Source organism: Sorex araneus, chromosome 1, assembly GCF_027595985.1.
Source record: "Sorex araneus isolate mSorAra2 chromosome 1, mSorAra2.pri, whole genome shotgun sequence".
Taxonomy (NCBI): Eukaryota; Metazoa; Chordata; class Mammalia; order Eulipotyphla; family Soricidae; genus Sorex; species Sorex araneus.
This window is the reverse complement of record NC_073302.1, coordinates 439,493,575-440,070,290: the sequence shown is the minus strand read 5'-3', so window position 1 is coordinate 440,070,290 and position 576,716 is coordinate 439,493,575. Positions and strand designations below refer to the sequence as shown.

General features: G+C 40.9%; 8 protein-coding genes, 1 non-coding gene, 2 pseudogenes and 7 gene segments (V, D, J or C); 7 read left to right on the top strand and 11 right to left on the bottom strand.

Annotated features, from left to right (window-relative positions):
• Positions 1–5,031: 5,031 nt before the first annotated feature.
• On the bottom strand, positions 5,032–5,654 carry LOC129402597 (T cell receptor beta variable 9-like). The segment is given in 2 exon segments: positions 5,032–5,471; positions 5,603–5,654. Coding segments are annotated over 2 exon segments (489 nt in total).
• A 21,876-nt stretch (positions 5,655–27,530) lies between these two features.
• On the bottom strand, positions 27,531–28,134 carry LOC129402595 (T cell receptor beta variable 9-like). The segment is given in 2 exon segments: positions 27,531–27,955; positions 28,086–28,134. Coding segments are annotated over 2 exon segments (474 nt in total).
• Positions 28,135–29,757: 1,623 nt separating this feature from the next.
• Positions 29,758–34,583, bottom strand: LOC129402593 (uncharacterized). The gene is made up of 5 exons (XM_055129711.1): positions 34,532–34,583; positions 34,046–34,401; positions 31,126–31,129; positions 30,754–31,030; positions 29,758–29,761 (listed from the first exon to the last, which is right to left on the bottom strand). The coding sequence occupies exons 1-5, from the start codon at positions 34,578–34,580 to the stop codon at positions 29,758–29,760; spliced, it is 690 nt and encodes a 229-aa protein (XP_054985686.1). The 5' UTR covers positions 34,581–34,583.
• A 4,229-nt stretch (positions 34,584–38,812) lies between these two features.
• On the bottom strand, positions 38,813–39,357 carry LOC129402592 (probable non-functional T cell receptor beta variable 6-7). The segment is given in 2 exon segments: positions 38,813–39,225; positions 39,309–39,357. Coding segments are annotated over 2 exon segments (462 nt in total).
• Positions 39,358–41,177: 1,820 nt separating this feature from the next.
• Positions 41,178–41,769, bottom strand: LOC129402591 (T cell receptor beta variable 5-5-like). The segment is given in 2 exon segments: positions 41,178–41,587; positions 41,718–41,769. Coding segments are annotated over 2 exon segments (459 nt in total).
• Positions 41,770–46,364: 4,595 nt separating this feature from the next.
• LOC129402590 (T cell receptor beta variable 5-1-like) lies at positions 46,365–46,878 on the bottom strand. The segment is given in 2 exon segments: positions 46,365–46,699; positions 46,830–46,878. Coding segments are annotated over 2 exon segments (384 nt in total).
• A 13,658-nt stretch (positions 46,879–60,536) lies between these two features.
• On the bottom strand, positions 60,537–61,096 carry LOC129402586 (T cell receptor beta variable 4-2-like). The segment is given in 2 exon segments: positions 60,537–60,910; positions 61,021–61,096. Coding segments are annotated over 2 exon segments (450 nt in total).
• Positions 61,097–88,275: 27,179 nt separating this feature from the next.
• LOC101549099 (trypsin) lies at positions 88,276–92,975 on the top strand. The gene is made up of 5 exons (XM_004608213.2): positions 88,276–88,340; positions 90,485–90,644; positions 91,311–91,564; positions 92,086–92,222; positions 92,754–92,975. Exons 1-5 carry the CDS (start codon positions 88,301–88,303, stop codon positions 92,901–92,903), a joined length of 741 nt encoding a protein of 246 aa, XP_004608270.1. The 5' UTR covers positions 88,276–88,300; the 3' UTR covers positions 92,904–92,975.
• Positions 92,976–104,462: 11,487 nt separating this feature from the next.
• Positions 104,463–109,725, top strand: LOC101543298 (trypsin). The gene is made up of 5 exons (XM_004608346.2): positions 104,463–104,527; positions 107,240–107,399; positions 108,069–108,322; positions 108,848–108,984; positions 109,515–109,725. The coding sequence occupies exons 1-5, from the start codon at positions 104,488–104,490 to the stop codon at positions 109,662–109,664; spliced, it is 741 nt and encodes a 246-aa protein (XP_004608403.2). The 5' UTR covers positions 104,463–104,487; the 3' UTR covers positions 109,665–109,725.
• Positions 109,726–115,299: 5,574 nt separating this feature from the next.
• Positions 115,300–126,698, top strand: LOC101543567 (trypsin-like; annotated as a pseudogene).
• Positions 126,699–126,836: 138 nt separating this feature from the next.
• On the top strand, positions 126,837–139,067 carry LOC129402580 (probable inactive serine protease 58). Its single transcript, XM_055129647.1, has 6 exons — positions 126,837–126,896; positions 127,494–127,557; positions 133,400–133,556; positions 134,902–135,152; positions 138,222–138,361; positions 138,918–139,067. The coding sequence occupies exons 1-6, from the start codon at positions 126,837–126,839 to the stop codon at positions 139,065–139,067; spliced, it is 822 nt and encodes a 273-aa protein (XP_054985622.1).
• A 1,129-nt stretch (positions 139,068–140,196) lies between these two features.
• Positions 140,197–154,047, top strand: PRSS58 (serine protease 58). Its single transcript, XM_055129639.1, has 6 exons — positions 140,197–140,211; positions 146,038–146,122; positions 146,915–147,053; positions 148,577–148,833; positions 153,668–153,807; positions 153,898–154,047. Exons 1-6 carry the CDS (start codon positions 140,197–140,199, stop codon positions 154,045–154,047), a joined length of 786 nt encoding a protein of 261 aa, XP_054985614.1.
• LOC129401362 (U6 spliceosomal RNA) lies at positions 152,869–152,975 on the bottom strand. Its single transcript, XR_008628290.1, has one exon. It is a non-coding gene; the product is annotated as a U6 spliceosomal RNA (small nuclear RNA).
• Positions 154,048–160,831: 6,784 nt separating the features above from the next.
• On the bottom strand, positions 160,832–161,682 carry LOC101544081 (T-cell receptor beta chain V region E1-like). The segment is given in 2 exon segments: positions 160,832–161,142; positions 161,628–161,682. Coding segments are annotated over 2 exon segments (366 nt in total).
• A 1,412-nt stretch (positions 161,683–163,094) lies between these two features.
• LOC101544345 (putative DBH-like monooxygenase protein 2) lies at positions 163,095–175,204 on the top strand. Its single transcript, XM_055129628.1, has 14 exons — positions 163,095–163,233; positions 166,173–166,399; positions 167,424–167,570; positions 168,430–168,591; positions 168,844–168,927; positions 169,745–169,912; positions 170,093–170,189; positions 170,333–170,514; positions 170,824–170,915; positions 171,185–171,281; positions 171,433–171,492; positions 173,565–173,695; positions 174,586–174,700; positions 174,965–175,204. The coding sequence occupies exons 1-14, from the start codon at positions 163,095–163,097 to the stop codon at positions 175,202–175,204; spliced, it is 1,941 nt and encodes a 646-aa protein (XP_054985603.1).
• Positions 175,205–195,717: 20,513 nt separating this feature from the next.
• LOC101544608 (maltase-glucoamylase) lies at positions 195,718–439,965 on the bottom strand. Its single transcript, XM_055129619.1, has 73 exons — positions 439,896–439,965; positions 438,192–438,319; positions 402,325–402,457; positions 399,129–399,205; positions 390,581–390,701; positions 387,856–387,965; positions 387,265–387,416; positions 386,053–386,224; positions 384,471–384,570; positions 381,107–381,219; positions 380,707–380,832; positions 379,380–379,511; positions 378,968–379,081; positions 378,310–378,423; positions 377,236–377,320; positions 375,762–375,879; positions 372,136–372,307; positions 369,971–370,087; positions 369,282–369,436; positions 365,361–365,445; positions 364,373–364,429; positions 363,455–363,579; positions 359,474–359,562; positions 358,791–358,840; positions 356,834–357,001; positions 355,341–355,490; positions 354,730–354,930; positions 352,876–353,030; positions 342,759–342,927; positions 342,409–342,505; positions 340,929–341,041; positions 339,855–339,980; positions 338,525–338,653; positions 338,061–338,171; positions 337,696–337,758; positions 334,972–335,106; positions 334,507–334,591; positions 333,158–333,296; positions 332,218–332,351; positions 331,865–331,899; positions 331,653–331,769; positions 323,876–324,024; positions 323,197–323,281; positions 322,114–322,170; positions 320,088–320,212; positions 242,438–242,526; positions 241,272–241,321; positions 237,702–237,875; positions 236,559–236,577; positions 235,535–235,659; positions 233,883–234,152; positions 221,695–221,849; positions 220,535–220,703; positions 219,027–219,123; positions 218,073–218,185; positions 217,520–217,645; positions 217,072–217,200; positions 215,894–216,001; positions 213,602–213,664; positions 212,657–212,791; positions 210,631–210,715; positions 209,448–209,586; positions 204,980–205,113; positions 204,688–204,722; positions 204,471–204,587; positions 203,299–203,447; positions 203,106–203,190; positions 202,649–202,705; positions 202,142–202,266; positions 200,806–200,894; positions 197,401–197,450; positions 196,028–196,201; positions 195,718–195,738 (listed from the first exon to the last, which is right to left on the bottom strand). Exons 1-73 carry the CDS (start codon positions 439,963–439,965, stop codon positions 195,718–195,720), a joined length of 8,340 nt encoding a protein of 2,779 aa, XP_054985594.1.
• On the top strand, positions 258,946–259,041 carry LOC129401057 (small nucleolar RNA U13; annotated as a pseudogene).
• A 30,104-nt stretch (positions 439,966–470,069) lies between the features above and the next one.
• On the bottom strand, positions 470,070–562,247 carry LOC129402573 (maltase-glucoamylase-like). Its single transcript, XM_055129608.1, is given in 48 exon segments — positions 470,070–470,147; positions 471,552–471,722; positions 472,431–472,480; positions 474,224–474,312; positions 476,217–476,341; positions 479,727–479,783; positions 480,819–480,903; positions 481,492–481,640; positions 487,429–487,545; positions 487,641–487,675; positions 487,972–488,105; positions 488,914–489,052; positions 490,072–490,156; positions 490,537–490,671; positions 492,009–492,071; positions 492,383–492,493; positions 492,854–492,982; positions 494,149–494,274; positions 495,229–495,341; positions 496,115–496,211; positions 496,455–496,623; positions 499,760–499,914; positions 501,616–501,816; positions 502,230–502,379; positions 503,339–503,506; positions 505,292–505,341; positions 505,974–506,062; positions 517,337–517,461; positions 518,213–518,269; positions 519,096–519,180; positions 521,584–521,738; positions 522,272–522,388; positions 524,034–524,205; positions 526,894–527,011; positions 529,391–529,475; positions 530,462–530,575; positions 531,137–531,250; positions 531,553–531,684; positions 532,879–533,004; positions 533,281–533,393; positions 537,058–537,157; positions 539,894–540,065; positions 541,113–541,264; positions 541,704–541,813; positions 544,169–544,289; positions 552,293–552,369; positions 555,568–555,700; positions 562,200–562,247. Coding segments are annotated over 48 exon segments (5,496 nt in total).
• Positions 562,248–576,716: the final 14,469 nt, after the last annotated feature.

Here is a 576,716-nt window from a genome sequence, read left to right as displayed (position 1 = left end):
AAATTTGGAGTCACGTTTCCTAGAATACACTTTTCTTTCAGGGATTGGTTCATTTGTTTGTCTAGGAGACATTGCTATGCAATTTGAAACAAGAAAGGAGCAAGAGAATCCCAGATTATTCCTGAAGGTTGAGGTCAGACTGGGAGAACCAGTGACAGGTCCAAAAGTGTCCAAAGGAGCAATACTGGAAAAGGGAAAAAGGTTGATATCCATCTCCATGCCAAGCTCTCCTCTTAGTCTGGTCTGGCTAAGATTCCCCACAGAACCAAAGCACATGTGAGTGTGAGTTCATAGTGCATGACTGAAAACGCAGGGCTGCAGGATTCTGATACTGAGAATCTGCTGAGGCCCGTGGGGGCAGGGCGCCCTGTGTTTGTGTGCAGAGAGGAGGCAGCCCTGCAGCGCTGTGGACACACTGCTGGCGCACCAGTACACAGATGTCTGGGAGGGCACAGCCGACTCCAGCGTGAGGGGGAAGCTCTCGGTCTTCTCTCTAGAGACACTGTACCCAGCTGCCACTTCTCCTTTCTCTGCATTCTTAGCTTCGTATGAATAATAGATCAGCTTCAGCCCTTGTCCCTCATCTTGTCGATACCAGTACATGTAGTCATGATTCATATCCTGGGTACACATCAGTGTCACACTCTGTCCTGTCTTCAGGAGCTGGAATGTGGGGGTCTGAGTGACAGTGCCCTGCCCCAGACCTGTGGAAGAAGAAGTCGATGCTGCAGACACAGTAGAAGGCTGAGCAGGGGATGGGAACATTTTCACCATGAAGGGACCTTACCCAGGTCTCACCTGCCTGCAGTAGCCAGAGGATCACACAGGACAGAAGGGATTCACTCATGACAGGGGCAGAGAGAGGAGTGTCTGCTGTGTGTGTGGTAATGAGCGAGGATGCTCTCCTCACACACACATCATGAGGTGTCACCTTCCTGTCTGGGCCCACCCTCCCCAGCCCCTGTGCCAAGGCCCCGCCTTTTCTCTGGGAAGTTGAAAATTCATGCACAAATGTGCTGCTTTCAATGAAGAGTGCGTTTGTCTGAAATAAGATGCCTTGTCATCTTCTTTGCCAACTTGTGACTTAGAGATCTCAATCACATGGTGTCATTTCCATAATGCTCCAGATTTATCCATGCAAATATGTCTCGCACGTTCAGTTTAATAAGAAGCATATGAGCTCCCAGTGCCCTGATTCCTGTGTCCCAGGTCCCTGATTTGGTTACTGACCGTGGGGTTGAAACTGTCCCTGCACCTGCTATGGATTTCCTCCTGGGTATCCATCCACCTTCTGAGACTCAGACAGAGGCCATCACCACGTGAGAACTCATAGTTCCTCAAGTCTGCTGTAGTCGAGGAAGAGGGATGCTGTGCATTGCAGCAGGAGCAGAGGATGTTAACACCGCTGCAAAGAGGTGGGAAGATGAGGGGAAGGGAGAGTGGTAGGTCAGTGAAAAATGCTGGTTTTTTTGGCTACATTATATTTCTACATCTTGTAAAATCAATGGTACAAATGATATAGCAAATACAAAGGAATCCAGAAGTACTGAATGTGGTTGCAAACATACACAGTGTGTGGTTCACTATTCTGCTGTTACGTTCCTCGGATTCACTATGATCTTGGAAACAATGTCCACTCATCACGTACCTGAAGGAGAGACAGGCATATTTCAAACCATCAGTCCCTCTCCCATGCACTGGTACCTCTGGGTAAACTTTTTACCCCAGACTGGCTAAGGGAGCAGCCCTGGAGATCGAGAGAGGTAGGGGAGAGTAAGGGAGGGGGAAAGAGAAAGAGAGAGAGATAGAAAGAGAGAGAGACAGAGACAGAGACAGACAGAGAGACAAAGAGAGAGAGAACAGAGACAGGAATGTGAGAAACAGTGGAGGACCTAGAGTTTTCCTACAAGCACAGTTTCTGCCATGGAACCTGATCTGTCCGTGTGTGTGTGTGTGTGTGTGTGTGTGTGTGTGTGTGTGTGTGTGTTTGCAATAATAGCTGTGTGTGGGACTTGCCACGTGTGTTTGATGGCCATGAACCACTTCCCCATCCTGTTCTGCCACTGCCACCAACAGACACATAAAGGAGGGAACAGAGCCTCCATGCTGGTTGGTGATCAGTTGCCGTTCATTGCAATCTCGTCCCACCTTTTGTTCCATTCTCCCCCTGCACCTATTCAAGTCTCCCTGAGCACCAACTCCAGTCTCACATTGCTCCTCATTCCCATCTTCTACCTCCCCCCCGCCACATGCTAGTCTTTCTGTGCCTCCAGTCTCACAGCCTTAGTCATGGACCCAAACCCTGGGAGTTTGAGGCAGCAAATAGGTCAGATAGCATAATCAACATTTGCAAAGTCTCTCCTTCCAGGGAAGCTCTTTTAAGAGAAAGATCTCATCTGTTGGATCACATTGGGTTGTACTTGCTCCTCCCGCAGGAAGCTTAAGGTTTCTGGAACTACTCCCACAATAGTGCCCCCAGGCACACCAAATTCCATCAAGCACTAATAATCCTATATTGCTTTTCTCTTTACTTTATGCCATTTGCATGGTTTATTTAGCAATGCCCATTTTGTAAAGACACAGGAAGGCAGTTCATGCTATGCTATATAACAAGGGAGTTCATTGACTCCAAAATAATATTTACTTCTTTTCATCCATACTTACTTGACTTAAGCCTCAGTGGCCCTTAGTTCCTAGCACTCCAAAAGCAGGGTCTCAACGAAGTGACTGGATGGACTTATGGCAAGGTGTAAGCTACTCTGGCATTGAAAGGAGACAAGCTTAGTGTCATACATATAATAAATTAAGAGCATGGTTATGGACAAACTCTGTCATGACCCAAAGGGAAGTAACTGAATAAGGACCCTAAGCATTAGTTAGGAAAGACTAAGCTGGCTTGAGGACTCTGGTCCGGAATATATAGCAAGATGTCCCCAGGAAGAGCCAAACTTTAAGCTTAATATATTTCTTACTGTGTTCATACAAAATGACTAGAAATATTATAAGAAGTAAATTCACTATGATTGTTTGAATGGATTACTAGCTGGATTACTTGAGGAAAGGAGAAAGCAATATACCCTGGATGGAGTCCCACCCTTGAGCTGATCTCCTAGTAATCTGGAATGCCAAACCATCCAATGAGATTTTGTCCCTGAGTAAATCTCTAAAGGAGTGGCTTTACCTCTGTTTGCTGATATGACAATGTTCAACCCCACCTTTGTGTATCCCCACCCTTCAAGATTTCTATGTAACTATGCTGTAAGGAGTAAGAGGGGACTAGACATTGAAGACTAGAGGATGAGAACTGAGGCTTTGGAGACTTTGGGACTTTGAGGACTAAAAGGAGGTCTGGAGGATGATAATGACTGGAAGTAGAAGAACATGAGACTATGATGAGACGAGGAAGAAAATGTAATGAGTTAGAAGACTTTGAGGTCTACAAGGAGACTCAAATGGAACTATGATGACTGAGACTTCGACCAAACCTAGAACTACAATTGTATTGTAAGGTTGGACAAAACTGGGGAGGAGAGAGAAATAAACTGACTACTGACCAGCCTGAGGCCCAGTCCCACAGTTTCTCCATTTCCCCGGTTCTTCGACCATCCGTCGCCCATCATCTGACCAGAGGAGGTGGCTCTCAGCCACCGAACACTCACATCCCTCATGCGCCCACAGCTGTTTCTCTTGAAACTTACTCATCCTGCTAGAAGATCCACTCAAGGGTGGAATTTCATGTAAAGATATACTTCTCCTTCCCTTAGTTCATAAACAATCACAGGTTTATTTAATAATCTTTCTAGTCACTTTGTATGGACACAGTAAGAGATATATTAAGCTTATAAGATGGCTTGTCTGGGGACATCTTGCTATAGATCCAAGACTGAAGTCCTCAGGCCAGATTAGTTCTTCCTAACCCCAGCAGGACCTTTGGGTCATGATGGTATTTGTCCATAACCATGCTCTTAATTTATAAGTTTTATGGCACTTGGCCAGTCCCATTTTGATGCCAGGGTAGCTTACAGCTTGCTATGGGTCCATCCAAGTCCTTTGTAAGGACCCTGCTTTAGGGGTACTAGAAATTAAGGGCAACTGAGGCTTAAGTTGAATAAATATGACACATGCCCAGGAGTAAATATTCAGAGTTAATTAACTCCCAAGTTACTGAAGCATAGCAATAACTGTCTTCTTGTGTCTATACAAAAAGGACAAAAAGAACATTGCTCTAAAGTAAACTGGGCAAAGGACAAAAGTGAAAGAGAAAAGCAATATTTCACTTACAAATACAAAATCCAGATCTCTGAAGATCCTGATTTTACAAATCAGTTTCTGATTAGGGGAAATGAGTGATTAACAGATAGGAGAAGGAGAGCACAAAGGAGGAGATAAAGATGAATACTGAGGAAATTGGAGTGCTTTGGGAGCATTTGTATGGGTGTTACTCAGTACACCTAAGCTCCTTGCCATGGAGGGGAGAGGGGGGAGGAGAAAGGATAATCCACTGTTATCCCACACTTGAGTGACTCCCACATGTGTGCCCAGAGCTGCTCAGGACCAAGGGCAGACAGGGCAGGGAGAGAGGCCAAGAGGGGGTGGATCAGGGAGAGACTCTCCCTCTGCCCCATCTCTTCAGTGAGCCTGAACCTATGAACCAGAGCTTCCAGTTCCCAGCACACAAGATCTGACTTGCAGGTGGTTTCTCTGTTTGTGTAAAGATGTGACAGCAGGGTCTTCACCAGGGGACAGGGAGGCAAGTGCACAGCTCTAAACTCCACTTCCGCATCCCAGTAGCTCCTTGATGTGCTTCATTGACTGAACCAGAAGCCCATTCTGTCGTCACTCAGAGAAAAGAGTTTAAGACAACAGGGCATGCACTGCACTAGCTTTTCTCAATGCATTGCTATAATAATCATGTATCTTAATTAAAAATAAATATTTTTCACTATTAATTTGAAATGTGACGTGGAAAAGCCCTTCCCTTCTGCTATATACATAGATGAGAGAACACTTTTCTGTTTTGGCTCTGGAGCACTAAATCCCCTCCCAAACCTGAGGGCACAGAGACTGTCCTTTGCACAAGCTCAGCCCGGCCTCCTGGCCGCCTCCCCTTGCTGCCACTTCCTGGGCTGGCCAGGGCTGTTTTTGTGCAGGAGGCAGCCGAGCAGGCAGGGCTGTGAGGCTGCTGGCACAGAGGTACAGGGCAGAGTCGCCCCCTTCCACGGAGCTCACGCTCAGCTCCGAGCAGGAGTCCTGACTGAACTGTTGGACTGAGAAGTGCACAGGGATGTCTCCTTTTAACTCCTCTTCTCCATTTACATAACGAGCAAGGAACAGGGGGCCCTTGCCCAGAGCCTGTTGGTACCAGGACACATACTGGTGCCCAGATTCATAGTTGCATCTCAGGGTCACTGCCTGACCCCTTGCTGTGACCAGGTGTCTGGGGCTTTGAGTGACCTCAGCATCCGCAGGGCCTGTTGGGGAGCAGAGAGAAAGGGCTGAGGGCAGACTCAGGGGCGCCTCCTGCTGCAGCCCTCAGGGTGGGCAGGGGGGTTCCCAGGCCTGGCAAAGCACAGCCCAGGCCCACCCTGTGCCCAGGACTCACCTGCTCCCAGGAGACCAAGGGCCACCCAGCAGAGGAGCCTGAAGCCCATGACAGCCTCAGGGCCCAGACAGCCCTAGGCCAGGGCAGGCTCCAAGCTCTGTCCTCCTGGTGCTGATAGGAGCCTCTGCTGTGACACCACTTGTGATGAGCCTCCCTGGATAGGTTTTCGGGGCCTAAAGTATTCTACGATCTGTTAGATTAACCTAGTTTGGTTTCACATCAAGAAATGTGTGGGTAGGAGTGGAGCATGGTCCCCACGTGACCTTAGGCAGTTGTTTCCCCTGCTTGTAGCCCTCATCCTAAGTTCCTCAGCGTTGAGTGAGCCAGTTTCTTTCTCTTCTCCTTCCTGGCAGTTTATCAACATGGTCTCCTTGAGTCAGAACGAATCTCCATAAGCATCCACTGTACCCTTAGTAGAGAGTGTGTGTTAAGTCCTATACACACCAGAAACTATTCAGTGAAGTCAAACCATCTGCCCCCAAAAGGAACTCAAGGCTCTTCCTCTCTGGAGTTATTCTCTCTCTGGCTCCCCTCTGTTCCTTGCTGTATGCGGGTCCACAGTGCCTCCATGTGGCTGTTAATTCACTGTCATTACCTTTGTCATTCAAGGACAGGATTTCCCTCCAACACACCCCTCTGAAGCCCCTTAACATACCTCCCAAGCACCGACTCCTGAATTTCCAGCTTGGATCACAGAGGGTTGTTAATTCGAATCCTCTCTTAGGGGGTGAAGGCATGTGATTGAGTCTGAGCCAGCATCCATCAGGACGGCAATAATGCTGGCACCGTGGCAGTTCCTACGCTGCAATGGATGAGACAAGCCAGAACTAATCAGCCTCAGGCTGTACAAAACACCCTCTGATCAACTCTTCTCGCTCAGCCTCATCCAAGTTGGTTTGGAATTTACATTGGTTAGTATCAAAGTTCAGAGCAGCGTTTTGTACAAGTATTGCATATGTGTTTAGTATGTTCATGAATTAATATATAAAAATATCGATATAACCTACCCTGTTATCTATCACTAGGTCTAGCTAGAGGTCCTGAACTTCCCTCATTACATATACGTTTGGTATTTTTTACATTTTTACCAAAAAGAAAACCAAAACACCTATTAGGATAGTATATAGTCTTTGTTTCATTTGTTTAATGGGGATGTTATCAATTATACTCTCCAATATCACCTTACAACTGGGTGTGATAACGTATGATCCTGTGCTTGATCTAAGGACAAATGTTCTTTTCTCAAGATTACGTCAAGATTTTCGAGCATAGGAAACTATCCCTGTCTTGTGTTCTGAACAATGTGATGGTCATTGGGCCAAAGCATGAAAAATAGTTGATGTGAACTAATTGTCAACAAAAATTTTCCTAATCAGTTAATTTTAGACCATTCAGAAGCAGAAACATGCATTTTACTTTATTTATTAAAATATAAAGAATTTACTTTAAAGCCCCCTTTTAGAGCAAAAGTGTGCATTTAAGGAAAAGACAAAGAAGCAGAACCTCCCCACCCAAGTGTTGGTATTGAAACCCCAAGTACGGATACCCTTAGTTTACCCTTCAGTTCTGACTTTTTCAGAGTAAATAATAAACTTAGTTTTGAAATCAGTGTGTGGCAATTTACCACAATAAAGCTAGCAGGGTTGGCTGCAGAGAAGGAGACAGACATCCAAGAGGTGTCAAACTTCAGGGTCTCTTGAGCAGGCGTGAGTGAGCTCACACACCAGTCACTTATGAAACACTAAATCTTTCCCCCTATCCTGGTTTCCTGTTTCCATGCAATGAGCCAATATTTTTTAAAATTTTTAAAATTTTATTGAATCACCGTGAGATAGTTACAAGTTTCATGTTTTGGTTACAATCTCACAATGATCAAACACCCATTCCTCCACCAATGCACATTCCCCACCACCAATATCCTGGGTATACCCCCCCTTTTCCACCTTCCCCCTGTCTCTATGGAAGACAATATGCTCCACATCGCAAGTGATCAGGGAGATGCAAACCAAAACAACAATGAGATATCATCTCACACCACAGGGACTGGCACACATTCAAAAGAACAAAAGCAACCAGTGCTGGCATGGATGTGGGGGAAAAGGGACGTTCCTTCACTGTTGGTGGGAATGCTGACTGGTGCAGCCTTTCTGGAAAATAATATGGAAAGTCCTTCAAAAACTAGAAATTGAGCTTCCATATGACCCCACAATACCACTTCTGGGAATATATCCCGAAGGTGCAAAAAAGCACAGTAGAAATGACATCTGTACCTATATATTCATTACAGCACTGTTCAAAATAGCCAAAATATGAAAACAACCAAGTGGCCTAAAATGAGCCAATATTCTTATTAAAGGGCAGATTAAGAATAGTTAGCAGATACGTTCACAGTAAGAGCTGGGATATTTCACATAGCCAAATCAGCAGGCTTCTGAAAATATAAAGGCAGGATAATGTTTTATTCCATTCTTTCCTTTTTCTATATTTCCAGGGCATAAGTTTTCTGCCATGTTATCCAAAAGACCTAACTGGTTTTACCCAGGAGACAATGCCTACTTTGGGTTATTTGTCAGGGGGATGATATCCCACACATGTATTATTGTCTGTGATTATGAATTTTATGACAATGACAAAGGTATGCTTGTCACCAATTAAAAGTGCCAGCCTAGACCTCTCCAAGGATCACAGAGCCTGGTGCTGCTGAAAATAAGTCCTCAGAGAACAATGGATGCAGAAAGGAGGCTGACATCTGTATATTTTTCTCTGTGTTAAGTGCCCTGCTATTTGAAAGACCCTGGCATAATGGCTCTAACAGAATCTACTGTTAGGGATGGAAAACTGATTGCAATTAGTCATGGGAATGATGGTCCTTGAAAACTGTCAGTGACTGCCTGCAGTTTGCAATCTTAAGCCTTCTTTGCCTTTCCTAACTCAGGACCAACATTTCTCAGATGGAACAGACCATCTGTAGCACACTCTTGACAATATTCCTGAAATTATGCGTGGCTTTTCCAGCTCTGAGGGCTCAACTGGTTTTAAGATTGTCAAGCTACAGGTCTATGAGAATTGTTCTCATACTGGGGATACCTAAGTGATAGGCATTTGCCTTTGCATGTATACAGGATGCATGTATCAGAGATGAGATTATATCTCCATGGATTCCACACTCTTCCAAAGCAGCCTGGTGGAATTGAGGTCCTAAGGCCTGAGTTCCTAAGGATCCCCGTCATTGATAAACTGATTTAGGTAATGCCTATCTTGCACTCCGATTGGCAGGATCAGCTATCTGGATGCGGTATCTAGGTGACAACTGCCTTGTAGGAGAGAATGACAAGCAGAAACTTCCACATGCAGGGTTGTAGTTATAGGACAGCAGGTAGGGAGTTTGCCTAGCCTAAAGCATGTAGCATCACTTAGTTTGATCCCTAGCACCTCATATGCTCCCCGAGGCCTGTCAGAAGAGATCTCTGAGCACAGAGCCAGGAGTCAGTTCTGAGCATCCTGGTGTGGCACCCAAACAAACAAAAACAGACAGTCACACATGCCTCTGTTCTTGCTGCCTTTGATCTATAAAACCCCCAGCCAAGTCTAAGACATGTATAGGTAATGTTTGGGGCAGGAAGCACAAAAAATAATCACCATTCAGACAAGGACTCAGGTGTCCTATCCTGTCTTTCTTGAGACCCTTCTCTAGCTTTTCCTCAAGAGTCCTGTCTGGTTCTCTCTCTAAACCTCTTCCGAGTTTTTAAGAAATATGTTTCCAGGGGACTGGAGCGATAGCACAGCGGGTAGGGCGTTTGCCTTGCACGTGGCCCATCCAGGTTCCATTCCCAGCATCTCATATGTTCCCCTGAGCACCGCCAGGGGTAATTCCTGAGTTCAGAGCCAGGAGTAACCCCTGTGCATCTCCGGTGTAACCCGAAAAGCAAAAAAAAATATGTTTCTAGATCCTCTTTCAGAAATATGTTTTAATATTTCTGGGGGGTACAGGGAAGAGAAATAAGCATTGATGCTCTCTTGAATTCAATTGATTAAAATAAAAGCATTTGGCCTTAAAAAGTTGATATTACAGTTTTTGACATCCTGGTTATTGGCCATGATGTATGAGTCAGTGCAACTATATCCTCAACTATATCATGTCAGGGGCCACATATGATATGAAGTTGTGAAACTGAGGAGTCCCATGTAATCAGAAAAAAACTGTTTCAGTTGCAAGAACAAGTTCAGATTCAGGTCAGAGAAAATCTAGACCAGAAACTTTCTGGGAAAATGCGTTGACAAGCATAGGCTCCCAGGACAAAAGTGTGGACACCAAACACTGAACAGGTGTGAGCTGCTATGTTGGGTTGGGTCAATCCATCTGGTACCAGGCATGTCAGCCAGTTCTGATAAAATATAAGACTGTACTTATTTAATTTTTTAGTTTTTAATTTTTGCTTTTAGAATCATATCTGGTGATGCATAGGGGTTATTCCTGCTCATGCACTCAAGAATCATTCCTGGTGGTGCTCAGGGGACCATTTGGGATGCAGGGAATTGAACCTGGGTTAGCTGCATGCAAGGCAAATGCCCTACCTGCTGTACTATAGCTCCAGCCCCAGAAGACTGCATTTAAAACATACTCTCTTTCCTTTATGTGTCTGGGTTACAGAGGTTCAAGGGGGTATTTGTATGGAATTTGGAATACAGAAAGAAGAGTCACCCTTATTCCTAGATGTTAGCTGTCAGACACTGTGAAGCACAGAGACAGAATTAGACTTGTTAGTAGATCAGGGGGTACACTTGATCTTTCGCTCTGGAAAAGCTCAACTTTCTGAATGTTGGCGAGCATCAGATTTAGCCAGTTTTGGACTATGTACTCACATAGGGTTCCCTCACAGCATTTTGCGCGACCCCATCAGCAGATGTCATGAACTTTTGTTATATTTTTTCAAGGTCCCCTGGGAGGCTAGGCACTCTCTGTTCACTTATGACCCATCTTGGCACCCTGTCCTGTCCCAGAGGTGAGAACTATGTCTCTGGGAGGACTTCACTATAGCTCCTCAGTCTCTCTCTTGGCTGTTGATGGTTTTCATCTTGGAAATTCATCTTCCCAGAAATCTATAAATGGGTCAGGTATTTTTGGAAGAAGATATTGATAGAAATTAGACAAATGGTATTTTATACGACAACTCACTTCAAGAAAACAGAATATTGAGGGGAAAATTCTGGAAGTGTCACTCTATTCTAAGTAGGTTGACAGTGCAGAAGAAGTCATATGAATAAACAGACACCTGGATGAACATATCCCCTCTCCACAAAGGACTCCATGGGAAGCACCTGGAACCTGTCTTAGAGATTTTCTGTTCATTGTCTAGAGCAACATAAGTCCAGTTATTATGGCAGGCACTGATTTCTTTCAACTGGTACCTGGCTCTTGTCAAGAAGAATCTGAAATCAGGTAATTTCTTGAACTGGCTTGCTCATCCATTCATTATGGATCATTCTTTCACCACATCATTTATGAATGGGCACTCATAAAGATTGATTGCCAGGAATATTGTCTATTGAATAGATGAACTACTTTTTTCCTCCCTTGAACTTAAAACCTATTTATTCACACAAATATCCAAACTAGAAACTTCCAACTTACAAAAATTCTGGGACCCCCAGCAGTCGACTGCAGGCGATCTTATCAGACATGAGCAGAAGGCAAGTTGCTAAGTAGGGCTTAATCAGCTTGGACTTGGTTTACTCTTCAACCCAGGTTTTGGCTGGGTCTGGTTATGGCTAAGACTTCCCGGCAGGATCGCAGCACACATTAGTTCACAGTGCATGGCTGAAAATGCAGGGCTCCAGGCTGATGACGCTGAGAATCTGCAAAGGCTCTGGGGCCCGTGGGGGCAGGGCGCCCTGTGTTTGTGTGCAGAGAGGAGGCAGCCCTGCAGCGCTGTGGACACACTGCTGGCGCACCAGTACACAGATGTCTGGGAGGCCACAGCCGACTCCAGCGTGAGGGGGAAGCTCGCAGTTTCCTCTCTAGAGATGCTGTATCCATCTGCCACTTCTCCTTTCTGCACGACATTAGCTCCGACTGAGTAATAGACCAGCTTCAGCCCTTGTCCCTCGTCTTGTCGGTACCAGTACATGTTGTCATGATTCATATCCTGGGCACACATCAGTGTCACACTCTGTCCTGTCTTCAGGAGCTGGAATGTGGGGGTCTGAGTGACACCAGCCTGGCCCAGACCTGTGGACAGAGGAGGTGGATGCTGCGGACACAGCTGAAGGCTGAGCATGGGATGGGGACAATGTGACCATGAAGGGACTCACCTGCCTGCAGCAGCCAGAGGGTCACACAGGACAGGAAGGGGGCGCTCATGGCAGGGGCAGGGAGGGAGGGTTTGCTGTGTGTGTGACACAGCAGGACAGGCTCTCATAGACTCATTCTGAAGTCTCACCTTTTGCCTAACCCCGAAACACCCAGTCTGAGGCCATGCCCCTTCCCACATAGCAAATGCACAAGTGTGCTGCTTAGAATGAAAGCAGCACACGTGCCTAAATCACATGTCTTATTAGTTGTTTCCTCTGCAGACCATTTTGTAACTTACATTTTATTCATAAGGTAAACTTTCAACAACTCAATGGCCTTACTCACATGAATATGTCTGTGATTCCGAGCAGTACTAAGAAGTTTTATGGATTCCCAGTGCCCGCCATGACTTCTGTGACCATGTGACTCTGTATGAGATCTCTATGGAACTTGCTTCATTTGTTATATCGTCTTCCCATCCATCTATTTGCTATGCAGTTTTATTCAGAATGCAAGATCTGCCCAGCAGCACTTGAGGGCAGAGTTTTCTTTTTCAAATCAAGCCTCTGAGGAGAGGACCGAGGAGCAGGTGAATTACAGACCCAGGATGAGCACTGGCAAAGAGGGAGCTCCAGGTTTATTGGAAAACACTTTCTTCACATGTAGTGGGAGACGTGCATGCCTTGTAAAATAACAGACTGCACTAATCATATAATGAGATTCAAAGAAGCTCAAAAATAATACATTTCTTAAATTTTGCATATAAGTGGATCGGCATGGAAAGTATCATGCTAAGTGAAATGAGTCAGAAAGAGAAAGACAGACATAGAAAGATTGCACTCATCTGTGGAATATAGAATAACAGAGTAGGAGACTAATACCCAAGAATAGAAGAATAGTAGAAATAAGTACCAGGAGGTTGACTCCATGGCTTGGAAGCTGACCTCACATTCTGGGGAGAGGGCAACTCAGAGAAGGGATCATCAAGTACAATGCGGTCGGAGGCCATGCGGGGGAAGGATGATGCGGGCTGAATGTAGACTAGAGACTGAACACAGTGGCCACTCAACACCTCTATTGTGAACCACAATACCTAATTAGAGAGAGAGAACAAAAGGAAATGCCCTGCCACAGTGGCAGGGTGGGGTGGGGGGAGATGGGATTGGGGAGGGTACGAGGGATGCTGGGTTTACCGGTGGTGGAGAATGGGCACTGGTGAAGGGATGGGTCCTCAATCTTTGTATGGGGGAAACAAGAGCACAAAAATGTCTAAATCTGTAACTGTACCCTCACGGTGATTCACTAATTAAAAATAAATAAATTAAAAAAAGAAAGAATGAAAGTGCCTGAAATAGAGACAGGCTGGGGGCAGGTAGGGTGTTTGGTGGGGGGAGGGAAACTAGGAACACTGGTGGTGGGAAATATATAACACAGGTGGAGAGGAGACTGTTTGAACATTGTATGACTGAATCCCAATAGTGAACAGCCTTGTAAGTGTGTATCTCATGGTGATTCAATAAAATTATAATAATAAAAAATAATATATTTCTTTGCATAAAGTATCGGAGGTGAAAATGTACCATACTTCATTCAATAGTCTGCTGTTGGTTCCTCAGATTCGTTCTGGTGTTGACACACTGCGATCCCAAGAAAGTTACTTTCCTTCATGCACGTAAAGCCTTGCTTGCATGGTTGTCCTTCATCTAGTGCTTTGCCTATTCTATTCAGGATGACTCTAGTGAACAACTTGTAGACGATGGATAACAGGCAGATTGGGAGATAGTTGCCGATGTCGTGGATGTCTCCCTTCTTGTACAATAGAACGGTCCTGCTGGTTTTCCATTGAAACAGTAGCTTACATTCAGATAGGTAGCGTGTGAAGATCTGAGCCAGTGTATTGAGGAGTACTGGTGGCAGATTCTTCAGGTGTTTGGGTCTGACCTTGTCCGGACCAGGTGCTGTACATGTCTTTGCCGACGAAATGGTGTGTCGGATTTCAAAGGCAGGACATTTGGAATGACATATCCATCCTGTGGAATTTGATATGTGGGCAGGTGGACGAGGTTGTCTAAGAAATACAAGTAGAAGTCTTGAATAATCTTCTCCATTGCCCTTCTGGAAGATGTGGTAGATCCATCAGGATGTCGGAGGGCTGTCATCTTGGTCTTGTAGTTGGCAAAGGACAGGCAAGCATTGCGAATACTTTTTCTGGCTTCTGCAGCATTGCCAACACTGCTGCTCTTCTCTCTTTGAGGTCTTCCTTTATCGCTTCTCTGCACAGCTTTGTGAGCTCGGACATTATCTCGGGGTTGCCTGAGGCTTAAGCCATGCCACATTGGTGAATGAGCTCCAGAGTTTCCGAAGACAGGTGTCTGTTGTGGCTTTCCCACTCTCGGCATTTTTCGCACAATCGTGAAGGTGCTGAACCAGTCGATGATACTCATCATTGATGTTATCAACAATAGCATCTTCCCACGTTGCTGCAATAGTGCCAAAGAGCTCCCAGTTGGTGGTCATTCTGGGAGTTCTCTTCTTAAACTTAAACTTTGCAGACCTTTCTCCCCACTCAGTGAAGTAGAATTTTGCACGAAGGAGTCGGTGGTTTGATACCATCTGGAATTTTGGGACAAGAGCGACATCAGTCAGGTAAAACCTTTGATTGAATATGATGTGGTCAATTTCATTGTGGAACTGTCCATTGGGAGACTCCCATGTGCAATGTTTAGATTCAGCCTTCTGGAACTATGAGTTACCATGGATGGTCTTGGTCGACATGATGAACTCAGACAGTCTCTCACTTCGTCCTTCCATTCTAGTCCATGGGATCCAATGTGGAGTTCTTCGGGCGACCTTCTCAGTCCTATCTTCGCATTAAAATCACCAACAATGATGTTGTAAAAGGTGTGGTCTTCTTTATAGAACTTCTCCAGTTCCATGTAGAACTTCTCAATTTCTTCATCGTAGTTGGATGTTGGTGTGTAGACAACGAAGATAGAAACTGCTGGCAGTGAGCCACATTTATTCAAGCATAATCATCCTATTCAGGTTGTTAGGCATTCGAATGAATCAATGTTCATGCCAAAGTTTGTGTTGATAAGGACAACGATGCCACCGACGCCTCTGTTGTCGCATGTTCTGAGGAGCAGTTCTTCTTCAGTGTTGAAAATGGCTTGATATGATTGATGCCTTCTCATTTCGGTCAGACCAATGATGTCGTACTTGATCTTCTGCGCTGGCACCATCAGGTCCTCGATGGATGCTTCTGATACCAGTGTATGTGCATTGAAAGTACAGACAGTCATTTTAGTCTTTCTTCGTTTTGGCAGTCTAGTTTGTCCCTGAGATTTTATCAGCCGCTCCTTGCTCATCCTTCTTAATGCTGCCATATTGGGGCTCTTTCGGTGTCAGGCAAATGAGGCCCCTTGTTGTTACTGTTGTTGGCATATCGAATACATCACAGGTAGCTTGTCAGGCTCTGCAAGGATTCAGTATGATCGACCAAACTCATCGAAGTTTCTCGAGAGTTCAAGATGCTGCTCTGTCTAACATTCATCAATTAAAAGAAGGCCTTCGATTCTGTTGAGACTGAAGCGGTCATCAAAGCCCTAGCTAAACAGGGCATTCAAACTCAGTACATCAAGATCCTCCACGAGCTGTAGTACGAATTTACCACCAGGATCTCACTATTCTGCGAAGAAGTGATCATTGACGTAAGGAGAGGGGTTCAGCGGGGTGATAGCATTTCACCGAAACTCTTCAGTGCCACCCTCGAGAACGTCATGCGATGACTGGAATGGGGAGGAATGGGAGTGAAGATAGACAGTCAGGAACTACACCACCTCCAGTTCGCTGATGACATCGTTCTCATAACACCAAACATTAGCCAAGCATCACAAATGCTGGCTGGCTACCACCTCGAGTGTGGAAAGGTTGGACTCCAGCTGAATCTCACAAAGACAATGTTTATGAAAAACGAACTAGTCCCTGACGTTCCATTAGCTCTCAATGGAAAAAACATCTAGGAATGCAGCAGCTATGTGTACCTGGATTGAGAACTCAACATGAGAAACGACTTGGAGCCAGAACTGCACAGCGTGGAACTCCTTCAAGAGCGTCGAAGAAGTGGTTAAGAGGACAAAGAACATCCTGCTCTGGGCACATCTTTTTGACTCCACTATTCTTCCTGCAGTAACGGACAACTCAGAAACCTGGACCCTACGCAAACAGGATGAGAATGCTATTCGGGTATCCCAAAGAGGAATGGAAAGACCTATGCTAGGAGTATCATGTTTCACTCGAGTAAGAGAAGGAATCTGGAGTTCTGACCTCCGTCGATGGTCAAGAATCAGGGACACTGTCTTGTTTGCCAAGGTGTCAAAAATCAGATGGGTCGGACACGTAATGCCATTCAGAGATGACTGCTGGACCAGGGCTGTTAGGGACTGGATTCCACAGGACGCCAAAAGACCGCGTGGGCGCTCACTAATGAGATTGTCAGATTTCTTCGTCAAAACCCTGAATAAATGATTTGAGGCTCTTCCTGTTCCTGGAGCGAGCAGATATCATTGGGCTACACTAACAGGCGACAGGGACAAATGAAGATGTTACTGGCGCTCGCTGGAGCAAAGCGAGGATCAACAGGATGACTAGTGATACAAGTGATACAAGTGATGTAAGTAAAACAGCACTTTTTCTCAATGATCCTGAGAATCATTGTAACACTATATGCTGTTATAGTGAGAGAGACTGCCCTTCGCACTGTTGAGCCCGGCTGCCTGGCAGCCTCCCTCGCTGCCACTTCCTGGGCTGGCCAGGGTGTTTTTGTGCAGGAAGCAGCTGAGCAGGCAGGGCTGTGATAAGCTGCTGGCACAGAGGTACAGGGCAGAGTCGGCCCCGTCCACAGAGCTTATGTTCAGCTCAGAGCGAGAGTCCTTACTGAACTGTTGGACTGAGAAGCGCGCAGGGATGCTGCCTTTTTGATACTCTTGTTCACCGAAATAAGAAACGAGGAAGTCGGGACCCTTTCCCAGGGCCTGTTGGTACCAGTACACATACTGGTGCCCAGATTCATAGTTGCATCTCAGGGTCACTGGCTGACCCTTTGCTGTGACCAGGTGTCTGGGGCTTTGAGTGACCTCAGCATCCGCAGGGCCTGTTGGGGAGCAGAGAGAAAGGGCTGAGGGCAGACCCAGGGGGCCTTCTGCTGCAGCCCTCAGGGTGGGCAGGGGGTTCCCAGGCCTGGCAAAGCACAGCCCAGGCCCACCCTGTGCCCAGGACTCACCTGCTCCCAGGAGACCAAGGGCCACCCAGCAGAGGAGCCTGGAGCCCATGGCAGCCTCAGGGCCCAGACAGCCCTAGGGCAGGGCAGGCTCCAAGCTCTGTCCTCCTGGTGCTGATAGGAGCCTCTGCTGTGATGTCACTGTGTGATGTCACTGTGTGATGCTCCTCTACCTGCAGGCTGTGCTTTGGCCCAGGGTCCCCTGGCCTCAGTATGGATACTCTTATGGCATTCCCTGCCTATGAGGTGCCTCAGTAAAGCTCTGGAGAACTGTCCTCAAATGCCCTCATGCACCTTGCTCTTCTCTGTCTGTGCAGCCTGTTACCCAGTACTCCCCCTCCTGCCCAGCCTCTGCCTCTACTTCCTGTGTGGTTGGAATGTGGCCTCCCAGTGCAGACTGAGGCTCCAGGTGCCTCTGTGCTTCCCTGGGCTGTGGTGTCACCAGTGCCACCTTTTCGGACACAATCACTGAGGTGACATCCAAGCTGTCTCTTATTTCCTGAGCCACTGTTTCCCTTCAGGTAACTGGAAACACTGGGCCAACAGCGCCTCCATATGGACAAATGTCTGGCCAAAACCAGAATTTCCTTCACCCTTAACACATCTGGTCAAAAACAGAATTTCCCTCAGCCTTAACACATCCACCAGACAGCCATTTTCTGATAGCATGGCCTGTTGAATTGCGATTCATTTTCTTTTTTAGTTTCTTCTTTTTTAGTTGAATCACCTTGAGATATAGTTATAAATTTCATGTTTGTGTTACAATCACACAATGATCAAACACCCATCCCTCCACCAATGCACATTCCCCACCACCAATATCTCCAGTATATCCCCCCATTCCTTACCTTCCCCCTCCCTCCATGTCAGACAATATTCCCCATACTCTCTCTCCACCTTTGGGCATTGAAGTTTATAATACATATACTGAGAGGTTATCAAATTTGGTCTTTTACCTACTTTCAGCACACATTTCCCATCTCCACTGATTTTCCCAACCATCATTTTGTTAGTGATCCCTTCTCTATTCTCCATTCCAGCTGCCTTCTCCCCCCAGCTGATGGGGCAGGCTTCAAGCTATGGAGTAATCTTCCTGGCCTTTATGTTATTTTATACTTCACAAATGAGTGCAGTCTTATATATATATATGTCCCTTTCTTTCTGACTCATTTCACTTCGCATGATACTCTCCATGTCTAATCACTTATGGGCAAATTTCATGACTTCATCTGTCTTCACAGCTTCATAGTTTTCTATTGTGTAGATGTATCAAAGTTCCTTTAACCAGTTGTCTGTTCTCAGGTACTTGGGTTGTTTCCAGGTTTTGGCCGTTGTGAACAATGTTGCAATGAACATATAGATACAGATGTCATTACTACTGTGCTTTTTTGCACCTTGGCATATATTCCCAGAAGTGGTATTGTGAGGTCATATGGAAGCTCAATTTCTAGCTTTTGAAGGACTGTTCATATTGTTTTCCTGAAAGGATGGACTAGTTGGCATTTCTACCAAGAGTGAAAGAGCATCCCTTTTCCCCCACATCCACGCCAACACTGGTTGCTTTTGTTCTCTTGAATGTTTGCCAGTCTCTGTGGTGTGAGATGATATCTCATTGTTGTTTTGGTTTGCGTATCCCTGATGACTAGCGATGCGGGGCATTTTTTCATGTGCCTTTTGGCCATTTGCATTTCATTTTTTGAGGAAACTTCTGTTGATTTCTCCTCCCCAGTTTTTGATGCGGTTGGAGATTTTTTTCTTGTACAATTCTACTAGTGTCTTGTATATCCTGAATATTGATCTCTTATTAGATGGGTATTGGGTAACTATTCTTTCCCATTCTGTGGGCTCTCTCTGTATTTTGGTCACTTGGTCACTGTTTATTTCAAAGTGCAGAAGCTTCTTAGTTTGATGTAGTCCCATCTGTTTATGTTTGTTTCCATTGTCTTGGTAAGTGGTGTTTCATCTTTTGTTTATTATCATTATTATTATTATTATAATTAGCTTTTTGGGTCACACCCGATGATGCACAGGGGTCACTCCTGGCTCTACACTCAGGAATTACCCCTGGTGGTGCTCAGGGGACCATATGGGATGCTGGGAATCAAACCCCGGTTGGCCGCGTGCAAGGCCCTGCCCGCTGTGCTATTGCTACAGCCCCGGTGTTTCATCCTTAAAGATGCTTTTAGCTTCAATGTCATAGAGGGTTCTGCCTACATTTTCCTCCATGTGCCTTGTGGATTCATGTCTAATATTGAGTTCTTTAATCCACTTTAATCTAACTTTTGTGCCTGGCATTAGACAGAGGTCAAAGTTTATTTGTTTGCAGGTAGCTATCCAGTTTTCCCAGAACCATTTGTTGAAGAGGCTTTTCTTGTTCCATTTCACATTTCTTGCTCCGTTGTTAAAGATTAAGTGGTCATACATTTGGGAGTCTGTGGCCGAATATTGAACTCTGTTCCATTGGTCTGTGGGTCTGTTTCTTGTACAATAACATGTTGTTTGAATTACTACTGCTTTGTAGTACAGTTTGAAGTTGGGGAAGGTGTTGCAACCCATCTTCTTTTTCCCAAGGATTGCTATAACTATTCGTGGGGGTTTATCGTTCCATATGAATTTCAGGAGTGTTTTATATAGTTCTTTGAAAAATGTGATGGGTATCCTGATAGGGACCACATTAAATTTGTATAGGACTTTGGGCAGTGTTGCCATTTTGATGTTAATTCTCCCTATCCATGAACAGGGGATGTGTCTCCATTTCCTAGTGTCCTCCTTTATTTCTTGAAGTATTGTCTTGTAATTTTCTTTGTATAGGTCCTTCATCTTTTTGGTAAAGGTGATTCCAATGTATTTGATTTTCTGAGGTACTATTATGAATGAAATTGTTTATTTTTAATGTCTCTTTCTTCTCTTTCGTTATTTGTATATAAGAAAGCTATGGAATTTTGGGTGTTGATTTTGTAGCCTGACACTTTACTATATTGACCTATTGTTTCTAGGAGCTTTTCTGTAGAGTCTTTAGGGTTTTCTAAGTATAGTATCATATCATCTGCAAGTAGTGATAGCTTGACCTCTTCCTTTCCTATCTGTACGCCCTTGATATCTTTTTTTTGTCTAAGTGCTATGGCCAGTATTTCCAGTACTAAATTGAATAGAAGTGGCTAAAGTGGGCAACCTTGTCTTGTGCCCTATCTTAGAGAGAAGGCTTTTAGATTTTCCCCACTGAGAATGATACTTGCCTTGTCATAGATGGCTTTGACTATATTGAGGAAAGTTCCTTTGATGCCCATTTTGCTGAGAGTTTTCATCATAAACGGGTGCTGGATCTTGTCAAATGCTTTCTCTGCATATATTGATATAAACATATGGTTTTTATTATCTCTTTTATTGACATGATAACTTATGTTGATTGACTTATGAATGTTAAACCATTCTTGCATCCCTGGGATGAATCTTACTTGGTCATGGTGTATAAACTTTTTGATGAGTCGTTGGATTCTATTTGCTAATATTTTGTTGAGGATCAGGGATGTTGACGTGTAATTCTCTTTCCTTTTTTAAAAAATTTTTATTAGTAAATCACCATGAGGTACAGTTACAAATTTATGAACTTTCATGTTTGTATTTGGTTTACATACCTGCACCAGTGCCCATTGTCCTCCACCAATGTTCCCAGTATCCCTCCCACCACATCCACCCCAACCCCCACCACCCCACATTGCCTCTGTGGTAGGGCATTCCCTTTTGTTCTATCTCCTGTTGGGTGTTGTAGTTTGCAATAGAGGTATTGAGTGGCCATCATGTTTGGTATATAGTCCACTTTTGGTACGTGGCTTTCAACCCGAGTGGGTCCTCCCAACATTCTCTACTAGGTGTTCCCTTCTCTGTCTCTGCTGCCTTTTCCCCCAGCATGTGAGGCCAGTTTCCAAGCTGTGTGGCAGACCTCCTGGTTCTAAACTCTACTAATCTTGGGTGTTAGTGTCTCATTCTGCTACTTTGTATTCCACATATGAGTGCGATCTTTCTATGTCTGTCTCTTTCTTTTTGACTCATTTCACTCAACATGACACTCTCCATGTTGATCCACTTTTAGGCAAATTTCATTAGTTCATCTTTTCTAACAGCTGCATGGTATTCCATTGTGTAGATGTACCAAAGCTTCTTTAACCAGTCATCTGTTTTGTAATTGTCTTTCTTTGTGGTATCTCTGTCTGCTTTTGGTATCAGGGTGTTATTTGCTTCATAGAAACTGGAAGTGTTTCTGATACTTCAATTTCCTGGAAAAGCTTAAAGGGGATTTGAAGTAAGTCCTCTTTAAAGGTTTGGAAGAATTCACTAGTGAATCCATCTGGGACAGGAGTTTGTGCTTGGGGAGATTTTTTTTTTTATTACCGTTTCAATTTCCTTGATGGTGATAGGTCTGTTCAGGTATTCCAGGTATTCTTGGTTCAGCCTTGGGAGGCTATAGGAGTCTAGGAATTTACCCATTTCCTCAAGGTTTTCTTGCTTCATGGCATAAAGCTTCTCAAAGTAATCCCTGAGGATCCTTTGAATTTCTGAGTTTCTGTTGTGATGTCCCCATTTTCATTTCTGATTCGTTTTTTTAGGGTTTTCTCTCTCTTTTTCTTTGTGAGTCTGGCTAGAGGTTTATTGGTCTTGTTTATTTTCTCAAAGAACCAGCTCTTGGTTTCATTGATCTTCTAGATTGTATTTTGGGTTTCCATCTCATTAATTTCTGTTCTGAGTTTAATTATTTCCTTCCTCCTGTTCAGATTGGGCTCCTTTTGTTGGTCATTCTCCAAGCTCTTAAGCTGTGAGGTTAGGTTACTTATGTGAGTTCGCTCTTTCTTCCTGAGGAATGTTTGTAGAGCTATAAACTTTCCTCTTAACATGGCTTTTGCCATGTCCCATTAGTTTTGGTAACTCGTGTCCTCGTTTTCGTTCATTTCCAGGAATTTTTTAATTTCCTCTTTGATTTCCTTTCTAAGCCACTTGTTTTTCAATAGTGAGCTCTTTAATTTCCAGGTGTTTGATTTGACTTTCTGTTTGTATTGTGTTATTTACTTCTATTTTCAGCACACCATGGTCTGAGAAAATCGTTGATACAATCTCTATGTTCTTAATTTTACGGAGGTATGTTTTGTGGTTTTGCATGTGATCTATCTTGGAGAAAGTCCCATGCACACTTGAGAAGAACATGTATTCAGTTTTTTGAGGATGAAGTGTCCTCTCTATATCTACTAAGTCCCTTTCTTCCATTTCTTCCCTCAAATAAAGTATATCCTTGCTAAGCTTGAGTTTGGTTGATCTATTGAGAGGTCATAAATCAGTGTTGAAATCTCGCATTAGTATTGTGTTGCTATCGATGTCTTTCTTCAAGTCTATGAGTGGTTGTTTTAAGTAGTTTGCTGGTCCCTCCTTAGATGCATATACGTTTAGTAGGGTAAGTTCTTACTGCTGTACAGATCCCTTGATCAATAAGAAATGACCTTCACTTTCTCTTGTGAACTTCTTCAGTCTGAAATCAATGTGGCTTGACACCAGAATGACCACCCCAGCTTTTTTATGGGAGCTGTTTGCCTGTAGGATTGTTTTACAGCCTTAGACTTTGAGTCTGTGTTTCCTCTGACTGTTGACATGTGTTTCTTGCAGGCATCAGAATGTTGGATTCAATTTTCTGATCCTTTCTACCACTCTGTGTCTTTTAATTGGTGTGTTTAGCCCATTGACATTGAGAGTTTATTGTTATGGGGTTTTGTTCCATATTTCTGCTGAAATTTGGTGTATTTGAGGGGTTTTTCTTGTCTTAAAGTAGTCCATTTAGTTGTTTTTTTTAATCATGGTTTTGAATCTATCTATGAAGTTCTCGAGCTGTTGTTTGTCTGCGAAACTGTGTGTTTTTCCTTCTGCCATGATTGAGAGTCTAGGTGGCTAAAGTATTTTTGGTGAGGCATTTACTTCGTTGAGTTTTTCTCACTATATCCCACCACTGTTTTCAGTGTGTGAGGGTTTCATCAAATAAGTTGGCTGTGAATCTTACGGATGCTCTTTTATAGGCAATTTCTTTCTTTGATCTTGTTGCTTTCAGAATTTGTCTCTCACTAAGGTTTTCATCATTTTGATCAGGATGTCTTGGGGTATGTTTATTTGGATTTCTTCTACCTGATACCCTTTGGACCTCCTGAATGTGGTCATGTATGTCCTTCAGCTCTGGGAATGTCGTAAAAATGATGTGTGATTGATTTTCAAATCTAGCTTTAGACAGTGGAGGGAAAGAATTGTCCAAACCAGTATTCCACTGATGAGTTATTACTAAACTAAGATGGGTGAGACACTCTAGAAACCTTCGGGCCACCTATAAATATCAAGGGGATGGACATTTGGCATGTTCATCCAGAGCCAAGCCTGAAAAATCAGATTTACACACTCCCATCACTTGAACTCAATTATCAACCAAATTCAGTCAGTTCCCTTTGTATAAGTGTTTGTATATTTTACCCATTTACTCTCATATTTATAAACTCCAGAAATTAGTAATGATATGAACTATCCACAAGGTAGCCATACATAGACTGACACTCATCCCCAGAAACGTCAGTGTATACATTCCTAAAACTGTAGCCAACCCCTTTCCTATCACTGTGCCTGTGGCAAAATTCTGAAGAAATGCTTTAGCTGTGAAAATTATATTCCTCTACCTAACACTGATTCGCATTTAAGAACATGCTTGATTATCAAGAAGATTCTCTGGTTCTGCCGAACACAGGCTTACAGAGATGTTCCCTTGACTACCTGACAAGGAATCTCTTCTTTTAAGCTCACTGGACATGGAGTATCAACTGTCATCTAGTCTGAATCCTGAACGAGGCACCTGAGACCTGAAACGATGGAAACTTCTGCCTCTCAACGTCCTTGAATCAAAGATTGTTCTTCCATCAGTTTATTTAGAAGAACTAGGTAGCAAAATTAATTAGGCTAATGAATGAATCAAGTGATAGTGGATTAGGAAGAGAACCTTCTTGGCTTATGTTAGATGCTATGCATGGCCCTCCACATCTGTCTGCTGTGGACCTGGTGGCAGTTGAGCAATTTGACTGATTTACTGACCCCACATCTCCCAGAACCCTGTGGCCCCTACAAAACCAAACCACAAGGACTATAAAAACAAAATGACCCAGGTGACACCTCAATCCTGAAATCTGAGAATCAAGTGCGCTTTATTTAAAGTTGTATCTTCCTGTTTTAGTAAATTAGCAAATACATCATCCTGTTTACACCTCCTGAACAGCTGAATATTTGTTTTGTGTTTACATGTGGGGGAACTTGGAAGATGCTGGATGCTCAGCTCATTTGGGAAGCAGAGTAGCTGGAAGTTTCTTACTAGGAAAACACATAATGCATAAAGGAATATCCTGGGAAACCATCTTTCAATGATCTCATACTTTAGGCCACTGCACAGTCGACACTTTCCAGCTAGAGGGTCAAGCCCATGCATAGGTGAACCTCTTTACCACATTGTCCCCACAATGCCACAAGACAGATATGTGACAGCTCATCTCTGATGAATGGATTTTGGTTTATCATCGGGTCACTGTGTGGATCATCTATAAATCTATCACGAAAAAATTTATTTGGGAAATCTGGCATGTTCACTTGGGTGTAACAGAACTAACACAGTGATGTATCTAAGATGTCATCACATCCTCAGATCCCATGCTCAGGGCAGGGCAGGGAAGAAGGAGGATGTGTGTTCAGTCCTGATATGACCATACTCTTCAGAGGTTTTTCTGAGGTGTTTGTTTTCTTTTGCTTTCTGCCCCAAACCATGCCCCTTCTCACACAGGGTAAATAAAAATAATGTCCAAGAGTAGTTCTTAAAATGAAGAGTGCTATTTTATTTTATTTGTGGGGTTTGATTTGGGTTTATTTTTTATTCTGTGATCACCATCCCTATGAGGTAGAACTTGGGTATCATAAGTGGTTTTGGAGATTGATAGTATGTGGCGTCATTGCATGAAAGGAAAGAACCTTCCACCCAGTACTCTCTCTCGGGCCCAAGAGTAAAACTGACATATTTCCTAGTTGTTTCTCTTTTGAGACAGTTTTCTACTTTTTTATTTTTTTATTGAATCACCATGTGGAAAGTTACAAAGCTTTCAGGCTTAAGTTGAGACAGTTTTTGAATTGCTTATAATACTGCCATGTGGTTTAACTTTCAAAATTCACTGGATTAAATTATGATTGCATGTCTTACACACTGAGAAAAAGTGAGCTGCCTTATGGGTCTCCAATCCTTTCGCCAAACCCCTGCCCACACTCTGCAATATTTTCTGATTTGCTTTGTGGACCCCATTGTAACGCTCCCTCCACCTGCTGTGGATGTCTGACAGCCATACTTCACGGTTGATGACCAACACTTTTGGACTCATTTTGATTTGTTTCATGTCAAATCAGTGAAAGGGTCACCTGCAAACTGTAGTACAAGTAGATGATCTAGTGAGACAGGAGAACAGATAGGTGAGGGACAAACCAGACATAAAAAAACTATTTTGATCTTCTGCAACTATTTTCCTGGAGCTATTTGACAGCTCATTAGTTGACCTGTATATATGTGGGAAGTAGTGTCCAGAGAACCATGGGGTTCAAGAGGGGAATAATTATACACTGCTATAGTAGACCATAAAACTCTCCAGGTCAGGAAATATGTGGATTTTCACTGTCTATTTCATATAATGCAATACTTGGAACCAAAAAAAAGGTTCCTCAAAAATTTGTACTGAACAGACGGTAGGGACTAAAATGCAGTCTCTGATGTCGTATCTTCTCGTGATCATTGTCTGATGTGCAGAAGGGAGTTCTTTCCATTCGGATGGAAATTCCATTCACATTGCTGTGTACCTGGCAAAGCACATCTGGAATCCACCTGCCCCTGATCCCGTGGATGGAGCTCACAGGGTCTCTGTCCATGAGACCTGGGGACTGATCTTGGATTTTATTGTTGCTTCTTTTGCTGTTAAACATCAGTGAATCTTCTTTACCTTGTGTTGTATTCTCCTTGTGGTTGTCAGGGAAGAGATTGTAGTTAATTGTAAAAAACTAAAGCACACGCTGGGGCGTATGCACTCACGGGCTCTCCGGGCGGCTCTGTCTCACCGCCCGAGTTTGGTGCTCTGGAACCTCTGTGTATGGGCTGGATCGGGACAGCCGTTGGCCACGGACAGGCAAAGGAAGAATGAGGACCAAGCTGGTTGCTGATTAGTTACCGTTTATTCAATCTTCCATCTTTTCCATCTCCCGCACTTCTCCTCGTTCTGTCCTCTCTCTGGATCTACTGCAGCTCTCTCTGGATTCTCTAGTCTCTCCCCCTAATTGTCTCTCCCACCTTGGTCTCTAGGCTACACACAGCCAGGTAGCAAAATCAACATAAGAAAGCCCTTCCTGAGGGCAGGCACTCCAAAGCCCTTGCTGACTCTTAAGGTGTTTTTCTCCTTTCCTTAGTCCAAACACTTATTAACATCTTAATACTAGTTATTTTTGGATAGACATAGCAAGAGATACATTGAGGCTTGCAAGGCAGCTCTCCTGGCAACATCTTGCCACAGACTCAGACCACAGCACTCAGGCCAGATTAATCATTCCTCACCCTAGCAGGGTCCGGATCTAATTATCACTGGTTGGATCATGACAACATTTGTCCATGACCAAGCTCTTAACTTATAGTTAAGCATTAGGCACTTTGACTAGGTCCATCTCGATGCCAGGGTAGCACACAACTCACCACTTGCCCTGGGTCCCTCTCATCCCTCGTCGGGACCCTGCTTTTGGAGGTGCTAGGAAGTAAGGGCAGCTGAGGCTTAGGTCGAGAGAACAGATCCCCAGGAGGAAAATATCATGTAGAGTCAAATGACTCCCAGGTTACAAAAGCAAAGCATTTGCTAAGTCTTCCTGTGTCCATACAAAAAGAACAAGGCTCTGAATAAACTATGCAAAGGACTCAAGGAGAAGAGAAAAACAATATTTACAAATCAACAGAACACTAAGAAAGAAGCTACAAATAAACACAGAGGAATGGGAGCACCGTAATGGGAGTAACCCAATAAACCTAAACTATCTGAGGCTATGTTATCCTACAGTTAATCACTTAAGATTCAGATGCTCCCAGTTGTGCTAATGTAGAACTGTAAAAAGGAAGCCAAGTTAGGGAACTGTCAAAAGGAGGAGGTGAGGCGAACATAACTAATGAGGAATGGCAAAAGGGTTTGATTCCATGTTCTTCCAGTTCTGAAACAAGAACCTGGGAAAGTTACTTCCCCTCATGAATATAAACTGGTAAAACACTTTTCCTGCTAGACTCTGGGGCATTAAACCCATCCCCAGATACCGTCTAAAGGGAATGTCCTTATGGTCTGCGCCCTGCTGGCTGGCAGCCTCCCTCGCTGCCACTTCCTGGGCTGTTTTTGTGCAGGAGGCAGCCGAGCAGGCAGGGCTGTGAGGCTGCTGGCACAGAGGTACAGGGCAGAGTCGGCCCCTTCCACGGAGCTTATGTTCAGCTCAGAGCGGGAGTCCTTACTGAACTGTTGCACTGAGAAGCGCTCAGGGATGCTGCCTTTTCTATACTCTTTCCCACTGTAATACTGAACGAGGAACTGGGGGCCCTGGCCCAGGGCCTGTTGGTACCAGTACACATTATCATGCCCGGATTCATAGCTGCATCTCAGGGTCACTGGCTGACCCCTTGCTGTGACCAGGTGTCTGGGGCTCTGAGTGACCTCAGCATCTGCAGGGCCTGTTGGGGAGCAGAGAGAAAGGGCTGAGGGCAGACCCAGGGCCGCCTCCTGCTGCAGCCCTCATAGTGGGCAGGGGGTTCCCAGGCCTGGCAAAGCACAGCCCAGGCCCACCCTGTGCCCAGGACTCACCTGCTCCCAGGAGACCAAGGGCCACCCAGCAGAGGAGCCTGGAGCCCATGGCAGCCTCGGGGCCCAGACAGCCCTAGGGCAGGGCAGGCTCCAAGCTCTGTCCTCCTGGTGCTGATAGGAGCCTCTGCTGTGATCTCACTGTGTGACGTCACTATGTGATGTGCCTTTGCTGCTGGCTGGGCACTGGTTCAGGGCACCACTGGCCTGTCAGGAGATTCTAGGTGTCATTTCTTACTGTGACATCCTTCAAAGTAACATGGGTGCCTTTCAGTCCATGCACCTTATTCTCAGACCTGCTTTGTCTGACCCCAGTTTCTCATTCCAGCCGCTGCGGCTATTTTCCCTTCCATTTCTGGTCCAGCTTCTCTGCTATTGACTGAGGTTCCAAGTGCATTTACACTCCCAGGGCTTCGGAGGCTGGGTTAGTTCATGTACATTCCAGAATCTTCTGGGGAATCCAAAGCACCTGCCTAGTCTGCCATCTGAATCTGTTTTTCTCCTAAGCCCAAGACAGTCTCCTCCCTTGGAGGTAGGAAATCCCATTGCAGTTTGTGGGTGTATACTGCCTCCAAGTGGCCTGAAATTCAGCTTGTTGGATTCACACGTGTTGTCCAATTCAAACATGTGTTCAATTCAAGCACCGACATTTCATCAAAGCCTCTCTCCACCAACTCCCAAGTTATTCCCTTTCAAGGGTCATTTTTCTGCTTTTCCAGTTGGACCATCTCACAATCTATTATTGTCTTTGGAGGCAAAGATTTCTAAAGGAATGTTTTGTTAATGGGGTTTATTGTTGCATCATTATGAGTCCTATGCTAGATAGAAAGACACTAAATAGTGGCATTCAGACCATGAAAATAACGTTTCTCAACTGTGAGCATTCAGGATTCCTGTCTTGCAAAGCTTCTCCCAGCCTCTTAATTACAAATGCCACTTGTATATATCTAAAGCATTTCTACATTTTAGGTAGTTCACTCTGAGAAGAATGATCATGTATTTTGCATTTATTTTTCTGAATTCATAGCTTGTTTAATCCCTATCAGCCGACTCAGTTGGATTTTGTTATAGTTTAGGGGAATTCTTCTGGGACTGACCTTTTATTCTCATTGCCCCTGGATAGATAATATTAAACACCTCCTCTTCTGACTCTCTCCCCTTTATGCATAACTTAAAATGTCCTACTTATCAGAAATTTATGTTGACTTTATACTTATCCGAGTTGGAGAATATACTATACTTGTGTTAGTCCCATAGCAGTTGACTATGACATCACACATGTTTGATCAACAAGTGAACATTCACTTAGACACTAAGGCTGACATCTCAGTTGTGGAGGGACAAATTCATCCTCACGTATTCTGAATTCCTGCTATAGAACTCAATATGCCATCACTGGACACTGAATAGCTACTTCCATCACCAGCCAACTAAAGACTAGCGGAGAGTAGTTCCCTCCAATACTTCTTTCTGACTTTTACAAAGCAGCAATATTATTTTCAAATCAAATGTTCTGGATTTTACTCTTTACGATGCTCCATGAGTCATACATTGAGTCTTAGAAAATGTGCAGAGAGGCCATTTTTCTAGTTGTGATCACAGAACGGACAGGACCAGGGATCTTCATGTTTGCTATGTTGTAACTTCATCCTAGGAGACTTGAAATCCTGGGTTCTTAGCTGAAAAAAAAAAGATGGAGAATTCCACCTTTGAAGGGAATAATTGTTTTCACTAGAGGGGAAGGATATGAAGGATAATGTTTTTGGAATTGTTTGACATGATTTTGGCTCTTTTGGCTCTCTGCTCAAATCTTGTTAGGAACCAAGTATATTCTTTTAAAAAAAAACTTTGTTTTGTTAGGGACTACATCTGGCAGTGCTTAGGGCTCACTCCTGGCTCTGCTTTCAGGGAACACTTTTGTACCAGGTTCAGTGCCTGGGACCATACAAGATGCTGGAGATCAAACTCAAGTCGGCTGCATGCAAAGCAAGTGCCACACCCACTGTAAATCTCTCTGGCCTTTCAGGTGTACTCTTGTGGCAACCATCCCTATAAGACTCTCACCTGATATTACCCCAAATAGTATAGCTAATCCCTCAACTCCAAGGATGAAACTCTCATGTGCCATCCAGATCAGAGTTGCTGAGCTCCAATTCTGTGACTCCATGCTGTTCTAGATCGGAAACTTACCTTGCTGAGAAATTGGAGCTACATTTCCTAGAATACCTCTTCCTTTCAGGACCTGGTTCATTTGTTTGTCTAGGGGACATTGCTATGCAATTTGAAGTATAAAAGGAGCCAAAGAATGCCAGCTTATTCCCGAAGGTTGAGATCAGACTGTGAGAACCAGTGATAGGTTCAAAGGTGTCCATAAGAAACAATAATGGAAAAGAAAAAGAAATAGCCTGATAGCTGTGGAGACTAAAAAAAATCTGTGGAGAGCAAAGACAGAGCCATGTCCACTACAAGCTCCAGTCTAAGTCGATCTGGCCAACACCCCCCGCAGAACCTCAGCACACGTGAGTTCACAGTGCATGAGTGAAAATGCAGGGCTCCAGGCTGCTGACTCAGAATCTGCAAAGGCTCTCTGGGCCCATGGGGGCAGGGTGCCCTGTGTTTGTGTGCAGAGAGGAGGCAGCCCTGCAGCGCTGTGGACAGACTGCTGGCGCACCAGTACACAGATGTCTGGGAGGGCACAGCCGACTCCAGCGTGAGGGGGAAGCTCTTCTTCTCCTCTCTAGAGACACTGTACCCATCAGCCACTTCTCCTTTCTCCACGCTCTTAGTTGTGATTGAGTAATAGACCAGCTTCAGCCCTTGCCCCTCATCTTGTCGATACCAGTACATGTAGTTATGATCCATATCCTGAGCACACATCAGTGTCACACTCTGTCCTGTCTTCAGGAGCTGGAATGTGGGGGTCTGAGTGACACCAGCCTGGCCCAGACCTGTGGACAGAGGAGGTGGGTGCTGCAGACACAGCTGAAGGCTGAGCATGGGATGGGGACAATGTCACCATGAAGGGACCTTACCCAGGTCTCACCTGCCTGCAGGAGCCAGAGGATCACACAGGACAGAAGGGATTCACTCATGGCAGGAGACAGGAGGACAGGAGTGTCTGCTGTGTGTGTGGTAATGAGTGGGGATGCTCTCCTCACACACACATCATGAGGTGTCACCTTCCTGTCTGGGCCCACCCTCCCCAGCCCCTGTGCCAAGGCCCCTCCTTTTCTCTGGGAAGTTGAAAATTCATGCACAAATGCGCTGCTTTCAATGAAGAGTACATTTGTCTGAAATAAGATGCCTTGTCATTTTCTTTGCCAACTTGTGGTTTAGATATGCCAATCACATGGTGTCATTTCCATAATGCTCCAGATTTATTCACGCAAACATGTCTCGTATGTTCAGTTTAGTAAGAAGCATATGTGCTCCCGGTGCCCTGATTCCTGTGTCCCAGGTCCCTGATTTGGTTACTGACCGTGGGGTTGAAACTGTCCCTGCACCTGCTATGGATTTCCTCCTGGGTATCCATCCACCTTCTGAGACTCAGACACTGGTGTTCACCATGTGAGAACTCATAGTTCTTCAAGTCTGATGTATTTGAGGAAGAGAGACACAGTGCAAATTAGCAGGAGCGAGGATGTGCTGGAACTGGTGCAAAGAGGTGGGAAGATGAGGGAAAGGAAGAATGGTAGCATCAGTGAAAAATGCTGCTTTCATTGGCTACATCATGTTTTCACATCTTGTAAAGCTGATGGTACAAGTGATATAGCAAATATACGGGAATCCAGAATTTGTGAATGTGGTTGCAAAGATATATGGTGCTTGGTTCAATATTCTGCCACTGAGTCCCTCAGATTTATGATGAACTCGGAAACAATGTCCACTTATCACGTAGCTCTAGGAAAGACGGGCCTGTGTTTCAAACCATCAGTCCCTCTCTCATTCACTGTTATCTCTGGGCAGAACTTTGTATCCCACACTGGCTAAGGGAGCGGCCTTGGATATAGGGAGACAGAGGCAGCAAGAGAGGGGTGGATGGAGGGAGAGAAAGAGAGAGAGAGAGGGAGAGAGAGAGAGGAATGTGAGAAACGAGGAGGATCTGTACTGTCCCTGTAGGCACGGTTTCTGCCGTGGAACCTGGTCCATCTTGAGTGTGTATGTTCTATAATAGTTGTGGGGGGGCTCACCACGCATGTTAGGTGGCCATGAGCCACTTCCCCGCCCCGGCCTGCCGCTGCTGCCAACAGACGCATGAAGGAGGGACAGGGCCTCTAGACTGGTTGGTGATCAGTTGCCATTTATTGCAATCTCCAAAAGGCCATTTATTCCATTCCATTCTCCCTGAGCAGCTATTCAAGTCTCCCTGAGGGCCCCATTAAACACACCCTCATTCCCGTCTTCTGCTTCCCTCCATGCTAGTCTCTCTCTGCCTCCACTCTCACAGCCTTAGTCCTGGACACAATCCCCTGGAGTTTGAGATAGCAGATAGAAATATGTCAGCTATCACAATCAACATTTGTAATGCCCTTCCTTCCAGGGAAGGTCTTCTAATACAAATATCTCATCCTGCTAGGGGATCCACTCAAGGGTAGAATTTCAATGTAAGGGCATACTTCTCCTCTTAGCCCATAAACAATAATCTTAGATATGCTTAATAATCTTTCTAGTCTTTTTGTATGGGCACAGAGATATATTAAGCTTATACGGTGGCTTTCCTCTCGCTATAGATCCTGACTACAGTGCTCAGGCCAGATTAGTCCTTCCTACTACCTGCAGGGTCCTTGTCCAGTCACTTCTCTTTGGGTCATGACCATAGTTGCCCATGACCATGCTCTTAACTTATTATTAACACTTGACCTGTCCCATTTTGATGCCAGGGTAGGTTACAGCTTGCTCTAGGTCCTTCGGAGTCCCTTAATCAAAACGCTGTTTGGGGGTGCTAGGGATTAAGGGCAACTGAGGCTTAAATTCAATGATTATGACACATGCCCAGGAGTGAATAGTTAGTCAATTAACTCCCAAGTTACAAAAGCATAGCATTAACTGTCTTCTGTATCTGTACAAAAAGGACATTGCTATAAAGTAAACTAAGCAAAGGACATAAGGGAATGAAAAAGCAATATTTCACTTACAAATACAAAGTCCAGATCTCTGAAGAATCTAACTTTACAAGCCACAGTTTCTGATTAGGGGAAATGAGTGGTTAACAGATAAGGAAGCAGAACAAAGAAGAAGTTAGAGATGAACACCAAAGGGTTGGTAGTGCTTCTCAGTGTTGTGATGTGTGTACTCAGTAAACCTAACCTCTTTGACTTGGAGCAGAAAGGATAGAGGATAAAGGACAAGCCACTATTATCCTACACTTGAGACTCACATGTGTGCCCAGAGCTGCTCAGGACCAAGGGCAGACACAGCAGGGAGACAGGGACCAGAGAGGGTGGGTCAGGGAGAGACTCTCCCTCTGCCCCATCTCTTCAGTGAGCCTGAACCTATGAACTAGAGCTTCCAGTTCCAAGCACACAAGATCTGACTTGCAGGTGATTTCTCTGTTTGTGTAAAGATGTGACAGCAGGGTCATCACCAGGGGACACTGAGGCAAGTGCACAGCTCTAAACTCCACTTCCGCATCCCAGTAGCTCTTTGATGTGCTTCATTGACTGAACCAGAAGCCCATTCTGTCGTCACTCAGAGAAAAGAGGTTAAGAGAAAAGGGCATGCACTGCACTAGCTTTTCTCAATGCATTGCTATAATAATCATGTATCTTAATTGAAAAATAAATATCTTTCACTGTTGATTTGAAATGTGACGTGGAAAAGCCCTTCCCTTCTGCTATATACAAAGGTGAGAGAACACTTTTCTGTTTTGGTTCTGGAGCACTAAATCCCCTCCCAAACCTGAGGGCACAGAGACTGTCCTTTGCACAAGCTCAGCCTGGCCTCCTGGCTGCCTCCCTCGCTACCACTTCCTGGGCTGGCCAGGGCTGTTTTTGTGCAGGAGGCAGCCGAGCAGGCAGGGCTGTGAGGCTGCTGGCACAGAGGTACAGGGCAGAGTCGGCCCCTTTCACGGAGCTCACGCTCAGCTCAGAGCTGGAGTTCTTCTTGAACTGTTGGACTGAGAAGTGCGCAGGGATGTCTCCTTTCTCTCTCTCTTCCTCATTGTAATACTCAGTGAGGAACTTGGGGCCCTTGCCCACAGCCTGCTGGTACCAGTACACAGAGTTGTGTCCAGATTCATAGTTGCATGTCAGGGTCACTGGCTGACCCCTTGCTGTGACCAGGTGTCTGGGGCTCTGAGTGACCTCAGCATCCGCAGGGCCTGTTGGGGAGCAGAGAGAAAGGGCTGAGGGCAGACCCAGGGGTGCCTCCTGCTGCAGCCCTCAGGGTGGGCAGGGGCTTCCCAGGCCTGGCAAAGCACAGCCCAGGCCCACCCTGTGCCCAGGACTCACCTGCTCCCAGGAGACCAAGGGCCACCCAGCAGAGGAGCCTGGAGCCCATGGCAGCCTCAGGGCCCAGACAGCCCTAGGGCAGGGCAGGCTCCAAGCTCTGTCCTCCTGGTGCTGATAGGAGCCTCTGCTGTGATGTCACTTTGTGATGAGTCTCTCTGGATACTTTGCCCTGGCCTAAAGCACCCTACAATCTACAACTTAGTTAGGCTTCGCCGCAAGTCGGCTACTCTGTGCTATCTCTCACTAATACACTCGATGTGCAAATCAATCAACAAAGAGTGGGTGGGAGTGGATCATGGTCCCCATGTGACCTTCAGTAGTTTGTTTCCCCTGCTTGTAGCCCTCATTCCAAATTCCTCAGCGTTGAGTGAGCCAGTTTCTTTCTCTTCTCCTTCCCGGCAAGTTTATCAACCTGGTCTCTTTGATGCAGAACGAATCTTCATATGCATCCACTGTACCCTTAGTAGAGAGTGTGTGTTAAGTCCTACATACACCAGAAACTATTCAGTGAAGTCAAACCATCTGCCCACAAAAGGAACTCAAGACTCTTCCTCTCTGGCTTCATTCTCTCTCTGACTCCCCAGTGTTCCTTGCTGTATGCGGGTCCACAGTGCCTCCATGTGGCTGTTAATTCACTCTCATTATCTGTCATTCAAGGACAGGATTTCCCTCCAACACACCCCTCTGAAGCCCCTTAACATACCTCCCAAGCACCGACTCCTGAATTTCCAGCTTGGATCACATAGGGTTGTTAATTCGAATCCTCTCTTAGGGGGCGAAGGCATGTGATTGAGTCTGAGCCAGCATCCATCAGGACGACAATGATGCTGGCACCATGGCAGTCCCTAAGCTGCAAAGGATGAGACAAGCCAGAACTAATCAGCCTCAGGCTGTACAAAACACCCTCTGATCAACTCCTCCTGCTCAGCCTCATCCAAGTATTCCCTGATTTGGCGTTTACATGGTTACTATCAAAGTTCAGAGAGTGTTTTGTACAAATATCATGCATGTGTTTTGCATGTTCATTCATTAATATATACACATATATTGAAATACCCAACCCTGTTACCTATCACTCGGTCTATCTATGGGTCCAGAACTTCCCTCATCACATAGAAATACCTACATAAATATAAAAAATCTAAACAAGCCTTTTTTTTACATTTCTACCAAAAAATAAACAAAATAACCTATCAGAATATTATCTAGTCTTCATTTCACTTGTTTAATGGGGATGTTGTAATAAATTATACTCTCCAATACCAACCACCTTGTCACTGGGTGTGCTAACAAATGCTCCTGTGCTTGTTCTAAGGACAAATGTTCTTTTCTCAAGATTAAGGTCAAGATTCTGGAGCATAGGAAGTCATCCCTATCATGTGTTCTGAACACTGCGATGGTCCTTGGACCACAGTATGAAAAATACTTGATATGAACTATTTATGTACAAAAATTTTCCTTATCAGTTAACTTTAGACCATTGAAACGCATAAACAATTTACTTCATTTATTAAAATATGAAGCATATATTTATAAAGATAGTAGAGCTAAGCCCCCTGCTAGAATTGAAGTGTGTATTTAAGGTCAAGAGAAAGAAGCAGAACTGCCCACCACAAGTGTTGGTATTGAAACCCCAAGTAAGGATACCCTTAGTTTACCCCTCAGTTCTGACTTTTTTCATAGTAAATAATAAACTTAGTTTTGAAATCAGTGTGTGGCAATTTGCCACAATAAAGCTAGCAGGGTTGGCTGCAGAGAAGGAGACAGACATCCAAGAAGTGTCAAACTTTAGGGTCCCTTGAGCTGACGTGAGTGAGTTCACACACTGGTCATTTATGAAACATGAAATCTTTTCCCCCACCCTGGCTTCCTGTCTCCATGCAATGAGCCAATATTTTTGCTAAGGGGAACACTAAGAATAGTTAGCAGGTTAGTTAAGAGAAAGAGCTGGGATATTTCACATAGCCAAATTAGCAGGCTTCTGAAATATAAAGGCAGGATAAGGTTTTATTCCATTCTTACCTTTTCCTATCTTTCCAGGGCACACCTCTTCTGCCATGTTATCCAAAAGACCTAACCAGTTTTACCCAGGGGACGATGCCAACTTGGTATTTTTTTGTTAGGGGGATGATACACCACACATGTATCATTGTCTGTGATTATTAATTTTATGATGACAAAGGTATGCTTGTCACCAATTAAAATTGCCAGCCTAGATCTCTCCAAGGATCACAGAGCCTTGTGCTTCTGAGAATAAGACCTCAGAGGTCAATGGATGCAGAAAGGAGGCTGGCATCTGCATATTTTTCTCTGTGTTAAGTGCCCTGGTAATTGAGAGACCCTGGCATAATGGCTCTACCAGAATCTACAAAGTTAGGGATGGAAAACTGATTGCAATTAGTCATGGGAATGATGGTCCTTGAAAACTGTCAGTGACTGCCTGCAGTTTGCAATCTTAAGCCTTCTTTGCCTTTCCTAACTCAGGACCAACATTTTTCGATGGAACAGACCATCTGTAGCACACTCTTGACAACATTCCTGAACTTATGCGTGGCTTTTCCAGCTCTGAGGGTTCAACTGATTTTAAGATTGCCAGCCACCAGTCTAGGAGAATTGTTCTCATACTGGGGAGACCGAGGTGATAGGCATTTGCCTTTGCATGTAGCTCATCAGGACGCATGTATCAGAGATGAGATTACCTCTCCATGGATTCCACACTCTTCCAAAGCAGGCTGGTGGAACTGAGGCCCTAAGGCCCGAGTTCCTAAGGATCCCTGTCATTGATAAACTGATTTAGGTAATGCCTATCTTGCACTCCGATTGGCAGGATCAGCTATCTGGAAGCAGTATCTAGGTGACAATTGCCTTGTAGGGGAGAACGACAAGCAAAACTCACACATGCAGGGTTGGAGTGGTGGGACAGCAGGTGGGGAGTTTGCCTAGCCTGTAGCATGTAGGATCAATTATTTTGATCCCCAGCACCCCATATGGCCCCGAAGCCCTGCCAGAAGAGATCTCTGAGCAGAGAGTCAGGAGTCATCCTGAGCATGCTGGTGTGGCACCGAAACAAACAAAAACAAAAACAAAGTCACACATGCCTCTGTTCTTGCTGCCTTTGATCTATAAAAACCCAGCCAGATCTAAGACATGTCGTAATCACTATTCAGACAAGGACTCAGGTGCCCTATCCTATCTTTCTTGAGATCCATCTCCAGCTTTTCCTCAAGAATCCTGTCTGGTTCTCTCTATAAACCTCTTCTGAGTTTTCAAGAAATAGAAGTTTCCAGAACCTCTTTCAGAAATATGTTTTAAAGAATCCTATATGGTAAGAGAAATAAGCATCGAGGCTCTCTTGAAGTCACTCTTGATTAAAATAAAAGCATTTGTCTTTAAAAACTTGTTATTACAGTTTTTGGCTTCCTAGTTATTGGCCATGATTTGTGAGTCAGTGCAACTCTATCCTCAACTATATCATGTAGGGCACCACAAATGAGAGGCCCGAACTATGTCTCTGAGAGGGCCTTGCTATATCTCCTCAGTCTCTCCCTCAGCTGTTGATGGTTTTCTTCCCGGAAATTCCTCTTCCCAGAAATCTATAAATGGGTCAGATATCTTTGGAAGAAGATATAGACAGGAATTAGACAAAAAATATTTTATACTGCAGCTCACTTCAAGAAAACAATATTGAGGAGAAAATTCAGGAAATGTCACTCTATTCTTAGTAGGTTGACTGTGCAGAAGTCTTATGAATAAAGAGACACCTGGTTGAACATATCTCCCAGCCACAAAGGACACCGTGGGAAGCACCTGGAGCCTGTCTCAGAGATTTCCTGTTCGTTGGCAAGAGCGTCGTGAGTCCAGTTACTACGGTAGAGGACTGATTTCTCTCAGCTGGCACTGCCTCTTGTCAAGGAGAATCTGAGATCAGGGAATTTCTCGACCTGGCTTGCTCATCCATTCACTACGGATCAGTCATTCACCTCATCATTCTTTATGAACAGTCACTCATAAAGAATGGCTGCCAGGAACACTTTTTTATCGAATAGATGAACTATTTTTCCTCCCCCTTTGAATTTAAAACCTGTTTATTCAGACAAATAACCAAACTAGAAACTTACACCTGGGCCTGCAGGCAATCTTATCGGACGTGAATAGGAGGTGAGTTGCTAAGCAGGGCTTAGCCAGTGTGGACTTTGTTCCTTCTTCAACCAGGCTATGCTTGGGTCCAGGTCTGGCTAAGACGCCCCAACAAAACCTCAGCACACGTGAGTTCCCAGTGCATCAGTGAAAATGCAGGGCTCCAGGCTGCTGACTCAGAATCTGCAAAGGCTCTCTGGGCCCCTGGGGGCAGGGCGCCCTGTGTTTGTGTGCAGAGAGGAGGCAGCCTTGCAGCGCTGTGGACTCACTGCTGGCGCACCAGTACACAGATGTCTGGGAGGGCACAGCCGACTCCAGCGTGAGGGGGAAGCTCTCGGTCTTCTCTCTAGAGACAATGTACCCATCCGCCACTTCTCCTTTATCTATGACGTTGGCTCCGATTGAGTAATAGACCAGCTTCAGCCCTTGTCCCTCATCTTGTCTGTACCAGTACATGTTTTCATGCTTCATATCCTGGGCACACATCAGTGTCACACTCTGTCCTGTCTTCAGGAGTTGGAATGTGGGGGTCTGAGTGACACCAGCCTGGCCCAGACCTGTGGACAGAGGAGGTGGATGCTGCGCACACAGCTGAAGGCTGAGTATGGGACGGGGACAATGTCACCATGAAGGGACTCACCTGCCTGCAGCAGCCAGAGGGTCACACAGGACAGGAGGGGTGCACTCATGGCAGAGGCAGGAGAGAGGAGGGTCTGCTGTGTGTGTGTGTGTGTGTGTGTGTGACAAAGACGGACAGGCCCTCAGGGACTCATCCGGAGGTGTCACCTTTTGTCTAACCCGAAACACCCAGCCTGAGGTCACGCCCCTTCCCACAGAGCAAATGCACAAGTGTGCTGCTTAGAATGAAAGGGTCCCCTGGCCTAACTCACACGTCTTATTGGTTCCTTCCTTTGCAGACCTTTTTGTAACTTCTATTGCATAGCTTATATTTCATCCATAAGGTGAATTTTTCACAACTCAATGGCCTTACTGAATATGTCTGTGATTCCGAGCAGTACTAAGAAGTTGTATGGATTCCCAGCACCCGGTCATGACTCCTGTGTCCATGTGACTCTGCCTGAGATCCCTATGGGACTTGCTTCATTTGTTATATTGTCGTCCCATCCCTCTGTTTGCTATGCAGCTTTGTTCAGAATGCAAGGTCTGGCCCGCAACACTTGAGGATAGTTTTCTTTTTTCTTTCTTTCTTTTTTTTTAAATTTTTTTAATTAGTGAAGTAGAGTGACAGACTTACAAACGTTCGTGCTTGCGTTTCAGTCATACAATGGTCGACTACCCATCCCCCCACCGGTGCCCATTTTCCACCACCAATGGTCCCAGCATCCCTCCCACCACCCCACCCTGTCCCTTCCACACCACTCCACCTCTGTGGCAGGGCATTACCTTTTGCTCTCTCTCTCTCCTTTTGGGTGTTTCGGTTTTCAGTAGAGGTATTGAGCGGCCGTGATGTTCAGTCTATAGTCTACTTTCAGCCCACATCTCCCATCCCGAGTAGGCCCTCCTAGCACCCTTTACTTGGTGGTCCCTTCTCTATCTGAGCTACCTTTTCCCCCAACATGTGATGCCAGCTTCTAAGCTGTGGAGTAATCCTCCTGGTACTTATCTCTACTGTTCTTGGGTGTTAGTCTCCCATTCTGTTACTTTATATTCCACAAATGAGTGTAATCTTTCTATGTCTGTCCCTCTCTTTCTGACTCATTTCACTTAACATGATACTTTCCATGTTGATCCACCTATATGCAAATTTAATGACTTCATCTTTATTAACAGCTGCATAGTATTTCATTGTGCAGATGTTCCAAAGTTTTTTAAACAGTCATCTGTTCTCGGGCACAGTTTTCTCCAGATTCTGGCTATTGTAAACAGTGCTGCCATGAACATGTAAGTACAGATGTCATTTTGACAATACTTTTTTGCCTCTCTCTGATATATTTCTAGAAGTGGTATATATCAGAGAGAGGCAAAATGGGAGCTCAATTTCTAAATTTTTGTGAAGCATCCATATTGTTTCCCAAAAGGGCTGAACCAGTTGGCATTGCCACCAGCAGTGAAGGAGAGTCCCTTTCTCCCCACATCCACGCCAATACCGGTTGGATGTGGGCCAGTCTTTGTGGTGTGAGATGGTATGTCATTGTTGTTTTGATCGAGGGCAGAGTTTTCTTTGTCAGATCAAATCTCCAATGAGAGGCTGAGGAGCAGGTTTATTGGAAAACCCTTTCTTCACACAGAGTGGGAGGAGTGCATGCCCTTGTGACATAACTGACTGCACTAATCACATAATGAGATCCAAAGTAGCTAAAAAATAATATATTTCTTTGCACAAAGTATCACAGGTGGAAATGCACCATGCTTTATTCAATACTCTGCTGTTGGTTTATCAGATTCATTATGGTGTTGAGACCATGTAAACCCAAGAAAGTTACTTTCCTCCATGCATGTAAGTAAAACAGTACTTAATCTCAATGATTCTGTAGCACTAAAGGCTCTCCTATAGAGAGAGACTGCCCTTTGCACAGCTGAGCCTGGCTGCCTCCCTCGCTGCCACTTCCTGGGCTGGCCAGGGCTGTTTTTGTGCAGGAGGCAGCCGAGCACGCAGGGCTGTGAGGCTGCTGGCACAGAGGTACAGGGCAGAGTCCGCCCCTTTCACTGAGCTTATGTTCAGCTCAGAGCTGGAGTTCTTCTTGAACTGTTGGACTGAGAAGTGCGCAGGGATGTCTCCTTTTACGCTCTCTTCCTCATTGTAATACTCAGTGAGGAACTTGGGGCCCTGGCCCAGGGCCTGTTGGTACCAGTACACTGAGCTGTGTCCAGATTCATAGTTGCATCTCAGGGTCACTGGCTGACCCCTTGCTGTGACCAGGTGTCTGGGGCTCTGAGTGACCTCAGCATCCACAGGGCCTGTTGGGGAGCAGAGAGAAAGGGCTGAGGGCAGACCCAGGGCCGCCTCCTGCTGCAGCCCTCAGGGTGGGCAGGGGGTTCCCAGGCCTGGCAAAGCACAGCCCAGGCCCACCCTGTGCCCAGGACTCACCTGCTCCCAGGAGACCAAGGGCCACCCAGCAGAGGAGCCTGGAGCCCATGGCAGCCTCGGGGCCCAGACAGCCCTAGGGCAGGGCAGGCTCCAAGCTCTGTCCTCCTGGTGCTGATAGGAGCCTCTGCTGTGATGTCACTGTGTGATGTCACTGTGCGATGCTCCCCTGCCTGCAGGCTGTGCTTTGGCCCAGGGTCCCCTGGCCTCAGTATGGATACTCTTGTGGCATTCCCTGCCCATGAGGTACCTCAGTAAAGCTCTGGAGAACTGTCCTCGGATACCCTCATGCACCTTGCTCTGCTGTGCTGCCTGTTACCCCAGGACTCCCCCTCCTGCCCAGCCTTTGCCTCTACTTCTGTGTGGCCTCCCAGTGCAGACTGAGGTCCAGGTGCCTCTGTGCTTCCCTGGGCTGTGGTGTCACCAGTGCCACCTTTTAGGACACAATCACTGAAGTGACATCCATGCTGTCTCTTATCTCCTGGGTCACTGTCTCCCTCCAGGTAGCTGCAAACACTGGCCCCACAGCGCCTCCATATGGACAAATGTCTGGTCAAAAACAGAATTTTCTTCAGCCTTAACACATGCACCAGAGGGCCATTTCCTGATGGCATGGCCTGTTGAATTGAGATTGATTTTCAAACCCCGCTTTAGACAGTGGAGGGAAAGGATTGTGCAAAGCACCATTCCACTGATGAGTAATTACTATGCTAAGATGGGTGAGACAATCTAGAAGCCTTCAGGCCACCAATGAATGTCAAGAGGACAGACACTTGGAATCTCATCCAGAGCCCAGCCTGAAAAATCAGATTTACACACTCCCATCTATTGAATATAACTATCACCAAATTCTGTCAGTTTTCTTTGTATAAATGTTTGTATACTTTGCCTATTTATTCTCATATTTATAAACTTCGGAAATTCTCATATATAAACTCCAGAAATAAATAGTGATATTGATGTAGGCAAGATAGGGAAAGCCCCTCCCAAGGCAATGGCAAAATCCAAATTTGCAGAATACAGGAAAAAACAGGAACTAAGGCCTGATAAGACCCTCACCAGGTGCCAGCAACAGACTCAGAGAAGCTCCTACAGAAACAAAAGTCCAGGAAAGGAGTTTCAAAAAAGACCATCACCATTCCCAACCCTCCTGGCAACCACCTTAGCAGTGGACTTTGACCTAGGTAGAAGCTCCACATGGGGGCAGGTTGGAGAAACCCTATAAATGCCACCTTGGATAAAGGAAGGGAGCACATATGCTGCCTGAACCCATGTGCTGCTCGCATTCACGTGGTAGAGCACATGTGTTGCCTGAACACATATTCTGCCCGCATCTCCTCTCTTGAGATGTATCCTTTAATGCTTTCTTGTCTGATGCTAGGATGAGTGTAGAGGCTCTCTCCACCCTTGGTGAAGGCCAGGTTCTCTCTTGAGCATGTTACTCTCCACTCTGTCACTTTCTCTTCTTCCTTCCCTTCAAACCCTCCAGATAAAATCTGTTTTACTTCACTGCTTGTCTACTGAAATTCCTTTCTGCAAGGCAAGACAAGAACCCAGTAAATCTGGATCCTTGGTGTCAGAGGTGAATGCAAAGAAAATGACTTTGTCCTCCCCACTTCACATGAGCCAAACAATGGGTCCACTGATATCAATATGAATTATCCATATGGTCGCTATACTTAGATTGACACTCATTACCCAGAAATGTCAGTGTAAACATCCCTAAAATTGTAAACAACCCCTTTTCAATCACTGTGCCTCTGGCAAAAATGTGAAGAAATGTCTTAGCTGTGAAAATCATATTCCTCCACCTAACACTGATTTGCATTAAAGAACATGCTTTATTACAAATAAGAAACTCTGGTTCTGCTGACCACGGGCTTATAGAGACGTTTCTTTGATTACCAGGCAAAGAGTCGTTTGTTTTAAACTCATTGGTCATGAAGCCTCAACTCTCATCTAGTCTGAATCCTGAACGAGGCACCTGGGAACTGAAACAATGGAAACTGCTGCCTCTCAAAGTCCTTGATTCAAAGATTGTTCTTCCATCAGTTTATCTAGAAGAACTAGGAGGTACCAAAACTAATTAGGTTTGTGGGTCAAGTGATAGTGGATTAGGAAGAGCACTTTCTTGGTGTATGTGATATACTGTGCATGGCCCTCCACCTCTGTCTGCTGTGGACCTAGTAGCAGTTGAGCATTTTGGGGTTGACTCACTGACCCCACATATGCCAGAACCCAAATATGGCCCCTACGAAATCAACCACAAAGACAGTAACAGCAAAATGACTCAGGTGACACCTCAATTAAATGTGCTTTACTTGAAGTTATATCTCCTTTTTTTAGTAAATTAGCAAATACATTATCCTGATTACACCTCCTGAACAGCTGAATATTTGTTCTGTGGTTACATTTTGGGGAACTTGGAAGATGCTGGATGTTCAGTTAATTTGGGAAGCAGAGTAGCTGGAAGTTTCTTACTAGGAAAATGCATGATGCATGGAAGAAAGGACTATTCTGGGAAACCATCTTTCAATGATCTCATACTTCAGGTCATTACACAGCTGACACTTTCCAGTTGAAAGGTCAAGTCTATGCATGGGGTTGAACTTCTTTACCACATTGTCCCCACAATGCCATAAGACAGATATGTGACCAGCTCATCTCTGAAGAATAGATTTTGGTTTATCATCAGGTCACTGTGTGGATCATCTATAAATCAATCACAAAAATTTTTATTCAGACAGCCTGGCATGTTTACTTGGGTGTAACAGAACGGACTCAGGAATGTATCTAAGATGCCATCACATCCTCGGGCCCCTTGCTCAAGGCAGGGCAGGGGAAAAGGAGGATGTATGTCTGGTGCTGATATGGCCGTACTCTTCAGAGGTTGTTCTGAGGTGTCTGTTTTCTTTTTGTCTCTGCCCCAAACCACTCCCCTTCTCACAGAGGGTCAAATAAAAATACTGTCCAAGTAAGGTTTTTAAAACGAAGAGTACTATTTTATTATTTAAGAGTACTATTTTTGGGGAGTTTGGTTATTTTTTATTTATTTTTTTTTGCTTTTTGGGTCACACCCGGCTATGCACAGGGGTCACTCCTGGCTCTGCACTCAGGAATTTCCCCTGGCTGTGCTCAGGGGACCATATAGGATGCTGGGATTTGAACCCGGGTCGGCCGTGTGCAAGGCAAACGCCCTACCCGCTGTGCTATCTCTTCAGCCCCATGTTTGGGTTTATTTTTGATTCTGTGATCACTATCCCTATGAGTTAGAACTTGGGGGATCATATGTGGTTTTGGAGATTGATCATATGTGGCGTCATTGCACGAACGATAAGCACCTTCCTCCCTGTACGATGTCTCTGGCCCAAGAGCAAAACTGACATGTTTCCTAGTTATTTCTCTTTTGAGACACTTTGTGAGTTGCTTATAATTCAGCCATGTGTTTTAACTTTCATAATTCACTGCATTAATTTGTGCATTTACGTCTAATATGCTGAGGAAAACTGAGTTGTCTTATGGGTCTCCAATCCTTTCACCAAGCCCATGTCCCGCATACACTGCAATATTTTCTGATTTGCTTTGTGGGCCTCCACAAAGCAAATCCACCTGCTGTGGATGTCTGGCAGCCATACTTCACTGTTGATAACCAACGACTTTTAGACTCATTTTGATTTGTGTCATGTCAAATCAGTGAGGGTCACCTGCCAAGTGTAGTACAAGCAGATGATCTACTGAGACAGGTGAACAGATATGTGAGAAACAAGACCAGATAAAAAAAAACACTATTTGTATCCTCTGCAACTATTTTCCTGGAGCTGTTCGGCAGCTCAGTAATTGGCCTGTATATGTGGGAAGTAGTGTCCAGAGAACCATGGAGATCAAGAGGGGAATAATTATACACTTGCTATCGTAGACCATAAAACTCTCCAGGTCAGAAAATGTGTGTATTGTCACTGTTTATTTCATATAATGGAATACTTGGTACAAAAATAATGGTCCCTCGAATGTGTGCTGAACAGACAGTAGGGACTCAAATGCAATCACTGATGTCGTATCTTCAGGTGGCCATTGTCTCATGTGTGGAAGGGAGTGCTTTCCATGCAGATGGAAATTCCACTGACATTGCTGTGTACCTGACAAAGCACATCTGGGATCCACCTGCCCCTTATCCCGTGGATGGAGCTCACAGGGTCTCTGTCCACGAGACACCTAGGGACAGGTCTTGGATTATATTGTTGCTTCTTTTGCTGTTAAATATAAGTGAATCTTCTTTACCTTGTGTTGTATTCTCCTTGAGGTTGTCAGGGAGGGGATTGTAGAATATCATTTAGGATTCAGATGTTCCCCATCCCACTAGTCTGGAACTGAAAAAAGGAAACCAAAGGAGGGAACTGTCAATTGGAGGAGGTGAGGGGAACTAATGAGGAATAGCAAAAGTGTTTGATTCCTTGTTCCTCCAGTTCTGAAACATGAACCCAGGAATGTTACTTCCCCTCATGCATACAAACTGGTAAAACACTTTTCCTGCTTGACTCTGAAGCTTTAAACCCATCCCCAGATACTGTCATAAAGGGAATGTCCTTATAGTCTGAGCCCTGCTGGCTGGCAGCCTCCCTCCCTTGCTGCCACTTCCTGGGCTGGCCAGGGCTATTTTTGTGCAGGAGGCAGCCGAGCAGACAGGGCTGTGAGGCTGCTGGCACAGAGGTACAGGGCAGAGTCGGCCCCTTCCACGGAGCTTATGTTCAGCTCAGAGCGGGAGTCCTTACTGAACTGCTGGACTGAGAAGTGCGCAGGGATGTCTCCTTTCTCTCTCTCTTCCCCACTGTAATACTGAATGAGGAACTTGGGGCCCTGGCCCAGGGCCTGTTGGTACCAGGACACATACTGGTGCCCAGATTCATAGTTGCATCTCAGGGTCACTGGCTGACCCCTTGCTGTGACCAGGTGTCTGGGGCTCTGAGTGACCTCAGCATCCGCAGGGCCTGTTGGGGAGCAGAGAGAAAGGGCTGAGGGCAGACCCAGGGCCGCCTCCTGCTGCAGCCCTCAGGGTGGGCAGGGGGTTGCCAGGCCTGGCAAAGCACAGCCCAGGCCCACCCTGTGCCCAGGACTCACCTGCTCCCAGGAGACCAAGGGCCACCCAGCAGAGGAGCCTGGAGCCCATGGCAGCCTCAGGGCCCAGACAGCCCTAGGGCAGGGCAGGCTCCACAGCTGTTTGCTATTTCCTCCTTGCTGGTAGAAGCACTCGCATGTGACATCACATATGACAATGTGTGTTGTTCTCTGCCACAGGCTGGGCCCTGACCCACACTGTTCTAGCATGTGCCAAGTTGGCAACCGTTTGTGTCATACCTGGCCTTCATGCTCCCTCATCAATCAGTAAAAGTCAAGCATGGCCCTGTTATGCTCTTGTCCACTTTATTCTCCTCCTGGACTCTTGCATCCAATTATCCAGTATTTACATCCCATCCTTCTCCTTTTTCCCTTTGAGCCTTACTCTTTTTCTTGGAGTATAATGAAGTTCCAGGTGAGGTTTGTGTATAAGCTCCGTTACTTCAGTTTTCTCCTGGTGAAATCAAACCAATTTCTTGAAGGAGGCCATAGCAAATATTTCCCTTAATTCACTCTGTCTTGGGTTACTCTCATCCTTCCCTGGTTACCTGTGGTTCTCTGAGTCCACTGCATCTCCAAGTGGTCTGCTTTGCACTATCTCATTTATTTGCTGGAGCAATAGCACAGCAGTAGGGCATTCGCCTTTCATGTGTCCGACCCATGTTCGATTCTTCCATCCCTCTCGGAGAGCCCGGCAAGCTACCTGAGAGTATTGCACCGGCACAGCAGAGCCTGGCAAGCTGCCCGTGGTGTATTGGATATGCCAAAAACTGTAACAGTAAGTCTCACGTTACTGGTGCCCGCTCGAACAAATTGATGTGCAACGGGATGACAGTGACATTTATTTGTACTTATCACATGTGAAGAACAGAAATTTCCACCAACACTTCAACCCCCTACACTGCTTCTCAGCTTTTCTGAACTGACTGATTCAGATTGATCTTCAAACCATATCCGTTGGAGGCAAAATCATGTACCAAGAATAGTTCTAATAGAGGACAAAGCAGTGCAATGGCTATGGTAATACAGAAGAGACAAGTCAGAATGCTTCAGTCCACAACATAAACTGTCTGATGGTCTCCCGTAGACACTCTCTGGAAATATTAGTTTTTTTGTTGCTCCTCAGTAATATGATCAAGTATTCCATAATTTTTAAAGTTCATTATTACTAGATTTTAAATACTCCAATTTACAGAGAGTACTTATATATTTATACATTCATTTCTTAGTGTAAGAAACCATGAAATAAACCTCCCTTTCAGCTATAATTAAGGGATATCCAGCTGGGATTAATATTTGTGATCATTATGTACTGAAAGAACCTGTGGACTGTCATTAGCAAACAACAGCTTTTAGTAGCTGCCACCCAGAGGGAAATTATTCCTGTTTGGTGTGTCTACACACACACACACACACACATCCATGTCAGACAATATAATATATTTCTTTAGTTGACTAGCATGTTGATTACCAAGCACAATTTTTCTTCATCATTTTTCCACCTTCATTTCTGAGAAAAATTCTTGTTGCTTTTAATGTAGTGGAAAGGAAGGAAATTACTACAAGTATTTTTTTCTAAATATTTTTAAGTATGTCTTCTAAATATTTTTACAAGATTTTTTTAAATTTCATAGGAACATTTGTATATTTCAGATTTATTTACTTATAGTAGTGTCCCTCAATTGCTGTGAAAATAACATTGTTCAGGATTTTGTAGAAATCATATGAAAAGCTAAGATTCCCAATGACTGACCACTCAGAACATTTCAGATAAAAGTATATCATTATAGGGGGCTGGAGCGATAGCACATCGGGTAGGGCGTTTGCCTTGTATGCGGCCGACCCGGGTTTGATTCCCAGCATCCCATATGGTCCCCTGAGCACCACCAGGAGTAATTCCTGAGTGCAGAGCCAGGAGTAACCCCTGTGCACCGCCAGGTGTGACCCAAAAAGCAAAAAATAATAATAATACTAATAAATAAAGTATCATTATGGAGAAAAATAGTTATTTATATTAGGCCATGGCTCTAAATAAATGGACATTAGTTTTTTAATTTTACATGTATCAAAATGTATTTATTATGGATTTTGTTTTTTTTAGAAAATTAAAAGGATAGAGCATAATTGGAATCGGGGTGTTTTAGGGAATTAGATAATGTTAAGCAAGGCCTTGAGGGTAGAATCTTAACCCCAAAAGATTGGCGCCCTTCTCAGAGGAAGGGACACCAGGAAACTCTCTCTCCACATGAGCACCGAGAAGAGAGCGTGCGAGGCAGTAGGAGTCAGCCATTTGCAAACCACGAATGGACTTTCCCTCCCAAACCACCCTTCATCTAAGGCTCTCAGTCTCCAGGACTGTGAGAAGATAAATGTGTTGTTGCTTCTGTCTCTCTTTCTTTAATCAGGAATCTTGGAATCTGTGGTTTGTGTGACTCCAGAATTCAATGAGCTGGTGAGGAAAGGATTCCGGGTCTGGAGGGGAAAAATAATAGGTAGGGAGCCTGGGGGTGCCTTGGAATCAAGAACTGTCAGGATTAGAATAGCCATGGCCCAGTGAGGCCACTCCTGCTCCCAGGGACAAAGGTCTGCACAGGAGCCTGGGACACATGGCAGAGAGCGGCAGAACCGGGCAGGTATCTTCCTCCTAAGGTTCTGATCCTCTGGGAGCTGATGTGAGCGTCCCTTCTCAGACTGGAGATGACAAAGGTGATTCGGTGCTGATGACATGTTCTCAATGGACACAGGAGCCTTGCTTTGCAATCAGATCCTGAGCTTTCAGGTGGAAATATTTACCCCTAAGAGTTTTGTTTGTTTGTTTGTTTTTTGGTAAAACATGTGAGACTGGTTTGGGCAGTGGGGATGGGTACATAGCTTTTTTTTTTGTCCCCACAGCTCTTTTGTTCTTATCCTCACCTCATGCTTGTTTTGCCCTTGTGTCTTTGTATTTCTGTTCCTTTCCTTGTCCCTGCTCCTGGGTATACAGATCCTCTGTTCTCTGCTCCCTTCTCTCTCCCTTGCAAGCTCAGAGACATTCTCTAACCACTGCAGGAATTACTGGCTTCCTGTTGACACAGCACACCTGCAAATTAATGTCAATGCTATTAAGGCTTTTTGTGGATTAAAACACCAAATAAGACGGTTGCTTAACCCTTTCTGTGACAGGTAGCTGGCTCTGTGAGCTGCTCTGCAGAAATGTGCGGAGGATAGAAATTGAACAGTGCCCCCCTGTGGCTGTGCCTTGGACAGTACCAAGATTTCCCCTTTGCCCTCATGCTAAAATGGTGGATGTGTTTAGATTATGGCTCTTTCCCCACTTGCCTATTGCACTGTTATTGTTTCTAGGGGGACAAAAAAAAAGAAAGAAAGAAAATGTTCATATAAAATCTAGCTTGTATGTGTTCACAAATGTGTGTGTGTGAACTCTCGCCACGTGCGTTTAGTGGCCATGAACCACTTTCCCACCCTGACTGGCCACCTCCACCAATGGATCCATGAAGGGGGGAACAGGGTCGCCCAGGTGGTTAGTGATCAGTCACCGTTTATTCCCATCTCTGTCCCGCTGTTTATTCCATTCTTCCCATGTGCCTATTCCAGTCTCACTGAGTGCCCCATTCCAGTCTCACACTGCCCGTCATTCCTGTCTCCAATTTCCCCTATGTTAGTCTCAGCATCCCAGTCTCATAGTCTTAGTCGCTGACCCAATTCCCCCGAGTTCTGGGTAGCAAATACCCACAGGTCAGGGAGCACAATCAACATATGTAAAGCCCTTCCCTTTCTTCCAGAGAAGCTTCTTCCAAGACCAAGATCTCATCCTGCTAGGAGATTTGCTCAAGGGCAGAATTTCATCCAAGGATGTTATTTTTCCTTTTCTTACTCCATAACCATTTAAGTGATCATCTTAAATTTACTTCTTAACAATCTTTCTAGTCATTCTATATGAACACAGTAAGAAACATATTAAACTTAAATTGTGTCTCTCCTGGGGACATCTCGCTATAGATCCTAGACTACTCCTCAGACCAGGTTGGTTCTTTCAAAACCCAGAAGGGTCCTTGTCCAGCCACTTTTCTTTGGGTCATGATGGAATTTGTCCATTACTGTGCTCTTAGCTTATCGTAAGTTTTATGGTTCTTGGCCTGTCCTGTTTCAATGTCAGGGTGCTTAGAGCTTGCCCTGGGTACATCCCAGTCCCTTCACTGGGATCCTACCTTGGGGGTGTTAGGAACTAAGGGCAACAGAGGGTTAAGAAGATGCCCCGGAGTATTATTTGGAGTCAATTAACCCCAAAGTTACCAAAGCATAGCATTGTCTTCCTATATCTATATAAAAAGGACATTGCTCTAAAGTAAATTATGTAAAGGACAAAAAGAAAAAGAAAAGAAATATTTCACATAAAAATACAAAATCCAGAGTTCTTAGAAGTATCTGACCTTACATGTCATAGGGTCTGAATTTGGGGATATGTGATTGACAGATAGGGGAAGCAGAGCACAAAGGAGAGGTTAAAGATAACTGTATCACTGTCATCCCGTTGCTCATCCATTTGCAGGAGCAGGCACCAGTAATGTCTTTATCGTGAGACTTGTTACTGTTTTTGGGATATCAAATACACCTGGCAACCTAGCTTGCTAGGTTCTGCCATGTGGGCAAGATACTCTCGGTAGCTTGCTGGGCTCTCCGAGACGGGCGGAAGAATCAAACCTGGGTCGGCTGCATGCAAGGCAAATGCTCTACCCACTGTGCTATCGCTCCAACACAGAAAAATGGAGTGCCTCAGGAGCATTGTGATGAGTGTAACCCAATAAACTAAGCTCCCCACAGCAAGGGAGAAAGGACGAACCAGTGTTATCCTGCACTAGTTGATATAGGAACTTGCACTGTAAAAGAGAGTATAGGAGGTAAGGTCTTGCATGCATCAGATTTGGTTTGTATCTCTGGAATCACAAGAGTGTGAGTTCAAAATGTGGGTGCACGATGCATTCGGTGACAGAGAACCACTCCCCAGGCCATGCTAGCTGAGGGACAAAGAGACGCGGGACTTATGGATAGACAACAAAGATGGCCTGTTTAATGCAGAGCTGTTAGCATACTTAAAGAACCTCCAACGGGGCTCTAGGTATAGAACTGCACTGCACGTAGGTGTGATTGATCATTTACAGAGCTACAGCATTTTGATGGAGGCAATTCTCTTGGGGAAATTAACTCAAGGAGACACTCTGTCTCCCACGGGGTATACAGAGAGACTTGCCCAGGGGTGACAAGTATTATATTACTTTTCTTTTTCCCTAGCTTCTAGTAAATATTAAACAATTCAGCTTACTTCTTATTAATACTTGCAGTTATTTGGATAAACACAGTATGAAATATAGATTCCGACACTTAGTTTTCTGGGCTCTGAGGGCAAACCCACTGGGCTCTACCGTAAATCCCAGATTGGGTCCTAAGGCCAATTCAGCTTGTCCTTCCTCATAGGGCTCTTGTCTCTTAAATCATTATTGCTTGCATCAAGACTGTGATATTAGGCTTATAGTCTGTCCCATTTTGATGTTGGGGTAGCTTGCTGCTTGCCCCAGGTCCATCCAAGGCCCATGGTGGGACCCCACTTCGTGGGGCTGTTAGGAACTACAGCAACTGAAGCCTGAGTCAAGTAATTATGACAGATACCCAGGAGTAGATATATTTCAAAGTCAACCAACTCCAAACATCAGGAGCATAGAGATAATAGTCTTTCTGTGTTTAAGCAAAGAACATTGCTCTATAGTAAAATGTGAAAAGTCACTAGAGGAAATAGAAAAGCAAGTAATCCTCTTCAAATACAAAGTCCAAGTCACCAGAAGGTTTTGATAAACTCAGAGATTAGGGGTGAGGGGCTGGAGTGATAGCACAGAGGGCAGGGCATTTGCCTTGCACGTGGCTGACTCGGGTTTGAATCCCAGCATCCCATATATCCCCTGAGCACTGCCAGGGGTAATTCCCAAGTGCAGAGCCAGAAGTGAGCCCTGTACATTGCCAGGTGTGACCCAAAAAGAAAAAAAAAAGAGAGAGAGATTAGGGGTGCTTCAAGAGCACTTGTAAGTTTCTCTGGGGATGAGTGGGGGGGTAAGTGAAGCTTAAAACACATAGGGTTAATATCCAACATCTGAGCACTGCCAGGGGCCACTCCCGAGAACAGAGCCAGGAATAGGTCCTGAAAATGGCCAGGTATGACCCAAACCTTCCTGTGTATACCCTCCAACACCCTCCACCCCCCACTACCTGTGTTCACAGCAAAAATGAAAAACTATTTCACCTTCGAAAAATTTTTGTATAGTAGCTGATGCAAATCTAGCCTTGGGGGTAACTGCTAGAGAAGAACTTGGAGAGCAGAGCATGCCCAGTCATCTTCCTTCCTATAGATGGATTCCCAGACAGCTTTAGGTGATTCACAATTAAATACAGTATTGCTGTATTTTTTTTCAATGATCCCTAGCAGTTTGACCAAGCAGTCATATACAAACAGGCCTCTTGTCAAGGTATTTTATCATCAGTTTACCTGAAAATAAGTGGTACTATTCCCATACTTCTGGAAAATTAATTTCTTTATTTTAAATCTTTTTCAGAAAGCCTCTGACTGTCTCTGTTATTGACAATAGCATTAGAACCAATTTCTCTATATATGAGTAAACAAGTAGGTCAATAAATGATTGAAATTCTTTAACATCTTCTTTGGTACACAGTAGAAAGTGGAATCTTATGCACTTCTATACTTAGTTTGTGTGGAAAGAGATGCAGCTGGATTAACACAGGATAATAATTAGAAAGACTTGGAAACAGAATCTGAGAAAGATTCAGTTTCCTATAGGTGGGTGTGGAAGGAGTAGTTCAAGGGGCAAGGGGTCTTGACTGGAAGGGACTATGACACCCACAGGGTCCGGAAGTGTTGTAATGTTGACTGAGGTAGTATTTCTTGAGAGTGTCCATTTGACCAAAGGCATATATTAGCATTAATATTAGGCATTTTATTGAATTTGATAAAATGTACAGTGCTATTGACTGTTAATAACTATTAATATTTCTGCATCATCCTATTAGTGTTCTTTCTAAAATGGCTTATGAAATATACATATCATCAATCAGTCACAGAGATCACTTTTCTGTACTTACAAAAGAAGGTCATATATTCATGGTTATTCAAAATGTTTTCAATCAGAGCCCTAACATATCAATATTAACAAGAATCACTATTCCTCAATATTACCAGATTGCCCCCATTGGTTCCTCAATATTACCACTGTTACTTGTTCCCAGTTTTGCTTCCCAGGATACCTCCCCTGAGCATAATAGTTTATAACTCACCTTACCAGTTTGACTAAACCTAAGCAGTTGACGGGTATGTTATCCTGTGCTGGGAGGTCTTCTGGAACATTCCATTCATTCCTGCTGCCTGGAAAACTGTCTTGTCTGTTTTTTCTAGGGGTCAGTGCTGGGATAGGGAAGAAGCCCCTGCCATATCATATCTACCATCCCGACAAAGCTGTGTCCTGATCTTTGCTTTAACCTTTAATGAGCCTCAAGGAAGAGGGAGTGGTGGTAAATCCATGGCCCCCTCTGTAGGATAACATAGCCTCAGTAGTTTAGGTTTATTGGGTTACTCCCGTTACAGTGCTCCTATTCCTCTTTATTTGTAGCTTCTTTCTTGGTGTTCTGTTGACTGTGGGGATCTAGCCCAGGACAGACCACAGGAATCTATTTAGCTTTCTTAAGACTCTTTTTACAGGAGCCCGCATTCTAGAATAACTTGATTTTCTGCCCCTGAGCAAGGAATTCAGATACAGGCACCCCGGTTCGCAAGAAGGGTGGTGGTCAGACCAGATAACCAGACCCATATCACATGACCCGTATCACAAGACCCAGGACTGCCCCCAGAACCGGGACATTCCTGAATATTGGCGCGAATACTGATCTCTAAAACCATAGGCTAAGGAGTGATGTCCTTTTAAATGGATTGGTTAAGAAAGTTTGCAATATTACAAATCTATTGGCTATGAAATGCGCGGGCTCTGCTGTAATGGCCAGGGAAGGCCTATATAAGATCTCCTTTGGAGAAGCTCGGGGTCTTTTGCCCAACCTGCTGGACCTGCGTGTCCGTGTAGGCGGCTGGACCCTGGCTAGCCAGTCTTACAATAAACCCTGCTTGCTGTTTGCAGTCTCTGGAGTCTCTTTGTCCTTATAGGGAGATCTCGATCCTCGCCCTAACATTGACTTGTAAATAATGTTTTTCTCTTCTCCTTGAGTCCTTTGTATAGTTTATTCAGAGCAAGTCCTTTTTGTATGGACACAGGAAGACTTAACAAATGTTATGCTTTTGTAACCTGGGAGTCATTTGACTCTACATGATATTTTCCTCCAGGGCATCTGTTCTCTTGACCTAAGCCTCAGCTGCCCTTACTTTCTAGCACCCCCAAAGCACGGTCCCAACGTGGGACAAGAAGGACCCAGGGCAAGCGGTGAGTTGTGTGCTACCCTGGCATCGAGATGGGCCTGGCCAAAGTGCCTAATGCTTAACTATAAGTTAAGAGCTTGATCATGGACAAATGCTGTCATGATCCAAACAGTGATACTAGATTTGGACCCTGCTAGGGTGAGGAATGATTAATCTGGTCTGAGCCTGTGGCAAGATGTTGCCAGGAGAGCTGCCTTGCAAACCTCAGTGTATCCCTTGCTATGTCCATACAAAAATAACTAGTATTGAGATGTTAATAAGTTCCTGGACTAAGGAAAAGAAAAAAACCTTAAGAGTGAGGAAGGGCTTTGGAGTGCCCTGCCCTCAGGAAGGGCTTTCTTATGTTGATTTGGCTACCTGGCTGGTTGTAGCTAGAGGGCAAGGTGGGAGAGACAAGTAAGAGGAGGAAAGAGAGAAGCCAGAGGGAAGCAGCAATTGAGCAGTAGATCTTGAGAGAGGCTGGAGCTGGGAGTGCGCTGGAGATGAGAAAGATTGAAGATTGAATAAACGGTAACTAATCAGCAACCAGCTTGGTCCTCGTTCTTCCTTTGCCTGTCCTTGACCACCGGCCATCCCGATCCAGTCCACACACTGCGGTTCCAGAGCACCGAACTCGGGTGGTGAGACAGAGCCGCCCGGAGAGCCTGCGAGTGCACTCGCCCCTCGGCGTTTTTTAGTTTTTTACACCCCTCGTTTCAGTAATTCTTGTTTGAGAACTAGCAAGAGTATGAATATCAGGAACATAGTATCTGGCAACAATTGTGGGCATCAGTAACAAATTATGTAGAGCCAATAATTTAAGCTTGCTAACACTAATTGACTCTTTTCTAGATCCTTCCACAAAACACTCTAGTTTATTATTCCAACACACCTCAGCAGTGTTTCTTTCATTCCCATGGTTTTCCCCCAGACTGAAGATTCTTCCCTCTCAGGACTTGGGTGAACTCCCAGGCATGGGGCACAGGAGGGATATACATAGATCCCACTTCCTATCTATTGTCCAGCCCCTCTTTCCTTCCCCTCAGTCGCCCATTTGGGTGATAAACTGTATGATTGTCCTGAGAATAGGAGCATCTGTATCTTCCCCTGAATTTGCATACTCCCTCTAATGTGTTTCTGTGTAATTCTAGTACACTCTCTTTCTAGAGGACTTAGTGACTTCCTAGGGACTTCCTAAAGGACAGTGCTCAGACTAGGAGAGACTGTCCTCTGCACCTCGGATGAAGGACACCATGTTTGATTTTTTTCTGCTGAGATCCATGGAGTTACTGCCATGTACTACCTAAGCTTCTCAGGGGAGAGTAATTCAGGGACAAGGTTGTCATTATACAATGAAAATGCTGTTGTTCTGGACCAAAGACTAGGCCAAATGGCACCCTTGTTACAGGAATCCTTGTTTTAGAACCCAGCAAGAGCGTGGATATCATGAACATAGTGACTGGTAACGATTGTGGGAATCAGTAACAGATTATGTAGGTCAATGACTTAAGCTTGATAGCATTCATTGACTCTTTTTTTAACCCTTTACCTCTTCTTCCACCTTTTTTCTCACAAAACCCCACAATGCTTGTTCTGTCTTGGAGCACACTTTAGGTTTCTACCTAAAACAGTATATCTCCAAATAAACCCGAACAAGCATGCTTTCCTTTCATTTCAGCTCTCTAATTAATGCTCTCATCTGTCCAAAGAGTGCATGAAATAGTCAATAAGCAAGTGAAGAAAGTTGTGATGGGTGTGTCATAGACCCACCTGCCTAGAGCACCAACACTCATTTGGTTTTTCAAGTTGTATGTTTGAGTTTGCCTGCCTTTGGGTGGGGGAATCTAGCACCTCTCTTGTAAAACGTTCTCTACACTCTCTCATTGTTGAAGAATTTCCAGATTGTTTTCTCTGAGATGTCAGTCCTTCGTGCACACCCCATGCTGAGGGGGACAAGTTTACTCCTAGGTACCAGTGATGCTTTATGGCATCTTCCCCTGCTCTTCTGTCCTGCTGCTGTGACCTTCCTGTGGCCCTGGATCCCTGCCGGTCCTCCCAAAACCATAAACTCAGACTCACATGACAACTATTGTTTCTACAAAACCTTCCTTGTCCCAGGGAGGAGAATCCTATGGTGCATATGTCTCTGATGTCTATCCTTCTGGAATATTCCTCTCCCACAAGTACTGAAGTTCCTGTGTTCAGATCCCCTACCTGATGGACTATTTCTGATTAAATTCCAGGGGGTCTTTTCTAAGTCCCTTTTCTCTCTGCAGCACGCCTGGGTAGTAAAAGAGGAAATCAAAAGGAAGAGAGGTTCAGTTAGCCACATTTGTCCCATCCTTGAGGTTCGCAACCTCACTTCGTCATGTCCAGACCTTTTCCCAAATCGCCCAGCACAGATATCCTGAGCAACCATCCTGCAAACCAAAGTTCACGTTGGGGCTCTGCTCCCTCGAAGCAGCTGCAAACCGCGGAACACATTCGCACGCCCCAGCTAGGCAGGGGGACGGCCCCCTGGGGCATGAGGAAGCTGTCAGGCTCTGCAAGGCTGTGACTAAGCTGCTGGCAGGGAGATCTGAGGCTGAGTCCCCCAGCTGTGTGCAGCGGCTTCCCGCAGGTCGCTCAGCCAAGAATCAATACTGGAAATAGTCAGCTTTCTCTGAAGAAAAGCCATTACAGAAGGAAGCCAGAAAGTCTAGACCCGTTGCAGAGAGTCTGTCAGTACCAAGAGAGATACCTCTGATGCTTCTCTGATATAGTGGCTGGAGGTTGGCTGACCCCTCAGGGCTCACCTTGCCCCCTGAGCCCAAAGATCAGGCAGCTCAGGAAAGTTGAGGAAGGAGAGACTGTGACATGGGGGGGGTGTCTTATACTGCACCCATAGACTCAAGAGCACCTCTTCTGGGTCAAGGAGACTTTATGGTGGCCCCAAGTCTCAGCTGCTCATGTGACTAGGAGGCTGCAGGCAGACCCTGGGTCTTGAGCTAAGAAGAAGCAGAAAGTCCCTGGAAAGAATGTGGTCTGGATGTCTAGGGCAGGCAGGGGTGTGAACTGAACAGACCCAGGAGACTCTGCTGCCTCTCAGCCATTCAGCACCCCAATGCAAAGGCATCAACCCTACAACCCATAGTCAGAGCCTGGTGACTTATGTCGTTGGAGGGAAAAGAAAATAATTCCACAAGTGTCAGTGTGGAAAGGAAATCCTGGGAAGAGGTGACACCTGAAACCCCAAAGAGCATGTTACTGTCAGGAAGGAGAGGGCATGAGGGAGTGAGAACGTAGCCCCTGGGAACGTAGATCCCAGGGAAATTGAGACCCATGGCTGGTTGGAGTGCTGGGGGCAGGGGGTGACAGAAATTGTCTGTGTGGATTTCAATCCATGATCATGAGTCCAGGCCTGAACAGAAACAAGAAGCAGAACAGACAAGCAAGGGCCCAGAATAAGAAAATTGGTGGAGGCAAAGATACACATTTCTCAAGTTTAGTTCCCCAATGCCAGTCTCTCACTGTCCTGGGCATCCTCTAGACGGGACCTGGCCTACAAGTCCCTACTCTAGCTGGACGCGTCAAGGCAGCAGCAGTGACTGCAGGGACTCCCGGTTCCCAAGAGCAGGGGTTCAGAGAGGGTGCAGAGAGAGGACCAGGGTGGGGCCAGAGAGATAGTACAGAGGGTAGGGTGTTTGCCTTGCTGGCCGTTGACCCAGGTCGTATCCCCAGCATCCTAGATGGTCCCCCAAGCATGGCCAGTAGTGAATTATGAGTGCAGAGACAGAAGTAAGCCTTGACCATCGCCAGGTGTGGCCCCCAAACAAAACAAAACAAACAAATAGGGCCAGAGAGTCCCAATAACCTCCTTCCTCTGTGACCTTCTTCCACTGTGACCTTCTTTTGATTATGAGGTTCCCTATAGAGAGACAGTGTGGGCAGAGGTGTTTGTTTAGAGGATTCCTCTGAAGCCTTGAGCCAAATGATGACTTCAGGGAACACATGTAGTTCTTGAAACAAGAGGCATTAAGGGACAAGGAGATAGCTCCGGGGTCAGAGGAGCATGCCTGCGCATGATTCCTCATACCAGAGGAACCCAAAACTCCCAGGCCCCAGTACCTCTGGGTCCAAGCTCAGAGCCATTAATCTGAGTGGCCCAAATGTCCTCAAGAGTGACCCTGGGGACACCTTGAACATTGCTTGAAAGGTGACTTCTCTCTCTCTCTTTCTTTCTCTCTCTTTCTTTCTCTCTCTTTCTCTCTCTCACACATACACAAAATAAAAGGGGCATTAAAAAATACTAATCCAGAGGCTGGAAGCTTCTGCCCAGTACTAGAGGTGCCTCATATGTACGAAAATCTGGGTTTGATCACTGCTAAATGCGTAGATTCCAGATTTCAGCTTGGCCTCTTATAGCTGGTGGAAATAATAAAGTCACTTTGTTAACAGAAAAATTATATTCTATGACTCTATGGTCAACTATGGAATTGTGTCTCAAACTTGGTTTCTGGAATATCTAGCACAGGGGACAGTTAAAGTCTGTGGGTCCCTGTAATAACTGCTACCCTCGACCACGGCTCTGCTAGGCCTCAGGGTCTGATGGTGTGTGTAGGACAGAGGATGAGCACATAAGGAGCCATGCTGGGAAGTACTGACGTTCAGCACAGATAGGCCCCAGAACTCAGCCTTTCTCTACAGTGTCCAAAGGCTTCTCATCTGTCACACGGAGTCTACAATACAAGTTGCAAGGGCCTCAAGCACGGGGATAAAAGAGACCGAGGAAGAAGAATCAAACCAGCAAGAAGCTGAGACCTCACCTTGCAAGACCCAACCCAGATGAGGGACTCTCCTCCTCATAGTGGTGAGAAGGGACAGAGCAGTGGGGAGCAGACAGGGAATGTGATTTGTAAAGTTCTGAGCACATCAGAAGCCAGAACCAGGGTTGAGACCTAGAGTGTAAAGAACATGGAAAGAGAAGGGGGTTGCTGGGAGGAAGGACTGGCAAAGCCACGACGGACAGAGTACCGATGCATGCTGCAAGATTCCCCACGGGCACAAGCTGATGGTAAGATGCCCGGAAGCAAGCACGTAAACAAGAACATATCTGCCCTGCATCCATCCTAGACACAGTATCATTCACCACTAAGCCGGTGGTGTCCCTGCTCAGGGCCTCACACATCCCTTCCACGTCTTGGCAGGCAGCATTCTGGTTTGAGATTTCTGTGTGGGATCCCACAGGAAATGTTCATCAGAGTCATGGTCTACCCCTCCAACGCCCCAGCTTCCTGGCAGAGCCCAGGGGCTTTGTGCACGGGGAGAAACGGACTCTGCAGGGCTGTGTCTTTGCTGCTGGCGCAGAGGTACAAGGCCGAGTCTTCTGGGTTCAGGGCACCCACGTGAAGGTAGAGCTGGGAGCTATCTGGGCATTCAGGTGAGAAGCGACTTGAAACGGTCTTGTTTTCAAGAAGGTTCTTAAAATTGTAGATAAACATGAGGTCCAGCGGGACCTGAGGACTCTGCTTATACCAATACATAGCGTTGTGTCCCATGTCTTGCTTGCACTTCAATGTCTTCTTGCTTGTCATTCCCATGATGAGGTACTTGGGCGTCTGCGTGATTTCGGTGTTCACTGGGACTGTCAGAGAAAAGAGACAAATTCAGACAAGGCATAGAAGGAAGTTGTTGCTGTAGTCCTAGGAAAATGATGTGGACTCGGAGGACAGTCCACTGGAACCCAATACTTACCTTCCACCAGGAGACAGAGGACCACACAGCAGAACAGCCTGCAGCCCATGGGGAGTCTGAAGGGAAATGGGGACATCCTGTAAGTTGTCATGGGCAGGGTACTGGGCCACGGCTGCCTTGAACTTGGTGGTTTGACTACTTGTGTCCCCGTCCTTGAGTTTCCCATCCCCCTTTCTCACCTCTTCTAGACTTTATTTTTTCTTTTTGGGTCACACCCGGCGATGCACAGGGGTTACTCTTGGCTTTGCACTCAGGAATTACTCCTGGTGGTGCTCAGGGGACCATATGGGATGCCGGGAATGGAACCTGGATTGGCTGCGTGCAAGGCAAACGCCCTACCCGCTGTGCTACCTCTCCAGCTCCCAAAGGTAGAAGTGAATGTATGAGGGGAATTTCTGACAGTTGCTCTTTTGTACCTACCTGCCTCACTAATAGTCTTACTCTACGCCCCCCCCCCACCCAGTTACTTTCCCTTCTCCTCTTCCCTTGCTCAGTCATCTTGTGGAGACAAAATGCATTGAGACATGGAGCATGTCCTCACCTTGAAAGGCAAAGACACACAAAAAAGTGTTTTGTGGTCTATCTTGGTGTCTAAGCTCAGTGGAGCTCCTCAGTTCTGCCCCAGTCCATGGAGGGAGATGGTGGTTAGGGCATGGCTCCATTCTGCAGCAATGCCCATCATTAACAGGGCACGGCCATGATGTCAGCAGTCAGACACTGAGAAGCGTTGGGGTGACCGTGTAAGGGGGTACCCTTCCCCGGTCTCTGTGGGTGTAATGGAACTTAGAGAAAAAGGCTGCTGGAAGAAATGCATGGGATGTGGGACAAAGGGAACTGGATTAGAAAGTGATTTTAGTGTTTCCAACAGATGGTCCCAACTGAAATAAGTATGAGCCCTTGCTCCCACCCTTTTTATTCACCCTTAACCCTCAATGCCCCTCCCCCCTCCACTCTCCCTGCCACAGCAGATGGTCAGTAGAGCCACAGCGCCTCCTTGTGGCCACAGTAGCACATTTCCCGAATGGAAGGCTTCTGGAGTCTGATTTACCTCACAAACACTCATTGAACAACAGCAAGGAGGAAGCACAAAGCATACAACACCTACGTGCTGACCCACCATCACAAGCAACCGACACAGGTAGAATTATGTACAGACAGGTTTCAGTAATGAGTTCACCCTTTCAGTCCATGTTTATTTAATGTTTAGGGCCTCAACCCAGCACTGCTCAGGGCTGGCACCTGGTGGTCTTTGGTGAACCCTATGTGCTGCCTTGAATTGAATCAGGACTGACGGCATGCAAGGCAAATGCCTTCATCCCCATCCTCTCTGTCCTAGTCTTCCAGTGTTCAAAGGTTTCTCAAATGTGATGCTGTGTTCTACTCTGTGACACTTGGAAAACTAAACTGAATCATCTCCACAGTGATGTTTCTAATGACCGGCGAGAGTTCAGCACCTATCCTGTAGACATATTTCCAGTTTGAGACTCAGGACCTCCTGTGAGTCCAATCTGCTTCACTGCATAAACTCTCAAGTATGCATTTTTGTCCATGTAGTTCTTACAATGCATCTACTTCTTAGAGGAGTGAAGTCAGAGAGTTTTAAGAAACTTTGATGGTTTGAATCAACAGGAAACTTTTGCTATAATAACTATTTTTAAACAGTTGTGTGCCATTATAAATATTTTCCAAGTTGGAATGAAGAGTCTGTATAAACCTATGATAGGTTATGGAGGATCATTGAATGTGTTATAAGACAAAAGCTGATCATTTTTCTTCGATTGGAACAATAGTGGTATAAGTATCATTGTATAGGTTTCAGAAGTATATCTTTATACCTCTACAAATGCATGTACCACACCAAGTTCATTTCCAAAGATCTAGGTCCCAACCCAATTCCCAAGGGGGAGAAGAAGGGTGCATTCGTATGGTTTTGAGGTCACTCTTTTAATCAGCTGTCAGAACAAAGCCTCCATCTTTGCTTCTGTTTTTATGTGACTTTAACAAAAACTGAGCTTTCCACCAGTTTCCTTAGAAATATAATGGAAAATTGGACTATGAGCTCTGGCAAAAAAGGAACAGAAAGGAAATCATTTTTGCCCAATTCTGTCAAAAGTAGTCAGTTGAGGCCAGATTTCCATAAAGATTTCAATTTTACCATGTTATCTAATTCTTGTTGCTGGTGCTTAAAGTTGGTGTTCCCATTGAAGGATGGGTCAAGGTCTTCCACACATACTGATGGCTGAGGTCTTCCACACATACTGTTTAGCTGGATGATAGTTATTGACTGTTCTGAAACAATTTGCTTACTTCCTTAAAAAATGCGAAAGTCAAAATATGCAGTCACTTTCACAATCACATGCCCACAAGTTGAGCACTGCAGCTGAATTTCCTTTGCGGGGGTGGGGGGTGTGTGTGTGGTGGGAGGGAAGGCCAGAGGTGGTTTAGTACTGACCCTGTGCTCAGGGGCCACTCCTGGTGGGCTCTAGGGACCACATAGGATGCAGGGGATTGAAGCCGAGTTGGCTGTGTTCAAGGCAAAGGCCCTGGCTTCTGTGCTGTCGCTCTGTCCCCTGCCACTGAATTTCCAAATGGAAATCCAGACCATAACTAGATGGAGCGTCCAGGACAGATCACTCACCCTTCATCTTGAAAATTCATTTATTTTGCAATTGAAATTTATCTACTACTTAAAATACTTACACTGACTATGTCTATCATTAACTGTATTATAAATGTTTGGTTTCTAAGGCATTTGAAAGTAACATGAGCAACAATCAGCCAAAACAATGCAATGCGATGCATATGGCACATAGGCACTATTTATAGATATTCACAAAGGATTTTTTTTTTTTTTTTGCTTTTTGGGTCACACCTGGCGAGGCACAGGGGTTACTCCTGGATCTGCACTCAGGAATTACCCCTGGCCGTGCTCAGGGGACCATATGGGATGCTGGGATATGAACCCGGGTCGGCCGCGTGCAAGGCAAACGCCCTACCCGCTGTGCTATCTCTCCAGCCCCTCACAAAGGATCTTAAGTCACTTTACTGTTGAGAAAAATCCGTTGAGTCATTTAGTTGGAAAAAGAGAAAGATGTAGGGGGAGCCCCAAATTCTCAAACTCCAAGTTAAAATTAGTTATATAGAATATTTAATATTAAATGTAAGAGTGTTTTCCTACGTATCTTAAAATTTATCACTTTGAACACACCTTTTTAAGTGACTCACAATACAGTTAAGAAACTCAGAATCAAACTTAATGAGTTACCTGTCTCCAGTTAATGTCTCTGTTCCATTCTAAGACGAATTGTGAAAATAACTTTTTCAGAAGTGCTAATATTTTTCTGGTGAACTGCTTGATTAGCTAAATGCTCACTATGGCCAAGGTAGTGCAAAGTATGTGATGAGATATGTACAATTTTCTGAAGCTTTCTCCTGCTACAAACAACCTGAGTTACATAAAATGTGGAGTCTTATGCGTGGATTTGTAAGAAACCAGGGAATTTACAAATGGGAAAGAGAGAAAAAATGAAAGAGAAGGAAGGAAGGAAGGAAGGAAGGAAGGAAGGAAGGAAGGAAGGAAGGAAGGAAGGAAGGAAGGAAGGGAGGGAGGAAGAAGGGAGGGAGGGACGGAGGGAGGGAGGGAGGGAGGGAGGAAGAGGGAAAGAAAGAAAGAAAGAAAGAAAGAAAGAAAGAAAGAAAGAAAGAAAGAAAGAAAGAAAGAAAGAAAGAAAGAAAGAAAGAAAGAAAGAAAGAAAGAAAGAAACCGGGAGGGAGGGAAGGAAGGAAGGAAGGAAGGAAGGAAGGAAGGAAGGAAGGAAGGAAGGAAGGAAGGAAGGAAGGAAGGAAGGAAGGAAGGAAGGAAGGAAGGAAGGAAGGAAGGAAGAAGGGAGGGAGGGGGAGGGAGGGAGGGAGGGAGGAAGAGGGAAAGAAAGAAAGAAAGAAAGAAAGAAAGAAACAGAAAGAAAGAAAGAAACAGAAAGAAAGAAAGAAAGAAAGAAAGAAAGAAAGAAAGAAAGAAAGAAAGAAAGAAAGAAAGAAAGAAAGAAAGAAAGAAAGAAAGAAAGAAAGAAAGAAAGAAACCGGGAGGGAGGGAAGGAAGGAAGGAAGGAAGGAAGGAAGGAAGGAAGGAAGGAAGGAAGGAAGGAAGGAAGGAAGGAAGGAAGGAAGGAAGGAAGGAAGTTGTGTTCCTGCCACAACTTTCTAGCATGGCCTAAAACAAATTATTTTTTAACAAAAGTAATATGAATTTAAAGTTATTTATGTAATTGTCATGTGCAATACCTGGCATTTAAGCACAAAATTACCTGTGAGGAGCTTACACACCACCACATGATCAATAACCAAGAGAAAACATGTCAGTAACTGGTTGCTGCAATTGTACAATAATTGTGTCACCCAAAATTAAAACCCAAGAGATGCTGAGTTACATCCTTGTGTTCCAGATAAACCTCTTCCAGGTCTCATTGTGCAGGAGCAAATCTAATACCCCAGGATAACCAAGATCAATACCTCCATTCTTATTCCATATTCTCTCTAAGAGAAGCCCCGCTAAGAGAAGCCCCGTATGATCAGGCACAGATATAGTTAATCTCTATGGGAATCCTTACTATACCCTGTGGTGGAGCTATCCATACCCTCCACACCCCACTCCTCCTCAGGAAACAAAAGTTCTTATCTAAAGGACCCTTAGTGAGGGAAGTTCAAAGTGCAGCTGGATCCCTAGGAGTGAGGATGAGAGGGCTCCTATCCAAATTCTAACCGTTGGCTTCCACATTCTCTCTCTCTCTCTCTTTCTCTCTCTCTCTCTCTCTCTCTCTCTCTCTCTCTCTCTCTCCCTCCCTTTCCTTCTCTTTCTCTGTGTGTGTCTCTCCCTCTCTTGTTTTTTGGTTATATCTAATGGGGATCACAAAGCAAGTGCCCTACCTGCTGTACTATCTCTCTGGTCTCTGGCTCTGGATTCTCATATTGGTTTGCAAACGCCATATTTCATCCATTGGTACAATACACATCACATTTTGAGAATAGCACCCACCCAGCTCCAGGGTAATAGATCTGCTTAATTACTACTGGAAAGCGGGTACCTTGTCCAAACCTTTAAGGTGATTTCTTTCTTCCATAAACCAGACGCTATTGAGAAAAAAAAAAGTAAGTGAAAAGATAATTGGATTCCTTTGCCATGAACCCATTACTTCTACCATAGGTCATTCCTACCTAAGATACCCCATCATGGTGTTGTAATTCCAGAGATTTATCTATTTGGAGACAGATTCAAAGTCCAGTCCAGTGTTCTCTTGAGCCTGAAAGGGATGTTGATAGATAGAAAGTTGGCAGAAATGGGAACATTTGTGCACAGTTTGGAAGTGGTTTACCAACACAGCACAGAATTATACCATTGGGTCTCCCAGCTCTGTGAGCTGGATCTTCAGGGTAGAGAAATATCCAGTAGACATTTAAGCTGAGAATCATTGGAGTTTTCTGATTTCTTTAAATATTATCCTTGTATAAAGAAATAAGAAACTCCACTTTATGCCCCAGGATCTATTTCAATATTGGTCCAAGTTAGCAGAAATGGATGCCCATTTCAGGATCACATCCTGTCCCATCTCTGACTTTGCAAGTTGAGAGTCTGAGTTTCTGTATTCTGTGGAAGGACAAAGAAGCCAGAGATTGACTAGGGCATGGTGAAGAACTACCTTGGGCAATTCCTGAATTATCTGTGAGTCCCAAGGATTCACAAGAGGAAAATAACACAAACGACACACGTGTGTGGGACTTAGCACTGGCCTGTGCCTTACAGGCAGCATTCTGGTTTGAGGTTTCTGTGCAAGTGTTACAGGAAATAGTTGCCTCACAGCTTCCTGGAGGACTCAGGGGAGTTTGTGCACAGGGAGAAACTCTCTCTGTAGGGCTGTGTCTTTGCTGCTGGCGCAGAGGTACAAAGCTGAGTCTCCTGGCTGCAGGGCGCCCACGTGAAGGTAGAGCTGGGACTTGTCTGGGCACTCAGGCGAGAAGCGATTGGAAACAGTCTTGTTGTCAAGGAGTTCCTTATTGTTGTAGTAAAACATGAGTTCTGGGGGCTCCTGAGGATTCTGCTTGTACCAATACATAGCATTATGCCCCAGATGTTGTTTACACTTCAGAGTCCCTCGACCTCCCATCACTGTCACCAGATGTTTTGGTGTCTGGGTAATTCCAGGTTCCATAAAACCTATGGGAGCAAGAAACCAAGTTTAGAGATTCTTAGGAGGATTTTCCATTTTTTAAAAAATGTTCCAAATCTGAGGACAGAGATGCCCTTCCCCCATTCCCACAACTTACCTGATCCCGGAAGACAAAGAAGCATCCCGCAGAGGAGCCAAGAATCCATGTTAGTGCCCCACAGGACGGGACCTAATGTTTCCCAACTCAGGTGCCTGGTCTCCTGGTATGTTTTTCTGACTCCCAGAAAGGGTTTCCTGGAGGAGCCACTAACTCAGCGGTTTTGACAGCTCACATGTTCTCTTGGCAACCGACCCTGCACAGCATTTCACCAGTGGGTGTTGGCAAGCGTGGTTGGACAGAGTCTACCCAGGAGCTTCAAAGGAAAAGACTCATCGTCCCTCAGCTGCTCAGACAGTGTTCACAGACACTTGCTTTGTGTTTTCCCCTGGTATCATCTCCTCCCAATTCTATCCCCTTAGCAAATGAGACAACTGTCTATCTTCTTTCTGCTTGCTCTACCTACATTTCCTCCTTCACACACACTCTTGCTCCTTCCCTTGGGGTAAATTAGCACTGTTGTCTCTCATGGACCAAGGACAATTCTGCTCAAGCCGCCTCCTGAATTAACCCAGAGAGGCTTCCTGGCCAGGTTCACGGGATGGGACCAAACAAGTACATCACCTGAGAGCACAGCACTCGAGGCTAGCCAGTAGAGAGCAAATATGCCACCAAACACAGCCCCAGAGAGCATCTCTCACCTACTTGGGGTGCTGAGAATGAATATGGCACAGACCTCACCTAGAAAGTTGTAGGGAGAGGAATAAAGGAACCCAGGGAACCTGAGCCAAGAACGCTTCAGACAGGATGCCACAGAGGTTGGGGAAGTTCAAGGCGGAGCACACTTGGGCGTCTTTAACTTGTCTGCACACCAGCTCTCAGGCAGAACTCTGAGCCAACAGAACGTTTCCTTCCTCACAAAGCTCCTCCCCTTGTATTCTCTCCCTCCAGCCCTCCCAGCCTCAGGAGCTTGGGTGAAGTCAGAGCTCCTCCTAGGGTCTCAGTCTTCTGACCTGAGGTCTCCTGCAGCACAAGAAAGCAGAGGTGTGCAGGGGACTTCAAGGGCAAGAGGACATTTGAAGCAAAAAAAGACAGCTGAAGCACTGTCAGCATCAACTAAGAGCTCAGCATCCCCAATCAACATACATACTTGCTTATGGTGTTTTGTTTTGTTTTGTTTTAATTCAATAAGCGCTACTGAATGCATGCTCTACATAGCTGGGGTTGTTCAAGGACCATGAATATAGAGTTAAGTAAAAGCAAAATAACCCATATAATCTGAAGAAAGACAAGTAGTATTTCACAAAATCCCACTCAGCTATAAAAGAGAAAAAAACCCTGCCTATTTTCATAACATACATGAACCTCTAGGGCATTGAACTTAGTGGGACAAGTCAGACAGAGAAAAATAAATGGCAGTTGATTTTACTTAGAGGAGTCCTATGAGAAAGATGATAAGATAATTAAATAACATGAAAATCCAAACATTTAGAAGATAAAGTCTAACACCAGTTAGTGGTTACCAGAAGGGCAGTGGGCAAAGGGTCGGCAAATGGGATAAAAGATGTCAGTTGTGGGTGAATAATAGAACTGAACTTTAATGCTATGTATGTGGATATTGATTTACGATGAAGCAAACCTAAAACTAATAGAGGGATACAATGTTGCTTCTATAAAATACTGAATGGTATCTTATTCACTCTAAAACTAATTCCATGGGATGTCTTAAAGTAAATGCCATCAGATCAGTAAGACAGACCCTTATGGAGTATGAAGTTTACCATCTATTCTTCAACAAACATCATGAATAATGTTCTCATCCTCAAATTGCTCCCAGAATTATAGGAGCAATAAAATATATTTTGGGGTAATGTCTATCTTGGAGAGCTTAAAGTGCACATTTTAAGGTTAAACTATTTTTTGTCTTAGGTAGCTGAATCATTTTATCTACTCGTTTATCATTTCTTCATCCATGAAAGCTAAATGAAGAGAAGTCAGAAATAATTCTGTGTAGGATAAAGCCTCTACCTAGATAGATTATTGTGCCAGTGTGCTAAAACCTGAACCCAAATCACAACCAAAGGAATGAACTAAATTTAGTAGGAACTAAATATGTGCTTGTTGAAATAATGCATTAAAATAATACACAATGCGTGGGGCCAGAGCGGTAGTACAGCAGAGAGGGCATATGCTTTGTACATGGCTGAGCCAGGTTCGATCCCTGGCATCCCATTTGGTTGCCGAGAACTGCCAGGAGTAATTCTTGAATACAGAGCCAGGAGTAAGCCCTGAGCATTGCTGGCTGTGACCCAACAAGCCACCCTCCCACCCCCCTCCAAAAAAATACACAATGCAATGGAAAATAGGAATCTTAAATAACATGTGAGTATAGCCATTAACAAAGATGGTATTCAAATGTGATATTATTGGTATTGGTATATATGCATAGTGACTTGAAGAAATTAGCGACATGCTCTCAGGACACAAGGCTGATATTGTCATAATAAAAATTAATTTTCCTGGCCTGAGATTTGTTTTTAACAATAAGGCATAAGCATAGAACAATAGTTCTTCAATGCATATCAGGTATTCAGAGGAGATAAGATAATAAAGAAATTACTTATTTTCTTAAATATCCTTCCTGAAAGGTTTACCATTACTCTTTTCTTACTCTGTGATCCAAGGCAATATTCTGGGTTCATCTTGTTTCTGTCATTACAATCAGGGTATAAAGCCCTGACTTCTTGTTGCCTAAAATTATATTTAGAAAAAAAATAGGAGCACTAGAACTGCAGTAGTGAGTGAACCTGTTCTTAGCTGATCATAGAAGACAGAATTGGTGGATAGTCACATCACATGCATAGGTATACACACTATGCATGTAGATGTGACTGTCTACTCCTGACTCTATGTCTGTTTGACATATTGAGAAACTGAGTTTACACCAATACTTCCTATTCCAATTCAGTACTATAAGGCTTATTCTAGTCCTCTCCCTTCCCATATTTCCCGTAGCCTGGGACTCTGTTACCTGCAAGAGATTTACACATTCCATCAATCTCCAGGAAGCTCCCAATTGCCCATGGTGACTGCCATCCCTTCTAAGAACACACTCTTAGAAGTGTGTTCCTCTCCTCCTTGGCATCTGACACCCAGATCCAGGAAACCCACCCATATTGGAGTCCATTTGGTTTCCTACACCCCACCTGGGACATTTCCCACCCTGCATGGGCATCAGTCTGCAGGGCCCTCAGCAGCCTGCGCCAGGCTGCCTCCTCTTTTGACCCAGCCCCGTGGTATGTCCTCAGGAACAGCCTCCTCATTCGGCACAGTCTCTGTCACCTTGCGTCAGGCCTCCCTCCTTCTTAGTACCAAAAACTGTACCAGACTGGGGCCTCTAACAATAAAGTCATTTGATATCACCTCTCAGCACACTCACTGCAAACTGTAAAGCACCCAAGATTGGTGGGAGGCTGGAGGCTTTGTCAGTCTCCTATGTGCTCCAGACTGATCTGAACAGGGTTGTGGCTTTAGCTAACAAGGATGATCTTAATTTGCCCGGGCTTCTCTGAATACTTGTGTTTCTCTTTGCTTCTTCACCCTGTTGAGTGTCCTTCCCCCCCACCCCCACCCATATCTTTCCTTCCAAATATCCTCAATTTTCCTTTTTTCCCCAGCACTGCTAAGACATTCTGTCTATGGAATGTCCCCACTGAATTTGCATTTTTAAAGTCATAAGCTAGAGATCAATATGATATACATGCGTACATAGTTTTGAAAATTTTGATTTATTTAATAGATTTATTGAGGTATAGTTGATTCACAAAGAACGGCACACAGTTAATATGCTCAGTCTGATGAGTTAGGACATATAGAGCCACAATACCATCACCATAGTCAAGGGAACTGACATACCTGAGTTGCATTTTCTTTCCTCCTCACTAGCACAAACCCAATTTCTCACTTATTAGCATTTTTTTTCTAGCACCACAGAGATAGACATCTGAAACAACAGCTGCTGCTGACTGCCCACCACATGTTCTCCTTATTTCCTGTCTTGAAAGTGGGAGCAGGGGGCACATTGCAACCTCTCCAGGTGAGCAAACATTCTAATCACCACCCATTTATCTTGTGGGGACCCCAGGCTTCAAAACCACAGCCATCTGCTCTCTTCTCAGCATTTGAGAGTTGGCCCTGAAGACTCAGCTTTCTGAAGGACCGGTCCCAGGTTATGTCCCCGTCATCAAATATGCACAGAGTGTCAATCTGTAAAAGAAACCTCAGGTGCAGTGCTTTCTGTGCAGGAAAGAGAAAGAAAGCAATGGAAAACAAAAAGTTATGGTCTAGACATTTCTGTGTGTGTGTGTGTGTGTGTGAGCTCACCAAACTTCTAGATGGAGAGATACAGGGCCGAAAGAGATATAAAATAATTTTTAAAATGACCTTTCACTAATTATGAGCTAATGGAGGTTTAAGCTGTACTCACCAGCAGTGGGAGAAAATGCTGTAAAATAATCCTCGTGTGAGAGTTGTCATAGACAATGGTTTTTTGTTTGATTGATTGATTTTGAAATAAAATAGTTTCATTTAGGAAATGGGAGAGAGAAAAGAGAAGAGGAGATCCCACAAAAAGAAATTATTCATTCCAAGCTGGGAAATGGGAAATTCCAGAGTAGAATGTCAGAAGACAACTTTTGGAAGGAGTTTAAGTGAAAACTTGAATAATCTAATGAGTTTTGTGACTACTGAAACTAGTTTGAAAACTAAGTTTTCTAGAAAGTGGCTAGAGTATAGCTTCAGCTAGACCTCTTTCTTTCATTTTCTTTCTCTTCATCTTTCTTTCTTGTCTCTTTCCTTCCTTCTTTCTTTCTTTCTTTCTTTCTTTCTTTCTTTCTTTCTTTCTTTCTTTCTTTCTTTCTTTCTTTCTTTCTTTCTTTCTTTCTTTCTTTCTTTCTTTCTTCCTTCCTTCCTTCCTTCCTTCCTTCCTTCCTTCCTTCCTTCCTTCCTTCCTTCCTTCCTTCCTGCCTTTTTTTCTGTCTTTCCTTCTGTCTTTTTCTATCTTTCTTTCTGTCTTTCTATCTTTCTGTCTTTCTTCTTTTCTTCACAAACAATATTCAGGAGGCCAGAGTTTTCTCCTAGCAATTCTTGGACACCTGAACTTGCTGGTTAATGTGAAGAACCAAGGATGCAATGTTGTTTGCTTGGACCCTTATATTGAACAGCAGGACTCTGTAGTGCAGGAGATTACCCAGGATACCCCAGTAGTGCCCTTATCGTCAGGGGCCTCACACCTGGAGTTGCTCCAGGGCTTCACAGACTGTATCCAGTGATGCTCATAGGACCATGTGATTCTGGGGATCAAACCAGGGTTGACAACAAGCAAAGCAATCACCTTAACCTCTGTAATATTTCTCTAACCCTTAACATACTATTGTCTAGTAACATGCATGAACATTATAGATTGCCTTTATTAATCATTCATGCTACACAAAGAAGAAAAGAGACTATGCTGGTTTGGAACTAAAAGGGATGAGTTGATTCCCCTCTCTTGACTATTCACTGTTTTAGAATACGGTCTTTGCCTACCCTGAATCTCTACCTTCTTATAATAATTATCATGTCCCTATCTCCCCCAGGAAGAAAAGATAAAACAAATGATTAAATTCTTGAGAAGACAGTTTTATGGTTCAACACAAGCAATAACATTCCAAGTGGGTGGTTGAGAAGGTTCTTTGCCTCTGTAATAGAGGCTGGATGACTTTTGATGGGGTTGTTGTAAATGGGGCCTCAGTGTATTATGTGGTAAAAAGGAATTTGTGAGTATATTTAGGAGTTTATGCCAGAATCAGAGTTATAAACTGAGACTAAAACTTAATTTTATGTTCAGTTTAGACATAGTTTAAATATCCTGGTTGCTATCATGTTATTGTTTATGGTTTTGCTGTTATAAAATGTTTACTTCAGAAATTTATAATATATCTGAAGAAATTAAAAAGGAAATAAAAGCTTGTGATGAAATTCAAAAGTTATAATAGCAGTATACAAAAGCTTCCAAAGGGTACAAACGGTATCAGAGAGATGAATTGGGGCCAGGGTAGAATGAGGATGGGATTAATTAAATGTCAGAACTTGTTATAAGAAGAAATTATGCCTAAGATAAACTTTAATGGATGAATAAGAGTTCATCAGCAGAGTAGTGAGAAAAGTAACCTTGTTAATTCATCCAGCAATGATTAACTGAACAAAGTCAGGCACAAACTGGTTCTTGAGGTATAATAAAGGAAAATTATTAATTAGGTTTTCAGAAATGTTAAACTACCTGGAACAGACATTAAACGGATACTTTCTCAACAGAAATAAATGTAATTAAAGAAAGGTAAACACTGGCAAGGAAATGTAGGACTTTATTTGGATAGGAAATACAGGTTAGGTTCTCTCTGGTTAGAGAGCAAAAGAATGGGCAGAGTTCATCAGGCACAGTAAGTTGAGAAGGCACAGGGGAGTACCAAATCCAGGAGTCCAGCACCCAAGTAAATAGAATTCGGTGCCATGCCCATTATGCTAAACAAATCCAATGTAGAATTACTGAAGACATTGATATGAAAATGATGTGACAGTGCATGCCTATGGGAAAGATGATTATGACAGCAGTAATGGAGGATGAGTTGGATAAAATCAAATCAGAAATAAAAGAGAGTTGTTTTAGTTTTATAAAACTAATTCGGAAGAATTGAACTGAGCCACAGGTGGTTGGCTTGAAAAATAAGTAGAGTATCTTCAAAACTGGTGAAATTTTCAAGACATGATATTTAAGTACAGGTAGTCAAGATGGATGGGAAAGTTTAGGTGATGATTTTCTTGTTTGAAATTTTATTATCTGTATCGTTGAAGCCACATTGTATGGAAGAAATTACAGAGAGGATTTTATAATAAATTCAAGCTCCAAGTTGAATTTGAAGTGCAATGGAACATTTGAGAAGATCTGTTATAGTGGAAGGCATGCTAGTAAGAGAAGATGGTACTATGAATCATAAGAAAGCATTTTGTTAAATTATTTTATAAAACAATCAAAAAAAGCGTACATAGTGAATATATACTGGACTAATTTAACTCTTCAAATGATGCAGTTCCATTTAACAGAATCTCCTGCCTTTATTAGGGTAAAACCTGCTAACATTGAGCCTTTGAAATGTTGTTAACCATTTGGGGTCGACTTAAGTAAATCCCATCTCCTCTTCTTGCTCATGTTCATGATTAACTCTAACAACAATATTTGCTCACTTTAGAAGTGGAATTCCTTCCAGATGAATGCCTGGGTGTCCCCTCTCTTTCTCCACCTGCCTCCCAGAATTCTTAGAGTAGAGATAAGATTGGTAAGTTTGGGGACTATAAAGGAGTTTATTGCTCTATTCTTCTGAATAACTCCAAGTGCATTCAGAAATCCAAGATGAAGACCATCAATTTTTTTTTTGTTTCTAGAAGTTTCTGGTAAGTCTCAATCCCACTCCAATACTCAATAAAAGGTGATAGAGATTAAATTTCTAGTGTTTGGTAACTTATGTGGGTTAGAAGTCCAGTAGAAAATATGTGGGTTTCTATCCTCTACCTGAGAAGAACCCCAAGGAATGGAAAATGAATATGATTATTCAAGTCTAATAAGATAAGTGTAGACAAGTCATAAAATGGGCATCAGTAAACAGGTTCTCGGCTCTCCCCTACAATTCTGATAATCACTTGAAACTTTGAAATCCAACGACATGACTGTGTTTTTTTAGTGAACAAATTGTAATGTTTGGGAGAATTAGAAAAAACACAGTGAATAATGGTAAAACATTCATAAACTAATAGTTTTGCAACAAATCAAAATCTTGAATCATTCTATTCTTAATAATGGTGCTCAAGGTCAAAATTCCTCAGTGTTGCTGGTCCTGATTCTTCTCTGAATCCTCTCCTCTGGCTTTCAGAGCTCAGGATCAAATAGGGGCCATATATTTGTCATCTTTGGGCCCTCTTGTATAATATATATTATATTAATATATGTATTGTATCATATATCATAATTATATTATGTATACACCTTGTGTAAATCTTATATATGTATATACATCTTGTGCATTTATATCCATTTTGTGTAATATATATCTCTATATATTCACTTTTAAGAGACCACCTGCGTGGGACTTTCTTAGAGTTTACAAATTTATTTCCTTTGGTTAGAAGCAAGCCAATTCCCAAATGGACTAGTTGTGTATTCTACCTGAGTTAGACCCTGGGCTCAAGATAGACACAGTGATTATCAAAATAAGCACTTCCTTATTTACCAAATAAACTAGGAATATTTCTGTTATGTCTAAAATAATTTTTGTCCAAAGCACTTCCAATTTTTAGCATACATCTCATATTTAGAATATTATGCCTTATTTACCTGTGGCGTATTTGATATGCCAAAAACAGTAACAGCAAGTTTCACAATGGAGACGTTACTGGTGCCCGCTCAAACAAATCGATGAGCAACGGGATGACAGTGACGGTGACAGATTTACTCTCTCTGCTTTCCTTTCTCCCTTCTTTCCTTAAAACATCTCCTAAAACAACTCTATCCATGAATCCTTTTTAATCTGATGGCACTCAAGAGAATAATTGTGGTGTCTCTGTTTGTGTGTTTGTTTGTTTGTTTGTTTGTTTGTTTTTTGGGTGGCACACCCAGCTTGTTTGGGGCTTACTCCTGGGTTGCTCTGGGATCACTTCTGTCAGCCTCAGGGGACAATATGGGATGCTGTGAATCAAACCCTTGTCAGTTATATGCAAGGCAAGTGCCTTACCTGCTGTATTATCTCTCTGGCCCCACATGGTGTCTCTCTTATCACAGAACATTTTATGTTTCTCTTTTACACTCAACAGAGAATGGTGGATATGATCAAGTGTTCTAGTACATTATTTGAGATCATTCTTGACATAGAGATGGTTATATTTTCATGAAAAAAAGAAATTAACTATTTGAATAAAAGGCTCTAGGGTATCGAGGCAAAGCTCTCCACTTTGGCTCCGTTGTTTATCACCTCTCTGATATACTGCACTCTCCAATTTTTCCAGATAAAACTAACAGTTTTGAACTTTATTATTGTCAAAGTGTAATTCTCATTATTTTACTAATGAGAATTATAGTAAATTCTCATTCGATATATTGAATGTTAATATCATCATCCATTTTAATTTCAAGTTATCTGGGAGTTCTTTCAGTCTAATTTAAATCAGTCAATAGTTCCATATTGATTTCTTGTTCACACTTGTCATGTTTGTGCTTTACTCCTGGGAAATTAATTGAAAGGATTTATGATGTTTGCTGAACCAACTGAATGTTTTGTTTTGTTTTTTAATTGAATCACCATGCGGAAAGTTACAAAGCATTCAGGCTTATGTCTCAGTTATACAGTGATCGAACACCCATCTCTTCACCAGTGCACATATTCCACCACCAAGAACCCCAGCATATCTCCCCTCCCACCTCCCCCCCTCCACTGCCTGTGTTGCTGATAATTTTCACTTTGCTTTCTCTTTACTTTGATCACATTCATTATTTCCTCAAACAACTCACTATTATTGTTTGAAGTTTCCCCTACAAAATCAGACCTGCTGAAAAGGAAGCATTTGATAATTTGTTTTCCATTGCTGAGAATGAAGAGATATGAGGTCGAGTGGTCGCAACAGTAGCTTCACGGTTTTGGATTTCTGGGTTTTAGTATTTTAGTAACTAAGTCCAGGGAAAATTCTGTCGGAAATTGCATCATTGCAAGCTTTTACCTCTCTTTAGTGATCCTTATAAGATGGCGGTCGCCACGCCTTTCCCCTGAAAAGAAAAAGCCAAGAGAGAAAAACCTTTCCCCTCCTGGGTTGGCATGGGCTGTGGTTTAGCTCACAGTCTAGAGACATTTCGGCAAGAAGCTGCTGGTACCAAAAGTAGTTTAGCTGGCCTATGGGATCATGGTCGTCCAACAACGGAGAGGCCGCACATGTGTGGCCACTCGAGTTACATCTCGTCGGAGAGCGGGGCCGGTTGTTTTTGAATAGAGACATTTTTGTTTCAAAAGTTTTGGGGAACATCATTTGAAGCAGAGCCTAATATTTGAAAAGAGAATGCTGTAGCATGTGTGTGTGTGTGTGTGTGTGTGTGTGTGTGGGGGGGGGGGGGGGGTAGGTAGGTAGGTAAGTAGGTAGGTAGGTTGGTAGGTAGGTAGGTAGGTAGGTAGGTAGAAAGTGTATAAAAAGAAAGACTTGTAATCTTTCTCCTTGTAGATGCACAATGGATCTTCTTCATGAGAAGAATTCAAGATACATTCAATCTTCTACACTGTTGAAAAGATTCTGTACTTTGGCTTAAATTACCTACATAAATATAAATCACCATTTTAAGGTAATGGGCTTAAAAGTTACATTTCTTCAGTAGATTGACGCCATTACAGGAGAACATAGGTGGAACACCTGAAGCAGATAAATGGTGTTCAGAGAGGTAAACAGTATGGCTTATGCCATAAATGTCAAATAATAAAATAAGGGAAGGAGGGGGGTGGGAAGGAAAGTGGGGCCAGAAGTGACACAGGGATGGGGGAGAGGGAAGGAGGATCATGGGCACTTCAATATGAAATGACGTTGCTCATCAAGACCACAAACTTGAGAACTCTTGCAACTCCATTACCTAAACTATTTTATCAAGATTCTAAAGTACGTTACACATTTTTTTAAAAGCTGCATTGCTGGGGCATAAGCTGCCCAAGCCCAAGTGCTGCTTGTGCACATATGGCTGAGCACATGTGTAGCCGGCATCTCCCCTCTTGAGATGTGGACTTTCATGCTTTCCTGTCTAATGCTGGGATGTGTGTAGGGACTCTCTCCACCCTGGGTTCTCTCTTGAGCGCGTTACTCTCCACTCTCCCACTTTCTCTTCCTCCTCTTCTTCAAAACCTCCAAATAAAACCTTTCACTTAAAAAAAAAAGCTGCATTGCTGTGGGAAAAGAAAAAAAATGTCTCAGCTGATAAAATATCTGTAGCGTACCCACTGAGACACCATCGTCTGCATCGGGGGGTGGTGTGTATGGGGGTTGGACCACAGTCTGATGTGCCAAGGAGCTACTCCTAGCTCTGTACGCAGTTATCCTTGACAATGCTTGGGTACCATATGTAGTGTTGGGGGATCCAAACCAGGGTAAAAGCCTTCATCCCTGTACCGCCTCTCAGATCCAGTGCACGCCTCTCCAGGCCCACCTCCTTAGTTTTGGAACAAAGTCTCATCTTCAAATGTTTTCTCTTCATCCTTCTAAGCTCCTAAGGGTTTTACCCACAAATGGTGACAGTGATCATAAGAGGATTGCTGGGAGCTGTGCTGTGACCAGAACACCCTTTCTTACCAGGTCTCTCTGTGTGTTGGTACCATCACTGCTGGGCACCCATGGGTGCATCAGCCAGAGGATGCTTTCATCCATTACTGCCACAGACCATATGTGTGAGCACCTGGCTCTCCTGCATGTACGCATACCTGCAGACTCCTGCTGCTGGGAGGGGTTGCCAGGCAGAGAGGTGCGGGACTAGCAGGGCTTGTCTGTGCATGAGGCTTTCCTTCAGCATCCTTTGCCCTTGTATTCTCAGCCTAAACCTTTCTCTGTCATCTGAAATCCAGTATCTTTGTCTCCCCTAATCTTCAACCTTAACAATGAACTTGTGTTATTTTCTTTTTTCTTCATACTTAAAAAAGTTATTTTTATTGTCATATTAGTGTATTTTTTTGCTTGCACGTGGCCAATCAAATCCCAGCATCCCATATGAGCATCACCAGGAATAATTCCTGAGTGCAGAGCCAGGAATAACCCCTGAGCATTGCTGGGCATGGTATAAAATAAAAAAAAAAATAAACAAAAACCCAAAAGTCCAGTTTCTTTTGGCTAAGACACTGTAAAACAAGATTTAGCCCAGGCTCAGGGGTCAAACCCCAGGCAGCCTTTTCCCGAACACCACGATGCAGTACTGATAGCAAGGACACAACAAAGTGTTGTTGTGACTCTTGGTCTTGCCTGGTGCCTTTAGCTCCCTGATTAGAAACTCCCCATTGTCAGCACCTCTCGTGCTCCCTCTCCTGCACCCTCTGCCTTGACACACACTTTGCTTCCTTTCTTCTTATACATTTTTTGGTGTTTTTTTTTGGGGGGGGGTCACACCCGGCGATGCACAGGGGTTACTCCTGGCTCTGCACTCGGGAATTACTCCTGGCGGTGCTCATACGGGATGCTGGGATATGATAGGCCGTGTGCAAGCAAACGCCCTACCTGCTATGCTATCACTCCAGACCCTTTTCTGATACATTTTTGATAGCTCCTCAAGTGACATCTTGCAGTCATTTGGTTTGGTTATAAGGATGTGTGAAAACCATGCAGAATGGAATGGTGTTTGTGAAAGCAAGACCTCACTGTTTAGCTTGGTTTCCACCCCCTCCTTTCCAGACCTTCCAAGTGAGACTGGGTGAACATCACCTGTGATATCTAATTAAGCAGGTCATCAAACATCAAACACCTAAATTACAAGAGCATGGCCAATGAACATGACGTCATGCTGGTGAAGTTGATTGAGTTTGTCGTCCCCAACAAAAGCATGAACTCTATCCCCCAGCCCAGATACTGGCCCCAGAATGGAATTTAGTGTCCAATCTCTCTCCAGCTGGGGTAGTACAAAGAAACGCCACATGAGTGTTTTAAGTTGTATCTGGACATATAGCTCAACTCTTTTCATCTGTGCCATAAATGAGGCAGAAGATTTGGGGACAGACTTTCTGAATTTGGATGGCCTTGTGTTCAGGGAAGAAATGTATCTGAACTCCCTTTATTTGGTTTCCTGCTCTTTAAAATGGGGATGATGATAACAATAAGGCCTAGTTCGGGTTTAAGAATTTGATTAATCTATGGTAGAGATTGGCCTGGAGTGATAACACAGTGGGTAGAGTGTTTGCCTTGCATGCCGCCGACCCGGGTTCAACTCCTCCACTCCTCTTGGAGAGCCTGGCAAGCTACTGAGAGTATCCTGCCCACATGCAAAGTCTGGTAAGTTCCCCATGGTGTATTCAATATGCCAAAAACAGTAACAACAAGTGTCACAATTGAGACATTACTGGTACCTGATTGAGCAATTCGATGAGCAGTGGGACGACATGATAGAGTGATGGTAGAGATTTAGGTCAGTAAAAGGCACAAAGTAAGTGCTCAAGAAGTATTATTGTTATTATATCATTACTATTATTAAAAGTTTCTTGTTTCTCTTGGGATGACTTTAAATGGAGAGTTGAAAGAACTTGATTTGGAGGATAGTACATCTGTGCATGGGTGGGTACCACAGAGCTTCTATAGATCAATATTTTCATTATTCCCTTTGCTCAGCAATGAATTCTCCATAGGAAAAAATTCAGAAAAAAAGGAGGAATGAATCCATGCTCCCTGGATCTTTGTGGTGCCCAAAGGCTCCTGCACTCTTTACAGCACCTGCCTGCTCAATGCCTAACCTGGTCTGATCCATAGCAGCAAGATTTGTCTGAACTTTCTGGAGGAGGGGAAAGATGCCTGTCTGGTGAATTTTCTCTCACCCATTCTCTGAGCAATGTTAATGTAAAGGAGGTAGGTATACTTCTGACATTTTTATCTCACTGTGACCTACCAGGAGACTCCCACAGGGCATTTTTCCTCCAGGGTGCAAAAGCAAACGTGCTATCTACTCTGAAGTTTGCAACTATAGAAGTGGATCCAGGACACTAGGGCAGCCAACTTTGACAGCCAACCAAGGAAGGCTGTCTCCACCCTTCCTGGGCTCCATTAGATCCCACCAAAACTTGGTCTTGCCTCTGGAAGAACTCCTAGCTCTTATCTAAAGGTGACAATCAAATGCCTCCACCATTGCCATTCTCCAATGAGAAGAGTTTCTCCCCCAAAAGATCACCAAATATATATTTTTAAAAACTTCCATCACCGTCATCCCATTGCACATCAATTTCCTCTAGTGGGGAACCAGTAACATCTCCATTGTGAGACTTGTTGTTACTGTTTTTGGCATATTGAATACGCTATGGGTAGCTTACCAGGCTCTGCTGTTCGGGTGGGATACTCTCGGGAGTTTGCTGGGTTTTCCTAGAGAGATGGAGGAATCGAACCCGGGTCGGCTGCACGCAAGGCAAACACCCTACCCACTGTGCTATCGCTCCAGTCCCTTTAATAACTTATAAAGATTTATTTATTCATTTATTTGGCTTTATGGATCACACCCAGAGATGCTCAGGGATTGCTCCTCCTGGTTCTTCACTCAGGAATTACTTCTGGCGGTGCTTGGGGGACCATATGGAGTACTGGACAACGAACCGTGGTCTTCTGCACGCAAGAAAAATTCCCTACCTGCTGTACCATAGCTCCGGCCCAAGATCACTAAATATTATGCTGAAAACCATATAAGGATTAAATAAACTGGTTGGCTCTCTGTTCTCTTGAATTGGAGAAGCCTGGGATTTCTTGGAACAGTTTATATTAGCTTGGAATCTTTGGTACCACATGAGGAGCAACTTCCTTACTGAAATATTACAGCAAAAACAGTGGAAGCATATTGCTGAATACAAGATATTCTAGGTTCCATTTCTTTTCTGAAAATTTCTTCATCTAATATGTTCACTTCAAAGAAAAAGGGGTTTCGCTTGAAATAGCTGGTTATGCATGAACCTGTGATCTCTGCTTCTTTGCTAAGTACTTCCTTCTACTCTAACACCAAAGGAATGGAATAGGAGAGTGAATAATTCTGGAGTTTTGAGAGTTACAAAACTTTTAAAGAGCATTAGCACTTATGCCCAGCAACTGATATCCCACAGGATCTATGACTTCTTCCTAGAGCAGAATTCAAAATTACTATTTTGAATTTTTGAATAGTATTTTTTTCTAATTTCCAAACTGAAGCTCCCAGAATTATAATGGATTTTTTCTGAATTATGTTATATTTTCTTTAGATATCAATCTATTTTTCTTTATGAAATATATTCTATAGAAGCAAAGTGTTGGAAACTATAGAAAGTTGTTGGAAGAGTAGAGCTTGGAGAAAAATCACCAAAACAGACATTTTTTGGTGTACTACTTGAGTTTGCACTATGTGCTCCACATTGTGTTGGGGATATAAATATATTTGACTTTAGACTGTTTTCTTAGACAATTAATATGGGGTGTATTTTAATTTTCTTCTTATTAATTGTCATGTTCCATTTGTGAGCTCCATTTGGACTTTTGTCTGCTCTTCAACCGCCATCCTTGTTTATCTTTCTAATACAGTTTTATTTCCATCCAATAGGATATTTTGTCTCCATAATTTGCATTTACATATTGTTCTAGAAGCTAGGTTTCTGGGCAGCCATACCTGCATCTTTGATAAGAACTTTTTTTTTTTGTTAAATATGATTTACCATTTAACCTTGTGGGGGTAGATTCTGACTACCCAGACAAGACGGAACACTTGGGGAATTTAACATTTCTAATAGAAATATATTAGCAATATTGACACTTGAACAAAACTGATAATGTGCATCAAAAATTATGTCAACTTCTGTTCCCATTTTTTTCTGCTGGTGTTCATTCTATTTAGCAGGATATTAAAATCCAGAGATAAAAGTAAAAAATAAAACCAATAAGTTGAAGATTGAATTAAGGCCAAATTCTGGTGACAAGTTCATAGTCCTTTGAGTTCTTACCTTATATTGTATTACTGCTAATGCCACGATACAGTTCTCTCCTGCCAGTCTCATTTTCCTTCACTGCTCTCACCAACTCCAACAGCCCATCCCTAAAGCCTCAATTTCCCTCTTTTTTCTTGTTGCTTAAAACATTATTCAGAGTAACAAAAATAATGAGACGTTTTTCATTTTAAGACGTCTATTGCCAATATTAGAAGCAATATGTGCTAACAAGGAAGCAGCAGAGGGGTGGGGAGGAGATTATGTACATTAATGGTGGGAATGAAAAATGGTCCAGTCTCTCTGGAAATCAGTAGGGAGGATTTTTAAGACAGTGGAAATAAACTTAATAAACTTGCAGCCGACCCAGGTTTGATTCCTCCACCCCTCTCCGAGAGCCCGGCAAGCTACCGAGAGTATCTTGCCCTCATGGCAGAGCCTGGCAAGCTACTCCTGGCGTATTCGATATGCCAAAAACAGTAACAACAAGTCTCACAATGGAGACATTACTGGTGTCCACTCCAGCAAATTGACAAACAACGGGATGACAGTGACAGTGACAGATCTATCTGTAGAATATAAAAACTCAGATAAGAAGCTAAAGAATATGCTTTCATATACATGCAATGGATTACTGCTCAGCTATAAATTTAAATCATCCCTTTCATCGTGGAATAAATGGAATGACTGGGTTGCACCAAGAAAAGTTCAAAGGAGGAATAAAAATATTGGGTGGTATAACAAAGGTGATATATACAGATGTCAACAAACAACAACAAAAAACATTCAACGCCAGATGGAAATGAACCCTTGAACCGTGAGCCTAGGTGTGTCTGTGGGGGGGAGGGAGACAAGGAGCACAGAGTGTGGAGAGGGCTCAGTAGGTGGGAAAAAAAGTGAAAGCTACTCCTGAAATGCATATGGTGATTTAATTCAGAGGTGCCTGAAATGAGAAACAACTCATTTTACTCCAAGACATACTCCATTGTTAAAATTAATTCACTGTTCAATTTCATGTGTTCATGGGGGCACTCAAGGGGTCTTTCCTCCATAGCCTAGAGCAGGGTTTACAAATTATCGCCAGTAGTAAATGTGACAAGAGTCTGTTTTAATAACTGGTGTTTTGCTGGAATACAATTATATGTATCCATTAACATATTTCTTGTGGCAGCTTTCATACTAGTATGGCAAAATAGTTGTGGGATTCTATGCAAAGCCTAAACTATTTACCATGTGTCCCTTTATAAGAAGTTTAATAACTCTTAAAAACTATTTTATGGAAACAAATCCCATGTAGCTAGAAAAGAAATGCCTCCAAACTATTGCCATTCTTGAGTGTGGTTTTTAGAAATCTTAAGCGCTGGTCCCTGGGTCTAGTTTACTAAGAAAGAGGACATTATATTCATTAAAACTGATTTGTAACTGTCACTGTCATCCCATTGCTCATCAATTTGCTCGAGCAGGCACCAGTAACATCTCCATTGTGAGACTTCTTGTTACTGTTTTTGGCATATTGAATATGCCATGGGTAGCTTGCCAGGCTCTGCCATGCAGGCGAGATAGTCTCAGTAGCTTGCCGGGCTCTCCGAGAGGGGAGGAAGAATCGAACCTGGGTCGCCCACATGCAAAGCAAATGCCCTACCCACTCACTGTACTATGACAAAGATTATAAATTTACATTAGCATAGACATACAGGTTAGATTCAAGGTAATACACACTACACACTTTATACCTTGCTCCTTTTCATACTTTTACTGACATTATTATTGAAGTTGTTTTTATAAGTTTAGAAAAAATGTTCAAGGAATGAAATTCCTGTTTTTAAATTCCTCTATATATTGAAATGGTAAACAACCAGCAAAACCTCAGAGACTTGTGATGAATGAGCAAGGAGAGTGGTAGGGGAATTTAGGGAAAATAAAAACAAGAGAGAAAGAACATAAGGCTGCATTTCAAGGCTGGTGACCTTTGCTCCTGCCAGTGCAAATATTAATATATTTTCCAGAGTCCAAACAACCCCTGCTTCAGGTACATGATTAAATAATCCTTCAAGGTCTCTATGTCTTGCATATGCAAACAAAAGATGACAAGCACAGATGATCAAATATAGACACATGCATCTTGGACACCATATTTGAAGTTAGGTAAAACAGGTTAGGTTCAAGTCACCATGCTCAGTGTACTGACAATTCTCCCCAGTGAACCTTTTCCTGAGAAGCATCTAAAGGCGATGCAAACACACACACACACACACACACACGTGGGCACACACGTCTCTCTGTGGCTCTTTTGGTGTTGCTTAGAATGAGGATGAAACGATGATATTAAAAACAGAGCTATAGACTCAAAGCACAAGCAAGAGCATCTATTGGTCCTGGGGACTTTCAACTCAAATTTCCAGTCAAGCATCACAGAAGAAGCTGCGTAATCTCAAGAGGAAGAGGTGTCTTGTCATACAAGCTCCCAACCATTATGCAAGAATATCTTTGGATTTGCTCACTTCTAACAAACAACAGGCACACTTCACAATAGAGCATATCATAGTGTCATCTCCTCAATAGTGAGCATTCTCTAGTCACTGTCACTTAAAATAGCATTTTCTGCCACTTAGTAACCAGGTCTGCTCTGCTCTGCATTCACTTACAGGCAAACATCATAGACAGCAGCAGGAGTGATCCATGCTTTTCTCACCTTCATTTTGTCCAAACAGCTGCCTGCTCCATGTTACTATGTACATACCACTAATCATTTTCAATAGGATTTTATGAAAAATACCGAACCACTTTCAATTTACTATCCTATTAAGGAGCATCACTCATTTTAATGTGATTAGATGAAAATTCATCAACTCATAAAATACTGGTTTTGCTTTGTCAAAATTTCAAGAAAGTCATATATTTAAGACCATGGTATAACTATATCCCATGCACAATGCCCAGTGGTTGACATGAGACATATGTGAGACTTGTATGAGATTAAGTGAAGTTCTGAGTCATCATTTGATATTTCTTCCACATGTTTTAGAAGAAGGGTGTATCATCACACTGCAGTTATCAGATCCATGTTCCTTTGAGTCAAGATATTCATTTGTAAGTTTGCCATTGACTCTAGATAACTCATTCAATCTCACAACCTACTCTCTCTCCCTTCCCTATAAAAGATGATCAAATGATAAAGCCTTGGACATACCATAAAGAACTAAGGTATAACACATGAGCCAATTATTGTGAAAGTCAAACTATAAAATTTTGCTTTATATTATTAACAAAGATATTTAAATGAGGTTCATAGAAAGTCCTTAGGGAAGTGACGTATAATTATACAGCTTCTAACACCTCTTCATAAAGGTGTGAGCAGTGGATTTAACTGAACAGGTAGGAAGCATCCCCATGCCTCATTGTGAGCCCTGTATCTTCCCTTACACTCTTCAATATCTTGATGTTTGTAAATCATGAAGAATTAATCCCTGTCTTGTTGTACCACTTGCTCACTAGTTAATAAGACCCTCTTTGACCCAAAGATCAAGTCTTCTTTTCCCCATCTTTTCTCTAAAGGTCAGTTGTTGGGGCTGGAGCAATAGCACAGCGGGTAGGGCATTTGCCTTGCACGTGGCCAACCCGGGTTTGATCCCCAGGATCCCATATTGTCCCCCGAGCACCGCCAGGGGTAATTCCTGAGTGCAGAGCTAGGAGTAACCCCTGTGCATTGCCGGGTGTGAGCCAAAAAGCAAAAAAAAAAAGTCAGTTGTTCACAACTGGGTCTGATTTTTTAATACCAGTGAACATTTGACAAAGTCTACCATAAGACTTTTGATTTGCATCACTGAGAGGAGAGACTCTTTCTCTATTTGTAATGGGAGGTCAGAGGTTCTGATAAATATTCTTCATTGTACCGGGAACTTCTCCCAACTGAATAATTATCTCGACCCATATATCAATCTGCTGAAGTTGATTGAGAAATGCTGCCTTCCAGAAAATCCACTTCATATCAGCAAAGTTGCAAGTGTAAAGGAAACAAACTGACAGAGGGGTGATTTGCAAAGCAGAAGTATCACCCTAGGAGATTATTCAGATGTATTGTGTAGGAGTAGAATCTGGCTCTATTTAGCTAAAGGTTAGTCCTCACTGAGATTCACATTCTGGATTTTCAGATATATCCCATTAATTAGGATTATTCCTGCTGCAGAGGCAATATCTTGGACATTTTGGAATTCTATATGCTCTTGAAATCATACCTTAACTCTGTAAAGTTTAGATTGTTTGGCCTGATTATGTTCATGGTATCACATGGATCCCAAGTAAGGCTGCTTGAGTTTGAAGTCCTGAGCTCCTTATAGCTATGAAACTTTAAGTGAAATAATTCAACTTTTCTAAGCCTCATCCTCTTCATCTATGAAACAGTAAACATTTGTAATACTTATAAAGTTTCTTAGGAATATTATGTGATTTCATGCAAGTCAATCTCAATTATAGTACCTGACATAAAGTAAATACCCAATACATTTCAATTGTCTTGCCATTAGCTAATAATTATTTATTATACTGGTCTCTGGACTTCAATGAACTGACCAAGAAAGTGTTTCCTAGTGGTTAAGAGTATATATTAAATCAAAATCATGGGTTGGATTACTGAGCTTACAGTGTAGTTAGTATTTGCTATGAGACTTTGGTTAAGTTCCCTATACTTTTGTATGTCTAGTTTTTTCATCTGTAAAGTGCGATAGCAGTAGTTGTTCTGGTTGGTTTTAATAATAATCACGAAATAAATATAAGCAAAGTATTAGAACATGTATGGGATGTATGCTATTTACTAAATCCTAGATAAATGTGAATTATATTTCTTTATTTTTATTTATTGCATTTTTAAATGAGAATATCTTTTGAGGAGCAAGTTTTTTATGTTAATAATTTGAAGCTAGCATGGATATTTAAGACCAGAGTGAACAATGACAAGGTATCCTAGTCAAAGCTTACCATTGAGAAAACCAAATTAGTTGTATTTGTGTCTGGGAATCTAAGCATTTGTTGGTAACCCTGTTTGGTGATGTTTCTCTGTTCACCATTTTGGTGAACACTTTGCAACAGCTGGCTTCATTTACTCATTCCGATAACCTCTGGAAAATTAGACAAAGGTGAATGTTTAATTTGGTGCTGAATTATCTACATTTAGATTTGTAAGTTTCCAGTGAAGTCACCTTTTTGGCATCAGGGCCATAGTTTCAAAGGCAAACCTAGAGGTATAAATACCTGTGGATGCAAACTGTTCAGTGTATCACGTCTAGTGAGCAACCATGAAGTCTCTCATCTTCCTCGCTCTCCTGGGAGCCGCTGGTGAGTCTCAATATGTTAAGAGCTGAATCGGAAAATTACCAAGAGTAGACATGTATAGTTAGGATTGCAAGAAAAATCTTCTATGGAACAATGAAGATATTAATTGTACTTATGGTAGTGATGATTTCTTAAGGAACACAAATGTTAAATGATACCAGCTAAACTGAAAATAAGTAGATCACTGTTTATCATTTATTTCAAAGGTTCATTTTTATGCTTTGGAAGAGAGCAACTAATTTTGAATATAATCTCTGTACTCAAGACTCTTAAACTGTCTGATATTCTGTAGATAGCTAAGTGTTCTTTTATTGGGAAAATATTTCGGTAGGAAGCAGTGATTTGCGTAGAAAGTTGTCAGAGAAAACACGAGCTTAGACTATCTCCCCAACCTAGGCAAAGATGTTTTATTCTCAGGAATGAGAACTTTGAGCTGATTTTTATAAAACAATCCTAAGGATCTTTCTTATGTACAATACACCACTCAATTAGAAAAATAAATAAGACAATGATTTTATTCTATCTATTTACCTATCTATTTACTTTGATTGAGAAGTTCTCAGGAGTTCACTGATCCATATGCATTTCTTAGCCAGCCAGGCCAATAGTTAAGTGCAAGGGTCCAGAGATATAGTGTTACGTGGGCCCTGCAGTAATGGAGATACACAGACCGTCCCCCCAAACGTGTTGGGGACCTCCAGGCCTGCACTGGCTGGTACTAAGGGGACTATGTGGTACCAGGAATCCAACTGAGTTGGCTCAACTAGGTATTCTTCTTAACTTTTGTACTATTTTCTGGCTCTAACTTTTAAAATGTTTCGTGCTACTAGATTTAAACTACTCAAAATTACTTCTAAATTTGCCCAAATTGAGCAAGTATACATTGAACCCACCTGTCTTTATTCTTAGAAACATCTTTTACGAACTGACTTTAGAATGCTTGAAAAACAAAGCATATAAATTATTAACACAAACTTTCAGAGATTTAAGAAATCTGAATAAATCTGCAGACCAGAACACAATGGTGAATATTGATAAGTACTAGAAAGATAATAGACGAAGGAGTTTTATAATGTTCTATGAAAAATTCTTTTGAAATGAGCTTAGGTGAAAACCAATAAAAAGAAATTGAAGAGCAGTAATATAAAGTCTACATTTCCTTTTAGACAATTAGATGCTCAGATATCTCAGTCTCATTTATGTCATCACATGGGTATATCTGCCTTATACTCACCATAGCAAATAGACATGGTTACTGTAAATTGGTTGGAAACCTTTTGTATGGCTTTTGAGCAATGCTTCGTGGGTAAAACTTCTTCCTTTGTAGTCTCAAATAATAGCATTCAGTGCATTCATTGCATAAATAGTACTGATGAAGGTAGGTGTGTGATTATACATCCACATAGGAATGGTGATATGAAAGAAGTATATTTATCTCATCTAAAGAAAAATATTAGAGGTCAAAACAGATATTGCAGCAGACAAGGCAATTACCTTGCAGGAACTCGACCTGGGTTCTGTCGCTGGCACCCCAGACGGTCCCTTGAGCTTGCCAGGAGTGACTCCGAGCACAGAGTCAAGAGTAACAGTTTTGGAACACAGTTGGGTGTGTCCCCAAAACAAACACAAAAATTGGATATATTAGTGGTCTACGTAGCTTATGTATTGCAGAGAGAGAAATGGATCTTGAAAATACCAGGGATATTGGTGGTGAGGAATGTGCACTGGCGGAGGAATGGGTTTTGATCATTGTGTGATTGTAACCCAAACATGAAAGCTTGTAACATCTCACAATGATTCAAAAAAATTTAAAAAAAAAGAAAAATTACTTTGAATCCACCACTTCTTGATTATATGAGGGAAGGAAACAATGTCTGCTCTCTTCTGGTTAATTGAAGAAATGTAGTGTTAAAAAGATCTTCTGCGGGGCTGGAGCAATAGCACAGTGGGTAGGGAGTTTGCCTTGCACACGGCCACCCGGGTTCGACTCCCAGCATCCCATATGGTCTCCTGAGCACCACCAGGGGTAATTCCTGAGTGCAGAGCCAGGAGTAACCCATGTGCATCGCAGGGTGTGATCCAAAAAGAAAAATAAAAAGATCTTCTGAGATAGGTCTGCCTAAGAGTTTTCAACTTTTCTCCACCAGTTGCTTTCCCCGCTGACGATGATGACAAGATCGTCGGGGGATACGCCTGTGGCAGGAACTCCGTCCCCTACCAGGTGTCCCTGAACTCCGGCTACCACTTCTGCGGTGGCTCCCTCATCAACAGCCAGTGGGTGGTGTCTGCTGCTCACTGCTACAAGTCGTAAGTGACCAATGTTTATATCCCTGCTCACTGTGATCAACTCCATAGCACCATCAGAGTTCCTTAGTGATTTGGACTGTGGGTGTGAGCACTGAGGTTCAAAAATCCCTCAGGTGTACCCTATTCCCCCAGCACCAGATTGGATTGGTAACATGAAAAGAGCTATAGGTATCCTGAAAAGTGGCTTAAAAACATTAATCAGCAAAGACAGACAATCAGGGAAAAGATGGTATAGGTGGTTACAAGGCACAAGGCATTTGCTCTACAACATGTGAAAAAGAACTTGTGCTCCAAAAAGAGTCTCTCATTTCTTTGCTGTCACATCTCCCTACAGTATCGGTAACCTAAGATGTGCCAATTAATTTCCACCAATATCATCTCCCTCTTTGTCTGTCACTATCTTATTGGGGTGGGTTGGTTCACATTCCCATGCTGCAGTAGTCTAGTGAGATGGTTGTTGTGAGTCTGTGCTTTAGTGACAACTCCCTAGATGCACAATTGCTGAGAGGACTGCCTAATGAAGGACTAACCCAGAACCCGTGTTAATGGACACCCGGGGGTGGTGTCTGCGCTAGTGCTCTTGATTGGGTTATTCTGGTAAGGAGAAGAAGCTGGAGTTATGCATCTACAGAACATTAATCTTGTGTGTGTGTATGTTTAATATAGCCGCATCCAGGTGCGTCTGGGAGAACACAACATCGAGGTCACTGAGGGTGGCGAGCAGTTCATCAACTCCGCCAAGGTCATCCGCCACCCCAGGTACAATGGAAACACCATTGACAACGACATCATGCTGATTAAGCTGAGCAACCCCGCCACCATCAACGCCAGAGTGGCCACCGTCTCTCTGCCCACATCCTGCGCATCTGCTGGCACCCAGTGTCTCATCTCTGGCTGGGGAAACACCCTGAGCAGTGGCAGTAAGTGTTGCCTGGAATAGAAGCAACTAGCATAAGAATATCAGCACTGAAAGGCAAGCTGAGGATCACTCATCCAAATTGTCACTGAAAGCAAGATTTGCAGAGGGTAGTGCATACATGGGTTCTTAGAATATAATCATTGAAGTTAGAATAATTCCTTTGCTAAAACGCAACAGAAGCCTGCTCTGACAAAGATGTCTGTACATCTTCAAATGAGGTGTGATGAGTGATTTTCAGAGAACTAGAAACTGAGCAAGTGAACAGAACAGAAGATAATACATTTACTGCTAGAGGTATAAGCCTGTATTTGTTATGTGGTACTCAGTCTATTTTAAGAACAGTCTCTGGTTTGAGATCTATCACTGTTTCTACTGTCAGAGAGAAAACAGAATGGTTTGGAAAACTTCCATTTATTGGCTTCCCAAAGTAAGAACAGGGATGTTCGTATAGAGAGGAGAGATAACGAGAAAGCAATGTCCAGGAAAACTCTGGGTAATCTATCTGTACTCTTGTATCAACAGCCAACTACCCTGAGGTCCTGCAGTGCCTGACTGCCCCCATCCTGTCTGACAGCACTTGCCGCAATGCCTACCCTGGCCAGATCACCAGCAACATGATGTGCCTGGGCTTCCTCGAGGGCGGAAAGGACTCTTGCCAGGTTCCTTTCTTTACTCTCCTTTTACCCGGTTCAGTCTCCTGCATCTCTGCTCTATTTCCCCTGTCCAGACAAGGAAACTTGATAGTTTGTACCTGGGATAGATTATGGGGAAAAATAGCTCTGGGTGAATCATGGGCTTTATTTTTGTGCTGTCAATATTTTGGGTTCAGTGCAAAAAAGATACACAGAAAATGATCTACACACAGTACGTCCAATTGCCTCTTCTGAGGAGGTGTATTATAAAAAGAGTCTTTGAATGGGGAAAGGCTAGGTGGGAAACACTCAATTCCCTGGTTCTCACCTCTTTTGGTATCAAGAAGCTGCAACTAAGAAATGAGGATATGGGAGTAGGGAGGAGAAAGAATGCAGACTAAGAAATGAAAAAGGAGGGCTAGGTTTCAAGGGATGTGAAGTGTGTCTTGGAAGTTCATCAGCTTGGGAGGATGACCCCAGAGAAACCCAGGAACCCTTTGAGCCTTCTACCATCTGGGGAAGTTGGGGAATCCTAACTGTCCTTTTGTTCTTTCTCAGGGTGACTCTGGTGGCCCCGTGGTCTGCAATGGACAGCTCCAGGGCATTGTCTCCTGGGGCTACGGCTGTGCTCTGAAGGGCAAGCCCGGTGTCTACACCAAGGTCTGCAACTACGTGAGCTGGATCCAGCAGACTATTGCCTCCAACTAAATCCTTTATGTCTCCATGACCCATCCACCCCGACCCAAACAAATTCATTCATGTCTGAAATTGGTCTCTAAATAAAACCATTTCTCTGAAATATATCAAGACCTGTTGTCATATTTTGGTTTGTGAACTTATGCATGCAACAGACAGAAAAGTATAAAAATAGATATGTGATTGACATAGACCAGAAAATTAAGATAGAATGTTAAAGCTTGCTTACTCATAACCTAATTTTAAAAATATAGAAATTGCCCCTTAAATGCCATCTGTAAGCTATGGGCTGTGTCTGAGTAAAGCAAGCTTAGGGAAACATCCTAAGTAGGAAACATACTGCTACGATGAGATCAGATAGACATACCTGATCTCAGCTATCCTCGGCCGACTGGGTAACAATACAGACAACTTGTCAGGGAGTTTCACCCTAGTAAAGAATTCCCATGTTCCCATACACAGTCCCCATTCACACACATGTCTTAGTTATTTATCCTTTGTTCTATGAACTAACTCATTATGAATGGTGTATGTGTTAAGGGAGAAGAGTGAAATGTAAGTTGTACCTAATAAATCGGTCAAGGAGACTACTATTGGGGAATGTCTAGGCTAATTTGTGTTCTAGACAAACCACAGCATCTGTCTTTTTCTTTTCCATAGGCCCTGCTGGAAGACTGAAAGTGTCAATCTGATTGACTTGATTGTGGTGATCCATCACACGATTATTTTTTTCTAATCACTTACTGTGTTCTAGACTCTGTGGCATCTTAATGACAGGAAGATAGTCATCACTATTCTGATCTGATTTTTAGGCAAATCACGATCACGATCATGAAATCCCGTTAATCATTGATTTCTCAAGCGGGCTCAGTAACCTCTCCATTCGTCCTTTTCCTGAGATCTTAGAAGTCTCTCTCGACTTGGCCCTCCCAAGGATGTCACACTGGAGGCTCATTCAGGGTCAGGGGAATGAGATCCAGCTTGTTACTGGATTGAGCATATGAATACATCATGGGAAGCTTGCAAGGCTGTCCCATGTGGGCAGGAAACTCTCAGAAGCTTGCCAGTTTCTCCCAGAGGGAGAAGGTGGCTACAAGATATCTGGGAGCTTCTGGGAGCTCGCCTTTAAGTCTCTGGATGTTGGCCATTGATGGGATTACACACACCTGGGTTCCTCTGCCGATACCTTCATGCGTTTGGCCTGTCTGATATGTGGAGAGGGGCCTCAGGCATGGCTCTAGCTAGGTTCTGGTCTTCAGCCGCCTGGAGCTCTGCTTGGGGTGGGGAAGGAAGCTGGAGCCCATCCCCTTCGAGGGGCCCCGGGGAAGACAGCCAGGCATGCGGGCAAGACTCTCTGCTTACTTTGGCAGATACTGACAGTAAATTTGAAAGTCACATTCAATTGCCCAATGTCATTCAACTCATTTATGGTAAAGCTGAGATAAAGCCCAATCTTGTCTGATTTCCGTGCATAACAATTGCTGCCAAAAGACTCTCTTTTATGTCTCTTAAGATATCTGAAGTTTTGTAAAGCTATGTAAGGGAAGCTTTATAAACCATAAATGCAACTTTTAAAATTGCTGGAATCTCATTCTTTTCTATCTTAAAACTTTTTTAATTGAACCACCGTGAGATAGCCCATTACAAAGCTGCTCATGATTGGGATTTAGTCATATAATGTTCCAGCACCCACCCCTCCACCAGTGTACACATCTCAGCACCAATGTCCCCAGTTTGCCTTCCACCATCCCTTAACTCTCGCCTCCCCCTAGCCTTCTGCTGTGCCAGGCCTTTTTCTTCTCTGTCTCACTGTCTCTCTCTGGCTCTATCTCTCTCTCTCTCTGAAAGATTATCCTGCATATCCTTTACCTACTTTCAATACTCAATTCTTATCCAGCATGATCATTTCCAATTATTATTTTCATACATGTCCCTTTTATGCCTTACCTACCCTCCACTCTCCACACACTTGTGGTTGATTCCAAACATTGACTAGTCCTCCTGGCCCCTGTTTTCCTCGGCCTTGTATATTAATCTCATACATTTAAAAATATATATACCACAAAAGAATGTTGTTATTCTATATCTGTCCCTCTTCTTCTGATTCATTTCACTCAGCATGATTCTCTCCATATCGGACCATTTTTAGGCACATTTCATGACTTCATTTTTCCTAACAGCTGCATAATATTCCATTGTGTAATTGTACCGTATTTTCTGTATAGTCAACTGTTCTAGGGTACACAGTTTTTTTTAAGGTACTGCGTATTGTAAAAAGTGCTGCAATGAACATAAAAGTGTCAGTGGTGTTTCTGCTGTGTTTTTGGACCTCCAGGCTATATTTCCAGTAGTGGTATTGCTGGGTCAAATGGAAGCTCAATTTATACTTTTACATGGAATGTCCTTATAGTTTTCCAGAAAGGCTGAACCAGATGGCATTCTCACCAGCAATGAATGAGAGTCCAGTTTCCCCTTCATCAGCACAGGCACTGGTTGATCTTGATCTTTTGGACGTGTGCCAGTCTCTGTGGTGTGAGGTGATATTTTGATTTGTATCTCCCTGATGACTAATGAAGAAGCACTTTCTTGACACATTTTTAACAAGCAGGAAACTGGCTGGTCAGGCTTGGAAACAGGAGCCAAGGTTTCCAGTTGGCCGACAGAGCAAATTTTGCTCTGGAGACTGCCCCTTCCTTTCTCAGTCTATCAGTTTTCTCCCTGCCATTTTTGAAGAATCAGATCAATCGATCAACTGCACCTATGTGCACATGTACCTGTGGTGTTTTTAATCAGTTCATTGTCTGTTTGTCTGTCTGCCTCACTGCTTAGAACACTCGACTGTTAGAGCCAGGTTGAAAAAGATATCCCAGCAGAATATTGAGCCTACAGAGAAATTTAAATTCTCAGTCTAAATTTCTTATTGGAAGAACATTAGTGGTTATTAACAGTTGAAATTCTTTTGAATTTAAGAATCTGTGCTATCTAGGAAGAGCTGCAGAACTAGAGCCTGGAACTAAAGTGAAATAAAGTTCAGAAAACACAAGGCTTTATCTTACAAGTTTCAGCCAATTTTAATGAAAAAATTAGGCCGGTTTACAAACAACAGAGGTACAGAAGCCATTAACAGAAAGTTTCCTCATGTTTTCATAAACATGGGCAGTTAAAGTAGTTTTTTTCTATGCTAATATCAAAGTTTGGTAAAAAACCAAAGGTTTTTTTCTGTGTCTGAAAGCACATTTGTATTCTTGTGGAATTGTTAAAAGTATCTGGTATAGAAAGCTCGTGATTTTAAATATCTACAGTACAAGAACGATTGGGCTGGAGCGATAGCACAGCAGGTAGGGCATTTGCCTTGCATGCTTCTGACCCAGGTTCGATTCCTCCACCCCTATCGGAGATCCCAGCAAGATACTGAGAGTATCTTGCCTGCCCAGCAGAGTCTGGCAAGCTTCCTGTAACATATTCAATATGTCAAAACCAGTAACGTCTTACAATGGAGACGTAACTGGTACTCGCTTGAGCAAATTGATGAGCAACAGGATGACAGTGACAGTGATACAGTGATTCTTTTGTAATGGGGTTGGATTTTCTTTCATGTAAAGTTCTACTAGTGTCTTTTATACTTTTGATACTAACCTCTAATTAAATGAGGGTTGGGGGAATAATTTTCCCAGTACCTGGGCTGTCTTTGTATTTGGGTCACTGTTTCTTCTGCAGTGCAGAAGCTTCTTAGTTTAATGTAGTCCCATTTGTTTATCTTTGCTTCCACTTTCTTGGTCAGTGGTACTCATCTTTGAAGATGCCTTTAGCTTCAATACTATGGAGAGTTTTTCTTCCACAGGTCTGATGTTGATGTTTTTAACTCATTTTTATCTGACTTTGTTCATGGCATTAGAGGCCTAAGGTCATTTTTTTACATGTAGTTGTCCAGTTTCCCCAGCACCACTTGTTAAAAAGGCTGCTTCACTTCTTATTTCTTGCTCCCCTATAAAAGATTAAATTATCATATATTTGACAGTGTGTGCCAAGATATCCACTCCATTCCATTGGTCTGCAGGTGTGTCTTTATTCTAATACCATGCTGTTAATCACTATCACTTTGTGATAAGTTTGAAGTTTGGGAAGGGGATGCCTCTCATATTCTTTTCTCCAAGGATTTCTTTAGCTTTTCTTTTATTTATTTTTATTTTTTATTTTATTTTATTTTAGTTTTTTAGCTTTTATTGTTACATATGAGTTTCAGGGGTGTTTGATCTTGTTCTTTTCAAGATCTCACTTAGTTATGTCTTCCAGTTTTCTAAGATCTTGTGCGTTTGCCCTCTGGAATTGCATTGTTATCGCAGACACAAAGTCCACCATCTTTCCCTCCGGCCATAAATAATCCCAAATTTCAGCTAAATTATGTATCATTTTGAAGTATTAGCAAAAAATTGATAAAAATGCAGAAGTACTCAGAAAATATATGAAACACTATGAAGATAAGAAAGTATTGACTACAGAGATTTTACTGGAGCCTATATCCATAGGCATTCAATAATTCTAAACCTGTGATGTCAGAAGAAACAGTTCTGGAAATATGCTGGTACCAAAACTCTGTGAGCTAGGATTTCCCCAAAGGTTTTTTTACTTCTTAGCACTCACTATGTCTCTGTTTGGGGTAAAGAAAATGTAACCATCACTAGTATTCATCATTTCCTAGGTGCTATATGATGTTTTGATGCTATAAAATGGTAGTCAGTATAGACAATTATCCTGTGAGATAATACTAATGTTGGTCCCATTTGTATCTGAAAATACTGAATTTAATTAAGTGGACTTATTAAGATGAGACAGCTAGTAAATCGTAAAACCAGAAATTGAACCCTAGTAGCTAGTCCAATATGATCCTCTTCTCTCCACAAACCCCAATTTCTGTTGCTCCCAATGCTGTCTTGGCTCAGAACACTGAAACTTGAGATCAAAAGAACTGCAGTTGGTCTTGCTTGTCTGCTACTGGTAGAATAGTAGCCTGAAGATGAAGTTCATCCTCATCTTCATTTTTGTGGGCACAGTTGATGAATCTAGAACCTCACTGGTCAATAAGAAAAGGGTCATGACATGGAAGGGGTGGAAAAGGGCACGGAAAACCATACTTAAATGGCAGCAAGTGAGGGGCAAGCCCAAAGGCAATTGACTCCTGAAGGAACCTAGAAGATATTCTTCCACGCAGCTTTCAGTGTGTTCGCTGCATGCCCCTGGAGCCCAGGAGCCCGTTAGCATGTCAGTAGAGGAGCTTGAGGCTCTCCTGGGGACTCTGGGGGAACTTCCTGCATGGTTGCTTTCCCCGGGCTGACAGGCACAGGGACAGTGGACGAGGGCAGACATACAAGCTGGGAGAGGAGCCTTAGAAGCCCCGGTCCCTGCCTTGTGTTCATTCCTTTCCCCACCAACATCAGGGCATATTTAATGTTTTATTTACACTTTTCCCAAAAGTACATCAGAATTTTTTCATGTTTGTGATAGACAACCAGCAAAGCAAGCTTTTGATCAGCTTAAAATAACTCCATATGCTAATTTCACAGAACACGAATTTACTTCTCTACCACTCAATGAGATGTGTTTGTCTTTTTAAGGTGGGGACATGGAGGATCCCCTCTTAATTTTCAAAATATTTAAGGGATCAGAAAGAGAGTTGCGAGGGCAATGTGTTTGCCTTGCATGCAACTGACCTGGGTTTGATCCCAGGCATCAGATATGGTCCGCTGAGCCCTACCAGAAATGATCTCTATGCACTGATCCAGGAGTAATCCGTGAGCATTTCTGGGTGTGGCCCCAAAACAATATAAAATATATAAAATATTGAGAAGTTGGATATTGTCTGTTAAAATCTTAGGGTAAAGCTTCCCTAGCCAGGTCTCATCTCTCAACTTTTCTTTTTCTTTCTTTCTGCTCAACCTTTTTGTCTTTCATTCTGCTTAAGACTCCACTGAATCTTTGGGAGTCATTAAGGCATCAGATACTATAAATAAAAAGCTTGAGTTCCCAGCAGATTATGACATTCCTTACAGGGTCTATCTTTTGTCCACCCCAAAGTCCTGTATTGGGTCTTTCATTCATCCTCAGTGGGTCCTGACAGCTTAGCACCGCCCCATATCATAAGTAACCGTTTGTGCTTGGGAATGATGCAGGGGGCAGGTGTCTTTAAACAGTCAGGTCAGATGAGATGCACCAGATGCCCCAGTGGCATCCTAAAAGGATTACAAAAACCCAAAAGGAAAGAGGATTTAATTGGCTTTGAATATTATTCATTCCCGGGAATCTGCTTTATTGACTTAAGCCTCAGTTGCCTTCAGTTCCTAGCACCCCAGAAGCAGGGTCGGGACGGGGGACGGGACGAATCCAGGGCAAACGGTGAGTTGTGTGCTACCCTGGCATCGAGATGGGCCTGGCCAAAGTGCCTAATTCTTAACCATAAGTTAAGAGCTTGATCTGTGAAGGACAGGCAAGGAATGTGGAGGACGGGCCTGGAATGCAAAGGACAGGCTTGGACAGTTGAAAGAGTTTCGGGTGCAGATGTACAGAAGACTGGGTACAAAGACTGGTTTTTCTCAGAACATGCTTTACAGGAATCAAGACTCACCAGCCTCGACGCTGGTGCCCCGCAGTACCTGGAGAAGGGGGCAGGTGGCAAGAGAAGTGGGTTGCAAGATGACAGAGATAACTAGGTGTGTCTGCAAGATGTGCTAACTGTGTCACCGATTGTAACCGCACACTCCCTGCAGGGTGTGCCCACTTGCTTATCAAATGTAACCGCATCTTCAAATATTAACCCTTAAGTTTGTAGGCTAAGAAATATAGTACTTTTAGGTAAGTGAAATAGGATTGGTTAAGAAAGTATGCATTACTTCTACATAAGTGAAATAGGATTGGTTAAGAGTATGTATTGTCACAATTTTATTGGCTATGATAATTATGTGGGCTTCGCTGTAATGGCCTATGAGGGCCTATATAAGTAACCCCCTTAGCCTAAGTCGAGGCCTTGCCTCGCACCTGGGACCTTCGTGTCGCTGGGTGCGTGTGCACAACCCTGGCTAGCCAGCTTAATAAACTACCCACTTGCTGATTGCATTCCTGCATGGTCCTTGTCGGCGGTCGGAGATCCAGAACCGTGCCCTAACAGATCATGGACAAATGCTGTCATGATCCAAAAGTAACGACGAGACTAGGACCCTGCTAGGGATAGGAAAGACTAATCTGGCCTGAGCACTGTAGTCTGAGATTGAGATGGCCCCAGGAGAGCAATTCTATAAGCTTGATGCATTTCTTATTGTGTCCATACAAAATGATTAATATTGTGAATGCCTAAATGTTTGCTGGACGAGGAGAGGAGAAACACACTCATGGGACTCTGCCCTTGGGTGGGTGTCCTGCTGAAGGAGAATCTGTCTTAAAAGCAGCATCCCCAGAAGGGAAAGAACTTTACCCCTATTGATGGTGACCACACCTATGGGTAAGCCCCAACCCCCTCATGCTGGGGGGATTTAATGAGGCTGAAGAGTGGGTTAGGGGGCAGGATTCCAGAGTGGGGGAGAGAAGAGAGGAGAATGGAATAAACGACAACTGATCGAGCAACCGGCTTGGCCCTTGTTTCCTCCTCTGTCTGCCTCATGTCCCAGGCGTTCCGGCTGGGTGAGCGGCCTGGGACCGAACCCCCCTTGAACCCAGGGGCAGCCGTTGGGAAGAGCTGCTGGGGCTCTCTCCTGGTCGCCCCCCTGACAGATGTTTTTTAAAATTTTCTTAGTGATCCCTTCTCTATTCCATCTGCCTTCCCCCCTCCTCTCATGAAGCAGGCTTCCAGCTATGCGGCAATCCTCCTGGCCCTTGTATCTACTGTCCTTGAGTGTCAGCCTCATGTGATGTTCTATATTCCACAAACGAGTGCAGGTCTTCTATATCTGTCCCTCTCTTTCTGACTCATTTCACTTAGCATGATACTTTCCATGTCTTTCCATTTATAAGCAAATTTATGAATATTTTTAAAAGAAAATAATTGATGTAGCATGAGATTCAAGTTTGCAAGTTGACTAGTGCCAGGACCTCATTTGGACAAGTTCAGAGGTCAAAGGATAAATTTAGAGAGTGATACAGAGTAGCCAATTCAATAGTAAATCATGGAACAGGCAGCCAAATGTATCTCTAGAAATTTTAAAATAAGGGTCCAAACGTCTCACTGCAATTACTCTAGGGGAATTTCTAGGGGTTCTTGCTATAACACAGTGTTAAGGCCTTCTATGGGAGGGTGACCTAGTTTTTCAGATACAACTTCAAGAAACCATGAAGTTGTTGATGTGAACATCAGTGGGAAAAACAAATGTGATAAGTGCTATGGGGAAGGAATGGAGGACAGAACCCAACCTAAGGCTATTGTGATTCATTCCAGTTGACTTTGAAACATCTGAAGGTGGTTATAAAAGGACACTTCTGTCACAGGAGTGTTCTCTATGGAAAGATTCCTCAGACCTCTGTTTCACCCAAGAGTTTCCACTTGCCCAGGAATACCAGGGTAGTTGATTATTACTATAACATGCTGTTGGTGTTACACTGACCTTTCATGCCTCTCAGACGCCATTTTGAAGGCCTACACGCCCCCCCACCTCATCCTCTGAGCATTCATAGGGTATGAACACATAGCTACTGTCCTTCGGGTCGTGTCTTAACGTGAATGCTCTATGAAAAAAGCTTTTCTGATGCATTTGTTGATAATAGTGCATTCTGACCTCCTTACATATTTCCAATGGCTATAGAGAAATCGCTCGCTATCTGAAATAAGAGTTAATGAAAAGAATTACTTATTAGAATAAAGAAGAACCATGTTGAGCGGACAGTCTCTATTACTCAGAACAAAATCTTGGATTTATAAGGGGGTTGTAGGAAGCCTTTTTGGCTTCCAACTAATAGATGGATATCACTGTTGTTCATTTACCATTTTCTTACAATCCTATAAAATGGGGGTTGGGAGTGTTACATCTGTTTGAGCAAACAAATCACTGCAAATTTGCAACACAAAGTTCCTGCACCATCACTCTATCCTAATGATTCTCTCTACCCACTCAACCCTGCCCCAATCCCCTTTATCTCTAGTCAACACCATATTTTCCATGGGGCCAGAACACTGACTTGTGCTGCATTTTGACCGTTTGCTTGGATTATTTCTATTACACATATGAGGGGTTAGGTCATTGTCTTTCATTTCCTGAATGATTTTACTCAGCACAGTCACCTCAAACACCATCCATCTCAGGAGTTAGAGGAATTTCAGAGCTTGAAGGGCGGAAGTCATATATGCATGGTCAGAACTGTTTAATATTGGCTCTTGAATCCAAACATAGAACTTATCAGAGTGGGGGAGGTTCAGATGGGCCAACTTTTAAAATGGCAGTTACTGATTATTTGAATTGCTGACAGTGTTCACTGAGGTAAATACCAATAGATACTACTCAGGTTTAAGCGTGTAAGCGCAAAGCTGATGCCATGACAGGCAGCAGAAGTCAGCTAGGCCTCAAGTTCAGTTACGGGAACGAAAACAGTCTTGGTTTCCCAGCAATTAAACAATGTGTAACTAGCCAACCTGAACCCACGTGGGAAAGTTCTTGGGCTCAACAAGTGGGCTCAATCAATCAATTCTCACAATGCTCCAGAAACTGGTTTTTGTTGTTGTTGTTGTTATTGTTGTTGTTAACCCCAAAAGAATGAGTAGCATATGTAACCATAAACTGCAAGTGGAAACTGTTGTTTAACTATTGCTTGACCAGTTACCCTAGCCACTTGCCAAAATACCTCTGTCTGGTAATTAAGTAAGATTTCTTTCTGAAACAATAAGGCATGTACTGCTTATGTAATCAAACTCTCTGTGAACTTCTTGCTGCCTGACACTATCAAGAGACCACTCTGTGGGTGAGATAGTTGACCCCAATATACTGGAATAAAATTCCTACTGCTTTTGCATTATCGAGTTAGTGTTTCTGTCCATCTGGACACTTGGGAACCCATAGTCCAGCATTTAACAAGCCCTGTCCTAGTAGCTTCAGAACGATCCATATGCTTAATTAAAAATAAATCAAAAGGCACAACTTGTAAAATCAGACTGCTTTGTAAAAACTTTTTTTTTAAATGTAAGCTTCTGTATTTTCATTTTCAATATCAAAGCAACATGCTTGGGAATCTAAGTCAATGTATTTTTTGAGTAAATGAAAGTTTTATAGTGTTTCTCTTGGCTTTATAAGTCTAAGTAATTGCATCATATTTTATAAAAGTATTGAATCATGCATCATTTGATAACAAACCCACGTAAATATTTTTATCACATAATTACCAAATCATAGTGAATAATTCTATAATCATGACGGCATTTTAATTAGGAGTATATTATTTGAGGTAGTGGATTATTCTCATATAGATTATTCTATGCATTTTAATTCAATTGCCCCCCCATTAAAAACTTTAAATTGAACTAACTCTTTTCTTTTTTTTGTTTTTTGTTTTCCTTTCTTTTTTTAAAAAATTTCTATTAGTGAATCACTGTAAGGTTACAGTTATAGACTTATAAACTTTCTTGCTTGCATTTCAGTCGTACAATGGTCGAATACCCATCCCTCCACCAGTGCCCATTTTCCACCACCATGGTACCAGCATCCCTCCCCCCAACCCCACCCCTTCTCCTCCACCCCACCCTACCTCTGTGGGAGCACAGTCCCTTTTGCTCTCTTTATCCTTTTCGGGTGTTGTGGTTGCAACAGAGGTATTAATTTGCCATCATGTTCAGTCTATATTCTACCTTCAGCCAGCATCTCCCATCCTGAGAGGGCCCTCCTAACACCATTTACTTGGTGGTAACAGATGGGAAGTTCTATGGTTATGGATGATATCTCTATGTTAGTAAAATTCAGTCCCCCCAAAGGCACTGTCTTTCTTTCACATTGTCATATGATGGAGAGATACACAATATCTCAGACACACTAACTGAGATACCTGAAAATAAGATTTGGAAACATTCCAAGTGGCTCCAAAGTATGGTATTTACTAAGCTGTAGGTAAGTGCAAAGAAATCATATTTCTTTGCTTTCATTTATTGTAGTTTTAATAAGAATCTTTTGTTTTTCGAGGAGCAAGTGTTTTCCATTAATGTTTTGAAATTAACATGGATCTTTAGAACCAGAGTAACCAACTGGCCATGTTTCATCATTGTGAACAAGTCCATATTAATTAAACATCAAGGTTTCCTGGCCCAAGTTTACATTTGAGACAACGAAGTTTGTTGTATTTGTGTCTGGGAATCAAAGCACTTGTTGGTATCCTTGTTTGGTGACCTTTCTCTAACTTACCTTTCCATTTGGGAGAACAGTTTGCACCAGGTGGCTTCATTTTCTCATTCCCATAACCTCTGGAAAATTAGACAAAGATGAATGTTTAATTTGGTGCTAAATTATCTACATTTAGATTTGTGAGTTTCCAGTGAAGTCACCTTTCTGGCATCAGGGCCATAGTTCCAAAGGCAAACGTAGAGGTATAAATACCTGTGGATGCAAACTGTTCAGTGTATCACATCTAGTGAGCAACCATGAAGTCTCTCATCTTCCTCGCTCTCCTGGGAGCCGCTGGTGAGTCTCCATATGCTAAGAACTGAATCAGAAAGCTACCAAGGATAGATATGTATAGTTAGGGTCACAAAAAAAATTTTATAGAACAATGCGAATACAAATTGTACTTAAGGTGGTGATCATTTCTCAATAACACTATAAGGATAGAATTATATCAGCTCACTGAAAAGCAAGTAAATCACCTTATTATTATTTAAAAGTTCATTTTTGTACTTTGGAAGAGAGCAACAAATTTTGAATATAATGTCTAAACTTGGGGCTGGAGCGATAGCACAGTGGGTAGGGAATTTGCCTTGCATGCGGCTGACCTGGGTTTGATTCCTGCGCCTCTCTCAGAGAGCCTGGCAAGCTACTGAGCCAGGTTTGGCTCCTTCCTCCACCCCTTTGAAAGAATTCAGCAAGCTACTGAGAGTATCTCGCCCACATGGTGGAGCCTGGCAAGCTATTCGTGGCATATGACTATCCATATGACACGGATCCATGGCATATGGCTATCCGTGGCATATGGCTATCCATATGTCATACGCCATATGGATAGCCATATGCTATATGCCATATGCCATTTGGCATATCCATATGCCCAAAACAGTAACAACAAGTCTTACAATGGAGAGGTCACTGTTGCCCGCTCGAGCAAATCGATGAGCAACGGGATGACAGCGACTGTGACAGTGAATGTCTATACTCAAGACACTTACGCAATCAGATATTTCATAGATAACTAAATGTCTTTTATTGGGGAAATATTTCAATAGGAAGGAATGATTCATGTAGGAAGTAGAGAGAAAATCCAATTTTAACTTCCAATAAAAATCCATGAAGAAAAACAGACTAGATAATAGTTAACATTAAGGGAACATTTATTTTTATTTTATAAGGATTTGTGGTTCATAATTAGACTAATGTCTAATTTGGGGTGCCTTAAAAAGGCTACAGGGATAAGAGCCTGAGTCTCCTGGGTATTTAAGGGCCAAGGGGTCTCAAGGAAAAGACTCGAAGGGAGAAGGACCTCTAAAGCAGGGCTGAGGAGGCCCACCAGGCCCACTCCTGGTGATACTTGACCAACTGGTATCTGTGTGAAGGCCCAAGGCCAAGGATGCAATACTGCTATGGGTCCGCTGCCACAGACCATCAGAATCTTCCAACAGTGCTTTAAGGCCTCTGACGTCACTGGGGGTGCTGGGGCTATCTAGAGTTGCACCTTGAGATGGTCTGGAGGCCATTTGGTGCAGTGACAGAGCCCAGGTCTTGCATGTGTCCCAGGCATGTGCTTAGACTCTCTCCCCAGGCAGGCAAAGATGTTTCATTTCTCATGAATGAGGACTTTGAGCTGAGTTTTACAATAAAATGCTAAGAATTTTCCTGTATATAATACACCATTAGTACAAGAAATAGGACAATGATTTTATTTTATTTATGTATCTATTTACTCTGAACTCTCAAGGAGTCACTGGTTCCATCTGCAATTCTCAGCCTGTAAGGCCAGTGGATCGGTGAAAGGGCCCAGAGATATGATTTTTTGTGGGCCCTGCAGTAATGGAGATACACAGACCATCCCCCCCAAGGTCTTGAGGACCTCCAGGCCTGCATCTGGTGGAGCTCAGGGGACTTGGTGGTACCAGGAATCCAACTGGGTTGGGCTCAGCTAGATATTCTCCCTAACCTCCATATGATTTTCTGGCTCGAACTTTTAAAGTGCTTTATGTGTTAGATTTATACTACTCAAAATTATTCCCAAATTTGCCCAAATTGAGCAAGTATACATTAAACCTATGTGTCTTTATTCTTAGAAGCATCTTTTCCTAAATGATATTAAATTGCTTGAAAACTAAAGCATATAGAATATTAATATAGAATTTCAGAAATTCGAGAAATCTGAACAAATCTACATACCAGATCACAGTGATGAATAAATTGAAAAGTGCTAGAAAGATAATTGCAGTTAGGAGAAGGATTTGTATAATACTTTATGAAATTCTTTTGTAATAAATATAGCGAAAAAGACATGAAGGAATTGAAGAGCAGTAATATAAAGTCTACATTTACATTTAGAAAATTAGATGATCAGATCATCTCTCAAAGTCTCATTTATGTCAAATCATGTGTATATTGACCTTATACTTACCGTAGCAAATGGACACGGTTTCAGTAAATAGATTGACTATTATGAGGCTTTTGATCAAGGCTTTGTGGGTAAAAGCTTTATATAACTTTGTGGTGTCCAGAGCATTTATTTTATAAAACAATTCCTGATGCATGGGAAGGTAGGTGTGTGATTATGCATTCATATATGATGGTGATATGTAAGAAGTATATTCATTTCATTTAAATAAAAGTATTAGAGGACCAAATACATGCTACAGAAGATAAGGCAGTTGCTTTGCAGGATAACTACCTGAGTTCTGTCCCTGGCATAATGTCCCCTGAGCTTGCCAGGAAAGATTCCTGAGCACAGAGTCAAGAGTAAGTGCTGGCATTTGGAGCACAGTTTATGTTTCCCCAAAACAACAATTAGATGCATTAGTGGTCTATGTAGCTTATTTGTTGCAGGGAGAGAAACAGGTCTTGAAAGTTTACTTTAAATCTACAATTTCCTGAATAGATGAGATAAGGGAACAATGTCTGCTCTCTTCTGATTAACTGAAAAAATGTGCTGCTAAAAAGATCTTCTGAGGTAGGTCTGCCTAAGAGTTTTCAACTTTTCTCCACCAGTTGCTTTCCCCGCTGACGATGATGACAAGATCGTCGGGGGATACGCCTGTGGCAGGAACTCCGTCCCCTACCAGGTGTCCCTGAACTCCGGCTACCACTTCTGCGGTGGCTCCCTCATCAACAGCCAGTGGGTGGTGTCTGCTGCTCACTGCTACAAGTCGTAAGTGACCAATGTTTATATCCCTGCTCACTGTGATCAACTCCATAGCACCATCAGAGTTCCTTACTGATTTGGACTGTGGGGATGAGCACTGAGATTCCAAAACACTCAGGTGTACCCTATTCCCCCAGCACCAGATTGGATTGGTAACATGAAAAGAGCTATAGGTATCCTGAGAAGTGGCTTAAAAACATTAATCAGCAAAGACTCACAATCAGGGAAAAGATGGTATAGGTGGTTACAAGGCACAAGGCATTTGCTCTACAACATGTGAAAAAGAACTTGTGCTCCAAAAAGAGTCTCTCATTTCTTTGCTGTCACATCTCCCTACAGTATCGGTAACCTAAGATGTGCCAATTAATTTCCACCAATATCATCTCCCTCTTTGTCTGTCACTATCTTATTGGGTGGGTTGGTCCACATTCCCATGCTGCAGTAGTCTAGTGAGATGGTTGTTGTGAGTCTGTGCTTTAGTGACAACTCCCTAGATGCACAATTGCTGAGAGGACTGCCTAATGAAGGACTAACCCAGAACCCATGTTAATAGACACCCGGGGGTGGTGTCTGCGCTAGTGCTCTTGATTGGGTTATTCCGGTAAGGAGAAGAAGCTGGAGTTATGCATCTAGAGAACATTAATCTTGTGTGTGTGTGTGTGTGTGTTAATATAGCCGCATCCAGGTGCGTCTGGGAGAACACAACATCGAGGTCACTGAGGGTGGCGAGCAGTTCATCAACTCCGCCAAGGTCATCCGCCACCCCAGGTACAATGGAAACACCATTGACAACGACATCATGCTGATTAAGCTGAGCAACCCCGCCACCATCAACGCCAGAGTGGCCACCGTCTCTCTGCCCTCATCCTGCGCATCTGCTGGCACCCAGTGTCTCATCTCTGGCTGGGGAAACACCCTGAGCAGTGGCAGTAAGTGTTGCCTGGAATAGAAGCAACTAGCATAAGAATATCAGCACTGAAAGGCAAGCTGAGGATCACTCATCCAAATTGTCACTGAAAGCAAGATTTGCAGAGGGTAGTGCATACATGGGTTCTTAGAATATAATCATTGAAGTTAGAATAATTCCTTTGCTAAAACGCAACAGAAGCCTGTTCTGACAAAGATGTCTGTACATCTTCAAATGAGGTGTGATGAGTGATTTTCAGAGAACTAGAAACTGAGCAAGTGAACAGAACAGAAGATAATACATTTACTGCCAGAGGTATAAGCCTGTACCTATATGTTATGTGGTACTCAGTCTATTTTAAGAACAGTCTCTGGTTTGAGATCTATCACTGTTTCTACTGTCAGAGAGAAAACAGAATGGTTTGGAAAACTTCCATTTATTGGTTACCCAAAGTAAGAACAGGGATGTTCGTATAGAGAGGAGAGATAACGAGAAAGCAATGTCCAGGAAACCTCTGGGTAATCTATCTGTACTCTTGTATCAACAGCCAACTACCCTGAGGTCCTGCAGTGCCTGACTGCCCCCATCCTGTCTGACAGCACTTGCCGCAATGCCTACCCTGGCCAGATCACCAGCAACATGATGTGCCTGGGCTTCCTCGAGGGCGGAAAGGACTCTTGCCAGGTTCCTTTCTTTACTCTCCTTTTACCCGGCTCAGTCTCCTGCATCTCTGCTCTATTTCCCCTGTCCAGACAAGGAAACTTGATAGTTTGTACCTGGGATAGATTATGGAGAAAAATAGCTTTGGGTGAATCATGGGCTTTATTTTTGTGCTGTCAACATTTTGGTTCAGTGCAAAAAAGATACACAGAAAATGATTTACAAACAATGCATCCAATTGCCTCTTCTGAGGAGGTGTATTATAAAAAGAGTCTTTGAATGGGGAAAGGGTAGGTGGGAAACACTCAACTCCCTCGTTCTCACCTCCTTTGGGGTCAAAAAGTTGCAAGTAAGAAATCAGGACATGGGAGTAGGGAGGAGAAAGAATGCAGACTAAGAAATGAAAAAGGAGGGCTAGGTTTCAAGGGATGTGAAGTGTGTCATGGAAGTTCATCAGCTTGGGAAGATGACCCCAGAGAAACCCAGGAACCCTTTGAGCCTTCTACCATCCGGGGAAGTTGGGGAATCCTAACTGTCCTTTTGTTCTTTCTCAGGGTGACTCTGGTGGCCCCGTGGTCTGCAATGGACAGCTCCAGGGCATTGTCTCCTGGGGCTACGGCTGTGCTCTGAAGGGCAAGCCCGGCGTCTACACCAAGGTCTGCAACTACGTGAGCTGGATCCAGCAGACTATTGCCTCCAACTAAATCCTTTATGTCTCCATGACCCATCCACCCCGACCCAAACAAATTCATTCATGTCTGAAATTGGTCTCTAAATAAAACTATTTCTCTGAAATATATCAAGACCTGTTGTCATATTTTGGTTTGTGAACTTATGCATGCAACAGACAGATCAGTATAAAGATAGGTATAGGATTGACATAGACCTGAACATTAAGATATAATTTAAAGCTTACTTACTCACCAACCTAATTTTAAAACGTGGGATATTGTCCCCTTAAATTCCAATTGTAAACTATGGGCTGTGTCTGAGTAAAGCAAGTTTAGGGAAAGTTTGGGCCTATGTAGGAAATATCCTGCTATGATGAGATCATATTTCGGCCAACTGGGGTAGAAATACAGACAACTTGTCAGGGAGAGTTTCACCCATGAGCAAAGCATTCCCATACGTAGTCCCCGTGCACGCACATGCTTTAATGATTTATCCTTTGTTCTTATGAACTGATTCATTATGAATGGTGTATGTGTTGAGGGGAAATTTGAAATGTAAGTTGTTCCTGAGAAAACGATCAAGGATTCTTCTAGTGGGGACTGTCTAGGCTAATTTGTTTTCTAGACAAACCACAGCATCTGTTTCCTTCTTTGCCCCAGTCCCGGCTGGAAGATTGAAGATGTCAATCTGATTGGCTTGATTGTGGTGATCCATCACGCAATTTTGTTTTTCTAATCACTTACAATGTTTTAGACTCCATGGCATCTTAATGACAAAAAAGATAGTCATCACTCTTACCATCTTATTTTTAGGCAGATGCTGGCAGTAAAATTGAAAGTCACATTCAATTGCCCAATGTCATTCCACTAATTCGTAGTAAAGCTGAGATAAAGCCAAACTTGTCTGATTTCCAGTGCATAACAACTGCTTCCAGGGTGGGGCGTCTGGGTTTGACCCCCTCCCTAAGGTGCCAGAGATTGGAGGAGGCAGAGAGGATCTTGTTTCTGGGTCTTGTTGAGCCTAGAGTCCAAGGTGGCAAAGTTCTGCTTACCTGGTTTTGTGGGGCTTCACCCTTGTGTGAGGTTTGGCCCAAGTGTCCGGAGAGCGTCCTGGAGTGTGGTGGTGGCTGGGTAGTGGAGGTAGTGGGGGTCGGCAGGTGAGGTATTTATCTGGCTTGGGTAGGTTGGGGAGTCAAGAATGATGGCGCAATGAATGCCTAGAGTGAGAAAGCCACAGACAGATGCCTGTCTTTGGAAACTCTCGAGCTCATTCATCAATGTGGTTTGGCATGAGCCTCAGGCAACCACAAGCTAATGTCCAAGCTCCCAAAGCTGTGCAGAGAAGTGATAACAGAAGACCTAAAAGTGAGAAGAGCAGCAGAAGCCAGGAAAAGTCCTTAGCCAACTACAAGACCAAGATGACTGCCCTCTGACGTCCCGATGGATCTATCACATCTTCCAGAAAGGCAATGGAGAGGATTATTCATGATTTCTACTCGGATCTCTTCGACAGCCATGTCCACCTGCCCACATACCAAGTTCAGCAGGATGGATATGTCGTTCCCAACGTTATCCCTTCTGAAATCCGACATGCCATTTCGTTGGTAAAAATGCATACAGCACCTGGTCCAGACAAGGTCAGACCACAACACCTGAAGAATCTGCCACCAGTACTCATCAATATGCTGGCTCTGCTCTTCACACGCTACCTGTCTGAATGCAAGGTTATGTCCCAGTGGAAAACCAGCAGGACCGTTCTGTTGTACAAGAAGGGAGACATCCACGACATCAGCAACCATTGCCCAATCTGCAATCTGCCTGCTGTCTGTCATATACAAGTTGTTCACTCATGTCATCCTGAATAGAATAGGCAGACACTAGATGAAAGATAACCATGTGAGCAAACCGGATTCCAAAAAGGATTCAGCATGATTGACCATATCCACACAGTGACCAAAATCAATGAAGTTTCGCAAGAGTTCAAGATGCTGCTCTATCTAAGGTTCATCGACTTAAAGAAGGCCTTTGATTCTGTTGAGAACTGAAGCGGTCATCAAAGCCCTAGCCAAACAGCGCATTTAAACTCAGTACATCAAGATCCTGTTCGAGCTGTATTACGGATTCACCACCAGGATTTCACCATTCTACAAGGAAGTGATAATTGACATAAAGAGAGGGATTCAGCAGGGCAATACCATTTTACCAAAACTCTTCAGTGCCACCCTCTAGAACGTCATGCAACAACTGGAATGGGAAGGAATAGGAGTGAAGATGACTGGAATGGGAAGGAATGGGAGTGAAGATAGACGGTCGGGAACTACACCACCTCTGCTTCGCTGATAACATTGTTCTTACAATACCAAACATTAGCCAAGCGGCTCAAATGCTGGCCAACTTCGACCACGAGTGTGGAAAGGTCGGACTGCAGCTGAACTTCAACAAGATGATGCTCATGAAAAATGAACTAGTCCCTGATGCTCCATTTGCTCTCAATGGAACGAACATCTCCGAATGCAGCAGCTATGTATACCTGGATCTAGAACTCAACATGAGGAACAACTTGGCACCAGAACTGCACAGGAGGAAGAGAGCAGCGTGGAATGCCTTCAAGAGCATCGAAGAAGTGGTTAAGAGGATGAAGGACCTCCAACTCCAGGCATATCTTTTTTATTCCACCATTCTTCCTGCACTAACGTATGCCTCAGAGACCTGGGCCCTACGAAAACAGGATGAGAACGCTATTCGGGTATCCCAAAGAGGAATCGAAAGAGCTATGCTAGGAGTATCACGTCTCACTCAAGTGAGAGAAGGAATCCGGAGTTCTGACCTCTGTTGATGGTCAAGAATCAGGGACACTGTCTAGTTTTCCAAGACATCAAAAATCAGATGGGCCGGACATGTAATGCGATTCAGAGACGACTGCTGGACTAGAGCTTTTACCGTTTGGATTACACATGACGTCAAAAGACCTCGTGGCTGCCTACCAATGAGATGGTCAGGCTTCTTCATCAAAACCTCAAATGAGCGGTTTGAGGCTCTTCCTGTTCCTGGAGCAAGCAGATATCATTGAGCTACACTGGCACAGGACAAGGACTAGTAAAGACGTTATCGGAGCCTGCTCGAGCAAATCGAAGATCAACGAGGAGTGATACAAGTGAACAACTGCTGCCAAAAGACTCTCTTTTATGTCTCTTAAGATATGTGAAATTTTATTAAGCTATTTAAGGGAAGCTTTATAAACTATAAATGCAACTTCTAAAATTGCTGGCAATCTTGTTCTTTCCTATCTTAAAATTTTTATTAATTGAATCACCATGAGATAGTCCATTACAAAGCTGCTCATGATTGGGTTTTACTTATATAATGTTCCAGCACCCACCCCTCCACCAGTGTACACATCTCAGCACCAATGTCCCCAGTTTCCCTTCCACCAACTCTTAACTCTTGCCTCCCCTGAGCCTTCTGTTGTGCCAGGCCTTTCTCTTCTCTCTCTGTCTCTGTCTCTCTGTCTCTGTCTCTTTCTGAAAGGTTATCCTGCATATCCTTTACCTACTTTCAATACTCAATTCTATTTTTTCCCTCTCTGACAACTTTATTTTTAATTTTTTTATTTCATTGAATCACCATGTGGAAAATTACAATGCTTTCAGGTTTAAGTTTCAGTTATACAATGCTGAAACAACCACCCCTTCACCAGTGCCCAAATTCACCACCAAAAAAAAAAAAACAAACATCAAAAACCCAGTATACCTCCCATTCCCCGCGCCCCACCCCCCCCGGGTCCCTCTGAACTGATAAATTTCACTTTACTTTCTCTTTACTTTGGTTACATTCAATATTTCAACAAAAACCTCATTATTATTCTTAGGAGTTCCCCACTAGAGTCAGACCTGTTGTGAAGAGATATGAGGTTGCGACCGCGCAGCTTTGGATTTCTGTATTTTAGCAACTAAGTTCAGGGAAATTTCTTCAAGATATTGGATCATTGCAAGCTTGTAACTCTCATCTGTGGTCCTCATAACATGGCAGTCACCACACCCTTCACCCCCAGCAAGGAAAAAGGCGAGAGAGAGAAATACCTTTCCCCTCCTGGGCAGGCATGGGGCCACGGCTTAGTTCTCAGTCTGGAGACATTCTGCAAGGAGCTGCCCATACCAAAAGTAGTTTAGCTGCTAGGGACCATCAGAATCTTCCAACAGTGCTTTAGGGTCTCTGGGGTCACACCTGGGGATGCTGGGACTATTCTAGAGTTGCACCCGGAGATGGTCTGGAGGCCAACTGGTGCAGAGACCGAGCCCAGGTCTTGCATGTGTCCCAGGCATGTGCTTAGACTCTCTCCCCAGGCAGGCAAATTTATTTCTCATGAATGAGGACTTTGAGATGAGTTTTACAATAAAATGCAAAGAATTTTCCTGTGTATAATATACCACTTTGTTAGAAAAAGAAATAAGACAATGATTTTATTTTATTTATATATCTATTTACTTTGATGTCTCAAGGAGTCACTGATTCCATAAGCAATTTTCAGCCCGTAAGGTCAGTTGTTCAGTCAAGAGCCCAGAGATCTGATATTATATGGGTCCTGCATTAATAGAGATACACAGACCATCCCCCAAGGTCTTGGGGATCTCCTGCCTATATCTGGTGGTGCTCAGAGGACTAAGTAATACCAGGAATCCAACTTGGTTGGGCTCAGCTAGATATTCTCCCTAACCTCTGATTTATTTTGGGGTCTACATTTTAAAATGTTTCATATGCTAGATTTATACTGCACTGTAGCACTGTCATCCTGCTGTTCATCGATTTGCTTGAGTGGGCACCAGTAATGTCTCCATTGGAGACTTGTTATTCTTTTTGGCATATTGAATATGCCATGGGTAGCTTGACAGGCTTTGCTATGCGAGTGGGATACTCTCTGAGACGGGTGGAAGAATCAAACCCAGGTTGGCTGCATGCAAGAAAAACACCCTACTCACTGTGCTATTGCTCCAGCCCCCAGATTTATACTACTCAAAATTATTTCCAACTTTGCCCAAATTGAGCAAGTATACATTAAATTCACATATAATTATTCTTAGGAACATCTTTTCCTTAATGACTTTAAATTTCTTGGAAAATATTGCCACTATCACTGTCACTGTCATCCTATTGCTCATCGATTTGCTCAAGCAGGCACTAGTAACATCTCCATTGTGAAACTTGTTACTGTTTTTGGCATATCGAATATGCCACGGGGAGCTTGCCAGGCTCTGCCGTGCAGGCAAGATACTCTTGGTAGCTTGCCAGGCTCTCTGAGAGGGGAGGGGGAATTGAACCCAGGTCAGCTACGTACAAGGCAAACACCCTACCCGCTAGGCTATCGCTTGGAAAATAAAGCATATATAATATTAACATAGAATTTCAGAAGTTTGAGAAATCTGAATAAATCTACAAAACAGATCACAGTGATAAATAAATTGAAAAGTGCTAGAAAGATAATTGGATTTAGAACTTTTATAATGCTGTATGAAATTCTTCTGTAATAAGTTTAGCAAAAAGCACAAAAAGGAATTGGAGAGTAGTAATATAAAGGCTACGTTTCCTTTTAGACAATTAGACGTTGAATAGTTTCTCCTAGTCTCATTTATGTCAAATCATGTGTATATTGACCTTATAATTTCCATAGCAAATGAACACGGTCTCCATAAATAGGTATAACACCTATTATAAGACTTTTGATCAAGACTTTGTGGGTAAAGACTTTAACTTTGTGGTCTCAAATAATGGTGTTCAGGGCATTTATTGTATGAAACAGTCCCTGATGCATCCAAAGGCGTGTGTGTGATTGCACATTCATATATGAATGGTGATATGAAAGAAGTATATTTATTTCATCTCACTGTCATCTCATTGTTCATCGATTTGCTCGAGCGAGTGCCAGTAGAGTCTCCATTCATCAAAGTCCTGAATTTTAGCAGCTTTTCCTTACTTGTTCTTCCAAATGGTGCAGTGTTGGAGGTTTTTCAGGGTTAGGGGAATGAGACCCATTATTGTTACCATATTTGGCATATCGAATATACCACAAGGAGCTTGCCAGGCTCTGCTGTGTGGGCGGGATACACTCGGTAGCTTTCCAGGCTCTCTGAGAGGGACAGAGAATGTATATAAGAGAATGCAAACAAGTATGTTAAAACCAAACACACGTGTACTGCTTTAGGTACATCAGAAGTCTAGACTATAAGAACTTTAAATTTCATTTAAAGAAAAAAATTAGAGGATCAGAGAGATATAGCAGGTTGAACCCACTAGCTTTGCAGGAAGCCAGGATAGTTTCTGTCCCTAGCACCCCATATGGTCCTCTGAGCTTGCCAGGAATGATTCCTGAGCAGAGTCAAGAATAAGTGCTGGCTTTTGGAGCACTGTTGAGTGTGTCCCCAAAAGAGAAACAAAAATTATGTACATTAGTGGTCTATGTAGCTTATTTGTTGCAGGCAGAGAACTCGGTCTTGAAAAGTTACTTTATTATTATTTTTTAAATTTTTATTAGTGAATCACCATCACCGTGAGGTACAGTTACAAACTTATGAACTTTCATGTTTGCATTTCATTTACATCCCTTCACCAGTGCCCATTCTCCTCCATCAATGTTCCCAGTATCCCTCCCACCACCCCCACCCCAACACCCACCACCCCACCCCGCCTCTATGGCAGGGCATTCCCTTTTGTTCTCTCTCCTATTGGGTGTTGTAGTTTGCAACAGAGGTATTGAGTGGCCATCATGTTTGGTCTATAGTCTACTTTGGTATGCAGCTTTCAACCCAAGTGGGTCCTCCCAACATTCTCTACTAGATATTCCCTTCTCTATCTCTGCTGCCTTTTCCCCCAGCATGTGAGGCCAGTTTCCAAGCTGTGGGGCAGACCTCCTGGTCCTTTTTAAAAAAAATTTATTTTATTGAATCACCATGTGGAAAGTTACAAAGTTCTCAGGCTTATGTCTCAGTTATACAATGCTCAAACACCCGTCCCTTCACCAGTGCCCATACTCCACCACCAATAAAAACAAAAACAAAACAAAACAAAAAGTATACATCCAACCCCTCGCCCCCCGAGCCCCCCCCCACTGCGTGACTGATAATTTCACTTCCTTTTCTCTTTACCTTGATTACATTCCAGATTTCAACCCAAAACTCACTATTGTTGTTGGAGTTTCAACACAGACTCACTATTTTTGTTGGAATTTATCCCCCAAGAATACAGCTCTATTGAACAGGAAATATTTGATAATAAGTTTTCCACGCGGTTTACAATTTCTGTATTATAATAATTAAGTCCAGGGAGATTTAAGTTGGAAAATGAATCATTTCCCTTCCTGGAACAGCATGGAGCAAAAGCTTAGTTCACAGTCTGCATACATGGTTGCAAGCACGTGCTGGAACCCTAAGTCATAAAGCTGTCTCTGGTTCCTGCACATTCCACATCCACGCGGCTGTGCAAAGGCATGGCCACCCGGGTCGAATCTCGGCCGGAGCCTGAGCTCCGGCCCCGGCCTGAGACTGCCCAGGTGTCTTGCGGCTATTTCAAGTTCAAAGCACATTTTTTTTTCAGCGCCACAAAGTTCATACCTGCTCAAAGGACCCACAAAATGTCGGACACCACGCCTTCTCCAGGAAGACCTCCTGGTTCTTATCTCTACTACTCTTGGGTGTTAGTGTCCCATTCTGTTACTTTATATTCCATATATGAGTACAATCTTTCTATGTCTGTCTCTTTCTTTCTGACTCATTTCACTCAACATGATACTTTCCATGTTGATCCACTTATATGCAAAGTTCATGACTTCATCTTTTCTGACAGCTTCATAGTATTCCATTGTGTAGAGGTACCAAAGTTTCTTTAACCAGTCATCTGTTTTGGGGCACTCCATCTTTTTCCCAGGTTTTGGCTATTGTAAACAGTGCTGCAAATGAACATACAAATGCAGATGTCATTTCTACTATACCTTTTTGCCTTTCTGGGATATATTCCCAGGAGTGGTATTGCTGGGTCAAATGGGAGCTCAATTTCTAATATTTTGAGAATCGTTCATATTGTTTTCCAAAAGGGCTGAACCAGTTGGCATTTTCACCAGCAGTGAAGGAGAGTCCCTTTCTTCCCACATCCACGCCAACACCGGTTGCTTTTTTTTTTTTTTTTTTTGGAAGATTACACGAGGAAATGGAAAGATATCCCCTGCTCATGGATTGGAATTAGTATTGTCAAAATGGCAATAATCCCAAAAGCATTGTACAAATTCAATGCGATCCTGCTAAGGATACCCCTGACATTCTTCAAAGAAATGGAGCAAGCACTCCTGAAATTCATATGGAACAATAAGCCCCCACGAATAGCTAAAGCAATTCTTGGGAAAAAGAAAATGGGAGGAATCAACCTCCCCAAGTTCAAACCCTACTACAAAGTGGTAGTAATTAAAACACCATGGTACTGCAACAAAGGCAGTGCCACAGACCAATGGAATAGGGTTGACTATTCTGAGATCCCCACAAATACATGAAAAGTTACTTTAAATCCACCATTTCCTGACTAATGAAGTAAGGGAACAACGTGTGCTCTCTTCTGGTTAATTGCAAAACTGTGGGTGCACAGCCTGCTCCGCGGCCCTGAGCACCCCGTGCTTCCCTCCCCTCCGGACTGCCTGCCGAGTGGCCAGCACGCCAACCCCAGCCCGTTGACTGCTGCCGGGTTGTGGGAAAGGGGCGTGGCATAACCGTCAGGGGCGTGGCCTAAGAAAAGTGGGCGTGGCCTCATCACCAGCAGCAGATAGTTTCCTCAACATCCTATCCAAGACAAACATCCTAGCTATTCGCAAGCAGTAGGACAATAAAACACAAGACTTCACATAAGAACTGAAGGAAACATCTCAGTAGGAGACCAGGTTCTACAACAGGCAAGTAAAACGCCAACCACTATTAACTGAGCCTATCCACAATCCTTTTTCCCAACAAAAGGAAACAGGGATACTCATCTTCAAGGGCCCTCTTTCATACCACAACAACAACATGAAGAAAGAGCGAAAATCCCCAGTGCAAGCAGAGGATGATCAAAGGAGTCCGGAAACCTCAATGGGCGTTTCCTACAAACTTGACCTCTCTGATAAAGAATTCAGAGTTGAAATCCTCAACATGTTCAATGAACTCAATGCAAAGATGGACAACTTCAAGGAAGACCTGGCAGAAACAATACAACAGACAGCCGACAAAATACGGGAAGAAATGAGAGCAGAAATAAAAAACCTTCAAAAAGAAATGAAGGATTCAATACATGAAATCAAAAACTCTCTGGATGCCCTCAACAATAGGATGACTGCAGCCAAAGACAGAATCAGTATGCTTGAAGATGAGCTGCAAGAGGCCTACAGGCAACAATAAACCATGGCAAGAGACCTCAAAATAGCTCTAGCCAGAATCAGAGTCCTAGGGGATGATTTCAAGAGGAACAACATTAGAATCATTGGACTACCAGAACCACAGGGAACCAACCCCAACGAAAAAGACACAGTCAAACAAATCATTGCATCAAACTTCCCACAGCTGGACAATGCGGGCAACCAGATTCAAGGCACCCGAAGAGTGCCAGCTAAAAGAGATCCTAACAGAAAAACCCCAAGACATATCATAGTTACAATGATGGACATCGTTCAGAGAGACACAATACTGCAAGCAGCAAGGTCCAAGAAGGAAATTGCATACAAAGGAGCACCCCTTAGACTCACAGCAGATCTATCAGAGGAAACCCTCCAAGCTTGAAGGCAATGGTGGGATATAGTGAAAAAACTCAATGAAATTAACGCTTCACCAAGAATACTTTATCCGGCTAAACTCTCATTCAAACTAGAAGGAATCATACACTACTTTGGGGATAAACAACAGCTCAGGAACTTCATAGACTCAAAACCAAACCTAAAAGAAGCACTAAAGGGGCTATTGTAAGACAAGAACAACCCCTACAAGCACAACAAACCCTTGCACAAAGATGGCACAGAATACCATAACAATAATCTCCCTTAATGTCAATGGTCTGAATTCACCAATTAAGAGACACAGACTGGCAAAATGGATTTAAAGACTGAACCCAACATTCTGCTGCCTGCAAGAAACACATCTGAATAGCCAGAACAAACACAGACTCAAAGTCAAAGGATGGAAAACAATCCTACAAGCAAACAACTCCCTCAAGAAAGCTGAGGTGGCATTACTAGTATCGGACAACATAGACTTCAGGTTGAAAAATATTAGAAGGGATAGTGAAGGCCACTTTTTATTAATCATGGGATGTGTACATCAGGAAGAAATCACACTCTAAATGTCTACGCACCCAATGAGGGACCAGCTAAATACCTACAACAGCTGCTAAGAGACCTTAAGAAGGACATGTTGAGCAACACAGTAGTAGTTGGAGAGACTTCAACACTGCACTGTCTCCTCTGGACAGATCAAGAAGATTAAAACTCACCAAGGAAATACTGGCTTTGAAGGAAGAAATAGAAGAGAGAGGGCTAATAGATCTATACAGGGCTTTATATCCCCCCCAAAAGGAATACACATTATTTTCCAGTGCACATGGAACATTTTCCAGAATAGACTATGTGCTGGGCCACACAACATACCTCAACAGAATCAAAAAGATAGACATTGCACCAACTATCTTTTCAGACCATGATGCACTGAAGATAAATCTTAATCGTGGACAGATGCAGAAAACCAAATCAAACACCTGGAAATGAAATAGCTTGATATTGAACAATGAGTGGGTCAGGAAGGAAATCAAGGAAGAAATCAAAAGGTACCTAGAGACAAATGAGAATGAAGTCACGAGCTACCAGAACCTGTGGGACGCAGCTAAAGCTGTTTTAAGGGGAAAATTTATAGATCTGCAAGCATATCTCAGGAAGGAAGAAAGGGCCCACATAAATAACTTGACTTCACAGCTCAAGACCTTAGAAAAGGACCAACAAAAGGAGCCCAAACCAGGCAGAAGGAAAGAGATAATAAAACTTAGAGCAGAAATTAATGACATGGAAACCCAAAAGACAATCCGAAAGATCAATGAAACCAAGAGTTAGTTCTTCGAGAAAATAAACAAGATTGATAAACCACTAGCAAGACTCACAAAGAAAGAGAGAGAGAACCCTTATAAGCAGAATCAGAAATGAAAAGGGGGACATCACAACAGAAACCAATGAAATTCAAAAGATCATCAGAGACTTCTTTGAAAATCTCTATGCCACGAAACAAGAGAACCTAGAAGAAATGGATAAATTCCTCGACTCCTATAATATCCCAAGGCTGAACCAAGAAAACCTGGAGTACCTGAATAGTCCAATTAACATCAAGGAAATTGAAATGGTAATCAAGAGTCTTCCCAAAAACAAAAGCCCTGGTCCAGATGGATTCACTAGCGAGTTCTTCCAAACATTTAAAGAGGACATTTTGCCAGTCCTTCTCAAGCTTTTCCAGGAAATTGAAGAAATAGAAACCCTCCCAAACAGTTTCTATGAGGCTCATATCTCCCTAATACCAAAAGCAAACAAAGACACCACAAAAAAAGAAAACTACAGGCCAATATCCCTGATGAACAAAGATGCGAAGATCCTCAACAAAATATTAGCAAATAGAATTCAACAACTCATCAAAAAGATCATACACCATGACCAAGTGGGATTCATCCCGGGGATGCAAGGATGGTTTAACATCCCGAAATCAATCAACATAATCCATCATATCAACAAAAGAAAAGATAAAAATCATATAATCATATCAATAGATGTAGAGAAAGCATTTGACAAGATCCAGCATCCGTTTATGATGAAAACACTCGCCAAAATGGGTATAGAAGGGACCTTCCTCAATATAGTCAAAGCCATTTATCACAAGCCTATGGCAAGCGTTGTCCTCAATGGGGAAAAACTAAGAGCCTTCCCTCTGAGAACAGGGACGAGACAAGGATGCCCACTCTCTCCACTTCTGTTCAATATAGTACTGGAAGTACTTGCAATAGCGATTAGGCAAGAAAAATATATCAAGGGCATTCAGGTAGGAAAGGAAGAAATCAAGCTCTCACTATTCGCAGATGATATGATACTATACCTAGAGAACCCTAAAACCTCTACCAAGAAACTCCTAGAAACAATAGAGTCGTATAGTAAAGTTGCAGGCTATAGAATCAATACCCAAAAGTCCATGGCTTTCCTATATGCAAATAATGAGAGAGAAGAAAGTGACCTGAGAAAAGCAATCCCATTCACAATTGCGCCTCAAAAAATCAAGTACCTCAGAATCAGATTAACAAAGGAGGTAAAGGACTTGTATAATGAAAAATATAAAACACTACTTCAGGAAATAAAAGAGGACACAAGGAAATGGAAAGACATCCCCTGCTCATGGATTGGAAGAATTAATATTGTCAAAATGGCAATTCTCCCCAAAGCATTGTACAAATTCAATGCGATCCCTATAGGGATACCCTTGACATTCTTCAAAGAAATGGAGCAAGCGCTCCTGAAATTCATATGGAACAATAAGCCCCCACGAATAGCTAAAGCAACCCTTGGGAAAAAGAAAATGGGAGGAATCAACCTCCCCAACTTCCAACACTACTACAAAGCGGTAGTCATTAAAACAGCATGGTATTGGAACAAAGGCAGAGCTGCAGACCAATGGAATAGGGTTGAATACTCTGACATACACTCCCAAATATATGATCATCTAGTCTTTGATAAGGGAGCAAGAAATGTGAAGTGGAGCAAGGAAAGCATGTTTAACAAATTGTGCTGGCAAAACTGGATGGCTACATGCAAAAAAATGGGCTTAGACCTCCATCTATCACCATGTACAAAAATCAGATCAAAATGGATTAAAGACCTCAACATCAGACCAGAATCCCTAAGGTACATTGAAGATAAGGTCGGCAAAACCCTCCACGACATTGAAGCCAAAGGTATCTTCAAAGCTGACACGCCACTGGCCAAGCAAGTGAAAACAAAGATAAATAAATGGGACTATCTCAAACTAAGAAGCTTCTGCAACTCAAAAGAAACAGTGACCAAAATACAAAGACAATCTACAGAATGGGAAAGGATATTTATGCAGTACCTATCTGATAAAGGGTTGATAACAAGGATATACAATGCACTGGTTGAACTCCACAAGAAGAAAACTGCCAACCCAATCAAAAAATGGGGTGATGAAATGAACAGAAACTTTTCCAAAGAAGAAATCCGAATGGCAGAGAGGCACATGAGAAAATGTTCAACATCACTAATCATCAGGGAGATGCAGATCAAAACAACAATGAGATATCATCTCACACCACAGAGACTGGCCCACAGCCCAAAAAACAAAAGCAACCGATATTGGCGTGGATGTGGGGAGAAAGGGACTCTCCTTCACTGCTGGTGGGAATGCCGACTGGTTCAGCCCTTTTGGAAAACAATATGGACGATTCTCAAAAAGTTAGAAATTGAGCTCCCATTTGACCCAGCAATACCACTCCTGGGAATATATCCCAGAGAGGCAAAAAGGTATAGTAGAGATGACATCTGCATTTCCATGTTCACTGCCACTCTGTTTATAATAGCTACAATATAGAAAAAACCAGAGTGCCCGAAAACAGATGATTGGCTAAAGAAACTCTGGTATATTTACACAATGGAATACCACGTAGCTGTCAGAAAACATGAAGTCATGAAATTTGCATATAAGTGGATCAACATGGAAGTATCATGCTGAGTGAAATGAGTCAGAAAGAAGGAGACAGACATAGAAAGATTGCACTCATATGTGGAATATAAAGTAGCTGAGAGGAACAAGCTTACAATGTTGCGATTCCTGGCAGACATTTCTCTGGACTTAGTTACTAAAATACTAAAATGCAGAAATCCAAAACTATGCTGCTGCTAGTGCGGCCTCCTGACCTCATATCTCTTCATTCTCAGCAATGGAAAACAAATTACCAAATGCTTTCTTTTCAGCAGATCGACTTTAGGGAGAGAAACTCCAAATCAATAATAGTGAATTTTTTTTGTTTAAATATTGAATGTAATCAAAGTAAAGTGAAAGTAAAGTGAAATTTACCAATTACACATGCGGGGTGGGGCGCTGGGGAGGTGGGGGGAAGGGGGGAGGTATATCGTGATTCTTGGTGATGGAATATGTGCACTGGTGAAGGGATGGGTGTTTGAGCATTGTATAACTGAGACTTTAACCTGAAAGCTTTGTAACTTTCCACATGGAAAAATAAAAGAATTTAAAAAAAAAAAACTGTGGGTGCAAAAAAAGTTTTCCGAGATAGGTCTGCCTAAGCGTTTTCAACTTTCCCCCATCAGTTGCTTTCCCTGCTGATAATGATGACAAGATCGTTGGGGGATACAACTGTGGCAGGAACTCCGCCCGATACCAGGTATCCTGAATGCCGGCTACCACTTCTGCGGTGGTCCCCTCATCAATAGCCAGTGGGTGGTGTCCGCTGCTCACTGCTACAAGCCGTAAGTGACTAATGTTTATATCCCTGTTCTCTGTGATCAACTCCTGCCATAGCACCCTCAGAGTTCCTTACTGATTAGGACTGTGGGGATGAGCACTGATATTCCGAAAGCCTCAGGTGTACCCTATGCCCCCAGCACTGGATTGGTATTATTTCAGGACTCTCACATGGTAACATGGAGAGAATTGTAGGTATACCGATAAGTGGCTTAAAAACATTAATCAGTAAAAACTCACAATCAGGGAAAAGATGGTATAGGTGGTTACAAGACACAAGGCATTTGCTCTACAACATGTGAAATAGAAGTTGTGCTTCAAATCTTTTTGATCTCTCATTTCTTTGCTGTCACATCTCCCTACATTATTGGTAGCCTAAGAGGTGCCGATCAATTGCCACCAATATTATTATTCTTTATATCTGTTACTACCTTATTGGGGTCAGTTGGCTCACAGTCCCATGCTTTTGTAGTCTAATGAGATGGTGTGTTATGAGTCCATGCTTTTGTGGTAACTACCCAGGACCACAATTGCTGGATCACTGGTTGTACTGCCTTATACAGAACTAAACCAATCACCCATGTTACTGAACACTTAGGGGGTGGTGTCTGCACTACTGCTTTTCATTGGTTATTCTTGTAAGGAGAAAAAGCTGGAGTTGGACACCTACAGAACATTAATCTTTTGTTTGTTTGTGTGTTTATAATTTAGCTGCATCTAAGTGCGTCTGGGGGAATACAACATCAATGTCCTTGAGAACAGCGAGCAGTTCATCCAGGCTGCCAAGACCGTTCTCCACCCCAGGTACAATGCAAAAACCTATGACAACAACATCATGCTGATTAAGCTGAGAAGCCCCGCCAAGATCAACGCCAGAGTGGCCACCGTCTCTCTGCCTACATCCTGTGCAACTGCTGGCACCCAGTGTCTCATCTCTGGCTGGGGAGACACCATGAACGGTGACAGTAAGTGTTGCCTGGAATAGAAGCAACTAGCATAAGGATATCAGCACTGAAAGGCAAGCTGAGGATCACTAGTCCAAATTGTCACTGAAAGCAAGATTTGCAGAGTGTAGTGCATATGTGGGTTCTTAGAATATAATCATTAAAATTAGAACAATCCCTTTGCTAAAACGCAACAGAAGCCTGCTATGACAAAGAAGTCTGCACATCTTCAAATGAAGTGTGATGAGTGATTTTCAGAGAACTAGAAACTGATAAGGTGAGCAGAACAGAGGATAGCACATTTACTGCCTGAGGTGTAAACATGTACCTAATTCTTATATTATGCACTGTAGCACTGTCGTCCCATTGTTCATGGATTTGCTCGAATACGTACCAGTAAAGTTTCCATTGTGAGACTTGTTACTGTTTTTGGCATATGTAGTATGCTACGGGGAACTTTCCAGTGTCTGCCATGCGGGCGGGATACTCTCAGTAGCTTGCCAGGCTCTTTGAGAGGGATGGAGGAATTGAACCTATGTTGGCCGCATGCAAGGCAAATGCCCTACCTGCTGTGCTATAGCTCCAGTCCATCTTATATTATACTCAGTATGTTTTAGGAACAATCTCTAGTTTGATATTAATGCTCCTAGTGTCAGAGTGAAAACAGAATAGTTTGGAAAACCTTCCATTTATTCACTACCCCAAAGAAAATACAGGGATGTTGGGTAGAGAGGAGAGATAATGAGAAAGCAATATCTGGGAAATCTCTGGGTAATCTATCTGTACTCTTGTACCCACAGCCGACTACTCTGAGATCCTGCAGTGCCTGACTGCCCCCATCCTGTCTGACAGCACTTGCCGCAAAGCCTACCCTGGCCAGATCACCAGCAACATGATGTGCCTGGGCTTCCTCGAGGGCGGAAAGGACTCTTGCCAGGTTCCTTTCCTTACTCTCCTTTTACCCAGCTCAGTCGCATGTATCTCTACTATATTTCTCCTTTACAGACAAGGAGATTTGAAAGGTTGTACCTGGGATAGATTGTGGGGAAAAATAGCTTTGGGTGAATAATGGGTTTTATTTTTGTGCTATCAATATTTAGGGTTCAGAGCAAAAAGATAAACAATATGACTTGCAACAGTACCTCCCAATGACCCTTTGAGGTGGCATACTATAAAAAGTCTTTGAACGGGGAAAGGCTAGTTGGAAAACACTCAACTCCCTAGTTCTCATCTCTTTGGGAGCCTACAGGTTGCAAGTAAGAAAGGAGGATATGGGAGTAGGGAGGAGAAAGAATGGGGACTAAGAAATGGAAATGAAGGGGTAGATTTCAAGGGATGAGAAGTGCTCTTGAAAGTTCACCAGTTTGGGAAGATGACCCCAAGGCAATGGAGGAACCCTTTGAGCCTTCTACCATCTGGGGAAGTTGGGGAATTCTAACTGTCCCTTTGCTCTTACTCAGGGTGACTCTGGTGGCCCCGTGGTCTGCAATGGACAGCTCCAGGGCATTGTCTCCTGGGGCTACGGCTGTGCTCTGAAGGGCAAGCCCGGTGTCTACACCAAGGTCTGCAAATACGTGAGCTGGATTAAGCAGACTATGGCCTCCAACTAAATACCTTTATGTCTTTATGACCCATCCACCCTCACACAATCAAATTCATTCTGCTATGTCTGAAATTGGTCTATAAATAAAACCATTTCTCCTAAATAGATCAAGAACAGTTGTCATTTTTGGTTTGTGAACTTATGCATGCAGCGGACAGATCAGTATAATGATAGATATAGGATTGACATCGACCAGAACATTAAGGTATGAATTAAAGTTTATTGACTCACCAATCTAATTTTAAAATGTGGAACATTGTCCCTTAAATGCCAATGGTAAGATAAGGGGTGTGTCTGAGTCAAGCAAACATAGGGAAAGTTCAGACATAAGTAGGAAACAAAACATCCTGCTATGATGAGATCAAACTTTGGCCCACTGAGGTAGTAATACAGACATCTTGTCAGGGAGATTTTCACCCAAGAGCAAAGCATTACTGTTGTCACCATACATGTTTCCCATTCCCACACATGCATTAACGATTTATCCTCTGTTCTCTGAACTAACTCTTCATGAATGGGGTATATATTGAGGGGGAAGAGTGAAGTGGAAGTTGTTCCTGATAAAATGGACAAAGAGCCTTCTACTAGGGACTGTTTAGGCTAATTTATTTTCTAGACAAACCACAACATCTGTCTCCTTCCTTGCCACAGGCCCTGCTGGAAGATTGAAGATGTCAATCTGATGGACTTAATAGTGGTGATCCATCACGCAAATTTGTTTTTCTAATCATTTACTATGATCTAGTTTTGTGGGATCTTAATGACAGGAAGATTGTCATCACTGTTGCCATCTTATTTGTAGGCAGATACTGACACTAAAACTGGAAGTTGCACGCAGTTGCCCAATGTCATTCAACTAGTTCATGGTAAAGCTGAGATAAAGCCCAGGGTGGCCTGATGTCCAGTGCATAACAACTGCTGCCTAAAGACTCTCCTTACTGTCCCTTAAGACATGTGAAACTTTCTAAAGCTGTGTAAGTGAAGCTTTATAAACTATGAAATTTTTTTAAGATTGCCAGTAATCGTTCTTTTCATGATTTCACTTAGTTATGTGTTCCAATTGCTTTTTTTGCACTGGAATTGCATTGCTCTTGCCAGAACAGTCTATTGTCTGTTCCCTCCTACCATAAATAGCTCCCAAATTCAAGCTAAATTATGTATTATTCTGAAATATAAGCAAAAAAATGGTAAAGGGGCAGATAATTTTTCAGAAAATAGATGCAATACTGTGAAGACATGGAAGTCCTTTTCTTGTCTAGCCTGTATTTTACTCTAGCCTGTATCCACAGGCTCTTAATAGTTTTGAATCTTTGATGTCAGAAGAAAATTTGTTTCAGAAATGTGCTATTGCCAAAATTCTGTGAGCTAGGGTCACACTGAAACAAACAAAAACAAGGTTTTGTTTCCTTCTTAGTACTCACTATTTCTCTCTTTTGCTTAAGAAAAATGTAGCCATCAGTACTAGTCACCATTTCTTAAATGATGTTATATAATATTTTCAGGCTCTTACATGGTAGTCAGTATTGACAATTATCCTGTGAGATAATACTAACAATTACTCCATTTGAAATCTGAAAATACTCGAATTTAAAGATGTTAAGTGGTCTTATTAAGATGAGACAGCTAGTAAATCTTAAAACGAGAAACTGAATACTAGTAGCTATATTCCTGAGTCTGTTGTCTCCATTGTTGTGTAGTAACCATGAACATATTAAAAAGTTGAAGAGTTTCACAATATTCACAAAAAAGCGACATCAAAATATAACTGTCCCGGGGCCGAAGCGACAGCACAGCGGGGAGGGCATTTGCCTTGCACGCGGCCGACCCGGGTTCGATCCTCGGCATCCCATATGGTCCCCCAAGCACCGCCAGGAGTAATTCCTGAGTGCAAAGCCAGTAGTAACCCCTGAGCATCGCTGGGTGTGACCCAAAAAGCAAAATATATATATATATATATAACTGTCCCCAGTAATTTGGAAAATATGGATACCTAAAGGTTACAATAATTTTATTTCACATTTATATTACATTTGTCATTTGACATTAAAATTAAATGTTTCAAGTACTTTGAAATCTGACAAGGGCAATATTTTTTAAAAATTTTTTTATTAGAGAATCACTGTGATGTACACTTACAAACTTATGAACTTTTGTGTTTGCATTTCACTCATACAGTGATAGTTTATCCACCCCTCCACCAGTGGGACCAGGGCAATAATTAAACAAAGAAATTTAATCAAAAATATCGCACTCAGAAATCTCCATGATTAGATGGCTTCACTGGAAAACTCAACCAAACATTTAAAAAATAATAAAGGTCAATTCTTCTAAAACATTTTAAAAAATTGAAGGATAGAGAGTGATTCCAAACTCATTCTCCTAGGCTAGCACTAGCTGGATATATAGGCCAAAAGGAATTGTACAAGGAAACTGTACAAGGATAGACCAATATCCTTGAATGAGCCTACTATTTCAGAAACATTTTTTAGGGTAGTCTAAAAATTTTCATTTTCATTTTCTTTTCTTTCTATTAATCTTTGTTGGAAAAAATGTATATGACCTTTATTCTTCTAGAAGTATTTCTTCTAGACATAAAATATTGCTGGATTTTAGTCAACAGCAATGATACAAAACTTGAAATAACAATTATACCTTCTGTGAGCCAAGGTTTATAATGATTTATTGTAAAATATTAATTTGTCTCAAATTAAAACTAACAAGACTACCTGACTGTAAATTTTTATGGCAAGGAAGGGATTTGGGGCCACACCAAACTTTTCTCAGGGTTTATCCCTGTTCTATGCTCAAGGATCACCTGTTTTATTTTTTTTGAGGGGGAGAGAGGGGGCACACCTTAAAATACTCAGGGGTACTCCTGGATCTGCATTCAGAAATTACTCCTGGAGGTGTTCAGGGGATGTTGGGACCAAACATTTGCAAGGCAAATGTTCTTCCTGTTGAACTATTGCTCCATCCCCAGGAATCACTTCTGGGGAGGGTAGCTACATGCAAGTTAAATGACTTAACCCTGTACTACCTCTTCAGTCCTGTCATTTTAATTTATTCATTTAAAATAGTATATTTAATAGTGCTATTATTTTCTCTTTTGATTTTTGAGGTCATTCCCCTTGGTGCTCAGAACTTACTCCTAGGTAAGTTCTCCTTGGCTCTAGGTTCAAGGATCATTCCTGGTAGTGTTCAAAAACCCATATGCAGTGCTTGGGTCAGCCCAGGTGGGCTTTGTGTCCGGTAAATTCTGAAAGGTACTATCACTTGTCCCTCCTTTATTAGTTATTGCACCTCTGGTTTGTTTTTTGTTTTTTGTTTTTCCAGGCACTATGATTTACAACACTATTAATAATAGTTTCAGGTAGGTGTAGAGTTGGAACATTCTGTATCTAACACTAACTTTTTAAAAGGCAGCTGATATGTTATAAAGTATCAAAGTGAAAAGTATCAGTATTTTTTATAAAAAAACCTAAACATTAATAGTAACAAGATTTATCTTATTCAGATCGTTAGAGCACCCCACACCTGGATATCTGAGTGTTTTAGGACTTTAGACTAGCCTTAATATTTACAGGGACAAATGAACAAGTTACAGACAAGGTAGGGAGAGACTAAAAATTGGGAGTTTTTGCAATTTAAGAAATGTAAGTCATGGTCATCAAACAGGAAGTGGGTCCCTATGTTAAATTTTAGTTAGTTCTGAGTTAGTTTCTAAATTCAGCTAATTGTTCATGAGACAAAGAAGGGGAATTGCAGGTTTTGTCTGGTCACCATGGCTTTTTTTTTTTTCTGAAAAAAGGGAAGAACTGTGTTTGATTTTGCCACAGGTAAATTAGGGATCACCTGGGGAACCATGAAATTCCTGAGATAGAGCACAGAGCTTCTCTTAATTCCCTGGGAAGGTGTGATTTTTCTGACTAAATCATTCCCCAGAACACCAAATGTTTTACCCACCACTCTTCCGGGAGCACAGGACTCAGGTCAGTATGTCAGAAAAAAATTTCTGGAGACTTAGTTCCATGTCCTGAGCTAGGTTCAAACACGAGGGCCACAGCTTCACAGCTTTCTGGATATGAAGAGGGCAGAAAGAATGTACTGCATTTCTTTCACACTCCAGTGACTGGTGAGTCTCTCAGAATAACAGTCCTTGGAAGAAGGGAAGAGGGGGCAAGATGACTGGTTCGAGTCACAAAGGGAGGAGGAGACAACAGAGGAAGTCTATGTCACAGACAGGAAGGGCAAACTGTCACTGGGCTGCCTCAGAATGCCTGGGGAGATTTTTGGCTTGGTCTGTTTCTTTCTTTGACTTACACCAGAAACAGCTCCAACCTGAAATAACTGGGCCTTAAGAAGAACTGATTTGAAGTCTTCAGTAAGATCCTCTTCTCTCTCCGAGCCCCAATTTCTGTCTCTCCCCAGGTTATTTAGGCTGAGAACACTAGAACTGGAGATCGAGAGAACTGCAGTTTGTCTTGCATGTCTGCCACTGGTAAGACAGCAGCCTGAAAATGAAGGTCACTCTCATCTTCGTTTTGGTGGGCACAGCTGGTGAGTCTAGGATCTTGTGGTTCGATAATAAAAGGGGTCCAATCATGGAAGCTGTGAGTTCAAGTGGTGGGTGCGTTCTGTGTGCATTCAGTGGCCAACAATCGCCTCTTCTGGCCTCCCCAACAGAGGAACAAGGAGATGAAGGACCATAGGCTGATGGTCCAATGGCCTGTTTGGTGCAGAGCTGTTAGCATACTTATAGAACATGTGAGGAGGTTCAAGATATTGGACTGCACATAGATGTGACTGATCATTTTCAGAGGTAAAGCACTTCACTGGAAGCAATTCTCTAGGGAGGATTAACTCAGGGAGACACTCTGTCTCCCAGAGACATCTATATTACTTTTCTCTTTCCCTTTAGTTGGACATGTTAAACAAGTAAGTACTTCTTAACAATACTTGCAGTTATTTGCATAAACACAGTAAGAGATATAGATCCCAAAACTTAGTTCTCCGGACTCTGAGGGCAAGCAAGTCTTTTACTGTAAATCCCAGGCTAAGTCCTCAGGCTGTTCGTTTGTCCTTCCCATTAGGGGTCCTGTCTCTAAGTCATAATCTTGCATCAAGACCGTTTTTTATGCTTTCCAGAGACTGTCCCATTTTGATGCCAGGGTAGGTTCGCTGCTCTCCCTGAGAACATTCCAGTTCCACGGTAGGACTTTTGTGGGGTGTTAGGAGCCATGGCAACCGAAACCTGAGTCAAGTAATTGTGAGAGATACCCAGGAGTAGATATATATTTCAGAGTCAACCAACTCCCCAATATTAAAAACATAGCATTAATGATATTTTTTGGTTTAAGCAAAGAACATTGCTCTGTAGTAAAATATGAAAAGTTATAAGGGAGATGGAAAATCAGCTAATTCACTACAAATACAAAGTCCACAGTTACCAAAAAGTTTGACTTATAAGTACCAACCACTTGGGGAATTATGACAATGAGAGGTAAGGCACAAAGGAAATGTTACAGATAAACTGGTGGGATTAGGGGTGCTCAAAAGAGCACTGTAAGCTTTAAAGGAGGAAGAAAATGTGCAATTTACTGATGAAGCCTAAACCACTCCTAGTTAATATCCAACAGAAGGGTTGGAAAAGGACACGGAAAACCACACCTAAATAGCCAACAAGTGAAGGGCAAGTCCAAAGACAATTGACTTTTTTTTTTTTTGCCTTTTGGGTCACAGCCAGCAATGCACAGGGGTTACTCCTGGCTCATGCACTCAGGAATTACTCCTGGCGGTGCTGGGGGACCATATGGGATGCTGGGAATCGAAATCAGGTCCACCGAGTGCAAGGCAAACACCCTACCCGCTGTGCTATCACTCCAGCCCCAAAGACAATTGACTCTTGAAGGAACCTAGGAGATACTCTTCCCACACAGCTTTCAGTGTGTTCACTGCATGCCTCTGGAGCCCAGGAGCCTGTTAGCATGTCAGTAGAGGAGCCTGAGACTTTTCTAGGACTCTAAGGGGAACTTCCTGCATGGTTGCTTTTCCTGGGCTGACAGGCTTAGAGGCAGCGGGCAGAGGGCAGACATATGAGCGGGGTCAGGAGTGCTAGGAGCCTCGGTCCCTGCCTTATGCTCATTCCTTTCCCTAACAATAGCAGAGTATATTTAATGTTTTATTTCCACATCTGCTAAAAGTACATCATAAAAATAATTCATTTTTTTAATGTTGTGATACAGTCAGCAAGGTTTCTGATCAGCTTGAAATAACCCCCTGTACTAATTTCACAGACCATGAATTATTTCTCTACCACTCAGTGAGATGAGTTCATCTATTTAAGGGGGAGACATGGGGGCTCTCCTCTAAATTTTCAAACTATTTAAGGGGTCAGAAAGATAGTGAAGTGGGTATATGCTTGCTTTGCAGGTGGCTGACCTGGGTTTGATCCCCGGCACCAAGTATGGTCCACTATGCCCTGGCAGCAATGATCTCTGAGCACTGAGCCAGGAGTAACCCCTGAGAATTTCTTAGTGTGACCCCCAAAAGAACATAAAAAACATAAAATATTCAAAACTTGGATGTTGTCTGTCAAAATCTTATGGTAAAACTTCCTTAGCTAACTCTCATCTCTCAACATTTTTGGGTCTTTGTTTCTGCTCAATTGTATTGTCTTTCTTTCTGCCTATAACCCCACTGAATCTTTAGGAGTTATTATGGCATCAGATACTACAAATAAAAAGGTTGCATTACCAACAGATTACGGCATTCCTTACATGGTCTATCTTCAGTCCACCCCAAAGTCCTGCATTGGGTCTCTCATTCATCCTCAGTGGGTACTGACAGCTGCGCACTGCCCCTTACCGTAAGTAACCGTCTGCTCTTGGGAATGATGCATGAGGCAGGTGTCTTTAAACAAAGTCAGGTCAGGTGAGATGCTCCAGATTATTTTAGTGGCATCCTAGAAGGATTATAAATACCCAAGAGGAAAGAGGACCTTCATCGCAAGAGGAAAAGGCATACATCATAGGGTAGTTTAGTAAAACAGGATATTCACTCATACAATATATTAGAATATTTAAAGCAGTGAGAAAACTGGGAGAGATCAAAATGGAAGTAGATGGTTCCTGAGGAGCTTACATTCTTGCAGAGAATGTCAGTCAACGACTGTGTTTATTCCTTTAAAAATGGTCAAATTTAATGTAGGAGAGCAAAAATTAGAGTTGCATTTTCATGAGTGTGGTCAAGTCAGGAATCTTGGAAAGGATGAGATCAGAGGTGAATAAAATCTAGGGGGATTTCAACGGGATTCAGGACACTCCTGAATTGTAGCAAAGATGTTAAAGTATTTAGCCAACTAGATAGTATGGTTGACTAAATAAAATGTGTTGGAAGGTGGTTATAGGATGAAGTTGAGGAAATTGACAGAAGCTGTAGGATCAGGTCATAGGAGTAGAGCAAGCAAAACGTTCACAGAAGAATGGGCCCTTGAAAAACATAAGTGGCCCTATGATGTGTGAGAATGAGCTTTCTGATTCAGACCTCTTCCAAGTTTCAGAAGCATATAAGGATGATTTCCAATTTGGAAATGTTCAAACAGTGAACTGTTTAAGAGTTTATACTCTAATGCAGGCTGTACCCTTGCCTCCACAGATATTATGGGAAATATATAGGGGATGGTTCTCAAATAAATGAAATTGAAAACTTGGATGTTCTTCTACCAGTTAGATTATAATACCCAAACAGTTTTGAGTCAGGCATGACTCCACATATGTGCTGAATGACTGAAATTCTGGAGATGGCGGTGAGTTTGTCCAGGAAATAGAATTGAGCAGTGAGCATTGAAAGTCTTGAGAATCCATGGTTCAATTGTAATTCCTTCTCTATTACATTCTTATTTTATTATGCTAGTAATAATAGCAATTATTATTTTTATGACTAGACTTCCTGAGTGCATCCTGGTGCTAAATTTTATGCCAGATTTATACATAACTAGTACAATCAATGTGTAAACTATTGCTATTAAAATTTTTAGATCAAGTCAGGTCAGGGCTGAGAAAATTAAAATAGAATTAACTCATGATGCCATATAAAATTCAATAAAACAAAACTAAATGAAAGTTAGATAAATGGGGACATTTCTGACAGTTCTTTCAGTATGGCTTTATGTGACTCTTCCATTTTTTCTCTTTTTCTTCCTTCTTCTATAGCACTACAATCCGATTGGGGGTTTATCAACCCAGTGTCATAAACGATCAAGAACAGATACGAAATTACTCATTGGCATTGCGCTACCCTGAATTCAAATCACATTCCTTGCAACATGATGTGATGATGATAAAACTCTCTAAACCTGCTGCACTCAACTCCAATGTAGGAACCATAGCCATAGCTCTGGAACCCTTACTATTGAATAATTCTTGTTTTATCCCAACTTGGACCTGGAGTAAATATAAAAACTGTAAGTCATTGACTCTTATTTCTTCATCATGATGAAGTTTGGGCATGAAACAATTATGAAGGGATATTTGTAAAAGAAAATAACTGCTGTGGTATGAGATTCTGGCCTCTAAATTGATTAGTGCCAGGACCTCATTTGGACAAGACTAGAGGTCAAAGGATAAAATTCATAGAGAGATACAGGGTAGCCAATTCAACAGTAACTCATGGAACAGTCAGTCAAATGTTGTATCTATACAAACTTCAAAACTAGTGCCCAAAGACTTTAACTCAATTAAACTTGGGGGAACTACTAGGGGTTCTTGCTCTAAGAGAGTGTTAAGACGTCCTACAGGAAAGTGATATAGTTTTTCAGACACAACTTCAAGAAGCCACGAAGCTATTGATGAGAATAGCAGTGGGAATTTGTAACTTCCCAATCACATATTTGGAAAAGTAATAGAGGACAAAACTGTGATTTGGTAAAGTAATAGGGGACAAAACTCAACCTAAAGTTATGGTAATTCATTCCAGTGGACCCCAAGGATATGAAGTTGGTTTAGAAGGGCCACTACTCCTGTCACTTGGGACGGTCACTATGGAAAGATTCCTTTAGACCTCTGTTTCACCCAAGAGTTTTCACTTACCTGGAAATATCAGGGTCTTTGATTACTATAATATGCTGTTGCGGCTACTCTGACCTTTCATGTCTCTCAGAAGCCATTTTGCAGACCACCCCTCCCCCATCTGAGCTCTCATAGGGTATGAACACATGTCTACTCTCCTTCAGGTCATGTCTTAACAGGAACATTCTGTGAAAACAGGCCTTTCTGATATATTTGTTGATAATGGTACATTCTGACTTCCTTACATATTTCTAATGGCTATAGTGAAATCATTCGCTATCTGAAACAAAAGTTAATGAAAAGAATTACTTATTAGAATAAAAGAGTGCCATGCTGAGCAGACAGTCCTTATTAAGCAGAGCAAAATCTTGGATTTATAAGGGGATTGTGGGAAGCTTCTTCGGTTTCCAATGAATAGATTTACATAACCATTGTTTATTTTTCATTAGTTTACAATACCATAAAAATGGGGGTGGGAAGGTCACTTCTGTTTGTGTAGACAAATCACAGCGAACACCACAAAAGTTCCTGTAGAGTCACTCTAACCCAAGGATTCTCTCTACCCACTCTACCCAGCCCCAATCTCCTCTCTCTCTGATAAATATCAAAATTTCTATCCAACCTTATTAACACTGACTTTTGCTGCACTTTCAATGTTTAATTGGGTTATTTCTATTATACATGTGAGGGACCAGGTGATTGTCTTTCATTTCCTGGTTGATTTCACTCAGCACAATCACCTCAAACACCGTCCACTTCAGGAATTAGATAACTTGCAAAGCTTTAAGGGGTGATGTAATGCTTACAGGGATGGTTATTCGGTAAAAATTTATTGGTTTTCACTCTAGTCCAAATATAGAACTTATCAGAGTGGCGGAGGTTCTGATGGGCTGACTTTAAAAATGACATAGACTGATTGACTTTCTGCCACTCTTCACTGAGATAAATAGGAATAGATATTGGTCAGGTTTAAGCCCAGTCCTGGTGGCTTCAGACTGATCCATCTGTTCAGTAAAAAACAAACCAAAAGACACAACTTGTAAAATCAGACGGTTTGGAAAAGAAATTTTAAAAATGCAAGCACTTGTACTTTCATTTTCAACATCAAAGCAACATCCTTGGGAATCTAAGTCAATATATTTTTTGAGTAAATGAAAGTTTCATGATGTTACTCTTGGCTTTAGAAGTCTAAGTAATTGAATCACATTTTACAAAAATAATGCATTATGCATCATTTGAAAACAAGTCCAAATAAATACTTTTATCACATAATTGCCAAATCACGGTAAATAGTTCTATAATTGTGATGAAATTTTTATTAGGGGTTATTTCAAGTAGCAGGTTATTGTAATTTAGATTATTCTATGGATTGTAGTTCAATTCCCCTTCCTCCACCACATTAAAAACTTTAAATTGAACTTAACTCCTCTCTTCTCTGATCTCATTTTTGAACTAATCTTCTTTAGAAAATTAGATTTGTGTATACTCTATTAAAAATTCTTTTGTAGAAGCAACACTAAACAGTTTAAACAATCTCTGTCCAATCTCTGGGTCTATTGTTTTTTTTGCTGTTTTTCTCTGCCAAAGTTAAAATTATATGACACCTACTTTAGATGCCTGCATCCTGAAGTTGAGATTGTAGTAACAAACTCTGGGATTGAGATGAATAATGTGCTTTCTGGCAGGGGGATTCATATGATTATTTACATATGTACACAGGTACACAAGTACACTTAGAAGCCACACATCTGTGAACAATGAGTTTCGATTAAAAAATGAGTTTAGATGTGATGGCCTCTCAGTATCTATATTGCAAACCATAATGCCCAAAAATAGAGAGCATGGGGGAAATTGTCTGCCACAGAGGCAGGAGGAGGGTTGGGATAGAAGCGGGTATACTCGGGACATGGGTCATGGAAAATGTGCACTGGTGGAGGGATGGGTTTCAATCATTGTGTGACTGAAACTCAAACATGGAAACTTTGTAACTATCTCATGGTGATTCAATTTTAAAAAATAAGTGGAGAGACCTGTGGGCTAAGGTGTTTGATTTGTCTACAGCTAATGCTGGTTCAATCCCTGTCACTACAGTAGTCCCCAGAACACTCCTAGGGGAGAGCCTTGAACAGGGGCAAAAGCAAGGCTTGAGCACTACCAGTACACAGCCCTCATGCAAATTTCTTAATTAAAAAACAAGTTTATACACACTAAAATCACTTTCTTCCTCTAAGAATAAATATAAAGATGAAATATGTGTAAAAATAAGAGATTTTTAAGCACACTAGTTTTGTGTCTCACTTGTTTCTTGCCCATGTGTTTTCGAAGATCTCTGAGTTATGTACATTACCTATAATGAGTATTTTCATAGATTACTGCATGGATTAGTTATTACAATACAGGATGCTGATCACATGAATTATGTGATAAGGAAAGTGACAATTGACTTTATCTTCTCATTCCCACAGCTCCTGACCCTGATAACCTGACCTGGATTAACCAATATATTCTTCCGAGTCACGAGTGCCTTAATAAGATAAATAAACACATGAAGAAAGGAACCATCATGTGTATGGGAACACCCGATACCATCTTGTCTAAAAATAAGGTGTGCTTATTTTTATTTGACAAGAAAATAGCAAGCTCATGAGTAGGAGAGTAAATTATTCGTAATAAAATTTGCCGCTACTCTCCACCCTTTAATCACTCTGTTTATGAATGAAACCCCCAGGGAGAGAAAGATTACTGAGTGAACCATTTCTCATTTCTGTCTTGTGTGCCCTACAGAACAATCCGGAAGATAGTACAGGTGTGAAGGTACATGCCTGCATGCATCCAACCTGTTCAATCTCCAGCACCATACGGGCTCCTAAGCACCACTAGGTGTGGTCCTGGAGACCCCCGAGCACTGCCAAGGTGTCCTGCAGGGCCTGAGGAGCATGTGGAGTCCTTCGGGAGTAGTGTCCAACCATCCAGCATGGGTGGCTGAGAGTCACCAGGAGTGGCCTCTCGGGCCCCTGGGGGCCCCTTGAAAGCACTGCTGAGGAGGAAGGAAAGAAGAGAGAAAAGAGAAATGAGTTCAGTCCAGGAGATGCCTCTGCCACCTCCTGGTTTTATGAGGACAAATCAAGTGTGTGACCTCCTCTTCCATTCCTCTCTGGCAGGAAATCGCAGCCTCTCCAGCCATCTGTGGTGGGAGAGTGCACGGAATCCTGTCCTGGACCAAAGGAAGTGTCCCTTGGGGAAGACAGGGGTTCTTCACAGAAGTTCATCACTATGCAGGATGGATTCTGCAGAACATTAATACCCACTGAGGCGCCTCTCTACCCATCCCCTCGGGGTATCGGCTTCATGATTCCACAGGAGGTTCACAGTGGCCTTTGATCATTCTTGTTCCTGACTATAATCCAAACAGAAATCATCCAAGCTAAAAAAAAAAAGTACTGATGCTGTGACTCCTGCTCTTTTTTCACATATTGTATAAAAGCAATGTGAAATCTGTCCAAATCCCCAGCATTGGTTCATTCATTCAAAAAGTACGGGGGACATTGGAGGTGGGACATGTACACCAGTGGAGGGATGGGTGTTGGAACATTATATGACTGAAACCTGATAATGAAAGCTTGGTAACTGTATCTCACAGTGATTCAATTTAAAAAAACATCACTGAACCTTCAGGTATTTAAAAGACACTGGCATAACTAAGCATAGTTTAGTAAATATGGCTTTTTTTGGCCATCAATCTAGTACATTATCTTGTGACAACTGTTAGAAAGTAGATGAGTGACATGTTTGGTGAGAATATGTTAAAAGACATTTTGTGTGGCAAAGTTAGGGGATGTGTTAAAGAGGCAGTTGAGTTAGTAGAAAATATTTTTGTGTGAAATAAAAATAGTTTTATTTAGGAAATACATGGAGAGAGAAAGAGTGTGTGTGAGAGAGAGAGAGAAAGAGAAGGAGAGAGAGAGAGAAAGAGAGTTAGGCACTCTTTTGGTATGTAGGTGATTCCAGAATTGACTGCCTAGGAGAGAATATTGTAAAACCAAGGATAAAAGACTGAAAATAAGAAAGGATAATAAATACACAATTTTCTAGGAATACATAAAACAATTGATGGAAGAACATAGATAGCCTAAGAGGAAAGAAAAATATAATCAAAGATTCTTTATTGCTATGCAAGGGAAAAATGCTGAAAGTCCTGACTTGCTAGGTAAAGGAATTTAGATTTTTATCTTCCAGTCATCAGAAAGGGTATCTTTAAATCACCCCAGGAGAGAGATCATCTTCGAATTTCTGAGATGAGAGATAGTAAGCAAGCAGTAGCTTGTGATTAGAGAAAAAGACGGGAGGAGTCTGAGATAGCATAATTTTCATTCTGGGCGACTGTGTGATTCTCAAATATGGTAGGAAGAGAATCAATGTCTAATTTCAGATATCGGAAATATGGTCACGAAGGAGGTATGGAGTATGGAGAATGTATTTGAAATGCTTGAACTACGTGGAGGTTGTACTTGAAGAAAGGCCCATTAGACAGAAATTTGGATTTCAGATGATGCCTGGACAGAAACCACCATGTAGTCCTATGGTTATAGTTGGTCCTTCCATGCTTTAGTTGAATTCCGTCCTCTGACAGGAACTGTCTTTTTGTTACATCGTCATATGATGGGGAGATACACAATATCTCAGACCCACTAACCAAGACACCTGAGTATAAGAATTGAGAAGGTTCCAAGTGACCCCAAAGTATGATTATGAGCACTTTATGAGAGTCCTGGGTAGAGGCACTGTATCAGAAAGGTCATTTGTACAAAAGACAAAGAAGGGGCTCCTCCGGCTCCTGAACGGCCATGATCCCAGAGGCACAAAAAACCAATCTCGGAAGCCAGCGGCTTTTGGCAAGCATGCATCTGGACTGTGCCACCCTCAGTGGGGAAAGATGTTTGTCCCTTCTGCCTTTCCCTCCACCCCCATCCCTGGCAGCAGCATGGTGGCTGCCATCTTTCAGAGCCGGCTAGAGAGCCAAGTATGAGACTGCAGTGAAGAGACACGTGGGGCCTCACAGGACAGGGGGTGGAACTGGCCCTTCTTCCCACCCTGATGAGACCTCAAGTTGCCACCCATGGCAACCTGAATGGCTATCGTGGCCACGCAACGTCATATGCTCTTCATAATCAGCAATAGAAATTATCTAATGATGACTTTTTGGCAGGTCTGATTGTTGGGGAAAATTCCAAATAATGATGGTGGGTCTTTTGTCAAAATATTGAACATGATCAAAGTGGAGAGAGAGTAAAGTGGAACTCTTCTGCCACACAGGCAGGAGGAGGGTTGGGAGGGGGGGTATACTGGGGTTCTTGGTGGTGGAAAATATGCACTGGTGAAGGGATGGGTGTTTGATCATTGTATGACCGAGACAAACTGGAAATCTTTGTAACTGTTCTCACGGTGATTCAATAAAAGAAGGAAAAAAAAGACAAAGAAGACCCAAGAGAGTCAATGAGATGGGTAAGATGCATAATTCTATAAAGACTCTGCAGAGAGCATAGAAGTTTGTAGTTCATGCTACAGTTAGGGTAGTGACGCTGAAGCTGAGATTGAAGATGTTGGTTGATTCTTTAGTACTGATTTATGATGAATCTGGATGCTTTATTGTCCCCCCCATCAAAGCAAGTGCATTTACATATAAAGTTAATATATACTATAACATGTCCAATATACTGTACTATCGCTCCAGCCCTACAAAGTTGATTTTTAACAACTTCACCCGTAGATCAGATATCTTCCTGAGTGCCAAAATTCTCATTATGCATCACAGCGAATGCGACTTCACAAGTTTGTGAAGTCCCATAAGAGACCCCGTCTGTTATTCTAGCGTCTCTTACTAACTAAACCATTTTTACTAAACAAATCTAATTCTATCAAATATGACTTGAAGAGTTTAAAAGCTCAGTATAACCAAGATTCCATAATTGCCTTCTTTGGTCAGGCCTGCCATACATGACTGACATTGCACTCTTGTTTAAAACCCCAGTTACAGATATCAGCTGCTCTAGTGGTACAGATGGGTTTCTCGAATTCTTCCAAGTAACTGAAAGGACTGGAGCGATAGCACAGGGGGTAGGACTTTTGCCTTTCACGCAGCCGACCTGGGTTTGATTCCTCCATCCCTTTCAGAGAGCCCTGCAAGCTCTAGTGTAGCAATATGCCATCTTGAACGCCTTTTCTGAATACACTGATATGATCATGTTATTTTGTTTTTGTTTTGAGGTCACACCTAGTGATGCTCAGGTTACTTCTGGCTCTGCAGCCAGGAATTGCTCCTTGGGTGCTAAGAGAACCATGTGGGATGCTGGGGTTCAAACCCATGTCAGCTGCATGCAAGGAAAGCACCCTAACTGCTGTACTATCTATCGCTCTGGCCCCAATTATGTGATATGGTATAGTATCACATGAAATAATTTGCATGTATTGGAACACTTTTTCACCCTGTTATAATTCCTACTTGATCATAGTTTATGACAATTTTAGGGTATTGTTGATTCCATAAAAATTTGTTGAGGATCTTTGCATCTATGTTGATCAGGGATATTGTTCTAATAATATTATTATTGTTGTTGTTGTTGTTATTTTTATATTATTTGGCTTTGGGAACACACCTGGTAGTGTTCAGGCGTTACTCCTGGCTCTGAGCTCAGGCATTACTTATGGTGGTGCTAGAGGGACTGTATGGGATGCTAGGAGGTAGAACCCAGGTTGGCAGGGTACAAGGCAAGTGCCCTCCCTACCTGACTGTCTCTCCTGCCCAAGTCTGGTAACTTTTCAGTAGTCTCTGAAGTAGGTGAACCTCCCCAGGTGGCTTGTGTGAGGTGGAGAGGAGAAAGTTGATCACTAATCTACCTACATCAGTCTCTGTGTGAGGATACTAGTGCTATGTTTGGTATCAGGGCACTATTGACCTCATAGGACTTCAAGCTATTCTATAAATCCTAGTTTGATTCATTTTATTTTTTGGTGGTTTTATATATCTCATCCTCAAGATCATGACTGGTTTCTCAGCTGAGATTTACTGATTGTTTAGTTAACCTACATTCTTCAGTTATTTCTAAATAAAATTTGTTCATACTTTCTCTGCAATAGTACAGCAGGCAGGGCGTTTGCCTTTCATGTGGCCAACCTGGGTTTGATTCTTCCATTCATCTTGGAGAGCCTGGTAAGCTAGCAAGAGTATCCTGTTCACAGGTAGAGCCTGGCAAGCTCCCAGTGGCTTATTAGATATGCCAAAAACAGTAACAAGTCTCACGATGGAGACATTACTGGTGCTCTCTTGAGCAAATCAATGAACAATGGGACAACAGTGCTACAGTGCTACTTTCTCTGTTCTGTTGGAGCTCTCTTCTATTGTTTTCCTTATCTCAGTTAATATTTATACTTTTGTCATTCTAAAGTCTCCATCAGGGAGGTTGATAGCTCTTTTTCCTTTGGGTGACTTTCTGGGTTTTCCAAGGGAGATTTATGCAGGGGAATTTCTATGCTTCTTCATCGTGTCTTGTGTGTTCTGAGTGCTAGGGCTAAGAGTCTAGCTTTGTGCACACTGAGGTAACACTATAGGGATCGTACTTCCCATTTCCACTCAGTGTCTGTCTACTTAACTATTGCTATTCCAGAATGATGCTGGGAATTTTCAGCTGTGAGCTTGTGTGTCAGCTCTGTGCCTAGGGATGAAGAGTGCAGTGACACCTCCCTGCGTTTGCCATCGCTGGAGTCCCACCAGGGCTGAGTTATTGCAGTCACAACGTTTGGCACCAACGTTTTCTCTATTCTCTCTTCTCTGGACAAAAATCTTCTTTCTGACTCTGAGATAATATCTACATTACATCAGATGCCAGTGGGCAGTGGCAGCCTTTTGTTTGCATCTGGGGTGGGCCGCTGTCCACCGGCAGCTTTTCCATCCTGGTCTTGGAGTACCAGTGAGAGTCTACCCTGGCCAACTGTCAGAGGTAAAGGATGTAAGCCTCCCTCAGCCGCCAACTCTGTGTGGCTTAAGTCTTGCCCTTCAGTCACGTTTTGCGAGGGAGATATTAAGACCTGGGGACCCAAGTTTCATTCCACAGCTTTCTTCAGGCAGGCAACATTCTGCCCTCTGTCACCTCTGGTCTTCTTTCTGTTGCCTCTGGTCTTCATCTTGTATGAATCTCTGCTCTTTGCTCTGCAGTGGGGAGAAACTCCTGGAGATGGTCCCTGGGTATCCCACTCACCTCCACGGTGGGGCGGATTGTGGGATTCGGTAATAATTTCTCTTTGGGGGGTGCAGTTCTTGTTTTGGGAACCTGGTTGGTACCATCTCAAATGATTCTTTCCTCCCACTATTTAAACTCTTGAATCATGTCTTCAGCCCTTAATATCTTTCAAGAAATTGTTTAATTCTCACAATGATGCTTTCAAGCTTCCCTTCCTCTCTTCCTTTGAATCCTCCCATTCAGCACAGAATTTCTGGTCTGCGAGTCAATGGAGGTGAAAATTGTAAGAAGTTCACTCATTCAATCTCCCACTGCCAAACCTGCAAAATTATTTTTGTTTTGTTTTTTCTTACTAATTTTCCCCATCCTTCCTGAAAGTGATATTTTATTGTTTGCAAATTATATTTTCTTTCAACTGTGAGGTAAATCCAATATCCTATAAACCCCTCATCAGATACAAAAGATGGGCTACTAATTTAGTAGGATTAGAGCATTTATAAAAGAAGTCCTTACAGTACTGCCCTTTCCCTGGGCATTACTTATGGAAGTACTGCTTTTTCTCTATGCATTACTCACAGGAGAGATCACATAATTACTCTCTCTACAAGCCAGAGAGAGCTACTCATCAAGAAACTGCATTTCCTGCCACCTTTAAGTGTGAACTTATTTCTTTCACAACTGTGATAAAATAAATGTTTGTTGTTAAAAAGCATATTATACTTTTTAATGGACATCTGAGTTTTATATATTTGATAAGTTGTCTGCTAGCTATTTGAACTACTTTTCAGTTGGAATGTTTTCCTATAGCTTAATTTTGTTGTCCTCATTTATTTTGGATATGAATCTTTTATAAGATGTGTCATCAGATTTATATGTAACCATTTGCACCTAGTTTACATTATGTAGATTTTTAGCTCTAAAGAATGTACAATTTGCCAGTCTTTTTCATTGCTTTGTAAATCTTTTGAAGGCATAGACAATTTACGACCCTCCACAGTAGCTAGAGTCTAGGCTGACTAAGTTCGGAAATTCACTATGAAATTTTGACTGGGTGGTTGAGAAAGTAAATAAATGAGTAATGACATGAACCGAAAGGCTAATAGATACTGAGGACAGTTTTGTGTCAGAAAGAGGAGTCAAGTTCAGTACCAGCGAACTATGTTATAACCACTGTAGATAAATAACATTGTCATGGGTAGGATTTGCATCACATAGGTGGGTGGGGTCAGTTTCCTACAGGTACTAAGGGACCAGCCCTCAGAGTTTGACAAAGGTGGGTTGGGGAACAGAGAAGCAGCAGCTATAGAAACACTGGGAGCTCCAAGGTCCTACAGGTTGGGTACTTTCTTTCCTAAAGAAAGGGCAAAGCTCTAGATTTTTGCTTTGTGTTGTGTTGTTGTGTTTTGTTTCATACCATATCTGATGGTATGTTGGGGCTACTCCTAGGTCCTGGGTAGGTTCTCTTTGGGAACATCACTCCTGGTGGTGTTCAGGGCCGTGAAGTGCGGAGAGTCAAACCCAAGGCTTCCACATACAAAGCATGGACTCTAGTACATTGATCTTATATTGATCCATCACCAAAATGTATCTCCAAGGTACATTTTTTTATTGTGTCAGAAACCAAGTTACCTGGGGCTGGAGCGATAGCACAGCGGATAGGGCGTTTGCCTTGCACGCGGCCGACCCGGGTTCGAATCCCAGCATCCCATATGGTCCCCTGAGCACCGCCAGGGGTGATTCCTGAGTGCAGAGCCAGGAGTAACCCCTGTGCATCGCCAGGTGTGACCCAAAAAGCAAAAAAAAAAAAAAAAAAAAAAAAAAAAACAGAAACCAAGTTACCTGATGTAATTTCTTGACCCTCCAGTACCAGACACATCTGTCCCACCTCAAACTGATGACTGCTTCTTCTGGAAATGAATCCTGGCACTGGAAAAGATCAGGTGATTATTTTATTTTCGGCTCTAGAAACTTTTTTTGCTTTATTTTTTGTTTGCAACATACGTTTCTCATCAAGTCCATTTCCTCTTTCCTACTGTTCTCTCTATAGACCCGGAGTTGGGCCTTGTCCATCCAAATGGCTTTTATCGTAATCACGAAGCTGATCCTTCTCTGGGTTCTCTGGAACCCACCTGGTGAGTGTCTACAGAGTTTTCTCTTTAGCTGTCAAAGAAAAATCCTGGAGTCTGTAAAGGCTAAAATGTGAGACAACTGTTCAGATTCCAAATGGAGGGTTGATTCTCAGCACGACCACTGTCTCCACAAGAGTTTCTCCTGAGGCATTGCCTACGTGCTTCATGTTAGCTTGATTGCTTACACACATTGTTGGAAGAAATGAACACCGAAACCCCGACATGGAACTCTAAGATATGACTCTCTGTTACTGTAACACAGCACTTAGAGAATAGACGCAAATTCCCACTATTGGAATTCAGGTTTTGTGTGGATATGGTTCTGCATCTTAGAAAAAAAAATTCTCTTTCTCTCACACTCTGAATTCAATATATTTTTTGTTTGCTTGTTTGCTCGTAAATCTATTAGCAAAAATAAAATAAAATAATATAAACCCCAAATCTTTCAATACCAGGGATCAGTCTCTGTCAGCCCTGGATTTTTTGTTTTGGAACATAGATCATTCTACCTTGCATTGTTGTTGGGATAAGAGTGGCCAAAGCATCTTTAAAATGGTAAAATAAAGTGCTATTTTTTAGTAGATTTAAGATATTTACTGATTGTGTAAAGTATTTAAACTAGTATTTTAATTTTGAAAAATATTTTTGATGACTAAAAGAAAAACACCTTTTATTTCTTGAAGTATGTTAATATAATTAGGGAAAACCGGGAGCTTTTGAAGTGATTTGCCTTTACTTCTTTTCTTGTGATCCCTGAAATAACACCAGATTTTCCTACCTATTTTTTTCCTCCAGTTACTTTGGCTTTTGACCTAGAAGAAACCAATGGCGTCCTTACACCTTACTTGGTCTACTTGAAATCTAGCTATTCACCGTGCACTGGAGTCCTGATTCACCAACTTTGGGTGCTCACAGCTGCACATTGCAACTTGCCGTGAGTGATGGCCCTGAACACCTCTCTTTACTCTGGGCTTTTAGATTGGTTCATCATGTAAACACACAAAAAGAAGAGGGGCAGGGCACACTGCACAGGGCAGTGGCACTCTATCTCTCCCTCCGCCCTGCCCAAGTTCGGTAGTCTCCAGCCACTTGCCCCACCCCAGGGAAGTTGATGGCGATGACGAGGCAGGCGAAGGAAGGAACGAGGGCCAGGCTGGTTGGTCTCAGTTGCAGTTTATTCCATTCCCATCTCCATTCTCCTCTGAGTCTCCTCCTGCTTCTTCCTCCCCCATGCTACTTCATTCTCCTTCTCCTCTTGATCTGGATCTCGATCTAGCTTCTCTAGATCTGGCACTGGGACTGGCCCCCAGCCCACTCTTACAGCCTAGTTAAATCCCCCAGCATGAGCGGTTGGGGCTTACACATAGGTGTGGTCACAATCAGTAGGGGTAAAGTTCTTTCCTTCAGGGGATGCTTCTTCTAGGACAGATTCTCTTTCAGCAGGACACCCACCCAAGAGCGGAATCCCATGGGTGTGTTTCTTCTCTCCTTGTCCAACTAACATATAAGTATTCATAATATTAATCATTTTGTATAGACATAGCAAGAGATGCATTAAGCTCATAGAATTGCTTTCCTGGGGTCATCTCGATCTCAGACTACAGTGCTCAGGCCAGATTAGTCTTTCCTATCCCTAGCAGGGTCCTAGTCTCATCATTGCTTTTGGATCATGACAGCATTTATCCATGATAAAGCTCTTAATTTATAGTTAAGCATTAGGCACTTTGGCCAGGCCCATCTCGATGCCAGAGTAGCACATAACTACTTGCTTGCTCTGGGTTCGTCCCATCCCTCCTCAGGACCCTCCTTTGAGGTGCTAGGAACTAAGGGCAACTGAGGCTTAAGTCGAGAAAGCAGATGCCCGGGAGTGAATAATATTCGAAGCCAATTAAATCCCATGTTACCAAAGCATATTAGCAACTGTCTTTCTTTGTCCATACAAAAAGGACATTGCTTTAAAGTAAACTATTCAAAAGACACGAGGAGAGGAGAAAGGCAATATTAACTTACAAGTTTAGTGTCCTAGAAAGGTCTGACTTTACAAATTAACAGAGTCTGATTAGGGGAAAAGCTGATTAACTGGTTGGGGAAGAGCATAGAGAAGTGGTTACAGATAGACAAAGGAATGGGAGTGACTCGGGAGCACTTTGATGGGTGTAACCTGATATACCTAAGCTTCTTGTGGCAAGGAGAACAGGACATACTAATGTTGTCTTAAAATGTTTAGAGATTACCAGATAAGCCCAAACTCTGTTGCAAGGGAGAAAGGACAAACCAATGATATCCTACAGTTCATAATCTGAACCCCACCTAAGTACTCTGCTCAAGTAAATGAGATTAGGGAGGGCTTCTAGGAATATTTAGAAGTAGAGATTAGGGTCTGTGCTAATAAAATTCCATAAAGAAAGGATAAGCCATCTTTGCTAAGTCTTTGTATAAACATCCCTGTTATTCTAGGAATCTTATAGCACTGTTGGGAGTTACAAACCCATCAAACCCAATGGAAAAATATACAGAAGAGGTGTCCTATGTGAAGATGATTAAACATCCAAAGTACTCAGTCAACTCTATCGATTATGACCTCATGTTAGTCAAGCTGAACTCATATATCCAACTCAACGAGTATGTGAAGCTCGTCAAGCTGCCCCAGAAACCTGTGTCCCCAAATGACACATGTACTGCCTCCACCTGGGCCTACTACTCATGTTATATTGGTGAGTAACTATACAATAATTTGCAATAGCGTTCTTCTTCCATTTATCTACTTAAATTTTAAGTAGAAATCAAAGGATTTAAATCAAAGGAACAATATTGTCACTATTCAAACCTTTTATGACTACTCTGGAACATGCCTTCCAGATCTTGGAGTATATTTCCTTGAATATATGACAAAAAATTCTTATTTTCCAGCTTTCTAATATGTAATTGACAACTGAAACTTGAATAGAGCACTGTAGCACTGTCGTCCCATTGTTCATCGATTTGCTCAAGCGGGCACCAGTAACGTCTCCATTGTGAGACTTGTTGTTACTGTTTTTGGCATATTGAATATGTCACTGGTAGCTTGCCAAGCTCTGCCGTGTGGGTGGGATACTCTAGGTAGCTTGCCAGACTCCCAGAGAAGGATAGAGGAATCAAACCCGGGTCAGCCGCATGCAAGGCAAAAGCCAAACTCACTGTGCTATCACTCCAGAATATAGCTATGATATTTAACAGATACTTGACATGTGTATACATTGTGAAGTGGTGCCCAAATGAATCTAATTAAATTATTAATCACTATATATATTTACCTTTAGGGTGTGTGTGTATGTGAGTGTGTATGTGTGTGTGGGGGGGGAGTAGATTATGCTCTGGACTTACTCCTGGTTCTGTGCTCGGGTCATTCCTGGTCAGGCTCAGAGGATCCTATGAGGTGCCTAAGATTTAACCTGGGTTGGCCAGGTGCAAGGCAAGTACCAGGCTACCTGTTGTAACATCACTCCAACCACACTATTATTTTTTAAAAAAAAAACTTTTTCTTAACGCACCATGATTTACAAAGTGTTTTTTAAAATTTTTTTATTGAGTCACCATGTGGAAAGTTACAAAGTTTTTCATAGTTGAGTTTCAGGCATACAATGTTCCAGCAGCAATCCCACCACAGTTTCTACTTTTCTCCACCAAGGTTCCCAGGTGCTTTCTCATTCCCAGTCAGCCTCTGCAATAGGCAATTTTTAGGTTCGGTTGTTGTAGTTGGATCTTAACTATCAGCATTGTTGGTCCCGAGGTCTGTAGATGTGATATCATACCCCTCTATAGCATGAATATTGGCCCTTGTGGCTCCCATCCACCTCTTCTTACATATCCCCTTATTTCCCTCCTTCCTGTCCTTCTATTTTCTTAATCTAAGTATTCCCCTTTCTATTTACTTAATCTAAGTATTCCCTTTTAATATCTTGGATTCCCTCATTCAGTTATTCTATAAACCACAAATAAGTAAAATCATCCTGTACTTTTTCTTCTGACCTCACTTAGCATGATTTCTTCCAGTTACATCTAAATTGCAGCTAATTAATTTCACTGTTCATTGAAGCTGCATAGTATTCCATTGTGTACATATGTCACACCTTCATAATTCGTTCATCTGTCATTTATGTGCATATAGGGTGATTCCATATCCTAGTTACTGTGCTAAGTACTACAAAGAATAGTGGTGTGCATATGTACTTTTTTTTTTTTGGTTTTTGGGTCACACCAGGCGATGCACAGGGGTTATTCCTGACTCATGCACTCAGGAATTACTCCTGGAGTGCTCAAGGGATCAAATGAGACGCTGGGAATCAAACCCAGGTCAGCCGCGTGCAAGGCAAACGCCCTACCCATTATGATATTGCTCCAGCCCCTGCATATGTAATTTTGAATGAATGTCCTGGGAGTAGATACCAACAATAATTATTTCTGGGTCTATGGCAATTTGATTTTTATTTCTGAGATGTCTTTGTTTAAAATAGGTCTTGAAACCAAAAAACATCCACACCAGCAGGGGGTGAGAATTACTTTTTCACTACAATTCCACCAACAGATTATTACTTGTATTTTTGATACATGTCATTTTCACTGGTTCAAGATGATATATCATCTTGATTTGGATTCCCCTAATAATAATAAGTCTCTAATAATAAAATGACTTTCACTATTCATGTGCATATTGACATCCCTTCTGTCTTCAGCAAAGGATTCATTTTCTCTCCCTCTTTTTGATAGGGCTTTTGGATTTTTATTGTTGTTGATCTTTGTGAGTACTTGATATATCTTGAATACCAATCTTTTAGCTGATATGTTGAGTACAAATATTCTCTCACATTCAATTGTGTATCTTTTTGTTTTATCCTGTGTTTCTTTTCCCACGCCAATTTCTTATTTCTCAGAATAACTTTGGATAGTCAGTGTGTTATAGCCAAATGACTAGTGGAATTATAAAATAACTTAGGTGAAAGAAAATTTTTATATCTCACAATGGGGTCAGTAAGTCATTTTCTAAGGGTTTACGAAGCTCTTTGTTTCTAGTTAAGCATTCTCTGTTGTTTTTTATTTGTTTATTGAGCTTATTTGGTTTCTATGCTATTTTCCTATTTAAAATGAAATGTTGTATCACTTGTAATCCCATTGATCTTCGATTTGCTCAAGCGGGCGCCAGTAACATCTCCATTTGTCCCTGTTTTGTGTGCTAGTGCAGCCCAATGATATCTGCTTGCTCCAGGAACAGGAAGAGCCTCAAATCGTTCATTCAGGGATTTGACGAAGAAATCCAACCAAAATGAAATGTTAGAATTGTATAATTTGGAGGTGTGGCTCCAGGAACTTCAGGGCTGATAAGTTTACATGGCAGTGTCTGTGGGATGTGAGTGTGACCGCTGAGTCTCAACAGTACAGGGGATGGAAGGATGCTGCCTGCTCCCAATCTGAGAGGATCCCAGAGTTTTGAAACTGAAAACTATTGCACCTGAAATTTTCGTCAGCTTGTATCTCCACAGAGATTAGTTATGAGGCAGTGAAGTTGGGCCTTTGGCTTGGCAGTGATGGTGGAGTTTGAGTGTGGTGCCAGGATTTTCTCAGGCCAAGGTGTTGGCCCGCCCCTCTCCAAAGTTTGCAGCCAGAAGACCAGTGTACCTGTGATTTTTTAGTGTCTTGCCTACATCTCTTCTGAGGTAAGTCATGAAGCTGTGGAACTGTGCCATTGAATTAGTATGAGGGCAGTTGCAGGATGTGGGGATCTTGTCTCTTTCTTAAGAAACTCAAAGTTTTCATGCTTTAGTTCTCTCACCTCTTTTGTTAAGTTTATTCCAAGATACTTGATGTCTCAAACACTGTTTTGAGTAGATAGACTCTGACTGGACAGACCACTTTCTCCTCTGATACAGTATTTACATGCTTGAATGCAACTAATTTTTGTGTAGTGACTCTTTTAGCCTGCCACTTTGCTATATTTGTTTACTGTTTCTAAGACCATTTTAGTGAACTCTTTAGGGTCTTCTATGTATATTATCATATCATATGCAAATAGTGATTCTTAGACTTCTTTTCCAATTTGGAGTCCTTTAATATTCATTTTCCCCCCTTTGCCTGAATGCTGTATCTAGAACTTGTACTACTATATTGAATAAAAGTAGAGACAGTGACTCCCTTGCCTTGCACCTGATATCAGAGGGAATAATTTCAGTTTTTCCCTATTGAAAATGATACTAACTGTGGACTTATTACAGATGTCCATTACTATCTTGAGATGTTTCTTTTCAACCCTATCTTTGTTGATTTTTTTTATCATAAATGGAGATAGGATCTTGTCAAAAACTGCGTAGCTTGATATATTATGATTTTTATCTTTTTATCAATGGTGGTATATTATGTTCATTGATTTGCATATGTTGAACCACCTTTGCATTCTTGGAATGAATCCCACTTGATCATAGTGTATGAGTTTTTAATATACTATTGGATTTAGCTTGCTAAGATTTTGTTGAGGATTTTTGTGTCAATAATAATCAGGGAAGTTACTCTGAACTTATTTTCTAGAAGTGTCTCTATATACTTTGGGTATTGGTATAATATTAGCTTCATAGAAGCTATTAGCAATGATTACAAAAGACTATCTTTAAGATTTTTTTGATTTATTACTTTACATTGTAATAATTTTTACTCTCTATTTTAATTCTTTTTAAATTTTATTAGTTATTTTTAATTGAAGCACCATGAGATACGCAGATACAAAAAATACAGAATGCTTCATGAATTTGCATGTCATCCTTGTGCAGAAGCCATGGTAATATTCTCGGTAGCATTCCAATTTTAGTATATATGCTACAAAATTGAGCACACTGTAGAATTTAGAGGGTAAAACTTAATATCAATTTATGAGTAAAAAGTTTAAAGAACACACTTCAAATTTTTTGATTAGTTTTTCACTTTTATTTCAGATATAGCTCATACTTACATGGAATGTCCAAGGCACTTGTATCATAAGCTATTATTGATTTTTAATTTCCTACAGCACTAGGGAAGAAATATTCTGGCAAAAAGGGAAAGAACAAGGGAAGTTTCAATATCTAGTGTGAGGACAAACTGATGCCATGACAAGTTGCAGCTAACATTAAGTCTCAACTAGGCCTCAGTTTCTGTTTCCTAGAGGCAGGACTTGCAGTTTTTGGTAAACTCCTAATTGAGTAATTCACCTAGATAAGAAACTGGGCAGTTGGATCTGGCCAGTCATGAGGGGTTGCCGCACCCTTCTTGGAAAGAACCCCAAACTGTGACTGGTACTGCTGACCACTGACGTAATAAGGCCAATGCTAAAAATAGACCAGCATATAAACCACTCTTGTGATTTGGAGTCAGGGTCCTTGTCAAGACTCCACTGCGTTGGATGAGACTTGGACCCTAGCTCGAGCTAGCCAATAAAGACCCTTTGCTTATTGCATTGCTACTTGTCTTTGCGTGATTCCTCTGGAGAGATCTCAGCCTGGTTTAACACTAGTAACTTAAAAATTTTTTTTTTCTTTTCCCACCCAGGCAAGGACCCAAACTCACTCCAGCATGTAAGTATGTCTGTAATCTCCAAGAGTGAATGCCAAAGTGCCTATAAGAACATTAACATCAACGAAAACATGTTCTGTGTGGGCATTGTGCCAGGAAGAAGGGAACCCTGTAAGGTGAGGGACACTTAATGCCTCAGTATTGTCCCATTCCATTCCTTGTGTCTTTTGCCAGGAAGATCAACTAGTTTCTTTTCTTCCTGGCAGGAAGTCACAGCTGCCCCAGTCATCTGTGATGGTGTTCTTCAAGGAATTCTGTCTTTTGCTGATGGGTGTGTTTTGAGATCTGATGTTGGCATCTACACCAAAATCTTTAGCTACATGGAGTGGATTACTAACGTCATACAAACAAACTGAGCTCCCGTGGCAGGAATTCTAGGCCATGTGTTAAAACCTGTCTCCATGTCCTGCCTCAGAATTAAACTTACACAAGCCTTTGGATTGTGTCATTATCTATTTGTCTAATTCTGCCTGACAGAATAAACAGAAGTCCTGTGAGGTTTGACTTCAAGTGACACTTTTTTTCCCCTCCCTATTGGTAAAGGCAGCAAACAGAGCCATCTCTCAGGCTGATGAAGACTATCAAGTGAGGATTGCGATTTTATGTTTTGCTCTATTTTTGTTTGTGGATCACACCCGGTGAATGCTCAAGGGTTACTCCTGGCTCTGCACTTAGGATTACTCCTGGCATTGCTCAGGAAACCATATGAGATGCCAGGGATCGAACCCAGATTGGCTTCATGCAAGGCAAATGCCCTACCTGCTGTACTATCACTTTAGTCAGACAATTGTGTTTTCTCTAGCAAATTGATCACTAATTTACTGGGGATAGGGAGAAAGGCTATGGCCATATCCAAAGACACACAGAAGAATATCCAACTGAGCAACTCACTGCAAAGATTTCTCCAAACTCTGTCACTGTCATCACGTTGCTCAAGTGGGCACCAGTAACGTCTCTCATTGAGAGACTTATTGTTACTGTTTTTGGCATATCCAATATGCACAGGTAGCTTGCCAGGCTCTGCTGCGCGGGCTCAATACTCTCGGTAGCTTGCCGGGATCTCCGAGACGGGCGGAGGAATTGAACTCGGGTCGTTCGCGTGGAAGGCGAAAGCCCAACCGCTGTGCTATCGCTCCAAACTCTAATTATCTAAAATTTTAGAATTACAGAAGAGCATGGCTGAGACATCTTATGCTATTCATAACAAGCAGTACAAAAGAGAGTACGTGAGAGATTGTCTTCCATAGAGGCAGGGGGAGGGGTGGGGTGGGGGAATATTGGGGACCTTGGTGGTGGGAGATGTGCACTGGTGGAGGGTTGAGTGATGGATCATTGTATGACTAAAAGTCTAACAGAAAAGCTTTATAACTGTATCACATGAGGATGATACTACTACTACTACTACTACTAATATTATTATTATTATTAACATTCTGAACAAAAAAACCTAATGTGAAATTCATGCCCAATTCAATCAGCTTAATCAATGGTTGACTAAATAGCAGTACTCTTACATTATTTTTTTAAAAAAAAAACACGAAGACGTATGATCCCCCAGTAAGACAACACATTAAAAAATTAGGCAGGTATCATGTTTGTTTAGGAAGACGGACCTCGACTAGCACATATGTGAGTACTACAACAACCTTAACTGAGAACAACCATCATATCTGGGTCCCTCAACCTCGAATGAAACCCAGAGAGCGAGTGTGAGCACTGCAACTAAAGGAGTGGCAACCTCAGTGCCTACCACAGTCTTTTCAAAGACTCGGTGAAGAGTCTTTGGTGGTAGTGAGGTGCAGTAACTGTGTACATTATAGTAATAAAGATTAACACTATTGCTCCCATGTTACCTAAGAATCAAAATAAAAATCAGGTTAAAATATAATTTAACATTTTTAAAATGACAATTTAAAGCACTGAAGGCATGTGTCTGAAATTTTCTGTAAGGGAGAACAAATCTCATATCACAATGAAGATGAAAATCTCAATATGTCAAAAACAAAAATTCATCAATTATTTGCACACTCATGTTATTTCATTAAACATCTATTGCAGAATTTCTGTCACATGAAAACTAAATATATAACGGTATGGTATAATACATGGTCTCCCAACAACAGGACATAATTTAGTTACTACAGTTGATGTAAACTCTTCTATAATTCTTATACTGCTTCTTATTTGCTTTTCCAAATGTTAATCCTTAGTAAATATGAATATGTCAAGTGAAACAAGAAAGAAAATTAGGTTGAGGGGCTGGAGCAATGGCACAGCGGGTAGGGCGTTTGCCTTGCACACGGCCAACCCGGGTTCGATTCCCAGCATCCCATATGGTACCCTGAGCACCACCAGGGGTAATTTCTGAGCGCAGAGCCAGGAGTAACCCCTGTGCATCACCAGGTGTGATCCAAAAAGAAAAAAAAAGAAAATTAGGTTGAATATGCTTGAAAATCTTGTACGATGTGAAGACAGGAGACTCAAATGCCATACATAAATCAGTATTCCTACCTGAGTAATGAAGAGACAGCATCATCAATAAAGCCTTGTTAGAGGCCCCTACCATTAGTTTTATCATTATGGAACCCAAGATCTAGGCAATGGATTTATGTCATAATGGTTGGTCCCAGAAGTTGGAATTGCAGCTGGGAAGTCTTTTAGGGGGCATCCAGGCACTGGGCTAGAGGGGACCCCTCAGAGCAACTGTGTGCTCCATCTCTCCATCCTCCGACTCTAGCTGCTTTCAGAGCTGCCAGCAAAGGAACTTGGCTCTCCTTTACGAGCAGATGGTCCAGACCCTTCCCAGCCTGCCATCTCCTCCATAATTGTCTCTTGACAGTAGCTGATTCTGATCATCCTAGTGAGGGTGTATTCAGAAAGACCATCCTGGAGGCATGAGGACTGGGACCCCAAATATCTAAAGGCCTCTATCACAGGTCTGGAACTTCCCTCCACTGCTGCTCTTAACCTCAGGAACTTGTCAGGAATTTTCCAACAATACCTCACAGTGAGTGACTGAAACTGATACCTATTAGTGATGACCTATATTCTGTCATCTGAAATCTGAGGATAAGAGCAAAAGAGGTTAAAATAAATGCTGATTACTTTTGGCAGAGGCTGAACTGTGTGGTGACAGTAACTGGGACTTTAGCAATGGTGGTGACTGTCTCTGCAGGGCACCCCCAAAACCCAAAGTTCTGATCCCCTGAGTGTTGTACATCAGCTAAGGCTGCCACGTACTGCCTTAGACTGTGCAGCTTATGTCGTGGGGGTGGGGGGTCCACTATTAAAGTACTAACAGAATGGTTGGTCAACTAGAACTTCCCTCATGTAGGGAGCCATTTTACAAGCCCGGCTCTTATCCTGTAGCCAAGCGGAGGCTTACTTGGGATTCCTGTAACAAGGTCACCACTGCTGACCTTACTGATCTTATCAGTTCGCCATTCCTCTCTCACTAGCCAACGCCCATGCCTGATCTGCATTTTACTATTGTTCCTATGGGGGTCCAAGCATGCATACCGCCCCCTCCCACCAAGAGGTATAAGTATTGTAACTGCTGTGAATAAGCTCTCTTTTTCTCTCCTCCTCCTTCTGGCTCTGCGTTCGGTTGCGTCCCCTCCTTAGCCCCACAAAGGGTCCTCCCTGCGGGACAGGATGATGCCTGCAGGGGGGACCCCACACCCTCCTGCCTTGAAGGTGGTCTGTGTGTGTTCAAAAAATATCTGTGGACTCTCACTGCATGCAGTCAGTGACATGAGCTGCCCACCCCAGCCTGCAGGGGGAGGGAACAGGACCGCCAAGCTGGTTGGTGATAAGTCGCCATTGATTCCAATCTCGGTCCCGGCATTTATTTCATTCTCCCTGCGTGCCTATTCCAGTCTCACTGCACCCCCATTCCCGTTTCCTCCTGTCCCTCAAGCTCGCCTCCCACTCCACTCCCACCCAACCCACCCCCAGTCACAGCCTTAGTCATTAACCCATTTCCCCAGAGTTCGGGTCAGATAGCACAATCGACACATGGAATGCCCTTTCCTTCCTTCCAGGAAAGCTTCTTCCAAGACAAAGTTCTCATCCTGCTAGGAGATCTGCTCAAGGGCGGAATTTCATCTAAGGGTGTATTTCTCCTTTCCTTAGTCCATATGCATTTAAACAGTCATCTTAAATTTATTTCTTAATACTCTTTCTAGTCATTTTGTATGGACACAGTAAGAGATATATTAAGCTTAAAGGGTGGTTCTCCTGGGACATCCCACTATAGATCCCAGACTACCATCCTCAGACCACGTTAGTCTTTCCTAACTAGCAGGTCCTAAAGCAGGGTCCTTGTCCAGTCACTTCTCTTTGAGTCATGACAATTTGTCCATGACCACGCTCTTAACTTTTAAGCTTTATGGTTCTTGGCCTGTCCTGATTCAATGCCAGTGTAGCTTACAGCTTGTCCTGGGTCCATCCAGTCCCTTCATTTGGACCCTGCTTTTGGGGTGCTAGGAACTAAGCTGAGGCTTAGAACTCAACTGAGGCTTAAGTTGAATAAATATGAGAGATGCTCAGCAGTAAATATTATTTGGAGCTAATTAACTCCCAAGTTACAAAAACATAGCATTAGCTGTCTTCCTGTGTCTACACAAAAAGGACATTGCTCTAAAGTAAACTATGCAAAGGTCATAAAGGGAAGAGAAAAGCAATATTTCATATACAAATACAAAATTCAGAGTCCTTAGAAAGATCTGACCTTCCAAGTCACAGGGTCTGATTTGGGGATATAGATGATTAACAGATAGGGGAAGCAGAGCACAGAGAAGTTAAAGATAAACATAGAGGAATAGAAGTGCCTCAGGAGCACTGTGATGGGTGTAACCCAATAAACCTAAGCTCCCTGCGGCAAGGGAGAAAGGAAAAACCAATGTTATCCTACAGTTGTCTGTGTCTTTCCATGAGATGGAAGAGAAAGCAAGCTCTTAAATGTCATTTTATAAGGGAACTAAATCCATGATGGATTTCCCACACTCAAACCTTAAACATACTGATCTCCTAAATCCCTATTTCCAAATACCATAGCATTTGGGCTTAAGACTTCAAAATAAGAATGTGTGTGTGTGCAGTTGGAAGCCTGACTTATGAGCTGGGGGAGAAGGCAGCTGGGATAGAGAAGGGATCACTAAGTCAATGGTGGTTGGAGGAATCACTCAGGATGGGAGATGTATGCTGAAAGAAGATAAAGGACCAAACATGATGGTCTCTCAGTATCTGTATTGCAAACCATAACGTCCAAAAGTAGAAAGAGAGTATGGGGGAAATTGTCTGCCATGGAATCAGGGGGAAGGGAGGGAAATGGTGCGGGGAGGGATACTGGGGACATTGGTGGTGGAGAACGTGCACTGGTCGAGGGATGGGTGTTTGATCATTTTATGACTAAAACTCAAACATGAAAGCTTTGCAACTGTAGCTTAAAGTGATTCAGTAAAAAACAATGTGTGTGGGGAGGATGTATAATTCAGTTCATAACACTGAATATGAAGATATATGAGTAAAAGCCAAGGTTTCTGGCTCCTGCTCACCTTTGAGTAAAATAATTCAGGTGGTTACTCGGCCATGGGGAGCTACATGTTTTAAAATCTAGAATCAATTCTTGGGCAGGAAAAAAAATATATGAACTGGGGATGATCTCCCCAAAGATTCTCCACTGAGCTTTTCTCCAACACCAAGTCAGTGCCAGCTGAACCACTTGGATCACTTCTGCCCCCTAGCATCCAATGCTCTCACCTGAGTCCACATTCCTCCTTTTGTGGAAAGGTGAAAGGTGAAAGGTGAAAATACTTTCACCTTTCACTTTTCCCCCATCTCCCCGACCCCAGACACCTTCCACTTTGCCTACATGTCCCCCTCTCAAAAAGAATTAGACCTCTAATGTCTGCATATTCTAAAAGTTCTGATACCTGTAACTTTATCAAGCCCCAATGGATCTCTTTCCTCTAAATGTTTATTCTGTCCTCGACACAAAACATGTGAGGTATGGGCCTGAAGTCATGGCAATTCAAGAATCACTGTAGACACATGTTTCTAGTTACTCTGTTCTCCAGTCCAGCTAGTTCTAGGAAAGGAATATCTTTTCTTGGGAGCACAACAAGAAGACTTAAGTTCCTGTTGGAAGATCCTGTGTCTTTTTTTTGTTTTTCCTTTTTGGGTCACACCTGGCGATGCACAGGGGTTATTCCTGGCTCTGCACTCAGGAAACACTCCTGGCGGTGCTTGGAGACCATATGGGATGCTGGGAATCGAATCCAGGTTGGCCGCGTGCCAGGCAAACGCCCTACCCGCTGTGCTATCACTCCAGCCTCAGGAAGATCCTGTGTCCTGAGAGCACATAGCGATGATTATTGGAAATCATGGGGTATGTGAAACCCTGGGTGAGGATGGTGGAGGGGGCCCAGCACAGCCTGGCTATTCAGGGCCCAGCTCAACCAATGCTACTGTAAGACATCAGGCCCCATTCCGAGAGCTCCTTGTATACAAAGTGAGGTGACAGATGGAGGCTTAGGCCTGTTCTGTGCAGAGCTGCGGGCAGAGGGCGCCCCCTCGTGGAGCCAACTCCTCCCTCGCCACTAGCTCCTGCACCCACACTCCAGACAGGGCCTTTGAAACTCCCCCTCCCTAACTCCCAACCGGCACTCCAGTTCCCTTTTGATCTCCATTCCCTGATATAAGAAAGTGGGCCACTGGCTCACTACTGGGGCCGGAGATGGCAAAGTTAGGGGCCTCCTGGGACACACTCAGTCAACTTCTCGGACCCCCAGGGCTACTGTTCGCAATGGCCAAGGGGCTGGTGAAGCTGGGGATGAAACACAGGTCGGGCACATGCCAAGAGCCCCGTACTGTCTCCCCGGCCCAGGCGAGATAGACTCTTTCTCATGTCCCCAAGATCTGCACCCACGCCCACCTCCCCGGGGCCTTCTGCGCAAACTCTATGGAGTCCCCGCAGAGCGTTTGCTGAGAGGCAGGGGGCCAACAGTCTCCTCGCAGTGGAAAAAGGCCAGAAGGGGGCGCTGCCGGGAGAGAGGAAGCAGGGTAGGGCCTGTTACCAGGGCCGCGGAGGGGACCTGGGTCTGTGGCTAGGAAGCCGGGACGTTTTTATTCATCTATTCAGTGACGGCTTCTCGCTGTGCCTTTGCTGCAGGTGCAGAACAGGGTCCTGCTCTGGGTCGCGTCGGTGACTTGCAGGCTCAGTTCCGTGGCACTGCTCCGAGTGAGCTGGTAGTTGGCACCAGCCAGGGATATCTTCTCTGTGTCTCCAGTGTTCCGCAGAGTGCCCAGCAGCTGGAGCTGCCCCTGGAGATCCTGCTGATACCAGCCCATCCAGGGGTACTGGGTGTCCTTCAGGATGCACCGCAGGGTCACAGCCTGTCCCGAAGGGGCCAGGATCCATCTGGGGTTTTGCTCCACCAAGCTGGCATCTGAAACGCACAGACAAGCAGGCAAGGGTGCAGGTTCCCAAGATAACGGCCTCCCCAGAATAACCAACTGAGCCCGGTGTTAAAGAAGCATTTCCTTGGGGCCAGAGCTACTGTACAGTGGATAGGGTGGTAGGGTGGATGGGGGGGAGGGGTTTGCCTGATGCAGTCAACCTGGGTTTGATCCTTGCATCCCAGATGGTCCCCTAAGCCCACCAGAATTGTCCCCAGAGTCAGGAGTAATCCCTGAGCACCAGAATGTGATTCAGAAAAAAAGAAAATATATATATATAGGCATTTCTACGGCTAATGTAACAGGAGACTGACAGGAATGGGAGCATTTCCTCGGTGTGAGGGCCCAGGCCTGCCCAAGGCAAGGCTGGAAGCAGGGAGACCTTCTAGGCATACGGGTGCTCCAAGATCAGATGCCTCTTACCCTCCCTCAACCTTCTGGGCTACGGGATGGTCTTGTCTTTCTGGCATCTGACCTGTGCACAAGGTAGCCAGAAGCATCCCGCTCCAGACAACGGGAAAAGGACGCATTCCCTGCCTTCAGCACCTTCTCAGCAGGCCGGTGGGAAGCGGCTGGCCAAGCAGAAGAGCAGGACCCGGCTCGAAAGGAGATAAGCAGTGGCTGACACTATCTGGGTCTGGAACGCAGAAGGAAATGGCTCTCCGGAAACTGCCTCCTCTGCTCTCGCTGTGGCTCCGACCTCAGACCTCATCAGCATGCTTTTCCTGTTTCCTCTCCGCTGATATGCGCTCCCACATTTACTGAGTTTCTGCTTGCATGTGGCTGACTCTTCCCTCTCAACGGCATACCAGCCACTTCTAGAATGGCAGAGGCCTCAATTTTAGCAAAGGCTAAAACTAACTCCAGGCAAGCAACCCATGCTTGTCGAATGAACAAAGACATTGCCCCCACCCAAGCATAACGTGTGTAGAGGCTGCAGCATGACCCTCATGGGCAATGGGCACTTATAATGGACACTCATCCCTGATTACCCTGGTAATAGATAAAGGGAAAAATGCAAATTAAAAATAAAGAGGCATAATTTTCCCCATTGAAGGTAATGAAGAGATTCCCAACAACTTTCTTCTTTCTTCTTCTTCTTCTTCTTCTTCTTCTTCTTCTTCTTCTTCTTCTTCTTCTTCTTCTTCTTCTTCTTCTTCTTCTTCTTCTTCTTCTTCTTCTTCTTCTTCTTCTTCTTCTTCTTCTTCTTCTTCTTCTTCTTCTCCTCCTCCTTCTCCTCCTCCTTCTTCTACTCCTCCTCCCCCTCCTCCTCCTCTTTCACCTCCTCCTCCTCCTCCTCCTCCTCCTCCTCCTTCTTCTTCTTCTTCTTCTTCTTCTTCTTCTTCTTCTTCTTCTTCTTCTTCTTCTTCTTCTTCTTCTTCTTCTTCTTCTTCTCCTCCTCCTTCTCCTCCTCCTTCTCCTTTCACCTCCTCCTCCTCCTTCTCCTCTTTCCCCTTCTCCTCTTTTACCTCTTCCTCCTCCTCCTCCTTCTCTTTCTCCTCCTCCTCTTCCTCCTCCTCCTTCTCCTTCTCCTCCTTCTCCTCCTCCTCTTTCTCTTCCTCCTCCTTCTTCTCCTCCTCCTCCTCCTCCTCCTTCTTTTTCTTCTCCTTCTTCCTTTTCTTCATCCTCTTGTTTTTTTTTCATTTATTTCACTTTAGAAGCTCTGTGTCTCTTTGAAATGCATTAAATCTCATCATAATTAACTAATCTCTTGCCCGCATCAAACCCCAGGATGACTCTCAGGGGCCTGCAGCCATGTCTTTGGAATGTACTGAGGAATAGAGAATCCTAACTCCCAGATTTTGTGGCAGAAGAGGTACTTAGCTTCACTTAAAGCAGAGTAGACTCCTTGTGCCAAGTTGCAAAAGGTTTTCCTGTCATCAAGACGGAACAAGTGTTTCTTTTTCCCTTTGGAAAAACCCAGTAAGCAAGCACACGTAAGATGTTACAATTGCCAAGTGACTACTGCTATGCTCTGTTACAAAATGCCCTGTCATTTGAGCCAGTGTCAGTGACCAGAGAATATGCATTAGTGGCTGTCTGCAGGCTGATGGGAAAGGTGAAACATCTCTTACCTACAGGTCTGAAGGGACATCGCTTTCTGATGGAGAGGTCATTCAGCAATAACACTGCTTTCTTTCTCTTTGTCCTTTCTTGGGGAACAGAATACTAACCTGAAGTTAGAAAGAGACAGTACCTAATCCTCAGTAACTCATAGTGCTGCCTCTAGCAAGCTGTATGAATCTGAATTTCAGCTTCTTCATTTGAAAGATGCAGGTGCTAAAGAAATGTACTAGGGAAGATAGAATACTAACTCCTATGTCAGAGACAACTAAATAAATATTAAAGTTCTTTAACTTGGCTTCGGTACTGACTAAGCACTTAGAGTTGACCTCATTATTGCAATGATAATTGCCAGTTCAATTAAAATGGGAGAATTAATTACTATTAATACTATCCATACTTTTAGCTTTCTTTTATCACTTAGAAATCAATGCAAATCAAAATGGCAAGCTTCTCTTCAAGTTTTAGCAATAATAAGAGCCTTTCCTTTGCCCCCAGAAAGTTTAAAAGTTAGTGATCTAGGGATTTAGATTTCAAAGATCTGTATCTTACCATCTCTCATAACTCATCATTTCACAGACGGCACTGTGGAGACCGAGAGGCCTTAGCAGGAAACCTTGACTGTTGCAAACCCAAGGGAGGGACTATATTACAGTTGGTGTTCAAGGCATTGTGTCTACCTGGTCTAAGTTATCTGGCAAAGTTTTAATACATATACTTCAGCTACATGATTTTGACAGACTGTCTAAATGCCATTGGTGTCCGCATAATACAATCTATAATTAGCTTCACTTGCTGTGAATGTGTGATTATTGATCCTTTTCAAACCCATAGATTGTCCTTATGAATAGTTTTGCTTGTGTAGTCACATCATCAATCATTTCCTTGTCACCCTGTTTTGAATGTGCATGATTTCAAGAGGCACAAAATATTCATCAGGCACATGAAGTCCCCTGCCCTGATTAGCTTCTTTCTACTCCACCTCATCATTTTCTGGAGGGAGAGAGAATAAACTCTGGAAAGATTTGAAAAAAAATAAAAGAGGCTAGTGAAGAGGATGAAACTGGAACTGGAACCAAAGGAAAGAGGGAGAGACAGTCCATAAAAAACTCCTGGGACCAAAAGCCAATTCCTAGATGGCATTTCTGGGCCCCAGCTCACCTGCGTGACCTCTCGCTCGAGGACAGAGCTCAGGTTAGACCTTGCAGGATAAGGGATCCTGCGCCCCTCTCAGTTTACAGGGCTGGCTGTCCTATCTCCTGGCCATGCCCTCCCGTAGCTTTAATCCTTAAATGCGATTGGAATCAGAGTGTCTGGGACAGTCCTGTTATCTTCTCCCTGGATTGCTGTTCCTCAAGGTCAGCACCTCCCCTGGCCTCTCCTCTGTCTTGCCTCCGCCCCCATCCTGGGCTCAGGTAAGCCCATTCCTTCCAGCTGGCTGCCTGGCTTACACTCTTCTCTGCCATGCTCAGAGCCCCCTGGGGAAATGTTTTTATTTTTTCTCCCACCACAGATCAGTACCATGCAGGTGCTCACTTTCTTCAATGAACCCAATCAACAAGAAGAAGAAATTCCAGCTCTTATCTACCTGCAAGGGGCCGGACATCCTACATGCAGATGGGTGGTCCAAGACCTACCTTGTATGTTTAGGAACTGCCTATTGCCTGATGGAGAAAGAATATAGTGGGGTGTCTATGAAGTAACTCTCTTGTTGAATTAGCTGTGGCAGGTGCTGGGAGAAAAAACTCTGGGGTTAGAGGGAGACTTTGTTCCCCTCCCTGTAACACAATCAGTCTACATCAACTCTCTCCTCCAGGACAAACCATGGGCCACGACAACTGGGTGCCTTGTGCCAGGTGAAGACAGAGAAGAACTGGCCAGGGGCAAGACCCTAGGTGCTATTGTTAGCTCCCCACCAACAAGACATTTATTCAGGCACTACTCATGTCTCCTCCCCCTTGGTGTTTCACCGTTCTGAACCTAAAAATTGAGTGGGTTGGGATTTTGGCAAGGTGAAGTGAATGTGAAGTTCCTTCTAAGTGGAATGTGCTGACATTCCAACACTCCTGCACTTTTGCTTGTTTTGGCAACATCATTGAGTTTGCAGCTGAAGGTAGGGACTACGCCTCCAGGGGAGGGCCAGGGTTTATGACTCCTCTGAGAGACGCCCTGTGGGAGGAGGGGTGAGACACAAAGTGTCCCAGAGGAAGTGAACACCTAGCCACCCCCTCTTACCGCCTCCTGCAGAAGAAAGGTATACAAACCCAGAACTGTACCCACTTGACCATCTGGAAAGCTGATTAAGCCTCCTTTACCTCTACATCCTTCCAGGGATTAGTAGCAAAGATTCATCCAGGAGATGGAAATCTCAGCCTTTCCCCCAACTTCCCCACTGTCTCCTTCCTGGGCTGTACCCGGAGGCTGAAAGGCAAACACTTGCAGTGTCATCCCACATGACAACCGCACTGACGCTGCCTACTTCTGTACAGGAAAGACAGAGACAACCCCCATATGACCCTGGTGGGATGAAGACAGTGCCAGAGGTCAGAGTAAAGGCATCCAAAGACACAGAGGTGAGGGCTGCAATAGAAAGATAGTGGAGGAGAAGTAGGTAGCACTAGTCTCTTTGATTCTGCAGACACTGGCATGGGTTGCAATGGAAGAGTTTGGACTATTTACAAGGCAAGAGGCAATCTCTTCCATCCCCTCCTGGATGCCTCACCCCCACCCCATGGTTATGTAAGTGGCACCAGTGTGAACCCAGGGAGTTATCAGAACAGAGGAGTCTTTTGGTCCCTCCTACGTGGCTCTGTGCCTGGCACAGGCAGACGCACATATAACAACCCCCACCTGGAGTGTTCCTCTACAGCAGAGATGCCCTGCTCCCCAGGAGCCATGCCCTGTGTCCTTCTCCTCAGGGTCCTCCTCCTTGTGGCCCTGGCATTTCCCTCCCTAGGCAACCGCGTTGGCCCAACCTCTCGCCTGCGTTATTCCAGGTTTCTCGATTCTTCCAACGTAGTTTTCCTGCGCTGGGACTTTGACCTTGAGTCTGAGATCATCGCGTTTGAGCTCCAGGTCCGGACAACTGGCTGGGTGGGCTTGGGGGTCACCAATCGCTACACGAGAGCAGGAAGTGATCTGGTTGTTGGAGGTGTCTTGCCCGATGGCAACGTCTATTTCTCGGTAAGTCTGAGGGTGACTCCCAAGGAGGAAGGAGTTGCCCTTGGTTGAGGATGGTTCTGAATCCAGAAGGGAGCCACACTCGCCAAACATCTCCAGCGCATGCCCAGAGAACGCGTAACTGCTTACCTCTCCCTGCAGATGTGGTCTGTAGAGAGATTCATCTCTGTCTTCCAGACAACAGCTGGGAGATCTGAGCTGACAGTCCACAAATGCAGGTCCCTGGGGAAAATCCCAAACTTGCTGTCACCTTCTTATTTTCACTTTCCTCAGAGCCCAATCAAGTAGACTAATCCATGAAGTGGCCTAATAGCAGAAAAAAGCATTAATATTAGCTTAAGAGTGGGGTCCAAGTGATAGTACAGAGGTTAGGGTGCTTTTCTTGCATACAGCAAACCGGGGTTCAATCCTTGGCACTCCAATATGGTCCCAAGAGTGCCACCAGGAGCATTCCCTGAGCATGGAGCCAGGAGTAATCCCTGAGCACCACTGAGTGTAGCCCCCTCAAACAAAAGGATAATAGATTACAATTGTTAGATAGTTTTGATTAACCAGATATTGTTGCCATTTTCTTATATTTCTTACTCTAAGGTGGATGCTAAGTTTATGAATGAACCAGCAGTAGTTAATTCACCCATCTCCTAAGCGCAGCAATTATAAACTATACTTTTTATAGGGATGCATCGAAGGTAAGGACCATAAGAGAAGATAAATTGGTGCTATAGATGGTACAGAGAATGGGTGAGCTTCCAAGAATTAGGTAAGCAGGAATATTGGGGTATAAGGAGATGAGATTGAACATAGGAGAGTAAGTGCAAGATCAGGTAGTATAGCAAGCTCCATCCAAATACAGTCCCTCCCTCCCTCTCACTTTCCCATACCCATCCCTGATGCCAAGCTACCTCCCAGGATCTGAGTCCATAAATTTGGAGCCAGCTAACTTGGGGGAACCAAAGAAGGACCTGCTCCAAAGTCATGACTGCAAGGGGTACCCAGAGCTTACTCCTTGACCTTCCCTGAATCCCAGGATCAGCACCTGGTGGATGAGAACACCCTAGAGGCAGATGGAAGTCAGGATGCTACCCTGCAGTGGATTACAGAAGATGAAGTCTACACTACCATGCACTTCTCCAGGCCTTTCCGCTCCTGTGATCCTCATGACCAAGACATTGCGGTAAAACAGGGTGGAGGGAGAATCTTTTCTGCTGGGGAGATGTGACGGCTTACTTGCAACTGCAATATCCACACATCTCAGGAAGTCAGCTCACAGATACAGTTCTAGGGTGATATCTCTCTCTCTCTCTCTCCCTGTCTCCATTTCCCCCACTTTCTCTCTCTCTCTCTCACTGTCCTTTTGTTTTTTCTTTCTGTTCTCTCTTTGTATCTTTTTTACCTCTGTATTTATCTCTCCCTCTTTTTCTCCCTCTTTATCTCTCTATGACTTTGTCGCTCCTCTCCTTATCTTTCTGTCTTTGGCTCTGTCTCTTTCTCTCGCTGTCTCTGTCTCTGTGTCTCTCTCTTTCTCTTTTTCTCCCCTTTTCCTGTGCTGCTTTTCACATACAACCTCCCATCTCTTGATATCCAGAAGCTTCATAGAGCAGATATCCCTAAACATACTTGACCTACTGCCTCCTGGAAATATACTTTATTTAAGATAATCAATAATATGTATTCCCCAGGTTCACCCAAGTCTTCTACCACCCTGCTATGCCATTCCAGTGCCCCCCAGAAGTCAGTATCTCACCGTTGGAAACACTGAGTGACTCTGTGTTCAGCACCTACTCCAATTCAGCACCTACCCAAGGGTTCCAAGAATGTTGCTGTTTCATTTTGCCATTTATCATCTCTGGACATGCCTCTCAAGAGAGGACTGTTTCCATACCTCTAGCTGGTGGGGTTCTAAAGCCAAAGTAAAACCGACTCATTCTAAGCCTCTAAGGGAGTTACTGCCAGCCCATGTGTGTGGGTCCTGGGTATAGGCAGAAGCAAGAGCTGCTTGTGGGCATAGCATCTCCCTGTCCATGTCTCCGCAGGGTGACACAGTGAGGGTGCTGGCAGCCTATGGTCTAGATGATACTCCAAAGCTGGATCAGGAGCGGACTTTTGTGAAGTCCATCTTTCTGCTACAAATTATTCACCCAGATGACCTGGAAGTTCCTGAGGACACCATCATCCACGACCTGGAACTCACAGATGTAAGCTCTTACCTGCTACCCAGCTGCCTCCATTCCCCTTCCCACCTGCCCACCCAACACGAAACTTTGTATATGCCTTGGACGGAGGATTGAGGATTTCCCCCAGTGAGCTCAAGGGTCGCTACAGTAGTACTGAAGGAGACCCCTTCTAACTGCCCCTACCCCTGTTCTGTAGAACCCTCCACACACACACACACACACACACACACACACACACACACACACCAGCTCAGCCTGTGTCTCTTTCTCCAGTTCCTCATTCCAGAGGATGACACCACTTATGCCTGCACCTTCCTCCCTCTGCCCATTGTTAACAAGAAGCATCACATTTACAAGGTAGGTGAGCAGGATGGCGTGGCAGGATGTGGTCAAGCCCGAGCTGGGTCATGGGCATGGTTGGCTCGGAACATTGATAGAAATGTAAGGGGAGAGGAGAGGAGAGGAGAGGAGAGGAGAGGAGAGGAGAGGAGAGGAGAGGAGAGGAGAGGAGAGGAGAGGAGAGGAGAGGAGAGGAGAGGAGAGGAGAGGAGAGGAGAGGAGAGGAGAGGAGAGGAGAGGAGAGGAGAGGGGAGGAGAGGGGAGGGGAGGAGAGGGGAGGGGAGGGGAGGAGGGGGGGGGAGGGGAGGGGAGGGGAGGGGAGGGGAGGGGAGGGGAGGGGAGGGGAGGGGAGGGGAGAGAAGAGAAGAGAAGAGAAGAGGAAAGAGAAGAGAAGAGAAGAGAAGAGGAAAGAGAAGAGGAAAGAAGAGAAAAGAGAAGAGAAGAGAAGAGAAGAGAAGAGAAGAGAAGAGAAGAGAAGAGAAGAGAAGAGAAGAGAAGAGAAGAGAAGAGAAGAGAAGAGAAGAGAAAAGGAAAGGAAAGAAAAGAAAAGAAGAGAAAAGAAAAGAAGAGAAAAGAGAAAGAACAGAGGCGTTGGGAAGTTCCAAATTAGAAGTAGAATGCTATACTTTCAAATTAGGGTTAGACATGTGGGGGTTAACACAGACCAAAAAGAACAGAGAAGATTCTAGACCAGGAAAGGGAGGAACTGGGAGAGAATGAGAAATGCGGAAGTGTGGGTTTACTGGGGAAGAAAGGTTTCTCTGGGGAGAAAGAATGAGGAGAAGGGAATCAACATTGAAGATCTGAGTGTGCTTTGCCCTCCTCCCCCACCCAGTTTGAGCCCAAGCTGGTGCAGCACGATGAGAGCATGGTACACCACATCCTGGTTTACGCCTGCGGCAATGCCAGCGTACTCCCCACGGGCGTCAGTGACTGCTACGGGGCAGACCCCGCCTTCTCCCTCTGCTCCCAGGTCGTCGTGGGCTGGGCAGTTGGTGGCACTGTGAGTCCCAAGGAGGGAAAGAGGTGGCGGGGGTGGGGGGGAACAGTGATCAGGAACACGGTTACTGGACTGATGGGACGCTGGTGAGAGGGTAGGTATGGGAGGAAATAAGAAAACGCTCTGGATGGCTGCGTCCAGCTAGTCTTCAGCCCTTCTTGCTGCCAATTGCCCCTGCAACAGAGTTACCAGTTCCCAGATGATGTGGGTGTCTCTATCGGGACCCCCATGGACCCCCAGTGGATCCGCCTGGAGATTCATTACAGCAACTTTAACAATCGTGCTGGTGAGCATCTAAGGGCATTCATGGGGGAACCAGAGGGGAGGGTATCTCGGGAGCTGGGTGATTCCTTTTGTTCACAGCCCCTCCCTGACACCCCCAGTTCCCCTGGTCCCTGTCCACACTCCTGCTTGAATCATCAGTCCTTTCTGCACCAGGTATATACGACTCCTCGGGGATCCGAGTGTACTACACCGCACAGCTGCGCAAATACGACATGGGCGTGCTCCAGCTCGGCTTCTACACTTTCCCCATTCACTTCCTGCCCCCGGGCGCTGAGTCCTTCATGTCCTATGGGCTGTGTAAGACGGAGAAGTTTGTGGAGGTGACACTGGGAGGTCCACTCTCCCTGAGTTCCTTACTCCCCACCACATAACTGGTCTGATCTCCAGGGCTCAGTCTGATCCCCAAACACGGGGAAGGACCACAGCCTGGCCCTCGGGAAAGTTAAGTTGGAACATGCAAAGGAGAGAAGGGTTTGGGGGACAAGGAGAAAAAGGGTTGGAAAAGGCAAGTGAGGGACAAAGGGGCGGGTGACAGACCTAAGAGGAAGGTGCCAACTGTCAGGGAAAGAAAACTAAGAAGGAAGGCCAAATAAATGCTTGTCACAAACTAGAGGTCTCTCCTGTCACAGATGAATGGAGGTTCAATACCTGACATACAGGTGTATGGCTACCTGCTCCATACCCATTTGGCCGGGCGATCTCTGCAGGCTGTACAGTACAGGTAAGGGAAGGCATGCATTCAAAGAGTTCTTGTCTGCACCTAGGAGTAACTATCACAAATAGTTGTGTATTCTATGGCATACAGTTGTGCTTCGTTGCAGTTAGGAGGGAATAGAACTAACCAGAGTAGAGTTGAATGAAATGAGAGAGCAAAAAGAGCTTTTGTACTTTCTGGGTAATTTTTCTCCCTGTTCACTGCTGCTTTATCACTATATCCTCTACTCTTTTCATTCCCCTCTAATTCCTGTCCTCCTTCCTCGCTCCCACTAGGAATGGAACTCAATATCGAACAATCTGCAAAGATGACTCTTATGACTTCAATCTGCAGGAGACTCGAGATTTACGTCATCGAGTGGAAATCAAACCAGTAGGGACATGGGGCAGGAGTGGCTGACGTTGGGGGCAGGGTATGTGGGAGGGCAGTCAGGATCAGCGTTCCTCATTATTAGCCAAGAAAGTTCTAAGATGGGCCACATTCCTCTGTGACTTACTTCGGCCCTGGCGTCTCACTCAAATAGGGAGATGAATTGCTGGTGCAATGTCGCTACCAGACGCTGGACAGAGACACCTTGACGTTTGTAAGTACATTTCCCCCCACAGTAAAAACTGCCCCAGAATAGAGCCTGCCCCAGAATAGAGGCCTCTCCCAGCGTTTGCTATCCAAGGTTCAAAGTTTTCCCAGCTGAAGGCCCACTCTAGGTATTATCCACCCACATCAACTGCTGCGGTTCTGAGACCCCCAGGATTTTTTTTTGTTAAGTTTTTATTTTATTGAATCACCGTGAAAAAAAATTACAAAGCTTTCAGGTTTAAAACTCAGTAATATACTGATTAAACCCCCATCCCTTCACCAGTACACATTTTCCACCACCAAGAACCCCAATATGCCCCCTCCCACCCATCCCCCCTAAGTAGCTAATGATCTTCACTTTATTCTCTCTATACTTTGAATATATTCGATATTTCAATAGAGAACTCACTATTATTATTTGGAATTTTCCCCCAACAATCAGGCCTTCTGAAAAGGCATCATTTAATCATTTCTTTTCATTGCGGAGAATGAAGACTCTGAGTTCACGCGGACACCATTGCGTCCGCGCGGTTTTGGGTTTCTGATATTTTAGCTCAGTTCACAGTCTGGATGCATTTCTGCAAGAAGTCTCTCTGGGTGCCAAAGTGGGTTAGAAGACCTCTCAATCAAAGTCTTTAGGAGCAGAGGGTTCCCCCCACCCCCCAGGATTCTAAGGCAGGTTCAAGGGTTTCTTGCTTTCTCAGCAAATAACTTATGACAATCACAGAAAGGTAGCATGGAGCTGGAATCCCACAGCCCAGCTCTGAATATCTAAACCATCACTACAGTCTTAACTTTAAGAAGTTATTCAATGTCTTCATATGTTAGCATCCTGACTCATAAACCGTTGCTACTACTTCTATCTCCTAAGATTGGGGTGAGGAGAAACACCAACAGTTTTGCCTGACTTGTGAAAGGGACTCAGAGTTAATGTTGTTATTTTAATCAGAGCCCATTGTGTGCAGAAGGAAAGTAGGAATATAACAAATTGCCTACAGGCAACAAGAACCTGAGAACTGCTCTTGAGTAGAAAGCTTACCACAGAGGAGGGAAGGAGAGAGGAATAACTCTCAGGAGTGGAGGGAGATGACCCTGGGACAATGGTGAAGGGAAGTGGACACTCTGATGGAGGGTGGGGTGCTGGACTGTGTTACATACGAAGGCCTAGAAGGCCTATCATTAGCAGTATTATAACCCACAGTGCCTTAAATAAAATTTTTAATGACATAAAATGGACCAAAGAGGAAAAAATATGGAATGGTTTAGTGCTGGTAGAACTGGAAAGGAGCTGTATGCTATTAAGGAATAAAATGCCAGCTGATTGCAGTATGGTATAAGGGGCATACATGGTAAGAGAAACATGGAGATTATGCAAGAGGAGAATCCACTGGGCAAATCCATGAGGTCTTGCTACAGCAAACTACACATGTGGTCTATGTGAGTGAATCCTGCTCTACACAGGTGGATACGGGGAGTTATAAACTCAAAAATGAGAAATATTTCACTCTTTCTGCGCATAGCGGGGGGATAGATGGGTGTAGTTTTAGTGGGGGACTCCCAAGTGGTGCTCTCTACTTACTCCTGGGAATCCTCAGCCAACCAGGATAGAGTGCTCAATGCTCGGGTTCAAGGATGTAGTTCTGCTCAGGTCCTGCAGTGTTAGGAGCCACCAGGACAACCCCCACAATGCTCGGGGACCATCAGCACTATACTCTGATGATCAAGGGACCATTTGTTGCCAGGGGTCAAACTGGGGTCCCAGGCATGCAAGGCATATGCTCTACCTCCTGTGGTATCTTCCCGGCCCTGAAAAACAACATGTGCCTTATCTCTCCCATTGCCTTGTTTCATCTTCAAACCAAGTCCAAACGTGAGGACTGGGAGGGAATACTTCCTTGGAAATAACATCATAATTGTCTACAAGTTTGAAATAGAGGAGGAAGAAGGAAAAACTATGGTAAAGATTATGTAACTATCACCATAAGATCCACTTCCATTCCTTTCTGCAGGCCTCTGACCCTCCATCTGCAATCCTTGGCATCTTCGTCTCTCCATCCCTGTTTCTCTCTCCTTCTGCAGGGAGGTCCCAGCACCATTAATGAGATGTGCCTCATCTTCCTCTTCTATTATCCCCGAAACAACATTTCCAGCTGCATGGGTTACCCTGACATCATCTATGTGGCCCACGAACTAGGGGAGGAGGCAACAGAGTGAGTCATCTTGGAAGATAAGACCCTGAAGTATCTGTCAGAGGGGTCCTAGAGAGGACTTGGAAGGAGGTGGGGGGAGATGAAGTATCTTTTTCACAAACTCAGAGAGAGGATTCTTTTCAGGATGCCCTTCTGGTCCTGGCAGTATCTCACTTCTCAAAGATCTGACATATCATAGGATCTGGGACTTCTTCCATATCAGTCGGGTCATTTGGGAGAGTTGACCAGAGAAACTGACCACTAGAAGTTAGATCCCCTATGCACACATTCTTTGTCTGCATTTTTTTTTCTCGTGCACAACCCAGTTCAGTTCAAGACTGCTAACTTTCAAGGAAGAGTCATTACTTATTTGATGATGAGTCTTACCTAAGACTCTGATGAAAGACTCTTAAGAAAAACACACTGGTGCAGGTAACTTAATTCCCATTTCTCATACAATTTCATGGAATTTACAGTGATGGAACGTATTCCTTTAGGCTGGAGAGAAATTACAGTGGGTAAAGCGTTTGTCTTATATGCAGTCTACCCAGGTTAGATTCCTGGCATCCCATAGGGTTCCTTGAGCACAGCTAGGAGTGATTCTTGAGTGAAGAGACGGAAGTAAGCCCTGTGCATTGCTATTTGTGCCTCCACCCCTGCAAAAATGAAATTATTCTTTGACATCCTTTGATATCATGGCTTTCAGATGTTCCTCTTTTTCATTAACATTCTAACCCCTGAGTTCTAATGTTATTTCTTCTGCTGCTAAATTCATGATTGTCTCAAGTTGTATGACTGCCCTTACAGTTCACCCAGAGGTGGAACTGATGAAAGTGAGGGCACACTATTCAGGTTTTGTCAAAGCTTTAGTTAACACCTAGTGACTGTTGATTTCCCCTCCCCCATGGCAGTTCCATGGAAGGTGTGATGGCCTTAAACAATGTTGACTGGACACCAGAAAACATAAAGATGGCGGAGAAGGCCTGCAAGGAGGCCCAGCAGACAGTGGTGATAAAGACCATAGATGTGAGTCCCGATATGTACTATAAATGGCTGGTGTTGGGCAAAACCAGAAAAAAAGAGAATGAGGAAAGGAAATGACCATGGAATGGTGGGTGAGGAAAGAAGTTGAGGAAAGAGAAAGACAGACTGTTTCTGTTCTGGGTCAGGGTATAATTGGAGTCCCCCAGTGATTGTATGTGAGATTTGGGAATAACCAAGTGAGGTCCAAGGAAAGGAAACAGCGTGGGAATGCTTCTACATGGATCCATTTTCTTCCTTCTCCTGCAGGAGGTGGTGGAAAACACAACAGGCTGGATCCCAGATATCACCCCAACTCCTCGTGGGCCCTGCCTGGAGTCCTCTGGAGGCAAAGTGGAAGCCCAGGACAAAACCCCCACGGGGTTCAGGGCTGCACCAGTGTCTCTCACAGGCTCTGGCACATCTCTGTGGCACCTCTCACTTGCTGGCCTCCTGATTGTTCAGGGAGCAATTTCTTGGCTCCTTACCTCCCTCCAGGCTACCATCTGACACTGTCACCTCATGTCATAACATCCCAGGTCCCTTCTGATCAGTTTATCATTAAACACAGAAACTCCCCTCTGCTTCAGACAAAAATACTCCCCCCTCCCACTTTGTGCCCCTTCCCATGATTCAGGTTATGACACATCTGGGCTATTGTGTGTGTTCCATAAAGGCTCATTCAGAACTTGCTATGCAAGTGATTCCTTGCAGCTTTAAAAGCACACATAGGGCTATGTATTATAAGGCAAAACCTGGACACCAGACTGCGTGTGAGGTCAGGAATCACTGAGGATTCTGAAGCCCTAGCTCACTAGGGGATGAAGAGGATGTCACGTTGGAGGATGGGAACTTGAAGGAAGAGTGAGTGCTCCATAAACAATCCTTCCCTGGATTAACCCTGGAAGGAACTCCCTGCTTCTTTTTTTCTCTTAATGATTTTGTCCAGCCATCCCCATGAAGCAGAAACAACAAGCCACAGGAGTGATTTTTGATAAAGGGAAGGGCTCTTTTTACAAGGAACAGAATGCAAGACATCAAATTAAAATAGAAGTCAACCTACCTCCTCTGGCCATATCTTTGCTTTGAGGCTTTGGTCCAGGAGATGCCATTGGAGGGCATCTATACCCATCCAAAGAGCATTTGAGTACTTAGTTACACCTCCAGATACAGCATCAAACGCAGTCTTTGCTTTCATCTCCTATTCAATGATCCCTCTGTCTTCCACTGGGTGTCACATGCTCAACACAAGCCACCAAGAACGTAAATGACTTGTTGAACAGTTCAAGGGCAAAGTGAAGAGAGGAAACCCTTTGCTTCCTCTCAAGAAGTCCAAGGTATTCAAGGAAACACACATAGATAAAGTGGGGATCCTCCACTAATAGTTTTGTAGGCGAGTTTGAATTTTACAACCATAGTTGACAAGAGAAGACCATAGTAGTGGCTATTTGAGAGTTTCTGGGGGCATTTCTGCCTTCTAAACATGAGAGATAATGCCTAATTCTGTCCTGGAGGTCTAATGTTTTCACGTCAGGCTGTGAATTGACTATTTATTGCTCATATGCTCTGGGAAAGCCCCTACTCTGTGTCTCCCAGCATATTTAGAGGAAACTTTATGTCCTAGAAACCAGGGTCTGACATCAGCAAAGTCCTGATGGCTCTAAGGAGACAAGTTTGGTCTAAGCTCAGTTCTGTTGTTTTGTTTGTGTTATTTTATTTTTTTTATTTTAATGAATCATCACAGTTACATACACATTTTCGTGATTACATTTCAATCAAACAATATTCGAGTACCCATCCCTCCACCAGTGTCCATTCTCCACCACCAATATTCCCAGTGTCCCTCCTGCTACCTCCACCCCTTCCCAACCCCTGCTTCTGTTACAGACGCATTCCCTCTTGCTCTCTCTCTCCTTTTGGGTGTTGTGGTTTGCAACACAGGCACTAAGCAGCCATCATGTTTGGTCTATAGTTTACCTTCAGCATGCATCTACCGTCCCGAGGGATCCCTCCAACCATTATCTGCCTAGTGGTCTCTTCTCCATCCCACCTGCCTTTTCCCCCAGCACATGAGATCAGCTTCCAAGCTGTGGGAATAGAGATAAAGCTTAGAGATAAAGACCCTCCTGGCCTTTATCTCTACTATCCTTAGGTGTTATTCTCCTATTTTGTTTCTTTATATTCCACAAATGGGTGCAGTCATTCTGTGTCTGTCTTACTCTTTCTGAGAGTCCTGTGTTCAGGCAGAGCAAGGATTGGTGAGGTGTGTGAAAGAATGTAATGAACCCCTTATCGGAACTGCTATTCCATGCAGACCCTTTCAGATGCTCCACAAAACTCTCGATGTTTGCATTGAGCACGGTGCTGGGAATTTTTTGACACATGGTAACTCTCCTGGGCCCCTGCAACATGCAGACTGACATGTTGGAGCTATTGAGGCAGTACAGCAAATAAGGCACGTTCCTTGCATGTGGCTGACCAAGGTTTCATCCCTGACACCACATATGATTCCCCAAACATTTCTAGGACTGATCTCTGAGCACAGAGGCAAGAGTAAGTCCTGAGCACTGATATTAACATCCTTTACTCCCCCCCAAATATTAACCCTCAGTGTCTGGGTTCAGCTCCTTCCAGCTCTGGGTCTTGTGATGTGAGCAGAAGGATGTGATGTGCTTAAATCAAAGTACTTTTCCACATTCCTGGCTATGAAAAACCCTTGATTTGCCCTCCACCAGAGAACTGTCTATAGTCCGTGATGGGATTTTCTGTTGTCACCACTCAAGGAAAATCGGAGACCTTCCTCTTACATTACAATTTTTTTATTATTTTTGGGTCACACCCAGCGATGCACAGGGGTTACTCCTGGCTTTGCAATCAGGAATTATTTCTGGCAGTGTTTGGGGGACCATATGGGATGCTGGGAATCGAACCTGGGTCAGCTGTGTGCAAGGCAAACACCCTACCCACTGTACTATCATTCCAGACTCCTTACACTAAAATCTTAAAACATGCTATGTGCCAGTTGGCAGCTGTTTGATAGACACAAGTTAATTTTTACTATGTGAAGGAACCACACATACAAAAATCCAGATACAAATCCCAAAGAAACAAGAGCAAATTTTCCCAATTAATGAGAAGCTTGCTGTTCCTAGTCCAATCTGCATTATTCTTAGTTCACCCCAAGTGTATGATTTCAACCCCAGTATTTTAGGTTTAGAAACAAAACAAAACTTTGGGCCAGGGACATGTCTCAAGGGACTAGAGCATGTGTTAGGCACATGGGAGTCTGGGGGTTGATCCCTGGCACTTCCTGGGCTCCCCAATACCACTGGGAGAGGTCCTCAGCCTCACCCAGTGTATTGCCCCACCAACAAGTTCCTCTTTAGCTGGGCTGTAGATGCCACCCCTAGATTTGTGCTGTAGCCTTGTTCTCAGATCTACCCCCAGGAAGGACCTTCTGCACTGCCTTTGCCCAGACTTGCCCCCCTGGCAGTCAGTTCCCAAGCCTCACTGCTCTCCTTTCCCCTACCCCTCAATGACTTGTCCTTAATAATCTTCCTTCTTCGTTTTATGTTTCCCTTCGAGACTTCAGCATTTAGCCACTGAGCCCCATCTATGTGGTGGCATCAGGTCATGAACAGGTGCTCCCCTAATGAACAGTGATAGGACAAGCACCTTTCTGCCTTGACAGGCGTCTGGATGGTCATGCTCTCTTGGGGACCCCCGTGCACCTCAGAATCTTTCCCTGGGCCATGGATCATTTCCTTCCCCATCTTCCTGCCACGGAACAGCATTTAGTCAAACTATAGAACATGGGGCAGAGAGTCTCTTGCCCGCATGCCTGGCTGTCTTCCCCAGGGCCCCTCGGAGGGGATGGGCTCCAGCTTCCCTCCCCACCCCAAGCAGAGCTCCTGGTGGCCGAAGACCACCGGAACCTAGTTGCAGCCATGCTGGAGGCTCCTCTCTACACATTCAGACAGGCCTCATGCATGAAGATACCAGCAGAGGAACCCAGGAGAAACTGGCAATCTTCTGAGAATTTCCTGCCCCCATGGGACAGCCTTTCAAGCTCCCCATGGTGTATCCATATGCAAAATCCAGTAACAAGCTGGATCTCATTCCCCTGACTCTGAAGAGCCCCCAGTGCAACATCGTTAGGAGGGCCAAGTCGAAATAGACTTCTAAGATCTCAGGGAAAGGACGAAATGAGATGTTACTGAGCCCGCCCAAGAAATCGGTGATTAATGGGATATTGTGATTGTGATTGTGATAGAACATGGCTGGCGTGTTTCAGAAGTTTAAGGGGATGCTTTGTAACCTATACACTTTAGACAGAGGACATAGACCAGTACTGCCGGGTAAATGTGAAACAATCCTACAAGGTAGGAACCTTAGTCTGATGAGCACATCTGTTGTCTACTCTGTGACTGTTTCCTGTGTACCTATTTGTACACTGCAAAAGGCACCAGGGTTAAGGTAAAAAGAAAATGACTCAACCTTGGGTTCATGGAAACTATCAGTAGAGTCTCCCTGGAGTTCCTAAGTTCATCTCATCTCTGAAGGACCCTGTTGAACATCATTCCTCAGGAGTTTCAAAGGTCAGCTCAGTTCTAAGGAACCCTGTTGAACCTCATCCCTCAGTAGGTTGTAATGTCATCTCAATCTCAGCTCTGAGGAACCCTGTTGAACCTCATCCCTCAGGAGTCTCGAAGGTCATCTTAGCTCAGAGGGACCTTCTTGTTCTCCTCACCTGCTCTATACAAAACTCTATGGAAGGGTAAATTAAGTATTTATTCACTCATTACTTTTTTCTATGGTTCTATGAGGGCAAGAAGAATCACAGACAGAAAAAAATCTTTATTTGATAACACACATCTTTCTTAGGGAATGTGGATTTGACACAATATTAAATATAAAATGTTACAGAAATTGTCCCATGCCATTTACCTAATTTTATCCATTATTTATGTTTTATGACATTTTTCTTCTCCATCCCATCACTTCCTTTCTTGCTTCCTCTTTTTTATTCTCCTCACCCACTCCTTCCTCCTTTTCCCTTCCTCCATTCTCATTCTCTGTCTCTCTGATTTTATCTCTGACACTGTCTTTGTCTCTTTCATGAAGTTATAGTTTAGTTTTAATCCTTTTTGGTATAACTATTTTCAATACCTAAGTCCCTACTGTTTACTGAAACAGCAGGAAATTGGTGGTATAGTAGTATCACCTAGATAATAGAGAAAAGTCCAGATATTAGTCAATGATTAACCTTTGCACCTGTTCTCTATATACTTCCAAGACCGAGAAACACTAAACTAGACATTCAATTACTCTTGACTAGTATATTTACTGGGTAAGCAGGAATCACATTTTGTGCTTCATATGGCATGGGAAATTGTTGGATAACAGTGGTTAGTCCTTTCACCTCCAAAGCAAGGAGCTTAGGTTTCCTAAGCCCCATCACAATGCCCCTAAAGCACTCCTATTTCCTCCATTTACATCTTTAATAGGCTGGAGCGATAGCACGGCTGCCTTTCACACAGCCAACCTGTGTTCGATTCCTCCACCCCTCTCGGAGATCCTGGCAAGCTACCCATGGCGTATTATATATGCCAAAAACAGTAACAATAAGTCTCACAATGAGAGATGTTACTGGTGCCCACTCAAGCAGATCAATGAGCAACAGGATGACAGTGACAGTGACATCTTTAACTTCTCCTTTGTGCTCTGCTTCTCCTATCTGTTAATCATTCATTTTCCCTAATCAGAACCTTACTTGTAAAATCATATTCTTCAGAGATCTCTGGATTTTATATTTGCAAGTGAAAAAAATTGCTTTTTTCTTTTCTTTATGTCCTTTGCAGTTTACTTTAGGGCAATATCCTTTTGTATAGACACAAGAAGATAGTTAATACTATACTTTTGTAACTTGGGAATTAATTAACTCCCAAATAATATTTATTCCTAGGCATCTGTCATATTTACTCAATTTAAGCCTCAATTGTTGTTAGTATCTGGCCTGAGGACTGTAGTCTGGTATATATAGTGTAATGTCCCCAGAACAGCCATTCTATAAGCTTATTATATTTCATACTGTGTTTATGGGCTGGAGTGATAACACAGCAGGGAGTGCATTTGTCCTGCTAGTGGCCTAGCCGGGTTCGATTTCTCCATCCCTCTTGGAGAGCCCGGCAAGCTACCAAGAGTATCCCGCCCTCATGGCAGAGCCTGTGGTGTATTCGATATGACAAAAACAGTAACAACAGGTCTCACAATGGACACATTACTGGTGCCCCCTCGAGCAAATCTATGAACATGAGATGACAGTGCTACAGTGACAGTGCTACTGTTTTTATACAAAATGACTAGAAAGATTATTAAGAAGTAGATTTAAGCTGATTGTTTAAATGGATATGGGCTAAGGAAAGGAGAAATAGGCTCTTCGATGAAATTCCACCTTGAGCAGATCTCCTAGCAGAATAAGATCTTTGTCTTAAAATATTCCCTTACCTTAAGGAAGGCCTTTACATATGTTGGTTGTGTTATCTCACCTATGTTTAATTGCTACCCCCAATCTTTGATGTTTGGTTCTTAAGTAAAGCTCGGAAATGGGGAGGGGAACAGAGTGAAACTGGATGGAGACGGTGAAACTGGATGAAGAGAATGAAACTGAATGGGCAGTGGGAGACTGGAATGAGAGGCAGTGTGAGTCTGGAATGGGGATGGAGATTGGAATAAAATAAAGGGTGACTGATTACCTACCACCCTGGCTGGCCTGTTCCCTTCTTCATGCATCTGTTGGTGGCTGAAGCGGTCAGTTGGCTGGGGTGGGGAGGTGGCTCATGGCCACCGAACATATGTGGGGTATACCCAAACTTTGTGAACACACAAAGAAAAAAAATTTGAAAATTTGGTTGCAGGATTGAAAGGAATGTGGATCTCAGAGAAGAGATGCTTAGGGACTCAAGGTTCGCAACTGTTGACCTAGCATGATTCAAAGAGTAAGAGCAAAAGAAGAAATGCCTAACAATGAGATAGAATAAAACTCTAATTAGAAAAATCACCATTGGAGAAATTATCATTTGTAACTGAGTTAAGCAAAATCATGCATGACTAAACACACAGGAACCAGGAAGTTATCTCTTTACAAACTATTCATTAATTGTTACGAGCAAAAACCCAAAAAATTCTATTAAGAAAAATTTCAGGAAGTACTTCAACCAAAGTTAACGTCACTAGAATGGTCACACCAGACTTCATGAACTTCCTGATACATGCACCAAGAGGACACAGCATTCCAGTATCATCTCTGAAAAAAAAAAGTTTCACTAAAAAAGTAGTTTTACTAAATTTACAGGAAATACTAGGCAAGATGCAAATGGTTTCTATTCTACAAAAGATTTGTTTGGTGGGCTTTAGATCTTCCAAATGTCAAAATCAAATTGTAAAAGAAACAGAGGGACTAGAAAATATCCTTGGGATAGAGGAGATTAAAAACAAAAATAGCACAAAACTTCTCTTGAATCAAATGCAACATGTATGCAGAATGTGCTCCTGGGTCAAATTCTTTTTGTTGTTGTTGTCATAATCGTTGTTTTGTGTTTTCTATAAAGAATATTACTAGAAGATTGATGAAACTTAAATGAACATTGGTGTTTTGGATGATGATATTGTAAAAATGTTAGTTTACTAATTTAACTTGTGATCATATAAGAATGAATTCTTGTGTTTTAAAAAATTATAGTTTTGGTTATTTTTATAACTAGGCATCTTTTCTATGGACTCAAAATACATACATCTGAGAGAAAAAGAGGAAAAGGAGAAAGAGAGACAATAATAGTATATTTGTAAAATCTGGGTGACAGCATACAAGAGTTCTTTGTGCTACTCTTCAAATTTTTCCACAAGCTTAAATTAGAATCAATATGTTAATATCAAGGACCACAGATACAATACAGCAGGTAAGGCCTGGTATATGCCAAGCCAGCTTTGATCCCTGACATGCAATATGGTCCCCCGAACACTGCCACTTAGATGAACACAAAGAGCACAAAGTCAGGAATAGTTCCTGAGAAGTGCTAGATGTGGTCCTGTAATGGCCCCCTTCCCACCAGCAAAAGTTAATTTTGAAGCATAATCACCTGTACAAAGAAACCATTCAAGTAGAAGGTGCATTATTTTTTAAATTACTGAATCACCATGAGATACACAGTTGCAAAATTAAGGTTTTATTTTTATATAAGTTATTTATTTTATTTATATAAATAAAATATATTTGTGGAAAGTTACAAAGTTCTCAGGCTTATGCCTCAGTTATACAATGCTTCACCAGTGCCCATATTCCAACACCAAAACCCCCAGTATACCTCCCACCCCCCACTCCCACCTGCGTAGCTGATAAATTTCACTTCCTTTTCTCTTTACCTTGATTACATTCCATATTTCAACACAAAACTCACTATTGTTGTTGGAGTTTTCCCCCCAAAAAAACAGCCCTGCTGACAAAGAAGCATTTGATAATTAGTTTTCCATTGCTGAGAATGATGAGATATGAAGTATTGTGGCCACGCAATTTAGGAGTTCTGTATTTTAGTATTTTAGTAATTAAGTCCAGGGAGATTTATGTTAGAAATTGCATCATTTCCCTTCCTGGGGCAGCATGGGGTTGTGGCTTAGTTCACAGTCTAGAGACATGGCTGCAAGCAGTTGCTGGGACCAAAAGTAGTCTAGCTGGCCTCTGGATCTTGGTCGATCAGCAGCAGAGTGACCACACTTTTGTTTTCGGGTCGAAATTGGTGGAGAGTGCGCTGGTATCACCCCTGGCCCGAAACTGCCCACGCGTCCCGCTGTTTCAAGTTCATAAGTCTTTTTTTTTGTTTCTCCTTCCCGAGCCACCAAGTCCGTACCTGCTTAATAGTCCTCATAATATGGCGGACGTCATGCTGCTTCTCCCCTAAAAGGGAAAAAAACCTAGAAAGATCTTTCCCCTCCTCGGCCGGCGTGGGCCTATGACTTAGTTCACAGTCTAGAGACATGGCTGCAAGCAGTTGCTGGGACCAAAAGTAGTCTCCACAGTTGAAAAATTAGTTATGATTGGGTCTTAGTCATACAACATTCCAATACAGATCCGTTTGTCAGTGTACATTTTCTGTCACCAGTACTCCCAGTTTCCCTCTGGCTAGAGTGGGTTTTAATTTAAAAGCTAAAACAAGACAAGATAACTTTGGGGGAGAGTCCAGTTAGAAACTCCTTGGAAGAGTTATTCGGGAGTCAGGCATAAGGTTTAAGAACAGATAGGTTCTGTCTTAGAGCTGCAAAACTCCAGGATTCTACAGACGATTATATAAGTGACCACAAGATGGCAACACTTTATTTTTTGTGTTTTTTGCTTTTTGAGTCACACCGGCAATGCACAGGAGTTACTCATGGCTTTGCACTCAGGAATTACCCCTGGAGGGACTCAGGGGACCATATGGGATGCTGGGAATCGAACCCAGGTCGGCCATATGCAAGGCAAACGTCCATCCTACCCGCTGTGCTATTGCTCCAGCCCCCAAGATACTTTAAATAAAAGCAAAAAATTCTTGTTTCGTTTTTAATAGCAGTTTATGAAAGGGATGTTTGAGAGCTTTAATCTAGATAACTAAAAGGAAAACAACAGACACCACTAAAAAATGTGAAAGGTTATCAGAGAGGAAGTTTATATTAAAATTGTTAATTGAGAAACAAAAGAAAAAATATTATGGATTATGAATAGAGCTTCAAGAAATTAGAACTTACTTCAGTTCAGGGAAAAACAAATTAAGTAACTATTACCTCTCCATTCAATGGGTAAGTTCCTTTAGAGAAACTATTTTGTCAGGTGAAAATGAAGATTCGACAGGTAATATTTAGACAAAACTGTTTCATGGGGTAGAAGTTTTTATATTATTGTACTATTTTGTTTTAATTTTATTTGGGACTGAACCAGCATTCTCCAGGGCTTACTTCTTTTTTTTTTTCTTTTTGGGTCACACCCAGCAATGCACAGGGGTCACTCCTGGCTCATGCACTCAGGAATCACCCCTGGCGGCGCTCAGGGGACCATATGGGATGCTGGGATTTGAACCCGGGTCGGCCGCGTGCAAGGCAAACGCCCTACCCACTGTGCTATCACTCCAGCCCCGACCCAGGGCTTACTTCTGGCTCTGTGTTCCACAATCACTTCTGGTGCTCAGAGGCCACATTATTATCTCTACCTCCAGGTATAAATTTTAAACCATATAATCTCTTAAAATATGTTCCAATTCTGGTTATATACCGCTCTTCTAATATCTGGGTTTGCACTGGGAAACAAACTTGTACTTGCATTTATTGCAGTCTCTTCATTACCAGTTTGCTTTTTGACTAATCATCTATTTAAATAATTCATTAAAAGACTAAATGGTGTTCAAGTTGAAATTAGAAGTATATGTCTTCATAAATATGACAAGAATTGCAAATTGTCGAGAAGAATAATATGCTCTCTGGTCTAATTGGAAATTAGAATGTATTGTATTATTCTTGTAATTACTACTGTGATGAAATATCTAGACTTAGATGAAAGCATTTTCCCCAAAATATTTTGGCATCGATTAAGCTGCCCCACACCTGAGTTGAGATCAACCCACGTTTCTGAGGTTATTCTGTCACCAAGTAATGATGTAATGAAGCAGATAATGTGGAACAGTGGCAGCAGATCTCTGTTTGTTTGTGATTCCCAGGTTCTTTAATACCTTCAAAAATGAAAGTATTGAGTAGTAGGAATGCTCAGACTCAGAAAGTAGAAAAGTTTATTGGAAAGTAGAAGAGAAAGAAAATGGAATTCCCCAGTTGGGAAGAAACTTAGCATAGGACTGTCACTGAATCACTGTCATCACGTTGATCATCAATTTTCTTGAGCGGGCACCAGTAACGTCTCCATTCGTCCTAGCCCTGAGATTTTAGCAGCCTCTCTTTACTTGTTCTTCCCATCAGTGCCGCATTGGAAGCTCTTTCAGAGTCAGGGGAATGAGACCCATCATTGTTACTGTATTTGGCATATAATATGCCTGGAGAGCTTGGCCAGCCTCTGCCAAAGGCAAGTACAGGAGGGAAAAAGCACCTTTCCATAGAGACATTAATACTTCAGAGTGAATGTGTGGGTAATGTCCTTTCACAGGCTCTCAAAGGAAAACAATCTAACTTGAGTTTTGTTTGTCAAAGGTATGACATGACAAAAAGAGTCTCCCTAAGGCACCAAGTCGGCCAGGTGGAATCAACAGTAGGTTGAGGAGAATGGATGCAGGCGCTCAGAAGCAGGGGATGGCGGAAGGGGTGTCCCAAGTGGACCTCACTGGGACCTCTGCCAGGGCAATGTCGCGCGCCGCTTCGTCCAGCGAAGAAACACGCAACTCGGAGATCCTTTTGGCTGCGATTTATTCAGGAACTTTCTCATGCGTTAGAGAAGAAATCAGGAACGGGGACGAGGAGGAAGGAGGAATGGGGGACGCATGAGGGAGAACCGACTAGCTAGGTGACTTCCCCCCTTATATACCTCTCGCTGCCTGCTTACGCCCACGTGTCTGCATCTGATAGGTTAGTTACAGCTTATGGGCGTGGCAAGACATCCTGTTTCCTTATTAGGAGTTGTTTTCAAAGCACACAGGTGTTGATTACAAAGAACGCTACAAAGCATCGTCCCGTGGAGGCTCTCCACAGGGCAAGCCTGTGATCTGGAGGTCAGAGCAGGTTGGATCTCAGACACAACCTGATTCATGATCCTTGACTCTGCCGGGTGTTTCCTCAAGACTGTCCAAGGCGATGCAGTCAACCGGTCCAAAATTAGACTCTGCTTAGCAAATCCCTAATCTCTCCCCGCTAGATTTACTAGTCTTTAAAATCCAGTCTCTTCTCCCCCTTCTCCAAAGAGCTATATGCTCGCTGGCACTATCCAAACGGCTTGCTTGCTTCAGACAGGGTGCCGTGGGAAGGAGGTCCTCTCTACTCCTCTGTTTCTACCTGCGAGCTCTCAGGGGGAGAGAAACAAATAAAAGAAGGCAAGTGAGGGGAGCGGGAAAGGAGGAACTCTCTGATTGACCAAAAGAACAGTAGAAACACATACTAAACGCAGAGGTTAAATATGGAATTTATTATAAGTACCAGGAGGCTGACTCCATGGCTTGGAGGCTGGCCTCACATTCTGGGGAGAGGGCAACTCAGAGAAGGGATCACCAAGTATAATGGTCGGAGGCCATGCAAGGGAAGGGTGATGCGGGCTGAATGTAGACTAGAGACTGAACACAGTGGCCACTCAACACCTCTATTGCAAACCACAACACCTAATTAGAGAGCGAGAACAAAAGGAAATGCCCTTCCACAGTGGCAGGGTGGGGTGGGGAGAGATGGGATTGGGGAGAGTAGGAGGGATGCTGGGTTTACTGGTGGTGGAGAATGGGCACTGGTGAAGGGATGGGTTCTCGAACTTTGTATGAGGGAAACAAGGGCACAAAGATGAGTAAATCTGCAACTGTATCCTCACAGTGATTCATAATTAAAAATAAATAAAGGAAAAACAAAATAAAATATATATGGTAGTATGAAAAAAATAAAAATAAAAAAATATGGAATTTATTAAAGGCAGCCACATATTAAAGGTAGCCACATTTATCAAGGCCTTCAAGACATAAAAGGATTTCTAATTTAGGAATCAGGCCCTCCACTTCCTTAGGAAGCATTGTGGCCTGTGGCAGCATAAATCCTGGCGACCCAAATTTACATTGAGATCAAATCCGAAAATAACCCCCAACTCCCATTTCAGCTATCCACTTTGCTCAGTTCCTTGGTTCCTTTAACCAAATTGACAACTTAGAAAACTAGATCTCAAGGCATCTATGTCCTCTTTTTCTAACTCTTTTCGTTTGTCTTGGGGCCACACCTGGCTATGCCCGGGGGCTCCCTCCTGGCTGTGCATTTAGGGATGAGCGGGAAGGAACCCGGGGTGGTGGTGAGGACGGAGCCCGCTGATAGCGGGCAAGGTAAGTGCCCAACTCTGTGCTCTCTCTCCAGCTCCTGATGCTCCATCTCTAAATGGTTTTTATTTTGTATGTTTTTTTTTTGGGGGGGGGGGCGGTCACACCTGACGATACACAGGGGTTACTCCTGGCTCTGCATTCAGAAATTACCCCTGGTGGTTGCTCAGGGGACCATAAGGAATGTGGGGAATTGAATCTGGGTTGGCCTCGTGCAAGGCAAATACCCTACCCACTGTGCTACCGCTCCAGCCCAGGGTTTTTTTTTTTAATAGGAAAACTGGATCTGCGTTACAGGGCATGTGATGATGTTAAATAAATGGGTTTTCCTGTAGACCCTTTTGAATGAAAATTGGGCTCTTGACCTAGATGTAAGGATCTAATAGATCTATGTCTGGCCATTTGCTTCAGGTATTTCCTATGATCTTACCCTCCCTGCAAGATTAAACTCGGGGGCAGAATTTTATGATGGACAATTTTAATTCCTGTTTCACCAGAAGAAGCACAAGAATTTACAGGAAGTCAAAAAATGTAGCATGAGTCAGCAAAAAACAGACTGCCCACAACAGTTAACAAAGGTAAACTGAGGCTTCCTCTTTCAGTAACCTCAACCCACTTCCCGGTCCAGCCTTAGGAGATTGCCTCTTCCTTTTCCCAGCTCCCTCTTGCCGTGCACACCCCATTCAATATGATCTGAAACTGAACTGTTTTATTTCAACAAATATTTCAACATGTGTGTCCAGTTTTGACAAAAGTGAAGAGAAGTCAGACCAGATCAACTGAGGAACAGTTAGTGTTCAGTCCATACCTCAGCTCAGTGGCTGGACAAAGTTATCTTTAAAAACCTCATGAAGCGATAGCACAGTGGGGAGGGCATTTGCCTTGCACACAGCCGACCCAGGTTCAATTCCCAGCATCCCGTATGGTCCCCCAAGCACCAACAGGAGTGATTCCTGAGTGCAGAGCCAGGAGTAACACCTGTATGTTGCCTGGTGTGACCCCCCCCCCAAAAAAAAAAGCAAGAAAGAGAGAGAGAGAGAGAAAAAAAACTCATGAAACTCTATACCTCAGTGCCACTGCAGGAGAGAAGTCAAGATTTACATAACCAATGGTGTTCACGTTTGTATTCTTTACTCAGGTTCTTATTCTTAAGCTGAATTACATTAAACCAGAGGAAATATGATGCTTGCCATCTAAAATAATGTGCATGAAAATCTTTCTTGTCTATGATTTGCTTGTTATAATTTGTTCTCAGCTCATGTTCTCTCCATGGCAGCATTTGGATAGTAACAAGCTTGCACTTTGAAACTTGAAGAACAAGTTAAGCCTGTGTGTTTATATTTTTTAATCAAGATTGGTTGCCTTCTACTTTATGTCATATATACAGATATAGATATGTAGATATAGATACTCCTGGTTTATCTGTGGTATGAAGTTTGAGATGCTTTGTGGCTGCCTTTGTAGCCACACGCTGCAGCACTGTAGCACTGTTGTCCCATTGTTCATCGATTTGCTCGAGCAGGCACCAGTAATGTTTCTATTGTGAGACTTGTTGTTACTGTTTTTGGCATATCAAAAAATGTCACGGGTAGCTTGCCAGGCTCTGCCATGCGGGGTGGGATACTCTCAGTAGCTTGCTGGGCTCTCTGAGAGGAACGGAGGAATCGAACCAGGGTCGGCCACATGCAAGGCAAATGCCCTACCTTCTGTGCTATCGCTCTAGCCACATACTACAGTAGTTAAAAATTTTTGAATGGAGAGATACAGCTGGAGTTAAATTTTTAACTAGATGGTGACTTTGAGTGCCCACAATATTCACACACTTCTTCTAAAGAAGTATTTTTTGATCATCTTTAGCAAATTATAACAAGCAATACAAAATAAATTATTCAGGACCTGCTATAGCGCAAGCTTCAGGGATGGTTGGAAAAATTGGAAATAATGGTGGTGGGAAGGTGCAATGATGGTGGGATTGGTATTGGAATAGTCAATGTAATAAATCATGAACAAATTTTTAAAAATAAATAAAATATTTGAAAAGAAAAAACTTTAAGAACAAAATAGACAACAAAATCCAGATAATCATATTCATTCATTATTTTGTAAAGTAAGAAAAAGTGGGTATTATCTTAATATGCAATGAAATATTTTAATATAGCTCACATATATATATACACACATATATATGTACATATATATATATATACATACATACATATCTCCCCACATTTCTACCCAGAGTTTGTGAAGCCATGAAAAACCTTTAAAAGAGTAATGTCCTTCAATAATAGAAATGATCATTCTGGATAAGAGCTGCAAGCTGAAAGTAGATAAAGGAATGAACATGATGACCTCTCAGTACTTGTATTGCAGACCATAAATCCCTAAAGAAAAGAGAGAGAGAGAGAGAGAGAGAGAGAGAGAGTACACTGGTACACTGGTGGAGGGATGGGTTTTGGAACCATTGTGTGACTGAAATCCAATCTCGAACAGTTTTTGTGTAATTGTGTAACTCATGGTTATGCAATGAACAGAATTTAATTTTAAAAAGAAAAAGCAATTGTCCTTTAGAAAATTTTAGTTTGAACAAAATGCAAAGTAGCCCTAGTATATGATGCCACCACTCAGGATAAACTATTCTCATAACAGGAAATCCAAAGGGAAGAAGAAACAAAGATAAAATGAAATAAGATTTGAGAAATCATATAAAAGTGATGATGATAATGATGATGATGAAAATGATTAGTAATAATAGTGATAATATATGCTATAACATTTCAAGACTGACATGCACTTCCATGTACTTCATACTACCAATATTTACAAGTGAGGAAATTGAGGCAAGGTGAGATGTGTCCACCTATAGTGACCAATGGTCCAGCACCTTCCTAGTCACAGGAGATGCTCTCAAAAAGGACTCATTGGGTCTCTCTCTATGAAACAGGGCTGAGCAGTAGCAAGCACATTTACACTCTGTCTTTGATTTTCAAGTTTCTTCAAACACTGTAAACTAGTCTGCACCACCCTGCCCTATTTGTTGTTTGTTTCTGTTCTTGCCATTCCTTTTTTCCCCTTTTTTCCAAGATACTTATTATTTGAAAATCCCATACTTTGGCCAGAGGGATTAATGTAGCAGGCAGGGTGCTTGTCTTGCACACAGCATACCCTGGTACCCCATATGGTTTCCCAATCCCACCAGGAGTAATCCTTGAGCACAGAGCCAGGAGTAAGCCTTGAGCACTGGTAGGTGTGTAAGTGTGGCACAGAAACAAATATTGAAATCCCACACTTCTAATTAAGGTCTCTCTCTTTCTCTCCCTCTCTCTCTCTCTCTCTCTCTCTCACACACACACACACACACACGAATTAAATTGAAAAGAACTGAAGTTGTTTGAACAAACAGCCTCAGGATGTGAGGTCACTCTGGGTGTGACATCTGTCCCCCACTGATCACCAGGGTTGATTGGGCTGACCTGATTGGCTAAGAGGCTGTCCCCTTCCTGTCACACTGCTCCATGTGAGTCCCCCATGAATCTGAGCACTCGGCCAAAGATTAGATATAGACTATCTAATCTGTATCCATTAAAATGAAACAAGCAATACAAAATAAATTACTTCGGATATGCTTTGAGGGCAAGGTTTGAGGTTTGGGGTGGAAATATGGTGATGGGAAGGTGTAATGGTGGTGGGTTTGGTGTCCAAATATTAAATGTAATCAAGTATTGTGAATAAAGTTGTAAAAATAAAATAAAATATAAATAATCATTTGTAGGTGATTTTATAAAACATTTATTTTTACTCATTAAAATAACAATACACCAAATGTACATCAACATAAAACAAAATTCTTTTATGAAACATGTCAATATTTTACAAAATAAAAGTCAGTTAAATGAGCAGTATCATTTCAGATTTTATAAACTCTTCAATGTCTGGTTTTAAGAGGAGATGGGTCAGAGTTTTGTGTGTTTCTATATTCCTTTACTATGACTCCACTCAGCAGAGGCTCTGAGAAAGCCTCTGTAGAAATAAAGACTGACAGTGAGCATGGAATACAAAACCTTGGTATTATTATGAAAATATATTTGACCTTGTGGACCTCAGAAAATATTTAAAGTCTCCCATATGTTTTCAAACTATGTTTAGAATATTGTCCTAAGGGGAAGCCTTTGATAATACCATATGTATAGTAAGGGTATATAAAATATGTGAAGTTGATGTTCTATAGGGTTTCTAACTGATAGTCTCTAAAAGTTATATGTATAATTTTTAAAGAGCAATAGCTATAACTTCTTTAATTATACTTAAAAAACTAGTAATTGAGTGCATTTTATACATATATGCAAACTTCTGCTGTACTTGTAGAGGCTAGGGATAATACTAGTGATAATATTTGTGAAAACTTATGTGGAAAAAGATTAGGTATCTGTTAATTGACTTTCTATACTATGTAATTGCTGCTTTAAAGAGATTTCTGCCATAATGCGAATGTCTTAGAAGGCAATCATGGAACTAGAAAAGTTGTATTGGGAAGAGCATTAGTGCTATTAGAAGGCACATTTGCAGTAGCATTATGAGTGGTAGTAATATTAGTTGTAATTTCTGTAGCACTTGTGGAAAAAGTAGAGAAATTCATATCAGAAACTGTGGTACTAGTTATAATCAGTAATATTTGTTTAGAAAGTACTATTTGTGGTAGGAAGAATAGTATTAGTGTTGGTAGTACTCAGAGTTGTAGCGAAGGTATTAACAATATGTGTGGTGGTATCTGAAACCTTAGTAGTATCTGTAACTTTAGTATCACTTGGGAAAGAACTGGTTGTCACAGGAAAAGTATTGTTAGCAGTAGTACTTGTAGAGGAAGTATTTGAAGTGGTATTAATTTCAGTAGTACTTGTTGAGAAAGTATCAGAAACAGTAGTACTACTTGTAACTTCAGTACTGCTTGGTGGTAAAGGGCTGCTAGTAATAGGAAAAGTGCTATCTCTCATAGTTGTGGAAATGGTATTAGCATCTACAGTTGGAGTGGCATCAGAAATGCTAGTATTAATTGTACTTGTTGGAAAAGAATTGATTGTTATCGTAGGAAGACTAGCAGTAGTGATAGCATTTGTATTTGTAGATGTAGGTGTAGTATTAGCTGGAGTGGTATTAGGAACAGTAGTATTACTAGTTGTAATTTGAACAGCAGTATTACTAGTTGTAGTTTGAACAGTAGTATTACTAGTTGTAATTTCAGTAGTACTTGTGACTAAAGTAGGGAAAGACGCATTAGGACCAGTACTAGTAGTAACTTCACTACTTGTTTCTGGAAAAGGGCTGTTTGTGATAGGAGGTATAGAACTAGTGCTATTAGTACTCAGAGCTGTAGAGAAGGTATTAACCACATGTGTGGTGGTATCTGAAACCGTAGTAGTATCTGTAACTTTAGTATCATCTGGGAAAGAACTGGTTGTCACAGGAAAAGTATTGCTAGCAGTGTTACTTGTAGAGGAAGTATTTGCAGTGGTATTAGTGACTGCCATAGTAATTTCAGTAGTACTTGTTGAGAAAGTATCAGAAACAGTAGTACTACTTGTAACTTCAGTACTGCTTGGTGGTAAAGGGCTGCTAGTAATAGGAAAAGTGCTCTCACTCAGAGTTGTGGAAATGGTATTAGCATCTACAGTTGGAGTGGAATCAGAAGTGGTAGTAACAATTGTACTTGTTGGAAAAGAATTGATCGTCGTCGTAGAAAAACTAACAGTAGTGCTAGCATTTGTATTCGTAGACATAGATGTAGTAGCAGCTGGAGTGGTATTAGGAACAGTAGTATTACTAGTTGTAATTTGAACAGTAGTATTACTAGTTGTAATTTCAGTAGTACTTGTGACTAAAGTAGGGGAAGACACATTAGGACCAGTACTAGTGGTAACTTCAGTACTGGGTTCTGGAAAAGGGCTGTTTGTGATAGGAGGTATAGAACTAGTGCTATCAGTACTCAGAGCTGTAGAGAAGGTATTAACCACATGTGTGGTGGTATCTGAAACCGTAGTAGTATCTGTAACTTTAGTATCATCTGGGAAAGAACTGGTTGTCACAGGAAAAGTATTGCTAGCAGTGTTACTTGTAGAGGAAGTATTTGCAGTGGTATTAGTGACTGCCATAGTAATTTCAGTAGTACTTGTTGAGAAAGTATCAGAAACAGTAGTGCTACTTGTAACTTCAGTACTGCTTGGTGGTAAAGGGCTGCTAGTAATAGGAAAAGTGCTCTCACTCAGAGTTGTGGAAATGGTATTAGAATCTACAGTTGGAGTGGAATCAGAAGTGGTAGTAACAATTGTACTTGTTGGAAAAGAATTGATCGTCGTCGTAGGAAAACTAACAGTAGTGCTAGCATTTGTATTCGTAGACATAGATGTAGTAGCAGCTGGAGTGGTATTAGGAACAGTAGTATTACTAGTTGTAATTTGAACAGTAGTATTACTAGTTGTAATTTCAGTAGTACTTGTGAATAAAGTAGAGAAAGACATATTAGGTCCAGTACTAGTAGTAACTTCGCTACTGGTTTCTGGGAAAGAGCTGTTTGTGGTAGGAAGAATATCAGTGCTATCAGTACTTGGAGTTGTAGAGAGGGTATTAATAATTATAGTTGTAGTGATTTCAGAAGTATTACTGTTAGTTGTATTTTCTGTATTACTTGTTGGAAAATAGTTGGTTGTCATAGGAAGAGTGGGAGTAGGACTAGTAATAGTGTCTGTAATGGAAGAATCAGTAGTACCTGTAGTAGTGTCATGATTTGTTGTACTTGCTGGATCTGTCGTGGTGGTATTGATAGTAGATGTAGCATTAGCACTAGAAGTAATTGTTGTTGGAGAGAAAGTACTTGTATTTTCTGTAACTGTAGTGGTATAAATAGTGGTACTAGTTGCAACTATAGTGGTATCAGTAATTGAACTAGTTGTAGGCGTTTGACTAGTTGTAGCTGTAATAATGGTAGTAATAGGACCACTAGTTCTATCAGTAATTGTTGTTGAGGTTAAATAATCTGTAGTATCAGTCGTAGTTGTGGTCGTTGCAGAAGTTAAAACAGTTGTGGCTTCAGTAGTATGTGCTGGGAAAACACTAGTTGTTGCAGGTGAAGGACTGGTAGTGCCAGAAGTAGTTGCGGGTGTTATTTCAGTGGTATAACCAGGATACCACCCAAATGTAGTAACCTCGGTAGTGGATGGAGAGGAATAGAGAGGACTTGTTGAGATGGTATCTGTCATTTGTGTAGTAGTTGTCACTGGAGGGCTGTCACCATGAATCCATCGTACTTCAGTTAACTTTTCCAGGCTGATCTCTTTGTCAGTCAAATTAATTGATAGTTTCTGCCAGAAAAGAAAAGATAAGTTGATTTTAAGAAATATTTAAACATCACTTTTGGGGAGAGGGTGGTTCTAAGAAATACTCTTGACTCAGTACTCAGAGATCACTCCTGCCAGTACCTAGGGGATTGAACTGAGTTGACCACCTATGAGACAAATACTATCCCTGTACCATCTCTCCTGCCTCTGAGTCCTATCATTAACTCATATCTCAAATGATAATTTAACAAGCACAATATATTCATTCCTTCTCCAGAGAATGATAGAAGGATATAAACATTTCCTGGCCCCAGATAGATTACTCTGGACGGATGCCATGTAGAAACCTTATACTAGAAATATTGTTTTACTTAATTTAATCACAATCAAACAGCTCACAAGTTTTTATAGTTCTTTATTGAAATCATTTTTGTACCCTTGGTGCAGATCACATGACTTGCATGTGTGAACCACTGAGCTTGATCCTCAGCATCTCATGGTTCTGCTCATGATCCCTAGAAGTGCTACTGGTTATAGACCCACAACAATAAAAAACATCCAATGTTGATAAAATTATATTTGCCTTGCCACTAGATTTTAGCTTTCCTAAGAGCTAAAATTTCATTTTAATGATAATCACAATCTTCATCAACCTCAAAGATTGATCAAGTTAACTGACAATTTTAGAAATCTAAGGGTAAAATTTTATGCAATTTTAGCATTATTCTTTTCTTTATAGAAATAAGAAAATTTTGCTATGTTAACCTAGCATAACAAATATGTGGCTCGATCTCTCTTGAAAACACACAGAACTGCATTCAACCATTGATTATTAATGCCTGATTATATCAGGAGAATCACTAATGTGGAGGAACTATTGCAATTGCCCATAATATTTCTAAAATAAGTAAGCATGATAGTAATAATCATGGTAATATTTTATAACTAATTTATTTATGAATAATAACATTAAGACATACCTGTCTGTTTGGGTCACATTGGAAATTAGTCGCTACAGATTGCTGGGTGTTATAGGTAAAATAAACCTCTGTCACTAAAGTAGACTCTATACCCCAGATAGTAATATATCCAAATTTCAGTGGATTTGAGGCGCTCAAATAATTATTGTATATCATCTGTATTTTTAATGTACACTGTAAAAAAAGAACAGAGAAAGAAAAAGGGTAACATATTGAATGTTTTCTACGTTAAAATATTCAGAAATCTCATATTGCTATTATTCTGGTTTGCTTTTCCTATTTCTAAATGCTTGATGAGGAAAAAATTTATCAAATAACAAGAAAATGTGATATATATATATATATATATACCATGGAATTATATGCAGCTGCAAGGAAAGATGAAATAATGCATTTTGCTGCAACCTGAAATGAAGCTGGAGGATGCCATGTTTTGTTTTATCCTCTCTACTTATCTTCAGTACTATGGCCCTGTATGCAAAGTATTGCTCTACTTTTCAAAAAACATTCAGGAGAAAGACAGCATGACCTTATAATAATATATATCAAAATATTTAAAGGTTTTAGTTTACTTTTATATGTACATGTGTCAAACATCTGACAAATATATTTTTAAAAATTAATATACTATGATTAAATCATAGTAAACAAATATAACCTCTAGCTATAAAGAGGTAGTAGTAAATGATTCAAATAATAATTTGTGCATGTCATTAGTATTTTGAGGTTTTATGCTTTGCAGAAGTCCATTTTGTCTTGTAGAAATGTAACACAAATCATAGGTATATAATTTTAAATGTTTTCATAGACATATTTTTTAAAGTAAAAAGAAAAAGTAGAATTTGATTTTAAAATACCTGTAATCTAACCCAATATATCCAAAATATTATTTCAGCATGCATTCGGTATAATTATTAATGAGATATTTGACAATATTTTAAATTAAACAAGTCATGTTTCAAACTACTACCTATACATTTTAGGTAGTAGTTAGTTACAAGATACTTTGCTTTTTTCAAAGTTATTTGTTATACAGCAATAATGTGCAATAGCTAGCTGATGTATGCTTCAGAATTTAATCACCCATGTTTTTTCCATAGTCGGAAAACATAGTACCCATTAGTCCTTAAATGGACTAATCCTCTACCATCATAGTATTATAAAAGGTATAAAGTTATATTCTCTGGTAAACTGGATAATTGTCAAAATAAGTACTACTTCTTCCTTACTTTAATGTCAACAGAACTCTTAAATAAACCTCTAGGTAGTAAAGGCTCCTATTAAGATGTAGAACAATATATTATACAGTTTAGTTGATAATGTTTGGTCTCTGCTTGACTGGAAAAGAGTTCATAAAATTCAATTAGTCTTACCTGATCTACTGAGAATTTTGCCAAGAGATAGTTTCCTTTTTCATAAGTATCTGAAAGCAAATAAAAACAAAAAAGCAAAAGGCGTGCTTCAATTGTAGGTATTCAGAAAATAACTCAGAAGAATTGGATTTGTCAGAAAATAACTCAGTAAATCAGGATTATAATGAACTCTCTGAAGGGCACTACAAAATCGTAACTAAGGGAAATTTTTATCCGAAATTCACTTGGGGATATGTATATCATGAAGAAATGTTAAGAAACGAAGGCAGAAAGTTTCACGTATAATGGAACCTGGACTGAACTGAGGATAGAAATAAGAGCTAAACAATATATTCACACTGATTTCTTTCTGTGCTTATATAGAGAACACATAGTTGAAAGTTCACATGGTTGTTTTAATGAAGTCTCAAAGCAGAGAGAGTTGTTAGTAATTTAGTTTCTCAGGTCAAACAGACAGGGATTCAGATCTGGTACTTAGCAGTTGTACAAACATGGAAACATTTTATCATCTGACAAATGGAGATAAGCACTAGCGCACAATATGTGGGGAAAAGGTTCATATGTTGCCTGTGAAGAATTCATGTTCAAACTTTGCTCAGCTATCACCCTCAAGGTCTTCATCATCTTTATGTTTATTATTTTTGTTATTATTCTCTGCCTACTTCTAGTTTAGACTTTTACAGTGCTTTAGGTTTTTATTTTATTTTATTTTATTTTATTTTTTTGCTTTTTGGGTCACACCTGGCTATGCACAGGGGTTACTCCTGGCTCTGCACTCAGGAATCACTCCTGGCGGTGCTCAGGGGACCATATGGGATGCTGGGAATCGAACCCGGGTCAGCCGCATGCAAGGCAAACGCCCTACCCGCTGTGCTATTGCTCCAGCCCCTGCTTTAGGTTTTAAAAACTTACACCTCTGCATGCTGTCCCCCCAGTCTCCAACTATACTCCAGAGAACTCCTAAAATATCCCTCACTTGAGGTTTTTATATATCAAGATTTTACCTCACTTCTCTTTTTGTGGGTGGGGGGTGTCATTTGTCTAAAAATTATGACCTCTGCTTTTTAAATGTGAGTACCAAACTCCTAATTCAACCCTGGGCTTGATCCTTGGTATCACTTGGTCTCCAGAGCACTACCAGAATTAATGATTCATTCATTCATTATTAATTAGTTACTAGGGAGTATCTCCTAAGCACCACTTGATATGGTCTCACACAACACAATTTAGAAAAGACAACTTTCGTCCAGAGTGATAGAAAGAAGATCCGTGATTTTTAGGACCCACGCACAGAAGACTGAGAATAGAAGACAGCTCACTATAAAGAACTAAAAGGGGGAATCTCCGTATTATAAAAGTCTTTATACATTATAGGACTTTTTACTAAAAACAAATGCACTTTGTTTTTGTAAATAAAAATCAAGGCGATTAAAAACCAATAATTTTACTAGGAATCTACCCAATTGAGATAATCTAAATATGAAAACAAAAATTAGTGATCAAGCTATTATTTATAATCATGAAAGGTGAAAGTATCCTGTTTTCTGCATAGGGAGAAATTACAAAAGTCAGGTTAATTATAACATAGCCTCTCAATGAAGTGCGGTAATCATAACTGTTCGTATAGGAAGTATATAATAGACATAGTTATGTCATTATTTTAAATTTGAAGAATCATTACTGTAAAAATTTAACATGCACTATTTCAGCTACATAAAAAGAAGCATTTTGGGGGGGCTTTTTCAGTCACACCTGGCAATGCACAGATGCTCAGGGGCTACTCCTGGATTTACACTCAGGAATTACTCCTGACGGTGCTCAGGGGACCATATGGGATGCTGGGAATCAAACCCGGGTCGACTGCATGCAAGGCAAACGCCCTACCCGCTGTGCTATCGCTCCAGCCCCTATAAAGCAGTTTTAATGTAAAAAAAGGACAACCCAACAAAAATATTGAAAGTCCTTGTGTTTTTTCTAAGTATTTGTTTTAAAATTTTTCAGTCTGTTCTGTAATGAGAATATATTATTTTATACAGAGAATTTTAAAAAAAACACTACAAGCAAAGGAATATAAAATAACAGAGTAGGAGACTAATACCCAAGAATAGCAGATATAAGTACCAGACGGTTGACTCCATGGTTTGGAAGCTGGCCTCACATTCTGGGGAAAAGGCAGCTCAGATAGAGAAGGGAACACCAAGTAAAATGTGCTTGGATAGCACTCGGGGGAAGAGTGATGTGTGCTGAAAGTAGACTAGAGACTTAACAGGATGGCCACTCAACACCCCTATTGCAAACCACAACACCCAATTGGAGAGAGAGAGAACAAAACGGAATACCCTGCCACAGAGGCAGGGTGGGGTGGGGAGAGATGAGATTGGGGGTTGGGAGGGATGCTGGGTTTATTGGTGGTGGAGAATGGGCACTGGTGAAGGGATGGGTTCTCGAACATTGTATGAAGGAAACAGGAGCACGAAAATGTATAAATCTGTAACTGTACCCTCACGGTGACTCACTAATTAAAAAATAAATAAATTAAAAAATACTACAAGCAAATAAACTCTAGTTTTAGAAACCGTGACATATTATGTTTAGAATATTCTGCTGCATAGAGATAACTATTGGCAAATGGACAGCCATGAGGAATAGTGCTTCAGTATTTCTATAGAAATCTTCGAGAAAGAGGATTTTCTAATTATCTGACCAAACACTGATTGCCTAGGGTAGAACTATCATATGCTTGGGCTTGGGAAAGAAAGCATACAAAGTACTATTTCGTTGATGTAAGTATCCTGCTAATGACTTTTAATTCACTAATTACGAGATACCAAGAAATTTTCTTGACTAGTTTGTCTCCCGAGTAAGCATACTTAGTGGGGGGGGGGGAAGGGTCTATGAACCACTAAAAATGAATGGTGTACCTGATGTTTGCATCGTGATTCTTTTATTAGAGAGAGATGATTTAGGGGCTGGAGAGACAGCACAGCAGAGTAAAGCATTTGCTTAAGCAGCAAACCCAGGTTTAACCCCTGGTACCCTGTTTTCTTCCCCGAACACCACTAAGAGTGATTCCTGAGTACAGAGCCATGGGTAACCTTTGAGAATTGCCAGGTGTGACCCCAAAACAAAACCAAGCAAAGGTAAATAGAATGAGATGAGTTATCAGAGGTGAATCACCCCCGAATGAATCTGGATCATCAGTGTGCTGAATCTTCAAAGATGAGGAGCATCAATTGCTCTAGAATAATTTGGGGATAATATCAGGAATAAGCAAATGTGAAAGGGCTCTAATAACCCAGTGGCTATGCTAACAATTACAGAAATAGAGTTTTACTTTGGGCCTGAGTCTCTACGCTTTTGATCTCTCTACGTGCATTATGGGGACTCTGGAAAGCTCATACTCACCGATGCCTTGTCCATCATCCCAGAACATCTCACCTTCAGCTCTCAAACTTTCATTTAAAACAATAATCAGCCCCATGTGTTGTTGTCGGCTATAAAAAAATGAAGATTTTTATCTTTAAAATAAAACTAATGGGCAGAAATAAGAATGGACAGACAGCTTCTGCTGAAAATAATCTCATACAGAAAAAAATAAAATTCTGAAAAATGTAAAATATAAAATACTCAAATTGTAATAGAATAAAATATTTAAAGCATAATAAACATTTGGTAAAAGTTCAAGTTTCAAAAAACTAAATGTACATAATTCATATGTGTGCATCATTAATATAACATAAAAATTTCTTAGAAAGAAAAGTCCTCCCAGAGCCATTCAATTATTTACATATTGTTGCAATATCTGTCACTATCACTGTCATCCCGTTGCTCATCGATTTGTTCGAGCGGGCACCAGTAATGTCTCTCATTGTGAGACTTATTGTTACTGTTTTTGGCATATCCAATACGCCATGGATAGCTTGCCAGGCTCTGCCGTGCAGGCACAATACTCTCGGTAGCTTGCTGGGCTCTCCGCAAGGGGCAGAGGAATCGAACATGGGTCAGCTCCGTGAAAAGCAAACGCCCTACCAATGTGCTATCACTCCAGCCCCTGTTGCAATATAAAAAGAATTTTTATCCTGTCTTTACAATCATGACTTGAAACTAACCTTTTAAAATTTTATTTGTTTTTATCTCTCCCTTATCAATCCTCCATTTAAACCAAAGGATTTAGCATCTTCCCTATCAAAGTCATTTTCACCTCCTCTGATTTAATCCTGGACTATCTCTTTCATCATCCTCAGACATTTAAACTCTAGTTGTTCTCCAGGACGCAGCTCAATGTACTATTTCATTCAAAATCCAATCTCATAGTACAAGCTGAAAGTTACTCTCTCTCTCCATTTGTGTTATTAGTGCCTTTTTATGTGCTTCGCTCTAGTGAGAACATGTTATGTCTTCCTTAACATATTATATCAATATACACTGACATGCCACCTCTCCTTGGAGAAGGACCAATGTGGACCTGAGAATGAACATTAAACTCCTGGGTAGAATATCCAATCAAAGTGCTCATTGATACACCCACATCCTTTTAAAAAAATGTGTGCAAATAGGTTGTCCTTAGGAAAGTTTTTGACCTGGACATTTAACATATCTACAAATAACTATTTTTCCTGAGTTAATGCTCTCTCAGACCCCACTCAGAAGACACTCAGAGAATCCCAAAAGAGTTTATTATTTGGTTTATTGATCAACAGAACTTGGGTCAAGATGGCACCTCCTTGTAAAGCTGCCTTACCTGAAGTAAGTGTTTAGTCCAGGCTCTTGCCAAGGCAGGATGTAGCCTGCTCTGATATGAGTATTTATACGGTTAAGGGGAGCCTCTAGGTCTTTGTGCTCACCAGCAGATTCAATGAGAGTCTCCTAGAAGAGAGAATGTAGGCGAGGGATGATGATTAATAAATGAAATGAATACTTGCTTTGTTAAAGGTCTTTCCCATCCAAAGAAGCATGTTAGGAAGTCATCAAAATACTCTACACCTAAGGAGAAAGTCTCATATTTTATCTTGGCTAGGTACTCTGAAAAATCTTGTCTCAGATCTTCAGACAAGTTGGAAAGAGGTTGGGGAGTGAGATCATATGGTACCAGATGTTGCCTATTCATATTATCATGGATACTTTTAAACAAATCTCACATGGCTGATAGATTGGAAATGATTGCCTTGGTAAGAAAGTGTCTGGAAGTCAGGAGAAAGCTGCATTGTTTTCAACCTGCATGGAACAAGTGGTTCTTCATCATGCTCACCGTGTAATAGTCCAGCCAGCGAGATGCGGGAAAGTAAGCTTTGATCATAGAGGTGTTCTAAAAAAGAAAGTAAACAAACCATTATGAATATCCCCAAAATTTTATTTTTTTAAATTCTGTGGAGTTAACGTTTTTAAATTGCAATATTTTCCTAATTAATTTTAGAGTGTGGGGAATTCGATTGAAGACGATTCTGGGGAATTCCCCAAACATACAGAAAAATGGAAAAAATTAAGACACATTTTAAAAGGGTGTAAGATGACAAGAAACTAAGTAAAAGTTCATCTGGGCATGTGAAGTTTTCATGGAAATGGAAACCTGGAAAAATTATCTCCTTTAGGTGTTCTACAAATATATTTGTCTGAAAATAGTGAGATTTGACAAATAATCTTTCAAAGCCTCTCCCTGTACTTTAGATGATGTGATTGGGGTTTCTGGTCTCTGATGGAAGACTCACGCTTCGTAGCACCGGACTGATTAAGATGGCTGGGCCCAACATGAACTGCTCGTCTATACTCCACGTGACGGTCTCATTCACAAACCTTAAAAAGGACATATGAAAAATGCAACCCTACTGGGTGAGAGTTGCAAAGGGTTATTGGCCAATATGGCCAGATCCACTCCTGGGGGGGGACTCAGGCTCCACTCACTCATGCAGAAGAGGCCGTACGACAGTGCTGCCCTCGACATGAGCTTTGTGCATCAGCGTATACAAGTAAGGCAGCAGTTTGTATCTTGTCTGGAGGACCTCTCTGGACATTGTCGCAAAGTCTGTGCCCCAAGCCACGGGATCTTGTCTCTAAATAGGTAAAGAAGCAGAAACAGATCACCTCTTCTTTATTGCATTCCAGTGGAACCAGAAAAGAGTCAGTAAGCACATAGCCCGGATAAAAGCTACAAAGTCTTTTGTCCCTTAATGTTTACCTATGTTCCCCCAACCTCTTCCAACTCACTATACCAGAGCTTCTTGCTTCCCTTCTTTATCATGGATGCCTAATTCCCTTCCCCAGGTCTATCTGTGGCCCAGCACATGGCTTGAGAAAGGAATGCCTAGGCCAGCCTGGGATGGATTGGAGTAAAACACAAATTCAAATTTCTTTCAGTTATTTTGTTTGGAGGCCACATCCAGAGAGATGCAAAGACGACTCTAGGCATGGAACTTCTTGGGGGTGGGAGGTATGGTGGTTAAAGTGAAGTAGCACTGTAGCACTGTAGCACTGTCGTCCCGTTGTTCATCGATTTGCTCGAGCGGACACCAGCAACGTCTCCATTGTGAGACTTGTTGTTACTGTTTTTGGCATATCAAGTACGCCACAGGTAGCTTGCCAGGCTCTGCTGTGTGGGTGGGATACTCTCGGTAGCTTGCCGGACTCTCCAAGAGGGAAAAGCAAAGTAAGATCCTTTTATTTTAGTTCCTATAGAAAACTTCTCTCCTTGCAGGCTCTAATTCCTGATTTTTTTTTCTTTTTAATATTATTGAGGAACTGGAGTGATAGTACAGTAAGGCACTTGCCTTGTATGCAGCTGACCCTGGATTCAATACTCTGCACTATAAATGGTCCCCCAAGCACCACCTGGAGTGATCTCTGACTTAGCACACAGTCAGGAGTGAGCACTGAGCAATGCTGGGTGTACCCACCAAATAATATATTTTTTAAATATTTGATCACTTTAGAGTTTTAAATCCTGTGAATTTCCAACAAATGGAGAATCTAGCCAATTATGTGATTTGTTTCAAATAAATGTGATGATATGCTCAAAAGTTAGAAAGAAGCTGTGATTGGAGAACATAAAGCATCAGAAGCATAAATTGCCATCTCACCCTTGTCCCAATGGTGTTGTGGTTCCTGGAAAAGGGATAAAAGGCCCCCAGTTGCATCCAGCGTATACACATCTCATATTCAGCATCTCCTAAGAACCCACAGATATTTGCTCCTGTCTGAGAAGATGCAAAATTACTATGAAAGTTGAGACTTCTGTGAGTTTCAGATACACCAAAATCAGTCTGGGTAATTAAGAAAAAATTAAATACTACTTACATAAGGTATTCCAAAGAGACTAAACTCCATCATCCCTGCAAAGCAAAGATGAAACAACACTTTGAGTGGGTAGACTCTACCTACCTATCCCATACTCATCTGAAAGCCTTAAGCCACTTATGACAAGAATATGGAAAGATAGGTGTAAATTGGAACCCAGTCCTCTAAAGAACCTAGTTCCTGCTGAGGTCACTACCACATGAAGGATGATTAGTTATGACCAAGGCAGCTGAAATGAACCCAGCCCAGACCCTCTAGACCAGCAGAGACCCCTGAGAACACACCAACACACCAATGATAGATTTCTTCAGCTGGTCCCACTTGGACATGTTGTCTCCCAGCCAATATCCTCCCCAGCGGCCTGAAGAGGGGAACGTGGAGCGGGTGATGACAACCCCTCGCTGTCCTGTCACCTCCTGCACAGCTCTGGTTGGAGAAGAAGGAGGTGAGTTGAAGGTGAATTTGAAGATGAAGGTCACGACACTTGTGAAACTACTTCGAAACTACTGTGAAATTACTGCCTTGTCTCTTGCGAATCATGGTGAAACTTCTGGATGAGTGTTGAGTGAAGCCATTGTCTCTTTTCTCCCTAATGTCAAAGCATCCAGGACACCATCTTCTGATGGCCACAAAGGTCCACACACTATGGCTTCTGTCTGAGGACTCGAGTCCAACCAATCCAAAGAGTTCTGAACAAATAATCTAATCTCTGACCATGTTGTTGCCGAGTTCTTTAAAAACTAGCTGTCCTCTAGAATAGTAGAAATAAGTACCAGGTTTGCTCCATGGCTTGGAAGCCAGCGTCACATGCTAGGGTTTCGAAAAGGCAGTTCAGATAGAGAAGGAAACACCTAGTAAAGTGTGTTTGAAGGACCCACTTAGGATGGGAGAGGCGTGCTGAAAGCTGACTGTAGATTGAACGCGATGGCCACCCAATACCTCCATTGCAAAACACAACACCCAAATGGAGAAAGAGAACAAAAAGGAATGCCCTGCCACAGAGGCGGGGTCTGGGGGATGAGATGGGGGCGGGAGGGATGCTGGGGTCATTGGTGGAGGAGAATGGGCATTGGTGGAGGGATGGGTACTCGAGCATTGTATGACTGAAACACAAGCAAGAGGATATGTAAATCTGTATCTATACCCTCACGGTGATTCATTAATAAAAAATAATAAATAAATTGCTGTTCTTGGGGCTGAAACGATAGCACAGCGGGTAGGGCGTTTGCCTTGCATGTGGCCAACCTGAGTTTGATTCCCAGCATCTCATATGGTCCCCCGAGCACCACCAGGAGTAATTCCTGAGTGCAGAGTCAGGAGGAACCTCTGTGCATTGCTGGGTGTGACACAAAAAGGAAAAAAAAACCTGCTATTTTACATAAGTACGAGCCAGAAAAATCTGCTTGCAGAATGTAAATTAACTTATTTATGTAAATAAATTTATTCAACATTTGAAATGTTGAATAAATATTATGTAATCAACATGAAATAACCTTATTCAGTATTATCAGATATATGCAGAATTTAAGATTTAAGATTATGGTGATATAAAAATAAAATGGTATTCTCACTTAAAAAAAAATAACTAGCTGTCCCCTGATCCTGGTGGGATGTATCTTGGTGTTATCCCTTCATTGTGGACTTGAATCATGATTCCTACTTTTGAGTAAGGGCTTTCTTGATTTTGTGAAAACCTGTTTATTTCTCAGTCAGCCAAGTTCTCTGCAATCAGTGGAGCAGGAAAGAGCAGAGCTCTTCCAGTTGAAGTCAGAGGATTTTTCAGCTGAAAGCACCTGATATTTGAAGTAAGGCTAGACACATTAGGGCAGATAGAAATATGCCATCAATGAAAAGGCAATTTTATTCCTTTCTTTAAAAAATGTAATCAATGTGTTATCTACAAAGAAAATAATTAAATGGGTTGAACAAGATATAGAACAAATCTTTATGGAACCATTCTTCTTCCCTGGGAACTATCCTTGTCACTGTCATGTATTGTCTCACAACCAAATTAGGAAGATTTCCTTGGCCTCCATTTTACAACTATGAGAGTGAGGCACAGAGAAGTCAGATAATTGGTTGAAGTACCTTGAAAGACCAAGGAGGCCGATTTGGAATTCAAATAAACCTACATGTGACTACAGCTCTTTGGTAGTATTTAACCAGTATTCTACTTCTCAGAAAGATGGAAAAGCTTTGCAAACAGAGGAAAACATATAAATGCAATTATACCTCTCTCTATGGCAATGGATTGTTCTGTAGACAGCCTCCGTTAGAAAATCAAACACAATTTGTGAGAAAAATCAATCGAGCAAAAGAGAAAGTCTATTTATAGATCCTTGTACACACAATTCAAATATTTGCTTAAAATGCATTACAAATAAGCAAAGACCAAACATTTTTCAATAAATGATTCCAGGAAAAGAAGTTAGATACTGTCGGAATAACTTAAAGGGTGAAGAATAATTTTTGAATCAAAGGGATTATACAAGAAATAGGGCACTGGCTTTGCATGTAGACTGGACCCGGTTCAGTCCCTGGCTCTGTGTGAGGTATCCTGAGGACTATCAGAGATGAACCCCGAGCACAAAACGAGGAGAAATCCCTGAGCATTGTCATGTGAGCCTAAACCCTCAGGAAACTAGTAATCAAAATAATAACTTCCTACACCGGTTCAGTCCCTGGCACTGTATATATCCCCTGAGCACCACTAGGTGTCATTTCTGAGTATAGAGATAAGACTAAGATGCAAGCAGCAGCCCTAGTTGCGGCCTCCCCACAAAAAACCAAGTAAATACATGAATAAGTTTTCTTCTATCTTCTAGGTTCTTGACTAAGATACTCCTTGTAATAAAGAAAAGCTTAGCAGGAGAAAAACACGAGTCTGATAACATTTCTATCTTCTGTGCACTCGAGAAAGACCAAGGAGGGCTGTATAACTCAAATGATCCCAATTATTACCCTAAAGACCGTCTTCAGCTAAAGACAAAAAGATGCGGGGATAGGAAGCAGTTATGGTAGATGGACAGAAAATCATAAGAAATATGGCAATTACATCTCCATTGATAAGCTATTCCCCTTATCTGGTCATTTGCATATTTCTGATAAACCTAAAAAGACACAGAAATGTATATTTTCCTAGATATATGCTAATGTCTCTGAATGGGAAACTTTAGCTTAGTCTCCAGAGTTTTTCGATGCCTATCTTTAAAAAAAAATAATCAGCTCAAAATATTTTCCCCAAAGCATATATTTTGCTTCCTTTCAACATGAATCTATTTATTTATTATATTTCCTAACAACAAAAATTCAAAAGTAAACACCCACGTGCATACAAACACACACACACAAAAACAGGTACACTAAAAATAAAAATATTTGTACCTTAACTTAGATGAACATAGAAGTAAAAATACCACAGAATGTAAGAATGCTTGCAGTTCTTCTCCCAGACATATTTACAAATCATATCTCACATATGCATCCAGAACATAAATAAAACTTTAAAATTCATAATAAAATAAATAGCCCTCTTTCTAGAATGAGCAGGGACATGTAAATAATACAGGGGCTGTAGAGATGGTACATGGTAAGGTGACTACTTTGCATATGACTAATCATAGTTCAATCCCTGAAACTGTATGTAGTTGCCAGGGCACTGCCAGAATAGAGTCCTGAGCACAGAGCCAGGAGTAAATCCTGAGCACCACTGGGTGTGGCAAATAAAACACCAATATAGGAATAAATATAAAATAAATTTAAAATGGGTAAAAGATGTAAATAGATATTTCTTCAAATGACACATATAAATGGCTAAAAAGCCCTTGGGTAAATGGCCATCAATATAGTCCACCAGGAAAATAAAATTAAAACAATAAACTATGACTTCATAGCTATTAGAATGACTATACAAAAGATGTTCGATGTCATGCATTGATAAAGGGGCAGAGAAATTGAAGCTTCCATATATTTCTGGTGAGAATATGAAATGGTGAACTTACAATTTGGAAAACATTGGAATTTCCTCATAATTACAAACATGGAGTCACCATCAGAAATTCTCCCAGACATATATAAGCCAACAGAAAAGAAACATGACCATTCAGGTAAAAAAAGAAGAAGAAGAAGAAAAAACAAAAACTTGTACATGAATATTCAACCCATCATTAATAATAGTTCAAAGGTAGAAATACCATGAGTATGTACTAACTGGTATATGAATATGCAAATTTGTTACACTATACAACAGAAATTTATTCATTGGTGAAAGGAATAAAGTATAATATATGCTATAGCATAGATGATACATAAAAATATTTTCAAATGAAAGATGTAAAATGTCATAAATTACAATAATTTAATTTGTGTGAAATGCTCAGAAAAAGCAATCCATATGTAAAAAAAAGTATCTGTTATTTGTTATCTGTGGCTGTCAGAGCTCAGGAATTTGTGAGGAGGCTGGATGTTACTGTTAGTGAATAGAGATTGTCCTTTGAGGGTGATAAAAATATCCTAAACATTAGCTGCAGTAATTGTTGTTCAGCTCTATGAATATGCTAAACACCATGCGAGGGCTCATTTTAAATAGCGTATCTAACAGTCTACCTTAATATATGCACTCAGAAGGCAACCATTCCTGATATCTTGACATTTAGCTACTTAACTGGCATCACATTGATCAAGCTCAGTACAAAGATTGCAAGACAAAAGTAACCATGTAAAAATTGATCCTTGGTACGAGAAATGAAAAACACACTCACTCAAACGTGGGTCTGGTCTGGGACCACCCGTACAGGCTGTGCACGTTGTAGTGTTGTACCAGGGAGCCATCTGGCAGGGTCTGCTGACTCTCCATACACAGGGTATTAGTGTTCAGACCCCTATCCCTGGATGCCAGATCTGAGAGAAAAAAAATGCTAGGTTATTTCTCAAATGATTGGATTTGCGAACCCACCAGAAATGTACATCACTTTGACTTTTATTCCAATGAGCAACCTTGTTATTAAGAGCAGATATATTTCAGATTTATCTTGTCAACAAAATTCTATGACTCAATAACTAATAAAGGGCAAGGACAGGATATGGGGCTGTGAAAGGCAGTTTGAGTTTTACTCGAACTCTAATGTTCATCCGTGTCATTATACACATCTGTGTCATCATACACATATACACAATCTCCACAATCAGTTCCCTTGTGGCTATGACTGCCACATTCACAAGATGGTAATATTTACAAGGAACAGCTTTTTCAATTAAACTGTGCATTATTTATTTTCAATTTACTGTGCATAAATAGCTGAATAATTTCTAGAGTTTTTCTGATTTGTGAAAACTTGCTTAGAACACAACTATTAAGAAAGGAGAAGAAAGGAATGAAAGAAGGAAGTAAGAAAAAGGAAAGGTGGGAGGGAGAGGAAGAAATGACTGAATGAATAAATGATGAATGGAGAGAGGGAAGAAATAACAGGTAACAGAGCACTGTCCTAGACATTCAGAAACTTAGGTTTAGATAATGAATGTTTCACAAATTACTAGTACAATGTTTTAAAAAAACGAGTAAGTATCTTTCTTGTGTTTCTGTGAAGTGAAGGAATTTGAATTTAAGAAATACTTTTAATCACAAGGTTCTTAGATTCTCTATTAGTACCTTATGACAACGAGGGAGTGCTGTACATGAGGTGTATGTGAACATGGCAGAAAGAATGCAGGAATTATATGTTTACTCTAATCAAAAGGAGTGGAATAGGAAATTGTTTACTGTTTTAGCAGTTAGCTTGTAGTAAGCAATATGCTTGATGTACAAGCAACTCCTGGTTTCTTTCATACCATATCACATCAAGTCATTATTTCTATATTTGATTAGCAATAATACACTTATTTTCACTTACTTATTTTTACACAAATTCATTTTATAGCAATTAATAAAGCAATAATTTTACATACATGGCATATAGGGTGGCTTGTTGAGAATTTCATCCTTGCAACTGCTGATAGAACCATCCACAAAGTTTGTTGGCTCATTCATATCCTGCAATGTGTGAGCAATAAAGATTTCATGTCTTGAATCCATAAGGTACATGGAGGAAAACGTAGGCAGAACCCTCCATGACATTGAAGCTAAAAGTATCTTTAAGGATGAAATACTGCAGACCAAACAAGTGGAAACATAAACAAATGGGACTACATCAAACTAAGAAGTGACTAAAATACAGAGAAAGATCACAGAATGGGAAAGAATATTTACCCAATACACATCTGATAAGGGGTTAATATTCAGGATATACAAGATACTAGTAGAACTGTACAAGAAAAAAACCTCCAACCCCATCAAAAAATGGGGAGAAGAAATTAATAGAAGCTTCCTCAAATAAGAAATACAAATGGCCAAAAGGCACATGAAAAAATGCTCCACATCACTAATCATCAGGGAGATACAATCAAAACAACAATGAGATATCATCTCACACCACAGAGACTGGCACACATTCAAAAGAACAAAAGCAACCAGTTGGATGTAAGGGAAAAGGGACGCTCTTTCACTGTTGGTCAGAATGCTGATTGGTCTAGCCTTTCTGGAAAACAATAGGGATATTCCTTCAAAACTAGAAATTGAGCTTCCATATAACCCCGCATTACCACTTCTGGGAATATATCCCGAGGGTGCAAACAGGCACAGTCCTTGTAGCACTGTTCACAATAGCCAAAATCTGGAAACAACCCAAGTGCCTGAGAACAGACGACTGATTAAAGAAACTTTGGTACATCCACACAGTGGAATACTATGCAGCTGTTAGGAGAGATGAAGTCATGAAATTTGCTCATAAGTGGATGGACATGGAGAGTATCATGCTAAATGAAATGAGTCAGAAAGAGAGGGACATACATAGAAGCACTGCATTCATTTGTGGAGTATAAAAGAACATAAGATAAGACTGACACCCAAGGACAGTAGACTCAAGGGCCAGGAAGATTGCTGGATTGGGATGGGAGATGTGTGCTGAAAGTAGATAAAGGACCAAACATGATGACCTCTCAGTGTCTGTATTGCAAACCATAATGCCCCAAAGTATAGAGAGAGTATGGGGAAAAATTGTCTGCTATGGAGGCAGGGGGAGGGTGGGAAAGGGGGTTTTGTTTTGGCTTTGTTTGGGGGCCACAACTGGCAATACTCAGGAGTTACTTTTGGCTCTGCACTCAATAACTACTCCAGGTAGTGCTCCAACCATATGTGGTGCCAGAGATCAAACCCAGGTCTGACACATTCAAGCAAGTGCCTTACCTGCTATGCTATCTCTCTGGCCCTGATATATAAATTTCTATTTGGTCAAAATGGCTGGGATCTCTTGTGATTTCACAAGTTTTCAAAATCATATCTTTCAATAGTTGGAGGCCTGCCTCATGAGTAGGGGAAGAATGCAGGTGGGATAGAGAAGGGATCATTAAGAAAATGATGGTTGGAGGAATCCGTCGGGATGGGAGATGTGTGCTGAAAGTAGATAAAGGACCAAACATGATAACCTCTCAGTATCTTTATTGCGAACCATAATGTTCCAAAGTAGAGAGAGTATGGGGGAAATTGCCATGGAGGCAGGGGAGGGCAGAAGTGGAGGTATACTGGGGAGATTGGTGGTGGGGAATGTGCACAGGTGAAGAGATGGGTGTTTGATCATTGTGTGATTGTAATTCAAACATGAAAGCTTATAACTATATCTCACAGTGATTCAATAAAATAAAAACTAAAAAAGAAATTAGAAAAAGAAAAGAAAAGATTCCATGTCAGAGGCACCAGGGGCTTTGCCGTAGAGGGCACTGATCTTACAGTGATGAACACTCCCTCACCTCAACTCTACTGGTAACCCCCATCTTTCTCATCCCTCCACCCCTAGATGTCAACTTTTCTAGGATCTGAACTGCCTCCTCATGTTTTGACTACTAATATTTCCAAAGCAAAATCACTAAGGTTACTTACAATTCGTAGCCCATCGAACTTCAAGCTGTTCTCTGGCTTTCGGGGATTTGTGTAGAGTTCATGGATTTCTTTCTTCCACCACGCAGCTGTGCTATCATGCAAGAAGTCAGGGAAAGCAACGTAGGCCTTGTACATCTGCAAGAAGAGCATATACTCTGATTTTAGGTCTCAGATTAACCCAAGGAAAAAGTGTGGGGACCACGATGGGGTGATAAGCAGATACCTGTACAAGACACTCTACTACTGTGTCTCACCTCACTTCAGCTTTGTGAGGCATTTGAGTTCACTGCGGGCAGAATGAGATCAAAGAAGACTGATATTTAATTCTTAATTTTCCCAAAAGTTTGGGAGCCTTAAATCCCTTTTTAAAAATAATATTGTTTTGTGGTCGGGCATTTGATCTTATGAACCATAGTGTTTATTACTAGTGTTTAAATCACAGCAATTTAGAGATAAAATACTTTTTAAAAAAAAAATACACAGGTCAAACTAAGGGCAGCAGTGCTCCAGGGAAAAGTGATGTACAGAGCAGAGAAGACACTGGATGTCCAGGCTCAAGTGACATCAGCAGCGAAGAAAAAGGAAATTATATCTTTTAACTACATTACATATTTTTTACGTATAGACAATTTATTAAGATCAGAATGTTTATAACCTCTCCAATAGAAATATCCTGAATTTCAATTCATTATTTTCAAGCAATCATGTAGTTGAGCAAACTGTAACCCATTCGAGGCATATAGGTGGAGATATTTCCTCTATGATTTTCTGCAACACATATCCAATTTTTCCTTGTAATTTCTCAACTTCAGCATTTCTTTATGCCAAGAAATTACTAGCTAATAAATACATTCAACTTAAATCTTCTTAACCAAGCAATGGAATAAAAAGCCATGTCTTCAGATATTTAGGACCTTGGCAACAAAAATGTGTGGGTAACTCTACCTTAACCTGACTTTCATGATCCAGGGATTCATTCGCATTCACATTGGGCAGATCAGGCAAAGCCTACAGGAAAAGAAGAACCAATTAAACGCTTATACAGCATTGCATAACAAGGCATGTTTCACAATAGATTATAATTATATTTTATCTCCCTAGATTATTTGATATCATTACATCAATTAAATTGTTAAATCTGAATATATAAATTTCCTTAATTTTGTTTCGGTTTTATTTTGGTTTGGCTTTGGTTTTGTTCGGGGGCCACACCTGGCATTGCTCAGGAGTTACTTTTGGCTCTGCACTCAATAACTACTCCAGGTAGTGCTCCGACCATATGTGGTGCCAGAGATCAAACCCAGGTCTGACACATTGAAGCAAGTGCCTTACCTGCAGTGCTCTCTCTCTGGCCCTGATATATAAATTTCTATTTGGTCAAAATGGGCTGGAATCTCTTGGTATTTCACAAGTTTTCAAAATCATGTCTTTTAATCTCATGGTAAGCTAAATATGTCTTTAACATATCCTCTAAACAATCACTTTTTGAATGATTATTGTCATGTCTGCCTGTCATAATCTAAAACAAAATTTCCTTTAAAATTACAAGTGAGTTCTGCTGAGATGTGACCCAGGTGGCCGCACTTGTGCGGACTCTCTGCTGCTGAATGACCATGATCCCGGAGGCCAGCTAAACTACTTTTGGTACCAGCAGCTTCTTGCAGAAATGTCTTTAGACTGTGAACTAAGCCACAGCCCCAGGCCACCTCAGGAGGAAAAAGGTTTTTCTCTCTCCGCTTTTCCTTTTCTGAGGGAAAGACATGGCGACCGCCATCTTATAAGGACCACTAAAGAGAGGTATGAACTTGCAATGATGCAATTTCTGGCAGAAATTTTTCTGGACTTAGTTACTAAAATACAGAAATCCAAAACCTCATATCTCTTCATTCTCAGCAATGGAAAACAAATTATCAATTGCTTCCTTTTCAGCAGGTCTGATTTTGGGGGGAAACTCCAAAACATAATAGTGAGGTTTTTTGTGGAAATATTGAATGTAATCAAAGTAAAGAGAAAGTAAAGGGAAAATTATCAGCTACACAGACAGAGGTGCGGGGTGGCGGGAGGGGAGGTATACTGGGGTTCTTGGTGGTGGAATATGTGCACTGGTGAAGGGATGGGTGTTCGACCATTGTATAACTGAGACTTAAGCCTGAATGTTTTGTAACTTTCCACATGGTGATTCAATAAAAAATAAATTACAAAAAAAATTACAAGTGAGAAGTATAAATCCAAAGAATTAAGACTGAGTTCCTTTCACAAGTTATCTATTCAGTTTCGATGCATGTCAACTGCTTCATAAGATATTGGAAATTTTAAGTAAATATAGAATTTTAAAAAATCCATAGAATCAACCACATTCATCTCTAACTAAAAGGATATAAACTAAATCTGTTAATCAATTTATTTATTAAGTAAACAACTGCTAAGCACTTATTATTTTCCAGATTATCTTCCGTGAATTCTATCTACTAAAACTTAAATATTTAGTATTTCCTAAGCATTCACAGATAGAACATATATCCTTAATTATATAGTATATATACAGCCATATTCTCAAGGACAAAAACAGAGAAGAGAGTAATAGGGAAAGTAAACCCTTTCACAGAATACTTTATACAAGGGAAGATTGCATTGGTTTTTAGATACAGATACTAACTGAGTACTCTGAGATAGCAATATTCAAAGACACAGAGAACATGGGTGTCTCAAATTTTCAGAGCCTTTACTCTGAAAATAAGATGCAGTATTGTAGAATGACAGAGCGGAATTTGAAACCTAGCTAAGAACCATTGCCATCTGGAATTAAGAAACACTGGTCCCACCTAAAATGCTATTTCTGTAAGTTAAACAATGGAGATGAGATATAAATGAGAATTACAGGAGAGAGAAAGATAATTGCAGGCCTTATGATCCATTTAGAGTGGAGGCTGATTAAACATCAGAGAGTCACACATAAGTCCCAAGTTTTGAGCGTGGGTGTCTAGGAGACACAAACTTGAGTCAGTTTCAAAGAATTCTTTCTTACAGTTATATGTTCAACTGGAACACATAAGGGTAGAGTATCAGAATATTTCCAGACAACAGTACAAAGCTGATAATTTAGAGAATTAGACCTGCAGTCCATTATATTCATTGACTTAATCACTATCAGAGTTCCACTAACTAATAATTTATTAATTACTGACAATCAGGACATTGCAATACTGATTGACTGTAGACATCTTCCCCCAGCTTTACCTTTCCCCAGACAATTTCATTGTTGTCGGGCCATTTGATGAATACATCATTTTCCTTCCCTCTGGTAAATGTGAGATACTGGGTCTCATTGCCAGATATGGCAGGGTTCTGCAATGAAAGAGTTTAAAACATGAAAAGTGATGAGCATTCTCCCAAGAAGGTTTTTTCCCCAAATTATAACAATTCACAGTGCATATCGCAATGATGTTCTCAGTACAAGAAATCAAAAACACAAGAAACTCCATGGATAAATTGCCTTGTGGATACTGAGTTTTTGATAGGTAAAAATAATAGATTGATGTTTCTCTGAAAAAATCTTTAGTGAAAATTATGTTAATATTTGAAAATTATTTCTAGAGATAAATCAAGTTAATATGATATCATCTTCAAGTGGAAAAAAGATAAATTACTATTTACTCACATTATAATAGCAATTTTGCTTTAAGGACAAAAAAACTTTCTAGGGATTAGAGTCCCAAGTTCAGGGACTGAATTTCACATCATTGAATTTCAGTTCATAATGGCTGAAGAACTTTAACAATGGTAGTTGAAAGTTATCACTCTGCATTAGAGCCGTGTGATGAAAGTAGTAAAGGAACAAACATGATGACATCTTAATTGTATTGCAAACCATAATGCACAAAAGTGGGGGTGGAGAGAGAGAGAGAGAGAGAGAGAGAGAGAGAGAGAGAGAGAGAGAGAGAGAGAGAGAGGAAAGTACCTGCCATAGAGGCAGGCTGGGGGTGGAGGGTGGGGTAGTGTGGGAGGGAAACTGGGGACATTGGTGGTGGAAAATGTACACTGGTGGAGGGATGGGTGTTGGGGCATTGTATGACTAAAATCTGATCATGAACAACTTTGTAATGGTCTATCTCATGGTGATTCAATAAACCTAAAAAGAAAAAAAATAAAGGCTTACTGTTTGAGATTGAGACTTAGAGAATATATCTGTATCTAGAATCATTAGAATTATCTTTAGGAGGTTTGGAACTCCTAAAGATAATCTAGAATTATCTAGAATTATCTTTAGGAGTTCCAAACCTCTAAAGTTGTGCCTTTGTCTAGCAGTGATGAGGCTTGAGAAACGTAATTTGTTTAGTTTAGCTTTGGGGGGCTACACCAGGCAGTGCTCAACCATGAGCCTTTAAAGAAAATGTCTCCTAAGTCTATATACCTACCAGAACGATAATAAATCTCATGCCATCATTCTTCATGTCGCCAATTATATGGCCAAGGTTTTGAAAGTTGGGGCTTATGGTAAAGTCCAGCTTCCGGTCCATGTAATCAATGTCTACATGTTGGACATCCTACAGGAAGAAGCAGATGAGATGCACGGTCATGGGCTTGAACAGAACAATGGCTACTCTAGGGTCTAGGAAGCACAGTGACTACTGCAAAGAATTTATACAGCACCAGCGGAGGGATGGGTAAATGATCACTGTATGAAATGCAAACACGAAAGTTCATAAGTTTGTAACTGTACCTCACGGTGATTCACTAATACAAAATTTTAAAAGAGAGAATTGATGTACACTTTCATCTACAATTATCTATGAGTTTTCCATCTGTAATCATCTACAAGTTGCCATGACTGATAAAATTGTAAGCTGAGTAAAGTTTACATACATAGGGAATCTTGGATGCCGTCATATTCTTGTACAAAGAGGAGATTTCCAAAGCATCGTGGTAACCGTGGCGACTCAGCTGGAATCCCAGGGCCCAGTACGGTACCATTGCAGGACGACCAATCAACTAGAAACAAAAAGGAAAAAAGAATAGATTCAAGTAGACTTTGTAGGGAAACAATTTGAGCACATATACTAATTTCTATTACTGTAGAAACCTGCCTCAGGAAAAATAAGAGATAAATTTGGAGCAATTAGGGGTTTGGGGGATGATATAAAATTCTCTCTATGCTCTGGGAATACACTAATTCTAGGAAATCTGAAAACTCCCGTAGTTATTACTTATTATAGAGTTGTAGGGAAACTAGCAAATAATCAGAAGACATACAGGAATAATGCTATGCCTTAAAACCTGACTTTGAGGAAAGATAATAATAAGTTGGAATTCTCAAGGGTAGTAAGAAAAATTGACCTATCTCAGTGTTAAGAATATGGTAATGCCCAATAAATATTTGACTGTTTATAGAATAGAGTTTATCTAGCTAACTTCCAACCTCAGTGTATTGTTGAGTGACAGACTCAGGAGTTGGCCCCAAAAACACATAAAAATCCAAAATTCCTCCTGTGGTTCTGAACGTCAGGGCAGGTGTAGGCTGCAAGGTAGCATCTGCAGGAAAAAAAAAAAAAGAAGAAAGGGAAGAGAGGCATTCTTGAAAACTGTATATTACCAAGATAAAGAATCTGCCCTAAATGTCACTGCTTTCACTTTCTCTGTTCTAGAAAGTTTTTTCTTATGCTGTAGAATTAGAGATGGAATTTCAGATACCTGTTTTTTTTTTTCTTTTTGAGTCTCACCCGGCGATGTTCCTGGCTCTGCTCTCAGGAGTTACCCCTGGCCGTAACATCCATATGGGATGCTGGGAATCGAACCCAGTTTGGCCACTCCAGCCCCTCAATTTCTCTTTTTTTTCTTTATTTCTTTTTTTTTTTTAGTTTTGGGGACACACCTCAAAATGCCCAGGGGTTACTCCTGGCTCTGCACTCAGGAATCACTCCTGGTGGTATTCAGGAACAAAATGGGATCAAACCCAAGGATCAAACCCGGGTTGGCCATGTCCAAGGCCTGCTGTACTTATCTCTCTGGTCCCACCTCAAACAATTCCAATGACAACATTCATGAGAGAGGAAGAAGGAAGGAAGGAAGGAAGGAAGGAAGGAAGGAAGGAAGGAAGGAAGGAAGGAAGGAAGGAAGGAAGGAAGGAAGGAAGGAAGGAAGGAAGGATATAAAGTGTTGCAATAAAACAAGATAATGCAAGAGTAGAAACAAACCACTTTTAGGCAATATGGAAGCACATTATACCTAGCTTGGCACTCTTACTAAACCTTGACTCCATGATAAACGAGTGAACGGAAAGTCTGCTTATTTATCTTTTTCCTACTGATCCTGTAGATCTCAATAAAGCTGTTAGAGCTGTCAGTGGTAGAGCCTGGGACTATGCCTGTCTTACCCATGGCGTTGCTGTTAAGCAGGAGCACTCCGTGGGCACTGCCGTCCTTCTCCAGAGCCATATAGTAGGGGTGCACACCATAGGAATTTGTCCTGTTCTGGGAGGTCATGGGAAGAGTGGGCAGGTCATCAAAAACATCCTTATGATCCCATTTCATAACCCAAGTACCAAAGACCTACTTGACAACAAGATTCAGCACCCTGTCATATCCTTTATAAAGACATTCTATTTTAACGGAATCACCATGAGATGTACAATTACAAAGTTGTTCATGAATGATTTTCAGTTATACAATGTTCCAGCATCCGTCCTTTCACTAGCACACATGTCCTAGCACCAATGTCTCCAGTTTCCCTCCCGCCTGCCCCTGCCACCCCACCCCTGCAGTCTGCCTCTGCGAGTACGGAGGGATGTTCTAAACCCAGAGAAGCTGAAGGCCCGGCCTAGACTCCCCTCCCTGCCCTCTGCCTGGTCAGGACAGACTGAATCTGTAGGAACCACCATCACAGAGTGTGAGTTAACTGCTGCCAGCTGTAATTTTTGAGAATAAGAAGTTACAGGAAGGACTAGCCACTTGATTTGCTTCTGTACACATGCTAAATGCTAGATTCTAGAAAGGAGTAAAGTGTATTCGGGTATAAATTGGTGGTTTAAGGTATAAATTGACTGCTTAGCAAATAAATGTTCAGGGGTCCAGGTCTCTTGGACTTGTGAGCCCACAGCACTGTGTCTTGTGTGAGTGAGAATAAATCTGTGTCTCATCTTTAACTCTCCCAGTGTCTGTCACTTCTTATGCCTCCAATTCTGGGAGAAGCCGACAGGCCTCCCTAACACCTCCAATGCAGATGCTTTTCTTCTCTCTCTCTCTGTCTCTCTCTCTCTTTCATTTTCCTTTTGGGCACTATGGTTTGCATTATTGTTACTATTGTTACTGCAAAGGTATCATGCGTGTCACGTCACCTCCTTTCTGTGCAGAGTGATCATTTCCAGCTACCATTGTTATGGAGGTCCCTTCTTTGTTCTAACTGCCATCCCCCTCCCCCTTTGTGGCAAGCTTCCTACCATGGGACCAGACCTCCTGACCCTTGTTTCTTTGTATAAAGATACTTTTGATTCTTCTTTCTACCCCAAAGAAGTAGCTAAGTGCCCTCTCCATGTTACACTCTCTTTGTGCACAATTACATACTTCTATTGTATCATTGACGACATGTTACCATTATTCCTGATTCTCTCTTACTAACCACAAGCCTCTGCAAAAGAAACACTCTGGTTATTAAGTTAGTGACCTACTTCATGTGCCGAGTACATGAAAGCAAAGTTTATTAAGTAAATAGAACCTAGAGCTTACAGGAAAACAAGGTGCGTCTTTTAGGGGCAGAGAAGCATGATGCCTGGCTGATTTCATCTGAGAGCAGGCTTTATCAATGTCATGTGAAATTGATTAGCAGGGTTGCATATTTGTGCATATGGACAGAAATTTATCTGAGATAAATTGATTGAAATCTTACCTCTGGTGGTTTATCCCGAGCAAACATTCCCCACATGGTCCAGTTCATGTTTTTATTAAAAGATGTGTGCTCATTTTCCCCCAACCCATAGATGTACTGAGAGGGGAGACGAGTAGAAATGGAAAGAAACTTGTCATTGAACGTGAAGCCAGGTAGCTGAGAGTCCCAACTGCAACAGAAAAGGAAATCTCTATGTTGAGCTGATGCATGGCTGCAGCAAACAGGAGACACATTGGGGATGTCACACTGATTCAGAAGCCTCCCAAGATTTCCATTCTGTGAGGTGATCCAGAATCTAACCACAGTTATGGCTCATTGCTATGCCCCTGTTTGACTATTTCCTCTGTCGTTGGTCAAGACTGAGAACATCTCTTCTGGGTCATGGGCACCTAGAGGACAGGTTTCACTCACCTCTCTACTTCTACTTTGAATTACTTTGCATATAAGCTTCAGTAAGAATATGAATACGGTCTAAGCAAATTTTCCAGTCAAATGTATGTCATTGATTTTTCTGGACTGATCAAAGAATTTCTTACCCAAGAAGGCAACTACCAGAAAGTCAAGCACACGGGGAGAGGCAAAGGTTACATATAGAGCACATCTCTGCCGGGAGATTACTGAAGAGCCAGGACGAGTCCAGGGCTTCAGGGCATTCCTTTCTGAGCAAGACCAGGACTGAGAGAAGTTTATTCCTTTCATGCTTCATGTTAAGGAAAGGCTTTAAGCCTATAGTGTTCAGAGCAGCAAAGACAGCAGGAAGCCTGTTTTCTGTTTTAACTCCCCCGATCTTTCCCACTTACACCATCATGTCTTCATGAGATATTTCTAGAAATGACTTCTCTATTAGCTTAACTGCTGTGCATTATTATGTTTCTATTAAACTTAATAAGCACATAGAGATGGTTTGTATCTTCTTTCTCTGATATCTAGTAGCACTTAGTTTTTAAATTCTTTAAACTAATTTCATTTATTTTCTTAACAACAAATAGATAATGAAGTCCCCATTGAACTTGGGAAAAAGATGTCCTTTCTGCTTTTTTTTTTTTGCAAGCACATCAAGTATATGAAGAGTTTCTAAATTTAATATTCCACTGGAGTTAATTAGGACCAGAAATTGGGTCTAGAACTTCTCTAAGGAGAATCAAATAAATAGTGCTTACATCACAGTGCCGGAACTTTTTCGTCGGATCTGGATACCAAAAGGATTGTTCTGAATCTCGACCTCGTATAGGCAGTCTTTAGAGCAGTCCACTGGAGAGGAAGGGGTGTTCAGAGGCACTGGAACCTCATACCTTTTGTTGTTGGGATCATAGATCTGATGAGATGAGAAAGAAAGTTCTTGATAAAATATCAGACCTAAAATTCCTCATGCCAACTCATATAAACCAAATCATACATTTTCTGGTCATTTTTAATTATATAAAGAGTCATTAAATATCCAAAGTATATCGATATGAAACCTTCCCACCTACTATGCCTTATATGGGTAGTGAGTTCCAAAACATCTTCAGTAATTCCCATTCAAAATCCTAGGGGAGATGTCCTATAAATTATTTGTGGTACGAATAGAATCTGATAGAATACACAGGTTTGTGCTGGTGAGTGTGTTATGTAAACTCATATGTGACTGCAACTATAAGGTTATGTGTGAGAATGTGTGTGCTTGCTAGATATTGAACAATTGGGTGCCAAGGATGCAAATCAATGGTACAAAGCAGTCCATGCACTTAGGATCCTGGGTTCTATCCCTGGGAATTCCTCAATCCTTTTACCCCCACTTTCCGTCAATTGAATTTTGATATAAAATTTGAGATCTTACTTGCTAAGCTTATGGATGGTGCATTTGTTTGTTTGTTTGTTTTCCTTTTGGGGCCACACCTGGCAATTCTCGGGGCTTATTCCTGGTTTTGCTCTCATTAATCACTTCTGGCAGTGCTTGGGGGACCACAAGTGTTACAGGGATCAAATATGGTTCATCTGTGTCGAAAACCTTGTCTTACACACTGTATTGTAACACTGGCTCTTGGATGCTGTACTTTATTATTTTAAATGATTCTTTGAAACCTACTAGGTGCTCCCACCAGCCAAAAACAATTTCAGAGTGGGAAAATGACAGGAGTAAAAATGAGCTGCAAAGAGAAGGGGTGGCTAGCCATTCACTGTATCGTCAGAGCCTGCTTTGGGAACCAAGAGAGCCACTATCCTCTACAGGTACCAGGAAACCCAGCCAGTGAAGAGAAGGAGCAGCTAGCCAAAGGTCACAATGGTAAACAACACAGAAACCCACCAGCCTTAGTAGGTGGAGAAGCTAGGCCAGTTGACCCAAACAGTAATACTGAACTACATAACCACTCATAAGGAATTTAGAATGAAACTGTTAAGGATGCATAAGGAGCTCAAAGAAACAATGGAATGTACTAACAATAAATATGGGAATATATGAGAGCAGAAATGAGAAAAAAATTAATGAAAATACAAGCATAAATGACAGGTCTGAAAAACCTGTTAGGTGAAATGAAAAACTCACTGGAAGGCCTCAGCAGCACAGTAACAGCTGCTAAGGACAGAATTAGTGAGCTCCAAGATGAGGTGTAGAAAACCTCCAGACAATATAGAAGATGGAAAAGAACTTCAAAATAAACCAACAAATGACATGAGAAAATTGGGATGAAGTCAAAAGAAACAACATAAGAATAACTGGGGTACCAGAATGGCAGGAAGAAAACCCTGATGAAGAAGCAACTGCTAAAGCCATCATTGCTGACAAGTTTCCAGAGCTGAAAAGTATGTACACCAAATTTAGGAGGCCCAAAGGTACAAGCTAAAAGAAATCCAAATAAAAATACCCCAAGACATATCCTAATCAGAACAAAGAAAATCATAGACAGAGATAGAAAATGGAAAGCAGCAAGAACAAGGAAGGAAATTGCTTATAAAGGAGCATCCTTAAGATTCACAGCAAGAGTTTCCTCGACATCCTATCCAAGACTAACATCCTAGCTATTCGCAAGCAGTAGGACAATAAAACACAAGACTTCACATAAGGATTGAAGGAAACATCTCAGTAGGAGACCAGGTTCTACAACCGGCAAGTAAAAAGCCAACCACTATTAACTGAGCCTATCCACAATCCTTTTTCGCAACAAAAGGAAACAGGGACACTCATCATCAAGGGCCCTCTTTCCTATCACCACAAACAACATGAAGAAACAGCGAAAATCCCCATTGCAACCAGAGGACGATCAAAGGAGTCCAGAAACCTCAATGGGCGCTTCCTACAAACTTGACCTCTCTGAGAAAGAATTCAGAGTTGAAATCCTCAACATGTTCAATGAACTCAATGCAAAGATGGACAACTTCAAGGAAGACCTGGTAGAAACAATACAACAGACAGCCGACAAAATACGGGAAGAAATGAGAGCAGAAATAAAAAACCTTCAAAAAGAAAAGAAGGATTCCATACATGAAATCAAAAACTCTCTGGCTTCCCTCAACAATAGGATGACTGCAGCCGAAGACAGAATCAGTATGCTTGAAGATGAGCTGCAAGAGGCCTACAGGCAACATCAAACCATGGCAAGAGACCTCAAAATAGCTCTAGCCAGAATCAGAGTCCTAGGGGATGAATTCAAGAGGAACAACATTAGAATCATTGGACTACCAGAACCACAGGGAACCAACCCCAACGAAAAAGACACAGTCAAACAAATCATTGCGGAAAACTTCCCACAGCTGGACAATGCGGGCATCCAGATTCAAGGCGCCCGAAGAGTGCCAGCTAAAAGAGATCCTAACAGAAAAACCCCAAGACATATCATAGTTACAATGATGGACATCTTCCAGAGAGACACAATACTCCAAGCAGCAAGGTCCAAGAAGGAAATCGCATACAAAGGAGCACCCCTTAGGCTCACAGCAGATCTATCAGAGGAAACCCTCCAAGCTCGAAGGCAATGGTGGGATATAGTGAAAAAACTCAATGAAATCAACGCTTCACCAAGAATACTTTATCCGGCTAAACTCTCATTCAAACTAGAAGGAATCATACACTACTTTGGGGATAAACAACAGCTCAGGAACTTCATAGACTCAAAACCAAACCTAAAAGAAGCACTAAAGGGGCTATTGTAAGACAAGAACAACCCCTACAAGCACAACAAACCCTTGCACAAAGACGGCACAAAATCCCATAACAATAATCTCCCTTAATGTCAATGGTCTGAATTCACCAATTAAGAGACACAGACTGGCAAAATGGATTCAGAGACTCAACCCAACATTTTGTTGCCTGCAAGAAACACATCTGAATAGCCAGAACAAACACAGACTCAAAGTCAAAGGATGGAAAAAAATCCTGCAAGCAAACAACTCCCTCAAGAAAGCCGGGGTGGCTTTACTAGTATCGGACAACATAGACTTCAGGTTGAAAAAGATTAGAAGGGATAGTGAAGGCCACTTTTTATTAATCACGGGATGTGTACATCAGGAAGAAATCACACTCCTAAATGTCTACGCACCCAATGAGGGACCAGCTAAATACCTACAACAGCTGCTAAGAGACCTCGAGAAGGACATCTCGAGCAACACAATAGTAGTTGGAGACTTCAACACTGCACTGTCTCCTCTGGACAGATCTAAAAGATTAAAATTCAACAATGAAATACTGGCTTTGAAGGAAGAAGTAGAAGAGAGAGGGCTAATAGATCTATACAGGGCTTTATATCCCCCCAAAAAGGAATACACATTCTTTTCCAGTGCACATGGAACATTTTCCAGAATAGACCATGCACTGGGCCACACAACATACCTCAACAGAATCAACAAGATAGACATTGTACCAGCTATCTTTTCAGACCATGATGCACTGAAGATAAAACTTAACTGTGGACAGATGCAGAAAACCAAATCAAACACCTGGAAATTAAATAGCTCAATATTGAACAATGAGTGGGTCAGGAAGGAAATCAAAGAAGAAATCAAAAGGTACCTAGAAACAAATGAGAATGAAGACACGAGCTACCAGAACCTGTGGGATGCAGCTAAAGCCGTTTTAAGGGGAAAATTTATAGCTCTGCAAGCATATCTCAGGAAGGAAGAAAGGGCCCACATAAATAACTTGACTTCACAGCTCAAGACCTTAGAAAAGGACCAACAAAAGGAGCCCAAACCAGGCAGAAGGAAAGAGATAATAAAACTTAGAGCAGAAATTAATGACATGGAAACCCAAAAGACAATCCGGAAGATCAATGAAACCAAGAGCTGGTTCTTCGAGAAAATAAACAAGATTGATAAACCACTAGCAAGACTCACAAAGAAAGAGAGAGAGAGAGAACCCTTATAAGCCGAATCAGAAATGAAAAGGGGGACATCACAACAGAAACCAATGAAATTCAAAAGATCATCAGAGACTACTTTGAAAATCTCTATGCCACGAAACAAGAGAACCTAGAAGAAATGGATAAATTCCTCGACTCCTATAATCTCCCAAGGCTGAACCAAGAAGACCTGGAGTACTTGAATAGTCCAATTAACATCAAGGAAATTGAAATGGTAATCAAAAGTCTCCCCAAAAACAAAAGCCCAGGTCCAGACGGATTCACTAGCGAGTTCTTCCAAACATTTAAAGAGGACCTTTTGCCAGTCCTTCTCAAGCTTTTCTAGAAAATTGAAGAAACAGAAACCCTCCCAAACAGTTTCTATGAGGCTCATATCTCCCTAATACCAAAAGCAAACAAAGACACCACAAAAAACAGAAAACTACAGGCCAATATCCCTGATGAACACAGATGCAAAAATTCTCAACAAAATATTAGCAAATAGAATTCAACAACTCATCAAAAAGATCATACACCACGACCAAGTGGGATTCATCCCGGGGATGCAAGGATGGTTTAACATCCGGAAATCAATCAACATAATCCACCATATCAACAAAAGAAAAGATAAAAATCATATAATCATATCAATAGATGCAGAGAAAGCATTTGACAAGATCCAGCATCCTTTTATGATGAAAACACTAGCCAAAATGGGTATAGACGGGACCTTCCTCAATATAGTCAAAGCCATTTATCACAGGCCTATGGCAAGCATTGTCCTCAATGGGGAAAAACTAAGAGCCTTCCCTCTGAGAACAGGGACGAGACAAGGATGCCCACTCTCTCCACTTCTGTTCAATATAGTACTGGAAGTACTTGCAATAGCGATTAGGCAAGAAAAAGACATTAAGGGCATTCAGGTAGGAAAGGAAGAAATCAAGCTCTCACTATTCGCAGATGATATGATACTATACTTAGAGAACCCTAAAACATCTACCAAGAAACTCCTAGAAACAATAGACTCGTACAGTAAAGTTGCAGGCTATAGAATCAATACCCAAAAGTCCATGGCTTTCCTATATGCAAATAATGAGAGAGAAGAAAGTGACCTGAGAAAAGCAATCCCATTCACAATTGCGCCTCAAAAAATCAAATACCTCGGAATCAGCTTAAAAAAGGAGGTAAAGGACTTGTATAATGAAAACTATAAAACACTACTTCAGGAAATAAAAGAGGACACGAGGAAATGGAAAGACGTCCCCTGCTCATGGATTGGAAGAATTAATATTGTCAAAATGGCAATTCTCCCCAAAGCATTGTACAAATTCAATGCGATCCCTATAGGGATACCCTTGACATTCTTCAAAGAAATTGAGCAAGCGCTCCTGAAATTCATATGGAACAATAAGCCCCCACGAATAGCTAAAGCAATCCTTGGGAAAAAGAAAATGGGAGGAATCAACCTCCCCAACTTCCAACTCTACTACAAAGTGGTAGTCATTAAAACAGCATGGTACTGGAACAAAGGCAGAGCGGCAGACCAATGGAACAGGGTTGAATACTCTGACATACACCCCCAAATATATGATCATCTAAACTTTGATAAGGGAGCAAGAAATGTGAAGTGGAGCAAGGAAAGCATGTTTAACAAATTGTGCTGGCAAAACTGGACGGCTACATGCAAAAAAATGGGCTTAGACCTCCATCTATCACCATGTACAAAAATCAGATCAAACTGGATTAAAGACCTCAACATCAGACCAGAATCCCTAAGGTACATTGAAGATAAGGTCGGCAAAACCCTCCACGACATTGAAGCCAAAGGTATCTTCAAAGCTGACACGCCACTGGCTAAGCTAGTGAAAACAAAGATAAATAAATGGGACTATCTCAAACTAAGAAGCTTCTGCAACTCAAAAGAAACAGTGACCAAAATACAAAGACAGTCTACAGAATGGGAAAGGATATTTATGCAGTACCCATCTGATAAAGGGTTGATAACAAGGATATACAATGCACTGGTTGAACTCCACAAGAAGAAAACTGCCAACCCGATCAAAAAATGGGCTGATGAAATGAACAGAAACTTTTCCAAAGAAGAAATCCGAATGGCTAAGAGGCACATGAGAAAATGTTCAACATCACTAATCATCAGGGAGATGCAGATCAAAACAACAATGAGATATCATCTCACACCACAGAGACTGGCCCACATCCCCAAAAACAAAAGCAACCGGTGTTGGCGTGGATGTGGGGAGAAAGGGACTCTCCTTCACTGCTGGTGGGAATGCCGACTGGTTCAGCCCTTTTGGAAAACAATATGGACTATTCTCAAAAAATTAGAAATTGAGCTTCCATTTGATGCAGCAATACCACTCCTGGGAATATATCCCGGAGAGGCAAAAAGGTATAGTAGAGATGACATCTGCATTTCCATGTTCATTGCCGCTCTGTTCACAATAGCCACAATATGGAAAAAACCAGAGTGCCCGAAAACAGATGATTGGCTAAAGAAACCTGGTATATTTACACAATGGAATACTATGTAGCTGTCAGGAAACATGAAGTCATGAAGTTTGCATACAAGTGGATCAACATGGAAAGTATCATGTTGAGTGAAATGAGTCAGAAAGAAAGAGACAGACATAGAAAGATTGCACTCATATGTGGAATATAATGTAACTGAGAAGTACAAGTTGGCAACGATGCAACTTCTGGCAGATATCTCTCTGGACTTAGTTACTAAAATACTAAATTACAGAAACCCAAAACTGAGAGGCCGCTAAGTGTGGTCACTCGACCTCATACCTCTTCATCCTCAGCAATGGAAAACAAATTATCTAATGCTTCCTTTTCAGCAGGTCTGAATTTAGGGGAGAGACTCTCCAAACAATAATAGTGAGTTTTGTTGAAATATTGTATGCAATCAAAGTGAAAGTAAAGTGAAATTTATTAGTTACACAGGCGGGGGGGGGGCTTAGGGTGGGGGGGCTAGGGGTGTGGGGGGGTTTGGGGTGTGAGGGGGCGGGGTGGAGCTATACTGGGATTCTTGGTGGTGGAATATGAGCACTGGTGAAGGGATGGGTATTCAAGCATTGTATAACTGAGATTTAAACCTGAAAACTTTGTAACTTTCCACATGGTGACTCAATAAAAAAAAAAAGTAAAATTAAAAAAAAAAAAGATTCACAGCAAACTTATCAGATGAAACCCTGCAGGCCCAAGTCAGTGGTGGATATAGTGAAACAAACAAACAAACAAACAAATGAACACTTTACCCAGCCAGACTCTCATTCATATTTGAAGGCACAATACACAATTTAACTGATAAACAACAATTCAAAAAGATCATACACCATGACCAAGTGGGATTCATCCTGGGGAAGCAAGGATGGTTTAACATTTGCAAGTCAATCAACATAATCCATCATATCAATAAAAGAAAAGGTAAAAACCATATGATCATATCGTAGACAAAGAGAAAGCCTTTGACAAGATCTATCACCCATTTATGATGCAAACACTCAGGAAAATGGGAATTGAAGGAACTCTCCTCAATACAGTCAAAGCCATCTACCAAAAACCCATGGCAAGCATTATTCTCAATGGAGTAAAACTAAAGGCTTTTCCCCTAAAATCAGGCACAAGACAAAGTTGCCCATTCTCATCACTCATATTCAATATAGTACTGAAGTACTTGACAAAGCAATTAGGCAAGAAGAAGATATCAAGAGCACTCAGATATCTTTTGGAAAGAAAGAAATGAAGCTTTCACTATTCAAAGGTGGCATGATACTGTATTTTGAAAATCCTAAATAATCTACCAAAAAGCTCCTAGAAACAATAGATTTGTTTAGTAAAGTGGCAGTTTACAAATCAATACCCAAAAGTCCATGGCTCTCCTATATACAAATAATGAAAGAGAAGAAATATATTAGAAAAACAATCCCATTCACAATCATGCCTCAGAAAATCAAGTACTTCAGAATCAGCTTAACTAAAGAGGTAAAAGACCTATACAAAGAAAACTACTAAACTCTACTTCATGAAATTAAAGAGGATATGAGGAAACGGAAATACATCCCCTACTCATTGATTGGTAGGATTAACATCATCAAAATGGTAATTCTCCTCCAAAGCATTATACAGATTCAATGCAGTTTCTATAAGGATACACATGACATTTTTCAAAGAAATTGATCAAATATTCCTGAAATTCATATGAAACAAACCCACCTGCAAAATAGGTAAAGCAATCCTTGGAAAAAAGAAAATTGGTGGCATCACCTTCCCCAACTTCAAACTGTACTACAAAGCGGTAGTAATTAAAACAGCATGGTACTGGAATAAAGTCAGACCCACAGACCAATGCAAAAGAGTTGAATCCTGACACTGACCCTCAAATAATTATCACCTAATACTTGACAAAGAATCAAGAAATGTAAAGTGGACCAGGAAGTTCTCTTCAACAACTGGGGCTGGGAAAACTGTGCAGCTACATGTAAAAAAATTAAGAAGAACCTGAATCTTTTTCTAATTCCAAGCACAAAAGTCAGATCAAAATGGCTTAAATATCTCAATATAGAACCTGAATCCATAAGGTACCTGGAAGAAAATGTGAGCAGAACCCTCCATGACATTAAAGCTAAAGGCATTTTCAAAAATGAAACACCACTGACCAATCAAGTGGAAGTAAACATAAACAAATGGGACTACATTGAACTAACAAGCTTCTGCACATCAAAGAAATGGTTATTAAGATACAAAGACAACCCACATATTGGGAAAAATTATTTACCCAATGCCCATCTGATAAGTGGTTAATATCTGAGATATTCAAGGCACTTGTAGAACTTTTTCTTTTTAATTTAATCATTGTGATATACAGTTACAAAGCTCTCATGTTTAATTTTCAGTCATACAATGATTGAACACCCATCCCTCCACCAATGCACATTTTCCACCTCCAATGTCCCCAGTATCCCCTCCCATCCCACCTCTCCCCCTGCTACTATGGCAGACAATTTCCCCCATAATCTCTCTCTGGTTTGGGGTATTATGGTTTGCAATACAGATACTGAGAGGCTATCGTGTTTGGTTCTTTATCTATTTTCAGCACACATCTCCCATCCCGAATGAATCCTCCAACCATCATTGACTTAGTGATCTCTTCTCTATTCCAGCTGCCTTCTGCTCCAGCTCATGAGGGAGGCTTACAACCATGGAGAAATATTCCTGGCCCTTGTCTCTACTGTTCTCGGGTGTCAGTCTCATATTATGTTATTTTATATTCCACAAATTAGTGGTAATTCTATGTCTGTCCATCTATTTCTCACTCATTTCACTTAGCATGATATTCTCCATGTCCATCCACTTATAAGTAAATTTATGACTTCATCTCTACTAACAGCTGCATAGTATTCCATTGTGTAGATGTACTAAAGTTTCTTTAATCATTTGTCTGTTCTTGGGCACTCAAGTTGTTTCCAGATTCTGGCTATTGTGAACAGTGCTGCAATGAACATACAGGTGCAGATGTCATTTCTACTGAGCTTTTTTGCATCCTCGGGATATATTCCCATAGTGGTATTGTGGGATCATATAGAATCCAATTTCTAGATTTTTAAATATTGCCCACATTGTTTTCCAAAGAAACTGGACAAGTTGGCATTCCCTCCAACAATGAAAGAGTCCCTTTCTCCCTACATCTGCGTCAGCATTGGTTGTTCTTGTTCTTTTTGATGTGTGCCAGTATCTGTGGTGTGAGATATCTCATTGTTGTTTTGGTTTGCATATCCCTGATGAGTAACAATGTGGAACATTTTTTCATGTGTCTTTTGGACATTTGTATTTATTTTTGGAGGAATCTTCTCTTCACTTCTCCCCATTTTTTGATGAGGTTGGAGGTACAATTCTTGTACAACTTCTTGTACAATTCTACTAGTGTCTTATATATCTTGAATATCAGATGGGTATTGGGTCAATGAGGACCATCGTCCTGAATGACGGTCCTCATTTTCCTGATCCTGAAAGAGCCCCCAATATGCTATGGGGCTACACTAGCACACAACAGGGACAAATAGAGATGTTACTGGAACCCGCTTAGCAAATCGATGAACAATGTGATGACAGTGATACAGTGATTGGGTCAATATTCTTTCACATTCCGTGGACTTTCTATTTTGGTCACCATTTCTTTTGAGGTGCAGAAGCTTTTTAGTTTAATGTAGTCCCATTTGTTTATGTTTGTTTCCACTTGCTTGCTCTGTGGAGTTTCATCTTTAAAGTCAGACGCTTCTAGCTTTAATGTCATGGAGGGTTTTGCCTACATTTTCCTCCATGGACCTATGGATTCAGGTCTGATATTGAGGTCTTTAATCCACTTTGATCTGACTTTTGTGCCTGACATTAGACAGAAGTCAGAGTTCACTTCTTGCAGATAGCTGCCTACTTTTTCCAGTACCACTTGTTGAGGTGGCTTTCTTTGTTCCACCTCACATTTCTTGCTCCTTTATTATTTTATTAAAGATGAAGTGATCTTATATTTGAAAGTCTGTGACAGAATATATTCAACTCTGTTACATTGGTCTGTAGGTCTGTTTCTAGTATATTATCATGCTGTTTTAATTATGATTGCTTTGTAGTACAGTATGAAGTTGGGGAAGGTGATGCCACCTATGTTCTTTTTCCCATGTTCTTTAGCTATTCGAAGGCACTGGTAGAACTTAATACGAAAAAAATCCAACCCCATCAAAAACTGTGGAGAAGAAATGAACAAAAACCATCAAAGAAGAAATTCAAATGGCCAACTGGTTGAACTCTACAATAAGAAAACATCCAACCCCACAAAAAAATGAGGCAATGAAATAAACAGAAACTTCCTCAAAAAATCTGAATGATCAAAAGGCACATGAAAAAATGCTCTTCATCACTAATCATCAGGGAGATGCAGATCAAAACAACAATGATATATCATCTCAATAGCAGAGACTGGCCCACATCCAAAAGAACAAAAACAACCAGTGTTGGTGTGAATGTGGGGAGAAGGAGACTCTCCTTCACTGCTGGTGGGAATGCCGACTGGTTTATCTCTTTTGGAAAATAGTATGGATGTTTCTCAAAAAATTAGAAATTGAGCTCCCATTTGACCCAGCAATACCATTTCTGGGAATATATCCAAGAGATGCAAAAGAGTATAGTAGAAATGACATCTGCATTTGTATGTTCATTGCAGCACTATTTACAGTAGCCAGGATATGGAAAAATCCAAAATGCCTTAGAAAGATGACTGGTTAAAGAAACTCTGGTGGATCTACACAATGGGATGCTATGTAGCTGTTAGAAGAGATGAAGTAACAAATTTGCATATAAGTGGATGGACATGGAGTGTATCATGCTAAGTGAAATGAGTCAGAAAGAGAGGGACAGACATGGAAGGACTGCGCTCATTTGTGGAATGTAAAGTAACATAATATGAGACTAATACCTAAGGATAGTAGAGATAAGGACCAGGAAGATTACTCCATGGCTTGGAAGCTGGCCTCACATGCTGGGGGAAAAGGCAGCTCAGATAGACAAGGGACCACCTAGTAAAGGATGCTTGGAGGGAAAGAGAGAGAGAAAAAGAGAAATATAGAGAGAGAGAGTAGGAAGTGCCTGCCATAGAGACAGACTGGGTGGGGGAATGGGCAGGAGGGAAACTGGGGACATTGGTGGTGGGAAATATACACTGGTGGAGGGATGGGTGTTAGAACATTGTATGACTAAAACCCAATCATGAAAATCTTTGTAACTGTGTATTTCATGGTGATTCACTTAAAAAAATAAAATGACCAAGAATTTCTATTTGTGGCCATCAACCTTTGCCTAATAATGGTATGAACCTACATATTACACTAATCCCTTACTTCTTAAACTTGGAAAAGTGTGGCATTATCCCTTGGTAGTTTGCTAGAAACAACTTACATTCTCTCAGAGCTGTAAGGTAAGAGACTCCCCACGAGGATTAGAAATTGCAACTCAAAGATTACCTTGAACTGCAGGATGCTTTGTGTGTGGTAGATGACCTTCACATTGAGGACTTGGACCTCTTCAGAGAGACGACCAGAGGCTGCAGCTGTGGGTGGACGTGGCGCAGCCCGTGGTGGTGGTGGAGATGGAGGTGCCTCCGATGCTGATTCAGGGGTCATCAGGTAGGTAAGCTGTGTGGTGATGCCCTGGGGCAGGTACTGAATGCTAGCGGCAGCATACTTAGGAATGGTATCATAGTAGCAGAGAGGCACACCAGTCTCATTTGTGAACTGGAGCAAGAGGGATAATTCAGTCAGCTGGATGCCACAGTTTGAGCCTATACTTCTTGAAGTTGCATGATAATCTCTATGCCTTGCATATTATTATAGGTTAAATGATATCTGCTCCTCCAAATATATTAAGTCCTAACCCTGGCACCTGCGAATGCAGCCTCATTTGGAAATAAGGTCTGTATTTATCGATAAGTTAAAAAAAAAGGTCATTTATTGGATTTAACGAATTCAATATGGTGAGTATCCATATTTAGAGGATAAAATTCATCTATAGAGACAGAAACAGACAGACAGAGACACATGCACACACAAACACACATACATGCATACACACACACACACACACACATGGAGAACACAGTGAAAGTAGAAATCAGAGTGATGTTTGATGTAAACACCAAGGATTGCCAACAAACTACCAGAAGCTGAGAGATTTGTGGAACCAATTTTCCCCTCAAAGTCCCCAAAATGAAGTAGCATTTTTGGCATCTTGATCTCAGACTTCTAGCTCCCAGAACTCTGGGGTAAGACATTTCTGTTTTTCTAAGTCATCAGTATTGGGTATGTTGCTAGGACAGCTCTAGAAAATGATATTCATTTCACATATTACATGCACACACAGATGTTCTCACTGAGGGGTGAATTATGAAATTAGAGGTGGAGTCTGGAACCCTAAGACAGTGTTCTACTGCCTTATACTGATGACCCTATCTGATAATGAGGGAATGCACTGGTTTTCTCCAATGTTCTTCACATTTTTCAAATATCACCTCTCTTGCATAAATACTCCAACAGATGAATAAAAAGATAACTTAAGGGGTCTGGAGCAATAGCACAGAAGATAGGGCATTTGCCTTGCACGCGGCCAAGCTGGGTTCAATTCCCAGCATCCCATTGGTCTCCCGAGTACCGCCAGGAGTAATTCCTGAGTGCAGAGCCAGGAGTAACTCCTGTGCATCACCAGATGTTACCCAAAAAGCGAAAAAAAAAAAGAGGACCTAAAATACTCAATAGAGTATATACCCAATCTATGATTGCCTTGTTGGAGATTAATGCTGTAGTGGAGGCACAGAGTGGCAATAATGTCCATCAGTCTCATATCAGAAGAACAGAGAGATATTGCAGGTGGTGAGGTGCTTGCCTTGCATGTGGCAACCCAGATTTCATTCCACCACCACCTAAGGTCTTCCAAGCACCATACTGAGCACCCTGGGGGTAAACTGATTATCAAATGTATAGAATTGATAACAACATAACAACACAATGTTGGTTTTTTTCCTGAAGAACTACTACTATAAAATGCATCTGTGTTTTATAATTGTTCAGAGGATCATTTTTTTTACAACTTACTGCCCACTGGGGGCTGTTTCTGATTTTACCTGCCAAAGGCACCCCCGATTCTTGCAACTCTCCTCAGAGACATTTGGATCCTCAGGGAAGCAATTGAACTTCTCCAGGTTATCAACTGAAAAATTCCAATTGAAGGAGAATTCTTTTCCCAGATCTAGTCCTGGTTCAACAGAGACTTGGAACACCTGAGGAAAGAGAAAGGACATTGGGTAATCCATGTCATGTACAGACTCCTGGTTAAAGTGACCTCCACAAGGTTTGCAAGTCAGAGCTGCAGTCGGGGTGGCCTTTCATTGGATGAACCTTTGTCATGAAATATTGTTTACTCTCCTCTGGGTTTCTTTTTTCACTGTAAAGCACATGAACTCTACTTATTTCTATTCTTTCTCACTCCAGGGAGTCACCATTGAGTATGGAATAGGGAGCCATTTGATTATGTTAAGGATGTAAGGAGTTCAGATTTCAAGCAGAGATTATAAGACTAGACTGGACTGTCCTCTGGAGCACTGCTCATACATTGCAATAATAATGGAAATAATAGTAACATTTATATAATAATATTATACTCTAGAAAGCAACTCTATGCTGTGAATAATAGCTCCATTTGACAAGATAGAAAGCTGATGTTCAGAGATCAGCTGAATGCTTTGCCTAAGAACTCCTAAGTAGGTGATGGTAGGTCCAGGATTAGAAACACATTCTGCCTAATCATAGTAACAAAAATTAATCCCTTGCACTATGTATTATCAAAAGGGAAGTGATTTTTTGACCCAGCAATACCACTGCTGGGAATATATCCCAGAGGAACAAAAAAGTATAGTCGAAATGACATGTGCACTTATATGTTCATTGCAGCACTGTTTACAATAGCCAGAATCTGGAAAAAACCCGAGTGCCCTAGAACAGATGACTGGTTGACGAAACTTTGGTACATCTATACAATGGAATACTATGCAGCTGTTAGGAAAAATGAGGTCATGAAGTTAGCATATAAGTGGATTAGCATGGAAAGTATCATGCTAAGTGAAGTGAATCAGAAAGAGAGAGACAGACATAGAAAGATTGCACTCATCTGTGGAATATAGAATAATAGACTAGGAGTCTAACACCCAAGAATAGTAGAAATAAGTACTAGGAGGTTGACTCCATGGCTTGGAGGCTGGTCTCTCATTCTGGGCAACTCAGAGAAGGGAACACCAAGTAAAATGTGGTCGGAGGTCATGCGGGGGAAGGGTGATGACGCTTGGGTGACGCTTGCCAAATGTAGACTAGAGACTGAACGAAATGGCCGCTCAACACCTTTATTGCAAACCACAACACCTAATCAGAGAGAGAGAATGAAAGGGAATACCCAGCCATAGTGGCAGTTTGGGGTGGAGGGAGATGGGAGTGGGGAGGGTGGGAGGGACGCTGGGTTTACTGGTGGTGGAGAATGGGCACTGGTGAAGGGATGGGTTCTCGAACTTTGTATGGGGGAAACATGAGCACAAAATGTATAAATCTGTAACTGTACCCTCACGATGATTCACTAATTAAAAATTTAAAAAAGCAAAAAAAAAAAGGGAAGTGATTTTCTTGAAAAAAAAAAAAAGAGTGAGTTTCCCAGTGTTTGAGCTATCCAGCCAATGAGTGGTAACTTTTTTTCAGGAAGTATCAGGTACGGAAATTATTGAATAGTAGCAAATTCAAATTACCATTTGTGTTTTATTCAATCTTCATCCTCTATAACAGTAGGAGAATAGTTTAAAAAAAAGAAAAATATCAACTTTGTCTCAGAATCTTAAACTAAAGGAAATAATACAAGCATAAATACTTCTCAGAATGAGGCCACTGTATTGGATAATGTTTGCTCTATGTCATATTTGTGATTGAATGTCTAGTTTTAAATTTTCCCAATAAGCTGTCTTCTTCCAGGGTTCCCATTTACTTCACTGTCTCCTTCAAAGTCATAATGCAAACAGAGTTAAAGGCTCCATGTTGAGAGAGAGAGAGAGAGAGAGAGAGAGAGAGTATGTCTGTGTGTCTCTGTGTGTCTGTGTGTGTTTGTGAATTTCTTCATACTTCCTGTAAAGGGGTAGGTTTCCCAGTAAGTCTGTTGTCTCTGGGACTGCTCAAAGCTAAAAGAACAAGGAAGATCCTGTTGCTGGGAATCTCAGACAATCATTTCCACGTGTTTTGGAAATGGCAGGCTATAACCATACCCACCTTTTTTGAGGCATCGTAGGAAACATTTGGATTGGTGATGGGCATGTTATTACTGAAGATGGTAAAATTAGAAGGTTGCTTGTCCATTCCCAAGAATCTGAAGTGTTTAAACTTAAGTTGAACACTTAAATAATTATTATGAGCAATATTTGCTTGTAGATGGTTCTGAAAAGAAACAAGAAACTTTAGTGACTATTCTGTGCCCATATACCATCCAGCAACTTTCTGAGATAAAGAATCAGGGCCCCCAGGGCTTTTTCTAACCCTGACTCTTAGCAGGTCTACATCTTTTAGTAATATACCATACTTACTTATAAGCAATAACAGCTGCTGGTAATTCTTGGACTCACTACTCAGAAAATATGTTCCTGACATCATAATACACAGACAAGATGAGTACCAACAAAACAAACAAAAATGCATGGTACTTGTGACTACCCACTGGCACACAAAGCATAGATAAATGCATACACCAAGAACAATGCCCAGATAATTTTTTATTCTTATTTCCCTTTAAAAGGCAAAAGATTTATGAAAGATTTATGCGATGATCTGAATTGGACTGGAATGATAGCACAATGGGTAGGGCATTTGCCTTGCACAAGGCCGACCCGGGTTCGATTCTTTCGTCTCTCTCATAGTGCCTGGCAAGCTACTAAGAGTATGCCTCCTGCTTGGCAGAGCCTGGCAAACTACCCATGGCATATCCGATATGCCAAAAACAGTAACAAGTAACTCACAATGGAGACGTTACTGGTGGCTGCTCTAGCAAATCGATGAGTAACGGGATGACAGTGCAGTGCAGTGCAGTGCATTTCCCTTAAAATTTCTATTTACTTTCATTTTTTGATCATTATCAGTGCTAATATCTTTTAGTGCTTTCTATGGGTCAGATACCCTGTTAAGCAAGTTTCATGTATTAGACTCATCTAAATTTCCAGAAAATTTTGATAACCTCTTCAAAAAGGTGAAACTGAGACATAAAAGTTGAGGTATGACAAAGAATGTGGACCTAATATCTAAAATATTAGGCAACCCAAGAAAAGACTCAAGTGACAAAGAAGAACCTCTTCTAAACACAGCCCTGGAACAATGGATATCCAAAGACAAAATGTTGATCCTCGAGCTAATCTCAAATCTTGTTTAAAAAGTAATTCAAAATTGGTCAGACTTAAGTGTAAAAGGTAAAATTATCAACATTTTAAGGAAAAGATTAGGAAAACATACCAAAACCTAGGGATAGAAAGACTTATTAGACTTGATATCAAAAAGCATAGTCTATAAATGCAAATATTAGTAAATTGTACTCATCAAAATGAAAAACTTTTGTTCTGTGAGAGATTCTGATACAAGGGTGTACAGAAAACTCTACAGATTAGAAAGATAATATTGAAAAGTCTTGTGTCCAATAAATGACTGGTCTAAAATATATAAAGAACTTTCAAAATGGAATAAAAAATAAGCCAATTAGAAAATGTGCAGGAAAAAAAACTGAGTAGACACTTGAAATGAGAATAAAAATCCACATAAAGAGTTAATTGCCTGTTCTCCACGGGCACTGGTGGAGGGATGGGTACTCAAGCAGTGTATGACTGAAACACAAGCACGAGAATATGTAAATCTGTATCTGTACCCTCACGGTGATTCATTAATAATAAAAAATAAAAATAAAAAAGAGTTAATTCACATCATTATACATTGGTGAAATGCAAATTGACACTAATACTGATTTTTATAGGTTACTATTATACCTTATCAGATTGGCTAAAACATAAAAATAGCTACCACATCCATTACTAGCTATAACTCAGACAAATTAGGTGATTTAGAATGGTGTAGGCATTCTAGCAATTATTGCTAGAAAACACTCTAGCAATTACTTAAAAACAAAATACAAGTTCCATAAGATCTACCAATTTCACACTTGAGCATTAATCTCAATCAAAAAAGATGCAAGGACCAGGAGGATTGTTCCATAGCTGGAAGACAGCTTCATGAGCTGAGGGGAGAAGGCAGATGGAATAGAGAAGGGATCACTAAGAAGATGATGACTGGAGGAATCAGCTGGGATGGGAGATACGTGCCTAAAGTAGATAATGGCCAAACACGATGACCTCTCAGTGTCTGTGTTGCAAGCCACAATGCCCCAAAGTAGAGAAAGGGAGTATGGAGAATATTATCTGCCATGGAGGTCGGGGGAGGGTGGAAAAGGGGGGTATACCAGGGATATTGGTGGTGAGGAATGTGCACTGGTGGAAGGATGGGTGTTTGATCATTGTGAGAGTGTAACCCAAACATGAAAGCTTGTAACTACCTCACAGTGAGTCAATAAAATTTTTAAAAAATTAAAAAAAATTATATCCACAAAGCCTGTCCATGTGTCTAAAAGCTTTATATTTATAAGAGCCCACAAGTAGAAATAGGCCAGTTGTTCTTTTTTTAAGAAAGATTTGGCTAAATATCAAAGTTTATGGTTAAATGTGAACACCTAAATCTTTGAAAACTACACAACAATAAAAAGAAATACACTACTGATACACAACTTGTATGAATTTTGAAGGAACCTGGTTGATCATGAAAAATAATCCCTGAAGTTAGAGAAAACATAATTCTTTAATAATATTCATAAAAGATCAAGTTTATGAAAATAGAGGCTAGGCCAGGGGATAAGAATAAGATAGGGGAATGAGACTAGTTAGCAAGTGCAGGTATAAAAGGGCAACATGAGGGATTCATGTGGTGATACAACACTCTGTATCTTGATAGTGTCTGTCAACATCCTTTTTGTAATTGTACTCATTTTATAGTATGTTCCAAACAGAGAAAACTTGGTAGAGTATAAGGACATGACATTATTTCTCACAACCATGGATCTCTACAATTAACTAAAAAAGTATAATATTTGAAATGAAAGTAAGAAAATAATAGAGGAGAGAAAGCTCTCCACCATATATATTTTTCCATGCATGCACACTCTTCTAATAAAACAACTTCAAGAGTTCTCCATTCTGTGTTAATCTTATTGTTGTTTTTTTTTTTGCCTCTTAGCTTCCTTGGGGACTAGAGATAAGGTATGTGATTTTCCAAGTTCCATGTGCTTTCCAAGATCTCAAAACCAACACTTAATACCTGTCTTCCAAGTTTAAAGTACTGGAAAGAAAGATTATCAAAGAACCTTATAAATTCACCGTATTCCTACTCACCCCCTTGATATATATATATATATATATATATGTGTGTGTGTGTGTGTGTTTGTGTGTATATACATATATATATATATATATACATGTGATCCCCTCAAATAAGGACACATCTTAGAAACCAAGCTTTAATACTTATAATACTTAGAACAAATCATATATCAGGGGGGGAAAACAAGTGAGTTCTTTAATCTCATTCTGATTTTTGTTGATGCATAATTGGAACACAGGTCAAAACCATCATTTCAGCTAAAATCCCTTCTGGGACATCCAAGTAGATGCGTAGCTCTTTCACAATCCAAGAATTTATGGCAAACCAACAACTCATCAAGAACACATGTATTTTAAACACTATACTTACAGAAGTGACAGAAAACTCATACAGAATATAACGCTTATTGGTTACAGCATCTAAAAGAGAAAGATGAAGGCATACCAATTACTAGGGGACCCAGAGAAGTCCTGGCCTCAAGTTTTCATTGGTACTACAAGATAATTTCTACCTGGTTTCAAAAATCCGAGTCTATTAAACCTTCACAGAAGTTTCTAAAAACTACTTCAACTTACTGATCTCTCCCCTGAATGCTCAAGGAACTTTGTCGTATTTATTCTCTTGTGGCATTTCAAACAGATGTTCTGACGTGCATTAATAGTTATCCACAAGCATAATGCATCTATACTATTAAACAAGCTGCTCCACAAGGTCAGTGTCTATGTCTTATTTCTTTTTGTCTCCCCTGCACTCAATAAATATTAACACATGCTCATTTTATGCAATGAGTTTTATATAATGACAGACTACAGGCTTACTTACTTGAACGCATCATAGAGGGACAATATACTACACAGATGAGTTATTTCCCCTGTAATAAGTCATTTAGAATTGTATTAGCAAAATGTATGATGGACTATTTATGATACGAATAAAGGAAAATAATTAAATTAATTATTAAATTATTATTAAATGTTAGTAAAGTTAATGTTCAAGGGGTTCATTTGGAGTCTATTTTAATGCATCATACTTGGTTACGTGAACTTTCAAAATAAAATTATTTTATTCTATTTTTCTTTTTTTTTAATTGGCAGGATTTTGAGAGTCAAATCCAGAGATGCTCAGGGGTTACTCCTGGCTTTGCACTCAGGAATTTCTCCTAGCAGTGCTTGGGGACTATATAAGATGCCAGGGATCAAACCTGGGTTGGTTATAGGCAGGGCAAGCACCCTACCCATTATACTATCTCTTCGGTCTCTATTTTTCTTATCTTTTTGATTTGGAGGTCACACCTGGTAGTGCTCAGGGATCTCTCCTGGCAGGGCCTGAGGTTCATGTGGTGTGCCAGAGATTAAACTCAAGTTGGTCGCTTGTAAGCTAATACTGGTCATACTGTAACTCTGGCCCCAAAAGAAATGTATTATAACGAACAGAAATAACATCCATAATAATGAGGGTAATGCCCCAATGAGACGATGCATGTCTAATATTTACTGAGAGCCAAGGCAAAGTGATGGAGCCACACAGAAATTGACCTTTAGATTCGCCGTCATCCCAGTAGAGTTCCCCTTTCGCTTCTCTCTTATGGTCCAAGGCAATAATGAGTCCCAACGGGTTGTGCCGACTGCAAAAAATAATTTCTTAGCATCAGCAAATAAAGAGAGAACAATGTTCAAGCAGTAGCATCCCTGCCTTATCTCATGGTCTATACCACAAAGCAGAGTAGATCAATTCCCTGTGGCACAGGGAAGCTGGCTGTGGCAGAGAGCAGAGTAACCAGAGAATAAAAAAGGAGGGGGGCAGGAAAGAGTCAGTTACAAACTGGATTGAAGCTAAGTGTAATCGATGGCACAGGGTAGGTGCTTACCTTCACCAGGGCACCCTTTTAAAATCACCTATATTATTTCCCTCAACTGTCATAATAACTGAAAGGTCAAACTGTCATCATCCCCTGTTCACAGGAATTGCAGAAACAGAGAGGAAGTTACCTGTGGTAACATATCTGGTACATCCAGGGCCTTGAACCCAAAAGTTCTGGCTTTTACCTGAGAGTGTGTTGACTTTGATGTATAATAGCACCTCTCTCCAATCTAACTCCTGTGGTCTCCTCATGGCCCACAGAAATCTTATCTGAGTACAAATTTTGGCCAGAGGGAAACCCTTGGGATTGATTATATTTGTTTTTCTGTAATTTGATTCCATCCCAAGGTGGAATGAGCCCGAGGTTACAATCAAATCTCTGCAAAGTGAGAACTGAGCAGCTAATAGCCAATAAGGAGCAGATCTGCAAAGAAAAGTTCTGGAAACAAATGGTTCAGACAGATTGAGAAAAGCTAAGTGAGTGGATGATAGGAACATGAAATCTGAAAGCCACTGCCAGTGCGGAATGCCATGGAGACATGGGTGGGGGCTGGGTCCAGTGATTATATTGTTTCTGCTCTTTCACTCAGAGGAAACACCCATTGAAATAAGATCCCCCCAAAAAAACCCCCAAAAGTTTGCTCCTTAGATATGTAAGAATATTGCTTTGTTAGAACAGCATAAATTGGCAGTTGGTTGTAAAATGTCTTCTGCCCTGTTTTCTTGTAATGATACTTTGTTCTAAGAAATAAATACAAAACTTCAGAAAGGGAAGGACAATCAGAGCTCTGAGTCCATGAGGCTGTTACCCCGACCCTGTGCTTTTTCTCTTATTTCTGTCTTATTTTCTTAATCTTCCAAGGCAACCTGGCTTCAACCCTATTCATCTGGTCCCAGGGGCTGGACCCGGGCAGGAAAGGAGGAGAAGGGTGTATTCCCTTAATCCATCCACTCATTGACCCAGTTTGCTTCTCCCCTAACACTGGTCAGATGTATGTCTTAGCGGACCACCTGGAAAGTCATACTTGAGAAGGAATTGACCTTTTTTCTGTGTTGACATCGGAGTCCTGGAAGGGGAATATGTAGCCACCCCGAAGGTGAAGTCCTATCTGATGTGCATCCAGCTTCATCTCCACCAACTGCTTCCTCCACTGCATGGCCACTTCCTAACCAGCAGAAGAAAAGCATCCAATCAGAAGCTGTTTGGGCTCAGAGGGACCTTGAGATGAACTAGTCTCATTAAAAAAAAAAGCAAAAAAAAAAAAAACCTGAGGCATTCCCCATCCCACCCCCCAAGTGAAGTGACTTGACTATTTAGCCGGGTTATACAGATAGTTTACCTATAGCGACAGCAACCCACCCCATTCATCAACATTCCCCCATGAATCAGCTAGGCTTTAATTCGCTAGATTACTGTGGTTCAACCAAGGATCAGTAACTTAGTCCTAATGTAGAGTCATTAGCCTCAGGACAGTGCAATAAAAATGCCCATAGTTATATTCCAGTTTTTCGAATGATTTTATTGTCTCAGCCTTTTTCAAAGAAAAGTGTCTGCAATTGACAAAATGTAAAATCTTGGAGTAGCTGGAGAGATAGTGCAGCTGGTAGGGTGCTTGCCTGGGGTCCTGCCGGGAGTGATACCTGAACACAAAGCCAGGACTAAGCTCTGAACACTGTCAGGTGTGTCCCCAAAACATAAATAAATAATAAACACAAGTAAAACCGAGTAGTCTGGCTCACTCCACGTCCCAAATTTTGGAAGAGGCAGGTCTCTGAGCCACACAGGGCCACCACACTTACTGTCACATAGTCGTACCAGATGGCATCCGGTATGTATGCTTTGACTCCATCCACACCCTAGGAAAAGGTACTGATGAGCAAGCTGAGCATAGCATACCTTCCCCACCATTTCCACAGTTAACTCCACATGTGGTTGCATGTGGTTGCCTGAATAATCTCATTAGACTAATAAAATACAAAGACTTAGAAAGGCTGGGCAATTTACTCAAAGTAGAGTTGTAACTAAGAATTTCTTTTTTGCTTTTTCTCTTAAACATTTTATAGCAGAAAACTTATTCACTTGTGGGTTATTTGTATAATTTAAAAGGGGAAAAGATGGGGCTAGGTAGGTCCCCAGGAAGATTTTCTATGATTTGGTAACCTTAAATTACTAGCTCCAACTCCTAAAATGTGTGTAGGTTAGCTTTTCATGTTTGCAAACTGACATAATGTTTATCCCTCTTTTCACTTCCTCACCACTCCCTCAGGTCATGCTTAGGTAGAGCTCTCTTACTTCAGCTAAGGACTGCAGAGTAACAGCTTCTCTAGCCCAGAGTAACCCTCCTCTAGCTTCATCTCTTCCATGCTATCCACCTCTGATTGCTTCCCTTTTCTAGCCCAAAGCTAAAAACATATACCCTCTGCTCCAAGGTGGGCAACCCAAATTCAAGACATAAAAATCCCATGCTAATGGCAAAGTCCTGGGCTCAAGAGCATAGACTTTTATGGAGCCAAGAATTACTTTTTTATTTAAGTTCTAAACATTCTCAGACTCATTCTGTTCATATTTATGTATAAGAGCAGTCAAAGATAATCAATGTTCAACTTATTTAGCTATAAACTAATGTGGGTATTTCACCCCATTGTTTAGGACTTAAACTCACTTCATATAGGACAGGTGTGATAAGAAGTCCAGGTCCCCACATGAACTGTTCATGTATACTCCATGTTTCTGGGTCCTGGTAGAACCTGGAAAACAGAGAAGCCAGGTAATACCTTTAATGTAAGGCAACTGTAGTTTCTATTTCTATGGCAATAAGATCATATCCAGTCTTGATATTCAGTACACTTGTAATCTGAAAATGATTCTAGAAGTGTTGAAACTCACTCATGTACGAGAGGCCTTGCCACAGTCTCCCCTAGGGTGTGAGCTCTGTAGAAAAGGGTATACAGATAGGGCAATAGGGTGTAGCGGGTAGACAGATATTGTATGGTGGAAGCCATTAGTACAGAATCATTGCCAAAAGCTGCAGGATCCTGGTCCTAAAAGAAAAAAGAGCAATTGCTAAGTATTTCCATCATATTTTTTCCTTTTTTTGTGCTTACATCTTTTATTAGAAAAGTTATTTTTATTTTAGTGAATCACCTTGAGATAAAGTTACAGACTTACAAACTTTTGTGATTACATTTCAGTCACACAATGATCGAGTACCCATCCCTCCACTAGTGCCCATTCTCCACCACCAAGGTTCCCACCACCCCACCACTTCCCACCCCCTGCCTCTGTGGCAGGCTCCGTCATATTTTTAAAGTCCCATAGTGATGAGAACTATTCTGATATTAAAGTAACCGTGTTTTCCAACTTGGATGTTGTAAAAGACTTTCCAGATCTGAAAGATTTGTGGTCCTGCCCTTTGAATTCATGTATAAAAATGTTATCAAAGATTACATGCCTTTCCTAAGGTACAATTGTAAGCAAGTGGCAGAGTTTAAATTTGGTCCATGTCTTTTTTATTCCAATCTATGGGAGTCTTGGGGTTAGAGACCATGGGGTTGCCATGGAGATAAAGGGCTTTCTCCAGAGATTCTCCGATTTATTTTATATTTTTCAGTTCCCCACAATATTTCTTTTGAAAAATAATAGCTCTATAGGTTGTGCTATTACTAAAATAAACTTTGAAGCCCATTCTCTTAAGTCACATGGCCTGGCACCATGATATATATCCATCTTTCCCCATATCATTGGTTTGTCCTTTCTCTCTTGCCACAGAGTTTGGGCTTATCTGGTAATAATCTCTAAACAATTTTAGACAACATTGGTATGTTCTGTTCTCCTTGCCACAAAGAGCTTTGGTATATCGGGTCACACCCATCAAAGTGCTCCTGAGTCACACCCATTCCTTTGTCTATCTGTAACCACTTCTCTATGCTCTCTTCCCCAACCAGTTAATCAGCTTTTCCCCTAATCAGACTCTGTTAATATGTAAGGTCAGACCTTTCTAGGACACCTAACTTGTATTGTAAGTTAATGTTGCTTTACTCCTTTCCTTAAGTCTTTTGAACAGTTTACTTTAAAGCAATGTCCTTTTTGTATGGACAAAGAAAGACAGTTGTTAATATGCTTCTGTAACATGGGATTTAATTGGCTTCAAATATTATTCACTCCTGAATATCTGCTTTCTTGACTTAAGCCTCAGTTGCCCTTAGTTCCTAGCACCCCAAAGGCAGGGTCCCGACGAGGGATGAGACAGACCCAGGGCAAGCGGTGAGTTATGTGCTACCCTGGCATCGAGATGGGCCTGGCCAAAGTGCCTAATGCTTAACTATAAGTTAAGAGCTTGGTCATGGACAAATACTGTCATGATCCAAAAGCAACGACGAGACTAGGACCCTGCTAGGGATAGGAAAGACTAATCTGGCCTGAGCACTGTAGTCTGAAATTGAGATGATCCCAGGAGAGCAATTCCATAACCTTAATGCATCTCTTGCTGTGACCATACAAAATGATTAATATTATGAATACTTATATGTTAGTTGGACAAGGAGAGGAGAAACACACCCATGGGATTCCGCTCTTGGGTGGGTGTCCTGCTGAAAGAGAATCTGTCCTAGAAGAAGCGTCCCCTGAGGGAAAGAACTTTACCCCTATTGATTGTGACCACACCTATGTGTAAGCCCCAACCCCTCATGCTTGGGGATTTAACTAGGCTGAAAGAGTGGGCTAGGGGGCCAGTTCCAGTGCCAGATCTAGAGAAGCTAGATTGAGATCCAGATCCAGAGGAGGAGAATGAAGTAGCATGGGGGGAGGAAGAAGCAGGAGGAGAATCAGAGGAGAATGGAGAATGGAATGGAATAAACTGCAACTGAGACCAACCAGCCTGGCCGTCGTTCCTTCCTTTGCCTGCCTCATCATCACCATCAACCTCCCAGGGGTGGGGGAAGCGGCTAGAGACTATCGAACGCGGGCGGCAGAGAGAGATAGAGTGCCGCTGCCCTGTGCCCAGTGCAGTGTGCCTTTCTTCCTTTTTTGTGTGTTTACACAATCATGTACTTTTACATTTGCCATTTTTAATTTTATACCATTTCACATGCAAAGTATGACCATCAAAATTTGTTTTACATTCTCTAATCCAAAAAGAGTGTCCTCTATTTGTTCTTCATTACACAAAGTATGGAAAAATCATGAAGATGGCAATTAGTAGATGTTACCTACAACCAAAGAAAAACTCTTTAAAAGGGAAGTCTAATATTCTTACAACTCAAAAATAGACATTTTCCATAAATAATATGTATTCATTTTGCCAATTTTGTACTTAATTTGAAATATGGGAGTGATAATTATGCCATATGGAGACTTGTCATCCTTACTCTATTACTAGACAGAACTTCAGAGATTTTCAGAATGCATTTGTTGTCTTCCTTTACCAAGAGGCCTATTCCCCCTACGCCTTTAAGTAGAGCAACTCTATGACATCAGTCCTCATCCCCATGTAGGGTTTATGAAAACCTAAAGGTTAAGCTTCAAAGATCAGAAGACACTACATCCTCCATCTCTCAGATTTCTGACTGAGAGAGTCTAGAGATCACTGTCCACTAGGGTAACCAACTGCTACATGGGCCATTAAACACTTTCCAGGTGATGACTGACTGAAGAATAGAACTTTTCATTTTATTTCATTTAAATATAAACCTAAAATCTGAATCAGCTATTTTCCATCAAACCTAACCTAGTTCTTTTGACAAAATTAGATTTCACTTCTCTGAAAAATTGGTATCCAAGTCAAGATGTATATACAGAATTCAAAAGACTTAGAGAAGACATAGAAAAATAGTGCATTAATAATATTTTATGTGGCAAGATTAAATAACATTATGGATATGTCTAATTTCATGAGATGATTAGAAATAGTTGCTTCCCATCCCCCTTTTTCAGGCTACACCTGGTCATGTTCAGGGTTTACTCCTGGCTCTGTGTTCAGGATCACTCCTGGTAACATTTTCAGGGGGATGGGGGAGTATATGGTTGGGGCTCAGGAGGAACACATGAAGTTCCAGGGATCAAACCTGGGTCAGCTGCATACAAGGCAAGTGGCCTACTGACTGTGCTATCTCTCTGTCTCTCCTGTCACTGTCACTGTCACTGTCATCCCATTGCTCATCGATTTGTTCGAGCGGGCACCAGTAATGTCTCACATTGTGAGACTTACTGTTGCTGTTTTTGGCATATCCAATATGCCATGGGTAGCTTGCCAGGCTCTGCCGTCAGGGCTCTATACTCTCGGTAGCTTGCCAGGCTCTCCGAGAGGGGCGAAGGAATCGAACACAGGTCGGCCGCGTGAAAGGCGAATGCCCTACCGCTGTGCTATCGCTCCAGCCCCTATCTATCCTATCATTTAAATGTTTACTTTTTAAATTTACACTTAACTTTTTTTAAAAAAAATTATTAGTGAATGACCGTGAGGTACAGTTACAAACTTATGAACTTTCGTGTTTGCATTTCAGTCATACAGTGATCATTTTTACCCATCCCTCCACCAGTGCCCATTCTCCTCCACCAATGTTCCCAGTATACCTCCCACCACCCCCACCCCAACCCCCACCACCCCATCCTGCCTCTGCGGCAGGGCATTCCCTATTGTTCTCTCTCCTTTGGGGTGTAACACTTAAATTTACATGAGTAGCTCTCCTTATTCTTTATTGAACAGTACCAGTTTAGAAGGAAGGGAAAATGAGAACTGTAATCTTAGCCTGAGTTGTGTATATACTCCTAATTATCCAAGCACCTTTCAGACCATCTATTTAGGGAAATCTCTCTCCTACCTGCTCCTCGGCACTTTCTCAGAAGTTCATAAATAGTTCACCTCTTCCTAGATTACTAACAGTTAGGCTTAGGACTTCCCTGGAAACAAGTATTTTGAAAATTTGCCCATAAGTCTTCTCTAGAACACAGAGATATGATTGGACAATGGTAAGTTTTGACATCAAAGTGACAATAAGTAATTTATCCTAATGAATTTCAGAGCTTCTTAAGGGTTAAACCACTCATCTTAAGATACTTAAGCATATAACTTCATTGAAATGAAAAGCATACCATCTAACCTACTTGGTCCTGCCATTACCAAAATTAATGTCTTAAGTGAGACTTTGAACCCATCTGTTGTTGCTCACCTAAAATTCAATGTAGGACAGAAAAGAGCCAAGGGCAAGATGAGTCATGAGAAGTAGTAATGGATGATGGCCCTAAGTCTTCATAGAAACAGTCTATTGTAATGAGGTGGAAAATAATGTTCTGATCACTGGGCAATTTCTTTCTGAATCTTACCTCCTTGATCTTCCACATTTTGGACTGGTTTTACTAGTGTTAACTGAAGAAAAGCTGCAAAGGGTTCTAATTGCCTTAATACATAAATGGTGAAGAAATTAAAAACAATACCAAAGACACACTAACTCCTGTCAATTGTGTGTGAACTTCCAACACTAAAACCACTCTATTTAAATACATACCTTCTTGCAACTCCTCACACAACCTTGCTTTTTAAGTCCATCAGCCAAGATTTACCTATTATGCTCCCACTCTTCAGACAAACCTGGAAGATTGTTTTCAATTTCTGTTTGCAAAAAAACTAGATTAGACAACCAAATATACCTTGATTACTTGTCTCAGAAACCTTACCCTGAACCCAGGCCCGTTGTAATTCCTTGCTAGTGGGTAAAATGCTCCGAGCTGCATCCATCTTCTGCAAAGTTCTTCTGTAACATTTTGAAAATAACCACAGATGTTGGCACCTACCTGAAATTGTTAGATATACAAGCATAGTGGTTAGTTGAGAAAAGAAAGTATTCACTATGTTCACAGATGACAAGGGAAATGAGAATCTCTTATTCCCATCATTCCATGCTTAAAAGGGGCCCGAGGGCTTTCAGCAAAACCCCCAGCCCAGAGAAAAAACGAAGCAAGTGTGCTTCACTGATCAACCTTCAGAGAATGAATGACTGCTTTGTCAATGTCTTCTTCTTCCATGGACAGTTTCAAATGTTATACTTCCTATTTCAGTAATCATTCTGATATGAAAATGTCTTATTCATTGTGTCAACTTCCATATAGCAGATGTTCCATAGATAGCCACCCAATTATAAAGGCTTCATTCTTTCTTCAGAAAGCAACTCATAGAACATATTATTAAATGGAGTTTTCTGAGATGAAGAGAAAGTACAGGGTGTATGCCTTACACCAAGATGACCTGGGATTAAAACTCCAGCACTGCCCCTTACCCTGATTCCTGACCCCCGGAACACTCTCCCTCCGGCCCTTCGTGTGAGGAGGGCTCCCCTGGAAGCCCCCAGCCCCGTGCGCCACGTGGACACGCCTCTCTGCTCCTCCCTCACGTCGCAACTCTCAAGCAGGTACTTCCAGTGTCCCAAGAGATTACTGGGGGCGTGGCCTTCACCTCAGGGGCGTGGCCTAGAAATGGGCGTGGCCTCCTGTAGGAGCGAGGCCTCAGTTATAATTTTTCTTGCATTATACTTTGTGTAACCTGCTTGTGTGAAAAACAACCTGGCCATCTCAATCACTCTATGCCAAATAGTCCAGTACCTTATTCTAACTTCACAAAATCTGTTAGTGAACAATAGAAGCTGCACAAAACCCTCGAAAAGAGAGTTCAGTCTTCACTAGAGGCCCCACATAAACCAGGAGGAGCACCTGAGAATAAGGAAGTATTCTAGAATAGGAACAGACTACCAGCATCAACTTACCACAAACAGAATCCCCCCTGCAGCAAGAGAGAATAGGGATAGACAACTAGAAGGTTCCAACTCTATTCTTCCACAACAATATGAAGAAACAGCAAGAATCCCCTCCAAGGAGAGAGGATGAAGAAAAGATTCCAGAAATCCCAAAAGAGTTACCCACATACACAACCTCTCAGAAAAAAGAATTCAGAGAGGAAATTTGAAGAGGGTCGACGTACTCAAAGCAACCATGGAACAGACATCCAATAAATTAAGGTAGGGTATGAATGAAGCATTGGAACGGTCAACCAAGAAAATACTGGTAGAAATGAAGCAGAAATTTCAAAGCCACGAACAGAAGTCACAAAACTACAAACAGAAGTCACAAAACTACAAACAGAAGTCACACAAATAAAGAAATACGTAGATGAATTAAAAATATCAGTAGGGGCCCTCAATAACAGAATGGCTACAGCCGAAGACAGAATCAGTGAGCTAGAAGATGAGCGCAGAAAGCTTACAGGCAATAACAAATAATGGCAAGAGACCTCAAAATGACTCTAGAGCAAATAAGAGTCCTAGGGGATGACCTCAAGAGGAATAACATAAGAATCATTGGAGTACCAGAAGCACAAGGAAGTAACCCCAATGAAAAAAAATAGTTAAAGATATCATTGCTACGAAATTCCCAGAGCTGGAGAAAGCAGGCACCCAGATCCAAGGAGCCCGAAGAGTACCAGCAAAAAGAGACCCGAATAAAAAGACTCCAAGGCATGTCATAGCCAGAATGACAGATGCTGTGGATAGAGATGCAATACGGCAAGCAGCAAGGTCAAAGAGGAAATGACATACAAATGAGCACCACTTAGATTTACAGCAGACCTATCAGAGGAAACTCTCTGATCCTGAAGACAGTTGTGAGACATAGTGAAAAAAGTCAGTGAAATGAACACCTCACCAAGAGGTGAGGCTAAACTCTAACTCAAACTCGAAGGAACCATACACTATTTCACGGAAAAACAACAGCTCAGGAACTTCATAGACTCAAAACCAAACTTAAAAGAAGGTCTAAAGGGGCTATTGTAAGACAAGAAAGAACCCCACAAGAACAACAAACCCCACAGAAAGATGACACAAAACCCCATAACAATAATCTCTATCAATGTCAATGGCCTAAATGCACCAATTAAGAGACACAGAGTGGCAAAATGGATTCAGAAACGAAACCCAACATTATGCTGCCTGCAAGAAACACACCTGAACAGTCAGAGCAGACACAGACTCAAAGTCAAAGGGTGGAAAACAATCCTGCAAGCAAATAACTTCCTCAGGAAAGCTGGGTTGGTCATACTAGTATCTGACAACATAGATTTCAGTTAAAAAAGATTAGAAGGGACAGCGAAGGTCACTTTCTATTTATCAAGGAATATATGCAACAGGAAGAAATCACACTCTTAAACATATATGCACCAAATGAGAGACCGATTAAATACTTAAAAAAATTCCTAACAGATTTTAAGGAGGATATCACTAGCAGCACAATAGTAGTCGGAGACTTCAACACTGCATTATCACCTCTGGATAGATTAACAAGAACAAAACTCAGCAAGGAAACACTGACTCTGAAGGAAGAAATAGAAGAGAAAGGATTAATAGACTTATATAGGGCTTTACACCCAAAAAGGAAGAATACACATTCTTTTCCAGTGCACAAGGAACATTTTCCAAAATAGGCCATGTACTGGGCCACAAAACATGCCTCAATAGAATTGGAAAAATAGAAATTGTATCAACCATGTTTTTAGACCACAATGCGCTGAAGATAGAAGTTAATCACACAGAGACATGGAGAACCAAAGCAAACACCTGGAAATTAAAAAACTGAGTGTTGAACAATGAGTGGGGAGGGTAGGAAATTAAGGAAGAAATCAAGAGATACCTAGAAACAAGTGAGAATGAAGACACGTGCCACCAAAACCTATGGGACGCAACTAAAGCCTTGTTCAGGGGAAAATTTATAGCCCTGCAAGCATTCCTCAGGAAGGAAGAAAGGGCATACATAGATAGCTTGACTTCATAGCTCAAGATCTTAGAATAGGACCAGAAAAAGGAACCCAGACCACACCAAAGGAAAGAAATAATAAAAATTAGAGCAGAAATTAAGGATATGGAAACCCAGAAAACAATCTGAAAGGTCAATGAAACCAAGAGCTGGTTCTTTGAGAAAATAAATAAGGTTGATAAACCACTAGCAAGACTCACAAAGAAAAGAGAGAGAGAACTCTAATAAACTGAATCAGAAATGAAAAGTAGGATATCACACAGAAACCAATTAAATTCAAAACATCATCAGATACTGCTTTGAAAGTCTACATGCCACAAAACAAGAGAATCTAAAAGAAATGGATGAATTCCTTGATTCCTACAATCTCCCAAGACAGAACCAAGAAGACTTGAAATACCTGAATATCAAGGAAATTGAAACTGTAATCAAGTCTCCCCCAGAGAAAAAGCCCAGGCCCAGATGGATTCACTGGTGAATTCTTCCAAACATTTAAAGAGGATCTGTTGCCAGTTCTCCTCAAGCTTTTCCAGGAAATTGAAAAGACAGGAATCCTCCCAAACAGTTTCTATGAGGCACTTATCTCCCTAATACCAAAAGCAAACAAAGACACCACTAACAAAGAAAATTACAGACCAATATCCCTGATAAACACCAATGTGAAGATACTCAACAAAATATTAGCAAATAGAATTCAACAACTCATCAAAAAGATCATACATCATGACCAAGTGGGATTCATCCCGTGGATGCAAGGATGGTTTAACATTGGAAAATCAATCAACATAATCCACCATATCAACGAAAGTAAAGAGAAACACCATATGATCATATCAATAGATGCAGAGAAAGCATTTGAAAAGATCTAACATCTGTTCATGATGCAAACTCTCACCAAAATGGTTTTAGAAGGAACTTTGCTCAAGATAGTCAAAGCCATCTACCACAAACCTATGGCAAGCATTATCCTCAATGGGGAAAAACTAAGAGCCTTTCCTCTAAGATCAGGCACAAGACAAGGATGCCCACTCTCACCACTTCTGTTCAGTATAGTACTGGAAGTACTTACGATAGCTATTTGACAAGAAAAAGATATTAAGGGCATCCAGATAGAAAGGAAGAAATCAAACGCTCACTATTTGCTGACGATATGATACTATACTTAGAGAAGCCTAAATCCTCTACTAAGAAATTCTTAGAAACAGTAGACTTGTACAGTAAAGTCGCAGGTTATAAAATCAATACCCAAAAATCCATTGGCATTCCTATATGCAAACAATGAGACAGAGGAAAGGGACATGAAAAAAGCAATCCTTTTCACAATCGTGCCCCAGAAAATTAAGTATTTTGGAATCAGATCAACTAAGGAAGTAAAAGACCTCTATAAAGAAAACTATAAAACGCTACTCCATGAAATAAAAGAGGACATGAGGAAATGGAAACATATCCCCTGCTCATGGATAGGGAGAATCAACATTGTCAAAATGTCAATATCCCCAAAGCATTTTACAGATTCAATGTGATCCCTATAAGGATACCCATGAAATTCTTCAAAGAAAGGGATCAAGCAATCCTGAAATTCATATGGAACAACAAACACCCACGGATAGCTAAAACAATTATTGGGAAAAAGATGTTGAGTGATATTACCCTCCCCAACCTTAAACTTTACTACAAAGAGATAACAATTAAAACAGCACGGTACTGGAACAAAGGCAGACCAATGGAACAGGGTGGAATATCCCTACACACAACCCCAAATGTATGATCATCTAATCTTTGATAAGGGAGCAAGAAATGTGAAGTGGAGCAAGGAAAACCTCTTTAACTAATGGTGCTGGCATTACTGGACAACCACATGCAAAAGAATGGACCTCAACCTGATCTCAACTTGACACTATGCACAAAAATCAAATCAAAATGGATTAAGGACCTCAACATCAGACCACAATCCATAAGTTACATCGAAAACAAAGTCAGCAAAACCCTCCACAATATAGAAGCCAAAGGTATCTTCAAAGATGATATGCAACTGATCAACCAAATGGAAACAGATTAACAAATTAGACTATATTAAAGTAAAAAGCTTCTGTACCACAAAAGATGCAGTGACCCCAATACAAAGGCAATCTATAGAATGGGAAAGGATATTCACCCAATACCCATCCAATAATGGGTTGATATCAAGGGTATATATGGCACCAGTTGAACTTTACAAGAAGAAAACTTCCAACCCCATCAGAAAATAGGGCAAAGAAATGAACAGAAACTTTCCCAAGGAAGAGATACAAATGGCCAAAAGGCACATGAAAAAATGCTCTTCATCACTAATCATTAGAGAGATGCAGATCAAAACAACCATAGTTACCACCTCACACCACAGAGACTGACACACATTCAAAAGAACAAAAGCAACCGCTGTTGGCGAGGATGTGGCGAGTAAGGGACCCTCCTACACTGCTGGTTGGAATGCCGACTGGTTCAGCCCTTTTGGAAAACAATATGGATGCTTCTTAAAAAATTAGAAATTGAGCTCCCATTTGACCCAGCAATACCACTGCTGGGAATATATCCCAGAGAAGTAAAAAAGTATAGTCAAAATAACATCTGCATTTACATGTTCCTCGCAGCACTGTTTACAATACCCAGAATCTTGAAAAAACCTGAGTGCCCGAGAACAGATGACTGGTTAAAGAAACTTTGGTACATCTATACAATGGAATACTATGCAGCTGTTAGAAAAGATGAAGTCATGAACTTTGCATATAAGTGGATCAATATGGAAAGTATCATTGTAAGTGAAATGAGTCAGAAAGAGAGAGACAGACATAGAAAGATTGCACTCATCTGTGGAATATAGAATAACAGAGTAGGAGACTAACACCCAAGAATAATAGAAAGAAGTACCAGGAGGTTGACTCCATGGATTGGAAGCTGGCCTTACATGCTGGGGGAGAAGGCTGCTCAGATAGAGAAGGGAACACCAAGTTAAATGTGATTGGAAATCCCAAATAGGAGGGGAGATGCATGCTGAAAGTAGACTAGAGACTGAAAACGATGGCCACTCTATACCTCTATTGCAAACCACAACACCCAAAAGGAGAGAGAGATCAAAAGGGAATATCCTGCCACACAGGCGGGGTAGGGTGGGAAGGGATGGGATGGGGGGTGGGAGGGATACTGGGTTCATTGATGGTGGAGAATGGACACTGGCAGAGGGATGGGTTCTCAAACATTGTGTGAGGGTAACACAAGCACGAAATTGTATAAATCTTTAACTGTACCATCACTATGATTCACTAATTAAAAATAAATAAAAATCTTAAAAAATAAAATAAAATAAAACTCTAGCACTGCATGTGGTCCCTCAAAGACCTATCAGGAATGATCGTTGAGTACACAGCTGAGAGTAAACCCTAAGCACTGCTAGGTGTAACCCAGAGTAAATCAGTAAATATATAAGAACTTCGCCCATACCTATCACAGTGAGATACACATTTGTAGGTTTTAGAACCCCCGAAGATCGATAATGGAAAGAGTTTCAGAGGCAAAAGGTCCAGGCTCTCACTTGAGGGGAAAACTCACCAGGGGAATTCCAAAGAGGTTAAACTCAAGGATACTGGGGATGGACCAGCGCATGTCGTCCCATGTAGCTGCATTGTCCCCCAACCAATGACCAGCGAATTTGCCAGATCCAGCAAAAGTAGAACGGGATAAGATAAAGTTTCTTTTATCAACAAAGATATTTGTCAGGGCCCTGAAAAAGAATACAGTCCATTGAACATGAACTGAACTATAAATGTCTGGACTGTCCCTGTACCAGAGGCAGCAATGGACGTCTCCAATTAAGCTAAGAAAATAACATCAGGATAACACAAATCAGGCAAACCAGCTAGGTTAATATTAAGAACTTCTTTCAAATGTCTGGAGACAGTTTCATATACACATCATTTCGGATGGTCAGACTCTCTAGCTACATCCCACTCAAGAAATATATCTAGGTTTCTGTGTTCTTAATTGCATTTTCTTTGTCTTGTTTTATCTGGCCATACTCTAGCTCTTTTGGTCAACAATACATTGGAATTGTGTCGTGTGGATCTTGGTGTCATCATCTTCCTTTTAGACCAAATCTTTCTAGCATTTCTTGATTGCATGTTTTCTTGATCACCTGTAATCTTGTCTGACATAAAACTATCTCAGGTTGGATTCCTGTACTCCGATTGCCTAAGTGAAGAATTTGTGTATAAGCTGAGCAACAGGTCCCTATAAAGTTTTGGAACTTATTATTAGCAACTCCTAATGCTAGTAAATCTTAATTTTTGCAAAATAATATTAATGAAATGAGTAAATGTCCTACGATGATATCTGATACTGTATAAAGTAAAAGGAACTAAGTACTATTATTTCCATTTTGTTGCGTATGACATATATAGAAGGGAAATAAAGTAATTACAATACAGAATTCAGAATAATTACATATGAATGGAATAACATAGGGAGAGATAGCATGTAGTTAAAGGTAGGCAACTTCACTAGCTTTTGTTTTGATGAATGCTTTTTGCTCTTCTTTTTGAAATATTTTTAAAATTTATTTTTAAGTTTTAGAATTTTTAATTTAAAACTCAGGCAATCCTCTCCATGCACCCATTCCATATCCAACAAAGATACTGACAACAATAACATTCTCCTTATAAAATGTGTCTATTGTGTTTTTTGTTCTTTTGCACAAACATTAAACTGAAATCTTCTTTATCACCTATTCTTCCATTCTAAACACTTCAAACCTGCCTATGATGTTTCATAGGCAGGTTTGAAGTGTTTAAACTGTAATATGAGTATAAGGTGGTAATAATAATTATTAGCTCTCTGCAGGCAAGTTTTTCAATCTTTTACACAAATTCTAGGAGAAATGTATCACCGGGCAACAAGCAGTTCCTAACAGGTTCCTAACAGCACAACCACTGGTGCTTTCCTACACATATTCCTAAGGTTGCCACAGAGTCTATAAGTGCATAATGACTTAGAATGTCAAAAAAGGAGAAAATTTAAAAAATAAAGACTGATTTTAAAAAGTGAGGTACTCCAATCTGACAATGTAAAGATGAAGGGTTGGATCCTTTTCTGGTTCATAAGCATGATGATTGGGTCACTGTCACTGTCACTGTCACTGGCATCCCATTGCTCATCGATTTGTTCGAGTGGGCACCAGTAATGTCTCTCATTGTGAGACTTATTGTTACTGCTTTTGGCATATCCAATATGCCATGGGTAGCTTGCCAGGCTCTACCGTGCAGGCTCGATACTCTCGGTAGCTTGCCCGGCTCTCCGAGAGGGGCGGAGGAATCAAACACCGGTCCACTGCGTGAAAGGCAAACGCCCCACCGCTGAGCTATCACTCCGGCCCTGATGATTGGGTATTCATACATTTGTGTGACACGTGTCTCCCTTAAAACTTGTTATGCTCTTGGCACAGTACACTGTAGCACTGTCATCCCATTGTTCATTGATTAGCTCGAGCGGGTACCAGTAACGTCTTCATTGTGAGACTTGTTACTGTTTATGGCATTTTCGAATACTCCATGAATAGCTTGCCAAGCTCTGCCGTGCGGGCGGGATACTCTTGGTATCTTGCTGGGCTCTCCAAAAGGGACGGAGAAATCGAAACTGGGTCGGCCGTGTGGAAGGCAAACGCCCTACCCGCTATGCTATCGCTGCAGCCCTATCTCAGTGAAACTTTTTCAAAACGCAAGTTTTCAGTTAACAAGGAAATAAGCCAAGTAGATTTAAGAATTGCCATATTTAGTCAAACTCATGGGTACTATCACTCAGTGTTCTGTCTCTCAGTCAGAAAGAAACTGTGAGTGAGATGATCCACTTCCTTTAGAAAGAAGTACGGGGCTGGTGTTCGGCTCCAGCCGGCCGGGTTTTCGGCCCGGGTGCCCATGCCTCTGCAGAGCCGGTGGATGTGGAACGAGCGGGAACCAGAGACAGCTTTAGGAATTGGGGTTCCAGCAAGTGCTTGCACCCATGTATGGAGACTGTGAACTAACTTTGGCTACATGCTGTTCCAGGAAGGGAAATGATTCATTTTCAAACTTAAATCTTCGTGGACTTAATTACTATAATACAGAAATTGTAAACATTTTTATCTCTTCATTCTCATCAGTGGAAAACTTATTATCAAAAATTTCCCTGTTAATAGAGCTGTATTCTTAGGGGATAAATTCCAACAAAAATAGTAAGTCTGTTTTGAAACTCTAACAACAATAGTGAGTTATGTGTTGAAATCTGGAATGTAATCAAGGTAAAGAGAAAAGGAAGTGAAATTATGACTCACCTACGGGGTGGGTTGGGGGGTGAGGGGTGGGATGTATACTGTTTTTGTTTATTTGTTTGTTTGTTTGTTTGTTTTGTTTTTGCTTTTGTTTTTGTTTTTATTGGTGGTGGAATACGGGCACTGGTGAAGGGATGGGTGTTTGAGCATTGTGTAACTGAGATAAAAGCCTGAGAACTTTGTAACTTTCCACTTGGTGATTCAATAAAATAAATTAAAAAAAAAAAAAAGAACTACGAAGAGTCCTAGATCCATACTACCACACAACCCTATTAAAAACTGTTACCAGCCTATGCTTTCACTGCATTCTCAACTCCCAAATGTTTAGTAAGGAAAAAAACACAACTATGCTGATTGTGGCAAAAAATATGAAACTTAAAGCTTTGTTTCATAAGGGCCAGAGGGTCATTATGAGGGCCCTCATGAAGAAATATTATAGAGGGAGCACCATCAGATGTGGCACCAAAACTTGGTAACACTAAAGGAAATATAAAGATTTGTATATATGATCTACTGTGAGAGCACACATACATGGATAACAGAGTTGGATGCTAAATAAATTATCACAAAGAAGAGATATGGTCTAAATGAAGTCAGAAAGAGAGAATAGGCAAGAATGGCATTTAAGACAAGATAGTGTTTATAATGGGCCAGGGAGATTGTTTAAAGGGATGGGAACATGCTTTGCATGTGAAAGGTCAGGATTTAATTCCCCAGCAGTGCTGGGAATAGCCCCAAGCACCACCAGTGGAGTAACAAACAAAACAGTGTCTAAGAAATGAGAAGGGATACAGTAAAGACATTCTGTCACTGTCACTGTTGCTCATCAATTTGCTTGAACGGGCACCAGTAACGTCTCCATTGTGAGACTTGTTGTTCCTGTTTTTGGCATATCGAATACGCCATTACTACACAGTTTCTACCTAAAGGAAATGTATGGGGAAAGTAATTCATCTGAATACTGAATAGAAAATGAAAGACTAATATAGGTAGCAAAACTGAAAATAGAACCAAAATTTTATGGATTAGTAGGGAAGGTTTTATTCTTTAATGTTATATACACAAAATATCCTATCGTGCTTCTCAAATGGAGTAGAAAAAAATCACTGGAGTTTTGTGCTACAACTTTTTCTAGTTTTATGAGTCTTAAGATAAATTAGCACTTGCATTAGACAACATCCAAAAAAAAAAAATACTGTCTCCCAGAGCTATGGACTGTCAAAAGTCTTACCTTCCAGCCTCTCTATCCTTTTTTTAAACCACTTTGTTAGTGGTTAAAGAAAGGATAACTTTAATTTTACTAACAAAAATGTAATAAAAACTCAATATCCTTTTTATTATTATGTCTTAATTATAAAACACATGTAATCTTCATATTTCAGCATTCAGTTAATAAACATTATCACAGGAAGTGCCATAAAAGAAGGTTAAAGTCTAACTACTTACATCCCTGGCACCAGCTTTTAATTATGCTCCATTTCATTTTTAAATAGGTTTCCTTTACCTACACAACACGTTTCCAACACAGTGTGGGTATCAGATTTTCCTGTTTATTTGAGGAGCAATCATTTCTAGTACTTGCACTAGAAATGCAAGTACTTTTCACCTAGAAGTTAACCTATGATGCAAATTTTTTAAATATGTATGCAATCTGCATTCCTCATTAGCAAGGTATAACTAAATTATATTTTATTGAAACACCTGGATAACACTTAATTTTCATTTAGCATTACACTCAGTAGCTTTTTTGTAATTTTTTTTTCCTAATTTGCTCATGGACGAAGACATCTAACAGGACTATTTATAATGATCTTATATATATATCAACTTTGCTATAGTATTCAGTTATTCAATAAATACACAGTACACACCTACTGTGAAAAAATGGGAAGTGTTGGTGGGGAATTGAGAATTGAGAATTTACTGTTCAACTCTCTTCTCTTGTCTCTTCACCTAGAACAGTTGTAATTTTGCCTTTTTTACTACTGACTAGAGGATATATTGGGATTTATTGTGCTCTGAAATAGTCAGTCAGGACAGAAGGTAATTTGTATAAAATGCAAACCAAGAATGGAAAGAGGGAATGAATCACGAAGTTATCCTACCTCACAATTTCTTTAGAGACAGGCCATTATGGTAACACTATGGTAAATTAGATAAATCTGTTTTTACTTCCTTCTTTAAAGAAAACTTATTCAGAAACTCCTAAATCTCTCTTTTCTATCTCACAGACTATTTGTAGTGAAGTTCGGATTTCTAAGAAACTATCTTTCTACTTTAAGTTTAGAGGGAGATAAATTTGATTCACCAGGTGAACCAATAGCCACTGCCTCCAAACTGAGATTCCAGCTAAGTGCTTGTCACTTTTATAACTTAAAATTTCCTGATGCCCAGAGAGTACTGGATTAAAATTTTAACTTCTTTGTAACCTTTGGTGCCTGAAGCCCAAAGGCCACATTCTATTTATCTCCACTTTTTTTCATATTCTCTCTGACCCAGAGAAATCAGAAAAGCAGTTCTCCTCTTTCAGTTATATAGTTAACTTTTAACTATTAACCAGCTCCTAGAAAATATTAACCAGCCCCATCGTGATTTTATAGCACTTTATCTGACACAGATACTAGCAACAAAGCAATTGAAACCCTATTATTCTCCTACAATCTTCCTTAGTCTTTTTCATTTTGACCTTTTATACCCTTTCATTTTCACTTCCAGTTCTTGGCATAAAGCACCAAAAAATTAAATATATAGAAGTAAGATTTAATGGTGGAAAGAATTAATCTAACTTTCTCATTTCAAAGAATAGAGAACTGATCCTCTGAAGCCAAGGATCATGGCTTACTCTTCTTTATTCATTTAATGCTGACGTACAGGTAATATATTCTTTCTCATGCTGTTTAATGTAACAACTTCTGATGATTTAAAATCTCTAATTCAAGCTTAGATATCTCCCTTATTTTTGGATCTGCATAGATGAGAAGAACCAAGACATTGAAGTTGAGAAGAGACAGCAGAGAATAACAGAGTTGGGGGAGTGTTCCCTGAAAAAACAAATAAAGAGTTTCAAAAGAGTTCTAAGGAACTTGATGGGGAAGTGCTAGGAGCTCTCTCTCTCTCAACTTATGGAATTATGAGCAAAAAAAATTCATGTGACAGGAATCGAAATGACTAAAGCTTCTTCTTCATTAGTAAGATTTATTAATAATGGTGGTGGAAGGGGATTTGGTGGTGGTGGAGTTAGTGGAGTAGAGATGGTGGTGACGGTGGTAGTGGTGATGAAAATAGACACGATGGTTGTAGGGCTGTATGTAGTTGCAATGGTGGTGAAGTGGGGATAAGGAGAAGTTGTGGCATGTGTTTATTTTGAGGTCAAAGAGGGAAGTTGATGGGGAAAAAGGTAAAGGCAGTGAGGAAGGAAGCCATCCAAGAATACATAGTGTGACAGTGCTAGGTAAATATTGACTACTGGGCATTTTTCTCATTTTATTTAGACAAATTGTACTTCTCATAAACAACAGATAGATTGAGTATAAATATGTGTCATACAAATTTAACTGCCTGCCCTATTAATTTATTCTCTACACCATGCAACTCTGATGCAGTGAACAAAGAGTGTTTAGCAACAGAACCCAAGTAAGGGCTGACTTCCAGTGGGGGCTATAAATTCTTTGAATCTGACTGCTTTTTAGCATCCTTAATATTATGAAGTCTCACCAATAAAGTCTCACAAATCAAAACTCATCCTGTACAGAAACCTAGGGGTTACACAAGAAGACCTCTTAAGTAGCCTTTAAGATCTGAGTTTCTCTTTGGTACATCTACACAATGGAATACTATGCAGCTGTTAGGAGAGATGAAGTCATGAAATTTGCTTATAAATGGATAGACATGGAGAGTATCATGCTAAAGTGAAATGAGTCAGGAAGAGAGGGACATAGAAGGACTGCACTCATTTGTGGAGTATAGAATAACATCACATGAGGCTGAAACTCAAGAACAGTATATACAAGGGCCAGGAGCATTGCCCCTTAGCTGGAAGACTGCTTCATGAGTGGAGGAGAGGGCAGATGGAATAGAGAAGGGATCACTAAGAAAATGATGGTTGGAGGAGTCAGTCAGGATGGGAGAAGTGTGCTGAAAGTAAATAATAGACCAAACATGAAGACCTCTCAGTGTCTGTGTTGCAAGCCATAATGCCCCAAAATAGAGAGAGAGTATGGGGAATATTGTATGCCATGGAGGCAGGGGGAAGGCAGGAAAGGGGGGGTATACCAGGGATATTGGTGGTGGGAAATGTGCACTGGTGGAAGGATGGGTATTTGACCATTGTGAGATTGTAACCCAAACATGAAAGCTTGTAACTATCTCACAGTGATTCAATAAAATTTTTAAAAAAGAAAAAAAGATCTGAGTTTCTATATTCTCACAATCACACAAAAATTATTTGAATAATACACTTATAGGAAAACAATAAAAATATTCCACCTCTCACCTCCCTAGATCATTAATTAGAGGGAAAGAAACTGTACTTACAAGTCTGTGGCTTTTGTCATAAAATATCCATACAAGCTGTGCAAATTATAATGAAATTCTTCATAAAACTCTGCATCCATGCAAATGGTTCCTTCATAAAGCAACGGTCTCATAGATTCTGTGTGGAAAAAGCTCATCAGTGAAACTCTCCTCTAACAAATAACCATTCATCGTTGGCTTTTACTCACTTGCCCACATATGTCTTCCTACCTTATCACATCATCACTCTTTAAATTCTATCATAAACTAGATGAGACATAAAGATAGTGGTAAAGAGTTGAATATGGTGGTGAAACTGCAATAACTTTGTACATCAAAGCCATAAACATTAACGTGATTGTTAGTGCTTGATTCATGTATTGTTTATGATTCATAACCATATTGGCTGAACCACAATAAAAATTTAAAATTAGAATAAATTAATAAATTCTTTTTAAATATCACTTCATAACTGGGGCTGATAATATGTTGCTCATTGCGATAATTAATATATATCTTTATTTCCCTGAACTTACAGAGTGCTAATGAGCAGAGGCAACTGAGAAACACTTAAAGCTATGATCAGTCAAAGGGCTTAAATAGACAAAACGCTTAGGATAGAGGCAATAGATATATTTGGCAGATGAAGGGAGGTTATGGATTCAAGTGGGTTTGTTGGAAAAAAAAGAAAACTATTTCTGCCAAGAAGAAGATGAGATAAAAGTAAAACCATGATAAATGGAACCACAGTGAGAAATAAAATTGAGAAACAGACTGTGCAGAGAAAATAAAAAAATAAGCAAAGCAAGCCAACGGGGGCTGTTGCAAGAGGTTAAATAGTTTGCTCTGACATTCTCATAAAGTTTGACACTGAACCACATGTATTCTGGGCTTGGAGGAAGTGAACAGCATGGAAGAGCTGGGTTATTAAAGTGGGAAGATTAGACTTCAGCACTCAACCTTGACTTGTGGCAGCAAAACTTGATCAGAGACCAGACAAAGCAGCAAGATCTCCAGTACAGGAGGTGTCTGGGTTTCTGGGGCTCCCCTAAATGGGGTAGTAAATGTGCTCTTGGTCACACAAGGATTTCTGAGTTTATTTGGGTTTGTTTCCCCCTGTATTACACTATCACTGTCATCCTGTTGCTCATCGATTTGCTCCAGCGGGCATCTCATGTCTCCATCGTGAGACTTGTCTCTTTTTGGCATATTAAATAAGCCACAGGGAGCTTGCCAGGCTCTGTCATGCGGGCGGGATACTCTTGGTAGCTCTCCGAGAGGGACGGAGGAATCGAACTCGGGTCGGCCGCATGCAAGGTGAACGCCTTACCTGCTACACTATCACTCCCGCCCATGAGCTAATATTGCTAATATATAATATCTGTATATACACAGATACGCATATACTGTGCATATCTGTGTAAAATTCCCCCTAATTTTAATTATATATAATATATAATATCTGTATATACACAGATATGCATATGCTATGGGTTATTATAAAAATTAGGGGGAATTTTACACAGCATATCTGTGTAAAATTTCCCCTAATTTTTATTTATTTCTTTAATTGAATTACAATGAGATACACAGTTACAAAGTTGTTCATGATTGGATTTCAGTCACATCTTGTCCCAGCACCCACTCCTTCACCAGTGCATATTTCCCACCATCAGCAATTCCTGAGATTATTTTAAATATCAAAGAGGTGAAAACTTACGAGGTACGAAGGGAGGGTTATTCAATATGTTTTCTTCACATGATTGATTAGAACCTGGGAGAAAGCTCGATAATTCATTCATATCCTTCAAAGATACAAAATGGAAAATAGAAAAATGTTATAAAGTTTATTGAGGAGTGTTTACTGAACTTGAATATACTTAGGATATTAGAGATATTTCATAAATTAATTTTGGACTCTTGAGTACTGTTTCTTAATTTTTCTTCTTTTTTTCTTTTTGGGTCACACCTGGCGATGCACAGGGGTTATTCCTGGCTCATGCACTCAATAATTATTCCTGGCGGTGCTCGGGGGACCATATGGGATGCAGGGGATCAAACCAGGTCAACCATGTGCTATAGCTTCAGGCCCTCCTTAAGTTTTCTTGACCTCTGCTTCATCTCTAATTTAGTGGTGAGTATAGATAGTTTCTGTTTTGATGGCTATATCCAGTGATGCTCAGGGGCTATTGTTGACTGTGCTCAGAAATTACCCCTGGCAGTGCTCAGGGGAGGCAGGTATAGAATCAGGGTTGGTTGAAGCAGCCACATGCTGCACTTACTGCATTTACAAACCTATTTAATATTTTTGATTAGACTGTATTATGCTCTCTTCCAACTTGACTATTATCAGGCATATTTAAACTCTTAAACATTGATTTTAATCAGTTCATTGAATAACATTTCAGTGGGTGAGTCTTAAAATGTGACTTCAATTGTTGTTGTTCTTGTTTCAATTTCATGATAAAGAATTTTAGGTAGGGTAATAATTCTGCTCTAATTCACTTTTACTCTACTCACTGTGGGATGAAAGAAAATACAATAAGACCAAATCAATTTCTTAAAGATGATTTAAAATGGAGCATGTCTAATGCAGCTGACAGAGATTTTTTCAAATATCATTAAATTATACTCTAACAATAAACTTTAAATTTCAATGACTAAGTGCAACAAAGAATACCAACCATAGGTTTAATGAAGCAGTGATTTAAGTTTAAAGATAGTTAATAAGAGAAGGATGAGAAAGCAAGGTGCTTTCTCAAAAATAAGTAAATGAAATACAAATAGTACATAAGGTAAGGCACTTGATTTGTACACACTGGACCCAGGTTTGATACACGGCACACCACCAGCAGTGATTTCTGCCTAAACTAAGATCCAGAAGTTAGCCCAAAGCACCACCAGATGTGAAAAAAATGATTAACTAAAAATAAAAAATACTACACTTGATCTTAGACAAAAGGCTGAGAAGTGATAAAAAGAAAAAATAAAAAGAAATAGTGGATAGTAAAGCCAGAAGTACAATCCAGGGTTTAACAAAAGTGTTCTTACATTCTCAGCAAGCAAACTTTTATTACAAATTGGGTCATCATTTTTCAAAACCTGACATTTTGGTTTCTAGAATAAGTTTGAATTCAAAATAACAACTTACAATCCATATACCATCAAACTTCAGCGTTTTAGAAAATGTGCTGAATTCTTCTTTCCACCACTCAACACCGCTGGGGTTACTATAGTCGGGAAAGACTGTCGATCCAGGATATCCCTAAAGGACAACAGAGAAGGTTCTAGCAAGTAGCTTATTTGATGATTGACTTCAAATTTATTGCTAGATACTATTTCTTATACTAGAAGCTGCTGGTATCTAGTCATTTTAGAATCAAAATTTAAGACTCACCCCCAATAACTAAATAGTAAAATAGATGAAAAGAATAAAAGGCAAAGGGAAAAGTTATTACATCTAGATAGATATAGACACAGATGTCTAGATAGAGGTAATATGGATATATAGAGAATATATATCTTTTTTCCCTAATACAAATATAAAATTTCATTATGTTAGACTCACTGAGGCAATTGTTTAAAAACCTAAGAAGTCTAACAAATATATTTTAGGGAAGAATAGTTGAATATTTTTTTAAAAAAAATTAATGAATCACCGTGAGGTATAATTAAAGACTTACAAACTTTCGTGCTCATGTTTCAGTCATACAATAATCAAGTACCCATCCCTCCACCAGTGTCCATTCTCCACCACCAATGTTCCCAGTATCCCTCCCACAATTCTCACCCTATCCCCCCCACCCTTTTACTCTCTCTCTCACCCTTTGGGTATTATGGTTTGCAATACAGGTATTAAGTGGCTATCATGTTCGGTCTATAGTCTACTTTCGCACACATCTCCCATTCCAAGCAGGTCCTCCAAGCATTCTTTGCTCGGTGCTTCCTTCTCTATCTCAGCTGGCTTTTCCCCCAGCGTGTGAGACCAGCTCTGAAGCTGTGGAACAATCCTCCTGGACCTTATCTCTACTATCCTTGGGTGTTGTTGTCCCATTATCTTACTCTATATTTCACAAATGACGGCAGTCTTCTATGTCTTTCCCTCTCTTTCTGACTCATTTCACTTAGCATGATACTCTCCATGCTAATCCACTTATATGTAAATAGTTGAATCATTTTTAAAGTGATTTTAAAAAATATTTCTTATATTAAGGCATGTAAACAATACCTTTTAAATAATGAAGTGGATCTTGTTCTTACTCAGGTAAAATTTATTTTTTTGTTTTGTTTTGTTTGGTTGTTTTGGGCCACACCTGGCATGGTACACAGGGCTTGCTTATGACTGGTTCTGCACTCAGGGATCACTCCTGTTGGGGCTCGGGGGGCCATGTGATCACCAAGGATCAAACCCAGGGCTGGCCACATGCAAGGCAAATACCCCACATTCTGAACTATGCATGCCCCACAGGTCAAGTATTTCTTATCCTCTCTCCTGCCTATGCAGTCTTATCAAAGAGTTGCTTTTAACCCTTCATGAAACTTCAGGAATATAGAGATATATGCACACCTTCTTTGTCATTTTCCCAACAAATCTATTGTCTGTGATTTAGAGACACTCAAGAAATATAATAATTCCTCCATAAGTATCAATTGATATACAGATCATTTATTTATTTAGTTTTTTTGGCCCCACATGGTGGTGCTCAGCACTTACTCCTGGCTCTGCATTCCTGGGGGGACTCAAGAAACTATATGGGATACCAGGGATCAAACCCAGGTCTGGCAAACATAAGGCAAGTCTTACCCACCACACTATCTCTCTAACCCTAAACTGTTTAATTGAAAATAGTCTGTACTTTTGTACTGATGAATACCAGTCCCTCTGATGTTTTAGAAATTCACTGTAGACAAATCAATCAGCAAAGAAGTGGTTTGCAGGACAAAGAAAACTACTTTCTAAAAAGTTAGGAACAGTAAAAAAAGAAACAAGATGGAAGATATTAAGGTATTAAAGTATTAAATTAGCCATTTTATAAGTAGTAACCCAGAAAAGAAAGTTTAGGAAAGTAAATGCAGCCATAATGATAGCTAAATAAAAATTTAGGTTAAGTAATAGTTTTAGTAAATCTCACTCATTTAGTAAATCTCACTCACCCATAATCTAGGAGTGGTCAACCCTACGCTGTTTGGAATGGAAAAATTTCCGATGTGATTTGCCTTCCAAAGGCTCAAAATCTGTTGCTCTGTTAATAGTCTCTAACCATCTGGCTCTAATGCCTGAAAGTGCCATCTTGGAATAAAGACTGGGTTCTACTCTAAGTCTCATGCAAATTAAGTGAGCATTTAGATAGGTTTCATGTTAGTCTATTGGCACCTTGTTACATTACCATATTTGAACTCAATATCTCTGGAAATAAATAAAAATTAGTATGCAAGATGACTTTAAAAACAATTTAATTTTTTGCTAATTTGTTGCTTCTTAATAATATATATATTAAAATTCAAGGAACTATATTAGAAGAGACTACGTCTTAATTATTTCTACCACAAAAAAAGAAATGATAAGTATAGGAGGAGAGAGGTACTTATTATGACAATGTTAATGATACTGCAACTTATGTGTATACATATATATAAGTATACAATATAAGAGAACATTAAATCAACTTGCTGTATACCTTATATTGATAGAATGTTATAAGTCAAACATGTTTCAATTAAAAATAAGTCCCTAGGAACTTAATCATTCTACTGTTATCTTTACCGGTTTAAGGTAATGAAAAAATTTCATAAGTCATTAAAACATAAATAATATTGCAACATATGCATACAAAAATACAAACCTCCATATATTCCTGTAATTTACTCTGATTTTCTTTAAAAAATTACCTGTCCAATGATAAAGCTGTTATTCCCCCTGATCCATACTCCCTTTTCATTTCCACTTTTGTAGGGTTGATAGTTACTGTCATTTGAGATGCCAGGATGCTAATAAAAATATATAATAATAAATGATTTTGTAAATGTCTTTCACATCTTGAAAGTAAAAACTAGGCCCAGAATAAGAGTTTGAACATACCATGATCATTACACATTTCAACCCTTGTTGTTGTAACATCTCAGTAAAATTTAAGAGATTAGGAAACTTGTTTCCATCAGTAGTGAAATCTTTGCCTTCATTCATGTAGTCTATGTCAAAGTACTGGACATCCTGAAAACAGAACCATCGGACAGTGTCTACTCCTGGATCATCAAAACAGAAGCCAGATTCACCCGAGTTCCTGGAGCTTTCATCACACACCGCACAGATCAATGAACTGTTTTTGGATCCAAGTTCTACAGTTGAACTAACAATAGTGGCCTTAGAGGTTATTAAGCTTTTAAAGAATTATTTTAAAACATTATTCATTTTTAAATTAACTAACGAATCAACAGTAAACTATTGACAATAAATTGATTGATCTACATTTATTTTAATTGTTACCAATAAATTAATAATTTTAAGATAAATGGATTTTTAACTTAATTTAAAAATAATTTTTAAGATTATTAAAATTTTTAGATTATTAACATTTTTTAAAGGAAAAACACTGAATTGACTATCCAGTGTCTATTTCCTCATTGACAAAAAAACTCTGGTAAATGAAAGTTAATTTTTAATGTGAATGCACTGTGGAAATAAAATAGATGTGGCAAAATTAGGTTTTACTACTAGAATAAGGTATGCAAGCAAAACAAAACTCACCAATTTCCCTTTAACATCAAAATGGTATGTTTTCTCACAGACATAAATAACTTCCCCACCCTCCCTCATTGCTACACTGGGAAAGAATAGAAAAGTCCTGAGATCAGGCCTAAGCTATTTTTCTTCATACAATCAATTGTCCTTCAGATACTAACCAAATATATATTTGCACTATAGTTCGAAAGAACAAGACCAAAATACATAGTTAACCACATGTCATGAATATCTTAAGGAAACTAATCAAATGTCATATACTTAATAACCATCTTTCTTAATTTACTAATGGATGTTGAACATCATAAATACTTTGGAACTGCAGAGCTTTTAAAATTAATCTACTAGAACTAAAAGGGGTATATAAGGGTCATTATGAAAACTTACTTATTATAAGATCATTGTTGTAATTATCAGTTCTTATTAACCATGATACTTAGGTGTTTCTCTCTCTTTTGTTTCTTTCTCTTATAAAATAATATCTAGTTGTAATGGAGATATTTGCGGCATTACATCTTTACTTTTCAGAACATAAAGCATTACACTATTCGTCAGCCAAAGGAAATTTTACATTTTATAAAGGAAGAAACTAAGGTTCAGAGATATTAATTAATAGGCACATCTTGCTTAGTGTTGAAAGAGTTAAAGCTAAAATGAAACTTAACTATTAATTTAATTTTCATAGAAATTAAAAGTGTGTTCTTTTCACAGTGTCATAGGAAATTTAGCATGCATATTTTGAACAGTAGGTATCTGTCCATTCATCATCTAATTATAGAACTTTCTAACCTATTTTTCTACTAAATTATATTTAGAAAAACAAGACAGGAAGTGGTGTCTTTTGCATAAGTCCCAACTTACATACGGAATCATAGCTTCTTGAGTTCTGTTAATAACCTCTATCAACCCTTCAATGCCACCATAATCCCTGCGACCCAGCTGGAACCCAAGACTCCAGTAGGGGGGCATGAATGGTCTTCCAATAACCTGAAAGGATAAATATATGTCTAAGCACTTGGAATAACTTTTAGGTATATCCCCATGCCCAACACTAAAATAATTGTAACTATTTCATTTGCTATAAATTCAAGCTGTAAAATATTAGAATCAAAGGGAATGTCTTACTTTGCAAATTTCTACAACTTCTATCTTTCTTTATTAAGTACTAAATGAATTCCCAATGGCTGTGACATCATAAAAATAATTTACATAAAATATTTTCATCATAGTGTCCTTTAGGAGGGAAAAATAGCATTGATTTACTTGAGAATTATTTTTTAAGTGTTCATGGTGTAGCAAAGTCTAATGTTGGCAATTGAAATACAGTGTTCTAAAGCACATAGAGTTCCTGTTCTCACAGAACTTTCAGAACATCAGTCAATGTCCAGTATAATTTCAGAGAGTATTATATGCCTAATTGAAGAATAAATACAGGGATGGGTGAAGAAATACTGTAATGAATATAAATCATAAATCAAGTGAATATAAGTTACAAGTCTACAACTTGCTCAAGCCAACATTTTGAGAAAATTCCAGAGAATATTCTAAGAGCTCCTGCCACTAATATTATAGTTCCCATAGCAGGGAACTTACAAACATATGCCTAATAAAATTTAATATAAAGTATTTTCAGTTACAATAATGTTGGGCTTTCCATATTATTTGGTTGGATTACAAATCCAATGACATCCAGGACTATCTTTCTATGTCTTTCTGTATACTCTTAAATCATTTCACTGAAAAAAATTACTGAATTTGTTTCATCTATAAACAGGATATTTAGAATTCAACTATGTAAAGTTCTTTTCAAATCTGTATTTTGCATCAAAAACAAATATCACAATTCCTTCATGTAGTTTGTTTTCATTAAAATTAAACAAACAAATCAATGTTGCTAATTTGTGACCTTTTGTCTTTGAAATGTGATCATAAATAAATAAACTATGAGTTCATTGAATATATTACTCTGAATTTTTACTATTTCTTTATCTTGCATCACAAGGGCTCCTAATATATGTGCATCAACATAAGCATATATGGAATTCATAAGAGATCATTAAATTTGTACCTCCAGGTATTCCTGAACCACTTGCTCTGGAGTATTTCCCAAGAATACATAAAAGTCAAGAATCCCCCCAATTGTACGGTAAGTGATTGCAGGAGCAGGTTGCAGAGTCACCTCTGGAAGGATGAAAAAGACAGTTCTTAGAATTTATGCTTGAACTATGCTTAAAAATATGCTTTTTAATTTTTTTTTTATTGAATCACCATGTGGAAAGTTACAAAGCTTTCAGGCTTAAGTCTCAGTAACACAATGCTCGAACACCCATCCCTTCACCAGTGCACATATTCCACCACCAAGAACCACAGTAAACCTCCCCCAACCCCCCCCACCCCCCAAGCCCTCACCCCGCCTGTGTAGCTGATAAATTTCACTTTACTTTCTCTTTACTTTGATTACCTTCACTATTTCAACAAAAAACTCACTATTTTTTGGAGTTCCCCCCCTCAAAGTCGGACTGCTGGAAAGGAAGCATTTGATAATTTTTTTCCATAGCAATTGAGCTCCCATTTTACCCAGCAATACCACTCCTGGGAATATATCCCAGAGAGGCAAAAAGGTATAGTAGAAATGACATTTGCATTTCTATGTTCATTGCAGCACTGTTTACAATAGCCACAATCTGGAAAAAACCGAAATGCCCCCAAACAGATGACTGGTTAAAGAAACTTTTTTCTTTTCTTTTTGTTTGCCTTTGGGTCACACCTGGCGATGTACAGGGGTTATTCCTGGCTCTACACTCAGGAATTACTCCTGGAGGTGCTCAGGGGACCATATGGGATGCTGGGAATCGAACCAGGGTCGGCCACGTACAAGGCAAACACCCTACCTACGCTGTGCTATCGATCCAGCCCCTGGTTAAAGAAACTTTGGTACATATACACAATGGAATACTATGCAGCTGTTAGAAAAGATGAAGTCATGAAATTTGCATATAAGTGGATCAACATGGAAAGTATCATGTTGAGTGAAATGAGTCAGGAAGAAAGAGACAGACATAGAAGATTGCACTCATATGTGGAATACAAAGTAGCAGAGAGGTATGAGCTAGCAATGATGCAACTCTGGCAGAAATTTCTCTGGACTTAGTTACTAAAATACTAAAATACAGAAATCCAAAACCTCGCAGCCACTATTGTGGCCACAACCTCATATCTCTTCATTTTCAGCAATAAAAATATGCTCTTTTTGAGGAGTATCTGGACCATCCCAAATGTTCTCTGCTTCATTTTGAATGAAAAATCACATTCGCATTCTTTTTTGCATGATTTCTGAAGCTGTTGAATAAAAATCTAGTGAATAATTTGTTTTTTTAAGAGAAAGAGCAAAAGCTTAGGTCAAAGAAATAGTACAGTGAGTAAGGCTCTTGCCTTTCACACAACTGATCCAGGCTTAATCCCCACTATCACATATGGTCCTCCAAGCAGGACCAAGAGCGGTCTCTGGACACAGAGTGCAGAGTAAGCCCTGCACATAGTTGGATGTGGCCCCAAAACAAAATAAAATGAAAGAAAAATAAAGAATATTAAAAAATGAATAATTTTATTTATTATAAAATTTTTAATAAATATTTTTAAAAATATGTTTTAATAAATAACAAAAGCTTTGTTTGAATCTGGTAGTATACAAATACAAATACGTGGAATTTGCACGTGATTTAATTCACTCCTTTAAAGATTTTATTAGGTGAGTTTAATTACAATGACAATTAAAACAAGCCCTTATTTAAGACATCATTAGTCCAGAGTTGGAGGAAGAAGATTCCGGACTGGGGAGGGTGAGCTATGTGAATAGCATGCAACAATGAGCTTTAGACCACCAGAATTGCTCGTGTGTTAAACTTTATACAATCTTGAACATGTGTATTCATTGAGCTTACTGTCTACAGAGTATTAGAGAGAAATTGTATCAGAAGAGAATCTCAAATTGGGTTAAACTTCAAATTTATTAAAAATGGATTTCAGTATGAACTAGATATGTTAACAGATTAAGATACTTTGGGGTTACAGTTTTTATGGAAGTTCTATAGGACCAATATGAATTCCACTATAGAGTGATCTCCGGCCTGGAAAATTGCAAAAGGGTTAGAGTATTGCCCCTCAGCTCTGAACACTGCTGGGAAGACCCATTACAAAAAGTGAAAAAAAGCGTGACATCACCAGGGAAGTCGTTTTATGATAGTAGCATCCAAAATCATATTCCCTATAAGATATTAAGGTGTGTCCTACCCATGGCATTGCTGTTCATCAGAAAGACCCCAAAAGAGTTGCCGCTGGCGTCTTCAAGGCACAAGAAGAATGTATGAGCTCCATATAGATTTTTCATGCCCTGTCCGCCGAAAGAAATAGAAATGACATTATGTGTTTAAAACGTTTTTATTCACCCCATAATAAAATTGAGTGATTTGAATCATGTGGTTAACACTTGATAAAGTTTTGTATTGTCACAAAAAGTAACCAAAAGTTGAAATAGTAACAACTGGAAACTGGATAAACAAAATATGGTTATAGCCATTTAATGGAACACCTAAATAATAATAAAAAAATTAAATACTGACACATCCAATATCAATGCACTGAAAATATGCTAAGTATGTTAAGTGGAAAATAAAGAGGAGGGGAGGAAGGGAGGAGGGAGGAGGGAGGGGGGAGAAGGGGGAGGGAGAGAAGGAGGGAGGGAAGGAGAGAGAATTTGTAATCTAATCTGTGACTAACTCAAGAATTCAGATGGTGTTTTGCTTTCCATATTTATTAAACTTCTTGATCAATTGTTTCCATTAATATACTGATAAAATGACTATGGATTATTTTTCTCTGTATCAGTTCAGAAAATGTGTTTTCTCTATGGTATCATATACTGGTGGGTGGGCCAGTTAGCCTGTTACTTGCTTTGTGTGTGGAACATGAACTGTAAAACTTTAAGCCAGTCCCTCTCTTGCGGCATGATCTGAGGACCACCTTCTGCATATTGCAGGCTTCAAAACATCTTCTGTAAACATTACTCAAATTCTCTCGTGGACTGGTCCCTACACATATCTTTTGTTAAAAGTCAATAATAAGAGAAGTCAACAATCAAGAGAAAGTGTTTAGAAATTATTTTCTAACAATTTCAAAAATATTTTTTAAAGCCTGCTCAACTTAAAATTCTGACATACTTTGTCTTTGGAATATTTTCATATTTCCCCAGTAATATATTTTCATTGTATTTTACTAATGCTTTTACTAAAGCACTACCAATGAAATAGCACAATAAAAAGAAGAAAGAGAGAAAGAGAAAGGAAGGCAGGAAGGAAGGCAGGAAGGAAGGAAGGAAGGAAGGAAGGAAGGAAGGAAGGAAGGAAGGAAGGAAGGAAGGAAGGAAGGAAGGAAGGAAGGAAGGAAGGAAGGAAAAAAGGAAGGAAGGAAGGAAAAAAGGAAGGAAGGGAGGGAGGGAGGAAGAGAAAGAAAGAAAGAAAGAAAGAAAGAAAGAAAGAAAGAAAGAAAGAAAGAAAGAAAGAAAGAAAGAAAGAAAGAAAGAAAGAAAGAAAGAAAGAAAGAAACTAATCATTTTACTTCACTATAGATCTTATTCCCACTTTAATATGCTTGGAATTTACTTGGACATCTTACTGAAATGCAGATTCTGATCGGTAGCTCTAAACTATAGCCTAAAATCCTGCATTTCTAACAACCTCTGCAGGGATGCCTCTTGCCCAATGTGGAGCAATCTTAAAAGTGCCCCGAAAGACAGTGTTAGCCCTCATGCTTCTGCTGAAAGTGGTTCCTGCTACAGCTGTCCTCCAGAGACATAGTCATTTTCCCAAGGTATTTTCTGATATATGATCATGACTTAGTTTCCTTTAAAGGTGTGCTTTTAAATGTGAATATATGACTCATTGTGAACTTATTAACCTTAATTACAAGTTTTCCCCTAAGAGAACACCTGACTGGGACATTCTGATGCAGAGATGTAACTCTGAAGGTGAATTTCTGAAAAGGCAGCAAGCTGTTCCTTTCTGTGAGCAAGAGAAGGAAAAGGGGACTCACCTCGGTGGGCGTGGCGTCTCTGGTGAAGATGGGCCAGGTCCTCCAGGTCATGTTGTGGCGGTACTGCTGGTGGACGTGCTCCCCCAGCCCATACACATTAGCGCTGGGCAGTCGGAAAGACAGCTGCAAGTACTGCTGGGAGAACTGGAGGGGGCCAATGCTTGTATCCAACCTAAGTGGAGTAAGACTTAGAGTCAAGCAACAGCTCTCTGTGCCAGGACTCTATCCTCTTTTCACTGGAGCTACACCTCGATCAGGCTGCTTTTAAACAATTGAAAAGTATTTGTAATGACATCCCTTCGAGAATAGACGGGTTACATGTGCTGCTCCAGCTTCATGCTCCCTTCAGAGGCTTTTCCATGGTACCCTGATACTCTAATTCTTGAGGCATAAAAGTAGAGATGTGAGAGAGCCAGAGAGCCAGTGCAGCAAGCAGGACACTTGCCCTGCATGTGGTCAAGCCAGCTCGATGGTCTTCTGAGCCCAGTCAAGAGCCATCTCTGAGCATAGAGCCAGGAATAAGTCCTGAGCACTGAACTGTTTTAAACCAAAAACCAAAGAAGAAATAGAGATGTGAGCTCCAAGTTCCAGTTGGATAGTTGTGGGCAGCGTGCGCACTGAGCTTCCATTTGCTATATTTCTACTGCATACCTACTTTTTTTTATTTAAAATTTATTGTAATAGGGTCTGTGCAAAAGGAGGGGGTGAAGGGTGGGGAACATGCAGGGGACACAGGAACATGATGACATGGCCAGGGCCACGGACTCTCATGGGGAAGAGGGATGAAAAGAAAAGTCCAGGGCTGGAGCTGGGGTGAAGAGGGAAGGGGGGGAGACACTGTGGCTGCATTTCCCCCCTTCCCCCAGGAAGCACCTCTAGTCTCTGGATTCCCCCCTTCCCCTGGCCCCTAAGATTCCATCTCTTGCCCTGCCTCTGGCCCTAATGGCTCCTCAATTTGCTCCCCTGGTCTTTTGCCCTGACAGTCACTCTTAAGTTTTAGGGGAGTGACCCCAAACCAGCCCACTTTATGAAGGTACAATCTCTGCCTTCCCTGCTTCTGCCCCTTCTCAAGTCTCCCGTCTCCCCCATCTTTGGGGCAGTATCTGATATTCCCCTCCTTACTCTCCTTCCCCCTTAAAAAATATAATAAAAGCACCAACTCCCCAGGGAGGGGTAGCAGAAAGTAGGGGGGAGGGCCAGGAGAGCAGGGCCATGGGGAAAAGGCTCACAAATCCCCAGAAGGGCAGGGCAGGGGGGTTCCAGAAAGGAGAGGGGGTGAGGGCAGTGGCTGCTCCTGTCCTCTGCCACCCCTGCCCACTGTCCAGGGGGCTTCAACACAACCAAGGGAACAGGTGTACGGGGTCAGGTCTGAGGGAGGAGAGAGGAGCAGGAGAAACAAATCTTTAAAACCTAGTGAATTCCCCTAAGATAACTTGTCTTCCTCCTTCCTGCTGGAGGCTCCTTGGTTGATGGAGAAGTAGTGAGGAGCTGGTGGGGAGGGGGAAAGAGGGAGGAACCAAGGGACTTTCCTCCAGTCTCCCCCCGGTCCCCCCGCCAACCTGGAGCTCACCAGGGCTGGGAGGGAAGTTGCATACCTACTTTGAATGCTCCATAAATATTTTCAGTACTCATAGCAACAATGGGATGTTTTAATTCCCAGAGACAAAGAAATGGGGACCGATGAGATCAGAGTTACTTTGTTTTGTGTTACACAACTGACTGATTTGGTGTTACTAGGATTTGATTATAGCTTCTGCTGACATGAATCTTCATATTTTCTTCAGTTTGAACTACTATGAGGTAGTGGGTGGTATCTCAGGAAATAAAAAAGCTGAGTTACACCATAAGTGGCACTCCACTCCAAACTAATGAAATTCCCTGAATCATAAGTAAGGGTAATGATAGAAATGAGCACATTAGCTCATAACATGTTATTTACTTTGCATTATTTGCTCTGCAGTCAAGACCAACTGACAACATTAACAATTCATAGTAAAAGCTTTGACATTTTTCTGAGGCTTAAAAATTCCAATTTGTTGCCCTCCTACAGGTAAATGGAGCAAATGTTGGTGTGACTTTATATTCAAACTGTGATTTAAAAAAAACTCACAAGACTTTACTGTTGCTCTTCCTCTTTAATTTGAAGCTGAAGGGATTATGAGTGACTTCTAGATGATAGTTTGCATTTGTATTATCGGCTCGAGATGTCTGATTCAGGAGTTTGACATTTTCATGGGGGACTTCATAGCGTGCATTATAGAAATCAGTGATCTGCCAAAACGGAAATACGAAGAGATCATTTCAGATGAGGTTACTACTCTGCAACCATGTAAAAAATAGTTTTTAAAGACGCTCCCCCCAGTGAGAAAACCCTGTCATTATTTTGTGGTTTTTTTGGTTTTTGGGTCACACCTGGCGATGCAAAGGGGTTATTCCTGGCTCTGCACTCAGGAATTACTCCTGGCAGTGCTCAGGGGACCATATGGGATGCTGGGATTTGAACCGGGGTCGCCGCGTGCAAGGCAAACGCCCTACCCTCTATGCTATTGCTCCATCCCCAGGCCCTGTCATTATTGACCTTACCATTGCTGATGTGTGAAAAGAAATCAGCCAGTCTCACTGCTTATCCTAGCCCAGATCCCTTGCAGGGGAAAACAAAGGTGCCTGCTGCTAACTGCATAGTGCACAAAGTAAGAAGACCTCTTAGAGGAGCGCTGCTTTGGCAGGAAGAGAGGGCTGTTCAGGGGCAACTTTCAAAGTGATGTAGTCAAGTTGACAGGGAAGGGCCCATGGCAGTGGAATTCCTAGGATGTAATAAACCCACTAGCCTTAAGGCCATCAGGACCCACCTTGTGAGCACAGGAACTAATGCCTGATAAGACTTTCTCCTGGCACCAATAACAGACACGGAGCAGAATGGAACCCCCCACCCCCACCCCAGAGAAGCTCCAGCAGGAATGAAAGGCCAGGAAAGGAATTTCAAAAGGAATTTCGACCATCAACCACTCCCAACTCTACCCGCCTTGGCAACCTCCCTAGCAAAGGAAGCCCCACTTGGGGGCAGATTGGAAAAACCCTATGGACAGAGGACGTGCACTCCATATGCTGCCCCAGCCCACGTGCTGCTTGTGCCCACCTGGACAAGCACACTGCGCCCCCATCTCCCCAACTGAGAGGTGGACTTTCATGCTTCCATGTCTAATGCTGGGCTGTGTGTGGGGACGCTCTCTGCCTTTGGAGAAGCCTACATTCTCTCTTGAGGGCGTTGCTCTCTCTCACTTTCGCTCCCTCCTCCCCTTTCCCAGAAACCTCCAAATAAAAATCTGTTTTTAATTCATTACTTGTCTGCACCTGAAATTCTTTTCTGCAAGGCAAGACAAGAACCCAGTCACCCTAGGTTCTGGGGTGGCAGAAGAGGATTGGGAGAAAGTGGCCTTCTCTTTCCTGCCCACCTTCCATAAGCCACCTGTGTGTGTGGGAGGAGGGGCACGGAGTTCGAAACCAACCTTAAAGTGAAAACGATTTGATGTTTGGAATTCAGCCGTGAAGCGGGTGTCAAGGACATCCTCCCCAAACAGAGATGGTGATGGCAACTTTTCCAACCGGGCAATGTAGTCTAGGGGTAAAAAGAGAGGCAGGGTGGGAGGAAGAGGGGCAGAAAAAAAATTAGCCTTGATTTTACTATTAACTTACTGGTTCCCAGAGTTTCTCCCTGGGACAATAGTGGCACAGTACTTACTTGTGCTTGTATTATCAGGTGGACCACTGATTTTATAGCCCCAGTTCTGGGGGAAGAAGCACTTGGGAACTTGAGCACTGGAAGCAAGTTTCCAGCAGCACTTATACTTTTGAGTGCAGATGTTCTGTAACAACAGCAGAGTCAGGTTATGGAAATGAGGAAGAGAAGAATTGTGGACCTCTCTGTGAGTAATTCTATTTCAGGAAGGTTTGAGATAGCTTATAATAATGTTCTGTCATGCATCCATTCTTTCTTCGTTCATCCAGTATCCACTACCGCGTACCAAATAAGGAACTGTTAATATAGATAAAACTCAGGCGAGCATGAAGACAGTTTCTGCCTTGAGTGAAAGTATAGTCTAGTGTGATTTAGACCATTCAGGGCTAAGGAAACACACACTATTGTCTCAGCTAGAAGGCAGGGGCAGGGTGGGAAGATCTTCAGATAGGTGGAAGGCAATTGTAGTCTTCAAGTGCCAGGTGAACCATAGAACTGGAGTCTTACTACGGAAGGTGGTAGTGCTTCGTAGACAGAACAAGCACATAGACTTGGTTTCCAGAACACCAACCAAAAGAAGGAAGTCAGGGACACAGTGTGCATGCCATGAGTGAGTGCCAGATTAAAGTCTTCTGGACTTTCTCCTAAGTATCATGGCAATGACTGACAACATAGCAAGTTAGAAGAGGGAAATAAAGAAAACAAGAGGAAAATTATATCAAAAAATTTGAATAAATGTAGGCAGCCACTTCTCCACTCCACTAAATTTATATAAAGTTACACAAGAGAAAAATTATAAGTGAATTGTGATGCAGCAAAATATAAAGCAATGCAGCAGATAAAAATGTTATGCAATTCATTGAACATAGAAAGTAAGCTTTATTAATTCCAGGGGGAACTATGGTGTCTAAAGCACAACAACAGAGAAAGAAGTGTTCCGCATCATGACTGGGTAGGGAAATGAAGAGTCTGTGGCATTGTTCTAGATGATTAATTAGGAAACTCTAGTAGGTATATTCATTAGTCCAAGATGTCATTATGGCTACTAGATTTTTCCACTTCACAAAAGCTGTGTCCAAACACAGTGCTTTTACACAAGACCCAGATGAGTACATGAATATCTGTTTTCTCACATCAAAAGAAGCCAGAAGATTATATTCATGTTATATCTAAAGATAAAGAACCAAGTGTTAGGCTCAGTACATTTTTGTAGAGGGCATGAATGAATCAATAATATTCCTTTCCAAGAACTGGCTTTTGTAAGCTCTGTATTTGTATCAGTCTACATTTTACTATATTTTAGTGTTACCTTAGACTTCATGTGCAATTAAGATGATTTGATAGGGACTATTTTGATAGTCTGGGAAAGCTAAAATAAATTTTCACATACATAACCTTTTCTTCATTTTAGATTTTTATGTCTTATAGGTGGATTCATAGGAAACCTTTACTTTCAGAAAATAGAGGAAACCTGTCATTTAAACATACTAACTAGAGGGCATCCTGAGGTATTTGCTCAAGGTGGAGAGAGTGAGGAGAGATGCTGAAAGCCGGAAGGTATGATATTCTAATATGAATTAACTGCTCTCATCCTTATATCCTCATCTTCTTTCTAGCACTGTTCTCCTTTGCTTCCAAATACCAAGTGTAAACCAGGGTAAATAGAGAAAGCTGTCATGGATCAGTAAATGCAAAGATGAGAGTCAGCAACTACCAAGTATTTAAGCTAAAACAATGCCTAATAGAAAGGGATTTGAGTTAATAATCAGGAGAAGCAAGTTGGAGAAAATAACTAAGAAAGAAAAGTTCCAAACCAAATAATACAGTTACTATCTTCAGAGACAGGCCATTTTTTCCCCAGGAAAAATAAAGAGCAACAAAGAATAGCCAAAGTTAAGATATCAAATAAGATGAAAAATTTCTTCTGAGCTGAACAGATAGTACAGAGATGAAAGTTGCATGCAGGCAATCCTAGTTTGATCTCCAGGCTTGTATATTCCTAAACACTGCCAGGACTGAGATCCATCCAGTGTAGCCCAAATCCCTTCACCAAAAAAAAAAAAACAAAAAAAAATTTTTAAAATATTTTTATCAACAGATTAAGGGGCAGCAATGTTTATAAAACAGTTTTTAAAGAATAAGTGCATCTCTGGCAACACAATAGTACCGGGAGAGTTTAACACCTACTCTCGCAATTGGTCAAATCAATCTGATAAAAATCAGTAAGAAAACATCTGTAAATAATGAGTTAAAAGAGATGGAACTAAAAGATAAAGCACTTTATCCCCCAAAAGTTATTTGCCTCCAGGGTACCTGGAACATTCTCAAGAAGAGCTAACATGCTGGAGCACAGTTTGAGTTTCCATTAAATTATGAAAACAAAAATCATTTCAAGCATCTTTTTTCAGACCACAATTCTGTGGAGAAAGAAATTAATCATAAAATGAAAGTTTGAAAATAGCTTCAATCTTTGGAAATTGAAGAACATATTATTAAATAACGATCGAATCAAACAAAAAATAAAAAGCAATGTAATTCACAAAATTGACAAAAGAAAATTAAACCATAACCTTAACAAAACCAAATGTTGAAAACTATAAAGTGGTAAATTAAAATGTCCTAAATTTACAAGACAAATTGTCAAATAATAATTGACATATATACCTGAAAAAAGCATAAAATTTTGCTAAAATCTAAAAAGATCACGAGAAGAGCATACATTAATATGTGACATGATTTAGGTATGAGGCATTCTTGGCAATAGTGAGGAATCATTATAAACATGGGATCTTACTTTATTCTATACATAACTATAACCTTACTCTTATTGAAGAAATAAATCCAATAAGAATATGGGGAAGAAAAAAATATGCTATGTCACAACACTACTCGTTTGGATAAGATGTAGTTGTGAAAGGCCATTTATATGTCATCTAGATTACAATTCAGGTGTTATCTAACTTGAAAATTGTTCTTGAAAACCATAAGATGAATTTAAATTAATCAATGTTTCATGTGTATTAGAAAATATTCTTAGGCCAAAGTGATAGTACAGTGGATAGGGTGCTTTCCTTGCATGTGACCTTCCCCAGGCTTCTATCCCTGGCATCCCATATGACTCCTCGAGCACCACCAGAAGTAATTCCTGAGGGAAGAGCCAGAAGCAACTCCTGAGCATTGCAATGTCTGCCACCCCATCAAAAAAAAGAAAATAAGAGAGAATATTCTGAAATGTAATTATTAATTTTCTAGAGATAATGCATATCCTTTCATATGCTCTTCAAATAGTAAAGATGGCTTTGGAGGCATGGGGGGAGAATTCTAAATTATGGATAGCTCTGGATAACTGGTTACACTTAGATTTTTTCTAGGCCTAAAACAGATTTTAAGTCTCTGCATAGCCTCTGAGGCTATCTGTAGAGTACAAAAGGTAAGTTTTATTTTATTAAATTGTTCCAAAGTTCATCAAGAAAAAAGAAATCCATATACTTGGTAATATGTTTTTGTAAATAGTCTGCCCTAATACTCCTATTCCATTTCTAAGCCATTAACTGTCAGGTAGCAAAGGTCAAACCTTCCTTGGTTTCTGTTTGTATTGTCAACATAATAACATAGAACCTCATAAACTCATATCTAGAGTATTACAGTCAACTCACAACAACATTCCTATTATTTCTAGTATCTATTATTTCTCTAACATCAAAATTTTCTAAAGAATATTTTTCCATTCTTTTCAAATATATTTCTTCAAATATATACACTTCAAATATATACTTCATATATATATTAAAATGTTATTAATAAGATTAACCTATCATTCAATATGATAGGCAGAGGTTATTATATAGTCGTTAGTGAATCAAGATTTGAATTAGTGAAGAAATGAACCATTCAGTTATCTATAAGAATAATATTCAGACTGGGGACACTAAGTGCTCTAGGACCTGGGTTAAGAGAGTGTTGACAGAGTTTCAAGGAACCCCATGTACTTTAACAGAATGGGCAAGCACGAGAGTGGGTAATTTTAGAGTAGGACTGGGACTTAATAGCAGACTTGATCCTTGTAGATCATTGTGAACACTTTGGTTTTTACTTTTTTTGGTTTGGGAACCATTTGGTTTCATTCTTAGATATATTTTTAATTTATATTTTAACAGAATCACATTGACTGTCATATACAGAATACGTGTAGAGAGGTAAGGATTGAAGTATTTGCAGGAGGGTCTGAAGACAATGACAATAAATATTAAGGAGGAAAATATGGCCTAAAAATCTGTCTCAGATAGCATTCATTGACAAAACATGGTGATTTTAGTGTGAGAGGAAGAACTTAGATGTATACTGTTATAATGATGATATGGGGAATACAGGAGGAAACATGAGTTTGAGAAACTGTTAATGAGATTAGTGGCAAATGTATTGCATTTGAGTTGAATTTAGATCTTAGGCCATCATGTTGGCCCTATAGAACTCAGATTTTATATATATAATATATACCTTGGAGAGCCCAGCAAGCTACCGAGAGTATCCCGCCCACATGGCAAAGCCTGGCAAGCTACCCATAGCGTATTCGATATACCAAAAACAATAACAAGTCTCACAATGGAGATGTTACTGGTGCCTGCTCGAGCAAATCGATGAGCAATGGGATGACAGTGTATAGTGATATATATATATATACTTCAAATATATACTTCTATATATATATACTTCAAATACATATATTTGAAATATATACTTTAAATAATAAAGAAGAGAGCACAGCAGCACACACAGAAGCAGACCACAAAGGAGAAATCATCCCGATCTGGTCCATACACAGCAGCTTGAGAGCACCAAACATGAGCGGTGAGAGAGAAAGAGCCACCCCAAGAGCCCATGAACACATCACAACACATCACATCACCCCCTTCCCCGCGCGTGTATTTTTGTATTTTTCACAGGAGCCCAAACCAGGCAGGAGGAAAGAAATAATAAAACTTAGAGCCAAAATCAATGAGCTGGGTTCCCCTCCAAAAAATCCAAAAGATCAATAAAATCAAGACTGGTTCTTTGAAAAAATAAACTATTCTGATAAACCACTAGCAAGACTCACAAAGCGAGTGAAAGAACCCTAATAAACTGAATCAAAAATGAAAAGATGGACATCACAACAGAAACCAAAGAAATCCAAAAGATTATCAGAGATTACTTTGAAAGTCTGTATGCCATGAAACAAAAAAACCTTAAAAAAATGGATAAATTCCCAAATTTTATAACCTCCCAAGACTGAACCAAAAAGATTTGGAATACCTGAGTAGAACTATCACTATCAAGGAAATTGAAAGAGTAATCAAAAGTCCCCAAAATAAAAGTCCAAGTCCTGATGGATTCACTAGTGAATTCTTTCAAACATTTAAAGAGGACATATTGCCAGTCATTTTCAAGCATTTCCAGGAAATGAAAGAAATGGAAGCACTCCCAAATAGTTTCTATGATGCACATATCTTCCTAATACCAAAAGCAGAGAGAGACACCACAAGAAAAGAACATTACAGGTCAATATCCCTGATGAACATGGATGCAAAGATCTTCAACAAAATATTAGCAAATAGAATCCAATGACTCATCAAATAGATCATACACCATGGCCAAGTGGGATTCATTCCAGGGATGCAAGGATGATTTAACATTCGAAAGTCAGTCAACATAATCCATCATATCAATAAAAGAAAAGATAAAAACCATATGATCATATCAATAGACACAGAGAAAACATTTGACAAGACCCAGCACCTGATTATAATGAAAAATCTTAGCAAAAGTGAAATTAAAGGAATTATCCTCAATATAGTCAAAGCCATCTACCACAAGTCCATGGCAAGCATCATTCTCAATGGGGAAAAAGTAAAAGCCTTCTTTCTAAGATCAGGAACAAGACAAGGATGCCCATTTCTGTTCAATATAGTACTGAAAGTACTTGCCATAGCAGTTCACTGTATCACTGTCATCCTGTTGTTCATTGATTTGTTCAAGCAGGCACCAGTACCGTTGCCATTTATCCCAGCCCTGAGATTATAGCAACCTCTCCTTACTCGTCTTTCTCAACGATTGGAGGCTCTTTCAGAGTCAGGGGAATGAGACCTATTATTGTTACTGTACTTGATATATCGAAATGCCATGGGGAGCATGCCAGGCTCTTCAATAAATAAATAAATAAATAAATAAAACCATTATAAATGGTTACATAAAGTTATATAATGGTTGTATAAAACCATTATAAAATGGTTATATAAAATATAAAGTGGTTATATAAAATAATAACCATTCAGGGTGAGTTCATTCTCTTTGTAGGTCAGGCTCTGCATCCCAGAGGGACATGTCCAGCCTTGTTCAGTGAAAAGCACCAGGATAAAGAAAAAGGGGCTGGAACTTGCTTTAGATCCTGTGGTGCAACAAGGCTGATTAGTATTTAAAGTATTGCTGTTTCGAAGCCCAAAGCACATGTGTGCACCATTATTATTACTTTGTGGAGTAATTTTATATGAAAAATGGGTTAGAGGGGTGTAAATTAAATCAGTTAGAAGGCAAGCATTCAGGTAAAATATGATGCTTGTAGAAGAGATGAAATGGGTTCTTGATAACCTTTCAGTGTCAATATTGCAAAGTACAATGCCCCAAATGGAGGAAAGGGGGAGGGAGAGAGATGGAGGGAAAAAAGAAGAGAGAGGGAGGGAATGAGAGAGGAGAGGAGAGAGAGTGAGAAGAAAAGTGTTCGCCATAAGAAGATGGAGGGGCTGGAGGGTGATGGGAGGGAACCTGGGGGCGGGGTGCTGAGAAATGTACACTGGTGGAGGGATGGGTGTTGGAATACTGTATGACTGAAATCTAATCATGAAAGGCTTTATAATGTCCTATCCCACAGTGATTCAATAAAAAGTTTTTAAAAAGATAAAATAATTTGTATGAATTTTAAGTAATAAAATCAGTAGGGCTTTGGGAAGAAAAAGATATTAAAGGCATGCAGATAGAAAATGAAGAAATAAAGCTCTCACTATTTGCAGATGACTTGATTCCTTACTTAGAGAACCCTCAAGCCTCTACCAGGAAGCTCCTAGAAACAATATGCTTGTATAGTAAAGTCACAGCTACAAAATCAATACCTCAAAGTCCATGACTTTCCTATATGCAAATGAAGAGAGAAGAAAGTGATATGAAAAAAAAATCCCTTTCACAATCATGCCTCAGAAAATCAAGTACCTTGGAATCAGCTTACTAAGGAGGTAAAAGACCTGTACAAAGAAAAACTACAAAATGCTACTTCAAGAAATAGAAGAGAACATGAGAAATTGGAAACACATCCCCTGCTCCTGGGAATATTAACATTGTCAAAATGGCAATACTCCCCAAAGCATTATACAGATTCAGTGCGATCCCTATAAGGATACCCATGATATTTTTCAAAGAAATTGATCAAACTTTCCTGAAATTTACGTGGAACAATAAGTCCCACATATAGTTAAGGCAATTCTTGGGGCGGGGGGGGGAAGATGGGAAGCATTACCTTCCCCTACTTCAAACTGTACTACAAAGAGGTTATAATTAAGACATCCTGGCATTGGAATAAAGACAGATATTCAGACCAATGAAATAGGGTTGAATATCCTTATACACACCCTCAAATATATGATCATTTAACTTTTATAAGGGAGCAAGAAATGTGAAGTGGAGGAAGGAACAAGAAAAAACATATAATCCCATAAGAAAATGGAGTGATGAAATGAACATAAATTGTTCTCAAAGAAGAAATTTGAATGGCCAAAAGGCACATGAAAAAGTGCTCCTCATCACTAATTATCAGGGAGATGCATATTAAAACAACAGCAATGATATATCATCTCACACCACAGAGACTGGCACACATCCAAAAGAACCAGAGCAACAAGTGCTAGTTCATCCAGGGAGAAAGGGACTCTCCTTCACTGTTGATGGGAATGCGAGCTGGTACAGCCCTTTTTAAAAACAATATGGGCATTCCTCAAAAATCTAGAAATTGAGCTAAGATTTGACCCAAAAATACCACTTCTGGGAATATACCCTGGCGGCCCCAAAACACACAGCAGAAACACTACCTGCACCCCTATGTTCACTGTAGCACTATTCACCATAGCCAGAATCTGGAAATAACCTGAGTGCCCAAGAATAGACAAATGGACAAGGAAACTATTCATCTACACAGCGGAATACTATACAGCTGTTAGGACAAATAAAGCCATGAAATTTGCCTATAAATGGATGGATATGGAGAGTATCATGCTGAGTGAAATGAGTCAGAAGGAGCGGGACAAATATAGAATGACTGCATTCATTTGTGGTATATAAAAATATATATAGTAGAAGACTAATATCTGTGGCTGGGAAAAACAGGGATTAGGGAGACTGGTCAATGGTTGGAACTAACCACAAGTGTGTGTGGGGCTGAGGGTAGGTAAGATAGAGAAGAGACCGCTAATGACAATAATAGCTAGAAACAATCACACTGTACAAGATCTGAGGGTTAAAGTAGGTGAAGGGATATTCTTGATAACCTTTCAATATCAATATTGCAAACTATAATGCCAAGAACTGGAAGGGTGTGTGTGTGTGTGTGTGTGTGTGTGTGTGTGTGTGTGTGTGTGTGAAAGAGAGAGTGAAGAGAGAGAGAGAGAGAGAGAGAGAGAGAGAGAGAGAGAGAGAGAGAGAGAGAGTCCTTGCCATAGAGGCGGGCAGGGGGTGGGGATGGGAGGTTGAGGGTGATGGATGGGAGGGAACCTGGGGTCACCGGTGCTGAGATATGTACACTGGTGGAGGAACGGGTGTTGGAATACTGTATGACTGAAATCCAATCATGAACAGCTTTGAAAGTGTAAAGTGATTCAATAAAAAGTTGTAAAGTGATTCAATAAAAAAGTTTTTTTTAAAAAAAGAATATAGAGATGTGACCCTGGGGCCGCACGCGCGTGTGACTCCTCTGCAGCTGCATGAGCGTGAATCCAGACCCAGCTGAACCAACTTCAACATGGGCAGCTCCTTGCAGATTGTCTCCAGCCTGAGAACTAAGCCGCGACCCCATGCCCGCCCAGGAGGGGAAAGGTATTTCTCTCTCTCGCCTGTCCCTTTCTGGGGATGAAGGGTGTGGGGACCGCCATATTATGACAACCACAGATGGGGTTTACAAGCTTGCAAAAGCTTGCAATGATCGAATATCCGGAAGAAATCTCCCTGGACTTAGTTGTTAAAGTATAGAAATACAAAACCGCACGGCCGATACTGCGGCCGCGCAACCTCATTTCTCTTCTTAACAGGTCTGACTCTAGTGGGGTGCTCCTAATAATAATGGTGAGGTTTGTGTTGAAATATTGAATGTAACCAAAGTAAATAGAAAGTAAAGTGAAATTTATCAGTTACAAGGCAGGGGGGGTGCGGGGGTGGGCGGGATGGAAGGTGCACTGTAGTTTTGTTTTGTTTTTTTTTGTCTTCGGTGGTGGGATATGGGCACTGGTGAAGGGATGGTTGTTTCAGCATTGTATGACTATGACTTAAGCCTGAAAGCATTGAAATTTTCCACATGGTGATTAAATAAAATAAAATTAAAAAAAAAAGAATATACCAAGTTCACTGATAAGAGCATTCTCTCTTATAAAGCAGGCAGTTTCCCAAAAAATAACCAGCAAATTTTATGTGATCACATTGAAATTTGAAGTAAGTTTCATGAGGAAACTTACAGGCTAATTCTACACTTATTTTGAAATATAAAGAATACAGCATTCCATCTTGAATAAAAATAATAATGATTTAGAAGGCTTATACAGACCAATGCTTTCATTGGTTCTTCCTCCTCCTACCTTTCTCCTACTCAACATCTCTCACTTCGTTAGTATAACTATTTATTCCAATAAGATGAGAAATAAATCAAAAGTCCATAATCTACCCCCTGCCCAACACCCTCACCTCCCTACTTCACATATTTAATTGTTTGCAATAAAACCCGGCACCACCATGCGGGTTAGAGGTCAAAGGTGGGTGAGCCTTGAGCAGGTAGGGTTGAAATTTTCTCTGACCTCTGTCACCTCCTTTCCGGGGGCACAGTCTATCCTTTCTGATTCAGACACACTCTCAGGGCACACTGGAATAAAGGAAGCATCTGCAAAGAAATTAAAAGACAATATTGAAAGCACATGCCGAGTCATAGTTCCAAGAAGAAAGCAGTAAACTCACAGCCTGCAACCGTATCTCCACCCAAAGAGCTAGTAGTAATTGGTTGGCATCTACACTAGGAAACAGTGCTTAACACTCTAGGTTAAACACATTTTATTTACTTTACTGAGCTATCATTTGAGGAGCATAAAACACATACTTTTAAGCTGTAAAAATAAATAGCTATTAGTAATTTACAATGTGGCAGTCTGCAAAAGTTAATGTGGTTTAAAGATGAATGTGGACGTGAATATCTAGTTTTTAAACTACTTATTTTAAACTACTTATTCAACTAGTAGTTGAATAGGTAGTTTTTAAACTACTTATTCAAACATAAAGGACCATAATGTCATAGGACCCAAAAGTAAAGAATTGATGGGAAAAGTTAGAAACAAACTAAAAATCAAGTAGATATCAATAGTCTTAAAATCATCTTTCAAAGGCTTCCTAGAAAATACTGTAACATTTTCTATTAGAGTGTCTGAAAGACATTGAGTAAGGAGTGTTCTGTGTTAATACAATGTGTTGATATCTTTTTAATTGTAATTTAGGTAAGTAGCATGGTTACATAGGTGTTATCTTACATCTGATTTGGGTGCATAAAGTTATTACATCTCCATCATCACCAAAGTACTCAAGACCCTCCACCATAGTCGCTATACCACCACTAATTTGCCTTCTTTTATGTATTTATTTATTTATACCCTTCACACAGCCCCAGCCAAATTTTCCTTTTTCCACCATTTCTTCCACCCTGCCCATTTCCCCAAACCACTTGGTCATCTTCCTTTTTCAAAGGCCAAGGGTTTGTCCTGATTTAATACTGTCTATTTCCTTGTTTCGTTTCTTTGAATACGTTGAATGAATGAAACCATCTAGTATCTGTTCTTCCTTTGATTGATTTCACTTAGCATGACACCCTCCAGTATCACCCAAGTTGCAGAAAACAGTATTTTATCTTTATTTTTAGCTGATCAGTATAATTTCTTTTCATTATATGCTTAATCTACATTTATAAAGTGAGTTTTATCAAGCAGATAAAATGTCAAAGTTCAGGTTCAATGAAAGCATGTTACACTTAAAATAAATGTTAAAGTATATAATTTAAAATAGATTATAAAATGTGGTTTATAATATTTCATTATTTATAATATAATATGTGATTGGCATATTATAGCTAGTTAATTATTCCAATCAATATGGTGGGGTGTAATTTTAACGTATGTTTAAGTCATATTGCATAAACCCAGTGTCCCTATAACATAATTCCCTTTTCCATAATTAAGAATACTGTTACATTACGCATTTTTCTCCCTTGAAGTGTCTATTACTGCATAGCCCTATATTGAAAGACAGGCATCTTGTAATATTAATTTTATATCTTGCTAAAATTGTTCCATATGGAATTTGAGACTCTGAGTTATCACTAGCATTCAAAGTTTTATTGCAAAGCACACTTTTGGAGATGGATTTAAATGAATTATGGAAGTAGATATTGAATGCAAAGTAGAATTGAATGCAATCCATGCTAAAAAGTAAAGAATATAACTAGTGCTTTGATATACTAGGGAACTTTGTTTACCAATTCTAACCCAGCAAACACAAGCATCTTCTTTACCTGGATTCTCCAACACAAGATACAGCAAGAGGATATCTATGGCCAATACAGTTAGGACAAAGATGATCAGAAGAATTTCCAATACAGTGAGCTTCCTCGCCATCTACATGGAAATGGATAATAAACATTAAAACCCAAGATCTCATCAATATGAAAGAATATATGGGCATCACAGTTAAAATGAAACTCTGTTGCACAATCTTTGGCTTCTTAATGTTATCTCTTTACATATCCCAGAGAATATTGGTTTCTAGCTATTGTGGATTTCCAATTTGCTTCAGTCTATGTATCCAACACGGGGTTTGGGGTGTGGGGGATTTAGTTTTTGTTTATTGAGTTTGAGAGTTGACAAAGTGAAAAAATATACCAGATATAAAGAGCTGTAAATGGAGAGAAGAAATGCACCAAAAATAGAGACAAAGACATTAAAACCAGCCCAAGGAAATTATAAATGGTAAACTTCTAGACAAGAACTTTTGTCTTTGTCTTATTTTCCCCTCTATCCAAAGGTCTAAAGATTAAGGCAATTTCCTCATTTTAACTTCACTTTATTTAATTTTATAGACAAATGAAATATGCCACAGGTGACCAATCCCCAAGGGGATTTTATTGTTCATTCTGGAACCCATTGATTTTCAGCCTATCTTTTTTCTTTCTCTATACAACCCCTTCTGGGGAGTTGGAGAAAGAGTATAGTAGGTCCTTGCCTTGCATGCCACCAGCCCAGGTTCGAGCCATATATGTTCTCCCAAGTACAGCCTGGATTGATCTGAGCTCAGAGCTCTTGAATGGTCCTTGAATAAGTGACAGTGGGACTTAACCTCCTCACTTACAATATTTCAAAGGTTGAGATGGCTCACATAACCCTTTTGAGTGCCACTTTGAAAGTAGAGAAGTGACAGGGAGGGGGAAAAGTGGCAAAATCTGAACTGTCTTCTAAATTCAATTCTAATGACTCAGAGGTATTTAACTATTTTGTGTTCACGAATCCTTTTAAAGATCTGGTATGAAAGCAAACCCAATAGTGAACTCAAACACAACATCTAGTTGTGTGTTCAAAGCATGTAGAACTATTTAAATTTGGTAACTCAGAGTAGTGTTATAAATCATGAAGATATATACATTTTTAAAACAGTCTTTTCTAGGAAAAAAAGAATAAAAGAATTTATACCTCTGTGCCCTTACCTTTTCCTTTCTACTTACTTCTCAGATCTTTTGTATTTTAGTTTTCTTGTTGCATTATTTTCTATTCCTTGTTTGTCTTGATACCTTTGATCTATTTTATCTCCCTTTAATCTCTTGGCTCCTATTTCATATCTCTCACTGACACAATCTATTATTGCTCTCACATTCTTCATTCCCTTATCTACTCCTTGATTGGAACAGAATCCAGTGTCCAAGCATGTGCCTTCTGAGCTTCTGTAGATTTGTAGGTGTCAAAGGCTTCACAACCTCCCAAGGAAACTGGGTGTGCAAATTGTTTTAAAGTCTTCCCAGTAACTCTTAGTCTTCACAGAATAATTTCAAATATAGGTCTTCCTTTTCAAGTCTTGGTCTCTGTTACCTACTCTCTGATTGTCAGTCAATGCCATCTCCAATATCACAGACAAAATAAATACCTTGGAGAAGCTCATTTTTAATTTCTTTCCTTCTCAAGCCCAGAATTTCTATAGAATTTATCTACATATAGTAAAATTTTTAACTTTTCCCATCTATTCTCACTGGAAGTTTCCCCTCCTCTTGTCTAAGCATAATCCTTATGTCTATTTGCTAAGTCTCCTAGACTTTGAACATTTCAAGAATATTATTCCATCAATTATCTTTCTTGTTTATCAATCTCTCCCTCTCAACTCACTATTTCTCTTTGTTATGCCCCAAGTGATCCCAAACCTCTATGATTGATTCTGTCTTTTCTAGGTACCATTATAATTTATCTTCCCTTTCATTGCTATTTTTTAAAATGTGTTACTTTCTTCACCTTTAGATTCTTTGATATCATTTAATCTTGACCTTATACCTCCTGTTGTAATTCCTTCCTTTGTGTGTGCCTGTTTCATTAGCTTTTCCCTTTTCCTTGTGTGTGTGTCTATTTCATTAACTTCCCCTGATACTTCCAAACTATAACCATAATTCACTTTCTTTGAATGATCTCACCTTGTATCGTTATACCATTAAAAAAATGCAACCTGTCTTTCTAAATCAGAGATTTGCATTCATGTATCCAACTTACTAGATATCTCGCATATATGTTCCACGGATGTAACCAAATTCAGCATCTTTAAACATAAAATAATCTCTCTCCTCATCCCAGTCCTAAATTTACCAGTTCTGACAAATTTACTACTGATATAATTAGCACGTTGAAGAATAAAATCACAATGTTAAAGAAATAGTTTTTAATTAATTTTTTTAAAAAGGGGCACCAGAATGACAGTACAGAAGCTAGGGCTCTTGCCTTGCTTGCACCTGATCTGGGTTCAACCCTGGTATCCCCCAAGCACCACCAGGAGTGATTCCTCAGCATAGAACCAGGAATAACGTCTGCGTAATGCAAAGTGTAACCCAAAACAAAAAAAAATTTTGAGCAAATTTCTCTCATATGGTAGCACCATAAAGCTGTTATCCAGTTCATTTATATGATTTTTGTCCATAGCTTTCAAATTTATTTCTTCCTTGTTATGGCTATTAGAAATGTTAAAATCAGGTCATCATTTCTGGCCTGAACTGTGACTATAGCTTCACCTCTTGGCTCATTGCTTCTGCTCTTTCTGCTCCCCAGATCCATTAAATCCTCACTGTGGATAGATCAGTGTTTCCACAACCCAGACAGGGCCTTTTTATTCTATGTTCATGGCTTCAATAATCACCCAGAAAAGGCAGAGACTCTGGAACTAAGTCATTAAAACCCTTCATGAGTCTCTGCTGCCCTACTGTGCGGTTTCTCACCCCTTATGTTCCAGCCATGCCAATCCCACATTTGTAACAGAGACAATCTACAAATTATTCTAGACGAAGGATTTTCCTCTCTCCTACCTCACTTCCCCTTTAAGTTTTTATTTTTTTTGCTTTGTGGGTCACACCCAGCGATGCTCAGGGTTACTCCTGACTTTTCACTCAGGAATTACTCCTGGCGGTGCCTGGGGGACCATATGGGATGCCGGGGATCGAACCCGGGTCGGCCGCGTGCAAGGCAAATGCCCTACCCGCTGTGCTATCGCTCCGGCCCTCCCCTTTAAGTTTTAATGTCCTGGTATTCTTGTCATTTTGAATCACAGTCCATGACTATTTCTATAAGACATATATAAATAGCATCACTTCTTAACTGAGGCAGTTTTTAGGTTAATGTTTAATAAGACAAGAAAGTTAGCACCATGGTTGTGAAATAGAGATCAAGGACCAACAGTTACATTTCTTAGCAGAAGTTTAGGGGTGGTGGGATAAAAGTTAAACTATTTTTCTTACTAAATTAAATTTACCAGTTGTATCTCCATATAATAGAATGATTGGTTTGAATTATTCAAAGATTTATTCCCATAATTTATTCCCATAATTCCCTTAATACATATATGTACCTATACAATATTGTTTTCACTATAAAATTACTACCTCAACTTTCAGGTGTCATAATTTTTATTTTTATAAGTGAATGTTAAGGAATTTTGACTTATCATGATTAATGATATAGCCTAAAATTACCTATTTCCTAGACTGGTGTTTTTTTGCTCTCTCCAGAAGATATCTTAGAATGAGGACCTTAAAGATTTAGTGACTAAATCTCTAATGATGGAACTTCAGCAGACCAATATACTAAGGGGGCTCACCTCATTGGCTTGCAAGTACCCGATTTCATTTCTTATAATAGTATTTCTCATTACCACAGCAGACACACTGTTCTGAAAGTACCATTTCCCTCCACAGGAGAGTTTACTTCACAATGTCTATCAACCACAAGCAGGTTCCTGTCCTGGGACTGTTTAATCCTCCGAGGGAAGCAGATTCAGTCATGTGTGGCTCTGGGAGCTCAGGCTACTCTGAGGACATGCCCAGTATTCTCCTGCCCGCGGAAGCATCGCTACCCCGGCAACAGTAAGAGTGGGGATTCCTAAAGGTAGACACATTTTCTTACCTAGATATCCTCCCTGGTGCTCCTCTATATAAACATCTCAGAAAAATTAAAATCCAGACTTTTACTTATAAACTCTAATGTTGATTTACAATCATTTTCCTTTTCTATCCAAAGACACGTATGGTCACCTTCCTTCCATCTCTCTAAGGACTCTCTAAGAAAGCTAGTAGAAAATCCGATCGTATATTCTTTCCTTGGTTTCTCCCAAGGAGAGGAAAAACTTACACTTGATCTTCTGGTGCCTCTGTACACCACACACACACACACACACACACACCATCGTCTTTCTTCTCGATCAGCTCATGAACTACACACATGAACTCACCCCTTAGCATCTATGAAAAGAAAGTATTAGGTCTGGAAGAAAAGCATGGATTGTGCACATTATTTAGCACAGAAGGGGACAAGGACATTTTCAACAAGAAGGGGATAATCTGTGTTCAGAGCACTTACCTCATAGCCGTACCGTCTTATGTATTGCTTCTGTCCCTCGGTGGCTCTTAGGAAGCTCTGAGCAAAGGTGGCTGGGTTGATACCACCAACCTGCTAGGATTGATTTAGTGCCCAGCAAAGCTGGCGGCAATTGGAAGAGAAGGTTTTATAACAAACCATAAAAGGGACCTGGCTCTTCACAGGACACATTCCATTTGCTAATAAAAAGGGAGGCGGGGTTTTATTCTATTAAGTTGTCACCTCTGTTTTCCTGTTAATATCTGATTACTTTGTCACTTTGCATTATACTCATTAGTCTGTTTTTGTAACCTAAAGAATTCAAGAGTTAGTGGTTTATATCTCTTACACTCTTGCATCAACTTAAGTCTCTGTCCAACATCCCTGGATATTTTCAAATGTCTCACTATTCACTGGTCAGCTAGGTGAAAGACTAAAGAGCTCTTTGTCCATTAGGACATTGATCCTCACCCCATTTTTGTCTCCAAAGGTTCTTAGCTTTCACTATTCAGATAAACTTTTCCACCAAATTATTCTGTATCTGAGCATATTCTTTCATTCATTTACTTGCAACTCCAGGAATTAAACCTAGGGCCTCCACTTGGAAGGCAGTCACTCTGCTACTGACAACATTCTTGGTTCCACCACAATTATTCTAAGAAAAGCACTATTTAAATGAAAATCATATCATTTTAAAGGGTGAAGATATCTCCTTTGAATAGGTATCATGTCCCTTTGCTCACCACCTTAAAAAATATTTCAAGAATGGAGTGATAGTACAGAGGGAAGGGAATTTGTCTTGCACATGGCTGACTCAGATTCAACTCCCAGCATCCCATACTGTGCCCCCAAGCACCACCAGGAGTAATTCCTGAGCTCAGAGCCAGAGTAACTCCTGAGCATTACCAGGTGTGCCCCCAAACAAATCAACCAACAAAATACTCTTTTTATACTTAAGGATTTCCCACTTTCTCACAGTGAAGTTTCTACAGACTTCAGGAACTGTTTAGAGCAGCGCTATCTCAGTATCCCTCTCAGGCCAAGTGGAGGCAGGTCACCTGCACTGAGCCGATGACACAAGTTATGATCCAAAAGGAAGTAGAAAGAAGGAGGTGCCACAGGAAACCCAGAGTAGTGGTTAGGACCATATTTCAGAGGTAACCGGTGCATTGATGGTATAGTAGTGTGCTTAGCTGCCTTCCAGAGGCAGTATGGATGGGGGTCATAGCAGCATGCTCTGGAGTTCTGGAGACAGTGGTTTAATTTCCCAGAGACACATGCCAAGAGAAGAGGTAGCGCAGTTTCCCAGTTTTACCCCAGGAGAAGTAGATGATTGTCCCTAACCAAATGGTCTACATGGTTGGTGCTCTGGTCCTCGTAGACTCTAAATGAATCACTAATATTGAAAAGTAAATTTTCTTATATTAGCTGAAGTGAGTTTGTAATTGATTGTAATTTCCACAATCATTTTTTAAAGTATTACAATTCAGGAGTCTTTAATATAGCCACATATATTTAAAATTCTTTTTATTTTATTTTTATAAACTTCTTCACAATATTTTACTACATTTAATATTCAAACACCGATCCCACCACCAATACACCTTCCCACCACCATATTTCCATCCTGAATCCCAAATCCTTCCCCCAGGAAGAACTGAAATAATTTATTTTGCATTGCTTGTTATGAATAATCCACTAAAAATGAGACAAAAAAAAAGGTTTCTTAGAGGAAAGTGTGTGAAGACTGTTGAATTTCATCCAAGAGCCATTAAGCCCTTCTTGAAGAAATTAGTAACATGCTGTTAAATGTTGAGCCTGTGTTCTCATATCTATATCAACATAAATATATTTCCCTCTAAGGCTGGTTGCCTCCTACTTTAAACCCCATCAAATGCGGTGTGCTATTCTTGGTGTATTAGTGGTGTAAAGTACGAGATGTTCAGGAATAGAGTCACTCGTGGGTGAGGCCCGTCCAAGCATGGCAGTAGTTGAGTTCTGGAGGTCTTTGCTGCCAGGGTTGGCTCCAGTGGGGCGGGGAGGGACCTTATCCGTGCCCCTCTGGCTTGCCCCGAATGTAACAGTCTGGCACGGGGTCTGACAGCAAGGCTATGGTGTCTTTTTGTTTGTTTGTTCCTTTGTTTGTTTTTGGGATCACACTGGGTGATGTACAGGCATTACTCCTGGCTCATGCACTCAGGAATTACCCCTGGCGGTGCTCAGTAGACATATGGGATGCCATGAATCGAACCCGGGTCGACCGCCGCACCCAAGGCAAACGCCCTACCAACAGTGCTATTGCTCCAGCCCCTATGGTGTCTTATTTTATGCTCTCTTCTGAGAGATTTATGTTGAGTCTCTGAATCATGGCCATTAATGAGATTATTTGGAGCCAGTGGCAGCTTGTGGGTATGACTGCCAAGCTACTGGAAGAAGGGGGGAGGCGGGGGGGGGGAGGTCACCATTCCTGGCTCTGTTGAGCCTGCAGTTTTCAGTCACAAGTCCTAAACACCTGAGATAACCACAAGTTTAGTTAGCATCTTCACCACTACAGTAGAATCCCAAAATATTTCTTCTCCCACCCAAAAAGTCACATCCTCACTAGAAGGCAGTTCCCATTCCCCTTTCTCCTGTCTCTGTAACCACTAGTTTATTTTCTGTCTCTGGATTTGGCTATTTGAGCATTTTATGTGAATGAAATAATAGACTGTATGGCCATTTGTATCTGGCATTATATATGTCTGGCTTCACATGGCCTAGTGTAATATTTTTTTCAGTTTATCTTCATTTTTCCAGATGTCTAAACGTACTTTATTCCTTTTTTATTATTGATGTTAGCTGTCATATTCATATATTATATTATGTTTATTGGCTCATAAACAAATATACAGTAGGGTTGTTTTTCTTTATTGTCTCTTATAAACAAGTTTGTTATGAATTATGCATGTACACATTTTTGTATGATCATATATTTTCAGTTTTCTTAAGGGTGTACTTAGAAGTGGAATTTCTGGATAAAATGGAAACTCTAACTTCTTGTGAAATTGTAGAACTCTTTTGCAAAGTGGTTGCAACATTTTACTTTCTTACCAACTATAAATGAAACATGGTGTTTATATAAATATAATATTGCATATATATAGAAAATTATGAGAATATTTCCTCTCTTGATAGGACCTAAGGTCTATCAGTAATATGGTTCTCATAGTAATCCAAATTTGTTTGAAGTGCTCAGTGTTTGGCAAGAGAGAGAGAGAGAGAGAGAGAGAGAGAGAGAGAGAGAGAGAGAGAGAGAGAGAAAGAGAGAGAGAGCATAAAAGAAACTGGCTTTCTGCCATTATGAATTCCTGCAATGACATATCCACCTTATCTTTTGCTCCAGTACAAAAGAGCCTTTGATAGGGACAAAACATACCTGGCTATGGTTTCAATTTTACATGATAGTTTGACCAAAGGTCAAAAAAGGAAATTGTTACATAAGATATTTCTAATTTTTTTGTGTGATACCGAACTCCCCTGTATCCTGTGTCCCTTTGTGATATTATCCATCACTGCATCACTGTCATCCCGTTGTTCATCGATTTACTTGAGCGGGTGCCAGTAACGTCTCCATTCCTCCCAGCCCTGAGATTTTTAGCAGCCTCTCCTTACTTATCTTTCCCAACGATTGGAGGCTCTTTCAGGGTCAGGGAAATGAGACCTATTATTGTTACTGTATCTGGCATATCGAATACGCCACGGGGAGCTTGCTAGGCTCTTAAAGGAATTTGCCAGACAAATTCACCTTAGCCTACATGGCTATTTGTAATTGTCATAACAAGGACACTTTTAATAAGAGAAGACGCTCTTCCTCCCCAAGTTAAGAGGCTTATGATTGTCTTTTTTGCTTTTTCAGATAGAAAAAGATATAAAATAAAAGAAAAAGATCTGAATAAGGTAGCCACAAATGGTAGCAGTTCCAAGTGTAGTGGTTCCCAAGGTGTGATTGTGATGGGGACTAACTTCTCGGAGTTTCTTGAGATATTTCCAGGAGGTCTGTGAGATCAAACTACCATCATACAGGCACTGAGAATACATAAGCCAGAATAATGCTACAGGAAATATGCTACTTGCCTTGCATGTGGCCAACTCAGGTTCAATCCATGGCACCACATATGCACTGCCAGGAGTGATCCCTGAGTTCAGAGCCAGGAGTAAGCGCTGAGTACCACAGGGTTGTATCCCTGAAGCCCCACAAGGAACATATATTTTTTCCTTATTCTCTTGCTATAATGAGCATACAATGGCGTTTTGTCAGAAGCTACAAAACAAGTGATATCATAAAAGACTGGTGCAGTAACACATAGAAGCATTGAGGATTTTTTCTTTTAACCATATTCTAGAGATTTGCAAAACCTACAAATGCTGCTGCTCTTCTAATATTTTTGGTAAATATTAATTTTAATCACTGTATCACTGTTATCCCATTGTTCATCAATTTGTTCAAGCAGGCGCCAGTAATGTCTTCATTCATCCCTGTCACATGCTAGTGTAGCCCAATAGCATATTAGGGGCTCTTTCAGTGTCAGGGGAGTGAGGACCATCATTGTTACTGTTTTTGGCATATCAAGTATGTCACAGGTAGTTTGCCAGGCTCTGCTGTGTGGGCGGGATACTATCGGTAGCTTGTTGATATTATTTTATATTATATCATTATATTATATTATTTATATTATATTGTTAATATCATGATATTTATATTATTTTATTACATTATTTTATGTTATATTATTTTAATATAATAAACATTCATAAGTAAAGCCATAAACAGGAACTCTTGGAATCCTCAACAATTTGGGGTTTCCTGAACAGTGATCAGGGGATGCCCCTCCAGAAATAAGATCACGTGGTGTTAGGGATTAACTGGGGTCAGCTACATACATCAAAGCTTGTGCCTCAGCCCTGGAACTTCTATCCCCAATCCTCAGTGATATTTAAGAGTTTTAAATGGCCCTGAAAGACCATAATGGGGGGGGAAGAGAGAGAGAGAGAGAGAGAGAGAGAGAGAGAGAGAGAGAGAGAGAGAGAAAGAGAGAGAAGAAAAGTGCCTGCCGCAGAGGGAGGCTGGGGTTAAGGGGTAGAAATGGGGGTAGGGAGCTTGAGGTGATTGGTGATGGGCAATGTACAGTGCTGAAGTGATGAGTATTGGAACATTGTATGACTGAAACCCAAGTATGAACATTTGTTTTGTTTTGTTTTTTAAATTTTTATTTTATTGAATCACTGTGAAAAAAGTTACAAAGCTTTCAGGTTTCAGTCTCAGTCATATAATGATCAAACCCCCATCCCTTCACCAGTGCACATGTTCCACCACCAAGAACCCCAATATACCCCCCCTCCCACAACCCCCAACCTGAGTGGCTAATGATCTTCACTTTATTCTCTCTATACTTTGAATACCTTCAATATTTCAACAGAGAACTCACTATTATTATTTGGAATTTTCCCCCAACAATCAAACCTGCTGAAAAGGCATCATTTGATAATTTGTTTTCCATTGCTGAGAATGAAGGTTATATGATTATATGAGTTTATACGAGTTTTGGATTTCTGATATTTTAACTCAGTTCACAAACTAGATGCATTTCTATAAGAAGCTGCTGGGTGCCGAAATGGGTTAGTAGACCTCCTGGATCATAGTCTTTAAGGAGCAGAGGGGCCGTTTCATGAGCGGCTGCACCGGACCTCATCTGGGCGGAGAGCGTGCCGGTAACACCCCCATCCCATGATCTCCTGCGAGCCACATCACTGCAAACTTATACCTTTGGGTTGTGAGTTCTGGAAGATGGCCGTCGCCACGTGGGTGCCACCGCCACCGCTGCCATCTCCCCCGCAGAAAGAAAGGGTTGAGAGAGAAAATCCTTTCCCCTCCCCAGGTGGCATGGGGTTGTAGCTCAGTTCACAGTCTAGATGCATTTCTATAAGAAGTCGCTGGTGAAACCCAAGTGTGAACATTTGTAACTGTGTATATCAGTGACTAAATTTAAAAAATAAATTAAAAAATGAATAAAATTCAATTAAAAATTGGTCCTGAGATCTATTTATTTGAGGACTGTTGATCTCGTGTCCTGCTTCTCAAAAGTTTTACATGTCTGTTATATGTAATGTCTTGTGAGACACAAACATAAATTGCACTGGAATAAAAATTTAGACTATGTGTATTATGTACAAACATATGTGTCTTTGATATACAAACATGTATGTGCTCAAACTCTGACAATCCTCTTTCTCTCTATTGATCGAGGGAAACAAAGGGTCCTGAAGCTTTAAGCAGCTTCTTAGTGTGTATGGAAATCAGTTTTTTGTTTGAAACTTGTAGCTTAAAGATCTCTATGACATGATCTTAGAGACACAAACTGATTTAACAAGGCTCCTCACTCGGTAGATAGCTTCTGAGGGTTTCTCATTCAAAGCAGCATGAAATGTCCTGTTTGTGGGATCTCACAACTTGTGATGGGGAGAGGCAGGATGTGATTTTCCACTCAGATATGGGCACACAGTTTGGAGAAAGACAGAAAGAAAGGAGGGGTGGGGAATGGAAAGGGGAGGTGGAGGGAGAGGGAGAAAGATAAGGGAGCACAGAATCCAACTCTGCCATGACCTTCTTTCAATAGTCTTCTAAAAATATCTTCAGTTCTAGACTGAAAGTCAATATTCTCTTGTGGAACAAACTGCTCAGTCAAAATGAATGAATTCAAGAAAATTCAGGAGTGAAGCACAGGAACTCTTGCCCCATAAAAGCTACAGAATTAAAGTCTGGAAAGTTTGCAGGCCTTCATATGGGGTTCTTCAACTAGAGTCCCCAGTCCTTCGAGGAATATAATTTATGGAATCTAATGATAGTTGGGAAAATGTTTTTTTACTAAATTCAAAGTGAAATTTAGCATCTCCTTCTATTATAAATATAGGTAACAAACCACAGCAATTCTAACAGTAGATATATGATTTTCAAGAATAGAATCACAGATATTTTCATGTCGCATTATAAAACTTTAGTTGAAATCTCAAAATATTCATGCCTATCATCAAATTGGAAGTATGATGATAATATTCCTAGATCTGAATGTGCTCATGAACAAATTGTGTATAATTTGCTGATGTTTTAATATTTGAGTAATAATTTAATGGCACTTTAAAAACACAATAGGGTTTCTTTAGCGTAGTACTCATGTTTGCTTTGTCGTTTGAGAACATAGTTCCCAGGTGGGGTTCCCCAGGTTTCACCAGTCTGACAAGGCAGTCCACGCACACAGGTGCTGAGAGGCCTCTTCATCCTTCTCTCGGGGACCTGGTCATAGTCTCTCTCTGTGCATTTCATAACCCAGAACTTCCCTCCACCATTTCAATTTTGAGGATAATATAAAACATTGTTATAAAATAAATCAATCATTCTCCCACCCTGGAAGTCTTCCTGAACTGATTAGAGGAGAGCTGACATGGCTCCCATCTTTGATCAGAGAATCCCCTGGTTATTTTCCGTGTTCACTAGTTTCATAGTTAGCTCACATCTTCATCTCAAAGTCTCCATAACAGTTGGTAGAGCTGTTGAGTCGGACTGATAGTGCAGCAGGAAAGCTTCTAGCCTTACTATGCGCCCAACCTGGGTTCAATCCTGGACATCTTATGTGGTCCCTGAGCCCTGGCAGGAGTGATCTCTGACCACAGAGCCAGGAGTGAGCCCCAAACAATGCTAGGTGTGGCCCCCAAATTAAATAAATAAAATTAAATATTGTGATAATTTTAAAAACAGTAGAAGTAGATCCGCAATGTAATCAGCCTTTATGGATAATTTTATGGAGAGTTCTCAAAAACATTAAAATCGAGTTACCATATGATCCAGAAGTTCCTTAATATTTATCCCCAAAACACAAAGCGTTAATTAAAAAGATTCCATACACACTAATGTTCACTGATGACTATTTATAATAACCAAGTTATAGAAACAACCCAAATGCCCCAACAACAGATAATGTTGTTAATGGATAAGAAAGATGTGGTATACGTACACAAAAAAATATTACTCAGCTGTAAGGGAGAAAAAGGAGGCCTTGCTCTTTGCTAAAATATGAATAGAACCAAGAGTGCTACGCTAAGCAAAATAAGTCAGAAAAAGACAAATACTGGATGATCTCATCCACAGGTGTTATATTAAAAAAAAGAAATCAAGGGAACAGTAGACAAGATATAGTGAAAACCAACCCTTAGACTCTGAAGACAGAGCTTAGTTTCTTCAGCAGGGGTAAGGGTGGGAACAATGGGAAGGAAATAATGACAATAAGGGGGGGGGGGATTTGGGTAATTTATGGTGCATATGGTTCAGTAATATTATAATCTAAATCATACATGTAACACTATTGTGAACTATGTCACCCCAGTAACAGTAAAAACTATCACTCATTTTGATAATTATAAAATTTAGCCAATTTAACAATATTATTCATTGTGGCCTTATTTTAACACTGAGTATGCAACTAAAAGGTGAATTCTTCATATTGAAAGAAAAAATCAGACATGAGGATGGACATATATCTATTACTAAAACAATCTACTAATTCATATTAAAAACTGTGTCAGCTGAGCATTAATATGCAATTTACTTATCTGAAATTTTAATTATTATTATAGTTTAAACATTTTTATTACAATTTTTTTCAATTTCTGTTACAAATTCCATATTTTTCAATTGGTATTTTGCCAAATCAAATATTTTCTATGATGATTAAAGCCACAAAGACCTAATAACATGCTTCTACATACCTAAATCTTAAGAATATCCCCATGAGAAGCATATAGAAAGGTACAAATAATCATGAATATTATATTTTATTGGTGGAAGAGATTACAGAAACTCTGAGGGCAAAGACAAGCTCACAAGGATTTGTTGAACAAAAAATCTTGATCCTAAAGTGAGATTGATTACCACACAAGTCAAAATACCACAAAACACCACAAAACTCGAAATTTCTTGTAAATGTGCTTGTTTTATTTTTCTCTGGAAAGTGCAATACATGCATTTGTTTCAACTATGGTTAAAAACATTTGGAATAGAGTAGAGGAAAGTATGTTTAAATAAAAATGCTGTTTTGTACATCTAAATTACATCTTCAGTTTTTTTCTTGCTCAAATCTCATCCTCATCCTGATTCCCATAAACTTAGAGTTCCCCCTGTCATTTATTTTTGCTTTTTTAAAGAAATATGTTTTAAATAGGGTGCTGTGATTTGCAATACTGTTAAAGACAGCTGCATGCATACAGCACTCCAATACCACACCCACCACAAGAGTGCTCACGACCCTCCACAGATGTCCCAATGGTCCCTCCCATCCACCCCTTTTCTCCTGCACCTCTAGACACATAAACATACACAGTAAGGGAGCAACAAAAGACCAAAGGCAACAGCACTGAAGAGTTCGTCCACAAAACTCTTGCTTGCAAGTGCATTGGCTCTCTTTTCTCCTCTCTGAGGTCACTTACCCCTGATATTTTTGTGTTACCTCCTTACTTATCACAAACATTTTAATCCTGCTTCTTGTCATCTTCCTTGCTTTGTTTACCTGATCTTAATATCATGTTTTCAGCATATTTTCTCCCCTCACCTAACAAGCGATATCTTTAGCCTACTTCTCCCTCTGGGAGAAACTGGCAATCTTCTGAGAGTTTCCTGCCCACAGGGGACAGTCTTGCAAGCTTCCTATGGTGTATTCATATGCAAAATTCAGTAACAAGCTGGATCTCATTCCCCTGACCCTGAAGAGCCCCCAGTGCAACATCATTAGGAGGGTCAGTTGAGATAGACTTCTAAGATCTCAGGGAAAGGACGAAATGAGATGTTACTGAGCCCGCCCAAGAAATCGGTGATTAAGGGGATATTGTGATTGTGTGATTGTGACCTAACAAGCAAATAGAAGATGTTCTTTCTGGATACTTTGCTGGAGTATGAGTTAGCTCCATGACATAACACTGTCATGTCACACTTTTCCCTGTGTCCTTATGTTGTTGCAAGAATTAGACCCATTCCATGATTATACACAGAAATGTTTAATCTTCAGAGCATCTTCAATACACATTATCTGAAGATCCACCAGTACCAAATTAATCACATAGGAACATTAACATAATCAACAAATATTTCCTCACATCCCTGAAAACCTGTATGATAGGTCATAGAGAAACATAGAACAAAAATTTTTAAGTATTTTCTAATAAAGATCATAAATCAATTAACAAAAATATTATGAGCATGAAATATAAGTGCCATCAAATCCATGCATGGATGGGCACTGCTTTAAAAGTCTGTAGAGTGTTTTACCATGTCAATGAAGTGAAGTTATGTAAGCCGATTTTTTCATTGGTCACAGTAATGTTTAATACCTGTTGGAAACCAAAGGACAAGTATTAGACATCTTGTGATTGAAATTTCCCATGCTCAAGCAAATTCAGTACTTGCAATTAGTCCCTACAACACAGTAAGTCTTTCATTATTCATTGACAAGCTGACAGACTCCTTGAGTTTTCAGGTGAGGAGGGTGTTTCTTAACTTCTTACAGCACAAAGATTGCTAAAGTGAAAGAGAAAGGACATTCCTCAATAACATGTAACTGAAGAGTCAACTTGGAAAGCGTGTTCTCACTTCCTTCCTCAGAGCCCTCCTTCTTTCTTCTCCTATTTCCCTTTTATTCCTGGATGATTGCCCAACAAGAGTCCAGTATTTCATCTTTTTTTCTAGCTAAGTATTTTCAATAAAGTTTTATCATGTATCCAGGAGTTAGCTGGTGTGTCAGTCCAGAGTTTGTCGGTGACAAGTTGGACAAAGTCGAATAGAAGCCCTTGGAAAAATTAGGGAAGTTGGTTGACAAGAACCACAAAAATGAGGAAAGAAATGAAAAATACAAAAAAAATTAAAAATTTTATTTCAGAACTTTATATCAAGTAGGAGTAAGGGGAAAAAATAAGCAAGCAGTAAGCACTCAAGAAAAGATCCCCGTTATCATGAGCAAAAATCTTGGAACGTTTAAATCCCACAGTTCAAACATTTTGCATGTTTTATCATTTGTAAGATCAGAAAGTGTCTTGCAATCAATAGTTTAACAATTACTGTAAGTTAAGCAACACTCATGACCATTGTTAATGCCCAGTATGCAAGAACTTCATTGCTACTACTGGTTAGTATAAATGAATAGCTGGATAACAAACTACAGAAGCATTAGCGCTATTGTCCCGTTGTTCATCAATTTGCTCCAGTGGGCACCAATAACATCTCACTGTGAGACCTGTTGTTACTGTTGTTGGCATATTGAATACGCCAGGGGTAGCTGTGTGGGTGGAATACTCTCGGTAGCTCTCGCAGAGGGACAGAGGAATCAAGCCTGGGTTGGCCGCAAGCAAGGCAAACCCCCTACCCACTGTGCTATTGCGGTAGTCTGCTATAACTAAAGACAAAATAAAAATCTGAAAGACAAGAAAGAAGGCCACCTAGGTCCAGGTCCCAGTGAGTCTGCCTTGGCGGCCAAAACGGGTGTCACAGCAGCCTTGGCTGCTCCTCGGAAAATCCCCGAGGTTTTCCAGTCTCAGTGACCCCCTCTCATAACCACACACGGTAGAGACATGTAGTTCAGAAGCCAAGGCAGGATTCGGTTGCTGGCCCTGGCCAAGTTAGCGTGGCGCACAGCTGGGATGCAAGCCACAGGTCCCTGAGCACCGCGGGGGCGGTCCTGGAGGATCCCTCAGCACCATGCCCGGCACCCCAGCCTCTAACAGTCCAGTCCAGTGGGACGAGAATCCCAAGGGCCGGCTACCAGGCCCCCTGAGCACTGCTTGTGAGGCCCTCAAAGTTACAATGAAGATCCTTGGGAGAAAAGTGCTCCCAGAGTGCGCACTAGGGTTGGGGGCTGTCCTGGCGGCTCCAGGAAAAACAACACCGTCACCCCCTTTCATGGACGACACAGTGAGTCCAGAGGGGAGAAGAGCCAGACCCACCAACTTGGGTTTCTTGTGGGCCTCAGGCCACACCTTAGTCTTAGCTGCCTGACCCTCAGGATGTTCCTGGAAGTCAGGCGGTGATGGTTGAGCAGAGCGTATGAGGGACTGGAGCGATACAGAGCGGGGAGGGCGCTTGCCTTGCACGCGGCCGACCCGTGTTTAATCCCTGGAATCCCATATGGTCCCCTGAGCACCACCAGGAGAAACCCCTGAGCATCGCTGGGTGTGACCCAGAAAGCAACAGAAAATAGAAAAGAAAGGAAGCAGATGAGATGCTGCATCGCAGAATCTAATGATATCTAATTAGAATTATATCTAAAATAACGCAGAGGCATTATTATGAATAATATTTATGAATATTATTCATAATTATGAATCCTAGCTGTTGGTGAGATCAAAATCCAGAGATAACAGAAGAAATTTTTTTGTGAAATAATGTATCATGAGGGCCATAAGAAATAGTACAATGGGTAAGGTAATCGATTTGAGTGCAGCTGACCTGGGTTCGATCCCTGGCATCCCATATGATTCCCTGAGCACCACCAGGAGTGATTCCTGAGTGCAGAGCCAGGAGTAACTCCTGAGCACAGCTGGGGGTGGACCAAAAATGGTGTATCATGAGTCTGATTTTCAGAGAAATCTTACCCAATTCATGCCATATATTTTGCTTAAATGATAACACTGCTAGTTTATTTCTTTTAAAAAGTAGTCAGCTACTTTACTACAGCAAAGTAGTCAGCTACAAAGTCAACAGACAATAATACGTCACATTTCTATATGCAAATAATGAACTAGAAGATAAATATATCAAAAGATATACTCCATTCAAAGGAGTGCCCCGAATAGCAAGTAACAAGGAGTCAACAGAGAAATGAATGAAAATATCTGCACCATGATAAGTACAAGCCACTTGACATAAAATAAGATCTTAGGAAATGGAAAAATATTCCATGTTAATAGATTGGAATAATAAATGTTATCAGAATGATCATTCTGCCTAAATTATTATATATTTCACACAATCCTCATCCAAATTCAGATGACATTCTTCAATGAATAACAAGTCTCACAATAGAGACATTACTAGTGCCCACTAGAGCAAATCAATGAGCAACGGGATGACAGTGATACAGTGAGTGACAGTGAATAACAAAATCTGTATTGAATCAGAAATCACTCCTAATTATCAAATGCAAAATAAAAATTAATAGATTGGGAAGTATCTCATTAGTTAACTTGAAACTATAATATAAATATATGGTGATCAAAACAGCATGGTACTAGAATAAGGAGAGACTCTCTGACCAGTGGGTTAGAATATAATACATAAAATATCTCACAGATCTGTGGTCAATTAATTTCTACAAAGGAGCTGAGTGAATGAACTAAAGATAGATCCTTCAACAAATAGGGTTGGGAAAACTGAATAGTCACATGTTAAAAAAAATTAAGCTGGCTCTCTCTATTATACCTTACATAAGAGTCAACTTAAGGTGGTTCAAGGACCATAAGATCCATAAGTAGACTGTGGAAAACATGAGAGAACACACGAAGAGTTGGACCTCAAAGGTGTTTTCAATAATATGATTCCATTGGCAAAAGCAACAGAAACAAAAATAAATAAATATGCTACATCAAATTAAAGAGTTTCTGCATAGCAAAAGAAACCTGGGCTAAACCTCAAGGACACCAAACTAAATGGAAAAAAAATATTTGAATGCAGCACATCATGTAAGGGTTTAGCAGCAAATCATGTAAAGGCTTACTGTCCAAGATATATAAGAGCTATCAAAGACTAACAACAACAAAATCCAAAAACTCTATTAAAAAATGCAGAGAAAAAATGAACAGATAGTTTTCTGAAAAAGACAAACAAGTAGCCAATAGGCACATGAAAAAGTGCTCATCATCACAAATCATTAGGGAAATCCAAATCAAGACAATGATGAGATTGTGAGATTGGCACATAACAAAAAATACTGAGAACAATCTGTTGAGGAGGATGTGGTGAAAAAGGAACTCTCTGAACCACTGGTGGAAATGTTGCCTGGTTTAACTAACCCTTACAGAAAACAGTATGGAGATTTCTAGGAAAAATGAGATGAGAGTTGCCATATGACCCAAAATTTTTGCTTTTTGGTATCTATTTCAGAAAACAAAAATATTTGCTGAAAAGAGCATGCATACCACTACCCACTGCAATACTTGGCACAATAGCTAAGATATAGAATCAACCTAGGTGTCCAATGAGTGACAAGTATATATTGAAGTTGTGCTGTATATATAATGGAATACAATGGAATACTATACAGCTGCAAGAATGAAACCATGCAATACACCACAGCTTGGGTGAAACTGGAGGCTACCATACTAAACAAAGTGAGTCAGAAAGAGAAAGACAAATGCTGGATGTTCTCACTTATCTGTAGTATATAGAATAGCAGGATAGGGAATGACAGGTTTCAAAGGGGAGCTACCTAGATTACCCTGTTCCCTCAATTATAGAACTGAGAATGATAAGGAAGGATAGAAACTGAAGGGGGAAGTAAAAGAGGCAGAAAGGAGCCAACAAGGCTAGGAGGCAGGGGCAGTTTTAAGATGAAGCAGTTTATCTCAAATTACTGAGAACAAGTTGTCCTCAGTAAGTATCTGAACCACAGAACAACAACAACAAAATGAATGAATGAGATCTAAACTACAACCATGAAACTTGAAAGTGTGCCCGTTAATGAGCCAGGCTGGGGGTGTGAAGGAGATTGGGGACATTGGTAGAGGAAAGTTAATAATGGGCTTGTTGTTGGAAAATTCATGCTTGAAATTCAATTATATGTAACTTTGAGAATCACAGTGCTTCAATAAAAATTATTTTTTAAAAAGAAATTAACCTTAAAAAACAATAGTACATAAAATAATTAAAAAATCAATATGTCACTGTCACTGTATCACTGTCATTCCATTGCTCATCAATTTGCTCGAGTAGGTGCCAGTAATGTCTCCATTTGTCCCTGTCACGTTCAGGGGAATGAGACCCAATACTGTTTTTGGCTTATCGAATATAGTATCAATAAAATAAAATTAATAAAAAATCAACATAATAAAAAAATAAGCTAAAATACAGAAATTTTGAAAAAGATAAACTATTCCTTGCATTTCTTCACATTCAATGGTTACCTTGTCTATATTATAAGGGAATCAGATAGAAGTTGTACAACTAGCTCAGGGCTCGGAAATACCATTGAACTTTTCAGTGGTCACAAACCTTTGTTGTAGGGTTGTAGTTTGTTTGGGGACGTATATCGCGTGTAGTAATCCCATTGGTCACGGCCATGATGGCTTGGACTGGGGGGGAGACATTGTCCACTCCCCAGATCTCAATATATCCCAACTTCAGAGGGTTTGAGTTGATGTTGCCGGAAACTGTGCTATGTGTCATCCTCTTCTGTCAATAGGAGATAAAAGAAATTTGAGGAGGTAAAAATAGAAAAAGCTTTCAACTTTTCCTTTTTCTGTTTTCAGTGTCAGAGATTAAACCCAAGGCTACAGACATGAAAATCCTATCTATGCTCTAATGCTGAGCAATATCCCCGATACTTCCCAACCTCTTTTTAGGCATTTATAAATGTAGATGATTTACAGTGTAGGTATTTACAATGTCAGAGTTATCTTCTAACGCTCTTGAATAGTGCCCTTTAAGGCTATGATTTTGATATTCTATCCCTTGTTGCCAATCCTCTAACTTTGTATTGGCTGAGGGTCTGATGAATACCTGGCATTTCCCTGAATTCCAAGGAGGCAAAGAGTCTCAGTATCAGAAATTCTACATGTGAAGAAGTCACAAAATGTGCAGGTCATTCCACAGCAATATAGGACTATGAGTCACGTACTATAGGAGCAGTCTGTGCAGGTGTGACATAAGTAACCAGTGAAGCATTGGTTAATCACAGAAACTTCCCTAGGTTCAAACTAAATCTCCATCTTAAGTTTTGAGGAAGTGAATAATGCATATTAAAACGTAATGAAGGAACTGTAGGTGGTACCTTACGCCCTTCAGATTCTCACAGCATCAAGTACCACCTAGAATCCCGGTGCCATGCAGAGCCCCATGACACTGGCAGAACTCCATTATCCCTTGGTTTATCAGCCACACTTACATTGCTGACAGTGAAGCTTGCCAGGTAATAACTGCCTTTTCCAATGGTATCTGCAAACAACAAAATAATAGTCGTCTGGAGTTATACTCTAAAATTCTATCACCTACTTGTTGGTAGAGAAAGTAGACATGATTTTGGTTCATTTTCTGTGCCATTTTTATTCTCTACAGAGTTTCTTCTTGTGAGAGTAGTTTGATCTGTAAAGAACAAGTTCAGTCCAGGACCAAGATCAAAGAATGTGTGGTATGCTCTGACAAGAAAGCAGCTGTTCTTTTTCAACCTTGCGGACACATGTGTGCTTGTGAGAACTGTGCTAGCCTGATGACAAAGTGTGTGCAGTGTTGCACAGTAGTTGAGCAGAGAGTGCCTTTCATTATGTGTTGTGGAGGGAAAAGTTCAGAAGATGTTGGTGATGATATCTCAAGTGGGAATATTCCAGTATTGCAAAAGGACAAGGATAATACCAATGTCAATGCAGATATGCAGAAGTTGCAAAAACAGTTACAAGACATTAAAGAACAGACAACGTGCTCTGTGTGTTTGGATTGTCTATAAAATATGATTTTCCTCTGTGGCCACGGAATGTGTCAGCTCTGTGGAGACTGAATGAATGAATGTCCTATTTGTTGCAAGGCTATTGAACAAAGTATTCTTTTGTATTAACTAGAAAATTCATTTGTGTTTTGTTAGCTGAAGTATTTGCTTATGAACTCTTTGTAAGCTTTAAGTTAGAGAGCCTAATGAATTAGTCTTTTGTAGTAGTTTCTTTTAGACCATAAATATACCAGAACAAAATTCCTTCATAAAACAATATTTTAAAGTCATGTTTTTTTTAATTTGATGCATAATGGTTGCATAATTCATGCACGTTTGGCTTCTAAGGCAGAGCATGTTTAAGGATCTCCTGGGTTCCTTTTGTTTTTAATTGTGTATGTTTTTTTCAATAGTTTATATATTTGTAGATTTCAAAGGGTGCACTTCTTTGGACATTGTTTTTCAATTATGAGTTTACATAGTTGAAAAGTCATGCATCAAAAGAAAGAGGCAAGTCGAACCATTATGTCACATATTAAATGATGAAATTAGAGCAAAAGTTCTACATATCTAAGAGAATATTGAAGAGAGATTTCTCTTTATAACATTAAATGTTAAATATCTAAATGATTGTTTTCCAAAATCCTAGAATAAATGAAAGCATAGATTCAGAGTTACAAGCAGAGCCTGGCAAGCTACCCGTGGCATATTCAACATGCCGAAAACAGTAGCAATAGGTCTCATTCCCCTAACCCTGAAAGAGCCTCCAATCATTGGGAAAGACAAGTGAGGAGAGGCTGCTAAAATCTCAGGGCTAAGAGGAATAGAGACGTTACTGGTACCCACTAGAGTAAATCAATGAACAACGGGATGATAATGATGACAGTGAGAGTGGTCAGACTTTCCCCAGCCTCTGTACCAAATGTTTGCAATAAGTGCGTAAGATGCAGCTGTGTTGCAGAATCACCTCATGGCATGGACTCAACTATTAATTCTTTAATTAATTTAGAATTAAACTGAATTCTTTTCTTTCTTGTGGTCTACCACTATCAAAAGCTCCCCTGTCACCTCAGAATTTACAGACTCCTTCTGCTAGAGCACACACATGTGCACACACAGAGTGCACATCACAAACACCAAAGCTGATGTCTTGCTTGGTTTAACTTGAGAAGTATTTAGGCAATTTTCAAATTCAATCTTCAAAGAACAAACAACAGTTCTCCTTCTCTCTTGTGCTTCATTTGTGCCACAGGTTCAGGGAAATAAGAAACTCCATTAAAAGTTCCCTAAACAGAAACTTATTTCAGACTTTTCCATGCTACCTTCTACACTTTGCACCACCCATTTCCCCATGTGGCACTCCCCTTTCTCACTTAATTTGATTATGTGCAATCTAAAGGACAACAGGTATCCTCTAGAGCTTTGTTTTCTAAAACAAAGGTGGTAATCCTCTCTGGGGTCACATAATTGAATTTGGGTTTGCTAAAACTTTGGCAATAGCAAAAATTTTCTGAACACCAATAACCAAAAATAAATTCCAAGTCAAACATGTCATGAACCATAGATATTTGGGGAAGCACTTACCTGTGGTATATTTCTGGGCTGAAAAAGGGTCATGAGACCAAAGTACAGACAGAACCCACAGAATGGGAGAGAACTTTTGCCGAGTACCCATCTGATAAAGGATTAATATCCAGGATATACAAGACACTAGTAGAACTATGCCAAAAAAAAAAAATTCCAACCCCATCAAAAAATGGGGAGAAGAAATGAACAGAAGTTTCCTCAAAAAAGAAATACAAATGACCAAAAGGCACATGAAAAAATGCTCCACATCGCTAGTCATCAGGGAGATGCAAATCAAAACAACAATGAGATATCATTTCACACCACAGAGAATGGCGCAGATTCAAAAGAACAAAAGCAACCAGTGCTGGCATGGATGTAGGATAAAAGGGACGCTCTTTCACTGTTGGTGGAAATGCCGACTGGTCCAGCCTTTTTGGAAAACAATATGGACAGTCCTTCAAAAACTAGAAATTGAGCTTCTATATGACCCCACAATACCACTTCTGGGAATATATCACAAGGGTGCAAAAAAGCACAGTAGAAATGACATCTGCACCTATATGTTCATTGCAGCACTGTTCACAATAGCCAAAACCTGGAAACAACCTAAGTGCCCGAGAACAGACAACCAGTTAAATAAACCTTGTTACATCTACACAATGGAATACTATGCAGCTGTAAGGAGAGATGAAGTCATGAAATTTGCTTAGATAGACATGGAGCATATCATGCTAAGTGAAATGAGTCAGAAAGAGAGGGACAGATATAGAAGGACTGCACTCATTTATGGAGTATAAAAGAACATAACATGAGATTTACACCCAAGGATAGTAGATACAAGGGCCAAGAAGATTGATCCATAGCTTGAAGCTTGCCTCACAAAGGGCAGTGGGGTGGAGGCTGGGAGGAGAAGGCAGCTGGAATAGAGAAGGAATCACTAAAAAATTGATGATTGGAGGAATCGTTCAGGATGGGAGATGTGCGCTGTAAGTAGATAAAGGAGCAAGTTTGATAAACTCTCAGTCTCTGCATTGCAAACCAAAAAGACCCAAAGTAGAGAGTATGGGGAGTATTGTCTGCTATGCAGGCAGTGGGAGGGTGGGAAAGTAGGAGTATACTGGGGACATGGGTGGTGGGGAATGTGCACTGGTGGAGTGATGGGTGTTAATCATTGTGTGATTGTAACTCAAACATGAAGGCTTGTAACTATATCTCACAGTGACTCAATAAAAAAAGAAGAAAAAGGGTCAAGATAAAACTAAAAAATTAACAAGTGTTACAGTGCTACACTGTCATCCCCTTGTTCATTGATTTGCTCAAGTGGGCACCAATAACATCTCCATTATGAGACTTGTTGTTACTGTTTTGGGCATATCGAATATGCCACAGGTAGCTTGCCAGATTCTGCCATGCAAAATTAATTAACATGAAATAAAATTGAGAATTTAGGTCCCAGATAAATTAGCTACATTTAAAGTTTCATTACACACCTATGCCTAATGGTTACTTTATTTGTCAAGAGAGATCTAGAACATTCCCATCATTGTTAGAAGTTCTATTTGGCAGCACTTGCCTGAAAACAGCTGGCAGTGCTTGAGTCATCTACCTAAAAGTTTGTGAATTGCTTCAGGTTTAAAAACACTCACATAAGTGAGAGAAGCACTGTTTTCTTTACTATCACAGTGAAACATGTCTTTAGGAAACATGTCCTTCAGCAGAAAGCATACAGGAAAATATCTCAACGGCCAAAAAAGAGATTATCCCTACAGCTTCCATTCTGCTTACACAGCAAATTTGGTCATTCGGAGTTAAGATTTATTAATTCACAGAAATCATGTACAGTATGTATCGAACACTTAGAAGCAATATATGGGGGCTGGAGTGATAACACAGTTTAGGGCATTTGCCTTGCACACAGCTGACCCGGGTTCGATTCCCAGCATCCCATAGATCCACTGAGCACTGCCAGGGGTAATTCCTGAGTGACCCCTGTGCATCGTCGGGTATGACCCAAAAAGAAAAGAAAAGAAAAGAAGTAGTATATGGTTATTCTCTATCTAAAAATACTAAGTAAGAGTAACCTTAGAAAGGGAACAGGCAGGACTATACAATGCTAAGGAACTTTGCCTCTGAGACGGACATGCATCAGAGCAGCCATTACTCACCATTGGTTTTCCCATCATCCCAGAAGAACTTGCCTTCAGCAGACCCTGTATCATTCAAGGCAACCTTGAAGCCCATGAACTTTTGACGACTGCAGGGAGACAGTAGAGAAAAATTAGAATAAAACAAAGTCACAGCAACAAGCCCAGTTTTTTCATGAAAGCAAAGAAAAGTGCTTTGGGGTGTGAAGACTGCTATGCAGATTCAAGAGAGTAGGTATTTGCTTCTGGTTCTTGTCTCCATTAGTTATGGGACTTCATGTCTGAAATGAGCTAATTAATCAATCAACAGATCAATGGTGATTTTTTTCCTCTAAGGCAATGCAGGGCTAGAGCAATAGCACAGTCATAGGGCGTTCGCCCTTCACGTGGCCAACCCGTGTTTGATTCCTCCGCCCCTCTCGGAGAGCCGGGTAAGCTACCGAGAGTATCAAGCCCACATGGCAGAGCCTGGCAAGCTACCCGTGGTGTATTGGATATGCCAAAAGCAGTGACAATAAGTCTCTCAATGAGAGACGTTACTGGTGCCCCCTCGACAAATTGATGAGCAACGGGATGACAGTGACAGTGACAAGGCAATGCAAGCCTACAGAAATGAATAGTAACTCTTTGGGTTTCTTCCCTTCTCCAATTGTGAGGAAAATTCTGATATTGAGATTCTTCTTTGTTTGTGCCCTAATTTCTTAAACATGCATGCTATAAGTTCTTTTTCTAAATAACCTAAGTTGTTTCATTTTTTTGTTTATTTTGTTGGCTTTTGCCTACACCCAGAGGTGCTTAGGGCTTACTCCTGGCTCTGTGCTCAGACAGCACTCCTTGCAAGATTTGAGGGACCATATGTGGTGCCAGAGAGAGAATCCAGGTCAACCACTTGCAGGGCAAGAACCCTATTCACTGTACTGTCACACTGGCCCTTAAGTTATTCCACTTTTAACTGAATTTTTATACTCCACTGACAGGTTTCACAAATTTCAGTGTATAGTTAAAATTAGCACTGTATCACTGTCATCCCATTATTCATCGATTTGCTCGAGCAGGCACCAGTAACGTCTCCATTGTGAGACTTGTTACTGTCTTTGGCATATTGACTACACTACGGGTAGCTTGCGAGGCTCTGCCGTGTGGGCAGGATACTTTTGGTAGCTTGCTGGGCTCTCCGAGAGGGATGGAGAAATCGAACCCGGGTCGGCCATGTGCAAGACAAACGCACTACCCACTGTACTATTGCAATTATTAGTTAAAGTTACCAAAACTTACCAACTGTGAGATTCTGAGTTCATCATTTAACCTCTTGTAGCCTCTTTGTTCATCAGCGAAATATGAATAATTATTTTATTAAAATAGCAAACACTACTTTCTACTGTTGGTCTGGACCAAAGTTAACCCACAGGTGTGAAAGGATTGAAAACCACTGGTTGAAATCATAGACTTTATTTTCATAATTTTATTAAGAAAAAGTAATTTGCAAATAGAACCTTCATTTTTAGTACAGTTTTAAAAAAAGAGCAAGCATTCTTCTGACTCGGTACTATTATTATTTCAGAGACTTAGCTCTAGAATTTTTTTTTTAGGTCTAGAAATTTAAAAGAGATCCCAGCCTCAGGCATAAGTTGTGATGAAGTTTGCACATTTTTTATAATAGCTTTCTTAGTAAAGATTCCATTAAGATCCAAGGTTTTCCAAAACAAGCATAAATCCACATTGTCCCTGTATACTTTTTCAAATGCATATAAGAAATTCTAACTATTCTCTTATCTACATATATCTGATATATTTGTTAATAATAATGAACTATGGAGGAGGGATTATTAACACTTGATGATGAACATGGGGTTGGAACATTGATTTTGAAAAGCTGTGAAATTGTATTCCTAAAATAAAATGTTCTTTTAAAAACACAATGGTACCTTAATTGAAAAAAAATTAACACTTAGGAAAACCAATTGAGTCGTGGAGATAGTATAGGGATTAAGGCACTTTCCTTTCATCCTTCTAAGCCTGGTTCAATGCCAATAGCACATATGTTCCCTAGAGCATCACTAGGGGTTATGCCTGAGTGCTGAGCTAGGAATAGCCCTGAATATTGTCAGGTGTTGCCCAAAACACCACCATTCCCGCCCAGAAGAAAATCCATAATCACGTGTCAAAAAATTATCAAATAAGCAAAACAAGCAAAATGCTTAAAGCCCTTTGGAGCCTGAGGGTAAAGTTTTCAGAAGACTGGGTTTTAACATGATCTGAGCTTAGCGACATGCAATAGGGACACCTGGTCAGTCACTCACCTGAGGTGTGTGTTTTGTGCAGGCTCTTGCCAGGGCAGAATGTAGCCTCCACGGACATGCAGATTAATGTGGTTGAGAGGGGCTGGCAAGTTCTTCATTACACCCCTTGCTTGAATGTCCTCACCCTGCAGACCAGAGGGAAAGAGATGATGAAGGTAAGAATGTGCCTCTCTGAACCGGAAATCCCCATGCATCTTGTCACTCTACAGAACTTGCTGCCCTTCCTGACCTTTCACACTCCCTCAACTACACTCTTCACACTTACCCAGCTGCTCCACAAACTGCTGCTCTGTCCAGCACCAGGTCAGGATCCCTTCTCACAGGAGAAGGGGTTATTCACTTTTGATTGCTCTGATATACACCCCTGAAGGCATTTTTTCCTTCTCTTTCACCTTGATTCATCTTTCTTCCTCAATTTCCACTCCTACTGACTAAAGTAACACCTGACACATACTTGACAGGAAGGCCTTAGTGCGTGGTCTTGTTTTACAAATCTTTATCTTCAACTCACTCTGTCTTCCTTAAAATTCAATATTTTTTTAGTAAGCCACACCCAGCTATGCTTGGGACGTCCACCTGGTGCCAGTCTCAGGGATCACTTCTGGAAGTGCTCAGGAGACCATATGTGATGCTAGGGTCAAACTCAGATCAGTAGTATGCAAGGCAGGTGAAGTGCTTTATCAGCTATACTTGGTCTTCAGCCCCAAGCTATAATATCATTCTTCCCATAACAGGAATTAGTGGTCTCTGACTCTCAATGCATAAAAATTCCAAAAAAACCATTCTTCCACATTTTCTCAAATTTCTCAACTTGAGCACTATGGAAATCTCTCTGTGAGATAATCCTGTTTGTGACAAAATCCTATGGGGACTGTCCAGTGCTTTGAGAATGCTTACTATTGTTCCTCCAGCAGATGCAGTAGCATCTTCCACACCCACTGCATTGTGACCAGCTGATTTGTCTCCATTTATTTCCAGTGTTCCTTGATAGGCAAAATTCCCCCACTTAGAGACTTATATTTCATAACTAAGGAGTAACTTTACCATAATACAGCTTCACTTTTGATTCCTGTTTATCTAGACACCAATGTCTACAGTCCACAGGATTAATAAATCCCAGTCCCAGAGTTCTGAGTTTCTTCAGTTTTCTTTTTTGGTAGCATGAAGAATTGCATTATATGATTTCTAAGGAAATTTCACTCTGAAATCTTAGACATTTCCCCCTGTTGATTTTCAAGTGAAACTAGAAATATGGAAAGCTAGGAAGTTATTTTTTTTGCCAAATTCTTTATTTCTCTAAATTCCACTACATATTGTGGCTCAATACAATGATTTTAAATTTTTTAATTATTTAATTTCCAGAATCTAAGAAGTCACAAATATGTTTACTTTCCTTCAAATATTTTATGATCAAACAATTTCAATAATCTCTGCTAAATATATATAAATATATGCCTATAAGGTTATCATATAAATAACACTCTAAAACAAGCAATAGCAAACATAGAAAATAATAACCTAAAAAGCCCAGTATAGTGAATTTTTCATTAACTGCATAGCTGTTATGATTGAAAGCACTATTTTGAAACTCCAACATATGTTCTATGCTGTAACCAAGAAAACAACCACAAGGATAATTTCTGATGTAACGAAAGATCTCTGTTGTTGTATTGGAAACATAGTTGCTGTTGATAAGTTAAAAAATTCCCATGATGTGTCCCAATAAAACTTTATTTACAAAACCAGGTGCCAGTCAGATTTGACAGTGGAGTATATTTGACTACTCTAAAGGAGAAAAAAATTTGTGGATATCCTGGCTTTGTGCTCAGGGATTCTTCCTGGCTGGTTCAGGAGAATATGGGGTGCTGAGGGTGGAAACTAGGACAACCAAGCTCCACACAACGCATGGAAGTCAAGCTCCTCACCTGCTATACCATCTCTCTAGCTCCTATGCAGTCAGAGTTTAATCTGGCATTTCAGCACACTCCTCTTTTCCCAGGTTGTACACACAATCAGAAAAACTTACTGTGTAGTAATCATACCAGCGGGCATCGGGAAAATATGCATCGACAGTTCTGGTATTCTGTAATAAGACACAAAGGCATGGACAGTAGGCCGTGTTAATTATACAGAGCAGAGTAACCAATTTGCATAAAAGATGAATCAAAGAGTAATGAAACCTGTCTCAAAATCTAGAAGTCAATAATATTGGGAGATACTCTTCCCCCTTGTCAAATGGAAAAAGATCTGCCTACATTAAAATAGCCATTTCCATAAAATTGACTGGAACATAGAACTTGACAGAGAAGATCATATATTTGCTTTTTTAATTATCCTGTGTCATCTCTAAAGAAAAAGCTTGAGGCTGAATTTAAGGAAAGCCAAGTTTTATGGTGTTTATGGTGTCAGGACTTTATGGTACCAGATAGGTAGTTGAGGTAGTGAGGTGCTTGCCTTTCACATGTCCAACCCTAGTTCAAAATATACCACATACTGGTTTCAAAACCAGCCCCAAGAAATGATTCCTAAGCAAAGAGCCAAGAGTAAGCTCTGAGCGTCACGGGGTCTGACCCACAGTCAAGCAAACACACAAAACATACTTCAGAAATTACTAGTAATGCAATAATTTTTAGGACGATACAATTAATTAGCATTTTAGTCCAAAATACAGTCACTACCAAAGTAAAGGAGTGGGTACCTCAAATCCTCTGACAGCAGGAAGGGAAGTGCTAGCTAACAAGACTGTATGCACTGGTGCAGAGAAAACTCTGATCAAAGTTTTGTTTTTATGATGGTAGATGATGGCAACAAATTCTTCATAATTCTGCACCCACATGACCCATACTGCTGATTTCAATTAGTAAAGAGATGATTGTGCTTTCAAACATAGAAGGTTTCTCTTTTTCCCTGCTGGATTGTCCAATCAATCGGAATTTGTTGCACTGATTTGAAAGCTGGGGTTGCAAAGAACCAGAGCACTGAGTGAAGGACTTCAGCTCAGAGGGAGAGGAGGGGACATAGTAGAATAAGGATCCCTACCAGAACAGCTCTTCTTGCCCTATTCACCTGCCTCTGGATGCCTCTACTTGCCAGAGGACTTCATACTCACAGGTTCCAGGACAGGGCTGACCAGGAGAGCTGGACCCAGCAAGAACTGACTGTCTATGTCCCAAGTGGTCTTATCTGACACAAACCTGGAAAGAGAAGACAAGTTACCACCATTGGGATCCTCCAGCAGAACCCCAACCCAAGAACCCGTTCTGTTTAGACTTGATTCAAAAATCTGCCTCATACTATACTATTCTTTACTTTTGACCAGACACATTACTCACTATCTATAAGGCATGTTCATCCAGCTCCAGAAATGACTGAATTTATATATGTCATCACCATAGATATCTCCACATTCCTCAACCTGGACACATTTCAAGTGCAAATATGGCCTTCATCCTTACAGCTTTCCTTAATTGCCTTCTTTCATGACCTGAGATGACCTGAGCTGCCACCACAAGAAAAATTGGCAGGTTTCCTGATGTAAAAACTAGAAAGAAAATATTCCGTGCTATAATTTATTCTTTCGGAGAAAATAAAAGATTAAATTTAATCTAGCCTTTTATGTAAGACCCAAGGCATGATTGAAAGAGTGCTGAAAGAGTGGGGAAGCATGGGCTGTGCCCAGAAAGCCATGACAAAGGCAATCACAGTTTCCTTCTGATGTGAAAGCATTGTTTCCTTAACCCGAACCACAAAGAATGCAAGTGTCACTGGGGCCCCAGTGAGATACTCACTCATGGAGTAGAGGTCGCACAACAGTACTGCCCTCTGTGTTGGCCTCGTACATCAGGGTATAGAGATACGGCAACAAGGTGTATCTGGTATTCAGGACACTTCTGGAGAGATCCTCAAAGTCTTTATCCCAAGACACAGGGTCTTGCCTCTGAAAAAGTAACAAAGTACTAACATTGGTGGGATGAGGTGGATTGAGTATGGGGAGGGGGGGCAAGGGATTTAAGAAGGTCATTAAATACATATTCAAAATGATGATGATACACAACTAAACTAAGGATAATTATAGATAAAACAGAATAGTTTTAATAGACCAAAGTAATACTTTTACTGAAACTACCCAAAGGTAGCCAATAAACTATCCACAGATAGAAAACAGAAAGAATAACATTAAAAAAAAACAATTGTATTCACTGAAGCTTGAATATCAGCCCATGTACCTGTTGACTCTTTTTTAAAAAATCATCTATTCAATTCTTATGCCCATTTTTAAATGAAAATTTTCAATTTCCCCTGCATTGTTTTATATGTATCTAAATACTGTCCCACTATCCAATACATGCTTTGCATATATTTTCTCCAATTCCAAAATATTATCATTTTATTTTGTTGTTTCTTTTTGATCCATGAAAGGTTTTCTGTTTAATATAGTCTTGTTTGTTATTTTTGCTAATAATATTTTGTCTTAATGTCATATCTGAAAATTTCAATGCCAAGAAAAGAATCAGGAAGCTTCCTCTCTCATTTTTTCTAGGATTGTTTTTTATACTTTTTTCTTCTAAGATCTTTCTAGTTTCTAGTATTTGACTTAGTTTATTTTTGTTAGTGGTGATATTGGTCTTCATAATCAGAGACCAATTTACTCGGTAGGTTTTGATTACCCAGTTTTTCTTAACATCACGTATTAAATATACTATCTTTTCTACACTGAGAATTCTTGGACCTACTGTCACGTGTTAGTTTTCAGCATATCCAAAGGTTTATTTCTAGGCTCTCTCTTAGGTGTCTATTTTTATGCCAGTGTCATAATGTTAGGTTTATTATGCTTTTGCAATACTAGATTTGCAATAAAGATGCATAATATTTCTAAGTTTGTTCTTTTTTCTCATGATTGTTTTGACTACATAAAGTCTTTTGTAGTTCCGGGGCTGGAGCGATAGCACAGTGGGTAGGGCGTTTGCCTTGCACGCGGCGGACCCGGGTTCTAATCCCAGCATCCCATATGGTCCCCTGAGCACCGCCAGGGGTAATTCCTGAGTGAAGAGCCAGGAGTAAACCCTGTGCATCGCTGGGTGTGACACAAAAAACAAAACAAAACAAAAAAAGTCTTTTGTAGTTCCATACCATTCTTCAGAGATTTTCTGTTTCAACTTTAAGAAATTTCACGTGCACCCTCTTGCACACCGTGGCCCACGGAGAAACAGCCCCCAAGTCAGCGCCCTGCTGGCTCCAGCTTTCGAAGACCTCTGCCGTGCCCCTCCACTAGGTTGTGGGGGCTGTGTCCTTACATCAGGGTCTCAAAAGGGGCGTGGCCTCAGTTGTTTCTCCCCTTTCACTGCATTGCTCATTTACATCATAATGTATATAACCTACTCCTTTGAAGAACACCCTGGCTATCTTAGTCACCATATGCTAATTGCCAACTACCCTATCCCATCCTAATTTCATAAAAACTGTCAGTGAACACAAGAAGCTGTACAAAAAAATCTTTATAAGAGATAATAGCCTCAAGTCTTCAATAAGGGCCCTACATAAGCTAGGAAGAGTGCCTGAGAGTAAGGCCTATAACAACATGAAGAAACAGCGAAAATTCCCACCACCAGGAGAGAATGAAGAAAAACTCACAGAAACCTCAAGAGGGACTACCCACAAATACAACCTTCTCTCAGATAGAGAATTCAGAGAGGAAATTGTGAAGATGATTGATGATCTCAAAGCAACTATGGAACAGACATCCAATAAATTAAACATTGGAACCAACCACCAAGATAATACGGGAAGAAATGAGAGCAGAAATCTCAAAGCTACGAACAGAAGTGACTCAATTAAAGGAATCAGTAGATGAAATAAAAAAACTCAGTAGGAGCCCTCAACAGTAGAATGGCTACAGCCGAAGACAGAATCAGTGAGCTTGAAGATGAGCTGCAGAAAGCATATAGGCAACAACAAATAATGGCAAAAGACCTCAAAATGGCTCTAGGGTGAATCAGATTCCTAGGGGATGACCTCAAGAGGAACAACATGAGAATCATTGGAGTACCAGAAGTGCAGGGAACTAACCCCAATGAAAAAACCACAGTCAAAGACATCATTGCTAAGGAATTCCCAGAGCTAGAGAATGTGGCATTCAGATCCAAGGAATCCGAAGGGTGCCATCTAGAAGGGACCCCAATAAAAAATCTCCAAGGCATATCATAGTCACAATGATGGATGCCGTGAATACAGACACAATACTGCAAGCAGCAAGATCAAAGAAGGAAATCACATACAAAGAAGAACCCCTAGACTTACAGCAGACCTATCAGAAGAAACCCTCCAAGCTCAAAGACAATGGTGGGATATAGTGAAAAAAATCAATGAAATGAACGCCTCACCAAGAATACTTTATCCAGCTAAGCTCTCACTTAAACTTGAAGGAACCATACATTATTTCACAGATAAACAATAGCTCAGGAACTTCACAGGCTCAAAACCAAATTAAAAAGAACTAAAGGGGCTACTGTAAGACAAGGGAAAACCCTACAAGAACAACAAACCCTACAGAAAGATATCACAAAAACCCATGACAATAATCTCTCTCAATGTCAATGGCCTAAATGCACCAATTAAAAGACACAGAGTGGCAAAATGGATTCGGAAACAGAACCCAACATTCTTCTGCCTACAAGAAACACACCTGAAAAGTCAGAGCAAACACAGACTCAAAGTCAAAAGATGGAAAACAATCCTGCAAGCAAACAACTCCCTCAAAAAAGCTGGGGTGGCCATACTAGTATCTGACAACATAGATTTCAGACTGAAAAATGTTAGAAGGGACAGCAAAGGTCATTTTCTACTCATCAAGGGATATGTACAACAGGAAGAAATCACACTCTTAAACGTACACACACCTAATGAGCGACCAGCTAAATACTTAAAACAACTCCCAGCAGAATTTAATGGGGATATCACTAGCACCATGATAGTAGCTGGAGACTTCAACACTGCATTATCACCTCTGGATAGATCAAAAAGAACAAAACTCAGCAAGGAACCAATGGCTCTGAAGGAAGAGAGAGGGCTAATAGACTATTAGGATCCATAAAGTCTTTGATAAGGGAGCAAGAAATGTGAAGTGGAGCAAGGAAAGCCTCTTTAACAAATGGTGCTGGCATAACTGGACAACCACAAGCAAAAGAATGGGCTTAGACCTCGACATGAAACCAAGCACAAAAATCAGATCAAAATGGATTAAAGACCTCAACATCAGACCACAATCCATAAGGTACTTCGAAGACAAGGTCTGCAAAACCCTCCATGATATTGAAGCTACAGGTATCTTCAAAGATGACACACAACTGACCAACCAAGTGGAAACAGAGATAAACAAATGGGACTATATTAAACTAAGAAGCTTCTGCACTGCAAAACACACAGTGACCTGAATACAAAGGCAATCTACAGAATGGGAAAGGATATTCACCCAATACCCATCTGATAAGGGGTTGATATCAAGGGTATATAAAGTACTGGTTGAACTCTACAAGAAGAAAAAATCCAGCCCCATCAGAAAATGAAGCAAAGAAATGAATAGAAACTTTCTAAACTAAGAAATACAAATGGCCAAAAGACACATGAAAAAATGCCCGTCATCACTAATCATCAGGGAGATGCAGATCAAAACAACTAAGAGATACCACCTCACACCACAGAGAATGGCACACATCCAAAAGAACAGAATCAACCGCTGTTGGCGTGGATGTGGGGAAAAGAAGGACCCTCCTACACTGCTGGTGGGAATGCCGGCTGGTTTAGCCCTTTTGGAAAACAATATGGTCACTTCTCAAAAAATTAGAAACTGAGCTCCCATTTGACCCAGCAATACAACTTCTGGGAATATATCCCGGAGAGGCAAAAAGATATAGTCGAAATGACATCTGCACATGTATGTTCATTGCAACACTGTTTACAATAGCCAAAATCTGGAAAAAATCCAAATGCCCGAGAACAGATGATTGGCTAAAGAAACTTTGGTACATCTACACAATGGAATACTATGCAGCTGTCAGAAAAGACGAAGTATGAAATTCAAAAGATCATCAGAGACTACTTTGAAAATCTCTATGCCACGAAACAAGAGAACCTAGAAGAAATGGATAAATTCCTCAACTCCTATAATCTCCCAAGGCTGAACCAAGAAGACCTGGAGTACCTGAATAGTCCAATTAACATCAAGGAAATTGAAATGGTAATCAAAAGTCTCCCCAAAAACAAAAGCCCAGGTCCAGACGGATTCACTAGTGAGTTCTTCCAAACATTTAAAGAGGACCTTTTGCCAGTCCTTCTCAAGCTCTTCCAGGAAATTGAAGAAACAGAAACCCTCCCTAACAGTTTCTATGAGGCTCATATCTCCCTAATACCAAAAGCAAACAAAGACACCACAAAAAAAGAAAACTACAGGCCAATATCCCTGATGAACACAGATGCAAAAAATCTCAACAAAATATTAGCAAATAGAATTCAACAACTCATCAAAAAGATCATACACCACGACCAAGTGGGATTCATCCCGGGGATGCAAGGATGGTTTAACATCCAGAAATCAATCAACATAATCCACCATATCAACAAAAGAAAAGATAAAAATCATATAATCATATCAATAGATGCAGAGAAAGCATTTGACAAGATCCAGCATCCGTTTATGATGAAAACACTAGCCAAAATGGGTATAGAAGGGACCTTCCTCAATATAGTCAAAGCCATTTATCACAAGCCTATGGCAAGCATTGTCCTCAATGGGGAAAAACTAAGAGCCTTCCCTCTGAGAACAGGGACAAGACAAGGATGCCCACTCTCTCCACTTCTGTTCAATATAGTACTGGAAGCACTTGCAATAGCAATTAGGCAAGAAAAAGACATTAAGGGCATTCAGGTAGGAAAGGAAGAAATCAAGCTCTCACTATTCGCAGATGATATGATACTATACTTAGAGAACCCTAAAACCTCTACCAAGAAACTCCTAGAAACAATAGACTTGTATAGTAAAGTTGCAGGCTATAGAATCAATACCCAAAAGTCCATGGCTTTCCTATATGCAAATAATGAGAGAGAAGAAAGTGACCTGAGAAAAGCAATCCCATTCACATTTGCGCCTCAAAAAAAATCAAATACCTCGGAATCAGCTTAACAAAGGAGGTAAAGGACTTGTATAATGAAAACTATAAAACACTACTTCAGGAAATAAAAGAGGACACGAGGAAATGGAAAGACATCCCCTGCTCTTGGATTGGAAGAATTAATATTCTCAAGATGGCAATTCTCCCCAAAGCATTGTACAAATTCAATGCGATCCCTATAGGGATACCCTTGTCATTCTTCAAAGAAATGGAGCAAGTGCTCCTGAAATTCATATGGAACAATAAGCCCCCACGAATAGCTAAAGCAATTCTTGGGGAAAAGAAAATGGGAGGAATCAACCTCCCCAACTTCCAACTCTACTACAAACCGGTAGTCATTACAACAGCTTGGTACTGGAACAAAGGCAGAGCAGCAGACCAATGGAACAGGGTTGAATACTCTGACACATCCCCCCCAAATATATGACCATCTAATCTTTGATAAGGGAGCAAAAAAGGTGAAGTGGAGCAAGGAAAGCATGTTTAACAAATTGTGCTGGCAAAACTGGACAGCTACATGCAAAAAAATGGTCTTAGACCTCCACCTATCACCATGTACAAAAGTCAGATCAAAATGGATTAAGGACCTCAACATCAGACCAGAATCCCTAAGGTACATTGAAGACAAGGTCGGCAAAACCCTCCAGGACATTGAAGCCAAAGGTATCTTCAAAGCTGACACTCCACTGGCCAAGCAAGTGAAAACAGAGATAAATAAATGGGACTATCTCAAACTAAGAAGCTTTTGCACCTCAAGAGAAACAGTGACCAAAGTACAAAGACAATCTACAGAATGGGAAAGGATATTTATGCAGTATCCATCCGATAAAGGGTTGATAACAAGGATATACAATGCACTGGTTGAACTCCACAAGAAGAAAACTGCCAACCCGATCAAAAAATGGGGTGATGAAATGAACAGAAGCTTTCCTAAAGAAGAAATCCGAATGGCTCAGAGGCACATGAGAAAATGTTCCACATCACTAATCATCAGGGAAATGCAGATCAAAACAACCATGAGATATCATCTCACACCACAGAGACTGGCCCACATCCCAAAAAACAAAAGCAACCGGTTTTGACGTGGATGCAGGGAGAAAGGGACTCTTCTTCACTGCTGGTGGGAATGCCGACTGGTTCAGCCCTTTTGGAAAACAATATGGACGATTCTCAAAAAATTAGAAATTGAGCTTCCATTTGACGCAGCAATACCACTCCTGGGAATATATCCCGGAGAGGCAAAAAGGTATAGTAGAGATGACATATGTATTTCTATGTTCATTGCAGCACTGTTTACAATAGCCAGAATCTGGAAAAAACCAGAGTGCCCCAAAACAGATGACTGGTTAAAGAAACTCTGGTACATCTACACAATGGAATACTATGTAGCTGTCAGAAAACATGAAGTCATGAAATTTGCATATAAATGGATCAACATGGAAAGTATCATGTTGAGTGAAATGAGTCAGAAAGAAAAAGACAGACATAGAAAGATTGCACTCTTATGTGGAATATAATGTAACTGAGAAGTACAAGTTGGCAACGATGCAACTTCTGGCAGATATCTCTCTGGACTTAGTTACTAAAATACTAAATTACAGAAACCCAAAACTGAGAGGCCGCTAAGTGTGGTCACTCGACCTCATACCTCTTCATCCTCAGCAATGGGAAACAAATTATCTAATGCTTCCTTTTCAGCAGGTCTGACTTTAGGGGAGAGACTCTCCAAACAATAATAGTGAGTTTTGTTGAAATATTGTATGCAATCAAAGTGAAAGTAAGTGAAATTTATTAGTTACACAGGCGGGGGGGGGCTTAGGGTGGGGGGGCTAGGGGCGTGGGGGGTTAGGGGTGTGAGGGGGTGGGGTGGAGCTATACTGGGATTCTTGGTGGTGGAATATGAGCACTGGTGAAGGGATGGGTATTCGAGCATTGTATAACTGAGATTTAAACCTGAAAACTTTGTAACTTTCCACATGGTGACTCAATAAAAAATTTAAAAAAAAAACATTTTTCAGGGGCTGGAGTGATAGCACAGTGGGTAGGGCGTTTGCCTTGCACGCGGCCGACCCAGGTTCGATTCCCAGTGTCCCAAATGGTCCCCTGAGCACCACCAGGAGTAATTCCTGAGTGCAAAGCCAGGAGTATCCCCTGTGCATCGCTGGGTGTGACCCAAAAAGCAAAAAAAAAAAAACATTTTTCAAGGGCTTTATATTATTTGATGTATGAAATGACAATGCTTCTCTAAATATTTTACAAGCTTGGCAAACAGAGGCTAAATGTATCAAATCCTACAGTTTTTGTTTCTCATTATTTATGTTTTTTATCTTACAATCATTAAACATTCATTAAGGGTTTAACATAAAAAAAAAGAACTTTGAACTAAAGGCAAATGTCCTACCCTGGTCCCAATGGTGTTATGGTTCCTCGAGAAGGGGTAAAAGGCCCCCAGTTGCATCCAGCGAGCGCACATCTCATATACAGCATCTTGGAAGAACCCACAAATATCTGCTCCTGTCTGAAAACAAGAATGGAATAAAGTGTGGCTAGTAAGGGCTTTTGAAAGATGTCACCATTTACCTGGTGATTGAGAGTGGTGTCAGGGTCACTTACATAGGATATGCCGAAGAGGCTGAACTCCATCATGCCTGCAACGAGAGCACAACTGTGTCAGATAACAAGGCGGCACCTGCCTCCTCCTTATAAAATAGATCATTTATGTGGTTTGTTTGTTTGTTTTGGGCTTAGGGTGAGGAAGGTTGTGTGAAGGTTGATGCCAGCAGAGCTCAGGGGACCATGCAGTGCCATATGTGGACCAGGTGTTTCAGCCCATTGAGCTTTGTTCCCAGCTCAATGGGCTGAAATGTTCCTCAAATTTTCATCAGGGACCCTCTCTCCATGCCTCCCTGTCACCGTCCCCCCGCCCCACCCCAGCCACCAGAGACCCTGGGAACAAGCCCACACACCAATGATAGATTTCTTCAGCTGGTCCCAGCCAGAAGTGTTGTCTCCCAGCCAGTGTCCTGCCCAGCGACCGGAAGACGGGTACGTGGAGCGGGTGATGACAATGCCTCGCTCTTTAGTCACCTCCTGCACACCCCTGGTTGGAGAGAAGGAAGGAGATGACTGTGGACCAGAGCAGAGCAGGAGAGGCCACAGAGGTTTTCTTCCCAGAGCTCCCAGGCCTACAGTATGGTGACTAAGTGCCACCGTGTTACCAGAGAGAATGCAGAAATGGAAGTCATGACGAGATCCCAACTGACTGAGTCCAGATGATTGAAACAATAATAATGGACATGCTTTTACAGAGTAACTTATACTATTTAGCAAAAAGAAAGAGAATCATCATGGAATACTCATTGGATCAAATTAGAGAAGTTGCTGTTACTATTTATTTACTCAACTATGACTATATAACCTAGTGTTATATAGTCAGAATAGCTATAAAACTTTCTTTGCGATAAATCTTGTAATTCATTCTAATAAATACAAAAAACACAACAGTATTAATTCAGAAAAGCATCAGTTGGCTAACCAATAAGAATGATTTAAATATGTGTATTAGAGAGAGAGAGAGAGAAAGGTCACCTTAGGAATAAAGGAGAGAGCTATCCAGTCCTCTGCTTCCTTTTTCTATGAGAGCTCACAGAAAATGCATCAAATGCACTGTGTAACCACTGCTGGTAAACCTATGTCCTGCCTCTGAGTTTCTCAATAGCAGGACAATGCCTTGTTTAGATTATGACTTCATGCTACCAAGTGTTTGTTTAATTAATGTGAGCTGTGACCCTGTTGTTAAAGTCTTTTTAGCCCCTGTAAGGGGATTGAAAAGGAAAGTCAGTAGTGTCACCAGACATGGGCAAACCCTGCAGGTTGTACCACAGAAGAAGGGAGATGACAACTCACTCGTATGTCGGTCTGGTCTGGGACCACCCGTACAGGTTATGCACATTGTAGTGTTGCACTTTGGTGCCATCTGCCAGGATCTGCTCACTCTCCATGCACAGGGTCTTGCTGCTCAGACCTTTGTCCCTGGATTCCAGATCTGAGACGAGAGATGCAGTGATGGCAAAGCTACCCAGATGCTGTTCACCCCCAGCTTCTCTTCAAGGCATTGGCCTCCTTGCTACTGTAGGGGCCCCTCTCCTCCCCAGGGGGAATGAGGGCACACTCATCTCTGAGCTGCAATGACACCCGCAGAGGGTTTCAATACCAAATCTGGGGCTGGAGTGATAGCACAGTGGGTAGGGCATTTGCCTTGCACCCGGCCAACCCGGGTTCGAATCCCAGCATCCCATATGGTCCCCTGAGCACCGCCAGGGGTAATTCCTGAGTGCAGAGCCAGGAGTAACCCCTGTGCATCGCCAGGTGTGACCCAAAAAACAAAAAAAAAAATACCAAATCTCTGGGGAAGATGGTGGGGCCACAAGGAAGGACACCCAGTGATCAAACCTTGGTGACTAACAGGATTTACATCCAATTTACACTTCTCTGATGTAAATTATTACATATAAATTGAATATATATTACATATAAATTACCAAAAAAACATGATTCTATAAGCATGTTAAACATCCTAATTTAGGTAAGCTCAAGCATTCTGCTGCAGGTCATACAATTATTGGAAAATGATGTTCTATAACTGAGGTATGACAATATATGAGTCCAATGTCCATGTTGTCATGATAGATTCACTGTCACTGTCCTCTCGTTGCTAATTAATTTGTTCAAGCGGGCACGAGTAACGTCTCTCATCGAGAAACTTATTGTTACTGTTTTTTTGCATATCCAATACGCCACGGGTAGCTTGCCAGGCTCTGCCGCCCGGGCTCGATACTCTTGGTAGCTTGCCGGGCTCTCCGAGAGGGGTGGAGAAATCGAACTCGGGTCAGCCATGTGAAAGGCGAACGCCCAACAGCTGTGCTATCGCTCCATCCATCATGATAGTTGAGGAAACAATTACATTTCCCCATTTGGTGACCCAAAAAGTAATCACAAAGGAATTGACATGTCTGGATTATATCTAGCTTTCTGAACACTTTTGAGGAATTCATTCAGTGGAGCCAGTAATTTTCATGCACCCACGTGATCGAAGTCCTTGAAGTCTATGTGTCTATGACATCCTCCTCCTACCTATAAAAACACCAGTGTGAATGTGTGCTAGTGGCCAGGAAAAGCCGCTGACTGCTGGACTCTTGCATGGGGCACTCCTGTTAGCCATGACTCTGCTAGCAGAGAATGCCAAGGATGCTTACGTGGCATATAGGGAGGTCTGTTCAGAGAGGAGTTTTTGCAGCCTTCAACTGCCCCATTCACAAAGCTCGACGGTTCATTCATATCCTGGAAACGTCAAACAGGTTTATTTTACTTTTGAAAATAATTTATATGCTGTCAACTCAAATGCAAGGAAGTGGTGAATGAAATAATTCACTGTGTCATAAAACCCTGAATATGAACTCAGGGAAATGCACCAAATCAAGCTGGAAATGAACTGTAATATCTAGAGAGAGAGATTTTTTTTAAAGTTTTTGTTTGTGGTTGTGAGAGCAGGATCCATTGCAAGAAATTCCTGGGAATCACATTGGGATTTACTACCAAGTGGACCAATTGCATCTGATATATACGAAGGCTTTCTTCATGATCACCACAAGTAGATTAAAGGTTAGCCACACAAAAATAAATATGCCATCTGTGTGTGCACAGACAAAAAACACACTTACAATCCATATGCCATCATACTTCAAGCTATTTTGGGGTTTCCACGTATTGGTGTGTAATTCTTTCAACTCATTCTTCCACCATTTTATAGTTGAAGTTCGGAAAAAATCTGGGAAAGCTGCATGAGCTCGATACAGCTGTCATATAATAACAAAACAGAATTTATTTCCAATTAGTTAATAAGTTAATATAATAGTTTGATGTAATATATTTATTCTAAACAAGTATATTGGGCAACAATAGGTATTAACTGAGACCTTAACTCAGGCAAAGTATTGAACTATGGATTAACAAAAGAAAACAAAGCCTAATAGAGCAAAGCCTAAATAATATTCTGCGGTTATTCCTATTACAATGAGCTTGAAGAAAAATACACAATTTAAATGGTTTCTTAGCATTTGAAAGCAGTCATTAGACTTCCCTTCCCTTTGTGCTAATGTAACCAGCAGAAACTAACACAGTGAATCCACTGTCATTTGTATTAAATGCAGAGGACACTCTCCTCTGCAGTGTCCTCCGAGTTCCTATGACATGTGAATGGGCTGGAGAGGCACAGACTGGGAAGGAGAGATAGCTGCTGCACGGTTCACAGACTGGAAAGCCAGAACCTAATGACCCTCCCCTCCTGTCTCTGTACCACTGAGAAAGAGGAAGACTTAAATGTATTAGACTAGACTAACTAACATCCACCTGTGTTTTCTGTAACTTCAGAATCAATTGAAAACTTAATTGTGAATCGAGTAATTGGGAGAAGCCAAGAAAAAAGTTTTAGCCCTTCTTACCATTTGACTGATCGTCCCTAAATAATGAATGAATTATTCATATCTTCACTTTAACTTGGAAGTGATCCTTAACCAATATAAAAAGAGCAATGACCTTATGCCTTATTCCACTGTTTGTGCCTGACCAGTGGAACCAGACAAAATAAAAAAATAATGTATAAAAAAGGGCTGGGGTGATAGCACAGCAGATATGGCGTTTGCCTTGCATGCAGAAGACCCAGATTCAATTCCTCTGCCCTTCTCAGAGAGCCTGGCAAGCTACAGAGGGTATCTTGGCCGCACAGCAGAGCCTGGCAAACTACCCGTGGCATATACGATATGCCAAAAACAGTAACAACAAGTCTCACAATGGAGACCTTATTGGTGCCCACTCGAGTAAATTGATAAGCAACAGGGTGACAGTGACAGTGAAAATGTATAATAAAATGAGGGGTTCAATAGGGATAGCCCATCCCTCTTATTGCTGATGGAAACTCTTTCCCAGCAAAGTGATTTAAAAGCATAGGATCTGGCATGAAAACAGATACACAAATTAATGAAACAAAATTTAATCCCAGAAATAAATGTACAGAGATATTCAATTGACCTTTAGTGTAAGGGTACCCAAAACACACAATAGAGTGATAACACAGCAGGCACAACACTTGCCTTGCAAGCCACTGACCAGGGTTAGATCTCTGGCACCACTTTGGTTGCCCAATGCTACCAGGAGTGATCCCTGAGCTCAGAGCCAGGAAAAAAGCCCTGAGTACTGCCACTTGTAGCCCCCAAACAAATAAACAAACAAGTCTTTGCTTTGGCAATAGTACAGAGGATAAGACTTGCCTTGCATGAAGCCCACCTGTGTTGAATCCCCCATATCCCATGTGATTCCATGAACACTGCCAGGTATAATTCCTCAATGCAGAGCTATAAGTATCTCTGAGCACCACTTGGTGTGCTTCCCCCCCCCAAAAAAAAAAGATGAATAAGTGCTTGGGATATAATATATAATGATGTGATGGTTACCACTGATTTTGTACATGTAAAGTATATATCTTAACGATGCTCAATAAATATACATCCAATGGGTAACTATATGAGGTGATGGTGTATAATTGATCTGTTATCATTCTTTTATTATATATGTGAATGTGTATGCATGTAAAATATTTATATTATATACTTTATAATTTTATTAGTCAATTATACTTCAATTAAGCTGGAGGAAGGCATATTTTTTAAAAAATAAATGAGACTAAAAAGGTACGTAGCTTTGAACTTCTCTTATCTGACAGTTCCTGTGTGCATGTGTCTTACCACCTAAACTGAAGTGATCTTCTATAGAGAAACATAGAGAACATCAAGCTCGGCATTCTTCCTTGAATCCTTCTCTGAAATCAGTTATAAGTAAGAGCTTGTTCTTGGTAGGGAGCAAGTTTCAACATAGACTAGCACTGGAACTAAGAACAAAGCAGAGAAACCGAAGAAAGAGGAGTGTGGTGGTAATAAGAGTGAAGAAGGAGGAGCCTATTCAAGAAAGAAATATGTACAGAGAAGAAGACCCAAGCCCTGAAGACATGAGCAGGGGTGAAAACACCGCAAAAAAACCAGCAAAATGAAATCTACTAAATCTGGTAGAAGACAATAGTTTTTGGAGGTATTATCCAGGGGCAATTTCATGCTTCCTTGAATTCTGACAACCTTGAATTTGAAATCCCCTCTCTGCTACTTGAAACCATGAACAAGTCATTTCTGCTCTAAGTCATTAGACTGAGGGTAATAGTACCTACCTCCCAACTAGAAATAAAAAAGATGATGTAAAATAATTTTTACCTGTGAAAACACACAAGGGAGGCTCCCGAGTTTATTCCCTCACTATGCCCACACCCAAATTCAACAACCTGAATAAGATTCAATTTTGATGACACCATGAATTTCCCATACCCACCAAGGACCCTTTACCTTCACTTGAGTTTCCCAGTCTAGAGAACTGTTTATAACAACACCGGGTAAATCAGGCCAGACCTATGGAAAGAAAAATGTTCAGAAGCAAAGCACTAGGTAATTTTACTCACCCCGGTATCTTCTAAGAAAATGTACAAAGTGGTTCTACGAGTGATATATTTTTATTTTCAGGTGAGATTGATTTGGGGGAAAGTAGACACCATGATGTCGTAGTTCTTTAAAGTTCCTTAATCATGATGATAAACACTGCTCGAGAAAGTTAGAATTTCTGACTCAAAACTGTAATGGGAAAAAACAATAAACCACCTCCTCACACTAGTACCAACCCCCCAGCAAAGCTCAGAAATCAACACTGATTTTACCTTTCCCCAGACAATGCTTCCATCACTTGGATCCTTGATGAAAACATCATCCTTTATCCCCTGTTCATATGCAGGATAGGGCTGAGTCTCATTGCCAGAAATGGCTGGATCCTAAAATAAATTTACACAGCTCAGGTGAGAACAGCCAAAGCCAGAGACTTACTCAAGGAATGACTCAAAAGAGAAGGCATGGCCTCCCCTTGGACTCCTGTGAATCTGCAGAAATACACACATGTATTTTTTTTATTAAGGTAGCATTGGCTTTCAATCCATTTGATTTTACAGTGCAGTTTTGCTCCACTTAAGTGTGTTACCACCACACCCACAACCAATGGATCTATGTTCCTTCTTCACAGTCCATAAGACCTAGGAATCTCTGTTCAAAAGAAGAGAAGATAAAGCATTCTCCACCAATCCCCATGAACTTTTCCAAAGAGACTCCTCGTGTTCCCAGGGGGACTGACCAGAATGAGGATGATTCGCATCCCCTCCTTCTTCATGATATCGATCAGCTGTGGAAAGCCCGTAAAGTTGGGGCTGAGGGTGAAGTCCAGCTGTCGCTCCATGTAGTCAATGTCAGAGTATTGCACATCCTGAGGAGGGGAAATGTAGAAGAAACTGAGACTGTTGGCTTAGTCATCCCCCTTGTAGGTGAAACACACACACAAACACACACACACATCCCAAGTTATAATAAGTGTCAAGTGACTTCTTTCTTATTCTTTAAAACTCCAGTCATTGTTAGGTAGTAGTCTGGAAAATTCACCTAATTTTCTAGTTTGTTGTCTTAAAATCGGGTGGGGGCAAGACTAAATAAACAAAATAGAAAAATGTAGATGATAAGACCTATCTGCTAGGGATATGTTGAGGATAAAAGAAAACAATGAATGATAAAGTGCCTTGTAATGACCAAAGGTTAGAAGGATCAGTTTTCTTATGATTAAAACCTGTTCTAGGATCCACAAGTGAAGAACAGAGTGTGTTTCCATAGGCGCTTCTCTACAAAGATCCCTACATTAGACTCTGGGTCAGCTCAAAGTTCAGGGAATGATGCCTGAAGTTCTCACAAAAATTTTACCTATAACCACTGTGATGGACTGAATTTGTTCCTTATTTTTGTTTGTATATTAAACAACAGTACTGTTGGGGAAAGCTTTTGTTCTTATGGCATCAAGATTGTTTATAACTAAATGTTTTTTTTAAGCAGTTTAAGAGAACACTTGGGTGTTAGGAATGATCACTCTGGACAGGAACTGAGTGTTGAAGTAGGTAAAGGGATATACATGATAACTTTTCAGTATCTGTATTGCAAACCATAATGGCCAAAAGTAGAGAGAGAGTGGAGAGAGAGAGTGAGAGCGAGAGAGAGAGAGAGAGACAGAGACAGAGAGAGACAGAGAGAGAGAGAGCAGTGCTTTCCAGAGAGGCGGGGGTGGGGTAGGAGGAAAAACTGGGACCATTGGTAGTGGGAAATGTACATTGGTGAAGGGACTTTATATGACTGACATCCAATCAAGAACAACTTTGTAACTGTGTATTTCACTGTGATTCAATTAAAAGAATATTCCTTAAAAAAAATTAGTTGACTGTAAGGGTCTCTCCCTAGGTGAATCACATGACTCTAAACGGGGACGGCAATCTCAGAATTGCTGGGTTGGGGTGAGTTCTGCATGGTATTCTGTGAGAAAGATCTTTGAAACTTGATTGAACACCTCCCTCCCAAAGTAAACAAATGAACCCAGTACTGGCTTTGGGGAGGTTTCAGAGCTAGTATGCCACATATTAAGAACATACATAGGGTATTTTGGCATCCTTCATTTCACGATACAAATTAGCAATCTCTTTATCATTCTGGTATCCATAACGGCACAGCTGGAATCCCAGGGACCAGTAAGGAACCATCACTGGCCGACCAATTAGCTAGAAAAATAAACAGAACATATTAGCCATTAAATGGGAAGGCTATATTAAAGAAAATAAAATAAGAGGGTCACTTTTTTAAGTGCCCCATATCTGACAGTCAACACATTCAATTCTAGAGAGAAATGAACTGTGCAAAGCTCTTCTCTCATCTGGGAGAAAGCATCCTACTAGACATGATCACCCTCTGTAGAATTTAGGAGAAATCTGGTTTGATTCTGATATCCAGAAGCATCCTAACATATTATCTAATAACCGAATCTAAATGCCAATGGGCCTGGTTACCATCTTGTTGGCTATGTGACTCAGAAAAATCAAACTATCCTTTATATACTTCAGTTTTGTCTCCTGCATTTAGAGACAATAATAGAATTTGCTTCATACTGCTTTGGAGGATAATGAAATAAGTGAAAAAATGTTCTGATATTCAGCAAATACCTCAGTGATATTTCATAGTTTTTACATGCAAGTTACTGCTGCTGCCGAAACAGCTGCCATGGTCACTATGACCAACAGAGTCACCAATCAAATCTTTCTGTCACTCCCACTTCCAACAGCACTAACACCATCACCATAACTGCACCCTGGCCAGAATCGTAACCACTACTTCCACCACTACAACAGTCACCACACCCATCATCATCATCATCATCATCACCATCATCCCTCATTATCACTTCTTCATCACAGTTGCCACCACTATTTTTGTGGCCCCCCCACCCACTATCACTACTACTCTTTATGCCACTCTCAGAGGCCTTGAGATGGTAAGAACTGAATGTTTATCTAGATTTTTCTTGTTGTTGCTTTGTTGCTTGATCTATAACCCTGTATCCAAGAAGCATCCACAATTCCAGTTCCTATTTGAGAGCTGTACTAATGAATATGGGTGTGGGCGCTCATAACATATTATCTAAACACATGGTAATCAATGAAATTCATTCTTACCTCCGTGTATTGCTGAGTGACCTTTTCTGGAGTGGGCCCCAAGACCACATAAAAGTCCAGAATTCCCCCTATGGTGCGATATGTTACGGCAGGCATGGGCTGGAATGTCACATCTGAAAATATAGGAAAGTACCAATCAGGCTAGAAAGTTTCAAGATGTGGGATTCCCTCGAATATATGCTATATTCTCCCTCTTCCTGATTTCCTAGTAGCTAATATTGAGAGGAAGTATTTTTATTATACTTACACAGAGTTGAAAAGTCAAAGTCACATGGTCCTCCCTGGATTTCCCCCTTGGTGTGTCTTATTGAAAAGGTCTGATAAATCAGCTCATTTTATATATCATTATTGTAACTTAGAATGTCTGATAAATCAGCTCATTTTATATTATTATTGTAAGTTAGAGAGTCCCTTGCCCACAGGCCTGGCTGTCTTCCCTGGGGCCCTTTGGAGGGGATGGGTTCCAGCTTCCCTCCCTGCAGAGCTCCCGGCGGCCAATGACCACCGTAACCTAGCCACAGCCATGCTCAAGGACCCTCTCCACATGTTTGGATAAGCCTCATGCATAAAGGTACCGGCAGATGAACCAAGGTGTGTGTAATCCCATAAATGGCCAATATCCAGAGACTTAAAAGCAAGTTCCCAGAAGCGATATCTTATAACATACCTCTCCCTCTGGGAGAAACTAGCAAGCTACTGAGAGTTTCCTGCCCACATGGGACAGTCTCCCAAGCTTCCCATGGTGTATTCATATGCTAAAGCCAGTAACAAGCTGGATCTCATTCCCCTGACCCTGAGAAAGCCTCCAGTGAGGCATCATTGGGAAGGCCAAGTAGAGAGAGGCTTCTAAAATCTCAGGGCTAGGACGAATGGAGAGGTAACTGAACCCAATCGAGAAATCAACAATCAACAGGCTTTCGTGATTTGTGAATTTAGAATAACTTATCTTAGAAAAATTTCCTTCTACATAATCATCACGCATTGTCAAAATCAAGAAGCTGACATTCATAGAATACAACTGACTCAGCTAGAGAACTTCTTTAGATTTCACCAGTTTTTATGTGTATGTTTTTCCCACCCCACTTCCTGATTTTCCACCCTTTTCTCAACATGCCATACAAATTTCCTTCACCCCGTAAGCCTCTCAGAGTATGCACTCTAACCCGTAGCTTCATAAGTAATTCAAAATACACCAGCATCTCTCACTAGCTGTCCTTTAGACTTTTAAGTGTTCGCTTAGTTTTGCTATTCCTGCTTTTGTAATTTTAGCCAAGTAAAACTTGGGCTGATTCTTGTTGTCACATGTCACTGAAAATAAATAAACAGAAATTTTATCCATTCATCCAGAAAGAAAAATAATAATAACTGCCCAGATGATAATAATTTTGACTTCAGGGAGCATCTAGATCAAACACACTCTAAAATTCCTCAAGGAAGATTTTTTCACAAAAAATAAGGGGAGATGCTGGCATTCTCTTACCCATGGCATTGCTGTTCAGCAGGAGCACCCCGTGGGCATTGCCATCCTCCTCCATGGCCATGTAGTAGGGATGCACACCATAAGAATTCTTCAGGTACTAAGAGAGTCACGTGAGATAGTTGGTTAAAAGGGACTGTGACAGGGAGAGAAACAACAAAAATCACAAGCGTAGTTATATCTAGACTTATGTGAAATAAAACAAGTGACAAGCAAAGGACTCTAAAAATGTCCCACATGTCTCAAAGCAGAGTGTGACCTTCCGAGTGCAGTGTTGGAAGCCAGAGCATGATGGGAATCCCATGTGGGTGAAGAGAAGCCGAGTCGCCAGATGCCACCTGCTCTGCTCTTACCCCAGGGGGTTCGTCTCGGGAAAACATGCCCCAGGTGCGCCAGTCCAGGTCTCTTCGGAAAGATGTGTGCTCGTTCTCCCCAAAGCCATAGAGGTAGGTGGAGGGGAGGCGCGTGGAGATGCGAATGAACATGTCATTGAAAGTGAAGCCCAGGACCCGCGAGTCCCATCTGCAACACACACCGAAAAGGGGCATGTTTAAGAGAAAGTCATTCTACTGATTCTAAGTAGTGAACTTTCCAAGGACACGCAGACTTTTAGTTCTCTCCCCCTATTCAGAATACGGGGAAGGTGGGGAAGTCTATCTGATAAAAAATAATCATAGTTGTCCTGGGACCAACCTGGATTTGATCCCTGATATACCATATGTCCCCTGAGGACACACAAGAGTAATTTCACAGTACAGAACAAGGAGTGACCCCTGAATATCACCAGGTATAGCCCCTTAGCCCCCAATAATAATGATAATCACTGTATCACTGTCACCCCATTGTTCATCAATTTACTCAAGCAGGCACCAGTAATATCTCTGTTGGATATTATTGGTTTGTCCTTTCTCCCTTGCCACAGAGTTTGGGCTTATCTGGTAATAATCTCTAATCAATTCTAGACTACATTGGTATGTCCTGCTCCCCTTGCTACTAGGAGCTTAGTATATCAGTCACACCCATCAAAGTGCTCCCGAATCACTTCCATTCCTTTGTTTATCTATAACCACTTCTACCAGTTAATCAGCTTTTCCCCTAATCAGACTCTGTTAATTTGTAAGGTCAGACCTTGCTAGGACAGTGAACTTGTATTGTCAATTAATATTGCTTTGCTCTTCTCCTCATGTCTTTTGAATAGTTTACTTTAAAACGATGTCCTTTTTGTATGGACAAAGAGAGACCAGACCATTGTTAATATGCTTTGGTAACATGAGATTTAATTGGCTTCGAATATTATTCACTCCTGGGCATCTGCTTTCTCGACTTAAGCCTCAGCTGCCCTTACTTCCTAGCACCCTCAAAAGCAGGGTCCCGACGAGGGACGGGGCGGACCCAAGGCAAGCGGTGACTTATGTGCTACCCTGGCATCGAGATGGGCCTGGCCAAAGCTCCTAATGCTTAACTATAAGTTAAGAGCTTGGTCATGGACATGTCATGTCATGATCCAAAAGCAACGACAAGACTAGGACCCTGCTAGGGATAGGAAAGACTAATCTGGCCTGATGACCCAGGAGAGCAATTCTATAAGCTTAATGCATCTCTTGCTATTCCATACAAAATTATTAATATTATGAATGCTTATATGTTAGTTGGATAAGGAGAGGAGAAACACACCCATGGGATTCCGCTCTTGGGTGGGAATCCTGCTGAAAGACTCTGTCCTAGAAGAAGCATCCCCTGAGGCAAATAACTTTACCCCTATTGATTGTGACCACACCTATGTGTAAGCCCCAACCCCTCATGCTTGGGGATTTTACTAGACTGAAAGAGGGGGCTGGGGTCGAGTTCAAGGGCCAGTCCCAGGCCAGTCCCAGTGCCAGATCTGGAGAAGCTAGATCGAGATCCAGATCCAGAGGAGAAGGAGAATTAAGTAGGATGGGGGAGGTAGAAGCAGGAGGAAAATCAGAGGAGAATGGAGATGGGAATGGAATAAACTGCAACTGAGACCAACCAGCCTGGCTCCGTTTCTTCCTTCGCCTGCCTCATCAATGCCATCAATCTCCCGGGGGTGGGGGAAGCGGCTGGAGACTACCAAAAGCGGGCGGCGGGAAAGACAGCGCCACTGCCCTGTGCCCAGTGCCTGCGGTGTGGTGCTCCGCGTGGCCCTCTCCTCTCCTTTCTTTTTCTTTTTTCTGTTTTTACACACATCTCCATTTGTCCCAGCCCTGAGATTTTAGCAGCCTCTCCTTACTTGTCTTTCCCAATGATTGGAGGCTTCTTCCAGGGTCAGGTGAATGAGACCTATTATTGTTACTATTTTTGACCTATTGAATTTGCCATGGGAGCTTGCCAGGCAGGCTCTGCCATGCAGGCAGGATACTCTCAGTAGCTTGCCAGGCTCACCAAGAAAGACGGAGGAATTGAGCCCCTGTCGGCCGCATGCAAGGCAAATGCCTTACCAGCTGTGCTATTGCTCCAATACATTATCATTATTATTAACATTAATTTGATTATAGTTTAGGTATGAAGTCTACAATAAAAAACTTTTATCAAACCTCACCACCACCAAAGTAACCAAGACCCACCACCAATATTCATACATTAATTCCTGTCTACCTCTTCCTTCCCCCACCACCCCTTCCCCGATTTCAACTAAATAATCTCAGTCCTGTAATCTAAGGCCAAGGCTTTGTCATTGTTAGATACTGTCTTTTATTTGGGTTTGCTCCATATGCCAAAGATGAGAGAGATCAGCTGGTACTACCTTTCCTCTCTGATTTACTTGACTTATTTGACCTAACATGATATACTCTAGATTCATCCATTCATCTGTCACTGGATATTTAAGTTGTTTTAAGTCCTAGCTATTACACTAGGTGCAGCAATGACACTGGATCATACACAAAAATTCATTCAAAGTGGATTGAACATCTTAGTAATTCATAAAGCAAATGAAGGAAAAATATAAGTAGAACTCTCCAAGATATGAAGTCATTTTTAGACAGATTCCATTAGCAAAAATAACCAAAAAATGGGTACTACATCAAATTACAAAAGTTTGACAGGGTATCAAACACACTCCAAGGCTCAAAAAAAAATTGAAGGCCCATCTAAAAAGAAGATCCATCAAAATATTGGAAACAGAGATAAACAGATACTTTCCCCAAGAGGACATATGGCCAACCATGCCACCAGACATAATTAAAGCATGTTTATTGTAATTTACTGGTGTAATACAAATCAGATTTCAATGAGATACCATTTAACACTACTGAAAATGTATACATCAAAAAGAATGGAAACCGGGGCTGAAGCGACAGCACAGCAGGTAGGGGGTTTGCCTTGCACACGGCCGACTTGGGTTCGAATCCCAGCATCCCATATGGTCCCCTGAGTACTGCCAGGAGTAATTCCTGAGTGCAGAGCCAGGAGTAATCCCTGTACATTGCTCTGTGTGACCCAAAAGATAAAAAAAAGAATGAAAAACTCAGTTGAAAGCTGCATGCTGAAAGTAGACTATAGATCGAACATGATGGCCACTCAATACCTCTATTACAAACTACAACATCCAACAGGAGAGAGAACAAAAGGGAATGCCCTGCTGCAAAGGCAGGGTGGGGAGGTGGGGGTTGGGGTGGGGTGCTGGGAGGGATACTGGGAACATTGGTGGAGGAGAATGGGCACTGGTGGAGGGATGTAAATGAAATGTAAACAAACATGAAAGTTCATAAGTTTGTAACTGTACCTAACGTGATTCACTAATAAAAACTAAAAAGAAGTTCCAGCCGCCCCAGCCCGTGTCCTCTGCGCCCCGGCTCCTCCCCGGGCCCCCTAACTGCGGCCCGCCCTCTCAGGTACCTTCCCGGACCCTCGGCCACGCCCTCCCGCGCCCCGCTTCCCGCCGCCTGGACTCCCCGAGACCTTCCAGCCACCCCAGCCCGTGTCCTCTGCGCCCCGGCTCCTCCCCGGGCCCCCTAACTGCGGCCTGCCCTCGCAGGAAGACACTGGGGGCGTGTCCTGTATGTTAGTGGGCGTGGTCTAAAAGTGGGCGTGGCCTCCTCTCAGAGCGGCCGCAGTTATTCTTTGTTACCTCAGCTCAATCAGTACTTGTATGTTTTTGAAAATTCACTTTTGCAATCTCTAACACACAAAATAGCCATTAGCTTAGTCTGACACTATAAAAGCTCTCAGTTAATAAGGGAAGTTTAGCACGATCAGAAAACCTTCTTTCCACAAGAAGGAAAAAGGAACAAATAACTACAGAGCTCCAGCTCTATACTTCCGTAACAATATGAAGAAGCAGCGAAAATCCCCTCCACCAAGAGAGGGAGAAGAAAAAATCCCAGAAACATCAATGGGGGCTACTCACATCTATGACCTCTCAGATAAACAATTTAGAGAGGAGATCTGGAGGAGAGTCGACCTACTCCAAGCAACCATGGAACAGACATCCAATAAACTAAGGGAGGAGATGAATGAAGCGCTGGAACGGTCTACCAAGAAAATTCAGGAAGAAATGAGAGCAGAAATGAGAGCAGAAATTTCAAATCTTTGAACGGAAATCTCACAAATAAAGGAATCGGTAGATGAAATAAAAATCTCACTAGATGCCCTCAACAGTAGAATGACTACAGCTGAAGAAAGAATCAGCGACCTGGAAGATGAGCTGCAGAAAGCTTATAGACAACAACAAATCATGGCCAAAGACCTCAAAATGGCTATAGAGCGAATCAGAGCCCTGGGGGATGACTTCAAGAGAAACAACATAAGAATCATTGGAGTACCAGAACCACAGGGAAGTAACCCCAATGAAAAAAACACAGTCAAAGACATCATTGCTAAGAAATTCCCAGAGCTGGAGAAGGCAGGCATCCAGATACAAGGAGTCCGAAGAGTACCAGCAAAAAGAGACCCAAATAAAAAGACTCCAAGGCATATCATAGTCAGAATGACGGATGCTATGGATAGAGACACAATTCTGCAAGCAGCAAGGTCAAAGAAGGAAATTACATACAAAGGAGCACCCCTCAGATTTACAGCAGACCTGTCAGAGGAAACCCTCCGAGCCCGAAGACAATGGTGGGACATAGGGAAAAGACTCAACGAAATGAATGCCTCACCAAGAATACTTTATCCGGCTAAACTCTCACTCAAACTCGAAGGAACCATACACTACTTCTCGGATAAACAACAGATCAGGTCCTTCATAGACTCAAAACCAAACTTGAAAGAAGGTCTCAAGGGGCTACTGTAAGACAAGGTGGAGCCACATAAAAACAACAAATACCACAGAAATATGACACAAAATCCTATCACAATAATCTCTCTCAACGTCAACGGCCTAAATGCACCCATCAAGAGACACAGAGTGGCAAAATGGATCCAGAAATTAAACCCATCATTCTGCTGCCTGCAAGAAACACACCTGAACAAACAGAGTAAACATAGACTCAAAGTCAAAGGATGGAAAACAATCCTGCAAGCAAACAACCCCCGTAAAAAAGCTGGAGTGGCCATCCTAATATCCGACAACATAGATTTCAGGTTGAAAAAGATTAAAAGGGACAGCGAAGGTCATTTTCTGTTTATCAAGGGATATGTTCAACAGGAAGAAATCACACTCTTAAACATATATGCACCTAATGAGCGACCAGCTAAATATTTAAAACAACTCCTAGCAGACTTCAAAGAGGACATCACTAACAGCACAATAGTAGTCGGAGACTTCAATATGGCCTTATCGCCTCTAGATAGATCGACAAGAACAAAACTCAACAAGGAAACACTGACTCTGAAAGAAGAAATTGAAGAGAGAGGCCTAATAGACCTATACAGGGCCTTACACCCCCAAAAGAAAGAATACACATTCTTTTCCAGTGCACACGGAACATTTTCTAAAATAGACCATGTACTGGGCCCCAGAACATACCTCAATAGAATCGGAAAAATAGAAATTGTATCAACCATCTTTTCAGACCACGATGCGCTGAAGATAGAAGCTAACCACTCACTGACACGGAGAATCAAGTCAAACACTTGGAAATTAAACAATTCAATGTTGAACAATGAGTGGGTCAGGAAGGAAATCAAGGAAGAAATCAAAAAATACTTAGAAACAAATGAGAATGAAGACACGAGCTGCCAAAACCTATGGGACGCAGCTAAAGCCGTGTTAAGGGGAAAATTTATAGCTCTCCAAGCATTCCTCAGGAAGGAAGAAAGGGCCCACATAGACAGCTTGACTTCACGACTCAAGACCTTAGAAAAGGACCAGAAAAGGGAACCCAAACCAGATCGAAGGAAAGAAATAATAAAAATTAGAGCAGAAATTAATGACATGGAAACCAAAAAGACAATCCGAAAGATCAATGAAACAAAGAGCTGGTTCTTCGAGAAAATAAACAAGATTGATAAACCGCTAGCAAGACTCACAAAGAAAGAAAGAGAAAGAACCCTAATAAATCGAATCAGAAATGAAAAGGGGGACATCATAACAGAAACCAGTGAGATTCAAAAGATCATTAGAGACTACTTCGAAAGTCTATATGCCACAAAACAGGAGAACCTAAAAGAAATGGATGGATTCCTCGATTCTTACAATCTCCCAAGACTGAACAAAGAAGACTTGGAATACCTGAATAGACCCATCAATGTTAAGGAAATTGAAGCTGTGATCAAAAACCTCCCCAAAAACAAAAGCCCAGGCCCAGATGGCTTCACTGGCGAATTCTTCCAAACATTTAAAGAAGACCTGCTGCCTGTTTTCCTCAAACTTTTCCAGGAAATTGAAAAAACAGGAAATCTCCCAAACAGTTTCTATGAAGCACACATCTCCCTAATACCAAAAGCAAACAAAGACACCACTAAGAAAGAAAATTACAGACCAATTTCCCTGATGAACACCGATGCGAAGATCCTCAACAAAATACTGGCAAATAGGATCCAACAACTCATCAAAAAGATTATACCTCACGACCAAGTGGGATTCATCCCAGGGATGCAAGGATGGTTTAACATTCGGAAATCAATCAACATAATCCAGCATATCAACAAAAGTAAAGATAAAAACCATATGATCATATCAATAGATGCAGAGAAAGCATTTGACAAGATCCAACATCCTTTCATGATGAAAACCCTCGCCAAAATGGGGTTTGGAGGAACTTTCCTCAAGATAGTCGAAGCCATCTATCACAAGCCTACGGCAAGCATTATCCTCAACGGGGAAAAATTAAGGGCCTTTCCTCTGAGATCAGGCACAAGACAAGGATGCCCACTCTCACCACTCCTCTTCAATATAGTACTGGAAGTACTTGCGATAGCTATTAGACAAGAAAAAGAGATTAAGGGCATCCAGATAGGAAGGGAAGAAATCAAACTCTCACTATTTGCAGACGACATGATACTATATCTAGAGAAGCCTAAAACCTCTACTAAGAAACTCTTAGAAACAATAGACTTATACAGTAAAGTTGCAGGCTACAAAATCAATACCCAAAAATCCATGGCCTTCATATATGCAAACAATGAGGCAGAGGAAAGGGACATGAAAAAAGCAATCCCATTCACAATCGTGCCCCAGAAAATCAAGTACCTCGGAATCAGCTTAACCAAGGAAGTAAAAGACCTTTACAAAGAAAACTACAGAACGCTACTCCATGAAATCAAAGAGGACATGAGGAAATGGAAACATATACCCTGCTCGTGGATAGGGAGAATCAATGTTGTCAAAATGGCAATACTCCCTAAAGCATTATACAGATTCAATGCGATCCCTATAAATATACCCATGACACTCTTCAAAGAAATGGATCAAGCAATCCTAAAATTCATATGGAATAACAAACGTCCAAGGATAGCTAAAACAATTCTTGGGAAAAAGATGATGGGAGGCATCACCATCCCCAACCTCAAACTTTACTACAAAGCAGTAACAATTAAAACAGCATGGTACTGGAACAAAGGCAGAGCCGTAGACCAATGGAACAGGGTGGAATATCCCTACACACAACCCCAAATGTATGACCATCTAATCTTTGATAAGGGAGCAAGAGATGTGAAGTGGAGCAAGGAAAGCCTCTTTAACAAATGGTGCTGGCACAACTGGACAACCACATGCAAAAAAATGGGTTTAGACCTTGACCTGACACCATGCACAAAAGTCAGATCAAAATGGATTAAAGACCTCAACATCAGACCACAAACCATAAGGTACATTGAAGACAAGGTCGGCGAAACCCTCCACGATATTGAAGATAAAGGTATCTTCAAAGGTGGCACGGAACTAAGCAATCTAGTAAAAACAGAGATCAACAAATGGGACTACATTAAACTAAAAAGCTTCTGCACCGCAAGAGATACATTGACCAGAATCCAAAGACTATCCACAGAATGGGAAAGGATATTTACACAATACCCATCAGATAAGGGGTTGATATCAATGGTATATAAAGCATTGGTTGAACTCTACAAGAAGAAAACATCCAACCCCATCAAAAAATGGGGCGAAGAAATGAACAGAAACTTTACCAAGGAAGAAATACGAATGGCCAAAAGGCACATGAAAAAGTGCTCTGCATCACTAATCATCAGAGATATGCAGATCAAAACAACCACGAGATACCACCTCACACCACAGAGACTAGCACACATCCAAAAGAACAAAAGCAACCGCTGTTGGAGAGGATGTGGGGAGAAAGGGACCCTTCTTCACTGCTGGTGGGAATGCCGACTGGTTCAGCCCTTCTGGAAAACAATTTGGACGACTCTCAAAAAATTAGATATTGAATTCCCATTTGACCCAGCAATACCACTGCTGGGAATATATCCCAGAGAGGCAAAAAAGTACAATCGAAACAACATCTGCACATGTATGTTCATCGCAGCACTGTTTACAATAGCCAGAATCTGGAAAAAACCCGAATGCCCCAGAACGGATGACTGGTTGAGGAAACTTTGGTACATCTATACAATGGAATACTATGCAGCTGTTAGAAAAAAGGAGGTCAAGAATTTTGTAGTTAAGTGGATGGGCATGAAAAGTTTCATGCTGAGTGAAATGAGTCAGGAAGAGAGAGACAGACATAGAAAGATTGCACTCATCTATGGTATATAGAATAACAGAGTGGGAGACTATCACCCAAGAACTGTAGAAATAAGTACCAGGAGGTTGACTCCATGGCTTCGAGGCTGGCCTCACGTTCCGGGGAAAGGTCAACTCAGAGAAGCGATCACCAACTACATTGTAGTCGAAGGCCATGTGGGGGAAGGGAGTTGCGGGCTGAATGAGGGCTAGAGACTGAGCACAGCGGCCACTCAACACCTTTATTGCAAACCACAACAGCTAATTAGAGAGAGAGAACAGAAGGGAATGCCTTGCCACAGTGGCAGGGTGGGGTGGGGGGGAGATGGGATTGGGGAGGGTGGGAGGGACGCTGGGTTTACGGGTGGTGGAGAATGGGCACTGGTGAAGGGATGGGTTCCCGAACTTTGTATGAGGGAAGTATAAGCACAAAAGTGTATAAATCTGTAACTGTACCCTCACGGTGATTCTCTAATTAAAAATAAATAAAATTAAAAAAAAAAAACTAAAAAGAAAAAGGGTCTCACAATGGAGATGTTACTGGTGCCCGCTTGAGCAAATCGATGAGCAATGGGATGACAGTGATACAGTGATATTAATCATGATTTAATCTCATACTTTGACAATACTTTAATACTTCTTCATTTAGGCATGTATATGATTTTCTTCACTCTTTTGGGAACCATTTAAGTGCCTGTTTGTTTAGACCAAGGATTAATAATCAGATACAGTTTTTTAACATGACAATTTACTATTAAAAACTTTTATGACTCTTAAAAAAAAAAGAATAGAAACAATCAGTGTTGGCTGGCTGGTTCGCAGTGAAAAAGGAATCTTCATTCACTATTGGTGGGAATGCCTCTATGGAAAATAGTATGGAGACGTCTCAAAAAATACACATAAGTATATACATTATATATATATATATATAGGACTTTCATATGACCAGTGATTAATTTCTTGGCATCTGCCTCCAAACACAAAATCATTCATTTGAACAGGTTCATTTTAATGGCACTTCCTTAAAGAGACATAATTTAAACATAGCATCAAAAGCATAGCATCCGAGGGTCACCAGGTTATTTTTCCAGTCTATTAGCTGTCATTATTTAAACCCCATTGTGTTTATTTTGAACTTATCTTTCTTTGGTCATGAGAAGAGAGACCTCGTTTTCTACAACCACCTTCTATAACATTTCTAAAATGAATCCCCAGGTTTCTGCTGTTGCCTTGGTAACTATTCTGAGTGGATGGAACATTTCTTATAAGAACTGACATAAAAGAATGGATGATGTAATGTTTTGACTCAAAATATGACCTGCAGTGACATAAAGATGGAGAGACAATTGATCAACACCAGTTCCAAAACCAGACATGGAGATACTTGCATGATGGTGTCTGTGCTCTTCCGAATAATTAGAATCCCAAATGGATCTTCTGTAATATTGACATTGTAGAGTCTATCTTTAGGGGTGCTGGATGGAGTTTTGGGTAAGTTGAGAGGAACTGGGACTTCATAGCGTTTGTTGTTGGGATCAGAAATCTAGAATAGAGAAAATAGATTGTAGGCGTGAACAGTACTTTTGAAACCTCTACCCTTCATAGAATTTTGATATTTTTGACAAAGTCTGAAGGCTATATCGCCTTATCTTCCTTATGCTCATTTGGATTTTATTGACATGTCGAAGAATAATGTCAGAATTAATATGATTCAAATCTATTGCATTTTATTTTTAAGGAATGTATTAATATGGAAATATAATCATTTTGATATTGGTACTCTTAAGATAATCAATCTGTTATTTGGTCCTTATGTATATACAATTATGTTTTCAGTACATCATATTTAAGTATATGAGTGTATACAAATACCTGAAATTTTCCAAACTGAATAAAAAGAATACCCTCCCAAAAGAGTAACTCTACTTTGATTAGAAAAATTACTGCCCTTGCTAAATTGTTTCATTAAATGTCCATTTTCTTTCTACTTGCCATACTACTAAACAGAAGAAGATGTTGGCTTTAAGAAGAGAATGATGACCAAAAGAAAATGAGAAGGACCAGCACAGTAGGATTCTATAGATTGAGGGAAGGAAATGTTTCCAGCTATTTCTAGGTAACAGGGATAGTTTAGAGGGGGAAATATAGGCCGAGTATGAAAAGCTCTGCAACCACTAACCAAATAAAGAAAAAAAAGAATACATAGAAAAACACATACAAAGACACAGATGATTAAAATAGAGCATAAAGAGGCAAATAATGTGGAGAGAGCTACTAGGCAGTCAGGATAAATAGTGGTAAAAAAGCACAGCAAGGAACTTAGGCAAATTTATTTATTTTAAGCCCAGTTCAAGCCTCCCTTATGTCTCAGCACTGTGATGATCACCCTTATGGTAAATTAAAAGGAGCATCATCTTTGATTAGGTGTTGTAAAAGAAACAAGTACAGTTTGGTATGAGATTATGAAGACCTTTTAGGCAGCTACACTGGTTTCATTCATTCATTCCCTCACTCTCTCATAAACATCTGAATGCTAACTATCTAACAAATTCTATGCCAGAGTTTAGAAACATAAAGATGAAAAAACAAATACCTGCTTGAAAAATAATTTTGGGGGAAAATGCAGATGTAAAAATTTTGTAGACATAAAGGTAGTCCATCAGTATTGTATTTCATTCTTAGAAACTAAAAGATCACTACACTGTTCTGGCTATTTTCACAGATGCCCCGAATTCAGTGTCTAAAACGGAACTCAATCTTATTTTACGTAAGTCCAAAGCTTTTCAATGATCCCAGACCAATTAATGCTACCACCTTGTGTAGAGGTGCAAATTAGGGACCCAGTGTTTTTCCAGCCCTTTCCTCTCTTAGCTGACCAACCTATGATCAATAACCAGATCCCAGCATCCTACTTCCTACCTCTCCCTAAGTTGAGCACAGTTCTGCATCTCTTTCCCTGTACCAGGTCTGACTTAGCTGGAACCCTCACATGAATCATCTAACTCATCACCTCCTAATACGACTCTCCTTTTGCATTATTGTATTCCTGATCATTTGCTTTCTGCATTAGTACTTGCCAGATGAGAAGAGACCTGCCTGTTCTCTGATTGCTCTTAGATGTGGCAGTCAGGATAGCATAGAAGAGCACACTTCTCTCAGCATTCAGTTACCATGACTAGCAAAGCTTAGTGGGACTAAGAAGACTATCACTAGTACTTGACATATACACTGTAAACACTTACCTTAAACTGCAGCATCTCATTCTTGTGGTAGGTGACACTCAGAAGGAGCTCTTTCACAGGTGTTGATGGGAAAGCGCTGGCAGGAGCCTGGGGCTTTAGGGAAAGCCAAACTTTAACCCCATTTGGTTCATTCATAGTATGGTTGACAGAGTATAAACTCTCATAAAAATAGCAGTATGGGACTCGCTCAGCATTGGTTTTCTGGAAAGTAAAATCAAAATCAACATAAGTTCCACAATGGTACGAGGATTATCATATAAAAAGGAGTTAGAGAAAGCATTTTGTAGGAAGGAAAACCAGACATTTCCCAATGCCTTCAATTCTATCACTGATGCATAACACCACTCGGAATCTCCATGTATCTCCATGTATACTACTCGGTAGTGACATAGTTTGAATTCTTAGTCATTATGTAAGATATGTGTAAAAACAAAATCACTCCCTCCACATTTCCTATCTGTTCCTATTGAACCTTCATATTGAAAAGAAAAATTTAGGTTCCTTGCAGAATTCCTTTCTTTCCAAGGGTTTTAAGGAGTGACATGGGAGCTGGTGCTATGCACATAAAATAAGGTATAAGGGATTTTAATGTCAGTTAACACAATGGTTACCTCCCAGACACAACCACGTTTATTGCATTTCTCCTTGGTGCCACCATCCTGGTCAGGATAACAGTCTATTTTATCTTCATTCTTTGTAGAGTCCCATTCCAAGGTATATGCTTCTCCCAGGGTAAGTTTAAGTTTTGTGATGTAAGTGATCTGTATGAATAGAGAAAGAGCGAGGAAAGGCAAGCTCAGGTCTTGCAAGAGCTGACAGGTCAGTCAGATCCTTCTAATTTAGATACCTCAGACCTTTTACCTTTTTACATACTTTAATCTTTTTACATCTTCAGACTAGCACACCTGTTTGACCTACTGGTCTGTGGACTGGCAATTAAAACCATGGCAGCAAACTAATGGTTTTCACCCCTGACTTCATACCAATACTGGTTCAAGGACCACTGATTGAGACAACTACCTTAAACCCTTCAAAGGCTGATCACAAATTCAATCCAAACTGATCTTTTTCCAAAAATGAATCCTGCCTATTGTACTTGTGTACTTATAGATTAACACAAAGCTATTTTCAGTCCTTGCAGTCCTTAGATGGGTTTGTTCTACTTTCTTGGTCTGAGTATTGTATTTGTATAAACACCCTTTCTAGAAAAACCATGCCTGCTTATAGAATACACTGATAGTTGCCTACCCCATGTAAAAGTTTCCTCTTACTCACTTTTTTTGTTTGGAAAACAAAATTTCCAGATAAGAAATAACTATTGAATTCATAGCTGTGGATGTTTGGACTGGCTGGCCAATCTTTTTTTTTTTTTGCTTTTTGGGTCACACCCAGCGATGCTCAGGGGTCACTCCTGGCTCCGCACTCAGGAGTGACCCCTAGTGGTGCTCAGGGGACCATATGGGATGCTGGGAATCGAACCCGGGTCGGCTGCGTGCAAGGCAAACGCCCTACCAGCTGTGCTATTGCTACAGCCCCTGGCTGGCCAATCTTTACTTTCTTGCTTTAAGGGTCTATTCCTAATTTTATTTCCTCCCTGCATGCTCTTTTATACTGCTGTAACCAACCTGATAGTAGCTACATTTGAGCAGTTGCTTCAAATCACAGAGGGAAAACATCCTCAATCCTGACAATGTCAACCCCTGAACTAGTGCCAGCACCACCTCCAAAATGGGGGGAAAATGTGCACAGTCTCTCTAATTCATTTTTCCTTTGCTTTTTGGGTCACACCCAGCGATGCACAGGGGTTACTCCTGGCTCATGCGCTCAGGAATTACTCCTGGCAGTGCTTGGGGGACCATATGGGATGGTGGGACTTGAACCCAGGTTGGCCGCGTGCAAGGCAAATGCCCTACCCGCTGTGCTATCTCTCCATCCCCTCTCTAATTCATTCTAACCCAGTCATCCTTCTTTTCCGAACCTTCTGTCTTTCCTAAACAGGTAATAAACCATGCCTTAGTCCTTCAGGAATCCATGCAACTTTATCAAAAAGAACATTGTAAGCTATGGAAATCCTAATAGGCTATCCCAATAAATGGACATTTACCTGTAGCATCTTGTCATAAGTGACGTTGGGAGACATTTGAATTGGAGCACCATTGTGTTTCACTGTTAAGTTCAAAACAGGTGGGCTACCGAGTATTGTAATGTTTTGAAATTCTAAATTATTAGGATCTTTGTAGGTTGAAGGCGAAGTCTTCAATTCCAAGCGGTTCTATAAAACAAGCAGAAGTATTTGCCAATAATACACAGGTTCTCAAGCAATACATTTTAGGATAACATTGGTTTGTGCTTTCTCCTCTGCCACAAGGAGCTTATTAGGTTTGCTGAGTAACAGCCATCACAGTGCTCCTGAGACACTCCCATTCCTCTGTGTTAATCTGTAACCTCTTTCTCTGTGCTCTGCATCCCCAACCAGTCAATCACCTTTATCCCCAAATCAGACTCTGTTGACTTCTAAGATCGGATTCTTCTAGAACACTGAATTTTTATTTTTAGGGAAATATTGCTTTTCTCTTCTCCTTACGTCTTTTGTATAGTTACTGTAGAGAAATGTCCTTTTTGTATAGACACAGGAAGACAGTTACTGTTATACTTTTGTAATTTAGGGGTTAATTGACTCCAAATGACATTCAGTCCTGGGCATCTGTTTTTTCAACTTAAGTTTCAGTTGCTCTCATTTCTTAGCACCCCAAAACAGGGTCCTGATGAGGGACTGGATGGACCCAGGGCAAGCTGTGAGCTGCCCTGTCATCAAAATGGGCTAGGCCAAGTGCCATAATACTTAACTACAAGTTAAAAGCACAGTCATTTACAAATTCTGTCATGATCCAAAGAGTAACAACTGGATTAGGACCCTGCTAGAGTTAGAAAAGACTAATCTGGCCTTAGCACTGTATTCTGGGATCTATAGCAAGATGTCCTCAGGAGAGCCACCCTACAATCTTAATGTATCTCTTCCTATGTTCGTACAAAATGACTAATATTATTAAGAAATATAAATAAGATGAATTTTTCAGTGGTTGTTGGACTAAGGAAAGGGAAAAATGCACCCCAGGTGGTATTTCACTCTAGAGCAGATAGCCTGGCTGGCTGCTGGAGATCTTTGTCTTTTCTTAGAAGGGCTTTCATATGTTGATTATGCTACCTGATCTGGGTGTAGTTGCTACACTCAATGCTTAGAGGTTGGGTCCGGACCAGGTTTTTGAGACATAGCATGAAGAGAGGAGCATGGGGGACAGGAGGAGATGGGAATGAGGGGCAGATGAATCTGGAATGGGGCGCTTAGTGGGACTGGAACAGGCACATGGGAAGAATGGAATAAAGAGCCACTGATCACCAACCAGCTAGCAGGCCTGTTCCTCCTTCATGCGTTCCTTGGCAGCAGCTGCAGGCCAGGGTGGGGAAGCGGCTCATGGCCATCCAATGCATGTGGAGGGAGAGAGACTGTAGCACGCCCACCACCCCTCACTTACTAATTTTGTGATTACACAATACATCTTAGGCCAGATACCCAAAGCTCTCTGGATGGCTTTTAGCTGTTATCACTAATATGTACTCAGGAAATAAAAACATATGCTAATAGTCCATGTATATGTGAGAGATAGAGATAAGAGATATATAGCAGCACAGAGAATGTTCTTAAAACAGAACTTTCAAAGACTAACTGTATTGAGATTCAAGTATTATGAAGTAAATCATAAATCAAAATGTGCTCATCCATAGTCATAAAAGCATATGACTAAAAATTTAATTATGCACATGAGCTAATAGACAAATCTCATACCCAAATTTCATAAAAATGTGGGCCAAATGATCACTCAAAAAACTGGAGCAGATGCTTCATATACAAGACCTCAGGGTTTATTGCTCAATACCAATAGCATGGTTCCCAAGCATGGTTCCTGGAGTAGCCCCCAAGTGTCCCTATCTGGGGCCAAAAACAGCAACAACAAATACAACACACAATACACACACACATACACACACACATGAGTACTCACTTGGGTGATAGAAAACTCATAGAAGATATGTTTGTCTTGGGTCAAAGTACCTGAAAGTGAGAGAAAAGTGAGTCAGACTGCTGTCTAGTTGTCATAATAAGACAGATTTCACCCTGGTTCTCCTCAAAGCTACCTCTGACGAATGATGAGACTATAGTCTCCAAGGCCAAGCCTCCCTTTTCCCATTTCCTTCAACTCCAAGTTTTTTCATTGCATACTTCTTAGGCAAATCCATTCTCTGTGCTTAAATTATAGTAATATCAGTATGAAAAATGGCTAAGGTGCCCCACAGCTAGATCGAGGCACCTTCGCAAAGTGTTTTCTTAAGGTCTCACTAACAGGAGCATGTCTTTCATGTTGTTCACAATAGTTCACAAGTAGTTGGGAAAGAAACATCCACTTCAAATGGCAGGAACAGTAAAGCCTCTCTCAGAAGTTCTTTGACAATACAAAGAAAGCCTAGAATTACTTAGCTCAGCAATGGAAAAATTCTAAGAGGTAGAAATGTGTTTACTTTCCACCTTTGGTCCTCTTACCACCATCCCTAAATATTACACCTCAAACTAAACTTCTCGAGAATGGTTAATGGTTCTGTGCCTAGTGAGATTTCTTCCACAGTGGAATGATGGGGTAGCTCAAAGATGCAGACTTGGGTGTAGCAACATGGTAGTAATAGCACTCACCTGTCGATTCTCCATCATCCCAGAACAGTTCCCCTTTTGCTTCTCTCTTCTCATCGAGGGCAATAAGAAGACCAAGAGGGTTCTTCCGGCTGTGGAAAATAAGATATGTATGTGACAGGCTCAGGATTCAAAGAATTTTTTCCCACAGATTTCAACTCGGGAAGATTAGCCACAGCAGAAAGTTCTGTTTCTTCATATTTGCCAAGATCATTAAGGAGCCTCTTCCAGTAGAATCAGAATCTTCAGTCAGAGGAGATAAGAATACCCTCAAAGACCGGCAAAGTCCCGGAATTTAAGTCCCAGAATCACCGCAACAGGGACAACTAAAGCTGTGGATGCAGCTTTTCTTTAGAATACAGATGATTAGAAGATAAATCATAAACAATAATTGGTTCAACTGGCTAACCAGTGATGACATACAAAAGAACCTGGGTATGTAGTTCGGTGATAAAGCACTTGCCTTGCTTATATGAGGCATTAGGTTCAATCCTCAGTTTCACACACACATTTATTGCAGTTGGGGAACTTACAGATTTTTCCTCATTAAAAATTGTTTTGATTCCAAAACCAATAAAATTTATTAAAAATCATTTTATGAACTGACAACTTTCCTAATTTGATTCTCTGTTTTAACAGAAGAGTGAAACATATGGCATCCAGATTTATAGTTTAGAAATCACAAAATAATATTTCAAAGCAGTAAAAATTGAAAAAAGAAATAACTATAGAGGGGCTGGAGTGATAGCACAGTGGGTAAGCCGTTTGCCTTGCACGCGGCTGACCCGGATTCGAGTCCCAGCATCCCATATGGTCCCCTGAGCACCGCCAGGGGTAATTCCTGAGTGCAGAGCCAGGAGTGACCCCTGTGCAATGCCAGATGTGACCCAAAAAGAAAAAAAAGAAAAAGAAAAAAAATCAGCTATGGAGCAAGAGAGTTCAGAAAAAAAGTGCTTAGAAATTTGGCGGTGGCAAGCTATAATGCCCAAAAGTAGAGAAAGAGTATGGGGAATATTGTCTGCCATGGAGGCAGGGGGAGGGTGGGAAAGGGGGGGTATACCTGGGATATTGGTGATGGGAATATGCACTGGTGGAGGGATGGGTGTTTGATCATTGTGAGATTGTAACCCAAACATGAAAGCTTGTAACTATCTCACAGTGATTCAATAAAATTTTAAAAAAATTAAGAAAGGAAGAAAGAAAGGAAGAAAGAAAGGAAGAAAGAAAGAAAGGAAGAAAGAAAGAAAGAAAGAAAGAAAGAAAGAAAGAAAGAAAGAAAGAAAGAAAGAAAGAAAGAAAGAAAGAAAGAAAGAAAGAAAGAAAGAAAGAAAGAAAGAAAGAAAGAAAGAAAGAAAAAGAAATAAAGAAAGAGAGAGAGAAAGAAAGAAAGAGAGAAAGAAAAAGAAAGAAAGAAAGAAAGAAAGAAAGAAAGAAAGAAAGAAAGAAAGAAAGAAAGAAAGAAAGAAAGAAAGAAAGAAAGAAAGAAAGAAAGAAAGAAAGAAAGAAAGAAAGAAAGAGAAAGAAATTTGTCGGTGGCAGCACTTCCTCTGCTGGAAGGGTTGGAGAAGATCTCTGCAGGTGGAATTGGAGTTAAATGTGAAGGAAAACAGTGAGTATAGCAAGGCATAGCCAGGGATGGTCCAATGACAAACAAAGAAACTAAAAATTGAACAAAAAAAGTAGTAAAATAAATGGATAGATTTAAGAAGAGTGATATTTTTGATGAGACTCGTCCATAGAGTATAATAAGGAGAAGTAGTGGTTGGATTGTTTGTTTTTGTATCATTTTCAGCCAACCAGACTGGTGAGTCAATGCAAGAACCAAGATTATGGTGTTTCTGGGCCCCTGCAGGATCACATATCACCAGGACTTGCTCAGCAGGAATCAGGGGAAGACATGGTTTTTAAGTTCATGTGGAAGCAGGGTGTGAATGGCCCTGAGCCTGAGCACTATTCAGATGAATAGCCCTTGAACTTCAGGGGAAAAGCAAACTGAGGTTTTTCATTTTGAATAGATGCTTTAGGTATCTAAATGCAGAAGAACCTAAAGGTGGATGTAGAGGAAAGGAAACCACCTGGCCTTAAACACAAATGTGTTTTCCATAAATACCATTAAAATAAAATCTACATTTTGTAAAATCAAAAAGAAAAGGAAGCTCAAATACAGGCTCCTAGTCTCCAATCAACTTGCTGTCTATTAAAAACACTCAGATTCTTTGAGAGACAGATACAGAGTGAGCCTTAGTAGAAAGGGGGGCTGTGATTTGAGACTTAAATCAGGGCAATGAGAGAACTGGAACATGAGGGGACAGAAAGTTCACAAGTAACTTTTAAGCCTATTTCGTATCACAAAATTCCTCAGTGGGAAAAAATGAGAAACTGAGGCAAAAGGAAAAAGAAGCTGGATCTCCCCTCTCCAACTCCTCACCCCCCCACCACACACACTCATCAATAACTTAGAAATGAAAGTAAATGAATCAAAAGCACAACCTGACATATGAATGACTGGGCTGAGGCAGACAGGGTGATACACAGACCTCATTTGCTGAAATTGAGAGGTTTTAGGGATAAAGTTCCAGCATTTCTGAAAAAAAAAACACTGAAGTTTGACCATTTGGTCAAACTTTATATCACCAATTGTGATATGAAGAGAAATTCAATAGATTTAGAAGGGGCATAAATTTAGGTTTTTTTCCCAATCATCTGAATAAATACTCTAAATCACAGCTTTCTTTGACGATGACATCAGGCATGAGTCACCCAGAGCACCCGAAGTGGGGCTGGTGAGCCCAGCACCTTCCCAAACAAAGCCCCAATAGCCGAAAATCTCCACACTCCACAATTGCCGCCATGCTCATGGCTGGACTTCACTACTGGGATCGAACCTCATCCAGACATTAATCTGTTGAAAACCTCAGTTATGCAGGTTTTGTGACTGAAATCTCCATCCAGGGTCTCACAGAGTTGGGGTGGCTACCTCTCCACATCTCCCTGTTCTTCTGGAAGCCTCAGCAGTCATGGCCATGAACTGCCTTCCGTGTCAGGCTGACTCATCCATGGCACCCAAAGTCACCATTCAGTTAAAAGTTTTACTCAAGCTGTATCATCTCATTCAAAATTTTTGAATTCTTGGAGCACATAGACCCATTTGCAGCCACGCAACATCTCAAACTCTACATCACTGATAAACCATGAGTAGCACACCACATTGGATGGGATGTAAAGTAGATGACTACCAAATCTCAATTAACAAACTATCAACACAGAAAGTTTAACCTGTAACAACATCTTATACAAGGTAAAATCTTATACAAGGGCTTAATGACTGACTCCATAGTGGAGATACAGCAATCTGCACATGCTTTCTTCTAAGAAAACATTTTTTTATAACAATCTATGTAAAATAAATTATTCAGGGACTGTGATAGATGCAGGCTTGAGGAGTGGTTGGGAAAATTGGAAATGATGGTGGTGGGAAGATGCAATGGTGGGGATATTTGTGTTGAAATATTGAATGTAAAAATAATTATGAATAATTTATTAATAAATAAAATTTAAAAAATTTGAAACAAGAATATGCAACAGGGAGGGTATGAGAAAGAGAGACAGACAGAGAGAGAGAAGTGCCTGTCATTGAGGCAGGCGGGGCGGGGCTGGGGTGGTGTAGGCTGGAAGAAAACTGGGCACTCACTGGTGGTAGGAAATGTACACTGGTGAAAGGACAAAGGGATGGATATTGGAATATTGTATGACTGAGCCCCAGTCATAAACAACTCTGTAGCTGTTTATCACACAGTGATACAATAAAAAACAAAGGCAGAGTTTGATGACACACACCCCACCCAAACACACACATACCCTAGTGATCTTCCCCTCCACCACCCACACCATGCTTCCTCTTCTTCCATTTGGACAACATGTGAAAACAGTTTGCTCAGCTTAGTCAGCATTTCTGTTCAGTGGAAACTCCCCGCTGGGCAGTACCTGGCCACTGTGGTTGTTGCTGGCTGCTGGATGGGGAAGATGTAGCCTCCTCGGAGGTGAAGTCCGATTTTGTCTTTAGGAAGCATCATGGTCTCTCTTTCCTTCCTCCTGTACAGTTGGGCCCCCTGAGGCAGGCAGACAAAGCCAAGACCTGAGTCCCATCACAGACTCACCTCTAGCTCATGGGCTCAGTTATCCACACTTCTCTCCTCTCCCCACCCAACCCAATGTCTTGTTTTATCAATCATGCATGAGAAAAAGAAAACTCAGAGTAATCTGTTTTACATTAGCTGGGAGATTTTGAGAATATTTTGATCATAATGAGGCTATTAGATAAATATTATAGGAATCGGGCATTCCTTTAACAAGAAATCTGACTACCAATCAAGGTCAAATTGTCCATCGGTCCCTTTAATAATTGTCCATATACTGGAGTTGCTGAATTCACCTTGTTGCTGAACTAAAGTGTATCGAAGTATTTTTTCAGATATTACTAAGATTGTCTGGAGCGATAGCACAGTTGTTAGGGTGTTTGCCTTGCATGTGACCAACCCAGGTTTTATTCCTCCGTCCTTCTCGGAGAGCCTAGCAAGCTACCGAGAGTATCCTGCCTGCATGGCAGAGCCTGGCAAGCTACTCATGGCGTATTCGATATGCCAATATCAGTAACATCGAGTCTCACAATGGAGACATTACTGGTGCCCGCTTGAGCAAATTGATGAACAATGGGATGACAGTGCTACAGTGCATTACTAAGATTGTCACAAAGTAACCTAGAATTCTTTAATTTAGCCACAGATTTGTGGCAAACACTAGAGAAACACTGTTCAGTCACACAAATGGATGTGCATGTGCACATCTTGTCTTACAGCTGCAGCTTCGCCTCAGGGAGTTAAAGAAAAAGTCAAAGATACTCACGGTCTCATAATCATACCAAATAGCATCCGGTATATATGCCTCCACTTTTTCTTCACCCTGGAATCAAAACAAAATATTGTTCTTCATTTCTAATATTTACTAAGGATTTTTTTTAAAACCAATTCACATTTAACTGAGTACATATATGGCTTTTGTTTTTGTTATCAAATAGCACCTACCCTCTGTCTATCTTCTGAGAGGAATAGAAGCAAATAACTTGGCAAACATTCCTCCACCCCAAAAGGCAAAAGGCATATTTATCAACATCATATTCATCATTATTATCATTAAATGGAGCATATTATGGTTAAAAAATCTTCTTCTTTGGGGGCCAGAGAGATATTACAGTGGGTAGGGCACTTGCCTTGTATATGGACAACCCGGGCTCAATCCCCAATATCCCATATGTTCCCCTGAGCACAGCCAGGAGTGATTCCTGAATGCAGAGCCAGGGGTAATCCCTGATCATCACCAGGCATGGCCTCCCCAATTCATTAATTCCGGCTTTTATCAGTGAATTCCCAACAGGCCCCGGAGATGAGTGCTATTATTCTGTCTCCTTTAAGGTTGAGGCACGTGGCCTCTCTCTGACCAGCACGAAGCAGCAGAGACAACAGTCTTCCTGGTCTCTGTCCTATCTTGCCTCTTGACACAGAGCAAGTCTTCTAGAATGCTCTGGAGACAGAGAACACTGTTCCCAAACTTGCAGGAAGATACTGATGCTTCCACACTATCTGGGAACCTGGTCCCACAGGTTCCACCACATACTTAAGTCTTTAACTTGTTGCTTAAAAAAGCCTATGGAAGTATTTTTTTTCAGATGTTATCAATATTGGTGTTAATTTTGATGTCCTCTTTGGTATCTTTTAAATATCTCTTGATATTCTCTTTGGAACAAAATCAAGAGCAATGCTTGCAGGAAGGGACATGCAGGGTACAACAGGGATGAACACTGAGGCCAGTGTATCTGGGTGGGGGGCACACTTGCCTGGTGCAGCACGGGTGTGATGAGGAGGCCAGGACCCCATAAGAACTGTTGGTGCACATCCCACGTGCTGTTGTCAGTATAGAACCTGGAAGTGGGAGAGATGACCATTGAGATGCAGGCGACATTCCTAACAGTTCTCCCCACAAGCTGACTAAAAGAAGTGGGCTGTCTCCTGGGGCAACTCCTTCCAAATTACTCTGACGTACGCTCAAACCCCACCACCCTTCTTCTTCAATCAGATCCAACCCACCAGCCTAACAACCCTCTGATTCTTCTCCAAGATTGTAAAAAATTCCTTTATCAGTACTTATGCCAGGCAATGATTTCAGACAGTAACTTAATTTTCTATGCCCCTCTTTGAAAAATTAATGAAATTAGCAATGTATTTTACTGATTACTAAGAAAAAAACTAAAATTCATTCTCTCCCAAGTCCAGCAAAGTCACAGATAATTTACAACTTTCTCTCTTCCAGACCATCTGCCTTTTTACAGAAAGTTTCAGAAAGTGGCTAAGTTTTGCCCAAAGTAACAAGTTCGTAAGAATGATGCAGCAATATGCTAGGGAGCTTTAAAATATCAGACACAGAAGGGAAGTAACTGTATTCTGACAAAGAGAGGTTCTTCAGATGACTGGATAAAGAAACTAACTATGGTACATCTACACAATGGAATACTACACAGCTGTTGGGAAAAATGAAGTCATAAAATTCACTTACAAATGGATGGATATGGAGAGTATTGTGCTGAATGAAACAAGACATAGAGTGATTGCACTCATTAGTGGGACATAAAAAAACATAGTATGAGACTAATACCAGAGGACAGTAGAAACACAGGCCAAGAGGATTGGTCCGTAGTTGGAAGCCTGCCTCAGGTTCTGGGGAAGAAGGCAGTTGGGAAAGAGAAGGGACCGCTATGACAATGGGGTTGGAAATGATCACATTGGAAAAGAATCGCATGCTGAAAATAGGCAAAGGAATAAACATGATAACCTCTAAGCATCTGCATTGAAATGATAGTGCCCAAAATGGAAAGAGAGAGAGAGAGAGAGAGAGAGAGAGAGAGAGAGAGAGAAGGAGGGAGAGAGAGAGAAGTAAAGTGCCTGCCATAGAGTCAGGCTGAAGGTGGAGAAGGGAAAACTGGGGACATTGGTTTGAGAAATGTGTACTAGAAATGGGTGTTTGAACATTGTGTGACTGAAACCTGATGATGAATAGTTATTTAATTGTGTATCTCACAGTGATTCAATGAAATAAATAAATAATATTTTTTTAAAAAAAGAGAGGTTCTGGACCCTCTGCTCCTTAAAGAGTCTTCTAACCCATTTTGGCACCCAGAGCAGCTTCTTACAGAAATAGACCCAGACTGTGAACTGAGCTAAAATATCAGAAACCAAAACTCATATAAACTCATATAATCATATAATCTTCATTCTCAGCAATGGAAAACAAATTATTATATGATGCCTTTTCAGTAGGATTGATTGTTGGGGGAAAATTCCAAATAATAATAGTGAGTTCTCTATTTAAATATTGAATGTATTCAAAGTATAGAGAGAATAAAGTGAAGATCATTAGACACCCAGTTGGGGGGGTGGGAGGAGGGAATATTGGGGTTCTTGGTGGTGGAACATGTGCACTGGTGAAGGGATGGGGGTTTGATCATTATATGACGGAGACTTAAACCTGAAAGCTTTGTATTTTTTCATGGTGATTCAATAAAATTAAAAAAATTTTAAAAAGAGAGGTTCTTAAGTATCCTTATTTGTTAGTAGTCAATAACCCATCTGGAACTCATTATTTTATTATTTTTTTGAAATTTATTTTTTAACTAGTGAATCACTGTGAGCATACAGTTACAGATTTACACATTTTTGTGCTTGTGTTTCCCTCATATAATGTTCGAGAACCCATCCCTCCACCAGTACCCATTCTCTACCACGAAAAAACCTAGTATCCCTCTCACCCCCCAATTCCATCCCCCCCCACCCTGCCCTACCTCTGTGGCAGGGTATTCCCTTTTGTTCTCTCTCTCCAATTGGGTGTTGTGGTTTGCAATAGGGGTATTGAGTGGCCATTGTGTTCAGTCTGTAGTCTAATTTCAGCACTCATCACCCTTCCCCAGCATGGCCTTCAACCACATTTTACTTGGTGTTCCCTTCTCTTTCTGAGATGTCTTTTCCCCCAGCATGTGAGGCCAGCTTCCAAGCCATGGAGCCAACCTCCTGGTACTTTTTTATACTATTCTTGGGTATTAGTCTCCTACTCTGTTATTTTATATTCCACAGATAAGCGCAATCTTTCTATGTCTGTCTCTCTCTTTCTGACTCATTTCACTTAGCATGATACTTTCCATGTTGATCCACTTACATGTAAACTTCATGACTTCATTTTTTCTAACAGCTGCATAGTATTCCATTGTATAGATGTACCAAAGTTTCTTTAACCAGTCATCTGTTCTAGAACACTCGGGTTTTTTCCAGATTCTGGCTAGTGTAAACAGTGCTGTGATGAACATATAAGTGCAGATGTCATTTTGACTATACTTTTTTGCTTCTCTGGGACATATTCCCAGTAGTGGTATTGCTGGATCAAATGGGAGCTCAATTTCTAATTTTTTGAGAAGCCTCCATATTGTTTTCTAAAGGTGCTGAACCAGTCGGCATTCCCACCAGCAGTGTAGAAGGGTCCCTTTCTCCCCACATCCTCTCTAACAGTGGTTGCTTTTGTTCTTTTGGATGTGTGCCAGTCTCTGTAGAGTGTAGGTATCTCATGGTTGTTTTGATCTGCATCTCCCTGATGATTAGTGATGTAGAGCACTTTTTCATGTGCCTTTTGGCCATTTGTATCTCTTCCTCTGTTCATTTCTTCTGCCCATTTTTTATGGGGTTGGATGGTTTCTTCTTGTAGAGTTCAACCAGTGCCTTATATACCCTTGATATTAACCCTTTATTGGATGGGTATTGGGTGAATATCCTTTCCCATTCTGTAGATTGTCTTTATATTCTGGTCACTGTATCTTTTGCGGTGCAGAAGCTTCTTAGTTTAATGTAGTCCAATTTGTTCATCTCTGTTTCCACTTGGTTGGTCAGTTGAGTGTCATTTTTGAAGATAACTTTAGCTTCAATATCGTGGAGGGTTTTGCCAACCTTGTGTTCAATGTACCTTATGGTTTGTGGTCTGATGTTGAGGTCTTTAATCTATTTTGATCTGACTTTTGTGCATGGTGTCAGGTTGATGTCTAAGCCCATCCTTTTGCATGTGGTTGTCCAATTGTGCCAGCACCATTTGTTGAAGAGGCTTTCCTTGCTCCACTTCACATTTCTTGCTCCCTTATCAAAGTTAGATGATCATACATTTGGGGTTGTGTGTAGGGATATTCCACCCTGTTCCATTGGTCAGTGGCTCTGCCTTTGTTCCAGTACCATGCTGTTTTAATTGTTACCTCTTTGTAGTAAAGTTTAAGGTGGGGAGGGTGATGCCTCCCATGTCTTTTTCCTAAGAATTGTTTTAGCAATCCGTGGGTATTTGTTGAGGAACTCATTATTTTAAATGGAAGACTTGTCTCTAAAGTTTGAACATAGTGTGATGCAGAAGAGATGGTTACCTTCTGGATATTGAATCTTTTAAATGATTCAAAAGAACGAACTTTGATGATTTTTCTAAGAGAATTAGTTGGTTGCAGAACGGAGGACTGACACCAAGCATCAGGAATTGCAGGGAACAGTCTACAAAGACGAACACTTAATCCCTATTATAGTATGTGGGCGGCAATAGCTTTGCGAATACCAACTGGGTACCAGAGTTTTATATGTATCCTACATATAATGGGAGACTACTTTAGCCTTTGCTCTGGTGTTTGATGACACAATCAATGACCCCCACTTGCATTAACAAAATCCCTTAGGTTTGGTCAACTTACTCATGCACAAGGGGCCTCGCCACGGTGTCTCCCCTGGTGTGGGCGCGATAGAAGAGGGTGTAGAGGTAGGGCAGTAGGGTGTAGCGAATATTCAGGTACTTCCTGGAGGATTTCACCAGTACAGAATTTTCTCCAAAGAAGGCGGGATCCTGGTCCTATGAGGGAAACAAGGGTTTGTACATGCAATACGGATATTGCGAACAGAAGCACCCGCAAGGTTCCAGGCTCCTTTCAAAACAACCCGGAGTTTCTTTGTGGAAAGACGTTAGTGGCCTCCCGGCATTCCAGTTAAGCAATGGGCCATCACTTCCCCAAGCAGGTGGCCATTCTTCACCTGGCGTCTCATCCTGCCTCATTCACAGCTTAGGGTGCTTTTCTCTGGAGGCTGCTGCAGGTCTCATCTTAAAGTTTTGCCTCATTAAATTCCTATTGCAAGATGAGCAATGGAGTTCGTGTGCACAGATGGAACCCCTTAGACCCACCATTCCCAGGAGGCTGTAGGAGCAGGCACAGGGTCTGGGACAGCACGTGTGTGAATGGAACAATGCAAGCTCTGGTCCACTGCAAACAGAGGCATTTATTGGCCAGAGTGAAGCACCTACAGGAACTGTATCCACAGACACCTTGCCAAGGACCCAGACAGAATCCAGTCCCAGTGTGTGCCATGTTCATTCTGATGGGGGACTTACCATGAGATCTTTGCTGTTGTGATTTCTGGAAAATGGATAAAAGGCTCCCAGCTGCATCCAGCGTGTGCAGAGCTCCTCAGTGGTGTTCATTAAGAAGCCACAGATGTCAGCCCCTACCTGGAAGGACACCCAAGCATCGTGTGTGCTTAATCCTCAACCCCACCTGAGATTCCTATCCCAAGTGAACTTTGTTGACCTCTTCCCAAGGAGGCTAATACAATGTGCTCGGGAGCGAGTAGTACCCAGTGTCCACTCTGTTCCATTGGTTGGCTTGAGTAGATTGCTTTCCTTTCCTTTACCTCAGTTTCCTCCTTGTATTAAATGAGCATATAGGGTTTTAGTAAATGGGGTAATATAAGTAAATCTCTTTTTGATGAAGAGTAGTTAGAAACACTGATGTTATATATTTTTTGTTTTGTGTCCACCACTGGTGCTCAGAATTTATCTCTAGCTCAATGCTCGGGGATCACTCCTGAAGAGGTCAGGGGACCATATGGTGTATCAGGGAATGAATGCAGGAGAGCTGCTTGCAGAAGCAGCTCTATTCACTCTATTCACTCTACTATCTATCCATCTACAAGGTATTATTACTTTGCCCACACACTATTGGAATTAATCTTCCAAATACCACACCTCCACGGCCACTCCTCTACTAAAATATGCTCTATACCATTGGGGCTTACACTTTTAGTCCTCAATACCTAGCTCCAAGCAACCTTCCCCAAAGCATTGCCTAATCCACTTGTACACACCAATCCTTAGAATCACATCAAATGACTCCCCTAACTGCTTTTGTTTATGTTAACTTAACTTCTGAACCTACCTTGTGAGCCTGATAATGTGTATTTTTTTCAAAGTTAAGTTTTAACTTCTCCAAAGGGTTTCTCTCTTTTTTTTTAATTATTTATTTTATTGAATCACCATGTGGAAAGTTACAAAGTTCTCAGGCTTATGTCTCAGTTATACAATACTCAAACACCCATCCCTTCACCAGTGCCCATATTCCACCACCAAAAACCCCAGTATACCTCCCACCTCCTGCGCCCCCACCCCCGCCTGTGTAACTGATAAATTTTGCTTCACTTTCTCTTTACCTTGATTACATTCCATATTTCAACACAAAACTCACTATTGTTGTTGGAGTTTCCTTCCACCCCCCGCTAAAATAAACAGCCCTACTGACAGGATGCATTTGGTAATTAGTTTTCTATTGCTGAGAATGAAAAGATATGAAGTCCGGCGGCCGCAGTAGCGGCTGCGGGGTTTAGGATTTCTGTATTTTAGTATTTTAGTAATTAAGCCCACAGAGATTTATGTTAGATATTGCATCATTTCCCTTCCTGAGGCAGTATGAGGCAATGGTTTAGTTCACAGTCTAGAGACATGGTTGCAAGCAGTTGCTGAGACCAAAAGTAGTCTAGTTGGCCTCCAGATCGTGGTCGATCAGCAGCAAAGCAGCCGCACAAGTATGGCCACGCGGGTTGAATCGAGGTGGAGCGCGCGCCGGTATCGGCCCCAGCATGAGGGTTTCTCTTGACTCTTTCCTTCAACTTCCTTGTATGTCATATCCTTGTCAGAGTTAGTAAAACCCTTTCTCAAAATCTCTCCTAACATTTCATTATGTATTCTTTGATTCATTCATCTCTCTTGCCACTGTCATAATTATTTGCTTGCATCTATATCTTCTCTTACTAAATTGTAAAGTCTTTGGTGAAAGAGGTGTCTCTAACAGTATAATTCTTTCATTCGCCATTATCACCAGGCATACCTAGTCAACAATGTAGATGACCTCAGTGGATATATACGTTGAATTTAACTAAAATGTTCCAAAGTCATTTTGAATGCAGGCAGCATCATGAGCCTCTTTGAGTGCAGAGTTTAGAGATGTGTTCAGTTTGCATAATGATCCATAGCATGTATAAGGACTTGAGCATATTATTGCATATATATTACACCAGGTTGTACTTTTATCTTTATAAGGCAGCTCAAGAAAGAATACCACGGGAGCAGACTTATGTGCTCCACTTTTAAAAGAACGTGTGCACTCAAAAGAGTAAATTTCTGGCCATGGAGGGTAGAAAGGAGAGCTTTGTGATTTGGAATGTTTCTAGAATGGTAATTTCTAAGAATTGAGGTTTGTGAAAGTACTTAAAATCAGGACTGACCATTGGAATACCAAAAAGGTTGAACTCAAGCATGCCAGCAATGGACCACCGGAGATCATCCCAGGTAGCTGCATTGTCTCCTAACCAATGGCCTGCAAACTTGCCAGATCCCGCAAAGGTAGAGCGGGTTAGTATAAAGCTCCTCTTTCCAGGGTACAGTCTCTTGGCAGCTCTAGGAGAGAGAGATTTTGGGAGTTAGAAGGTGTCATTAGAGTGCTCCAGCTCAAGGGAAAAAGTCACAACATGAGGATCTAAACAGTGAGTAATACCCGGCTTCTTTATTTCTAGTACTCTCCTCAAAGGTTCTTCTTGGCAATATGGACATTCCTTCAAAAACTAGAAATTGAGCTTCCATATGACCCCACAATACCACTTCTGGGAATATATACAGAGGGTGCAAAATAGCACAGTAGAAATGACATCTGTACCTATATGTTCATTGCAGCACTGTTCACAATAGCCAAAATCTGGAAACAACCCAAGTGCCTGAGAACAAATGACTGGTTAAAGAAACTTTGGTACATCTACACAATGGAATACTATGTGGCTGTTAGAAAAGATGAAGTCATAAAATTCACATATAAGTGGATCAACATGGAAAGTATCATGCTAAGTGAAATAAGTCTGAAAGAGAGGGACAGATATAGAAGAACTGCACTCATTTGTGGGAGTACAAAAGAACATAACATGAAACTAACTTCCAAGGACAGTAGACAAAAGATCAGGAAGATTTCTCCATAGTTGGAAGCTGTATCATGAATGGCAGTGGGGAGAAGGCAGCTGGAATAGAGAAGGGATCACTGAGATAATGATGGTTGGAGGGATCAGTTGGGAATGGAAGATGTGTGCTGAAAGTAAATAACCAAGATGATAACCTCTCAGTATCTAGATTGCAAACCATAATTCCCAAAAGTAGAGAGAGTGTTTGGGGAAATTGTCTGTCATGGCGGCAGTGGGAGGGTAGGAATGGGGGGGTATACTGGGGGAATTGTTGGTGGGAAATGTGCACTGGTGGAGGATGGGTGTTTTATCATTGTGTGATTGTCATTAAAACATGAAACTTATAACTATATCTTACGGTGTTTCAATAAAATAGAAAGAAAGAAAGAAAGAAAGAAAGAAAGAAAGAAAGAAAGAAAGAAAGAAAGAAAGAAAGAAAGAAAGAAAGAAAGAAAGAAAGAAAGAAAGAGAGAAAGAAAGAAAGAGAGAGAGAGAAAGAAAGAAAGAGAGAAAGAAAGAAAGAGAGAGAGAAAGAAAGAGAGAGAAAGAGAAAGAGAGAGAAAGAGAAAGAAAGAAAGAAAGAAAGAAAGAAAGAAAGAAAGAAAGAAAGAAAGAAAGAAAGAAGAAGAAAGAAAGAAAGAAAGAAAGAAAGAAAGAAAAGAAAGAAAGAAAGAAAGAAAGAAAGAAAGAAAGAAAGAAAGAAAGAAGAAGAAAGGAAGGAAGGAAGGAAGGAAGGAGAGAAGAGAGAAAGAAAGAAAGAAAGAAAGAGAGAGAAAGAAAGAAAGAAAGAGAGAAAGAAAAAGAGAAAGAGAGAGAAAGAAAGAAAGAGAGAAAGAGAGATAGAGAAAGAAAGAAAGAAAGAAAGAAAGAAAGAAAGAAAGAAAGAAAGAAAGAAAGAAAGAAAGAAAGAAAGAAAGAAAGAAAGAAAGAAAGAAAGAGAAAGAAAGAAAGATAGAAGAGAAAGAAAGAAAGAAAGAAAGAAAGAAAGAAAGAAAGAAAGAAAGAAAGAAAGAAAGAAAGAAAGAAAGAAAGAAAGAAAGAAAGAAAGAGAAAGAAAGAAAGATAGAAAGAGAAAGAAAGAAAGAAAGAAAGAAAGAAAGAAAGAAAGAAAGAAAGAAAGAAAGAAAGAAAGAAAGAAAGGAAGGAAGGAAGGAAGGAAGGAAGGAAGGAAGGAAGGAAGGAAGGAAGGAAGGAAGGAAGGAAGGAAGGAAGGAAGGAAGGAAGGAAGGATTGTTTTCTAAAAAGATTGTTCTTGGGACCAGATCACATCAATATGTTTATGTTGTGCTTTGTTGTGTTTGAAGATGTGATACCAGACACCATTAATGTCATCATTTCAAATAGTTTCAAAATCAGTCTTGAAAAGACTAATAATCATTCAAGGCATACAACTTTTATGAAATGAAGATAAAATTTAACTGGACATAGATGTATATGCATTGTCTGTCACAGCAGGTCATTTTAAACACTCACAAAATTAAACTTACTAATATACTTTTGGAACTTCTTTTTGAATAATATTCTCTTTCAGTAGAAACACTTTAGACATACAGATGCAAAAAAGAAGATACATTTAAGAATTCTATTTGAGACTCACTCTAGTACCCTATAAAAAAATTTTAGAATTCCAAAACCATGCAGTCTGAAATTTTATACAATTATGCCACAGATATACCAAGAGTACCATACCATGTTTGATGGGTGTAAGGTAGAAGACAACCAATCTTGATTTAAAAATATATACTTATAAGTATATATATTAGCACTAAAACTCTAACAACATATTAATGATCTCTAATTCAGAGTTTTAATGGCCCCAAGATGAGATACAACTATTTTTACACACTTTCCTCTAAAGAAAAACTTTTTGGAACATTTTCAGTCAAATATTCATAACAAGCAATACAAAATAAACTACTTAGCATCTGCTTTAGAGGCAGGCCTGTGTGGTGGTGGAGAAATTTAAAATAATGGTGGTGGGAAGGTGTAATGGTGCTGGGATTGGTGTTGAAATATTGAATGTAATAAATTACTGTGAACGACTCTTTGAAAATAAAAAATATTACCAAAAGAATTCTATTTGTACCAGTGCATCTATATAAGTAAACATTAGCTCGAGTAATCTCTATTTTTAACTTGAAAGCCTATACACATTATTTTGTTTGGGAGCCACATCCAGCAGTGCCCAGGGCTTACTCTTGATTCTGCATTCAGGGATAACTCCTGGTGGAACTTGGGGACCGTGTGTGGCACGGGGGATTAAGTCCCTCAAGGCAAGCACCCTACTGGCTGTACTATCACATCAGCCCATAAATACTTAAAAGCTTTTGCTCTACAACCTTTTCCAATCAATTTCAAGAAGAGCAGAATTACATCTACGACTGTGGTACTAACTGCATTGGGTTTGGGTCCGACTCTCTTGTTGTTACAGTGTTGGGGTGTGATTACCAGCGCATTTTCCTCCCTATAAAATGGGTTCACACGCAAATGTAGATAAAACACAGGAACAGATGCTGAGTCAGTAAATCATGTGCGGTCTGGAAGCTACTCAGTCCTTCATATTCTATTCTACTTAATGTACCCCAAAGGAAAATGTTTGGTTTCCTGACTTATGCAGAAATGGACTTGAGTTCTGTTTTTACAACTTATTGATTAATCTCTGGACCTCATTCGAGGTACTCTTTATGTCATTCATCATTTTTGCCATTCCTTTTTCTCCTATTTTATGTTTCCTATAAATATATACTGAATTCCTTCTTCCCTCTGTGCCAGGTAGTATCTATCTTCTTTCATCAATCTCACTAACTCTGCTTATCTTGTCGAGTTCTTTAAAATGGTAAACTGATGCGCAGATCTACCCAGGTCAATCACTGGATCCCATGACAGCATAGCAACAGTGGCCTTACTCTGCTGTGGCAATTGCCATGGAGTAGCCGTACAGGCTGTGGACATCATACTGCTTGCCCCAGTGCTGGACCGCATCTAAGCAGAGAGTATTGCTGAACAAGAAGCCATCCAGGATTCCTGGGAAAAAAGAGAGAAATAAATTAGTCATTCAAAGTCTTAGAATGAAATGCTCTATTCCTAGACCACCACAGAATTATAAAAGGTGTCCTCCTGGACTGACACTAGGCATGGCTGTCCTCCCAAAGATCACCCAGCTTTCATATTATTAGTTTGCTACATATGTACAGTAGTTTTTCTGATAGTTTATACACATTCTCTTTCCAGGGAACTCAGGTGACCATAAGCAGGCATTTAGAAGAGGATCAAGTAAGAACAGTAGTACAATCTCAGTTCTTCAAACGGAGCTAGGTTAAGTAGTTCAAGAACAGTGATATTAAAAAGAATATGGGAGGCATCACCTTTTCCAGCTTCAAACTGTACTGCAAAGCGATAGTGATTAAAACAGCATGGTATTGTAATAAAAACAGACCTGCTGACCAATGAAATAGAGTTGGATATCCTGACACACACATCAAATATATGATCATTTAGTCTTTGACAAATGAACAACAAATATGAAGGAAATGTACACTGGTGAAGAGATGGGTGTTGGAATGTTATATGACTGAAAACCAATCATGAACAACTTTGTAACTGTGTACTCACTGTGATTCAATGTTTTAATTTTTTTAAAAAAGAATATTGATATCGACTGAAAGTGTAAGTTACAATTTCACTCCACTGATAAGATGTAGTCAAGAATGGAGCTCCATTCTCTTTTTAATATAATGTAGGAGCACTGCTATTTATTCAGCCATTGATTAAGCTGATTGAATGCTCCATTCTTTTTTATTCATCTCTTTTAACTTCCTATTGAACCTCACAAGTTCAGATACAAATTGACTTAAATCTTAATTATTGCATAACTTTTCAATAGTTTGCTTAATTCAAATTTATTCATCTTTGAATTCATGCCATACATTAAAGCCAGATCAATATTTCTAAAACCATTTTATTATTCTATTTTTCTCTTCCTAAACCAAGAATAGTTTCTATAATCAAAAGAATAAAGAGTAAACTGTTTAACAAAGACTTGAATCCCTTTCTATTTCATTCCAACCTATCTGCCCAAATTTCAATTTTTCCCAGCAGAAGATAGGATGTCTTTACAAGATGCTATAACTCTAGTTTCTTATCACATTCTTCATCATGATCCATTAATTTTTGCATTATGTATTTTGCTCTCTTTCTCCTTTTAAGTATTATGGTTTGCAATACAGGTACTAAGTATCCATCAAGTTTGGTCCATAGTCTACTTTTAGCACACATATCCAATCCTGAACAAGCCTTCCAAGCTCTTGTATCACACTTACTTTATAGTGAGTGTGATCAGAGCTGGGAGCCTATCAAGCATGCATTGCCAGCAAGACTTACTGGGAGTGAATGGGGGATAATTTAGATTGTTTCTGGAACATCCTGTAACTGAACCATGCACAAAGTTGGCGACTTCATTCATATCCTACAAGACAGGAAAAAAATCAAGAAAATGCATTGTGTTATACTAATGATATCCTCTTTATGTAAAGAATCAGAGAAATAATCATAGGCATTTCTGTTTCAAAGAAATTCTGTGTACATGTGAAGAAATAAATCTTCCTGCTCCTTAACCCACTGAAGATTTCATACCGAAGTTTCTTAGAACCCCTTTGATATGATATGCTTATAGTTCCTAGAACTGAACAGTCTCCAAACAATAGAAAAATATTTCATTATTATCTGTATATATGATTTGCACATTCTCTACATATACAAATAAAGCTGTCAACACAAAAATATATATATTCATAGTCATAAAAAATGAGAAGGTGAGCTTGTGCTAATAACTATGCAATTGAGATTGCTACCAAAGTCCTGTTGGTAAACATTTTTGGTTGATAAATATCATTTTAGAAGGCTTTTCTTTCCAGCATTTTAGATATGTGGATAATTTGAATATTCTACATTTCTCTAATAAATAGAAAAAAGGTCCAGTTCTTGAGCTTTCTGAATATTGCTGAACAACTGCTGCTTTACATTTGCTTTTAACTAACCTACAGGAGGCATTAAACCATAGCACTGCCATGGTTTTGTCAGACAGCTGGGGACTTTAGCTCTGGACAGTTGGTCAACATGTGCAAAGGAAAGAGCCCTGAACTGGTCATTGAATAGGTCCTATACTTTGCCACAGCATGATGTATTTTTTTACTTTAGCTTATTCATATATAAAGTAAAGCAAGACTAGGGGAAAAGAAAAGATCTGAGTTTACTTCCAATCCTAATAATTTTAGTTTGACTCTAAACTGAATCTTTCAGTAAGATCATTAAAATAGTTCCTAGAGTATTTGATAGGTGCAATATTGCTACCCTTGCTTTCTTTCCTGCTCCTTCTCTTCTTTATGATTTTCTAGTACAGATGTACACAGGCTGTATGTCAACCACTGGAAAAAATTCAAATTATTAAAGACTCACAATCCAGATTCCATCATACTCCACTTCTTTAAAGAAACGCTCAAATTCATCTGCCCACCAAGCAGCACACTGAGGGTTGGTATAATCAGGAAACACAGTTTTTCCAGGCCAGACCTGTAGCAGAGAAAAAAAATACTGATCAGATTAAAGTGACTGAATAGAGGACTGGGCACTTGTCTTATATGAAGCCAACCCAGTTTTAATCCTAACACCTCATGTGGTCCCCCAAGCACTGCCAGGAGTGATCCTTGAATGCAGCCCTGAGAGTAAGCCCTATTTATTACTGAGTGTGACCCCAAAACAATCAATCAACACATTATTAATTAGTTGACTGAGTGTATAGTTAGAGAGTAGTTTTTTAAAACTAATCTCAAAGAGATGCCAATTGTCCCAGTTCCACAGCTCCAGGACACCTCTAAATTTGACAATACTGACATCCCAGTAGGAGCACAGTTATTGTTTCAAGGGACTTGCCAGTGCTTGGAACATAATATTGAGGAAAATGGGTAGGTATTTATGGAAGAAAGATGAAAGGTAAAGTTTATCCCAAACATGTAAGGCATCTGGAAACATCAAACAAAACAATTTTACACAGACACACACATACACACATACACCAGCCACCTCTGCCACGCCACAACTTCCCCCTTTGACTTGCCTCTCCGACAATAGGAGTTCCATCAGGGGTTTGCACCCACACCTTCATATTTGAGCCCCTGTTATATGGTCCATAGGGATTAGTCTGAGAAGAGTTGTTAGAGATGGCTGGATCCTAAAAAGGGGGCAGGAGGGACAATAAACAATTTTACGTTAAATTAGAGGCAATGAAAAGTTATTGGATCAGTAACTTTGTGAGTAGAGCCTCGCAAGCTACCCGTGGCATATTCAATATGCCAAAAACAGTAACAACAAGTCTCACAAATGAGACGTTACTGGTGCCCGCTCGAGCAAATCGATGAGCAACAGGATGACAATGATAACTTTGTGAGTCACGATTCTTTAATTAATTTTTTTAAAATAAAATATATTGAGAATTGGTAGGCAAAGAAGGGGGTTGAAGTGGAACATACCACAATGATGACCAATTTCTGCCCATTATTGTGCAACTCCTTAGCAAAACTAGGGAAGTCCTTGTATTGTACTGGATTGTAAGTGAAGTCCTTCTTTTGATCCATATAGTCAATATCAGCGTGTTGCACGTCCTAAAAATATACAGATGCCCACAAATCAGCACATAGGTGTTTTGTTGTTAAAATAAGTTGGAAAGCTTACCATTATGATTATTCCTGAAAACAACTGATTCTGTGTGGGACTCTCAAGAGAGTTCTTTTTTAATGTTCCTGATTTTATTTGAGATGTCATGATAAGCATTACGGTTAATGATAGGGTTTCAAGCCTACAGTCTTCCAACACCAACCCTCCACCAGAGTGTCCACTTCCCTCCCATCACCTGGGTCCAGCCCTGGCATTGAAGTGCCTCTTTTCCAATAGCAATTTCCAAAGCAAGTGATCAGTTGTTACCTAGGACTGGATCTCACCCAGGGATCATGTTATTAACATCATCCTACTTTACCCTGCCCCCAGGCATCAAAAATCAATCTCACTGCTACCTCACAATTATTTTTAAAAATCACTAAAATGGTCAAAAATATATACAGAGCCAGATATGTCTATCTATCTACCTTTGTCTCTATAGATATATGTAGATACTGTTATATATCTGTATGTATATACACATATTTATGACATAAATCCTAGTCAATTCAAGATAAAAGGGGAAAAGACTGTCTCTCCCACTTCTTTTATTTCACTTTACTACCCCACATTATTTTCCTTTTTTTTCTACTTCAAGTCTTTATCAAATATTCTTTCTGAAGTTTGCCTAAATAAAAGCATGGACACCAAAACAAAATTGATTTGTGTTATAGGGACTAAATGTCTGCCTCTTAGGGAATGAGATAATGAAAAGTAGAAGGTTATTCCAGAAACTTTTTGGTTTTCCTCTTTGTCTCTAATTTAACCCTCAACCCTTTTTTGACACATTAGTTCATCCATTCAAAACATTAAAAACAATTACATGTATAGACTGTATCCTTTTGTCACTTAAACATGGAAAAAATGGCTGAAGAACTCAAAAATGCATTATATAAAAGGAAGTCAAGGAAAATTTTCCTAATAAGACATAAGAAAAAAAGGCAAATAAATGGATTGCCTCCAACCTCATAATTATGGCCTTTAACTACTGTTTCCTACTAAAATGAACCTGTTTGTGGGAGAATGGCTGGTCCAGCAAAACTGTCTGGACTTTTGCCTATGTAAAACTCTTGTGTATATCACTCAGGGGGAGAAAGTAAGACAAGGAAATTCTGATTGGGGGCATCCAATGGCCTTACTCACATAAGGAATATGGGCATCCCGGTTTCTCGTCACGACTTTTTTCATGTTATCTATGGATCCATAATCATAACGGCTGAGATGAAATCCAAGTGACCAGTAGGTGGGAAGGACTGGCCGTCCAATGAGCTGAAAGAAAGCCAGCAAATATTCTGTTTTAATAAAACTTTCTCTAGCCCTTGGTTGGAGGTACAAAACATGCTCCCTTTTCTCTGCATACTAGTTCACTAATATCAGAACATTGTTCTATTTTTCAATCCCTTTATAAATCATCTCTGAGGTAATAGACTCAAAATAGTAGAGTTATAATAGGCATTTTTGTGAACCCCATTGCTTATTTGACTGACTTTTCTTAGTGCAATTTAGGATTTTCTTGGTCAGCACCATGACAAAATGAGATTACCTCTAGATACTCTTGAACAACTTGCTCTGGAGTGTCCCCCAGGAAGACATAGAAGTCAAGAATGCCCCCAATGGTTCGGTAAGTGATGGCTGGGGCAGGCTGGAGAGAAACCTCTGGAAAGATTTTATAAAAAGAAGAGAGAAGTTAGACTTTATCATAGAGTAATAATTATGACATTTTAGATTAGAGGATCACCACTCACGTGAACTTAAACAAATTGACTCTAGTGCTGCAACATTTGGATATGAGGGAACAAATGCTGATGATTACTGTCTCGCAGCACCCAAGAACCCAAAAGAAGAGACTAATTCCCAACATTGCAGTATAGTATTCCATGTAAGAAAATAGGCTCCCAAGAAAAAGCAACTAGATTCATGGGTGGTCCAGAGTAAGCTACTCTGGCACCAAAACTATTTTAGGTTAAAGGTCCTTGAGTTTCTGGATTCTCCTATCAACCTGAAACCAGAATCTCTCTAAATAACTTGGTCATTTAATAACCACACTCTCACCTGAGAACTCTATTATCGCTGAGACCATGGATTTACACCCCATCAAATAGTTGTCATCACAAGCAGGCTGTTGCACCCAATTTTTCTCCCTCAGCCTCATTTATCCTTCCATGTCATTTGTTTTCCCACTGGTGTCCTGTCTATACCCATTTATTCTTAGAAACTATGTCTCACCAAAAGAGCCAATATCTCTCTCCTATTTAACAGTTGGAAATTCTGGGCTATATATAAGCCCTCAACTCTAATTGCTCTTTTCCAAACCCTCATGTGCACATCTGTTGCTCTGAGATGAATTCTGTCTTTTTCTCTTACTAACCTTTCTTGTCAGTTTGCTTTATAGGTCCCCATTAATTGACTGAAGAGGGCAGAATTTTTGCTGATATTCATAGTCATAGACCATGCTGTTTATATCCCCATAATCTTCCACAGTTTTAAGAATGTAACCCAGTTAGGGGCTAGCTCAGTAAATCTCAGAGCAAGCAAGAATCAAATTTAAACCAAAAAAGGTCAGACATTGTATCATAAATTTAAAACCCCAATCACAAGTCTCAGGAGTGATACTCCTGGTACTCTTGTTCATAGAACACTCACAGAGTGTCATGATTCTGGGACTTTTGCCTGAAACCTGACTTGACGTGGAGAAGGTGGATGGTAGAGTGTCTTTCTTGCACCCCTGAGTACTACCTGAGTAATGTCTGAGTACCAACCACAACATGGTAGAGATGGTAGAAAATTTTAATGATAGAGGATCTGCCTTTCACCCCTCAGTATACTGCCTAAGTACTGCCTGAGTACTACCCACAGCATAGTCTCACACCACAAAAAATGATCTCCAATACCACAACAAGAGTGACCCCCAGCACATTGAAGTCAAGTATGAAGTCCCACTTTCATGGTCTATATTCTTACTGAAAATCAACATCAAGTAAGCATTTGACCTTCCATTTCACAGGAGGTTTCTGTCCTCCCTGAGCTCACCTTAGGACACCTATGTTACCATTTGACAGTTGTCCCACTCCAGTCATATTCCCCACAAAAACTCTCACCACAACAATTGATAGATATGTAGATAGAGAGAGATGATATAGAAAGAGAGAGAGATGAGTAATTTGTTTTCTGTTTCTTTCAGTCCAATCTATTCTTAAACCATTAGGGTCTTTGAATCATCCAAGACTCTATTAAATGTCTTAGAATCATCTTAGATCACATACATTGATTCTCAAAGTTGCTGAAATATTTACATTTTACTTTTTTATTTAAAATTCCCCGAAAAGTAGATGCATTTGTACACTGATTTGAAGGTGGCTTATAAGACATAGGCTCATGAATGAATTGGAGGCTACATTTTTGAGAGCAAGGTTTACTCTCAATTTCTATGCTCATCTCATTGTAGGTCAAAAATGGTTTCTGAACCATCCAGGCTATTTGGAGCACAGATCCAGTCCTTTGCTTCCTAGGGGAGAAGAAGATCAGTGCTCTATGCCCAATATCAACCCAGAAAGTCTATTGTTGATTTCCTAAGATAATTTCACCGGTATGTGATTCGTTGTCACCTGAGATGTACTATTGATGTAACAGGAAAACAAGATGAGAAACACTTATCTAGCCTAAAACCTTCAATAATACCTAGCTAGTTCAGGTGGTAGAGCATGAGAGCATAAAACCTTCAAAGATGGGTGATCTAGACACTTTCTAGTATTCTATCATGTGACCTCATTTAATCTCAAATAATTTGATCTCACACTGCATGATCCTGAAACTCCATTTTACCTTGCTCACCTTGTCCTCCCTGAGCTTAACAGTAAAATAATGTTCACTGTTTAGTCCTCGGAGGGAGTGGGCTTCAGTTTCTCTCCCTGCCCCGAGCAGAACTCCCGCGGCCGAAGACCTCTGGAGCCTAGCCATAGCCATGCTCAAGGCCCTCTCCACATGTTCAGACGAGTCTCCCACATGAAAGAACCAGCAGAGGAACCCAGGTGTGTGGGAACCGGTGCTGAGACCTCCAAGCCTACTCGGATCAGGACTGGGCTTCACCCAGCTTCCCCATTTTACAGTACCTAGGTGGTCACATATAGGGACTGCCCCCAGCGCTGTGTAATCCCACCAATGGCCAACATCCAGAGACTATAAAATCAAGCTCCTGAAAGTGCGTGGCCATGCAATATCTTGTAGACTAGTTCTCCCTCTTAGAGAACCTGGCAAGCTACCAACAGTTTCCTGTCCACATGGGAGAGCCTCTCAAGCTCCCCATGGCATATTCATATGCCAAAACCAGTAACAATGATGGGTCTCATTCCCCTGACCCTGAAAGAGCCTCCAATGTGGCACCATTAGAAAGGATGAGTGAAGAGAGTCTTCTAAAATCTCAGGGTTAGTATGAATGGAGATGTTACTGAGACCGCTTGAGAAATTCAACTATAAATGGGATGATGATCATGATCATGATCATGATGTTGTTCAATCCTAGCTCCCTGGTTAGATGTCATCATCAACACCTGACTCAGGAATTGTTTGTTTCCTACCAGTGCCTCAATCAATCCCTCTATAGGATCAACGTCAAAAGAATAAAAACACACTAGCAAAGATTGTCTTAGCATTAGCTGTCTTCCCTATATTCTAAGAAATAAGCCAACAGAGGTAACTAGACTCAGCATCATGAGCCTGGCAAGAAATGTAGAACTACAGGAATTGTTAAAGAAGAACAAAGAATAGGAAGTCCAAGAACACCCCAAGTTAAGCCCCAAACTTCCTTTTAGCCATGACTATAGAACTCTGCCCCTTTTTTCTCAACGCTGCGGGAAAGGGACTACATGTCACTCACGCACTGTCTCACACACATTCCTTCTGTCCTTTACCCATGGCATTGCTGTTCATCAGAAACACGCCAAAGGAGGATCCACTTGCATCTTCTAGGCACAAGAAGAATGTCTGCACACCGTACAGGTTAGTTCTATCCTGAAGAAAGATAATATAAAAATACATGTGTAAAATCATCTAGTCTAAACCTTATAGTCTTAATATCAGCCAGAAAACTAATATGTGGCTAGAAAGCAGATACCTGAACTCTAACAGGTTTCTGTTAGGCCTAACAGGTCTTCTAATAGTTGTCTTTCAAACTCAAGAATGACTTGAGAGTTTTGGAATAACTATTTTTGTCACATGCTACCTCTCAACCCAAATAGAATCCCTGGGTATGGAGAGAGACATGGATACTTTGCTCAATTTCACCCTGTTTTTCCAATGTGCAGTCACATTTGAAAATCACTGTTCTCAAATGAAATGTTTCAAAATTTGCTATGCAGGCAACTGGCATTGTAGATAAATTGGTAGATGAAAGAGGGAATGGAAATTCCGGGCTATACACTTTGGGGAATCAAAGATCCAAGGTTCCTCTGTTCATTGATCCATCTATAGTTCTGCATAATCAGATAAGTTGTTGACAGACCTGTCAGTGATATTGCTGAGCCAAGAAATTAACCCTGATTTGGATTTAGCAGTAAAACCAAACAGACATGCAAAAAAAAAAAAAAAGAAAAGAAAAGAAAAACTTAGGAGAGAAAAAAAAAACACCGAAATTCTATTTCTTCTGGTTCTTGCACTGCTCTAAATTTTCTTCACACAAAGAATGATTAAAATAGAGCTTTGTAGGGGCTGGAGCAAGAGTACAGCAGGTGGCGCATTTGCCTTGCATGTGGCTGACCCAGATTTGATCTCTGAGCACCAATAAGAGTAATTCCTGAGTACAGAGCCAGGAGTAACCTTGAGCATTGTCAACTGTGACCAAAAAAGCCAGTAAAACAGTGGAACTTTGTGGATAGTTTATCCTATTTTACTAAAAGCCCTGTTAAGTTGGTAAATTATGTAGACCAACTCCCTTGTTATGGAGATCATAACATATTGAAAACAGCACAATTTAAATTAAGTGTAATTTAATATCTTATGTTGCTAAAGTATTAGTACTTTTAGTAACTATGAGTAATGCGTAGTAACTCTGAGACTCACTACTTGAGAAAGTATGATGCAAGTAAGCTACTATTTAAAGAGCAGGGAGCAGGTGCTGGGTCAGATAGTAAGCAGGTAAGGTGTTTGTGCTACATGCGACTAACCTGGGTCTGACTTCAGCACTAGATATGGCCCCCCAAGAGTAATTCCTGAGTTCTGGGTGTGGCCTCCAAACCAAAATAAATGAAGAACATGTACTATGTGGCAGATAGTTTTCTTGAGGCTCTATACATATAAATTCATTTAACTTTATCATAACCCTTAGGATTAACACATTGACCCATTTTATAAATGGAGAGAGACAGAAATACCAGAATCCAGACCCAAGTGAGCTCCACCTAGAATCTAAACCTTAACCATGCTACTGTTATCTAGGAATGACTCATAGATGAGACTGAGCTTTTCTGTGGAGAGAGATGGATCCCAAAAGCCTACCCTATTGGGGACTCTGTCTCTGGAAAACAGAGTCCAGGTCTTCCAATTCATATCATGCCTGTACTGCTGGTGCACGTGTTCCCCCAGGCCATACACATTGGCACTGGGCAGTCGCATAGAGATCTGCAGGAACTGGTCAGCAAATATGAGCGGCCCGATGCTGGAGTCCAACCTAGACACAGGTGCAAAACACAGGGTCATGACGGCAAGTAGAGTAGAGAGAACACAGTTGCTCAGAGAAGAGCTCTTAAATTTTAGTGATTTCATGCCTTCTATGTAACCTCCCCACTGGGTTCCTGTCACAGTTTTCCATGGATGCAAGAACTCAGGATTTCTCAAGAGTGAGTACTGTATTGTAGATTTCTTAGGTTTATCCCTAGCCATCTTACTATAGGACCAGATCACTCTTCCTGATATAGAAGTTATTCCACAAATAGTTATGGCTGGACAAATGATTAAAAAGACGGAAGATACACATGCTGAGTGAAATGAGTCAGAAGGAGGGAGAAACATAGGCTGATAGCACTCATTTCTGTGATATAAAAAAAAGTATTAGACCAATATCCAAGGACAATAGTAACAAGGACTAGGAGGACTGGTCCACAGTTGGAAGCTGGTAATAAGGCAGGGCTGAGGGGGGAGGCAGTGAGGCTAGAGAAGGGAACACTATGACGATGTTGGTTGGAAATGACTACTCTGGTTAAGAATTGAGTGCTAAAGGTATGTATGTGTTTGTGTGTGTATATATATATATACATATATATATGAGATAATCTATCAATATTTATATTGAAAACCATCATGCCCAGAAAAAAAAGAAAGAGAGAAAGAGAGAGAGAAAGGTCGTAGGGGCATAATGAGAGAGAAACTGGGGACACTGGTTGTAGGAATTTTACACTGGGGAAGGAACAGGTGTTGGAACATTGTACGACTGAAACCCAACCATGAACAACTTTGGAACTGTACTCACAGTGATTCTATTTTTTTTTAAGTAGAGAATACAAAAGGGAAAATAAAGAGGAAAAATGAACAAACAAGGAGGAAAGATGAAGGAGGGAAGAAACAAAATAGTGTACACTTAGAGCTGTCCTCTGGCCACCAGCCACGGCAGGTCACCTTCAGAAAGATTGCTGAAATGCACCCCTTCTAGGCTCGTCTCCCTTCCCCAGAAGTGTCCCTTTGCTGAGCCTCGGAATGGTTTTTAATACTTACAGAACACGTCCATTGCTCTTTCTGATCACTTGGATGCCAAAAGAGTTCTGGGAGACTTTCACATCATAGAGCAAGTTAGAAGCGGCGTTTCCTTGGAAGGGCTTCACATTTTCATGAGGCACTTCAAATCTTTTCTTGTGTGCATCTGTCAACTGCCCAGAGAGAGAAGGCAAAGAGAGCCAAAATGAAAACTCGCTGTCTCCAAAATGGGAACATCTCCTGGGCTTCCCAATCTTTCTGCCTATAGTACCAGAACTTGGGCACGAATCCAGTGAACACAATGTCTGAACAACATGTGCCTTTTGTATCGCCCATTCCAATCCTTACTTCTATGGAGACAATTAGTCTTGAGGTGGATTCTGTTGAGAGCTGTGATCTCTAGAATTTCGCATCTCACCAGTTTCCTCTACACTGTATTCAGGGAGTTATCACGCTAAGGAACGCTTGGCTCTATCAGCCAGGTGTGACATAATAATCATCACCATCAAAGAAAACCCCTGGATTAGCAAAACTTAATTTTCTCATGGTCACTTCACTCTTCAGATTTGTAACAAATGCCTCTAAAATTTGAGACATTAAACCCCCTAGAACCTTGAAGTGGAAGCGGCGAGAGGTCTGATTTTCTGCTGTAAGGAGAACGTTCCTGATGCTGTTTCCATAGGCAGATGGAACTGGCAAGCTTCGAAACTGTGCAGTGAAGCCTAAAGGGAGAGAGAGAGAGAGAGAGAGGGTTTTCAGAGCTGACTACACCAACTTATAAGACAGTAGCCCAGGAAACTTCGACTTTTATTTAAAGAGATTGGCAAGATGGCTTTATTCTCTAAAAGAAAAGAGAGGCAGATATAGACATTATTCATACCTTGACATAGGTTCAGAATCAAATTCCAGGCAATTGACCTGCAAAATATGACTAAAAACCTCTCCAAATGCCTAACACCTATTGTACCCACTGAATAACGTCTCTGGCTATTATCCCTGCCCGTTTATCTTCAGGCAACCTCACAGCTGCTCCATTGCCCTTGTTACATGATAAACCAGGTCATAGTTGAGATTGTCCAAAATAACTCCATTAGGACAAGAGGCCCAGGAGGGTAAGAAGCTTCTCCCTTGATGTTAATGGGCTCCCCAGAGGTGTCGCCTTCCACTATTCCCCAGAACGTTCATCATTATTCCGTTCTATACCTGGGGGCTAGGGAGGGGTCAGAATGAGCTGTTCACTCCCCAGATGCTGACACTGACTAGCTAACATTCATCAGATGTTTCCAAACTGACAATAATTTTCATGTCATTAAAGCTGCACTTTAGAGGATGGAGGTTAAGGTGCATGCTTTGCTTAGAGCCAAGCCTGTTCCATCCCTGACACTGCATGGTGCCTCGAGCACTGTCAGTTATAGCTCTGGTGGGCCTCCACAACCCACGAGGATGGCCTGGTGATCCCTGGCATCACAGCGTCCAAGCAGCACCACATCCTCAGACCCTCACATTGAAAAATTGGCCTGGCTGGGCCAAAATCATCAGGAATACACCCCTCCCCCACCCACCCCCGAACAATACTTGGGAATAGATTCTAATTCTAATTTCAATGCTAATTTGAATGAGGTACCTAAATGCACGACAATTGAAAGTAAAATCAGTGGAGACTGAAACATAGATAAACCCTTTCTCCCAAGTAATTTGGGAATAGCAGTCAGGTTAAGCACAAAAAGGTCTTAAGAAACTGTTCTTTTTTAAAAAATTATTAAGTCATAGTCAAGTTGCAAAGTTATTCATGATTGGGTTTCAAGCAATCAAGAACCCAGTTTTGGGCAGCACCGGCCCCGCCTGTCGCCAAGATGTGACCCCGGGGGCCGCACATGTGCGGCCTCTCCACAGCTGCACGAGCATGACTCCAAAGGCCAGCTAAACTACTTTTGGTACGGGCAGCTCCTTGCAGAATGTCTCCAGACTGAGAACTAAGCCGCGGCCCCATGCCTGCCCAGGAGGGGAAAGGTATTTCTCTCTCTCTCGCCTCTTCCTTGCCGGGGGTGAAGGACGTGGCGACTGCCATATTATGACGACCACAGATGGGGTTTACAAGCTTTCAATGATCCAATATCTGGAAGAAATCTCCCTGGACTTAGTTACTAAAGTGCAGAAATCCAAAACCGCTACTGCGACCGTGCGACCTCATATGGCTTCACAACAGGTCTGACTCTAGTGGGTAACTCCTAACAATAATAGTGAGGTTTTTGTTGAAATATTGAATGTAACCAAAGTAAAGAGAAAGTAAAGTTAAATTTGTCAGTTACGTGGCAGGGGGGGGCGGTTGGGGGGGCGGGATGGGAGGTGTACTGGTTTTTTTTTTTTTTGGTGGTGGAATATGGGCACTGGTGAAGAGATGGTTGTTTCAGCATTGTATAACTGAGACTTAAGCCTGAAGCATTGTTATTTTCCACATGGTGATTCAATAAAATAAAATTTGTATAAAAAAAAGAACCCATTCTTCTTAAGTTGGCAAGTCCCAATGACTCTAAACTAATAGTATGTCATAAAAAAGAAACAATGTAATAAATAGATAAAATCACATTTTATTAGAGTTGTAAAATCATTTCAGAATCAACTTTCTCTCTGTAAGTTAGAAGCATGGTAACCAAAAATGTCATGATGTTTGCCCAGGGTTACAAAGGTAATTAAGTCCAAATTGGGCAATAGATCACATCTCTGAATTCCCTAGAAGGTGATTTTTCTTGCTGTCAAAAAGATCATAGTTTCCATGGCTTCGAGGCTGGCCTCACGTTCCGGGGAAAGGTCAACTCAGAGAAGCGATCACCAACTACATTGTAGTCGAAGGCCATGTGGGGGAAGGGAGTTGCGGGCTGAATGAGGGCTAGAGACTGAGCACAGCGGCCACTCAACACCTTTATTGCAAACCACAACAGCTAATTAGAGAGAGAAAACAGAAGGGAATGCCTTGCCACAGTGGCAGGGTGGGGTGGGGGGGAGATGGGATTGGGGAGGGTGGGAGGGACACTGGGTTTACGGGTGGTGGAGAATGGGCACTGGTGAAGGGATGGGTTCCAAACTTTGTATGATGGAAGTATAAGCACAAAAGTGTATAAATCTGTAACTGTACCCTCACGGTGATTCTCTAATTAAAAATAAATAAATTTAAAAAAAAAAAGAATAAATGAAATATTAATAACTAAAAAAAAGAAAAAAAAAAAGATCATAGTTCTTATTGTCATGGGCAGGCACCTGGCTGTGCCAAACCTTCCCTCTGCAGTGCAGGGACCATCCTCTGAGTATCTGGTCTCCTGTTCCTGCCAATGCAGCTTACCTGCATTTGTGTCTTTCACGGGACCCTCCATTTGATAGCCATGATTCTTAGAATAGTAGCACCAAGGAATTTTGATGTCCCCTCCAGGGACCCAGCAACAACCACGCTGTATACAGATGGCCTGAAATGAGAGACTAGTTAAGAAACTGCATGGATTGGTTGATGCCATTTATAAATTAAACTTTTCATTTATAAATACCATAGGACATTTGCCTTGCATGTGGCCGACCTGAGTTCGATTCCTCCATGCCTCTCAGAGAGCCCGGCAAGCCACCAAGAGTATCCCGCCTGCACACCAGAGCCTGGCCAGCTACACGTGGTGTATTCAATATGCCAAAAACAATAACAATAATGGGTCTCATTTCCCTGATCCTGAAAGAGCCTCCGATATGGCAGAGTTGGGAAGGATGAGAGGAGAGGCTGTTAAAATCTCAGGGCTGGGACAAATGGAGACTTTACTGGCGCCCACTCAAGCAAATCAGTGAACATTGGGATGACAGTGCTACAGTGCTACTTAATAGCACAGTATCACCATTACCCTCATTTTACACATAAGGGAACTGATACTTGGAGAAATTATGCTTTATCACTCAAGGCAGAGTTTGTACTCATAACTGATGGTTTTTAAACCAACATCCTTCCTTGTTACTATTATTTTTAATAGGGATTGTAACCAATATCTGTCAGCACAATAAAATTGAGAAATTAATTTAATCTTCCAAAATTAAATAGTTATAGCACCAGTAATCCTAAATTACAAGTGGAGTTTCATTTATAATGGTTGGGGGTATAAAAAAATTAAGTTTATTCATATACCTTGAAATCAAATCAATTCTCTACATGGACTTTGAAATGAAGATGTATATGTGATATACATGATGTATATTGGCATATACATGAGGATATATCTATGTATATTTATCTGTCTATGTTATATGTTGATATTTACAGATATATACTTTTATATACCTATAATCTCAGCTACTACCAAGGCAGAGAGTAATTGTTATTTGAAACTGTAAAATACTTTAGTTCTTAAAGACTAGGTCTTCACCTTACACCCCATTTAAGACAAAATCAAAGAGAGACTGAAATGAATACTGGCCCTTTCTCACAAGTAATCTGGGAACAGTAATCAGGTTAAGTTCAAAAAGGTATGAAGATCCAGCTTCTCATGATTGTGAGCAAGTCTAGTAATTCTAAACTCTACAGAACATAGTTTAGCAACTACAGAGTGTAGTGAAAAGAACTTGACCTTGCTCATTAGGTTACAGGAAAACCTTATCCTTTCTTGCTCTCCTTTCACTTGCTCTCTTGCAGCCCTCACCCTACAGATGGGGGTTGTATCAAGGAGGAGCCCACCGGGCACAGGAAGTGAAGGGCCCTCTGACCAAGAGCCCATGAGGAATTGAGTCCTTCAGTCCAACAACCCTTGAGTAACTGAGTGACATCAACGCAGGGATAGAAAAGGAGCCTCCGAAGGGGTCCCAGGAGACTCCTTGACTGCAGTGGTCAACAGCTCTTAACCAAAAGCACCAGCTCGATCAAGACTGGGTATCCAACCACAGAGACTGGGAGAGATATGTTCAGCCTTTCTACTTGGGGATACTTGGGGATCACTTGTTACAATAGCCCAGAAAGACACTTTGTTCACAGAGGAAAAACCTGAGATCTACAGATATAAAGTTCCACACACGTGAGGTGAATGTCAACGATTCCTTAGCTAGTAAGGGGGCAGAGCCAAAGCAGAGTCCTCAAAACCTGCATTTCCCTTTTCGTGGTTGAGTTCTGCTGAGCACATTTTCAGTGGGATAAGTTTTGACAAAAAAAAAAAAACCTGAGAAATTTTCATGACTATTTGAACGATCAGAATTCATCAAAGGCTAAATTTTTGCACCAATAACTATAAGGAAGAGAGAGCAATCATGTATTTTTGCAATTACATCATCATGAAACCAGCTTTCATGACGCATTCAACATTCATCAGTAGTTACTAATTTTTCCTCTCAAAATTCACTCAGTTAAGACTCCGGTGTTTTATTACTAAGAAAGGGAAATGTGTTGATAAAGATGTTAAAGAAAATGATTTTTGCTTACTTCCCAGAGACAAATTGTTTCCCTATGGAAAAAAAAATCAAAGAGTGACTGAACAGCTTGATAAAGGGCTTATTGTTATTGACTCACGTCAAAACACCAGTCTCCATCATGGAACTCCGCAGTAGGAAGAAGTGAGAAGTGAGGCAGAGTTTCAGGCATATAAAATTGAAGTGGGTGTTGAAACCAAGGAAAATAGTTGTAGCAAGAAGATATCAAAATGATACATTAAGGTACATGAACATAATTAGACCCAAGACACAAAATTTCTCTTTAAGTTGAACAAGAATTACAACTTAAGTGAAACTGGCAAAATAATATAGAATGTGGCATGACCTCCAATGCAGTATTGAGGTGAACACAGCAGAAAAAATCTGTAGTGTGTGAAATAAGGAAGGAAAACATGTAAATTCCACTAGTAGAGATATGCCAGTAATGTGCAAGAATATAAAGACCTCAAATATCAAAACACTTGGGAATCACAAGATAGAAGAGATTAGTGTTAAAGAGAAAATGACAGTCTGGAAAGATAAATAGTGGAATATGCAATTAAGGACATATATATATAATATATATAACTATATATTTATTAGCACTGTAGCACTAGTGTTATAGTGTAGCACTATTTTAGCACTGTAGTCCCGTTGTTCATTGATTTGATCAAGCACGCACCAGTACTGTCTCCATTGTGAGACTTGTTTCCCTAGTAGAGATATGCCAACTAGATAATGTGCAAGAATATAAATAAAGACCTCAAAAATATCAAAAAAATTCGGAATCACAAGATAGAAGAGATTAGTGTTAAAGAGAAAATGACAGTCTGGAAAGATAAATAGGATTTTGACCAGTGGAATGTGGAATGAAGGATATATATATATATATATATATAATATATATATATAACAGATTTCCCCTTGGAGACCCTGCCCCACCTGGAGAAGCACTCCCCGCATCTCGCGCCCGCGGTTGGGGGTCCGCTCAGAACCCCCCAGCACCACCTGGCAGGTCTCAGCCATTCGCCCACCACGCCTGACCCCCTCCCTCCCCTGTCCGGCAGGTAAATTGGCATTTCCCCTCGGAACCCCCCAGCCCCGCCTGAAAGATCTCAGCCATTAGGGGCGTGTCCTCTCGTTAGGGGGAGTGGCCGCAAAAGCAGGCGTGGCCTCTTTCCGGAGCAGACCTATCAGAAGAAACCCTCCAAGCTCAAAGACAGTGGTGGGATATAGTGAAAAAACTTAATGAAATGAATGCCTCACCAAGAATACTCTACCCGGCTAAACTCTCAGTTAAACTTGAAGGAACCATACACTATTTCACGGACAAGAAACAGCTCAGGAACCTCATAGACTCAAGACCAAATTTAAAAGAAGGACTCAAAGGGCTACTATAAGACAAGGAAGAAACCTACAAGAACAACAAACCCTACAGAAAAATGACACAAAATCCCATGATAATAATTTCTCTTAATGTTAACAGTCTAAATGCACCAAACAAGAGGCACAGAGTGGCAAAATGGATTAGGAAACTAAACCCAACATTCTGCTGCCTACAAGGAACACATCTGAATAGTCAGAACAAACACAGACTCAAAATCAAAGGATGAAAAACAATCCTGCAAGCAAACAGCCCCCTCAAAAAGAAAAAAAATGGGGGTGGCCATACTAGTATCCGACAACATAGATTTCAGGCTGAAAAAGATCAGAAGGGACAGGAAAGGTCATTTTCTATTCATCAAGGGTTATAGTACAACAGGAAGAAATCACACTCCTAAATGTATACACATGTAATGAACGATCAGCTAAATACTTAAAAGAACTCCTAACAGAATTTAAGGAGGACATAACTAGCAGCACGATAGTAGTTGGAGATTTCAACACTGCCTAATCACCTCTGGATAGATCGAAAAGAACAACACTCAGCAAGGAAACGATGGCCCTGAAGGAAGAAATGGAGGAGACAGGGCTAATAGATCTATACAGGGCTATACACCCCCCCAAAAAAGAATACACATTCTTTTCCAGCGCACATGGAACGTTTTCCAAAATAGATCACGTTCTGGGCCACAAATTATACCTTAATAGAATCGGGAAGATAGAAATTGTATCAACTATCTTTTCAGACCATGATGCACTGAAGATTGAAGTTAATCACGCACAGACATGGAGAACCAAATCAAACACTTGGAAATTAAACAACTCACTATTGAACAATGAGTGGGTCATGAAGGAAATCAAGGAAGAAATCAAGAGATACCTCGAAACAAATGAGAATGAAGACACAATCTACTAGAACCTATGGGACGCAGCTAAAGCTGTATTAAGGGGAAAATTTATAGCTCTGCAAGCCTTCCTCAGAAAGAAAGAAAGAAAGAAAGGGCCTATATAGATAGCTTGACTTCGCAGCTCAAGATCTTAGAAGAGGACCAGCAAAAGGAACCCAAACCAGATCGAAGGAAAGAAATAATAAAACTTAGAGAAGAAATTAACGATATGGAAACCGAAAAGACAATCTGAAAGATCAATGAAACAAAGAGCTGGTTCTTCGAGAAAATAAGCAAGATTGATAAACTGCTAGCAAGACTCACAAAGAAAGAAAGAGAGAAAACCCTAATAAACCGAATCAAAAATGAAAAGGGGGACATCACAACAGAAACCAAGGAGATTCAAAGGGTCATCAGAGACTACTTTGAAAGTCTGTATGCCAAGAAAAAAGAGAACTTAAAAGAAATGGACGAATTCCTTGACTCCTACAATCTCCAAAGACTGAGCCAAGAAGACGTGAAATACCTCAATAGGCCCATAAATATCAAGGAAACTGAAACTGTAATCAAAAGTCTCTCCAAACACAAAAGCCCAGGTCCAGATGGATTCACTGGCGAATTGTTCCAAACATTTAAAGAAGACTTGTTGCCAGTTCTCCTCAAGCTTTTCCAGGAAATTGAAAAGACAGGAACCCTTCCGAACAGTTTCTACGAGGCACATATCTCCCTAGTAACAAAAGCAAACAAAGACACCACTAACAAAGAAAAGTACAGACCAATATCCTTGATGAAAACCGATGCGAAGATCCTCAACAAAATAGTAGCAAATAGAACCCAACAACTCATCAAAAAGATCATACACCATGACCAAGTGAGATTCATCCTGGGTATGCAAGGATGGTTTAACATTCGGAAATCAATCAACATAATCCATCACATCAACAAAAGTAAAGATAAAAACCATATGATCATATCAATAGATGCATAGAAAGCATTTGACAAGATCCAACACCCATTCATGATAAAAACTCTCACCAAAATGGGTTTTGGAGGAACTTTCCTCAAGATAGTCAAAGCCATCTACCACAAACATATGGCAAGCATTATCATCAATGGAGAAAAACTAAGGGCTTTTCCTCTAAGATCAGGCACAAGACAAGGGTGCCCACTCTCACCACTTCTCTTTAATATAGTACTGGAAGTATTAGCAATAGCCATCAGGCAAGAAAAAGATATTAAGGGGATTCAGATTGGAAAGGAAGAAATCAAGCTCTCACTATTTGCAGACGATATGATACTATACCTAGAGAAACTTAAAAGCTCTAGTAAGAAACTCTTAGAAACAATTGACCTGTACAGTAAAGTTGCAGGCTATAAAATCAATACCCAAAAATCCATGGCCTTCCTATATGCAAACAATGAGACAGAGGAAAGAGACATGAATAAAGCAATCCCGTTCACAATCGTGCCCCAGAAAATCAAATACCTTAGAATCAGCTTAACTAAAGAAGTAAAGGACCTCTACAAAGAAAACTATAAAACGCTACTCCATGAAATAAAAGAGGACATGAGGAAATGGAAACATATCCCCTGCTCATGGATAGGGAGAATAAACATTGTCAAAATGGCAATACTCCCAAAAGCATTATACAAATTTAACACGATCCCTATAGGGACACTCATGGCATTCCTGAAAGAAACGGATCAAGCAATCCTGAAATTTATATGAAACAATAAAGGCCAACGGATAGCTAAAACAATTCTTGGGGAAAAGATGATGGGAGGCATCACCCTCCCCAACCTTAAACTCTACTACAAAGTGGTAACAATTAAAGCAGCATGGTACTGGAACAAAGTCAGAGCTGCAGACCAATGGAACAGGGTGGAATATCCCCACAAATAACCTCAAATGTACGATCATCTAATCTTTGATAAAGAAGCAAGAGATGTGAAGTGGAGCAAGGAAAGCCTCTTTAACAAATGGTGCTGGCACAACTGGACAACCACATGCAAAAAAATGGGCTTAGAACTCGACCTGACACCATGCACAAAAGTCAGATCAAAATGGATTAAAGACCTCAACATCAGACCACAAACCATAAGGTACATTGAAGACAAGGTCGGCAAAACCCTCCACGATATTGAAGATAAAGGTATCTTCAAAGATGACACGGAACTAAGCAATCTAGTAAAAACAGAGATCAACAAATGGGACTACATTAAACTAAAAAGCTTCTGCACCGCAAAAGATACAGTGACCTGAATACAAAGAATATCTACAGCATGGGAAAGGAAATTTACACAATACCCATCAGATAAGGGGTTGATATCAATGGTATATGAATCATTGGTTGAACTCTACAAGAAGAAAACATCCAAACCCATCAAAAAATAGGGCGAAGAAATGAACAGAAACTTTTCCAAGGAAGAGATACGAATGGCCAAAAGGCACATGAAAAAGTGCTCTACATCACTAATCATCAGAGAGATGCAGATCAAAACAACCATGAGATACCACCTCACATGACAGAGACTAGCACACATCCAAAAGAACAAAAGTAACTACTGTTGGAGAGGATATGGGGAGAAAGGGACCCTTCTACACTGCTGGTGGGGATGCCGACTAGTTCAGCCCTTTTGGAAAACAATATGGATGATTCTCAAAAAACTAGAGGTTGAGCTCCCATTTGACCCAGCAATACCATTGCTGGGAATATATCCCAGAAATGCCAAAAAGTATAGTCGAAATGACATCTGCATTTATATGTTCATCGCAGCACAGTTTACAATAGCCAGAATCTGGAAAAAACCCGAGTGCCCTAGAACAGATGACTGGTTGAAGAAACTCTGGTACATCTATACAATGGAATACTATGCAGCTGTTAGAAAAAATGAGTTCATGACGTTTGCATATAAGTGGATCAGCATGGAAAGTATCATGCTAAGTGAAATGAGTCAGAAAGAGAGAGACAGACATAGAAAGATTGCACTCATCTGTGAAATATAGAATAATAGACTATAAGACTAACACTCAAGAATAGTAGAAATAAGTACCAGGAGGTTGTCCCCATGTCTTGGGGCTTGTCTCTCATTCTGGCAACTCAGAGAAGGGAACACCAAGTAAAATGTGGTCGGAGGTCATGTGGGGGAAGGGTGATGTGGGCCGAATATAGACTAGAGACTGAACACAATGGCCACTCAACACCTTTATTGCAAACCACAATACCACATCAGAGAGAGAGAACAAGAGGGAATATCCTGCCATAATGGCAGTGTGGGGTGGGGGGAGACGGGACTGGGGAGGGTGGGAGGGATGTTGGGTTTACTGGTGGTGGATAATGGGCACTGGTGAAGGGATGGGTTATCAAACTTTGTGTGGGGGAAACATGAGCACAAAAATGTATAAATCTGTAACTGTACGCTCATGTTGATTCACTAATTAAAAATAAACTATTAAAATATATATATAACAATATATATATTAGCACTGTAGCACTAGTGTTATAGTGTAGCACTATTTTAACACTGTAGTCCCGTTGTTCACTGATTTGCTCAAGCACGCACCAGTAATGTCTCCATTATGAGATTTGTTTCACTAGTTTTGGCATATCAAATACGCCATGGATAGCTTGCCAGGCTCTGCCATGCAGGCGGGATACTCTCGGTAGCTTGTCGGGCTCTCCGAGAGGGGTGGAGGAATCAAACACGGGTCGGTCCTGTGCAAGGCAAATGCCCTACCCGCTGTGCTGTCACTCCTTAGAGGAGGAAATGAGGTGTATATGTCACCTAATGAATCCAAAATACAACTCTTGAAACTTTGTCCTTATTTAAAATTACCTTGACCCACTGTGCATGGATTTTTTAATTTAGATCCTAGATAATGCGTGCAACTGTGAAAGAAGAGGGACAGACAGACAGTAATTAACAGGCAGTTTCAGAGGCAGAATGGCTAGTACCCGAGTAGTGATGACAGAAAAGATACCCAGCTTTAGTATAAATCTGACTTTTGTTTGAGACATGCTTATACAGGCAACTTAGGGTTTAAATAAAATTCAGATTTATGGGTTAACTGTGCCTTTTTGATTTTTTGTTTGTTTTTTTGGTTTTGTTTTGTTTTGTTTTGTTTACAAAGCCTACGGACACAAGGATTTTCCAACTCTTCCTTTTATACTATCATGCAAGTATGGATGATACCTCTGTGGGTGTCTGGTCAAGGATGCAGCTGATCCGATCTTCTCTTTTTATTGCTGCACATTCAGTAACATCAGGAACTGTAAGAAGTCAGTGTAAAATAATTATTAGACAGATTCAATATCAAGCATTCAATATCCCCATAGTTCTCAACACCTTTGACTGTATGCACTCCGCAAATGATGAGTTTCCTTCACTCTGAGGTTCTGAAATGTTTACATTCACTCTATAAGGACTCCATTTGCTTCTATTGTAGGTATGCCTGTATCATTTTCTACAAACAAGACCCTTCCCTACATGACAGTGCCTACAAATCAAGCATTTGACTCCACCATTAGCTTAGGAACTCTCCCAGGAAAAAATCAATTATGTCTAATCCAGGAACCAATAAACTATGATCTGAGGATCAAATCAAGACATCGCCTAATTTTTTTTTACTTTTAAAATTTATTTTTAAATATAGTGTCCTTAGGCCTAAGCCACATGAGGTATTTTGCGGGTATTTTGTGGTGGGGGGGAGTTTGGGGCCACACTTGGTGACCCTCAGGGCTTACTCCTGGCTCTGTGCTCAGAGGATCATATGCAGTAATAGCCATTGAGCCAGAGTCTGCCTTATGCAAGACAAGCACCTTAACCCCTGTACTCTCTTCAGCCCAGGTTTTATTTTTTAATGAATTGTCTATAGCTGTTCTTTCACTAAGAAGGGAGAACTAAGTGGTTAGGACAGAGACTCACAAAAGGTAAGACATTAGTTATCTGGTTCTTTACCAAAACATCTGGAGGTGTTGCTCTGTCCTTCTCTACCCCCTGCTCTGGTCCTTCTCTATCCCCAGCTGCTGATTTATACATGCAGAGGAGGATGCTGCCTTGAATTTACTCGCTAATCCTAAGAGCCTGAATTCTGCTTACTCTGTCATTAAGAAATACATTTTTTTTTACAAACTAATGAACTTTCATGTTTGCATTTCAGTCATACAGTGATCTTTTACATCCTTCCACAGGTGCCCATTCTCCTCCAACAATGTTCCCATTATCCCTCCCACCACCCCCACCCCAACCCCCACCACTCCACCCTGCCTCTGAGGCAGGGCATTCCCTTTTGTTCTCTCTTCTTTGGGGTATTATAGCTCATTGAGCAGTACTTTTGAGGGAGAACATTCTGATGGAAATGGTCTTCTGTGACAAGAACTGTAGAGAGAGACCAATATCATAGACATTGGCAGCTAGATTTCACCAAAGCACTTCAATTGGATTTGAGAAGCGATCAAGTAGAAAATACAAGTTGGTTGTGTACTACCATCAGGAAGAAGATTTCTTTAAGGTGTTCTGCAATAAGCTAATGGAAGCATTCAGACAAAATAATGAGGGTTTGAACTGGTTTTCTTTTCAATAGGCTTTCTAAGTGGTGATTGAAAAAGTTCATATGGGGACTAGCTTCTGCCTAAAATGAAAGTTCCATCATCAGGATTATAAGATGTTCAGTTTGAATCATTTTTAAGTCAATCTAATTTCTCACAAATATAAACATTGCATGATCGGGGGTTGAGGAGACAAGGAGGGAGGACATGCCAGGCACATATTGCTCCTGGAAAGTACTAGTTCATCTGGTTCCTATATGAATCTTAGTTAAGTCATGAATAACTCATTTTAGAGCAAAACAGTTCAACAAACTTTTTCAATTTAAATAATTTATTCATTCCTTCAGGACAGTAGGAACTTGCTCTTTAAATACTAGAAAGATGAGTTTGTGTTGACATCAATTCAACTAATGAATCCCCCAAATCCTCTCCCCACACTGCCACCACACACACACACACACACACACACACACACACACACACTACACATTTTCCCCCTGGAGGTCATCCAAGTCAGCTTAGGAAAACAATGCTGTCATTGCTACTTTGTTTTCATTTTATATAAAGTTTATTAAAAGCAAATACTAGAGAGGCATCTAAATCTAACAATATAAAATGCATACATTTCCAGTGATGTTTGGGCCTAGAATTCCAAGCCAACCATTAGTAGCATATCAATAACATCTTGGAATTTATTCAACAACTATTAGAGTATGGTTATGTGCTGGTTGTCTGGCAGACACTTGGGGAACATCAATGAACAAATAAATATATTCTTAGCAGATGAATGTATCAGAAATATGGCACAAACATACACTGGAACATGGTAAAGAGGGGAATTCTGAATACTATGTATCCTAGAATGCTTATTATTACTCTGTTATTGTTATGGAGTCAGGACCCTTAGGCTCCAGCAACCATCCATCTGCTGAGCCCCCAGGACTGCAGAGCCCCCAAACACCGCTGGGATCAGTCCCCAGCACAGAGCTGAAAGTAGCCCATGAGCATTGCTGGTGTGACTTCCATATCAAAAACAAAATAAAGTGAAAATTAAAGAAAATAACAAAGGAATTCTGCAGCATGTACAATGTAAAGGAAGGAAATGAGAACATTGTACTAAGAAGATAAGCCAGTCTCTGACAGACAATTTCATCCTCCTCACTGTCTGGTTCTGAATACCAAGTGGTCGAATTCACTACATGTATTATATTAAACTCAAGGTTTACTGAATGATAGATTTAATTAATGTAAAGGTAAATGACATATATGAATAGCTCTGAGCAGTGGTCTGCTGGCAAACTGACTCTTTAAAAAAATTAAAATAGGAAAAAAAGGAAAAGCTTTAATTTGTGAAATATACATATGAAATATGCCTGAAATGCCTTAATTTGTTATTTGATATTCAATTGCTTTCAATATTCTTCTTTCAAGGGTCAGAGATGTCACTCAGCATATTTCAGTCTCTGGTTTGATTCTTTGTACACACACAAATGACACAACACACACACAATAAAACAACAACATTGTTCATTGTTAGTCAACAGAATTAAAATTTTTCATTGAAAATCAACAAATGACCTCAAGAATTGCTGTGAAATCATGCACCAGGCTAAGTGGGAAGAGAGTCAGGACTTAGACTAACAACAGTGAATGCCTCTTGTAGAGGCACTGCTCACCAACACACATGTACATCTATGCACTCTATGTACATCTATGGACAATACACACATGTACATCTATGCACTCTTGCCAACATGAAAGCATCACTTCCTTGCCATGGATGAAGTGTTTGCTCTGATAAGAGTGACCACAGAAGTGAAAAGACTTGGGTTCTTTTTTACCTGTTGGTTGAGATACAGAACCATTCCTGACTAAAACCACAGTTACAGGAATTATGACGATAAGCACTGCGAGCAGAGTACAAGTGAGTGCAACCTCAACGGTAGTGCATTTTCTCAACGGAATTCTTGCCATCTGTTAAAAAAGAAAGAGGGAAAACAATTTTAGATTTGAGTTTTATTATATAACTAGCAAGTTTCCTAAGGGAAAGCTCAAATGGATAATGAAGAGGAAACAAATTATATAACCACACACACCCCCAAACCACACATTATCTAGACTAAAAGTTAACACTTAACTTGTCTCATCTGGTCTTTATGTTTCTTCTTTCCTTAATGCACCTTTGCAGCATATTAGAATCATGTTCCTTCACAAACTGTATGTCCTCTGGAAACCTCCCCAATAATCTATGTCTATAGTTATAATGCTGTCAGTCCGTCTTCTCCTACTACATTTTAAGAGGACAGTGAAAGACAGTCTCTTACTACCTGAGTTGCATTCTAAGTTGGGTAGTCCTAAAGTTAAATTTCTCTGTTCAGTACACAGCTGAATGAGGCATGGGCCAAAAGTACTGGGCCCTTATTCCACAGGGAGCTGCTTGCCTTGAAAACCCAAAACATTTTCCATAAATCTAGCAATGTCAATCATTATTTTCTCCATACTTTGTAATGTGGAAAATGTTGAGAAGTCTGAAATGTAAAACGGAGACTCTCAAAAGTACTCTACATGAATATTTTTTGGTTAGGGAATAAGACTGAGTTAAAGGCATTGCCTAAGACCCTTTGTGTCAATAGGCACCAAAGTCTAATTGTGAGCTGAGATATTTTTCTCTGAAACCCCAAGCACAGTGTCTGCTTCTCTGTCTTCATACTTGCAGATTTATTTCATTTCATCCATCTTTATAGGAAGGCATATGTTAGGTTGGAAAGGGGAATGGGGAAAGGCTCAATCCATGATATTAAACAATCTAGTAGGTTTTTAAAGAACTACTGGTGATTCTGATATTTAATTCCCTTCATCTCCTGTTGGAGAATGGCTGTGAACATTTTTAGTTCATCGACGGATTTAATACTATAGCATCGGACATTCTTCTAAGAGGTGGTTGGTAGGGCGGTGGGAATGTGAAACTGAGGGTAGCAAAATAAGGGGCCAAAACCAAGAAGTAGACAATAGCAAAGAAAAATAAAATCACATGTTCTGAAACAATGCTGGATTTAGGTGGTGGCTGTTTAGGAAAAATCTGCTTCCATCCAAACATCCGACAAAGTACCTCCAGAGTACCCCCTTTACTGTTCATTTGTGATTACAAATGAAAGGTTTTCCTTGGTATGAAAACTTTCAAACGAAGTAAGAATGAATTCCCATATGACCCAGCAATTCTACTTCTGGGCAATTACCCCAAGAACACCAAAGCATTAATTGGAAAGTATAAATGCATGCCTGTGTTCATTGTAGCACTAAGTTCAGTAGCTGGGATATGGAAACAACCTAAATCCCATTAATGAATGAAAAGATTAAAAAAGACTGTGTATTCACAATAAGAATACTCTGCAACAGTGATAAAAGATGAAATTGGGCTGCTTGCTGCTAAAGGGGTGGAATTGGAGATACCATGTTAAGCAAAACAAGTCAGAAGAAAGACAAATACTGAATGTTCTCATTCATTTGTGGAATACATATATACAAAAAAATGGAATAGATAATTGAATGAAACCCTTGGCCTTTGCGTCTAACACTGAGATTTTCCAGCAGGTGGCAGGGCTGGTGGGAAGGGGAAACAAAAAGTCAGACAACTTAAGAGACATGGACGGTGTTTGGCATTTTGGTGTTGAAGACCTCTTTTCCTAAAGTATGCCAAATTTCTTAGGTTTACAATACCAATTTTACCCCAAATTATGAGTATCCAGAGAGTGAGAATTCTACTGCTTCTTCCTCTTTAGTGCTTTATAGTAGGATAAGCTTAATCAATCCTTACTGAAAATGTTTTACTCCCTGATCAAATATTTACCAAATAGATACTCGCTAATTAAAGGGCACTATGATGTATTTTAGAGGATAAAATAGCATCTGGCTTCCATGAGCTCAAAGTCCAGTATTATTATGCTATTTTCTTCTCCTCAGTAAAAGCAGTAGGTCATAAGAAGAGTATCCTTACTGGAGAATTGATGTGAAATTTATTCCTTGTCCTGAAAATAACTGGTGAGATGTAGCACTGTAGCACTGTCCTCCCATTATTCATCGATTTGCTCGAGCAGGCACCAGTAACATCTCCACTGTGAGAGTTGTTACTGCTTTTGGCATAACGAATATGCCACGGGGAGCTTGCCAGGCTCTGCCATGCGGGCAGGATACTCTCAGTAGCTTGCTGGGCTCTCCAAGAGGGGCAGAGAATTGAACCCAGGTCAGCCACATGCAAGGATAAGGCCCTACCTGCTGTGCGACCTCTCCAGCCTGACTAGTGAGATGACCTTGAGAAATTTGCTTAAATGTTCTGGATCTCAGTTTCATTTTCACTGAAACTACAGGAGCTAAAATAGTCGAGTCAGCTTCCGCAAGTAATTTTTCCCCCACACCCAGTGGTGCTCAGGGCATACTTGTGACTCTGCATTCAGGAATCTCTCCTTGCACTGCTTGGGTTTGGGGATTGAACCCAGGTCAGCCTACTAAACTCTCATGCCGGCTTATCCACCAGCCATTTTTGAGTAGATCACACCACTTGCTGGAGTCTTGATTGCTCCCTTCCACTAGAGATGTCTGTGTCCTGTTACTCCTTTCTTCCTTCCTTCCCATTGTATCACCAAGTTCTACCTCTGAGCTTGAAGAGACTGAAACTTGGTTCTCAGTCTTGCCATTTTATGCCGTGCTTGTCAAAATGAAATTTACTTTAGACCCTTGACTCCCCGTGTTTTTTTTTTTGGTACAAATGGCACTAATCATCTCTTCTGTTACTATAAACCATTGCCACTTTACAGTGAGAATTAAAGACTCTTCCCATGATAAAGCATGTCATCATTATGGTAACACTTACAAAAGAGGATAAAGCTAATGTAACATAGTATAGAGGACATAGTTAGGTCTCGAATAAGAAGCAATATATCCACTTTATAAGCATGGCATTGCACCTGGCCCTATGTTTGAGAAAAGGACAGATGCAAACTCCCTGCCCCTGTTCCATGAGCCCTCGCATATACGACCTCCTATCTGATGAGTTCTTTATGGAGCCCCACATCAGGTGATGTACTCAATCATTATCTAAGACAGAAAGACAGAAAATCAGAAAGAGTCATGGGTTATACTGTGAAAATAAAACCCACTTTCTCCATGAACCCATTTAGTTCTCCTCTCCCAAGCTGTCTTGGAAGTCACAGTTATCTTCACTCCAAAAATAGCACATCCTACTGTTCTTCCTTCAGCTTTTATTTTATTTTTTTTTTGCTTTTTGGGTCACACCCAGCGATGCTCAGGGGTTACTCCTGGCTTTGCACTCAGGAATTGCTCCTGGCAGTGCTTGGGGGATCGAACCCGGGTCGGCCGCGTGCAAGGCAAACGCCCTACCCGCTGTGCTATCGCTCCGGCCCCTCCTTCAGCTTTTAGATCAAAACTTTCTAGCTTAGAAATCATAAATTTTCTGTTCAAAGCTATTGTTCAACTTTCCTGGCTTTTCCACCCAATTGATGCGTCTTCACTCAACCTCCAGCAGAAGAAGCTTTCCTCAGTCCTTCTCTCAATGATTGAAGCTAAGAGGGTCTGCTTCTCATACAGGATGAGAAACTGCCGCTTCTCAGTAATAACCCTTTACAAAAGGAAAGGGGGTGAACTTGGATAAAACTAGAAGATAAACTTGGATGAAAGTGCAGTGAATCAGGCAGAATCTTCTGCCCCCACGCCAGGTTGTCTTTACCAGGGCCTCCTGGGAGGGAGCAGGTTGAGTTTCCCTCCCAGCCCCACGCAGAACCCTGGCAGCTGAAAACCTCCAGAACCCAGCTTCAGCATGCTCAATATTACTTTCCAAAGACTAGGATGAGCCTCACCCATGAAGGAACACGCAGAGGAACCCAGGTATGCGGGACCCAGGGCTTAGATCTCCAAGCCTGCTCAGATCTGAATTGGGCCTCCTCTACCCAGATCCCCAGTTTTCCAGTAGCTTGGCAGTCACACCCACAAACTGCCCCTGCACCATGTAATCTCATCAAAGGCCAAGATCCAGAGACTATAAAATAAAGCTCAGGTACATTGGTGGTGTAGTAGATGTGGTACACGTATATATGCAGGTCAGAGCAATAGCACAGAGGGTAGGACATTTGACTTGCATGCAGCCCACCTAGGTTCAATTTCTCTGTCTTCTCAGAGAGCCCGGCAAGCTACCAAAAGTATCCCGCCCACATGGCAGAGCCTGGAAAGCTACCTGTGGCATATCTAATATGCCAAAAACAGTACCAACAAGTCTCACAATGGAGACGTTACTGGTGCACGCTCGAACAAATCGATGAACAATGGGACAACAGTGCTACATGTATATATGTAAATTCTACTGCCAATAGCACCATAATCATGAGATCCAAACTACAACAATCAAATTTGAAATTTTTCCTATCAGCAGCTGGAGAAATAGCACAGTGGGTAGGGCACTTTGCCTTGCATGTGGCCAATCTGAGTTCAATCCCTGGCATCATATGTGGTTCCTCCAGGAGCATTCCCCAAGTGCAGTGTCAGAAGTACGCCCTGAGCACCACCGGATATATCCCCCAAATGGAAAAATATCTAAGAAGTTGCTGTCAAGAAGGCAAGTTGGGGAATGAGGAGTCTGGGGACAGTGGTGGAGGAAATGGACATAAGTGATGGGATTAGTGTTAGGACACTAAATGCCTGAAAGTCTCCTGAAAATAAAAACAAAAGAAAGGGGGATCTAATCTTTCTCTAAAAGGAGGGTTAGCTTTGTTTCATCCGAAATAAATGACCCAGCTCAAACCATTCTAATTTATTCGTTTATTCTTTCCCCACACAATCTCAAAGGCTTTACAATATTTACATTGCATGTAAAATCTCATAAATGTTGATAGCTTCTCATGCCTAATAGAATTAAATTAACCAATGAAATAATGAGTGAACTAAAGTTTAAAGCAAGTTAAAGGGCTATGTCTCTTTGTCATTGGTTTTTGCTAATAGTTGTAAAATGGGATAGAGACTGTCCTTACATCAGTATTTAAGATTTAGTGTTTATCAGCATAATGTGTTGAACACTGAAGAAAATGTCACCCAATACTGGGAGTCAAACTAATTACTGTATGCTCAATGAACATTTTCCAAAACTATTATAGCTGATATAATATGAAATTTCACTGATAGAAATTCAACCCACAAATGCACTTGTGCACATGTAAAACAATGTATACAGATATAAAGTTTTCTCACTGTACATGACATATAATAAAAAGCTGAGAATAATGTACTCAGAGAAATGAGTAAAATGTAAAATTAAATTCAAAATTGTTTAATATGATTGTTTTTTAAAAGCCCACAAACTTTTAGTTAGTCTGCAAATCAATGGGTGGAGCCTAGCCCCCTATTCCTCACAATTTAAGGAGGACTAGACATAGGACCTCGATTCTAACAAACAGAATGTGACAGGACTGATGGTGTGTGTTTCCCTGCCACGTTCCGCGTGGCCGACTTGAACCTTGGCTGGAGAGAGGGAATGAGAGTTGAGTGGGCTAGGGAGGACTGCATGCAATATACAGCATACAGCAAGTTTATTGAAATCCAAGTGGGTTTATATAGTCTTATTTTAGCAAGGGTCACCAGGTTACATAAGCGGCATAAACATTACTAATCAAGCTGTGCAAGCAACTTTGTTTTTGCCAATATTACTTGTTTTTCGGTTCCTTCTTACTATTTTGGTTCCTTCTCTCAGCCTTGAGAAACATGGGAAAGCAGATGTGGCCTTGAGCATGTTTAAGGCGGACGTGAGTCAATCCTCCCTTCAGCCTCCTCTCGAGTCCAGCTGCCAGAGCATGGTTGCCCTTCAACTTTTCTCTCGAGGCAGGTCGCCAGAACATGGTGGCCCTTCGACGCCCTTTCCAGGCTGGGCACCAGAGCATGGTGGCCCTGCGGCCGCCTGTCAATGTCGGCTGTTGGGGGATAGCTTGCCCTCACGCCAAGTTTCTCCATACTCGAACTAAAGTAGGGAGTGCCTAGGCCCCCTCCTTACCCAGTTCCTGTTTACAGGGACAGAGGCAGGGGATGCCTAGGCCCGTCTCCAACAGTTCCCAAGACCAGGTTATCAAAGGTGTTCTCACTACTTCCCTACACTTTCTCTTGGATCATTACCTTGTTCCTCCTTCCTTGAATCATTCTTGAGAAAGCCAGGTAGTAAATCATAATGGAATTCAAGGAGAAAAAGCTCAAAGGTCAAGCACTAAGGTCTTTTCCCGAAGTGCTGTGAGGGAAGCATTTCAGAGATGACTATCCCAGCCTCAGTCAAGCCTTCACATGACCTGACTGCATGGAGCCCCAAAAACTGTTGACTGTAACTTCATAAAAGACTTTGAACCAGAACCATCCAGCTAAGCTGTTCCTGCATTCTTAACCTATAGAAACTGTGAGATGATACATGCTTATTGTTTAAGCTGCTGAAGTTTGGAGTAATTTACTTCACAGAAATAATTAATACACATGAATAATATGACTTTTGGGTAAAATTCCAGTTTTATTATAAAAATCTGCCTCTTATTCACTGTCTGTCTGTCTTCCCGTTGCTCATCGATTTGCTCAAGTGGGTACCAGTAATGTCTCCATTGTGAGACTTGTTGTACACAGTGGGCAGGGAGTTTGCTTTATACACAGCCGAACTGGGTTCAATTCGGAGAGCTTGTCTCTTATTAAAAATCTTTTTTATCAGTATTTACCTATGAAAATATATTTATATATGGGTATATGATGAATCATATCTATAGATAACATATAAGTATATTTAAGAGAACATATCTGAAAACTTAGGAGGAATAATCTGTTTGATTTTACTTCCTCAATTCTGAAAGCTTGTTAGGTTATACCACTAATGTTAGGAATGCCACTTAGAATTTTTAAAATTTTAAAAATTGGCCAAGGGAAATGGAATAGAGAGGTAATTTATAGTTTTTTTAAGAAAATGTATTCAAAAGCTTATACTTGTCAGTCCATCACCAATCTTTGAGAATTTTATCACCTACATAAACTGCAATGTTAGTGGAAGCTGTAAGAGGTTCACATCATCTACTTTAAGAGTCCACATTAGTTACTGCCATTAGTCACTCCCCAATAAGGAAACTACAGCAAGGTTCAGTACACCTGCCTGCTGTAACACATTTGATAAAATGCAAATCCAAAAGTTCTACATCTGCCCTTTGGGCTACACAGCCAGAATTTTTTCACTGTCACTCTATATTCAATGTCCTGCCCCACATTGTACACCAGGTTAGGTGTTCTGTGGAATTGTGGTTTCATCAACTATCTGTGTCATTAGCCAAATACCTATAAAGTGACTGGCACAAAAGAAAGCACTTTCATGCGCTATTTCTTACCGTGTGCCTCACAGCTACCAAACCAGTAGGCTCCTCTGTTCCCATTCTACAGGCAAGCCAACCAAGGCATGTGGAGGAAATGTTGCCCAAGCAATCTGAATATGAAAGAGACCTCCACTACAGGATTCCGGTGCAGAAAACTAACATATCTTTGAACAGTGTATTTCTAAATGAAGATGACATAGGATATGTGGGAGATGGCTTCATCCTTCTAAGGACAAATATGTGGTTGGAAAGCTTTGGGAGAGAAAGAGAAAAGAACATTCTGCAACCCTCTGTCTCCAAAGCACCTGGGGAATTGGAATATTGGGTGACTGAAACCTAATATGAACAGATTTGTCAGGGTATATCTCACAGTGATTCAATTTGAAAAGTTTTTAAATAAATAAATAAATAATGAAAAGGGTTCTGAAAGCAGGTGTGGTGATCAACCCTCTGTAAGTTCATGTAACTGTTTTAACTTCTCTGTTGAGAGCAGGGAGAAAAGGAGCTACCTTTCCTCCATCACTGGAGATCATTTCTGCCCCAATATGAATTGCTTCCTCACAACCTACATGAAAGTGCACAAGCTGCATACAGGTTTACCTATACCGGGGTGATAGATACAGACTTGGTAGAGAGGAAGGAGCACACACACACACACACACACACACACACACACACACACCAAAAAATAAAAGAGGATCAAGTTGTTGTTGTTGTTGTTGTTGTTTTTGAGTCACACCCCAGCAACGCTCAGGGGCTATTCCTCTCTAAGCACTCTGGAAATATTTCTGCTGGTGCTCAGGGTACCATAAGGGATGCCAGGGATTGAACCCCGGGTCAGTCTCGTGCAAGGCAGACGCCCTACCCACTGTATTATTGCTCAGACCCCGAGGATCAAATTAAATCTGTGCGTATGTCACATCATGTTTTACTATTGACATTTCTTTTTCGGGACCCTCTGCGCCTAAAGACTTTGATCCAGAGATCTAACACATTTAGGCATCCAGCGCAGCATCTAATAACAATGCACTGGGACTGCGAACTGGGCTACAACTCTGTGCTGCCAGGGGGTGGATTTTTTCCTCCCCACCCTGTCTTCCTGCATGGAAAACGGCGGGTTGGCGGCACCCACGTGGCAGGTGCCATCTTCTAAGACTCCAAACCCAGAGGTATTCGGTTTTTACTCTTGGGGCTCCCAGGAACTCATGGGAAGGGGGCGTAACCGGCACTCCCTCTGCCCAGATAAATCCGGAGCCGCTGAGCGTGAAGCGGACCCTCTGCGCCTAAAGACATTTCTTTTTCATTCGTGGTAACAAGTTAATAAAGGCTCAGCACAAAGGCACCTGTATCATACTCACACATCCACACACACGCGTTGAAAACATACCTCATTGCTTCTCACAGTCCAGCTCTTCCTGAAGACAGTGTAGGGATGGAAAAAGAGGAACAGAGGCTGCGGAGAATATACACAGCCCAGGCACCGTGACAGTGGCTTCACATACAAATTACAGTTCAACTTTTATTATCACTGTCATATTTTCTAGTTAATGAGTAATCCTGGCTTGAACATCCCTGCAACCTTGGAGTAAGATGCATTCACCAAGCTAAAGTCCCCATCAAAGCCACGAACTCAATGTGCACAAAATACATGGTCTGAGTCAAAGGCTAGAAGATAAGAAATATATATATGTATGTAATATATATACATATATATATATATATATATATATATATGGCCCTGGGTGTCTAGAAAGAGTCCTAAGCTATCCTGTAATCAATCCCTCAGAAACTCACTGCAGGAAGTAGTAGATCAAATTTCTATTTGTGCTAGAAGGAAACGGTTTTTAAAAAATGTTTCCGGAACACGATTTCTTCTCTCCCCCGCTTGAAGAGGAACCTAAGCCCGTTGGTGCTGAGAAGGCCCGAAAGGTCTTGTAGGACACCTCTCGAGAATTCCCTTTTTCCAATGTTTGAGTTCAGATTAGGAAAGTGTAGGAAACAAATCAGTTTTGTGGCACTAGAGCTGCTTTTTTTAAAAAAGCAATCTAGCAAGACAGGTGTTTCTTTAATGATCTCTTAACTAAGAAAATAAGCTGCAGCTCTAAAGGCCGCTGCAACTTCCAAAGAGTATGAGTTGCACATCAGGATAATTGTCGCCATTGGAACACCACTGGGATCCCTGCTGGCAGCAAAGACTTGGGGCTGCTAGCACTGCTGTGGCCAGCAGCCTAACGTTATCTTTGGAAGACTGAAAGCTTCAGTTTGAATTTTAGCCAATAAAAAATTCTACATTATCTCCCCCTTCCAGTTCACTGGAAGGATCTATGTCTGCCAGGGGACAGATGCTCTATCACTCTCTCGGCAGGGAGCTGCCCTTCCAGTCAAGCAAGAACCTGGCTGCCAGTGTTTCTAGAAAATGGAAAACGAAAGTGAGGACTGTATTCAGAAACTGATTTCTTTGCACTTGACAGTAAATGTAGGTATGATGCCCCAAATAATTTCTTTTAAAAGAGGAGCTGTGCTTCTGTTTACCTGGTTTCAAATTTTGTTTTGTGATATTTTATTATTTTTTAAATAAAAAAATTTATAGGATCACCGTGACATACAGTTACAAACTTGCATGATTGCATTTAATTCGAACAGTGCTCAAGCACCCATCCCTCCACCAGTGCACATTTTCCACCACCATTGTTCCCAGTGTCCCACCCGCCACCCCCACCTACCCCACTCCCTGCCTCTGTGGCAGGTATAGTCTTTCTTAATCTCTAATTTGGGGCATTGTGATTTGTGATACAGATACTAAGAGGTCATCATGTTTGGTCCTTGGTCTGCTTTCAGCACATATCTCCCAACCTGGGCAATTCCTCCAATCATGATTTACTTAGTGGTCCCCTCACCATCCTAACTGCCTTTGCCCCCAGCACGTGGGTCCAGCTTCCAAACTATGGTGCCACCTTCCTGACCCTTATCTCTACTGTCCTTAGGTTTTATTCTAATATTATGCTACTCTATATTCCACAAACGAGTGCAGTCATTCTATGTCTGAACTTCTCTTTCTGACTAACTTCACGAAGCATGATACTCTCCATGTTCATCTACTTATGTGTGAATTTCATGACTTCATCTCTTCTAATGGCTGCATCATATTCCATTGTGTAGATGTACCAGAGTTTCTTCAACCAGTCATCTGTTCTCAGGCCCTAGTTTTTTTTTTCCCAGATCCTGGCTATTGTAAACTATGCTGTAATAAATATACAAGTGCAGATATCATTTATACTGTATTTATTTTTGCATCTCTGGGATATATTCCCAGAAGTGGTATTGCTGTGTCATATGGAAGCCCAATTTTTAGTTTTTGGAAAAATGTCCATATTGTTTTCCAAAAAGGCTGAAACAATTGGCATTCCCACCAACAATGAATGAGAGTTCCTTTCTCCTGCATCCGTGCCAACACTGGTTGTTCTTGTTCTTATTAGTGTGTGCCAGTTTCTGTGGTATAAGGTGATACCTCATTGTTGTTTTGATTTTCATCTTCCTTGTTGTTTAGAGAGGTATAACATTTTTTCATGTGCCTTTTGGCCATTTGACTTTCTTTTTTTGTGGAAGTTTCTGTTTATTTCTTCTCCCCTTTTTTGATGGTGTTAGAGGGTTTTTTCTTTTAAAGTTCTACCAGTGTCTTGTATATCCTGGATTTTAAGCCCCTATCTGTTGGATATTGGGTAAATATTTTTTCCCATTCCCGTGGGCTCTTTCTGTAATTTAGTCACTGTTTCTTTTGAGGTGCAGAAGCTTCTTAGTTTAATGTAGTCCCATTTGTTTATATTTGTTTCCACTTGATTGGTTAGTGGTGTTTCATCCTTAAAGATGCCTTTAGCTTCAATGCCATGGAGGGTTCTGCCTACATTTTCCTCCATGTACCTTATGGATTCAGGTCTGATTTTGAAGTCTTTAACCCATTTTTATCTGATGTTTGTGCTTGGCATTAGACAGCATGTCCAGTTTTCCCAGAAATACTTGTTGAAGAGGCTTTCCTAGCTCCACTTCACATTTCTTGCTCCTTTGTCAAAGATTAAGTGACCGTATGCTTGAGAGGCTGTGTCAGAATATTCAACTCTATTTCAGTGGTCTGTGGGTCTGTTTCTGTTTCAGTAATTAAAACCATGCTGTTTTAATTACTACTGCTTTGTAGTATAGTTAAGATTGGGGAAGGTGATGCCACCCATCTTCATTTTCCCAGGGATAGCTTTGGCTATGCGTGGGGGGCTTATTATTCAATATGAATTTCAGGAGTGTTTTGACTATTTCTTTGAATAATGCCATGGGTATCCTTTTGGGACTGCATTGAATCTGTAAAATGCTTTGGGGAGTGTTACATTTTGACAATGTTAATCCTCCCAGTCCATGAGCAGGGGATGTGCCTCCATTTTCTAGTGTCCTCTTTTATTTCTTGAAGTACTGTTTTCTTTGTATCGGTCCTTTACCTCTTTGGTTAAACTGATTCCAAGATACTTAATTTTCTGGGGGACTATTGTGAATGGGATTGTTTTGTAAATATATCTTTCTTCTTTTTCATCATTTGTGTATGGGAAGGCCATGGACTTTTGGGTATTGATTTTGTAAACTGCTACTATTCTATATAATCATATTGTTAATAGGAGCCTTTCTGTAGGGCCTTTAGGATTTTCTAAGTATTGTATCATATCATCTGTGGATAGTGATAGCTTGACTTCTTCCTTTCCTATTTGAATGCCTTTGATATCCTTTTCTTGCCTAAGTGCTATGGCAAGTACTTCCAGTACTATATTGAATAGACGTGGTGAGAATAGGTAGTCTTATCTTGTACTGATCTTAGAGGGAAGACTCTTAGTTTCTCCCCATTGAGAATATTGCTTGCTGTGACCTTATGGTAGATGGCTTTGACTATATTGAGGAAAGTTCCTTCAACTCTGATTTTGCTGAGAATTTTTATCATAAATGGTTCCTGGATCTTGTCAAATGCCTTCTCTGCATCTATTGATACGATCATATGTTTTTTATCTTTCCTTTTAATGATATGATGTATTATGTTGATTGATTTGCTAATGTTAAACCATCCATGCATACCCGAGATGAATTCTATTTGGTCATGGTGTATGATCTTTTTGGTGAGCCATTGGATTCTGTTTGCCAGTATTGTGTTGGGCTGGAGCGATAGCACTTAGGATAGGGAATTTGCCTTGAAGCAGCTGACCCTGGTTCGATTCCTCCATCCCTCTCAGAAAGTCCGGCAAGCAACCAAGAGTATCCTGCCCACACATCAGAACCTGGCAAGCTACCCATGGCATACTCGATATGCCAAAAACAGTAACAACAAGTCTCACAATGGAGACATTATGGGTGCCCGCTCTAACAAATTGATGAACAACGGGATGACAGTGCTAGAGTGCTACAGTATTTTGTTGGGGATCTTTGTATCTGTATTCATCAGGGATATTTGTCTGTAATTCTCTTATTTTTGTGGTGTCTCTGACTGCTTTTGGTATGAGGTGATATTTGCCTCATAGAAACTGTTTGGAAGTGTTTCTGTTTTTTCAATTTCTTGGAAAAGCTTGAGCAAGATTGGGAGTAAGTCCTATTTGAAGGTTTGGAAGAATTCACTAGTGAATCCATCTGGGCCAGGGCTTTGGTGTTTCAGGGGACTTTTGATTGCTATTTCAATTTCCTTGATAGTTATAGTTCTGTTCAGGTATTCCAAGTCTTCTTGGGTCAGCTTTGGGATATTATAGGAGTCCAGGAATTTATTCATGTCTTCGAGGTTGTCGAGTTGTGTAGCATAAAGCTTTTCAAAGTAATCTCTGATTATCCTTTGACTTTATCATTTGATTATCCTTTGATGTCTCCCTTTTCATTTCAGATTCTGTTAGGGGTCTCTCTTATTTATTGTGAGTCTTACTAGTGGTTTATCAATGTTGTTTGTTTTCTCAAAGAACCAGATCTTGGTTTCACTGATCTTTCGGATTGTTTTTTTGGTTTCCGTGTCATTAATTTCTGCTCTAAGTTTTATTATTTCTTTCTTCCTGTCTGGTTTGGGCTCCTTTTGCTGGCCATTCTCCAAGATATTAAGCTGTGATGTTAGATTATTTATGTGGGCTCAGTCTTCCTTCCTGAGGAATGCTTGTAAAGATATGAACTTTCCTCTTAACACTGCTTTTGCTGTGTTCCATAAGTTCTGGTAGCTTGTGTCTTCATTCTCTTTCCTTTTCAAGAATCTTTTGATTCCCTTTCTAAGCCACTCGTTATTCAGTAGAGAGCTATTTAATTTCCAGGTGTTTGATTTGAATTTCTGTCTCTCAGTGTGATTTACTTTGATTTTCACTGCATCATGTTCTGAAAAGAGAATAGATACAATTTCTATCCTTTTAATTTTATGGAGGTATGTTTTGTGCCCCAGTATGTGGTCTGTCTTGGAGAATGTCCCTTGTCCACTTGAGAAGAATGTTTATTCAGCTTTTGGGGGGTGAGCTATATCCTACATATGTCTACTAGAGAACTGTATTCCATTTCTTCCTTCAGATATAGCATATCTTTGCTGAGTTTGAGTCTTGTTGATCTATCAAGAGGTAATAAAGCAGTGCTAAAGTCCCCAGTTATTATTGTGTTGCTATCAATATCTTTCTTCAAGTCTATGAGGAATCATTTTAAGTATTTTAATAGTTCCTCATTACGTGCATATGCATTGAGTAGAGTGAGTTCTTCCTAGTGTACAGATCACTTGATCATTAATAAATAACTTTCATTGTCTCTTGTAAACTTCTTCAGTCTGAAGTTTATGTGGTCAGATATTAATATGGCCACTCCTGCATTTTAAGGGAGCTGTTTGCTTGTAAGATTATTTCCCATACTTTCATTTTGAGTCTATGTTTACTCTGCCTGTTCAGATGTGTTTCTTTTAGGCAGCAGAATGCTGGATTCAGTTTTCGGATCCATCCTGCCACTCTATATCTTTTAATTGGTGCATTTAGCCCATTGACATTTAGAGAGATTATTGTTATGGGGTTTTGTCTCATCTTTCTTTTTTTTTAAACTTTTTATTAAATCACCATGTGGAAAGTTACATAGTTCTCAGGTTTATATGTCAGTTATACAATATTCAAACACCCATCCCTTCACCAGTGCCCATATTCCACCACCAGAAACCCCAGTATACCCCCCCACCCTCTACCCCCTACTGTATAACTAATGAATTTCACTTCATTTTTTCTTTACCTTGATTACATTCCATAATTCAACACAAAACTCACTATAGTTGTTGGAGTTTCCAACCAAGAGAGACAGACCTACTACATTTGATAATTAGTTTTTCATTGCTGGAAATGGAGAGATATGTAGCCCCACTGCTACTAGTACATAACTCTCTCTCTCTCTTTTTCCTTTTTCCTTTTCCCTTTTTTTTTCTTTTTCCCCCTCATCCCCCTTCCTGCGCCTCATAGTATGGTGTACGCCATGCCACGTCGGCCAGCGTGGGGCTTTTGCTTACTTCACAGTCCAGAGAGGTGGCTGCTACATTAAAAACCTTCAATATTTCAACAAAAACTTACTGTTATTATTTGGAGTTTCCCCCAAGTCAGACCTGTTCAAATGGAACCGTTTCACATTGCTGACAATTATAAATGTTAAGTTGCGCGGACGCAGCCGCGTCCGCGTGGTTTTGGATTTCTGTATAAAGTCCAGGGAAAATTCTGCCAGAGATTACATAGCCCCACTCACAGTCCCAGTGCATTGCTGTAAGAAGTCTCTGAATTCAAAGTCTTTAGGCGCAGAGGGTCCAATTCGCGCTCAGCGGCTCCGGATTTATCTGAGCCGAGGGCGTGCCCGTTACGCCCCCTTCCCATGAGTTCCTGGGAGCCCCAAAAGTAAAATCCGAATACCTGTGGGTTTGGAGTCACAGAAGATGGCACCTGCCACGTGGGTGCCGCCAGCCCGCTGCTTTCCGTGCAGGAAGACAGGGTGGGGAGGAAAAAAAATCCACCCCCGGCAGCACAGAGTTACAGGGATTCTGGTCTGATGTTGAGGTCTTTAATCCATTTTGATCTGACTTTTGAATATGGTGATAGGTGGAGGTCTAAGCCCAATTTTTTGCATGTAGTTGTCCTGTTTTGCCAGCACAATTTATTAAACATGCTTTTCTTGCTCCACTTCACATTTCTTTCTCCCTTATCAAAGATTAGATGATCATATATTTGGGGTTGTGTGACAAAGTATTCAACCCTGTTCCATTGGTCTTCAGCTCTGTCTTTGTTCCAGTACCATGCTGTTTTAATGACTACCACCACTTTGTAGTAGAGTTTGAAGTTGGAGAGGTTGATTCCTCTCATCTTCTTTTTCCAAAGAATTGCTTTAGCTATTTGTGGGGCTTATTGTTCCATATGAATTTCAGGAGCACTTGCTCTATTTCTTTGAAGAATGACAAGGGTATCCCTATAGGGATCGCATTGAATTTGTACAATGCTTTGGGGACAATTGCCATTTTGACAATATTAATTCTCCCAATCCATGAGCGGGGGATATCTTTCCATTTCCTCGTGTCCTCTTTTATTTCCTGAAGTAGGTTTTTGTAGTTTTCATCATACAAGTCCTTTACCTCCTAAGTTAAGCTGATTTCGAGGTACTTGATTTTTTTGAGGCACAATGTGAACGGGATTGCTTTTCTCATGTTGCTTTCTTCTCTCTCATTATTTGCATATACGAAAGCCATGGACTTTGGGGTATTGATTTTATAGCCTGCAACTTTACTATACGAGTTTATTGTTTCTAGGAGTTTCTTGGTAGAGGTTTTAGGTTTCTCTAAGTATAATATCATATCATCAGCGAATACTGAGAGCATGATTTCTTCCTTTCCTACCTGAATATCTTTTTCTTGCCTAATCACTGTTGCAAGTACTTCCAGTACTATATTGAACAGAAGTGGAGAGAATGAGCATCCTTTCCAACTGTCTCTCTGGTCTCCCTTCAGAGGTGTCCTGTCAGCTCTGGAGTCGGAGGGAGACCATGCCGAGTATTAAATTAATGGTAGCAGGAATGAGGTCTGCTTTAGTTTTCTCCTCTGCCCCCATGGGATGCACGGTTTATTAAGTATTAAATGCACAATAAATATTTTCCAAGTGATCAGCTATGTGCCATGACTTAAAATTCTGGTAGAAACTTGTAAAAACACAAAGGCTTAGGGTGAAAAACGATCTGCACAGAGTTTTACAGAGAATTGACATAATGTTTAGAGCAATCTTGATTCTTGGCCCTTGGTCCGGGCTTTTTCCGTGATATCCTGCTACCTTCCTGACCTCACCTGCCTTCCTTAAATATCACCCCTGCTTCTACGTATTTCCATGCATTTTGTTCAGTCTTGTTTGAGCATATTTACTATGGAATATGGGGTTTTTAATAGGGATACTATAATAGGGGTGCAGATAAAATGCATAAGGAAAAAAATTTTTTTAATTTCTTTTTAACCGTGCTGGTAATTTGTCATTATTCCATTTCCTCTGTGCTGTGTCCTGTATGCACCAAAGCTGTGAGATGAGACACATGCTAGGCTCAGGTGCACGTCAGGTCTCAAGCAGAAAGAGCTCAAACAACTGATACCACTGTGAGGGCTTTGAAGTTTTCTTTTTCTTCTTTCTTTGCTCTTTTGGGTCATACCCAGTGATGCTCAGGGGCTACTCCTGGCTCTGCACTCACTCAGGAATTAGTCCTGGCAGTGCTTGTGGGACCATATGGGATGCCAGGGATTGAACTCGAGTCAGCCACATGAAAGGCGAACGCTCTACCGGCTGTACTATAGTTCTGGCCTGGTTTGAAGTTTTCAGTTTTCTAAACACATGTTTTGGTCTGGAAATGATGATCATTATTTTCAGATAGAGTGCACTTTATATTTATTTTTTAAATAGAATGATTTTTACATTATGCCATGACTGTTTCTATACAGTTCTTTGTGACCAATTGCTGTGATGATGATAATAATGATAGCTTAGGTTTGTGTTGAAATTTCCTTTTTGACAAACTGTAAAAAATTACAAAGGCGGCATGCACAGGAGGGAGAGACGATATGTGTCATGTTCTGTTGTCCAAGGGCACTTGGGGCAATTCTCTCTCACATGTGCCACTCGCGTTCGGTGTTCTCGACCAATTACTGTGTATGGACCGGATCGGATGACTCCTCCTTGTGCTCTCTGCTTCTGTGTGTGCCGCTGTGCTCTCTTCTGTCTGTCTCTCTATCTCTGTCTCTGTCTCTGTAGTATCTCCTCTGATTTCTTTCCCCCTCTCTCTGCCTCTGCTTTTGTGTCTGCTCTGTTCTTCTCCAGTGTCCTCTCGTGTGTCTCCTTCTCTGTCTCTTCTGTCTTCTTCTTCTGTCTCCCTGCCTTCTTCTGTCTCCCTTGTCTTCTTCTGTTTACCCTGTCTTCCTTCTTCTTCTGTCTCCCCATCTTCCTCACAGACTTAGTTTATATAGCAAATTACATAGAGCACTAACACAAAGGTGGGTTGAACGTTAACAAATCAACAAAGAAGGGTAAGACCATTTCTCAAGGAGATTAACAAAATCTCATCTAAGGAGATTAGTAGGTGATCCATTCAAGGTGGGGTCCAAACAAGGGTGTGTCACGGTGTGTCCCTTTCTTCCTTCCTCAGCTAGTAATCCACTTAGTTATAGTAAATTTACTTCTAATATTTCTAGCAATGTCATTCTGTATGAGCACAGTAAGGGATATATCAGATTTAAAGTTTGGTTCTTCCTGAGGACATTCACTGTATATTCCACACCACAGTCCTCAGACCAGGTTAGTCTTCCTAACCCCAGCAGGGTCCTAGTCTTGTTGTTACTTTTGGATCATGACAACATTTGTCTATGACCATGCTCTCAGCTTACAGTTGAGTATTGTGGTGCTTTGGCCTGGGTCATTTCGAAGCCAGGGTAGCTCACAGCTTGCCCTGGGTCCATTTTGTCCCTCGTCAGGACCCTGCTTTTGGGGTGCTAGGAAATAAGGGCAACTGAGTGGAGAAAGAAGATGCCCAGGAGTAAATATTATTGGAGTCAATCGCTCACAAGTTACAAAGCATATTATTAACTGTCTTCCTGTGTCCATACAGAAAGGACATTGCTTTAAGGTAAACGAAGTTCCCTGAGGCAAGGCTAAAAGGAAAACCCCATGTTATCCTACAACAAATGTTCTTTTTTAATTTTTTCTATTTGGGTCACACCCGGCAATGTGCACTCAGGAATTACTTCTGGTGGTGTTTGGGGGGACACCACATGGGATGACGGGAATCGAGCCCAGGTTGGCTGTATGCAAGGCAAACGCACTACCCATTGTGCTATCACTCCAGCCCTGACAAATATTCTTATATGCTATCTATTTTTTTCATTTAATTTTAATAGACACTCTATGTACTATTTATGATACTATCATTATTTAATAGATGACAAGGCTGAGCTTTAATTGATGATTTGCTCAAGATAGCCTGAAAACGATGCTGGTTTACTGGTCCAGACGTCAAGCATGGCATATGCATTTGCTGTTCCATCTCTCTAATTCAAATTGCAAGCCTTCACTAGGATTCCATTATACTCATGCTTTAAGTATTTTTAAACAAATTAAATCACCACTGAATATACTAAATTTTGAGTTAGTTGGATGCCCAGAAATAAAGATCCAAAATCATAATACTTAGGAAATAGTACCCTTACTCGCTTGAGCCAATCAATGAGCAATGGGATGACAGTGACAGTGTCCCTAATGAAAACCCCAATATCCAGATGGTCCCTTGAGTAAAAAAAGTTTAGATAGAATTTTGGATGGCTGAAAACATATAGCTAAACAGGAAACTTCACTCTAGGGCTTAGGAGGAGGGTGTCGTAACTTTGAAGCTACGCTTTTAAAAAATTGAATCTGGTGGGAGGGATACTGGGAACATCGGTGGAGGGGACTGGACACTGGTGGAGGGATATAAACAAAATGCAAATGTGAAAGTTCACAAGTTTGTAACTGTAACTCATGGTGATCCACTAATAAAAAAAACAATTTATTAGCATAAAATATAGGAACATTACATAATTTCATGCCAGCTCTGAAATAATAAAATAATGCTAGATTTGCATATAAATTATAAAAAATTGAATCTGTGAGATAGACAGTTACAAAGCTGTTTCTGAGTGGGTTTCAGTCATACAATGTTCCACACCCTCCCCTTCACTGCTATACATTTCCCATCACCAATGCCCCCTCCCCCATTTCCCTCATACCAATACCTCTTCCCTGCACTTCCTCTCACCCTCTGCTTTTACAACAGTCACTTTTGTTCTCTCTCTCCACCCCCCACCTCTTTCCTTTTGTGCATTGTGATTTGCAATACAGGTACCAAAAGTTTATCATGTACATCCCTTTTGAAGCTGCACATTAAAGGTGCTTCCTAATTGCTTATCACCCTATAACTACAGGTATGTAATGTTCTAGTCTTTGTTCTTAACATATATGGTTTTATTTATTTATTCTTTATTATTTTGGGGGGAGGTCATAATAGGGTACAGTGATGCTTAGAGGTTACCTCTGGTTCTACACTCAGTAATTACTCCTGTTGGTGCCTGGGGGACCAAATGGGATGCCAGGGATTGAACCCAGTTTGACCTGTGCGAGGCAAACACCCTACCAGCTGTACTATCTCTCTAGTCCCTTAACATATGCTAACTAGAAACAATGACCTATGGGAGAAGGTGATGCTGTAAAATTAAAAAAAAAAAAGCCCACCAGCCCCTTTGCTTGGGGCTCCTGAGGAAAGCTTACTGCTGCCTGAACAATTATTGTGTGTCTCTCATTCTCTGTGACCAGCTCCACTGGGCAGAACTGAAACTAGTTTGACTGCGTTAACGCCGGGTGAACAGCTCCAAGAATGGACTAAATCTTCTGTGACTTGCCATTTTGATTATTTTATTTTTAGACCTTCCAAGCAGTGTTCATGGGACTCTGGATTGACTCCTGATGATGCCGCAGGTGGTTCCCCAGGTTAGACTGCTGAATGCTAGAGCTTGAGGATGCAGTGCTGATCAGGCCCTGCAGCTCCAAGAACCTCCAGGAACTTGGAACTCTGCACATAGAGTTTCTTTAGCACCAGGGCCACACCAGGCAGGGCTGGGACCAGTGCAGTGCTGGGGATCCAAGTAATGTCTTATGCGTGCAAATGATGTCCCCCTAGCCACAGGTCCTGTCTTTTCACCTATTTTTTTTTTCAGGAAAAAAACACTTGCATGCTCCCATTACCTCTTTGGATTGAATTTACTCCTATTTCTATGCAAGGTTCACCTCCTGATGGGTATAGCTTGCTTTGTGTTTTTACGCAGGAAAACAAATTTGCAGGCAAATCTGGGCTCTGAGACGGATTCCCATGTAATGGAATCTTTCCTAGTTTGCATTCGTAGCTGCAGGTGGATCTGGATGCAGTTTCACCAGGTCTTCCTCTCTGTTGTGTGGCGTGACCTCTTAGTGCAGCCTAGAGGAAGTCTAAAAGGTTCCCGAGATACAGAGAGGTAGAGAACAAGGAGCAGCTTTCCACCATCCCCCTTCTGTTATAAACTCATGGATTAAACATGGCTAGATTTAAAATTTGTCTCCTAGTACTTCATGATTTTAAGTATTATTAAAAAAGAAAAAAAAAGAAAGAGGCCCAGCTTGGCTGATCATAGGTCAAAGATTCCTAACCTGGCAGGTCCTAGGTAAGGGAAATCCTTTTGCCTTCTGAAATGTATTTGTGTGTGTCTCTCTGTGTATGTCTGTGTGTCTGTGTGTGGGGGGGCCGGGGGGGCGGGGAATTTTTTTGCCACACCTGGAAGTGCTCCTGGCTTTGTGCTCAGGAATAACTCCTGGCGGTGCTTGGGGGACCGTATTCAATGCTGGAGGGCAAACCTGAGTTGGCTGTTTGCAAAGCAAGTACCTTGTCTCTTTATCTCTAGTTCCTGAAATGTATTTTTTAATGAAATGAATTAAGGTATTCAACAACTGATTTAAGTTGTCAAATAGATTCAGTTGAAGGTAAATAATGAGCGCTCCTGGAAAGTCATCTCATCAAATTCTCTAGAATGTACCAATAATACAATGGGAAAGCAATATACAATGGGACATATGAGAATATTAAAATAAGATGGCACATGAAATAAGTTAATCTTCTTTATACTGGAATGAAAGAAGGAAATGGAAAAGTGAACATAATAAACTATTTGAAGAACAAAGAGCTAAGAATTGCATTGAAAGAATAAATTTCATCAGAAATTCAAAAAAAATAGAGGAGAGCTTGAACAAGCAAAGAGGAAGTTGGAAAATACTTCAATCAGCAGTTGCTGATCTAAAAACCATAGCCAGAGAATAAATAAAGCACAATAAGAGGAATTAGTATCAAAATGACAGAAGCAGAAGAATGAACTGGTGAGTAGAAGACAGGATACAGAAAATCACCCAAGACAATAAAAAGAAGAAAAAATCAGAGATCTATGAATCAACAAGAAGAGAAAAAACATTTAACTTATGGAGGATTAGAAGAAAAGATGAGAGATATGGGTAGAGAAAAAATTTTTGATGAAAAGTGAATTATAGCTAAAACCTTCCCCAATTTGAAGATCAATTTAGATTTCCAGATCCATGGAAGTCAAAGAATACTAATAAGAATAATTAAAAGCAGGAAAACCCCAAGATACATTGTAATTAAAATGGCAAGAGCTGCTATTTAAAATTTGAAAAATATTTCTATTTTAAGATAGAGATGCTATTTTGAAAGAAGGAAGAGCAAACCCCCACATTACCTATTACAGAACTTTTCAAAAATGAAAACAGGTGAAGAACCTGGAATTAAACCCTGAGTGCTACAGGGTGTGATCTAAAACAAAATAAATCAAACAGATCTGTCTAATGATAGTGGCAGTGTGGGGTGGGGGGAGACGGGACTGGGGAGGGGGGGAGGTATGTTGGGTTTACTGGTGGTGGAGAATAGGCACTGGTGAAGGGATGGGTTATCAAACTTTGTAAGGGAGAAACATGAGCACAAAAATGTATAAATCTGTAACTGTACCCTCATGTTGACTCACTAATTAAAAATAAACTATTAATTAAAAAAAAGAAATCCTACAGTCTAGAAGGGGTGTTATGCTGTATTCAACAAACTGAATCAATTAGGTATCCAAACAAGAATACTTCGTTCAGCTGAGTCATTATTCAAATTCAATGGTGAAATACAAAACTGTTCTGACAAACAACAGCTAAAGAAGTTATTGGTCATGAAATTAGCACTCCAAGTACACTAAATGGTCTTATATAAAACACTAAAGAAATGTGGAGATGGAGAAATAACTCAATAGTCTGAGTTCATGGTTTGTATACAAGAGGCCTAGCTCAAATATCCAGAACTTCAGGGTTGCCCAGGTACTGCTAAGGAGTGATTTCCAAACATGAGCTTGGGATAGCACCTGTTGGGGATGGTTAGGTATGGATGGGTATGGTACACCCTGAGCACACGTGCACGCAAACACACACCATCACCACCACCACACCACACAGTTTAAGAAAAAAAGACTATACATTCACAACACATACAAAATATGACATTGAATTCCTATTGTTCATCGATTTGCTTGAGCGGGCACCAGTAACGTCTCAGGTTCGATTCCTCTGTCCCTCTCAGAGAGCCTGGCAAGCTACCAAGACTATCCCTCCTGCATGGCAGAGCCTGGCAAGCTACCCATGGCTTATTCGATATGCCAAAAACAGTAACAACAAGTCTCACAATGGAGAAATTACTGGACTTGAACTAACCAATTAAAAAAATACAGGCTGTATGGATGAATGGATCAGAAAATTGAAACCAACTTCTGTTTATAAGAGACTCATTTGAACTATTATAGCAAACACAGACCCAAAGTCAAAGGTTGAAAAAGTTACGTGGGAACAGTAGGCTGAATTATCAGGAAAAGTTATATTTAGAGCTGACAAAATAGACTTTGACCTAAAAATGATAATAGAAAACAGAGTGGACATTATATAATGATCACAAGCTCTATACACAAGAAAAATTACTTTCCATTAACATGTTCTTTTTCTAGCTATTTAGGTATAGATCTTTAAAAGATTTTTCCTGATCTTGATATATGCCTATGTCACTGTAAATTTGCCTGTTAGCACTACTATTGTATCTCATAGATTAAAAAAAATTTTTTTAAATTTTTCTTTGTTTTTTGGGTCACATCTGGTAATGCACAGGGGTTAGTCCTGGTTCTGCTCTCAAGAATTACCCCTGGCGGTGCTCAGGGGACCATACGGGATGCTGGGAATCGAACCTGGGTTGGCTGCGTGCAAGGCAAACATCCTACACGATGTGCTATTACTCCAGCCCTCCCATAGATTTTTGATATGTGGTATTCACAATTTGTTTTGTCTAAAAGTATTATATTTAAAAAATTGAAATAGTGTGATTTAAAATACTATTAATGATATCTCATGCATACATCATTCTGTCTTCATACTCCCACTTGAGTGAACATTTCCCTACACCAATGTCCCAAAAGCCCCTCCTCTCCAAGTCATCTTTCACCTTAATGTGGTTCTGAGGACTACTGTCCAGTTCTGTTGTCTTTGACCATTTTGCTCCCTTAGTACTTTTATATTTAACACACACTGAGAAATAAATATATCGTCTATCCCCTTTCTCCCGAATGACTTTGCTAAGCATGACACCCTCTAATTCCATCCATATAGAGGCAAATTGCATGATTTTGCCCTCTTATAGCTTCATAGAATTCCATTGTGTATGTGTGTTGGTGTACAACATCTCACAATCTCAGGCCTAGCTAGACTTGGATGTTAAAATTGTTTTTCTGTTACTGTTACTTTAACTGACTATGCTTCCGGTTATGTAACTGACTTTGATACTGTTTTGGTTGACTTAAGTTAATTTGCATATTCTGTCTATGTCATCGAATGTTATTGGTAAGAACATTAAGCTAGTTAATAAAAGGGGTTGAACAGGCTGCTCTGGGGCACAGCACAACATCAGAGACAGTTTGTGATCTTCCATAAAATATTTCTTTCGCGTGCATATTTTTATGCCTGAGACTGTCTAACCAAACCTTAGTGCAACATATGGTGGTGCCCAATGTGAGGCTCGAAGATAAAGGCCTGGTATGGAAGAAATAAAGAAAGGGAGAGATAAATAAAGAAATAAAGTAATATAAATAGAAAGAAAGGAAGAAGAAAAAGAGAAATAAAAAATAAAGAAATATAGATAGAAAGGAAGAAGAAAAGGAGAAAGAAAGGGAATAAAGAAATATAGAAAGAAGAAAGAGAAAAAAGGGAGAAAGAAATAAAGATAGATAGAAAGAATGGAAGATGAAGAAAAAAGAGAAAGAAAGGGAATAAAGGAATATAGATAGAAAGATAGAAAGGAAGGAAGAAGAAGAAAAAGAGAGAGGAAATAAAGAAATGTAGGTAGAAAGAAAGAAAGGAAAAAGAATAAAAAGAGAAAGAAAGGGAATAAGGAAATATAGACAGAAAGAAAGGAAGGAAGAAGAAAAAGAGAAAGGGAATAAAGAAATGTAGATAGAAAGGAAGAAGAAAAAGAGAAAGGGAAGGAAATAAAGAAATATCGATAGAAAGAAAGGAAGAAGAAGAAAAGGAGAAAGAAATGGAATAAACAAATATAGATAGAAAGAAAGGAAGATGGAAACATATTCCTTGCTCATGGATAGGAAGAATGAACATTGTCAAAATGGCAATACTCCCCAAAGCACTGTACAGATTCAATGCAATCCCTATAAGGATACCCATGAAAAACTTCAAAGAAATGGAGCAAACACTTCTGAAATTCATATGGAACAATAAACGCCCACAAATAGCTAAAGCAATTCTTGGGAAAAGGACGATGGGAGGCATCACCCTCCCCAACCTCAAAGTCTACTATAAAGCAGTAATAATCAAAACAGCATGGTACTGGTCCAAAGGCAGATCCGCAGACCAATGGAACAGGGTGGAATATCCCTACACACAATCCCAATTGTATGGACATCTAATCTTTGATAAGGGAGCAAGAAATGTGAAGTGTAGCAAAGAAAGCCTCTTCAACAAATGGTGCTGGCATAACTGGACAACCACTTGTGAAAAATGGGTTTAGATCTAGACCTATCACCATGCACAAAATTCAGATAAAAATGGATTAAAGACCTAAACATCAGACCAGAATCCATAAGGTACACTGAAGACAAGGTTGGCAAAACTCCCCACGGCATTGAAGCTATTGGTATATTCAAAGATGACATGCCACTGACCAACCAAGTGGAAACAGAGATAAATAAATGGGATTATATTAAACTAAGAAACTTCTGCACTGCAAAAGATACAGTGACCAAAGTACAAAGAATCTACAGAAAGGGAAAGAATATTCACCCAATACCCATCAGATAAGGGGCTGATATCAAGGATATACAAGGCACTGGTTGGAATCTACAAGAAAACTGCCAACCCCATCAAAAAATGGGGGATGGAAATGAACGGAAATTTTCTCAAGAAAGAAATACAAATGGCAAAAAAGGCACATGAAAAAATGCTCTTCATTACTAATCATCAGAGAGATGCAGATCAAAACAGCCATGAGATACCACATCACACCACAGAGAATGGCACACATCCAAAAGAACAAAAGCAACCACTGTTGGCGAGGATATGGGGAAAAAGGGACCCTCCTACACTGCTGGTGGGAATGCCGACTGGTTCAGCCCTTTTGGAAAACAGTATGAGCGCTTCTCAAAAAATTAGAAATTGAGTTCCCATTTGACCCAGCAATACCATTTCTGGGAATATATCCCGGAGATGCAAAAAATTATAGTAAAAGTGACATCTGCACCTATATGATCATTGCAGCACTGTTCACAATAGCCAGAATCTGGAAAAAACCCAAGTGCCCAAGAACAGATGACTGGTTAAAGACACTTTGGTACATCTACACAATGGAATACTATGCAGCTGTTAGAAAAGATGAAGTCATGAAATTTTCATATAGGTGAATCAACATGGAAAGTATCATGTTAAGTAAAATGAGTCAGAAATTGAGGGACAGTCATAGAAATATTCCACTCTTTTGTGGAATATAAAGTAACAGAATGGGAGACTAACTCCCAAGAATAGTAGAGATAAGTACCAGGAGGTTGGCTCCAAGGCTTGGAAGCTGGCCCCACATGCTGGAGGAAGGGGCAGCTCACATAGAGAAGGGAACACCAGGTAAAGTGTGGTTTGAGGACCCGCATGGGATGGGAGAGGCACTCTGAAAATAGAATATAGACCAAACACTATGGCCACATATTGCCTCTGTTGCAAACTACAACACCCAAAAAGAGAGAGAGAGAACAAAAGGGAATGCCCTGCCACAGAGGTGGAGTGGGGTCAGGGAGATGGGGTGGGTGGGTGGGAGGGATACTGGGAACATTGGTGGAGGGGACTGGGCACTGGTGGAGGGATATAAACAAAATGCGAACATGAAAGTTCATAAGTTTGTAACTGTAACTCATGGTGATTCACTAATAAAAAAAAATTTAAAAAGAAAGAAAGAAAGAAGGAAGAAGGAGAAAAAGCGAGAAATAAGTATGGATAGAAAGAAAGAAAGGATAGAAAAAAGAGAGAAAGGGAATAAAAATATAGTTAGAAAGAAATAAGGAAAAAGAAAGAAAGGGAGGAATAAATATAAAAAGAAATAGAAGAAAGAAAAAAGAAAGGGAGAAAGAAATAAAGAAGTATAGATAGAAGAAAAAGATAAAGAATGGGAATAAAGAAAGATAGGAAGAAAGAAAGGGAAAAGAAGAAAAGAATAAAGAAAGGGAGAAAAATAAAGAATAAATGAAGAAAGGGAAAAAAGGGCAGTGGGGAATTCTGTAATATCACAGCAGGATACCTATGTTGACATCCGGAACTCTCTAACAAAAGCAGCTGGTCTGCCAGTGAAGAAACAGGTAAAACTATGCCCTCTTGAGAGGGTAAAAAGGTACTGTCATTAGTTTAAGCAAAAAGATAGGAAACAATTTAATTTAAAATTATGGGGAAAAGTAGGGGAAAGGTTGCATCATGCACAAGTTTTCAAATCAATTTACAGAGAAACTCCTGTGTTAGAGGAGAAGAGTGGGAAAGAATCTTTGATTCAGCCTAAATTTTGTGCTAAGCCGACAGCATCTATATTATCTGGTGATTCATATCAAATTGATGATTCATCTGCCCGGTTTGAGTCTGACAGCTTTGAGTCAGACACAGAGAATTTGGTTTTAAAAGAGGTTGTAAACGTCCAAGAATTGAGAAAAGTTAATAAAAAATTAGATAAATTAATTAGTCAAATGAAGTACCTTGAGATGCACCACCCTTCTGAAAGAAGGATAATGCCTGCTGTACAGGGTATCACTGATCCTGACCCTTTGGCAGTTCCTTCCTCTCGCTTATATAAGAATAGGGAAGAGGGGTCTCTGTGTTGCTGTTTTAAGCTTACTCCTGAGTTGCATTCTCTGATGCAAAAATCTGAAGCTCCTTTATAGAAGGCAAAATTGAGTCAACAGCCTGCTCAGTTTATGACTTTTCCAGTCGTTTGTAATCCTGATGTGCAAAGAAAAAGACAGGCAGGGGAATATGAGCCTGTCCCTTTTAAGTTTCTTTCCTTGCTTAAGCAAGCTGTGACAACCTATGGTGTTACTTCTAACTATGTGCCAGCCCTTCTTGAAAATTTTGCAGAAACTCATACTATAATTCTGCTTGATTGGGAAACTCTTGCAAAGGCAGTGTTAGAAAATTCTCAATAGGTACAATTTAAACCTTGGTGGAGAGAAGAGGTTGAGAAATTTGCTAGAATTAAAACACCAAAACATGTTGATATCACTGTGAACCAGATTTTAGGCACTGGCAAGTGGGATTTAGAGGAAGAACAAGTCCATTTGGAGGCAAACATTTTAGAAGCTGTTAATAAGACTTGTCTAAAGGAGTGGCGTTATCTTGAAACCCCTGCAAAATGAAGTAGCATTGGCAAAAAAACTGTCTTACATTGACCTTATGAGAGCAACAGAAGGAAGTGTAGCCACTGATATTTCAGTTTTACAGGATTTGTTTCTGACTCCTAATAAAATTTATAAAATCCCAACTAATGTTTATGGCCCCCTTCCAAAAGGAACAAAAGGATTGATCCTTGGCAGAAGCAGTATGACTTTGCGAAGTATTAACATAAAAGTGGGACTCATCGACAATGATTTTCTGAATGAAATCTTAATTATAGTCACTGTTCAAGTGGATATCAGAATATTTGAAGGGAAACGTATTGCTCAACTGCTTTTGCTTCCATGCATACTAGGAAAAAATACAGGTATGAAAAGAAAAGGTAATTTTGGAAGTACTAATGCAGAAATATTTTGGGCAAAAGAGATTACTGATGATAAGCCTACTTTAGTCATGACCTTTGAGGATGGGACAAAACTGGAGGGTATGTTAGGTTCAGGTGCTGATGTTACTGTTGTCACCTCTCATCATTGGCCTATGGTTTGGCAAAAGCGTTGTGTGGACGTTACTTTTTCTGGTATGGGAGTGGTCACTGATGTTCAACAGTGTGCAACCTCTTCATTGTAGCGATCCTGATGGAGACATGGCAGTCATCCAGCCATATATTGCTCCAATAGCTATCACCCTATGGGGATGAGATTAGTTGCAAAAACTTGGTGTGAGCAAATGAAAAAATTGCAATATGGATTCCTTCTTTAAAAATTTTTGCCGGTTTTGTAAAAACAGAAGCGCTTCTCTTTTGACCCAATTTTAACAAGTAGGAGACAATCTAGTGAGAATGAGCAAGGGGGGATATTCCCAATTGGCCAACAGGGAATTATTACCCTGGGGACTTCCCTTCCTTTCTCTGTCAGTTTTTCTTCCCTGGTTCTTGGAGGGTCAGATCGATCGATCAAGTATGAATGAATGCACATGTGCATGTGATTTTTGTCGTGTTTCTGTATGTCTGTCTATGTTGAGTGCTTTAAATGTTGAAATCAGATTGAAATCAGAAGTGTAACTTCTTTGCCCTTGTAACTGGGCAAACAGCCCCACCAAGAAGGTTAGTAATATGTACTCCAAAAAATATTAAAAGTTTGGTTGTTCGTTAGGGGGTGGGTATTTGTTAGTCCCCAATATGTTTATTTATATCCCACGTGTGAGAGAGACCACTCTGTGTAGGTATTTCTCCTTTTGACTGGTTTCACTCAGAGTGATAATCCCTTGGTCATTTGATTTAGCAGTAAATTTTATGACTTTATCTTTTCTTATGGTTGAGTAATATTCCATTGTATATATGCACCATAGTTTCTTTGTCCAGCCATATATTCTCGGACACTTGGGTTGTTTCCAGAGTTTGGCTATTGTGAATAGTACTGCAAGGGATATAGGGGGTGCAAATGTCTTTTCTTCATTTTGTCTTAGGGCCCTTGGGGTATATTCCAAGAAGTAGGGTCTCTGTCACTGTCACTGTCATCCCATTGCTCATCGATTTGTTCGAGCGGGCACCAGTAACATCTCTCATTGTGAGACTTATTGTTACTGTCTTTGGCATATCCAATAGACCAAGGGTAGCTTGCCAGGCTTTGCCATGCGGGCTAGATACTCTCGGTAGCTTACCGGGCTCTCCGAGAGGGGCGGGGGAATCGAACACGGGTCGGCCGCGTGAAAGGCAAATGCCCTACTGCCATGCTATCGCTCCAGCCCCAAGAAGTAGGGTATCTGGGTCAAATGTAAACTCACTTCCTAATTTTGTAGGAATGTCCATATTGTTTTCCAGAAAGTCTGAACCAGTCAGCATTCCTACCAGCAGCGAACAGAGTCCCTTTCTCCCCACATCCACAATAGTACTGGTTGTTCTTGTGTTTTTTGATATGTGCCAGTCTCTGATGTGAGATATCTCATTGTTGTTTCGCATTTCCCTAATGTTTAGTGATGCAGAGAATTTTCATGTGTCTTTTGGCCCGTTGTATTTCTTCTTTGAGGAAATTTCTGTTCACCTCTTCTCCCCATTTTTTGATGTATTTTTTTTCTTGTAAAATTCTATCAGTGTCTTTTACATCTTCAATATTAACCCCTTATCATATGGGTGTTGGGTAAATTTCTCCCATTCTGTGACGTGTTATTTATATCCTGGTCATCATTTCTTTTGAGGTGCAGAAATTTCTACTATAATATAGCACCATTTGCTTATCTTTGCTTACACTTGCTTGGTCAGTGTTGTTCCATTTTTGAAGATGCTTTTAACTTCAATATCATGAAGAATTCTGCCTACATTTTCCTCTATTTACTGTATGAATTCAGGTCTGATATTAAGGTCTTTAATCCATTTTGATTTGACTTTTGGGCATGTTGTTAGGAAGAGGTGTGAATTCATTTTTCTTTTTTGCATGTAGCTGAAAAGTTTTAGCACAACTTGTTAAAGAGGTTTTCCTTGCTCCACTTCACATTTAGTCTCTTTATTGAAGGTTAAATGATCAGATACCTAAGGGTCTAAGGCAGTAGTTTCAATAGGCTGAATCAGTTAGCCTACATATACAGTAGGTCCAACAATCTAGATTCATGTAATCACACCCAATGAAACTTGGACAGCAATGAATAATTTATCAGAACGTATCTTATTAAGAAATTTGTAAATGTTTATCTATTAAGTCTTTCTTATCTAATGGGTCCCTTGAGGACATTATTTCCTTGTTGATAGTTTGGTCCGGATGATTCATTCTTTGTCATAAGTGTAGTTATAAAGTTCTCTACAATTAATGTATTACTTTCAAGTTCTCCCTTGGGGAAATTATTATTTTATGTTAGGTGAACCTCGATTATCTTTGATAGTCCAGAGATATGTTATTGTCAATTACAATGACTAACATTCTTTAAGCTTTTGCTATGACTACAGAGGTAAAAGACCTTTGAGTTCACTTATGCTTACTCCTTTAATATAAAATGTTGAGGACAATATTTATCTCATTAAAAAATGTTCCACAAAGTAAAATAAAAATTTTCTACATTATTTGAATATATAGAAGAATCGTTACTTTTTATGTCATGTGATACTTGCATTCAGATGAGAGAGAACCATTCAAAGTCTTTAGTGACCCAAAGTGCAGTACAATCAGACTGATTGTCACAGAAAACACTATTGCTTCAACATTTTTTGTGTTTTTTTCTCAGCTGTTCTGCTTTCATTTTTGTTTTTTATTGAATTACCATGAGATGCAGTTACAAAACTTTTATGTTTGAGTTTTAGTCATACAATGATCAAACACCCATCCCTCCACCAGTGCACATTTTCCACCACCAATGTCCCCAGTATCCACCCCCTCCTCAACCCTCCCCCTGCCTCTATGGCAGACAATTTCCCCTGTACTCTCTTTCTACTTTTGGGCATTATGGTTTGCAATAAAGATACTAAGAGGCTATAATGTTTGGTCCTTTATCTACTCTCTCTCTTTTTTTGTGATGTGGTAACATGTACTTATTTTTTATGTGTTATTTATTATTTATTTTTAAAATTTTTTACTGTCACCATGTGGAAAGTTACAAAGTTTTCAGTTTAAGTCTCAGTTATACAATGTTCGAACACCCATGCCTTCACCAGTGCACATATTCCACCACCAAGAATCACAGTATAGCTCCACCCTGCCCCCCATGCCCCTAGCCACCCCTGCCTGTGTAACTGATAAATTTCACTTTACTTTCACTTTACTTTGATTACATTCAATATTTCAACAAAACTCACTATTATTGTTTGGAGTTTCTCCCCCCTGCAGTCGGACCTGCTGAAAAGGAAGCATTTTATAATTTGTTTTCCATTGCTGAGAATGAAAAGATATGAGGTTGACTGACCGCACTAGTGGCCTCACGGTTTTGGGTTTCTGCATTTTAGTATTTTAGTAACTAAGTCCAGAGAAATATCTGCCAGAAATTGCATCACTGCAAACTTGTAATTCTCAGTTATATTATATTCCACATATGAGTGCAATCTTTCTATGTCCGTCTCTTACTTTCTGACTCATTTCACTCAACATGATACTTTCCATGTTGATCCACTTATATGCAAATTTTATGACTTCATGTTTTCTGACAGCTACATAGTATTCCATTGTGTATATATACCAAAGTTTCTTTAACCAGTCATCTGTTTTGGGGCACTCTGGATTTTTCCAGATCGTGGCTATTATAAACAGTGCTGCAATAAACATAGAAATGCAGATATCATCTCTACCATACCTTTTTGCATCTCCGGGATATATTCCCAGGAGTGGTATTGCTCAGTCAAATGGAAGCTCAATTTCTAATTTTCTGAGAATTGTCCATATTGTTTTCCAAAAGGGCTGAACCAGTCGGCATTCCCACCAGCAGTGAAGAAGAGTCCCTTTCTCCCAACATCCACGCCAACAACAGTTGCTATTTGTTTTTTGGGATGTGGGCCAGTCTCTGTGGTGTGAGATGATATCTCATGGTTGTTTTGATCTGCATCTCCCTGATGATTAGTGATGTGGAACATTTTCTCATGTGCCTCTGAGCCGTTCGGATTTCTTCTTTGGGAAAGTTTCTGTTCATTTCATCACCCCATTTTTTGATTGGGTTGGCAGTTTTCTTCTTGTGGAGTTCAACCAGTGCATTGTATATCCTTGCTATAAACCCTTTATTGGATGGGTACTGCGTAAATGTCCTTTCCCTTTCTGTAGGTTGTCTTTGTACTTTGGTCACTGTTTTTCTTGAGGTGCAGAAGCTTCTTAGTTTGAGATAGTCCCATTTATGTATCTCTGTTTTCACTTGCTTGGCCAGTGGGTGTCAGCTTTGAAGATACCATTGGCTTCAATGTCGTGGAGGGTTTTGCCGACCTTGGCTTCAATGTACCTTAGCGATGCTGGTCTGATGTTGAGGTCCTTAATCCATTTTGATCTGACTTTTGAACATGGTGATAGGTGGAGGTCTAAGCCCAATTTTTTGCATGTAGCTGTCCAGTTTTGCCAGCACAATTTGTTAAACATGCTTTCCTTGCTCCACTTCACATTTCTTGCTCCCTTATCAAAGACTAGATGGTCATATATTTGGGGTGTGTGTGTCAGAGTATTCAACCCTGTCTGCCAGGGTTGCCTTTGGTCTGCCACTCTGCCTTTGTTCCAGTACCAAGCTGTTTTAATGACTACCGCTTTGTAGTAGAGTTGGAAGTTGGGGAGGTTGATTCCTCCCATTTTCTTTTTCCCAAGGATTGCTTTAGCTATTCGTGGGGGCTTATTGTTCCATATGAATTTCAGAAGCACTTGCTCTATTTCTTTGAAGAATGACAAGGGTATCCCTATAGGGATCGCATTGAATTTGTACAATGCTTTGGGGAGAATTGCCATTTTGACAATATTATCTTTTCAAATCCATGAGCAGGGGATATTTTTCCATTTCCTCATGTCTTCTTTTACTTCCTGAAGTAGCGTTTTGTAATTTTCAATATACAGGTCCTTTGCCTCCTTAGTTAAGCTGATTTTGAGGTACTTGATTTTTTGAGGCACAATTGTGAACAGGATTGCTTTTCTCATGTTGCTTTCTTCTCTCTCATTATTTGCATATAAGAAAGCCATGGACTTTGGGGTATTGATTTTATATCCTGCAACTTTACTATACGATTTTATTGTTTCTAGGACTTTCTTGGTAGAGGTTTTATGGTTTTCTAAGTATAATATCATATCATCAGCGAATAGTGAGAGCTTGATTTCTTCCTTTCCTACCTGAATGCCCTTAATATCTTTTTCTTGCCTAATTGCTATTGCAAGTACTTCAAGTACTATATTAAACAGAAGTGGAGAGAGTGGGCATCCTTGTTTCGTCCCTGTTCTCAGAGGGAAGGGTCTTAGTTTTTTCCCATTGAGGATGATGATTGCTGTAGGCTTGTGATAAACGGCTTTGACTATATTGAGGAAGGTCCCTTCTACATCCATTTTGGCGAGAGTTTTCATCATAAACGGGTGCTGGATCTTGTCAAATGCCTTCTCTGCATCTATTGATATGGTTATATGATTTTTATCTTTTCTTTTGTTGATATGATGGATTATGTTTATTGATTTCCGAATGTTAAACCATCCTTGCTTTCCTGGTATGAATCCCACTTGGTCGTGGTGTATGATCTTTTTGATGAGTTGTTGAATTCTATTTGCTAATATTTTGTTGAGAATCTTTGCATCTGTGTTCATCAGGGATATTGGCCTGTAGTTTTCTTTTTTGTGTGTGTGGTGTCTTTGTTTGCTTTTGGTATTAGGGAGACATGGGCCTCATAGAAACTGTTTGGGAGGGTTTCTGTTTCTTCAATTTCCTGTACTGTGAATCTTAAGGATGCCGATGCCCCCTCATAAGAAATTTCTTTCTTTGACCTTGCTGTTTTCAGAATTTTACTTCTGTCCTGGATTTTGTCATTCTAATCAGGATGCTTGCCGAAGTATTTTTATTTGGATTTCTTTTATCTGGAACTCTTCTGGCCTCCCAGATCTGATCACAAGTGGTTTTAAGCTGTGAAAATGTCTTAGCAATGATGTCTTGGACAGTTTATTCTTCATCAGGGCTTTCTTCCTGTCTCTCTGGGACTCCAATAATTCTTATGCTATTCCTCATGGCTTCATCCTGATTTTCACTTGACATCTGTTGATTTATTTTGAGGCTCTTTTCCATTCTCTGCTGCTGTGTGGAGAGTCGCTGCACCTCATCTTGGAGCTCATTGATTCTATCCACAGCAGCTATTACTCTGTTGCTGAGGCCTTCCACTGAGTTTTTCATTTCACCTACCAAGTTTTTTAGGTCTGTCATTTCTGCTTGCATTTTTGTTTGCATTTTCCTCATCTCCACTTTCCTATCCTCTTGTATTTTATCAGCGGTACATTACATTGCTTCTTTGAGCTCCTTATACATGTTTAAAAGATCTATTTTAAATTCCTTATCTGAGAGGTTATAGAATTCACTGCTACTTTTGCTTCACCTGGGCTAGCAACTTCAATCATTAGCCTTGAGAGGTTCTTCATTGTTTTACTATAGTGAACTTTGTGTTTTGGAGTTTTATCTAATGTTACTGTATGTTTGGACCCCTACAATCAGGCTATCTTTGTGAGTGGCGGTACCTAATTGATAGGTATGTGTGAGACCTGGGGTAACTGGTTCCTCAAATGTGGGGTGCAGAGAAAGTAAGTTCTTTCTTACTTTCCACACGGTTTTGTGGTTAGGGGTTTAGAAGCTGTTCTGAATGAGCAGATGAGGGGGCGATGATAGGGGTCCACACACCTGGGGGAGGAAAGTAGCAGCGCAGATCTGGAAGGGCGGCGGCTGGAGGAAGGATGCACAGCCCATGGGATGCTGGATGAGCTTGGGTCCAGCTTCCAGGCTGGGGTGCAGGTGCGGGGACTGGGTGACTGGTAAGGGTAGTTGGCACACTTGGGAGAGGAAGGTAAAGGTGCTGGAGGGAGGTGGCTGGGATTATGATGCTAATATTTTATTTTTAAGATTACAAACATCTCAATCTGTGACTAGAAAATTAATTTTTTAATTACTCTTTACCAGATGGACTGGAGCGATAGCACAGCAAGTAGGGCATTTGCCTTGCATGCGGCCAACCCAGGTTCGATTCCTCCACCCCTCTTGGAGAGACGGGCAAACTACCGAGACTATCCCTCCTGCATGGCAGAGCTGGTAAGCTACTCGTGGCGTACTCAATATGCCAAGAACAATAACAAGTCTCACAATGAAGACATTACTGCTGCCCACTTGAGCAAATCAATGAGCAACGGGACGACAGTGATACAGTACTACAGTGCTTTATCAGATAGTTTTTAAAGTCTTTATTAGTTATTGTTGTTCCCAAACATTTGCTTTCATGAACCAATAAAAATTCAGGGGAGAGGGGGGAATGGGGCCAAAGAACATTTGTATATGTTACCTGGAAAACTTCAACAAATTTTCCACCTATTAACACTGTCATTTCATAGTAGATTGACTGTTAATATGAAATCAGGGCTGGAGCGATAGCATAGCAGGTAGGGCGTTTGCCTTGCACACGGCCAACCCGGGTTCAAATTCCAGGATACCTGAGCACCGCCAGGAGTAATTCCTGAGTGGAGAGCCTGAAGTAACCCCTGTGTATTGCTGGGTGTGACCCAAAAAGCAAAATATACATATATATAATATATAACATATATAATATATATGAAATCAGTTCATCCTTTTGAAAAAATCTATTTTTTGTCTTAACTTTTCTCATTTCACTGACCACTAGTAAAATTAGGAGCCATGAAATACTGTATTTGTTTGCAACACAAAATCGAGAAATTTGGGTCTGGAGTGATAGCACAGTGGGGAGGGCGTTTGCCTTGCACATGGCTGACCCAGGTTCGATTCCCAGCATTCCCTACAGTCCCCTGAGCACGGCCAGGGGTCATTCCTGAGTGCAGAGCCAGGAATGACCCCTGTGCATCACCGGGTGTGACCCAAAAAGAAAAAAAAATCGAGAAATCTGACCCAGCAGCAGCCCAGATATAAACTATCCTCTGAATCCTCAGCCATTCTACCCAAGTGGACTATTTAATGTTGCACTTTGGAGCTCAGCAATATACACCCTCAATTTTACAGATAAGGAAACTGGACCCAGGCATGTTGTGAAATTCCATGACTATAGTTAAAAAGAAGAGGCCTTAATTATGGAAATCTCAGCAAAAAGACATATAGGAGGCAGCTGTGCGGGAATTGGGGGTGGCAGACACTCAGTGAGAACAGACATTCAGCTCACAGCTCACAAGGAAATCCTGACCAACAGTTTTCCATCAGGGATGAGAAGCTGTTGTAGCATCACATTGACTAACCCCCTGCCCAGACCTCAGAGAGCTGGATGATCTGTCTCTTTCCGTCTTGACTCAGAATACTACTTCGGCCTATGCCTCTGAACAGAACAACCGATGTCTAAAGGGGGCTCTGCCTGCTGTGGCAGCTGCTCACCTTTGGAGTGGCACAAAATGGGAGGCCCAGATATTCTGGGAGCTTCCACAGACACGTCCCTCAATGCCATGGCTGGTGAGTCACGGTCATACTGAGTGCACACATCTCTTCCTTGCCAGCCTTCCCCAAACCAGTCCACTCACAACACTATTTTGCTGGAGAAAATTTTGCATGACCTCACGCATATCAATCTGGCATGAAAACCAAACATTTGCTGATAATAAATCATTTTAAAGTGCATTTAAAGATCATTGTTTTTCACTTACTTCATATGCCATGAGGTCATAACTCATAGTTTAAGAAGCTAGGTCCTAAGCAACATTATTCAATCTTCTGTTCTAAAACCTATAATCCTCAGAGTTTCATATTTTGGACAAACTTTAATCTCTTTATCCTCTTCTTCATATCCCTTTTTCCTATTTATTCCATCTGCTATTTTTTTATCACCAGCCATCCATAAACTTGGCTCAGCATTACTTCAGTATAAATATGTGATACTTAAGTTCAGTCCTCTAACAGAAACATGCATATTCTCTCTGTCCCTATGCAAATCTCTTCGATAAAAATGTTGAGTTTAAGAATTGACTTTGGAAGTGGAGGGGTGGTAAACTCATTTTGGTTCCAGATAAATATTGCAAGGATTAAAGTACTTGCTATGGGGCTTGAGTGATAGCATAGCAGGGGAGGAGTTTTCCTTACACATGACTGACCCGGGTTCGATCCCTGGCATCCCATATGGTCCCCCAAGCACCGCCAGGAATAATTCCTGAGTGCAGAGCTGGAAGTAACCCCTGACCATCACTGGGTTGACCAAAAAGCCAAAAAATAAAATAAATAAATAAATAAATAAATAAATAAATAAATAAATAAATAAATAAAAACTACTTGCTATGCATGCAGGCAGCTAATACTGGTTCAATTCCTTGCAGTCATATGGTCCTCTGAGGACCATCAGGAGTGACCCCAAAGCAAAGAGCCGAGCAAGAGTAGTCCTTGAAGATGACTGGGTGTGACCACAAACTGCTTCTCCCCACCAGAAGGAATAAAAGTCTTCCTGTATCATGAAATGTCTTATTCTCTGAACAACCAGAGTAATAGATTCTTTTTTTTTTCTTTTTGGGTCACACCCGGCGATGCACAGGGGTCACTCCTGGCTCATGCACTCAGGAATCACCCCTGGGCGGTGCTCAGGGGACCATATGGGATGCTGGGAATCTAACCCGGGTCGGCCGCGTGCAAGGCAAACGCCCTACCCGCTGTGCTATCACTCCAGCACCGCAGAGTAATAGATTCTTCAAGAATATATTGTTTTGTAGGTGAACCACTCCAAAGTATTTGCAGGAACAGTAGCCCCAGATTGGACCCCTATTGCTGGTTTCCTTGCGGTCTCAAGCAAAGATGGATGCCGAAAAGCTTATTCTGTACTGGTCAAGGAGGAAGAGTTGAGCCCAAGTTTGTTTGGGATTATTCATTGAATAATATCCTTAAAGAAAATAGGGTAGTTGTCTGTTACCTGGTAACTATCTTGAAAATAGTCCTATGAGCCTTTACTTGGGAAAAGTTGGCTATATCATTGAAATAAACAGCAGGCAAGGTGCTTGCCTTGCATGCAACTGATCCAGGTTCTATCCCCCATATCCATATGGTTTCCTGAGTCCAGCCAAGAGTGACCCATGCGAGTATCACCAGGTATGCCCATACACAAAAAAAAACAAAAACCAAGAGAAATTATTTCTCTTAAAAAATTTATTAGTGAATCACCATGAGGTACAGTTACAGACTTACAAACTTTCGTGCTTGTGTTTTAGTCACATAATGATCGAGTACCCATTCCTCCACCGTGCCCATTCTCCACCACCAATGATCCCAGTATCTTTCCCAGCAGCCGCACCCCATCCCCCCATCCCGCCTCTGTGGCAGGGCATTCCCTTTTGTTCTCTCTCTCCTTTTGGGCGTTGTGGTTTGCAAGAGGTATTGAGTGGCCATCAAGTTCGGTCTATAGTCTACTTTCAGCCAGCATCTCCTATTTGGAGTGGGTCCTCCAAACACTCTTTACTTTGTGTTCCCTTCTATACCTGAGCTGCCTTTTCCCCCAACATGTGAGGTCAGCTTCCAAGCTGTAGAGCAAACACCCTGGAACTTATCTCTGCTATTCTTGGGTATTAGTCTCCCATTCTGTTACTTTATATTACACAGATGAGTGCAATCTTTCTATGTCTATCCCTCTCTTTCTGACTCATTTCACTTAACATGATACTTTCCATGTTGATAGACTTATATGTAAATTTCATGACTTCATATTTTCTAACAGCTGTATAGTATTCCATTGTGTAGATGTACCAAAATTTCTTTAACCAGGCATCTGATTGTGGGCACTCGGGTTTTTTCCAGATTCTGGCAATTGTAAACAGAGCTGCAATGAACATACAAGTACAGATAAAAATGTCATTTCTACTATACATTTTTGCATCTCCGGGATATATTCCCATATGTGGTATTACTGAGTTAAGTGGGAGCTCAATTTCTAATTTTTTGAGAAATGTCCATATTGTTTCTCAAAAGGGCTGACCAGTCAGCATTCCCACCAGCAGTGAAGAAGAGTCCCTTTCTCTCCACATCCATGCCAACACCAGTTGCTTTTGTTCTTTTGGATGTGGGCCAGTCTCTGTGGTGTGAGATAATATCTCACTGTTGTTTTGATCTGCATCTCCCTAATGATTAGTCATGTAGAGTATTTTTTCAGCTCTATTTACAATTGCTACTTTAGTCAGTCTGATTTCTGCTTTGAGAAAGTTCTGTTCATTTTATTACCATAATTTTAATAGGGTTGTGTGTTTTTTTTCTTGTAGAGTTCAACCAGTGCCCTGTATATCCTTGATATCAACCCCTTATCAGATGGGCATTGGTGAATATCTTTTCCCATTCTGTAGGCTGATTTTGTGCCAGGAACCAATGCCTGGGAACCGTCAGAAACCAATGCCTGGGAACTGTTATGTCAGTACAAACTGACCTGTAACTAAGGAATAACCGCTTCTTGGGGAAAATATCAATGTGCCTTCTGAGAGTTGCAGAACAATGCCCAGGGTAACTGCCGTTAGGGCCCACGTCCAGTTTTGTTAAACTTTTGCATTCTTTGCTATTCCCCCATTCTGCCCACTTCCTTATATAATCAATTATAAAAGACTAGCTTAGGAGAAATAAAATTGGAGCTTGCTCCCTTTCTTCTGGTGTGTGTCTCATTCTTCTGTGTCTGTCTGTGTCTGTCTCTTTCTTCTTGTGTCTGTCTCCTTTTCACTCATGCACCCTCTCCCGGCTACCCACATTGACTAAGTCCCACGGGACAGAACATTTTTGTACTCTGGTCAAAGTTTCTTTTGAGGTACAGAAGCTTCTTAGTTTAAGATAGTCCATTTGTTTACCTCAGTTTCCACTTGCTTGGTCAGTGGCATGTCATCTTTGAAGATAACTTTAGCTTCAATGTCGTGGAGGGTTTTACCTACCTTGTCTTCAATGTACCTTATGGATTCTGGTCTGATGTTGAGATCTTTACTCCATTTTGATCTGACCGTTGTACATGGTGTTAAGTAGAGGTCTAAGCCCATTTTTTGGCATGTAACTGTCCAGTTTTGCCAGCACCATTTGTTAAAGAGGCTTTCCTTGTTCCACTTCACAGTTCTTGCTCCCTTATCAAAGATTAGATAATCATATATTTGAGGTTGTGTGTCAGGATATTCAACCCTGTTCCATTGGTCTACTGCTCTGCCTTTGTTCCAATACCATGTTGTTTTAATTATTACGAAGTTGTAGTAGAGTTTGAGGTTGGAGATGGTGATACCTCCCATCTTCTTTTCCCCAAGAATCGCTTTAGCTATTTGTGGGGGCTTATTGTTCCATATGAATTTCAGGAGTGTTTGCTCCATTTTTTTGAAGAATGTCATGGGTATCCTTATAGGGATCACATTGGATCTGTACAATGCTTTGGGGAGTATTGCCATTGTCACAAAGTTAATTCTCCCAATCCATGAGCAGGGGATATGTTTCCATTTCCTCCTGTCCTCTTTTATCTCATGAAGAAGCATTTTGTAGTTTTCTTTGTACAGGTTCTTTACCTCTTTAGTTAAGCTGATTCCAAAGTACCTTATTTTATGAGTCATTATTGTGAATGGGATTGCTTTTATTATGTCACTTTCTTCTCTCTCATTACTTGCATATAGGAAAATCATGGACTTTTGGGTATTGCTTTTATAGTCTGAAACTTTACTATACAAGTCTATTGTTTCTCAGAGTTTCTTGGTAGAGGCTTTAGGGTTCTCTAAATACAGTATCAAATCAACTGTGAATAGTGAGTTTGATTTCTTTCTTTTCTACCTGGTTGCCCTTTGATATCTTTTTCTTGCCTAATCACCATTGCAAGTACTTCCAGTACTATATTGAACAGAAGTGGTGAGAGTGGGAATCCTTGTCTTGTCTGTGATCTTAGAGGGAGGACTTTTAGTTTTTACCCATTGAGGATAATGCTTGCCATAGGCTTGTGGTAGATGGCTTTGACTATATTGAGGAAAGTTCCTTCAATACTCATTTTGTGAGAGTTTTCATTATAAATGGGTGCCGGATCTTGTCAAATGCTTTCTCTGCATCTATTGATATGAGCATATGGTTTTTAAATTTGCTTTCGTTGATATGATGGATTACATTGATTTATTTCCAAATGTTATACCATTCTTGCACCGCCAGGAAGCATCCCACGTGATTGTGTGTATAATCTTTTGATGAGTTGTTGGATTCTATTCGCTAATATTTGTTGAGGATCTTCGCATCTGTGTTCATTAGAGATATCGACCTGTCGTTTTCTTTTTGTGTATTGTACTCGTTTGCTTTTGGTATTACAGTGATATGTGCTTCATAGAAACTGTTTGGGAGAGTTTCTGTTTCTTCAGTTTCCTGGAAAAGTTCTTCAGAATAACTGGCAATAGGTCCTCTTCAAATGTTTGAGAAAATTGGCTAGTGAATCCATCTGAACCTGAAGATTTCTTTTTGGAAAGACTTTTGATCACAGTTCCAATTTCCTTGATATTACTCTGTCTATTCAGGTATTCCAGATCTTCTTGATTCAGCCTTGGTAGATGATAGGAACCCAGGAATTTATCCATTTCTTCTAGGGTCTCTTGTTTCATGGCATACAGACTTTCAAAGTCGTTTCTGATGATGTTTTGAATTTCTTTGGTTTCTGTTGTGATGCCCCCCTTTTCATTCCTGATTCAGTTTATTAGGGTCTCTCTCATTCTTTGTGAGTCTTGGTAGTGGTTTATCAATCTTGTTTATTTTCATAAAGAACCAGCTCTCGGTTTCATTTTTCTTCAGATTGTGTTTTGGGTTTCCATGTCATTGATTTCTGCTCTAAGTATTATTATTTCTTTCCTTCTGCTGGTTTGAGCTCCTTTTTGGGTCTTTTTCTAATATCTTGAGCTGTGAAGCCAAGTTATTTATGTGGGCCTTTTCTTCATTTCTGAGAAATGATTGCAGAGCTATACATTTCCCCCTTAATACAGCTTTAGCTGCATCCTACAGGTTCTGGTAGCTCATGTCTTCATTCTCTTTTGTTTCCAGATACCTTTTGATTTCTTTCTTGATTTCCTTTCTGACCCACTCATTGTTCAACATTGAGTTGTTTAATTTCCAGGTGTTTGATTTAGTTCTCTGCTTCTGTGCATAATTTACTTCTATTTTCAGTGCATTGTGGTCTGAAAAGATAGTTGATACAATGTCTATCTTCCCGATTCTGTTGAGGTATGTTTTGTGACCGAGTATGTGGTCTAGTCTGGAAAATGTTCCATGGGCACTGGAAAAGAATGTGGATTCTTTTTTGGGGGGCATGTAAAGTCCTGTATAGATCTATCAGCCCTCTCTTTTTTATTTCTTTCTTCAAAGTCAATGTTTCCTTGCTGAGTTTTAATCTTGTTGATCTATCCAGAGGTGATAAGGCAGTGTTGAAGTCTCCAACTACTATTGTATTGCTAGTAATGTCCTCCTTAAAATCTGTTAGCAGATGTTTTAAGTATTCAGCTGGTCCCTCACTGGGTGCATATACCATTCGGAGTGTGATTTCTTCCTACCGTACAAATCCCTTCATTAATAAAAAATGGCCTTCTCAGCACTCAGCAGTGATGAATCCTGTCCGGTGGGCACACACACTGAAGAATGCTCCAGACCCTAGACTGAACCAATAACACTGGGGTGCCCCAGATGGAGCAGGTGCGGTCTCCCTGCCTTCTCCAGATGGAATTCCGCTGACCATGAGCTTCTACAAACATGGCTCCAGTATGTGGGGACTAGGACTATTTCTCCTTTCCTGATATACAAAAAAATACTCAGGAATAGCTCCTCTGCCCCTGAACAGCCATGATCCCAGAGGCACACAAACAAATCTCAGAACACAGCAGCAGCTGGCAGAAATGCTCCTGGACTGTGAACTAAGCAATGGCCCCATGCCGCCCCTGGAGGGGAAGGGTTTTTGTCCCTCGGTCTTTTCCCCTTTGTGATAACATGGCAATCGCCACCTTCCAGAGTCAATTGGACAGAGAGGTAGGAGTTTGCAGTGATGAAGCACATGGGAAATCTCATGTTGTTTTTTGGGGTGCGGAACCAGCCCTGCTCGCCACCCAAATGAGACACCAAATGGCCGCCCATGATCGGCTCCTCCGATCCTGAACGGCCGTGATCCCAGAGGCACACAAACCAATCTCGTAATGCAGCAGCTGGTGATGGAAATACCTCTGGACTTAATTACTAAGATACCAGAATTCCAAAACTGCTTGGCTGCTGTTGCAGCCGTATGACCTCATATGCTCTTCATTATCAGCAATAAAAAACAAACTATCTAATGATGACTTTTCAGCAGGTCTGATTGTGGGGGAAAATTCCAAATAATAATAGTGGTTTTTCTGTCTAAAATTGAATGTAATCAAAGTAAAGAGAGGGCAAAGTGAAAATCATCTGCCACAGAGGCAGGGTAGGAGGTGGGAGGGGGGTATACTGGGGTTCTTGGTGGTAGAACATGTGCACTGGTGAAGGGATGGGTGTTTGATCATTGTATGACTGAGACTTAAACCTGAAAGATTTGTAACTGTTCTCATGGTTATTCAATAACATTAATTAATAAAATGGATTATTGTCATGAGGTTTTATGCCATCTTTCTGTGACAGTTTGTTGTGCTTGTAGGGGTTTTTCTTGTCTTACAGTAGCCCCTTTAGTCCTTCTTTTAAGTTTGGTTTTGAGTCTATGAAGTTCCTGAGCTGTTGCTTAATCCATAAAATTGTGTATCGTTCCATCGATTTTGAGTGAGAGTTTAGCCAGATAAAGTATTCTTGGTGAAGCGTTCATTTCATTGAGTTCTTTCTTTTTTTTTTTTTTTTGGTATATCCCACCACTGTCTTTGGGCTTGAAGGGTTTCCTCTGATAGCTCTGCTGTAAATTCAAATGGTGCTCTTTCATATGTGAATTTATTCTTAGACCTTGCTGCTTGAAGTATTGTTTCTACTTGTGACAACCATCAATCTAACTGATATGTCTTGAAGACTTTTCATTAGGGTCTCTTTTAGCTCCCACCCTTCGGGCTCCTTGGTTCTGGATGCCTGCATTCCCCAGCTCTGGGCACTTTTCAGCAATGATTTCTTTAACTGTGGCTTTTTCACTGGGGTTGCCTACCTGACTTTCTGGTACTCTGATAATTCTAATGTTGTTCTTCTTGTAATCATCCCCTAGGTCTCTGATTTGCCCTAGAACTATTTTGAGGTCTTTTCCCATTGTTTGTTGTTTCCTGTAAGCTTTCTGAAGCTCATCTTCAAGCTCACTGTTTCTGTCTTCTGCTGTAGCCATTCTACCCTTAGGGCACCTACTGAGTTTTTTATTTCATCTACCTAATCCTTTATTTGTGACTTGTGTGTTAGCTTACTGATTTTAGCTCTCATTTCTTCCTGTATTTTCTTGGCTGTCTGTTCCACTCTTTCTTTCATGTACTCCTTTAATTTTCTGGATGCCTGTTCCACTATTTCTTTGAGTTCATTGCACATCTTCAGCATTTAATCTCTGAATTCTTTGTCGGAGAGATAAGATTTGTGGGTATCGTCCATTGAGGCTTCTGGACTCTTTTCTTCATCCTCCCACATGGGGGGATTTGAACTGTTCCTTCATGTTGTTGTGGTTGTATGGAAGTGTAACCTTCCAGTTCACTATCACTACTCCCTCTTGTTCCAAGATAGAATTCTGGATGAGCTCAGTCGAAGTGGTAGCCTTTTTTCCCCTTCTAGAATTTTTCCCCGTTCTTCCTCTCAGGTGTTCCTTTGTGACATATGTGAGGCCTCTAACGAGGCTTTCAGAGCATGTGATCTTTTATACTGGGCTTGTACAGGTTCTTGCATTCACCAGTATTTTGCTCTAAAACATCACGGAAACCATCCTGAAAGCACTGACAGTATCTTTTCACCACGCACAGGCTCTATCAGCCCTTCTTGCCCTCTACCTCAGTTTCCCTTCCCTGCATACTTTCCTCTCTTCTGCTCCCTGGAAATTCATCATGCTTGCATTCTCTCCACTGCTGGACAGAGAACTCTCAAAGTGCCAGCACCAGGAAATGTTCTCTTAAAATTTTTTATTTATGAAACAAAACAGAGCTGTGATCATGCAATGTCTTACCTACCTATCAACTTTAACTTAAAATTATTTCATCCTTAAATATTTGTGGACATAAAGAATGCAACTTAAGAAGGGGATCCAAGAATTACTCCACAGCTTGGAGGCTGGCCTTGCATGCTGGGGTAAAAAGCAGCTTAGATAGAGAAAGGACCACCAAGCAAAGTTTGCTAGGTTGGCCCGATAGGGATTGGAGATACATGTGCTGAAAATAGACTATAGACTGAACATGATGGCCACTTAATACCTCGATTGCAAACCACAACACCCAAAAGGAGAGAGAGAGAGAGAGAGAGAGAGAGAGAGAGAGAGAGAGAGAGAGAGAGCAAAAGGGAATGCCCTGCACAGAGGCAGGGACGGGGTGGGGGTGTTGGGAGGGATGCTGGGACCATTGGTGGTGGAAAATGGGCACTGGCAGAGGGATGGGCACTCAATCATTGTATGACTGAAATGTAAGCATAAAAGTTTGTAAGTCTGTAATTTTATCTTGTGGTGATTCACTAATAAAAAAAAGAATAAAAATAAAAATAAAGAAAGAAGTGGATCCTTTTGTATACACGGGAGGATTCCCTATTCACCAAGAAAATGATCATTAGTAGATCCCAATACTCAAGATTCCATGTTGCTACAAAGTTGATTTGATCAGGAGGGTCACCTAACCCAAAGTCAATCCTCAAGTTGGCTGGAATCTTAGAAAACAATTTGTTCCATGACTATTTGACTCTGGCTGGAAGACAGAGTCTTAGCAGGGTCAGTTCCATAGCAAGATAAAAAATAAAAGCAAAGAATCAGTAATAAGATCTGTGTGAGACAACGTTAATCTTATCCACCCCTGCCAGCACCACTCTGCCCACCTCCTCTTGGCCATGAATGGGCAAAAGCACTGTAAGAAGCAGCAAAAATGCGTCCTTTCATTTCCTCCTTTGCACCATGGTAGGATGAGGATGAAGCCAGTCGCCACGCAGGAGAGGAAGTGGATGAAGGATGTGAGAGGAAGATCCTGTTACTATAGAAACCAGTACTCTAGGAGAAACGCTAATACAGGGAGAAGACATTTTTCTTGCACACGATCAACCTGAGTTCCATACGTGGCACCATATGGTCCTGGAGCACCACCAGGAGTGACCCCACAGAAAAGGGAAGAGTCTCTGAGCAACACCAGATGTGTTCCCTGACACCCAACCCCTATAGATTGCAATAAGCAAGAGGTGAAAAAATTAAAAAAAATTAAAATATAACTAGCCTTCAACTCCCAGAAGCGATATCTTGTAGCCTACTTCTCCCTCTGGGAGTAACTGGCAAGCTTCTGAGAATTTCCTGCCCACAGGGGACAGCCTTGCAAGCTTCCCATGGTATATTCATATGCTAAATCCAGTAACAAGCTGGATTTCATTCCCCTGACCCAGTTCGAGACATCGTTGGGAGGGCTGAGTTGAGAGAGACTTATAAGTTCTCAGGGAAAGGAGGAATGAGAGGTTTCTGAGCCCGCTAGAGAAATTAACTAGCCTTGGTCATTCTCACAGTAGGACTTGGCCTTCTAGGGCCACCTGCAACTGGAAACCAGTCCCACAGGCCTCAGATGGTCCATAAAGCACAGAGGCACCTTTTCACATCAGTGTCTAGTCATTAATGTGATCCTCGTTGGACTTCGCTGCGCCCGCAGCCCCAGTATGACTGAGGAAGACAAGGGAGCTGCTTTGGACACCAGCAGCCCGCCAGCAACCTGCAGTATGTGATTTGAGCGTTTCCGCCAGGCCCCCCATGCGGGGGCCCGGCGTTTCTCTTTTTTTTTAATCTCTCTCTCTCTCCTTCAACCTCTCCTGGGCACAGCACAGCCTCCACCCCACTTCTCTGAGCACAAAATGGAGAGACGCACCCAAATGCGCGGCGCGGCTGGTGGGAGATCGAGGGCGGGGAAGTACCGGTCTCCGCCCACATCGGACACCTAAAGAGAGTGCAGCCACATGGGCTTTCCCACTTCGCCGCGCCCGCAGCCCCAGTATGACGGAGGAGGACAAGGGAGCTTTCCCACTTCCACCCGTGCGGGGGGCCCGGTATTTCTCTAGGTTTTCCCATCTTATGAGCACCATAAAAGGGTAAAAGATTGTAGTGATAGAATTTCAGGCAGAATTTTCCCTGGACTTTATACAGAAACCCAAAACCGCGCGGCCGCGGCAGCCTTCAACTCCCAGAAGCGATATCTTGTAGCCTACCAGCGGCTGCGCGACCTAATGTCATCTTAGTATCAGCAATATGTAATGGTTCCTTTTTAATGGGTCGGACTTTTGTGGGAGATCCTAACAAGAATAGTAAGTCTTTTGTTGAAATATTGAAGGCAATCAAAGTGGTAGCCATCTCTCTAGACTGAACTAAGCTATATCCCCAAGCCAGCTGAGAAGAAATATCCTTCTTTCTCGGGAAGAAACGCAGCGTGTTGTCAAACATAGTGTGATGTCCATTAAGCAAACAGACCTGGTGGCGTGGGAATGGGATATAAGGGGAAAAATTATGTACATGGAACAGCAGGACGCTGGTGGAATCTCGAGCCGGAGCTGATACCAGCGCAAGACCTTTGGTTCCAGAAAGTGCTTGCAGACACTCTACTAGACTATCAATTAAGCCAGAGCCCCACGCCAGCTGATGAAGGGAAATAACCATCCTCTTCGGTTTTTTTCCCTTTGTCAGACAGTGTGGCGATTACTAAACAGGCGTGAACTCGGTGGCGCGGGGCAAGGGGGAAAAAGAAAAGTTATGTAACAAACAGCGGGACTTAATATCTCTATATTCTTAGCAATGGAGAACTATCAAATGCCTCCTTGGCAATAGGACTGTCTTTTTCTCTTTGGGGGGAAACCCCAGCAACGGTAGTGAGTTGTGTGTTGAAACATGGAATGTATTCGAGATAAAGCGTAAACGAAGTGAAACTTATCATGTACAAGGTTGGGGACTGGGGAGGTGGGAGGGGGCGGCAGATATACTGGGGGGGTTGGTGATGGAAGATGGGCACTGGTGAAGGGAAGGGTGTTTGAGTATTGTATAACTGACATAATCCTGAGAACTATGTAACCCTCCACTTGGTGATTCAATAAAAAAATTTTAAAAAAATAAAAAATAAAATAAAATAACTGGAAAAAAAATGTGATCCTCGTTGCATTTCTAGTGATGAGGTGAGGGGCTTGAGGTGCAGGCAACAATCCCATTCCTGTTTTCCACATCATGATGATTTCATATATGTACATATTATATCTAACATCTCTCTCTCTGTATAATTCTCTATGTACAAATATCTGTCCTTATCACAAGAACATCTAAGTCCCACTTAATCCTGTAATAAAGTGATACCAATGATAGTCATCATGTTATATATTGTGTACTCAGCTCTGATTCATCATAGAACTTTATGAGTGAGATATGATCCAGAGCTGTGGTGCAAGAAACGGACCCTCTGCTCCTAAAGACTTTGATCGAGAGATCTTCTAACCCATCTTGAAACCCAGAGCGGCTTCTTGCAGCATACATCTAGACTGTGAACTGATCTAAAATATCAGAAACCCAAAAGCTCATAGAATCTTCATTCTCAGCAATGAAAAGAAATTATTAAATGATGCCTTTTCAGCAGGCCTTATTGTTGGGGAAAAATTCCAAACAATAATAGTGAGTTCTCTATTGAAATATTGAATGTATTCAAATTATAGAGAGACTAAAGTGAAGATCATTAGCTACTTAGGTGGGGGCTGGGTGGGGGGGAATTTTGGGGTTCTTGCTGGTGGAACATGTGCACTGGTGAAGGGATGAGGGTTTAATCAGTATATGACTGAGACTTAAACCTGAAAGCTTTGTATTTTTTTCACGGTGATTCAATAAAATAAAAACTTTTTCAACAAGAACTTTATGAGTAATGTAAGGTAATGCCATTTTTCTCTCCAGCTTACTTGGCTTAGCCTAGTGCCCTCGAGGTCCACTATGCTGCCTTCCTTTCTCATGGTTGAATTATAGCCCAATGTGTTGGACACATTTCCTTGTCTTTTCATTCATGAATGATACTCAGCTTATTTCCATATCTCAGTCATGAATAATCCTGTAGGAGACATAAGAAGCCATATATCTCTTTAGCGATCCTGTTTTAACTTTTTCAAAATATATGCTCAGAGTAGAATTGTTGAATCATCGGGTACTTCTTTTTGATTTCTGGAAGAGCCTCCACACTTTCCCACAGTGCTATAACTTATCTATTCCCCACCTGTAGTGCATATAGGTCTTGTCTTTTATTTTGAGGATTTATTTTATTTAACCTATACAGCTCCAAATTTCCATTTAGCCTATAACCATATATATAAGGAAATTCTTAATTGCATTGTTTGCTTTTTTACTTTAAAAAGAACTTTTTATTGATTGAGATTTTTGTGTCTGACAATACTGTTAGTAATGCTTTCCCATAAGCATAATTCCAACATCACACCATCACCAGTCTACCCAGGTCCCTTCCCCAAGGACCCCAACACCCCACTCTTTCAGAACCTGCCCCCCAGTGAACTGTATGGGTCAATTTTCCCTTTATGTTGCCTTGGGTTCTTTGTGGCTCCCTTCCAGTGTATCTTTAAGTCCCACATATGAGAGAAATCATTCTGAATCTATCACTTTCCTTCTCACTAACTCTGCTCATTCTCTAGTTCTATGCATGTTGCTATGAATTGCATAATTTTGTTCTTTCTTAGAGGTAACACAGCTCAATTTGGATTACCACCTATTAAGTGGTCAATAACCAATAGTATATCATGTTGGACAGCACAGCTGTTGTCAAGTGTATTAGTAGTGCGTGCTCTTCAATTGCTGTCTAGTATACTTCTGTATAAATATATTACAAATTATTCATATATTTATCTGTTGAGAGATACCAGGTTGTCTGTAGTTGCAGAGTCGATATGAATAAAACTGTTATGAACATGACTACATAAGACTTCTTGCAAATGAATTTGTCTTTTGATAATGGCCACTCTAAAAGGTATAGAGTGGCGTTTCTGGGTAGCGTCCCATATCCCCAACTCTCAGGTTCTCCTCTGCACTATGTAACTCAGAATTCTAGTCCTTTATTTCGCTTTATGTCTTTTACCTTTATGTCATCAATGCCCACCTCAAACTCTGAAACAATCTTTGCCCTCAACAAATATAATTTAATATCCCCATCAATCTGGTTATTAAAAATATTTGAGCAAGGCTTTCCCAGTAAATGAGCTTTGGTATTATCAATAGCATTATTGATAATAACTATTTATTATTAATAATTTGTGGGTTCTATTGATTGACTTATCAATGGTTTTCTTTATTGTCAATAGTTTCTGTATCAAGCTAATTGATAGCATTTTTTTAAAAATCCATCCAAAGAAATCAAGATCCAAAAAATAACCACAACAAAATCCAAACATAAATTTTTGTTTTATACAATTTTTTAAATCCACTAACTTTCAAAATTCAAGTGAATACATGGTTCTACATCTGATGGAAAATTTTGGCTCCTGCTATTATTTTTATTAGCACTTTAATAATTTATCTGCTTTTAGATCTGTGGTTAAGCCAGTTTTCCAAAAACATCTACTTGCTAAATATTATGCACACACAGGAGATTGCTGATATAATCCCAAACACTGTATGTTCTTAAATTACTTGGAGGAAGGTACCCATGTGGACCTTACTTCTTGTCTCTGAAAGAACTTTTGATTATTAAAATGTTAATGGGGGACTTGATCATCCCATAGGCAACCTTGAGCAATGACTTTATTGGTTGTTAAATAAAAGTTATCATCTTCGTATAAGTTACTAACTCTAAGGTGATACATTTCTCTGAATTTAGGAACACAGCTCCTTTCCCACACTCCTTCGGTGGAATACTGCCACCTGGTGCATTGAAGAGGGTGGTAAGCTAGCTGCAGTAGAAAACACAGTTCTGTCTCAGTATTCTCAAGAAAGGCAGGACCCAAGTGAAGTGAGTGAATGAACAAGTATATTAAATTAAAATTCTTTGCTATGTGATCACGTGCAATGAAGGACATTTATCTGCATATTAAGTGTTCAGAAGAAAACAGGAATAAAACATTACTAAAACTGTAATGACTGACTTTTGTCACATTGCTTTAAAAAAAGCTTTCATGAAAAGAAAATACACACAGAGAATGCATAGCAAAACAGCAACAAACAAGCAGAGAATTCTAAAAATAAAGAAAAAAAATCGGGCCAAAGAACAGCAAGTAGGGCATTTGGCCTTGCATGAACTGACCATGGGTCGATATCTTGCACTCCATATGGTCTTCTGAGCACTGTTACAAGTGACTCCTGAGACCAGAGCCACAGGTAAGTCCTGAGTAATCATCGTGGGACCTAAAAAAAATTTAAAGAACTATATAAGAATATAGCAGGAAGATTATCAAGGAAAAACACTTTACAGCCATGGTAATGTTCACTTTTATTGTATTTTCTCCATAATCATAATTTGTTTATTTAGGTATTTTTCTAATAAGACCATATTTTCAATAATTTCATATATGTTTTCTGTTACATGTATTCCTAAGCATTGTATTTTAAAATTTTCTATTGTATAGTATAGTATGGGCTTTTGTAATACATTCATATATATTTAACATATACATGACACTCTGCTACATGTAAACATTTTGACTTTGATTAAAGGGACCAAATAGAGAAGTGAGGTACTCGGTGTCAATCCTTGGTGTTCCATAATTAATGCTGGCAGTGCACTAGACCATTAGAAAGGTCCTTCTTGGAACTAATATTTAAGGCCCAAGAGATAGCACAGAAGTTTAAGATACTTTTCTTGCATGTGGCTGACCCTGATTCTGTCCCCCAACAACATGGTGCCCTGAGCAGAGGATTCAGAGTCTCCTCCACCCCCAATACAGCTGACTGAGGCCCAAACATACCATGCAAAAAAACTCCATTAAACCCCAAGGTACTATGGTGATTTTTCACATGACTAATAAAACCAATTTTATGTGTATATATATATATATATATACTATATGTTCCAATAAAATGTTGTATATTGTGCACCTTGGCTTAGAGTATCATCTTCATTTGGCTTTCCTGCAGCTTCTGTGACAAGGCTGTTGGTTAGAATACCACCATCCAAATTGACTTCTCTGGGGTGAATATGCTTCTTCACCTATTCATATGGCTGCTGCAGAGTTCCTGTGGGACATTAGATTAAGACGCTCAATTCCTGTCACTCAGACTCTCCAGGAGACAGTTCACAGCTTCTGTTGGGGACTGCTCAGGACCCTGAACGAAAGAGGACCCCTAAACCTTTACCCTGGACAAACCGGAAAATTCCATTATCAGCTTTGCTTGACCTGAGGCACAGGTGCCCTTGTGACAAAGGAAATAGCCAAACTCAAGAGGTAAAAGTAGCCCAGGGCAGTTAACTAAGAGACGCCATTAAGCCCCCCATTAAGTAGAATACCTTCCTCTACCTTGTGCATTCCTCCTGCCAGATGCTCCTGCCAGATAGACCCTTGCCTTCCCCTCCCCACTATTTCTCAATCTACTCTTGAAGAATGTTGTAAGCCCACCTAATACACCCCGAACCTTTCCTTATTTGGTCTGAGAAGACACTTCCCTGATGATTGACAACTTATGTACCAACCCCCTGCTAAGAAAAGTATAAAGCCAGCGTGGCAGTTAATAAAGTTGCCCTTGATCGGCATGTGTCGTCTTGGGCCCCCTATTTATTATCCTCACTAGTTTTATTTCAGGTCGGAACCGCTCACAGAACCCACCCAATTAGGAGCGCTTTCCACTGCTGTCTCTCCGCGGGCCGGAGAGATCTCCGGGGGAAAGCGCAACCTTCCATTATCAGAAGGAGTGAGAATGTCATCAAGACACACTCACAGTCCTACCTACTCTTATCTTGGAGAACACAGCCCTCCCCATTTGCCAAATTCTCCTTGTTAGAAGAAAGGCACTTTTTGCTGAAATATTGAATGTAATCAAAGTAAAGTGAAAGTAAATTGAAATTTACCAGTTACACATGCGGGGTGGGGGGCTGGGGAGGTGGGAGGAGGGGGGGAGGTATACCGTGATTCTTGGTGGTAGAATATGTGCACTGGTGAAGGGATGGGTGTTTGAGCATTGTATAACTGAGACTTAAACCTGAAACTTTTGTAACTTTCCACAAGGTGATTCAATAAAAAAATAAAATTAAAAAAAAAGAAGCAAGGCACTGTGTTCAGCCCACATTCAAGGACAGAATGTGGACTAGGAGAGGGGACTCTGACTGTGCTTGAAGTCTGCATAGTTCAGGAAGAAAAGAACTTGTAGTCGGTTAGGAATCAGGTTCTTCAGACAATAGTAATACTGGAAGCTCCAAAAATGGAATTCAATGCAGGAAAAACGAGGTAATTTTAGGAGGGAGATGTAAACTTCTAGAGCTAAGAATATTCCAGTCGTACTGTGACCCTAAACACTAAATACATACATGTTCTCATCATTAGGTTGATGGGACAAGAGGAAATACATATGGAGGTGTGTGTAAGCAAACTTAGCTCTCTACTCTCAGAGTGAGTCAGTAAATGACAGAATTAAAAACGTGGAAGAAATAGATACAATAATATAGGCTACACGGATTTCTTAAAATCAGTGCTAGCATAATATTTCAACACACTTTCCTGGCAATTATAGAAGCTTCAAGCTCTGCAATTTTCATGGAAGCAGAAAATATGAAAAGACAAACCTAGAAGAACAATTATGTCATCACTTAAGCTTCAAGGTGTCTACTGTGTTAAAATTCCTGCAGAAATTGCAGGCTAAGGATCACTTTGAAAGTTCACTGATTCAAAAATGTACAGTCTACCTGCTTTACATTGAGAAGGGAGAGTGATAGATATTTTCTCAGTGGGAATCCTGAACCCCACACCCTCTATGTGCCCTCAAACTCCATGTCGTTTTGAAGATGACACTTGGCCTGGTACCAACATAGGTCAATGTTTTGGAGACCTTGTCAAAACTCCTAAGCTGAAAGGAATGTTTTTGGGGGTTGGAGTAATAATACAGTAGGAAGTCAGTGTCCATGCCTTTCACACAGCTGACCCAGGTTCAATCCCTAGCACCCTATATGAACCCCTGAGCCTTGCCAGGAGTGGTGTCTGAACACCACTAGTTGTGGTTTAAGAACCAGAAGGAAGAATCACAAAGATGGGAAGGAATGTTTGTGGAGATGCTGTCTTCTCTTCTACTGCCTTCGCAGTAAGCAGAGTCTTGCTGCACACTTGGAGTCCCATCAGAAAGCCTCTCCTAAAAACACATCCTGAAGGTCTCCCGAGAAAGTCTCCTGCACACAGACATGTCAACTGGCTTCAGAGACACCACAGACCACCCAGAGAGGTTCCTAGTCCTGCTAGTTGTGGGCACCAAGGAGGTACACCACCCACATCTTGGGCACTGGACTTGATAAACCAGTTCCTTCTCCGAGACTTTCCAAACACATCCTTTCCTCAGCTCCAAAGGCTGCAAGTGCAGGGGTCTCTGATTTGCTTGCCTCGTGGACAGGAAAGCTGACTAGGTGGCCCTCAAGGTGGTGGTCTCCACTATTGGCTGCACATTAAAATAGCCTGTGGAGCTTTTATTTTATTTTTTAATTAATATTTTTATTGACTCACCATGTGGAAAATTACAAAGCTTTCAGGCTTAAGTCTCAGTTTTACAATGCTCAAACAACCATCCCTTCACCAGTGCACATATTCCACCATCAAAAAAACCCCAGTATACCTCCCACCACCCCAGTCCTCCCAGCCCACCCCCCGTCTGTGTTACTGATAAATTTCACTTTATTTTCTCTTTACTTTGGTTACATTCAATATTTGAACAAAAAGCTCACTATTATTGTTTGGAGTTTTCCCCCTAGAATCAGACCTGAAGAGATATGAGGTCGTGCGGCCACTATTGCGGCCGCGCGGTTTTGGATTTCTGTATCTTAGTAACTAAGTCCAGGGGAATTTCTGGCAGAAATTGGATCGTTGCAAGCTGTGCCTCTCATTAGTGGTGCTCATAAGCTGGTGGTCGCAATGCCATTGCCCCTCAGCAAGACAAAGGCGAGAGAGAAAAACCTTCCCCTCCCGGGTAGACATGGGGTCACGGCTTAGTTCACAGTCTAGAGACATTTCTACAAGAAACTGCCTGTACCAAAAGTAGTTTAGCTGGCCTCCGGAATCATGCTCGTGCAGCAGCGGAAAGGTCGCACACATGCGGCACCGGTGTCACATCTCGGCAGAGAGCCCTATGGAGCTTTTAAAACTCTGAATTCCCAGGCCACAGGGAGGTGTATGAAATAACATCTCAGCAAGTGGAACCCAGGTGTCATTTTGAAAGTTCCCAGAATGTTTCCAGGGTCCAATCAGTTGTAGGGATCACTCTTCTTTCTCAAGTTTTCTAGAAGGAGAGTGATAGATATTTGCTCAGTAGGTATCCTGAACCCCAGAGTCTGTATGTGCCCTTGAACTCCCTGTCCTTTTGAAGATGGCACTTGGACTGGTACCAATGTTGGTCAATGTTTTTGGAGACCTTGCCCAAACTCCCCAACTGAAGGTCCACTCCTGGCGGGGCTCAAGCAACTATATAACTTGCTGGGGATTGAACCTGGGTAAGCTGAGGCTAAGCACAGACACTGTCCACTGTATTATTGCTCCAACCCTCACAAACATTCCCAGGTGTTATTTTGAAAGCTCCCAGTGTGAATCCAGCGTGCAATCAATGCCAGGGAACACTCTTCTTTTTTAAGTTTTTTAGAAGGGTTATTTTGGCCTTGTATCACTGTATCACTGTCATCCCATTATTCATCGATTAGCTCGAGCGTGTGCCAATAATGTCTTCATTTGTCCCTGACACGTGTTAGGTTAGCCCAATAGTGTCTACTCACTCCAGGAACATGAAGAGCACTTGTTGTTACTGTTTTTGGCATATCAAATATGTCATGGGTAGCTTGCCAGGCTCTGCCGTGCAAGAAAAAAGTACAATAAAATAAAATAAATGTGGCCGCGTGCTCCAGGAATAATTATGTCCTCTCTTCCAGGAGTTCTGTTTTATACTCTCTGGATCTTGGCCCTTGATGAGATTACATGGGGGGGGCAGCGGGGCTGTGGTTGTGACTGCCTTTCCTCTGTCGGTTCCTGCATGAGTGAGGCGTTATTAGAGAGTGGCCTTGATGGCTTGAGCATGGTTGTGGCTGGGTTCTGGAGGTTTCTGGCTCTCTGGGCTCTGCTTGGGGTGGGGAGGAAAACTCAACCTCAACCTCTACCCCTCTCAAGGGGGCCCCGATGGAGACAGTCTGGCACAGGGGCAGGAGATTTTGGTCTTGTAAGAGCAAAAATGTTTCATCTTTATTTTCTTTAAGAAATGAATTTCTTTTGAAAAAGGTGTTTATAAAATTGAAATTCTTCCAACCTGACCAATTTGATAGCATTCACCAGAAAAATTATTTGTTCCTAAAATTTCCTAATGTAATAATGAAAACTGTTTTTCTTAAAAGAAAATGTATCAAATTAAAACTATTTAATAGATATTGTTAGGATTGTTTCTCCTATCTTTTGATAAACTTTATTTTTCCAAGTAATGAATTTATCCTACCTAAAACTAAAAATGTACTATAATAAATTTCATCATAATATCCTTTTACTATTATTGAGTATCTGTAGTGTTTTGCTGCCCTCTTTCATTCCCAATTTTAATAATATGTAATCTCTTTTCAATTTATTACTTTAATGGGCGGTGTTGTCAAAGAGATCCGAGTAGAAGTCGTGAATAATCCTCTCCATTGCCTTTCTGGAAGATGTAATAGATCCATAGGACGTTGGAGGGCAGTCATCTTGGACTTGTGGTTGGTGAAGGACAGGAGAGCATTGCAAATACTTTTCCTGGCTTCTGCTGCATCTGCCAACACTGCTGCTCTTCTCTCTTTGAGGTCTTCCTTTATCGCTTCTCTGCACAGCTTTGCGAGCTCAGACATTAGCTTGTGATTGCCTGAGGCTCGTGCCAACCCACATTGGTGAATGAGCCCGAGAGTTTCCAAAGACAGGCGTCTGTTGGTGACTTTCCCACTCTCAGCATTCCTTGTGCAGTCATGGAGGTGCTGAAACAGTCAATGGCATTCCTCATCGATGTTGTCAACGACTGCATCTTCCCACTTGTGGCATGCATATTTTGTTGGTTGTGGGGCTTGCTGGGGTCCCACCCTTTTAGTTCAGTGCTTGTACACAATCTAATTCTGGTGGTATCTGGTGCTTCCACCAGGTCACTGAGAGTTGTGACACTTACCATTGATCACACCCTTTAATTGTTTGCACAAATTTAAGTAGGAGTGAATTCACACACTTTTGCAGTATAAAACATCCCAAATAGCAGTGTGTAACTTCCAAGAAGCTAGGGAAAGCCCCAGTGGCTCTCCCTCTTGCTGTCCAAGTTTGGTAGAATTGGGCTGCTCCCTCTCCCGGGGTGGACTATGCCATGGGAGGATGAAAGAGGAAACGAGGGCCCCCAGGCTGGTTGATCAGTTGCCATTTATTCCATTCTCCCCACGCACCTGTTCCAGTCTCACTAAGTTCCCCATTCTAGTCTCACACTGCCCCTCTTTCCTGTCTCCTGTCTCTCCCATTCATCTATCCACACTCCATCTCATAGCCGCATCTCTCTTCTCTCCACGCGCCTGCTCCTGCATTCTTCCCCTACATTCTTCTTCCTCCATCCCCCTTGCTAGTCTCTCTGTGCTCCATCTTGATGCCCTGATCCTTCTCTCTCTCTCTCTCTCTCTCTCTCTCTCTCTCTCTCTCTTTCTCTCTCTGTCTCTCTCTCCAACACCCCAGCATTGGGGGTAGCACATCAATGAACATACCAAAAGTCCTTCCTGATTGTCAATCAGGCTCAAGGGCAGAAATGCCACGTAGGGGTGTTCCTCCTCTTTTTAGTACAATAACTTAATTAACATCTTAATTGATATCTTAATTCTATTTTTAAAATTGTATTTTATATAAATTTATTTGGGCAGAGCGATAGAACAGTGGATACAGCATTTGCCTAGCATGCGACCAACCCAGGTTTTATTCGTCCGTCCCTCTCGGACAGCCCAGCAAGCTACCAAGAGTATCCTTCTCATATGGCAGAGCCTGGCAAGCTCCCTGTGGCGTATTCGATATGCCAAAAACAGTAAAAACGTCTCACAATGGAGACGTTACTTATGCCTGCCAAAAAAATCAATGAACAACAGGAGGAAAGTGCAACAGTGCTATAAATTTATTTACTGAATCATTGTGAGAACAGTTACAAAGCATTAGGGTTGAAGTCTCAGTCATACAATGATGAAACACCCGTCCCTTCACTAGTGCACATTTTCCAACACAAAAAACCCCAGTATACCCCCTAACCCACACCCTCCCCCTCCTATGTGACAGATGATTTCCACATTACTCTATCTCTTCTTTGATTACATTCAATATTTTGACACTAGACCCACCATTATTATTTGAGATTTTATCCCAACACTCAGATCTGCCGAAAAGTCAACATTAGACAATTTGTTTTCTATTGCTGATTATGAATAGCATATGATATTTCATAGCCATGGTAGTGGCCATGTGATTTTTGAATTCTGAAATTTTAATAATTAAATCTGGAGGGACTTCTGCCAAAAGCCACTGGGTTCCGAGATTTGTTTCTGAGTCTCTGGGATCATGGCCATTAAGCAGCTTGATCAGTAGAAAGAGGGGCCATTCGTGGTGAGCTACTCGGGGTCTCATTGGGGCAAGGGAAAAAAGGGCCAGCTCCACCCCCCTCCCGTGAGGCCCTGAGTGTCTTGTCACTGCTGACCCATACCTGACTGTCCATTGGCCTCTGGAAGATGGCGGCCACCGAGCCACCAGGGGAATAGACTGAGGAATGGCACCTTTCCCACATGGGGTGGCCCAGCACCGGTAACCTAATGTGAAGTCCAGACACATTTCTGCCAAAAGCCGCTGGGTTCTGAGATTTGTTTCTGAGTCTCTGGGATGACAGCCATTAAGCAGCTTGATCAGTAGCCATAGGGGCCGTTCCAGTTCTACTTCTTAATATTAGTTATTTTGTATGGACACGGTAAGAGATTCTTTGAGCTTGTAGGGTGGTTCTTCTGGGGACATCTCACCACAGACTCAACTACAGTGCTCAGGCTGGACTAACCATTCCCAACCCTAGCAGGGTCTGAATCTAGTTATGACTTTTTGGATCATGACAGAATTTGTCCATGACCATGCTCTTAACTTATAGTTAAGTCTTATTGCACTTTGGCCAGGCCCATTTCAATGCCAGGGTAGCTCATGGCTTGCCCTGGGTCCATCTAGTCCCTCACTTGTCTGGTCTCAGTTTTGTTGTACAATATTTTATCCTCTTGCATGAACCAATATATACTATATTTGCCTAAATTTGTTTGATTTTCTTATATTTGCAACTCGAAGGACTATGATACCATGAGTAGTACAACTCATACATAGACCCAAAGTAACTATAAGCAGACACAAAGAGAAGGTACAACTATTTCAGTTTTCTGTGGACCATGAAATAAAAACACAGTTGTTATAATGGCCTAACACAGCATCTATTCTAAAATAATGAAGAGGTAATTTCCAAAATCTCCTATAAAAGTAAGTAGACGGAGCCAGAGCACTAGTACAGTCGGTAGCAAGCTTGCTTGCATTCAACCATCCTGGGTTTGATCCCTGTTACCCCATTTGGTCCCAAGCCCACCAGGAGTGATCCCTGATCAAAGAGCCATGAATGAGCCATAAACACTGCCAGGTATGCCCTTCGAAACTAAAACAAAATCAAAAACAATAAAAGTTGTTGGTGCTAAGATAGGACATTAGGACAAGCCTCTGGATGCTGTCCTGCAAGCAGGAAGCAGAACCAATGCCCCACTTTTACATTAAGTGGGCAAGCTAAAACTTGTGAGTCCGATGACCCGGAGGAGTACATCATGCTCTCATACACCCGCCTAGTCATATGTTATCTTGGCAGTACAAGGCAGCAGTTCCCCCTCTCTTACATATCCTAAATCTGGATTGACCTTCAATTATCAGTATAAGCCTTCTTTTTGCCCTCTGTGTAACCAACCACAAGTATGTGGGAGACATAATCCATAAAGCCTACATGTCCAGTGCCATATTTTCCTCTGACGTTTTTACTCATGAAAACATAGCTTTGACAAATAGCTTTGAAGATCATGTATACCCTGATGTTCCTTTGACAAATGCTCATCCTATAACTGTACTCTCGTTAGTGATTCTTTCTCTATGATGAAGTCATTAGGATGTAATTGATTAGAAAATAGAATAAAAGGAGGCCTCTGGCAGTTGCTCTTTGCCTCGAGCCAGATTGAAACTTGGCCCTCCATGCTCTTTACATTCCTCTTGCATGTCTTGTCTATGTGCCTCCGACAGATTGATCGATCTCTTCATGCTATAGTTTGCAATACAGGTATTAAGTGGCCATCATGTTTGGTCTCTAGTCTACTTTCAGCACACATCTCCCATTCTGAGCAGGTCCTCCAAGCATCCTTTGCTTGGTGGTCCCTTCTCTATCTCAGCTGTCTTTTCCTCCAGCATGTGAGGTAGGCTTCCAAGCTGTAGAGCAATCCTCCTGGCCCATATCTCTACTATCCTTGGGTGTTAGTGTCCCATTATGTTACCCTATATCCTACAAATGAGTGCAGTCCTTCTATATTGGTCCCTCTCTTTCTGACTCATTTCATTTAGCATGATACTCTCTATGTTAATCCTCCTATATGCAAATGGTTGAATAATTTTTAAAGGGATTTTTAAAAATTTTTTAATTTTATTTTTTTCATAATTTAATTTATTTTTAAATTAGTGAGTCACCGTAAGGGTACAGCTACAGATATACACATTTTTGAGGTTGTGTTTCCCTCATACAATGTTCAAGAACCCATCCCTCCACCAGTGTCCATTCTCCACCACCAATGAACCCAAGTATCCCTCCCACCCCCCAATCCCAATCCCCCCGCCCCACCCCACCTCTGTGGCAAGGCATAACAATTTGTTCTCTCTCTCTTCTTTTGGGTGTTGTGGTTTGCAATAAGGGTATTGAGTGGCCATTGTGTTCACCCTCTAGTCTACTTTCAGCACTCATCTCCCTTCCCGCTCTGGAATTTCCAATCACATTTTACTTGGTGTTCCCTTCTCTATCTGGGTTGCCTTTCCCCCAGCATGTGAGACCAGCTTCCAAGCTATGAAGCCAACCTCCTATTATTATATACTACTATTCTTGGGTGTTAGTTTCCTACTCTGTTATTTTATATTCCACAGATGAGTGCAATCTTTCTATGCCTGTCCGTTAGCATGATACATTCCATGTTGATCCACTTATATGCAAAGTTCATGACTTCATCTTTCTAACAGCTGCATAGTATTCCATTGTATAGATGTACCAGCGTTTCTTTAACCAGTCATCTGTTCTTGGGCACTTGGGTTTTTTCCAGATTCTGGCTATTGTAAACAGTGCCACGATGAACATAAAAGTGCAGATGTCATTTCGACTATACTTTTTTGTTTCTCCAGACGTAGGTATTGCTGGATCAAATGGAAGCTCCTGAGCTGTTGTTTTTCTGAGAAATAGTGTATGGTTCCTTGGAGTTTGAGTGCGAGTTTAGCCGAACAAAATATTCTTGGTGAGGCATTCATTTCGTTGAGTTTTTTCACTATGTCCCACCATTGTCTTCGAGCTTGGAGGGTTTCCTCCCATAGGTCTGCTGTAAATCTAAGGGGTGCTACTTTGTATGTGATTTCCTTCTTTACCTTGCTGCTTGCAGTATTGCATCCCTATCCACAGGCCCTGTCATTCTGACTATGATATGCCTTAGAGTCTTTTTATTCGGGTCTCTTTTTGCTGATACTCTTCGGGATCCTTGGATCTGGATGCCTGCCTTCTCCAGCTCTGGGAATTTCTTGGCAATGATGTCTTTAACTGTGTTTTTTTCACTGGGGTTACTTCCCTGAGCTTCTGGTCCTCCAATGATTCTTATGTTGTACCTCTTGAGGTCATCCCCTAGGACTCTGGTTTTCTCTAGAGCCATTTTGAGGTCTTTTGCCATTACTTGTTGTTTTCTGTAAGCTTTTTGCAGCTCATCTTCAAGCTCACTGATTCTGTCTTTGGCTGTAGCCATTTTACTGTTGAGGGCTCCTACTGAGATTTTTAATTTATCTACTGATTCCTTAATTTGTGTGACTTCTGTTTGTAGCTTTGAAATCTCTGCTCTCATTTCTTCCTGCATTTTCTTGGTGGACTGTTCCAATACTTCATTTATATTCTCCTTTATTTTATTGGGTGTCTGTTCCATGGTTGCTTGGAGTACATAGACTCTCCTCAAGATTTCCTCTCTGAATTCTTTATCTGAGAGGTTGTATACGTGGCTAGCCCCTGTTCAGGTTTCTGGGATCTTTTCTTCATCCTCTCTTCATGGAGGGGATTTTCGCTGTTTCTTCATATTGTTAGGAAAGTATCAAGTTGGATCCTTCTAATTGTCTATCCCTATTCCCTCTTGCTGCAGGGGGGTGGTGCTCTGCCTGTGCTAAATTGATGATGGTAGCCTTGTTCCTATTCCAGAATTGTTCCTTATTCTCCGACACTCCTCCAGATTTATGTGGGGCCTCTAGTGAAGGGTTTAAGGCTATGCTCTACTTAAGAAGGTTTTGTGCAAATTCTATTGTTCACTGAGAGTTATTGAGAAGCTAGTATAAGCTAGTGTACTATTTGACATAGAGTGAGATGGCCAGTGTGTTTTTCAGAAAAAAAGGTTATACAGATTATGCTTAATTAAAAGAATAATAACTGCATCTGAGTGGCCACCACTCCAGCAGGAGGCCAAGCCCCTTTGGAGACCACACCCCCAGATAACCAGGCCATGCCCCCTTAGCCTCTTGGGACTCTGGGATGCCTGGGACCTAGGAAAGCCAGGTTGGCGGGTCCCTGCAGGATAGGGGCGCCTTTAGAGGATGAGCAGGGAGGCGTGGCGACCGAAAGTGGGGTGGGGGGGTCGGGTTCCAGGGAAAGCCGGGAGTGCAGGTCCCCAGTGAGAGCCATTTGCAGGGCCAGTGTGTGGGGTTCAGGATCCGCTGATTGCCACCAGGATAGGGGCGACTTTAGAAAGCTAGCAGGGAGACGTGGAGATAGAAAGCGGGGTGGGGGTTAAATTGATTTTTTTAAATTTATTTTTTCATTAGTGAGTCACAGTGAGGGTACAATTACAGATTCACACATTTTTGTTCTTTTTATTCCCTCATACAATGTTTGAGAGCCCATCCCTCCACCAGTATCCATTCTCCACCACCAATGAACCCAGTATCCCTCCCACCCCCCCAGTCCCATCCCCCCACCCCACCCTGCCTCTGTGGCTGGGCATTCCAATTTGATGTCTCTCTTTCCTTTTGGGTGTTGTGGTTTGAGATAGGGGTATTGAGTTGTCATTCTGTTCAGTCCCTATTTTTTTTTAATATATCTTATTTTGAGGCATGTAAACAGTGCCTTTGAAATAATTAAGTGGATCTTATGCTTCTTACTCAGGTCAAATTTTACTTTTGTTTTGTTGTTTTGTTTCTTTGGGGCCACACCTGGAATAATACACAAGGCTTATGACTGGTTCTGCACTCAGGGATCACTCCTGTTGGGGCTCGGATGGCCATGTGAGCACCAAGGATCAAACCCAGGGCTGGCCACATGCAAGGCAAATGCCCTACATTCTGAACTATGTCTCTGCCCCACAGGTCAAGTATTTCTTATCCTCTCGCTTCTTCCTATACAGTCTTATCAAAGAATTGCTTTTAACCCTTCATGAAACATCAGGAATATAGAGATATATGCACACCTTCTTTGTCATTTTCCCACAAATTTATTATCTGTGATTTAGAGATACCAAGCAATAAAATAATGCCTCTATAAGGATCCATTTATGTATGGATCATTTATTTATTTAGTTTTTTTGACCCCACATGGTGGTGCTCAGAGCTTACTCCTGACTCTGCGCTACTGGAGGGACTCAAGAAACTCTATGGGGTACCAGGGATCAAATCCAGGTCTAGCAAATATAAGGCAAGTCTTACCCCTTTCTTTCTTTCTTTCTTTCTTTCTTTCTTTCTTTCTTTCTTTCTTTCTTTCTTTCTTTCTTTCTTTCTTTCTTTCTTTCTTTCTTTCTTTCTTTCTTTCTTTCCTTCTCTCTCTCTTTCTTTCTCTCTTTCTTTCTTTCTTTCTTCCTTCCTTCCTTCCTTCCTTCCTTTCTTTCTCTCTCTTTCTTTCTCTTTCTCTCTCTCTCTTTCTTTCTCTTTCTCTTTCTTTCTCTTCCTTCCTTCCCTCCTTCGTTTATCTCTTTCTTTCTTTCTTTCTTTCTTTCTTTCTTTCTTTCTTTCTTTCTTTCTTTCTTTCTTTCTTTCTTTCTTTCTTCCTTCCTTTCTTCTTTTCTTTCTTTCTTCCTTTCTTCTTTTCTTTTTTATGTTGGGGGAGGTCACATCCGGCAATGCACAGGGGTTACTCCTGGCTCATGCCATCAGGAATTTCTCCTGGTGGTGCTCAGGGGACCATATGGGATGCTGGGAATCTAACTCAGATCTGCTGCATGCAAGGCAAATACCTTACCAACTGTGCTATCGCTTCAGCCCCCAGAGCTTAGTTTCTTAAGCAGGGGTAAGGGTGGGGGACAATGAGAAAGTAAATAATGAGAGAAATGGGGGGGGATTTGGGCAATTTATGAAAGGTATAGTGCAGTAATATTGTACATCTAGAGCATAAAAATAACACTATTGTGAACTATGTCACCCCAGTAACACTTCTTTTGATAATTATAAAATTTAGTCAATTGAACAATATTCTTCTTCATTACCTTATATTAACACTAAGTGTACAAACAAAAGGTAGATTTCTCATATTGAAAGAAAAAATAGACATTATCATGGAAATATATCTATTACTAAAGCAATCTGTAAATTCATACAAAAATGTGTCAGCTGAGCATTAATATGTAATTTACTTATCTGAAGTTTTAATTATTATTGTAGTTTAAACATTTTTATTGCCATTTTTGTTAAATTTGTGTTACAAGTTTCACATTTTTTAGTTGATACCGTTCCAAATATAATAATTTATATGATGATTAAAGCCACAAAGACCAAATAGCATGCTTCTCACTCTAAATCTTAAAAACATGCTCATGAGAATCATATAGAAAGATACAAATAATCAGGAATCTAATTATTTTATTGGTGGAATAGACTACAGAAACTCGGGGGCAAAGACAAGCTCACAAGAATTTGCTGGACAAAAGGAAATCTTAATCCTAAAGAGAGATTGATTACCACAAAAGTCAAAATACCACAAAACACCACAAAACTCAAAATTTCTTATAAATGTGCTTGTTTTATTTTTCTCTGAAAAGTGCAATACATGTATTTGTTTCAATTATGGTTAAAAACATTGGGCATAGAGTACAGGAAAGTACATTTAAATAAAAATGCTATTTTGTACATGAAAATTACATCTTCAGTTCTTTTCTTGCTAAAATCTCATCCTCATCCTGATTCCCATAAGCTTAGAGTTTCCCCCATCGGTTCTTTTTGCTTTCTTTTTCAATATATGTTTTAAATAAGGTGCTGTGATTTGCAATACTGTTCATGACAGTTGCATGCATACAGCACTCCAACACCACACCCACCACAAGACGTCCCAAAAGTCCCTCCCATCCGAACAATAGTACCCTCCCAATAGTACCCTCCACTAACGTCCCAATAGTTCCTCCCATCTGCCCCTTTTCCCCTGCACTTCCCTTCTAGACACATAACCATACACAGTAAGGGAGCAACAAAAGACCAAAGGCAACAGAACTGAAGAGTTGATCCACAAAACTCTCTTTTCTCTTCTCTGTAAGGTCACTGTCCTTGATATTTTTGTGTTACCACCTGAGTTATCACAAACATTTTAATCCTGCTTCTTGTCATCTTCCTTGCTTTATTTTCCTGATCTTAATATCATGTTTTCAGCTTATTTTCTTCCTTTACCAAGCAAGCAAATAGAAGACGTTCTTTCTGGATACTTTACTGGGGTGTGAGTTAGCTCCATGACATGACACTGTCATGTCACAATTTTCCCGGTGTCCTTCTCAGTTGCAAGAATCAGACCCATTCCATGATTATACACACAAATGTTTAATCTTCAGAGCATCTTCAGTACACATTATCTGAAGATCCACCAGTACCAAATCAATCACATAGAAAATTAAAATAACCCACAAATATTTGCTCACATCCCTGAATGCCTATTTGATCGATCATAGAGAAACAAAGAACAAAATTTTTCAAGTATTTTCTAATAAAGATCATAAATCAATAAACAATAATTTTATGAGCATGAAATATAAGTGGTATCAAATCCATGCATGGATGGGCATTTGCTTTAAAAGTTCATAGAGTGTTTTACCATGTCAATGAAACGAAGTTTTGTAAGCTGATGCTTTCGCTGGTCACAGTAATGCTTAATATCTGTTGGAAACCAAAGGAAAAGTATTAGACATCTTGTGATTGAAATTTCCCGTGCTCAGACAAATTCAGTACTAGCAATTGGTCTGTACAACACAGTGATTCTTCCATTATTTATTGCCAAGTTGACAGACTGCCCTTGAGTTTTCAGGTAAGGAGGGTGTTTCTTAACTTCTTACAGTACAAAAATTGCTAAAGTGATAGAGAAAGGACATTCCTCAGTAACGTAACTGAAGAGTCAACTTGGAAAGTGTGTTCTCACCTATCTCACACCAAAAAAGCATTTGCTGAAAAGGACATATGCATACCACGACTCACTTTAATACTTGGCACAATAGCTAAGATTGTGTCCTAGGTGCCCTAGGTGTCCAAAGAGTGACAAGTAAATAATGAAGTTGTGCTGTATATATAATGGAATACAATGGAATACTATACAGCTGCAAGAATGAAATAATGCAATACACCAAAACTTGGGTGAAACTGGAGGCTACCAATCTAAATAAAGTGAGTCAGAAGGAGAAAAACAAATGCTGGATGTGCTCACTTATCTGTAGTATATAGAATAACAGGATAAGGAAATGACAGGTTTCAAAGGGGAGATACCTAGATTACCCTGGTCCCTCAATTGTAGAACTGAGAATGATAAGGAAGGATAGAAACTGAAGAGGGAAGTAGAAAGAGGAAGAAAGGAGCCAACAAGGCTAGTGGGCAGGGGCAGTTTGAATATGAGGCAGTTTATCTCAAATTACTGAGAGCAAGTTGTTCTCAGTAAATATCTGAACCACAGAACAACAACAAAGTGAATGAATGAGATCTAAACTACAACCATGAAACTTTAAAATGTGTCTGTCAAGGAGGCAGGCTGGGGATATGAGGGAGATTGGGGACATTGGTAGAAGAAAGTTAATAATGGGCTTGTTGTTGGAAAATTCATGCTTGAAATTCAACTAAAAATAACTTTGAGAATCACAGTGCTTCAATAAAAATCATTTTCAAAATAAGAAATTAAATTTAGGTCTAGAGTGATAGCACAGTGGGTAGGGTGTTTGCTTTGCACTGGAGCGACCCGGGGTTTGATTCCCAGTATCCCATATGGTCCCCTGAGCACAGCCAGGGGAAATTCCTGAGTGCAGAGCCAGGAGTGACATCCGTTCATTGTCAGATGTGACCCAAAAAGCAAAAAAAAAAAAAAGAAATTAACTTTAAAAACACATAAAATAACTTAAAATAATGTAATAAAAATTAAATAAGCAAAAATACAGAAAATTTGAAAAATATAAGTTAAACTATTCCTTATATTTCTTCACATTCAATGTTACCTCATCTAAATTGAAAGGGAATCAGGTAGGAGTAGTACAACTAGCTCAAGGCTGGGAGATACCATCGAATTTTTCAGTGGTCACAAACCTTTGTTGTAGAATTGTAGCTTGCTTTGGGTATAACAAACCCATTGATCAAATTCATCCTGATTTGGGCTGTGGAGGCACTCTCCACTCCCCAGATGTCAATGAATCCCAGCAGCAGAGGGTTTGAGTCAGTAATGTAGTTGTTAGAAACTATGTCACTTTTCATCATTTTCTGTCAATAGGAGATAAAAGAAATTAGAGGAGGTAGAAATAGAAAAACCCTTCAACTTTTCCTTTTTCTTTTTTCAATATCAGAGATTGAACCCAAGGCCACAGACATGAAAATCTTATCTATGCTCTGATGTTGAACAATATCCCCGGTACTTCCCAAACTATTTTTACCATTGATAAATGTAGATGATTTCCATGTAGGCATTTACAATGTCAGAGTTATCTTCTGATGCTCTTGGATAGTGCCCTTGAAGGCTATGGTTTTGATACTCTATCCCTTGGTGCCAACTACCCTCTAACTTTGTATTGGCTGAGGGTCTGATAAGTATCCGGCATTTCCCTGAATTCCAAGGAGACAAAGAGTCTCAGTATCAGAAACCCTCCATGTGAAGATGTCACAAATGTGCAGGTCAGTCCACAGCAATATGAGTCAGGTACTATAGGAGGAGTCTGTGCAGGTGTGACATAAGTAACGAATGAAGCATGATGGGCTTAATCACAGAAACTGCCCTAGGATCAAACCAAATCGCCATCTTCAGTTCAGAAGAAGTGGATAATGCATACTTAAAGAGTAATGAAGGAACTGTAGGTGGTTCCTTACGCCCTTCAGATTCTCACAGCATCAAGTACCACCTAGAATCCCGGTGCCATGCAGAGCCCAGGACACTGGCAGAACTCCATTATCCCTTGGTTTATCAGCCACACTTACATTGCTGACAGTGAAGTTTGCCAGGTAATAACTGTTTTTTCCAATGGTATCTGCAAACAAAAAATAATAGTCATGCAAACCTATGCTCAAAGTTCTATCACTTACTTGTTAGTAGAGGAGGTAGACATGGATTTCTCTCATTTTCTGCACCATTTTTATTCTCTATGGAGTTTCTTCTTGTGAGGGCAGAGTTGGACTTTTCCCCCAGCCTCAGTTTGTACCAAATGTTTGCAATAAGTGTATACAGATCAGCTGTGTGGCAGAACCACCTCATGGCATGTGGTTTCCTAAACAAACTCTTAATTATTTTCTGTCTTGTGATCTAGCACTATCAAAAGCTCCCCTATCACCTCAGAATTTACAGATCCTGCTAGAGCACACATATGTGCACACACAGGGGTGAACACACCACAAATACCAGAGCTGATGTCTTGCTTGGTTTAAGTTGAGAAATATTTAGGCAAATTTAAAATACAATCTTCAAAGTATAAACAAAATTTTCTTTCTCTCTTGTGCTTCATGTAAACCACAGGTTCAGGGAAACAGGAAACTCCATTAAAAGTTCCCTAAACAGAAACTTGTTTCAAACTTTTCCATGCTACGTTCTACACTTGGCGGCTCCCTCTTCCTCACGTGGTTGCTTCTCATCTAATTTGCTGACATAAATCTAAAAGACAGCAGATATCCTCTAGAGCTTTGTTTCCTAAAACAAAGGTGGCAATCCTATCTGGGGTCACATGATTGGATATGGAGTTGCTAAAAATTTGGCAACAGTAAAAAGTTTCTGAACACACAGTGACCAAAAATAATTTCCAAGTCAAACGTGCCACCATAGATATTTGGGGAAGCTCTTACCTGTGGTACATTTCTTGGGTGAAAAAGGGTCATGAGAAAACAAAAATTTAACAAGTGTTACTCTAGAGCTATATTGTCAAAGACAGACAGTAGCCACTCACAAAATTTAAATTAATTAGTATGAAATAATATTGGGCTGGAGAGATAGCTCAGCAGGTAGGGCATTCACCTTGCACGCGGCTGACCCAGGTTCGATTCCTTCATCCCTCTCGGAGAGCCCGGCAAGCTACTGAGAGTATCCCACCCACACGGCAGAGCCTGGCAAGCTATCCATGGCATATTTGATATGCCAAAAACAGTAACAACAAGTCTCACAATGGAGACATTACTGGTGCCCACTCAAGCAAATCGATGAGCAACGGGATGACAGTGACAGTGACAGTGAAACCATATTAAAAACTTAGGTCCCCAGATGCATTAGGTTTGTTTAAATTGCCATTACACAGATATATGTAATGACTATTTTATTTGGCCACAGAGATCTAGAACATTCCCATCATGCTTAGTTCTATTGGATAGCACTTGCTGAAAATAGCAGTGCTTGAGCCAACTAGCTAAAAGTTTGTGAATTCCTTCAAGTTAAAAACACCCACACAAGTGATAGAAGCACAGTTTTCTTTACTGTCACAGTGAACTGTGTCTTTAGGAAATGTGTCCTCCAGCAGAAACCAGACAGAAGAATATCTCAGAGGAGATAAAGAGATTTTCCCTACAACTTCCACACTGCTTACACAGAACACTTGGTCATTCGAAGATAAGCTTTATTAACTCAGAGATATCATGTACGGTATACATCGAACACTTAGAAGTAATATATGGATATTCTCTGTCTAACAATGCTGAGCAATAGTCACCTTAGAAAGGGAAAGGGCAGGCCTATACAATGCTAAGGAACTTTGCCTCTGAGATGCACATGCATCAAAGCAGCCATTACTTACCAATGGTTTGTCCATCATCCCAGAAGAACTTGCCTTCAGCATTCCCTTGATCATCCAAGGCAACCTTGAAGCCCATGAAATTTTGACGACTGCAGGGAAAAAGGAGAGAAATATTAGATAAAAACAAAGTCACAGCAACAAGCCCAGGTTTTTCATGAAAACAAAGAAAAGTCCTTCGTGGTGTAAAGATTGCTACCCAGATTCAGAAGACTTGGGATTTGCTTCTGATTCTTGTCTCCTTTAGCTATAGAATTTCAGGTCTGAAATGTGGTAATTAATCAATCAACTGATCAATGGAGATTTTTTTCCTCTAAGGCTACACAAGCCTACAAGAAAGGAACAGTATCTCATTGGATTTCTTTGTGTGTGTGTGTGTGTGAGTTAAAGATTTTATTGAATCTGCCACATCATGTTTTGAAATTAGTCCATAAGTTTACATAAGAAGCAAAAAGAAAGCCTGGTTCTTCATTATCTCAAACTAATTACAAATATTTGCATCTGTATTACTTATCAATTTTATTTCCCATGAGTTGAATTTATTTCTGGAATATTTTTTTTAATTTTATTGAATCACTGATAGTTTCTTTCTCCATTGTGACAAAAATTCTGATATTGAGATTTTTCTTTGTTCATGCCTAATTTCCTAAACATGCATGTTGTAAGTTCTGTTTCTACATAAACTAAGTTGTTCCAATTTTTGTTTATTTTGTTGGATATTGGGCAACACCCAGCGGTGTTGAGGGTTTACTCCTGGTTCTGTGCTCAGACAATACTCCTTGCAAGATTTAGTGGACCATGTGTGGTGCCAGGGAGAGAACCCAGGTCTACCACTTGCCAGGCAAGTACCCTATTCACTGTATTGTCATATTGGCCCTTAAGTTCTTCCACTTTAACTGAATTTTCACACTCACCTGAAAAGTTTCACAAATTTCAGTGTATAGTTAAATTATTAGCTAAAATTATCAAAACTTACTGTAACATTCTGAGTTCATCATTTAACCTCTTGTAGCCTCTTTGTCCATCAGCAAAATGTAAATAATTTTTATTATAATAGAAAACACTAATTTCTACTGTTGGTATGGACCAAAGTTGATCCACAGATATGAAAGAATTGAAAATTGCTGATTGAAATCACAGATGTTATTTTCTCGTTTTTGCTAAGAAAAAATAATCTATAAATAGAACCTCCATTTTTAGTACAGCTCTAAAAACAGAGCATGCATTCGTCTGATTTGATACTATTATTATTTCAGAGACTTAGGTCTAGAAATTTAAAAGGGATCCCAGCCTCAGGCATAAGTTGTAAGAAAGTTTGTACGCTTTTTGATAATAGCTTTCTTAGTAAAGAGTCCATTAAGATCCAAGATTTTCTAACATAAGCATAAATCACCATTGCCCCTGTATAATTTTTCAAGTGCATAAAACTATTTCTAACTATTCTCTCATCTACATAGATCTGATGTACTCCTCAATAATAATGGACTGTGGAGGAGGGATTATTGTCACTTTGATGATGAACATGGGGTTGGAACATTGATTTTGAAGAGTTGTGAAACTGTATTCCCAAAACAAGACAGTCTTTTAAAAACACAATGGTACCTTAATTGAAAAAAATTGACATGTAGGAAAACCCATAGTGCTGCAGAGATAATATAGGGACTAAGGCACTCTCCCTTCATCTTTCTAACTCTGGCTCAATGCTCAATAATGCATATGGTCCCTTGATCATCACCAAGGGTTATGTCTGAGTACTGAGCTTGGTATAGCCCTGAACATATTCGGGTGTTGCTCAAAACACCACCAGCCCCTCCACTCTCCCCCACAAAGAAAACTCATAATTACTTGTCAAAAAAATTGCCTATAGAGAGCAAACAAGCAAAACAACCAAAATGCTTAAAGCCCTTTGGAGCCTGAGGGTAAAGTTTCCAGATGACTGGGTTTCAGCATGATCTGAGCTTAGTGACATGCAATGAGTGACTGGTCAGTCACTCACCTGAAGTGTGTGTTTTGTGCAGGCAGTTGCCAGGGCAGAATGTAGCCTCCACGGACATGCAGATTAATGTGGTTGAGAGGGGCTGGCAAGTTCTTCATTACACCCCTTGCTTGAATGTCCTCACCCTGCAGACCAGAGGGAAAGAGATGAAGGTAAGAACATGCCTCTCTGAACCGGAAATCCCCATGCATCTTGTCACTCTACAGAACTTGCTGCCCTTCCTGACCTTTCACACACCCTCAACTACACTCTTCACACTTACCCAGCTGCTCCACAAACTGCTGCTCTGTCCAGCACCAGGTCAGGATCCCTTCTCACAGGAGAGGGGGGTTATTCACTTTTTGATGGGCTCTGATATACACCTCACAAGATATTTTTTCCTTCTCTTTCACCTTGATTCATCTTTCTCCCTCAATTTCCACTTCTACTGACTAAAGAAACACCTGACACATACTTGACAGGAAAGACCTTAGTGCATGGTCTTGTTTTATGAATCTTTCCCATCAACTCACTCTGTCTTCCTTCATGTTCAATATATTTTTGGTCGGTCACACCCAGCTATACTTGGGGCTTCCACCTGGCACCAGTCTCAGGGATCACTTCTGGAAGTGCTCAGGGGACCATATGTGGTGCTAGGGTCAAACTCAGATCAGGAGTATGCAAGGCAAGTGCAGTGCTTTACCAGCTGTACTAGGTCTTTTGATAAGAAGCTGGGCTGGAGCGATAGAACAGCAGGTAGAATGTTTGCCTTACACATGGCCAACTGGGGTTCGATTCCTCTGTCCCTCTCGGAGAGCCTAGCAATCTACTGAGAGTATCCCGCCCACATGGCAGAGCCTGGCAAGCTACCCATGGTGTATTTGATATTCTAAAAACAGCAACAACAAGTCTCACAAAGGAGAGATTACTGGTGCCCACTCAAGCAAATCAATGAAAATGGGGACGACAGAGCTACAGTTCTACAGTGCTACTAGGTCTTCAGCCCCAAGCTATAATATCTTTCCTCCTGTGCAACAGGAATCAGTGGTCTCTGCTCTAATGGCATAAACTTTAATTCTCAAGAAAACATTCTTCCAATTTTCTCAAATTTGAGCACTATGGAAATCTCTGCAAGATAATCCTCTGTCTTTAGATAATTCTCTGGGACTGTGCAGTGTTTTGAGAATGTTTACTATTGTTCCTCCAGTAGATGCAGTAACATCTTCCCCACCCCAAGCCGTCCTGTCTCCGTTCATGCCAGTGTTCCTTGGTAGGCAAAATCCCCCACTTAAAGATGGTCATTTCATAATTATTGAGTAACTCTACCATAATACAGTTTCACTTTTGATTCCTGTTCATTTAGACACCAACGTCTACAGTCTATAGGATTAACAAATCCCAGTCCCAAAATTCTGCGCTTTTTCAGTTTTCTTTTTGGTGGCATGAAGAATTGCATTATATGATCTCTAAGGAAATTTCGTTCTAAAATCTCAGACATTTTCCTCTGTTGATTGTCCTTCCTTCAAGTGAAACCCAAATGTAAAGCTAGGCAGTTATCTTTTTATTAAATTCTTTATTTCTCTCAATTCCACTATATATTGTGGCTAAATATGATCATCTTAAACTTTTTAATTATTTAATTTACAGAACCTAAGAAGTCACAAACATGTTTACTTTCCTTCAAATATTTTGTGATCAATCAATTTCAATAATCTCTGCTAAAATATACACAAAGATATGATATGTTTATCATGTCAATACTACTCTAAAACAAGCAGTAGTAAATATAGGGAATGATAACCTAAAAGGCAAAGTATAGAGAATTTTTAATTAACTGCATAGCTATTATGATTGAAAGCACTATTTTAAAACTCCAACATATGTTCTATGCCATAACCAAGAAAATAACCACAAGGAAAACACTTAATTCATATACACAGTCTACTCTTAATGTCATAAAAATTATTAATGAAGAAGACAAATTGGATTAGTTCTATGCCTCCTCCTTTTAAATGAAGGCTACAATCCACTAAAATTACTTAATACCTTACATGATGAAATAAGAGAGGCTGAACATACTCTGTAAAGAAAAAACTCTGGTGTATAGGAATTGGGCTGGAGCGATAGCACAGCGGGTAGGGTGTTTGCCTTGCAAGAGGCTGACCAGGGTTGGATTCCTCCACCTCTCTCTGAGAGCCCGGCAAGTTACCGAGAGTATCTCGCCCTCACGGCAGAGCGTCGCAAGCTCCCCGTGGCATATTTGCTATGCCAAAAACAGTAACAAGTCTCATAGTGGAGACGTTACTGGTGCCCTCTCAGGCAAATTGATGAGCAATGGAATGACAGTAATATAGTAATACAGTGAGCAAAAATAGATTTCATTGCAAGTATGTTCACCAAGAACAACTGGGACAGGCAAAGCACTCTATAAAAAGTAATTAACTGAATCAGAGGGTAGTTGTATTATTTTCTTCAAGATCCCCAGTTCTAGTCTTCATACTGACTATAGCTACTTACATTCCCACCTGCAGTTTGCTGGGCATTTCTTCCCTCCACCTGGCGATGACTTTTTCTTTTAATCATTTTTTTATGGTCACTCTTAAGGTAGGAAGTGGTACATCTTGACATCTTGTTGTTCAAAAATGACTAATCTTGCTTTCCATCTTCTACTGTTTGACCTTCTGCATGTTTGGATTTTTATTGGTGAAGGTACTTTCACTTTCCTAGTAGAACTTTTCAACAATACTCAACTCCCCCAAAGGTTTTTTATTTTTAACCTAGTTTGCCTGCATTCCACAATATTTTTAGATAATTGCTCAATTTCTTTCACATGATCACATATATTTCAGCAATGAATTCCATCAGTTTGTTTATTCTCTGTTGCAGGGATTAATAAGCTTTGAATGCCAAGGGCCATATAAGAAGCACTAAAGGGGGCTGGAGTGATAGCACAGCGGGTAGGGCGTTTGCCTTGCATGCGGTCGACCCGGGTTAGATTCCCAGCATCCCATATGGTCCCCTGAGCACCGCCAGGAGTAATTCCTGAGTGCATGAGCCAGGAATAACCCCTTGTGCATCACCAGGTGTGACCCAAAAAGCAAAAAAAAAAAAAAAAAAGAGAAGAAGCACTAAGTTTAAAAATGTGCTCCAGATAATTTCTGATGTAACCAAAGAACTCTGTTGTTGTATTGGGAACACAGTTACTGTTGATAATTCAAAAAATGCCCATGATGTATTCCAATAAAACTTTATTTACAAGACCAAATGCCAGTCAGATTTGACACTGGAGTGTATTTGACTGCTCTAAAGGAGAAAAAAATTCATGGATCTCCTGGCTTTTTACTAGCGATCCTTCTTGGCTGGGTTCAGGAGAATATATGGGGTGTTGAGGGTGGAAACTAGAGCATCCTCATGCAAGTCAAGCTCCCTACCCGCTGCACGTCTCTCCAGTTCCTATTCTGCGAGAATTTTATCTGACATCTGAGCACACTCCTGTTTTCCCAGGTTGCACACACAATCAGAAAAACTTACCGTGTGGTAATCATACCAGCGGGCATCAGGAAAATATGCATGGACACTTCTGACATTCTAAAATTAAACACAAAGGCATGGACAGTGGGCTGTGTTGGTTATCCAGAACAGAGTAATCAATTTGCATAAAAGATGGGTCAAAGAGTAATGACAACTGTCTCAGAGCTCTAGAAGTCAATAATACTGGGGGAGACTCACCCTGCTTTCTCCTTCTCTAATGGAAAAAAATATCTCCCTAACTGTAAATGGCATTTCCATAAAATCTATTGGGACATAGACTTGACAGAAATCATTATACTTGCTTTTAGACTTATCCTGTGCCCCCTAAAGGTAAAACTTGAGGCTGGGTTTAAGGCAACCCAGGTTTTATGGTGTTTATGATGTCAGGACTTTACAGTACCAGACAGATAGTTGACACATTGAGGTGCTTGCCTTGGATATGCTCAACAATAGTTCAAAATATGATACCACATACTGGTTTCAAAACAAGTCCCAAGAAATTATTCCTGAGCAAAGAGCCAAGAGTAAGCCCTGAGCATCACAGAGTATGACCCACAGTCAAGAATACACACAAAACATACTTCAGAAATTATTGGTAATGCAATAAATTTTGGATGGATATAATTAACTATCATTGTAGTTAGAAATACAATCACCACCAAAGTAAAGGAGCGGGTATCCCAAATCCTCTGACAGCAGGAAGAGAAGTACTAGCTAATAACAAGACTATATGCACTGGTGCAGAGAAAACCCTGATCAAAGTTTTGTTTTTATGATGGTAGATGATGGCAACAAATTCTTCACAGTTCTACACCCACATGACCCATACTGCTAATTTCAATTAATAAAGAGATGATTGTGCTTTTAAACATAGAAGGTTTCTCTATTTCCCTTCTGGATTGTCCAATCAGCCAGAATTTGTCGCACTGATTTAAAAGTTGGGTTTGCAAAGGACCAGAACATCTAGTGAAGGACTCAGCTCTGAGGGAGAGGAGGGGACACAGTAGAATAAGGATCCCTACCAGAACAGTTCTTCTTGCCCTATTCACCTGCCTCGGGATCTCTTTACTTGCCAGAGGACTTCATACTCACAGGTTCCAGAACTGGGCTGACCAGGAAAGCTGGACCCAGCAGGAACTGACTGTCTATGTCCCAAGTTTTCCGGTCTGACACAAACCTGGAAAGAGAAGACAAGTTACCACTATTAGGGTCCTCCAGCAGAACCCCAACCCAAGACCATAAAGAAATCCCTCCTGTTTAGACTTGACTGCCTATTACTATACTATCCATTACTTTCTGACCAGACACATTACTCACTATCCATAAGGCACGCTTTGCAGCACTAGAAATGGCTGGATTTATGTATGTTATCACCATAGAATCTCCACGTTCCTCAACCTGGACACATTTCAAGTGCAAATATGGTCTTCATCCATACAGCTTTCCCTAAATGCCTTCTTTCATGACCTGAGATGACCTGAGCTGCCACAAAAAGAAAAATAGGCAGATACCCTGATGTAAAAACTAGAAAGAGAATATTCTGTGCTATAAGTTATTCTTTCAGAGAAAAAAATTAATTTAATCTAGCCTTTTATGTAAGACCCAAGGCATGATTGAAAGAGTGCTGAAAGAGTGGAGAAGCATGGGCTGTGCCCAGAAAGCCATGACAAAGGCAATCACAGTTTCCTTCTGATGTGAAAGCATTGTTTTCTTAACGGAACCACAAAGAATGCAAGTGTCATTGGGGCCCCAGTGAGATACTCACTCATGGAGTAGAGGTCGCACAACAGTACTGCCCTCTGTGTTGGCCTGGTACATCAGGGTATAGAGATATGGCAACAAGGTGTATCTGGTATTCAGGACACTTCTGGAGAGATCCTCAAAATTTTTATCCCAAGACACAGGATCTTGCCTCTGAAAAAGTAACAAAGTACTAACATTGGTGGGATGAGGTGGATTAAGTGTGTGGACAAGGGGGGAGGGGGAGGGATTTAAGAAGGTCATTAATTACATTTCGAAATGATGATGATACACAACTAAGCTAAGGATAATTATAGATAAGACAGAATATTTTTAATAGACCAAAGTAATACTTTTACTGAAACTATCCAAAGATAGCTAATAAACTGTCCACACATAGAAAACAGAAAGAATAACATTTAAAAAATGACAATTTCCAGAAGTGGTATTGCGGGGTCATATGGAAGCTCAATTTCTAGTTTTTGAAGGACTGTCCATATTGTTTTCAGGAAAGGCTGGACCAGTCGGCATTCTCACCAACAGTGAAGGAGCGTCCCATTTTCCCCACATCCATGCCAGCACTGGTTGCTTTTGTTCTTTTGAAAATGTGCCAGTTTCTGTAGTGTGATATGGTATCTCATTGTTTTGATTTGCATCTCCCTGATGACTAGCGATGTGGAACATTTTTTCACGTGCATTTTGGATATATTACCACTTCTGGGAATATATCCAGAGGATGCAAAACAGCACAGTAGAAATGACATCTGTACCTATAAATTCATTGCAGCACTGTTCACAATAGCCAAAATATGGAAACAACCCGAGTGCCCTAAAACAGATGACTGGTTAAAGAAACTTTGGTACATCTAAGCAATGGAATACTATGCGGCTCCTAGGAGAGATGAAGTCATGAAATTTGCTTATAAATGGATAAACATGGAGAGTATCATGCTAAGTGAAATGAGTCAGAAAGAGAGGGACAGACATAGAGGGACTTCACTCATTTGTGGAGTATAAAATAACATCACATGAGGCTGATACCCAAGGACAGTAGATACAAGGGCCTGGGGGATTGCCCCATAGCTGGAAGACTGCTTCATGAGCGGAGGGGAGAAGGCAGATGGAATAGAGAAGGATCACTAAGAAAATGATGGCTGGAGGAACCAGTTGGGATGGGAGAGGCATACTGAAAGTAGATAATGGACCAAACATGATGACCTCTCAGTGTCTGTGTGGGAGGCTATAATGCCCAAAAGTAGAGAGAGAGTATGGGGAATATTGTCTGCCATAGAGGCAGGGGGAGGGTGGGAAAAGGGATGTACACCCAGGATATTTGTGGTGGGGAGTGTGCACTGGTGAAGGGATGGGTGTTAGATCATTGTGATATTGTAACCCAAACATGAAAGCTTGTAACTATCTAACAGTGATTCAATAAATTTTTTTTTAAAAATGACAATTATATCCACTGAAGCATGAGTATCAGCCCATGTACCTGTTGACTAGTCTTACGTCTTCTTTAGAAAATCATCTATTAAGTTTTTATGCCCGTTTTTAAATGAAAATTTTTAATTTCCTCCGCATTGTTTTATATGTATCTAAATACTGTCCCACTATTCAATATGTGGTTTGCATATATTTTCTCCAATTCCAAAATATTATCTTTTCATTTTGTTTATTCTTTTGATCCATGAAAGGTTTTCTGTTTAATATAGTCTTGCTTGTTATTTTTGCTAATAATATTTTGTCTTAATATCATATCTAAAATTTTCAATGCCAAGAAGAGAATCAGGAAGCTTTCTCTCTCTTTCTTTCTAGGACTGTTTTTTATATTTTTTTTTCTTCTAAGATCTTTCTAGTTTCTGGTATTAGACTTAGTTTATTTTTGTTAGTGGTAATATTGGTCTTCATAATCAGAGACCAATTTACTCGGCTAGGTGTTGATTACCCAGTTTTTCTTAACATCACGTAATAAATATACCATCTTTTCTACACTGAGAATTCCTGGACCTGCTCTCAAGTGTTAGTTTTCAGTATGTCCAAAGGTTTTTTTCTAGGCTCTCTCTCATGTGTCTATTTTTTATGCCAGTATCATAATGTCAGGTTTATTATAGTTTTGCAGTACCATTTGAATTAAAGATGCATAATATTTCTAACTTTTTTCTTTTTTCTCATGATTGTTTTGATTGCATAGTCTTTTGTAGTTCCATACCAATATTCAGAGATTTTCTGTTTCAACTTTAAGAAATTTCACATGAATTTTTTATAGGAATTGACTCTATGCATGGGTCTAAATTGCCTGGTTATCTTAGCAATACTAATTCTACTGATCCATAAGCAAGGAAGGTGTTGTCATTTGTTTTTGTTTCCTTAAACTTCTTTCATCAGTGTCATAGTTTTCAGTGCATGAGTGTTTCACCTTCTCAGTTATACGTATTCCTAAATATTCTATAGCTTTTTGATTCATTATAAATGAGATTGTTTTCTTTAATTCCTCAGATATTTCACTGTGAATAAGAAATAATTTCTGGAAATTTATTAGCTCCAATAGTTTTTGTACCATCTGTAGGGTTTTTTATATATAAAATCATTAAATGATCAAGAGATTATTTTACATCTTCCTTTATTTTTGTATACCTTTTATATATTGCTCTTGCCTGATTCATTACTCTGACTATGATTTCAACTACTGTGTAAATTAGACGTGATATTAACAGAACCTTTAACTTGTTCTGATATTAAACAGGATTTTAATTTTTCACTGTTGAATATAACACGTGTGTGTCAATAAAGTCTGTTTCATGTAGGATAGATTCCTTCCAGTGGGTGGAACAAATTGAGTTAAAAAAAAAAGTTTAAGATTTTTTATCATAAAAGGATGTTATTCTTGTCATAAAGTTTCTCTGCACCTACTGAAATTGCGATATAATTTTTTATCTTTCATTCTATTAATGTGGAGTATCACATTAATTTAATTTAATTGAACCACATTTGCATGACAAAGCTTAAATCATACTTGATAATGGCAAGGAATTTATTTAGTTATTTATTTATTAGTTTGGGGTTTACACCAGGCAGTGCTCAGGGTTTGCTCCACTGATCACTCTTGGCAGTGCGCAGGGAGCCAGACACATTGATGGGAATCTATCTGGAATTGTCGCATGCAAGGTAAGTGCCTTACTCTCTGTACTATCTGTCTTGCCAGGCACCTCACTCTTACTTTGCTGATATTTTGTTCCATTTTAAATCTTTATTTATCAGGTATATTGATGTGCAATTTTTTATAATGTACTTATCCAGCTTTAGTATCAAGGTAATTTTCCTATAAAATGAACACTGGAAATGTTTAGTGCACTTCAATTTTCAGGAAGTTTTTTAATTTGTCATTAGTTCTTAAAATGTTTGATAAAATTCACCAACGAGACCACTTACTCCTGTTTTCAGTGTTTTTTTTTGGAATGTTTTTGACTATTAAATCAATGTCTTCATTCATTGCTGTTCTGTTCATATTTTTATTTCTTCATGACTCAGTCTTACTGGGCTTGAATGTTTAGCATGACTAGAAATTTCTTTGTTTCTTGTAGACTGTTTAAACATGTTAGTGTACAGTCAATAATAGAAGAATTTCATAATTTCTTGTATTTTTTGTGTGATATGCAAGAACTTATTTATCATTTTGCTTATTTGTTATATTTATTTATTATTTTGTTTATGGAACCTTTGGATTTTAGGAAATTCAACTTAGATGCTTGTCAATTTTTTGTATCTTTTTGAAAAATTAGCTGAGTTTTATTAATCATCTCTATTACTTTTATGATCTATTTTCTTTATTTCAGCTGAATCTCAAGACGATGTTCATGAAAAACGAACTGTTCCCTGAAGCTCCATTTGCTCTCAATGGAATGAACATCTCCAAATGCAGCAGCTATGTGTACCTGGGTCGAGAAATCAACATGAGGAACAACTTGGTGCCAGAACTGCGCAGGAGGAAGAGAGCAGCGTGAAATGCCTGCAAGAGCATCGAAGAGGTGATTAAGAGAACAAAGAACCTCCGACTCTGGGCACATCTTTTCGATTCCACCGTTCTTCCTGCACTGACATATGCCTCAGAGACCTGGGCCCTATGCAAGCAGGATGAGAATGCTATTAGGGTATCCCAAAGAGGAATCGAAAGAGCTATGCTGGGAATAGCATGTCTCACTCAAGTGAGAGAGGGAATCCGGAGTTCTGACCTCCATCGACGGTCAAGAATCAGGGACGCTCTCGTTTGCCAAGGCATCAAAAATCAGATGGGCCGGTCATGTAATGCGATTCAGAGACGACCATTGGACTAGAGCTGTTACAGACTGGATTCCACGGGACGTCAGAAGACCTCGTGGCCGCCCACCAACTAGATGGTCAGATATCTTTGTCAAATCTCTGAGTGAATGGTTTGAGGCTCTTCCTGTTCCTGGAGTGAGCAGGTATCATTGGGCTACACTGCTCGCAACAGGGACAAATGGAGATGTTACTGGCGCCCGCTTGAGCAAATCGAAGATCAACCGGACTACAAGTGATACAAGTGAAGTGATTTCTTTATTTCTGACCTTATCCTTAGATCCTTTATTCAACTTGCTTTAATCTCAATTGATCTTTCTGTTGTTAGTTTCTTTAACTGAAAAGTTAGAGACCCTTTGAGATTTTTCAATTGCAGAAGGCTGCAACCGCTGAAATAAAGCTGTTGCAACCACTGGCTTCAACATGAAGGAATGATGTGTTCGGTAATAATTTATTGCAGACACTAAAGTGTCCTGTGCAGTTTGGGGTTTGCAGAATTCGAGCTGTGTCAGATGGCACAGCCTCGTGATCTAGGGGCTGTGGTTGGCAAAGAGAGGCCCTCAGGGTCCAGGACAAGGCTTTCCAACCCGAACCGGGCCATGGTAAGAGGGAGAAAAAGAATTTTGTTGTTGTTGAAAATGAACATTAGTAATTCATCACTAAAAACTTCTATTAGAACTATTTTTGATGCATTCTATAAACTTTTTAATCTTATGTTTATACTTTTGCTTTAAGAGTTTTCTATAACTTCTATTTTCTCTTGTTTATTAATTCTTTAGTTCATGCTGTTATTGATATTTAGTTTTCACTGATGACATATAAATAGTCAATAGGTATATATGGATAGATGCTAAATATTACTAAATATAAGAGAAATATGAATAAAAACCATAACAGTATATTATCCCATACCTGTTCCGATGGATATTATCAAAAAGCTAAAAGATAACAAGTTTTGGCTAAGAAGGGGAGGGAAGGGGGAATCTGTGTGCAGCATTGGTCTTAATTTATAGCTTCCATGTGAAATGATATGTTTTTACTCAAATTTGATAAAGGAACTGCCACATGAATCATGAATTCCACTGGAACAAGTAAGTTTGTGAGTTTGTGTCTGTAAAATAAATTAATATATTAAATATATATACATATCAGGATTCATGTATATGTGTAGTTTATGGAATATTAATAAGCCATATAAAAGTAATCCTATCACTATCAAAAATATAGATGATCTTGATTTCACCATGCAAAATGAAATGTGTCAGGCAGAAAGACAATACTAATTACTGTATTATATCACTTATATGTGGCATCTGAAAAAATAGAACACATGGAAACAAAATGCATATTGGTGGTTATAAGATATAAGAGATGGGGGAAGTGGCCAAAGGGCATAAACTTACTATTATAAATTGCATGTATTATGGTAATTTATCATGTGGTATGGTGACTAAAGTTAACGATACCATGGCATTTATCTGAAAGTTGCTAGGAGGGTAGATATAAATGGTTTCAGCATAAGGATTTAGTTGCCTTTATGATGTCTCATAAGAGACATAGAGGACATAGTTTTCATGAATTGTACCTCAGAACTGGAGACTCTTTTCATGTCTACACAGAACTTTTGAACTAAAGGCAAATATCCTACCCTGGTCCCAATGGTGTTATGGTTCCTCGAGAAGGGGTAAAAGGCCCCCAGCTGCATCCAGCGAGCGCACATCTCATATTCAGCATCTTGAAAGAACCCACAAATATCTGCTCCTGTCTGAAAACAAGAATGGAATAAAATGTGGCTATTAAGGGCTTTTGAAAGATGTCACGATTTACCTGGTGATTGAGAGTGGTGTCAGGGTCACTTACATAGGATATGCCGAAGAGGCTGAACTCCATCATGCCTGCAACGAGAGCACAACTGTGTCAGATAACAAGGCAGCACCTGCCTCCTCCTTCTCAAATAGAAAATTTTTGTGTTTTTTTTTCAGAGTTAGGGTGAAGAAGGTGTCTGAAGTTTGATCCTAGCAGAGCTCAGGGGACCATGCAGTGCCAGGTGTGGACCAGGTGCTTCAGCCCATTGAGCTCTGTTCCCAGCCTTTCCTCAGATTTTCATCAGGGACCCTCTCTCCATGTCTCCCTGTCACCAACCCCCCGCCCCACCCCAGCCAGCAGAGACCCTGGGAACAAGCCCACACACCAATGATAGATTTCTTCAGCTGGTCCCAGCCAGAAGTGTTGTCTCCCAGCCAGTGTCCTGCCCAGCGACCGGAAGACGGGTACGTGGAGCAGGTGACGACAATGCCTCGCTCTCCAGTCGCCTCCTGCACACCCCTGGTTGGAGAGAAGGAAGGAGATGACTGTGGACAAGAGCAGAGCAGGAGAGGCCACAGAGGTTTTGTTCCTGGAGCTCCCAGGCCTACAGTATGGTGACTAAGTGCCACTGTGTTACCAGAGAGAATGCAGAAATGGAAGTCATGACAAGGTCCCAACTGACTGAGTCCAGATGATTGAAACAATAATAATGGACATGCTTTTACAGAGTAACTTATACTATTTAGCAAAAAGAAAGAGAATCATCATGGAATAAACTCATTGGATCAAATTAGAGAAGTTGCTATTGCTATTTATTTACTCAACTGTGACTATATAACCTAGTGTTATATAGTCAGAATAACTATAAAACTTTCTTTGGGATAAATCTTGTCATTCATTCTAATAAATACACAGAACACAACAGTATTAATTCAGAAAAGCATCAGTTGACTAACCAATAAGAATGATTTAAATATGTGTATTAGAGAGAGAGAGAGAGAAAGGTCACCTTAGGAATAAAGGAGAGAGCTATCCAGTCCTCTGCTTCCTTTTTCTATGAGAGCTCACAGAAAATGCATCAAATGCACTGTGTAACCACTGCTGGTAAACCTATGTCCTGCCTCTGAGTTTCTCAGTAGCAGGACAATGCCTTGTTTAGATCATGACTTCACGCTACCAAGTGTTTGTTTAATTAATGTGAGCTGTGACCCTGTGGTTAAAGTCTTATTGGTCCCTGTAAGGGGATTGAAAAGGAAAGTCAGTAGTGTCACCAGACATGGGCAATCCCTGCAGGTTGTACCACAGAAGAAGGGAGATGACAACTCACTCGTATGTAGGTCTGGTCTGGGACCACCCGTACAGGTTATGCACATTGTAGTGTTGCACTTTGGTGCCATCTGCCAGGATCTGCTCACTCTCCATGCACAGGGTCTTGCTGCTCAGACCTCTGTCCCTGGATTCCAGATCTGAGACGAGAGATGCAGTGATGGGAAAGCTACCCAGATGCTGTTCACCCCCAGCTTCTCCTCAAGGCATTGGCCTCCTTGCCACTGTAGGGGTCCCTCTCCTCCCCAGGGGGAATGAGGGCACACTCATCTCTGAGCTGCAGTGACACCCGCAGAGGGTTTCAATACCAAATCTCTGGGGGAGACGGTGGGGCCACAAGGAAGGACACCCAGTGATCAAACCTTGGTGACTAACAGCATCCAATTTACACTTCTCTGATGTAAATTATTACATATAAATTGAATATATATTACATATAAATTACAAAAAAAACATGATTCTATAAACATGTTAAACATCCTAATTTAGGTAAGCTCAAGCATTCTGCTGCAGGTCATACAATTATTGGAAAATGATGTTCTATAACTGAGATATGACAATAAGTGTGAGTCCAATGTCCATGTTGTCATGATAGATTCACTGTCAATGTCATCCCGTTGCTAATCAATTTGTTCGAGTGGGCACCAGTAACGTCTCTCATTGAGAAACTTATTGTTACTGTTTTTTGCATATCCAATACACCACGGGTAGCTTGCCAGGCTCTGCCGCCCGGGCTCGATACTCTTGGTAGCTTGCCAGGCTCTCCGAGAGGGGTGCAGGAATCGAACTCGGGTCAGCCACGTGAAAGGCGAACGCCCAACAGCTGTGCTATTGCTCCAGCCATCATGATAGATGAGGAAACAATTACATTCCCCATTTGGTGACCCAAAATATAATCACAAAGGAATTGACATGTCTAGATTATATCTAGCTTTCTGGACACATTTGAGGAATTCATTCAGTGGAGCCAGTAATTTTCATGCACCCACGTGATCGAAGTGCTTGAAGTCTCTTTGTCTATGACATCCTCCTCCCACCTATAAAAACACCAGTGTGAATGTGTGCTAGTGGCCAGGAAAAGCTGATGACTGCTGGACTCTTGCATGGGGCACTCCTGATAGCCATGACTCTGCTAGCAGAGAATGCCAAGGATGCTTACGTGGCATATAGGGAGGTCTGTTCAGAGAGGAGTCTTTGCAGCCTTCAACTGCCCCATTCACAATGCTTGACGGCTCATTCATATCCTGGAAATATCGAACAGTTTTATTTTACTTTTGAAAATAATATTTATGCTATCAATTCAGAGGCAAGGAAGTGGTGAATAGAATAATTCACCGTGTCATAAAACCCTGAATATGAACCAAAGGAAATGCACACAGTTCAACTGAAAATGAGCTGTAATATTTAAAGAGAGGGATTTGTTTTAAAGTTTTTGTTTGAAGATGTGAGAACAGACTCCATTGCAAGAAATTCCTGGGAATCCAATTGGGATTTACTATCAAGTGGACCCATTGCATTTGATATATACTATATCTTTCATCATGAGAACTACTAGTAGATTAAAGGTTAGCCACACAAAAATAGATATGCCATCTATGTGTGCACAGACAAAAAACACACTTACAATCCATAAGCCATCATACTTCAGGCTGTTTTGGGGATGCCGCGTATTGGTGTGTAATTCTTTCAACTCATTCTTCCACCAGTTTATAGCTGAGGCTCGGAAAAAGTCTGGGAAAGCTGCATGAGCTCTGTGCAGCTGTCATATAATAACAAAATATAATTTATTTATAATTAAATTATTAATAACTAAATAATATTTTAATATAATGATTAGATGTAATTTATTTATTCTAAACAAGAATATTGGGAAGCAATGGGCATTAACTGAGATCTTAACTCAAATTCTTGAACTATGGATTAACAAAAGAAAACAAAGCCTAATAGAGCAAAGCCTAAATAATATTCTGCAGTTACTTCTATTACAATGAGGATGAAGGAAAAAAGCACATTTTAAATGGTTTCTTAGCATTTGGAAAGCTGCCATTAGATGCCCTTTCCCTTTCTATTTATGTAAGGAGCAGAAACTAACACTGTGAATTCACTGTCCTTTGTATTAAATGTTCATCCCTCAACTCTCCCCTGCAGTATCCTCTGCGTTCTTATGACATGTGGATGGCCTGGAGGGACAGAGTCTGGGAAAGAGAGACGGCTGCTGCACGGCTCACAGTCTGGAAAGCCAGAACCTGATGACCCTCCCCTCCTGTCTCTGTACCACTGAGAAAGTAGACTGAAATGTAATAGAATAGACTATTTAAATAATGGGGTTGGAGCAATAGCACAATGGGTAGGGCGTTTGTTTGCCTTACACATGGCCGACCCGGGTTCGATTCCTCTCCCATCTGGAGAGCCCAGCAAGCTACTGAAAGTATCTTGTCTGTACAGCAGAGCCTGGCTAGCTACCCGTGGCGTATTCGATATGCCAAAAACAAGTCTCACAATGAAGACGTTACTGGTGTCCACTTGAGCAAATCGAGGAGCAACAGGATGACAGTGACAGTGAAAGTGATTTAATTAATATCCACCTGTGTTTTCTGTAGCTCAGAATAAATTGAAAACTTAATTGTGAATCTAGTAACTGAGAGAAGCTAAGAAAGAAGTTTTAGCCCTTCTTACCATTCGATTGATCGCCCCTAAATAATGAATGAATTCTTCATATCCTCACTTTAACTTGGAAATGATCCCTTATCAATACAAAAAGAGCAAGGAACTTATGCCTTATTCCACTGGTTGTGCTTGACCAGTGTGCCTGGTGTCTATTACTAAACCTTGGATTTGAAATCCCCTCTCTATTACTTGAAACCATAAGCAACTCATTTCTGCTCTGAGTCATTAGATTGAGAGTAATAGTACCACCTCCCAATTAGAAATAAAAAAGATGATGTAAAATAATTGTTACCTAGGGAGTCATACAACAGGCTCCCCGAATTAGTCCCTCACTATAGCTACACTCAAGGCAAAAAAATTCAGCAACATAAATAAGATTGAATCTTGTTGACATCCATGACTTTCCCATACCCACCAAGGGCCCCTTACCTTCACTTGAGTGTCCCAGTCTAGAGAACTGTTTATAACAACACCAGGTAAATCAGGCCATACCTATGGAAAGAAAAATGTTCAGAAGCAAAGAATTAGGTAATTTCTCTCACTCTGGTATCTCCTAAGAAACTGTACACATGGTTCTAAGGGTGATACATTTTTGTTTTCAGGTAAGACTGATTTGAGGGAAAGTAGACACCATGATGTACACAGTTCTTAAAAATTCCTTAACCATGCTGATAGGTTTAAAAAGGTTTAAAAATTCCTTAACCATGGCTTGACTCAGAACTGTAATGGGAAAAGCCAAGAAACCACCTGCTCACCCTAGTACCAAGCCCCCAGCAAAGGCTCAGAATCAACACTGATTTTACCTTTCCCCAGACAATGCTTCCATCACTTGGATCCTTGATGAAAACATCATCCTTTACCCCCAGCTCGTATGCAGGATAGGGCTGAGTCTCATTGCCGGAAATGGCTGGATCCTGAAATGAATTCACACAGGTCAGGTGAGAACAGCCAAAGCCAGACACTTACTCAAAAAATGACTCAAAAGAGAAGGCATGGCCTCCCCTTGGACTCCTGTGAATCTTCAGAAATACATGGACACATATATTATTTTTTTATTATAGTAGCGCTAGCTTTCACTCCATTTGATTTTGGAGTGCAGTTTTGCACCACGAAAGTGTGTTGCCCTCATCCCCACAGCCAATGTATCAGTGTTCCTTCTTCTCAGTCCATAAAACCTAGGAATCTCTGTTCAAGAGAAACAGAAGATAAAGCATTCTCCACCAATCCCCATGGACTTTCCCAAAGAGACTCCTCACATTCCCATGGGGACTGACCAGAATGAGGATGATTCGCATCCCCTGGTTCTTCATGTCTTCAATCAGTTGTGGAAAGCCCTGAAAGTTGGGGCTGAGGGTGAAGTCCAGCTGTCGCTCCATGTAGTCAATGTCAGAGTATTGCACATCCTGGGGAGGGGAGATGCACAAGAAACTGAGACTGCTGCCTTAGACATCCCCCTTCCAGGTCAAACCCCCTCCCCCACACACACCAAGTGATAATAAGTGTCTAGTGACTTCTTTTTTATTCTTAAAACTCCAGTTTTGTTGTTTGTTAAACTAGTAGTCTGAGTAATTCACCTAATTTTCAAGTATGTTGTCATAAAATGGGGCAAGATAAAATGAACAAAATAAAAAATAGAGGTGATAAGAACTCTGCTAGGGATATAAGAAAAAAATGAATGATGAAGTGCCTTGTAATGACCAATGGTTAGAAGTATCAGTTTTCTTATGATCAAAACCTGTTCTCGGATCCACAAGTGAAGAACAGAGTGTGTTTCCATAGGTGGTTTCTCTAAAAAATATTCCTACATTAGACTCTGGATCAGCTCAGAGTTCAGGGAACAGTGGCTGCAGTTCTCACAAAGATTTAACCTATAACCACTGTGATGGACTGGATTTTGCCCTGGTTTTGTTTGTGTATTAAACAATAGTATTGTTGGGAAAAGCTTTTGTTCATATGGCACCAAGACTCTTCATAACTAAATGTTTTCTGAAGCAATTTAAGAAATTGGAGGCATGATATAGTATAAAAGAACCCTTGGCTGTTGAAAATGGTCACTCAGGAAAGAAACTAAGTGTAGAAGTAGGTAAAGGGATATACATGATAGCTTTTCAGTATCTGTATTGTAAACATAATGGCCAAAAGTAGAGAGAGAGAGAGAGAGAGAGAGCAGTGTTTGCCAAAGAGGCTGGGGTGGGTGGGGTAGGAGGAAAACTGAGACCATTGGTGGTGGGAAATGTACACTGAAGGGGACAGGTGTTGGAACATTATATGACTGAAATCCAATCATGGACAACTTTATAGCTGTGTATTTTACTGTGATTCAATTAAAAGAATATTTTTTAAAAAAACCCTTGTTTGACTTTAAGGGTCTCTCCCTTGGTGAATCACATGACTCTAGATGGGGACAGTGATCTCCCAGAATTGCTGGGTTGGGGTGAGTTCTGCATGGTATTCTGTGAGAAAGATCTTTGCAAGTTGATTGAACACCTCCCTCCCAAATCAAACAAATGAACCCAGTACTGGCTTTTAGGATGTTTCAGAGCTAGCACACCAAAGATTATGAACATACATAGGGGATTTGGGCCGCCACCATTTTTTCATACAAATCGGCAATCTCAGAATCATTCTGGTATCCATAACGGCACAGCTGGAATCCCAAGGACCAGTAAGGAACCATCACTGGCCGACCAACTAGCTAGAAAATTAAATAGAACATATTAGCCATTAAATAAGAAGGTCTGTATTAAAGAAAACAAAACAGTGGCACTCTTTTTAGTGCTCCAAGTCTGACAGTCAACAAATTCAATTCCAGAAAGAAAGAAGTGTGCAAAGCTCTTTTCTCATCTGGGAGAAAGCATCCTACTAGGCTTGATCACCATCTGTACAATTTAGGAGAAATCTGGTTTGTTTCAAAAGCATCCAAACATATCACCTAATAACAGAATCTAAATGCGAAAGGGCCTGGTTTACCAGACAGGCTCAAATACTGTTGGCTATGTGACTCAGAAAAATTGAACTATCCTTTATATATTTATATTTCTTCTTCTGAGTTACAGATAATAATGCTCTTTGCTTCACACTGTCTTGGAGGATGATGAAATAAGTGAAAAAATGTTCTGATACTCAGCAAATATCTCAGTGATATTTCATAGGTTTTATATGCAAATTACTGCTGCTGCCAAACCAGCTGTCATGGTCACTATGACCAACAGAGTCACCAATGGAATCTTTCTGTCACTTCCACTTCCAACAGCACTAACACCATCACCATAACTACACCGTGGCCAAAATCATAACCAATACTTCCACCACCACGTGTCAGTCACCACACCCATCATCATCATCATCATCATCATGATCATCACCATTATCCCTCATTATCACTTCTACCACCACAATCACCACCACTATTTTTGTGGCCCCCCCCCACCCACTGTCATTTATGTCACTCTTAGAGGCTTTGAGACCATAAGAACTGAATGTTTATCTAGATTTTACTTATTGTTGCTTTGTTGCTTGATCTATAAACCTGTATCCCAGAAGCATTCACAATTCCAGTTCCTATTTGAGAGCTGTACTGATGAATATATCTGTGGGCGCTCATAACATATTACCTAAACACATAGTAATCAATGAAATTCATTCGTACCTCCGTGTATTGCTGAGTGACAAGTTCTGGAGTGGGCCCCAAGACCACATAAAAGTCCAGAATTCCCCCTATGGTGCGATATGTTAAGGCAGGCATGGGCTGGAATGTCACATCTGAAAGTATAGGAAAGTACCAATCAGGCTAGAAAGTTTCACTGTGTGGGATTCCCCTCGAATTCATACTATAATCTTCCTCATCCTATTTGCCTAGTAGCTAATATTGAGAGGAAGTATTTTATTTATAGCTACACAGAGTTGAAAAGTCAAAGTCACATGGTCCTTCCTGGATTTCCCCCGTTGGTGTTTCTTATTGAATACATCGATAAATAAGCTCATTTTATATCATTATTGTAACTTAGAATGACAAGTCTTAGAAAACTTTCCTCTTACATAATCATCATGCATGGTCAAAATCAAGAAGCTGACATTCATAAAATACAACTGACTCAGCTACAGAACTTCTTTAGATTTCACCTGTTTTCAAGTGTATGTTTTTCCCACCCCACTTCCTGATCTTCCACCCTTTTATCAATGTACCATACAAATTTCCTTCACCTCATAAGCCCCTCAGAGTAACCATTCTAACCCATAGCTTCACCAGTTCTTCAAAATACACCAACATCTCTCACTGGTCGTCCTTTAGACTTTTAAGTGTTCCCTTAGTTTTGCTATCCCTGCTTTTGTAATTTCATCCAAGTAAAAATTGGGCTGATTCTTGTTGTCACTGAATAGAAATAAACAGAAAGTTTATCCAGAAAGAAAAATAATAATAAAAACTGCCCAGAAGATAATAATATTGACTTCAGGGAGCATCTAAATCAAACACACTCGAAAATTCCTCAAGGAAGTTTCACAAAAACCAAGCGGAGATGCTGGCATTCTCTTACCCATGGCATTGCTGTTCAGCAGGAGCACCCCGTGGGCATTGCCATCCTCCTCCATGGCCATGTAATAGGGTTGGAAACCATAAGAATTCTTCAGGTACTAAGAGAGTCATGTGAGATAGTTGGTTAAAAGGGACTGTGGCAGAGAGAGAAAGAATAAAAATCACAAGCGTAGTTATATCTAGACTTATGTGAAATAAAACAAGTGACAAGCAAAGGACTCTAAAAATGTCCCACATGTCTCAAATCAGAGTGTGACCTTCCGAGTGCAGTGTTGGAAGCCAGAGCATGATGGGAATCCCATGTGGGTGAAGAGAAGCCGAGTCACCAGATGCCACCTTACCCCAGGGGGTTCGTCTCGGGAAAACATGCCCCAGGTGCGCCAGTCCAGGTCTCTTCGGAAAGACGTGTGCTCGTTCTCCCCAAAGCCATAGAGGTAGGTGGAGGGGAGGCGCGTGGAGATGCGAATGAACATGTCATTGAAAGTGAAGCCCAGGACCCGCGAGTCCCATCTGCAACACACACCGCAAAGGGGCATGTTTAGGAGAAAGTCATTCTACTGATTCTAAGTAGTGAACTTTCCAAGGACACTCAGACTTTTGACACTCAGACACTCCCCCTACTCAGAATACAGGGGGGAATAGTCTATTTGATAAAAATAATCTTTGTTGGTGTCCGACATTTTGTGGGTCCTTTGAGCAGGTATGAACTTTGTGGCATGGAAAAAAATGTGCTTTGAACTTGAAACAGCCGTGGGATACCGGGGCAGTCTCAGGCCAGGGCCAGAACTCGGGCTCCGGCCGAGATTAGACCCGGGTGGCCATGCCTTTGCACAGCCGCGTGGATGTGGAACGAGCAGGAACTAGAGACAGCTTTAGGACTTGGGGTTCCAGGGAGAGCTTGCAACCAAGTATGCAGACTGTGAACTAAGCTTTTGCTACATGCTGTTCCAGGAAGGGAAATGATTCATTTTCCAACTTAAATCTCCCTGAACTTAATTACTATAATACAGAAATGGTAAACCGATAGCAGCCGCGCGACTTTTTATCTCCTCATTCTCATCACTGGAAAACTTATTATCGAATATTTCCTTGTCAATAGAGCTGTATTCTTGGGGGATAAATTCCAACAAAAATAGTGAGTCTGTGTTGAAACTCCAACAACAATAGTGAGTTTTGTGTTGAAATCTGGAATATAATCAAGGTAAAGAGAAAAGGAAGTGAAATTATCAGTCACACAGTGGGGGGTTTGGGGGGTGAGGGGTGGGATGTATACTGGTTTGTTTTTGTTTTTGTTTTTGTTTTGTTTTGTTTTTGTTTTTATCGGTGGTGGAATATGGACACTGGTGAAGGGACGGGTGTTTGAGCATTGTATAACTGAGACATAAGCCTGAGAACTTTGTAACTTTCCACATGGTGAGTCAATAAAATAAATTAAAAAAAATAAAATAATCATTGTTCTCCTGGGACCAACCTGGATTTGATCCCTGATATCCCATATGTCCCCTGAGGACACAAGGGTAATTTTACAATACAGAAGAAGAAGTGACCCCTGAATATCACCAGGTGTAGCCCTTTAACCCCAAATAATAATGATAATCACTGTATCACTGAATCACTGTATCACTGTCATCCCATTGTTCATCAGTTTACTCAAGCGGGCATCAGTAACATCTCCATTTGTCCCAACCCTGAGATTTTAGCAGCCTCTCCTTACTTGTCTTTCCCAATGATTGGAGGCTTCTTTCAGGGTCAGGTGAATGAGACCTGTCATTGTTACTATTTTTGGCCTATCGAATTTGCCATGGGAGCTTGCCAGGCTCTACCCTGCAGGCAGGATACTCTTAGTAGCTTGCCAGGCTCACCAAGAAGGACGGAGGAATTGAACCCCGGTCAGCCGCATGCAGGACAAATGCCCTCCCTACCCGCTGTGCTATTGCTCCAATCCATTATCATTATTATTAACATTAATTTGATTATAGTTTAGGCATGAAGTCTACTATAGTGTCAAGATTTATCAAACCTCACCACCACCAAAGTACCCAAGACCCCCCTCCTCCAATATTCATCCATTAATTCCTGTCTACCTCTTCATCCTCCCACCACCCCTCCCCCAACTTCATCTTCGTAATCTCAGTCCTGTAATCTAAGACCAAGCGTTTGTCATTGTTAGATACTGTCTACTCCCTTGTCTTTTGCTTTGGTTTGCTCTGAATACCAAAGATGAGTGAGATCTGCTGGTACTGTCCTTCCTTTCTGACATATTTGACTTATTTGACCTAACATGACATACTCTGGATTCATCCATTCATCTGTCATTGGAGTTTTAAGTTGTTTTAAATCCTAGCTATTACACTGGGTGCAGAAATGACACTGGATCATACACAAAAATTCATTCAAAGTGGATTGAAAATCTTAGTAATTCATAAAGCAAATGAAGGAAAAATATAAGCAGAATTCTCCAAGATATGAAGTCATTTTTAGACAGACTTCTGTTATTTAGCAAAAATAGCAAACAATGGGTGCTACATCAAATTACAGGAGTTTGACAGAGTATTAAGCACTCCACTGTCACTGTCACTGTCATCCCATTGCTCATTGATTTGCTCAAGCGGGCACCAGTAATGTCTCCATTGTGAGACTTGTTTGTTACTGTTTTTGGCATGTCGAATACGCCATGGTAGCTTGCCAGGCTCTGCCGAGCGGGCAAGATACTCTCGGTAGCTTGCCAGGCTCTCAGAGAGGGACGGAGGAATTGAGCCCAGGGTGGCTGCATGCAAGGCAAATGCCCTACCACTGTGCTATTGCTCCAGTTCATCAAGTGTTCCAATGGTAAACAAAAAGAAGGCCCATAAAAAAGAAGATCCATCAAAATATTGGAAACAGAGATAGATACTTTCCCCAAAGAGGACACAGGGCCAACCATGCCACCAGACATAATTAAAGTGTGTTTATTGTAATTTACTGATGTAATACAAATCATAATTTGAATGAGATACCAATTAACACTATAGAAAATGGTATACATCAAAAAGAATGAAAACAATCAGTATTGGCTGGGACGCAGTGAAAAAGGAATCTTTATTCACTATTGATGGGAATACGTCTATGGAAAATAGTATGGAGACTTCTCAAAAAACACATATAAGTATATATATTTTATATATAAAGGAATTTCTTAAGACCCAGTGATTAATTTCTTGGCATATGCCTCCAAAACAGAAAATCATTCATTTGAACATGTCCATTTTAATGGCACTTCCTTAAAGAGGCTTATTTTAAACATAGCATCAAAAGCATAACTTTGAGGATCACCGGGTTATTGTTCCTACATATTAGTTGTCATTATCTAAACTCCATTGTGTATATCTTGAAATTATCTTTGTAATCTGCTAATTACATTTTCTTTGCTCATGAGACGAGAGACCTCTTTTTCAACAACCACCTTCTATAACATTTCTTAAATGAATCCCCAGGTTTCTGCTATTGCCTTGGTAACTATTCTGAGTGGATGGAACATTTCTTATAAGAATTGACATAAAAGAATGGATGTTGTGATATTTTGACTCAGAATATGACCTGCCATGACATAAAGATGGAGAGACAATTAATCAACACCAATTCCAAAACCAGACATAGAGATACTTGCATGATGATGCCTGTGCTCTTCCGAAAAATTAGAATCCCAAATGGATCTTCTGTAATATTGACTTGATAGAGACTACCTGCAAGGGTGCTGGATGGAGCATTCGGTAAGTTGAGAGGAACTGGGACTTCATAGCGTTTGTTGTTGGGATCATAAATCTGTAATAGAGGAAATTGATTGTAGGTGAGAACAGTACTTTTGAAACCTCTACCCTTCATAGAATTTTGATATTTTTGACAAAGTATGAAGGCTATATTACCACCGTATCTTCCTTATGCTCATTTGGATTTTATTGACATGTCAAAGAATAATATCAGAATTAATATGATTCAATTCTATTGCATTTTATTTTTAAGGAATGTATTAATATGGAAATATAACCATTTTGATATTGGTACTTTCTTAAGGTAATCATTGTTATTTGGTCCTTATGTATATATGAATATCTTTTCAGTACATCATATTTAAGTGTATAAGTATATGCAAATGTCTGAAAATTTCCAAACTGAAAAATGAATACCCTCCCAAAACAGTAACTCTACTTTGATTAGAAAAACTACTGCTCTTGCTAAATTGATTCATTAAGTATCCATTTTATTTCTGCTTGCCACATTACTAAACTGAAGAATATGTTGTCTTTGAGAAGAGAATGACCACCAAAAGAAAATGAGAAGGACCAGCACAGTAGGACTCTATAGGTTGGGGGAAGAAAATGTTCCCAGCTATTTCTAGGTAACAGGGATAGTTTAGAGGGGAAAATATAGGCCGAGTATGAAAAGCTTTGCAACCACTAACCAAATAAGGAAAAAAAGGAACACATAGAAAAACACATGCAAAGACACAGATGATTAAAATAGAGCATAAAGAGGCAAATAATGTGGAGAGAGCTACTAGACAGTCAGGATAAATAGTGGTAAAAAAGCACAGCAAGTAACTTAGGCAAATTTATTTATTTCAAGCCCAGTTCAAACCTCCCTTATGTCTCAGCACTGTGATGATCACTCTTATGGTGAATTAAAAGGAGCATCATCCTGATTAGGTGTTGTAAAAGAAACAAGTACAGTTTGGTATGAGATTATGACGATCTTTTAGGCAAGCTACACTGGCTTCATTCATTCATTCCCTCACTATCTCAATAAACATCTGAATGTTAACTATCTAACATATTCTATGCCAGAGTTCAGAAACATAAAGATGAAAGAACAAATACCTGCCTCTGAAAAATAATTTTGAGAAAAATGCAGATGTAAAAATTTTGCAGACATAAAGGTAGCCCATCAGTATTGTATTTCATTCTTAGAAACTAAAAGATCACTACGCTGTTCTGGCTATTTTCACAGATGCCCCGAATTCAGTGTCTAAAACAGAACTCAATCTTATTTTACATAAGTCCAAAGCTTTTCAATGATCCCAGACCAATTAATGCTACCACCTTGTGTAGAGGTGCAAATTAGCGACCCAGTGTTTTTCCAGCCTTTCCTCTCTTAGCTGACCAACCTATGATCAATAACCAGATCCCAGCATCCTACTTCCTACCCCTCCCTAAGTTGAGCACAGTTCTGTATCTCTTTCCCTGTACCAGGTCTGACTTAGCTGGAACCCTCACATGAATCATCTAACTCATCACCTCCCAATACGACTCTACTTTTGCATTATTGTGCTCCTGATCATTTTTTTTCTGCATTAGTACTTGCCAGATGAGAAGAGACCTGCCTGCTCTCTGATTGCTCTTAGACATGGCAGTCAGGATAGCATAGAAGAGCACACTTCTCTCAGCATTCAGTTACCATGACTAGCAAAGCTTAGTGGGACTAAGAAGACTATCACTAGTACTTGACATATACACTGTAAACACTTACCTTAAACTGCAGCATCTCATTCTTGTGGTAGGTGACACTCAGACTGAGCTCTTTCACAGGTGTTGATGGGAAAGCGCTGGCAGGGGCCTGGGGCTTTAGGGAAATGGAAGCTATAACCCCATATGGTACATTCTGAATATTGTGGACAGAGTATAGACTCTCATAAAAATAGCAGTATGGGACTCGCTCAGCATTGGTTTCCTGGGAAGTAAAATCAAAATCAACATTAGTTCCATAATGGTACAAGGATTATCATATAAAAAGGAGTTAGAGAAGGCATTTTGTAGGAAGGAAAACCAGACATTTCCCAATGCCTTTAATTCTATCACTGATGCATAACACCACTCAGAATCTCCATATATCTCCATGTATACTACTCGGTAGTGACATATTTTGAATTCTTAGTCATTATGTAAAATATGTATAAAAACAAAATCACTACCTCCACATTTCCTCCCTGTTCCTATTGAACCTTCATTTTCAAAATAAAAATTTAGGTTCCTTGCAGAATTCCTTTCTTTCCAAGGGTTTTAAGGAGTGACATGGGAGCTGGTGCTATGCTCATAAAATGATAAGGTATAAAGGATTTTGATGTCAGTTAACACAATGGTTACCTCCCAGACACAACCACGTTCATTGCATTTCTCCTTGGTGCCACCATCCTGGTCAGGATAACAGTCTATTTTATCTTCATTCTTTGTAGAGTGCCATTCCAAAGTATACGCTTCTCCCAGGATAAGATGAAGTTTTTTGATGTAGGCAATCTGTAAGAATAGAGAAAGAGCAAGGAAAGGCATGCTCAGGAATGCAAGAGCTGACAGGTCAGACAAGTCCTTCTAATTTGGAAACCTCAGACTAGTGTTCTTTAATCTTTTTACATCTTCAGACTAGCACATCTGTTCTACCTACTGGTTTGTGACTGGCAGTTAAAACCATGGCAGCAAACTAGTGGTTTTCAACCCCAACTTCAAACTAGCACTGGTTCATAGACCAGTGGTTGAGACCATTACATTAAAACCTTCAAAATCTGATCATGAATTCAGTCCAAACTAATCTTTTACCAAAATTGAGTCCTGCATATAGTACTTGTATACTTATAGATTAATACAAAGCTATTTTCAGTCCTTAGAGTCCTTAGATGGGTCTGTTCTACTTTCTCAGTCCGAGTTTTTTATCTGTGTAAATGCCCTTTCTAGAAAATCTATGACTTCTTGTAGAATACACTGATAGTTGGCCACTCCATGTAAAAGCTTCCCTCTTACTCACTTTTTTTCCTGTTTGGAAAAAAAATTCCAGATAAAAACTAACTATTGAATTCATAGCTGTGGGTGTTTGGACAAACTGGCCAAGCTATACTCTCTTGCATTAAGGGTCTATTCCTTATTTTATTTTCTTCCTCCCTTTTATACTGCTGTAACTAACCCATTATAGCTACAATTAATCAGTTGCTACAAATTACAGAGGAAAAACATCCTCAATCCTGACAATGTCGAACCCTGAACTAGTGTCAGTACCACTTCCAAAATGGAGGGAAAATGTGCACGTTCTCTCTAATTCATTCTAAACAGTCATCCTTCTTCTCCAAACTTTTTGTCTTTCTTCACCAGGTCTTAAAGCATGCCTTAGTCCTTCAGGAATCTATGCTACTTTGTCAAAAAAAAAAAAAAGAAACATTGTAAGCTATGAAAATCCTAATAGGTTACCCCAATAAATGGACTTTTACCTGTAGTTTATTGTCATACGTGACTTCGGGAGACATTTGAATTGGAGCACCATTGTGTTTCACTGTTAAGTTTATAACAGGTGGGTTCCCAAGTATTGTAATGTTTTGAAATTCTAAATTATTAGGATCTTTGTAGGTTGAAGGCAAAGTCTTCATATCCAATCGGTTCTATAAAATAAACAGAAGTATTTACCAATAATACACAGGTTCTCAAATGATTCATTTTAGGATAACATTGGTTTGTGCTTTCTCCTCTGCCACAAGCGGCTTAGGTTTACTGAGTAACATGAATCACAGTGCTCCCAAGGCACTTCCATTCCTCTGTGTTTGTCTGTAACCTCTTTCTTTGTGCTCTGCATCCCCAACCAGTCAATCACCTTTATCCCCAAATCAGACTCTGTTGACTTGTAAGGTCAAATCCTACTAAGACACTGGATTTGTATTTTTAAGTGATATATTGCTGTTCTCTTCTCCTTATGTCTTTGTATAGTTACTTTAGAGCAATGTCCTTTTTGTATAGACACAAGAAGACAGTTAATGCCATGCTTTTATAACTTGAGGGTTAATTGACTCCAAATAATATTCAGTGTTGGCATCTGTTTTCTTGACTTAAGCCTCAGTTTCCCTTAATTCCTAGCACCCCAAAAGCAGGGTCCTGATGAGGGACTGGGATGGACTGAGGGCAAGCTGTGAGCTGCCCTGGCATCAAAATGGGTCAGGCCAAGAGTCATAATACTTAACTACAAGTTAAAAGCACAGTCATTTACAAATTCTGTCATGATCCAAGAGTAACAGCTGGATTAGGACTCCTAGAGTTAGGAAAGACTAATCTGGCCTTAGCACTGTATTCTGGGATCTATAGCAAGATGTCGTCAGGAGAGCCACCCAATAAGCTTAATGTATCTCTTCCTATGTCCATACAAAATGACTAATATTATTAAGAAATCGAATTAAGATGAATATTTAAGTGGTTGTTGGATTAAGGAAAGGGAAAAATGCACCTCTAGGTGGTATTTCACTCTAGAACATATCTCCTGGCTGCTGGAGATCTTTGTCTTTTCTTAGAAGGGCTTTCATATGTTGATTATGCTACCTGATCTGGGGGTAGTTGCTAAACCCAATGCTTAGAGGTTGGGTCGGGACCAGGTTTTTGAGACATAGCATGAAGAGAGAAGCATGGGGGACAGGAGGAGATGGGAATGATGGGCAGTGTGAGACTGGAATGTGACGCTTAGTGAGATTGGAACAGGCGCATGGGGAGAATGGAATAAATGGCCACTGATCACCAACCAGCCTAGCAGTCCTATTTCTTCCTTATGCATCCGTTGGCAGCAGCTGCAGGCCAGGGTAGGGAAGCAGCTCATGGCCATCCAATGCATGTGGAGGGAGAGAGACTGCAGCAAGCCCACCACACCTCACTTACTTACTTTGTGATTACACAATACATCTTAGGCCAGATACCCAAAGATCTCTGGATGGCTTTTAGCTGTTATTACTAATATGTACTCAGGAAATAAAAACATGTGTTAATAGTTCATGTATGTGTGAGGGATAGCGATAAGAGATATATAGCAGCACAGACAAATGTTCTTAAAACAGAACTTTCAAAGACTAACTGCATTGAGATTCAAGTATTATAAAGTAAATCATAAATCAAAATGTGCTCATTCGTAGTCATAAAAGTATATGACTAAAAATGTAATCATACACATGAGCTAATAGTCAAGTCTCACACCCAGATTTCATAAAAATATGCTACTTGTGGTCCAAAAGATCACTCAAAGAACTGGAGCAGATGCTTCGTATACAGGAGCTCAGAGTTTATTCCTCAATACCAATAGCATGGTTCCCAAGCATGGTACCAGGAGTAGCCCCCAAGTGTTGCTAGCTGGGGCCAAAAACAACAACAACAAATACAACACACAATACACACACACATGCACAAATACTCACTTGGGTGACAGAAAACTCATAGAAGATATGTTTGTCTTGGGTCAAAGTACCTGAAAGTGAGAGAAAAGTGAGTCAGACTGCTGTCTGCTTGCCATAATAGAACAGATTCCACCCTGGTTCTCCTCGAAGCTACCTCTGATGAATGATGAGACTATAGTCTCCAAGGCCAAGCCTCCCTTTTCCCATTTCCTTCAACTCCAAGGTTTTTCATTGCATACCTCTTAGGCAAACCTATTCCCTGTGATTAAGTTATAGCAACATTAGTATGAAAAATGGCTAAGGTGCCCCGCAGCTAGATCGAGGCACCTTCACAAAGTGTTTTCTTAAGGTCTCACTAACAGGAGCATGTCTTTCATGTTGCTAACATTAGTTCACAAGTAGTTGGGAAAGAAACATCCACTTCAAATGGCAGGAACAGTAAAGCCTCTCTCAGAAGTTCTTTGACAATACAAAGAAAGCCTAGAGTTACTTAGCTCAGCAATGGAAAAATTCTAAGAGGTAGAAATGTGTTTACTTTCCACCTTTGGTTCCTCTACCACCACTTCTAAACATTACACCTCAAACTAAACTTCTCGAGAATGGTTAATAGTTCTGTGCCTAGTGAGATTTCTTCCACAGTGGAATGATGGGTAGCTCAAAGATGCAAGTTTGGGTGTAGCAACATGGTAGTAATAGCACTCACCTGTCGATTCTCCATCATCCCAGAAGAGTTCCCCTTTTGCTTCTCTGTTCTCATCCAGGGCAATGATAAGACCAAGAGCATTCTTCCGGCTGTGGAAAACAAGATATGTATGTGGAAAATTTTTTTTCTGTTTTTGGGGGGTCACACCCAGCGATGCTCAGGAGTTACTCCTGGCTCTGCACTCAGGAATCGCTCCTGGCAGTGCTTGGGGAACCATATGGGATGCCGGGGATCGAACTCGGGTCGGCTGCCTGCAAGGCAAACGCCCTACCCGCTGTGCTATCGCTCCGGCCCCTGTATGTGAAAAATTTTTTTCCACAGATTTCAACTCGGGAAGATTAGCCACAGTAGAAAGTTCTGTTTCTTCATATATGCCAAGATCATAAGGAGCCTCTTCCAGTAGAATCAGAATCTTCAGTCAGAGGAGATAAGAATACCCTCAAAGACCAGCAAGGAGCTGGAATTTAAGTCCCAGAATCACTGCAACAGTGACAATTAAAGCTGTGGATGCAGCTTTTCTTTAGAATACAGATGATTAGAAGATAAATCAGACAATAATTGGTTCAACTGGCTAACCAGTGATGACATACAAAAGAATCTGGGGATGTAGCTCAGTGATAAAGCATTTGCTTTGCTTATATGAGGCATTGGATTCATTCCTCAGTTTCACACACACACACACACACACACACACACACTTATTGCAGTTGGAGAACTTACCGATCTTCCCTCATTGAAAATTGTTTTGACTCCAAAACCAATAAAACTGATTAAAAATTATTTTACGAAATGAAAACTTTCCTAATTTGATTCTCTAACAGAAGAGTGAAACAAATGATATCCAGCTTTATAGCTTAGAAATCACAAAATAATATTTCAAATGAACCTAAAATTGAAAAAAATAAATAACTGTAGAGAAAAGCCATTTCAACCAATGGTTTTCATTGGCTAATCTGCTGGTCTGTAGATACCTAACCCCGAATTTCAGCTTCTGCTGAATCCTTCAGTGACCCCACATTCACTATTGTGGTCTTTTAGAGTTCAACTCTCCACTCTGAAAGTCAATTAGGCTACTGGCTTTCATGTAACACATGTTTGTTGAGCATCTTTCACTTGCTAAGGAGTCTAAAAGATGCAAAGACTAATAGGCTACAGCTCCATAGAGGACCTAGAGTAATATTATAAGAGAAATCCAACAATTTTAGCCAATGAAGCAGAAAGTAAAGAGTGATGCAGAAGGTACAGTACTTATAAGAACACAGAATGACGGGGTGCCCCGGAGGAGTGTGGGTGAGACCCCTCCCCACCCCGAGGGACTCAGCCCTGGCAGCCTAAAACCTCAAGAACTCAACTGCCACCATGCTCATGGCCACTCTCCACATGTTTGGGCCAAGCCTCACCCACAAGTGAACCTTTATACCACATGCCCTACCCATACCCCAAGAGTCCCACACCACATTTGATGGGGTTCAAACTAGGAGGCAATAGATATTTTAAATATATATGTAATATATATATTTATTTATATATTTATATAAATATATATGTAATATATATTTAAAATATCTATATATTTTAAATAGATATAAACACAAAGTTCAACCTTTAACAACATGTTAGTGATATCTTATGAAAGGGCTTAATGAGTTCTTGATAAAACTTTTTTGTAGCATTTTCAGAAGTTTTTAACAACAAACAATACAAAATATATTATTTCAGTTTTGCTTTGGGGCAGGGACTGGGGTTCGGGATGGAAACATCCAAAATATGGTAGCGGGAAGGTGTCATGGTGGTGGGATTGGTATGAATATTAAATTCATATGAATATTGTGAACTGCTTTATTAAATTAAAAAAATTAAAGAACCAAGAATGACATTTCTAGGAGCCCAAAGACCTAGATGATCCAGAAAGAACCACACGCTCAAATATGTCTGATCCCAGATTACCTACAACACAAGATCCTTGGTCTCTGGCTGAGCAGAGTTCTGGCTTCCGACTAAGAGAGTGTAAATTATCTCCACAGGAAGGGACCCATGTTGAGATCAGCAAATTTGAAAAAAAAAAAAAGATGTTAATCAGCATACAAGGAAACTGTCCAACACATAGGATTATATTCCCCTAAGGACTTGAGGTAGCAGAACTTTCAGATATAGAGTATAAAATAATGATGATTTAACTAGTTAATATTACAGATATAAGAAAAATCAGCTATCTGGGGCTGGAGTGATAGCATAGTGGGTAGGGCGTTTGCCTTGCACACAGCAGACCAGGGTTCGATTCCCAGCATCCCATGTGGTCCACGGAGCACCGCCAGGAGTAATTCCTGAGTGCATGAGCCAGGAGTGACTCCTGTGCAACGCCAGATGTGACCCCAAAAGAAAAAAAAACTGAAAAAGAAAAAAGAAAAATCAGTTATGGAGCAAGACAGTTAAGAAAAAATAAAATGCTCAGAAATTTGGCGGTAGCAGCACTCCCTCTGCTGGAAGGGCTGGAGATCTCTGCAGGTGGAATTGGAATTAAGTGTGAAGGGTAACAGTGAGTATAGCAAGGTATAGCCAGGTATGGTCTAATGACAAACAAAGAAATTAAAAATTGAACAATAAATCTAGTAAAATAAATGGGCATGTTTAATAATAGAGATATTTTTGGTGAGGCTTGTCCATAGAGTATATCAAGGAGAAATAGTGGTTGGGTTGTGTGTTTTTGTTTGTTTTCAGTGGGGCTCCCAAATAGTGTTTGGGGACTCTTAGAGTCACTCCTGATAATTTTCAGCCAACCAGACTGGTGAGTCAATGCAAGAACCAAGAATGTTCTTGGTATTTCTGGGGCCCTGCAGGATCACAGATCACCAGGACATGCTCAGCAGGAATCAGGGGAAGACGTGGTTTTTAAGTTAATGTGGAAGCAGGGTGTGAATGGCACTGAGTGCTATTCAGATCAATAGCTCCTGGACTTCAAGTAGGAGAAAAACAAACAGGTTTTTCATTTTGAATAGATGCTTTTCGTATCTAAATGCAGAAGAACCTAAAGGTGAATGCTAGAGGAAAGGAAACTAACTGGCCATAAACACAAATGTGTTTTCCATAAATACCATTAAAATAAAATGTAAATTTTGTAAAAACAAAATCTACATTTTTTTCTGTATTTTACAAAATCGAAAAGAAAAGGAAGCTTAAATACAGGCTCCTAGTTTCCAATCGTCTATTTAAAACACTCAGATTCTTTAAGAGACAGATATAGAGTGAGCCTCCTTAGTAAAAAGGGGGTCTGTGTTTGGAAGAATTTGCCAGTGAATCCGTCTGGACCTGGGCTCTTATTTTTGGGGAGACTTTTGATTACGGTTTTCATTTCTTGATATTAATGGATCTATTCATGTATTCCAGGTCTTCTTGGTTCAGTCTTGGGAGATTGTAGGAGTCAAGGAATTCATCCATTTATTTTAGGTTCTCTTGTTTTGTGGCATACAAAGTAGTCTCTGATGATCTTTGGAATCTCCTTGGCTTCTGTAGTGATGTGGCCCTTTTCATCCCTGATTCAGTTTATTAGGGTTCTCTCTCTTTCTCTTTGTGAGTCTTGCTAGCAGTTTATCAATCTTGTTTATTTTCTCGACGAACCAGCTCTTGGTTTCATTGACCTTTCAGATTGTTTTCTGGGTTTCCATATCCTTAATTTCTGCTCTGAGTTTTATTGTTTCTTTTCTTCGGTCTGGTTTGAGTTCCTTTTTCTGGTCCTTTTCTAAGATCTTGAGCTTTGAAGTCAAGCTATCTATGTAGGCCCTTTTTGCCTTCCTGAGGAATGCTTGCAGAGCTATAAATTTTCCCCTTAACACAGCTTTAGCTGCATCCCATAGGTTTGGGTAGCTCGTGTCTCCAGTCTCATTTGTTTTGAGATATCTCTTGATTTCTTCCTTGATTTCCTTCCTGACCCACTCATTGTTCAACACTGAGCTGTTTAATTTCCAGGTGTTTGCTTTGGTTCTCCGTGTCTGTGTGTTATTAGCTTCTAACATCAGCACACGATGGTCTGAAAAGGTATTTGATGCAATTTCTATTTTTCCGATTCTATTGAGGTATGTTTTGTGGCCCAGTACATGACCTATCTTGGAAAATGTTCCATGTGCACTGGAAAAGAATGTGTATTCTTTCTTTTTGGGATGTAAAGCCCTGTATAAGTCTATTAGGCCTCTCTCTTCCATTTCTTCTTTCAGAGTCAGTGTTTCCCTGCTGAGTTTTGTTCTTGTTGATCTATCCAGAGGTGATAAGGTGGTGTTGACTTTGAGTCTGTGTTTGTTCTGATCTGGTGTGTTTCTTGCAGGAAGCAGAATGTTGGGTTTAGTTTCCGGATCCATTTGGCCGCTCTGTGTCTCTTTATTGGTGCATTTAAGCCATTGGCATTGAGAAAGAGAATTGTCATGGAGTTTTGTGTCATCTTCCTTTGGGGTTTGTTGTTCTTGTGGGGTTCTTACTTCTCTTACAATAGCCCCTTTAGTCCTTCTTTTAGTTTGGTTTTGAGTCTATGAAGTTCTTGAGCTGTTGTTTGTCTGAGAAATAGTGTATGGTTCCTTCGAGTTTGAGTTTAGCCGGATAAAGTATTCTAGGTGAGGCGTTCATTTCGTTGAGTTTTTTCACTATGTCCCACCATTGGCTTGGAGGGTTTCAGCTGATAGGTCTGCTGTAAATCTAAGGGGTACTCCTTTTTATGTGATTTCCTTCTTTGACCTTGCTGCTTGCAGTATTGTGTCTCTATCTACAGCATCCATCATTCTATGATGTGCCTTGGAGTCTTTTTATTCGGGTCTCTTTTTGCTGGTACTCTTCGGGCTCCTTGGATCTGGATGCCTGCCTACTCCAGCTCTGGGAATTTCTTAGCAATGATGTCTTTCACTGTGTTTTTTTATTTGGGGTTACTTCCCTGTGCTTCTGGTACTCCAATGATTCTTACTTTGTTCCTCTTGAGGTCATCCCCTACGACTCTGATTCGCTCTAGGGCCATTTTGAGGTCTTTTGCCATTATTTGTTGTTGCCTGCCAACTTTGTGCAGCTCATCTTCAAGCTCACTGATTCTGTCTTCAGCAGTAGTCATTCTACTGTTGAGGGCTCCTACTGAGATTTTTAATTCATCTACTGATTCCTTTATTTGTGTGACTTCCATTCGTAGCTTTGACATTTCTGCTCTCATTTCTTCCTGCATTTTCTTGGTGGACCACTCCAATGCATCATTTATATCTTCCCTTAGTTTATTGGGTGTCTGTTCCATGGTTGCTTGGAGTACATCAACTCTCCTCAAGATTTCCTCTCTGAATTCTTTTTCTGAAAGGTCGTATAGGTGGGTAGCCCCTGTTGTGGCTTCTGGAATCTTTTCTTCATCCTCTCTTCATGGAGGAGATTTTCGCTGTTTCTTCATATTGGTATGGAAGTATAGAGTTGAAACGTTCTAGCTGTCTATCCCTATTCCCCCTTGCTGCAGGAGCAAGGGCTCTGTTTGCCCTCAATTGATAATGGTAGCCTTGTTCCTATACTAGAATTCTTCCTTACTCTCAGGCATTCATCCTGATTTATGTGGGGCATCAGTGAAGGTTTAAGGCTATGTTCTCCTTGCAAAATTTCTATTGTTCATGGATAGGTTTTGTGAAGTTAGAATAAGCTAATATACTGCTGATATAGACTGATTGAGATGGCCAGGGAATTTTTCAAAAAAAACAGGTTATACAGATTATGCTAAAAAAATAATAACTGTGGCTGCTCCGGCAGGAGACCACGCCCCCTTTTCCTAACCACGCCCCCCTGATATACAGGCCACGGCCACAGTAAACACTTGAGACACTGGCAGTGCTCAGTGCAGGACAGGTGCGACAGGGTTGGGGAGCGAGCAGAGAGGCATGGCGATGGGAACTGGGTCTGGAGGGTCATGGGAGGGTCGAGAGGGGCGGAGCCTGCCTGAGAGCCATCCAAAGCCCAGTAGGAGGAGTTCACGGTGGACTGATTACCTGCAGGACAGGGGCATTGCAGTTGGGGAGCAAGCAGAGAGGCGTGGCGATGGGAACAGGGTATGGAGGGTCGTAGGAGGACCTGTTGCTAGTCCTCCTCAAGCTTTTCCAGGAAACTGAAAAAACAGGAACCCTCCCAAGCAGTTTCTATGAGGCACACATCTCCCTAATACCAAAAGCAAACAAAGACACCACAAAAAAAGAAAACCATAGACCAATATCCCTGATGAATACCGACCCAAAGATCCTCAACAAAATATTAGCAAATAGAATCCAACAACTCATTAAAAGATCATACACCATAACCAAGTGGGATTCATCCTGGGGATGCAAGGATGGTTTAGCATTTGGAGAACAATCAACATAATCCATCATATCAACAAAAGTAAAGATAAAAACTATATGATCATATCAATAGATGAAGAGAAAGCATTTGACAAGATCCAACATCTGTTCATGATGAAAACTCTCAACAAAATGGGTTTTGGAGGAACTTTCCTCAAGATAGTCAAAGCCATCTACCACAAACCTATAGCAAGTATTATCCTCAATGGGGAAACGCTAAGGGTCTTACCTCTAAGATCAGGGACAAATCAAGGATGCCCACTCTCACCACTGCTGTTTAATATAGTACTGGAAGTACTTACAATAGCTATTAGGCAAGAATAAGATATTAAGGGCATCCGGGTAGGAAAAGAAGAAATCAAGCTCTCACTATTTGCAGACGATATGATACTATATCTAGAGAAGCCTAAAGCCTCTACTAAGAAACTCTTAGAAACAATAGACTTATACAGTAAAGTTGCAGGCTACAAAATCAATATCCAAAAATCCATGGCCTTCCTATACACAAACAATGAGGCAGAGGAAAGGGACATGAAAAAAGCAATCCCATTCACAGTCGTGCCCCAGAAAATCAAGTACCTCGGAATCAGCTTAACCAAGGAAGTAAAAGACCTCTATAAAGAAAACTATAAAGCCCCTCCCACCACTGCCGAGATGTGACCCCGGGGGCCGCATGCGCGTGCGGCTCCTCCACAGCTGCATGAGCGTGAATCCAGACCCAGCTGAACCAACTTCAACATGGACTGCTCCTTGCAGATTGTCTCCAGCCAGAGAACTAAGCGAGACCCCATGCCCGCCCAGGAGGGGAAAGGTATTTCTCTCTCTCGCCTGTCCCTTGCCGGGGATGAAGGGCGTGGGGACCGCCATATTATGACGACCACAGATGGGGTTTACCAGCTTGCAATGATCCGGAAGAAATCTCCCTGGACTTAGTTGTTAAAGTACAGAAATACAAAACCACAGTAGCGGCCGCGCGACCTCATTTCTCTTCACAACATGTCTGACTCTAGTGGGGTGCTCCTAATAATAATGGTGAGGTTTGTGTTGAAATATTGAATGTAACCAAAGTAAATAGAAAGTAAAGTGAAATTTGTCAGTTACAAGGCGAGGGGAGGTGCGGGGGTGGGCGGAATGGGAGGTGTACTGTGGTTTTTTTGTGTGTGTCTTTGGTGGTGGGATATGGGCACTGGTGAAGGGATGGTTGTTTCAGCATTTTATGACTAAGACTTAAGACTGAAAGCATTGTAATTTTCCAAATGGTGACTCAATAAAATAAAATTTAAAAAAAAGAAAACTATAAAACGCTACTCCATGAAATAAAAGAGGACATGAGGAAATGGAAACCTATCCCCTGCTCATGGATAGGGAGAATCAACATTGTCAAAATGGCAATACTCCTCAGAGCATTATACAGATTCAAATCAATCCCTATAAAAATACCCATGAAATTCTTCAAAGAAATGAATCAAGCAATCCTGAAATTCATATGGAACAACAAAGGCCCAGGGATAGCTAAAACAATTCTTGGGAAAAAGATGATGGGAGGCATCACCCTCCCAAACCTTAAACTTTACTACAAAGCAGTAACAATTAAAACAGCATGGTATTGAAACAAAGGCAGACCCGCAGACCAGTGGAACAGGGTGGAATATCCCTACACAAAACTCAAATGTATGATCATCTAATCTTTGATAAGAGAGCAAGAAATGTGAAGTGGAACAAGGAAAGTCTCTTTAACAAATGGTGCTGGCACAACTGAACAACCACATGCAAAAGAATGGGCTTAGACTTCAACCTGACACTATGCACAAAAATCAGATCAAAATGGATTAAAGATTTCAACATCAGACCTCAATCCATAAGGTACATCGAAGACAAGGTTGGCAAAACCTTCCATGATATTGAAGCTACAGGTATCTTCAAAGATGGCACACAACTGACCAACCAAGTGGAAACAGAAATAAACAAATGGGACTACATTAAACTAAGAAGCTTCTGCACCGTAAAAGATACAGTGACCAAAATACAAAGGCAATCTACAGAATGGGAAAGGATATTCACCCAATACCGATCGATAAGAGGTTAATATCAGGGGTATATAAAGCACTGGCTGAACTCTACAGGAAGAAAACAGAAAATGGGGCAAAGAAATGAACAAAAACTTTTCTAAGGAAGAGATATGGATGGCCAAAATGCACATGAAAAAATGCTCTGCATCACTAATCATCAGGGAGAGGCAAATCAAAACAACCATGAGATACCACCTCACACCACAGAGAATGGCACACAACCAAAAGAACAAAAGCAATCGCTGATGGAGAGGATCTGGGGAGAAAGGGACCCTTCTACACTGCTGGTGGGAATGCCGACTGGTTTAGCCCTTTTGGAAAACAATATGGACGCTTCTCAAAAAATTAGAAATTGAGCTTCCATTTGATCCAGCAATACCACTTCTGGGAATATATCCCGGAGATATATTCCCAGATATATAAAAAGGTATAGTCGAAATGACATCTGCACTTATATGTTCATTGAGGCACTGTTTACAATAGCCAGAATCTGGAAAAAACTCGAGTGCCTGAGAACAGATGACTGGTTAAAGAAACTTTAGTACATCTATACAATGGAATACTATGCAGCTGTTAGAAAAGATGAAGTCATGAACTTTGCATATAAGTGGATCAACATGAAAAGTATCATGCTAAGTGAAATGAGTCAGAAAGAGAGGGACAGACATAGAAAAATTGCACTTACCTGTGGAATATAAAATAACAGAATAAGAGACTAACACCCAAGAATAGTAGTATATAATACAAGGAGGTTGGCTCCATGGCTTGGAAGCTGGCCTCACATGCTGGGGGAAAGGCAGCCTGGATAGAAAAGGGAAAACCAAGAAAAATGTGGTTGGGGACCCCATGCAAGAAGAGAGAAGCGTGCTGAAAGTAGACTAGAGAGTGAACACGATGGCCACTCAATGCCCCTATCGCAAACCACAACACCCAAAAGGAGAGAGAACAAAATGGAATACCCTGTCACAGAGGTGGGGTGGGGTGCGGTGGGGGACAGGATTGGGAGGTGGGAGGGATACTGGGTTCATTGGTGGTAGAGAATGGACACTGGTGGAGGGATGGGTTCTAGAAGATTGTATGAGGGAAACACAAGCACAAAGATGAATAAATTTGCAACTGTACCCTCATAGTGGCTCACTTATTAAAAAGTAAATAAAGAGGAAAAAAGGGGGATCTGTGATTTGAGACTTAAATCAGGGCAATGAGAGAACTGGAACATAAGGGGACAGAAATTTCACAAGTAACTTTTAAGTCTATTTCGTATCACAAAATTACTCAGTGGGAAAAAAATGAGAAATTGAGGCAATTGGAAAAAGAAGATGGACCTCCCCTCTCCAGCTCCTCACCCCCCACCATACACACTCATCAATAACCTAGAAATTAAAGTAAATGAATCAAAAGCACAGCCTGATGGATGGATGATTGGACTGAGGCAGGCAGGGTGATACACAGACCTCATTTGCTGAAACTGAGAGGTTTTAGGGCTAAAGTTCCATCAGTTCTGAAAAAAACACGGAAGTTTGACCATTTGGTAGTCAGTGTGTTTTGAAGAGAAATGCGATAGATTTAGGTGGGGCAGAGATTAAGGGTTTTTTTTTCCCAATCATCTGAATAAAAACTCCAAATCACAGCTTTCTTAGATGATGAGTCATCCATGGCACCCCGGAGTGGGGCTGGTGAGCCCAGCACCTTCCCAAACAAAGCCCCAATAGCCGAAAACCTCCACACTGAACAATTGCTGCCATGCTCATGGCCTGACTTCACTACTGGCAATAAACCTCATCCAGAAATTGATTTGTTAAAAATCTCAGTTATGCAGATCTTGTGGCTGAAATCTCCAGGCTCTCAGAGAGTTGGGGATGGCTACTTCTCCACATCTCCCTGTTCTTCTGGAAGCCTCAGCAGTCATGGCCATGAACTGCCTTCCATGTCAGGCTGACTTAGCCATGGCACCCAAAGTCACCATTCAGTTAAAAATTTAACTCAAGCTGTATCATCCCATTCAATTTTTTTTAAATCCTGGAGTGCACAGCCTCATTTGCAGCCATGCAACATCTCAAACTCTACATCACTGATAAACCATGAGTAGCACACCACGTTAGATGGGATATAAAATAGATGACAACCAATCTCAATTAACAAAATATAAGCACACAAAGTTTAACCTGTAACATCTTATCCAAGGTAAACTCTTATACAGGGGCTTAATGACTGACTCCATGGTGGAGATACAGCAATCTTCACACGCTTTCTTCTAAGGAAACATTTTTTGAGAATTTTTTATAACAATCCATGCAAACTAAATTATTCAGGGCCTGTGATAGGTGCAGGATTGAAAAGTGGTTGGGAAAATTGGAAACAACGGTGGTGGGAAGATGCAATGGTAGGGATATTTGTGTTGAAGTACTGAATGCAACAAATAATTATGAATAATTTATTAATAAATAAATTTAAAAAATTTTAAAACAAGAATATTCCACGGGGAGGGAACAAGAAAGAGAGACAGAGTGTGTGTGTGATGGTGTGTGTGTGTGTGTGTGTGTGAGAGAGAGAGAGAGAGAGAGAGAGAGAGAGAGAGAGAGAGAAGTGCCTGTCATTGAGGCAGGCGGGGGTGGGGTGGTGTAGGCTGGAAGAAAAGTGGGCACTCGTGGTGAGAAATGTACAGTGGTGAAAAGCCAAAGGGATGGATTTGGAATATGGTCTGACTGAACCCCAATCATAAACAACTCTGTAGCTGTGTATCTCACAGTGATACAATAAGAAATAAGAAGATACCATGCCCAACCCAAGGGGCAGAGTTTGATGAAACACACACCCCACCTAAACACACACACACCCTAGTGATCTTCCTCTCCACCACCCACACCATGCTTCAGCTTCTTCCATTTGGACAACACCTGAAAACAGTTTGCTCAGCTTAGTCAGCATTTCTGTTCAGTGGAAACTCCCCGCTGGGCAGTACCTGGCCACTGTGGTTGTCGCTGGCTGCTGGGTGGGGAAGATGTAGCCTCCTCGGAGGTGAAGTCCGATTTTGTCTTTAGGAAGCATCATGGTCTTTCTTTCCTTCCTCCAGTTCAGTTGGGCTCCCTGAGGCAGGCAGACAAAGCCAAGACCTGAGTCCCATCACAGACTCACCTGTAGCTCATGGGCTCAGTTATCCACACTTCTCTCCTCTCCCCACCCAACCCAATGTCTTGTTTAATCAATCATGCATGAGAAAAAGAAAACTCAGAGTAATCTGTTTTACATTAGCTGGGAGATTTTGAGAACATGTTGATCATAATGAGGCTATTAGATAAGTATTATAAGAATTGGTCATTCCTATAACAAGTAATCTGACTACCAATCAAGGTCAAATTGTCCATCGGTCCTCTCAATAATTGTCCACATACTGAAGTTGACCTTGTTGCTGAAATAAAGCGTATGGAAGTATTTTTTCAGACATTACTAAGATTGTCTGGAGTGATAACACAGTGGGTAGGGCGTTTGCCTTGCATGCGGCCAACCCGGGGAGACTGGCAAGCTACTGATAGTATCCCGCCTGCATGGCAGAGTCTGGCATAATACCCATGGCATATTCGATATGACAAAAACAGTAACATCGAGTCACAATTGAGACATTACTGGTGCCCAAATGGGTGAACAATGAGATGACAGTGCTATAGTGCATTTACTAAGATTGTCACAAAGCAATTAGAATTCTTTAATTTAGCCACAGATTTGTGGCAAACACTAGAGGAACACTGCTCAGTCACACAAATGGATGTGCTTGTGCACACCTTGTCTTATAGCTGCAGCTTGGCCTCACGGAGTTGAAGAAAAAGTCAGTGATACTCACGGTCTCATAATCATACCAGACAGCATCCGGTATATATGCCTCCACTTTGTCTGCACCCTGGAATCAAAATTAGATATTGTTCTTCATTTCTAATATTTACTAAGGAATGTTTTTTTTAAAACCAATTCACATTTACCTGAGTCCATAAATGACCTTTGTTTTTATTATCAAATAGCACCTACCCTTCGTCTGTCTTCTAGTAGGAATAGAAGCAATAACTTGGCAAACATTCCTTCACCCAAAAGACAAAAGGCATATTTACCATCTTCATCTTCATCATTATCATCATTAAATGGAGCATATTGTGGTTAAACAAACTTCAGCTTTGGGGGCCAGAGAGATCTAACAGTGGGTTGGGTACTTGCCTTGTATGTGGACAACCCAGGCTCAATCCCCAGTATCCCAGGAATGATTCCTGAGTGCAGAGCAAGATTTTATCAGTGGATTCCCAACGGACCCCAGAGATGAGTGCTCTTATTCTGTCCCCTTCAAGGTTGAGGCACGTGTCCTCTCTCTGACCAGCATGAAGCAGCAGAGACAACAGTCTTCCTGGTCTCTGTCCTATCTTGCCTCTTGACACAGAGCAAGTCTTCTAGGATGTTCTGGAGACAGAGAACACTGCTCCCAAACTTACAGGAAGATGCTGATGGTTCCACACTGTCTGGGAACCTGGTCCCACAGGTCCCACCATATACTTAAGTCTAGTATTTTTTCAGTTATTACCATTATTGATATTAATTTTGATATCTTTTTAGTATCTTTCAAATATCTCTTGATATTATCTTTGGAACAAAATCAAGAGCAATGCTTGCAGGAAGGGACATGCAGGGTACAACAGGAATGAAAACTGAGGCCAGTGTATCTGGGTGGGGGGCACACTTGCCTGCTGCAGCACGGGTGTGATGAGGAGGCCGGGACCCCATAAGAACTGTTGGTGCACATCCCACGTGCTGTTGTCAGTATAGAACCTGGAAGTGGGAGAGATGACCATTGAGATGCAGGCGACGTCCCTAACAGCTCTCCCCACAAGCTGACTAAAAGAAGTGGGCTGTCTCATGCATTTTGACTGTGAACTGAGCTACAACCTCGTGCAGCCCGGGGAGGGATTTTTTTCCCTCTCCACCCCATTTTTCTGAGCGAAAATGGCGGCAGCGGCAGCAGCCACGCGGTGAGAGCCACCCTCTAAGACCCCTCCACCAGGAGGTAGGACTTTCTTTAGTGACGTAGCCTGTAGGTGGTCCTGGGAGGGGGGGTGTTCCCGGCGCGCCTTCCGCCCAGAGATGAACCGAGAGCCGCGGCACGAGAAGCAGAGCCTCCGCGCCTATTGACTGTGATCCTGAGGTCTCCTAACCCATTTTGGCACCAGAGCGGATTCTTGCAGCCATCCATTTTGACTGTGAACTGAGCTAAAATATTAGAAACCCAAAACCGCGCGGCCGCTATCGCGGCCGTGCGGACTCAAAGTCTTCACTCTTACCAATGAAGAGAAATTATTAGATGATGCCTATTCGGCAGGCCTGATTGTTGGGGAAAATTTCCAATCAATAATAGTGAGTTCTGTATGGAAATATGAAATGTACTCAATATATATAGAGAATAATGGGAATATCATTAGCTACTTAGATGGGGGGTGGGGTGGGAGGGGGGTGTATTGGGGTTCTTGGTGGTGGAACGGGTGCACTGGTGAAGGGATGGTGGTTTAATCAGTATTTGACTGTGACTTAAACCTGAAAGCTTTGTATTTTTTTCTTGTTTTCACGGTGGTTCAATAAAATATTTCTTTAAAAAAAAAAAAAGAAGTGGGCTGTCTCCCAGGGCAACTCCTTCCAAATTACTCTGATGTACGCTCAAACCCCACCGCCCTTCTTCTACAATCAGATCCAACCCACCAGCCCCAAAACCCTCTGATTCTTCTCCAAGATTGGAAAAAATTCCTTTTTCAGCACCTATGCAAGGCAATGATTTCAGACAGTAACTTAATTTACTATGCCCCCTCTTTGAAAAATCAGTGTAATTAGCAATGTATTTTAAAACTTCAACTGAGTACTAAGAAAAAACTAAACTCGATTCCCTCCCAACCCCAACGAAGTGACAGATAATTTATAATTTTTTCTCTTGCAGGCCATCTGCCTTTTAACAGAAAGTTTCAGAAAGTGGCTAAGTTTTGCCCAAAGTAACAAATTCGTGAGAATGATGTAGCATTGCGCTAGAGAGTTTTAGAATGTCAGACACAGAAGGGAGGTAACTATATTTTGACAAAGAAAGGCTCTTCAGATGACTGGATAAAGCAACTAACTATGGTACATCTATACAATAGAATACTACACAGCTATTAGGAAAAATGAAGTCATAAAATTCACTTATAAATGGATGGACGTGGAGAGTATTATGCTGAATGAAACAAGTCAGGAGAGAGATAGAATGGTTGCACTCATTAGTGGGACATGAAAAATATAGTATGAGACTAATACTGGAGGACAGTAGAAACACAGGCCAAGAGGATTGGTCCGTAGTTGGAAGCCTGCCTCAGGTTCTGGGGAAGAAGGCAGTTGGGATAGAGAAGGGACCGCTATGACAATGTGGTTGGAAATGATCACTTTGGAAAAGAATCACATGCTGACAATAGGCAAAGGAACAAACAGGATAACCTCTAAGTATCTGCATTGACAACTATAGTGCCCAAAAGGGAGAGAGAGGTGGGTGGAGGAGGGAGAGAGAGAGTGAGAGAGAGAAGTAAAGTGCCTGCCATAGAGTCAGGCTGAAAGTGGAGAAAGGAAAACTGGGGACATTGGTTTGAGAAATGTGTACTAGTGAATGGGTGTTCGAACGTTGTATGACTGAAACCTATGATGAATAGTTTTTTAATTGTGTATCTTACAGTGATTCAATTGAATAAATAAATAATATTTTTTTCAAAAGAGATGTTCTTAATTATCCTTATTTGTTCGTAGCCAATAACCAATCTGGAACTCATTATTTTAAACGGAAGACTTGTCCCTAAAGCCTGAACATAGTGTGATGCAGAAGAGATGGTTACCTTCTGGATATTGAATCTTTTAAATGATTCAAAAGAAAGAACTTGGATGATTTTTCTAAGAGAATTAGTTGGTTGCAGAACAGAGAGCAGACACCAAGTCTCAGGAATTGGAGGGTAATTTTCTCCCACAAGAGAACAGTCTTCAAAGACAAACACTTAATCCCTAATATAGTATGTGGGTGGCAATAACTTTGCAAATACCAACTGGATACCAGAGTTTTACATGTATCCTACATATAATGGGAGACTACTTTAGCCTTTGCTCTGGTGTTTATTAACACAGTCACTGACCCCCACTTGCATTAACAAAATCCCTTAGGTTTGGTCAACTCACTCATGCACAAGGGGCCTCGCCACGGTGTCTCCCCTGGTGTGGGCGCGATAGAAGAGGGTGTAGAGGTAGGGCAGTAGGGTGTAGCGAATGTTCAGGTATTTCCTGGAGGATTTCACCACTTCAGAATCTGCTCCAAAGAAGGCGGGATCCTGTTCCTATGAGGGAAACAAGGGTTTGTACATGCAATACGGATATTGCGAACAGAACACATGCAAGGTTCCAGGCTCCTTTCATAACAACCCGGAGTTTCTTTGTGGAAAGACCTTAGTGGCCTCCCGGCATCCCAGTTAAGCAATGGGCCATCAGTTCCCCAAGCAGGTGGCCATTCTTCACCTGGCGTCTCATCCTGCCTCATTCACAGCTTAGGGTGCTTTTCTCTGGAGGCTGCTGCAGGTCTCATTGTAAAGTTTTGCCTCATTAAATTCTTATTGCAAGATGAGCAATGGAGTTCGTGTGCACAGATGGAACCCCTTAGACCCACCATTCCCAGGAGGCAGTAGGAGCAGGCACAGGGTCTGGGACAGCACGTGTGTGAATGGAGCAGTGCAAGCTCTGGTCCACTGTAAACAGCAGCATTTATTAGCCAGAGTGAAGCACCTACAGGAACTGTATCCACAGACATCTTGCCAAGGACCCAGACAGAATCCAGTCCCAGTGTGTGCCATGTTCATTCTGATGGGGGACTTACCATGAAACCTTGGCTGTTGTGATTTCTGGAAAATGGATAAAAGGCTCCCAGCTGCATCCAGCGTGTGCAGAGCTCCTCAGTGGTGTCCATTGAGAAACCACATATGTCAGCCCCTACCTGAAAGGACACACACGCATCGTGTGTGCTTAATTCCTCAACCCCACCTGAGATTCCTATCCCAAGTGAACTTTTTAACCTCTTCCCAAGGAGGCTAATACAATGTGCTCAAGAATGAGTAATACCCTGTGTCCACTCTGTTCCATTGGTTGGCTTGAGTATATTGCTTTCCTTTTATGTGCCTCAGTTTCCTCCTTGTATTAAATGAGTATATAGGGTTTTAGTAAAAGGGGTCACTGTCACTGTCACTGTCATCCCGTTGCTCATTGATTTGTTTGAGCGGGCACCAGTAACATCTCTCATTGTGAGACTTATTGTTACTATTTTTGGCATATCCAATATGCCACGGGTAGCTTGCCATGCTCTGCCGTGTGGGCTTGATACTCTCGGTAGCTTGCAGGGCTCTCCAAGAGGGGCGGAAGAATGGAACACAGGTCAGCCGCGTGAAAGGTAAACGCCCTACCGCTGTGCTATCACTCCAGCCCAGTAAATGGGGTAATATAAGTAAATCTCTTTTTGATGAAGAGTAGTTAGAAAAACTGATGATATATATTTTTTTTGTTTTAGGTCCACCACTGGTGCTCAGAACTTACCACTAACTCAATGCTCAGGGATCACTCCTGAAGAGGTCAGGGGACCTTATGAGCCATCAGGAATTGATGCGGGATAGCTGCTTGCAAGGCAAGCTCTCTACTCAATCTATCCATCTACAAGGTTCAAGCATTCATTACTTTGCCCACACACTATCAGAATTAATCTTCCAAATGCCACTCCACGGCCACTCCCCTATTAAAATATGCTCTATACCACTGGGGCTTACTGTTTTAGTCCTCAATACCTAGTTCCAAGTATTCTTCCCCAAAGCATTGTCTAATCCACTTGTACATACCAGTCCTTATGAGTCCCCTAGCTGCTTTTGCTTATCTTAACTTCTGAACCTACCTTGTGAGCTTGATAATGTGTTTTTTTCAAAGTTAAGTGTCAAGTTCTCCAAAGGGTTTCTCTTGACTCTCTCCTCCAACTTCCTTGTATTTCATATCCTTGTCAGAGTTAGTAAACCCCTTTCTCAAAATCTCTCCTAACATTTCATTATGTATTTTTGATTTATTTATCTCTCTTGCAACTTGTCATAACTATTTGCTTGCATCTATATCTTCTCTTACTAAATTGTAAAGTCTTTGGTAAAAAGGAAGCTGTTTCTAACAGTATAATTCTTTCATTCGCCATTATCACCAGGCATACCTAGTCAACACCTTGCATGTAGATGACCTCAGTGGATACATACGTTGAATTTAACTAAAACATTCCAAAAGCGTTTTGAATGCAGGCAGCATCACGCGCCTCTCTGAGTGCAGGGTTTAGAGATGTGTTCAGTTTGTGTAACGATCCATAGCATGTATAAGGACTTGAGCATATTATTGCATATATAATACATCAGGATGTACTTTTATCTTTATAAAGCAGCCCAAGAAAGAATACCATGGGAGCAGACTTATGTGCTCCACTTTCAAAAGAATGTGTGCACTCAAAAGAGTAAATTTCTGGCCATGGAGGGTAGAAAGGAGAAACTTATGATTTTGAAAGTTTCTAGAATGGGAATTTCTAAAAATTGAGGTTTGTGAAAGTACTTAAAATATGGACTGACCATTGGAATACCAAACAGGTTGAACTCAAGCATGCTAGCAATGGACCACCGGAGATCATCCCAGGTAGCTGCATTGTCTCCTAACCAATGGCCTGCAAACTTGCCAGATCCCGCAAAGGTAGAGCGGGTTAGTATAAAGCTCCTCTTTCCGGGGAATATTTTCTTGGCAGCTCTAGGAGAGAGAGATTTGGGGAGTTAGAAGGTATCATTAGTGTGCTCCAGATCAAGGGAGAAAGTCACAACATGAGGATCTAAACAGTGAGTAATACCCGGCTTCTTTATTTCTAGGTTGTTCTTGGCAATATGGACATTCCTTCAAAAACTAGAAATTGAGCTTCCATATGACCCTGCAATACCACTTCTGGGAATATATACAGAGGGTGCAAAAGTGCATAGTAGAAATGACATCTGTACCTATATGTTCATTGCAGCACTGTTCACAATAGCCAAAATCTGGAAACAACCCAAGTGCCCCAGAACAGATGACTGGTTAAAGAAACTTTGGTACATCTACACAATGGGATACTTTGCAGCTATTAGAAAGGATGAAGTCATGAAATTCGCATATAAGTGGATCAACATTAAAAGCATCATGCTAAGTGAAATAAGTCTGAAAGAAAGGGACAGATATAGAAGAACTTCACTAATTTGTGGAGTATAAAAGAACATAACATGAGACTAACATCCAAGGACAGTAGAAAAAAGGCCAAGAAGATTTCTCCATAGTTGGAAGCTGCCTCATGAGTGGCAGTGGGGAGAAGGCAGCTGGAATAGAGAAGGGATCACTAAGACAATAATGGTTGTAGGGATCGGTTGGGATGGGAGATATATGCTGAAAGTAAAGAACCAAAATGATAACCCCTCAGTATCTATATTGAAAACCATAATTCCCAAAAGTAGAGAGAGAGTTTGGGGAAAATTGCCTGTCATGGAGGCAGTGGGAGGGTAGTAAAGGTGGGGTATGAGTGGGGGAATTGGTAGTGGGAAATGTGCACTGGAGGGATGGGTGTTTTATCATTGTGTGATTGTCATTAAAACATGAAAGCTTATAACTATATCTTATGGTGATTTAATAAAATAAAAAGAAAGAGAGAAAGAAAGAAAGAAAGAAAGAAAGAAAGAAAGAAAGAAAGAAAGAAAGAAAGAAAGAAAGAAAGAAAGAAAGAAAGAAAGAAAGAAAGAAAGAAAGAAAGAAAGAAAGAAAGAAAGAATTGTTTTTAAAAAAGTTATTCTTGGAACCAGATCACATCAATATGTTTATGTTGTGCTTTGATGTGTTACAGACATCATTAATGTCATCATTTCAAATAGCTTCAAAACCAGTTTTGAAAAGACTAATCATTCAAGGCATAAAACTTTTATGAAATGAAAATAAAATTTAACTGCACATAGATGTATACACATTGTCTGTCACAGCAGGTCATTTTAAACATTCACAAAAATAAACTTACTAATATCCTTTTGGAACTTCTTTTTGAATAATATTTTCTTTAAGTAAATATTTTAAACATGCAGATGTAAAAAGAATTTAAGAATTCTATTTGAGACTCACTCTAGCACCCTATGAAAAAATTTTAGAATTCCAAAAGCATGCATTCTGAAATTTCATACAAGTATGCCACTGATATACCAAGAGTATCATACCATGTTTGATGGGTGTAAGGTAGAAGACAACCAATCTTGATTTAAAAATATATACTTATAAGTATATATATTAGCACTCAAACTCTAACAACATATTAATGATCTCTAATTCAGAGGTTGAAGGCCCCAAGATGAGATACAACCATTTTTACACACTTTCCTCTAAGGAAAACTTTTTGGAACATTTTCAGTCGAATATTCGTAACAAGCAATACAAAATAAACTATTTAGCATCTGCTTTTGGGGCAGGCCTGCGTGGTGGTGGAAAAATTTAAAATAATGATGGTAGGAAGGTGTAATGGAGCTGGGATTGGTGTTGAAATATTGAATGTAATAAATTACTGTGAATAACTCTTTGAAAATAAAAAAATTACCAAAAGAATTCTATTTGTACTGGTACATTTATATAAGTAAATATAAGTGTGAGTAATCTCTATTTTTAACTATACACATTATTTTGTTTGGGGGCCATATCCAGCAGTGCCGAGGGCTTACTCCTGATTCTGCATTCAGGGATAATTGCTGGTGGGACTTGGGGACCATTTGTGGCACCCTGGGATTAAGTCCCTCAAGGCAAGCACCCTACTGGCTGTACTATCACATCAGCCCATAAATCCTTAAAAGCTTTTGCTCTACAACTCATTCCAATCAATTTCAAGAAGGGTGGAATTACATCTACGACTGTGGTACTAACTACATGGGGTTTGGGTCTGACACTTTTGTTGTTACAGTGTCGGGGTGTGATTACCAGTGCATTTTCCTCCCTATAAATTGGGTTCACACACAGATGTAGATAAAACATGGGAGCAGATGCTGAGTCAGTACCTAAAACCCCAAAGCATGTGAGGTCTGGAAGTTACTCAGTCCTTCATACTCTATTCTAGGCAGTGCGCCCCAGAGAAAAATGTGTGGGTCTGGACTTACACAGAAATGGACTTGAGTTCTGCTTTTACAACTTATTGATTAATCTCTGGACCTCATTCAAGGTACTCTTTATGTCATTCATCATTTTTGCCATTCATTTTTCTCCTATTTTATGCTTCCTATAAATATATACTGGATTCCTTCTTCCCTCTGTGCCAGGTAGTATCCATCTTCTTTCATCAATCTCACTAACTCTCTTATCTTGTAGAGTTCTTTAAAATGGTAAACTGATCCGCAGATCTACCCAGATCAATCACTGGATCCCATGACAGCATAGCAACAGTGGCCTTACTCTGCTGTGGCAATTGCCATGGAGTAGCCGTACAGGCTGTGGACATCATACTGCTTGCCCCAGTGCTGGACCGCATCTAAGCAGAGAGTAGTGCTGAACAAGAAGCCATCCAGGATTCCTGGGACAAAAGAGAGAAAGAAACCAGTCATTCAAAGTCTTAGAATGAAATGCTCTATTCCTAGACCACCACAGAATTATAAAAGGTATCTTGTTGGACTGACACAGAACATGGCTGTCTTCCCGGCTTTCATATTATTAGTTTGCTACATATGTACAGTAGTTCCTCTAATAGTTTATATACATTCTCTTTCGAGGGAACTCAGGTGACCACAAACAGGCATTTTGAAGTAAGAGGATCAAGTATGATCAGTAGTACAATCTCAGTTCTTCAAACGGAGCTAGGCTAAGTGGTTCAAGAACAGTGATATAAAAAAGTAGATATTGAAGGCAATCAAAGTGGTAGCCATCTCTATAGACTGAACTAAGCCATATCCCCACGCCGGCTGAGAAGAAATATCCTTCTTTCTCGGGAAGAAACGCGGCGTGGCGTTAACCATAGTATGATGTCCATTAAGCTGACACGGACCTGGTGGCGTGGGAATGGGATACAAGGGAATAAATTATTATGTACTTGGAACAGCGGGACGCTGATGGAACCTCGAGCTGGGGCCGATACCAGCGTATTACTTTTGGTTCCAGAAACTGCTGGCAGACATTCTACCAGACTATCAACTAAGCCAGAGCCCCACGCCGGCTGATGACCGGAAATAACCATCTTTTTCGTTTTTTTTTCCCTTTGTCAGGCAGCGTGGTGATTACTAAACAGGCGTGAACTCGGTGGCGTGGGACGAGGGGGGGAAAAATATAGAAAAGTTATGTAACAGACAGCGGGACTTAATGTCTCTACATTCTCAGCAATGGAGAGCTATCAAATGCTTCCTTGACAGTAGGACTGTCTTTTCTTTTTGGGGGGGAAACCCTAGCAACAATAGTGAGTTATGTGTTAAAACATGGAATGTAACCAAGATAAAGTGTAAACGAAGTGAAATTTATCACTTTCAAGGGCGGGGACTGGGGAGGTGGGAGGTGGCGGGAGGTATAATGGGGTGGTTGGTGATGGAATATGGGCACTGGTGAAGGGAAGGGTGTTTGAGTATTGTATAACTGACATAATCCTAAGAGAACTATGTAACCCTCCACATGGTGATTCAATAAAATTTATTAAAAAAATGAAGTCCTAAAGACATAAATAAATAAATAAATAAAAAGAAGATGGGAGGCATCACCGTTCCCAGCTTCAAACTGTACTGCAAAGCGATAGTAATTAAAACAGCATGGTATTGTAATAAAGACAGACCTGCTGACCAATGAAATAGAGTTGAATATCCTGACACACACCTCAAATATATGATCGTTTAGTCTTTGATAAAGGAACAACAAATATGAAGGAAATGTACACTGGTGAAGAGATGGGTGTTGGAACATTATGTGACTGAAACCCAACCATGAACAACTTTGTAACTGTGTGCTCACTGTGATTCAATTTTTAATTTTTTTAAAAAAGAATAATAATATCGACTGGAGTGTAAGTTACAATTTCACTCCACTGATAAGATGTAGTCAAGAATGGAGCTCCATTCTCTTTTTTTATATAATGTAGGAGCACTGCTATTTATTCAGTCATTGACTAAGCTGATTGAATTCTCCGTTCTCTTTTATTCATCTCTTTTAACTTCCTATTGACCCTCACAAGTTCAGATACAAATAGACTTAAATCTTAATTATTGCATAACTTTTCAATAGTTTGCTTGCTTCAAATTTATTCATCTTTGAATTCATGTCATACATTAATGCCAGATCAATATTTCTAAAACCATTTTATTATTCTATTTTTCTCTTCCTAAATCAAGAAGAGTTTCTATAATCAAAAGAATAGGGGCTGGAGAGATAGCACAGCGGGTAGGGCGTTTGCCTTGCACGCGGCCGACCCGGGTTCGAATCCCAGCATCCCATATGGTCCCCCTGAGCACCGCCAGGGGTAATTCCTGAGTGCATGAGCCAGGAATGACCCCTGTGCATTGCCGGGTGTGACCCAAAAAGCAAAAAAAAAAAAAAAAAAAAAAAAAAAAAGAATAAAGAGTAAACTGTTTTACCAAGACTTGAATCCCTTTCCATTTCATTCCAACCTATCTGTCCCAAATTTCAATTTTTCCCACCAGAAGATAGGATGTCTTTACAAGATACTTTAATTCTAGTTTCTTATCACATTCTTCCTCATGATCCATTAATTTTTATATTATGTCATTTGCTCTCTTTCTCCTTTTAAGTATTATGGTTTGCAATACAGGTGCTATCCATCAAGTTTGGTCCATAGTCCATTTTTAGCACACATATCCAATCCTGAACAAGCCCTCCAAGCTCTTGTATCACCCTTACTTTATAGTGAGTGTGATCAGAGCTGGCAGCCTGTCAAACATGCATTGCCAGCAAGACTTACTGGGAGTGAATGGGGGATAATTTAGATTGCTTCTGGAACATCCCGTAACTGAACCATGCACAAAGTTGGTGACTTCATTCATATCCTACAAGACAGGAAAAAAATCAAGAAAATGCATTGTGTTATACTGATGATACCCTCTTTATGTAAAGAATCAGAGAAATAATCATAGACATTTCTGTTTCAAAGAAATTTTGTGTACATGTGAAGAAATAAATCTTCCTGCTCCTTAACCCACTGAAGATTTCATGCCGAAGTTTCTTAGAATCCCTTTGACATGATATGCTTATAGTACCTAGAACTGAACAGTCTCCAAACAATAGAAAAATATTTCATTATTATCTGTATATATGATTTGCACATTCTCTACGTATACAAATAAAGCTGTCAACACAAAAAAAATATGTATTCATAGTCATAAAAAAATGAGAAGGTGAGCTTGTGCTAATAACTATGCAATTGAGATTGCGACCAAAGTCCTGTTGGTAAACATTTTTGGTTGATAAATATCATTTTAGAAGGCTTTTCCTTCCAGCATTTTAGATCTATGGATAATTTGAATATTCTACATTTCTCTAATAAATAGAAAAAAGGTCCAGTTCTTGAGATTTCTGAATATTGCTGAACAACTTCTGCTTTACATTTGCTTTTAACTAACCTACAGGAGGCATTAAACCATTGCTATGGTTTTGTCAGACAGCTGGGGACTTTAGCTCTGGACAGTTGGTCAACATGTGCAAAGGAAAGAGCCCTGAACTGGTCATTGAATAGGTCCTATACTTTGCCACAGCATGATGTATTTTTTTACTTTAGCTCATTCATATATAAAGGAAAGCAAGACTAGGGGAAAAGAAAAGATCTGAGTTTACTTCCAATCCTAATAATTTTAGTTTGACTCTAACCTGAATCTTTCAGTAAGATCATTAAAATAGTTCCTAGAGTATTTGATAGGTGCAATATTGCTAACCTTGCTTTCTTTCCTGCTCCTTCTCTTCTTTATGATTTTCTAGTACAGATGTACACAGGCTGTATGTCAACCACTGGAAAAAATTCAAATTATTAAAGACTCACAATCCAGATTCCATCAAACTCCACTTCTTTAAAGAAACGCTCAAATTCATCTGTCCACCAAGCAGCACACTGAGGGTTGGTATAATCAGGAAACACAGTTTTTCCAGGCCAGACCTGTAGCAGAGAAAAAAAATACTGATCAGATTAAAGTGACTCAATAGAGGACTGGGCACTTGTCTTATATGAAGCCAACCCAGGTTTAATCCTAACACCTCATGTGGTCCCCCAAGCATTGCCAGGAGTGATCCTTGAATGCAGCCCTGAGAGTAAGCCCTAATTACTACTGAGTGTGACCCCAAAACAATCAACCAACACATTAATTAATTAATTAATTAATTGATTAGTTGACTGAGTATATAGTTAGAGAGTAGTTTTTTTAAACTAATCTCAAAGAGATGCCAATTGTCCCAGTTCCACAGTTCCAGGACACCTCTAAATTTGACAATACTGACATCCCAGTAGGAGCACAGTTATTGTTTCAAGGGACTTGCCAGTGCTTGGAATGTAATAATGAGGAAAATGGGTAGGTATTTATGGAAGAAAGATGAAAGGTAAAGTTTATCCCAAACATGTAAGGCATCTGGAAACATCAAACAAAACAATTTTACACAGACACACACATACACACATACACCAGCCACCTTTGCCACGCCACAACTTCCCCTTTTGACTTGCCTCTCCGATGATTGGAGTTCCATCAGGGGTTTGCACCCACACCTTCATATGTGAGCCCCTGTCATATGGTCCATAGGGATTAGTCTGAGAAGAGTTGTTAGAGATGGCTGGATCCTAAAAAGGGGGCAGGAGGGACAATAAACAATTTTATGTTAAATTAGAGACAATGAAAAGTTATTGGATCAGTAACTTTGTGAGTAGAGCCTCGCAAGCTACCCGTGGCATATTCAATATGCCAAAAACAGTAACAACAAGTCTCACAAAGGAGACGTTACTTGTGCCCGCTCGAGCAAATCGATGAGCAACGGGATGACAATGACAACTTTGTGAGTCACGATTCTTTAATTAAATTTTTTTAAAAAAATAAAATATATTGAGAATTGGTAGGCAAAGAAGGGGGTTGAAGTGGAACATACCACAATGATGACCAATTTCTGCCCATTATTGTGCAACTCCTTAGCAAAATTAGGGAAGTCCTTGTATTGTACTGGATTGTAAGTGAAGTCCTTTCTTTGATCCATATAGTCAATATCAGCGTGTTGCACGTCCTAAAAATATACAGATGCCCACAAATCAGCACCTAGGTGTTTTGTTGTTAAAATTAGTTGAAAAGCTTACCATTATGATTATTCCTGAGAACAACTGATTCTGTGTGGGACACTCAAGAGAGTTCTTTTTTAATGTTCCTGATTTTATTTGAGATGTCATGATAAGCATTACGGTTAATGATAGGGTTTCAAGTCTACAGTCTTCCAACACCAACCCTCCACCAGAGTGTCCACTTCCCTCCCATCACCTGGATCCAGCCCTGGCATTGAAGTGCCTCTTTTCCAATAGCAATTTCCAAAGCAAGTGATCAATTGTTACCTAAGACTGGATCTCACCCAGGGATCATGTTATTAACATCATCCTACTTTACCCTGCCCCCAGGCATCAAAAATCAATCTCACTGATACTTCACAATTATTTTTAAAAGTCACTAAAATGGTCAAAAATATATACAGAGCCAGATATGTCTATCTATCTTTTTTCTCTCTATAGATATGTAGATACTGTTATATATATGTATATACACATATTTATGACATAAATCCTAGTCAATTCAAGATAAAAGGGGAAAAGACTGTCTCTCCCACTTCTTTTATTTCACTTTACTACCCCACATTATTTTCCTTTTCTTTTCTACTTCAAGTCTTTATCAAATATTCTTTCTGAAGTTTGCCTAAATAAAAGCATGGACACCAAAACAAAATTGATTTGTGTTATAGGGACTAAATGTCTGCCTCTTAGGGAATTAGAAAATGAAAAGTAGAAGGTTATTCCAGAAACTTTTTGGTTTTCCTCTTTGTCTCTAATTAAACCCTCAACCCTTTTTTGACACATTAGATTCATCCATTCAAAACATTAAAAAACAATTACATGTATAGACTGTATCACTTTGTCACTTAAACAGGGGAAAAAATGGCTGAAGAACTCAAAAATGCATTATATAAAAGGAAGTCAAGGAAAATTTTCCTAATAAGACATAAGAAAAAAAGGCAAATAAATGGATTGCCTCCAACCTCATAATGATGGCCTTTAACTACTGTTTCATACTAAAATGAACCTGTTCGTGGGAGAATGGTTGGTCCAGCAGAATTGTCTGGACTTTTGCCTATGTAAAACTCTTGAGTTTATCATTCAGGGGGAGAAAGTAAGACAAGGAAATTCTGATTGGGGAGGCATCCAATGGCCTTACTCACATAAGGAATCTGGGCATCCCGGTTTCTCTTCACGACTTCTTTCATGTTATCTAGGGATCCATAATCATAACGGCTGAGATGAAATCCAAGTGACCAGTAGGTGGGAAGGACTGGCCGTCCAATGAGCTGAAAGAAAGCCAGCCAATATTCTGCTTTAATAAAACTTTCTCTAAACCTTGGTCGGAGGGTACAAAACATGCTCCCTGTTGTCTGCATACTAGTTCACTAATGTCAGAACATTGTTCTATTTTTTAACCCCTTTATAACTCATCCCTGACGTAATCGATTCAAAATAGTAGAGTTATAATAGGCATTTTTAGTGAACCTCATTGCTTATTTGGTTGACTTTTCTTAGTGCGATTTAGGATTTTCTTGGTCAGCACCATGACAAAATAAGATTACCTCTAGATACTCTTGAACAACTTGCTCTGGAGTGTCCCCCAGGAAGACATAGAAGTCAAAAATGCCCCCAATGGTGCGGTAAGTGATGGCTGGGGCAGGCTGGAGAGAAACCTCTGGAAAGATTTTATAAAGGAGAGAGAAGTTAGAATTTATCCTAGAGTAATATTTATGACATTTTAGATTAGAGGATCACCACTCATGTGAACTTAAACAAATTGACTCTAATGCTGCAACATTTGGATATGAGGGAGAAAATGCTGGTAATTACAGTCTCACAGCACCCCGGAATCCAAGAGAAGAGACTAATTCCCAACATTGGTGGTTGCAGTATAGTATTCCATGTCAGAAAATAGGCTCCCATCAAAAAGCAACTAGATTCATGGGTGGTCCAGAGTAAGCTACTATGGCACCAAAACTGTTTTATGTTAAAGGTCCTAGAGTTTCTGGATTCTGCTATCAACCTGAAACCAGAATCTCTCTAAATAACTTGGTCATTTAATAACCACACTCTGACCCAAGAACTCTATTATCGCTGAGACCATGAATTTACATATCATCAAAAAAGCTGTCATCACAAGCAAGCTGTTTCACCCAATTTTTCTCCCTCAGCCTCATTTATCCTTCTATGTCATTTGTTTTCCCACTGATGCCCTTTCTATATCCCATTTCTTCTTAGAAACTATGTCTCACCAAAAGAGCCAATATCTCTCTCCTATTTACCAGTTGGAAATTCTGGGCTATCAGCCCCCAACTCTAACTGCTCTTCCCCAAAGCCCTTGTGTGCACATCTGTTGCTCTGAGATGAATTCTGTCTTTTTCTCTTACTAACCTTTCTTGTCAGTTTGCTTTATAGGTCCCTGTTAATTGAACCTAAAAGGGCAGAGTTTTTGCTGATATTCATAGTCATAGACCTTGCTGTTTATATCCCCATAATCTTCCAGAGTTTTAAGAATGCAACCCAGTTAGGTGCTAGCTCAGTGAGTCTCAGAGCAAGCAAGAATCAAATTTAAACCAAAAAGTTCAGACATTGTATCATAAATTCAAAACCCCAATCACAAGTCTCAGGAGTGATACTCCTGGTACTCTTGTTCATAGAACAACTCACAGAGTGTCATGATTCTGGGACTTTCACCTGAAACCTGACTTGACTTGGGCAAGGCGGATGGTGGAGAGTCTTTTTTGCACCCCTGAGGACTACCTGAGTAATGCCTGAGTGTAGGATGACATTACTTTGTCCTCTCCCCCCTTGCCATGAGTAGCTTGTCCCGGTTTTTCCCGGAGTTTAGACTTACCCCAGTCTCACCTATCAAGGTGTTCCCGAATCTCTCCCATCACTTTGTTTAGCTATAATCACTTCTCTATGCTCTCTTCCCCAAAACAGTTAATCCGAGGCTTTCCTTTAATCTGACTCTGCTAATTTGTAAGGTCAGACCTTCCTAGGACACTGAATATTATAACATTGCCTTTCTCCCCTCTTTATGCCTTTTGAATGATTTACTTTAAAGCAATGTTTTTTTTTTGTATAGACACAAGAAGACAATATTATGTTTTTGTAACTTGGGGCTTAATTGGCTTCAAATATTATTCCCTCCCAGGCATCTGCTTTCTCCACTTAAGCCTCAGTTGCCCTCAGTTCCTAGCACCCCAAAAGCAGGGTCCCAACGAGGGATGGGATGGATCCAGGGCAAGCGGTGAGTTATGTGCTACCCTGGCATCGAGATGGGCCTAGCCAAAGTGCCTAATGCTTAACTATAAGTTAAGAGCTTGATCATAGACAAATGCTGTCATGATCCAAAAGTAATGATGAGACTAGGACCCTGCTAAGAATACGAAAGACTTATCTGGCTTGAGCACTGTAGTCTGAGATCAAGATGGCCCCTGGAGAGCAATTCTATAAGCTTTAATGCATTTCTTATTGTGTCCATACAAAATGATTAATATTATGAATTCTTATATGTTTGCTGGCTGAGGAGAGGAGAAGCACACTCATGGGACTCCGCCCTTGGGTGGATCCTCCTGCAGAAAGGGAGTCAGTCCTAGGAGAAGCATCCCCTGAGAGAAAGGAACCTCAACCCTATTGGTGGTGAGCACACCTATGTGTATGCCCCAAGCCCCTCATGCTGGGGGGATTTAACTAGGCTGTAAGAGTGGGTTGGGGGGCCAGATCCAGAGATCCAGACAGATCCAGAACCAGGAGAGAATCAGAGAGAGAGAATGAAATAAACTGATCAAGCACCCAGTTTGGCCTTCTTCCTTCCGTTGCCTGCCCTTGACCGACAGCACACACAGCGGTTCCAGGACACCGAATGCGAGCGGTGAGACAGAGCCGCCAGGAGAGCCCACGAGTGCACACGCCCCTCGGCGTGCTTTAGTTTTTTACACCTGAGTACTAATCACAGCATGGTAGAGATGGTAGAAATTTTTAATGATAGGGGATCTGCCTTTCACCCCTGAGTATACTGCCTGAGTACTGCCTGTGTACTACCCACAGCATAGTCTCGCACCACAAAAAGTGATCTCCAATACCACAACAAGAGTGAACCCCAGAACATTGAAGTCAAGTATGAAGTCCCACTTCCATGGTCTATATTCATACTGAAAATCAACATCAAGTCAGCTTTTGACCGTCCACTTCACAGCATAGCTCTTTCGATTCCTCTTTGGGATACCCTAATAGCGTTCTCATCCTGTTTGCGTAGGGCCCAGGTCTCTGAGGCATATGTTAGTGCAGAAAGAACGGTTCTTTTTCAATTAGAATCATCTTAGATCACATATATTGATTCTCATAATTTCTAAAATGTTTACATTTTACTTTTTATTTAAAATTCCCCGAAAAGTAGATGCATTTGTACGCTGATTTGAAGGTGGCTTACAAGACAGAGGTTCATGAATAAATTGGAGGCTACATTTTTGAGAGCAAGGTTTACTCTCAATTTCTATGCTCATCTCATTGTAGGTCAAAAATGGTTTCTGAACCATCCAGGCTACTTGGAGCACAGATCCAGTCCTTTGCTTCCTAGGGGAGAAGAAGATCAGTGTTCTATGCCCAATATCAACCCAGAAAGTCTATTGTTGATTTCCTAGGATGATTTCACTGGTATGTAATTCATTGCCACCTGAGATGTACTATTGATGTAACAGGAAAACAAGATAATAACACTGATTTAGTCTAAAACCATTGATAATACCTAGCTTGCTCAGATGGTAGAGCATGAGAGCATAAAACCTACAAAGATGGGTGATCTAGACACTTTCTAGTATTCTATCATGTGACCTCATTTGATCTTAAATAATTTGATCTCACGCTGCATGATCCTGGAACTTCACTTTACCTTGCTCACCTTGTCCTCCCTGAGCTAAACAGTAAAATAATATTCACTATTCAATTCTAGCTCCCTGGTTAGATGTCATCATCAACACCTGACTCAGAGGAATTGTTTGTTTCCTACCAGTGCCTCAATCAACCCTTCTATAGGATCAAAGTCAAAAGAACACAAGCACATTAGCAAAAGTTGTCTTAGCATTAGCTGTTTTCCCTATATTCTACGAAATAGGCCAACAGAGGTAACTAGACTCAGCATCATAAGCCTGGCAAGAAACCCCAAACTACAGAAAATGTTAATAAAGAACAAAGAACAGGAAGTCCAAGACCGTATAAATCCCCAAACTTCCATTTAGTCATGACTATAGGACTCTGCCCCTTTTTTCTCAACGCTGCGGGAAAGGGACTACATGTCACTCACGCACTGTCTCACATACATTCCTTCCGTCTCTTACCCATGGCATTGCTGTTCATCAGAAACACGCCAAAGGAGGATCCACTTGCATCTTCTAGGCACAAGAAGAATGTCTGCACACCATACAGGTTAGTTCTATCCTGCAGAAAGATAATATAAAAATACATGTGTAAAATCGTCTAGTCTAAACCTTATAGAGTCTTAATATCAGTCAGACAACTAATAAGTGGCTAGAAAGCAGATACCTGAGCCCTAACAGGTCTCTGTCAGGCCTGACAAGACCTCCTAACAGTTGTCTTTTGTGTAAACACGAAAAATGATCCTTGAGAGCTTCAGCTGCTGCTGGACACATGTGTTCATTTAGTGGCCTGAGCTGCCTCCCCGCCTCTCCACCTCCCCAGGGCTCCCCAACAGAGACACAGAGAGATGGGGAGACCTGGAGGCTGGGGACCACAGTCAGATGGTGAAAATGGCCCGTTTAATGTAGAGTTGTAGCATACTTATAGAACATCTGAAGGGGGGTTGAGGTAAGCACAGGTGTGGTGGTCATTTACATAGATAAACATTTGGCAGAGGAAATTCTCTTGGAGAGATCAACTCAAGGAGACACTCTGTCTCCCAGGGACAACTACATTGCTTTTATATTTCCCTCTAATTGTATAAATTACTAGCAGTTGTTTGGATAAATACAGTAAGAGTCAAAGATCCCAACACTTACTTCTTTGGGCTGAGAGCAAGCAAGGCTTTTAACACTTTGTTGTCTGGGCTCTGAGGGCAAGCAAGTCTTATACCTTAAATCCCAGACTAAGTCCTCAGGCCAGTTCAGCTAGTCCTTCCCCCAGGGTGTCCTGTCTCTTAAATTGTAACAGTTTGTATCAAAACCATGCATTTATGCTTTCTGAAATATCCCATTTTGCTGCCCGGTAGTTTTGCCACTCGTTCCCGGTCCATCCCAGTCCCATGATGGGACCGCCCTTTTGGGGTGTTAGGAACAACAGAAACTGAAGCCTGAGTCAAGTAGTTATGACCAAGTAATTATGCCCAGGAGCCGATATATTTCAGCGTCAATCAACTCCCAAATATTAGGAGCATAGCATTAATGGTCTTTCTGTGTTTAACCAAAGAACATTGCTCTATGGTAACATATAAAAAGGCTATAGGGAAAACAGAAAACCAAGTACAAATATACAGCACTTCAAATACAAAGCAGTATAAATACATGTTCAGAATTACCAGGAAGTTTTGTTTTACAAGCAATCAAGATTGACATAGGGAACTGTGATAATGAAAGGTAAAATACAAGGGAAAGGTTACAGATAAACTTTAACTAAATTAGGGATGTTAGCAAGGGTATGTTAAATTTCTCTAGGAGGAAGAAAGGGGACAATTCACTGATAAGCCTAAAGCACTTAGGGTTAATATCCAACACAAAGGGAAGGTTGAAGATAGACTTTGACTAAATTAAGGATGCTAACAAGGGCATGGTAAGCTTCTTTGGGAGGAGGAAAGGGGCAATTCACTGATAAAGCCTAAAGCATGTAGGGTTGATATCCAAGAGTCTTTCAAACTCAAGGATGACTTGAGAGTTTTGGAAGAACTGTTTTTGTCACATGCTACATCTCACCCCAAATGGAATCCCTGGGAATAGAGAGAGACATGGATACTTTGCTCAATTTCACCCTGTCTTTCCAATATATAGTCACATTTGAGAATCACTGTTCTCAAATGAAATGTTTCAAAATTTGCTATGCAGGCAACTGGCATTGTAGATAAATTGGTAAATGAGAGAAGGAATGGAAATGCGGGGCTATACACTTTGAGGATCAAAGATCCAAGGTTCCTGTGTTCTTCATTGTTCTGCATAATCAGATAAGTTGCTGACAGACCTGTCAGTGATATTGCTGAGCCAAAAAATTAACCCTGATTTGGATTTAGCAGTCAAACCAAACAGACATGCAAAAAAACAAAAGAAAAACTTAGGAGAGAAAAAAAAAAACTAAAATTCTATTTTTTCTGTTCTTGCAATGCTCTCAATTTTCTTCACACAAAGAATGATTAAAATAGAGCTTTTTGGGGGGCTGGAGCAATAATAGAGCGGGTGGCACATTTGCCTTGCATGTGGCTGACCCAGGTTTGGTCCCTGAACACCAATAGGCGTAATTCCTGAGTACAGAGCCAGGAGTAACCTCTGAGCATTGTCAGATGTGACCAAGAAAGCCAGTAAAACAGTGAAACTTTGTGGATAGTTTATCCTATTTTACTAAAAGCCCTATTGAGTTGGTAAATTGTGAAGGCCAACTCCCTTGTTATGGAGATCATAGCATATTATAAACAGCACAATTTAAAATAAGTGTAATTTATAATCTTATGTTGCTAAAGTATTAGTACTTTCAGTAACTATCAGTAATGCGTTGTAACTCTGAGACTCATTACTTGAGAAAGTATGATGCAAGTAAGCTACTTGCATCATTAAAGAGCAGGGAGCAGGTGCTGGGTCAGATAGTAAGCAGGTGAGGTGTTTGTGCTACATGCGACTAACCTGGGTCTGACTTTCAGCACTATATATGGCCCCCCAAGAGTAATTCCTGAGAAGTGTTGGGTGTGGCCTCCAAACCAAAATAAATGAAGAACATGTACTATGTGGCAGATAATTTTCTTGAGGCTCTATACATATAAATTCATTTAACTTTATCATACCCCTTAGGATTAGCACATTGGCCCATTTTATAAATGGAGAGAGACAGAAGTACCAGAATCCAGACCCAAGTGAGCTCCACCTAGAATCTCAACCTTAACTATGCTACTGTTATCTAGGAATGACTCTTATAGATGAGACTGAGCTTTTCTGTGGAGAGAGATGGATCCTAAAAGCCTACCCTATTGGGGACTCTGTCTCTGGAAAACAGAGTCCAGGTCTTCCAATTCATATCATGCCTGTACTGCTGGTGCACGTGTTCCCCCAGGCCATACACATTGGCACTGGGCAGTCGCATAGAGATCTGCAGGAACTGGTCAGCAAATATGAGCGGCCCGATGCTGGAGTCCAACCTAGACACAAGTGCAAAACACAGGGTCATGACGGCAAGTAGAGTAGAGAGAACACAGTTGCTTAGAGAAGGGCTCTTAAATTTCAGTGTTTCCATGCCTTCTATGTAACCTCCCCACTGGGTTCCTGTCACAGTTTTCCATGGATGCAAGAACTCAGGATTTCTCAAGAGAGAGTCCTATATTGTAGATTTCTTAGGTTTATCCCTAGCCATCTTACTATAGGACCAGATCACTATTCCTGATATAGAAGTTATTCCACGAATAGTTATGGCTGGATAAATGATTAGAAAGACGGAAGATACACGTGCTGAGTGAAATGAGTCAGAAGGAGAGAGAGACATAGACTGATAGCACTCGTTTGTGGGATATAAAAAAATGTATTAGACTATATCCAAGGACAATAGTAAAAAGAACTAGGAGTAATGGTCCACAATTGAAGCTGGCAATAAGACAGGGCTGAGGGTGGAGGCAGTTAAGCTAGAGAAGGGAACACTATGACGATGTTGGTTGGAAATGATTACTCTAGTTAAGAATTGAATGCTAAAGGTATATATGTGTTTGTCTGTGTGTATATATATACATATATATGAGATAATCTATCAATATTTAAATTGAAAACCAACATGCCCAGAAAGAAAGAGAGAAAAAAAGAAAGAGAGAAAGAGAGAGAGAAAAAGGTTGTAGGGGCATGGTGAGAGAGAAACTGGGGACACTGGTCATAGAAATTTTACACTGGGGAAGGAATAGGTGTTGGAACATTGTACAACTGAAACCCAACCATGAATAACTTTGGAACTGTACTCACAGTGATTCTATTTTTTTTAAAGTGGAGAATACAAAAGGGAAAATAAAGAGGAAAAATGAACAAACAAGGAGGAAAGATGAAGGAGGGAAGAAACAAAATAGTGTACACTTAGAGCTGTCCTCTGGCCACCAGCCACGGCAGGTCACCTTCAGAAAGATTGCTGAAATGCACCCCTTCTAGGCTCGTCTCCCTTCCCCAGAAGTGTCCCTTTGCTGAGCCTCGGAATGGTTTTTAATACTTACAGAACACGTCCGTTGCTCTTTCTGATCACTTGGATGCCAAAAGGGTTCTGGGAGACCTTCACATCATAGAGCAAGTTAGAAGCGGCGTTTCCTTGGAAGGGCTTCACATTTTCATGAGGCACTTCAAATCTTTTCTTGTCTGCATCTGTCAACTGCCCAGAGAGAGAAGGCAAAGAGAGCCAAGATGAAAACTCGCTGTCTCCAAAATGGGAACATCTCCTGGGCTTCCCAATCTTTCTGCCTATAGTACCAGAACTTGGGCACGAATCCAGTGAACACAATGTCTGAACAACATGTGAATTTTGTATCGCCCATTCCAATCCTTACCTCTATGGAGACAATTAGTCTTGAGGTGGATTCTGTTGAGAGCTGTGATCTCTAGAATTTCCCAACTCACCAGTTTCCTCTACACTGTATTCAGGGAGTTATCACGCTAAGGAACGCTTGGCTCTATCAGCCAGGTGTGACATAATAATCATCACCATCAAAGAAAACCCCTGGATTAGCAAAACTTAATTTTCTCATGGTCATTTCACTCTTCAGATTTGTAACAAATGCCTCTAAAATTTGAGACATTAAACCCCCTAGAACCTTGAAGTGGAAGCGGCGAGAGGTCTGATTTTCTGCTGTGAGGAGAATATTCCTGATGCTGTTTCCATAGGCAGATGGAGCTGGCAAGCTTCGAAACTGTGCAGTGAAGCCTAAAGGGAGAGAGAGAGAGAGAGGGTTTTCAGAGCTGACTACACCAACTTATAAGACAGTAGCCCCGGAAACTTCGACTTTTACTTAAAGGGGTTGGCAAGATGGCTTTATTCTCTAAAAGAAAAGAGAGGCAGATAGAGACATCATTCATACCTTGACTCAGGTTCAGAATCAAATTCCAGGCAATTGACCTGCAAAATATGACTAAAAACCTCTCCAAATGCCTAACACCTATTGTACCCACTGAATAACGTCTCTGGCTATTATCCCTGCCCATTTATCTTCAGGCTACCTCACAGCTGCTCCATTGCCCTTGTTACATGATAAACCAGGTCATAGTTGAGATTGTCCAAAATAACTCCATTAGGACAAGAGGCCCAGGAGAGTAAGAAGCTTCTCCCTTGATGTTAATGGGCTCCCCAGAGGTGTCGCCTTCCACTATTCCCCAGAAAGTTCATCATTATTCCGCTCTATACCTGGGGGCTAGGGAGGGGTCAGAATGAGCTGTTCACTCCCCAGATGCTGACACTGACTAGCTAACATTCATCAGATGTTTCCAAACTGACAATAATTTTCATGTCATTAAAGCTGCACTTTAGAGGATGGAGGTTAAGGTGCATGCTTTGCTTAGAGCCAAGCCTGTTCCATCCCTGACACTGCATGGTGCCTCGAGCACTGTCAGTTTAAGGTCTGGTGGGCCTCCACAACCCACGAGGATGGCCTGGTGGTCCCTGGCACCGTAGGGTCTGAGTAGCACCACATCCTCAGACCCTCACATTGAAAAATTGGCCTGGCTGGGCCAAAACCATCAGGAATACACCCCTCCCCCAGCCCCCTGAACAATACTTAGGAATAGATTCTAATTCTAATTTTAATGCTATTCGAAAGAGGTACCTGAATACACAACAATTGAAAGTAGAATCAATGGAGACTGAAACATAGATAAACCCTTTCTCCCAAGTAATTTGGGAATAGTAGTCAGGTTAAGCACAAAAAGGTCTTAAGAAACTGTTCTTTTTAAAAAATTTATTAAGTCATAGTCAAGTTGCAAAGTTATTCATGATTGGGTTTCAAGCAATCAAGAACCCATTCTTGGGCAGCACTGGCTCCGACTGCCGCCAAGATGTGACCCCGGGGGCCGCACATGTGCGGCCTCTCCACAGCTACATGAGCATGACTCCAAAGGCCAGCTAAACTACTTTTGGTATAGGCAGCTCCTTGCAGAATGTCTCCAGACTGAGAACTAAGCCTCGGCCCCATGCCTGCCCAGGAGGGGAAAGGTATTTCTCTCTCTTGCCTCTTCCTTGCCGGGGGTGAAGGGCGTAGTGACTGCCATATTTTGACGACCACAGATGAGAGTTTCAAACTTGCAATGATCCAATATCTGGAAGAAATCTCCCTGGACTTAGTTGCTAAAGTACAGAAATCCAAAACCACGCGGCCGCTACTGTGGCCACGTGACCTCATATCTCTTCACAACAGGTCTGACTCTAGTGGGGTACTCCTAACAATAATAGTGAGGTTTTTGTTGAAATATTGAATGTAACCAAAGTAAAGAGAAAGTAAAGTGAAATTTATCAGTTACGGGTCGGGGGGGACGCTTGGGGGGGGGGCGGGATGAAGGGATATTGGTTTTTTTGGTTTTTTTTTTTTGGCTTTTTGAGTCACACCCAGCGATGCTCAGGGGTTACTCCTGGCTTTGCACTCAGGAATTACTCCTGGCGGTGCTTGGGGGACCATATGGGATGCCGGGGATCGAACCCGGGTCAGCAGCGTGCAAGGCAAATGCCCTACCCGCTGTGCTATCACTCCGGCCCCATGTATACTGGTTTTTTGGGGGGGTTTTTGGTGGTGGAATATGGGCACCGGTGAAGGGATGGTTGTTTCAGCATTGTACAACTGAGACTTAAGCCTGAAAGCATTGTTATTTTCCACATGGTGATTCAATAAAATAAAATTTATATTAAATAAAAGAACCCATTCTTCTTAAGTGGGCAAGTCCCAATGACTCTAAACTAATAGTAAGTCATAAAAAAGAAACAATGTAATAAATAGATAAAATCACATTTTATCAGAGTTGTAAAGTCATTTCAGAATCAACTCTTTCTCTCTATAAGTTAAAAGCATGGTAACCAAAAATGTCATAATGTTTGCCCAGGGTTACAAAAGTAATTAAGTCCAGATTGGGCAAGAGATCACATCTCTAAATTCCTGAAAAGGTGATTTTTCTTGATGTCAAATAGATCATAGTTCTTATTGTCATGGCAGGCACCTGGCTCTGCCAAACCTTCCCTCTGCAGCCCAGGGACCATCCTCTGAGTATCTGGCCTCCTGTTCCTGCCAATGCAGCTTACCTGCATTTGTGTCTTTCACGGGACCCTCCATTTGATAGCCATGATTCTTAGAATAGTAGCACCAAGGAATTTTGATGTCCCCTTCAGGGACCCAGCAACAACCACGCTGTATACAGATGGCCTGAAATGAGAGACTAGTTAAGAAACTGCATGGATTGGTTGATTCCATTTATAAATACCATAGAGCATTTGTCTTGCATGTGACTGACCTGAGTTCAATTCCTCCATCCCTCTCGGAGAGCCCAGCAAGCCACCGAGAGTATCCCGCCCGCAAGCCAGAACCCGGCCAGCTACATGTGGTGTATTCAATATGCCAAAAACAGTAACAATAATGGGTCTCATTTCCCAGACCCTGAAAGAGCCTTCAATACGGCAGAGTTGGGAAGGATGAGAGGAGAGGCTGTTAAAATCTCAGGGCTGGGACGAATGGAGACTTTACTGGTGCCCACTCAAGCAGGTCAATGAACAATGGGATGGCAGTGCTACAGTGCTACTTAATGGCACAGTATCATCATTACTCTCATTTTACACATAAGGGAACTGATACTTGGAGAAATTATGCTTTATCACTCAAGGCAGAGTTTGTACTCATAACTGATGGTTTTTAAACCAACATCCTTCCTTGTTACTGTTATTTTTAATAGGGATTGTAACCAATATCTGTCAGCACAATAAAATTGAGAAATTAATTTAATTTTCCAAAATTAAATAGTTATAGCACCAGTAACCCTAAATTACAAGTGGAGTTTCATTTATAATGGTTGGGGGGGATAAAAAAATTTAAGTTTATTCATATACCTTGAAATCAAATCAAATCTCTACATGGACTTTGAAATGAAGATGCATATGTGATATACATGATCTATATTGACATATACATGAGGATATATCTATGTATATTTATATATGTTATATATATTAATATATAATTAAGTATATAATTAATTATATATTAATATATGTATATTTATATAATATAATATAACATATACAGATAAATATACATAGATATATCTATGTATATTTAGATATATTAATACATCTAATATATCTAATATATATCAATTATATAGATATATTAATATATATAACATACACAGATAAATATACTTTTATATACCTATAATCTCAACTACTACCAAGGCAGAGAGTAATTGTGTTTGAAACCGTAAAATACTTTAGTTCTTAAAGACTAGGTCTTCACCTTACACCCCATTTAAGACAAAATCAAAGAGAGACTGAAATGAATACTGTCCCTTTCTCACAAGTAATCTGGGAACAGTAATCAGGTTAAGTTCAAAAAAGTATGAAGATCCAGCTTCTCATGATTGTGAGCAAGTCTAGTAATTCTAAACTCTACAGAACGTAGTTTAGCAACTACAGAGTGTAGTGAAAAGAACTTGACCTTGCTCATTAGGTTACAGGAAAACCTTATCCTTTCTTGCTCTCCTTTCACTTGATCTCTTGCAGCCCTCACCCTACAGATGAGGGTTGTATCAAGGAGGAGCCCACCGGGCACAGGAAGTGAAGGGCCCTCTGACCAAGAGCCCATGAGGAATTGAGTCCTTCAGTCCAACAACCCTTGAGTAACTGAGTGACATCAACGCAGGGATAGAAAAGGAGCCTCCGAAGGGGTCCCAGGAGACTCCTTGACTGCAGTGGTCAACAGCTCTTAACCAAAAGCACCAGCTCGACCAAGACTGGGTATCCAACCACAGAGACTGGGAGAGATATGTTCAGCCTTTCTACTTGGGGATCACTTGTTACAATAGCCCAGAAAGACACTTTGTTCACAGAGGAAAAACCTGAGATCCACAGATATAAAGTTCCACACACGTGAGGTGAATGTCAACGATTCCTTAGCTAGTAAGGGGGCAGAGCCAAAGCAGAGTCCTCAAAACCTGCATTTCCCTTTTCGTGGTTGAGTTCTGCTGAGCACATTTTCAGTGGGATAAGTTTTGACAAAAAAAAAAACCTGAGAAATTTTCATGACTATTTGAACAATCAGAATTCATCAAAGGCTAAATTTTTGCACCAATAACTATAAGGAAGAGAGAGTAATCATGTATTTTTGCAATTACATCATCATGAGACCAGCTTTCATGACGCATTCAACATTCATCAGTAGTTACTAATTTTTTCTCTCAAAATTCACTCAGTTAAGACTCCGGTGTTTTATTACTAAGAAAGGGAAATGTGTTGATAAAGATGTTAAAGAAAATGATTTTTGCTTACTTCCCAGAGAGAAATTGTTTCCCTATGGAAAAAAAATCAAAGAGTGACTGAACAGCTTGATAAAGGGCTTATTGTTATTGACTCACGTCAAAACACCAGTCTCCATCATGGAACTCAGCAGTAGGAAGAAGTGAGAAGTGAGGCAGAGTTTCAGGCATATAAAATTGAAGTGGGTGTTGAAACTAAGGAAAATAGTTGTAGCAAGAAGATATCAAAATGATACATTAAGGTACATGAACATAATTAGACTCAAGACACAAAATTTCTCTTTAAGTTGAACAAGAATTACAACTTAAGTGAAACTGGCAAAATAATATAGAATGTGGCATGACCTCCAATGCAGTATTGAGGTGAACACAGCAGAAAAAAATCTGTAGTGTGTGAAATAAGGAAGGAAAATATGTAAATTCCACTAGTAGAGATATGCCAGTAATGTGCAAGAATATAAAGACCTCAAAATATCAAAACACTTGGGAATCACAAGATAGAAGAGATTAGTGTTAAAGAGAAAATGACAGTCTGGAAAGATAAATAGTGGAATATGCAATGAAGGACATATATATATAATATATATAACTATATATATATATATTAGCACTGTAGCACTAGTGTTATAGTGTAGCACTATTTTAGCACTGTAGTCCCGTTGTTCATTGATTTGATCAAGCACGCACCAGTACTGTCTCCATTGTGAGACTTGTTTCACTAGTTTTGGCATATCAAATACGCCATGGATAGCTTGCCAGGCTCTGCCGTGCAGGTGGGATACTCTCGGTAGCTTGTCGGGCTCTCCGAGAGGGATGGAGGAATTGAACACGGGTCAGCCCTGTGCAAGGCAAATGCCCTACCCGCTGTGCTATCACTCCTTAGAGGAGGAAATGAGGTGTATATGTCACCTTATGAATCCAAAATACAACTCTTGAAACTTTGTCCTTATTTAAAATTACCTTGACCTCCTGTGCATGGATTTTTTTTTTAATAATTTATTTATTTTTAATTAGAGAATCACCGTGAGGGTACAGTTACAGATTTATACACTTTTGTGCTTATACTTCCCTCATACAAAGTTCGGGAACCCATTCCTTCACCAGTGCCCATTCTCCACCACCCGTAAACCCAGCGTCCCTCCCACCCTCCCCAATCCCATCTCCCCCCCAACCCACCCTGCCACTGTGGCAGGGCATTCCCTTCTGTTCTCTCTCTCTAATTAGCTATTGTGGTTTGCAATAAAGGTGTTGAGTGGCCGCTGTGCTCAGTCTCTAGCCCTCATTCAGCCCGCAACTCCCTTCCCCCACATGGCCTTCGACTACAATGTAGTTGGTGATCGCTTCTCTGAGTTGCCCTTTCCCCGGAACGTGAGGCCAGCCTCGAAGCCATGGGGTCAACCTCCTGGTACTTATTTCTACAGTTCTTGGGTATTAGTCTCCCACTCTGATATTCTATATACCATAGATGAGTGCAGTCTTTCTATGTCTGTCTCTCTCTTTCTGACTCATTTCACTCAGCATGAAACTTTTCATGCCCATCCACTTAATTACAAAATTCTTGACTTCCTTTTTTCTAACAGCTGCATAGTATTCCATTGTATAGATGTACCAAAGTTTCCTCAACCAGTCATCCGTTTTGGGGCATTCGGGTTTTTTCCAGATTCTGGCTATTGTAAACAGTGCTGCGATGAAAATACATGTGCATATGTTGTTTCGATTGTACTTTTTTGCCTCTCTGGGATATATTCCCAGCAGTGGTATTGCTGGGTCAAATGGGAATTCAATATCTAATTTTTTGAGAATCGTCCAAATTGTTTTCCAGAAGGGCTGAACCAGTCAGCATTCCCACCAGCAGTGAAGAAGGGTCCCTTTCTCCCCACATCCTCTCCAACAGCGGTTGCTTTTGTTCTTTTGGATGTGTGCTAATCTCTGTGGTGTGAGATGGTATCTCATGGTTGTTTTGATCTGCATCTCTCTGATGATTAGTGATGCAGAGCACTTTTTCATATGCCTTTTGGCCATTCGTATTTCTTCCTTGGTAAAGTTTCTGTTCATTTCTTCGCCCCATTTTTTGATGGGGTTGGATGTTTTCTTCTTGTAGAGTTCAACCAGTGCTTTATATACCATTGATATCAACCCCTTATCTGATGGGTATTGTGTAAATATCCTTTCCCATTCTGTGGATAGTCTTTGGATTCTGGTCACTGTATCTCTTGCGGTGCAGAAGCTTTTTAGTTTAATGTAGTCCCATTTGTTGATCTCTGTTTTTACTAGATTGCTTAGTTCCGTGTCACCTTTGAAGATACCTTTATCTTCAATATCGTGGAGGGTTTTGCCGACCTTGTCTTCAATGTACCTTATGGTTTGTGGTCTAATGTTGAGGTCTTTAATCCATTTTGATCTGACTTTTGTGCATGGTGTCAGGTCAAGGTCTAAACCCATTTTTTTGCATGTGGTTGTCCAGTTGTGCCAGCACCATTTGTTAAAGAGGCTTTCTTTGCTCCACTTCACATCTCTTGCTCCCTTATCAAAGATTAGATGATCATACATTTGGGGTTGTGTGTAGGGATATTCCACCCTGTTCCATTGGTCTAAGGCTCTGCCTTTGTTCCAGTACCATGCTGTTTTAATTGTTACTGCTTTGTAGTAAAGATTGAGGTTGGGGAGGGTGATGCCTCCCATCATCTTTTTCCCAAGAATTGTTTTAGCTATCCTTGGACGTTTGTTATTCCATATGAATTTTAGGATTGCTTGATCCATTTCTTTGAAGAATGTCATGGGTATACTTATAGGGATCGCATTGAATCTGTATAATGCTTTAGGGAGTATTGCCATTTTGACAACATTGATTCTCCCTATCCACGAGCAGGGTATATGTTTCCATTTCCTCATGTCCTCTTTGATTTCATGGAGTAGCGTTCTGTAGTTTTCTTTGTAAAGGTCTTTTACTTCCTTGGTTAAGCTGATTCCGAGGTACTTGATTTTCTGGGGCACGATTGTGAATGGGATTGCTTTTTTCATGTCCCATTCCTCTGCCTCATTGTTTGCATATATGAAGGCCATGGATTTTTGGGTATTGATTTTGTAGCCTGCAACTTTACTGTATAAGTCTATTGTTTCTAAGAGTTTCTTAGTAGAGGTTTTAGGCTTCTCTAGATATAGTATCATGTCGTCTGCAAATAGTGAGAGTTTGATTTCTTCCCTTCCTATCTGGATGCCCTTAATCTCTTTTTCTTGTCTAATAGCTATCGCAAGTACTTCCAGTACTATATTGAAGAGGAGTGGTGAGAGTGGGCATCCTTGTCTTGTGCCCGATCTCAGAGGAAAGGCCCTTAGTTTTTCCCCGTTGAGGATAATGCTTGCCGTAGGCTTGTGATAGATGGCTTCGACTATCTTGAGGAAAGTTCCTCCAAACCCCATTTTGGCGAGGGTTTTCATCATGAAAGGATGTTGGATCTTGTCAAATGCTTTCTCTGCATCTATTGATATGATCATATAGTTTTTGTCTTTACTTTTGTTGATATGCTGGATTATGTTGATTGATTTCTGAATGTTAAACCATCCTTGCATCCCTGGGATGAATCCCACTTGGTCGTGATGTATGATCTTTTTGATGAGTTGTTGGATCCTATTTGCTAGTATTTTGTTGAGGATCTTCGCATCGGTGTTCATCAGGGAAATTGGTCTGTAATTTTCTTTCTTAGTGGTGTCTTTGTTTGCTTTTGGTATTAGGGAGATATGTGCTTCATAGAAACTGTTTGGGAGAGTTCCTGTTTTTTCAATTTCCTGGAAAAGTTTGAGGAAAACAGGCAATAGGTCTTCTTTAAATGTTTGGAAGAATTCGCCAGTGAAACCATCTGGGCCTGGGCTTTTGTTTTTGGGGAGGTTTTTGATTACCGTTTCAATTTCCTTAACATTGATGGGTCTATTCAGGTATTCCAGGTCTTCTTTCTTCAGTGTTGGGAGATTGTAGGAATCAAGGAATCCATCCATTTCTTTTAGGTTCTCCTTTTTTGTGGCATAAAGACCTTCAAAGTAGTCTCTAATGATCTTTTGAATCTCACTGGTTTCTGTTATGATGTCCCCCTTTTCATTTCTGATTTGATTTATTGGAGTTTTCTCTCTTTCTTTCTTTGTGAGTCTTGCTAGCGGTTTATCAATCTTATTTATTTTCTCAAAGAACCAGCTCTTTGTTTCATTGATCTTTCGGATTGTTTTTTTGGTTTCGATGTCATTAATTTCTGCTCTAATTTTTATTATTTCTTTCCTTCGGTCTGGTTTGGGGTCCTTTTTCTGGTCCTTTTCTAAGGTCCTGAGTCGTGAATTCAAGCTATCTATGTGGGTCCTTTCTTCCTTCCTGAGGAATGCTTGGAGAGCTATAAATTTTCCCCTTAACACGGCTTTAGCTGCGTCCCATAGGTTTTGGTAGCTCGTGTCTTCATTCTCATTTGTTTCTAAGTACCTTTTGATTTCTTCCTTGATTTCCTTCCTGACCCACTCATTGTTAAACATTGAATTGTTTAATTTCCAGGTGTTTGATTTGATTTTCCGTGTTTGTGAGTGGTTAGCTTCTATCTTCAGCGCATCGTGGTCTGAAAAGATGGTTGATACAATTTCTATTTTTCCGATTCTATTGAGGTATGTTCTGGGGCCCAGTACATGGTCTATTTTAGAAAATGTTCCATGTGCACTGGAAAAGAATGTATATTCTTTCTTTTTGGGGTGTAAGGCCCTGTATAGGTCTATTAGGCCTCTCTCTTCAATTTCTTCTTTCAGAGTCAGTGTTTCCTTGTTGAGTTTTGTTCTTGTGGATCTATCTAGAGGCAATAAGGCCGTATTGAAGTCTCCAACTACAATTGTGCTGTTAGTGATGTCCTCTTTGAAGTCTGTTAGGAGTTGTTTTAAATATTTAGCCGGTCGTTCGTTAGGAGCATATACGTTTAAGAGTGTGATTTCTTCCTGTTGTACATATCCCTTGATAAACAGAAAATGACCTTCGCTGTCCCTTTTGATCTTTTTCATCCTGAAATCTATGTTGTCGGATACCAGGTTGGCCACTCCAGCTTTTTTAAGGGGGTTGTTTGCTTGGAGGATTGTTTTCCATCCTTTGACTTTGAGTCTATGTTAACTCTGTTTGTTCAGGTGTGTTTCTTGCAGGCAACAGAATGTTGGGTTTAATTTCCGGATCCATTTAGCCACTCTGTGTCTCTTGATAGGTGCATTTAGGCCATTGACATTGAGAGAGATTATTGTGATGTGGTTTTGTGTCATCTTTCTGTGGGATTTATTGTTCTTATGGGGCTCCTCCTTGTCTTACAGTAGCCCCTTTAGACCTTCTTTCAAGATTGGTTTTGAGTCTATGAAGGACCTGAGCTGTTGTTTATCCGAGAAGTAGTGTATGGTTCCTTCGAGTTTGAGTGAGAGTTTAGCCGGATAAAGTATTCTTGGTGAGGCATTCATTTCGTTGAGTTTTTTCACTATGTCCCACCATTGTCTTCGGGCTCGGAGGGTTTCTTCTGACAGATCGGCCGTAAATCTGAGGGGTGCTCCTTTGTATGTGATTTCCTTCCTTGACCTTGCTGCTTTGTGCATGGATTTTTTTATTTAGATCCTAGATAACCCATGGAACTGTGAAAGAAGAGGGACAGACAATAATAAACAGGCAGTTTCAGAGGCAGAATGGCTAGTACCCAAGTAGTGATGACAGAAAAGATACCCAGTTTTAGTATAAATCTGACTTTTGTTTGTGACATGCTTATACAGGCAACTTAGGGTTTAAATAAAATTCAGACTTATGGGTGAACTGTGCTTTTTAGTTTTTTGTTTGTTTTGTTACAAAGCCTACAGACAAAAGGATTTTCCAACTCTTCCTTTTATACTATCATGCAAGTATGGATGATACCTCTGTGGGTGTCTGGTCAAGGATGCAGCTGATCCGATCTTCTCTTTTTATTGCTGCACATTCAGTAACATCAGGAACTGTAAGAAGTCAGTGTAAAATAATTATTAGACAGATTTAATATCAAGCATTCAATATCCCCATAGTTCTCAACACCTTTGACTGTATGCACTCCGCAAATGATGAGTTTCCTTCACTCTGAGGTTCTGAAATGCTTACATTCACTCTGTAAGGACTCCATTTGCTTCTATTGTAGGTATGCCTGTATCATTTTCTACAAACAAGACCCTTCCCTACATGACAGTGCCTACAAATCAAGCATATGACTCCACCATTAGCTTAGGAACCCTCCCAGGAAAAAATCAATTATCTCTAATCCAGGAACCAATAAACTATGATCTGAGGATCAAATGAAGACATCGCTTAATTTTTTTTTACTTTTAAAATTTATTTTTAAATATAGTGTCCTTAGGCCTAAGCCACATGAGGTATTTTGCGGGTGTTTTGTGGTGGGGGGGGAGTTTGGGGCCACACTTGGTGACCCTCAGGGCTTACTGCTGGCTCTGTGCTCAGAGGATCATATGTAGTAATAGCCACTGAGCCAGAGTCTGCCTTATGCAAGACAAGCACCTTAACCCCTGTACTCTCTTCAGCCCAGGTTTTATTTTTTAATGAATTGTCTATAGCTGTTCTTTCACTAAGAAGGGAGAACTAAGTGGTTAGGACAGAGACTCACAAAAGGTAAGACATTAGTTATCTGGTTCTTTACCAAAACATCTGGAGGTGTTGCTCTGTCCTTCTCTACCCCCTGCTCTGGTCCTTCTCTATCCCCAGCTGCTGATTTATACATGCAGAGGAGGATGCTGCCTTGAATGTTACTCGCTAATCCTAAGAGCCTGAATTCTGCTTGCTCTGTCATTAAGAAATACTTTTTTTTTTTTACAAACTAATGAACTTTCATGTTTGCATTTCAGTCATACAGTGATCTTTTACATCCTTCCACAGGTGCCCATTCTCCTCCAACAATGTTCCCATTATCCCTCCCACCACCCCCACCCCAACCCCCACCACTCCACCCTGCCTCTGAGGCAGGGCATTCCCTTTTGTTCTCTCTCCTTTGGGGTATTGTAGCTCATTAAGCCGTACTTTTGAGGGAGAACATTCTGATGGAAATGGTCTTCTGTGACAAGAACTGTAGAGAGAGACCAATAACATAGACATTGGCAGCTAGATTTCACCAAAGCACTTCAATTGGATTTGAGAAGCGATCAAGTAGAAAATACAAGTTGGTTGTGTACTACCATCAGGAAGAGAGATTTCTTTAAGGTGTTCTGCAATAAGCTAATGGAAGCATTCAGACAAAATAATGAGGGTTTGAACTGGTTTTCTTTTCAATAGGCTTTCTAAGTGGTGATTGAAAAAGTCCATCTGGGGACTAGCTTCTGCCTAAAATGAAAGTTCCATCATCAGGATTATAAGATGTTCAGTTTGAATCATTTTTAAGTCAATCTAATTTCTCACAAATGTAAACATTGCATGATCGGGGGTCGAGGGGACAAGGAGGGAGGACATGCCAGGCACATATTGCTCCTGGAAAGTACTAGTTCATCTGGTTCCTATATGAATCTTAGTTAAGTCATGAATAACTCATTTTAGAGCAAAACAGTTCAACAAACTTTTTCAATTTAAATAATTTATTCATTCCTTCAGGACAGTAGGAACTTGCTCTTTAAATACTAGAAAGATGAGTTTGTGTTGACATCAATTCAACTAATGAATCCCCCAAATCCTCTCCCCACACTGCCACCACACACACACACACACACACACACACACTACACATTTTCCCCCTGGAGGTCATCCAAGTCAGCTTAGGAAAACAATGCTGTCATTGCTACTTTGTTTTCATTTTATATAAAGTTTATTAAAAGCAAATACTAGAGAGGCATCTAACTAAATCTAACAATATAAAATGCATACATTTCCAGTGATGTTTGGGCCTAGAATTCCAAGCCAACCATTAGTAGCATATCAATAACATCTTGTGAATTTATTCAACAGCTATTAGAGCATGGTTATGTGCTGGTTGTCTGGTAGACACTTGGGGAACATCAATGAACAAATAAATATATTCTTAGCAGATAAATGTATCAGAAATATGGCACAAACATACACTGGAACATGGTAAAGAGGGGAATTCTGAATACTATGTATCCTAGAATGCTTATTATTACTCTGTTATTGTTATAGAATCAGGACCCTTAGGCTCCAGCAACCATCTATCTGCTGAGCCCCCAGGACTACAGAGCCCCAAACACCACTGGGAGCAGTCCCCAGCACAGAGCTGAAAGTAGCCCATGAGCATTGCTGGTGTGACTTCCATATCAAAAACAAAATAAAGTGAAAATTAAATAAAATAACAAAGGAATTCTGCAGCATGTACAATGTAAAGGAAGGAAATGAGAACATTGTACTAAGAAGATAAGCCAGTCTCTGACAGACAATTTCATCCTCCTCACTGTCTGGTTCTGAATACCAAGTGGTCGAATTCATTACATGTATTAGATTAAACTCAAGGTTTACTGAATGATAGATTTAATTAATGTAAAGAGAAATGACATAAATGAATAGTTCTGAGCAGTGGTCTGCTGGCAAACTGACTCTTCAAAAACATTAAAATAAGAAAAAAAAGCTTTAATTTGTAACTTTTGCTAATTAAAAAAATTATCTGGGGCCACAATCTCTTAAGAAGCTATCTCTGGTAGATTTTTTAAGAATGAAATACGCCTGAAATGCCTTAATTTGTTATTTGATATTCAATTGCTTTCAATATTCTTCTTTCAAGGGTCAGAGATGTCACTCAGCATATTTCAGTCTCTGGTTTGATTCTTTGTACACACACAAATGACACAACACACACACAATAAAACAACAACATATTGTTCTTTCTTATTGTACATTGTTAGTCAACAGAATTAAAATTTTTCATTGAAAATCAACAAATGAACTCAAGAATTGCTATGAAATCATGCACCAGGCTAAGTGGGAAGAGAGTCAGGACTTAGACTAACAACAGTGAATGCCTCTTGTAGAGGCACTGCTCACCAACACACATGTACATCTATGCACTCTATGTACATCTATGGACAACACACACATGTACATCTATGCACTCTTGCCAACATGAAAGCATCACTTCCTTGCCATGGATGAAGTGTTTGCTCTGATAAGAGTGACCACAGAAGTGAAAAGACTGGAGTTCTTGGGTTCTTTTTTACCTGTTGGTTGAGATACAGAACCATTCCTGAGTAAAACCACAGTTACAGGAATTATGACGATAAGCACTATGAGCAGAGTACAAGTGAGCGTAAGCTCAACGGTAGTGCATTTTCTCAACGGAATTCTTGCCATCTGTTAAAAAAGAAAGAGGGAAAACAATTTTAGATTTGAGTTTTATTATATAACTAGCAAGTTTCCTAAGGGAAAGCTCAAATGGATAATGAAGAGGAAACAAATTATATAACCACACACACCCCCAAACCACACATTATCTAGATTAAAAGTTAACACTTAACTTGTCTCATCTGGTCTTTATGTTTCTTCTTTCCTTAATGCACCTTTGCAGCATATTAGAATCATGTTCCTTCACAAAATGTATGTCCTCTGGAAACCTCCCCAATAATCTATGTCTATAGTTATAATGCTGTCAGTCCGTCTTCTCCTACTACATTTTAAGAGGACAGTGAAAGACAGTCTCTTACTACCTGAGTTGCCATTCTAAGTTGGGTAGTCTTAAAGTTAAATTTCTCTGTTCAGTACACAGCTGAATGAGGCATGGGCCAAAAGTACTGGGCCCTTATTCCACAGGAAGCTGCTTGCCTTGAAAACCCAAAACTTTTTCCATGAATCTAGCAATGTCAATCATTATTTTCTCCATACTTTGTGATGTGGAAAATGTTGAGAACTCTGAAATGTAAAACGGAGCCTCTCAAAAGTACTCTACATGAATATTTTCTGGTTAGGGAATAAGACTGAGTAGAAGGCATTGCCCAAGACCCTTTGTGTCAATAGGCACCCAAGTCTAATTGTGAGCTGAGATATTTTTCTCTGAAACCCCAAGCACAGTGTCTGCTTCTCTTTCTTAATACTTGCAGGTTTATTTCATTTCATCCATCTTTATAGGAAGGCATATGGTAGGTTGGAAAGGGGAATGGGGAAAGTCTCAATCTATGATACTAAACAATCTAGTAGGTTTTTAAAGCACTCCTGGTGATTCTGATATTTAATTCCCTTCATGTCCTGTTGGAAAATGGCTGTGAACATTTTTAGTTCATCGACGGATTTAATACTATAGCATCGGACATTCTTCTAAGAGGTGGTTGGTAGGGCGATGGAAATGTGAAACTGAGTGTAGCAAAATAAGGGGCCAAAACCAAGAAGTAGACAATAGCAAAAAAAAACAAAATCACATGTTCTGAAACAACGCTGGATTTAGGTGGTGGCTGTTTAGGAAAAATCTGCTTCCATCCAAACATCCGACGAAGTACCTCCAGAGTACCCCCTCTACTGTTCATTTGTGATTACAAATGAAAGGTTTTCCTTGGTATGAAAACTTTCAAACGAAGTAAGAATGAATTCCCATATGACCCAGCAATACTACTTCTGGGCATCTACCCCAAGAACACAAAAGCATTAATTGGAAAGTATAAATGCATGCCTGTAGCACTAAGTGCAGTAGCTGGGATATGGAAACAACCTAAATTCCCATTAATGAATGAAAAGATTAAAAAAAAAGCTGTGTATTCACAATAAGAATACTCTGCAACAGTGATAAAAGATGAAATTAGGCTGCTTGCTCCTAAAGGGGTGGAATTGGAGATACCATGTTAAGCAAAACAAGTCAGAAGAAAGACAAATACTGAATGTTCTCATTCATCTGTGGAATACATAGATACAAAAAAATGGAATAAATAATTGAATGAAACTCTTGGCCTTTGAGTCTAACACTGAGATTTCCCAGCAGGTGGTCAGGGCTGGTGGGAAGGGGAAACAAAAAGACAGACAACTTAAGACAGATGGACAGTCTTTGGCATTTTAGTATTGAAGGCCTCTTTTCCTAAAGTATGCCAAATTTCTTAGGTTTACAATGCCAATTTTACCCCAAATTATGAGTATCCAGAGAGTGAGAATTCTACTGCTTCTTCCTCTTTAGTGCTTTATAGTAGGATAAGCTTAATCAATCCTTACTGAAAATGTTTTACTCCCTGATCAAATAGTTACCAAATAGGTAGTTGCTCATTAGAGGGCACTATGTTGTATTTTAGAGGATAAAATAGCGTCTGGCTTCCATGAGCTCAAAGTCCAGTATTATTATGCTATTTTCTTCTCCTCAGTGAAAGCAGTAGTGCATACGAAGAGTATCCTTACTGGAGAACTGATGTGAAATATTTTCCTTGTCCTGAAAATAACTGGTGAGATGTAGCACTGTAGCACTGTCCTCCTGTTATTCATCGATTTGCTCGAGCAGGCACCAGTAACATCTCCACTGTGAGAGTTGTTACTGTTTTTGGCATAACGAATATGCCACGGGGAGCTTGCCAGGCTCTGCCGTGCGGGCAGGATACTCTCAGTAGCTTGCTGGGCTCTCCAAGAAGGGCAGAGAATTGAACCCAGGTCAGCCACATGCAAGGAAAAGGCCCTACCCGATGTGCGACCTCTCCAGCCTGACTAGTGAGATGGCCTTGAGAAATTTGCTTAAATGTTCTGGATCTCAGTTTCACTTGCACTGAAACTACAGGAGCTAAAGCAGTCAAATCAGCTTCCGCAAGCCATTTTTCCCTCACACCCAGTGGTGCTCAGGGCATACTTGTGACTCTGCAGTCAGGAATCTCTCCTTGCACTGCTTGGGTAATCATACGAGGTGCTGGGGATTGAACCCAGGTCAGCCTACTAAACTGTCATGCCGGCTCATCCACTGGCCATTTTTGAGTAGATCACACCACTTGCTGGAGTCTTGATTGCTCCCTTCCACTAGAGATGTCTGTGTCCTATTACTCATTTCCTCCTTCCTTCCCATTGTATCACCAAGTTCTACCTCTGAGCTTGAAGAGACTGAAACTTGGTTCTCAGTCTTGCCATTTTATGCTGTGCTTGTCAAAAGGAAATTTACTTTAGACCCTTGACTCCCCGTGGTTATTATTTTTGGTAAAAATGTCACTAATCATCTCTTCTGTTACTTTAAACCATTGTCACCTTACTGTGAGAACTATAGACTCCTCCCATGATAAGGCATGCCATCATTATGGTAGCATTTACAAAAGAGGATAAAGCTAATGTAACATAGTATAGAGGACATAGTTAGGTCTCGAATAAGAAGCAATATATCCCTAGGAAACCTGTCTGTCCACTTTATAAGCATGGCATTGCACCTGGCCCTATGTTTGAGAAAAGGACAGATGCAAACTCCCTGCCCCTGTTCCATGAGCCCTCGCATATATGACCTCCTATCTGATAAGTTCTTTATGGAGCCCCACATCAGGTGATGTACTCAATCATTATCTCAGACGAAAAGACAGAAAATCAGAAAGAGTCATGGGCCATCCTGTGAAAATAAAACCCACTTTCTCCACGAACCCGTCCAGTTCTCCTCTCCCAAACTGTCTTGGAAGTCACAGTTATCTTCACTCCAAAAATAGCACATCCCCACTATTCTTCCTTCAGCTTTTAGATCAAAACTTCCTAGCTTAGAAATCATCAATTTTCTGTTCAAAGCTCTTGTTCAACATTTGCTGGCTTCTCCACCCAGTTGATGTATCTTCACTCAATCTACAGCAGAAGAAGTTTTCCTCATTCCTTCTCTCAATGATTAAAGCTAAGAGGTTCTGCTTCTCAAACAGGATGAGAAACTGCCGCTCCTCAGTAATAACCCTTTACAAAAGGAAGGGGGTGAACTTGGATAAAACTAAAGGATAAACTTGGATGAAAGTGCAGTGAATCAGGCAGACTCTCCTGCTCCCACGCAAGGCTGTCTTCACCAGGGCCTCCTGGGAGGGGGGCAGGTTGAATTTCCCTCCCAGCCCCATGCAGAACCCTGGCAACCAAAAACCTCCAGAACCCAGCTTCAGCCATGCTTAAGACCACTTTCCAAAGACTAGGACAAGCCTCACCCATGAAGGAACAGGCAGAGGAACCCAGGTATGCAGAACCCAGGGCTTAGATCTCCAAACCTGCTCAGATGTGGATTGGGCCTCCTCCACCCAGATCCCCAGTTTTCCAGTAGCTTGGCAGTCACACCCACAAACTGCCCCTGCACTATGTAATCTCGTCAAAGGCCAAGATCCAGAGACTATAAAATAAAGCTCCTGGAAGAGAGCGATGCAATATTTCCTGGAGTGTGAGGCCGCTTATACTCTAGCCCACAAACATACTTGCTTGTATTCTTATATATATTGGCTTAAATGCCCCCAAAATGAAATACAACAACTTTCACATACTTCCCTCTTATTGTGATGAGAAGATGCTCACTAGTTGGGTGGGTGTTGGAATATTATCTGTAATAAACTGTTATGAACTACTTTATAAAAATAAAATGTATAAAAATCGAAAGTGAAGTGAGTCAGAAGAAAAGAACAAATGCCAGATGATCTCTATTATTATGGTATGTAGAATAACAGGACAATTGGGATGCAAGGATCCAAAGATTCATGACCTTGGATTATATAAATGAGATAGGTAGGGAAGAAAAGAAATTGAAAAGAAAGGAAGAAGAGGTGGACAGTAGGGTCAGGGGTCTCAGGTACATTGGTGGTGTAGTAGATGTGGTATATGTATATATGCAGGTGAGAGCAATAACACTGAGGGTAGGACGTTTGCTTTGCACGCGGCCCACCCACGTTCAATTTCTCCGTCTTCTCAGAGAGCCCGGCAAGCTACTGAGAGTATCCCGCCTGCATGGCAGAGCCAGGAAAGCTACCTGTGGCGTATTCAATATGCCAAAAACAGTACCAACAAGTCTCACAATGGAGACGTTACTGGTGCCCACTCGAGCAAATCGATGAGCAATGGGACAACAGTGCTACAGTGCTACATGTATATTTGTAAATTATACTGCCAATACCACCATAATCAAGAGATCCAAACTACAACAATCAAATTTGAAAATTTTCCTATCAGCGGCTGGAGAAACAGCACAGTGGGTAGGGCACTTGCCTTGCATGTTGCCAATCTGAGTTCAATCCCTGGCATCATATATGGTTCCCCTGTATGGTCCTCCAGGAGCGATCCCCAGAGTCAGGAGTAAGCACCACCGGATATATCCCTCAAACGAAAAAATAGCTAAGAAGTTGCTGCCAAGAAGGCAAGTTGAAGGAATGAGAAGGAGCCTGGGTACACTGGTGGAGGAAGTGGACATAAGTGATGGGATTAGTGTTGGGACACTAAATGCCTGAAAGTCTCCTGATAATAAAAATAAAAGAAAGGGAGATCTAATCTTTCTCTAAAAGGAGGGTTAGTTGCTTTGTTTCATCCAAAATAAATTACCCAGCTCAAACCATTCTAATTTATTCCTTTATTCTTTCCCCACACAATCTCAAAGGCTTTACAATATTTACATTGCATGTAAAATCTCACAAATGTTGATAGCTTCTCATCCTTATAGAATTAAGTTAACCAATGAAATAAAGAGTGAACTAAAGTCTAAAGCAAGTTCAAGGGCTATGTCTCCTTGTCATTGGTTATTGCTAATAATTCTAAAATGGGATGGAGACTGTCCTTACATCAGTATTTAAGATTTAGTGTTTATCAGCATAATGTGTTGAACACTGAGGAAAATGTCACCCAATACTGAGAGTCAAACCAATTACTGTATGCTCAATGAAGATTTTCCAAAACTATTATAGCTGATACTCATACTATGAAATTTCACTGATAGAAATTCAACCCACAAATGCACTTGTGCACATGTAAAACAATGTATACAGATATAAAGGTTTCTTGCTGTACATGACATATGATAAAAAGCTGAAAATAATATACTCAGAGAAATGAGTAACAAGTAAAATTAAATTCAAAATTGTTTAATATGGTTGTTTTTTAAAAGCCCACAAACTTAGCTAGTCTGCAAATCAATGGGTGGAGCCTCGCCCCTTATTCCTCACAATTTAAGGAGGACTAGACATAGGACCTCAATTTTAACAAAGAGAATGTGACAGGACTGACGGTGTGTGACGTGACGTGACAGTTTCCCTGCCATGTCCCGCGCGTCCAACTTGAACCTTGGCTGGAGAGCGGGAATGAGAGTTGAGTGGGCTAGGGAGGACTGCATGCAATATACAGCATACAGCAAGTTTATTGAAATCCAAGCGGGTTTATATAGTCTTATTTTAGCAAGGGTCACCAGGTTACATAAGGGGCATAAACATTACTAATCAAGCTGTGCAAGCAACTGTATTTTTGCCAATATTACTTGCTTTTCGGTTCCTTCTTACTATTTTGGTTCCTTATCTCAGTCTTGAGAAACATGGGAAAGCAGATGTGGCCTTGAGCATGGCCAATCCTCCCTTCAGCCTCCTCTCCAGTCCAGCTGCCAGAGCATGGTGGCCCTTCAGCTTTTTTCTCGAGGCAGGTCGCCAGAGCATGGTGGCCCTTCCATGCCCTTTCCAGGCTGGGCACCAGAGCATGGTGGCCCTGTGGCCACCTATCAAAGTCGGCTGTCAGGGGATGGCTCGCCCTCATGCCAAGTTTCTCCATACTCAACTAAGGTAGGGAGTGCCTAGGCCCCCTCCTCACCCAGTTCCTGTTTTCAGGGACAGAGGTGGGGGGCGGGGGGCGTAGGCCCGTCTCCAACAGTTCCCAAGACCAGGTTATCAAAGGTGTTCTCACTACTTCCCTACACTTTCTCTTGGATCATTACCTTGCTCCTCTTTCCTTGAATCATTCTTGAGAAAGCCAGGTGGTACATCGTAATGGAATTCAAGGAGAAAAAGCTCAAATGTCAAGAACTAAGGTCTTTTCCCGAAGTGCTGTGAGGGAAGCATTTCAGAGATGACTATCCCAGCCTCAGTCAAGCCTTCACATGACCTGACCGCATAGAGCCCCAAAAACTGTTGACTGTAACTTCATAAAAGACTTTGAACCAGAACCATCCAGCTAAGCTGTTCCTGCATTCTTAACCTATAGAAGCTGTGAGCTGATACATGCTTATTGTTCAAGCTGCTGAAGTTTGGAGTAATTTACTCCACAGAAATAATTAATACACACGAATATATAACTTTTGAGTAAAATCCCAGTTTTATTATAAAAATCTGCCTCTTATTCACTGTCTGTCTGTCTTCCCGTTGCTCATCAATTTGCTCGAGTGGGCACCAGTAACATCTCCATTGTGAGACTTGTTATACACAGTGGGCAGGGAGTTTGCTTTATACACAGCCGAACTGGGTTCAATTCGGAGAGCCTGCCTCTTATTAAAAAATCTTTGTTTCATCAGTATTTAAATATGGATTACCTATGAAAATATATATAGGTATATGATGAATCATATATAGAGATAATAATATATAAGTATATTTAAGAGAAGCATCTCTGAAAACTTTGGAGGAATCATCTGTTTGATTTTACTTCCTCAATTCTGGAAACTTGTTAGTTTATACCAATAATGTTAGGAATGCCATTTAGAATTTTTAAAAATTTTTAAAATTGGCCAAGACAAATGGAATAGAGAGGTAATTTATAGTTTTTTAAGAAAATGTATTCAAAAGCTTATACTTGTCAGTCCATCACCAATCTTTGAGAATTTTATCACCTACATAAACTGCAATGTTAGTGGAAGCTGTAAGAGGTTCACATCATCTACTTTAAGAGTCCACATTAGTTACTGCCATTAGTCACTCCCCAGGAAGGAAACTACAGCAAGGTTCAGTACACCTGCCTGCTGTAACACATTGATAAAATGCGAATCCAAAAGTTCTACATCTGCCCTTTGGACTACACAGCCAGAACTTTTTCACTTTCACTCTATATTCAATGTCCTTTCCTACATTGTATACCAGATAAGGTGCTCTGTGGAATTTTGGGTTCATCAACTGTCTGTGTCATTAGCCAAATACCTATAAAGTTCCTGGCATGAGACAAAGTACTTTCATGTGCTATTTCTTACCGTGTGCCTCACAACTACCAAACCAGTAGACTCCTCTGTTCCCATTCTACAGGCAAGCTAACCAAGGCATGTGGAGGAAACCAAGGCATGTGGAGGAAATGTTGCCCAGGCAATCTGAATATGAAAGAGACCTCCACTACAGGATTCTGGTGCAGAAAACTTACATATCTTTGAACAGTGTATTTCTAAATGAAGATGACATAGGATATATGGGAGATGGCTTCATCCTTCTAAGGACAAATATGTGGTTAGAAAGCTTGTGGAGAGAAAGAGAAAAGAACATTCTGCAACCCTGTCTCCAAAGCACCTGGGGAATTGGAACATTGGGTAACTGAAACCTAATATGAACAGGTTTGTCAGGGTCCATCTCACAGTGATTCAATTTGAAAAGTTTTTAAATAAATAAATAATGAAAAGGATTCTGAAAGCAGGTGTGGTGATCAACCCTCTGTAAGTTCATGGTCCCTGTAACTGTTTTAACTTCTCTGTAGAGAGCAGGGAGAAAAGGAGCTACCTTTCCTCCATCACTGGAGATCATTTCTGCCCCAATATGAATTGCTTCCTCACAACCTATATGAAGGTGCACAAGCTACATACAGGTTTAACTATACTGGGGTGATAGATAGAGACTTGGTAGAGAAGAAGGAGCGCACGCGCACACACACACACACACACACACACACACACCAAAAAATAAAAGAGGATCAATTTGCTGTTGTTGTTTTTGAGTCACACCCTAGCAACACTCAGTGGTTATTCCTCTCTATGCACTCAGGAATTATTTCTGCTGGTGCTCAGGATACCATATGGGATGCCAGGGATTGAACCCGAGTCAGCTGCATGTAAGGAAGATGCCCTACCCACTGTATTATTGCTCAGGCCCTGAGGATCAAATTTTATCTGTGCGTATGTCACATCATGTTTTACTATTGACATTTCTTTTTAATTTGTGGTAACAAGTTAATAAAGGCATTTTGACTAAAGCTAAGCACAAAAGCACCCGTATCATACTCACACAGCCGCACACAGGCGTCGAAAACATACCTCATTGCTTCTCACAGTCCAGCTCTTCCTGAAGTCAGTGTAGGGATGGAAAAAGAGGAGCGGAGGCTAGGCTGCGGAGAATACACAGAGCCCAGGCACCGTGACAGTGGCTTCACATACAAATAACAGTTCAACTTTTATTATCACTGCCATATTTTCTAGTTAATGAGTAATCCTGGTTTGAACATGCCTGCAACCTTGGAGTAAGATGCATTCACCAAGCTAAAGTCCCCATCAAAGCCAGGAACTCAATGTGCACAAAATACATGGTCTGAGTCAAAGGCTAGAAGACAAGGATTATATATATATATATATATATATATATATATATATACATATGGTCCTGGGTGTCTAGAAAGAGTCCTAAGCTATCCTGTAATCAAGTAATCAATCCCTCAGAAACTCACTGCAAGAAGTAGTAGATCAAATTTCTATTTGTGTTAGAAGGAAATGGTTTTTAAAAAATGTTTCCGGAACACGATTTCTTCTCTCCCCTGCTTGAAGAGGAACCTATGCCTGTTGGTGCTGAGAAGGCCCGAAAGGTCTTCTAGGACACCTCTCGAGAATTCCCTTTTTCCAATGTTTGAGTTCAGATTAGGAAAGTGTAGGAAACAAATCAGTTCTGTGGCACTAGAGCTGCTTTTTTTAAAAAAAAGCAATCTAGCAAGACAGGTGTTTCTTTAATGATCTTAACTAAGAAAACAAGCTGCAGCTCTAACGGCCGCTGCAACTTCCAAATATGAGTTGCACATCAGGATGATTTTTGCCATTTGAACACCACTGGGATCACAGCTGGCAGCAAAGACTTGGGGCATCTAGCACTACTGTGGCCAGCAGCCTAACATTATCTTTGGGAGACTGCAAGCTTCAGTTGAATTTTAGCCAATAAAAAATTCTGCATTATCTCCCCCTTCCAGTTCACTGGAAGGATCTGTGTCTGCCAAGGGACAGATGCCCTCTTGCTCTCTCGGCAGGGAGCTGCCCTTCCATTCAAGCAAGAACCTGGCTGCCAGTGTTTCTAGAAAATGGAAAACAAAAGTGAGGACTGTATTCAGAAACTGATTTCTTTGCACTTGACAGTAAATGTAGATATGATGCCCCAAATATTTTTTTAAAGAAGAGCTGTGCTTATGTTTACCTGGTTTCAAATTTTGTTTTGTGATATTTTATTTTATTTTATTTTTTAAATTTTATTTATTTTTAATTAGAGAATCACCGTGAGGGTACAGTTACAGATTTATACACTTTCGTGCTTATACTTCCCCCATACAAAGTTCGGGAACCCATCCCTTCACCAGTGCCCATTCTCCACCACCCATAAACCCAGCGTCCCTCCCACCCTCCCCAATCCAATCTCCCGCCCAACCCACCCTGCCACTGTGGCAGGGCATTCCCTTCTGTTCTCTCTCTCTAATTAGCTGTTGTGGTTTGCAATAAAGGTGTTGAGTGGCCGCTGTGCTCAGTCTCTAGCCCTCATTCAGCCTGCAACTCCCTTCCCCCACATGGCCTTCGACTACAATGTAGTTGGTGATCGCTTCTCTGAGTTGCCCTTTCCCCGGAACGTGAGGCCAGCCTCGAAGCCATGGGGTCAACCTCCTGGTACTTATTTCTACAGTTCTTGGGTGATAGTCTCCCACTCCGTTATTCTATATACCATAGATGAGTGCAATCTTTCTATGTCTGTCTCTCTCTTTCTGACTCATTTCACTCAGCATGAAACTTTTCATGCCCATCCACTTAACTACAAAATTCTTGACCTCCTTTTTTCTAACAGCTGCATAGTATTCCATTGTATAGATGTACCAAAGTTTCCTCAACCAGTCATCCGTTCTGGGGCATTCAGGTTTTTTCCAGATTCTGGCTATTGTAAACAGTGCTGCGATGAACATACATGTGCAGATGTTGTTTCGACTGTACTTTTTTGCCTCTTTGGGATATATTCCCAGCAGTGGTATTGCTGGGTCAAATGGGAATTCAATATCTAATTTTTTGAGAATCGTCCAAATTGTTTTCCAGAAGGGCTGAACCAGTCGGCATTCCCACCAGCAGTGAAGAAGGGTCCCTTTCTCCCCACATCCTCTCCAACAGCGGTTGCTTTTGTTCTTTTGGATGTGTGCTAGTCTCTGTGGTGTGAGGTGGTATCTCATGGTTGTTTTGATCTGCATCTCTCTGATGATTAGTGATGCAGAGCACTTTTTCATGTGCCTTTTGGCCATTCGTATTTCTTCCTTGGTAAAGTTTCTGTTCATTTCTTCGCCCCATTTTTTGATGGGGTTGGATGTTTTCTTCTTGTAGAGTTCAACCAGTGCTTTATATACCATTGATATCAACCCCTTATCTGATGGGTATTGTGTAAATATCCTTTCCCATTCTGTGGATAGTCTTTGGATTCTGGTCAATGTATCTCTTGCGGTGCAGAAGCTTTTTAGTTTAATGTAGTCCCATTTGTTGATCTCTGTTTTTACTAGATTGCTTAGTTCCGTGCCACCTTTGAAGATACCTTTATCTTCAATATCGTGGAGGGTTTCGCCGACATTGTCTTCAATGTACCTTATGGTTTGTGGTCTAATGTTGAGGTCTTTAAACCATTTTGATCTGACTTTTGTGCATGGTGTCAGGTCAAGGTCTAAACCCATTTTTTTGCATGTGGTTGTCCAGTTGTGCCAGCACCATTTGTTAAAGAGGCTTTCCTTGCTCCACTTCACATCTCTTGCTCCCTTATCAAAGATTAGATGGTCATACATTTGGGGTTGTGTGTAGGGATATTCCACCCTGTTCCATTGGTCTACGGCTCTGCCTTTGTTCCAGTACCATGCTGTTTTAATTGTTACTGCTTTGTAGTAAAGTTTGAGGTTGGGGATGGTGATGCCTCCCATCATCTTTTTCCCAAGAATTGTTTTAGCTATCCTTGGACGTTTGTTATTCCATATGAATTTTAGGATTGCTTGATCCATTTCTTTGAAGAGTGTCATGGGTATATTTATAGGGATCGCATTGAATCTGTATAATGCTTTAGGGAGTATTGCCATTTTGACAACATTGATTCTCCCTATCCACGAGCAGGGTATATTTTTCCATTTCCTCATGTCCTCTTTGATTTCATGGAGTAGCGTTATGTAGTTTTCTTTGTAAAGGTCTTTTACTTCCTTGGGTAAGCTGATTCCGAGGTACTTGATTTTCTGGGGCACGATTGTGAATGGGATTGCTTTTTTCATGTCCCTTTCCTCTGCCTCATTGTTTGCATATATGAAAGCCATGGATTTTTGGGTATTGATTTTGTAGCCTGCAACTTTACTGTATAAGTCTATTGTTTCTAAGAGTTTCTTAGTAGAGGTTTTAGGCTTCTCTAGATATAGTATCATGTCGTCTGCAAATAGTGAGAGTTTGATTTCTTCCCTTCCTATCTGGATGCCCTTAATCTCTTTTTCTTGTCTAATAGCTATCGCAAGTACTTCCAGTACTATATTGAAGAGGAGTGGTGAGAGTGGGCATCCTTGTCTTGTGCCCGATCTCAGAGGAAAGGCCCTTAGTTTTTCCCCGTTGAGGATAATGCTTGCCGTAGGCTTGTGATAGATGGCTTCGACTATCTTGAGGAAAGTTCCTCCAAACCCCATTTTGGCGAGGGTTTTCATCATGAAAGGATGTTGGATCTTGTCAAATGCTTTCTCTGCATCTATTGATATGATCATATGGTTTTTATCTTTACTTTTGTTGATATGCTGGATTATGTTGATTGATTTCCGAATGTTAAACCATCCTTGCATCCCTGGGATGAATCCCACTTGGTCGTGATGTATGATCTTTTTGATGAGTTGTTGGATCCTATTTGCCAGTATTTTGTTGAGGATCTTCGCATCGGTGTTCATCAGGGATATTGGTCTGTAATTTTCTTTCTTAGTGATGTCTTTGTTTGCTTTTGGTATTAGGGAGATGTGTGCTTCATAGAAACTGTTTGGGAGATTTCCTGTTTTTTCAATTTCCTGGAAAAGTTTGAGGAAAACAGGCAGCAGGTCTTCTTTAAATGTTTGGAAGAATTCGCCAGTGAAGCCATCTGGGCCTGGGCTTTTGTTTTTGGGGAGGTTTTTGATCACAGCTTCGATTTCCTTAACATTGATGGGTCTATTCAGGTATTCCAAGTCTTCTTTGTTCAGTCTTGGGAGATTGTAAGAATCGAGGAATCCATCCATTTCTTTTAGGTTCTCCTGTTTTGTGGCATATAGACTTTCGAAGTAGTCTCTAATGATCTTTTGAATCTCACTGGTTTCTGTTATGATGTCCCCCTTTTCATTTCTGATTCGATTTATTAGGGTTCTTTCTCTTTCTTTCTTTGTGAGTCTTGCTAGCGGTTTATCAATCTTGTTTATTTTCTCGAAGAACCAGCTCTTTGTTTCATTGATCTTTCGGATTGTCTTTTTGGTTTCCATGTCATTAATTTCTGCTCTAATTTTTATTATTTCTTTCCTTCGATCTGGTTTGGGTTCCCTTTTCTGGTCCTTTTCTAAGGTCTTGAGTCGTGAAGTCAAGCTGTCTATGTGGGCCCTTTCTTCCTTCCTGAGGAATGCTTGGAGAGCTATAAATTTTCCCCTTAACACGGCTTTAGCTGCGTCCCATAGGTTTTGGCAGCTCGTGTCTTCATTCTCATTTGTTTCTAAGTATTTTTTGATTTCTTCCTTGATTTCCTTCCTGACCCACTCATTGTTCAACATTGAATTGTTTAATTTCCAGGTGTTTGATTTGATTCTCCGTGTCAGTGAGTGGTTAGCTTCTATCTTCAGCGCATCGTGGTCTGAAAAGATGGTTGATACAATTTCTATTTTTCCGATTCTATTGAGGTATGTTCTGGGGCCCAGTACATGGTCTATTTTAGAAAATGTTCCGTGTGCACTGGAAAAGAATGTGTATTCTTTCTTTTGGGGGTGTAAGGCCCTGTATAGGTCTATTAGGCCTCTCTCTTCAATTTCTTCTTTCAGAGTCAGTGTTTCCTTGTTGAGTTTTGTTCTTGTCGATCTATCTAGAGGCGATAAGGCCATATTGAAGTCTCCGACTACTATTGTGCTGTTAGTGATGTCCTCTTTGAAGTCTGCTAGGAGTTGTTTTAAATATTTAGCTGGTCGCTCATTAGGTGCATATATGTTTAAGAGTGTGATTTCTTCCTGTTGAACATCCCTTGATAAACAGAAAATGACCTTCGCTGTCCCTTTTAATCTTTTTCAACCTGAAATCTATGTTATCGGATATTAGGATGGCCACTCCAGCTTTTTTACGGGGGTTGTTTGCTTGCAGGATTGTTTTCCATCCTTTGACTTTGAGTCTATGTTTACTCTGTTTGTTCAGGTGTGTTTCTTGCAGGCAGCAGAATGATGGGTTTAATTTCTGGATCCATTTTGCCACTCTGTGTCTCTTGATGGGTGCATTTAGGCCGTTGACGTTGAGAGAGATTATTGTGATAGGATTTTGTGTCATATTTCTGTGGTATTTGTTGTTTTTATGTGGCTCCACCTTGTCTTACAGTAGCCCCTTGAGACCTTCTTTCAAGTTTGGTTTTGAGTCTATGAAGGACCTGAGCTGTTGTTTATCCGAGAAGTAGTGTATGGTTCCTTCGAGTTTGAGTGAGAGTTTAGCCGGATAAAGTATTCTTGGTGAGGCATTCATTTCGTTGAGTCTTTTCACTATGTCCCACCATTGTCTTCGGGCTCGGAGGGTTTCCTCTGACAGGTCTGCTGTAAATCTGAGGGGTGCTCCTTTGTATGTAATTTCCTTCTTTGACCTTGCTGCTTGCAGAATTGTGTCTCTATCCATAGCATCCGTCATTCTGACTATGATATGCCTTGGAGTCTTTTTATTCGGGTCTCTTTTTGCTGGTACTCTTCGGACTCCTTGTATCTGGATGCCTGCCTTCTCCAGCTCTGGGAATTTCTTAGCAATGATGTCTTTGACTGTGTTTTTTTCATTGGGGTTACTTCCCTGCGGTTCTGGTACTCCAATGATTCTTATGTTGTTCCTCTTGAAGTCATCCCCCAGGGCTCTGATTCGCTCTATAGCCATTTTGAGGTCTTTGGCCATGATTTGTTGTTGTCTATAAGCTTTCTGCAGCTCATCTTCCAGGTCGCTGATTCTTTCTTCAGCTGTAGTCATTCTACTGTTGAGGGCATCTAGTGAGATTTTTATTTCATCTACCGATTCCTGTATTTGTGAGATTTCCGTTCGAAGATTTGAAATTTCTGCTCTCATTTCTGCTCTCATTTCTTCCTGAATTTTCTTGGTAGACCGTTCCAGCGCTTCATTCATCTCTTCCCTTAGTTTATTGGATGTCTGTTCCATGGTTGCTTGGAGTAGGTCGACTCTCCTCCAGATCTCCTCTCTAAATTGTTTATCTGAGAGGTCATAGATGTGAGTAGCCCCCATTGATGTTTCTGGAATTTTTTCTTCTCCCTCTCTTGGTTGAGGGGATTTTCGCTGCTTCTTCATATTGTTACGGAAGTATAGAGTTGGAGCTCTGTAGTTATTTGTTCCTTTTTCCTTCTTGTGGAAAGAAGGTTTTCTGATCGTGCTAAACTTCCCTTATTAACTGAGAGCTTTTATAGTGTCAGACTAAGCTAATGGCTATTTTGTGTGTTAGAGATTGCAAAAGTGAATTTTCAAAAACATACAAGTACTGATTGAGCTGAGGTAACAAAGAATAACTGCGGCCGCGTTAGCGTTGGCCGCTCTGAGAGGAGGCCACGCCCACTTTTAGACCACGCCCACTAACATACAGGACACGCTCCCAGTGTCTTCCTGCGAGGGCGGGCTGCAGTTAGGGGGCCCGGGGAGGAGCCGGGGCGCAGAGGACACGGGCTGGGGCGGCTGGAAGGTCTCGGGGAGTCCAGGCGGCGGGAAGAGGGGCACGGGAGGGCGTGGCCGAGGGTCCGGGAAGGTACCTGAGAGGGCGGGCCGCAGTTAGGGGGCCCGGGGAGGAGCCGGGGCGCAGAGGACACGGGCTGGGGCGGCTGGCATTTTATTTTATTTTTAAATAAAAAATTTATTGAATCATCGTGACATACAGTTACAAACTTGCATCATTGCATTTAATTCGAACAGTGCTCAAGCACCCATCCCTCCACCAGTGCACATTTCCCACCACCATTGTTCCCAGTGTCCCACCCGCCACCCCCACCTACCCCACTCCCTGCCTCTGTGGCAGGTATAGTCTTTCTTAATCTCTAATTTGGGGCATTGTGATTTGTGATACAGATACTAAGAGGTCATCATGTTTGGTCCTTGACTTGCTTTCAGCACATATCTCCCAACCTGGGCAATTCCTCCAATCATGATTTACTTAGTGGTCCCCTCACCATCCTAACTGCCTTTGCCCCCAGCACGTGGGTCCAGCTTCCAAACTATGGTGCCACCTTCCTGACCCTTATCTCTACTGTCCTTAGGTTTTAGTCTCATACTATGCTACTCTATATTCCACAAATGAGTGCAGTAATTCTATGTCTGACCTTCTCTTTCTGACTAACTTCACGTAGCATGATACTCTCCATGTTCATCTACTTATGTGTGAATTTCATGACTTCATCTCTTCTAATGGCTGCATCATGTTCCATTGTGTAGATGTAACCAGAGTTTCTTCAACTAATCATCTGTTCTCAGGCCCTCGGGTTTTTTTCCAGATCCTGGCTATTGTAAACCATGCTGCAATAAACATACAAGTGCAGATATCATTTCTACTGTATTTTTTTGCATCTCTGGGATATATTCTCAGGAGTGATATTGCTAGGTCATATGGAAGCTCAATTTTTAGTTTTTGGAAAAATGTCCATATTGTTTTCCAAAAAGCCTGGAACAATTGGCATTCCCACCAACAATGAATGAGAATTCCTTTCTCCCTGCATCCGTGCCAACACTGGTTGTTCTTGTTCTTATTAATGTATGCCAGCTTCTGTGGTATAAGGTGATACCTCATTGTTGTTTTGATTTTCATCTCCCTGATGGTTAGGGAGGTGGAGCATTTTTTTGTGTGTGTGAGCCTTTTGGCCATTTGACTTTCTTTTTTGTGGAAGTTTCTGTTTATTTCTTCTCCCCATTTTTGATGGTGTTAGAGGGTTTTTTCTTGTAAAGTTCTACCAGTGTTTTGTATATCCTGGATATTAAGCCCCTATCTGTTGGATATTGGGTAAATATTTTTTCCCATTCCCGTGGGCTCGTTCTATAATTTAGTCACTGTTTCTTTTGAGGTGCAGAAGCTTCTTAGTTTAATGTAGTCCCATTTTTTTATATTTGTTTCCACTTGACTGGTCAGTGGTGTTTCATCCTTAAAGATGCCTTTAGCTTCAATGGCATGGACGGTTCTACCTACATTTTCCTCCGTGTACCTTATGGATTCAGGTCTGATTTTCAAGTCTTTAACCCATTTTTATTTGACGTTTATGCTTGGCATTAGACAGCATGTCCAGTTTTCCTAGAAACACTTGTTGAAGAGGCTTTCCTAGCTCCAGTTCACATTTCTTGCTCCTTTGTCAAAGATTAAGTGACCGTATGCTTGAGAGGCTGTGTCAGAATATTCAACTCTATTTCAGTGGTCTGTGGGTCTGTTTCTGTTTCAGTAATTAAAACCATGCTGTTTTAATTACTACTGCTTTGTAGTATAGTTGAGATTGGGGAAGGTGATGCCACCCATCTTCATTTTCCCAGGGATAGCTTTGGCTATGCGTGGGGGCTTATTACTCAATATGAATTTCAGGAGTGTTTTGACTGTTTCTTTGAATAATGCCATGGGTATCCTTTTGGGACTGCATTGAATCTGTAAAATGCTTTGGGGGATGTTACATTTTGACAATGTTAATCCTCCTAATACATGAGCAGGGGATGTGCCTCCATTTCCTACTGTCCTCATATTTTTTGAAGTACTGTTTTGTAGTTTTCTTTGTATAGGTCCTTTACCTCTTTGGTTAAACTGATTCCAAGATACTTAATTTTCTGGGGGACTATTGTGAATGGGATTTTTTTTAAATATCTCTTTCTTCTTTTTCATTATTTGTGTATGAGAAGGCCATGGACTTTTGGGTATTGATTTTGTAGACCGCTACTATGCTATACAATCCTATTATTTATAGGAGCCTTTCTGTAGGGCCTTTAGGGTTGTCTAAGTACTGTATCGTGTCACCCGTGAATAGTGATAGCTTGACTTCTTCCTTTCCTATTTGGATGCCTTTGATATCCGTTTCTTGCCTCACTGCTATGGCAAGTACTTCCAGTACTATATTAAATAGAAGTGGTAAGAGTGGGTAGTCTTATCTTGTACTGATCTTAGAGGGAAGACTCAGTTTTTCCCCATTGAGAATATTGCTTGCTGTGAGCTTATGGTAGATGGCTTTGACTATATTGAGGAAAGTTCCTTTAACTCTGATTTTGCTGAGAATTTTTATCATAAATGGTTCCGGGATCTTGTCAAATGCCTTCTCTGCATCTATTGATATGATCATGTGTTTTTTATCTTTGCTTTTATTGATATGATGTATTATGTTGATTTATTTGTTAATGTTAAACCATCCATGCATACCCGAGATGAATTCTATTTGGTCATGGTGTATGATCTTTTTGGTGAGCTATTGGATTCTGTTTGCTAGTATTGTATTGGGCTGGAGCGATAGCACATAGGATAGGGCATATACCTTGCATGCAGCTGACCCTGGTTCGATTCCTCCATCCCTCTCAGAAAGTCCAGCAAGCAACCAAGAGCATCCTGCCCACATGTCAGAACCTGGCAAGCTACCCATGGCATACTGAATATGTCAAAAACAGTAACAACAAGTCTCACAATGGAGACATTACGGGTGCCCACTCGAACAAATTGTTGAAGAACAGGATGACAGTGCTACAGTGCTACAGTATTGTTGGGGATGGACTGAGCTACCAGGGCGAGCTCATGTAGACTATACTACAGACAGGAACATTTTCCCCCTTCAAGCTGCCTTCAGAAAATAATTTCAGTATATTGAAAAGAGCAGTTTTTCCTTTTCTCACAAAAGCCTGGCTGGTCTTTGACATGCAGATCTCAGGTGTTAGCCAGGCCTGGTCTTTGATATTGTAAATTATAGGCTCTGGCCCAGCCTAGTCTTTGGGGATGTAGATTTCAAGTGCTTCCTAGTTTGTAATTGACATGTAGATTTCCTGTGGCACCCCAGCCTTGTCTTTGGGATGTAAATCCAAATGCTTTTAGCCCAAGGAAGGTTTCCCTTTTAGTTTTGTATCTTCTTTCCAGAGGCCTAGATTACTGGCCTGCAGATACAAGGAAATAATGCATATTCTACTGCCTCAATGTTCTTCCTGTAACATCTTGTCTAACATCTTGTAACACCAGTTCTGTTACTAAACACAGCATCACCACCATTACTGTCATGTATTGAGTGTCTCTGCCTAGAAACCAAATGGTCTCTACTTCCCCCACAATGGTGGGCTTCATTACCTGCCTTATCCAACATAACTACCTTCACTAAGAACCATTCTAGCCAGACGTATAAACAACCGCTATTTTTCTCACACTATCAGGTTTTTTCTGTCTTTTAAGATCATTGCCAAAGATTGTTCTTCATCCCCCACAGTCTTTCAGAATTGTTTGGCATTTCCATAGATTTGCATTTCCATATCTTTTAGATAAGGATACATATAATCTAGAAGGCGAAATACTGAGAGGTACATAAATATATTTTTGAAGTTCAAAATTTAAGGACCCAGCATGCTTCTGCTGTGCTACTCTACTAACCTAGAAGTTGTTTTACTCAAAGATCATTGGAAAGAATAATTTGAATCAATTATTTTTATTTAAAAGAAATGCAAGGGAGGGCCGGAGCGATAGTCCAGCGGGGAGGGCGTTTGCCTTGCTCGCGGCCTACCCGGGTTCAATCCCCGGCATCCCATATGGTCTCCCAAGCACTGCCAGGAGTAATTCCTGAGTGCAAAGCCAGGATTAACCCCTGAGCATCGCTGGGTGTGACCCAAAAAGCAAAAAAAAAAAAAAAAGAAATGCAAGGGAGCTTCCCCTTGGAGACCTCATCCCACCCGGAGAAGCAAGCGCTCCCTGCGTCCCGTGCCCGAAGCTGCGGGCCTGCTTGGAACACCCCAGCACCACCTGGCAGGTCTCTGTCATTCGCCCACCATGCCTGACCCCTTCCTCCCGTGTCCCACAGGTTAGGGGCGTGTCTTCTTGTAATCCTCCAAGTTCCTCCAAAACCCATTTTGGTGAGAGTTTTTATCATGAACTGATGTTGGATCTCATCAAATGCTTTCTCTGCATCTATTGATATGATCATATGGTTTTTATTTTTACTTTTGTTGATATGATGGATTATGTTGATTGATTTCCAAATGGTAAACCATCCCTGCATCCCCAGGATGAATCCCACTTGGTCATGGTGTATGATCTTTTTGATGAGTTGTTGGATTCTATTTGCTAATATTTTGTTGAGGATCTTCGCATCGGTGTTCATCAGGGATATTGGCCTGTAGTTTTCTTTTTTTTTTCCTGTTGTACATATCCCTTGATAAATAGGAAATGTCCTTCGCTGTCCCTTCTAATCCTTTTCAACCTGAAATCTATGTTGTTGGATACTAGTATGGCCACTCCAGCTATTTTGAGGGAGTTGTTTGCCTGCATGATTGTTTTCCATCCTTTGACTTTGAGTCTGTGTTTGCTCTGACTGTTCAGGTGTGGTTTTTTTGTAGGCAGCAGAATGTTGGGTTCATTTTCTGAATCCATTTTGCCACTCTGTGTCTCTTAATTGGTGCATTTTGTCCACTGACATTGAGAGAGATTATTGTCATGGGGTTTTGTGTCATCTTTCTGTGGGGTTTGTTGTTTTTGTGAGGTTCTTCCTTGTCTTACAATAGCCCCTTTAGTCCTTCTTTTAAGTTTGGTTTTGAGTCTATGAAGTTCCTGAGCTGTTGTTTTTCGGAGAAATAGTGTATGGTTCCTTGGAGTTTGAGTGTGAGTTTAGCCAAATAAATATTCTTGGTGAGGCGTTCATTTCGTTGACTTTTTTCACTATGTCCCACCATTGTCTTCGAGCTTGGAGGGTTTCCTCCCATAGATCTGCTGTAAATCTAAGGGGTGCTACTTTGTATGTGATTTCCTTCTTTGACCTTGCTGCTTGCAGTATTGCATCCCTATCTACAGGCCCTGTCATTTTGACTATGATATGCCTTAGAGTCTTTTTATTCAGGTCTCTTTCTGCTGATACTCTTCGGGGT

What these genes read in the sequence shown, in the direction of transcription:
- LOC129402593 (XM_055129711.1), bottom strand. Translation starts at nt 34,580, where the DNA reads ATGGGCTCCAGGCTCCTCTGCTGGGTGGCCCTTGGTCTCCTGGGAGCA. An exon ending in CCTTGGTCTCCTGGGAGCAG is followed by an intron (nt 34,402 to 34,531) that starts GTGAGTCCTGGG and finishes GCTCCCCAACAG; the next exon opens with GCCCTGCGGATGCTGAGGTC.
- LOC101549099 (XM_004608213.2), top strand. Translation starts at nt 88,301, where the DNA reads ATGAAGTCTCTCATCTTCCTCGCTCTCCTGGGAGCCGCTG. An exon ending in CGCTCTCCTGGGAGCCGCTG is followed by an intron (nt 88,341 to 90,484) that starts GTGAGTCTCAAT and finishes TTTCTCCACCAG; the next exon opens with TTGCTTTCCCCGCTGACGAT. An exon ending in GCTGCTCACTGCTACAAGTC is followed by an intron (nt 90,645 to 91,310) that starts GTAAGTGACCAA and finishes TGTTTAATATAG; the next exon opens with CCGCATCCAGGTGCGTCTGG.
- LOC101543298 (XM_004608346.2), top strand. Translation starts at nt 104,488, where the DNA reads ATGAAGTCTCTCATCTTCCTCGCTCTCCTGGGAGCCGCTG. An exon ending in GCTGCTCACTGCTACAAGTC is followed by an intron (nt 107,400 to 108,068) that starts GTAAGTGACCAA and finishes GTGTTAATATAG; the next exon opens with CCGCATCCAGGTGCGTCTGG. An exon ending in AAACACCCTGAGCAGTGGCA is followed by an intron (nt 108,323 to 108,847) that starts GTAAGTGTTGCC and finishes TTGTATCAACAG; the next exon opens with CCAACTACCCTGAGGTCCTG.
- LOC129402580 (XM_055129647.1), top strand. Translation starts at nt 126,837, where the DNA reads ATGCAGCGGACAGATCAGTATAATGATAGATATAGGATTGACATCGAC. An exon ending in TGTCATTCAACTAGTTCATG is followed by an intron (nt 127,558 to 133,399) that starts GTAAAGCTGAGA and finishes CTGAATCTTTAG; the next exon opens with GAGTTATTATGGCATCAGAT. An exon ending in GCTGCGCACTGCCCCTTACC is followed by an intron (nt 133,557 to 134,901) that starts GTAAGTAACCGT and finishes CTTCTTCTATAG; the next exon opens with CACTACAATCCGATTGGGGG.
- PRSS58 (XM_055129639.1), top strand. An exon ending in GGTTCTCTGGAACCCACCTG is followed by an intron (nt 146,123 to 146,914) that starts GTGAGTGTCTAC and finishes TTTTTCCTCCAG; the next exon opens with TTACTTTGGCTTTTGACCTA. An exon ending in GAAGAAGGGAACCCTGTAAG is followed by an intron (nt 153,808 to 153,897) that starts GTGAGGGACACT and finishes TCTTCCTGGCAG; the next exon opens with GAAGTCACAGCTGCCCCAGT.
- LOC101544345 (XM_055129628.1), top strand. Translation starts at nt 163,095, where the DNA reads ATGTTACAATTGCCAAGTGACTACTGCTATGCTCTGTTACAAAATGCC. An exon ending in CTGCAGGCTGTACAGTACAG is followed by an intron (nt 170,916 to 171,184) that starts GTAAGGGAAGGC and finishes CGCTCCCACTAG; the next exon opens with GAATGGAACTCAATATCGAA. An exon ending in TGGTGATAAAGACCATAGAT is followed by an intron (nt 174,701 to 174,964) that starts GTGAGTCCCGAT and finishes CTTCTCCTGCAG; the next exon opens with GAGGTGGTGGAAAACACAAC.
- LOC101544608 (XM_055129619.1), bottom strand. Translation starts at nt 439,965, where the DNA reads ATGGCATTGAGGGACGTGTCTGTGGAAGCTCCCAGAATATCTGGGCCT. An exon ending in AAGAGCAATGGACGTGTTCT is followed by an intron (nt 386,225 to 387,264) that starts GTAAGTATTAAA and finishes ACCTGTGTCTAG; the next exon opens with GTTGGACTCCAGCATCGGGC. An exon ending in ATGAGTTTTCTATCACCCAA is followed by an intron (nt 357,002 to 358,790) that starts GTGAGTACTCAT and finishes CTTGTTTTATAG; the next exon opens with AACCGCTTGGAATTGAAGAC.